This window comes from Microcaecilia unicolor, chromosome 1 (assembly GCF_901765095.1).
Source record: "Microcaecilia unicolor chromosome 1, aMicUni1.1, whole genome shotgun sequence".
Lineage (NCBI taxonomy): Eukaryota > Metazoa > Chordata > Amphibia > Gymnophiona > Siphonopidae > Microcaecilia > Microcaecilia unicolor.
In genome coordinates, this window is record NC_044031.1 from 53,181,424 (window position 1) to 53,758,139 (window position 576,716).

At 43.1% G+C, this 576,716-nt stretch overlaps 1 protein-coding gene and 1 non-coding gene across 2 annotated transcripts; both read right to left on the reverse strand.

Moving 5' to 3' along the window:
* Window positions 1-208,479: 208,479 nt before the first annotated feature.
* Window positions 208,480-476,410, reverse strand: WNT9A (Wnt family member 9A). The gene is given in 5 exon segments (XM_030197284.1): window positions 208,480-210,752; window positions 249,293-249,390; window positions 249,393-249,554; window positions 269,867-270,126; window positions 476,301-476,410. Coding segments are annotated over 5 exon segments (1,080 nt in total). The 5' UTR covers window positions 476,387-476,410; the 3' UTR covers window positions 208,480-210,278.
* TRNAS-AGA lies at window positions 414,185-414,266 on the reverse strand. Its single transcript has one exon. It is a non-coding gene; the product is annotated as a tRNA-Ser (tRNA).
* Window positions 476,411-576,716: the final 100,306 nt, after the last annotated feature.

Here is a 576,716-nt window from a genome sequence, read left to right on the forward strand (position 1 = left end):
TGTTCAGTTTTGGAGGCCGTATCTTGTTAAGGATGTAAAAAGAATTGAAGCGGTGCAAAGAAAAGCTACGAGAATGGTATGGGATTTGCGTTACAAGACGTATGAGGAGAGACTTGCTGAGCTAAACATGTATACTCTGGAGGAAAGGAGAAACAGGGGTGATATGATACAGACGTTCAAATATTTGAAAGGTATTAATCCGCAAACAAACCTTTTCCGGAGATGGAAAGATGGTAGAACGAGAGGACATGAAATGAGATTGAAGGGGGGCAGACTCAAGAAAAATGTCAGGAAGTATTTTTTCACGGAGAGAGTGGTGGATGCTTGGAATGCCCTCCCGCGGGAGGTGGTGGAAATGAACACAGTAACTGAATTCAAACATGTGTGGGATAAGCATAAAGGAATCCTGTGCCGAAGGAATGGATCCTCAGGAGCTTAGTCAAGATCGGGAGGCAGGGCTGGTGGTAGGGAGGCGGGGATAGTGCTGGGAAGACTTATACGGTTTGTGCCAGAGCCGGTGGTGGGAAGCGGGACTGGTGGTTGGGAGGCGAGGATAGAGCTGGGCAGACTTATAAGGTCTGTGCCAGAGCCAGTGGTTGGGAGGCGGGGCTGGTGGTTGGGAGGCGGGGATAGTGCTGGGCAGACTTATACGGTCTGTGCCCTGAAGAGCACAGGTACAAATCAAAGTAGGGTATACACAAATAGTAGCACATATGAGTTGTCTTGTTGGGCAGACTGGATGGACCGTGCAGGTCTTTTTCTGCCGTCATCTACTATGTTACTATGTTACTATGTAGTAGACCAAACCTCAGCCCAAAAGTGAGATAAAGAGGGACATTCAAAAAGTATATGGACAAGTGTGCCAGGTTGAGATGTACAATGCCAGCAGGTATTTTCTAGGCAACACATTTTTGATAATTTAACAGGAGGCCAAACTGTATGGTATGTAAAAAAAACAAAACGAGGATTGAGCCAGAGACCAAGCTGGATATTCTCAGTCCCTTAGCCCAAAACTGATTCCAATCACTTTGGGTTAACATTGACCAAACCCCTTTCCCATACTGCCTGAGTAGATGTCAAGTTAATAAGTGATTTATAGATTTGAAATAAAGTATGGCCAACCATTTGTAGTAATCTAACGAGTTGAATCAAAGATGGAGTATTAATTGAGCTTGACAACTCATATTTGATTCTATAGCTTTGAACGGATGTAGCCACTGGAAATAATAGGAATCAGGAAGATAGAATTGATGTTGAACATCCAAAAAGCTTCTACAGCCCTCAGTTGTTGTTATTTGTTTTAAATCTAATATGTCATGATCTGCCTATAGGCCAGTCTATTGGGATAGGGAGAGACCAATAAATGATTACTTTTGTTGTTTCCCATATAGGAATAGGTTGCCATTTGAAAGACACTATTAGCTGCTTCCTCTGAGCAAAGTTTGTTACAGTCATATTTACAATTTCAACAAATCAGCACATATCTTAGGATTCGATATTGAAGCATGTTGCAATTCCAAATGTTTGATTTCAGCTTCAAGCTATTTTTTCAATGACGTGTATTGTTTTGGTTTTTTTTTTAGATAAGCAACCTAGCTGATAATTGCGCCACGTAGGGTGGTCTTCATAGCATCCCACCTCATAGCAGTCGAGATAGGAATAATGCATTGTCCTCATAAACATTCATATTGCATTAGTTATAAGTTACTTAAAGTCATCCAGGTGGAATATATCAGTGCTATATCAACGAGAATATCAACTGCTGTATAATCACAAATCAAAATCCCATGAGTCTGAGCAGATAATACCTTATTCATTAACACATTGGATATCAAAATATAATTAATGTGTGAGTATGAGGCATGTGAAGAAAAGTGAGTGTAGTCTCTTTGAGTTGGGTTGAATAAATTCCAAGGATAGACCAAATTCCATTCTTTAATTAAGGATTGTAGTACTGTAAAAAAAGAAAAAAAAAAGTGTTGGATTACTAGATGACCTGTTCCTGTCTAAAATTTGATCCTGGCATAGATTAAAATCCCCGCCAACAATAAGAGGCAAGGAAGGATCCATCTGAGTTTGCAGGAACAGGCATATATAGCCAAAACTTGAAAACTCACATTAGATACTGTAATAATAAGTTTAACCCATCTACTCTCTACATCAGATTTAAAATGGGTTATTTGTGCCAAAAAAAATGCTTACAAACTAAAATGGCCACACCACTATGTTTTGCCTTCACGGCAGAGTGAAAAACAGACTGAACCCAATCACTTTTAAGTATTTGAAATTCAGCAGAGTTCAGATAGGTTCCTTTGAATGAGAGCTAAAGATGGTTTCAACTTTGCAAGATAAGTCAAACAATTTTTCTTTCGCTTGATAGAGTTATTCAGCCCATTAATATTCAGAGGCCCTTTTACTAAGGCGCGTAGGCGCCTACGTGCAAACAACGTGCATCGGTTTGGAATTACCGCCTGGCTACCACGTGCTCCGGGCAGTAATTCAATTTTTTATGCATGTCCGATATGCGCGGTGGAAAATATTTGTACCACGTGGCACTAACCAGGCAGTAATCTGCAGTATATGCACACTGACGATTACCACCCGGTTAATGCGTGAGACCTTATCGCTAAGTGAATGAGCGGTGGTAAAGTCTCAGGCCCAAAATGGACGTGCACCAATTTTCATTTTGCCACACGTCCAATTTTGACCCCACCTCAAAAAGGCCTTTTTTGCAGGCACGCTGAAAAATGGACCTACACACGTCCAATACACGTGCCTACAACAATGCAGACTATTTTTCAGTGCACCTAGGAAAAGGACCCCTCAATGATATAATGTGCAAAGCCATATCACAAAATTATACAATTATGATACTGACCTGCAATCCCTATCAATTGAAAAAATACACAGTAGTATAGGACAATAGATAACATTTGGGATCCATAAGAAAGAAAAGAACAAAAAATTGTCACATGAAAAGTCAAGCTCCCTAAATTAAAAAATAACCCAACAAAAGGACAAAATAGAAACCAATCACCACCTCTAATCCAAGATAACATCTGGTGAAGATGAGATGCAAGGACAGAGAGGTGCAAGAATCTCTGGGGCTTAATGAACAAATTGTTCTAACAGACTGACCTGTTTGCCAGAAGAGGCAGTTTACACATAAATAAACGTAATCATAAATAACATTGAGAAAGGAATATAACAGATGCTAAAGATATTAGAATAGCAAACTTCTGACTTAACTTTGATTATACAGCAACATATCTATATAAGCAGAAGCAAACATGGGTGTTCTATTGACAGAACAGTGAACCCATGACCAATAGGAAAACTGAATTCGACCTCCATAATGGAGAAGTATCAGAACCATATTCGTGAGAACTATACCCAGTCATGGATCCATGCTGAGCAGAACTGATTGATGCAGATAGATCTTAAGAACTGAAAGATCATCAAAATTCTTTGTAGTACTGTTAATTGTAATCCTCATTCATTCAGGATAAAATAATCCGTAACTGAACATTAAGCCGTTTCATCTCAAGTATAATTGCCATGAATTGCTTCCTTTTAATGGTGGTAGTTTTACTGAGATCCAGTGAGATAAGCAATTTGTATCCTTGCCAAAGAATTAGGGCTTTAGCTTTAGCAGTTGCAAAAATCTGAAGTACTTGTTGGTATCTCAAAAGTTTCATAATGACTGGTCGAGGAAACTTTGAAGTCGGTTGATGCCTGCCCAACAGTATCCTATGAGTGGGCTTGATTTCTAAAGACCGATCAAAGTGCAAGAGTTTCCACGAAGAGTTTTTCACAGAAGGTAAGCAGGTTCACTGAGTAAATAGTCTCCGGGATACTGATGATCCGTAGATTGTTATGATAATTCTGATTATTTAAATTCTTCCAGATCTGGAATTAAGAGCGATCTGGAATGCTCTAAAGGCTTTCAGAGATTGGCTGTCCAACCAAATCATTTTAATTCAGACAGACAATCAGGTTGCTATGTATTACACAAACTAGCAGGGGGGCACCGGATCTCGTCCCCTGTGTCGGGAAGCCGTCCAGATGTGGCTTTGGGCTCGCTGTCACGGCATGTTTCTCCAAGCCACATATCTGGCAGGCGTAAACAACAGTCTGGCCGACAGATTGAGCAGGATTATGCAACCTCACGAGTGTTCGCTCAACTCGGGTATGGTACGCAAGATCTTCCGGGAGTGGCATGAAAGACTCCAAAGGAAACTGGAGAGTCATGGGATCTGAGGCAGTGTATTATTATGGATTAAGAGCTGGTTAAAGGATAGGAAGCAGAGAGTAGGGTTAAATGGCCATTATTCTCGATGGAGAAGGGTGGTTAGTGGGGTCCCTCAGGGGTCTGTGCTGGGACCGCTGCTTTTTAACATATTTATAAATGACCTCGAGATGGGAGTAACTAGTGAGGTAATTAAATTCGCAGATGACACAAAATTATCCAGGGTCGTCTCGTCGCAGGAGGAGTGTGAAAAATTACAAGAAGACCTCGTGAGACTGGGGGATTGGGCATCCAAATGGCAGATGAAGTTCAACGTTGACAAGTGCAAAGTGATGCATGTGGGAAGGAGGAACCCGAATTACAGCTCTGTTATGCAAGGTTCCGCGTTAGGAGTTACGGACCGAGAAAGGGATCTGGTAGTCATCGTGGATAGGACGTTGAAATCTTCAGCTCAATGTGCTGTGGCGGCTAAGAAGGCAAACAGAATGTTGAGTACTATTAGAAAAGGGATGAAAACCAAGCATGAGGATGTTATAATGCCGTTATATCGCTCCATATACCGCACCTGGAGTATTGTGTTCAGTTCTGGTCGCCTCATCTCAAAAAAGATATAAAGGAATTGGAGAAGGTGCAGAGAAGGGCGACAAAAATGATAAAAGGGATGGGACGACTACCCTATGAGGAGAGGTTAAGACGGCTAAGACTCTTTAGCCTGGAGAGAAGGCAGCTGAGAGGTGATATGAGAGAGGTTTGCAAAATAATGAGTGGGATAGAGCGGACAGATGTGAAGCGTTTGTTTACGCTTTCTAACAATAATAGAACCAGGGGACACAAGATGAAATTAGAATGTGGTAGGTTTAAAACAAATCGGAGAAAGTTTTTCATTACTCAGCACGTAGTTAGACTCTGGAACTCATTGCCAGAGAAGGTAGTGACGGCAGCTGGCCTTGCTGAGTTTAAAGGGGGTCTGGACAGATTTCTGAAGGAAAAGTCCATTGATCGTTATTAAATTTTGGGTTTTTTGCCAGGTTCTTGAGGCCTGGATTGGCCGCTGTCGGAGACAGAGTGCTGGGCTTGATGGACCTTTGGTCTTTTCCCAGCGTGGCAGTGCTTATGTGCTTATCTGCCCGTAATTGTTGGATATGTTTAGTGTGCAGATCTAGTGCAGTGGATTTAGCTTCCAGTTGAGCAGTATGCTGTTCCAAAGGAACACATTGATGTTGAAAATCCTGCATTTGTTGTATCTGTGAATCCTTTTAAGATTGGAGATCGGTAATGGCGGTATGATTTGTCAAAATCATATCCTTGATTGTTCGAAGTTCAGAAAGTACTACCGCCACCAATTGGGCCTGTTCGTTGTCCTTATCTTTCTCTTTCAGGGGGTTATCTTTACTGGAGATGGAGGATCGTGTCTGTGTCGTTTATTTCCTGTAGCCAATGCAAAGGCAGCCTCAAACATAATGTGCTTCCCCTTAGACTTCACAGTGAGATGTAAAAGTGCAATGGCATGCATTAAGAGGTTGAAAAAGTCTGTAATCAGTCTGTTATAATGTATTTTATCAAATGCCCTGCGGAAGCTCCTGCTTCACACATACTGCAATATACTCCCTCCAAAATAAATACACTAGTACAAGCCAACTTAGCAAGGTAATGTTTGAATATAGACTGAAGTTATTTTATCTTCCACATAAAATAATTTTTTTTGTCTAGAACACATCTCAAATTGTACATATTTTTAAGTGTGCTGGCACTAAAACAGAGGTAATACTATCCTTGTAATCCTCTACATCAGTCTCTATATTGATGTTTTAGGTTTGGCTCAAACCTCACTAACATACTTCACCTCAGCGAAAAAACAAGAGTCATATCAGAAGTAACAGAATTGTTTGGCCTCCTTTTATCCCACGCCAAACACCTGCAGCTCTGAACTAGCATCAAAGAAGAATTTTACTTGCTTGGAATGGTTCATCTTCCAGGACAGTTGTTGTTTTTTTAAATTATTATTATTATCCTGTACAATTAAAAGAAAAACCCTCAACCAATGAAGAAAAATTCATCCATTTCATTAAATAGGATGGGTCACTGGACTCCACACAATCACCCACAATAAATTTAAGTGATCCACGACAGGTATGACTTTCTCTCATTCCTGTGTTTCATTTTCTGATTATAGACACAGTGAAAATCATATAATTTCCTGTGGAGTCACTAGAATAAACACATGGAAGTACAAAATACTATATGGTAATATGTTATTACTAGTAAAAAAAGGCCCGTTTCTGGAGCAAGGCTTTCCTGTGCCCCCCCCACCCGTCGTCGATGTTGGTGAATTGATCCGCCTCCGGCGTCAACGTCATAACGTTTGACGCGAGGGCGGTGAATTGCTCCGCCTCCGCCCTCAACGTCATAACGTTTGACGCGAGGGCGGGGCCCAGAGACTGTGATTTTCGAGGCTTCAGAGCTTCGAACATACGAACCTTGGCTTCAGTGACGTCAGCAGCCAATAGAACGTTGAGGGTGAGTTTTATATATATAGATTACCTCCTGCGCAGAAGTATATTACATTTTTAGTCCATGTTTATAGGTTTATATTATTACAACCAAGAAATGCTAAAATATTAGAAAAGCACATCATAAGCTCCCTTTAGAATTTCACCAGATATCCCTTCACTGTTTGGAAAACTGCATTCAAAATATACACAGGAAAAGGTTTTCTTGTAAATGTCTGTAGATGAGCTTAAGAGAAACTAAGAATGGGTAAACTGGTATGGATTTATATGATGCTCATTTCAAAAGGAAATGAAAGGGAAGCTATTCCAAACCACAGTGTCAATGTCCCATTGCAGTCCAGCTTTTTATCAAGCCATCTCTGTTTAACTTGGAAAAATGCAGACGGTGTTGATTCAAACAGAATTACTTTTATTTTTAACCCAAGCCAAGCACTTTATGGTTAACCACTGAAATTTTGCTGCAACAATTCCAAAAGTGGTGCAGTAGCTCCGGGGCTAGGGATGGCACATGATTCAGCTTAAGAAGACACTGGGCTGTAGAGAAAATGAAAGATAAGAAATATAACTTACACATAAAAGGAAAAAACTGTAAACAATTTTTCTTCTCATGAATGAAGTACTTAAAGGGCAATTTTACAACTGACTGACTGGGTATATTGAAAGAATTCGGGAGGAGGGGGGTTTCTGTCACTTCTTTATTACTGAAACTGTACTGTTGTCTTTCATTTGATGCTCTTCAGATGAGTATGTATTGTATTGCTTTCCTTAAACAGAAACATGACCCCCTAGTGCTAGTAACATTAGACTACCATTAGGGACACCATTTTGATAGGTGGCACTGGAATGGCAGGAACAACTAGGGATCAATCCTGCCCTGGGATCGCAAGACCACCAGGGAAAAGAGGTATGGGCATAGGGGTAGGAGGGGGCTGCTCTGGTGGTAGGGGACTTTGATCAGGAGGGTGGGGGGTTGGGTCAGGGGTGGGGAATGTGCTGGAGGGCCATAATCAGGGGATATGATTGGAGGAGTTGAGCTAAATTAGGGGGTAAAGGAATATGATGGGGGGGGGGCTTTGATGGAAGGAAGTGATTGGGATCATGGGAGGGCTGCATCAAGGAGTAGGTGGATATGCTGGGGGCCTTGATTGGGGGGAATGTAATTTGGGGGGGTTCAAGACAAAGGCCTCTTTAGGCTATGGTCCAGGAGCATGAGGCCACAGCTTTGAGGCCTGATGCTCCCAGCACATTAAAACCTAAGTGCATAACTATGGAACGCATTACCAAAAGCAGTAAAAACTACGCTCGACCACCTAAATTTTCGGAAAGCATATCCCACTGACCCAACATAAAAATACCAGGACATTTGCGACACAATGTAACCAAAGACCGTAACGGACATTACCTGACTCTTCTTCCCCCTTTCCCTCCCTAAGTTCCCCCCAATTGTACCTACCATACATGTACCTCATTCTACCACAATATCACTTTGTATTCATTCATACTATGTATTTGTTCAGACCAGAATCGGCTAACGCCGTTAACGGTTATATGTAAGCCACATTGAGCCTGCAAAAAGGTGGGAAAATGTGGGATACAAATGTAACAAATAATAATAATAAAATAAGCCTAGCTTTTGGCTTCAGCTGATTTACCATTATTTTATGACCACAACACAACTTGTGGTGTGTCATCTCAAGTTATGTTATGTTTTTATTTGTTTAATAATAATGAGCTGCTTAACATGTATGTTCATGATTTGCATCTCATTACTATGCAACCCACAATGACCTAAATATTGCTACTTTGGTTTTAGATAAGATACATTTGGGAATTAAATTCACATTAAGGGGCAAATAATGTGATTTAAAGCCTTAGCACAGCTTGATAATTTTCCCTTTAATCCATTATGATGAAGCAATAGAAATAGTAGACAACTTCAGTCTAGATCAATAATCAATGATGAAACAACAAGCAGTACAAAAAAATCCAATGCAGCTTACTTGGCAAAATGGTTATGAAACATTTTCAAATGCAGAAATGTATCTTAGCATTAAAAACATTGAATTGTTCAAGATATGATAGTTTCAATTTGTTATGTTTATTTTTATCTGCATTTGTTAAAATCACCTTTTTTTTATAGCATAATCAAAGTGATGTACAATAACAATTATAAGGTTGGAAAAAAACTACAAATACATTTGAAATGGGAGTAGGCATTTGTAACATACATTCACACCTATTACATAGAAGATAGAGCCTAATTATATAACCAATCACTCTTCTGTGGGAAATCTCTTTCTGTAAACACAGGATATCTTACCACTCCAAAGGCAGACACTGTCAGGGAAAACAAGTGGGGTTTAAACCCCTTTTTAAACTCTGCAAGAGGTCTCTGATCATAAACAGAGAGGTAGATCATTCCATAAAAATGGAGGCTAAAAGTGAAAGGTGCTCTTTCTGGTAGATTCCCAGTGCACCTTGGCAGGATTAGAAAGAACAAGTCTAAGGTCACTGATGGAGCGGATGTAACGTACTGGAGTAATGGGGATTGTAGGCTGGGTAAGATAATCAGGTAAGCCTGTGTGAAGAGCCTTATGAATTAATCATAAAACTTTAAAAATGCATCCTTAATTCAACCAGGAGCCAATGAAGCTTTTTGACAAGGGAAGTAATATGGAGGGGAATAATCGAACGTCGCCGGCGAAATAGGTCACCGGCGATCTATTTTGGCTGCGGCGCAACAGCTGGCCGGAACCGTATTTTCAAAAAAGATGGCCAGCCAACTTTTTTTTTCGATAATACGGTGTGGGCCGGCGAAATGCCTTGGATTTCGCCGGGTTTGAGATCGCCAGTTTTGTTTTTCCGCGATAATGGAAAAAACTGCCAGCGATCTCAAACCTGGTGAAATCCAAGGCATTTGGCCGTGGGAGGAGCCAGCATTTGTAGTGCAATGGTCCCTCTCACATGCCAGGACACCAACCGGGCACCCTAGGGGGCACTTCAAACATCTTTTATAAACAACCAAATTAGCTTCCAGGTGCATAGCACCCTTCCCTTGTGTGCTGAGTCCCCCAAATCCCCCCCAAAACCCACTGCCCACAAGTGTGCACCATTACCCTAGCCCTAAGGGCTGAAGGGGGGCACCTACATGTGGGTACAGTGGGTTTTGGGGGGTTTGGGAGGGCTCAACATTACCCACCACAAGTGGAACAGGTGGGGGGGGGGGGGGGGGATGGGCCTGGCTCTGCCTTTCTGCAGTCCACTGCAACCAACAACAACTGTTCCAGGGACCTGCATACTGCTGTCAGGGTTCTGGGTATGACATTTGAGGCTGGCATACAGGCTGGCAAAAAAGGTTTGTATTTTAATAATTTTAGTGTGGGAGGGGGTTGGCGACCACTTGGGGAGTAATGGGAGATCATCCCCCATTCCCTCCGGTGGTCATCTGGTCAGTTGGGGCACCTTTTTGAAGCTTGGTCGTGAAAATAAAAGGACCAAGTAAACCCGGCGAAATACTGCTTATCGCCGGGTTTTATTTTTCCATTATCCGCGAAAGCCGGCCATCTGGTAGCCATGCCCAAGCCTGCCCATGTCCCGCCTTCGCTTCGCCGCCAACACGCCCCTTTGAACTTTCGCCGGCGAGGCGAAGGGAAAGCGGCAAAGCTATCACAAATGTAGCTTTCGATTATACGCTTTTCGCCGCTTTTGCGAAATCGCTGGCCATATCCCGATTTGTGTCGGGAAATAGCCGTCAATTACTTTCGATTATAACCTGGATGGTCTCTTTGCTTTGCCCTACAGAAGACATGTGCAGCTGTATTCTATAGTGTTTGGAGTCTTTTTGATTTGGAAATTCCTGTATACACAATGTTACATTAGTCAAGTCAAGGACAAATGAAGGCATCAAATAAAGTGTACAGAGCAGAGAACTCAAGGAAATTATGTACGGTGCAGAGTTTTCAAAATGCTAGAAATCCTGATTTCAAAAGAGAAGAAATTTGACCTGAGAAGGTCAATCTCATGTCCAGAAATGAAACCCAGATATTTGAATTGCTTGACAGGTTGAACTTGTACATCAAATAAACAGTGCCGTAAACAGTGCCGTAGCGAGGACGGCTGACACACGGGGAAGTAACCTGTTCCTGGGCAAAGAGAGGAGGGAACCAGCGGAGCCGACACCCCCCCAGCGGCGTGCACCCGGGGCGGACCGCCCCACCGCCTCCCCCCTTCCTACGCCACTGCAAATAAAACAGGAGTAATATCAGGGGGAGTAAGGCGACTAGAAATTCAGCAAGCTGTTGTCGTTCGGGGATTGTGGACTAGCCTGTTCCTGACTTTGCTTGCTTGCAGCCTACCTAAAACCTTGGTCTGTTCCAGACTTCATCTGTCTGCTGTGGGCTCTTGTCACTTCTAGCTTGGTTTGCTATAGCACCCACTATAGTGTCCTGGACTTTTGCCAAGCATCAGTGTCAGCAGCTGTCAGTGAGGACCCGTGCTGCGCTTGCACCGCACAGGTGTAGCCAACCTTACTTTGGTCCAAAGGCTCACTTTCCTCGAATCATGAGACTAGATGGTGGTCTCTCAATCAATGCCACTTTGTTTAAAAAAGATTGCAAAGGGCCAAGATCCGGTGATGTATTAGACTTGTAGTGGATTAAAAATATATTGTCAGCATAAAAGTATGCTGCTACCTATAGTTTGGATTACTGAAGCGAGGGAACTGAGGAAAAGTATAGACCCTTGAGGGACCCCATAGGGTAGCAAATAGAAGGCCAATTGCATACCTGAGAATGTTACTGGAAAAATGAAGCATTACAGAAAGGAAGTTTACCACATATATTGTGCCAGTTAATCCTATGGAAGTTTGTGATTTATAAAATCAAAGGCTGTTAAAATGATGAATTCATAAACCATATCCAGATCTTGTATATATATTTTTAAAAAATAGCCAGTAAAGTGGTTCTATTGACTTGTACCAGTTCAGTTTTTCCAATATTGCTGTTAAATCCAGACTATCAAAGGAAATTGATATTTTTGGTATAATCATGGAGATGTGCTGGTACTGTGATGGACGTTAATTATAAGAGGTCAAGGTATGAAATTATGATTGTGATGATGAATTGTTGTGTGGCCTTGTATGTAGCTGTTTGTTTTAGTTATGTATATGAAAAATAATATACATATATATTATGTATATGAAAAATTGTAATCTGCCTAGAACATTTACAATAATGTAGAATAAAAAAAATAAAATATCCTCTCTAATTGTGCTTCATTATCTCCCCATCTATGAATAGTTAGTGGAGATTGGGTGGTGACGCCGGTAATTGGAAACAAAACGGGAGCTAGTCAGATTTCTATGGTCTACGCCCTGATCGTGACTGAATAGATAGGGATGGGCTGAAGTGTAAATTTTAAGGGGCTTCAATGTTAGCTTCAGAACTTAGTACAAGAAAAGTACTGGGCAGACTTCTACGGTCTGTGCCCTGAGAAAGGCAAGGACAAATCAAACTCGGGTATACATATAAAGTATCACATACCATGTAAAATGAGTTTATCTTGTTGGGCAGAATGGATGGACTATACAAGTCTTTATCTGCCGTCATTTACTATGTTACTATGTAAATAGATCTTGTGTAGGGTAGCAATAATGTCTCAATAGCTTTTAAAATTTTAACAAGATATTTCTTTAAACTGTCTTTTCTAGATACTCCAAGAACCTGAGAGAAATTCACTAACTACAAATGGAGACAACTAACCACATTGTCCTTTTCCTAAATCTTAAAAAGCAACAGATCTTTAACTTTAAACAAAGCTGAATTAACCTTCATTTCACCCTCAATGACTCCAATCTGTTCTTCACCTTTCCAAACATGAAATATCTTTATAGTAAGCAGAAAAAAAAAATTTTTGATCTGATAAAATGGAATCCAAGGTAATGACTGGGTGATTTGGCAGAGGAGGGCGCAGTTGCCTGGCTCTCAATTCTTCTCTTGCTTGCTTCCCCCCACCCCCATCAGATTAATATTAATGTCCACCCACTTTGCAAAGTTGCAGTAGATCCAAATTTCTCTAAACCTCCTTTGATCGAGGTAACCAAGGCCTCTAGCATCACCCCTCTGGAAACTCCTTGTAGCATGACCTCATTGATCTGTGATGAGTGAGTTGCTGCACCATTGCAAGTCTCCAGCCACCAGAATGAAGGAGTATCTGGCGAGTGACATCTCCCAGTCAGTGCACATTCCATCATACTATTTAGTAACAAAACATCACTCTGGTCTACCATCAGTTTGCCATTGCATGAAGCCTTCATTTCTAGACTGGATTAAAGCAGGAGTCAGGGATAAAAATATACCCAACCTTTCCTTTTACTAGGCATCTTTAAAAACAGAAAAGGTAATAAAATGCAGATCAGATAATAAACCTTCCTAAAGGACTCAAGCCTCAATCTTACTCTGTCACCATACACTATATAGGTCCTTATTGAGGAATCTAAACCCAGATGGTCTTTGGATCATTGATGATTACTGGATTTTCATGCATATAATACACACATTATATGTGTTTTTGCAAGTTAGGAGACTCCCCCCCTCCATGTGCACTATCCCCCAAATTCTATAAAAGTTGCTAAAAATTTAATGTGTGCCCAATTTGTGTGGAAATCTTAATTGAATAACGAGCCAATTAATGCCAATAATCGGCTTCTTAACAAGCAAGTATTGGTGCTAATTAGATTTAATTAAAATTTACATGTGTAAATTTAGGTGTGGGTCCAAAAAGGGGGTGTGACCATAGGAGAATCATGGGTACATCGGGAGTGTTCCCACAATTTATGCACGTTGTTATAGAATAACGGGAATCCATGTCTAATTTAGGCATGGGGATTTACACCAAGATTTGTTGGTGTAAATGGGTCATGCCTAAATGAAGTTGTGGTTCCTGGCACTAAGCAGTATTCTATAAACAGCGCCTATATTTAAGCCCCATTTATAGAACTAAGCGCTATGTTTTTCAGTGTCAGTTTTATAGGCACCATTTATAGAATTTAGTCCTATATGTGTGAGCATGCTATATCGATTTTTTTTTTTACATGGCCAGCCTAATCAGGTATCTCTCCCTTTTGCTTCCTATCCTTCCACCCTCCCCGTAATCCTCTGTGAATCCAGCATCTGCCCTTTTCCCTTCCTTTCCTTCCTCCCTCCCTGCAGACCTCTATGAATCAGGTATCTCTCCCTTTCCCTTCTTCTCCTAGTCCTACCCACATAGTCCTCCTTACTTCTTTTCTGAATCCGATCCAGCAGCGATTCACACAGCCTTGAGTGGTATCAGGAGACTTTTCTCTGGTGCAGACACAGGAAGTTGTGTCAGAAGAGGCGGGATTCACTAGAGGAAAGGTCCATGATGCTATTCAAGGCTACCTATGTGAAATACTGTTGGATCAGATTCAGAAACAAACTAAGGAGGGGACTACAGGAAAGGGGGTAGGAGAGGAAAGGAAAGGGAGAGATACTGTACGGAGAGAAGGAAGAAAAGAAAGCAAAAAGAGAGAAGCTGTATTTTACGCATATAAATCAGGAATGTTATATGTGTTGGCGCATTACATGAGACATTTTCACATCAGCATGCAGTTTGTGAGAATTATATGCATGGGCACATTATCGCCCTAATTCTATATATGGTGCTCAATAAATTGCTTGTGTAAAATTAGCGCACTAACACTACGAATATAATGGGTGTCTCTATTGTTAGCGCATGCTAATTTTTAGTGTACTCTAAAAGGTTAGCGTAGCTTTGTATATAGGGCCCTTAGTAATAATTAAACTAGTCCACATCATGGACAGAATGAAGAAAATGTCACAAGAAAAATATAAAACCAATCAAGAAGAGTACATTTTCTCTTCACTAAAGTGCTATATTAATCACAGACCTCCTAAACTCAAACCTTGAAATTACTACTTTGAATGCTCAGACAAAACTTTCTCTAATTAAATAGGGTCCATAAAGACATATAGGGTCTCCTGCAAATTAATTAAATATTTTTAGGAGAATTTAAGAAGTAGGTAGCATTTAAAGCCAGGACCCTGGGCTTCAATGAAAGAAATGCTTTCCTATGAGCCTGAGTTGCTTGAAAACATCAGGAAACACCTGTATCTTAGCACCACAAAAGGAAATAGCCTTCTTTTAAAAATATGTTCTCATCAAACTCTTATCCTTATCTGTACAGAAAGTCACCAAAAGGGTGGCTCTAGTTGACATGGAGGGGCATAATCGAACGGGGCGCCCAAGTTTTCCTGAGGAAGTCCTCGCAGGACGTCACCGCGAAGGGGCAGGGAAACCCATATTATCTAAACAAGATGGACGTCCATCTTTTGTTTCGATAATACGGTCGGGGACGGCCAAATCTCAGCATTTAGGTCACCCTTAGAGATGGTCGTCCATAGAGATGGTCGCCCCCAATTTTCGGCGATAATGGAAACCGAGGACGTCCATCTCAGAAACAACCAAATCCAAGCCATTTGGTCATGGGAGGAGCCAGAATTCGTAGTACACTGGTCCCCTTGGCATGCCTTCCACGAACAAAGGGCTTGGATTTGGTCATTTTTCAGATGGGCGTCCTCGGTTTCCATTATGGCCGAAAACCGGGGACGACAATCTCTAAGGTCGATCATCTCAACATTTAGGTCAACAATCTCTAAAGGGGCATAATCGAATGGGGGTACCCATCTCTAAGGACGGCCCCATAAAGGGGCGTCCCCGGCCCTATTAGTGAAACAAGATGGGCGGCCATCTTTTGTTTTGATAATAATGTCGGGGACCGCCAAATCTCAACATTTGGGTCGACCTTAGAGATGGCCACCCTTAGAGATGGCCGACCTTGATTTTTGCCGATAAAGGAATCTAAGGACGGCCATCTCGAAAATGGCCAAATCCAAGCCATTTGGTCATGGGAGGAGCCAGAATTTGTAGTGCACTGGTCCCCCTTACATGCCAGGACACCAACCAGGCACCCTAGGGGGCACTGCAGTGGACTTCAGCAATTGCTCCCAGGTGCATAGCTCCCTTACCTTGGGTGCTGAGCCTCCCAACCCCCCCCCCCCCCCCCAGGTCCGCCTGCCTGAAGTACACTGCACCCACTACAACTGCTCCAGGGACCTGTATACTGCTGCGATGGACCTGAGTATGGCATCTGAGGCTGGCATAGAGGCTGGCAAAAAAGTATTTTTAACCTGTTTTTTTTATGGTGGGAGGGGGTTAGTGACCACTGGGGGAGTAAGGGGAGGTAATCCCCAATTCCCTCCGGTTGTCATCTGCTCAGTTTGGGCATCTTTTCATGGCTTGGTCATGAAAAAAAATGGACCAAGTAAAGTCGGCCAAGTGCTCGTCAGGAACGACCTTCTTTTTTCCATTATCAGCCGAGGACGCCCATCTCCTAATCACGCCCCAGTCCTGCCTTTGCTACCCTGCCGACACGCCCCCGTGAACTTTGGTCATCCCAGCAACGGAAAGCCATCGAGGGTGTAAAAAAATCGGCTTTCCATTATGCCGATTTGGGCGGCCTTACGAGAAGGGTGCCCATCTCCCGATTTGTCTTGAAAGATGGGTGCCCTTCTCTTTCGAAAATGTTTTCTTATAGAATCTAGAGTAACCCTGCATCCGTGCACAAAAATTTAGGCATGAATATTTTTGTCAGGTCTTTACTTTTTCAGGCTTTACCGATGGATGTTACACACGTTCGCTCTACATTTTGGACAAACTTTGCCTTTGTTTGAATTTGGTCTTAGAATTGTTACCTACACCATAAGACTTCTGAGGCAGGTGCTTTGGGTGCCGAAACACGGCAGTCATGTCAAGTTGTTTGATGTTTTTCAATGAAGACCATATTTTTGAATAAGCATCTCCCTTGGTTTTCTCTGGAAGAGCCAAGTTACCCTACTCTTTGAACTTCCTTTGTCAACGCTCGTAGGGATTGAGTGTTCCTCCACTTTTCAGTGGCATGTAGATGTTAGCACCTAAATGTGTCAGTTACACACATAACTTACAGTATTCTGTAATTCATGTGTGTAAAGAATGACCATGTCTATGACCTACCAATGCCCCTCCCTTGTGAATGCCCCTCTAACATTTACATGCTAAGACATTGTAGCGCATAATTATTGAATAATGCTTAGTTGTGCTATTGCCATTTACACACATAAGTGTCCACTGACCCAAGTAGATAGCAGTATTCTATAAGTACGCAAATAGTTCTTAAATTTAGGTGATCTGTTATAGAATGAAGGGAGTGTCTTTTGTAAAAAAAAAAATGTATATGGAAAGGCAGACAGGTTTGGCTAAACTATGCTACACACTGCACCTGATTAGATAGTGGATTGCGATTTCTGAACTTTGGTTTTATTATTAGAATTCATGTTTAAAAGTAATCACCTTATGGCAATTTCACTACTCATTGGATGAAATGAGGAACTTTTTGTATCCTCCTCTGCCTATCTATGTCCTCCGCTTCATTTTAGATATGACCAAGAGGCCTTCAGTGTTGACAAATCAGCTCTTCATGGAGTGTATTAAAAAGTTGGCAGAAGGTTGTAAGCTTCTTAGGATCTTCCCTCTTTACTCTCCTTTTACCCCTTTAATAGGACAGAAGTTTACAAGGGAGAGGGGAGCATTTATGGGATGCCCTGGACCAGAGGAGGAGTTCTCTTAGATTTGCACAATTCTTTGAGGGTTACACTTTGAGAGAAAGATGAGACTAGCCTAGGAACTGAATAGAGACATACCCCTTTTTCAACTTTCAAATATAACATTTTGCTTTACAGATAGAAAGATCAGCTGGTTTTTGCAGACAGCCACTCCCCTTTGAGCAGGTACTTTTTGAGTGAGTCAGATGAAAAGTCTTCTGGCTCACATATGCCATTCTGCCTCATTATGCCAAGAGCCTATTTCACACTGCTATCTCAACTAATGGCATAAGGACCTAGGTCCACTAGGCAGAGAACAATTTTGGATCCTAGTCTGGTCAAAGGTATTCCAAGACTCCATATCCAGATTCTGATAATTACTAGAGTTATTCTGCACTGCATCAGATGCAGATTGATGTGGGACCTGAACTCTTCTGACGAGTATTGGAGTCTGTGTGGATAGTCTGATAGTTTCTTACATACAGTATGTGGTAGCATTACCCTTGTGTTCAAACATTTTGGAAGTGGGTGCACAACCTTATTTCCCAAATTTTGCAAATAGATATCCCATATGCTAGTATGGGATTTCTGTTGGGAGAGCATCCAGACTGGACAGGTCCTCAAAAATACAGAAAGGTTTGTCAGGAATTATTGCTAGCAGCTAGAAGTGTAATCACAAGATTTTGGGAAGGAGATTATCCCCCCCCCCCCCCCCCCCGAGACAGAAATGCAAATCTGAGTCTGACTGAGCCCTCTTTCTAGACCAGGAATTCTCAACCCAGTTAGTCAGATTTTCCAGACATCCACAATGAATATGCATGAGATAAATGTGCATACAGTGGAGATAATGCATGCAATTTATCTTATCTATATACATTGTGGATATCCAGAAAACCTGACTGACTAGATATGTCCTGAGGACTGGGTTAAGAACCTCTGTTCTAGACTATGTGAATTGGCAACTCATAGAGCTGTGTGCTATTATATTTTAAGCTGGTTGTCTTGTGAACCAATTAAGCTTTATGTGATGGGCAGTCTGTATTATTATTATTATTATAATTTGTAGCATTTGTATCCCACATTTTCCCACCAATTTGCAGGCTCAATGTGGCTTACATTTGCCGTAATGGCGGTTGCCATTTCCGGGTAACAGAATTACATACGGTATTACGATAGAGTGCATACATACATGGTAACATACATGGAGCATAACATATATGGAACAGATCATGGTATTTATATACACCGTGTGCATATATACATGGTAAAGAAGAATAGATTATGGTATTGCATGAGGTTCCTAAGTAATAATTTGGTTTGTAACATACATTAGGTCATTGGCTATAGAGAGTCCCTATTCAGCATAAGGTTTAAAGTGGTTGAATGTGTTGAATAAATAAACACATTTACCTGTATATTTAAGCAGTTGCTCAGATAAAATTCTCACTTGAAAATTACATTCCCACTTTTATGGTTAAAAGTATCTACGCTTCTTCGCAGCATGGGTGCTTTTACCTGAGCCAGAAAGAGGCAGAGCCAGGGCTGGGGGCAGGGTGGAACTGGCACACAGCTTACAGGGATTTCTTTTTTGAAATCTCTGCATGCCACCTATGATGTTAACTTTGCAGCTGGGAGTTTCCCTTTGGACAGTGGCGTTCCTAGGGGCGCTGACACCCGGGGCGGATCGCAGAGGTGCCCCGCACCCCGGGTGCAGCGACCCCCCCCGGAACAGCGCGACCCCCCCCCCCCCCCGGAGAAATAACCCCCCCCCCCAGGTGCAGCGCGACCCCCCGGCAACCCCCCCCCGGGTGCACGCCGCTGGGGGGGGGTGCCGCGCGCCTGTCAGCTCTTCGTTTCCATGTTCCCTCTGCCCCGGAACAGGAAGTAACCTGTTCCGGGGCAGAGGGAGCATGAAAATGAAGAGCCGACAGGTGCGCGGCACCCCCCCCCAGCGGCATGCACCCGGGGCGGACCGCCCCCACCGCCCCCCCCCCCCCCTTGGTACGCCACTGCCTTTGGAAATTTGCTTGCAGGCCCTCCATTACCTACAAGTGCCATTGAGATTCTAAAAATTGCCTCCTTTGTGGTTAGCTAACTGTAATTTGTCTTAATTTCCCCCCACTTTCTATATTTTTGATTTGTTTGTATGACCAGTAAAAGCACTTGTGGAGTTGTTTCTGTCTCAGCATGCTTTAGTATGTGGATCATAGCATCAGCAGCGCCATTTTGGATTTGACAAATATTGCCGAGAAAGAGGGACACTGGTTCCCTTTTGCCACTGAGTGAAGGAGTAGCCTAGCGGTTAGTGCAGCGGACGTTGATCCTGGGGAACTAAGTTCAATTCCCACTGCAGCTCCTTGTGACTCTGTGCAAGTCACCTAATCCTCCATTGCCCCTGGCACAAAATAAGTACCTGTACATATGTAAATTGCTTTGAATGTAGTTGCAAAATACCACAGAAAGACAGTATATCAGGTCCCATTTCCCTTCCAATTGTAAACTGACTTAGTTTTGGAGGTGAATGGGGTCTGAGGGACTGCATGATACCTGTAGTAATTTTGAAACTGGCATGGGGAATACTGGCTCTTTGTCTGACAGCGTCCGTTTTATTTCCAGGAGGACTAGGGCTTCCTTTTACTAAGCTCTGGGTGAATCAGTTGATTGTAACTTGAACTGCCCTGTATGGTAGCATTATCCTGACCATTCTGTATTTACAATCATGGTAATGCTGCTGCTTTGTTCGTCATATTATGCTACTTTTAACATAGTTTACTACAGAAATCCTTTAGGTACTCAGGTCTCTTTTTATAAGGTGGTGGTAGCATTATGCTGTGGAGGTGTTTTGTAGCAACATTGGCAGGAAAGCTTGTGAAGATGGAAGGAAAGCTGGATAGTGCAAACCACAGGCAGGCAGCCATATTGAGTAGCATGGAGAATTGATGTGTACCAATATCTGGGAACAAAATTTGCTGGTTTTTAATACTGGATGTCTGAAGAAGCATGGAGCTAAATATATACCCCTGTGGAAGCTGAAAAAATATATGGTGAAACAGTGGCCCTGAAAAGATATATGGTGAAACAGTGGCCCTATTGGGTTTCAAGCTAAGTCCTTTTTTCATTTTTTTTGAAACTGGAATACATCATCTGATTATAATTTTTTCAATAGAAGTTAATGTCGGCACAGTTACAATTATGACAACACGAGAAGTTAAGACTCAAGAAAAATGTCAGGAAGTATTTTTTCACGGAGAGAGTAGTGGATGCTTGGAATGCCCTCCCGCAGGAGGTGGTGGTGGAAATGAAAACGGTAACGGAACTCAAAAATGCGTGGGATAAGCATAAAGGAATCCTGTGCCGAAGGAATGGATCCTCAGGAGCTTAGTCAAGATCGGGAGGCGGGGCTGGTGGTTGGGAGGCGGGGATAGTGCTGTGCAGACTTATACGGTCTGTGCCCTGAAGAGCACAGGTACAAATCAAAGTAGGGTATACACAAAAAGCAGCAAATATGAGTTATCTTGTTGGGCAGACTGGATGGACCGTGTAGGTCTTTTTCTGCCGTCATCTACTATGTTACTATGTTAATGTTGGTCAAGTCATAATATTGATTGTCTAATAATTTTTTAAGGAATTTTCACAGATATGTATGTGTGCACCCTAAAAATATAAAAAGTCGGGAGATTTTTATGACCTATGAAAGATAACTAGAACCATGCCGGGGGAGGGGGGTGTAACGACTAGGTAGGTGAGCTCAGAGGCAACTAGTTAGCTGCAGAGGAACTTCAGCCTCCCAGGCACAGACAAGTCTCCTCCAGGTTGTAGCAGGCAGGTACCAGAATATAAGGCCCAAAGCAGCCTATCCCAAGGGGGCTTCGGCTGAGCAGGAACCAAAGTGTAAGGCACGGAGCAGGCTATCCCAAGGGAGCTTCAGATGAGCCCAAACCAGAGTGCAAGGCACAGAGCAAACTATATCCCAAGGGGGTTTCGGCTGAACAGTAGCCAGAGCACAAGGCACAAAGCAGCCTATCCCAAGGGGGCTTCGACTGAGCAGGAACCAGAGTGCAAAGGACAGAGCAGCCTATCCCTATGGAGCTTCGGCTAAGCAGGAATCAGAGTGCAAGGCACGGAGCAGCCTATCCCAAAGGGACTTCAGCTGAGCAGGAACCAAAGTGCAAGGCATGGAAGAGCCTATCCCAAAAGGTTTTGGTTGAGCCAGAGCCAGCCTATCTCAAGGGGCTTCAGCTGAGCAAAAACCAGAGTACAGAGCAAGGAGCAGCTCATAGCAGCAACTGAAGGCAACAACTGCCAGAGCAAAGAGCCAGAGATTCGAGGTCTGAAAAAGGACGCCATGGGAATGATGCCACAGGATTGCTCCAAGGCTGAGACTAAGAAAAATGTGCGTCGAGCATGGGCTCATTCCTAAGGAATCCTGCTGGTTCCAGTGGACATGGCCGGCAGTCCCCATGGTCGAGTGTGCCATGGCAGGGCCTCTCTCCCTGTAGCCAGATGCTGAGGGTGCCTTTGGGTCAGGACTCCCAACCAATGGTATGTATGCTGCCACCCATGACAGGGGGATCATGGGGAGTCATTTAAGGGGGGGGAGGGGATCAGAGGGGACCTGCTGTTTTTTTTTTGGGGGGGGGGGTGGAATCAGAAGTGGGATCATAGGGCCTGGGAGGTACTTCAATGTGATTACTCTATCCCAAATGATGTTCAGCTCTACCATAAAACAAACAAAAAAGTGGGCACAAAACCAGGAGTCCCAGAGACTGGATCACAGTAAAGCTAAAACCAAATTTTATTAATTAGTATATTTGACTCGTATATTTGACTCGACACAACTGTTGTGTTTCGGCCAAAGGGCCTACATCAGGAGTCTAAATACTAAGGTAGACAGCTAATGATGATCCAGAATAAGAAATACTGGCGAATAGTGTATAAATGGTCTTTAAAAAGACCTTTGTATTGAATTGTGGAACGGATCACTTGCGTGAAGAGTTCAGCAGTAAATTTGAAGAAACAACTCCTGGTTTTGTGCCCACTTTTTTGTTTGTTTTACAAAGTATCCGTGGGTCTTCTTTGAGTTCTCCACGCTTTGTGGATTCTCTATAGTTCAGCTCTACCATACCTGATGTTAGTAGTCGTGGTCTGTAATTGGAAACAATATCTTTAAAATATTTTTACCAACCAAACACTGAATATAACAGTTTTAAATTTAGCACAAAGTTTAAAATAATTTTAGAATCAAATTTAGCTGAACTCTCACTTTTCAAAAATGGACTAAAAGTATAAACTCACAGAACACAAAAGCATCTAGCAAATAGCCATTAAAAAAAAAGATAGATGTATTTCTGTTTTGAAAATGGCTATATTCTCCACTTGAATTTTGGACATTTTTAGTAAAGAGTCCAAAGTTGGACTTAGATGTCATATCGAAAATGCCCCTCCACATTTCTTAGTGACAAGGCTGCTTTCCCTGTGCTAAGCCTACATTCTAACTCCATTTTATAAAATAGCTCCTTAGCTCTTCTCTGCTCATCTATTTAAAGAATTATTCTGTGTTATGATACTTTTTTACCTTATCCAGAACTCTGCCCTGAATATATTCACTCCAGCTCAAAGCAGAAATAAGTCTGGCTGGCCTCCCTTTTGTCTGTGTAGCTCTCGCAATTTCCTGTGGGAAAAAAAATGTATGTTATTTTATTTTCCTCCCATGGAAAATCATGGGATCTTGCCCATACCACACCATTTCCTTTTACTCTATCCAATTCCATTGGAATGGAAATGGGAAAAAAGTCTTAGAAAAGAGGTAAAAAAAATGTCCTAAATGGGGGTGCTTTCTGAGAAATAGCACTGCAATAGCTGCATCACATTGCAGCAGTTACCTTTTGAAAACGTCTCACAGTTATACAACTTCATTTGTTGAAGACACAAAGGGTTCCTTTTTGTAAGCAACGGTAAGCCCAATGCAGGCCTACCGCTCGCTATTTAGGAAGTACCGCCTGACTAACGCAGCAGCCCGGCGGTACTTCCCGCCCCTACCGCGCTGTCATTTCCGGCGTACACAAATTTGTAGCGCCGGATACTACCCGGCAGTAATCAGGCAGTGCCGCGCGCTGCCTGGTTACCGCCGGGTTAGCACGGGAGCCCTTACCGCCACCTCAATGGGTGGCGGTAAGGGCTTCCCCCCAAATGGCTACGTGGCAAGTGCTTTACTTGCCACCCGTCCATTTCCTGAAGAAAAGCAAGACCAGCTGTTTTACCAGCTGCGGTAAAAGGGGGGGGGGCCTTGGCGCACATGTAAGACACGTGCTGACGCCAACGCAGGCCCCCTTTTGCCGCAGCTTGGTAAAAGGGGGCCAAAGGTACCCTTTTACTAAGCTGCGGTAAAAAGGGCCCTGCACTAACAGCGGTACCTAAGGTAATCACATAAACAGGACCACACAAAAGTAAGTCCTATCTTTATGCTGAATATTGCACTTAACTGGTTATGTTTTATGGAAGCAAAGCAGATCAGTAGTAGATACAAACAAATCTTTATTGAAGAATTTCAAACCAATACAATGCCCGACACAGGCCGTGTTTCTCCCATAGAAGGACTGCATCAGGGGCTATGTGGTGTACAGAAAGTTCTTCACCAAAAAATTAATACCCTTTTGGATAGGACAGCAGATTAAAAAAAAAAAAACTCATCGACAAGATCACATTCGCTACATAGTTGTCAAAACTTTGTGGAGCAGATCTTTCACCATGCCTATCTAACAGCCTTGGTATGGGAAGTGCCAATACGACTGTCTTTGAACAAACAGCACCATTAACTGCTTCACCTTTGCACCTTTGCTCCGCAAACCTGGAAATTCAGTGCCAAAGGCCAGACATGGTCTAGCATTGAATTTCTGTACTTAATGCTTGTGGCAGTCAGACTAAGCGTTCAGCGCTACCGGCTGAATATTCATCCTGAAGACTTTAGTCCCACAAAGCCACACTTAAACCTTGCCCCCTTGAAATCTCATATGGCGTGAGTTTTCTCATGTGAATAGCATCTTTATGAAATTGGCATTTACATGTGTATGTGATAGACATGTGTAAATGCCACTACTTACACATGAATACCTTTCTAAAATGATGGTATATATATATATATATATATATATATATATATATATATATATATATATATATATATATATATATATATATATATATATGTCATTTGTAAAATGACCTTCCAAAAATGGCAAAATGCTTTTTTGTGGGTCTAACAAATATACATATCTAATAAAATCGAGTCCCCACTTAACTCAGTGTTTATCTGTGTACCTCACTGGTGGCACTCACTGACCCAACACTTCATTGACAGTGAGAGTTACACACTCACCTCATCATCAGCACCACAGAATCAAACACCTTTCATTCACTTATAATAATTCCATATCTCTATATAATAATCTTATATTTCCTCTTCATTCATTCAGGGATCCTTTTACCAAGCTGCGGTAAAAAGAGACCTGCAGTAGCGGTGGAGGCTGTTTTTGCCGCGCGTCAGGGCTCTTTTTCCTGCAGCGGGTAGAAAGCCTCTAAAAAGACATCGCCATGCAGTAAGATTGCGGTAAGATGTGGCACTGCCTGATTCCCCCAGTTTAGCACTGTGCTAGAAATTGGCCATGTTGGGCCAGTGGTAGTTCCGGGTTGCTGCGTGGCAACCCTTTAGTAAAAGGGCCCCTTAATAAAACTATAAAGCATTATTTATGTGAAGATGCAACTTTTCTGCTGAGTTGGAGACTGACCATCCAACGTGACTCATGTTTTGCACAGGCAGTTTCAAGGACTGTCCCCTGCAAACAAAGCATCATAAACTGTGAATGTAGTTGCATGCTTCACCTTTATACATATGTGTGCAGTTTAGCCATGATCTTGGCAGGTTTCATGGGCCTATTTTATAAAGACACATAGGTGCTTATGCTATCTTTAAAGAATAGCCCCCAAATTGGCACTTACTTGACCAACCACTTAGGTGACCTGTTATAAAATTATTCTCCAGGTGTCTTGATTTGGAGTGAAATAAGATTGAAGGTGAAAACTTCCAGTTAGTTTTAAATTTAGGAAAACATTTTATTTCTTCTACCTGAGCCATTTTATAAACACTACTGTTCTGGTGAGAACAACTTACTGTAATATAATTCTACAAGCACTGATAAAAATGTTCCTTACTATAATATTTATAGCCCATAAACTGATTAGATATTATTTTTCAAGTATGTATGGGAAGCAGTTTTGAGGTAAAATTTCATTATACTATATTGAACCATTAATATACTTAGTTGAGTGAGCAAGTATAATGAGGAAAAAGCCAGAAAATATTTGTCTTTGCTTTCATTCTTTGTTCCTAGTTATTTCTATTCTGTCAATGGGAAAAATACTCCTACGGGAACTATTTTTATATTGAGGAAGCAGTGGAATGCAAAGAGAACTGTAGGTTCAAGAAAAGCATTAGAAATCCCAAGGTTAATACCTTGTTCCTAAAGCCATATTAGAGCATATTGCTAATCTAATGAGAAAAGACAGAGGGTCTGAGAGCAGGATCTAAAAGACCCCCTTCTGAAAACTTGCAATGCATAAGAACTAAGCAGCTTTTGGTATATTGAAGAATAAGCAATTTAGAGGCTAATCCATTTGACAAATGCAAGATGGTGCACAGATCGCTTCTTCCCACCCTCGTAGGTTTTGTGTGAAATGTTTACCTACTGAATTAAAAGGGAAAGGGAGGAAAAGGTCCTCTTTGTTTCGCTGAAGCCTTCAGAATACCCTTACAAATCTACCCCAAGCCCTCCATGAACGTAGTCCATAGAGTGGGAAGGGTGGGTGAGGTGTGGTATCTATGTCTTGTGAGAACTTGCTTAATTGTTGGGCCCAGTTTGGCCTGTTCAAGTCAGAAGAGTTAATCCTTTGACATTTCACCCATAAGCACACTATTGGCTGCAGTTCAAACTAAACTTAAGCTGGAGGAAGGAAAAGGGTCAATCTCCTAAAGACTGAGGGTGGGAAAGTGTGATCTGCCAGGCTAAGAAGGCCAGATTTGCTGTCAAGGAGACTGAGGGAGGCATTGCTATAGCTTCTGACTGACCATGTTAATTTAATGCTTGCTGCTTAATGCTCAAGGCAGGAAAAGGCTATCAATGGGTTTCTCATCGACACATATACAATACAGCTTCACACAGAATGTGCAAACAATTTTATGACAGGGAAAGATAAGCTTAACAATTTCAAACAAAAAGTATCCACAATTAATTTCATTCTTCTAGTATTTGAAATAGTTGCATCTAATATATGTATATATATATATATATACATTGGTAGCCTCTAGACCAAGCAATAAACTGAAAGCTTGCAAGCTACTAGTGTAATCATTCACACTCACAGGAAAAAGCTAAAACACTCAAAGTTCAAATTTTGAAGAATAGGCCTCCAAAATTGTCAAAAAAATATTGTAGCAGAGAACTGTAAAGCCTGAACTAAGGGCACTTCTGAATATGGGTCAACATCAAGTCAGTTTTACATAAGAACATAAGAATAGCCCAATATCCTGCTTCCAACAACGGCCAATCCAGGTCACAAGTACCTGGCAGAAACCCAAATCGTGGATACATTCCATGCTACCAATTCGGGGATCAAACAGTGGCTTCTGTCATGTCTATCTCAATAATAGACTATGGACTTTTCCTCCAGGAACTTGTCATAAGCTTTTTAAAACCCAGATACACTAACCGCTGTTACCATATCCTCCAGCAGTGAATTCAAGAGCTTAACTATTCTTTGAGCAAAAAAAATATTTCCTCCTATTTGTTTTAAAAATATTTCCATATAATTTAATTGAGTGTCCTCTGGTCTTTGTACTTTTTGAAAGAGTGAAAAATCGATTCACTCGTTCTACACCACTCAGGATTTTGTAGGCCTCAATCATATCCCCCCTCAGCAATTCGTTTTCCAGGGTCCATTATCTAAAGCCCAGCTCTGCTGTACAACTACATTAGTTCTACCCCTTTGAGAAAGACTCTCAAAGCATCTCTGAAACTACAGTGTGCATTAAAGAAAGTGAGAAAACAGATCAACAGAGTCAGACAAATAACCAGGAACAGCAAAGGTGTTTCACTGAAATCAACAACAGGATATTTTAACCTTTCTTGTTTTATTTCTTTTCATTTTCAAAATGGAACAAAAGTAAAACCACATATATATTTGTTCTGTTTTCAAGACACTTAAGAATCAGAAAGCAGCTGCCCCACCGCAGCCACTATACCAGAAAAGGCGATGATGACCTGAGAGGGAAGCAGTGACTTTGGAGCCCAATGTTGCAACAGTTACATTTGTCACATGAAGCAGGAACATACTTGAAGTGTTAAAAATTAACAATACATATTGCATCAATGCAGGCTCTGGAACCCTGACGAAGGTACACTCGCCAAAACACGGTCATGTTGGGGCATTGTGTTTAAAACTTGAACCATGTGACACAATACATCAACAGATAATATAATAAAGCAATTTATAATACATTGGACTCCAGAGTCACAACTTCCCTCTTGGGTTACCACTCCCTTTTATAATGTTTCATGTATTTTCTCTTTGCTGTCTACCACAGCCACTGCAACTGTTTTTGCCCACAACCATCACCAGTCCTTTTGATTCCCATATCCCATCAGTCTCTCATCCTATCCTTAGGTTCAATGAGAAAAAGCAATCCCCAGCCAATCCAGCCTCATCAGTGCTATATTTCAAAATGCTACTTGTTGACCAAACTAAGGGGTCCTTTTACTAAGGTACACTCATAAATTCAGTGTGCGTTAATAATAACAACATTTTTTATCATTCATTTCTCATTTATTATATTTGATATACTGTTTCTCTTGTAGTCAAATCAAAACAGTTTACAATAAAATCAACTATATTCCTATGGGCATATTATCATTTAGCACACTTTAACAATTAGCGTGCGCTAAATCTGTTAACGCACCTTAGTAAAAGGATACTTAAGGTTGGTGCCACTTTCAATAATTATTATTTTATTATTTAGATTTGCTCACACCTTTTTCAGTAGTAGCTCAGGGTGAGTTACATTCAGGTACTGGATATTTCTCTGTTCCAGGAGAACTCACAATCTAAGTTTGTACCTGAGGCAATAGAGGGTTAAATTACTTGCCCAAGATCACAAGGAGCAGCAGTGGGATTTTGAAAAAGCCACCTCTGGATTGCAAGACCAGTGCTCTAACCACTAGGCCACTCTTCCATTGACATACTGTAAAGATAATTTTAGAAGGTTGATGGTGATAGGGGGTTTGCAAGTATAAATGGCCCTACACATAATGGAAGGAATTCAATAAAAAGTGCTGAAAACTTCAGTGCCGAAGAACATGAGCCCTAAGCATCATTCTATAAAGAGAGCGCACCTTTTGTAGAATAGCGTTTAGAGTAGATCCTACACCTCATTTTTGGTGTAAAAGCAGGTGTAAATGCCAACACCCAACTTAAGTATGCTTTGAGCAAATTCTGTAAATCTGCATGCAACTTTTTGCAATGACCCCAACATGCCCTTGGCACACCCCCTTTTCAGATATGCGCGATTGAAGTTACGCACCTCGCTTTATCAAATAGCACATAGCGAGATGCATGTGTAATTTTTAAGACCGCCAATTAATATCAATAATTGGTTGTTAGCATCCAATCATTGAGGTTTCTGAGCTCATTTGTCAATTTCTTTGCACGTGCATTTTTGATGCGCACGAAGTTGGATGCAGAAATTTAGGCATGATATATAGAATCCAGGGGAATTAGTAGTGATTTTAGAAAAGCCTGGACTTACATTGGATACCCATGTCATGTATGTATTTTAAGGGGATGTGCTGAGCATGTTTTGGGAAGGCTTGAAAAGTATGTGTGTATTTCTTATTTTGCAATGACAATACATTACTTGTGACCCGGACTAGCCACTGTTGGAAACAGCAGGCCAGGCTTGATGAACTTCAGTCTGAAAGTTTTTTAAAAGGTGCTAAGTTTTATATGGATATTTCTGGCGTCGGTTGCTGGCAATGTGAATAACATTCAAAGTCCCCCCCCCCCCTTTTTTTTTTTTTGAGGAATAAACAATCTCAATGATTCCACCAAAGGATGAAAGCAAGGAAACATGTAATCTGTTTGTGTTAACATATTAGGTAGATTTGACTGAAAGTACTCTAGTAATGAAGTATGTAGAGACTGAGATTGGGGACTGATTCAGAACAGCTAAGCCTTAGACCAATCAAAAATGAAGGGGTTGTAGGGGTTAGCAATAAGTTTAAATGCTCAGCCTCCCTAAAAAGTTGCATATATACATGAAGGATAATTTGATAGTAAGGTACCAAGGGAGGAAAGATAATAAGGGGGCAACTCATTAAAGTGGCACCTCCTTTTGGGTGCCCTGATGCAATGTGGGGAGCACCAATTCTATAACAAAATTCAGGACACCCTTATTCCATTATAGAATACCTAGTGCCCAAAAGAAAGGCATGGTTGGCGTAAGTGGGCACACCTAAATGCACCACCCATGCACGTATATGATAAAATTCTATAAGATTAGCCCCACCTACATATGTGCCCCTTTGCAGATGCATTCTAAGGCACTTATGCACTACCTCTGAGAATAGCGTGTAGTGCGTTAACTTGCATAACTGCCAATATAGATGCCCCCTTGCACATATAAGGTGAGCATACAGGCTGCACGCCATTTCTAGAAATACCTCAACAGGCGCAACATGTGTACCTACTTTACAAAAGTAACATATGTGCTTACAATTTTATATAATTACTTCCTAAAAGCTTGCACACAATCTTACACCTACTCTGAAGCAGGAAGGGAAGGGAAATGGGATTTGATATACCACCTTTCTGAGGTTTTTGCAACTACATTCAAAGGTGCATAAATGAGTGTGCAGCTATTGGTGCGTAAACTTGATTTTTAAAAAGATATCAGGCATCATTAACGAGGCCAGTATATTGCTCTTTATGTCACCTGAGGAATGATGGATAGATGAGCAAATGAATGCTCAACCTAATTAGTGTGCTATAATCACTGTCCTACATTGCTAACAAGATGACAAAATAATTCCTTTATCCTTTATCCTTTTTCATTTTTTAGGCAAAATCTATCTATCTATCTATCTATCTATCTATCTATCTATCTATCTATCTATCTATCTATCTATCACATTCTAATTCCAGTGCTTTCTGCAGTGAATCTCTGCTCTTTGCTCATAAATGTTCTCTATTTACAGAAGAGCTTTATCATGGGAAAATAAACAATGTTTTATGCAATAAAGCATATTTTTATAATTAAAAGATGCAGTGTGTTTTCTGGTGTAAAACTAAAGGAATGAAAACAATTTTCAAAACAATTCAATCATCTGCAGTTCACAGCAAGTTCACAGTTTGGATAAGCAGTAAGTTTAAACCATGTCCAGTGGCAAGGTTTAGGCAGTTTTGTAAGTTTGGACTGAGACAGAAAATCATACCATAGATCATGACACACTTCTGGTGATATTGTATAATACATTTATACAAAAGAGGCTTTGTTCATGAAATACAGAAGAACGCAACAGGAGGATCACAGAAGAGATTATCAGCTTGAATTCAAAGAAGCCAAGAGGAAAATACAGCTAGCGAAAGCACAGGCGGATGAAAAAAAACAGATAAAGATGTAAAGATAGGTGACAAGTGAGGGGCATAATCGAATGTCGCCAGCGATCTATTTTGGCGGCGCAACAGCTGGCTGGAACCGTATTATCGAAAAAAATGGCCGGCCATCTTTTTTTTCGATAATACGGTTTAGTCCAGCCAAATGCCAGAGTTTGCCAAGTTTGAGATGGCCGGTTTTGTTTTTCAACGATAATGGGAAAAAATGCCAGCGATCTCAAACCTGGCGAAATCCAAAGGCATTTGGTCGTGGGAGGAGCCAGCATTTGTAGTGCACTGGTCCCCCTGACATGCCAGGACAGCAACCGGGCACCCTAGGGGGCACTTCTAAAAATGTTTAAAAAATACAAAAAAACCTCCCAGGTGCATATCTCCCTTCCCTTGGGTGCTGAGCCCCCCAAATCCCCCCAAACCCACTCCCCACAACTCTACAACATTACCATAGCCCTTATGGGTGACGGGGGACACCTACATGTGGGTACAGTGGGTTTTGGGGGGGGGGGGTTGGAGGGCTTAACATTTACCACCACAAGTGTAACAGGTAGGGGGGGAGGATGGACGTGGGTCTGCCTGCCTGAAGTGCAGTGCACCCATTAAAAACTGCTCCAGGGACTTGCATACTGCTGTCAGGGAGCTGGGTATGACATTTGAGGCTGGCATACAGGCTGGTAAAAAAAAGGTTTTGATTTTTATTTGTTTAGTGTGGGAGGGGGTTGGTGGCCACTGGGGGACTTCGGGCAGGTCATCCCCCATTCCCTCTGGTGGTCATCTGGTCAGTTGGGACACCTTTTTGAGGCTTGGTCGTGAAAATAAAAGGACCAAGTAAACCCAGCGAAATACTGCTTAACGCCGCTTTTTTTTTCCATTATCCGCGAAAGCCGGCCATCTGGTAGCCACGCCCATGCCCGACCATGTCCCGCCTTTGCTATGCTGCCGACATGCCCCTTTGAACTTTCACCGGCGAGGCGACGGGAAGGCAGCGATGCTGTCAAAAAAGCCGCTTTTGCCGCTTTTGCGAGATCACTGACCATCTTCCGATTTATGTCAGGAAATGGCCGGCGATCACTTTCGAAAATAAGCCTGAAGACCTTTTTCAGATATATTGGGAAAAGAAGAATCAATAGGAATGGAACTGTAAGACTGAAAGATGCTGAGAATGGCTTTGTGGAGAGTGATGAGGATAAAGCAAATGTGCTGAATACTTCACGGAAGAGAAGGACTACAGTTGTCCGCTGAAGGTATAACTGGGAATGGAGTGGATATTGCACCATTAATGGAAGAAAGCATTTATAAGCAACTTGAAAAGCAGGCAGTGGACAAAGCTATGGGGCCGGGTAGGATAAATCCCAGGATACTGAGGGTGCTCAGAGAAGTCCTGGCGGGAGCTCTTAAGGATTTATTTAATAGATCTTTAGAGACTGGAGAAGTTCCTCTGGACTGGAGACGAGCTGATATGGTCCCTCTTCACAAAAGTGGGGACAGGGAAAAGTGGGAAACAACAGGCCAATAAGCCTGATGTTGGTGATAGGAAAAATAATGGAGTTGCTGCTGAAGGAAAGGATAGTTAACTTTCTAGAAGCCAACTGATTGCAGGATCCGAGGCAACATGGCTTTACCAAAGGAAACTCTTGCCAAACAAATCTGATTGACTGGGTGACCAAAGAACTGGAGCAGTGGAGTGCCTCAGAGGTTGGTTCTAGGTCTGATTCTGTTTAATATATTTGTGAGAGACATTGCTGGTGGGTTAGAAGGAAAAGTTTGCCTTTTTGCAGATGACACGGACATAGCCAATAGAGTGGATACCCTGGAGAGTGTATAAACCATGAAGAATGGATCTCTAAACATGGTAAGAATGGTAAAGGGTCTGGTAGTTAAAATGTAATGCTAAGAAATGCAGACTGATGCACTTGGGGTGCAAAAATCCAAAAGTAATGTACCAGATAGGAGGGGAGAGATTGGTAAGCTTGGCTCAGGAAAGAGACCTTGGGGTGATGGTGTCTAAGAATCTCAAGGTTGGCGAAATAATGCAACAAGGCAGTGGCCATGGCTAGAAGGATGCTAGGCTGCATAGAGAGGGGTATAACCCCTGTACAAGTCTTTGGTGAGGCCTCACTTGGAGTATTATGTTCTGTTTTGGAAGTCATATCTTGCTAAAGATGTAAAAAGGCTGGAAGCAGTTCAAAGTAAAGCAACAAAAATGGTATGCAGTTTGCATAGCAAGACATATGATGACCTGAACATGCATACCCTAGAGCAGTGGTGTGCTGGTAAATTTTTAACAACAGGCTCTCTTCCCGGTCCACCTCGGCGCCCCCCAGTCCACCTCGGCGCCCCTCCCCCCGGTCCACCTCGGCGCCCCCCCCCCGTCCACCACTGTGCCCCTCACCCACCTCTGCCCCCCCCCCCAAAAAAAAAAAATTGCAGAGCTGGCTATACGCGGGGGGGGGGGGGGGGGGGGGCGGCCAACACATTACTCTCTCCAGGAAAAAAAAATTAAATCTAATTTCAATCTAATTCATGTTTAATATGGGATAAAATGCCATAAATAAATAAGTAAATAAATATAAACTTTTAACGTTCAGCACCTGATTCTCAAAGTGGACATATTCCAAACACTATAATGAAAATAAAATTATTTTTTTCTACCTTTGTTGTCTGGTGACTTTGTTTCTCTGATCGTGCTGGTCCAGTATCCGATTCTGCTGCTCTCTATCTGTTCCCTTGACTCCATTTCCAGGGCTTCATTTCCATTTCTTTTCTTTCCTCCTTTCTTCTTCATTTCTGGTCCTCCGCAGACTTGACTGTACAGTGGATCCAGCTTCTGCCTATTTTCTCCATCCATGTGCAGTTTCTCTCCTCACTTCCTTTTCCCCTCATCTAATCTCCTTCCTCTATCTTCCCTCCATGTCCAGCATTTCTTCTCTCTCCCTTCTCTCCCCTCCATCCATGTCCAGAATTTCTCTTGCTCTCCCCTCCATCCATGTCCTGAAACTCTCCTCTCTCCTCTGCCCCTCTCTATCCATCCATACCCAGCAATTCTCTTCTCTCCCCTGCCCCCCTCTACCCACCCATGCCCAGCAAATCTCTCCCCTGCCCCTCTCTCCCCATCCATGCCCAGCAGGTCTCTCCCCTGCCCCCCTCTACCCACCCATGCCCAGCAAGTCTCTCCCCTGCCCCCTCTACCCACCCATGCCCAGCAGGTCTCCCCCCTGCCCCCCTCTACCCACCCATGCCCAGCAAGTCTCTTCCCTGCCCCCTCTACCCACTCATGCTCAGCAAGTCTCTCCCCTGTCCCCCCTCTACCCATCCATGCCCAGCAAGTCTCTCCCCTGCCCCCCTCTACCCATCCATGCAATTCTCTTCCCTGCCCCCTCTACCCATCCATACCCAGCGATTCTCCTCCCTCCCCTGCCCTTCCCTCCCACTCCCAAGCATGTCCAACGATGTCCTTCGCCCCCACCCTCCCCTCCCGCTCCCATCCGTCTTTTTTTTAATTACCTCCGTCGAAGCACACGCTATTTAAAGCCCTGCTGCGTGCTGGCCGTCTCCACCAGGCTTTCCCTGCTTGCTTCGGATGATGTTCGTGCCTTAGTCCCGCCTTCACGAAAAAAGGAAATGACGTCAGAATGAAGGCGGGACTAAGGCACGAACATCATCCGAAGCAATCAGGGGAAGCCTGGAGACGGCCAGCACGCAGCAGGGCTTTAAATAGTGCGTGCTTCAACGGAGGTAATTAAAAAAAGACCGGATGGGAGCGGGAGGGGAGGGTGGGGGCGAAGGACATCGTTGGACATGCTTTGGAGCGGCAGGGGAGGTAAGCATGGCCTGTGATGGCGCCCTCCTGCCATGCTTATCTCCCGCAATGGAGCCGGCTCGCCTCCAACAACAACCAGCTCGCAAGAGCTGTCAAAATTTAACAAGCGGCTCTTGCGAGCTGGACAGAGCCGGCTCCAGCACACCACTGCCCTAGAGGAAAGGAGAACCAGGGGTGATATGATACAGACATTCAAATATAATTCACAAACAAACCTCTTCCAGAAACGGGAAGGTGGTCGAACTAGAGGACATGAATTGAGGTGGAAGGGGGGCTGACTCGGAAATAATATCAGGAAGTATTTTTTCACCAAGAGGGCGGTGGATACTTGGAATGCTCTCCTGTGGCAGGTGGTGGAGACGAAAACCACACCTGAATTCAAAAATGTGTGGTATAACCACACAGAAATCCTGTTTAGAAGGAAGCAATCCAAAGAAGCTTAGCAGAAACTAGGTGGCAACACTGATAAATGGGAAGCAAAGCCAGCGCTATGTGGACTTCTACAGTCTGTACCCTGATTGTGGCCTGGATAGATATGGATGGACTAGAGCTTTTCAAGGGCTTCTATGACATCTTCAGAAGGTATACATATGTTATATCACCTCATACCTTTAAGTAATGAGTTTATCTACTTGGCCAGACTAGACCAGACTAGATGGACTGTACAGGTTTTTATCTGCCGTAATCTACTATGTTACTATGTTATATTTTGAAAATAAGGTTTGATCTTTGTTCCAAATAGGGGTGTGCTATACATATAAGCCAGGGGTTCTCAATCCAGTCCTCAGTATACACCTATCCAGTCAGGTTTTCGGGATGCCCACAATGAATATGTATGAGGTAGATATGCATACAATTGAGGAAGAGCATGCAAATTTATCTCATACATATTCACTGTGGATTTCCTGAAAACCTGACCATCTGGCTTTGTCCCAAGGACTGAATTGAGTATCCCCGACCTAAACAAAGGAGCCAACTTTTCAAAATGATTGGCGGCACTAAATTTAAGACATTAGCCCTCCCTAGACACAGTGAATTGTCAGACATTTTATTATTGCACGTCAGTTTCAGCTTTGTGTGCTTGGTACACAACAGTGCAGATTTAACTTTTGAGCTTAAAAGTTATTGCACCATTATTACCCAAAATGTAACTTAAATCCTGTCTTAAGACGTACAGGAATTAAATAAAAGCTCTGTTCAGTGAATAATTTAAGCCCTGGCTTTGTTCATTTTTGAAAATAAAATCTTGACTTTGCCAGTGTTAAAAGGGAAACAGAACATGGAAAGGACATATGAATCCATCTGCAATAGACCCACTGGCTCAGGTCCATCGTTTCTATGTTCTTAAGATCAGATATCTTTCCTATTACTGCATTCTGAGTATAGCAAAGTACACCAATATATAAAATACAGTAACAGCAACTTACGGAGTACTCTGAGTTGGCAGAGAATTTTTAATCATTTTACATGGAACAAATTGCAGTCATAACTATGTCATATCTTATGGAAATAGTGATCTGAAGTCTGTGTTTTCATCAAATGTACTCCCAATGGTGCTATTAAATCTACATCTAAGGTCCTACATCTCTGGTTCTAATTGTAGAGCCAAATTGATATAACTGACCCTAGTTTTTTTGACTTGGCCCTTTGCCCTTCATCTTGATTTCTATACACTACATTTTTGGTTGATTGCAAGCAGATACTTTTCAGTATGTTGGAACCCTGTTTGTTAATTCCATTTAGAAATATTTAGTAACTTGTAAAATATGGTATGCAATGCAAGTAGAGGAGACTTTCCTGAATGAAAAAAAAAGTTAATAAGAAATAAAACAAAATATGTTAAGCCACTTACTTCTCATTTGCATCCACTGAAATCATATTCTCCTTTATTATTAAGTGCATTTCAATATTTCTAAGTTGATATAATATTGGATCAAATATTAGGTACCATTTGTTGTCCAAGGTTTGGGGGTAAAATATCCCCATTTTGTCATGTCAACTCTAGTGATTGGGTAGAGAGCTGATATAGAGTTCTAGGTGATCCATAGTAACATAGTAGATGATGGCAGATAAAGACCTGTGTGGTCCATCCATTTGCCCAACAAGATAAACTCATTGTATGTGCTGCTTTATATGTATTCCTGACCTTGATTTGTCCCTGACATTTTCAGGGCACAAACTGTAGAAGTCTGCCCAGCACTAGCTTTGCTTCCCAATTACCTGTGTTGCTACCCAATCTCTGCTAAGCTTCTGTGGATCCGTTAGCGTGGGAGCCCTTATCACCACCTCAGTGGGTGGCGGTAAGGGCTCCCCACCGCACTGCCATGCGGAAAGACTTCTCTTACCACATGGCCATGTGTGGCTGGGAGCTTTTTACCCACTGTGGTAAAAAGGGCCCTGGCGCAGGGGAAATGGTTCCCGCTGCTAGTGCAGGGCCCTTTTTTACCACAGCTTAGGAAAAGGACCCCTTATTTGGGCCGCATTCAATAGTTTTGAGATTGACACACAGTACCCACACGCTAAAAAACAGAATTGATTTGTTAGAACTGGGGGGGTGTCTGGAGGTGGAGAATAGGTGTGGTCTAAGCCAATCATTTAGCACAACTACATCGCTGTGCACTAACTGATTAGCACAGGATTAACACATGAGCCCTTAACATCTAGAAAATAGGTGTGACAAAGTGCTCACTTGCTAATGGCCACATACTGATCAGGAAATTAGCACATGGCCATTAATGGGAATAATGGAAAATTGGGTCATTTTTCTGTTAAAAGTGGCTTTAGCACATGACAAAGACCTGTGCTGGGGATAGCTCAGGCCACTTTTTAGTGCAGCTTAATAAAGAGACCCCATAATGTATCTGGATTTTTAGAAAAATCCCTCGTGAGGACTTCTGAGGAAATTGGAATAAAGGTAATATCCTGCCAAGGATGGGGAACTAGTTAAAAGATTAAAAGAGAGAATTGGACTAAATAGTTTTTTCAGTGGAGCTCTCCAGGGATCTGAACTGGATGTGGAGCTTTTTGACATATTTATTAGTGATCTGGAAATGGGAACAACAAATGAAATGGTCAGCTTTGAGGATGACTCAAACTGTGTGAAACTGCAGGAAGACCTCGTGGGCAGATGAAATTTAATGAACTTTCAGGCTGCATACCCCTAGCCAAAATCTTCTTCAGAGAAGAATGTAAGATACATATACGTAGCACTGGAAGTTCTTTGAAAAATATACAAAGATTGGATCTTCATGTGGTTACATTTATTTATTGGAAAAAGAAACCAAACACCCATGCCCAGTCCAAACACCAGGATAAGATGCTCCAAATACAGCTTTATTTGGAGCATCTTATCCTGGTGTTTGGACTGATCTCTTGAAGTTGGTTTCTTTTTCCACTTCTTTTTGTTGGTGTTTTTTTGTGGAAAGTGTGAACCCCATCTTGTTCTTACATTTATTTATTTACTTTTTAGATGCCTCGACCCTGGCACAGCAATGCAAAACACGATCATGTCAGGAGGTTATCTACACCTTTAGAACTCACTGAAGTTGCCTCAGTTAAGTTAAGTGGTATTCATTAAGGGGGTCTTTTACTAAGCAGTGATAAGCCCAATGTGGGCTTCCCGCTTGCTAAACCAGAAGTACCGCCAGGCTACCACTGCAGCCCAGCAGTAGTTTCCACCCCAGCACGTGCCATCTCCGCAAAAATATTTTTATTTTTGTAGAGCCAGTGTTTCCCTGGCGATAATCGGGCAGTGCCGCGTGCTGCCCAGTTACCGCTGGGTTAGCATGGGAGCTCTTATTGCCACCTCACTAGGTGGCGGTAAGTGCTCCCCCCAAAAAATGACCGTGAGGCAAGTGCTTTCTTTAAAAAAGAAAAAAAACAACAGCCCTTTGCCTGCTGCAGTAAAAGAGGGCCCAGCGCATATCAAAAACATGTTTTGATTCCATCGCAGGCACCTTTTTGCCGCAGCTTAGTAAAAGGACCCCTAAATGCTATTTTTGAAATGCAAAGCTACAAGTTAAAAGCTCCTTTCTGAAAATTTGAGATAAAGTTAAAAATGGGCTATGAGAAATCAGGTGATTTCCCAATAATAAAGTAGTTGCACTGAGCTCACCGTCTAAGAAATCGCTTAAAAATAAATATAATAGTGGTCAGTTATAAATGCACACCTAGGTGCATATTTTAGCCATGAACATTTGCACTGGTTCCCGAGATGTTGTAAATGTACATGGCTGCATTTTTGCTATAATTATATCTAGGAGTATACAGCCTGAAGGTTTTGGGGCATATGTGTGGTTTATTGTAATCCACTTTGGTTTAAAGTGGAATATAATTATGAAAATCTAATATAAAAATTCACACCTCCAACGTTCTGAAGCTGACTCCATGGCAGCTGGCAGTGAAGCCGTGTAGTGTTTGTAATCACCCCACCCTCGAGGGAACGCTGTATAGTTGCCAGGGAAACACACACACACACTGATGCAGGACATGGGGGAGGCTATGAAGGAAAAGAGACACTAGATTGGCCAGCAGAGGGGAGAGGGGAGGAGCTACGAAGACAGGAGTGGCGAATTCGGATGCATCATGGCCGGAGGGAGAAGACGAGGGAAAGGAGACACCAGGTTGGCTAGCAGAGGGAAGAGGGGAGGAGCCGCGATGACAGGAGTGGCGAATCCGGACGAGTCGGGGCTGAGCCAGTGTAAAGTCAGCTGTGACGCGGAGCGCCAAAGAAAATAGCAAAACAGTCCAGGCTCCATGTTCCCCAATGACGCTGCCTGGACAGGGGTAGGACGGAGGGAGGGACGGAGGGAGGGGGCCCTGGACCCTTGCTAGCGCCCGTTTTCTTTCTGTTCGAAACGGGCCTCTTTTACTAGTAAATAAATATTGCTTTACATGTCATTTATGGGAATTTTCATTTTGCTTGTTTTTTATTATTATTTCATTTTTGGTAACGAAAGCAATATTGTTAAGAGCGCAAACTCTTTCAGAAACAGTATGTGCTGTTCTGATACCCCCCTAATTCTATACAATCCACCAAAGATAGGCACCAATTAGACTCCTAACTTTAGGCACACAAACAGAAGTTGCATACCCAAATTTATTTATTTTATTTATTTTCTGCACTTGATATACCACAAGTGATCCCTGAGGCAATTATACGGTTTACAATTTCTATTACAGGTATTTTGTACTGTCTCAATAGGCACCTAAACTGTGCTTAGGCTCTATTTTATAAATAAGTGCCTATGCGCTTTAGAGGGGAATTCATCAAGTGGCATTATGGCCTTAATTCTATAACTGGTGCCTAAAAATTGGTGCTGAACACTTGGATTTCCTCAACATCTGCCCTCCCTTTTTATTTTCATTGTCTTTGATTTGCGTGAGGATTTTCCTCTCCGCTTTTTGTTGCTTGGCTGAACACTTTCCGCCAGATTCTATATATCATGCCTAGTGTTCCATGCTGAAATCCAAGCATATTCTATAACAACACACGTAACATAATTGGCTTAACCAGCCAATCAGTGTTTTTTAACAGCACTTAACAAACAATAATGAACGCTAATTGGCAATAATTAGAATTTATGCACATAACTCGCTAAGCGTATTCTGTAACATACAGCACCTAAATTTCCAAAAAGGGGCATGATTATGGGTGGGGAAATGGATGCTTCTTGGGCATTCCAAAATTTATATCACTGTTATAGAATATGCCCCTCTGTGCCTAAATCTACATGCCAGTAATTATGCCACATTTCCCTTGGTGTAAATAGATGCGCGTAGTTCTAAGTACTGGGATATCAACTAAGTGTATTCTATATACCACACCAAATATGCTTAGATAGAAATTTATTCCATGTAGATTTTTCAGGTGCCAAATATACAATCTAGCCCTTTGTGCCATGAGCGCTGAATTATAAAGGGAACACGTCTTATCTTTAGGTGCCAGCAATTATGCCTTGTAAAAACTGATATAAATGCTGGCACTTAATTTGGGCAAAATTCAGCTGGATTCTGTATTTACATGCTTAAAATGTTGGATTGCCCCAATATGACCGAAGCCATGCATTAGGATTTGTGAACGGATCATTATAGAATACAATCTGCGTTTAATCCTAATTAAAGCCAATTAATGTCAATAATTGGTTGTTAGAAGCCAATCTTTGGTGTTGATGGTCTTGCTAAGCAATTAATTTGCACACACAAATCAGCTATGTGCGCTAATTTGTATGTGCAACTTTAGTTGCCGTTTATAGAATCCAGGGGTAAATGCTAAAATTCCATTCTATACCTATGGGCTTTTAGCATGTAGCATGCACTAATTCCCTTAACACATGTTAAGATGTGATAAGGCCCTAACACTGCTTGATGAATTTTCCCCTTAGGATTAGATTCTATATATGGTGCCTGAAAAATATTTCTGCCTAGGTGTATTCTGTAAGCCGTGCCTAGATTTATGTGTAGTTTATAGAAAATGCCTAGATGGCTTATAAAATATACCTAACAGCTATGCCTGTAACTAACTCTGGGATCCTTTTACTAAGCCACGGCAAAAAGTGGCCTGTGGTAGTGTGGGTGTGTGTTTTTGGCTCACGCCGGGACAGATTTTTCTGCATCTGAGAAAAAGGGCTTTTTTTTCAATGGGCCTGGAAAAGGGCCTGTGGTAAAATTGAAACTAGTGCGCACCTATTTACAGCCTGAGCCCTTACCGCCACTCATTGATCTAGCAGTAAGGGCTCATGTGCCTCATGCATGGGGACCAGTTGACATGTGCCAACTGCCAATTAACGCTGGAAATGTCATACGCTAGAAAATAAGAAAAATAATTGTCATGGTGGTATGGGTGCGAACCAGATCTGAAATTACCACCAGGGGGTGTGCTAGCTTGGCAGTAGTCTCATTTTGGCATGCGTTGAATATGCATAGAACCTACCGCACCTTTGTAAAAGGGCCCCTCTAGGCATGCCCATTTATGTCACGTAAAAGTTGGTATAAATAAGTTAGGTGCGGAGCAGGTGTATTCTATAACCATGCGTGTGGATTTTTGGAACGCCCATGGTCCATCCATTCCACATGCCCCCTTTTTGCTAGCACGTATTAGAATTTCCATGAACCACTTTACAGAATGCACCTAGCAGGTTGTGGGTGTAAATTCAAATTAATGCCAAGTAGTATCAAGAATTGCTTGTTAAGTGGTAATTATCAGCTCTGTTTGGCTTGTTAAGTAATTAAATTACGTAAACATCAAGAATATGACTGGATTTGTGTGCACAATTTCAGTCACGCTATATCAAATCTGGGGGTTAATGCCTAATTGCAAAAAGATCATGTGCGTGGGCGGAGAATGGAAGGACCACACAAGGGCACCAAACTTATAAAATACTGTAAGTTGCACTCCTAAGTGCCAACATGTAGGCACTAACATAGTAACATATACATAGAAACATAGTAGATGACAGCAGAAAAAGACCTGCACGGTCCAACCAGTCTGCCCAACAAGACAACTCATATGTGCTACTTTTTGTGTATACCCTACTTTGATTTGTACCTGTGCTCTTCAGAGCACAGAACGTATAAGTCTGTCCAGCACTATCCCCGCCTCCCAACTACTAACATTTACACCTGCTTTTTAAATGGTATGTGTTGGTGCCTAGATGTTAGCGTCAAATGCCAACTTAGGCTCTAACAGAATCTGTGCACCCAGATGTCATTATAGAATACTACCATAGAGCACAGATTTGGGGTACCTAATTTTTAGCATCCTTTATACTGTAGTATTGCCCCTATAGAATGCTTAATTTTTTCGAAGTGGGGCCCTTTTACCAAACAGCGGTAAAAAATGGCCTTAGTGTGGTCTTACATGAGTCATTCCTGCATGCTAAGGAGTGGAGGAGTGCCCTAATGGTTAGTGCAGTGGACTTTGATCATGGGGAACTGGATTCAATTCTCACTGCAGCTCCTTGTGACTCTGGGCAAGTCATTTAACCCTCCATTGCCTCAGGTGCAAATAAGTACCTGTATATACTATGGAAACTGCACTGAATGTAGTTACAAAAAACACCGAAAGGCAGTATATCAAGTCCCAATTCCATTTATACCAATGGGGTAAAATGGCAAAGTTTTCTATTTTTCTTATTAATGACCACGTGCTAATTTTGCCATTAGCGTGTGGCCATTAGCACATGGACCTCTACTGCCACCCAATTGGTAGTTGGTAAGGGCTCATGTGCTTAGCACATGCTAATTGGTTAGTGCACTGCAATATAGCTTTGCTAACCGATTAGCTCAGAACATGTCCACTCTCCACCCCAGACCCATCCCCAGTTTTGCTGCTGTTTGTCTTGGGAAGAATTCACAAAAAATGAGTTTCACAACATTCATGACCCCTGATGCAGTCATCTGCAGAAACACTGCCCATGTTGGGTCCTATGTGATTAAATGTTGTTTGGCACACCCAGTTCAGAAAGCTCTTTGTGCTTGTTGTTCTCTCTCCACATGCTAATTTATGCACAGTGTTATTCAATAAGCCAATTTTGTGTGTAACTTAGGCATCAGTATTTACACCAGGTTTTAGTTTGCGTAAATAGCCATGATTAAATATAGTTGCAGGAAACAGGCACTGAGCGCATTCTATAAACTGCACCTAAATTTAGGAGTATTTTATAAACTGCACCTAACTTTAGGCATAGTTTATAGAATACGCCTAGGCTTTTTTTTCAGCGCCAATTTTTAGGTGACATAAATAGAATCTAACCTTTACTGTATTAACAACCCAAAAGGGGTTTTTTTTTCCTGTGGTTTGGGGAAATAACAGGAAACAAGATGGGAAATATTATTTCAAATAAAAGCCATCCCTAATTTAAGCTGCTTTTGTTCTGGTATTTTATTGTGACACACAGGCTTAAACCAGTTGCCCACATGACATCCTGACCTAGGAGACCTGTTACAAGATTATGTTCCACATGCCAAACCATATAGCTTGTTGATTTTGCAGTTGTAATAGTAAGGAGAAGGAATACAAATAAGACCAAATTCTATAAATAGCGCCAAAAAATTAGTGCTGAAAAAATAACGCATTAAGCGCTATTCTACAAATAGCGCTGAAAGTTAGGTGCCGTTTATAGGATATGATTAGCACCTAACTTTAGATGTGAGGATTTATATGAAGTAAACCCTGGTGTAAATCTTTGCATCTAAGGGGCCCTTTTACAAAGTGGCAGTAGGCCCAACTTGGGTTTACCGTGTGCCAATATGAAGCTACCGCCAGCCCAACACAGGCACCAGTGTTAATTCCAGTCCTAGTGTGTGCCATTTCCCACACTAGAGAAAATAGGGCACTATTTTCTAGTGAGGCAGTTACCTGGCAGTTATCAGGCAGCACCCTGCCTGGTGCATTACTGCCAGGTTAGCGTGGGAGCCCTTACTGCCACCTCAGTGGGTAGCATTAAGTGCTCCCCCATGCATGGCCATGCGATAAGAGCAATCTTATCGCATGGCCATGTCTATTTTCAGCCTTTTTACCCGCTGTAGTAAAAAGGGCCTCAGCACGTGGGAAAACCGGCCCCCGCTGCTACCGCAGGGCCTTTTTTACCGCAGCTTGGTAAAAGGGCCCCTAAATTAGGTACAGATCCTCATTATTCTACAACAGAGTGCAAAAATTCTAAGAATACTCCTGGTCTGCCGATGACCTTCCCATGTCTGCATCCCCCTTTTTCTGAGCTGCATGTAAAATTTATGTACATATCTGCACAACTAAAATTGCACGTATACATTTCAATTAAGGCCAACTAGTGCCGATAATTGACTATTAGTACCCAATTATCGGCATTAATTCACCTGTTAATTCAATTAAATTGGAGTGGAGGAGTGGCCTAGTGGTTGGAGCACCGGTCTTGTAATCCAGAGGTGGCCAGTTCAAATCTCACTGCTGCTCCTTGTGATCTTGGGCAAGTCACTCAACCTTCCATTGCCTCAGGTACAAGCTTAAATTGTGAGCCCTCCTGGGACAGAGAAATATCCAGTGTACCTGAATGTAACTCACCTTGAGCTACTACTGAAAAAGTTGTGAGCAAAATGTAAATAAATAAATGTACAGATTGGGTGCTTGCCCAAATTCACACACACAATTTTAAGCCTTCAGCACCTAACCATTATACCTCTACCCAAGAAATCTAGACTGCCCCAACTTGACATTTCTTTCTTTAGATTGTAAGCTCCTTTTAGCAGGGACCATCCTTTTTGTTTATTTTGTACAGCGCTGCGTAACCCTAGTAGCGCTCTAGAAATGTTAAGTAGTAGTAGTAAGCCCCATTTATAAAATTCCATGATGGCATTGCTCTAGAAAGCTGTAAGGTCTAATAACTTTGGTTAGGGCTACAAACCAGTTCCAAGCTATCTCATGGTATCTGTGATCAGATAGTTCTAGTTTCTCTAAAAAAAAAAAAAAAATACAAGCCTACGACACATGAGAGAGTGTTTTTCGACTGGCCTATTTCCTCCAGTGCATAATACATTATAAACTTTATTGCAGTGTGCACGTGCATTATAATCCTTTTTTTGGATATCCAGAGGTGTTCTTCTGAAGTCATCAACATCTGGAAATGGGAGTAGTACATGCTCAACACATACTCAACCTGTGATGTCAGCTGAAACTAAAAGGCAGCAGTAATAATATCTGTCATAAATAGCCTTATTCTATAGGAATCAATTAATAAATAAAGAGAAGAAAGCATGTTATATGTAGGAACGAATAATGCTATAATTAAAACTAAAGTCAAATTTAAAACAATAAAAGGAGTTATGAACATTGTGCATTTTCGCAGGAGTCAATGTCAGAAAGCCTATTGTATTCACATGAAAGACAGTGTTTTTCAACAAAACAAGTAGAAGGTATTTTTCTAACACACAGTGTTAACATGTGAGAGTAACAGTAAATGATGGCAAATAAGACCAGTATGGTCCATCCAGCTGCCCCAAAAAGAATCCAAGGTGCCTGGTGTGAAGGTGGCGGTCCTCATGCTTTACCTAGATAGGATATTAGATAGTGCTGGGGAGGAATCAGCTGTCTTGGTTCTGTTCTTGGTCCCCTCCTCTTTTCTATCTACACTTCTTCCCTTGGTTCATTAATCTCATCCCATGGCTTTTCCTACCAACTCTATGCTGATGACTCCCAAATCTACCTTTCTACCCCTGATATCTCACCTTGCATCCAAACCAAAGTTTCAGCGTGCTTGTCTGACATTGCTGTCTGGATGTCTCAACGCCACCTGAAATTAAATATGACCAAAACCGAGCTTCTCATTTTCCCCCCCAAACCCACCTCCCCGCTCCCCCCGTTTTCTATTTCTGTTGATGGCTCTCTCATTCTCCCTGTCTCCTCAGCTCGAAACCTTGGGGTCATCTTTGACTCTTCTCTCTCCTTCTCTGCTCATATCCAGCAGATTGCCAAGACCTGTCGTTTCTTTCTTTACAACATCCGTAAAATCCGCCCCTTTCTTTTGGAGCACTCTACCAAAACCCTCATCCACACCCTTGTCACCTCTCGTGTAGACTACTGCAATCTGCTTCTTGCTGGCCTCCCACTTAGTCACCTCTCCCCTCTCCAGTCGGTTCAAAACTCTGCTGCCCGTCTCGTCTTCCGCCAGGGTCGCTTTACTCATACTACCCCTCTCCTCAAGACCCTTCACTGGCTCCCTATCCGTTTTCGCATCCTGTTCAAACTTCTTCTACTAACCTATAAATGTACTCACTCTGCTGCTCTCCAGTATCTCTCCACACTCGTCCTTCCCTACACTCCTTCCCGTGCACTCCGCTCCATGGATAAATCCTTCTTATCTGTTCCCTTCTCCACTACTGCCAACTCCAGACTTCGCGCCTTCTGTCTCGCTGCACCCTAAGCCTGGAATAAACTTCCTGAGCCCCTACGTCTTGCCCCATCCTTGGCCACCTTTAAATCTAGACTGAAAGCCCACCTCTTTAACATTGCTTTTGACTCGTAACCACTTGTAACCACTCGCCTCCACCTACCCTCCTCTCTTCCTTCCCGTTCACATTAATTGATTTGATTTGCTTACTTTATTTATTTTTTTGTCTATTAGATTGTAAGCTCTTTGAGCAGGGACTGTCTTTCTTCTATGTTTGTGCAGCGCTGTGTATGCCTTGTAGCGCTATAGAAATGCTAAATAGTAGTAGTAGTAGTAGTCTTGGTACATGTGCGTACCAATGACATAGGAAAATGTGGGAGAGAGGTTCTGTAAGCCAAATTTAGGCTCTTAGGTAGAAAGCTCAAATCCAGATCCTCTAGGGTAGCATTTTCTGAAATGCTGCCCGTTCCACGTGCAGGGCCCAAGAGACAGGCAGAGCTCCGGATTCTCAATGCGTGGATGAGATCATAGGAGCCAACTTTTCAAAATTATTGGGGGTGCTAAGCTCAGTGGAAATAACCCCTCCCTGGACACATACAAGGAATTTTCTCAATTATTGGGGGTGCTCAAGCACTCACAACACCCACACAGTCGGCTCCTATGGATGAGATGATGGTGCAGGGAGGAGGGTTTTAGATTTGTTAGGAACTGGGCAACATTCTGGGGATGGGGGAGCCTATTCCGAAAGGATGGGCTCCACCTTAACCAGGGTAGGACCAGTCTGCTGGCATCGGCATTTAAAAAGGAGATAGAGCAGCTTTTAAAGTAGAAACAGGGAGGAAGGTTTGGGATAAGGTATCTTTCAAAGATATCACCAAAACAGGGAAGATAGGGTATCCTGATAGTGAGATTGCAAAAGAGACCGTAGTAGATCAGGTGTCCTTAAATAAAAATAAAAATCAGACAAAAGATTGCAAATTAATACTGTCAAGTACTAAGCATGATGTAAATAGGAACAACAAACATAGTTTGAAATGTCTATATGTGAATGCCAAGAGCCTAAGAAATAAGATGGGAGAGTTAGAATATATTACACTAAATAAAAAATTAAATAGGCATCTCTGAGACCTGGTGAAAGGAGGATAACCAGTGGGACACTGTCATAATGGGGTACAAATTATATCGTAGTGATAGGGTGGATCGAATTGGTGGAGGGGTAGCATTGTATATTAACGAGAGCCTTGAATCAAATAGATTGAAAATTCTGGAGAAAACAAAACACTTCTTGGAATCACTGTGGATTGAAATTCCATGTGTAAAGGGGAAAAGGATAGTGATAGGAGTGTACTACCATCCGCCCGGCCAGGATGAACAGTCGGATGCAGAAATGTTAAAGGAAATTAGGGACGCAAACAAATTGGGCAACACAATAATAATGGGTGATTTCAAATACCCCGATATTCACTGGGTAAATGTAACATCGGGGCATGCTAGGGAGGTAAAATTCCTTGATGAAATCAAGGACAGCTTTATGGAGCAGCTGGTAAAGGAACCGACGAGAGAAGGAAAAATTCTAGACCTAGTCCTTAGTGGAACGCATGATCTGGTGCAGGAGGTAATGGTTCTGGGGCCGCTTGATAACAGTGATCATATTATGATCGGATTTGATATTAGCCTTGAAATAAGTATAGGAAATCAAATACGTTAGCGTTTAAACTTTAAAAAAAGGAGACTATGATAAAATGAGAAGAACGGTGAAAAAATAACTTAGAGGAGTGGCTGCGAAGGTCAAAAATTTACATCAGGCATGGATGCTGTTCAAAAACAGTATCCTGGAAGCCCAGGCCAAATATATTCCACGTATTAAAAAAGGAGGACGGAAGACCAAACGACAGCTGGCGTGGTATATTTTTTAGGGTGAATTTATCCCTCCCAATATGGTAGTCCACTCACCAATACCTAGGAAGAAATAATTCACCCAAGGTTGCATCTCTTTAGGAATTTAATTAGATACCTTATTTCTTATCAAGTATTTGTACAATTAGCAGATCAGTGATATCTCACTGTGAGTGCGGAACATTGCTATGCAAAAGTACTGCTATATCTGAGACTCCAAAGAACATATAAGCAACCAAATACTTTTATTTATTATTCTCCAAATATATGTACACTCAATTGCTTATGGGAGTACAGTACCATAGCTACACATAGGTGTTCTCTGGGTCTGAGTCTCTAATGTTTTATTTAGGGTCTTTTTCGCCCTCATCCCAAATTACCAGCTAATGCCAATTTGCAGATATAAAAGACTCAAGGCTACTTATGAGAAAGCAATAGGATTACTGGCCAATGCAGATACAATTGATTAGTTTCTCATGAGAGAGCAGCCCTGCTTGTACTGGCTGTGACTGTCTCTCCATTGAAGTAGGAAGTACAATCACTTATATACGTTCATTAACATAACAGGTCATACCTAGGTAATCTGACAATAATCCCATTTATTGGACATATGCTAATATAACGGTTAACACTGATTGGTTATGGTAATGAGTTGGTTAGTATTTACTGGAAAAGCTAATAATAGACTAGCTCTTCCTGAGGAGTTATCTTGTTCTGTTTTTCACTAAAACAACTGAGACCACCATGTTGCTAAATGATGTTACTCTGTTTTTCCACCTACGCCCGTTCCTCATTCTGTTGCATGAAAGTGTCACAACAGATCATGAGTTCTGTAGTCACACTGAAGTTCAGGTTAGAGTCATGGGCCTGTAAGGTTTTCTTTCATTTTAGATCCTGAACCAAAGTCAGGCCTTGAATCAAAGCTCTTAGCTATGATGATAATATACAGTGGTTAAAAAGTGAGGTGAAGGAAGTGCTCAAAGAAAATTCTTCAGAAAATGAAAGAAGGAACCAACTGAAAATAATAAGAAACAGCATAAGGAATGTCAAGTCAAATGAAAAACGCTGATAAGGAAGGCTAAGACGGACTTCAAAAAAAAAGATTGTGTTGGAGGCAAAAACACATAGTAAAATTTTTTTTAGATATATTAAAAGCAGGAAGCCAGCAAAAGAATCGGTTGGACCGCTAGATGACCGAGGAGTAAAAGGGGCGATCAGGGAAGACAAAGCCTTAGCGGAGAGATTAAATGAATTCTTTGCTTCAGTCTTCACCGAGGAAGATTTGGGAGAGATACTGGTGCCAGAAATGGTATTCGAAGCTGATGAGTCGGAGAAACTTAATGAATTCTCTGCGGGGCAGTTCTACAAATTGAAGAGTAGCAAATCTCCTGGACCAGATGGTATTCATCCCAGAGTACTGATAGAGCTGAAAAATGAGCTTACAGCGCTATTGTTAGTAATATGTAATTTATCCTTAAAATCGAGCTTGGTACCGGAATATTGGAGGGTGGCCAATGTAACGCTGACTTTTTAAAAGGGTTCCAGAGGAGATCCGGGAAATTATAGACCGGTGAGTCTGATGTCAGTGCCGGGCAAAATGGTACAGACTATTATAAAGAACAAAATTACAGAGCATATTCAAAAGCATGGATTAATGAGACATGAAAGTCAACATGGATTTGGTGAAGGGAAATCTTGCCTCACCAATCTACTACATTTCTTTGAAGGGGTGAACAAACATGTGGATAAAAAGGTGAGCCGGTTGATATTGTGTATCTGGATTTTCAGAAGGCGCTTGACAAAGTACCTCATGAAAGACTCCAGAGGAAATTGGAGAGTCATGGGATAGGAGGTAGTGTTCTATTGTGGATTAAAAACTGGTTAAAAGAACACAGAGAGTAGGGTTAAATGGTCAGTATTCTCAATGGAGAAGGGTAGTTAATGGGGTTCCCCAGGGCTCTGTGCTGGGACCGCTGCTTTTTAACATATTTATAAATGACCTAGAGATGGGAGTAACTAGTGTAGTAATTAAATTTGCTGATGACACAAAGTTATTCAAAGTCATTAAATCACGGGAGGATTGTGAAAAATTACAAGAGGACCTTACGAGACTGAGAGACTGGGTGTCTAAATGGCAGATGATGTTTAATGTGAGCAAGTGCAAAGTGATGCATGTGGAAAAGAGGAACCCGAATTATAGCTATGTCATGCAAGATTCCACGTTAGGAGTCACAGAACAAGAAAGGGATCTAGGTGTCGTCGTTGATGATACATTGAAACCTTCTGCTCAGTGTGCTGCGGCTAAGAAAGTAAATAGAATGTTAGGAAAGGAATGGAAAACAAAAATGTGAATGTTATAATGCCTTTGTATCGCTCCATGGTATGACCGCACCTCGAATATTATGTTCAATTCTAGTCGCTGCATCTAAAAAAAGATATAGTGGAATTAGAAAAGGTGCAGAGAAGGGCGATGAAAATGATAAAGGGGATGGGACGACTTCCCTATGAGGAAAGGCTAAAGCGGCTAGGGCTCTTCAGCTTGGAGAAAAGGCGGCTGAGGGGAGATATGATAGAGGTCTATAAAATAATGAGTGGAGTTGAATGGGTAGATGTGAAGCGTCTAGGACTAGGGGGCATGCGATGAAGCTACAATGTAGTAAATTTAAAATGAATCAAAGAAAATGTTTCTTCACTCAACCTATAATTAAACTCTGGAATTCGTTGCCAGAGAATGTGATAAAGGCGGGTAGCTTAGCGGAGTTTTAAAAAGGTTTGGACGGATTCCTAAAGGAAAAGTCCATAGACCATTATTAAATGAACTTGGGGAAAATCCACTATTTCTGGGATAAGCAGTATAAAATGTTTTGTACTTTTGGGGGATATTGCCAGTTATTTGTGACCTGGATTGGCCACTGTTGGAAACAGGATGCTGGGCTTGATGGACCTTTGGTCTTTCCAAGTATGGCAATGCTTATGTACTTACATAAATGTCTCTTCCTGCAGGTTATCCCAAAATATGATCTCTCTTTTTTTTCTTTTGTATGTGTAGGTCATTTATGCTTTACTTTTAATGGAAATACACTATGAGGGGCATTTTCGATATGCCGTCCAAATGGCAAAAAAATAAAACTTAACAGAAAACATAACATGTCTGTAATGGAATTTTCAGGGCTGGGGACGGAGGCTCACCGCGCATGTGCGTGACATCATCAAGTATGAGTAGCAATGACATTACAGGCCGTGCATGCGTGAGAGCCCAGGAAAGCATCTGAGAGCCAGGTGACACTTTAAGAAAGGGGTTTTGGGCTTAGACACAAATAATTTAGGGACCCCTTTACTAAGTTACGGTAGGCACTAACTTGTGCCTACTGCATGGCAGAAAGCACTACCGAGGGATGCACTGAGGCATCCCACAGTAGTATGCCTGCCAGCACATGCTAATCTCATGCTGAAAAATATTTTTCAGTGTGGGAAGCTTGACTATGGGCAGAGAGTAGGCATTCCCTGCCCTAATTGGGCAGCCTGTGCACATTGCCATGTGCTACCCGATTACCAAGGGGTTAGCGCAGGAGCCCTTATTGTCAACAAATATGTATTGGTAAGGGCTCTTGCAGTAATGGCCACATGCTAATTGGGAAATTAGAGTGTGACCATTAAAGAAAAATATGGAAACGCAGCCATTTTGCCGCTGTGCTAATAGTGGCCACGGCTCAAGGAAAACACACACACTGACAACAGTACTGGCCACCTTTTAGTGTGCCTTGGTAAAAGGGTCTCTTAATGATTTAAAGGTGCCAATGGGGTAAAAGCAGCTTCTAGTGACCGTGGTAGAGCTGTGACCAGTACAATTGTGCAATTGTGCAGCAACTGAATGCTGGGAGAGCAGGGGGGCAAGTAAAGGCTCACATTAAGCCCAAAACAGCATGCAAATTTGCATATATCCAGTAGATACAATGGAGACTGGCACGGAGACCAGCTCCATATTAAAAATGTAGAAATATAATTTTTGCAGTTTTAAAATGTTTAAAGTGGCCAGTAGAGGTGGTGAGAGTTTCTTGGGATGTGTTATGAGGTTGCAGCTTTGCAAAAATGTTGTAGAAGTCTGAAAATTACAGGAGATGATTAGAGTCAAAAACAAAAGTGAAATCATTTCAAAGTTTGAGAATGTTTAATTAAATGTGATTTTTGAGACTAGTACACTTTAATTATTCTAGTTTAAACCAAAAACTACACTATTAAATTTCTATTTTAACTTGAAATAGAGTAATAGAATGCATGTGGGCTTATGAGTGTTTGTAAACTATGTTCTGATTGGCTGCACGAGTGAGAAAATGAACTTTCACAGATATAGTTTGAGGAGAGCAACCAACACCACCAAGGAGAGCAGAGGTGCTATTAAGTTTGTGAGAGAATCTGTTGTGTGAGAGAAAATATTAGGTCTTGGAAGTGGGTGTTTGATGACACACAATAAACTTTGTAGTGTTTGATAATTGAATGTAGAATTTGAAAAGGGATTTCCAGTTTAGATTAATTCCGAGGAAGACATTTTTCTTAGAGTAGTAGCTGATATTTAGTATAACTTGATAACTTATTGAGAAGGAGTTTAAAACAGATAAAAGGGAATATTTTACAAGAAATTTGAACTGTTTCAGGTATGTCAGTTAAAAAATAAAAGAGCAATTTTCTGACAGAAAGTCACTTGAGATAAACACTCATTTAGAATCTATCAGCCAGCATGCCACAGCAGGCCCACAAGTGTGCTGTGGGAATTAAGAGTCAAAGTTTTCTTGTCTCTAGTGGTCAGCGACAGCTAACAGCAAGCAGTGAGAAGAGAGCAATGATTCATACAGCCTGCTCCTGCCAATCCCTGCGCTTTCTCTCTCATGTAATTTCCTGCTTCCGAATAGGAGGAAGTGTCAGAGAGAAGGCTCCAGGGTTGGCATGAGCAGGCAGTATGAATTTCTGCTTGCTGCTCAGTAACACCAACCACGAGATATACACTGGTTGGGAGGGTCAAAAGACACAAGGGGAGATGCTTGGTCGCCTGCTGGAGAGGGGACAGGAGGGATAAATGCTGGACAATTTGTGAGGGTGGAGAAGAGATGGTAAATGCTGGACTATTTTTGAGGGTGGGGGAAAGGAAAGGTAAATGCTGAACTATTTGTGTTGGTGGTGGTAAGTGCTCCCCTCTAGAAATGGCCACGTGGCAAGTGCAAACTTCCCACATGGCCATTTATTTTCAGCCTTATAACCCTCTGCGGTACAAGGGGCCTTGGCATGTGGCAAAAATGGCCACCACCACTAGCACAGGGCCCTTTTTACCACAGTTTAGTTGAAAGGCCCCTTACAGGCTTATTTTCAAAAGAGAAGGGCACCCATCTTTTGATACAAATCGGGAGATGGGCATCCTTCTCCCAGGGTCGCCCAAATCGGCATAATCGGTTGGTGACCTGGCATGTGAGGGGGACCAGTGCACTACAAATGCTGGCTCCTCCCACGACCAAAGGGCTTGCATTTGGTCGTTTCTGAGAAGGACGTCCTCGGTTTCCATTATCGCCGAAAACTGGGGACGACCATCGCTAAGGACAACCATTTCTAAGGTCGACCTAAATGTGGAGATTTGGGCATCCCCAACAGTATTATCTTGTTTCGATAATGCACTTCTTCGTCGGGACATCCTGCGAGGATGTCCTCAGGAAACTTAGGTGCCCCGTTCGATTATGCCCCTCTTAGTGTCTTAACTGCAACCGGGGGGGGGGGGGGGGGGGGGGGAGGGGAGTGCATGTGGTGGGGCATGGCATGGCATGGGTAGGTCATACACTTAGGCACCAAACTTATAGAATACTATAACTTGCATATTTAGGCACTAGCATTTATACCTGCCTTTTGCATGGTGTAAGTGTTTTATGATTTATGGTTTATTTATTGTGGAGGAGTGGCCTAGTGGTTAGGGTGGTGGACTCTGGGCAAGTCACTTAACCCTCCATTGCCTGCCGCATTGAGCCTGCCATGAGTGGGAAAGCACGGGGTACAAATGTGACAAAAATAAAATAAATATGCTGTTTTTCCTCAAAGATAACAAAGTAGCATACAATAGAAATAGTAAGTTAAAATACATAAAGGAAAGGAACTATATAGGAAGAGGAAAAATGTTGGCACCTAAATGCACACTTTATAGTATTGTCCCCTTAATGGCTTCCTGATTCAATGGGACAAGGAAAGCCATACAATATTGGACAAAATAGCACCAGAGAAGCTGAAAAATTACCAAAGGAGAACGACACATTCATGGTTCAACCAGGAACTATCACAAATGAAAAAGCACGCAGGAGACTCAAAAGGAAATGAATTTGCAACAAATCCAATGAAAACAGAACACAATGGTGTAACATGATCCAAAATATAAATCGGAAATGAAGAAAACCAAAGTTAAATATTATGAAAACAAAGTAGAGGATCACCAACTAAACTTCAAAAACCTCTTCAGGCTAGTAAATGGTTTGCTGGACACACAAGATGTGACAACGGACAACAGATAACATCCCTTAGAGTAAAAGCAGTTAGCTTAGCGGGGTTTTAAAAGGTTTGAATGGCTTCCAAAAGGAAAAGTCCATAGACCATTGTTAAAATGGACTTGGGGAAAATCCACTGCTTATTTCTAGGATAAGAAGCATAAAATGTATAGTATTTTGGGGGGATCTTGCCAGGTACTTGTGACCTGGATTGCCCACTGTTGGAAACATGATGCTGGGTTTTGATGGATCTTTGGTCTGTCCCAGTATGGCAATACTTATGTACTTATGTAAGAACTACCAAATACTTTGAACAGAAACGAGACCTCCCCACCCTTACGAACAACATAGAAGATTACCAGGACATAACCAACAAAACGGAAGACACCACACCAGAAGACATAATTTGGACAACCTTCACACTTCCCACCAGTGACTTGGTCAAAACTCTTGTCAAAAAATATGCCAAATCAAAATGCCCACTTGATACCTGCCCAAATTTCCTGCTAGGAAACGCCCCCGATACATTTATACACGGCCTAACAAAATGTATTACCTCCATGTTTAACCAGGGCCAATTCCCAAAGGAAAAAGGAGGAACCATACTAACCCCCATCCCACAAAATAACAAAATCACAAAGGATGTCATATCCAACTGCAGACCTGTAGCGTCCATTCCCCTACTCACCAAGGCTATGGAGGGCATAGCCGCTAACCAACTCATGGATTATATGACATGCTTTTCCATATTGCAAAGCTCTCAATCAGGATTCTGCCCAAATCACAGCACCGAAACTGTACTAACATCGCTGGTAGTGTGCCTAAGAAAAGTAATTAGCATAGGTTGCAGGGCCATGATCCTCCAATTCGACATGTCATCAGCTTTCGACCTTATAGAGCATGGGCTGCTACTGAACATGCTAGACAACATAGGAATAAGTGACAATGTCTTTTCATGATTTGTAGGATTCCTGAGCAACAGATGCTACATAATGAAGATGCTATGATCTCTATCGGCGGAATGAATCCCAGAATGCAGAGTGCCCCAAGGTTCCCCCATATCGCCTTCACTATTCAACGTTCTGACCTCCTTCCAGTCTGCTCTTTCACTTGCTAAACAGGAATACTGCATCCAGTTGACAAACTCTCTTGGCTCAAACCCTAGGCATCTCTTTGCCACATTGAACTCTCTCCTCAAAGTGCCTTCACCTCCAACTCCCCCTTCACTTTCTCCCCAGACTCTGGCTGAGTACTTTCACGATAAGGTTCATAAGATTAACCTTGAATTTTCAACCAAGTCACCTCCACCTCTCCTTCCCTCAGTCCATTCTTTCCACCCTCCTTCAACCCCTGCCTTCTTTTCTTCCTTTTCTGAAATCACTGAAGAGAAAACTGCACATCTTCTTTCCTCCTCCAAACTGACTACCTGTTCCTCTGATCCTATTCCCACCCATCTACTTAGCACTATCTCTCCTATTCTTATCCCTCTGAAGGATACTCCTAATTTGAAGTATGCAGAATTAAGTGGTTATTCTTGGCTGCTGCACCATCTCTATGGAACATATTACCATTAACATTGAGGTCTATTTCTGAAACATTAGAATTTAGAAAACAATTAAAAATGTATCTGTTCCAGTTGGTTTATAATAGTGACATTGAAAAATAGCCTGTGAATAAGAATGCTGATGCTATTGTTTCTTTATTATGCTGACGAGAATTGATGTAAACTATTAACTATTAACTAAGAAGTGTTGTTGTTTTTTCGCTCTGTTACATTTACATAGTAACATAGTAGATGACGGCAGAAAAAGACCTGCACGGTCCATCTAGTCTGCCCAAGATAAACTCATATGTGTATACCTTACCTTGATTTGTACCTATCTTTTTCAGGGCACAGACCGTATAAGTCTGTCCAGCAGTATTTCCCGCCTCCCAACCACCAGTTCCGCCTCCCATCACCGGCTCTGGCACAGACCCCGTATAAGTCTGCCCTCCCCTATCCTAGCCTCTCAACCACCAACCCCTCTTCCCCCCGCCACCCAATTTCAGCTAAGCTTCTGTGGATCCATTCCTTCTGCACAGGATTCCTTTATGCCTATCCCACGCATGTTTGAATTCCGTTACCGTTTTCATCTCCACCACCTCCCGCGGGAGGGCATTCCAAGCGTTCACCACCCTCTCTTTGAAGAAATACTTCCTGACATCTTTCCTGAGTCTGCCCCCCTTCAATCTCATTTCATGTCCTCTCATTCTACCGCCTTCCCATCTCCAGAAAAGATTCGTTTGCAGATTAATACCTTTCAAATATTTGAACGTCTGTATCATATCACCCCTGTTCCTCCTTTCCTCCAGAGTATACATGTTCAGGTCAGCAAGTCTCTCGTCATACATCTTGGAACGCAACTCCCATACCATCCTCGTAGCTTTTCTTTGCACCGCTTCCATTTTTAACATCCTTCGCAAGGTACGGCCTCCAAAACTGAACACAATACTCCAGGTGGGGCCTCACCAACGTCTTATACAGGGGCATTAAAACCTCCTTTCTTCTGCTGGTCACACCTCTCTCTATACAGCCTAGCAACCTTCTCGCTACGGCCACCGCCTTGTCGCACTATTTCATCGCCTTCAGGTCCTCAGATACTAAGGGGAGAATTCATCAAGATACGGTACAAGATAAGTACATAAGTACATAAGCACTGCCACACTGGGAAAAGACCAAAGGTCCATCAAGCCCAGCACTCTGTCTCCGACAGCGGCCAATCCAGGCCCCAAGAACCTGGCAAAAGCCCAGAATTTAATAACGATCAATGGACTTTTCCTTCAGGAATCTGTCCAGACCCCCTTTAAACTCATCAAGGCCAGCTGCCATCACTACCTTCTCCGGCAATGAGTTCCAGAGTCTAACCACACGCTGAGTAAAGAAAAACTTTCTCCAATTTGTTTTAAACCTACCACATTCTAATTTCATCTTGTGTCCCCTAGTTCTATTATTGTTAGAAAGTGTAAACAAACGCTTCACATCTGTCCAATCTACCCCACTCATTATTTTGTAGACCTCTATCATATCACCCCTCAGCCGCCTTTTCTCCAGGCTAAAGAGTCCTAGCTGTCTTAACCTCTCCTCATAAGGTAGTTGTCCCATCCCTTTTATCATTTTTGTCGCCCTTCTCTGCACCTTCTCCAATTCCTTTATATCTTTTTTGAGATGAGGTGACCAGAACTGAACACAATACTCCAGGTGCGGTCGCACCATGGAGTGATATAATGGCATTATAACATCCTCATGCTTGTTTTCCATCCCTTTTCTAATAATACTCAACATTCTGTTCGCCTTCTTAGCCGCCGCAGCACATTAAGCGGAAGATTTCAACGTTCTATCCACTCTTATCCGCACATTGATGTCCTGCAGGATTCAGCAACCTGCGGGTTCCCAGTACCAAAGGTTGCTGAATTCTGAGTCAGAAGAATTACACTGCTTGCAAGCCACCTTGCAAGCAGTGTTATTCCCAAAGCCTAATATTCTCAGGCCACCAGTGCAGGGTTTCCCCATGTATATGCCCCCACATTTAATCCCCCCACAAAAACAAGTCCCCCACACCCCAAAGGGATTATTTCATTGGTGATCCAAAGGATTTCAGGGGGTCCAGGGGGGATATTTGGCCAGGAGCAATGTACAGTTGCTCCTAATCAGTCCTGCAATGCAGTCAAAATTACATCCCTAGTGGTGGTCTTGCATGATTACCCCTAGGAGTTATATTCCCATACAAGGAAATATTTCCTTATATGGGAATATGACCCCTAAGAATAGTCATGTGAGAGTACTGCTAGGAGTGCCATTTTGAATGCAGCACAAGACTAGCCAGGAGTGAATGGGCATCACTCCTGGTCAACCCCTCCTCCTCCTCGCAACCCTCCCCATCACCACCATGGACACCTCCTTGACCACTAATGAGATAAGGTAGCTTTTTAGGGTGCGCGGAGTGGGCTTGTTCTTGTGGAAGTGGGTGATCCTTGTGGTGCACATTAAGGTGGTGGTGGTGGGGGGGGGGGAGTTAAGTCAAGGGCAGATACCTAGGGAGACCCTGCATTAGCAGACTGTGAATATTGGGCCTTGTGTCCCAATGCTTGCGGATGGTACAATAACTCCAGCAAAAAGCTGGGGATATTTTACCATGATTTTTGGGCTCTAATGTGAATTGTCACATTAGGGTATTTGTATAGTAATCAGATGCAAAGCATGCATTTATATATTTTGCATCTCATTATTACCTATAGTAAAAATAATAATAATTCTTATGCCTTGTGGGGTTTTTTAAGGCAACCAATAATGTAGATTCCCACCCACAGAAAAGTTCAGGAAGGCAACCTTTCAACATTCATTGTAATATGTCCTAGCAGTCTATTCTAATGGCTATGGAAGCTAATGTTAGCACTGACCTTATTTGGGTACAGGACATCTCTAGCATGAAGTATTTAACTACAAAGTTGCTGCTGGAACTTACAATGGAGGAGGAGGACAGATGTTCAGTCTTCAAAAGAAGAAAAAGAGGCAATTAGACCAGAAAGCTTTAGATGTACAATATCCTCTACAGAAGGGAGACATGAAATAAAAAGCAGGAGCCACTGCCAGAGCAAAAGCAAGAAAGATAGAGGACCTGTCAGTTTAGCCAGTATGGTCATCACTTCAGGAGCAGTACGGATATGCTCAGGCAAAAAAAAAAGTTAGATCACATTCATGAATTTTTGCTTATTTTTGGGTATGTGTTTTGTTAGTTTACATATAGTAGATGACGGCAGAAAAAGACCTGCACGGTCTATCCAGTCTGCCCAACAAGATAACTCATATATGCTACTTTTTGTCTATACCTTACCTTGATTTGTATCTGTCTTTTTCAGGGCACAGACCGTATAAGTCTGCCCAGCACTAGCACCGCCTCCCAACCACCAGCCCCACCTCTGCCATCCAATCTCCGCTAAGCTCCTGAGGACCCCCTTCCTTCCGAACAGGATTCCTTTATGTTTATCCCACGCACGTTTGAATTCCGTTACCATTTTCATCTCCACCACCTCCCGCGGGAGGGCATTCCAAGCATCCATCACTCTCTCCGTGAAAAAATACCTCCTGACATTTTTCTTGAGTCTGCCCCCCTTCAATCTCATTTCAAGTCCTCTAGTTCTACCGCCTTCCCATCTCCGGATACATTTGATACATTTGTTTCTCTGGGCAATTTTTAGTGTACATTAAATTGCAAAATGCACTGATGAATTTAAGGTGCTCTAATTTGATTATTGCACATTAAATCAATGTAGCACATATTACATTTTTTAATGCACACTAACAAACAAATTCACATGCGTAGCCTTTAGTTAAGGATCTAGAAAATCTCCAATAAAATCCTGAGCATGGCTTCAGTCTTGATAGTTTAGGTAAAATCCTTCCCTGGATAATGAGTCTATAACTTGAACTAAATTAGTTACAGATCACCAAGTATTTCAAATAACGTGGTTTATTATAGCAAATTTCAGATTTTTCTTCTTTTAATGTAAAGCTGAAAGTGCATGCACACACTCAAATCCACCGCTGCAAGTCGTTGGGAGCCCTAGGAGATCCTTCAGCCATATATCACCCCTTAATTAACTTTCAGACCCGCCCTCACAAGATTTTGATAATTAAACTCATCAGTCATGATCACCCCACAATAATCCTACAAGAAGAATGCATAATTGGACTTCATAATCTAAATAATAAACTTTGTTTTATATATAGATACATATCAAGGGCATTTTCCAAAAGTCATTTACAAGGGTAAATGGGCTATTTGAAAACTACCCACCCTTTATGCATTGGTGGCTCTTTGAGTTTCTGTGACTACAGGATCTATTGTGTTGCTGCCTACCCAGAATTTGCCACCCTAGCCTTGTCTATTGGTTAAACTGGGCCTGCTCAAATGACTCAAGTGGAGGAGTAGCCTAGTGGTTACTGCAGTGGACTTTGATCCTGGGGAACTGAGTTCAATTCCCACTGCAGCTCCCTGTGACTCTGGGCAAGTCACTTCACCCTCCATTGCCCCTGGTACAAAATAAGTACCTGAATATATGTAAACCGCTTTGAATGTAGTTGTAAAATACCACAGAAAGGCAGTATAACTAGTCCCATTTCCCTTCCCTTTTCTAGGGGGGTGGAAGAGATATGGGGATGGGACTTGATATACCGCCTTTCTGTGTTTTTGTTTTCAACTACATTCAAAGCAGTTTAAAGAAAGGTAACATAAGAAATTATGCCATCGGACTCTAGGAAAATAGAAGACCCAGAATCGAATACCAAATTTTTCAGGATACCCCCATCTCATCCCTATAATGTATTTAACAAGCAAGATCCTGGCACAATCACAATACCCTATCCCTAAAACTCCTTGTCCTGTAATACCTGAGGGGTCCTTTTACTAAGGCCTGCTGAAAAATGGCTTGCAGTAGTATAGGCGTGGGTTTTGGGCACGCGCCAGTCCATTTTCTAGCGCACCTGTAAAAAATGCCTTTTTTTGCTGAAAATGGACGTGCGGCAAAATCAAAATTGCCACGCGTCCATTTTGGGTCTGAGACCTTACCACCAGCCATTGACCTAGTGGTAGAGACTCAAGTGGTAACCTCGCGGTAATGACCTACATGCACCCAATGCCACGTGACACGCATCCGTTACGCAAACCCGAAAATAAAAAATATTTTTCAGATGCGCATATCGGACGCACGCCAAAAATGAAATTACCACAAGAGCCATGCGGTAGTTGGGCGATAACTCCATTTTAGCACGTGTTGGGTGCATGTAGATACTTATGCGGCTTAGTCAAAGGGCCCCTGAGTGTTTTAATGTGTCCCCAGTCCCCTTGCTTCCCCCTGGCTCTGCCTCCTCGGGTTGGGAAAAAAGACATCTGTGTGGGGAGCTTTCCCCCTTTCCTCTATGTCTGCCTTTTTTCCCCAGGTAACAATCACAGCTCAAGTGTCTTGTTTGACCCAGGTATGTCTTCTTATACCTGTGAAACTTCCAAAGTGAATGCCAACTTTTTTTTTTATTTTATTTATTTATCATTTTACTTAATTACATTCACATTTATCACATAAATGTAAGGAAATACAGAAATTAATATAAAAAGGAAAACATTTTCTCTCAACAATATATATTTACATAATTGTCCACAATTGGAAGATCCAAGATCAGGAAAACAATCTTAAAGAAAATAAGAAAAACTTAAAATGGTTCATCTTACACTTCACATTTTCTGAGGGAGGAAGGTTAATCGGTTATTGCAGCCGGTACAGTGGTAACTGAAGGAAGTTGCTGCAGAGGATTCTTCATCTGTTTCCACAAACTCTTATAATTTCTTAGGTTCAAACAAATAAGTAATAAGGAAATAAAACACTTACAAGGGAATCGCACTAGGAAGGTCCCACCTAGGGCAATGATTCCTGGCTTAAAAGCCAAGACCTCACACCTCCCAGTCTGCGATTCCCTTGATGTGTCAGGAAATATATGCATCTTTGAACCCAAAAAACTATCAACCTTGTATCGGAAATACAATTTCAAAACATTGTTCCTATCTAAATCAAAGACGAAAGTCACTAATAATATAACTCTATCTATAACTTCTGAATTTTCCAAAATGTCAGTTAAACTTACATCTCTTTTCGCTGATCAAGAAGATTTTAAAGGAAATATAATTTTAGTCACCAAAAGGTGGCTAGTGAATGCCAACTTTTAGATATCAAGCTTAAGAACATGATAGAAACAAGTAGGTATGATTTTTTTTGTTTAAATCACAGGTTAATGAATGTTGTGGGAATTGGTAATCAGTTAAATAACTGTCATTAACAGGTTACATTAGACTATTTACATAGGAAACTGCAATTTATTTTACTAAAATGACAAAGAATCTATTTATCACACCTCTGAATGGATGTGATGAATGGTTACTGTATATGGTAAATTGTTTATAACATGGTAAATCTTTTTCAGTATTTTAGTATATCAGATCCCAGACTGTATCTGGGAATAGATTACCCTGGTTTTGGTTGAATAATAATTCCAATCTGAATAAGAGAACATATGAAGAAAGGGAGATGAAGGTAGAATGTACGTATTTTACATCCTGTCCAAAGTCATGATATTAAAGAAGGAGATCTTTTGTAAATCCTGTGTTTCTGAACACTGATTTATAAAATACTCACAGATGTTGTTGTGCTGTGCTGTAATTTAAATGCTTGTCTGTCTTAACTTTGAAAGTGATGCTGACATAAAGCCAAATTAAATTTTCTCTTAACAGCCAAGACAATGAAGGACTCAATTAGTTTAAGCTGTAGTCAGGAAAGAGGTGGAATGAAATGAATTAAATTAAAGGCTTTGCAGTATAATTGTTTTTCCATCTTAAAGACTGCAAATAACATACCACAGTCATGTAAGATGTAAGAGGAATTGGTATTGGTTGTCATAAATCACTCAAGACTCACCTATTCAAAAAAGCCTATCCCAACGATCCAACATAAAATCCCAGCACCCAGCAACATATCTTAACCAATGATCGTACTGGACAATGTATAATCTTTACCTCTTTCGACCCCTTGTTACCTGATCACCACATAAATTTGTATCTGTTATCAACCGAATTGGCAACAGCCTCTATGGTACTATCCAGCTTATAATCGAAAGACAAAAATGCCTATATTGCGACCTAAATCGGGAGAGAGGCGTTTATCTCCCAAAAACGAATAATGCGGTATAATCGAAAGCCGAACTTGGACGTTTTCAACTGCACTCCATCGCGGAAGCGTACAAAGTTGACGTGGGCGTGTCGGAGGCGTGGTGAAGGCGGGACTGGGACGTGGTTATCACTCGAACAGAGATGGGCGCCTTTCGCCGATAATGGAAAAAAGTATGCGTTTGTAGCTACAATTTAGGGCACTTTTCCTGGACCCTGTTTTTTCACGAATAAGGCCCCAAAAAGTGCCCTAAATGACCAGATTACCACCAGAGGGAATCGGGGATGACCTCCCCTGACTCCCCCAGTGGTCACTAACCCCCTCCCACCACAAAAAATGATGTTTCACAACTTTTTATTTTCACCCTCAAATGTCATACCCACCTCCCTGGCAGCAGTATGCGGGTCCCTGGAGCAGTTGTTAGGGGGTGCAGTGGACTTCAGGCAGGTGGACCCAGGCCCATCCCCCCCTACCTGTTACAATTGTGCTGCTTAATGCTTAGTCGTCCAACCCCCCCCCCCAAACCCACTGTACCCACATGTAGGTGCCCCCCTTCACCCCTTAGGGCTATAGTAATGGTGTAGACTTCTGGGCAGTGGGTTTTGAGGGCGATTTGGGGGGCTCAACACACAAGGGAAGGGTGCTATGCACCTGGGAGCTCTTTTACCTTGTTTTTTGTTTTTGTAAAAGTGCCCCCTAGGGTGCCCGGTTGGTGTCCTGGCATGTGAGGGGGACCAGTGCACTATGAATCCTGGCCCCTCCCACGAACAAATGCCTTGGATTTATTCGTTTTTGAGCTGGGCGCTTTCATTTTCCATTATCACTGAAAAACAAAAACGCCCAGCTCACAAATTGTCGAATAAAACATGGACGTCTATTTTTTTCGAAAATACGGTTCGGTCCGCCCCTTCACGGACTCGTTCTCAGAGATAAACGCCCATGGAGATAGACGTTTTCGTTCAATTATGCCCCTCCACGTAAGCCACATTGAGCCTGCAAATAGGTGTGAAAATGTGGGGTACAAATGTAACAAATAAATATTGATCAGTCTGATGGAAGCATTGTTGAATTAATTGTGCTTTGCTTTCTTATTTAAGGACCTTCACTGGACCATTAATTATTTTGACACATATTTTACAACATTTAAACAAAAACACTATGATTTTTATATTTAGGGGGTTGTTTTCAAACAGCTTGAACAGCTGCAAAGTCAATGGGTTCATTGCTGATGTGTACTTTGTAGTTAGTTTTCACAGATGAATGACCCAGGTAGTTTATTTTTGAAATTTAAGGACCTTTTTATTAATCCATGGTAAAAATTTGTAGTTACAGCTGTTTACCACTGGATTTTACCATGTGGCAGCTGAAAATTTAACCTTGCAACTATTGGAGGCATCCCCAGCATTGGCTGTTACAAGTGCTAACATGCAGTCCTTTGCATGGAGTTAGCACGCAAGCACTTAGGAGTAAATTCTATAAGTAGCACCTAAAAATCAGCACCAATAATGTGTCACACAGCGTGATTCTATGCGTCATGTATAGAATTGCACTTAGCACTAAGCTGCATCTAACTGTAGGGCGCCTAAGTTAGACGCACTTAGGTGTGATTCTGTATCACCGCACATAAAATCTGGGAATGCCCCCAGGGGTGCCCCTAACCACACACCCAAATTGTTATACGTGATAGGATTTAGGCGCTATCCATTAAAGAATCGGATATGTGCCTAAATCCTAACTATTGTCAATTAGTGCTGATACTAGATTGTTATCTCCCAATTGTCAGAGCTGATTAGCTTGTTGTTCAAATTCTAAAATAAAAAATGTCTTGCCCCGACTTAGACCCGTCCTCAAATTGGTTATCAAGGTGATAAGAACTGTAAAATATGAGTCAGAAAGTATTCCATAAGTTGACGGGACACCAGACCTTCCATCACCTTTACTAACAGTGGTATGAAGGCCTCTGGTCTGTAATTAGAAACTTCACTCATGCTAGACTTGGGGTTCTTAGGAATAGGCATGAAAATGATTTTGCCTTTAACTTTAGGGAGTAAGCCTTGAGACAACATAAAAGAATATAAGGGGGTACTTTTACTAAGCCACGGTAAAACGTGGCCTGCAGTAGTGCAAGCGTGACGTTTGGGTGCACAATGGGTCATTTTTTACCACGTCTAGGAAAATGGGCCTTTTTTAAGGGGCTGGAAAATGGACGTGCACTAAAATTGAAACCAGCTTGTAACCATTTTCTGCCTGAGACCTTACTGCCACCCATAGACCGAGCAATAAGGTCTCACACGCTACCTGCATGGTAAACATGCAGCGTGCACCAACTGTTGTTTACTGTTGGGTAAGCTTGCGCCAAATTCAGAAGTACCACCTGGCTCACGTGCTAACCAGGCGGTAGTGCCGATTTGGCATGTGCTGTACATGTGTAGGCCCTTATGTAGCTTAGTAAAAGGGCTCCTAAATTAATAAGCTTACTTTTTTAAATCCCACGTACACATGTTTAGGAAGGCCAGCGAGGGGCATGCCGAGCAACCGCACATAACATGGCGGCTGCTGCCCGGCAGCTCCTGCGTCAGAGCGACCCTTCCTTTCCGGCTTCCCCATCGGCGATTGAGATGACGCGGCAGGAGACCCCCTTGCCGTTGGTTGGGAAGCCGGAAGGGGCAGGGCTACAGGGGAAAGCATAAAAGCTGCCGATGAGGGCTAGGGAGCCTCTTGTTGGCAGCGAGCGGCGCGGGAGTTTCAATCGCGGTATTAGCCGGCTATCAGATCAGCTGATTTCCCTCCCTTTTTTTTATTTTCTCCGTTTCTCACAAAAGCCAGCCATTTCCCTTTCCTTGTTCGCGATCGCGGTGTAGCAGTGTCGCGCCTTTTTTAAAATTTTGCTTTTTCCACACAGCCGGCCATCTCGCAATCATCACGGGCAGAGAGCGGCACAGGAGTTTCCAACGTGGTTCCCCACATGGTAAAACCTGCTTTTCTTTGTTTCCCTATCGCATTTCTAGCCGGCTATCTAATCAGCTGATTCCTTTTGTTTTCCCTATCGCGTTACTAGCCGGCTATCTAATCAGCTGAGTTCCCGGCCGCCTTTTAATTTGCCGCTTCTCCCATTTCCCTTTCCTGTGCCGCGGTGCCGCGCCCTTGGCATTAATGACCGGCGCAGCAGTATCGGGACGCCCAATACCAAGGTGAGCAGTTATGTACTAACGTTTTCATGCACGCTCCTGTATGCCCTTCTCCATTTAACATTTCCTTCTTTTGCCGCTCACCTCGGTTTTTCCCACATAGCCAGCTACTTCGCGCTGCACGGCAGCTACGTGTTGGCCGTCTTCCGGGGAAGGCAGCCAATTTTGCTCTCTTCTTTTACCACGTGCGGCTAGCCGGCTATCAGATCAGCCTTGCGGGTCACGCTGCCTCACGCTACACGGTAGCCACGTTTTGGCCGTCTTTTGGAGAGGCCGGCCATTTTGTTTTGTTCACTCACCACGTGTTCCGATATCCTCGAGGGTAACGCTACCTTGCTCCTAAATTAATAAGCTTACTTTTTTAAATCCCATGTACACATGTTTTGCAATCCTGAATGTACCAATAATTATTTCCACAGGTACTGCAAGATGCAGCATCATTTTTATTAAAGCTTAGCATGCAGTAAATGTTGCACATCTTATTTTATGCCTATGGGCCACATGAAACTTAGCATACGCTAATGCCCATTAGTGAGCATTATGTTTAGTAAAAGGGCCCCGTATGAAGCAGTGAACCTAAAGAGAGAGAGAGAGAGAGAGAGAGAGAGAACAGGTGGAGTTTCAATTTGGACATCCTCGCAGAATGTCCCGATCCAGGGGCGGGGAAACCCGTATTTTTGAAACAAGATGGATGTCCATCTTTTGTTTCGATAATACGGTCAGGGGCGTTGAAATCCTTAAATTTGGTCGTCCCTAGATTTGGTCGTCCCTAGACTTGGTTGTTTCTGATTTTCGGCGATAATGGAAACCGAGGACGTCCATCTCAGAAACGACCAAATGCAAGCCATTCGGTCGTGGGAGGAGCCAGCATTTGAAATGCACTGGTCCCCTTCACATGCCAGGACACCAACCGAACACCCTAGGGGGCACTGCAGTGGACTTCATAAATTGCTCCCAGGTACATAGCTCCTTTACTGTGTGTGCTGAACCCCCAACCCCCCCCCCCCAAAACCCACTACCCACAACTGTACATCACTACCATAGCCCTTATGGGTGAAGGGGGGCACCTAGATGTGGGTACAGTGGGTTTGTGGTGGGTTTTGGAGGGCTCGCTGTTTCATCCATAAATATAACAGGTAGGGGGGGATGGACCTGGGTCCGCCTGCCTGAAGTAAACTGCACCCACTAAAACTGCTCCAGGGACCTGCATACTGCTGTGATGGACCTGAGTATGTCATCTGAGGCTGGCATAGAGGCTGGCACAAAATATTTTTTAAGATTTTTTTTTCGTGGGAGGGGGTTAGTGACCACTGGAGGAGTAAGGGGAGGTCATCCCCGATTCTCTCTGGTGGTCATCTGGTCCGTTCAGGCACCTTTTTGAGGCTTGGTCGTGAAAAAAAACTGGACCAAGTAAAGTCGACCAAATGCTCATCAGGGACGCCCTTCTTTTTTCCATTATCAGTCAAGGACGTCCTAGTGTTAGGCATGCCCAAGTCCCGCCTTCGCTATGCCTCCAACATGCCCCCTTGAACTTTGGCCATCCCTGCAACAGAAAGCAGTTGGGGACGTCCAAAATCAGCTTTTGTTTATACCGATTTGGATGACCCTGTGAGAAGGATGTCCATCTAACAATTTGTGTCGAAAGAGGCATCCTTCTCTTTCGAAAATAAGCCCGAAAGTCTCTGTTCCATAGTGAACACCATGGAATCCCATGTGTACTTCTAACCAGGCAGAGAAACATAATTTTCAGAGAGTAAACAAGCTGATCTATCCTTAATACACATGCAGTTTGAGAAATAATACAGTTATATTCATAAGAACATAAGACCGATGGTCCATCTAGCCCAATATCCTGTTTCCAACTGTAGTCAATCCAGGTCACAAGTACCTGGCAGAATCCTAAAGAGTGCAAAAATCCATGCTACCATCCCCAAGGATAAGTAGTGGTTTTCTCCATGTCTATCTTAATAACATATTATGACTTTTCCTCCAGGAACCTATTCAAACCTTTTTTTACTCCTGTTACCCCAACCACCTGCAGCAAGTTCCAAGCTTAACTATTAATTGAATGAAAAAAATATTCTCATCAATTTATTCTAAAAGTATTACCATGTAACTTCATGGAGTGTCCCCTAGTCTTTGTGCTTTTTGAACGAGTAAACAATTGATTCGCGTTTACCCGTTCAACTCCACTGAAGATTTTGTAGACCTCTATAATATCCCCCCTCAGCCGTCTCTTCTCCCAGTTGTAAAACCCTAACATCTTAAGCCTTTCTTTGCGTGAGAGGAGTTATAACCTCTTAATCATTTTAGTTGCCCTTCTTTGAACCTTTTCTAATTCCACTATTATATATATTTTTTTAGTGTGATAACCTCTATCAGTAACCCTATCAATCCATGGTGTCTGCAACCTCTATGGTGTCCAGGAATTTTGCAGGGTTTGTTTTTATTATGTGCAATATCATATTGAAAAATATACCATATACCATATCTTTAAGCATGCCTCAGGAAACCATATTCACTCATAATCCATCTGTAATTGGAACAAATGTATGGAACTATAACATTTATCAGCAATAATGCTCTTGCTCAAGCAGCAAGTAATTTTGTAGGGGGAAAATATCATTCATCCCAGAAACCTTTATTTTCTCTCTATAAAAATAATATGACTATCTTGTGGCAGGATTCCTAATTGTACAGGTACTGTTTTCATAGTAGAAACTGGCATTGGGTCATAGGCAAACTTGGTGCAATCCATTACCCCTCATCAACGTTACTCCAAAATAAGTCACATAAGTATAATTTATAATTTTGAAAGTGATACAAAATGCACATTTGAGAAATAGGTGAATCATTTTTCTTTCTCAGTTTTCTAATCCACAATAAAATATTGGGCCAGATGTTACTTTAACATGCTAACATGGTACCATAGTAATCGATAACAGAAAAAAAGACACAATTAGTCCATGGGGACTTAAATGTGGTATTTTATAAGGATCAAGAGGTATGAAAAAGAGCTGGATAGATCACACAGTCTAGCACAGTATGGTAAAAGTGACTTTTATTCAATTGAGCCCTACCCGACCATGTTTTGACTTGTGCCTGCTTCAGGTGCATACACTACGATCACTTATGAAGACTGGTCTCAAGAAATAGGATATTGAAACTCCTTGTCACTGAACCCTTCCACAGTTCCGAGCCCTTAGCAAATAAAGGGGCCCTTTTACAAAGTAGCAGTAAGCTTACCGCACGCCAGACAGGAAATATCGCTGGGCTACCGCAAGAGCCTGGCGGTAGTTTCCACACCCAGCATGCACCATATCTAGCACTACAAAAATATTTTCTATTTTTATAGCACCAGTGTTTACCCAGCGGTAATCGAGCAGTGCTATGTGCTGCCCAGGTACCACCAGGTTAACGCAGGAGCCCTTACCGCCACCTCAATGGGTGGTGGTAAGTGTTTCCCCCCCCCCCCCTGAAATGGCTGTGCGGTAAGTGGTTCACTTAATGCATAGCCATTTCTTTAAAAAAAAAAAGTAGACAGCCTTTTACCCACTGTGGTAAAAGGGGACATCAGTGCGTGTCAAAAATGTACTGATGCTAGTGCAGGCACCTTTTACTGCAGCTTAGTAAAAAGACCCCAATGTGCTTTACATAGTAACATAGAGGGGCACCAAGTTGTCATGGAGGCATCCTCACAGGACAGCCCCATAAAGGGGTGGGGCAACCCGTATTATCAAAACAAGATGGGCGTCCATCTTTCGTTTCGATAATACGGTTGGGGACGCCCAAATCATGAAATTTAGGTCAACCTTAGAGATGGTCGTCCCCGGTTTTCGGCGATAATGGAAACCGAGGACGCCCATCTCAAAAACGACCAAATCCAAGCTATTTGGTCGTGGGAGGAGCCAGCATTCGTAGTGCACTGGTCCCCCTCACATGCCAGGACACCATCCGGGCACCCTAGGGGGCACTACAGTGGACTTCACAAATTGCTCCCAGCTGCATAGCTCCCTTACCTTGGGTGCTGAGCCCTCCAAACTCCCCCCAAAACGCACTCCCCACAACTATACACTACTACCATAGCCCTAAGGGGTGAAGGGGGGCATCTACATGTGGGTACAGTGGGGTTTGGGGGGGTTTGGAGGGCTCAACATTTACCAGCACAAGTGTAACAGGTAGGGGGGATGGGCCTGGGTCCGCCTGCCTGAAGTGCACTGCACCCACTAAAAACTGCTCCAGGGACCTGCATACTGCTGTGAAGGAGCTGGGTATGACATTTGAGGCTGGCATAGAGGCTGGAAAAAATGTTTTAAAATTTATTTTTTTTAGGGTGGGAGGGGGTTGGTGACCACTGGGGGAGTAAGGAGATGTCATCCCTGATTCCCTCCGGTGGTCATTTGGGCAGTTCGGGCACCTTTTCGAGGCTTGGTTGTGAAAAAACATGGACCAAGTAAAGTCGGCCAAATGCTCGTCAAGGATGCCCTTGATTTTTCCATTATCGGCCAAGGACGCCCATCTCTAAATCACGCCCCAGTCCCCCCTTCGGTACGGTACCGACACGCCCCCGTGAATTTTGGTCGTCCCCGCAACGGAAAGCAGTTGAGGACGCCCAAAATTGGCTTTCGATTATGCTGATTTGGGCGACCTTGAGAGAAGGACGCCCATCTCCCGATTTGTGTCGGAAGATGGGCGTCCTTCTCTTTCAAAAATTCACCTGATAGTAACATAGTAGATGACGGCAGAGAAAGACCTGCACAGTCCATCCAGTCTGCCCAACAAGATAAACTCATATGTGCTACTTTTTATGTATATCTGACCTTGATTTGTATCTGCCATTTTTAGGGCACAGACCATAGAAGTCTGCCCAGCACTACCCTCGCCTCCCAACCACTAGCCCCGCCTCCCACCACCGGCTCTGCCACCCAATCTCCGCTAAGCTTCTGCAGATCCATTCCTTCTGAACAGGATTTCTTTATGTTTATCCCACGCACCACCTCCCACTGGAGGGCATTCCAAGTATCCGTCACTCTTTCCGTGACAAAATACTTCCTTACATTTTTCTTGAGTCTGCCCCCCTTCAATCTCATTTCATGTCCTCTATTTCTACCGCCTTCCCATCTCCGGAAAAGGTTTTGCGGATTAATACCTTTCAAATATTTGAACGTTTGTATCATATCACTCGTCTCTCCTTTCCTCCAGGGTATACATGTTCAGGTCAGCAAGGTCTCTCCTGCTTTGCTGTTTTTAGGCAGGAAGACTTTTTTCTGATCTTACTAATTTTAGGAGTCCTTTTAAAAGGCGCGCTGAAAAATGGCTTGCAGTAGTGTAGGCATTTGTTTTGGGTGCGCGCCGATCCATTTTTTAGTGTGTCTGCAAAAAAAGGCCTTTTTAAAATTTTTGCCGAAAATGGATGTTCAGCAAAATGAAAATTGCTGAGCGTCCATTTTGGGTCTGAGACCTTATCACCAGTCATTGACCTAGCTGTAAAGACTCACATGGTAACCAGGCGGTAATGATCAAACACGCCAAAAGTCACTTGGCATGCGTCCATTATGCGCACCTGAAAATACAATTTGTCAGACGCACGTGCCAAAAATGAAATTACTGCAAGAGACACGTGGTAATCGGGCAGTAACTCCATTTTGGCACACGTTGGGCACATGTTGACATTTATCCGGCTTAGTAAAAGGGCCCCTTAATTCTTGAGTAGATCAAAGTTATCTATTTGGAGTATAGATAGGTACAAAATATTTAAGATACTATTTGGATTATGTCCAGACTAACATAAAAATATATGTTCAATCCTGGTCTTCAAAGGTAACCAATGAACTTGAATCAGATATGGAGAAACGTGATCAACCTTTTTGCCTCCCAAAATCAGTTTAGCAGCTGCATTTTATACAGCTTGTACATTTTTCCTTTGTTTATAAGGGATGTCCAACAGAACTATGCTACAGAAATCTAGTCATAAACAGCATGGCTAGAATGATAATCTGGAACTTGTCTAATTTCTAAGGGCTTCTTTGCAAAGCCACGCTGGTGATTCCTATGCTGCAAATGAGAGGAAGCCCATTCAATTCCTCTGGGCTCCCTTTCATTTGCCATGCTGGAATCACTAGCGTGGCTTTATAAATGGAGCCCTAAGTATTTTTCAAGCTGATGTAACATTTTTAGGGTTCCTTTTACAAGGCGGCACTACCGATTAATGGCACACTGAATGCGGAAAAGCCCATTCAGTTCCCATGGGCTTCTTTCCATTCAGCACAGGCTAATCGGGAGCACCGCTTTGTAAAAGGCGCCCTTAATTTACAAATTTTTTAAAAGTATTTTTAACTGTATTTTTAATATGTGTTCCCATAGTCAATCCTGAATCAAGTATCACTTCTAAAAGTTTTATTTCAGTATTGATCTGTACCTGGAGCCAACAAGCCATGAGAGAAAAGAGGACCACTCCAGCCACTGGGATCTGGGGGGTGTGGCTGAGGAGAGGGATTGGACATGAGATCAGGGGGATTGAAAGGGGGGGGGGCTCAGAAAGGGAGAGTTGAGGAACAAAGTGTAGGGAGCAGGGAGATCAGAAAGGGGAAGAATCGGAACAGCTGGCTTCCTCAGTTATGTGCTATAGAACTTAGGCATAACCTTATAGAATAGCGCCAACAATGGCATAGCTATGCGGGGCCACGGGGGCCTGGGCCCCTGTAGATTTGGCCCTGGACCCTCTGCCGATGACCGTCTCGACCCCCTCCCGCCGCCAACCCTCCCCCCCACCGCCATCGCCGTGGGCTACCTTTGTTGACTGGGGACCCCAACCCCCACCAGCCGAGGTCCTCTTCTTCCGGCGCAGGACGTCAGACTCAGAAAAAGAACGAAGCCTTGCGCCGGAAGACGAGGACCTTGGCTGGCGGGGGCTGGGGTCCCCCGCCAGCAAAGGTAGGCGACGGCGGCGGCGGGGGAGGGTTGGCGACAGCAGGGGGGTCGAGAGGGTCATTGGCAGGAGGGGTCAAAGTTGGTGGTGGCGGTGGCGGCAGGGGGGGTTGGCAGCACCTGTGGGGGAGCTAAAATGTGTCCCCTCATCTCGAGCTCCGGACCCCCTCCCACCGAAGTCTGGCTACGCCCCTGAGCGCCAAGTGTGCTTACATGCATAAATGCCAATTTTTGGCACCTCTGCCATACATAATTGGTGTGGAATTACCCTTAATGGGCCAGATTCTATATATGAAACTTAAAAAAAATCCGTGCAGAAAACATTTCCACTTGAGCATATTCTATAAGATTTAAGCACAGTGTATAGAATATGCTTAGTTGATATTCCAGTGCCTAAAACTACGCTCCTCTATTTATACCAGTTAAAATGTGGTATAAATCCATGCGCATAGATTTACACGGACTGGACCATATTCTATAACAATGCACATAAATTTGAGAATGCCCATGAAACACCCATTTCCCTGCCCGTAGCCACTCCCCTTTTGAATTGCGCAGTTTAGAATTTAGGTGCAGTTCATTACAGAATATGCTTAGCAAATTATGCACGTAAATTCAAATTATAGCCAATTAGTGCTCATTATTGCTTGTTAAGTGCTGTTAAAAACGCTGATTGGCTTTTTAAGCCAATTAAGTTAAGCACATTGGTATAGCATATCCTTAGATTTCAGCGCAGAATGCTAGGCACAATATATAAAGTCTGACAGAATGTGCTTGACATGCATTTGCAAGCTTTGCCTCTCATTATTATGTAATCCCTCATTATTATGTAGCCCACCTTCCCTTATACAATACAATAGCATGTTTGCCCTTTAGCTCACTTTGAGGCAAATATTGTGCATCTTAGTAACTTCTCCCATTATAATAAACAGTATTATCAAACAATGCACAGCAATACAAAATGCATCAATTACAATAATCTTGACATTCATACAAGTGTGAAAAACAAAGAACATTCCTTTTCATAGCTCAGCATCAAAGGAGTCGATATTTAAAATGATCTAACCAAGCAGGAGAGACTTCTTGCTGGTTAAGGGGTCCTTTTAGTAAGGTGTGCTAATGAATTTAGTATGCACTAATGATTACCGTGCACTAAATGATAAGATGCACATTATCCCCAAGGTTTTATATATTGCGCCTAGATTTCCGAGTGGAAATCCAAGCGTATTCCAAAAGAGCATACATAACTTAATTGGTAAACAAGCCAATCAGCACTGTTAATTGGATGTTAACAGGCAATTAGGAGCATTAATTGCAATTAATTAGAACTTAAATTCAGAACTTCCTAAGCACATGCTATAATGTGGTGCGCATAAATTGTAATGCACGTTGTCAAAAGGGGGCGTGGTCATGGATGTGGAATGGCTGGGTTGTGTGCATTCTGACAATTTATGTGCAGTGTTATAGAATATAGCTACTCTATGCCTAATTTAGGTTTTGGGATTTATATCAGGTTATACCTGGCGTAATTTCTTATGGCTAAATATAGTCATGTGGATTGCCATTAGCATATTCTATAAATCATATGGAAATTTTGTAGAATACGCTTAAGCAAAAGTGATTTCTGTGTAGATTCTCAAGATGCCATATACAGAATGTCCCCTATATTCCTATGGGCATCTAATCATTTAGCATGCACTAAGTGTGCGCTAAATCTGTTATTGCACCTTAGTAAAAAGACTCCTGAATCACTTGTGGGAGCTGTCCACTGATATTCAGTGACACTTACACCCTAATTCCATATATGGTGCTCAAAACTGCACACGCAAATATGGGCACACACCCAATCTGTGCACGCAATGTAATTGATAAACAAGCCAATTAGTGCTGATAAGTAATTTATTTACTACTTTTATATCCCGCCTTTATCCAAGTCGGGTAATAATAGTCACACACATGGTCCTAGACTAATTTGTAATACCTAAATTAATTGGTATTAATTTAAATTTGCACGCCTATCTTTAGGCGCCAGGATCCATACATAAACTGTACACGTGGATCTGAAAAGGGGACATGACCATGGGCAGATCAAGGGTATTCCTGGAATTTGCATGCTGTTTTATAGAATAAGGGAGATCTGAGTCTAATTGAGACGTGAGAATTTACACCAGGTTTTACTTGGTGCAAATCAATGGGCCCAAAATTGGGCACTGTTCCCTGAGCCAAATGTTGTTCTATAAATGATACCCAAATCTGAACACTATTTATAGAATAGTGCTTAGCGTGAATTTTTATTGGTGCCCAAATTTGGGCACCATTTATAGAATTGACTTCTTAACCCTTTACTGCTACTAAATATCAGCATGAACTGCTAAACTGAAAACTGGCTATTTGGGAGCAGTTCAGGGGCAGTTTAACCACCTAAGTTAACTGGAGAAATGAGACCACATAAAAAACAGTCCTGTCTTTATCTGGTTTTGCATAGCTTCTTAAATGCTGAATATTGCAAATAAATGGATAAGAGATAGTTAGCTGCATACACCCAGATATACAATGCCTGTGCCTGAACATGGCCCAGCATTAAATATCCAGGCAGCCAAAAAAATGCTGACCACTACCAGCTGTATATTTACCCCCAAATCTTTAAATTGCATTTCATCTTCCCTGTAGGCATGACAGAAACTGAAGACTTTCACCTTTCATGAAAGATCAACTGATTAGTCAAAAGAACATAAGAAAAGCCATACTGGGTTTGACCAGTGGTCCATCTAGCTCAGTATCCTGCTTCCAACAGTGACCAATCCAGGTCACAAGTACCTGGCAGAAACCCAAATAGTAGCACGCAAGCCAAACCACCAAGAGGGTGGAGGTACACAAATTCATACGAAAAGTAGAATCTGAGGAAAGGGGGAGTAGGAAGAGTAGGCTCTTGAACAACACTAGTAGGCGACTTAGGTTTCATTCTCTTTGAGCTTAATATTCGTATATTTATATATCACAAGACTCCTGAAGAAGGCGTCTGTAGCGCCGAAATGTTGAGTCGAGTGTATATTTAAATAAAGAGATTGTTCCTAACCTACGTCGCCTACTAGTGTTGTTCAAGAGCCTACACCTCCTACTCTCCCTTTCCTCAGAAACCCAAATAGTAGCAACATTCTATGCTGCCAATCTCAGGGCAAGCAGTGGCTACCCCATGTCCATCTCAATAACAGACTATGGACTTTTCCGCCAAGAACTTATCCAAACATTTTTTAAACCCATATACTCTAACTGCTGTTATATCCTCTGGCAACATGTTCCAGAGCTTAACTATTTGTTGAGTGAAAAAATATTTCCTCTTATTTGTTTTAAAAGTATTTCCATGTAACTTCATTGAGTGTCCCCAAGTCATTGTACTTTTTGAAAGAGTAAAAGAATCGATTCACTTCTACTCATTCTATACCACTCAAGTTTTTGTAGACCTTAATCATATCCCCCACCCCTCAGTCGTCTCTTTTCCAAGCTGAAGAGCCCTAACTTCTTTATCCTTTCCTCATATGAGAGGTTTTCCACTGAAAGGAACCTCTACAAATGCAATCAAAAGGGTGCAATTAAAACATTTTCTGACCAATCCTTAAGGGCAGGACCAGCAGTAATGCCTGATCTTATAATGACCCTTAGTAAAATGTCTTTGAGGTGTACTTTTCTGTACGTACCCTTTCGGAGCCAAATAAACTCAGTTGCTGCTTTCACCAGAGCACTGGAAGCTCACACTTGAGTTCCAAATGTTCAAGGTATGAATACAACACACATGTTTTCATGTTGCCTTGATTTCTTTCATTGCCTGTGTTTGGGAGATAGCTGTGGGAACGTATGCCAAAGAGGGATCAGAAACTAAACAGTGGTGCCAGAAACATTTTTTTTGTAAGCATAAAGTCCTAAAAATCTTACTCTGAGTTGATTTAGGTTACTGATAGTCTAACAGTTGTTTGTATTTGGTAATTCAGTGAAAGGGGAAAAAATGCTGTATCTGTAGCCAATTCCTTAACAATTATAAAAATGTACTTTTTGACGCCAGACATGTTGATTGGCTCAGAATTGCTAGATTACTCATTAAAGTCTAAGCAGGTGGAGAAGTTATGTGTTGGCAGTTACTGCCTTAATTTTTTCATCCTTGCCAAAGACAGTTCAACCCTGACCACCTGACCTAAAGTCACTGAGATCAGGCTTACGCTAGGTCCTCATGGGAAGAGTTACAGCTGAACCAGATCAGGTCCAGTGCCTCTGCTATCACTGCATCCCTGAAGTAGTATCATATAGCACTAGAATTGCATTACTAAGACCGATTGAACAGTGATGTCCATACATTTTTATTTCTCTTTCCACAAAGAGATTTGGCCCTTGCACTACTCTGCAGGCCTATTGCAGGGCAACACTTTCGAAGCAATGTCTAGTAAAAGGAACATGAATAGGTCCATGCCAGATGCTGTAGTAGCAGACAGAACCTCATGCCATGCCACTTAGTCATGCCATGCTTCAGAATTAGACACTGGCATAGCTGACAGACATCTTCCATGGGAAAAATAAATGCTATGTGTGACAGAATATGCAGCCAGTATGACAGATGAGGAAGTATTAGCACCCTTAAATGAATGACGTGGTGTCACTGATACCATTATTGGACATACAGATCGTGAAAAATAAGACACTGAAATGGACAGTCAATGGTGGCTTACAGAGGATGGCAATTAATTAGGGTGAAGTGGTTTTGTTTTCTAAATCTAGCACATCTCAATAAGAGAGCCTCTCAGCACAAACAAGAAAGCAGTTGAGGACGCCCAAATTTAGCTTTCGATTATGCCAATTTGGGCGACCCTGGGAGAAGGACACCCATCTAAATTACATGCTTCAGCAAGGCCTTTTTCCTAAGGAAAATGGCAATATCCTACTCACCCCAATACCAAAAGATACCAAGAAAAAAAACAAACGAAATCACAAATTACCGTCCAGTAGCATCTATCCCGTTGGTGGTCAAACTGATGGAAAGCATGGTAACCAAACAACTTACAGATTACATAAACAAATTCTCAATATTACACAAATCATAGTCAGGCTTTCGCCCCCTCCACAGTGTGGAAACAGTATTTTTTTTCTTACATTTGTACCCTGCACTTTCCCACTCATGGCAGGCTCAATGTGGCTTACATGGGGCAATGGAGGGTTAAGTGACTTGCCCAGAGTCACAAGGAGCTGCCTGTGCCTGAAGTGGGAATTGAACTCAGTTCCTCAGGACCAAAGTCCACCACCCTAACCAATAGGCCACTCCTCCACAGCTCCACAACAGTATTACTAACTCTTCTAGCCAAATTCAAGCAGGAAATAGCAACAGGCAAAGACATCCTTCTCCTCCAACTCGACATGTCTAGTGCATTCGACATGGTAAGCCATAATATATTAATAAGATTACTAGATAAGTTCGGGTTTGGTGGAAACATACTTAACTGGATCAAGGGCTTCCTAACCACAAGAACATATCAAGTAAAATCAAATTCAAACATATCATCACCGTGGAAAGCAGACTGAGGAGTATCGCAAGGATCACCACTATCACCAATCCTATTCAACTTAATGATGACCCCACTTGCCAAGTCCTTATCCAACCATGGCCTTAACCGTTTCATATATGCAGACAATGTCACAATATACATTCCTTACAAAACCAAACTGACAGAAATCACCAACGAAATCAAGCTCGGCCTGAACATCATGGATTCATGGGCAAATGCATTTCAACTAAAACTCAATAAAGAAAAAACTCATTGTCTTATCCTCTCGTCCCAACACAGTGCAGACATCCCCACAAGTATCAACACCCCAGATCACACCCTTCCTATCTCAGACAGCTTGAAAATCCTTGGTGTTACAATGGAAGTGGCATCCACAACAAAGAAAATGTTCCACTCAATGTGGAAACTCAAACGCGTGAAGCAATTCTTCCCAAGGGAAACATTTCGTAACCCGATACAATCAATGGTACTAAGCCACTTAGATTACTGCAATGGAATTTATGCGGGATGTAAAGAACAAATCTTAAAGAAACTTCAGACCGCTCAAAACACGGCAGCTAGGCTTATATTTGGTAAAACGTGATTTGAAAGTGCAAAACCCCTCCGCAAAAAACTACACTGACTCCCAATCAAAGAACGCATCACCTTCAAAATCTGCATCATGGTTCACAAATCATCTACGGAGAAGCCCCAAGTTACATGACAGACTTGATCGACTTACCAATTAGAAATACATCTGAATCAACATGATCTTATCTAAATCTGCACTACCAAGCTGCAAAGGACTTAAATACAAAACAACTTACGCATCTAGTTTTTCCTACATAAGCACACAACTGTGGAACACATTACCAGAAGCCTTGAAAATGATGTATGACCACCTAAGCTTCCGGAATTCACTAAAAACCAACCTGTTTAAAAAGGCATATCCTACCGATCCAACTTAAATGGGTAATTTCTGCAACACAACCAAACTAAAGCACGTTTTGGACATAACACAACTCTTCCATTCTCCGATTCCCTAATGTGGCTGTGCCATATGAACTTGATCTTACCACAACATCACCCTGTATTTGTTCACACCGGAGCCTGCAAAGGCCTCTCCGGTACTATGTAAGCCACATTGATCCTACAAATAGGTGGGAAAATATGGGATACAAATGTAACAAATAAATAAATAAAAATAAATCTCCCGATTTGTGTCGAAAGATGGGTGCCCTTCTCTTTCGAAAATAAGCCTGAAAGCCAGCATGGATTTAGTGAAGATAAATCTTGCCTCACCAATCTACTACATTTATTTGAAGGGGTTTACAAACATGTAACTAAAGGTGAGCCGTTTGATATTGTATACCTGGATTTTCAAATGGCATTTGACAAAGTACCACATGAAAGACTCCAGAGGAAATTGGAAAGTCATGGGATAGGAGGTTTCTACTGTGGATTAAGAACTGGTTAAAAGACAGAAAACAGAGAATAGGGTTAAAATGGTCAGTATTCTCAATGGAGAAGGGTAGATAGTGGGGTTCCCCAGGGATCTGTGCTGGTACAGCTGCTTTAACATATTTATAATTAAGTAACTAGTGAGGTAATTAAGGGGTCTTTTTACTAAGGTGCACTTAAAAATGACCTGCAGTAGTGTAGAAGCGTGGGCGCTCGCAGAATTATTTTTTAGCGCACCTACAAAAATTGCCTTTTTTGTCAAAAATAGACGTGCAGCAAAATGAAAATTGCCTCATGTCCATTTTGGGTCTGACACCTTATTGCAAGCCATTGACCTAGTGGTGGTGACCTAACCGGGCGGTAATGGTCTACATGCATCAAATTCCACTTGATGCATGTAGCTGCCGCACATCAGAAAATAAAAAATATTTTTCAAATGTGTTTAGCAGACACACGCCAAAATTGAAATTACCACAAGGGCCATGTGGTAACCGGGCGATAAATCCAATTTGGCGCGTATAGGCACCTATGAGGCTTAGTAAAAGGGCTCTAAATCTGCTGATTACACAAAGGTATTGCCACAGCTTGGTAAAAGAGGCCCTGAATTCTCTCTGCATCTCTGTGTTGCCCTGCATAAATCACTTAGCTCTCCATTGCCCCAAGTACAATATATATAAATGTGAGCCCATTAGGGACAGTGCAAAGTACCTGTAATAGAAATTGTAAACTGCATAGTGACCTCAGGGATCACTTGCCGTATTTCAAAAAATAAAAATAAAATAGAATATTATCAGCATAGACTCGAATGGTAAGCAGATTCTACATGAAAGCAGAACCTGTCCTAATATAGGGTCCCTTTCACAGAAGTGTGGCAAGCCTACCGCAGACTTACTGTGCGGTAATTTGGTTCCTGAGGGAGTCCGGCTGTCCCAACCACGTGCCATTTCCTGCATGACAAATTTTGTTTTTGCTTGAGCGGTGGGGATATGCCCTGTGGTAATAGGAGGCGGTAAGGTCTCCACCAGGAAATGGTCCCACACCACTACTACTACTATTTAGCATTTCTATAGCGCTACAAGGCATTCGCAGCGCTGCACAAACATAGAAGAAAGACAGTCCCTGCTCAAAGAGCTTACAATCTAATAGACAAAAAAAAAGTAATCAAATCAATTAATGTGTACAGGAAGGAGGAGAAGAGGGTAGGTGGAGGCGAGTGGTTACAAGTGGTTACGAGTCAAAAGCAATGTTAAATAGATGGGCTTTCAGTCTAGATTTAAAGGTGGCCAAGGATGGGGCAAGACATAGGGGCTCAGGAAGTTTATTCCAGGTGTAGGATGCAGTGAGACAGAAGGCGCGAAGTCTGGAGTTGGCAGAAGTGGAGAAGGGAATAGATAAGAAGGATTTATCCATGGAGCGGAGTGCACGGGAAGGGGTGTAGAGAAGGACGAGTGTGGAGAGATACTGGGGAGCAGCAGAGTGAGTACATTTATAGGTTAGTAGAAGAAGTTTGAACAGGATGCGAAAACAGATAGGGAGCCAGTGAAGCGACTTGAGGAGAGGGGTAGTATGAGTAAAGCGACCCTGGCGGAAGACGAGACAGACAGCAGAGTTTTGAACCGATTGGAGAGGAGAGAGGTGACTACGTGGGAGGCCAACAAGAAGCAGATTGCAGTAGTCTAAACGAGAGATGACAAGGGTGTGGATGAGAGTTTTGGTAGAGTGCTCAGAAAGAAAGGGGCGGATTTTACGGATGTTGTAAAGAAAGAAATGACAGGTCTTGGCGGTCTGCTGGATATGAGCAGAGAAGGAGAGCGAAGAGTCAAAGATAACCCCAAGGTTTTGAGCTAAGGAGACAGGGAAAATGAGAGAGCCATCAACAGAAATAGAAAATGGGGGGAGTGGGGAGGTGGGTTTGGGGGGAAAAATGAGAAGCTCGGTTTTGGTCATGTTTAATTTCAGGTGGCATTGAGACATCCAGACAGCAATGTCAGACAAGCACGCTGAAACTTTGGTTTGGATGCAAGGTGAGATATCAGGGATAGAAAGGTAGATTTGAGAGTCATCAGCATAGAGATGGTAGGAAAAGCCATGGGATGAGATTAATGAACCAAGTGAAGAAGTGTAGATAGAAAAGAGGAGGGGCCCAAGAACAGAACCCTGAGGTACGCCGACAGGCAGAGGGATAGAAGTAGAAGAGGATCCACCAGAGTGAACACTGAAGGTGTGGAGGGAGAGGTAGGAAGAGAACCAGGAAAGGACCGAGCCCTGGAATCCAAGTGAGGACAGGGTATCGAGGAGTATGCTGTGATCGACAGAGTCAAAAGCAGCGGAAAGATCAAGAAGAATGAGGATGGAATAGGGACCTCTGGATTTAGCCAGTAATAGGTCATTGGAGACTTTAGTAAGCGTAGTTTTGGTTGAGTGGAGAGGGTGAAAACAAGATTGTAGTGGGTCAAGAATAGCATGTGAGGAGAGAAAATCAAGGCAGCGGTGGTGAACAGCACGCTCAAGTAATTTGGAGAGAAAAGATGGGTCGGTAATTAGAGGGACAAGTAGGGTCGAGTGAAGGCTTCTTAAGGAGAGGTGTGACCACAGCATGTTTAAAGGCAGTAGGGACAGTTGCAGTGGAAAGTGAGAGGTTGAGAATGTGACAGATAAATGGAATAAGAGCAGGTGAGATGGCATTAAGAAGGTGGGTGGGAATGGGATCAGAGGAACAGGTGGTACATTTTGAGGAAGAAAGGAGAAGTGTAGTTTCCTCTATAGTAACTTCAGGAAAGGAGGAACAGGAATGAGGGGAAGGAGAGAGAGGGGAACGGACTAGTGGAGGGAGAGGTGGCGAGGTAGAGAATTCAAGGTTTATCTTTTGAACCTTTGATTAGCGCAGGGTCACTTCTCAGGGAAAATTTTTTTTTTACCAGCGGCAGTAAAAGGTGGCCCTGATGCAAGGCAAACCTGCATGCTAACACCAATGCAGGACCCCTTTTACTGTCACTTGGTAAATGAAGCCCATAATACAGCAAAGAGACAGAATATCTTTGGTAATCATATATTAGGAAGGATCCAACTATCCCATGTTTTTTCCCAAACAGTGTTTTAATTTCAGAGGACTGGAACAGAAATTTTAGACATCAGATACAAACACTTCATGTTAGTGTGGAGTGACTATTATTTTTTTAAACTTTATTTATGCAAATGTATGTGGTTACAGTAATAACAGGTAATCAACAGTTTTGAATTTTATCATTTTGGCATAACACCCATATTACACTTACTTAACCCCCCCCCCCCCTGAAAACTAAAGTAAAATGACCCCCTCCCTCCCTCGGGTTCCTTTCCCATTCCCCCCACCCCCCTCTCCATCCCCTAGAGGGCATCAACCATTCAAAATTCTTCTCCAAGCAGTCTGCGTTAGCGTGTCCCAGAAGGGAGACCAGCACTGCAAGAGACAACCCCCGCACTGGGGCCAGATTCCGAACTTCCCTACGCTCCACTGCACTCAAGGAGATCATAAGGGACCACCACTGCGAAACCGAGGGGCGATCAGGAAGCAGATTGGGAATATGTTTAGCTAGCCTATCTGCCAGCACCCTTGCCAAGATTTTTACGTCAACATTGAGCAGCGAAATTGGGCGATAAGCCCCAGGGGAATCAGAGGCTTTACCAGATTTGGGAATGAGTACTATAAGTGGTTCTTTAGCTCGTGCAGGGAAAGTTCCCCCTGAAATCACCTGCTCATAGAATAGTGTAAGTGGTGCGCCAAATTGCAAAAAAAGTGATCTACAAAACTGTCCACTCTGCAGACTTCACTTACCTAGGAACCAAATGGTGGAACTGCTTATCACCCAAAATAAGAAATATACAGGAATATAATAGATTCCGCAAAATCCTCAAATCATTCCTATTCAAACAAACCCACACAAAGAACGACCATATCTCAAACAATTAATTATTACCTGAATTTGTTATTACTCTATTTGCATTAACTTTCTCTTTGCTTCATGTACAATTTCTCATTCATAATAGATTTTCTAAATGTTAAACATCCATAGCTATCCCAGTATGCTTATGATATCGTATTGTAAAATTGGATTCTTCCAACAAATTACTTTTTTATGCATTTTTCTTTGTTATGTATCCTATACTGTTTATTGTAAGCCACATTGAACTCAAAGTTGTTTGGGATACTGTGGGATATAAATATCACAAATAAATAAATTTATGAAGATAACTTTTAAAGGGGCCCTTTTACCAAACTGTGGCCTTAGCATGTCCTTAGGTGTGTCATTCCCATGCGCTAAGGCCATTTTTCTTGCAAGAGTGAAATGGCTGATTTTGCAGTTTTCCCCATTAATAGCCAAACGCTAATTTCCCCAATAGCATGTGGCCATTAGTGCATGAGCCCCTACTGTTACCCATTATGTAGGCGGTAAGGGCTTATGCACTAATCAGTTAGCGTGTGGCAATGTAGCTGCGCTCATCAATTAATACAGAACACACCGACTCTCTGTCCCCAGTGCTAAAAAAACACATTTTGGGCCCTGTTTACTAAGGAGTGGTAGCATTTTTAGCGCACGCTAAAAATTGGCATGCACTAACGCTAGAGACACCTATGTCTCTAGTCTTAATATGTGTTAATTTTCAGTGTGCGCTAAAAATGCTAGCATGCCTATAGGATGGCTTAGTAAACAGGGCCCTTTAATTTTTTAGCATGTGGGTACATGCAAAAATTACCGCAGGACGCTTGAGCCCATTTTTGCTATGGTAAGCATGCATTAGTGCTTACCACAGCTTAGGAAAAGGACCCCAAAGAAAGGAACATACGTTCTTTGAATACTGGCCTTGTGTATTACTCATTAAAGGTGGATTTAAATCCACATCAAGATATATGAGTAATTTATCTGAGCTTTTCATGCTGCTAAGATATTGGGATAGTTTTATCTATTTGGAGGGCAATTATATGACAAGGTGCACAGGATATGAGAGTAAGCAGGTGCCTATTTCATGCCTAGTCTATCAAGAAAAATAGGCACCTAGGAGCTGATATTCAAAGCGATTTAAGCGGGCAGGAGTCTCTCCTGCCCGCTTAAATATCTTCCGAGCGCCTAACCGGGGATAGTCAGCAACATTTAACTGGACATTGCTACTGAATATCCCCTGAGACCTCATAAAAAAAAAAGCGGGCAGGTCAGGGGCGGCACTGTGGAGGAGACCCAGGTTATGCAAGTGCCGGCACCCGCATAGCTAAGCAGCCTTATTTAGGACAGCTAGAGCTGTCGCAAATAAGGCCGCTTAGCTATGCGAGTGCCAGCTCTGAATATTGGGCCAGCACCTGCATAATTTTTTCTTCGGTATTTAGAAAATAATAAAAGCCTCCAAGCCCCTTTCTGTCCCAATGTCCCCTTTTTTCTTCTTTCTCTACCCCCTGCCCATTAAGAACCTCCACCCGCAAGACCCTCAATCCCCCTGCCTCTCCTCAATGGTGAAGGGGGCTTACCTACATCCCTGATGGTCCAGAGGGGTTATTGGGGGTAGGAGTACAGCTCTCTCACTACTGCCCCTTGTGGCACCTTGGGAAAATGGCTACCACAACCTCTCATAGCAGCTTGCGATACTTCTACTGTGAGCTGCTGCAACAGGTCAGGGCAACCATTTTCCCGAAGTGCTGCAAGGGGCAGGAGCGAAGGAACTGCTCTCCTGCCCCCAACGACCCTGCTGGACCTCCAGGGATGTATGTAAGCCCGGGGGGCTTACCTTCACCATTGGGGGGAGATGGGGTGTGGATCATCTTGCGGGCAGAGCGTCTTAATGTGTGGGGGGAAGGAAAGGAAAGAAAGAGTGGTAATTGGGACAGGAGAGGGCTAGGGGGCTTTTATTTTAAAATAAAAACATTATGCAGCCTGGAGTGGCTCGATATTCAGCCAAGGCCGCATAACTCTTATGCGGTCCCGGCTGAATATCAGCCAGGTCCGCTTAACCTCAGGCAGCCTTCCCACCCCAAATTATCCCCCGATTAAAATAACGCTGTCCGCTGCCAGCTGAATATTGAGAGGCTATTTTTCTTTATAGGACACTAGAAGAAATGCTAGTGTACATGCCCACATATACACTAGGGAGTCCTTTTACTAATCTGTGGTAAATAGTGGCATGCGGTAGTGTGGATGTGTGAGATTGGCGTATGCTGGGCCAGTTTTTTACTGCAGCTGCAAAAAGGTGGGAACAGTAAGTGGCCGTGCAGCACAAAAGTAGCACATGGCTATTTATTGCCTGAGCCCTTACCACTACCCAATGACCTAGCGGTAAGGACTCACATGCTACTCGTGCAGTAATCAGGCAGCGCGCGCCAATGTGGCCGCGCTGCCGATTACCACTGGGAAAGTCCCTGTGGTAGAAAACAGAAAATTATTTTGTATTATGGAAAACAGACAAAAAAGCACCACTAGGCCTTCAAGAAAGAGATAATAGCCATCCTTTTATTGTGAAAAACACCCGACATGGGCCATATTTCGGCACACAAGCGCCTGCCTCAGGGGTCAAGGTGTATCTTCACAATGTATAAGCAGAAATCCTAAGTGAATTGCCAGCTACCACTGGATGTACTTTCAGTCACGCTGAGAGCTGAGGCAGGCGCTTGTGCGCTGAAACACGACCCGTGTCGGGTCTTTTTCACAATAAAAGGACGGCTATTATCTCTTTCTTGAAGGCCCAGTGGTGCTTTTTTGTCTGTGCTGTATATTTGTATGCTGTATTACCCTCTCTTTTGTTACTGCGTATTATGGGAAACAGCATGTGCCAACTTCAAAATTACCGCAGGGCGCTCATGCTAACCCTGCAATAGTGCTGATTTGGTGCACGCTTCCTGCATGTTAACCCTACTGCTGCTTAGTCAATTACCCCTAGAATTCTGCCTATGTGTACACCCACCAGCAAAATATGTGCCAACAAAACATGGTGCATACATTTCCACTGGTTGCTATTTTGTAAGAGATCATTTTTCGCCTAGGTGTCTTTATAAAACACGAGGTAAACCCGATATAAATTGTAGATAAATTGAAACCTCTGTCATTGACGCCTGCTCAAGAGTTTGCTTTTGAGTGCATTTTTAAAAAATAAAATATACATGAAAACCATGACTCCATCTAAATTCCAGTACAGAATGTGTCTACACGCAGGTCACATAAAAGTAGCTGCCTTCCCATCACCTTGCATCTTTTCTGTCTGTAAGCCTGGGGTAATTATATATAAACTCTTTCACGTGTGTCAAAAGATATGAATGAAAAATCCTTAACATGAGCACTTGCAGTACTTACTTCATGGAAAATTGTGGATCAACGTGAAAAAACACATGACACTGAAGTTATATGGTAGAATAACATTTGGATACAGCTTTATTATCAACTAGTAAAAAAGGCCCGTTTCTGACAAAAATGAAATGGGCGCTAGCAAGGTTTTCCTCAGAGTGTGTATGTTTGAGAGAGTGTATGTGAGAGTGACTGTGTGTGGGACAGTAAATGTGCGAGTGTGTGTGTGTGAGAGAGAGAGAGAGAGTGAGTCTGGGTGCGAGTGTGTCTGTGAGAGAGAGAGAGTGTGTGTGTGAGAATGAGAGTGTGTGCAAGTGTGTATGTGAGACACAGTGTGAGAGAGTGTGTTTCACACACAGTGTGTGCGAGAGAGAGAGAGTGTATGTGTGAGACACAGACTCTCTGTGAGACTGAGTATATGAGACCAAGAGAGTGTGTGAGTGACTGTGTGACACATAGAGAGTGAATGTGATACAGTGTGAGACATAGAGTTTGTGAGAGACAGTGTGTGAGAGAGAAAGAAATTGACTGTGAGAGAGAGTGTGTGTGAGAGAGAGTGTGTGTGTGTGATAGAGATACCTCCCCCCCTCTGGTGTCAGGCCCCCCTCCCTCCCTCTCTCTGGTGCCAGCTCCCCCCCCCCCCCCCTCTCTCTGGTGTCTGAGCGTTACTGTGCAGGACGCTGAGCTCTGGCTGTGCTTCAAGGGACTGACCAATCCTATTTAATAGAATGCACCTCCAACATTCTGAAGCCGAGAAACATCGTGTGGTTGGTCACTTCTGCTTGTGACGAACCCTGAAGTATGTGATGTCAATTCAGGAGATGGATACAGAGAGCAGGAATGCCTCAGCCATGCAGTCAGCTTCAGAATGTTGGAGGTGCGTTTTATCATATAGGATTATACTAATGACACAAAACTCAATTTCATAAATTGCCCAACAGTATATAAAATAAAAATGTTTTCATCAGCTAGTAGGTAACGACCTAGCCAAAAATAGTTTCAATATCACCCTGAACTTCCCTCCCATCCTGAGACCCACAGTGTCGCTGAATCCCATTCAGTTCACTCAAGGCGATAATGCATTTGCGCTTCCCAACCATTTCCCTATAAACAAATGCACATACCCAACATGCCCCACAGAAACATTGTAAGGGGGTCTTTTACTAAGCCTCGGTAGCGTTTTTAGCTTACGGTAGAAATCAGTTGGCGGTAAAAGCCGAGACCCATTATATTTCTATGGGCATCTCGGCATTTATCACCAATTTATTTCTACCGCAAGCTAAAAAGACTACTGTTGCTTAATAAAAGACCCACTAAATATCATATTCACCCCACTCAAAGCTGCATCCCCCTAACCCTCCACCATCCACAACAGAAAAAACATACTAAGGTAGGAGGGTAGGAAAAACCACATAAGCCCAGCCTCTTCTTCCTTTCCTCACCACCTACCCACTCAAACAAAACTGCCAAGACCTAGTGCACCTCAGCTCTCTGAACACCCCTTCCCCTTCTTTCTTCACAACTAATAAATTTACTAGCACTCCTTGCATGTACTCAATTCTTATCACACCCCTCTCCTTCTCCGCCTCCTCTCAGCTCCCATTCTGTCTGCCTATAATTAATATAATACAATTTAATAGACTGGCTCCGTCACAGCTCAGCCATGTTATAATGCCTGAAGCTATGGATCTTTTATAAAATATGTGTGCACTTTTAGTGGATCATTTTATAACAAGTTGCCTAAGAAGGGAGGGCAAGTAGGTATCTATTTTTAGCCTATTTTAGAAAGACACCTAGGGCTCCTTTTACCAAATGCCGATAAAAGGGGTCTTGCAGTGGTGTAGGCGCGTGGGCTTGCCGTGTGCCAAGGCCCCCTTTTACCGTAGCTGATAAAAGACTTTTTTTTTAAGAAGGAAAAGGCCATGTAGTAAATTAAACACTTGCCATATTGCCATTTCCTGGGGAATCCCCTACAGCCTCCTAAATAGGAGGCAGTAAGGGCTACAGCTGGATACATCTACACCACTCAGGAAAAAAACAAAAACAATGGTGCATGATGGAAGAAGGAACTACTGCTGGGTTCCCCTGGGAACATGGCAGGAGAGCCAAATTTCCACATGGCAAGACCGCGGTGGTCTTACTGCACGTTTGTAAAAGGACCCCACAGGTACTTATGTGCCTTTATAATGCAAGGGGTAAATCATCAGAAATTGGGGCTATACATATATATAAGGACGAAAGATAGATAGATAGATAGATAGATAGATAGATAGATAGATAGATAGATAGATAGATAGATAGATAGATAGATAGATAGATAGATAGATAGATAGATAGATAGATAGATTAAGGGGGTTCTTTTACTAAAGATTAGCTCGAGTATCTGCAGCAGGGCCCATTTTATTCCTATGGGCCCTGCTGCAGATAACTCAAGCTAATCTTTAGTAAAAGACCTCCTTAGTGTCATGGTAGGGATGATGGAAAGATATTAGCAGGCTTATTTTCGAAAGGGATCGACACAAATCGGGAGATCGCCGGCAATCTCTCAATTCCGGCCAAATCGGTATTATTGAAAGCTGATTTTGGACGGCCCCAATTGCTTTTTCGTTGCGGTGCCGGCCAACCTTCAAGGGGGCGTGTTGGTAGGGTAGCGAAGGCAGGAAGGAGGCGGAGCGGGGCAGGGTTACGAGATGGCCGGCTTCACCTTATTATGAAAAAAAAACGCCGGCTCGAACAAGTATTTCGCCGGGCGGACTTGGTCCATGTATTTTTAGGACCAAGTCCCAAAAAAGAGCCCCAACTGACCAGATGACCACCGGAGGGAAGCGGGGATCACCTCCCCTTACTCCCCAAGTGGTCACCAATCTCCTCCCACACACACAAAAAAAAATTAAAACATTTTTTGGCAGCCTGTATGCCAGCCTCAAATGTCATCCCCAGCTCCCTGATAGCAGTATGCAGGTCCCTGGAGCAGTTTTTAGAGGGTGCACTGCACTTCAGGCAGGTGGACCCAGGCCCATCCCCCCCCCCCCCCCCACCTGTTCCACTTGTGGTGGTTAATGTTGAGCCCTCAAAAAAAACACCAAACCCACTGTACCCACATGTAGGTGCCCCCCTTCACTCCTCAGGGCTATGGTAATGGTGTAGACTTGTGGGCAGTGGGTTTTGGGGGGCTCAGCACACAAGGGAAGGGTGCTATGCACCTGGAAGCTAATTTTGTTTTTTTTTTAAAGATTTTTTAAGTACCCCACAGAGTGCCCGGTTGGTGTCCTGGCACGTCAGGGGGGCCAGTGCACTACAAGTGCTGACTCCTCCCACGGCCAAATGCCTTGCATTTCGCCGGGTTTGAGATGGCCGGGTCCGGTTTCCATTATGGCTGAAAATCGGACCCGGCCATCTCATCTAAACCCGGTGATCGTATTCTAAACCTGGCGAGCGATTTGGCTGTCGCCAAGCGTATTTTGAAAATACGCTTGGCTCCGTCCGCTTACGGCGTCGGCCCCGAAGATGGCCGGCCATCAATTTCGCCGGCGCCGTTTCGATTATTCCCCTCTAGGTGTCCTAGGCAAACCTTCAGCCTTGCATCCACCCCCCAATTCAATTTCAGGCCCTAGGGCCCCCCTCATCATCATGATCACCCCAATATCACCCCTCCCAAAATAATCTGTGTAAATGAGCAGTTTGAAAATTGCTCACCCTCCCTTCCAGTAAAAGTATGTTCTGTTTCTTTTACACTGTGAGACTGTCAGCAACTATTGTTTTGCTTTGAGGGCAGCTTCTCCCTGGCACCTCCAGAAGTTTTTGCCCTAGGCAATAGTCTAAAGGTTGGGTTGGCCCTGCCATCCTTTAAAATAACTACTCACTACTGCAGTTGAATATTGAGCCGAATATGTTGTATCTATGTTAAATACATCTGTGTGGAGAAGTGAGCAAAGTTGAAGATAACTTTAAAACTGTAGACTGAGAGGTCTGGGAGGATTGATTGATTGATTGATTGATTGATTGATTGATTGATTGATTGTTTGATTTTAAAAGCTTAGGCAGTTTCCAAACATACACACATAATAAAAACAAATAAAATATACACACAAATTCATTCACATTTAACAATACTGCTCCACCATCTGCAAATCTAGCTCACAATTTAATTATTCAAGACAATGCTGTAACAAAAAGCTGCTTCTTCAATACTTTCTTTAAACTGCAGCACATTAGGGATGGTGCAAGGAACTTAGTTGTCCTAGGCAAACCTTCAGCCTTGCATCATTCTCCAATTCAATTTGAGGCCTTAGCCCCTCCCCCCCTCCATGATCATGATCATCCCAACGCCACCCCATCCTACAATAATATGTTTGGAAATTGCTCACCCTTCTTACTTTTACCTTTTTTATTTTATTCACAAAAAATAAGAAAGGGAAAAGTACGGAGGAAGGTATAAGGGGAAAGATACAGAACTCTATCTCGGCCATGTTGAGTTTAAGGGGACAGTGGGACAATCAGATGCAATGTCAGGCAAGCCTTCCTCTCATCTCATTCCCTCTAAGAATCTCACGCTGTCTTGAATTTTCCCACTGTTTTTGTGATGGGTCTTTTATGATTTCATCTAAGCATTTAAATCTCATCTAACAGAAGGAAAAGTAGACTCTCCACCAACACCAGGCACCACACAGCTTTCACGTGGAAATTGTTCGTCTCTGCTATCCTGCATCAGAGACTGAACCACTGTTCGAAAAGCGACTTAATCCAATCTGCCCAAGGAAGAGATCAGCCCATCTGCACAAGGATAACATCTCTTTATCCAGCAGAGCTGAAAGCTTCTGGTTCACATGCCAGAAACGTTGCAAGCCAAGTTTGCTGTTTTCGATTGCAGGGTTGCACTCCACACTTAAATAAAGTTAAATATTTGAACTTTTTATTGCTCAAGGTTTGCCTTTCTTTTTCTCTGTTTTGCTCCTAATGCTAACCATATGTTATGCAAATTATATTATCTCCACTGCTGGGACATAACAAACAATTGCCCTCTACTTCCTAATGTCTTAAAGAGCCTCAGTTAGAAATGTTCAAGACACTGGATGAACAGAAAACTCATTTCAGGATTCCTGGTCCTCTCGCTGATTAAGGTCCTGGCTGCGCTTAAAGCAAACAGAAAGCCATAGGGCATGAAAGGAAGAGGTGAGAGAGTCAGAGAGAAATGTAAACCACAGCTGTTCACTGTATCACAACAGGCTCTTGATCTCTGTCAGATAATATTTAGTAACAATAGAAAGCCATGCTTCCAAATATAATGCTAAAAAACCCCCAGGTATGTGTCTGATCATGACAGGTTGCGTAATGACACAGATATTATTAGCATGGACTCGAAAGGTAACCGCTGTTGGATTCTACATGAAAGCAGAACCTGGGCTAACATAATACAGGATAGAGACAGAATGTCTTTGGTAATCAAATGTTAGGAATAGACCAACTATCCCATCATTTTCCCATACAGTGCTGTAATTTCAGAGGACTAGAACAGAAATTTTGGATATCGCACACAAACTCTTCATGTTAGTCTGGAGTACGGAAAATGTCAGAGGCTGGTGGCACCTTCTAGACTATAAGACATAAGCATCACCATGCTGGGACAGACCAAGGGTCCATCGAGCCCAGCACCCTGTCTCCGACAGCGGCCAAAAGAACAAGCATTTTGTCCCGCCCATCCCAGAAATAGTGGATTATTTCTACGTCCATTCAAAAACATTCTATGTCCTTTTCCTCCAGGAAGCCGTCTAACCTTTTTTTTAAACTCCGCTAAGCCAACCGCCCAATTTACTATGCATGAGTTTTCAAGGATGAGAATCTACCTCATCACATGTATGAAATTGAGGTACCTTTTACTAAAGTGCATTAGGCAGTTAACATGTGAATTAGCACATGGTAATAGTTGCCACACAAGCGCAGTAACTGATGTTACATGAAGTTTGACAGTATGCACATGCTAATTCACATGTTAAATATATTTTGTGTTAGGGGTCCTGACGGGTTATACAGAACACTGCCTCTCACCTTTAAGAAAGACCCCTCAGATAGGGTTACCATATTTGCCCTAAGAAAAAAGAGGGAAAAATGTCACACCCCACTCCACCCCCTGACACTTTGACCCCTCCCAAGAGAGTCAGATCCCCTCCCCAATTTTCCAGCCTCCTTCCACCCACATGACTCCATTCACTACTCCTCTCCTCCTCTCCTGTACCTTATTATTATGCTCTGGTGGTCTAGTGGCCTCTTTGGGACAGGAAAGAGCCCCCCTCTTTCCTGCTCTGCATGGCTGTTGACTTGTCTTGATCCTGGAGCTGCTTCAAAATGGCTGCAAAGAGTTCAAGCAGTGACCTTGCAAGACTTGCATATTAATTTGCTGTGTTAAGGACAGTAACTGCAAAGTCTAATTGGGCCCATAAGAAAATAAGAATAGCCATTTTAGGTGAGACCAATGGTCCATCTTGCCCAGTATCCCGCTTCCAACAGTGGTCAATTCAGGTCACAAGTACTTGATAGAATCTCTTTCCCAGCAGCTAAGCGCCATCGTCCTAGGGAGCGCTCGCATGCCACAGCCCTCATTTTATCAGTTACTTGCCCCTCCCCCTTCTTTCTCAATTGTGTCTGTAAGAGTTGGCCTCACTCCAGCCTGAAGACCCTCCAGACCCCATGGATCCCCAGATGACTCCCCTTTCACAGGTAGCCACTGGGGGGGGGGGTGGATTTGTGTGAGGTTAGTTGGGGGTGTAGGCAGGACTGGGGAGACCCTCTACTTGTGGCCTGGGAACATTCATCCTGAGCTACAGGAATAACGCTGCTTGCGAGGAGGTTTGCAAGCAGTGTTATTCTTATCAGGCAGGATTCGGCAATCTATGGTACTGGGATCTCATAGGTTTCTGAATCCCATTGGGCATCAAGGTGCAGTAATGGGCAATATTTTACTGCACCTTGATGAAACCTCCCTTAGTGGTAAAATTACATGTGGGGGTTTTTTGTGTGTGTGTGTGTCCAAGTATCTTTATTAACTTTAAAAAGTACAAAGTACAAAAAAAATGTGTACAACAGAATACTCAAATAAAGAATTCAATGAGACAAAGCAGAACAAAGAAAAACAATTTGTCAGGTGAATTGCTGGATGTGAAAAATAAAGTCATCACCTTTCAAGTACAGTGTCTAGAAAATATCAGAAACATATATCAAAGCTGTTACGTAAGTATTTAAGTATTGAACATATAGGAGTCCAAACTAGACCATACTTTAAGTGCCAATGGAGAGAGATCTTTTTTTATCTGAGACTTCAAATTGATGAAGTTGCAATACAGATTGCCACCAGAAATGAATATTTAAAAGAGAATTATCTTTCCAATTGGATAGTACGGATTTTACAGCAACTGCTAATAAAATGTTGAGCAATTTAGAGTCATTTTTATCCAGAGAGGTGTCCAATGCCAGAGAACCAAAATTAATCATTTTCCAGGAGATTGGTTGTTGAATATGTAGAATTTTGGAAATAATGTTCCATGTCTTTTTCCAAAAGGCATGAGTGAGACTGCATTCAAAAAGTAGATCTTTCAGAGTTCCAGGATATGTCTTACATGACCAACAGAGATTTTGAGGTAGTAGACCTGCAACTGCTAGTTTTTGTGGCATCCAGATGGCTTTGTGATACAAAAAGAAAAGTGACTGGATCATGTTAGCTGAGGTTACCGGTCGTCAAAGAAATTTCCAGAAGTCTTTCCATTGTTCTGATGTTAGTTTGTGTTTCAGATCTAGTTCCCATGAATGCATGAGGCCAGATTTTAAAGATGATTCTTTTGATCTCAAAAATTTTTATATATTAGAGGCCATATGACCAGTACTAAATAGTTTCTCAAGAAAGGAAATTATAGTCGGTTTTAGTGAAGAAAGTGTCTTAATATTTTCATTTCTGGTAACGCAATAGAAACATAGAAACATGATGGTAGATAAAGGCCATATGACCCATCCAGTCTGCCCATCCTCTGTAACCCCCAATTCCACCTGTTCCTAAGCGATCCCACATGCTTATCCCATGCCTTTTTAAATTCTGGAACAGTCCTCGACTCCACCACCTCCACCGGGAGGCCATTCCATGCCTCCACCACCAATGCTGCAATTGCAACCATCGAAAAAACTGATTAAAAGGTAATAGATATTTACTCTGCAATAAAGAAAAGGAATGCAGTGTTCCATTTGATAATAATTGATCTATATAATATATGCCTTTGTTATACCAGGTTAACCAGAATATATATGATGTGTTGATTTTAATAATGGGTTTACCCCAAATTATGGAGTCTAATGAGTTCTCACTAGGGGTTTCCATATATTTATCTAGTTCAATCAAGCATTTATGAGATGAAACAATAACAGAATTATCTTGTAAGTGTTTCGGTATACAGAAAGGAATATGTTGTGGATGTAAGTATTGAGACCATAGTTCTTTTTCAATTTTCAACCATATAGGTTCATAATTGGAATGTGTAGCAATCCAATAACATGCTTGTTGTGTTATGAACGCTTTGTGATATGTCCAGAAATCTGTAAAAGCAACAACAGCATGTTCTTTAGGATTTTTTAATGTTTTCAAAGCAATTTTGGGAACTTTGGAAGGCCACAAAAATTGCGATAGAATTGTATCTATTTGTTGATAGACAGTGTGTGGAAAAAAAACTGGGATCATACTTAAAATAAAGTTGATTTTTGGCATTACTACCATTTTTATAGACTCCAATCTTCCCCTCCAGGAAAGGTGCGATGGGCTCCATGAAAAAAGTAATTCTTTGATTATTGCAAGAATTTTCTTTGAATTAGATGTCATAGTAGATTCAAGATCTGGTAAGAGATCCAATCCAAGGTAACGAAAGCCACTAGATGACCAAACAAAATCAAAATGTGAGCTAATGGTTGGACTGGCATGTACATTAAGGGGTATTAACTCAGTTTTTTGTTTATTGATCTTGTAGCCTGAAAAATAAGAGTAAGTTTCTGCCAGTTTTAAAAACATTTCTATAGATTGTATAGGATTTTGTGAAGAATAGTAGAACATCATCTGCATAGGCCACTGCTTTGATTTCTTCATTTTTAAAAGAGATGCCATGTATAATAGACTTATGACAGATGGAAATAAGTAGGGGTTCCAGAGCTAAATTAAATAGAAGAGGCGACAGCGGACAGCCTTGTCTGGTGCCTCTCTTCAAACTTATTTGCTTTGATAGCACAAGAGGGATTAGTGTATAGTATTTTAATTTTATTGATGAAAGAATCTGATGCTCCAAATTTATGAAAGACAGAGAATAAGAAGTTCCATTCTACTCTATCGAATGCTTTTTCAGCATCAATGGCCATTGCTATAACAGGTTGATCTAGAGATTTAGCAAGCAAGGAAATCTGGTGAAACAAGAGGGCATTGTCGATGATTAATCTCCCTGGCATAAACCCATAATATGTATCTACGTTTGTTTATTTATTACATTTGTACCCCGCGCTTTCCCACACAATGCAGGCTCAATGCGGCTTACATAGTAATTTGCAATACAAAGTTATAGAATAGAAATTTCAAAAACAGTAGTGAAACAATGTAAAGTTGGACTTGGTAGTGTATGATAAGTTGAGCTTGATAATATATGACTAGGAAAAGCGTACATTTAGTGTATACTCTAGTGGATCCTCCTCTACTTCTAACCCACTGTCAGTTGATGTACCTCAGGGATCTGTCCTGGGACCTCTTCTTTTCTCCATCTATACTTCTTCCCTTGGTACTCTGATCTCATCCCATGGTTTTCAGTATCATCTTTACGCTGATGACTCCCAGTTCTACCTCGCCACACCACAAATCTCAGACGAAATCCAGGCCAAAGTATCAGCCTGCCTGTCTGAAACTAAACATGACCAAGACTGAGCTTCTTATCTTTCCCCCTAAACCGATAACTTTGGCAGTTTCCCATGTTTTGAATAAGATCTATGATTTTATGTGATTGTTTTATTATTATTATTTTTTGATACTATGAATGTTTTGTACTGTAACCCGCTTTGATTTTAAAGCAGGATATACATTTTTGAAAATAAATATGCCCCTAAATGGGAACAGAGAGTGCCACTGAATATACAGTTACAGGTAAGTACTGGGGTTGGCACTTATCTTTAAACAGTGACTGCCATGACTGAATATTGACCCCAATGGGGTTAATAATCGGTGGTGCAAAATGTGATTAAAGTTAACTAGATAATGTTTCTGATTTAGGGGAAAAGTTATCAATGTGGACTACCATAATACTTGTAATTTTACTGTTAATCTCAGTTAGTAGTAACTAGGAGGTGTGGAGGGGCATAACTGAATGGGGCGCCCAAGTTTTCCTGAGGTCGTCCTCGCAGGATGGCCCCGTGAAGGGGCGGGGAAACCCGTATTATAGTACAAGATGGGTGGCCTTCTTTCATTTCGATAATACAGTCAGGGACACCCAAATCACAACATTTAGGTCGACCTTACAGACGGTCAACCTAAATGTTGAGATGGTCGACCTTAGAGATGGTCATCCCCGGTTTTCAGCGATAATGGAAGCCGAGGATGCCCATCTCAAAAACAACCAAATCCAAGCCATTTGGTCATGGGAGGAGCCAGCAGTCATAGTGCACTGGTCCCCCTCACATGCCAGGATACCAACCGGGAACACTAGGGGGCACTGCAGTGGACTTCACAAATTGCTCCCAAGTGCATAGCTTCTTTACCTTGTGTGCTGAGCCCCCCAACACCCCCCCAAAACCCACTTCCCACAACTGTACACCACTACCATAGCCCTAAGGGATGAAGGGGGTCACCTACATATGGGTACTGTGGGTTTCGGGTGGGTTTTGAAAGGCTCACATTTGCCAGCACAAGTGTAACAGGTGGGGGGGGGGATCGGTCTGGGTCCGCCTGCCTGAAGTGCACTGTACCCACTAAAACTGCTCCAGGGACCTGCATACTGCTGTCATGGAGCTGGGTATGACATTTGAGGCTGGTATAGAGGCTAGCAAAAACATTTTTAAATTTTTTTTAGGGTAGGAGGGGGTTGGTGACCACTGAGGGAGTAAGGGGAGGTCATCCCCTATTCCCTCCGGTGGTCATCTGGTCAGTTTGGGCATCTTTTTGAGTCTTGGTCGCAAGAAAAAATGGACCAAGTAAAGTCAACCAAATGCTCGTCAGGGACGCCCTTCTTTTTTCCATTATCGGCTAAGGACACCAATCTTAACCATGCCCTAGTCCCACCTTCGCTACGGTGCCGACACGCCCCTGTGAGCTTTGGTCATCCCCTCGGCGGAAAGCAGTTGAGGATGCCCAAAATCGGCTTTCCATTATGCCAATTTGGCCGACCCTGATAGAAGGATGCCCATCTCTCGATTTGTGTCGGAAGATGGGCGCCCTTCTTTTTCAAAAATAAGCCTGATTGTTATCAACATGGGCTGTTGTTAAGATATGCCATTTTGTCACTAATGGGGGAATTCATCAAGCAGTGTTAGGGCCTTAAGTCACTTTATTTGGGCCTTAATGCAGCTTAAAAGACCCTAACGCTGCTTGATCTAAAATACCACAGAGCTATTTAAGGTGCTGTGCGTTAGATAGTAATGAGATGCAAAATATGCAAATGTATATTTTGTATCTAATTTTTATGCAAAAACATTAACTTGACTTGCTGTGATACATAAGTACATAAGTATTGCCATACTGGGATAGACCAAAGGTCCATCAAGCCCAGCATCCTGTTTCCAACAGTGGCCAATCCAGGTCACAAATACCTGGCAAGATCCCCAAAAAAGTACAAAACATTTTATGCTGCTTATCCCAGAAAAAATGGATTTTCCCCAAATCCATTCAATAACGTTCTATGGACTTTTCCTTTAGGAAGTCGTCCAAACCTTTTTAAAAACTCTGCTAAGCTAACCGCCTTTACCACATTTTCTGGCAACAAATTCCAGAGTTTAATTACACGTTGAAGGAAGAAAATTTTCTCTGATTCGTTTTAAATTTACTACTTTGTAGCTTCAACGCATGCCCCCTAGTCCTAGTATTTTTGGAAAGCGCAAGCAGAGGCTTCACATCGACCCGTTCCACTCCACTCATTTTATAGATCTCTATCATATCTCCCCTCAGCCGTCTTTTCTCCAAGCTGAAGAGCCTCAGCCGCTTTAGCCTTTTCTCATAGGGTAGTTGTCCCATCCCCTTTATCATTTTCGCTGCCCTTCTCTGCACCTTTTCTAATTCCACTATATCTCTTTTGAGATTCGGCGACCAGAATTGAACACAACATTCGAGGTGTGGTCGCACCATGGAGCGATACAAAGGCATTATAATTTATTAATTAATTTATTTATTTATTACATTTATACCCCGTGCTTTCCCACTCAAAGTAGGTTCAATGCGGCTTACATAGTAACAGGTATAACAGAGTTTTGATGAAGAAATATAAGTTTAGTAGAATAATAAAAGAAATAGGTAGGTAGAGAAAGGTGAAAGTGATGGGAGCAGGAGAGGTATGAGCAAGGGAAAGTGAGCATTGGAGGAGGGGTAGAGGAGGCGGAGGGTGATGAGACATGGGAGAAGCATAGGAAATTAGGTGGTAGAAGTAGTCTAGGTCAACGTCATTTTCTCCTGAATATGTAATGGGTAGATGAGTTCATAGGATTAACCTGGGTCTTTCAGTAGGCTTGCTTGAACAGATGAGTTTTTAGTGATTTCCAGAAGTCGCTGATTGATCGGATAGCTCTGGGGAGGGCGTTCCAGAGTTGGCTGCCTAAGAAGGAAAAGTTGGATCCATAAAAGGTTTTGTACTTGAGTCCTTTGCAATTGGGGTAATGTAGGTTGAGGTAAGTTCACGAAGTTACAGACACATCTCTGGTGGAAAGGTCAATCAGATTGAGCATATAGCCCAGAGATTCACCGTGGATAATCTTGTGGATTAATGTGTGGACCTTGAAATTGATTCATTCTCTGATAGGGAGCCAGTGAAGTTTTTCATGAAGAGGTGTTGCACTTTCAAATTGTGATTTGCCAAAAATAAGTCTTGCTGCTGTATTTTGGGCAGTCTGAAGTTTATGGAACTAGTGCTCAATTTACAGCCTGAGCACACCTAACTGGAGATACCAAGTCATATATTTACCCCCATAGTCTTTTGACATAGCAACACAAATCCCAGGAGCTGACTGTAAGATATGTTGGCAGTAATTGTGAAAAGGAATAGCTTAATCATATCCTGGGAAAGGTTCCAAAGTTAAATTGGTAATAATAATATGCATGCGAATTAATCAGGGAGTCTTGTGAAAAGAAAAATAAACAAAACAAAAAAAATGCAAGCACATAACAAAATTTCACAAGCTCGATAAATGCTTCAGCAAAGACTACATAACAATGGTGATATCATTAGTAAATGAGAATATGTTTTAATTGTAGTATTCCATAGCTGGTGCGCTATTCATATGCAATGTCTTGAGCTAACCTACAAGATCAGAGATTGTTCTGGACCTTGTCCTAGAAAATGTAGCCAAGTATGATAAATAAAGCAAAAACTGGCAAACATCTGGGGTCTGGCAATCAGGTTCTCATCAGATATGAAATAATCCCAAGGGTATGTTTGAAAAGCAATATCATGAGCACTGGCCTGCAAATAAAACAGACTTTAAAAGAATGCAGACTAGGTTAAAAAGCTTTGGTTGGAATTGATTGTTGTCTTCAAAAGTTTAGGATGGAAAATTGTAAGGCCTTTAACAAACAGCTGGAGAACTAGAATGGCTATACGCGAGGAAACCAAATCTAAATACAGTATCAAAAGAAAGATAAGAGAGGTCAGCATGCCATAGCTAGGCAAAGTTGTAAAAGCGTAATGGGGCCCTTTTACCAAGTCATGGTAAGGGCTTCAATGTGAGGGAACAACAAATTTTGGGGCCCTTTTACCAAGCTGCAGTAAAAGGGGCCATGTGGTAGCGGTAAAAAGGCCCAAAAAAGAAATGGCCGTGTAGTAAGTTCATACTTGCCACATGGCCTTTTCAGGGGGGAGCACTTACCGCCACCCAGTGAGGTAGCAGTAAGGATTCCCACACTAGCCCGGCAGTATCTGGGTAGCGTTTGGTGCTGCCTGATTACCACTGGGTACAGCGGTAGAAATATGGTAACAAATTTCCATAGCGCTGGAAAAGGTGTGCGCTGGGGGGCGGAATTACCACCAGGCTGCTACGGTAGCCTGGAGGTATTTCTGGATTGGCATTCGGCAAGTCTATTGCAGTGCACCAACCAGGGGCATAGCCAGACTTCGGCAGGAGGGGGGCCAGAGCCTGAGGTGAGGGGGCATATTTTAGCCCCCCCCCCCCCGGCGCCGCCGCCCCCCCCCCCACCGTCAACTTTGACGACCCCTGCCGACGACCCCCTCAACCCCTTCCTGTCGCCAACACTCCCCCACCATCGCCGTGGGCTACCTTTGCTGGTGGGGGACCCCAACCCCCACCAGCCTAAGAGGTCCTCTTCTTCCTTTGAAGGCTTCGTTCTGTTTCTGACGTCCAGCAAAGGTAGCCCACGGCGACGGCAGGGGAGGGTTGGCGGCGGGAGGGGGGGTCGAGAGAGTCGTCGGCAGGTGAGTCCAGGGCCAAATCTACGGGGGCCCAGGCCCCCTGGCCCCACGTAGCTAAGCCACTGGCACCAACCCTTTAGTCAAAGGGCCCCTTAAATAGCACAAAGAAGTATCTAATTAGTGGAAGGGATTGAACAGATGAAATGAAAAAGATAAACTGAAGTGAATATTATGAGAAAGTGGTGATAAAAGCAATCAACAATCCAAAACAGTCAAATATTTTATTTCTGATGAAAAGGAAATAGCAAAGTTCAAAAATGGGGCTTCTTCACGGGGAAATGTTTGAAGCCCATGTTCCCATGGAAAATCTAAAATATTACAGAAATTACAGACACAGTCTTTATATATCTTTACTTCTAATGAGTATGAAGTACATAAATGCAGTAGATATTTCATTAAAGTTACTGATAAGTATGAATAAATGAGTTTAAAATGAAAAGCAAATAAATTTCAATGCTGTATAAATGCTGGTAAAAGAAGATCATAAAACTAATTAGACCAGCAAGTTGCTAAATAAATATATTTTCTGTTCAAAGCTGGAGGCTCTACAGGAGGATGAATAGGGTAAAAATGAGCATTAGAGAGTAATTTAATAAAGACTTTTTTTCAAGTGTATGTGCCGGTATCCTCAATGAAACATGGATCCATGATAAATTATTCAACATGTATTAAAATTAGACCAATAAAAACATTACCTTATTTCCAAGTTCTATTTATAAACATTTATTAACGCAGCTGCAATACTACTTTATCCTGAAGCAAAAAAAAGAAAAAATGTATTTACAATTTGTTGTCTCTGGTTTCTGCTTTCCTCATCTTCTCTTCACTCTCTCCCTTTCATCCAGCATCTGCCTTTTCTTTCTCCCTGCCATCCAGTGTCTGCTCTCTCTCTCTCTCTCTCTCCTGTCCCCTCCATCCACCGTCTGCCCTCTCCCTCCCTTCCATCCACCATCTGCCCTTTCTCTCCCTCTGCTCCTTCCAACCACTATCTGCCCTCTCTCTCCCTTCCATCTAGCGTCTGCCCTCTAACTCTGCCCCTTCCATCCACTATCTGCCCCCTGTCTGCCCTCTCTCTCCCCCTTCCAACCACTGTCTGCCCTTTCTTCCCTTCCATCCATTGTCTGCCCTTTCTCTCTGCCCCTTCCATCTACCATTTGCCCTCCCTCTCCCATCCATCCAGGGTCTGCCCTCCCTCTCTCTCTCCCTTCCATCCAGGAACTGTCCTCTCTTTCTTTCTCTCTGCCCCTTCTTTTCAGCCCCAGCCCACTTCTCCCACCTGCCCCCCTTTCAGACACCAGTTCCAGCCCCATTATCCCACCAGTCCCCAGTTTCAGCTTAGTTTCAGCCCCAGCCCTTTTCTCCCACCAGTCCTTGAGCTTCAGCCCCAGCCACTTTCTCCATGTCCCCTTTTAAGCCCCCAGTCCCCACAGTTTTAGCCCCTGCCCCTTTTCAGCCCCCAGTTCCAGGTCCAGCCTCCTTCTCCCATCTGAGCGCTCCCCGACCCAGTCCCCACCTGCCTACTCTCAGCTCCCTTCTCTCTGCCACCCGGCCCCCTGCAATGCATTTTTAAAAACATCTGCATTAGCAGCACAGCGCCAGCGTGCAGCGCCTCGCGTCCACCTGTGATGTGAAAGAAGCAGATCGCCACCTCGGGCTTTCCCTCACTGTGTCCCACCCTTGCGGAAATAGGAAGTTACATCAGAGGAGGGCGGGACACAGTGGGGGAAGGCCCTAGGTGGTGATCTGCTTCTTTCACATCACAGGCAGATGCAAGGCGCTGCACGCTGGCGCTGCGCTGCTGATTCAGATGTTTTTTAAAATACATTGCAAGGGGCTGGGTGGCAGAGAGAAGGGGGCTGTTGAGGGAGCTGAGGGTAGGCAAGTGGAGACTGGGGACTGCGATGCCAGCAGCATAAATTAAAAAAAACAGGACAGGAAAGGAGTAGAGAACCCCCCCCCCCTTTATGCTTACACCCGAGGTGGACCGCCCTCACCGCCCCGCCCTTGGTATGCCACTGCGTTTTGATCTAGACCTGCTTTTAGAATGAATAAGGAACAAAAAGGTGCCCTAAATGACAAGATGACCATTACAGGGATTCAGAGATGGCCCCCCTTTCTCCCCCCAGTGATCACTGACCCTTCCACTGCCGAAAGATGAGAATAAAAATATAAACTTACCAGCCTCCATGACAGCTTCAGACGTTATAGCTAATTCTATTACAGCAGCAAGCAGGTCCCTGGAGTCGTCTAGTGGTCAGTGCAGTGGTCAGTCAGAGAGGAGGACCCAGACCTATATCCCACTCTACCTGTTACACTTGTGGTGGAAAGTGTGGCAACAATTTGAAATAAACTGGCTGGCTTTTCAGTGCAAGCTGACGAGCTGGAGACCCGGGTATCCAAGCTGGAAAGTTCGACTTGGCCTTGTGGTGAGCAGATAGAATGGTTACAAGCACAACTGGATGAACAACCTTTGAAGCTAGATGACCTAGACAACCATTCCTGATGGAATAATATTAGGCTAATTGGGCTTCCTGAATCTATCCCAGACCATACGCCATCACACTGTCTAGAGCAATGGATTACAGGACCAAACGGAGGGAGCAATGCACCCATGGACAGTTATAGCCAAAATTTTGAATTATGTGTACAAGGTGGAGATTCTACAAGTTTACAGCTGCCATGAAGACATACTGAAATATGATGGTTATCAGTTGCTTTTATTTCAAAATATTTCACTCCTGGCATGGTGGTGGCACTTTACTTCCCTTTGTAATATACTCCATGATGTGCACTTCCTTTTTTAGTATCCGCTGGTGCTCAGTTTTCAGCAATGGAGCATGGAAAGTGTCTGAATGTTTTACTGAAGCTAATGACTTTGTGAACACGCTGGATGACACTGACTCTTGAGTTGGAGGCCTGGAGACATTCGTTTTGTAACCAGTATGAAAAAAAAAAAATTTTATTACCTGGGAGCTGCAGGGGAGGCTCCGGCGTGTGTTTGGAGGTCGGGGTGGGTTCGTCACGGGATCGTGCATCTGGGGCGAACTGCATCATTCTGAACCGCTCCTGCTGAAGAGGGAAACCAGGGATAGAGAATAGGGAAAGCCCCGGGCTCCCTGAGGCCTGCAGGAGCCTAGGGAATGCTGTAGATGCGTCCTTGACGTCTACATGTGCGCTGACATCATCAATTATGTCAGCAGCGCATGCGCAGCGCCCTGCCTTAGTCCAATGGCTCCAGAGGTGTCCTGGAGCATTGGGACCACTGAAGCACCAATAATTTATTTTAAAATGTTGAGTAGAGAGGTGTGGTAGCCGTGTTAGTCCACTTTTAAAGGTAATCAATAGAAATAAAACAAAATAAAACATGAAAAAGAAAATAAGATGATACCTTTTTTATTGGATATAACTTAGTACATTTCTTGATTAGCTTTCGAATGTTGAAATGGGGTTAGTTTTGACCCAAGGAAGGGTCCAATTAATAAAATATTAATGGCGGCCAAAATCAGGCGTTATGCGCAATTCGTGCATGTATGAGGCGTGTGCATGTGGTGCATTTTTAACTAATCTACCCCGAGACTGCTAGGAAATGCAGGGGGGGTTGGAGGCATCCTGGGTTGCTATGGTGACACAAAAATGGCGCAAATTTCAGCACAGGTGCAGTGAAGTCAAAGGAGACCTGCACTGACACTTGCAAATTTAAAAGCAATAAAAATACATTTTAAACGTGGTTGCGTGAGTTTTAATGATAGAATTTAGGTACAGGAAGCCTATATTTGCTTGCTACGGGGTTATTTAAGCTTAGAATATATGCAAATTAGTCCGATTTTATGAGGTTCTAACTTGGCCATTTGGGGGTCAGTTTAAATAAAATTTTCCATAGAATAGACATTAGGGCATTGCTCTGATCTGCGTTGTGTATCTAAAATCCAAAAACGAAGGTTTTATATAATGTTTTTAATCCAAAATGCATAATAAAATTTCAGTATGGAAACGTGTCCTCAAAGGGAGCTTCCTTATTGGCTGCACTGCTCTAGTTAGGAACCTAGCTAGTGACAGTTGGGGAGAGAGCAAGGGAAGATTTTGAAGAGAGAGGACCTGTATCCTGATGTGTCTGTATGAGAGGTTGAAAGAAAGGAATAAATGAAAAAGTTTTGAGTGAAATAATAAAAGAGTGACTGAAACTGTCATAACTGAGAGTAATTAAATTTATAAGGAGGTTTGTACCATTTTAAGAGAATTTAATTTTTCTCTTCAGTGAAAGCTTGTATTGGACAGGTTTAATCTGTAATAATTTATAGTTAACGTAAAGAATAGTTAGAATACTATTTAGAAAATATTTTATTTTGAACAGTGTTGGGTAGCATTGAACTTCAGGAGCCATGCAGTGGGTTGAAGTTTTAACTATAGTAATTGATATGATATTGTTTCTGAAAGATCTCCTTTGAGATATAAAGACATTAAACCTATTTAGAAAGAATTAATTGACAACAAACAGAATAATATTTGAAGTCTGAACTGGACAGATAATTGAATTATCTGATTTTAGGTTATCAATAGAAATCAAACAAAATAAAACATGGAAAAGAAAATAAGATGATACCTTTTTTATTGGACATAACTTAATACATTTCTTGATTAGCTTTCAAAGGTTGCCCTTCTTCATCAGATCGGAAATAAGCAAATGTGCCAGCTGACAGTGTATATAAGTGAAAACATTCAAGCATTACTATGACAGTCTGACAGGGTGGGAGGATGGGGGTGGGTAGGAGGTATGCATGGGGACATCAAAGCATATCATTGATATTCTAACAGGATGGGTGTGGATAGGTGAGGGGTGGGGTGATCAACAGAGAAATACAGCTTTATGGTTTATAATGGGCTAGGAACCCCAGATCCTTGTTAAGTCCTTTCTGATTTTAGGGAAATAAAGAAAATATCTCAAACCAAACCTCTAAGGGCTGTGTGAATCAAATGTGGCTGTGTGTGTGAGTGGTATGACCATTTGATGATCTTCAAGAGTTCAGGAAATTCCATGAAGAGGACCTGCTCTCTCCATAGGCAGATTTAGAAATTAAAGGTTTATTAGGAAAAGTCAGGAAATCAGTCTCAGGGAAAATTTAAGTTTATTTTATTTTACTTATATTAGAATATCCAGTCCAGGCTCCTGTAATAGGCAGGCTCACTTCTAGACACACACTGCAGGAAGGTAGATTCTTTCCCTTGAATTTCTTTTGAAGCACAAGTTTAAGGTAAAGATCAAGGCAAAGACATCCAAGACAGATGAAACGTCCAAAAGTCAAGAAAGCTGGAATTTGAGCTAAGCAAAGAAGAAACATTAATTCTACAGGACTGTGGAACTGAGAGAGACATTTTACATTTACAATAGTTACTCATACTTACCTTAAGGAACCTGGGACCTGAAAAGAGAAAAAAGAAATGTAAAATTCATGTAATTACTTATGACAATACAATTGATATGTGATATTATCCTATAAGAGAAAAAAAAGATTTTATTGTTAGGTAAAATTTTAATAATAATACTTTTTCAAAATTCATTAATAGTTTATGTGCAATATTTATCTTAGTAACAACACTGATTTTTATAAGAAAGAGAAATATGTATCATGATTAAAAGAAAACGTTTTATGTTTAGGAAGTATGTTATTACTTTCTTTGATGATTTAATTCTGAATGTTGTTATTGTTTCTCAAATAATGTGTTATGGCTGTATTTCAAAACAAGTGTATTCTTGTTTAAATGAAAAATTAATAAACAAATTGAATCATAAAGAAAGAGAAATATGTTAGTGTTGTAGACCTGGATCCAGGAGGGATTTTAATTATTTATTATATTGATGGGTTTTAATGTTTTTAACTAGTTATAGGAAATTCATAGTGCAATAAAACCGTTAATTGCACTTTAATAAATAGCTTATTTATATTTACTAGTGTCTGTTATTTGAATATATGTAACATCCTCTTCAACAAGGCCTACAATGAGAACCTACAGCCTCACTAAGGTAGGCTCATTTTCAAAGCACTTAGCCTCCCAAAGTTCCATAGAAACCTATGGAACTTAGCCTCCCAAAGTGCTTTGAAAATATGCCTCGCCAACCCACTGAATTATTAACAAAACAACCCCTATATCTACCCTAACCAATTTCTTCCTTCTTCTTTTTCCCTTCTTTAATAGCTACACATTATTAACTGTATCTGATATCCTGAAATGACAATATTAACAAATCTATGTAAGCCACATTGAGCCTGCAAATAGGTGGGGGAATGTGGGATACAAATGCAATAAATAAATAAATAAATAAAATAACATAAATTGATTCTCTTTACAGATATCAAAACATACCTTAATCATTTTCATCCGGTAACAGCTTTTATGGATGAGGTATTTTCTTATGTTCATCCTGTATTCTGTGGGCTAAATACAGTTTTAGGCCTTGGCTACATGCACGACTACAAATAAAAAGGTTGATTGAACAAACTGTGTGAAGCTCATAGAAGCAGGTGACATTTTGGTTATGCCCAGAAGTATCTGGATATTTTATAGCTACTTTGCCATATGCGTCCTACCACCCAGTTGACTCTTGTTATTAGAGAATGGGGGAGGGGGGCTCCTGACATTATATGTGATCCCCCTGGTACCTAGTGTATGGGGGCACTCATGCTGGGTTGTTTCATGGGGGAAGGAGTGAGAGGGTGGGAGGTTGCTGGTTTGGTATGGATAGAGTACTGCATACTGTTTGTCTTTCTCACAGATTGGATAACTCATCACAGGGGGCCCATAAGAGGTTCACCAGGCTGCTTTTGGGATGGTGCTGGATAGGAACCGGGATTTGACGAGTTCCTTCTGCTGAAGTGAGGCTGGGCACCTCAGAGGCTTCTATATAATAGGCTTGTTTGCTTTTCTGTATTGATTGCTTAGAAGTAAAACTCAGTGACAGACAGTAAAGTTAATATCTTGAAATGTATGTGGCTTTACCTCACCTTTGAAATGTACCAAGATCTTAGTCGCTCTGCAGTGCCGTTGAGCTGATATTGTCTGTTTGCAAGAGATCTCCCTGACTCATCAGCTCGTAACCTTGGGGTCATCTTCGACTCCTCTCTCTCCTTCTCTGCTCACATTCAGCAGATTGCCAAAACCTGTCGTTTCTTTCTCTATAACATCAGCAAAATCCATTCCTTCATCTCTGAGCACTCTACCAAAACCTTCATCCACACTCTTATCACCTCTCGCCTAGAATATTGCAACCTGATTCTCACCGGCCTCCCATTAAGCCATCTCTCTCCCAGGGGCGTAGCCAGACTTTGGCGGGAGGGGGGTCCAGAGCTGAGGTGAGGGGGCACATTTTACCCCCCCCCCCCGGTGCCGCCAACCCCCCCGCCCCCGCCATTGCCGACACCCCCCCCGGTGCTACCGACACCCCCTCCGCCGCTGCCAGCACCACCTCCAACAGCTTTGACCTCCCCCCTCTGCCGACAACCCTCTCAACCCCCCCCTCCTGCCGCCAACCCGCCGCCGTCGCCTACCTTTGCTGGCGGGGGACCCCAACCCCCACCAGCCGAAGTCTTCTTCCTTCGTTTGGTTTCTGAGTCTGACGTCCTGCACGGGGTTGGGGTCCCCCGGCAGCAAAGGTAGCGGACGGCGACGGCGGGTTGGCGGTGGGAGGGGGGTTGAGAGGGTCGTCGGCAGGGGGGTCCAGGGCCAAAGTTATGGGGGCCCAGGCCCCCGTGGCCCCATAGTAGCTACGCCCCTGCTCTCTCCTCTTCAATCAGTCCAAAACTCTGCTGCACGACTCATTTTACGCCAAAATCGCTATGCTCACATTAGCCCTCTCCTCAAATCACTTCACTGGCTCCCTATCCGTTTCTGCATTCAATTCAAACTTCTCTTACTGACCTATAAATGTATTCACTCTGCTGCTCCCCAGTACCTCTCCACTCTTGTCTCTCCCTACACCCCCCCTCGGGCACTCCGTTCTGTTGACAAATCACTCTTGTCTGTCCCCTTCTCCTCTACTACTAATTCCAGACTCCGTTCCTTCTATCTCACTGCACCACATGCCTGGAATAGACTTCCCGAGCATGTACGTCTAGCCCCGCCTTTGGCTGTTTTCAAGTCCAAACTAAAAGCCCACCTCTTTGACGCTATTTTTGAGTCCTAACCACTGCTCACTTGCCTGTACCTTTTATCCCCTCCTCTTTAATTCCCCTTACCTCTTAATTGTTCTGTCTGTTACCTGTCTTATTTAGATTGTAAGCTCTTTGAGCAGGGACTGTCTTTATGTGTATGGTGTACAGTGCTGAGTATGCCTTGTAGCACTATAGAAGTGATAAGTAGTAGTAGATCTGACTGTTGCTGGAGGAGCACAGCAAGTTATGATACCAATGGGTTGCAGAGGTGCATTTATCTCCAGCGACATTAACAAGAAACTCAAATTTATTACTTCTTGGCTTCATTTGCATTAGCTCATCCTAAATCTGTATAAATCTAAACTGCTCCTTTTTTCTAATCACCTAAATGTATTCCTTCCCTCTTCTATTCTCCTAGATGATATCCCTGTTCCACAGGTACAGACCACCCATATATTAGGTGTTATATTGGATTCACCACTTAACTTTGAATCCCAGCTATCTCAAGTAATTCAGTGCTGTCTATAAAATCTGTTTAATTAGATCCACTCCACTAATTTATCCTCCAGCTCTTACCATTTTAATATATTCTTTGATTATCAGTCATTTGGATTACTATAATTCCCGATTAATGGGCATAACGGTAAAAGATTGCCAAAGACTACAAATTATTCAAAATATGTCTATAAAACTCATCAATGGACTCAAAAGGTTTGAACATGTCAACCTCATCACTACTACTACTACTACTACTACTACTATTATTAAACATTTCTATAGCGCTACTAGACTTACGCAGTGCTGTACAAATTAACATGAAAAGACAGTCCCTGCTCAACAGAGCTTACAATCTAAATTGGACAGACAAACAGACAGCTAGAGGTGGGGAAATTGCAGTGGTAGGGGTGATAAGTGAGGGTGTTGAGTAAGAGAGTCATGGTTAGGAGTCGAAAGCAGTAGCAAAGAGGTGGCCTTTAAGCCTAGACTTGAAGACAGCCAGAGACTGAGCCTGACGTACTGGCTCAGGGAGTCTATTCCAGGCATAGGGAGCAGCAAGATAGAAGGAACAAAGCCGGGATAGTCCAATGGCTCTTCAGTGGTCCTTCTACATCCCAATGTCATCACAAAAAGCCTGTCCCTTATTCATCATGTTACATACAAATTATTGTTATTGTGTCACAGCTGCAGCCATGCCCCACTCCAGACTCACCTTTCTTTCCAGTGGTCAGGCTCTGCAGCTTCTCTGGACTGCCTTCTTCCTGCATTGATGCCACAGTTGTCTCTTTCCCTATTTCTCAAGCCTCATTACGGAAATTATCCAAGCCTCACTCTGATGTTCCTGCATCCAAGCTTCACTCCAGAGTCTATCCAAGCCTCAGTCTGATGTCCCAGTATCTTAGCCTCTCTCTGGTGTCCCTGCTGTGCTTTGCAGTGCATTCCAAGCCTCATTCCAGGATACAAGATGTTCTGACATAATCAGTATGGTACTTTATGAGGAACCTTGGGAATTTTAAGCTTTGCCTTTGCAACAACCTTATACCTGTGAATCTTGCTCTTAAAGCCTTGTTCCTGAAGCCTTGTTCCTACCTTGTCTTTTTCCTGTGAGTCTTGTTCCTGAAGCCTTGTTCCTGTGAGTCTTGTTGCTGAAGCCTTGTTCCTGAACCCTGGTTCCTGAAGTCTTGTTCCTGAACCTTGTTCCTGCAAGCCAGTCTAGTTCCTGAATGCCTTGATCCTGTAAGCCTTGCTCCAGCAAGCCTTGTTCCTGAAAGCCATGCTCTTGAACTTTGTTCCTGAAAGCTTTGTTCCTGTATCTTGTTCCTGAAAGCCTTGCTCCTGAGAGCCCTGTTCCTGACTCCTGCTACAGCCAGGTATTGTTCCTGGTTCCTGGCTCCTGCTACAGCCAAACTCTATTCCTAGTTCCTGCTAGAGTCAAGCCTTGTTCCTGGTTCTTGCCTAGTCCTGGGCCCAGCCCGGGTGATTTGCCAGCCACTAGCCGATGACCGGCAGTGGCCCAAGGGTTCACATTCCTTGAGTACGTGACATTGGTATTCAAAATTCATACTTCTGATGCATCATTGTATCTAGAATGATATTCTAGAGCCCTGAGATCCGGTCAACTTCTTCAACTTAATGTGCAATCGTGGCATGCCGTTTGTTTGGTACAAGCTCCTTTTCCAGGATGCCTATTCCATTACTTCTTAATCCATATACTCTCAATTCTGAAGCCTGGTATTGTTGCTGCAGAACTGGAAGGCAGTGCAGAATACTTTTTGTTTTTACCCATTCCCTACTTTACTATCATAAAATGGCATTCTCCCCCTTTTACCTAATGTGTATAATGTGGTATTGTTTGGAAATCATTTACCTCTGTTAATTTTAGATTGTACACCACCCAGATGGAATTTCCTATGGGCGGGATAGAAAATTTTAATAAACTTGAAACTTGATATAAACCTCCTACTTATCACTCAAAAATTTTGTAAAGGCCAGCGAAGAAAACAAATAAGCAGGAAAACGTCATCCCGGGTAGGCACAAAAATGAGGCTCTGTATCTAAGTCCACACAGATAAACACGTGATCTGAAATTTCCTCCAGGCCACATGTCACTGCCGCCATAATGTAAAAAAAGAGTACTACACATGAAAATATAGTCAAGGCGCAGCAGAGTTTGATGGGCCCAAAAGGTACGGGTGAAATACCATTCTCTTGGATGGAATAAATGCCAGGGGTCCACAAGATCTAATGCCTTTCAACATTTTTCAAAACCAAGGAACCCCTCTCTGCAGTCCTGGACCAAAAGACAGAATGATCTATCTCTGGATCCATCACTACATTCATGTCCCCAGCCACTAGTAAGGGTTTATCATTATATTTCAAAACATAGTTGGATTAACCGAGAGTAAAACTCAGCATCGTGGGTGACAGGGCCATAGACCACCAAGAGTATCTTCACTTTACCCTGCAAATTAAGATAAGGTCCCAAATAATGACCTACTGAATCTTTTTAAAAGAAGTTCAGAATGGCAAGCCAGGGACTTTCAGATGAGAACTGAAAAATCTAGCAGTAATAACACTGAGGCAAATCCCCTGTCTTGGTTTCTGTGAAGATCATCTAGTAGGGATATGAGGACTATTTCTATTCCATAACTGGGTCTCAATCCAGATTGACATGGATCCAGCCAGGTTCTCTCTTCTAGCCAATCACTGAGTTGAACACAGACTGGCTCATTCTGTTGTGGGAGTTGCAGTTGGCTGTTTACTATACTGAACAACTGCTTGGTTGAACTGGCAGCTTGTGCAATGCAATGAGAGAAATATTGTTTTTGGTTGCTGTTAAGACTTGGTGATACTTTGTCATGTGTTTCTTATAGTTTAGCCTGTCTTCATCCGGGTGAGGTTTACGCCATCTCCTTTCCAGTTTCCATCCTTTGCGTTTAAGGATCCGAAGCTCTGGAGAAAACCAAGTTGAGCATTTATGAGTGAGGCATAAAACATTTTTAGTGCTGCGGTTTCTCTAATGTCTTGGCTAAGTGTGTATTCCAAATGCCAACCTTTTCTGACACTGTAACTGCCTTTTCACCCACATGTGGATAGTCCAATGGCTCTTCAGTGGTCCTTCTACATCCCAATGTCTCCTCTGATTTTATTTGATGTTCATGGGATTGCTAAGCCAGTTCCGGCAGGGTTGTTGAGGAAGAAATCAATATTATTGCACTGGTGGGACTCAAGGCCGTCTACATATGACTCTTGGCGAATACTGATGATCTCGCTGAGTTTTCTTTGTTGAAGAGAGAAAGGTATCAACACATCTGGGAGCGCTTTTGAAACACATTGAAGCCAACAGCAAGATTCACAACTGATGCCCTCAAGTGCTACTACTAATAATAAGACTCATTTCTATAATGCTGCTAGATATATGCAGTGCTGTACACATCATATGCAGGTACTTTCTCTGTCCCTAGAGGGCTTACAATCTAAACTTTGGTACCTGGGGCAATGGAGGGTTAAGTGACTTGCCTGAGGTCACAAGGAGCTGCAGTGGGAATTGAAGCCAGATGCCCAGGATCAAAGTCCACTGCACTAACCACTAGGCTACTCCTCCACACCTATTAGTTTGAAATTAAACCAGCCACATGTAGTGCAGCTAGTAGGAGGGGGGGTTATGGAGGAGGTGATGGGGGTATTTCTGGTAATCATGTTATTGCTGTGCTTGTTATCTTTTATATTTATTTGCAGAATCGTTGACTTTTCTTTTGTAAAATGATTTGGTTATTTGTTATTGTTCTCAATAAACATGATTTAAATATAACTTGAAGTGCCAAGTTATACAATTGCCCCAAAAATCTTTGTCTTATGCAGCAAAAGTGTTTGATTTTATGGGACATCTTTCCTATTCTGTGTTAGTCAGCGACAACGGATTGATATCTATTGCAAGATCCTGGTAAACCTTGCTAAGTCATTAAATTTTGACTACTGTTTATATTAAATAAAAATTACGAGGGCACTGAGACAGTACTGGTAACATTTGACACAGTTATCAACCAATTAAGTTAAAGTGGGACTCATAAAACTGCCATTTACAGATTATGGCTGTAGGTAAACTATAAACCATTCACTTTTGCTGTGCATCAGTTCTTTTGAGTATCTAGAAAATGAAGTACTGAATAATTCATGCATGGAAACATCTGCAAAGACATAACTTGACACAACAGAGCCCAGAGGGTTTCAGAAAGGAAAGCAAATTTGCTTGGCTTCTCCTAGAACTCCAGCGTACCATGTCAACAAAGGATAATAGCACTTTGGAAACCATACACTGAATGGATCTTCAAAAAGTAAGGGGAAAACATAAAGCAAGCTGGAATGAGCATGGTATATGGATCACTATTTAGAGATTTAAAAAAAAGGAGTGAGAGAACCCAGGTACTGAAAATGATTTGAAAACAGGACCAAGCTTATATAGCCAGCCCTAGCTGCACCCTGCCCACCTTGATTTGCATGTCCAAGAAGAGGGAATATAACGTTTTTAAAATAAATGAATAAAGTTGCAGCAGTCTGCATTTTTGGAAATGCTGGATGCCATGAGTGTTTCTAGGCCTGGATATTCAATGCTGGGTTATATACGGATACCAGCATCTGGAAGTTAATAGAGTAACACTGATCAGTGTCGATACCCAGATAGCTAAATGGGCAAGTTTGGACAGTTTTTCACCATTGCCTCAACCCCAGATCGTACTGGCATAACAAGGTTGAGAAACAACTATACTGTGAGGGACATAAATGAGAGAGAAGGACTTGGCTGGTACCTGTTAACCAGGATTCAGTTATACAAAAAAACATCAGGTTTCATGTCCATAGTCAAATCATGGGGTATTTCAATTTTATTCCTAATGGTCCTAACATTAATTACAACTAAAAGAACTTCTGTCTATACCATTCACCCCCTTCATTATAGGAATAAATACAGATTTTAGGCAATAACTATAGGATAGTGTGAGACGTTTACCATAACGACCCCTCTCTACAATTACTGGTAGAAACTGCTCCATATCAATTATAAGATCTTATAACTCACTTCTTACAGTAAAATCCACAAAATGGGGCAAACTAAGGAGCTCCAAGTCGCGCTCCTTCGTTGATGCGAAAAAGTCGACACACTCATCTCTGGTGCACGTGCCTCCAAGGAGGTTAGATTGAGAACAGGAGATGGCATGATGTCAAAAAGCTGAAGCCAATTAGGTTAGACTCCCTTTCCCTCTCTTCTGCGCAGCCATCATGCCCATTCACCCAAAACAAAGCAAGCAAACCTATGAGTTGCTCTATCCACATTGTCGTTCTTTATTGTTGGTAGCATTTTTATTTGATTTCACTTATATTTTCAAACACGGCTTGTGTAGCATATGGATACACACAGAAGAAGTACTGGTTTTATTGGTTAGAGTAGCACTTAGTTCTAAATTGTAATCATGTACCATTTGGAGGGGCTAGTTATAGGGACTCCTTGTATTCATACAGAGATGTTTTTATCTAATAAACGACCAGCAGAATCATGTGCTTAACAATAAGACTTACTATTTAACAGTACAATTAAAAAAAATAATAATTAGGTTGAATCCTAGGAGCATTTAAAATCCTTTTTTCCTGTGCCTACATCAAAAGAAAAAAGATGGCATGTGGGAACTTGCTCCTTTTGTTTTATGGAATGCAGTGATATGTTATAGAAATGCACTTGTTTTTTTTTTTTTACTACTATTTCACAGGGGGGTATTGAATAATGAGGGAACGGTTTCCTTCATGCAGAAGTTCTGACCAGAGTCAGTTTAACTGTGCTAACATTGTCCAGCTCAGCACACTACTAGCCGCAAAGTTCATATAAAGTTAATTATGTTCAATGGAAAATAAATCTGTTGGCTCAGGCTGTTTGTTATGTGAATATTTCATCACTGTTTCATTATTGCTACCAAGTATTGCAAATGAAGAGCATTTGCTTTAAACTTTGTTTTAATTCATTCATATTATTTATATCTACATATTGGAAGCTTTCAAATAAATTAAAAAGCTGTCAAATAAGTAAGAAAAAAAAAATAAATTATTGCGCTCCATCTTTTAAAGCACTGTCTATCCAACTGGAACAGCTTTTGACTTTTTACAGATGGACCACACACAGGCAGTACCATATTTCTAATAATCCTTTGCTATTGTTTTCAATAATATTTGCTATTGTTTTGGATGAGCAAAAATGGTAACAATCTCCGCCTACTGCCAGCAAGTTCCACCTACTGGTTTTAGCCCATATATATGGGCTAGATAGACATACATAAGTACATAAGTATTGCCACACTGGAACAGACCAAAGGTCCATCAAGCCCAGAATCCGGTTTTCAACAGCGGCCAATCCAGCTCACAAATACCTGGCAAGATCCTGAAAAAGTTCAATACATTTTATGCTGTTTATCCCAGAAATAACAGTGGATTTTTCCCCAAGTCAATTTAATAATGGTTTATGGAATATTCCTTTAGGAATCTGTCCAGACCTTTTTAAACCCCGCTAAGCTAACCACCTTTACCACATTCTCTAGCAACAAATTCCAAAGTTTAATTACACGTTGAGTGAAGAAAAATTTCTCTGATTTGTATTAAGTTTACTACTTTATGGCTTCATCGCATGCCCCCTAATCCTAGTATTTTTGGAAAGGGTAAACAAACGATTCACGTCTACCCATTCCACTCCATTCTATTTTATAGACTTCTATCATATCTCCCCTCAGCCATTTTTCCTCCAAGCTGAAGAGACCTATACCGCTTCACGTTGGTCCTGTACTGCTTCCTGTTGCACCTGTAGTGCTTCCCGTTGCAGTTCCAATTTCTTGCGCCGGTAATCTTCCAGGTCCACATTGTGGCCCAGTAATTGCATCACAATGCGCAGTAGCTGCCTTCTCTGGCTGGATAGCCTCGGCTGAGGATGTGCCCCCCCCCCTTCTGCATCTTCTTCCTCTGTGCCACCATCGGCAAAGGCTGCGGGTGGTGGAGGGAGAGCCTCTGCTGCGGGTGGGGGAGGGAGAGCCAGCGCTCCTGCTGCTGCTGGATCCTGTGGTTCCACCCCATGTGACTGGCCCTGCATGCTTTCTTGTGGAGGCACACCTCCAGGCCCACTGGTTTTCTGCTGTGTGTGCTGTGCTGTGTGCTGGGGCTGGTGGCCACTAGTGCTAGCTTCTGCCTCTGACTGGCTGTCATCACCTGCATAGCAAAAGGGGAGGAAGTGTGTTAGTCAAAATAACCCACTTTTATTTTTCAGCATTCATATACATAGCCCCAAACACGAAGACCCAGCAAAGAGATGGTGAGGAATGGGATTGGCAGGCAAGCCACAGATGTCATTGTACATGGTACAGAGCTGGAGACGAGGAGCACAGTGTACTTCAGAGACTGATGTGCAAGACAGCCACACAGGCAGGTGGGTAGACATAGAACTGTGGAAGGAGTGCAGAGGACACAGTGGCTACAGCACAGAGGTGTGGGAAGGAGATATGCACAGTTTGGTGATGGGAAAAGAGGAGGGAGTGGTAAAGGCCCCCAAAGCTGTGAAACAGTGGTAACCTACACACACACATAGCTGGAAACCCTCCCCCCTCCACCTGGCTACTCCTTGTGTCATGGTCTGTAACGAACAGTGATTTGTATTGCATGTGGTGTTCTCACCTCTTCCCCTACTTAGGAGCACCACACAGTCCCCCACTTGTGAGTGTAGTGCAGCACAACAGATACCCCAGCTTCCTAATGGTCAACCTACCTGAGCCCTCAGGCTGTGCTGATGTGTCCAGGAACCCAATGCCGTGGATCCCCTCCTGGGGCAAGAGCCCATGAATGATGCGCTCGATGGGGATCAAGTTACTAGTGTCATCTGCTGGAAGGTTGGCACCAGCCTTTTTCCTCGCATCATGCCTCAGCCGGCACCACTTCCACTTGCAGTCTTCCACATCCCTGCCACAGTGGAAGACCACATTGACCCGGTCCCTTACTACCTCCCATTTTCTCTGCTTTGTTGTAGCAGCCAGCCTCTGGCCTGTGGGAGCAAAGAGATGTGTATGCCTTCTCTGGATTTCCTGCACCAGCAGTTCAGTTTCAGGGTCACTGAAATTACCCTTGTGGGTGGGTGCCTGCTTTGGTGCCATTGTAACAATGAGATGCAAAGATTTGAAAATACTGAGAAGGATGCTTAAATACTATCACAGGGAAGCCGATGTCAGAATGCAATGGGCGTCCCCGAGTTGCAGTACTGCGGCACGTTTGTCTGTAGGTGGTGGTGTTGCTGGGGCTGGTGGGTGCTCCTCCTTCCCCTCCTCCCCCTCCAGAGGAGGCATATCTGCCCATTGGTCGTCCTACTCCACCTACTCCTCCTCCTCCTCCGCCTCTTCCTCCTCCGCCACTGGTGCTGTGGTCACCGCCTCCTCCTCCTCCTCCTCCTTATGCTGTCGCTGCCGCCCTGTATATGTAAAAAGACTGTCTTTGAGATCAGCACATCCAACATGACTTGCATAGTGCAGGAGCTGGCTGGCCTGAGGCGGAGGATGGGGAAAGGTGTGGTGAGCCCTGGGCTATACCCATGGAGTGAGAGGTGCATGAGATGACATGACAGGGAACCCTGGAAGCTGGTCTGACACAGAGTACACAGGATGTGTTGGCAGACCACACTCATTGGTCAGCAGCATATTTGCATTATGAGTTGTGACTATTGTTGGCTGACCAGTTTTTTTTTGGGGGGGGGAGGGAGGGGGGGAAGCACATTACTTTAATATAAGGCAATGACATCTACTAAGAGTAGGAACTCAGGCAGGAATACCATGAAACAGTATCCACCCCAGAATGGGGGATACAGAGGCATGTCATCTCATTCGTCTCAGAGAAGGTTAGTTGGAAGTTGCAGCCACAATCATGGGAGGGTAGTTGCAACCTCAGGCCTTGATCTGGGACAGAGGTGTTATGACTTACTAGTTGCCTATTAGCCACATGGAAACTGATATTGTACACGACATTTGTATTATTAAATAAATACATTTACAAATGAGTACAGGTGCCCTGTTTATAATACTTACGTCGAGCCCTGATGTGCTGACGCACTGTTCTTATTATGTCAGGGCTCTCCTGCTTTATTCTGCGGAACCTGCGCCTCAGGGACTCGAGGTCCCTCCAAATGCCAAATCTTCTGCAAGGTATAAGTTTGTACACCAGGAGTCAGGGGATGGCCCCCCTTGCCTTCAGCAGAGAGTCCTATTTGTGTGCAGTATTGTAGGGATGTGAGAATGGTTTTCCTTTCTAGTACATAGATTCTATTAATGAATGTGCACGTGCACATATCACTGATTACCCTTGAATGCAGACTACAGTTAGTGCTTACATTGCTGAGGGAGCTCTTATATGTGTAGCTACAGGAGCGGGACCTGATAGCCCAGGACGGGGGGGGGGGGGGGGGGGGAGCAAACATTCACCTATCCAACCTGTCTCTTATTTGAGACCAGGCTTGAATAGAGACAGTCATGGGGGGCAGGTGGTGGTGGTGCATAAAAAGAGTGCGCCGGTGCTTCAGGCAAAGGTGCTTCAGGCACTAGGCACAAACTTTCAGCATCGCTGAAATTAGGCTCGCTTCTCAGAGACATGTTTTCTCACTGAATAACCGTTGTAAAACATGCATCGCCTTATATGGAAGTCTGTGCATGATGGACATCTTTACATGCACAGTTCCATATATGGACGACCATCCCATATATGGAAGGGTCAGCACGTGGATGTCCAGGTCAGCACGTGGACATCCTGGCCCATATGATGGGTGCGCACGTAGACAACCATCACGCATGGAGGTCCATGACGTGCATGGACTGTCGTCACGCGTGCAGGGCCTTATATGGATAAGTATGTGTTCATATGTGCGGAGCCTTCCTTATATGGATCATTATCCAGTGTGTGTACCTTAAACACCTTTGTAAAATGACCCCTCAATCTTCCAATATATCTTTATAATACTTTACTCACTTTCAATAATATATGTAAAGCACTTAGCTCTTCAATCTTGTGCAAACGAGGCTCTCTATTTCGCTTATAAATAAGCTTCCTCAGGGGACTAAGCGCAAAACAGATCATGCTGACCTATAAAAATATAGTGTGAAGTATATCAGTGCCTTCAATATGCATAGATTACATTGTAGATGATACACAAACTTAAGGCCCCTTTTACCGTTCACTGTACAGGAAGTAATGCCGGGCTACCACAGCAGCCCGGCGGTACTTCCCACCCCTAGTGTGCCGTCATTTCTGGCACTACAAAAATTTATTTTTGTAGCGGCGGTGTGTATCCGACGGTAATCGGGCAGTGTTGCATGCTGCCCGGTTACCGCTGGGTTAACACAGGAGCCCTTACCGCCACCTCAATGGGTGGCGGTAAGGGATCCCCCCCTCCAAAATGGCTGTGCGGCATGTGCTTTACTTGCCAGCTGGCCACTTCCTCTAGGAAGACGAGACTTCCCTGTTATCAGCTGCGGTAAAAGGGATCCTCGGTTCACGTGTAAAACATGCGCTGACACCAGCGCCAGCCCCCTTTTGCTGCAGCTTGGTTAAAGGGGCCCAAAATTATTTAAAGCCAATGCCAGACTTCAAACATGGTGCTTACTGGCTCCATAACGCTGATAGTAACACTAACCGGAAGCGGAACTTCACTGTTAAATCTCTTTCAACTCACTTCATAAACAAGGAAGCTAATTCAATCAAGAAACATTATCTAAACAACTACTTGTGATTTTACTAGCATTGCCCTCTTAAAAAAATTATAAATGGTAGCCTTCATATGGGCTTGTCATTCATTTAAATGGTTCTATGTGACTGGTTTACACAGGGGCAAGGGTGCCACAGCCATTATACTAAGCGCTGCTACTATTCATTTTAATACACTGAGGATTTATTTCCCTTTGCATGGTTGTGGTGTTAATCACTACAATAGCAGTGTTGTGCATAATGAAGCCACTGTGGTAACTAAAATCAACACAAATGATTGTGAACAATGAATGGATCATTGTTTTTAATGGTCCATGAAAAATTTAATTTTACCATAGTACAATGGCAGTTTTATCATTGGAGCAGTGTAAATAATTCATGTTCTCATTTATCAAACCCTGATCATCTAAAGAAATTAGCATTAAAAGGATGAGTTTCTGGGAAAATGCTTTTGGGACATTTACTAGAATGTGTAATGATGCTGTTGGCATCAATGAGCTTACAGAATTATCGCTTGTGAAATTAACTTCTAAGGCTCTAAAGAGTTTGCTAAACCAAGATTCTGTACTTCAACATTTAATTAGTGATAATGTTCTTGTTTTTCTTGTCTGTCCCATAGGGTAGAACACAAAGTTAGCCTTTCATTCAATCGTACCATCAAAGATACTTTCTTTAAAATAAAATGAAAACTGCGAGAGATCACATTGTCTAATTTACACTATTAAAAAAGAATTCTTTATGTCTTTCAGAGACCATAGTTTAAAATGCTTATGTCGCCTCTTCCTCGATCTAAACATTAAAGGAAATAAAATCCCAGCGGCCACTGAGAACAGTTTCATTGTAGCTGTTAGAGATGATGATAGGGCAAAATGTTCTGTTTGTTTTCACTTCATTTGGGCTTTTTCTCCAGTTTTCAGGGTTTTTCAGTTTATTTCACGCAATCTTTTCAATTAAAAATAAGTAATATATGTTAGAACTTTTTATTATGCACTAATCTACTGTGGGGCATAATTATCAACATTGGCTAGCGTTAAAACATGCTATTTTATCACTAACTCATGCCATTTTATCACAGGTCCCATTTTATGCAATGAGACCTAATTACTGATGACTAGATTTAACAGTAAAATAACATGTCTTAAAGATAGCCTATGTTGATAACTATGGGGCCCTTTTACTAAGGCCCGCCTAAAAGTGGCCCGTGCTGGTGTAGGCACATGTTTTGGATGCATGCAGGTCAATTTTTCAGTGCGCCTGGAAAAAAGGCATCTTTTTTGCGGCCAAAAATGGACATGTGGCAAAATAAAAACCAGCGTGCATCCATTTTCAGCCCTGAGAACTTACCGCCACCCATTGACTTAGCAGTAAGGTCTCATACGCTAACCGGGTGGTAAGCAGCCAGCGTGCGTAAACTGCCGATTACCGCCAGGTAAGTGCCACGCGGCAGCAAATAGAAAATATTTTCTACCACATGTTTTGGGCATCAAAAATGTAATTATCACCTGGGGTATGTGATAGCCGGAAAGTAGTTCCAATTTGGCACACATTGGATGCACGTAGGCGCCTACACACCTTAGTAAAAGGGCCCCTATGCTCCTTAATGCATGCAATTAATAGATTAATGCATAATCAATTTTCCAACAGTCTCAGTGCTTTGAAAACTTTTTTGTTAGAAATACGCTGCAAGCAACCAACTGTTCAAATGTACTATCATTAGGCTAGTGTACAAAACTTCAATCAATATAAACAGTTATAATAGTGTTTTATTACCTGAATCCTGGGGCCTGTTACTTTACAGGACCAGGAACACAAGGTGAAACGCCTCTGTAGTGCAGTACATACAGTCTCAAACAGGCCTCTGGCTAGCACGGCCAAAATACAGTCTGTGACTGGTGGGGTTGCCACACACCAAACATAGCCTGTAAGTTCTTCTTTGTCCTTCTCTGAGTTCCAGGTCTGCAAGTGTCAAATCAGGAGAAAGGATGGCTTACCTCTGCCAGGTCACAACTATCCTATATAATAAAACGCACCTCCAACATTCTGAAGCTGACTGCATGGCTGAGGCATTCCTGCTGTCTGTATCCATCTCCTGAATTGACATCACGTACTTCCGGGTTCGTCACAAGCAGAAGTGACCAACTACATGAGGTTTCTCGGCTTCAGAATGTTGGAGGTGCATTCTATTAAATAGGATTGGTCAGTTCCTTGAAGCACAGCCAGAGCTCAGCGTCATGCACAGTAAGGCTCAGGCACCAGAGAGAGGGGGGGGGGGGGCTGACACCAGAGAGAGGGAGTGAGGGGGGCCTGACACCAGAGAGGGGAGAGGGAGGTATCTCTGTCACACACACACTCTCTCTCACACACACACTCTCTCACAGTCAGTGTCTTTCTCTCTCTCACTCTCACACACTCTATGTCTCACACTGTATCACATTCACTCTCTATGTGTCACACAGTCACTCACACACTCTCTTGGTCTCATACGAGTCTGTGACTCACACACACTCTCTCTCTCGCACACACTGTATCTGTGTGAAACACACTTTCTCTCTCTCACACTGTCTCACATACGCACTTGCACACACTCTAATTCTCACACACACTCTCTCTCTCACAGACACGCTCGCACCCAGACTCACTCTCTCTCTCTCACACACACACACAATTCACTCTCTCTCTCACACACAGTCACTCTCACATACACTCTCAAACATACACACACCGAGGAAAACCTTGCTAGCGCCCGTTTCATTTGTGTCAGAAACTGGCCTTTTTTACTAGTTAAACATAAGTTGTAGCAGCATTTTCTGTGGCTTCAGTTCTTCCTTCCCTGGGCCTTCTTAACCTCATTCTGGCCCTGCCTTTTATACTTCCTGGTTCTGACTTCACCCCTCCTGACTCACTTCCTCCCAGTGCGGGACTAGAGACCTTAAGGTGGCTCAAGCTATCTGAGGGATTCTTCAATGGTGAGGGGCAGTGCTCTGTATACCCTCTCTCAATAGTTTTATAAAAAGTTTTGTTGAATATTTTCAGGACCCTCGGAGATAGTGTATCACACCCAAACCTTGTGGAATGTATAACTCAGGGTACACTGAATTCTTCATCGGTCCAGTTTAAAAAAATAATTATGTACTGCTCATATAAACATCATTTCAGTTTGCTCTAAACATTGCAATCTTATATTAACTCTCTATAACAGCAGAACATCTATCTTGAAAACATTGCAGACCAACTACCGACATGGTCCATGTTTCATTGACCTGCATCAGGGAAGATGGCCCACTTCGGGGCCCTTTTACTAAGCTGCGGTAAAAGGGGCCCTGCACTAGCGGCGGCATCCATTTTTGCCATGTGCTGAGGCCCTTTTTATCATAGTGGGTAAAAAGAACAAAACAAAAATGGCCATGCAGTAAGACTGCACTTACCGCATGGCCACGTGGGGGGAGGGAGCACTTACCACCACTCATTAAGGTAGTGGTAAGGGCTCCTTTCTCTAGCCTGGCCCTGCCCAATTACCGCCAGGTACCTGCTGCTGTAAAAAATAGGGACCTATTTTTCCTAGCACCAGAAATGGTATACACTGGGGGTAGAACTACTACCGGTGCCCGAATTGGGCCGGCGGTAGTTCTGGATTGGCGCCTGGTAAGCCCACAGTGGGCTTACTGCTGCTTAGTAAAACGGCCCCTTAGTGTTCTGAGTTACAGACTTTGTTGGCTGTTGGGGCTATTTGGATAATTGGTCTATGTAGTTGTCCTCTACATATTAGTAATTTTTTACATGTTTCAATAGATTTAATACATCAATTTAGCATGCACTACACTGTTAAAGGCACAGTAAGGAAATGAATGCACATTAATAACTGCACATCCACAATAGCTGGGCACATTTGTACCTGTTTTTAAGCAGATTCAATTCTACCCACTAAAAGTACACATGAAGCTTTCCAAATGAAAGCACTATGCCTGCTTTTCCTTCCTCAAATTTCATGTACTCCAAGTCACAGAGAATAGACAGTTTTCTGTGATTTTTGTGGGTAAATAATTGTTTAAAATCCTTTGAAAATTGCTCTCCATAGTAGCTGAAACCTAACAGACTGATGGGTTCCGTAGGCTGCAACATGGCTAAAATCAGGGCCGCCTAGAGGGGGGGCAGGGGGGACAAAATTCCCTGGGTCTCCAAGTGGGGCCCAGCGCTGGGGTCAGGCCGCCGGCGCTGCAGTTCCCGGCCTCCTCGGCTCCGGGCCACCTGCATTCGAAGCGGCAGTCACAGATCGCGGTGGGACAAAGGGAGGGAAGGCCAGAAGAGAGGCGACTGCCGCCTTGAATGCAGGGGGCCCGGAGCCGTGGAGGCAGGTAGGTGAGACCGCGGACTGCAACAGCGGGAGGAGCGATGGGGGCGGCAGCGGCCGGGGGAGGGAGGAGGCGGGGCGGCTTTGCCCCGGGCCCGGCCTAGTCTCTCAGCAGCCCTGGCTAAAATATTAGCGCTAGATTCTGAACCTCAATGGCTGCCACCTTGTGGCCTGCATCACCTAGCACCGTCACTACCTTATCTCCATTATACACATGCCAACAGTTACCTATCCAGCAGAGGAAGCTCTAGTGTGGAATGTTAAGATTTTGTGCTAGACAAAAAAACAAAACATGACTCCCCTCTTTATTGACTTAGGTGTACTGAGAGAAATTCTTTAAGTGGGATCTTTGTTTATGCACCCAGATACCGCATGGTGATGACCTAACACCATCTGGGCACCCGGATTCCATTATAGAATGTTAGCATAACCCAGCATTGGTGCGTCTTACATTTCTGTGCTCTCAGTTACACCATCCATAGATCTAAATGCAATAAGGGCATGCATTACTTATGGTATTCTGTAAATGATAAGTGTAAATGGCAGCGCTGCTCCTACCCTTCCATGCTCCATCCATACGCATGCCCCCTTGCATTTATGTGCTACGCCACTTACGCACATCCTTACAGAATAGCGCTTAGCTGCCTTGCTGGCACTTTCACAGGTGAACGTATGTATACATGAGCAAGTCCCATTAATTCTGTAAATTAATGCATGTAAGAGGTATGAGAATGCAGTCCAGTTATACAATTTTCCATTGCACATGTAAATGATTAGAATACTTGTTTGCACAAAAACTCAATATAGACACGTCCAGTTTAAATAGTTTACTCTTAAATTTCAATATACAATTTCCTTGTGTCTTGACCATATTATTGTGGACTAAGTAACAATATAATTTCTCATTTGTTCCCTGATGTAAAGGACAAAATATTTTTCCTTTATATTTTCTTGATTTTCCTGCATTTATATTATGTAAATGTTTATTTTGAAATAATAAAGAAAAAAAAATATATATAGACACGTCATAGGTGTAGTTTGGGGGGGCAATGCCCCAAAAATAAGCTGCCACCCCATTTTTCTGCCTGGCATCCCCCCTAGTGGTGCAGCTGCAGCAACATCTCTCTTTCTCTCCTGCCGCAGCCACCACAGCACTGGAGTCTTCCAGTTCTTTTTCTCCTTCCAGCCCCACGGCACCTGGTAGTGCTCCCCCCGAGTCCTCCAAACCCTGAGCCATCAGCAGCCTGAACAAGAAAGCAGTACGCACTGCTTTAGTCCTGCCCTGGGAAGCCTTTCTCTGTCCTTCAACTTCCTGTTCCCATGTAGGCAGGAAGCTGTAGGAGAGAGAAGGGCTTGCGGGCCAGGTGTAAAGCAGCTAGCATACTGCTTTCTCGGGGGATTGGAAGACTGGGGAGGGGGGGCCATACCGGGTGCCACAGGGCTGGAAGGAGAGAAAAAAGTGGTAGACTCCAGTGCTGTGGTGGCTGTGGCAGGAGAGAAAGAGAGATGCTCTTGTTTTTGAGTAGGACATAATGTAAAAATGTCCTTTAAAAAGAAGGGGGTTTTTTGGGGGGGAGGGGCTTATCAGAGCTAAGCAGGATCTCGGAATCACATACTTCAACTTAATGTTGAAGGGAATGAGACTTGATATACTGCCTTTCTGTTGATTTTTTGAAACTATGTCTAAAGTGGTTTATATATTATATACAAGTACTTGGAGTAATGGAAGCTAAAGTGGGAATCAAACCCAGTTTGCCAGGCTCAAAGCCCACTGCAGTAACCACTAGGCTACTCTTCCACTCCAAATGTAAAGGATACCTTTCTTCCAGACATTTTTCAAGTCCTGAGTTTTGGAGAGTTAAATCCCAAATCCCTAGGGCAGATGGGAGTGCACACGCTAAGATTGGAACAAGTTGCAAGGAGCAGGGAGTGCACATCGCCCAAACATAATAATCCCTCTATGAGTATAAGTTGCTGTTTTCCTGCCACATATGGCTAGGGCAAGCTACCGATCACAGTTCAGCTGTGATTGGTCACAGAGCCTGTCTGGCTCCTAAAAGGGCGATCCTGATTGGGAAGCAAGGAGTGAGGCACTTTACTTCCCAATCAGGATCACCCTTTTAGCACCAGATAGGCTCTGTGACTAATCAGTAGCTTGCCTTAGCCATATGTGGCAGGAAGACAGCAGTCCTCCTTTGAAGAATGAGATTTTGTACAAAGCAGCTGGCACAGAGATAGAGCTAGTAAGCCAAGTTAAGCACAATTAAAAAGTCTAAAGTAAATTAAAAGTTAAAGCATAAGGACCCATTGAAGCAGAGGGAGAATAGCGAGTGGAGTGGGGGAGGGAAGGAAGGAGAGATGTTTCAAGAGAAATGAGGGGCATGGGTTAAAAGATAAGGAAGGGAGAGATACAGCAAAGGAGTGATATCTTGTATATAGGGGTCGAGGGGAGATACTGTATAGAGAGGGAGAAATGTTGGACATAGGAGTGAAGGGTGAGATGGTGTATGGGGGAGAGAGGGAGGGAGAATTGGACATGATGTGTGGCGGGAGGAGGGGTAGAGACCTGTATGGCTGAGGGGAGATAGAGACCTGTACGGCTGCTCAGTCACTAAGGGTGCCATGAACCGGAAAGGTTTAGGAACCACTGCCCTAGCCTCACTCTTCTTTTTGTTTATACTGTTATTAAGAAGAAGAGTTTGAGGTTTGCTATGTCAGGGCGGAAGAGAACACGACTGGAACTTTTAAAGAGGACAGGGATGTGAATAAAAATGAATTGAGATAATGACTGCAGTTTCACTTGCTACAGATAGCAGAGCCGGTAGTGGGAGGCGGGGCTGGAGGTTGGGAGGCGGGGATAGTGCTGGGCAGACTTATACGGTCTGTGCCCTGAAGAGCATAGGTACAAATCAAAGTAGGGTATACACAAAAAGTAGCACACATGAGTTGTCTTGTTGGCAGACTGAATGGACCGTGCAGGTCTTTTTCTGCCGTCATTTACTATGTTACTATGTCTTCAGTGGGCCTTGCAGAGTACCATCCTTAATCTAGCAACAGTTTAATTGCTAGAAGAAAGGCTATACTGGGAATTTAGCTGAAGGAAACCAGTTTGCTAATAATCTGTTGAAAGGTCTGAGAATTCCCAAGAAAGCCATTCTCATTTGTTTATGACATGACTGAGATCCCAGATTTAGGCAAGGAAGTACTAAAGGCATTAGTATGTACTGCATACCTCATAAATATGTTGCTCACTGATTTCAGTAATAAATCTGTTTTCATTTTTTTGCTCATAATAGTGTACATGGGTTTACGGAAGACTGCTTTGCCTCACTGTCCACATCTAACACAGATGGAGAGATAAAGGAAGAACAGTCAGGGAGGCTAATCCTTCACATAAAGCCACCTATTGTGCCTATAAAAATACAGTGTCTGTCACAGTTGTACTTCTGGCTGTGTTCCTCGCTGCCTATCAACTTGATCGAAGATCATCTGTAAGGGGATATCCACATGCAGTGTACTGTTGACACTGGGAAGAAAGAATTTGTGGCTGAAGTGCCCCTCAGGTTACAGATGAGTTAGAAAATCCACTGGTTCCTTGGGGTGGTGACAGCTTTGTTTACCAACTCTTAACCGGTCCTGATGTCTAGATTGCAGGGGGTTGCAGGCCATGTGAGGTTGACAGGCAGGATCTTGACAAGAAGCAACAGGGCAAATCACTAAGAATGGATGACTAAGTGGAGGTCAGGGAGAGGGAAAGGCATCTCTTCATTACACTGTAACAGTCCTACCATATATTAGCAAAAGAGATACCTAAAAGGAAATGTATCTTTCTTTGGCTCTATTCATCTTCTCGGTGCCCCTTCCCCCTCCTTTACACCTGCTGGGGCAGCAGTTTCTAAATACAAGCTCTATACTTATTCCAATTATAGATCAAATATAAAATGTCTCTTAGGCACTGACTTTAAGGTAGTTCCATTCTTCAAATATGTCACTCTTTTGGAAATCAAACAATAATTACTGAAAAAAATATAAAACAGGTTTTTTTTTGCCTCCAAACAAATTAGATGTTTTTCTTGAAGTCAGAACCTGCCCAAGGCATTTGAAAGTGAGATGTCATTGGTCATCATCCATGGGGTTCCCTATTAATCCCAACCATCCACACGCTGCAACAAGCTATTGCAATAAATTTACAGCAGGGGGCCAGAGATCCTGTTTCTGGTCATGGCTGGTGTGAGACATGTAGGGGCCCCAAAGCCTAAATTCAGGCATTGCCCCCTTCAAATTGCCATCCAACTCCTTCAGATTATAATTGCCCTGGTTTTCACCCTCTAGTGCCAGCCATGCTGATTTCCACTTACACATGTTACTATTGTGCAATGGCTAGAACACTATCCCCTCTCATCAACATCCTGCGTTGCATTCACAGCCATTCCAATCTCTGACTAATTTGACTTTTAATACATAGAAATATAAGGTGAATGACAATAATGTGTAGTAAGGGAAGATGGTACCCTGAGCAGGTGGTGTGCCCTCCGCCACCCCCTTACTGCTGGTTTTCTGTTCTGGGGGGGGGGGGGTTAGGGGAGCAGGGCCAGAAGCAGCATTGTGTCGGTTAAAGTCAGTGTCACTCGCATTTGGGGAAGTCCACCCCCCACCCCGTCCCCTCACTACACTATTGGTGAACAAACTTTCAGTTGAATTGTACATTATAAATTAAAATGCTGAAGAAGCAGAGAGAGAAATGATCCAAAGTAGTATGAGAACTGGAGAAGCCAACTTCAGATCCTACTGCTGCTCCTTGGAATTACATATTACATTGCATTACATATGACATTTATAACCTGCCGTTACCTCAAGAGTTCATAGCGGTTTACATTGAAAACAATTGAGCATTCTCAGAAGAAATTAACAAAGTGGATATAAGATTAGGCCAATCACCAGTTCTATAATCTAGCCCTATCGATTAGAAAACACAAACTTCTGAAACAGGAAAGTCTTACAATGACTTATCAAATTGCTTATAATCAGTTAAGCACCTCAAAGTTGATGGCAAATAATTCCACCTTCTAGCAGCTTGGTAAGTAAACAGTACAAAAATACTGTTTTGTATCTAATCTTGCTTACATTAGGAATGGTGGAGTAAAAAGCATTTCTGAGTCAACAAGATTCCTAATTGGCAGATTAATCAGAGTTAGCATATAAACATGGAATTGACCATATAAAATTACAAATACCAAAGTTTAAATAATACCTGGGCCTTAACCAGCAACCTATGAAGCTTTGAAAGCAAACAAGTCATCCTATCAAACTTTGGCACCTGATATATTAAAAGGGCTGCATGATTACAATTCAAAATTAGATCATATTCAAGGGGGCGAAGTGAAGATGGCAGCGTGACTCAGAAGGGAGCTCGGCTTTGTTTTTTCTTCTTTTAAACTCAATACTGCATACCAAACATAAAGGAGTGATGTGGGATGTTCTCCCACCGTCCACATCTCCTTGCTGGCTCAACAGCGTATTGATCGTTTTACCACAAAAACTTCTCAGGAAGCTGGAGTGAGGTTTCCCGCTGACCACATGGAAAGAGATGCTGCGGTCTTGGGACCAGAAACATCTTTATCCCCTCCAGAAATGACACCACCGCCTTGTCCTGCAGCGCTCTCCATTCGAGGGCATACCCTTTCTGTACCCGAAGTGGTGGCAGATGTAAGGCCTGGAGTGGGGCCTGAGTTGGAGTTGCAGTCTACAGAAGTAAAATCCATCACAGAGGCTGTAAGGGCCCCAGCAACGGTGTCTCTCAGTCAGATCTTGGAAGTGTTTTGCAAGCTTGAAGGCACGATGGCCAACTCCTATTCTGAAGTTTCATCATTAGTGAGTAGAATGAACACGTTGACTAAATCCGTGACTGATATTAATCAGGATAATATGTCAGTTCACTGAGATCCAAGAGGAAATTACATCTTTGAAAGATGTTTCAGCTTCTACTGTTAAAGATAATATTTTGATACATAAGAAGCTTGAACAATTTGAAAACTTTAACTGAAGACTGAATCTATGTTTTTCTGAATTTCCCAAAGTTAACGGAAATGAGTCCAGCTGAGGTATATCGTAAATATGCTATTGAGATCTTAAAATGTTCTTCTAAAATTATTCCTCCTTTTAATAAAGTACATTATTTGCCAACCTGAAAAACACCATCTGGGGAAGTATTGGCTGGTCCTTCCCAAGCTGAGAAAATCGATGTTATCAAAATTTCAGCTATTTTGGAACATAGTAACATAGTAGATGACGGCAGAAAAAGACCTGCATGGTCCATCCAGTCTGCCCATGACAATCTCATATGTGTATACCTTACCTTGAATTTGTACCTGTCCTTTTCAGGGCACAGACCATATAAGTCTGCCCAGCAGTATTTCCCGCCTCCCAACCACCAGTCCCGCCTCCCATCACCAGCTCTGTTACAGACCGTATAAGTCTGCCCTCCCATATCCTCGCCTCCCAACCACCACCCCCTCTTCCCCCCAACTGCTCCGCCACCCAATTTCAGCTAAGCTTCTGAGGATCCATTCCTTCTGCACAGGATTCCTCTGTGCATATCCCACGCATGTTTGAACTCCGTTACCGTTTTCATCTCCACCACCTCCCGCGGGAGGGCATTCCAAGCGTCCACCACCCTCTCCGTGAAAAAATACTTCCTGACATCTTTCCTGAGTCTGCCCCCCTTCAATCTCATTTCATGTCCTCTCGTTCTACCGCCTTCCCATCTCCGGAAAAGATTCGTTTGCGGATTAATACCTTTCAAATATTTGAACGTCTGTATCATATCACCCCTGTTCCTCCTTTCCTCCAGGGTGTACATGTTCAGGTCAGCAAGCCTCTCTTCATACGTCTTGGAACGTAAATCCCATACCATCTTCGTAGGTTTTCTTTGCACTGCTTCCATTTTTTTAACATCCTTCGCGAGATACGGCCTCCAAAACTGAACACAGTACTCCAGGTGGGGCCTCACCAACGTCTTATACAGGGGCATTAAAACCTCCTTTCTTCTGCTGGTCACTCCTCTCTCTATACAGCCTAGCAATCTTCTAGCTACTACCACCGCCTTGTCGCACTGTTTCGTCGCCTTCAGGTCCTCAGATACTATCACCCCAAGATCCCTCTCCCCGTCCGTGCCTATCAGACTCTCCCCGCCTAACACATACGTCTCCCTTGGATTTCTACTCCCTAAGTGCATCACTTTGCATTTCTTCGCATTGAATTTTAATTGCCAAACGTTAGACCATTCTTCTAGCTTCTTCAGATCTTTTTTCATGTTTTCCACACCTTCCGGGGTGTCCACTCTGTTGGAAATCTTGGTGTCATCCGCAAAAAGGCAAACTTTACCTTCTAACCCTTCGGCAATGTCACTCACAAATATATTGAACAGAATCGGCCCCAGCACCGATCCCTGAGGCACTCCACTACTCACCTTTCCTTCCTCCGAGCGAACTCCATTCACCACCACCCTCTGGCATCTGTCCGTCAACCAGTTCCTAATCCAGTTCACCACTTCGGGTCCTATTTTCAGGCCGTCTAGTTTATTTAAGAGCCTCCTGTGGGGAACCGTGTCGAAAGCCTTGCTGAAATCTAAGTAGATGACATCCATAGCACGTCCTTGATTTAATTCTCCCGTCACCCAGTCAAAGAATTCAATGAGATTCGTTTGGCACGATTTCCCTTTGGTGAAACCATGTTGTCTCGGATCTTGCAACTTATTGGTTTCCAGGAAATTCACTATCCTTTCCTTCAGCATGGCTTCCATTACTTTTCCAATAACCGAAGTGAGGCTTACCGGCCTGTAGTTTCCAGCTTCTTCCCTATCACCACTTTTGTGAAGAGGGACCACCTCCGCCGTTCTCCAATCCCTCGGAACCTCTCCCGTCTCCAAGGATTTATTAAACAAGTCTTTAAGAGGACCCGCCAGAACCTCTCTGAGCTCCCTCAGTATTCTGGGGTGGATCCCGTCCAGCCCCATGGCTTTGTCCACCTTTAGCTTTCCAAGTTGTTGATACACACTCTCTTCCGTGAACGGCGCTCTATCCACCTCATTTTCAGGTGTACTTTTGCCAGTCTCTCTCGGTCCTTCCCCAGGGTTTTCTTCAGTGAAAACAGAACAAAAGTATCTATTTAGCAAATTGGCTTTTTCTTCATCATTTTCTACATAGCGTTTTGTTGTATCTTTTAGTCTCACAATTCCCTTTATAGTCTTTCTCCTTTCACTAATATACCTGAAGAAGTTTTTGTCTCCCCTCCTTACATTTCTAGCCATTTGTTCTTCCGCTTGCGCCTTCGCCAGACGTACCTCTCTCTTGGCTTCTTTCAGTTTCATCCGGTATTCCTCCCCGTGTTCCTCCTCTTGAGATTTTCTATATTTCTGGAACGCTAACTCTTTAATCTTTATTTTCTCAGCCACTTGCTTTGAGAACCATATCGGTTTCCTTTTTCTCCTGCTTTTATTTACTCTCCTTACATAAAGGTCTGTGGCCCTGTTTATTACTTCTTTTAGCCTGGACCACTGTCCTTCCACTTCTCGTATGTCCTCCCAGCCCATCAGCTCCTTCCTCAGGTATTCTCCCATTTTGTTAAAGTCAGCTCGCTTGAAATCGAGGACTTTGAGTTTAGAGTGGCTGCCGTCCACATGAGCCGTTACATCAAAACAAACCGTTTGATGGTCACTGTTTCCAAGGTGCACAGCTACTCGGACATTTGACACACTATCTCCATTCGTGAGCACCAGATCCAACGTGGCTGCCTCCCTCGTGGGTTCGTTCACCATTTGTCTGAGCAGAGCACTTTGGAAAGCATCCACAATCTCTCTACTTCTTTCCGATTTTGCAGACGGAACCCTCCAATCTACATCCGGCAGATTAAAATCTCCCAACAACAGTACCTCTCTTTTCTTCCCCAACTTTTGAATATCAGCGATCAGATCTTTATCTAGTTCTTCCAATTGTGTCGGGGGTCTATAGACAACACCCACGTGGACCAAGGTTCTATCCTCTCTTTTTAAGAAGACTCAATAATAGATATTTCAGATAGAGGTACTCTTCTAGTTTGTTTTGTGTTTGAGCAAGATCTAAACATTGTCATGAGACTTTATTTTAAGAGTGCACAAGCTCTGTTTTCTAGTCGACGTGTTTGGATATATGTGGATGCACATAAGAATACACAAGAGAGAAGAAAAGTGTTTTTGGCTTTAAGACAAGCTACCAAGAACTTAGGGTCTACTTTTCTCCTATCTTATCCCTGTAAATGTTTGGTTTGTTATGCCAGAGTGAAATATGTTTTCTTCTTGCCTGAACAGCTGAAGTCTTTCATAGATCTTAAGATGATCAGCTTTGGGACTATAGGCGCTAAGGGGTAAAAGAGTTCTTTTGTAGCCATGTTAAGCCTTTACTTAATTTCATTTAGGGAATTTTTGTCCTTCTATTTTTCTGCACTATATTCTCTCTGTTTTTTCATTCTTCCCTCTCTTATTTGAGGTCTAATAATAATAATCATATTGTTATAGGGGTTTATCCCTAATTTCCTTTTTTCTTATACTATTTGTGTTACCTTGGCGAGTGTTGTACTTGTGATTATATTTTCAAATTGCATAAAAAATAAATACAAATCAGATCATTTTCTTCTAAGTTTCCACAACAATTTAAACACCGTCGAGGAGACTGCTTGTGCCTGTTGTTCGAAAGTAAGAAAGTAATCAAATATGACACTAGGTTATTTTAAGTCGTGTTTCCAGAGCATATTTAGTACCATAGACTGTAAAATCCTTATCTGGGCAGGGATTGATTATATTGCTAAGAATTAAAGATAGTTTTATCTTTATTGACCTAAGATATCCAGTTCACGTTTGATGTCTGGTATAATCCACATAAGATCTCCCAAAAAGGGAATATGATATCATCCTCATAGATAAAAGGGCAAAAACCCAACCGCAACAGTCTGTTACCTAATGGAGTTAGTAAAACATTAAACAATATTGGTGAAATAAATTGGTGAGCCCTGAGCGATCCCAAAGCCTGGCATCCACAAAAGAGAATGAGGAACCCCTTTTACTAAGCAGCTGAAGGGCTAATGCTTGGGTAGCTTGCGCCAAATTGGCATTATCGCTGGGGTAGCATGGGCACCCGACGATAATTCTGAAGTTGGCACATTCTGATTCCCGCAGTAGAAAATAATTTTCTGTTTTCTACCGTGGGGGGCATTCCTGGCGATAATCAGCAATGTGACCATATTTTTTATGCACTGCAAGATTACTGTGTGAGTAGTGCGTGAGCCCTTGCTGCTAGGTCAGAGGGTGGTGGTAAGGGCTCAGACAGTTAAGCCACGTGCTACATTTAATTTTAGAGCACTGCCATTTACTGCCCCATTGAAAAATACCTCTTTTCCAAGCTGTGGTAAAAAAAATGACCCAGCACGTGCCAAAAACATGCACCCACATTACCGCAGGCCCCTAAGTCACTGAATATCTGCACTTAACTGGCCAAATGCTGTCTCCGCCCTGGAACATCCCCATAAATAGCCAGTTTTCAGTTTGGCACTAACTAGTTTTTTTTCAGCAGCACTAATCAGTTAAGTGCCGCTGAAAATTAGCAGTTAGTCCCAAACAGGTGATTTAACCACGCAGGAGCCATTTCTGGCCAGTTAAGTCACTTTGAATATCAACCCTACAGTAATATAATAGATAACAGTAGATAAAGACCTCAGTGGTCCATCCAGTCTGCTCAACAGTCATACACATCATCAATTCATGATTAAACTAACAATGAATGTGATATAAAATAGGTATACTGATCATTCTATGCCAGTTTGGGGACACAGACCATAGTAGTCTGTCCATACTGTCCATACATTCAACTACTGGAGGTGTCGTCAAAGCCCTCTGCAGTGTCTTGCCATATGTTGGACACAGGCCATAGAAGTCTGCCTGGCACAGTCCTTATGTTTCATCTACTGGAGTTACTGTTGAAGTCCTCTCCAGGACATCCTATTCTGTCTTGCTATATACAGGACACAGACTATAGAAGTCTGCCCTACACTGGCCTTGTTTTCTCACAGCTGGAGTTATCTAAGCACCACTCAATCACTCAATACATCAATAACATGCATGTGGCCATTTACTTTGTGGTTTTTTTATTGGGAAAGTGGAAGTGATTTGATATACCATCTTGCTGTGCTTACAATCAAAATGATTTCAATATTATATACAGGTACTTATTTTGTACCTTGGGCAATGGAGGGTTAAGTGACTTGCCCAGAGTCACAAGGAGCTGCAGTGGGAGTTAAACCCATTTTTTCTGGTCCTCAGGCTGCTGTACTAACCAGCAGGCTACACATTTGTACCCCATGCTTTCCCAGTCATGGCAGGCTCAATGCTGCACATATTGTATACAGGTACTTATTTGTATGTGGGGAAATGGAGGGTTAAGTGACTTGCCCCTAGTCACAAGGAGCTGCCTGTGCCTGAGGGGGAAATTGAACTCAGTTCCTCAGGACCAAAGTTCACCACCCTAACCACTAGGCCACATGCAGGCTCGTTTTCAAAGCACTTAGCCTCCCAAAGTTCCATAGAAACCTATGGAACTTAGCCTCCCAAAGTGCTTTGAAAATATGCCTCATATGGTGTACCTGATTGTAACATACCTTGAGCTACTACTGAAAAAGGTGTGAGCAAAATATAACTAAGTAAATATTTAGGTCTTCCAGGCTCTTCTCATATGACTTTTGGTGCAAACCCCATATCATTTTTGTCACCTTCCTCTGGACCGCTTTAAAGCTTTTTTTGTCCTTAGAAAGATATGGAGGGGCATAATCGAACGCGAACGCCTATGTGTAAAAACGTCCATCTCCGGAGACGGCTCCACGAAGAAGCGGAGCGAACCGTAAAATTGAAACGAGATGGCCGTCCATCTTCGGTTTCGATTATACGGTTCGGCCCGCTGAAATCCCATCATTTGTGTCGACTCTAGAGATAGACGACACAAATGGTGAGATCGCTGGACCTAGAGATGGCCGTCCGCGGTTTTCAGCGATAATTGAAACCGCTGCTGGCCATCTCAAAAACGGACCTAATCCAAGCCATTTGGTCATGGGAGGGGCCAGCATTCATAGTGCACTGGTCCCCCTGAGATGCCTCTATGCCAGCCTCAAATATCATACCTAGCTCCATGACAGCAGTATGCAGGTCCCCGGAGCAATTTTAGTTTAGTTGGTGCTGCGCGGGACCCATGCAGAGAGCAAAAATCGGAAGAAAAACAAACATGCAAGTGCAGTCAGGGACGTCCAAAAAAAAAACCATGTAAGTGCAGTCAGGGACATCCAAATTAAAACAATAGTAATAGTGGGATTTAAACCAGCCACCTTCTGATTACAAGACCTGTGCTCTAACCACTGCACCACTTAGTCAGCTGCCTAGACTGCCTTCCCTTTCCATTAAGTTCCTCAAAGTTTCTGTCAGCCAATCACAGCTTGTTTAGCTGACACCAATGTCAGGTAAATGAGCTGTGATTGGCTGACAGAAACTTGAAGGGACTTAATGGAAAGGGAAGGAACATCTAAACAACTGAATAAGTGGTGCAGTGGTTAGAGCACAAGTCTTATAATCAGAAGGTGGCTGGTTCCAATCCCCCTATTACTATTGTTTTAATTTGGACGTCCCTGACTGCACTTACATGTTTTTTTTGGGGGGGGGGACGTCCCTGACTGCACTTGCATGTTTTTTTTTCTTCCAATTTTTGCTCTCTGTATGGGTCCCGCGCAGCACCAACTAAACTAAAATTGCTCAGGGGACTTGCATACTGCTGTCATGGAGCTAGGTATGGTATTTGAGGCTGACATAGAGGCTGGAAAAAATATTTAAACAGTTTGTTTTTAGGGTGGGAGGGGGTTAGTGACCACTGGGGGAGACAGGGAAGATCATCCCCAATTCCCTCCGGTGGTCATCTGGTCAGTTTGGGCACTTTTTGGAAGCTTGGTAGTGAAAAAAACAGGACCAACTTTGTGTGGACTAAATGCTGTTAACCACGCCCCGGAACGCCCCGTCCCGCCTTCGCTACCGTTCAGCCACGCCCCCGAGAATTTCGCTCGTCCCCGTGACGGAAAGCAGTTGGGGCCGTCCAAATTCAGCTTTTGATTATACCTGTTTTTGAGACGGACGTCCATCTCCCGATTTGTGTCGGAAGATGGCATCTGTCTCTTTTGAAAATAAGCTGGATGGCCTCCAAAATTGAACACCATCAACATGTACAGAGGCATCAATACCTCTTTTTTCTACAGGTTATGCCAACTACTACTACTTATATTTTCTATAGTGGTACTAGATGTACGCAACGCTGTACACTAAACATGTAAGAGACAGTCCCCACTCAACAGAACTTACAATCTAATCAACACAGACAGCAGAACAAATAAAGGATTAAGGAATTACTTATGATACCAGGCAGATGTACAAGAACTGTTTTATATTTATTGTTATTATTGTATATACATTTTATTTTTCTATTTGATAGCAGTAGCAGGTGGAGGGTCACTGTACCCTGGCATGCTTAGCAAGTTCATTGCCAACGTTGCATAGACCCAACCTTGTCTTTACCAATGCATCTATGCTGTATTGTTATCAACTTCTTATTAATACAGATTGTGTGTGCTGATTAACCATACACTGCAGTGTTTCTTGATTATTGAAATCAGCATCTAGAGTGCACTGAACTGGATTCATTGTGTACCTTCTATTTGTAAAACATATATACATTTTTAGAATATGTATGTTTTTGTTATCATATTTATGTGTACTTTTAGTGTACTGAATTATTTTTCTCATGGTTCTGTTAATATATATGTATATTAAGTTAAATCCCAAATACATGCATACTGAATTAAATCCCAAAATACGACTGTGCAAATAGAAATGCCTTTAACTTTTTTTAAGGTACTAAATAGTGATAAAACAAAACAATGATAGCTTTTTTTATTGGTCTGACTTAATACATTTTTTGGCTAGCTTTTGAAGGAAATACCTTTTTTTCAGGTCAGATCACAACACAAATGTCGGAGAGGTTTTCTCCTTCCATCTCTTACCTATTTGTTCCATCTTTGCTTATACCCTACATTGTCAATTGAAATGTTATATTACATATTGTAGTGACATTGTAAGTAGTATACTATCAAATAAACAATCTGCAACAAGTGTGTAGTTATAACAAAGAAACTATCAAACACATCACTCCAATATAGTGTCACACTGGGGATTCAGATCTGAAGGATAAAATATATTAAATTTTTAAAAAATAGCCTCAGTGTAACAGGGAGCCTGTTAGGGTAAACTTGCTTGAAAAGATGTGTCTTCAACATTTTCCTGAAGGGTAAATAGCCGTTAATTGTTCGGATGGATCTTGGTAGATCATTCTAAAGCTGACTACCCAAAAAGGAGAAACTGGATGAATAGTAGGTTTTGTATTTAATTCCTTTGCAGTTGGGAAGGTGTAAACTGAGGTAAGTACGTTAAGACATTGATCTGTTTCTAACTGGAAGGTCGATCAAGTCATTCATATAGCTAGGGGATTCTCCGTATGTGATCTTATGAATCATTGTATGGACCTTGAAATATATTCTCTCTTTGAAAGGGAGCAGTAAAGCTTCTCCCGAACAGGTGATGTGCTTTCAAATCTTGACTTGCCAAAGATAAGTCTGGCTGCTGTGGGCAGTCTGAAGACTTTTCAGGACTTGATTCCTACAACCTAGGAAAACACTGTTGCAATAGTCTGCATGGGTAATAACTGTGGATTGTACCAGGTTCCGGAAGGCGTTCAAGGGAAGATATGACTTCACTCGTTTCAGAATCCACATCATATTGAACATTTTTTTCGTGGTGAGCTTAGCGTGGTTATCGAAGGATAAATGGCTATCTATTGTACAATACTACTGCCAGCTGGCAGGTTTAACTTTGGATATTCAGGGGTCCTTTTACAAAGCTGTGGTAAAAAGTGGCCTGCAATAGTGTGGGCGCATATTTTAGGCACACACTGTGCCATTTTCTACAGCAGCTAGGAAAAAGGCTATCTTTTAAAGGGTAGAAAATGGGCCTGGGCTAATATTTAAAGTAGCACATGCCTATTTACGGCCTGAGCCCTTACCACTACCCATTGACCTAGCAGTAAGGGCTCACGCTCTACCCACATAGTAACCATGCTGCCGGTTACCATCAGGAATGCCCCCTGGTGGTAGAAAATAGAAAATTATTTTCTACCGTGGGATTCGGCACGTGCCAAAATTGGAATTACCGCCAGGTGCACGCACTACACTGGTGGCAGTACCGATTGGGTGCTCACAACCTGCGCGTTAGACCCCCTGCACCTTTGTAAAAGGGTCCCTCAGTTTGGTTGCTGGATGCCCTTACTAAAATGCCGATCTATGTTATTATGTTAAAGGTGAATGAATGAGGACTAAAGCTTTAGAAAATTTACCTTTAGATGCCTTACATCCCTGGGTAGTTTTGCTCTGTGAGTTATGCACCTAGGGGTCCTTTTACAAAGGCATGCTGAAAAATGGCCTGTGATAGTGTAGGTGTGGGTTTTGGGTGCACACAGAATCATTTTTCTGCGCACCTGTAAAAAAGGGCGGTAAAATCAAAATTACCGTGCATCCATTTTGGGTCTGAGACCTTACCGCCAGCCATTGACCTAGCAGTAAAGACTCATGCAGTAACCAGGCAGTAATGACCTACGCGCACCAAATGCCACTTGACGCACGTCCATTACACGCACCTGAAAATAAAAAATATTTTTCAGACGCGCGTATTGGAAGCATGCCAAAAATGAAATTACCAGAAGAGCCACACAGTAGTCAGGCAGTAACTCCATTTTAGCGCACATTGTATGCACGTAGACGCTTATGCGGCTTAGTAAAAGGACCCCTTACTGCTGGATTTTATATATTGCGCCTAGCATTCAGTGCCTAATTCTAAGCATATTCCATAACAATGTGCATAACGTATTTGGCCTAATGAACCATTCAGCATTTTTACAGCACTTAACAAGCAATAATGAGCACTAATTGGCAATAATTAGAATTTATGCGTATAACTCGCTAAGCATATGCTGTAACTCACTGCGCCTAAATTCTAATGCGCACATCCAAAAATGGGCAGGGTTATGTGCATGGAAACGGGCGTGTCATTGGTGCTCCAAATTTTGAGCACATTGTTATAGAATATGGCCCAGGGGCGTATCTGCGTGGGGCCACAGGGGCCTGGGCCCCCGCAGATTTCGCCCTGGCCCCCCTCCCCGCCGTCAACCCTCCCCCGCTGCTTACTTTTGCTGGCGCCGAGGTCCGACCCGCAATCTCCGTTTTTCGTCTTCCTCCGTGGCCATGCTTCCAGGAAGTAACGCTGCAGTGCTGATTCGTTGAATCCAGTTCGGCGTCTGACGTCAGACGTCGAACTGGGGTCAACGAATCAGCACTGCAGCGTTACTTCCTGGAAGCATGGCCACGGAGGAAGACGAAAAACGGAGACTGCGGGTCGGGACCTCGGCGCCAGCAAAAGTAAGCAGCGGGGGAGGGTTGACGGCGGGGAGGGGGTGGAGAGAGGCGGCGGCGGCGGCGGGGGGGGGGGAGGGAGGCAAAAATGTGCCCCCCCTCTCTGGCTCTGGCCCCCCCTACCGCCGGATTCCAGATACGCCCCTGATATGGCCCAGTCCGTATAAATCTATGTGCAGGGATTTATACCATGTTTTTGTTGGTGCAAATGGATGTGCGTAGTTTTAGGTACTGGGATATCAACTAAGCGTATTCTATATACTGCACCTAAATCTTATAGAATACACTTAGGCAAAAGTGATTACTGCGTGGATTTTCCAGGCACCATATGTAGAATCTCACCCTTAGCTAGTAAATAGACCCTGTATCAGTTTAGGTTACTAACTCAAGCTTTAGTGGTCTCACAATTGGACTACTGCAATCTTGCATATCTTGCTTCCTCTAAACATCTGCTGAGGAGGCTACAAACAATTCAAAATACTGCAGCCCATTTAATGTTTGCACTTAAAATGTTTGACAGTTTTTCATAATATTACATTATTTAGCACTGGATTCCTACTGAAGCCAGAGTGCTGTTTAAATGTTTCTGTTTTCTTTATAAAATTTTGTTTGGCCTTGCCCCATCATATCTGTCTGATCATTTTTTATTAGCATTTATAGGCTGAATCCATCATATTAAGTCTTCTAGGGCCCTGTTTACTAAACTGCACTATAGGCGCGCTAACATTTTAGTGCACGCTAATATTAGAGATGCCTGTTATATTCCTTTTGGGTGTCTCTAGCATTAGCGCATGTTAATTTTTAGCACACACTAAAAAGTTTGCACACCTATAGCATGGATTAGTAAATAGGGCCCTTACATTAAAGGTAAGAAAAGACTAAAAATTGACTTGTATTTAGTTGCCAAACATGGATTAGAATTTGAAGAAATAAGTTGGACTTCTTCCAGTTATCTAGATTTCAGAAAACAGATAAAAACTTTGCTGTTTCACAAATTTGTCCTGAATTCATATTAAATTCAGTTAATATGTAGTTTAGATTTATACTTGTTGATTGATTGTAGTTCCCAGATAATGAACGGCTGGCTGTTATTGTAATCTGTTTAGAACTAACTAGGTACAAGCGGGCTATAGATCATGATGTAATTTAATGTAGCATAATAATAACAAGGTTTGCACTACATAATTCCTCAAATTCTATAAAAGGTGCCCAAACAGGTATGCAATTGGGTGTGCAGTTACACAATAGGGCGAGTTACACATAAATAACATAATTAACTAATTGGCACTAAATTGGCACATAATTGATGCTAACAGACACTAATTGCCACTAATTAGCAGTTGTAAATGTAAAGACATGCCTCTATTCTGTAAACAGTGGGCTAGATTCTATATATGGTGCCTGAAAAATCAACGCGGTAAAAAAAACCTACACCTAGGCAAATTCCCTAAAGTACTCCTAAATTTTATAGAATCGGCTTAAGTTTCCATATGGTATACAGAATACGCCGAGCGCCTCTCCAGTGCCTAAATTAGGCCCAGAGCGGGTGCATTCTATAATAATGCACATAGATTTTCAAAATGCCTATGACCCGTCCATTCTGCACCTATCACATAGTAACATAGTAACATAGTAGATGACGGCAGAAAAAGACCTGCACGGTCCATCCAGTCTGCCCAACAAGACAACTCATGTGTGCTACTTTTGTGTATACCCTACTTTGATTTGTACCTGTGCTCTTCAGGGCACAGACCGTATAAGTCTGCCCAGCACTATATCCGCCTCCCAACCACCGGCTCTGGCACAGACCATATAAGTCTGCCCAGCACTATCCCCGCCTCCCAACCTCCAGTCCCGCCTCCCACCACTGGCTCTGGCACAGACCGTATAAGTCTGCCCCGCACTATCCCCGCCTCCCAACCTCCAGCCCCACCTCCCACTACCAGCTCTGCTATCCAATCTCGGTTAAGCTCCTGAGGATCCTTTCCTTCTGAACAGGATTCCTTTATGTTTATCCCACGCATGTTTGAATTCCATTACCGTTTTCATCTCCACCACCTCCCGCAGGAGGGCATTCCAAGCATCCACCACTCTCTCCATGAAGAAATACTTCCTGACATTTTTCTTGAGTCTGCCCTCCTTCAATCTCATTTCATGTCCTCTCGTTCTACCGCCTTCGTATCTCCGGAAAAGGTTCGTTTGCGGATTAATACCTTTCAAATATTTGAATGTCTGTATCATATCACCCTGTTTCTCCTTTCCTCCAGGGTATACATGTTCAGGTCAGCAAGTCTCTCCTCATACGTCTTGTTACGCAAATCCCATACTATTCTCGTAGCTTTTCTTTGCACCACTTCGATTCTTTTTACATCCTTAGCAAGATACGGCCTCCAAAACTGAACACAATACTCCAGATGGGGCCTCACCAACGACTTATACAGGGGCATCAACACTCCCTTTCTTCTGCTGGTCACACCTCTCTCTATACAGCCCAACAACCTTCTAGATACAGCCACCGCCTTCAAATCCTCAGATACTATCACCCCAAGATCCCTCTCCCCGTCTGTACCTATCAGACTCTCGCCACCTAACACATACATCTCCCTTGGATTTCTATTCCCTAAGTGCATCACTTTGCATTTCTTGGCATTGAATTTTAATTGCCAGACCTTAGACCATTGTTCTAGCTTCTTCAGATCCTTTTTCATGTTTTCCTTTCCCTCCGCGGTGTCCACTCTGTTACAGATCTTAGTATCATCCACAAATAGGCAAACTTTACCTTCTAACCCTTCGGCAAGGTCACTCACAAATATATTGAACAGAATCGGCCCCAGCACCGATCCTTGAGGCACTCCACTACTCACCTTTCCCTCCCCCGAGCTAACTCCATTCAACTACGCAACTTGGAATTTACTCACATCATGTTACAGAATACACTTTCCTTCCTGTTTACTAAGCCGTGCTAGCGGCTGCCACATGGCCATTCAAAATGCCACATGGCCATTCAAAATGACTGGGCTGTGTCGGCATTAGCGCAAACTTAGTAAACAGGGGTGGGGTAAATAAGCTGTGCGTGTAAACCTTAATTAATGCCAATTAGTGCTGATCATTGTTTGTTGACATCCAATTGACAGTGCTAATTAGCTAGTTAACCAATTAAATTAGGCGCATTGTTCTTGAATACATTTCAATTTCCATGTGGAAATTAAGAAGTGATTTATAGAATTTGGGGGAGTGTGCCTAACTTCTCTCATGCACAAATGCAAAGGGGGCATTAACATGGGAGGGTTATGGGTGCGTCAGGGTCATTCCTATGCATCTAGTTTCTCCTTCCTGGGTAGTCAACTTTGGAATGCTCTCTTAAGACCCATCTGAGCAATTAACAACCATTTACCTTTCAGGAAAATGTTTAAAGTCCCATTTTTTTCAAGCAAGCTTACCTAATGGACCAATTTAATTCTACCAGCCCACCTATGATACTCCTGCTACGACGTCAACACCAACTTTGACCCCAATGACACATTTGACCTTATCCTCAAATCCCCTTATACTCAACCCCTTATCTTCTCCCCTCCATCCTATTACCATTTCCCTCCCAATCTCCTTCCCTTTTACCTATTCTATCCTTGTCTACCTTCACTATTCCAACGCATATATTCCTGGGCGCTGTTGCCACTGTGTTTTTTCTCAGTTCTTAATATTCTTTTCACATGTCCTTTGTAATGCTTTTTCACTATGTAAGTAGTTATGATCCTCATAGTTTATAATAATCTTTCTACATTTTCTTGTTTTGCTTTATTTTCTACCATGTAAGATACTTTCTTTTACAATGTAAGCCGCACTGAGCCTGCTGTATGTGGGAAAGCGCGGGGTACAAATGTAATAAATAAATAAATTCCAACTATTCTTGCATGCACTTATTAGAATAGTTGCATTTAAGCACCCAACTGCCACATTTAGGTGCCACCATTTATGTCAGTGGTCATGCCTAAAGTCTGGAACGTAACTATGGACCTACACTAAAATTCTATAGCAGATTTGGCATGCAATTCTGCTGTTATAGAATACTAGCTTACTGGATTCTGATAGACTTCAGAGTTAAAATTAAAGTTCTCAAACTGACATATAAGGCACTTTATATGGCACATTACTTACCACAGGGTCCATTTTATATCAAATTCCTGTAGGAAATAACACATTTTTACAGGATTAGCATTCACTAATTGTTAATAAAGCCTCCTTATGTATTTTCATCTTGTAGCCTAAAATCCTCACTGCTAGCTCACACACTGTTGTGAATTTTTTAGGCCCCTGAACAATAAATTGGAGACCAACAGATCTGTACATATGAGAGAGGGTAATTTTGGAAAAGTCCACCTGTGCAGCCAATACATGCATAACTTTTTTTTCAAAGAGAAAGCACTTGCATACTTTCCCTTTGAAAATTATCCCACAAAAAAAAATACCTATTGTTATACCTGCTATAGTAAATACAAAAATGTTCTCACAAATGTATGATACTAACCTAAAAGTAACCCTAAAACATTTTCACACTGTTAATCTAATATCACCATATCAGTGAAAAAATAAGTCAATTTTTTTTTCATTTTTTTCTTTCTACATAGTAACATAGTAGATGACGGCAGAAAAAGACCTGCACGGTCCATCCAGTCTGCCCAAGACAAACTCATATGTGTATACCTTACCTTGAATTTGTACCTGTCCTTTTCAGGGCACAGACCATATAAGTCTGCCCAGCAGTATTTCCCGCCTCCCAACCACCAGTCCCGCCTCCCATCACCGGCTCTGGTACAGACCGTATAAGTCTGCCCTCCCCTATCCTTGCTTCCCAGCCACCACCCCCTCTTCCCCCCACCTGCTCCGCCACCCAATTTCAGCTAAGCTTCTGAGGATCCATTCCTTCTGCACAGGATTCCTCTATGCATAAGGAATGGATCCTCAGAAGCTTAGCTGAAATTGGGTGGCAGAGCAGGTGGGGGGAAGAGGAGGTGGTGGTTGGGAGGTGAGGATAGGGGAGGGCAGACTTATACGGTCTGTACCATAGCCGGTGATGGGAGGCGGGACTGGTGGTTGGGAGGCGGGAAATACTGCTGGGCAGACTTATATTTAATTTAGTGGGAGGAAAAGACTTCAGAGCTATGTCATGTCCCCTACTGAAATTAAATAAGTAGACATGAAATTAAACTTCAACCATCATTAGTCAGAACCCCCCTCCCCCCATACCTTACTACTACTATTACTACTACTATAAATCATTTGTATAGTGCTACCAGTCGTACGCAGCGCTTCACAATTTAACATGAAGAAAGACAGTCCCTGCTCAAAGAGCTTACAATCTGAATCAAGACAGACAGAAAGGACAAATAAGGGATAATCAAGACAGACAGACAGGATAAATGAGGGATAAGGAAGGATAGACAGATAGGTCAAGGGGAAAGGGACAACTGAAGCGAGGAAAGACAAGATAAAGGTTACGAGCAGGTGACAAATTAGGAATTAAAAGCAGCATCAAACAGGTAGGCCTTTAGCCCACATTTATTAAGGGGTCCTTTTACTAAGCTGCGGTAAAAGGGGGCTTTTGCTAGCATCAGCACATGCTTGTGACATACGCTGAGGCCCCCTTTTACAACAGCGGGTAAAAGGCTGTCTTTTTTTGCTGGAAAAGAAATGGCCATGCGTTAAGTGAACCACTTGCCATTGAGGTGGCAGTAAGGGCTCCCACGCTAATCTGTGATGCTGCCCAATTACTGCCAGTAAGCACCGGAGCTACAAAAATAGAAATATTTTTGTAGCTCCGGAAATGGTGCACCCTGGGGGTGTGAAGTACCACTGGGCTTCTGCGGTAGCCTGGCAGCAGTTCTGGATTGGCATGCAGCAAACTTGTTGCGTACGCCAACCCTTTAGTAAAAGGGCCCATAAATACAATTTTGTATAAAACATAAAAAAAATTGTAACTATAGCAGCAAGCAATCATTTCCCTCTTCACTCAATCCCTCCTATGTTCAATTTACTTATCCGCTAACCCCATTATTATTACGTTTACTACAATTTGTATAATCTTCTTAAAGACTTTGTAATTCTTTTTACTGTTACTATGTAAGCCGCATTGAGTCTGCTATGTGTGGGAAAGTGTGGGGTACAAATGTAATAAATAAATAAATAAATTTATAGAAAACAGCGACACTTAGCTGGAATGGCAAGATGCTCAACAGAGCCCTACATTTCACTCAAAAACTCAAAACTAACTGGTGTAAATCACCCCGCCTAAATTAGGTGCGGATCAGGCATATTCTGTAACAGTGCATTCAAATTCTGGGAATGCCCATGCCCTGCCCAAGTCCCTCCCATGGCCATGTCTTCTTTTCAGATCCGCACACTAGAATTTATGTGCTCGTACTTATAGAATACGCCTAACAAGCTGCGCACGTAAATTCTAATTGTTGCCAATTATCATCAATAATTGATTATTAACACCCAATTATTGGCAGTAATTGGTTCATTATTCAATTAAATAGCGCACAGAAATTGAGGGTGCGCCCAAGTTACCACACACAATTTTGAGTGCTATATAAGGTTTCAGGGACTTGAGGGTAACTTTGTACAAGGGGCCCTTATGCCATTACACAAGTAGGCAAGAAGCCAATAAAATGGCTTGTTTGAGAGATAGGGGCTTTCAAGAAAGTGGGGTAGGGGAAAGTTGAACGGTGATAGGTGCGAGGGAGAAAGTGAGGAGGAGCTTTTGTAGTGAGTTGAGTGAGTGGGCAGGTGTGAGAAGTCAGAGCGGGAAGTTCTTTAATCAGCTTCACTAACTGCCCACAGTCAGTGGTTTGAAGAAAAGTTTGGTGAAGGAATACTAAGGGGATTGGGGTAGGATGGGAGTATGTTGCAGCTATCGCAGTAGTTGGAAGTTGTTGGGGAAATATGATATATTGAACACCCTGATTGGTAAGTGAGATGGAGTAAGAGGAGCAAGTGCAACACCACCACACTGTCCCCTAAGAGTTGTTCCTTATTGCATAGGAGACTGTCTAGTGACACCACGGGTGAGACTGTGCTGAAAGCTGGGGACTAGGATGATGCCATCAAGTCTCATTTTAAGACATTTGGGGAAGGGTGACTAAGTGAAGTTGAGCTGATATCATTATTATTATTTTAATAACTGACCTGTTTATGCCACTACTTTGGGACATTTTGGAAATCCCGCCATTTAGCGTTAGGAGACTACCTTGATACAGCGCTAGTCGTGAAACATGGCACCATGTCGAATTAACTGTGTCTCCACAGTATATACTAAAGTAACTGAGTAACTGGGTTACACCGAAAAAGCTAAGTGTTAGCTAAATGTTTAAATTATGGTATAAATTTGATGATATTTCGATAAAAGTATATAAAAATAGAAAACAGGGATCAATGAGAATTACGTCACCACCTCCGAGACATGCCTGGCTCATTTAGCCTTAACAGAGGTGGATGCGCGGATCTGATGACCCTCTAAAAAAGGTCAATTTTACTAGACCATTAAAAAAGTGATCTGTAAAGTTATATTGGAAGCTGAGCATTATGTGATTACTAACTACTTTGGGAGTGTGCATGTTACCTGTGGAAGGTAGAGAGACAATGATGCAAATCCCTTTGTTAAGTCATTTCTCATAAAATTCTGACCACAGTTTGAGTGGAGCATGGGTGGAATGTACACTTACACACGTGGCCTATAAAAGCTGCTAGTTCATGGGCCTACTTAAAAATAATAGGCATGGACAATTACACCTGCTTTAGGACAAGTATAAATAGTACCTGCAATATAGGTGCAATTTCTGCCAACGAAGCTACTATTTTATGAAGTCAAGTAAATGCCAAGCTTGTCGTTATAAAACTGACTTGAGTAAAGTGGTGTGGCAGCTATGTTAGTCCAATCTTAAAGGTAATAAATAGAAGTAAAACAAAACATAGAAAAGAAAATAAGATGATACATTTTTATTGGACTAACAATATATTTTTGGATCTTTCTATTTCAGAAACATCATTTCTCATCTGAAAAAGAAGGGTTACCTTCGAAAGCTAATCAAAAAATGTATTGTTAGTCCAATAAAACAGGAATCATCTTATTTTCTTTTCTCTGTTTTGTTTTATTCCTATTTATTACCTTTAAAATTAACTTAAAATAAGTGGCTGAACAAAGGTTTATACTAGGCGCTCCCTTACAAAATCACCCTCCACATGTCCAGGCACTTTTATAACAAGCCATTTCTGGGCACAAAGCAGCGGCTTATTCAATAATTAGCTTTGAAAATTATCCTCATAATCAAATTTTGCAGCCATTTCTGATTTTCTGTTATCAGTAGAAATCAAACAAAATAAAACATGGAAAAGAAAATAAGATGATACCTTTTTTATTGGACATAACTTAATACATTTCTTGATTAGCTTTTGAAGGTTGCCCTTCTTCGTCAGATCGGAAATAAGCAAATGTGGTAGCAGATAGTATATATAAGTGAAACATTCAAGCATTTCTTTGACAGTCTGACAGGGTGGGAGGGTGGGGGTGGGTAGGAGGTATGCATGGGGACATCAAAGCATTTCATTGATAGTCTAACAGGATGGGTGTGAGTACGTGAGAGGAGGGTGATAAACAGAGAAATACAATTTTATGGTTTATAATGGGCTAGAAAACCCAGATCTTTGTTAAGTCCTGTCTGTTGGGTGTCAAAATATTCAATCATTCTGACTTCAAAGGTCTTACATTCCTGTATTGTTTTAAAGTTACCTTTCAGGATTCTAACTATGAAATCACTGGTGCAGTGTCCTGGTCTTGTAAAATGCTGTCCCACTGTTAGAAATGTTTTTCTTGGGCTCTATATGTCCAAAACTACTTCTGACTTTTTCTTTAAGATGCTTTCTTAATCATGTATTCTTACTGTACATTCCTGAGTTCCAAGTATTTACAATTGCTTTTATGTTTGTGTGTGTGTTTTTGACTGGTCTCCTTGCTCTGATCTTAGGGCTTTCCCTGATTTCACTGTTAGTAAATGAAGGAGTCTGTACTTGACTGTTCCATTACAAGATGGCTCTCCATTCTGACTTTTGACATTATGTGTTGGTGTGGGTATCTGAGTACCACTCCATGTCCTTACTGACTGACCTTTCAGAGATTATGAAGCCAGGCTTATCCTCCTTTCAGGTCAACCAATGTGAAGTGAACTTTGCAAAATGGAAAATTCTCCCTGCTTCTATACATTTTCTTACAAGCAGAATTTGGAAGATGTTGGATCGCAAGGTATCAATGTGATTTCACTTCTTATTCTCTTAATAAACCAACTAAAACAGCAGTACGACATCTGTCTTTCAGTGACGTGAAAAGCTGATTTGACTGCAGTGGTGCTTGCCATCTGTAAGAATTATTCCCAGGAGGAATTGAATGGAGCCATTATTTCTAGTGTGCTGTTTGGCCGTGTAATTCCTACTGAGGTGAAACAGTAGACAGTAATAGGAAAACATAATACTTGTGTGACCAGTCTACCACTGACTGACTGAAGCTGTGTGTACCTTGTTCACGAAATGAGGAGTCAGGCAGATAGCTTAAGGGGTGACAGCTAATATTCAAAATGCTTCCAAGGCATCAAGTGCTGTAATTAAAGAACTCAGTGGAATTGAGAACAGTCTCAGGGAACAAGTTAAAGGTTCATTACTAATGACTGAAAGCAATAGCCAACCAAATATTTGTTAGGCTCAAGGTCTATAATAAATTGTTATTACTAAGAGTGTGGAGAGCTAACATAATCCTTTCCACAAAAAGGTTAAAATTTCAGTATTGAATTTTTCTTCATAAATTCAGTAATTAAAAACAATGGGGCTAAATTGACTTGATAAACGGCAGGGTTAGAATTCAAACAAAGGAAGAGAAGCTGGGCTTGTTTTCAGTATCATGTCCAACTAATTAGTCTAAATGTCTTTCTTGTATAAAGCACACTGGGGGCCATTTTGTAACTAGGCATTTCTCATTAGGCACTACTTTCCATTATAGGTTACTTATGTAACTGGATATCCATGTGTCAACATTTAGGCTCCCACATTTACATCAGCCATAGAGCTGGTACAAGTGTGAGCGCCTAAGTGCAGAAGGGATGCATCTAACTTACAATGTTCTGCCAAGTTTGACATGTAAGTTGGAGCTCCCCCTATGTCCCACCACTGTGTAAAAGCCCTTGCAAATATGGGCTATGTAAGTTGAGCAGGTATTTGCAGAATACACTTACCTGCTTATTTTCGAAGGAGATAGCCGGCCATCTTCCGACAGAAATTGGGAGATGGCCGGTCATCTCATGAACCCAACCAAATCGGTATAATGGAAAGCCAATTTTGGCTGGCTCCAACTGCTTTCCGTCGCAGAGCCAGCCAAAGTTAAAGGGGGTGTTTCATAAGGGTATGGAAGGCGGGACGGGGGCGTGGTTATGAGATGGCCGGCTTCGGCTGATAATGGAAGAAAGAAGGCCGGCTCTGATGAGCATTTTGCTGGCTTCACTTGGTCCATTTAGTTTTAGGACCAAGCCTCCAAAAAGTGCCCCAACTGACCAGAGGACCACCGGAGGGAATCGGGGATGACATCCCCTTACTCCCCCAGTGGTCACCAACCCCCTCCCACCCCCAAAAAATTTTAAAAACATTTTTTTGCCAGCCTCTATGCCAGCCTCAAATGTCATACCCAGCTCCCTGACAGCAGTATGCAGGTCCCTGGAACAGTTTTTAGTGGGTGCAGTGCACTTCAGGCAGGTGGACCCAGGCCCATCCCCCACCTGTTACACTTGTGGTGATAAATGGGAGCCCTCCAAAGCCCCCCCCCCAAACCCACTGTACCCACATGTAGGTGCCCCCTTCACTCCTTAGGGCTAAGATAGTGGTGTAGAGTTGTGGAGAGTGGGTTTTGAGGGGATTTGGGGGGGCTCAGCACCCAAGGTAAGGGAGGTATGCACCTGGGAGCAATTTTTGAAGTCCACTGCTGTGCCCCCTAGGGTGCCTGGTTGGTGTCCTGGCATGTGAGGAGGACCAGTGCCCTACAAATACTGGCTCCTTCCACAAACAAATACTTTGGATTTGGCCGGGTTTGAGATCGCCGGCATTAGTTTCCATTATCGCCGGAAACCAATGCCAGCCATCTCTAAAGCTGGCCCAAATGCTGAGATGTGGCCGACTCCAACCGTATTATCGAAATGAAAGATAGCCAGCTATCTTTTTTCAATAATACGGTTGGAGCGCTGCTTTACGGCGCTGGTGCCATTCGATTATGCCCCTCCACGATGCCATGTGTAGGTGCTGGTATTCTAATGATAAAGAAATAAAGAGGACAAGAGGACACCAAAATCTCAACCAAAATAACCTCTCATATGAATTGCAAAGTACTTAATAAGTCTAGATTCCTGTGAAGTGCAAAACTGAGAGAAGAGAAAACGCCTCTGCACCCACACCTCCACCCAGTATTTAATATTTATAGGGTAAGAAAGAAAAAGCGTGGGTCAACTTTCTTCATCGGCATAAAAAACCCCTTAACTCAATACTCTTCTTGCTAAAAACTTCATGGGAATAACATCAAAGGATCCAAAAATAAGAAGTGAAAAGAAACTTAAACTTCCAAATCCAAATTGCTTGTAAGACTAACGTGTAGAAAAGGTCAGTCACATCGACTGGTCAGAGTTTCGTTATCAAAAGCTGTCTCCAGACATGCATGACAACAGTAGTTAAAGCACAACACATCTTCAATGTATTGGTATCTCTGGTATTCTAAACATTTACAAGTGTAATGAACATGTAAATGTGAGCACCTGGGTTATAGAATTGCTCCAGTTATGTGGGAAATTGGACATTATGGGCAATATTCAGTAAATGGTACCAAAAGTTAGGTGCTGTTATGATCTGAGCTAAGCTTGAATCCTTCAAAGATCACTCTCTGCGGCATAATCAAAAGAGAAGGACGCCCCCGTCCCACCTTCGGTACACTGCCGACATGCCCCCTTGAACTTTGGCCATCCCTGCGACGGAAAGCAGTTGAGACTGGCCAAAATCGGCTTTCGATTATACCGGTTTGGCCGCCCTTAGGAGAAGGGCGCCCATCTCACGATTTGTTTCAGAAGATGGGCGACCTTCTCCTTCGAAAATAAGCAGGATAGTGTTCTCAGCCTGCTACTCTAACCCTTAAGCTATTCCTCTATTCATGTGATATCAAAGAAAATTATTTTATTATGAGATCTTAAATTTTATTTATTTATTTATTTATTTATTATTAGGATTTATTTACTGCCTTTTTGAAGTGTACAGCACGAATAAGTTGAACATAGGCAACACATAGATGCCGAAGCGTGTTAAACAAAATAGCACCCTTAAAGACAAGAATATCAAGAAGACAAATCTTGATACCATGGTTCAATGACAAATTAAAAAACCTCAAACACAACCCAGGAAACTTGAATGAGCATGGAAAAAAAAATAAAAGATGAACATACACTCAACACATGGAAACAAATACATAGAAAATACAAATATGCAATAAGACAGACCAAAAGGTCCTACTATAAAACTAAAATAGGACCGGATTACAATGAGCTGAATAAACTATTTCAACTCGTTAATAAGCTACTAGACACCACTCCAATCACCACAACCAACACAGACATCTCGACAAACTTGCTAATTACTTTAATGAAAAAATAATAAAATTATGCAACACACTTCCTCAGCATAACTCCGACATCGAAAACTTCATCAACGGCCTGGACCTAACCCCTGGCAGATACCCAGCTGACCGATTCTGGTCAACATTTACTCTCTTCACCACTAAAGCAGTTACCTAAGCGACTCATAGGTTCGCCGCAAACTGGATACCTGTCCCAGCTATCTACTTAAATCCGCCCCCGACCGCTTTATAGCAGACCTCACATCCCACCTAAACTTCATGCTATAAAAAGGTCTCTTCCCCAAGGAATATGACAACATCCTACTCACCCCAATACCAAAAGATACCAAGAAAAACACAAACGATCTCACTAACTACTGCCCAGTTGCATCTATCCCACTAGTAGTCAAACTGATGGAGAGCTTGGTGACCAAACAGCTTACTGACTACATGGACAAGTTCTCAATACTACACGAATCACAATCAGGATTCCGCCCCCAACACAGTACTGAAACTGTCCTAGTCACTCTCCTAGCCAAATTCAAGCAGGAAATAGCTACAGGTAAAAGCATACTTCTCCTTCAATTCGACATGTCGAGTGCATTTGATATGGTAAACCACAATATACTACTAATACTCCTTGACCACTTTGGGATTGTTGGAAATATACTTAATTGGATCAAGGATTTTCTAACCACCAGAACATACCAAGTAAAATCAAACTCAAACATATCACATATATCCAGAACTGCCTTACAATTTTTGCTTGTTATATTACTATCATGCTTTATCATTATCATGTCACCCAAGATCTTTTTGCAATACTAAATGTCTATTTTCTTATATATTTCCACTATTCATGATGTATTGTAAGCCACATTGAGCCTGCAAAGAGGTGGGAAAATGTGGGATACAAATGCAATAAATAAATAAATAAATAAAATCACCACCATGGAAAGCAACCTGCAGAGTACCTAAAGGATCACCATTATCACCAATACTCTTCAACATAATGATGATCCCACTGGCAAAGTCCTTATCCAATCAAGGCCTCAATCAGTTCATCTATGCAGACGATGTTCAAAATCTACATTCCCTTCAGACAAGATATAACAGAAATAACCAAGGAAATCAACGTAGGCCTGAACATCATGGGCAAATTCATTCCAACTGAAACTGAACACTGAAAAAACACACTGCCTCATCCTCTCATCTCAACACAACAAGTATAAACCCACAACCATAAACACCCCAGAACACACCCTCCCTATCTCAGACAGCCTAAAAATACTCGGCGTCACAATCGACCACAACCCTACTCTTAAGAGCCAAGTAAACTCCGTAACAAAGAAAATGTTCTACGCAATGTGGAAACTTAAACGCATAAAATCTTTCTTCCCGAGGGAAATATTTTGAAACCTCATACAATCAATGATTCTAAGCCATGCAGATTACTGCAACGGAATCTATGCAGGATGCAAAGAACAACTCACAAAAAAACTCCAGCTAGGCCGATATTTGGTACAACACGATTCGAAAGTGCCAAACCCCTCTGAGAAAAACTGCACTGGCTCCCAATCAAAGAAAGGATCATCTTCAAAATCTGCACCCTGGTCCACAAAATTACAAGGTAGTACCAGGATACATGATAGACCTTATAGACCTACCAACCAGAAACAGAACCAGATCATCACGAACATACCTAAACCTCCATTACCCAAATTGCAAAGGACTCAAATACAAAACAACATATGCATGTAGCTTCTCCTATACAAGCACACAACTATGGAACGCACTCCCAAAAGCTGTGAGATCAATCCATAACCACCTAAACTTCAGGAAATCACTAAAAACCAACCTCTTCAAAAAGGCTTACCCTACTGATCCAACGTAAATCCCCACTCCCGGTTACACAGCAAAACCAAGGATCGTACTGGACAATAAACAACCTTTCCTCCCTTCGACCCTCATGGTGCCTGAAACACACCTACCTTATTCCACCACAATATAACCTTGTATTTGTTCTCTACCGGACTTGGCGAACGCCTTTACGGTACTGTGTAAGTCACATTGAGCCTGCAAATAGGTGGGAAAATGTGGGGTACAAATGTAACAAATAAATAAAAGTATCTTAATGCTTGTTTTACAAAGCCGCACTAGCCATTTCCACACGGCAAATGAGAGGAAGCCCATAGGAATTTAATGAGGTTCTTCTCATTTGCCACACAAGAATCACTACCGTAACTTTGTAAAAGAAGCCCTTAAATTAAATTAAAAAAAAAAAAAAGAATATTGAACTTAGCTGAATTCTTACAATTGTTCCCAAACAAGTGAGCCAAAGAACAACTTTCAGCAAGACCCACCTCAACAGGATACCATTTTGCTAGATAAGTATATTATTTCACTTTTTGAAATTAATATTAACTTTTAAACATATCTTAGCAATTTCTTTGTGTTAGATTTTCTTTTACAGGTTCCAGATACTGAAGACTTTATTCAGGTAAGTAAAATGCTATATCTTTCTGTCTCTCTTTTTCTCTTCCCTTTACTCTTTACTCTTTCCTTTTCTCTTTGTCTGTGATTTCTCTGAAGAAATGTAACAGTCCCCTTATCTAGGGGTCCTTTTACCAAGCTGTGGTAAAAAGGGGCCTGCGCTGGTGTCAGTGCATGTTTTTGATGTGCGCTGAGGTCCCCTTTTACTACAGCAGGTAAAAGGCTGCCTTTTTTTATTTTAAAGAAACAGTTGTTAAGCAAGTGAACCAGTTGTTGTATGGCCATTTCGGGGGGGAGCACTTACCACCACCCATTGAGGTGGTGGCATGGGCTCCTGTGCTAACCCGGCAGTAACCAGGCAGTATGTGCACCAGTGCTACGAAAATAAAAAATATTTTTATAGAGCTGGAAGTGGCGCATGCTGGAGGTGGGAATTACTGCTGGGCTGCTGCGGTAGCCCGGTGGTAGTTACAGATTAGCAAGCGGTAAGCCTGTGTTTGGCTTACCGCCACTAGTGTTTCTTTCTTGTGTAGTTCTTTTTCTTGCTTGGAGGTGGGGTCCATGAACTTTCCAGCTGATTTTTTCTGTTGTCTTCTTTAAAAACCTACTCCCTCACTTTGCAAACTCAAAGAATGCAAAACCCTATTATTTGTTTCTACTTTAGTTGCTTATATAACAGACACACTGTATTATTAATATCTTATAGGCCTTAATCTAAAAACAAATGAAAAGATAATTGGATTCACTAGCTGGATTCAGACCCTAGTCTGCTACTGTTTTCCTATCATAATAGAGGGACTTTTAAATCAGTTTATTTCACTCTTTCACTCACAACACCATTTCCCAGTACTGTCTGTGTTTCCAGTCACACTGACCTCTCACTACAGATTTAAATCACACATGTCTTTCTCTTCTGCCAATTCAGATGTCTGCTTATACAAAGCACAGCTTTTCCTCTGCTCTCAAACTGTGCCTAGGAAGAACAGCTGTAAGTGCATCTGTTGTCAGTTTTCCACAATGTAATAGCAGTATATAGCCTGTACTCAAGACTTTATAGCACCAGGCCTTTACTAGCTGCTTTCATTTACCAAAATGGTAAATATTGACCAAGGTCAAATACTTTAATTAAGCTTCTGTCACCCAGTGACAAAAAGCATGTAATGACACTATGGTAAACCAAACATCCAATCTGACATACATTTATTTTTCTGTAAGAGAACTTAGAAAAAATCTCCAACCTTTCTAATTCCTCCAATTTCCAACATTTCCAATTGCTTTCACTCTCCTTCTACTCAGACACCACTTTCAGGTAAAAGTACCCACAGCAAACATCTGTTCTTGCTTAATTTAATATAATGTAATATACCATCTCCTTCGGCTGAACACCTAGCCAAATACTTAGAGCAAAAGACCATTAAATTAGAAACAATGTATCGAATACCAATAATGACTCAGTTGACTTTATTGAGGAACTAGACTACTGGAATCAAAGTAGACAGAATATTTTGATCACACCTTTTTCAGGTGTAGCTCAGGGTGAGTTACACTGAGTATTTCTCTGTCCCTGCAGGGCTCATTATCTAATTTTGTACCTGTGGCAATAGATCACAGGGAGCAGCAAATCCAAATGTACATTCTTTTCTATTTCCAGTATCCACGATGAATTGTAAGCCACATTGAGCCTGCAAAAAGGTGGGATAATGTGGGATACAAATGTAATAATAATAATTTGAACCAGCTGCCTCTAGATAACACGACTGGTACTCTAACCACTAGGCTACTCCTCCATTCCTCCATTCATGATACCTACCTTATCCCAAGTAAAATTCTTTTTACTTAAATACTCCTTATCACATTGCACATTAGATACTTGCCTGAGTCAACTATTACAAGTAGCACCTGAATGGTTTATTAAACATCTAAAAGTTCATATTTCCTTCATGTTATCTAATGGTTACTTTCCAATCAATCAGAAAGAGTAATATTAAGCACATAAGCACCGCCATACTGGGAAAAGACCAAGAGTCCATCAAGCCCAGCATCCTGTCTCCGACAGTGGCCAATCCAGGCTTCAAGAACCCAGCAACCCCCCCCCCCCCCCAAAAAAAAAAATAATTTTTTAATAATGTTCAATGGACTTTTCCAGCTGCTGCCACTATAATCTCCAGCAATGATTTCCAGAGTCCAACTACACGCTGAGTAAAGAAAAACTTTCTCCTATTTGTTTTAAATCTACCATATTCTAGCTTCATCTTGTGTCCCCTGGTTCTATTATTGTTTGAAAGTTTAAACAAACGCTCCACATCTGTCCACTCTACTCCGCTCATTATCTTGTAGACTTCTATCATATCACCCCTCAGCCATCTTTGCTCCAAGCTGAAGAGCCCTAACCTTCTTAGCCTTTCCTCATAGGGAAGTCATTCCATCCCTTTTATCATTTTTGTCGCCCTTCTTTGCACCTTCTCCAATTCCCTTATATCTTTTTTGAGATGCGGCGACCAGAATTGGACACAATATTCGAGGTGCGTCACACCATGGAGCGATACAATGGCATTATAACATCCTCGTGTTTGTTTTCCATCCCTTTCCTAATAATACTCAACATTCTGTGCGCTTTCCTAGCCGCCGCAGCACACTGAGCAGAAGTTTTCAACATCTTATCAACGATGACTCCCAGATCCCTTTCTAGGTCTGTGACTCCTAACGTGGAATCTTGCATGACATTTGAGCCTGCAAATAGGTGGGAAAATGTGGGATACATGTGAAATAGCTGTATCAACAACGACACCTAGATCCCTTTCTTGGTCTGTGACTCCTAACGTGGAACCTTGCATGATATAGCTATAATTCGGGTTCCGCTTACCCACATGCATGACTTTGCACTTGTCAACATTGAACTTCATCTGCCACTTGGACGCCCAATCCCCCAGTCTCGCGAGATCCTCTTGTAATCTTTCACACTCCTCCTGCGACTTGACGACCCTGAATAACTTTGTGTCATCTGTGAATTTAATTACCTCACTAGTTACTCCCATCTCTAGGTCATTTATAAATATGTTGAAAAGCAGCGGTCCCAGCACAAACCCCTGAGGGACCCCACTATTATCCTAACTCCTAGACTAAGAAACATATGTGGCAACTTACTAGTGGCTTCCATCCCTTTGCTGGTCATGGTGACAAACCAACTTATCTTTCTTCTCACTACTTCACAATTCTCAGTCTGATTCTGACCATCCTATAGCACAGAGACTGTCATCACCACACTCATGGCAATTTAAGGTGAGAAATCAGTTTAGGCAGAAAGATCATGGTGCTTCAGTTTGATATGTCTAGTGCTTTTGACGTGGTTGACCACAATATTTTGTTAGGACTAATGGACAATTTGGGTCTTTCAATGGTTCAAAGGCTTCTTAACATACAGATCCTACCAAGTAAAATTATCAGGCTCCATCTCATCACTTTGGTACCCAAACTGTGGTGTACTACAAAGATCACCTCTCTTGCCCATCTTATTCAATAAATATCATGATGGCCCACTGGGTAGGTAATCGAAGGTATCTGGCATTAATGCTTTCATTTATGCAGATGATGTGACAATATACCTCACCTTTGACAATGACATTTTAAACATACATAATACTATCAAATCTGCCTTAGATTTGATGGAAACATGTGCACATACTTTCAAATTTAAAACTCAACAGAGAAAAAACTAAATTGCTGATTATAACCAATATTTTTCACTCTATCCCAGACATACACTTTACTATCGGTCAAACCACTTACCCACTCGAACTTAACTTAAAGATCCTAGATGTGACCTCTAACCTGCGCCTAAGTACTATAGCACGCAACTTCAAGGGGACACACATGTGGGCAAAGTGTGAGTGGGGTGCAGGCACCCAACTTAAACCACAAGCTAATCAGAAGTAAACTCCCAACACAGACTGAAAAAGAAGAGAAGGGCACACATCCTTGCAATATATCCAGCTGCAAGCTATGCCAAAACATTTCACAGGACCCCACAGTCATTCACAAAGGAAAAATATTCAACATAAAGGCATCTTTCACATGCTCATCTTCCAATGTGGTATATATCATTCAGTGTAAAAAAATTTAATGAAGGATGCTATATTGGAGAAATAGGCCAGATGCTAAAGACAAGATTTAATTTACATAGACATCACATGAAGAATGCTGGTGCCAGCCTGGTTCCCACCCCTGTGGGGCATCACTTTACAAAATCAGTCACTGTACCAGTGACTTCATAGTAAGAATCCTGAAGGGTAACTTTAAAACAATACAGGAACGTAAGACCTTTGAAGCCAGAATGATTGAATATTTTGACACCCAACAGACAGGACTTAACAAAGATCTGGGTTTTCTAGCCCGTTATAAACCATAAAGTTGTATTGCTCTGTTTATCACCCTCCTTTCACCTATTCACCCCCACTCTGTTAGACTATCTCTGAAATGCTTTGATGTTCCCATGCATACCTCCTCCTCCTCCTCCTCCTCCTACTACTATTTAGCATTTCTATAGCGCTACAAGGCGTATGCAGCGCTGCACAAACATAGAAGAAAGACAGTCCCTGCTCAAAGAGCTTACAATCTAATAGACAAAAAATAAATAAAGTAAGCAAATCAAATCAATTAATGTGAACGGGAAGGAAGAGAGGAGGGTAGGTGGAGGCGAGTGGTTACAAGTGGTTACGAGTCAAAAGCAATGTTAAAGAGGTGGGCTTTCAGTCTAGATTTAAAGGTGGCCAAGGATGGGGCAAGATGTAGGGGCTCAGGAAGTTTATTCCAGGCGTAGGGTGCAGCGAGACAGAAGGCGCGAAGTCTGGAGTTGGCAGTAGTGGAGAAGGGAACAGATAAGAAGGATTTATCCATGGAGCGGAGTGCACGGGAAGGGGTGTAGGGAAGGATGAGTGTGGAGAGATACTGGGGAGCAGCAGAGTGAGTACATTTATAGGTTAGTAGAAGAAGTTTGAACAGGATGCGAAAACGGATAGGGAGCCAGTGAAGGGTCTTGAGGAGAGTGGTAGTATGAGTAAAGCGACCCTGCGGGAGATGAGACGGGCAGCAGAGTTTTGAACCGACTGGAGGGGGGAGAGGTGACTAAGTGGGAGGCCAGCAAGAAGCAGATTGCAGTAGTCTAAACGAGAGGTGACAAGGGTGTGGATGAGGGTTTTGGTAGAGTGCTCGGAAAGAAAGGGGCGGATTTTACGGATGTTATATAGAAAGAAATGACAGGTCTTGGCAATCTGCTGGATATGAGCAGAGAAGGAGAGAGAAGAGTCAAAGATGACCCCAAGGTTTCGAGCTGAGGAGACAGGGAGAATGAGAGAGCCATCAACAGCCACCCCCACCCTGTTAGACTGTCAATGAAATGCTTGGATGTTTCACTTATATATACTGTCATCTACCACATTTGCTTATTTCCGATCTGACGAAGAAGGGCAACCTTCGAAAGCTATCTTCGACAAGATATATCGCAAGGATCAACACATTTAACAGTACAGTGTTTGATTTATCCAGAAGTGTTCTATACTATCTTTGCTTCAATACTATCATTTTACCCAAAACTCCTTGTAACCAAATGTATTTTCTCTTCTATTTCCCATATCCTCGATGAACTGTAAGCCACATTGAGCCTGCAAAAAGGTGGGATAATGTCTGATTACCTCAGGAGTAGCGCATAAATAGGTGGCATTAAATGCTTAAGCAGTAAATTAGTACACAGCAGTAATATTAGTGCAGAGCCATTTAACGCCCCATAAAAAAGGCCTTTGTACCTGCTGCAGTAAAAAAAAATGGCCCAATGCCCACTAATTTCATGCACTCAAACTAGTGCAGGCCACTTTTTACCATGGTTAGTAAAAGGGCCACCCAATGATGCATTGCTCTTCGGGTAACTATGAAGGACCTAGACAAGCTCTTGTCCAAGCCATGGTATTTTCAATAATGTGATATGGATGTGAAAATTGGACAGTGAAGCGGCAAGATAACAAAAGACAAAAACAAAAACAAATTAATGCCTTCAAATTATGGTGCTGGAGAAAAATACTGCTAATACTGTGGATTACCCAAAGAGCAATCAATTGGTATTAGAGGTGATTAAATCTAAGCTTGGCTTGGAAGTTCAAATTTTGTTTTTTCTTTGTTTTTTTAAACAAAAAATAAATACAATAGAAAATTTTGTTCAAATTCTCTGCTTCATTGCGATTAAAATTATAATCATTAGCAATACATTATATATATATATATATATATATATATATATATATATATATATATATATAATTATTATTTGTTACATTTGTATCCCACATTTTCCCACCTATTTGTAGGCTCAATGTGGCTTACATAGTACCGGAGAGGCCTTTGCAGACTCCGGTGTAAACAAATACACCTAACGTATACCTAAATATACCTAACAAATAAGTACCAATAAAAGCACATTCCTATGGGATACATACAGACTTCTTCATTTTGCAAAAACATTAACACACTTTAAATATGCAATATCTCAAATGACACTTAAGCTGAGTTTAGTTTTGATATAACCAGTGTTGCCATTTAGATATTGCTGTCATTTTTTATGAGCATATCTCTATGTTTTTAATATATATTTTGATTGTGTCATAATAAATATTTCTAGTAGCTAAATTTAGCCAAGATGGTGTCCGGGATAGAAGTGTGTACAGACTACCTATGACCCAGTGCTGCTTTTGTGGCTTGCCAGCTTCACTACCCTTGTGATGAGGAAGAGGAAAGAGAACACCCGTGCCTACCCCTCAAGTATAGTTCAGGTCCATGGCTGGTTCAGGCAACATGGGATAGTCTGGGCATCTCTTCCTATTTGACGTGGCTGCAACTTCAGGTGGAGGGCATTGCCATTGCAGAGAACTGAATTTCAGTGAGCCCAGGTGCCCCTGAAACCCAGATATGATGTTGCTTTTGAACTGTAACCTGGGCTGATGGAGCAGGAGATAGTGTCCCAGTGTAAAGGAACTCAGAAATATGAGATAAAGGTGGTGACCAGAAACCAATAATCAGTTCTAGGCCCAATAGGAAGTTGCAGAACAGGCTTGATCTGCAAAGCACTGGATCAATCTTGGAAGGAACAGTTAGAAAAGAATAATTACCTGACCCTTAAAGACAGTCCCTCCAACTCCTCCAGTAGGAATAATAGGCAGGTAGGTATTCCTTTCCAGTCTGGTCCCAGGTACTGTCCTACAAGAGATGAAAGTTTGGAGCAGAGCTCATTTGAAGCAGAGCTCAGTCTCCCAGTGGAGAGGCCTCTTTCCTGCACGCTGCCACTGATCCTCTGTCTCCACTTTTTTAAAATGGCTGTCGAGATTTCCACGGTGGCCGCACAAGATTTCCGCGGAGGTCTTGCAAAGCCACCACTGAAAGTCTTGGAAGCCGTTTTTTAAAAGCAGAGATAAGAGGATCAGCGCCATGGCAGCAGGCAAGAAAGAGTGGGGAACTTACTTGCCCCGAAGAAACCACTAGACCAACAGGGTATCTTGAGGTATGTGCCAGGAGGACACCCTGTGCTCGGGGGAGGGAAGGCACTTCCGCAGGGATCCTACAGGACCTGGCTCCATCCCCGCAAGATCCCTACAGACCTGGATGGGATACCTGTGGGATTCCTGTCATACCCACACAAATCCCACTATCCCCGCTCCCGTGCAACTCTCTACTATAAAGAATTGCATAAAGATAGGACTGCATTTTATGTGGGCCCATTTATGCAATTATCTTAGCCAGTTAAGTGCCAACTCCAACCCAGAATGCCTTCGTATTGGCCGGTTTCGGCTAACTAGGCATTTTTAGAAGCACTATTCCCGTAAGTACCACAGAAAATGCTCGGTTAGCCCTGGCTAGGCAGTTTAAACTTCCAGGAGCCTTTCATTTTGAATATCAGACCTGTTGTTTTTCAGATTGTTTTTCTTTTAATTATTGCATTTATAATACTCTTCATTTTTTTGTTACATTTGTACCCCGCACTTTCCCACTCATGGCAGGCTCAATGTGGCTTACATGGGGCAATGGAGGGTTAAGTGACTTGCCCAGAGTCACAAGGAGCTACCTGTGCCTGAAGTGGGAATTGAACTCAGTTCCTCAGGACCAAAGTCCACCACCCTAACCACTAGGCCACTCCTACCTTATCGATTGTACTGGTGGAAGATATAACAGATGTTTATGGAAAAAGTTGCTCAAGCACATCTCAATGGTATATGCTTCCATTCCTGTCACTGAAGAGCCTCTCATTCTTTTTCCTTAAGTCTTCCACAATTAGTTATAATTCTATATATTTCATGGTCAGCCAAATATGTTTTTCACTTCCCTGTATAATGATAGGCTTTTGCTAACTTTTACTTCCAAATGATCTATTACATATTCCAAACAAACCAAAAATGTGTATAGAAAACAAAAGCAAAGCTGATCCCTTGAGGGATAGCGCCCATTTTCCTCCTGAAGATAGAAACCATGAGCTTTTGAAAAGTGTATGTTTTCATGGGCCAAGACTTGCTGGGAAGCAAATGTTTATGTTTATATGTATTTATAAACTTGATACACCTCCTTTCACAACAAATCAAAGCAGTGTACAAAAATCAAAAAGGAAAGCAGGAAAGGCCATATCTTGCTAAAGATGTAAGAAGACTTGAAGCAGTCCAGAGGAAGGCGACAAAAAATGATATAAGGATTGCGCCAAAAGACTCGAATTCATTGCCACAGAATGCACTAAAAGCAGTTAGCTTAGCGGGGTTTAAAAAAAGGTTTGGATAGCTTCCTAAAAAAAAAAAAAAGAAAGTCCGTAAGTCATTATTAAGATCTACTTGGGGAACAGTTGCTGCTCATTTCTAGGATAAGCAGTATAAAATATATTGTACTGTTTGAGAATCTTGCCAGGTACTTGTAACCTGGATTGGCCACTGTTGGAAACAGGATGCTGGGCTTGATGAACCTTTGATCTGTCCCAGTTTGGCGATTCTTATGTTCTTATGACATACAAGAAGAGACTGGAAGACCTGAATATGTACATCCTAGGGGGAGATACAATACAGACGTTTAAATTCTGTAAAGATATTAATAAACAGATATTTTCTAGAGAAGGGAAAATACTAAAACTAGAGGACATGAATTGAGGTTGCAGGGTGATAGACTTTGTAGTAATATTAATCAATAGGAGGATAAGAGAGTATCAAGTTACAAAAACATAAAAAAACTAAAATCCTTTTTTACAAACTGCAAGGTACTTTGGCTGACAAACTTGGGGTGGAGGAGTAGAATAGTGGTTAGCGCACCAGTCTTTACATCCAGAGGTGTCCCTCCAGTTCAAATCCCACTGCTGCTCCTTGTGATCTTGGGCAAGTCACTTAACTCTCCATTGCTTCAAGTACAAACTTAGATTGTGAATCTTCCTGGGACAGAGAAATATCCAATGTACCTGAATATAACTCACCTTGAGCTACTACTGAAAAAGGTCTGAGCAAATCCAAATAACATAAATAAATAAATAAATATTGTATGGTGTGCAGTCTTCATGATTGCAATAACAGGAATTGCAGGTCATTGACTCCCATTGTAATTTTTGTGTGCTAAATATTGCATAAATGTACAAACATAATCACTCATAAACACATAAGCTATGATATGATAAAACAAACTGTCATGAGGGTGAGAACATATATACATAGCACCATAAGAACTTACAAATCATTTAAACCCCATTCCCAGTAGAAGGGCCCCTAAAAATAAATTGAACAGACCCCCCAAAAGCAACAGAGCTGAGCGGAGCACTTCTGATACCAATTAATCCAGTGAAAAAAATTCAGTTTTTGTTCCTCCTCCAAAATCTCAAATAATTCATCCCTATTTAATAAACAACAGTAGACCACTTTAAGTTGGATTAGGGGTCCTTTTACTAAGCCACGTAAGCGCTTATGCATGAACTATGCGCATCAATTCTGAGTTACCGCCTGGCTACCGCATGGCCCGTTGGTAATTTCATTTTTGACACGCATCCCATACACGCATCAAATAACATTTTTATTTTCTGGTACGCAGGTGGTAATCGGCATTTTGACGCGTGTTGACCGTTACCGCCTGGTTAACGCGTGAGACTTTACAGCTAAGTCAATGGCTGGTGGTAAGGTCTCAGACCCGAAATGGGCGCCCGCCAATTTTCCTTCTGCTGCATGCCCATTTTCACCCCCCCCCCCCCCCCCCCCCCCAAAAAAGGCATTTTTTTTTTACAGGTGCACTGAAAAATGATCCTGCGTGCTGCCAAAACCCACGCCTACACTACCCCAGGCCATTTTTCAGTGCACTTTAGTAAAAGGACCCACTAAAAGGCTAAACAGAAGTAGCCCATAATACTGGGGAATGAAGAAAAGACTGAAATTATAAAAACGAAGGTCTTGTATCTGTTATTAATAAAAAGTATCATGGAGGGATTTTATTATTTATTCTGATGTTTCTAGTTTATACTAAACGTTTCCTTGTCGGTTACCAAAGAAAATAAAAATTCAACAGCAGGGATGGAAAGAGAACCTGCACTGAACAAATGGCCATCATTAAAAATGTTATCTCTGAAAATATTCAGCGGCTTTACATAACCTATCAGCATGACTAGCTTCAGTCAAGCGATAAGAATAAACTCCATCCAACTGGTCAGTCTGAAGCAGATAAATACGAATTTCTTTGTGCCCATAAAAACATATTACAAATTCAGAGTTCTGAAAAAAAAAATCTCTCTCTTTCTCTCTCTCTCTTTGTTTAAATACTGTAGGCACTGTTTCTGGGCTTCCATTCAACTAGTTCCTCAAAGTGTTTGCAAAACCAAAAGGCCAATTCTAATTTCCAGTAAATGGATTCCAAAGTTGTCTGAAAGCTTAGACTCACTTCTGAATCTCCAGACGACGAGGTGACCTGTTCAGTATGTTCTGAGAATTTGCCAATCCAAGCCCTTTGGTCATGGGAGGAGCCAGCATTCGCAGTGCACTGGTCCCCCTGACAAGCCAGGACACCAACCGGGCACCCTAGGGGGGCACTGCAGTGGACTTCAGAAATTGCTCCCAGGTGCATAGCTCCCTTACCTTGTTTGCTGAGCCCCCCAACCCCCCCCCCCCATACCCCCAAACCTCATTCCTTAAGTCAGGAAAAACATACTAAAGCAGCAGTGTACTGTCCTGACCTGAAGGAGATGGTTTTGGCCTTTAAAACCTAGTTTAAAAAGGCATTTTAGTCCAATACACCTTATTTTCTGTTTTAATTTTTCTTTATATTTATTAACTGTTAAAATGGACTATCATTACTGCTTTCCTGTCCATTTGTCATTTTGTTTTCCTTCTGTCTTTTCCCTTCTTCTCAGTTCCTCCACTATATCCAACTCCAACACTGATCTGTTCCTTTCAGCTTTCTGCCTTTTTTTTTTTTTTTTTGCTTCTCTACAGTTCAGATTTCATTCATATTATCTGGTCTTCAATCTCCCTCTTTTACTGCATCTACTTACAGCTTTTCATATTTTTCATTCACCTTGGCCCTCTCATTTCCTTGTTCTTATTCCCTAGTCTTTCATTAACACACTCTCTCTCTCTCTCTCTCTCTCTCTCTCTCTCTCTCTCTCTCTCTCTCTCTCTCTCTTGCTTCCACCATCTAGAATCTACTTTTTGACTTTCTCCATTGCCCCACCATACAGCAATGCCCCATCTATCTATCGCCCCTCCCCTCCCCTACACCATTCAGCACTGTCCCATTTCTCTCTTTCTATCCCCATACTGTATTGTCTCTGTCTCTCTTTTTCCCCCACCATCCAGCATATCATCTCTTTCTCCTCCCCTTACCATTCAGCATCTCCACTCTCTATCCTCCCCCAACAATCCAAAATTTCTACTCTCTTTCCTACCCTCACCATCCTGTCTGTGCCGGGAGTCGGAACCTGAATGATTGCATTAATGCAATATCGCATTAATACAATCATCCAGGTCCTGGGCGGCACGCAGGAGCAGAAGAAGGCAGAACTGGAAGCAGGCAGGCTTGCTGGCGCCGCAACCGGGCCTGGGCCCCTCCTTAGAGGCCGGGCCCAGGGAATTTTGCCTCCCTTGCCCCCCCCCCCCCCCCCCCCCCCCCCCACTTAGCAGCCCTGGCCTACATGAGCTTCTACAGCCTGCCTACTCATATTTAGCCCCAGTATTCAATGCCGGTGCCTGGACATGGCCTGCTACTGAATATTAAGGGCTAATTTGACTAGCAACAGTAAGTGTTAAAAAAAAAAAGCTGACCGCTGGCGTCTGAATATCAGGGAAAGTGTGCCTAAATCATATAGGGCAGGATTCAGGAAATGATACTGAAAAGTAGGAATTGGGCAAAAGTTTCACTCAACACTATTCTATAACGGGTGCTCCAGGCTGAGCACACTTTATAGTATAGCGCTTAGCACATATCCCGGAGCTCAACTTTGAGTACAAGGACTTGCACATACTGAAACCTGGTATAAATCCTGTCATGAAACTTGGGCTCACAGCTCTCAAATTCTATAACACTGCATGTAATTCTTTGGAATGCTCTGAACACCCATGCCCCTTTCATTACCACACCCCCTTTGGGACTGCGCTCAAGAGGATTTGGGTGTGGATCTTTACAGAATCATGTGCAGCCAGATCCATGTGGAAGGCCAAGCTAGAGCCAATTAATATCGATAATTGATTGTTAACAGCCAATTATTGATTGCTGATGGCTCATTGACTAATTTATTTCTGCATGAATCTCAGGATCTCGGACAATTTTGAGTGCCCAAATTGTATTTATATAATTTGGAGGTTGGCGTGCAACTGTCAAGGGGTGCATACTTGTCATCAAATAACATACACAACTGCAGTGGTGTACCAAGTGCGGGGCGGTGGGGGCAGTCCGCCTTGGGTGCACGCTGAAAGGGGGTGCGGGGAGCAGCCGTGCAGCTGTCGGCTTTGCCGGTTCCCTGCTCCATCTGACTTTACTTCCTGTTCTGGGGCATGGAACCGGCAGAGCTAACAGCTGTGCGACTGCTCCCTGCACTCCTAGGAGGTAAGAGTGGTGCGCTTGGGAGGGGTGGAGGTGATGCACCCTGGGGGTGTCATGATTCGTGTGGGTGTGATATGATTCGCTGGGGGAATTGATGCGCCAGGAGGGTGCAGCAGCGTTCTGCCCCAGGTAGCAGGCGACCTAGGAACACCACTAAGGCATTGCGAAGAATACTTAGGCGCATCCACTTACACCAGTCACTGACCTGTTATACGTAGGCATACTAATGCAGCTTGATGCTAGTACTCTATAACTGCTTAGATGTATCCTTAAGCCATTATAGAATTGCTACTAAGCGTTTCCCTTTGTTGCGCCTAAAGAGATCCTTTTATCAAGCTGCGGTAAAAAGGGCCCTACGCTAGTGGTGGGAGCCATTTTTGCCGCACACTAAGGCCCTTTTTACCTCAGTGGGTAAAAAGGCCCCAAAAAGACATGGCCATGTGGTAAGATTGCACTTACCACATGGCCATGCGGGGGGAATACTTAACACCACCCACTGAGGTGGTGGTAAGGGCTCCTGTACTAACCTAGTGGTAACCGAGTAGCATTGCTGCGGCACTGCCTAATTACCAGTGGGTTAGCACGATGCTAAAAAATACAGCCCTATTTTCCCTAGCACAGGAAATGGAACTACAGCCAGCACCCGCGCTGGGCCAGCGGTAGCTCCAGATTAACACATGGTAAGCCCGCATTGAGCTTACCGCTGCGTTGTAAAAGGGTCCCAAAATGAGGTGCTAATTTATAGAATTGCCACCATAGTCTCTATGAAATCAAAATTATGAACATTCATGCAATCGTGTGCTGAAGCCTGCTTATACCTTCTCGCGAGATCCCTTTGTTAGGTTTTTAAGAATTTTGGGGGCTAGGTGTTAAAGTAGGTCCCCCACAGCTACTTTGACATCTGGCTCTCAAAATTTGGGCTCAGGGCCCCCTCCTGAACTCCCTTTTACTTTGCTGGCAGGAATGTTGAGCCCCGCCAACGAAATAAATAGATTGCTGCCATTTCCCGTTGCTGCCACTCCCCGCTGCTTGTTTCCAGCACTGAGCATGAGCGAGAAGACCCAGCATGCTGCTCAGAAAAAGAAGAAGCAGCAGGGAGTGGCCGCAGTTCATTTATTTGGCTGGCGAGGCTCGGCATCATTGACAGTAAAGTTATGCCTAGCAAGCCCACATGGGGGGAGGGAGAGAGAGGAACCTGTTGCCCCTCCAGTCCACCCCCCCCCCTCCTAAATTGCAGGGCTGGCTACGCCTGGAGAGAGAGCCCGTTGTTAAAAATTTACCAGCACACCACTGCATTCACGGCTTCAGGTAGGAAGAGAGTCGTTTTTTTTCTCTTAGAATACATTTTTCAATATAGGGACTGTTTTCATTTTTCATACACGCAGGAGTTCATTCAAAAGAGCATGGTAAAAATTAATAGGATTTTGCTAAAATACGGAAATTGGTTCTCTTTCTACAGGAAGGGGGGGAAATTACAGTCTGAAATGGGTTGAAGGGCTTCTTCTGATCATTTGATTTTATAATCACTTTGGAGGAGGGAACTGCTTGAGGTGAACTTCATGACTATTATTCTCATGGGAGATTAAAGCTCAAAACTCTGTGACAGCTCTGAAGAGCCCACATCCACATTTTTGCACCATTTCCCATATTTCACTTCGCTGAGCAATACATTAGAGGTCTGAGTCATAAAAAAATAATCTTCTCTCTTTCCCACGGGATTCTTGCATACTTTTAGCAAGGCACAAGCATCATTTTTTCTCCCTGTCTGTATAAATCACATTACCTACAGTGTGCCCAAACATAAAGCCAGCCTCCTCCATGTCTTCATATTCCAGGACAAGATGCTATTTATTGGGATTTATTAACTGCCTTTATGAAGAGATTTACCCAATGCAGTGTACAGCAGGTACAACAGACAACAAACACAGCACTGAGGAGGTAGGCCTATAAGGAGCTCGTAGATTTGGGCAGCGAGTACACACATAAAGGTCAATATTTCAGTCATTTATGTATGTCAACAAGGCAGGATTAAGGCCTAGGCAAACTAGGTACAAGCTTAGAGTCTAGACGTTTAGAAGGGGTCCTCTCAGATGTGCTGATTCAATGGCTCCCAAAGGAGTTTTTTGCCCCAATATGTCAACTGCTGGTAGAAGGAAGAATGGGGAAAGGGCCACCACTGACCTTAGGGTGACTGTTATCCCCCTGGTTATTGCCCTTTGGTGGGAAACATGAGTCCGTGAGCAACACTTCTTACCTGCAGCTTCCTTTCTGCAGTCAGATCAAAGCCAAGCCCTGTTAGTTGGCGTTCTAACCTGTACTGATATTACAACTGGGGATCTAACATGCTCGTTTGCCTAGGTAACATATAAAGGTTAATCCTGCCCTGTACATGAACACATATGTGCATAAATGCAAGAAACCAACTATGAGCTTTTCTGTAATAAGTGCCTGGAGCAATATTCAGACCGCAGGATGCAGCCTAGCTAATTCTCACGGTTGACGGTGAGACCGGATATTTATTTATTTGTTGCATTTGTATCCCACATTTTCCCACCTCTTTGCAGGCTCAATGTGGCTTACAATACATCATGAATAGTGGAAATAAGAAGAGAGTAGACATTTGGTATTACAGAAGGATTTTGGATTACATGATAATGATAAACAAGAAAGTAATATAACAAGAAAACATTTTGGTTACATGTGGGAGAGTTCACATGTGTGTTGTATGTGTGGTATGTTTCCGGTGACTGACACTGAATATCCAGTTTATTTTTGGCCAGTTTAAATTTAACTGGCCAAGCCAATATTCAGCACTGGCCAGTCAAGTTTAAACTGGCCAAAGATAGGTGGCCCAATTTGGCCACCAAATGTAGCTGGAGTTGCACTGAAAATTGGCAGATAGCCAGCTATATCACACAATATAACTAGTTATCCGTTAAGCACTGACCAGGAATATTGGCTGTCTCCTGCTGAATATTAACTGATAGCCGGTTAAGCATTATTTAACCAGCCAGGAGTCATTCTTGGCCAGTTAAATAGCGCTCAATATTGGTGGACCTATCTTTGACGGTCGGTACTGTACAGGCTGGTATTCACATTGGATGGAGTATGGACAGGGCACATGCGTGTTAATTATAGAATACTGTATAATTTAGGCATCTATCTCCCCAGTCTAGACAAGAACATTTACACCAGCTCTATGGCTGGCAAAAGTGTTTGTGCATAAAGACATACATTCTTATATACCTGGTTTCTCTAGTATTTTATAAAGACAGGTAGACTCCAATCAGGCACCTTCTTGGCACATGAGAATTGCCCACCATGTGCCATAAGCCACTGTCTGTGACACTTTCAGTAGATTGGAGGGATGCCCCTTTAGGGGTTCTAGAAAGTAGGCACCAAAAACCTGAGTGCTAAGCTAATATTCTATAACAACAAATTTGCATGCTAAAAGTCATTATAGAATACTACTGTAAGTCAGCATTGACATTACTGTGGTTCAGCATCACTCTCGTCCTCCCTCCCTCCCTCCCTCTGCTGGTGCTATGTCTCTCTTTTTCTCATCCACTACCCTGTGGTTTGGTCACTTTCTCTTTTCCATCTGCTTCCAGTGGGTACAGCATTTCCCCCTCTCCCTCTCCAAAGTCCAACATCTCTTTCCCTCTCCCTCTTCCCCAGCCCGCTCTCTCTCTCTCTCTCTCTCTACTTCTACTCTCCCCTAGGGTCCAGCATCTGTCCCCCTTTCTTTCCTCTTCCCTCTAGGTCTGGCATATCTCCCTATTACTACCACCACTACTACTACTTATCATTTCTATAGCGCTGTACACTTGAACATGAAGAGACAGTCCCTGCTCGACAGAGCTTACAATCTAATTAGGACAGACAAAGAGGACAAATAAGAGATAAGGAAAATGCTAAGGTGGGGGTGATAAAATAAGGGTACTGAACAAGTGAGTAAGGGTTAGGAGTTAAAAGCATCCTCCTCCTCCTATGTGCGTGTATCTCTTCTTCCTCCTTTCTCATGGATGTGGCATCCCCAGCATGCCTGGCATCTATCCCCATGGGTTTGGTATCAATACCTCTCCCTTATACTGTGGGTCTGGTATCTTTCCCTCTCCCTCCTATCCCACAGGTCTGGCATCTCTCATACTATGCTCTCCCCTTCCCCCTCCTTATTCTATCGTTCCGGCCTCTATCTCTCTTCCCTTCTCCCTCTCCCTCTTCCCCGGTCCGGCATCACTCCCTCTATGTTCTCCCCTTCTCCCTCCGCATTCTATCACTCTGGCCTGCTCTTCCCTATGGCTATGGCACCTCTCCCCTTTTCCCACAGGTCTGGCATCTCTCCCTCTTCCCCAACCCTACTCACCTGTGGAATTGCCATCTCTCCCTTTCACCACCATGGATCTGGTATTTTTCCCTTTCCTCTCCTCCTCCCCAGGAAGTTGCATCAGAAAAGGCAGGACAACATGGCAGAAGGAAGGTCCCAATGCTGAGAGGAAACAGCTTATGTTCATTGCTGCCACTGCCTGCAACTCACCACATTTGGAGGACAACAGGGGTGAGGGAGTGAGAGATTCTGCCAGAACCGTGAGATCCCTGGGAGGGGAGAGGTAGAGGTAGATATGCCAGACTCATAGGAGGAAGAGAAGGGATAAAGAGTTTCTGTACCAGTACCACAGAGGCATGGAACCAGAAACCTGAGACAACAACAACAAAAGGCTTTTCTAATGCCAGTTTGAAGGAGCTTCTGGCAGCGACATTAAAAAAACTGGCCAGGCCAGCTGAAAACCATGCAGTGCTCTAACCTATTTAGCCTTTCAGCATAGGAGAGTCATTCTATCCCCTTTATAATTTTGTTGCCCTTATATGTGCCTTTTTCATGAGAATCACACTGCGTGAAAGTTTACATTAATGAGCTGCTGCAATATAAAATTATGCAAAATAGCTGAATAATGAAAACAAATAAATAAAAGTGAAGTTGGAACATGTAAAAAAGGCTTTACAGGCCCAAATTTGCAGAAAGAAACCTTACAACTCAGGAGCTATAGCTATTTTCTTTCCATTGCTGCCAGGAAAAAAGTTATTTCCGCGCAATGGTGGCCTGCCAAAATTAGAGGGACCTGGTAACTCAGTGGGCCTGATGCCCCCAACCCCCCCCCCCCAGCTACCATGTAGGTCTCAAAGTCTTGAAAATACCTCTTTCCTGAATTTCCACTCCCTATCTGGGTGAAACAAAACTTTTCTCGTGCATGCATTGCCACAGCCCAAAACATGTCTAATTCATGGCTGTGGCAACATGTGAAAATGTCCATGAAAAAATTATCTAGGGGTGTAAATGAGTCAAGAGTTCATTCTGTAAATCAACTTCCTGTGGCCCTACGCCAAGCCCCCTCCCTACCCATCTTCAAATCCTTGCTCAAAGCCCACCTCTTCAATGTTGCCTTCGGCACCTAACCTTAGACTGCCCCAATTTGACTGCCACTACTTGATTGTCTGTACATTTGTCCATTAGATTGTAAGCTCTTTGAGCAGGGACTGTCCTTCTATGTTATATATGGTCAGCGCTGCGTAACCCTAGTAGCGCTCTAGAAATGTCAAATAGTAGTAGTAGTAGTAGTAGTAGTAGTATTTGTATCTCCTAGCTGACTGCCACAGAAATGGGTACTCAAAATGAGGAAAGTCAGCCTGCAGAAATTCCGTTCCCGACATTATGACCCACTTTTATTCAAATAAAATATAAGCGGGTAACTCAACATTCAAGCACAATCACAAGATCATATTGCTCAGAAATATTTACTGAGCAAATACGTTTTCACAGCTTTTCAAAAATGTAAATATGTTCCTATACTCTGAATTTGAATTGGTATATAATTGCACAATTTAGTAGCATAATAATAATTAAAAGAAGTATCCTGATAACATTTAAAATGGATCTTATTAACAGCTGGAAAACCAAAAATTTAAAAATTACTTGATCGAGTTGATGAACGATTAGACAGATAAGTCATCAAAGAGACATGATCCAAGGGACAACAACCATAAAGAATTGTAAATGTCAGACAGGCCACCTTAAAATCTATTCAAGCCCTTACAGGCAGCCAATGTAAATCTTTTAGTATGACTGAATTTCTTACAACAAAAAAATCAGCTTAGCAACTAAATTCTGTAAAACTTGCAGCCTAGATTGAAATGTCAGATGAATGCCCAGGTATAAGGCACTACAATAATCAACCTGGGACAAGATAATTGCTTGAACCAAAACTCTAAACTGTTCAAGTGTGTGTGTGGTGGGGGGGGGGGGGGGGGGGGGGGGAGGGGGGGAGACCTTTTTGCCTTTAGCTGTTGTAACTTTAAAAATATGATTAAATGTTAGATTTTGGGAGGAGAAGTCCCTGATAAAGTGTAATGTAAAACATGAGCCATAATGGTCTCCGGACTGCTGAATATGAGTATGATTTAAAGCATTAATAAAAGTGGTTATTTAGACTAAAGATTTCAAAGGAGGTTTTTCAAGGTCTGAAGATGAAAAAAATGCCTTGGAACTATATTTCCAAGGTACATTTCTGAGGCCTCTTTCCTTCCTTTTTAGAATACTGAGACTCATGAAGGCAGGTCTATAACTGGGACCCTCTATATAATAGGAGCCTATTCTGTGCCCAGGATCCATTGTAAGAACATAAGAATAGCCATACTGGGTCAGACCAATGGTCCATCCAGCCCAGTATCCTGCTTCCAACAGTGGCCAATCCAGGTCACGAGTACCTGGGGGGCTAGGGCTAAATCTGCATGGGCCGATGCCCCCATGGCCCTACCTAGCTACGCCCCTGGTCAGCGCTGAGCCCAGATATTCAGTGCCTGTGACTGCAATTGAATATCCGGTTTCAACTTTTCTGGCCAAGCTGATATTCAGCGCAAAGCCAGTTAAGTTGGAACTGTCTAAAGATATTCTACCTATTGATGCAACGATATTTGGCCGCCAAACTTAGGGCCCTGTTTCCTAAGGTGCGCTAGCATTTTTATCGCGTGCATAAAATTAGCATGCGCTAACTGTGTAGGCGTCCTTAGGAGTATTATGGGCACCTACACAGTTAGCGCACTCTAATTGTTAGTGCGCGCTAATGATTAGCATGTGCTAAAAGCACTAACGCACCTCTAGTGTGGCTTAGTAAATGGGGCCTTTAGACAACCAGACGCTGTATATTGGCTCTGACTGGCTATGTCACATGACATGGCTGGTCATCTGGCTAGCCAATAAGCACTAATATTCAGATGAGATAGCCTGCTATCTCGCGCTGAATGTTAGCGCTTAGCCGGCTAAGTACCATTTAACCAGCCAGGCCGGTTAAATGGTTTTGAATATCAGGGGGCTGGAATTCTTTGCCTTTGCTCTTCCTTCATATCGACTACAGACAGAGATCATTCCTCAGTATAATGAAGTGGGAGAAATTTTGTTGCTCCACTTTTTAAAAATGTAATATTTTTATTTTTATTCTATTTGCTATGTTTTTTGTCTTAATTTCTTTAAAAGTTATATCATGTATTAGGCTCTTACATGATTTGATTGAACTAATCAAACAAATAAATATTATATTGTCTGCACAATAACATTGATAATACTCAATTTGTGCAAGCCAACACGAAGGGTCTTGTTTATTAAGCTGCGGGTGTCTCTAGCATTAGCGCATGCTAATTTTTAATGCACAATAAAAATGTTAGTGCACCTTAGTAAACAAGGCAATACATGAACAGATAAATATTTAATAAGGATGGGCATCCAGAAAATTGTTGTTTTGTTTTGTTTTTATTATGCTTGGAACAACCTTCCTGAACTCTTACGCCAAGCCCCCTCCCTGCCCGTCTTCAAGTCTTTGCTTAAAGCCCACCTCTTCAATGCTGCGTTCGGCACCTAACCCTTACCGTTCAGTGAATCCAGACTGCCCCAATTTGACTACCCCTATCGGACCGACCGTTCACTTGTCTATTAGATTGTAAGCTCTTTGAGCAGGGACTGTCTCTCTTTGTTAAATTGTACAGCACTGCGTAACCCTAGTAGCGCTCTAGAAATGATAAGTAGTAGTATTTTGAAACTAATGCCAATGATAGTGTGCACCATTTGCATAAAGGAACACTTTTTTTTAAAGAGTATGCGCTATCCCCCGAATTCTATAAAAAGCACTAAAAATTGTAGCGCCATTTAATTGAATAACAAATCAATTAGCACCGATAATTGAGATCTTAACAAGCAATTATTGGTGCTAATTGGAATTAATTAAAAGTTACATGCATAAAGTTTTTGTGCAGATCCAAAAAGGGGGTGCGGCCATGGGTGGGTCAAGGGCGGATCGACACATTCCTTTTAAGTGACGTGCATTGTTACAGAATAAAGGGTTCCATGCCTTGGGATTTACACCAGCGTTTCATTGGTGTAAGTGGTCACACCTAAATGTAATCACAATTCCCAGTGCTAAGTGCTATTCTATAAATGGTTCCAAACTTTAAGTGACATTTATAGAATACTGCTAAGTGCTATTTTATTCAGTATCGATTGTTTAGGCCCCATTTATAGAATTTAGTTCTAAAAATATATACGCCCTAATTCTGTAAACTTGGGTGCATGATTTTGCAACTAGCGTGCAAAATTGAACATGCAAGTTATAGAATAGTGCTTAATTTAATTAAATAGGTGTTACTTCGCTGTAACTGTCAGTAGTAAACCTTTATTGGAATTAATTGGCACTAATGTTTGCTAATTTGCAGTTATGTGTGTAACTTCACTTAGAGTCTATTCTATAAACTTAGCTCTTGAGTTCTGTTGTGTAGTTAACTTACGTCAGAGGTGGGCGGGCACAGGAAGAAGGAGAGAGACGTCGGTGGAGGCAGAAGCGATGGACGATCATCTGTTCCAACCCATGCAGCGCCTTCACACACAGGTGAGAGGCGCTGCACCGGCCATTAAGGTGGGGGGGGTCCAGTGGAGGGGGGAGCGGTGGCGACGAACTCAGGGGGGTGGGGCACGGAGGCGGAGCATGGCGGGAGGCGGAGCAGTGTTGTGAGAAAGAAGAAGAGAGACAGGAAGGGAGGGGGGCCCGGCGCTGCAAAAGTTTGATTTGTATTGAGCTTTTATTTCATATGCGGGGAGAAACGGGGAGCATCGGCGACCTCGGACGGGGGGGGGGGGGGGGGGCAAGGCCGTCCATACAGGACGCTCCTGATGAGCGCCTTTGCCCCCCTCCCAATCCTTTTTATGTTTGTTTAATTTTTTATTTTAGGCACAGGGAAGCGGGACACTTTTCTTTTTAAACATGCTAGCAATTTGGTTTTTCATGGTGCAGGGGGCAGTGGGGAGATAACACCTCAGGCCTTAACGACAGGCCTGAGCTCACGTTAAATTTCTGACGGTAAGTGATTCGTTGCTATCGTCGGTATGGTTAGTGCATTCCGAATTGTCAACATTTCAATGGTAGTTTCTCGTTTGCATTCCGGTTTTGTTAGCGGCTAGCTTCGTCGGAAAATGGCCTTTGATGCATGCTACGGTTGAAAATTTCTTTGTTAAGGGTCAGTAAAGGGTCGTTAAAAGGGTCTTTAAGGTTTAGTGCATCTGGCCCATAGTGACATAGTAGATGACAGCAGATAAAGACCTATACAGTCCATCCAGTCTGCCCAACAAGACAAATTCATAGCATAAGGTATGATGTGATACTACACATGCATATTTGATCTTGATTTACATTTGCCATTTTCAGGGTACAGATGTAGAAGTCTGCTAGGCATTGGTCTTGGTGTCCAACTACTGAAGTTCTCATCAAAGCCCCACTTCAGCCTATCCAATCTGTCCAGCCATGATCAGAGCACAGACTGTAGAAGTCTGCCTGGCATTGGCTTTACTTCCCAATTACTGCTGTAGCCATCTATTCACTACCAAGCTTGCTTGGTTCCATGCCTTCTCTACTGGATACCTTTGTATTTATCCAATGCATTTTTGAATTCCATTACCTTTTTCATCTCCACCACCTCCCACAGGAGGGCGTTCCAGGAACCTGCCACCCTCTCCATGAAAAAGCACTTCCTGACATTATTCCTGAGTCCCCCCCCCCTGCAACCTTAATTACTGTCCCCTAGTTCTTCCCTTCTCTGAAAAAGGTTTCTTTATAGATTAATACCTTTCAAATATTTGAATGTCTGTATCATGTCAGCCCTGTCTCTCTTTTCCTCCAGAGTATACATCTTCATGTACTCAAGTCTCTCCTTATATGTCTTGTTACATAAACTCCATACCATTTTTGTCACTTTTCTCTGAACCACTTCAAGTCTTTTTATGTCCGTAGCAAGATATGGGCTCCAAAACTAAACACAATACTCCAAGTGGGGCCTTGCCAACAACTTGTACAGGGGTATCAACACGTCCTTTCTTCTTCTAGTTATGCCCCTCTCTATGCAACCTAGCATTCTTCTGGCAATGGCCACTGCCTTATTGCATTTTTATCATCATAAGATCCTCAGACACCATCACCTCAAGGTCCCTCTCCTGAGCTGTGCTTATCAATCTCTCTCCTTTTATCTGGTACATCTCATTTGGATTTCTGCACCCCAAGTGCATTACTCTGCACTTCTTGGCATTAAATTTTAACTCAAAATAATACAGAAACCTATAAAGTTAAAAAATATAGATAGATAGATAGATAGATAGATAGATAGATAGATAGATAGATAGATAGATAGATAGATATGTGTGTGTGTGTGTGTGTGTGTGTGTGTGTGTGTGTGTGTGTGTGTGTGTGATTAGTACTCAGAACTGAACGTGTATCTTAGAACTGGCAACCAGCTCCATGTATAGCACCTTTGCCCACCATCATAGCACTATAGTCCTCCTTCCTGCCTCCTAGTTCTTACTAATTTCAGCAATAGTACTACTCAAAAATGCTCTCCAAATATTTAACTTATCTGCAGGTGGATGTTGTAGGAGTCCTCAATGCAGCGCTAGTCAATATCTTTCAATCCTCAGGCAGTAAATAAATCTCCTTGATATGCTCCCAGTTTCATGTGGTGAATCATATTGTGCTGTGAAGTGCAAACATTCCTTCCCCATTCTTGGGGTGGGTTAGAATGTTGTACACTAGGCCTCAGGCTTATCTTTTAGTCAATGAGGGGTTTACGGATCCTTTTGATCTCCAGTGGGGAACCAGACAGGGCTTCCCCCTCTCCCCACTCCTGTTTCTGTTGGCCATTGAACCCCTGGTTATTAAGATCAGGACCTCTGCTGTGGTTCAAGGAATGATAACAGGGGACAGAAAAGCATAATCAGCCTTTTTTGTAGATTACATTTTATTATATTTGGCCCAAGTCCAATTGCATTAAACACCTTGGGAAATTATCTGGATTCCAAATGAATTGTGATAAATCTGAACTGCTGGTGTTGGGGGAGGGGGGTCTGGAAGTCTGCATTATGCGTAAAGTGCAACCATTTGCCTGGTTCTTACGTACATTCCTCCTTAGAATGCTGCATCCTTGATTCTTGACCTAAAGCCTTGAAAGTGATTGAGGGCACTTTGCTTTGTGGGATTATGGGACTCTGCTCATAGTGTCAAGACTCTCTACAACTCCAAGGCCTGTCAGTACCTCAATGCAGGTTTACCTATAATGCCTTGCTATTGGTTAAGAAATTGATTTTGGTGTATTAAACATCTGAAGACCCACCTCCACTTCCTCAGTGGCTGGTTAGGATGGAAGAATTGGCCAAATTTGAAATCCTCCTCAGTCCAAGATGGTGCTTGTCATGTGTGGATGTGTGTGACCTCTCTCTTTGCTGTTACCTTCATTATGCCTAAATGCTAAGGGAAACCTTCTGTGCAACCCGCTCAGTGAGTGGTCTTCCCTTCCCTGCATCAACTAGAGATCACAGCATATGCTACCACTTCTGGGGCGAACTAGCTGCTAGAGCAGGGAACAAGCTTTGGGACTGAGGTATCACTCAGTCCTGTTGGTCCTGTTCCTTCCCTGCGACACAGGATGGAAGTCAAACTGGGTCCTTCTGGGTTACCGACAGTTTTCCCATCGGCATCTGGAGGCAGTGGGTTGAAGGCCGAAATCCCTCCTGATGTTGGGCCATCTTGTGCTTTAGGCGAAAAGTCAGTGCTGGAAGGTCTGGAGAGACCAGCAGGGGGTCTGGAGTTGGCACTACCGTTTTTGGTCAAAACAGCAGAAATCACTCTTGAGGTCATCTGGAACTCTCTGGAAGCCCTCTATTCTCTGTCCTCTAAGATCCTACCTGCAGTTGACCAATCTGAGATCCGGTTTCAGAGTTTGGACAGGAGCAACACAGATTTGAAAGGGAAAGTGGAGACTCTTGAAACTCAAGTTCAACAGATGAAATCTACACAATCTTTAATCTTACAAGATAAAATAGTATTATGTTGAAGAGTGGAAATTTTTGAGAACTTCATTAAAGGCTTGAACTTGAGGATTTTGAACTTTCCCCAGGTTTTAACATCTACACCTAAGGAGATGTTCTATAACTTTCTAAAAGATGTTTTTTGGGTATCATGATAATGCTCTACCCCCCCCCCCCCCCCTTGAATAAAATCTATTATGTTTCACTTCCAGTTAAGAAGCATACAAGCTCCTTGGAGAACCCTGACCTGGTTGACCTTTACCCAGATAGTTTGAATTTAACAAACATTTTAGAGACTTCTGCAGGGCAAGTAATTTCTCAAGCTACCCGTCTGGTTTCATCTATATTCTTACAAGACAAGGAAGCCTTATTACATTTTTTCTTAAGATTGAAGGATTGTAATGATAAGGGGAGGGCATATATCTTTCCGGTTGTTTCCTGCTAGACTCAGACACGTAGGATAAAATTTTGTCATATTGATCTAATGTTTTGGCACTTGATGGAACTTTTCAATTATAATATCCATGTAAATGTATGATTTCTTTTAATGATGTGAAATGTCTTTTTTGAACCCTCCCAATTACAGTTTTTCCCAGAAGGGAAAGGGGTTGTGTCCATTTGACCTTATGAGTGATTTATTTCATCATGCTAGGATTTATAGTGATTTTGCATGTAGACTCACACCTATTCCTTTTTATTGATTGATCATTTATTTCTATCTTCTCCTAGAGGTTTTCTTTTTTGTTTTCATGGGCTTCTCGTGTGTGGACTTTAAATTACAGAATTATTATAATGTTTTCTTATTTAATTCCGCAGAGTTTGTATGATATATTTGTTTCTCACAAGATTTTTTTTTTCTTTATAATGTTTACTAGAAATGAATTTTAAAAAGTTGAAATCCTCACTTATAGACACAACATAGATTGGAAACGATATGTAGCACTGTTGGGTCAGTTTTTGACACTACATACCGGGGGGTGGGTCATCATGATACGCTTTTGCTCTTTCCTTCGAGGGTGGAAGGGTAGGGGGAAGTACTTGAGTATATGCATGACTTGAGTGTATGCATGAGAGTCTGCTGGACTGGTTGGATGGGTGAGTACAGGGGATAGGGTGTAGAATAGATCAGTGTGTGGCAGATGGGTTGAGTGGGGGTGGAAGTTTGGGTATGAAAAATTTCAGTGGAGGCAAGTGGAACATGGCCATTTTTATCTTCGCTTTACTTGACTTCACTTTATTGGGAACCTCTAATGTGATTGTTTGTTCATTGTTCCTAAAGAATTATTCTTGTAGATACATTGCTTATTTCTCTGGTTTGTGTTGTCCATTTTTAAGAAAAGAATAGCGTGCAGCTAGATACGGATGGAAATCCTAAGTGATGCCAACTAACTTCATTACTTGGTTGCTATCACCCAACTAATGATACCTAAGGGTTTATCTTGCAATTAATTTGCATGTGTATCTTGGGCATATACGCATATATGGGCACCATATATAGAGTCTGGGGGATAATGTGCATTATTTAAGAAAAGTGTACAATATATGCAAATAGTGCACATTCTTATCAGTAAACAACAGACCATCCCTAATATTTAATAAAATGGTTGATAGGGACCCGGGTATTCATTATAACAAGGCCTACAATGAGAACCTACAGCCTCACTAAGACACCTCACCAACCCACTCAATTATGAACGCCCACCTTCTATAACCACCCTAATCACTCCCTTCCTACTTCTTTTTTCCCTTCCTTAATCGCTACACATTGCTAACTGTATCTGATATCCTGTAATGACAATGTTAACAAAACTATGTAAGCCACATTGAGCCTGCAAATAGGTGGGGGAATGTGGGATACAAATGCAATAAATAAATAAAATAAATAAAAATATAATCTGATTCCTTTCATATTTTGATATCACTATTGTAATTTCAAAACATATTGCTTTTTTAACAGCACACAATGCAAAACTGCAGTCATATGTCCAGATTCAAACTAGTTTGTTGAAAAGTGAGGGCACTTATCAGTGTTGTCAAACATATTGTGCATCGGTAAAAGATCACATTTGAATATATATGAAATCCAGAAATGGTGCATCCAAGGTAAATTCAGATATTACGCAGGTGCATTGGTAATACAATAACTGCAGTCAAAAACACAAGTAGAATTCAGTTGGACTAGCTTACAGTGATTAACCCAAAGGCTTCCATGTCCTTTGTATTATACATCCCAAGGACTAACCTTGCATGGTCCTTATGATTTATTGCATGTGTTGATAATAGTTACTGTTGACTATACTCCATACTATGCCATTTACATAATTTTATTGTTTTTCAAGTCATTTATTGAAGGATAATAATCTAAAGAAATAGCAAGTTACTGACAAAAGTGAAACATTTACAGAGGAGACAGATTTGTCAGCAGGACATTTCGGTGACTTGTCATCATCTCATATTGTTGAAAGTGGTGCCTGGATACTGTATGAGAATCCAGACAGAGGAGGAAGAATTATCCACACCCATCCTGTTAGAATATCAATGATATGCTTTGATGTCCCCATGCATACCTCCGACCCACCCCCATCCTCCCACCCTGTCAGACTGTCATAGTAATGCTTGAATGTTTTCACTTACATACACTGTCAGCTAGCACATTTGCTTATTTCCAATCTGACGAAGAAGGGCAACCTTCGAAAGCTAATCAAGAAATGTATTAAGTTATGTCCAATAAAAAAGGTATCATCTTATTTTCTTTTCCATGTTTTATTTTGTTTGATTTCTATTGATAACCTAGGTCAGACACAAACTGTGCTATTAATTTTGCTTAATAATGAACTGCTTTGCAAGCATTTAAGTGTTTGGCATCTCATTATTACTCGGCCTATGCTGCTCTAAAAAACATGCATCAAGGGCAAATAATGCATGGTATTTCCATTTAAGGTGGTTTATTTGGCAAGTAATTGTGCACCATTCTCTTAACACACACTTAAAATTGTAGCCCTAAATGTGAAATGAATAGGTCATTAATTATATATTTATAGATATATATGGAGGGACATAATCGAACGGGGCTGGCCATCTATATGGGCGGCCATCTCTAAGGCCGGCCCCGCAAAGCGGCATACACGACCGTATTATCGAAACAAGATGGCCGGCCATACGGTCGGGGCCGGCCAAATCTCAAAACTTGGACTGGCGTTAGAGATCGCCGCCATTGGTTTCCCGCCGATAATAGAAACTAATGGCAACCATCTCAAACCCGGCCAAATCCAAGCCATTTGGTCATGGGAGGAGCCAGCATTTATAGTGCAGTGGTCCCCCTCACATGCCAGGACACCAACCGGGCACCCTAGGGGGCACTGCAGAGGACTTCATAAATTGATCCCAGGTGCATAGCTCCCTTACCTTGTGTGCTGAGCCCCCCCCAAAAACCCAAACCCACTCCCCACAACTGTACAACACTACCACAGCCCTTAAAGGTGAAGGGGGCACCTACATGTGGGAACAGTGGGTTTCAGGTGGGTTTTGGAGGGCTCACATTTATCACCACAAGTGTAACAGGTAGGGGGGGGATGGGCCTGGGTCCGCCTGCCTGAAGTGCACTGCAGTACCAACTAAAAACTGCTCCAGGGACCTGCATAGTGCTGTGATGGAGCTGGGTATGACATTTGAGTCTGGCATAGAGGCTGGCACAAAAATGTTTATATATAGTAACATAGTAGCATAGTAGATGACGGCAGAAAAAGACCTGCACGGTCCATCCAGTCTACCCAACAAGATAACTCATATTTGCTGCTTTTTGTGTATACCTTACTTTGATTTGTACCTGTGCTCTTCAGGGCACAGACCGTATAAGTCTGCCCCGCACTATCCCCGCCTCCCAACCACCAGCCCCACCTCCCAACCACCGGCTCTGGCACAGGCACAGACCGTATAAGTCTGCCCAGCACTATCCTCACCTCCCCACCACCAGCCCTGCCTCCCAACCACCAGCTCTGGCACAGACCGTATAAGTCTGCCCAGCCCTATCCCCGCCTCCCAACCACCAGCCCCGCCTCCCGATCTTTACTAAGCTCCTGAGGATCCATTCCTTCGGCACAGGATTCCTTTATGCTTATCCCACGCATGTTTGAATTCCGTTACCGTTTTCATTTCCACCACCTCCCACGGGAGGGCATTCCAAGCATCAACTACTCTCACCGTGAAAAAATACTTCCTGACATTTTTCTTGAGTCTGCCCCCCTTCAATCTCATTTCATGTCCTCTCGTTCTACCACCTTCCCATCTCCGGAAAAGGTTCGTTTGCGGATTAATACCTTTCAAATATTTGAACATCTGTATCATATCACCCCTGTTTCTCCTTTCCTCCAGGGTATACATGTTTAGTTCAGCAAGTCTCTCCTCATACGTCTTGTAACGCAAATCCCATACCATTCTCGTAGCTTTTCTTTGCACTGCTGCAATTCTTTTTACATCCTTAACAAGATACGGCCTCCAAAACTGAACACAATACTCCAGGTGGGGCCTCACCAATGACTTATACAGGGGCATCAACACCCCCTTTCTTCTGCTGGTCACACCTCTCTTTATACAGCCTAACAACCTTCTAGCTACTGCCACCGCCTTGTCACACTGTTTCGTCGCCTTCAAATCCTCAGATACTATCACCCCAAGATCCCTCTCTCCGCCCGTACCTATCAGACTCTCCCTGCCTAACACATACGTCTCCCGTGGATTTCTACTTCCTAAGTGCATCACTTTGCATTTCTTCACATTGAATTTTAATTGCCAAACCTTAGACCATTCTTCTAGCTTCCGTAGGTCCTTTTTCATGTTTTCCACTCCCTCCGGGGTGTCCACTCTGTTACAGATCTTAGTATCATCCGCAAATAGGCAAACTTTACCTTCTAACCCTTCGGCAATGTCACTCACAAATATATTGAACAGAATCGGCCCCAGCACCGATCCTTGAGGCACTCCACTACTTACCTTTCGCTCCTCCGAGCGAATTCCATTCACCACCACCCTCTGGCGTCTGTCCGTCAACCAGTTCCTAATCCAGTTCACCACTTCGGGTCCTATCTTCAGCCCATCCAGTTTATTTAAGAGTCTCCTGTGGGGAACCGTGTCAAAGGCTTTGCTGAAATCTAAGTAGATTACGTCCATAGCTCGTCCCTGATTCAATTCTCCTGTCACCCAATCAAAGAACTCAATGAGGTTCGTTTGGCACGATTTCCCTTTGGTAAATCCATGTTGTCTCGGATGTTTTGGGGTGGGAGGGGGTTGGTGACCACTGGGGGAGTAAGGGGAGGTGATCCCCAATTTCCTCTGGTGGTCATCTGCTCAGTTGGGGCACTTTTTTGAAGCTTGGTCCTAAAAATAAATGGACCAAGTAAAGCCGGCCAAGTGCTCGTCAGAGCCAGCCTTATTTTTTCAATTATCGGCCTGAAGCCAGCCATCTCGTAACAACATCCCGTCCCGCCTTCGGTACACTGCCGACATGCCCCCTTGAACTTTCGCCGGCTCCGTGATGGAAAGCAGTTGAAGCCGGCCAAAATCGGCTTTCGATTATACCGATTTGGCCGGGTTTATGAGATGGCCAGTCATCTCCCGATTTGTGTCGGAAGATGGCTGGCCTTATCATTCGAAAATAAGCAGGATAGTTACATATAAATATAGTTATAGTTATATAAATATATAGATAGATAGATATATAGTTATTAAACATCTAGGTACAAAATTAAGGAAAAACCTTTGTGTGGGGGGGGGAGGGTAGTAGGTAGTATGAATAATTCATATAGATGACATAAAACTATACAGCTGACAGTACCTACAGAAAAATAAGTTGAAAACTCAGTGCCAACTGATTTATTTATTATTTTTATTAATTTATTATATTTTTATCAGATTCATTCAAAATGGTTTGCTGGCATTAAATAAAATAAATAAAAATCAGTACCAGAAAGAAAAAAAAATCGTTACATGAATCATTCCTAAAAACGAGCATCATTGGTCTAACTACTGGGTCTTCATTTAGGGGGTCGGGGCACAAAGGTCTTCAATTTATTTTCTTTTTTATTAAATTATATGTTCTGAAATATCAAATTTATAACAGAATAAAATAAATTAGACTTTCAAAGAAATAGATTATATGATACATAGAATTGCATAATATAGACAATAGGTGAAATAGCCAAGGTTATATTGGGAAGTGTTGGAAAAAATAAAGAAATAGGAATACAATAGAAACCCTGAATAAATGTATTCCATGCTTCTAGAGGAGTAAATTACTTCACTGAGAACTTCTACCTCCCAAGAGAAATAAGAATTTGTACATTCTTCTTGCCATCAAGAAAACTTTCCAATTGTGTGGTATAACATTTTTTTCTATTGCCAGCTACCTAAACATTTATAGGGGAATCTCAAGAAAAAAGAACCCCCAACATTAAGTGCGTAAGACTTTATGCAAAGAAATTGTTTCCTTCTAAACTGCGTGGAATGAGTCATGACAGGAAATATTTGTGTGCTCTATCTGCAAAATAACATTTCTTTATTCTTACAGAAAGTTTTCAAAATAAGAATTTTCTGGTTCTCAAATGACAGTGTAACAAAAACGGTTCTTGCCCTCTAGTAATAAGTATGGACCCATTTTACAAAGTCGCACTAGCATTTTTAGCGCGTGCTAAAAATTAGCATGCACTAAACACTAAGATGTCCATTGTATTCCATGGGCATCTTAGTATTTAGCGCATGTACATTTTTAGTGTGCACTAAAAATGCTAGTTGGACTTTGTAAAAGATCATCTATGTCAGAAGAACTCTCAAGACTAGCTCCCTCCAGGGTGTCAAAACCATCCTCTGCCACACTGTTAACTGAGAACATTGAGAACTATAACAATGTTGAATAACCAAAATTTCATCAGACTGTGATATATTTAACACTACCTTAAAATATTTATTAAGTAGTATATTTTTTTATTTATTTTTGTTACATTTGTACCCCTTGCTTTCCCACTCATGGCAGGCTCAATGCAGCTTACATATTGTATACAGGTACTTATTTCTACCTGGGGCAATGGAGGGTTACATGACTTGCCCAGAGTCACAAGGAGCTGCCTGTGCCTGAAGTGGGAATTGAACTCAGGTCCTCAGGACCAAAGCCCACCACCCTAACCACTAGGCCACTCCTCCACTACGTGCAGGACGTCAGACTCACAGAAACAGAACGAAGCCTTGCGCTGGAAGATGAGGACCTCGGATGGCGGGGGATGGGGGTCCCCCGCCAGCAAAGGTAGCCGACGGCGGCGGTGGGGGAGGGTTGGCAGCGGGAGGGGGGTCGAGAGGGTCATCGGCAGAGGAGGGTCAAAGTTGATGGTGGCGTCAGCAGCGGCGAGGTTAAAAATGGCAGGGGGGTCTGCGGCACTGGAGGGGGAGCTAAAATATGCCCCATCACCTCGGGGTCTGGACCCCCCTGCCACCGAAGTCTGGCTACGCCCCTGCTTGACACACGGCAATTTCAGGGGCAGCCCTTACCACCACCCACTGAGGTGGTGGTAAGGGCTCCTGCGCTAACCTGGTGGCAATAAGGTCCAGGAATTTCCAGTATCACCTGAAATGCTGCACACTGGGGGTGGAACTACTGCCGGCAGCCACTTTAGGCTGGAGGTATTTCCAATTTACTGTGTTGCAACTCCTTAGTTAAAGGACCCCTAAGAGACTATATTTAATTGCAGACACGCCAGTTGCCAGAAGAGTAGCAATTTGAGGTTCCAGTCCTTAGAACCGCTTATCAATTAAAGCAAATATATTTTCTACTTCCTCAAGCTTCAGTGCAATATCCTGGGCAAAAGTACATAGCAAGTTTATTTGAGACCTAATCATAGATTCAGTCCTGATAACTACAGACCAGGTAAAATCTTGAAAATGGATTGAAGATGAAGTTATCTCCTCAAGTTCCCAAGGGAAAATTAGTTTCTCTAATGGAGCTACCAGACTTGCAAATTGGTGGGAAAATGTGGGATACAAATGCTACAAATAAATATAAAACCCTGGGCACCGGATGATGTTCCCCCACTTCCAGCTGACATTCTTTCAAGAAGAAGGTGAGTCAAGGAGGTACTTGGCATGGAGAAGAGGGTAAAGTTATAGAAGCACCATCAGGAGAGATAGATGAACCAACTTTCCCAGACCAAGGACCAGTCAAAATATGTTAATCCATAGTCTCCCGCAGGGGAACATTCATAATCACAGCACCCTTAGACTAAACCTTCCTCTTTTTTCCCATGTCCAAGCCTTTTGGTTCTCCTCGCAGTGATATACAGTCTGTTAACCAGCTAAGTAAGTTAGGGCAGCAAAACAACTGTTCCAACTTTATGCAGCAAGTTAACCAGGCAGTGGTCTGAATATCAACTGGTGCCCGGTTAACTTCTGGGTCTATGAACATACCCGGGCATTCAATGCTGGGAGCCGGGCATGCCCTGACTTTGAAGATCCAGAGTTAGGTTAGCCCATGGTTGGAAGCGACTTGCAAGCTGTTTTACTATGGGCTAAATATTGACCCCCTTAGCTAACATTAAGAGATTAGAGATAGACTGTGCTAACTTTTGGCCTTTCTCATTTAGCCCTTATTTAGTCCTACTAGGTGTTTGGTGTTCTAGTGGTACCTGGATGGCAGCTGAGCCCTTCTGCTGCCAATACTGTACTGAGATCCAAAATGGCTTCCATTACCCCTAGTGGGCAACTGCCACCTGGGTACCTCTGGAGGTGATGGTGAGTTCAGCTGGTCTATCAGCAGCTGTGATAGCTAGCATGCAGCACTGACCCATGTGTTTGCTGTCACAACTGACCACACCTCAGTTCCTCCAATGTTATACCCGTACACTATATTAAGCAGCTAGTACAGATTTTTACCACACTGGCTTTTTTTTAACATGCAGAAGATATTAGTGTGGGTCTGCACTAATGTTCACTGTGTGCAAAAACCCATACTAGCTGTTTAATGCAGCTTAATACACATGGCCCTATATTGCTTGTTTTAGGAATCTACTGCTTCTGATCTCCAATCTGACAACTAAAGATAGCTTTCTATTCCTTCCTTAAGGAAGACTCATGTTTAGGAGATTAGGTCTTGCACTTTCTCTATTTCTGGCCCAGGGAATCGATTACCAGTTCACCTGAGAACTGGGTCTTTTGAAAACAGCTAAGGGCACATCTTTTTAACCAGGCTTTTACATCTGTGGCTGACTGTGTTACTCTGCAGGTTATTGATACATATTATCATGATGCTCTTTAGTCTTGTAGGGGGGGGGGGGGGTAATATTCAGCTGGAGGTGGGATATTCAATGCTGGGTCATGTGAGGGTACCAGCATTGAATATTTGGGCATAATCGGACATGTGCTGGGTAACGGGACTTATGTGAGTCCTGACCAATATTCAGCCAAGACCTGCATAAGACACTTTTGTGGGTTCATGGCAAATATCTGCCAGCACCCACATGACATCTGAGTTGCAGCCACCAGGATCAAGCCAATTTTGCTCCTACCAATCTCCCCAAGACCCCTAGTTCCAATCTCCCCCTTACCTTGAACGAACTGAACCCCTCACTTGAGCAATCTGATCTCCCACCCAGCTGCCAAACTCCCCCAATCCAATATCCCTCCCAATCCATTAGCTCCTCCTGGTTCCAATCTTTCCCTTACCCCTACAGCACCAGTACCCCCTCACCTAAGGGGGGTTATACTGATGTAATCATTCATATATATACTTGTGGTGTTTGGGTTTTCAAAGCTTTACAATTCAGTGAGGGGTAATTGGTGATGTGGGGGTAAGGGGAGATAAGAACCATGGGGATTGGGGGGATTGGCTTGGAAACCTGGTGGCCGCTGCTCGGAAGCTATGTGAGTGCTGGCCAGTATTCACTGCCAGCACACTCATAGCCAAGTGAGCAAAGATAGGATAGCCTTTTGTATGGTCCTGTTGGGTCACTTAGATATGTGGGCACTGACGCTGAATATTGCTGATATGCACATACTTCCTGGCTCCTTGCTAAATCTGTTCCCAGAATGCCTCTCCACTGTCCATCTTCAGGGTATGCAGATAGAGCCAATTTTCAGTGGCACTGGCCCTGTTATGTCTTTAGATTATATTGTCATTTGATTTTTTTTTGTGTTTGTGTATGCACTTTTGTGTCCTGCTGAGTGAATAATGCAGAATATAAATATATAAATATATGAAAGAAAGAATGAATGAATAAATAAATAAATAAGTATGAAAACTTTGTGCATTCTTTTGCTTATCCCTATCCAGCCAAATACCCCTTTTTAAATCTTCCATTTTCTTGCCAAATTTTCTGGCTCACTCTGTTGAACTCAGATTGAGGTCACAATTTGACTGACCCCCCCTCCCCCCATGAACCCTTCACATGTAGCAATGAGTTATACAAAAGCTAGGTAGTTGACATGTAGGCTAATTATATATATATATATATATATATATATATATATATATATATATATATATATATATATATATATATATTGAGCCTGCAAATGTGGGATACAAATGCAATATATATATATATAAATTTATTTTCTGTCGCATGGATGTCACATAATTTAAAATAGATAAGACATCGTTTTTAAGTTATGTGGATTTTCAACAGTGGAAATATCCAACTGCCATCCATATGCATTCTAAATGGATGTTTTATCTCTTTCAAGTTATACCTGTCATTTATTCATTGGCACTTGAACAATTACGTTATTTGGAAAGTGGCTAAAAATATGCCTAGGCATATTCTATAAACTACACCTAAAGTTAGACGTGGTGTATAGAATATGCCTAGCACCCATCCACATGACTAAATTTAGTCGTGAGCATTTACACAAAGCAAACCTTGGTATAAATGCCTATGGCTAAGTTAGCGCAAAGCGAGTGAATTCTGTAATAGCTTGCATAGTTTTTAGAAATGCCCATGACCCACCCATTCTACACCCTTGGCCATGGCCCCTTTTCTAATCTGCATCTTAGAATTAACAGGCATCACTTTACAGTATATGCTTAAGTAGAGGAGTGCGGTAGCCATGTTAGTCCACTCTTAAGGTTATCAATAGAAATCAAACAAAATAAAACATGGAAAAGAAAATAAGATGATACCTTTTTTATTGGACATAACGTAATACATTTCTTGACTAGCTTTCGAAGGTTGCCCTTCTTCGTCAGATCGGAAATAAGCAAATGTGCTAGCTGACAGTGTATATAAGTGAAAACATTCAAGCATTACTATGACAGTCTGACAGGGTGGGAGGATGGGGGTGGGTAGGAGGTATGCATGGGGACATCAAAGCATATCATTGATATGCTCCCATCACCGGCTCTGGTACAGACCGTATAAGTCTGCCCTCCCCTATCCTCGCCTCCCAACCACCACCCCCTCTTCCCCCAAACTGCTCCGTCACCCAATTTCAGCTAAGCTTCTGAGGATCCATTCCCTCTGCACAGGATTCCTGCGTGGGATATGCATAGAGGAATCCTGTGCAGAGGGAATGGATCCTCAGAAGCTTAGCTGAAATTGGGTGACGGAGCAGTTGGGGGGAAGAGGGGGTGGTGGTTGGGAGGCGAGGATAGGGGAGGGCAGACTTATACGGTCTGTACCAGAGTCGGTGATGGGAGGCGGGACTGGTGGTTGGGAGGCGGGAAATACTGCTGGGCAGACTTATATGGTCTGTGCCCTGAAAAGGACAGGTACGAATTCAAGATAAGGTATACACATATGAGTTTGTCATGGGCAGACTGGATGGACCATGCAGGTCTTTATCTGCCGTCATCTACTATGTTACTATGTTACTATTGATATTCTGACAGGATGGGTGTGGATAGGTGAGGGGTGGGGTGATCAACAGAGACATACAGCTTTATGGTTTATAATGGGCTAGGAAACCCAGATCCTTGTTAAGTCCTTTCTGTTGGGTGTTAAAATATTCAATCATTCTGACTTCAAAGGTCTTACGTTCTTGTATGGTTTTAAAGTTACCTTTCAGTATTCTCACTGTGAAATCACTGGTACAGTGTCCTGGTTCTGTGAAGTGCTGTCCCACCGGGGTGGGGGCCCTACTGGCTGTATTGTTCATGTGATGTCTATGTAAATTGAATCTTGTCTTAAGCATCTGGCCTGTTTCTCCAGATGGAGGAGTGGCCTAGTGGTTAGGGTGGTGGACTTTGGTCCTGAGGAAGTGGAACTGAGGAACTGAATTCAATTCCCTGCACAGGCAGCTCCTTTTGACTCTGGGCAAGTCACTTAACCCTCCATTGCCTACAGCATTGAGCCTGCCATGAGTGGGAAAGTGCAGGGTACAAATGTAACAAAAAATATAGCATCCTTCATTACATTTTTTACACTGAATGATATATACCACATTGGAAGATGAGCAAGTGAAAGATCCCTTTATGTTGAATATCTTTCCTTTGTGGATAACTGTGGGGTCCTGTGAAATATTTTGGCATATTTTGCAACTGGATAAATTACAGGGACGTGTGCCCTTCTGTTCTGCTCCCTCTGCTCTGTGCGGAACAGGTTACTTCCTGTTCCGGGGCAGAGGGAGCAGCAGGGAACGAGCGGACTCTGAGCCGACAGTCGCGCGGCACCCCTCCCAGCAGGTATAAAATGCACCTGGGGGGGTCGCGCTGCACCCGGGGGGGGGGGGGTAATTTTGCTGGGGGAGGGGCCGTGCTGCACGCGGGGGGGGGGGGGGGGGGCGCATCGGCGATCCGCCCCAGGTGTCAGCCAGCCTAGGAACGCCACTGAGAATATTTAGATTGTAAGCTTTGTTGAGCAGGGACTGTCTTTTCATGTTCATTTGTACAGCGCTGCGTAAGTCTAGTAGCTCTATAGAAATGTTTAATAGTAGTAGTAGTAGTAGTACAGACACATTAGAGAATCGTAGAGAGGAAAAGTTATTATATGTCTATTACGAGCTTTGGTTTCGTTCTGTTGCAGGGTACAGGTATTTAAGTTGGGTCAGTAGGGTATGCATTTTTGAACAGGTTAGTTTTTAATGATTTACGGAATGGGACCTGTACCATGAATTTCAATGGGAAGACAATCAAGGACTATCAATCCCACTCTGCTTTGAGGGCATAAGTTCAAAACCAGGAATGGCCAGAGTTTCACTCCTGGAAATGGGTAACTTGATAGCTCTTACAGAAGAGGCCCAGGCGAGTTTCATCTTCCCTGTTGGATGGGAACAGCCCACTTCAATGCAATCTGGATGACTTTGTAACTGCCATGATCCTCAGTTTTGGAGTACTCTCACCTCCTCCAAAGATTCCTAAATATGTGGCATTAAGCTACGTTTCTACACTATGTTCATCCAAGACTCCAGCTCCTTGAAACTAGGGTTACCATATGGCTCCAGAAAAAGGAGGACAGATTGAGTCAGTCTGGGTTTTACTTCCATTGCTTTCAATGGAAGCAAAACCCGGACTGGATCAATGTGTTCTCCTTTTTCTGGATCCATATGGTAACCCTACTTGAAACCATTCTTTATGCTCCCCACTTCCAGAACTCCAACTCCTGGTATTCTTGTCCAAGGGCTACAGCTATCTTTGTTCCCGTGCAAAGGGGTTGAGAGTGAAGGGGAGATTCCCCTCCCTTGACACTATACCACTGGAAATCCCTCTTCAGTGTGGGGGGGAGGGGGTTCACACATTGCCTGTCATTAGTGCTGAGGGGAGAGGTCTATGGGAGTCAGGGATGTGCTGGAGGTATATGGGTTGTTATCAGGAGTTCGGGTTATGATCACGGTTTTGACTATTATGTCACTTATTAATTAACAACATTGCCTTGAAATAAAAATGTATAAAAAATTAAAAACCATCTCCAAATGATACAAAAAACAAGGGGAAGGGAGGAAAAGGGGATGGGACTTGATATACTGCCTTTCTGTGGTTACAATCAAAGCAGTTTACATATTACATACATGTACTTGTTTTATACCAGGGGCAATGGAGGATTAAGTGACTTACCCAGAGTCACAAGTAGCTGCAATGGAAATTGAACCAAGGTCTCCTGGTTCTCAAGCCACCGAACAAACCATTAGGCTTCTCCTCTTCTCTTATCACTCTAAATTCTGGGGGCAAAGAAATGTTTTTTTATTGGTGGGGGGGGGGGGGGGGGGGTCCATGTACACCACTATTAAATATGCAGCCTTAAACTTAAACGGATTGTTTGCTTTTTTTAAAAATCTTATTTAATATTACTGACATTATTATGTACTCTACATTAGAATATGACGCTTATTTTCAAAGCGCCCCAAAAAATGTCTCTCAAAAACGTCCAAATAGCAATTTTGGAATGGTAGAACAAACATCCAACACTGCAGTTCATCTAAATAGCAAGGGGATGTGTTGGGGGTGGATAGGAGGTGTGGTGTAGCGAGGCAGAGCCCAAAAATAGGACATCCAACAGCGATAATGGAACAGGAAGAAACATCCAAGTCTTAGAGGATGTCCTAAGTTAGACCTGTTTCAATCATGCTGAGGGTAAAAAACGATGCTCTGATTAAGCAGCTGACCACTGCAAGGATTAAGACATGAGCCCTCTGTATTTCTCCAGTGGTTACTGCAGGGGCGTATCTGCGTGGGGCCACAGGGGCCTGGGCCCCCGCAGATTTCGCCCTGGACCCCCCTACCACAAACCCTCTCCACCTCCCCCTCCCGCCCGCCACCAACCCGTCGCCGATCTTTGCTGGCGGGGGACCCCAAGCCCCAGCCAGCCGAAGTCCTCTCTTCCGTGCAGGATGCAAGTTTCAACGCTTCCTGTTCTTCTGAGTCTGACGTCCTGCACGTACAACGTGCAGAACGTCAGACTCAGAATTTGGAATTCAGTCTGACGTCCTGCGCGTTGTACGTGCAGGACGTCAGACTCAGAAGAACAGGAAGCGTTGAAACTTGCAGCGGCGCAGCCTGCATGGAAGAGAGGACCTCGGCTGGTGGGGGATTGGGGTCCCCCGCCAGCAAAGGTAAGTGACAGCAGCGGGGGAGGGTGTCATTGGTGGCGAGGGGGGGTGTCCGGAAATGGCGGGGGGGGGGGATCGGTGGCCCCGGATGGGGGGGGGCTAAAATGTGCCCCCTCCCTCTGGCTCTGGCCCCCCCTACCGCCCGAGTCCAGATACGCCCCTGGGTTACTGTCCCCCTCCCTCTCCCCTGAAAGTGAAATTGGAAAGTAAAACCAGGCGCTATGACAGCCTCAGGTATTACAGGCATTCTGATCAAAGCAGGAAGGAAAAAGGAGGAGGAGGAGCAGCCTAGTGTTTAGTGCAGCAGTAGACAAACTGAGGGATCTGGGTTCAAATTCCACTTTAACTCAATTTTGTTTTGTGAGCCCTCCAGAAACAGAACTGTACCTAAATATATAAGCCACCTGCAAGCCTGAAGGCTATTAAAGTGGTGTGCATTCAGGTATAGTAGGTATTTTTCTGTTCCTGGAGGGCTCACAATTATAAAATAAGGAGGTCTTCTACTAAAGGTTAACTCAAATTATCTGCAGCAGGTCCCATTTTATTCCAAAGGGCCCTGCTGCACATAACTCAAGCTAAGCTTCAGTAAAAGACCCCCTAAAATCACTAAAGTGGGATTTGATCTAGCAGTGGCGTACCAAGGGGGGGGGCAGTCCTCCCTGGGTGTACGCCGCTGGGGGGTGCTGCGGTGCGTGCCTGTGGGCTCTGACTTCGCTAACTTCGCTCGTTCGCTGCAGCTCCCTCTGCCCCGGAACAGGTTACTGTTCCGGGGCAGAGGGAGCTGCAGCGAATGAGCGAAGTTAGCGAAGTTGGAGTCCACAGGTGCATGCCGATGCACCCCCCCCCCAGCGGCGTGCACCCGGGGGGGGGGGGGTCATTTCGCAGGTGGGGGGGGGGGGAGCGCATCGGCGATCCGCCCCGGGTGCCATCCAGGCTAGGAACGCCACTGTGATCCAGGGTGCCTCAGTTTAAAGTCCACAGCGCTAACTACTAGGCTATTCCTCTGCTCTGCTTGGACATTGGTGTGGCCATTTTTCTCAAAATGATGCCAGACAGATGTCCCTATCCCTGTTTTTTTTTTTGTGGTTCATAAGTTGGACATTTCATTTTAGAAAATGACTATTTATTTTGGACATTATCAGCACAAAACCTTCCATCTCACAGCCATTTTCAAACAGAAAACCTGGACTTTATCCTGTTTGAAATTGGCTGCGAAAACTTTTACTGAAATGAATGTGTGGAAGAAACCGAAAACACATCTAAAAAAAATCGGGAAAAGGGCCAAGCAAAGCAAAAAGGAGCCAAAATATTTTACCCTGGCCAGGCAGCATGAGGTATGCATGAGGTATGCTGTACCTGCTCAGCATACGAATGGAAAACTTAGGTTTCCAGGATTGTCAGTTAGCAAATTTGAAAAGTCTACAGATAAAGGTCCTTAAACTGCCATTCACTGACATTAGAGAGTGCTTCTGAACAAAATAAAGGACAACTGATTTCATATGTAATTTAAAATACAATTTATTGTTTTATTTTTTTCTTACTTTTGTTATACAAAGGTGTTAAATAACTTAAATACATTCTCAACAGTCACTCAGAATCAGAATTATACCTACAAGCTGTACACATGAGGTAGAGAAAAATAATTTAGGCTCCCATAAGACATTGAAATACAAAGAAATACCTATCGTTCATATGTTAGTACTTACAGTCCAGCTCTCCCCTTTATAGGAAAATGCTTTCATAAGCAAATCCTAAAATCGACCTTATTAAATGTTAGGAGTTGCCTCTTTAGGTTTTAAGTTATGTTTCTTTTTGAGACTTGGCCTTTCTATAGAAGGCCTCTCTTAAAATGTTTTACTCTGCCTGGCTATTCATAAATTTGTGATGTAGAGTCTAAGCCTTCGAGAACAAAAGTCCATTCACGGGGATATATATGGCCAGTAAAGGTGCAAGTTGGACCCAAAATTATGAACTCATGCTTCAACCATTTCCTCTTTGGCAGGTAAAGAAAAGAGAGATTTCTGAAAAAAAAAAATGACTGAATATGTTTTCTTCTTTAGACACTAAAGACAAAAATGCAAGCTACACTGAATTTATTTATTTATTTGTTGCATTTGTATCCCACATTTTCCCACCTATTTGCAGGCTCAATGTGACTTCCATAGTACCGTAAGGCATTCGCCAATCCGGTGGAAACAGTTACAATGTGATATTGTGGTCGGATAAGGTACACAAGTTTCAGGTACAATCAGGCTTACCCTCCTTTCATGCCTAAATGGTAATTACTAATATGGATGGTGCCTTAGAAATGAATAAGCTCCAATTTGATTAAAAATGACTGATCTGTGGCATTTACAGTGCTATTGTTTCTGTAGGTCTGCAACTTCTTTGACATCAATGAAGGCAAACACTGGTTGCTGTGGGATTGCCATAAGGTTGATAAGAGCTATTTAACACTGCATTGGGTTGAGTTTTGTGATGAAGCAAAGGTGAACCAAAAATGTGCTTTCTGCGCTGTGTCCTGTGGCAACCAATCACGTCCATTCTACTAATACACTGGAGATGCAAGAACTGCATTGCTGCGTAGGGAACCAAGGGAGCTTTTCCCCCCAAATAGAATATTTTGGCACTAGTTGTGTCAGAATTACCTAGATACTTTTCTTGAAATATTGGTTTACTGGATACTTTCAACGTTCTTGTTTTCTTTATATCGGCTTTTCTAGTAATTTGAAAGATGTTCTCAATATATCACACACAATTTGGGAAAGTGCACGTGTGACACATGTTCATATTGTGACACATGGCATGCAGCACACATACGTCTGTACTTCCTGAACAGCCATACGAGGGTCACAAGCTGTCACACTCACTGCACTTGATTGCTGCACATTAGATAACATCATATTGAATCAGATACTGGTGGCAGTGGCTTAGCCACAAGGGGCCTTGGGGGCCTTGGCCCCCCACTTTTGACTCGGGGCCCTCTCCAGAACTTTTGCACCCCTTTATCTTTGCTAGCGGGGATGCCGAAGCCCTGCTGACCAAATAAATACAGTGCCTCTGCTTCCCTACTTCTCGGCTGCTTCCTTCTTGCAGATGTTGGCAGCATGCCTTCAGCCGCCAATGCTGGGAACATGCACGAGAAGTCCCAGCACCACCGGCATCTGCAGGAATGAAGCAGCTGAGAAGAAGGGGAGCAGATGCACTGTATTTATTTGACTGGCGTGACCTCAGCATCCTGACCAGCAAAGGTATGGTTAGTGCGTGGGAGGGAGGAGGCAGAGAGGAATTTTCCCCCAGTCCACCCCTGGGCACCTCCAAAATTGGAGGGCCAGTAAGCCCTTGACTGGTAGGTGAAAAAAACCCCTATGAATTTCATCTTGGATGCAAAGGAATCCGTACAGACCAACATTGAAAAGGGAGCAATTTTAAAAACGCCTGTAGATGCATACTCTGTAGGTACTTTAACCTAAGGACTTTACATCCATTCTCAAAGCAGAAGCAGGTGCTTCCTTTCCTTTATAAAACTGCATGGAGACCAAGTACCTGCAAAGACTTGCAACAACATCTGGGGAAAATTTTCCCTTGAAAAAAAAAAAACTACCTGTGCACTATTCTATAACACTGGGCACTAAAATCCCATAGCGTGCAACAGAGAATGGGGCCTGATCATGGGAGCGGCATGGCCGGGTCAGGGCATTCACCCTTTGTGTGCAGTGTTATAGAATACTGGGGATGTGTCCAATTTGCATGCTAGGATTTACTCCTGGTTTCAGCAGGCAAAAGTCCTTACACCCAAAGTTGGTCGCAGGAATCGGTGCTCAGCGATATTCTATAAAGGACGCTCAACTGGGATTGTCCTTTACAGAATAGCACTGGGCACTGATTTTTTTTTGTCAGCACTGAGTTTTGAGCGCCATTTACTGAATTTGACCCTTACCCCCACCTAGCGTTTTGTACCGAAATCCAAGCGGATTCTATAACAGCGCTCTTAACTTAATTGGCTTAACAAGCCAATCAGAGTTTTTAATAGAACTTAACAAGCAATATGGAGCATTAATTGACAATAATTAGTATTTACGTGCACAAATCGCTAAGCGTATTCTGTATTGCAGTAAGCGTTTGCCTTGTTTGGTAAATGAAGGGAAAACGCTTGCCACATACCCTGATATTTACCACACATAAGAACATAAGAATAGCCATTCTGGGTCAGACCAATAGTCCATCTAGCCCAGTATCCTGCTTTCAACAGTGGCCAATCCAGGTCACAAGTACCAATGCTACCAATCCTGGGGCAAGCAGTTGCTTCCATCATGCCCATCTCAATAACAGACTGTGGACTTTTCCTCCGGGAACTTGTCCAAACCTTTTTTAAACACAGATACGCTAACCGCCGTTACTACATCCTCTGGCTAATAGTTTTAGAGCTTAACTGTTCTTTGAGGGAAAAAGAACATTACGTCCTATTTGTTTTAAAAGTATTTGCATGTATTTCCATTGAGTGTCCCCCTGGTCTTTGTACTTTTGGAAAAAGTGAAAAATTGATTCATTTTTAACTCTTTTCTGGTGCTAAGGACAATTGTAATGACAGGTCACAGATCACTAACAGCAGATCAGCAATTTCATGTTTGAGTTTTTTCAGTACTTTGGGGTGTATACTATCCGGTCCAGGTATTTTATGACTCTTTAACTTGTCAATTTGGCTCAGTACATCGTCCGCATTCACTGAGATTTCCTTCACTTCCTCCACATCATCACCTTGGAAAAACCACTTCCACTACGAGTAGATCTCTTGCATCTTCTTCCATAAAAACTGAAGCAAAGAATTCATTCAAACTCTCCGCTATGGCCTCGTCCTCTCTGAGTGCCCCTTTTGCTCCTTCGTGATCTAACAGTTCCACGGATTCCCTCACAGACTTTCTGCTTCTGATGTAAGTGCAAAAACATAACACTTCTTAGTAAACATCCCTCTTAGCTATTAATATGGTTTAATATGAGCTGACCATCTTACAATGAGAGAAACAGCTCCCATTTAACTCTACGTAAATCCTATATTTAAACAAAAAACATATCTACAAGATGGGAGAAGACCTTTAAAGGACAATTCTATAAATTGCTGCCTCAGTTTAGGCACCCAAATGCCATTCTAGAATGCTAGCGTAAGGTCAGTGTGCCAAGATTCTCTTATAGAATACCATCATAACGTTAGCACTGGTGCGCCCATGCGTACGGGTGTCCTCATCACAAGACAACGGCAGACGTAAGTTGGCGCACCTAGGTGAGCCAAGTAACATACATAGTTTATAGTAACTGCTTGTATAATTGTGAGTCACACCCAAGCCCTGCCCTTGTTCCACCCACATGTTTGCCCTCTTGTAGATAGGCACTATGGCACTCAGGCACTACTTTATAGAATAGCACATAGTACATAGGTGCCTGTCAATTTAATGGTGCCTTTGATGCACACATGTTTCACCTACCAGTAAGTGCCAACTTTGTAGAACTGCCCCTTTAGTAGGTAGGTGCTTATGTCAAAAACTATTTCTTGAATTCTCAGTCAATGGTATTACAATTGTACAGTACCAGCCTCTTTTTGACTGAGGAGTGGCTATTTTCATAGTCACAGTACCAACAAATCTTACAGAAGGGTCCCCTCTCTGGCACACACACATGGCAATGCCTTGCGCATTTGCTGTGAGACTCACACAACAATGCCTGGAACTCTGAGGCCTAACGTATCTGTTACAAAATACTACTAATGACTGCTTCTAAGCTGTCAACTGCACCTCATACTTTCATGTTATAGTCTCATTCACAGCTATGTTGACACGGGAGAAGGGCAACCTAGTCAGGATATGTTGTGAAGAGGTTGCCACAGGACAAGGCAATCAGCATAACCAGAAATCATCACTCCACTGGAATCAGTTTAAGGTGTCACAGGATATTGTGCAGCACACCACATTAGGTACCAGTTAATTAAGGTCATTTGGTCATTCAGAGTTGTCTGCTGCAATGGCACCTTGCATGCTCACATGCTCATGACCATAATGCACATGCTCAGTGTGAGACAGTACTGTATATATTATTGATACATAGCAGCACCTCACACACCCGCAAATATGCTGTGCTTCACAGTCATCAGAGTAACTAAGCCTTGAGTCATGATAATTCTGCATCATCTGTATATATGATAAATTTTGTTTCTTTCAATTCCTTTCACATTTATATTTGGTTTGGTCGTCATAGTTCACCAGCAATTAAACTAAATTTCAAATCATTTTTTCCCTCTAGCTGGAAATCAAAAAAATATTGACACACAAAACTGTACTTCTAAAACTCAAAAAATGGAATCTCCTTAATCTGTATCTGTTTAAAATGATACCTCCATAGCAGCTCGATACCTTTTCAGATGCTAAAACACTCACTGCCAGTCTAAAAAGAGTCACAGGACATCTGCAATGGCTTCCAGGTAGGGCTGCCAGCAAGGATGAGGGGCGATGACCTAGTGATTAGTGTAATGTTGCTGACAAACAGAAGATCAGCATCTCCCATTGTTCCTCGTTATGACGCTGGCAAATTGCATGTGAGGTACTTCCTTAGATTGCAAGTTCTTGGCTTATTCATTCTACCTGCAGGTAATTTGTTGTACATCAGCCTGGCTTAGGATATTATATGAGGAGTCCTTTTACTAAGGTGCACTAAAAAATGTCCTGCAGTAGGGTAGACGCATGTTTTGGTTGCGTGCAGAATTATTTTTTAGCGCACATACAAAAAAAATGCCTTTTTAAATTTTTGCCAAAAATGGACCTGTGGCAAAATGAAAATTGTTGCACGTCCATTTTGGGTCTGAGACCTTACCGCAAGCCATTAATCTACAGGTAAGGTCTCACATGGTAACTGGGCAGTAATGGTCTATGCGTGTCAAATTCCACTTGACGCACGTAGCTGCCACGCATCAGAAAATAAAAAAAATATTTTTCAGACGCACGTAGTGGATGCACTCCAAAATTGAAATTACTGCAAGGGCCATGCAGTAACCGGGCGGTAACTCCAATTTGGCACGCGTTGGGCGAGCGTAGGCGCCTACGCAGCTTAGTAAAAAGGTCCCCTGAATGTCATAATGAAATAAAAATCTTCATGTCACAAAGGACAAGTGAAACCTCAATTGATATACCCATTTGGACCAATAGAATCTTCCTTATGATACAGAGCTTGTTGTGAAACCTAAGTCAAGGTGGAAAGACAACGGAAGTAGGAATTTCTCTGTTAAAATAGAAGATGGCCTTGATAAAGAGTTTGCTGTTAATATGTGTAGTTAGATCAATACACCTGACTATTTTCTGACTTTATTCTTTAAGAAACTACTTGCAATTCAGATATTCTTACTGCATACGCACTGATCCGTTTTGCACTACTTTACACTGATACCTCATATTCTCCATGATGCCTCACACATGCATACACTTATAGAAACAACCTGCTTTCCTGATCTTCAAAGCCGTCTCCAAGGAAACCAAGCAGGAAATCTCTAGGTCACTACCATTAGCATTATGCACAAATGAAAGTAAACTGGAGTTATGATAAAAAATACCGCTTTGCCGCAGGCATAGATGTCATTTCAAAATGATTGGGAGTACAAATGACTCCTCCCTGGACACAATAAAGGGACGTTCTCAATACTAGGGGCGTTCATGGGTCTCCTAGGGCATCAAGGACCTTCAGTCAACCTTAAGATTGTAAAGGTAGAATGAAAGTTGAGTTAGGATTTGGTTTATGTTTATATAATAAAAGCATGACAAACTGGAAAAAGAGAGCATGGGTGCAACAATTATTATTTTTTTAATAGAAAAAAAAACATTAGAAACAGCAAAGGTGACCTTTAAAAAAAATTAGATTTTTACACTTCTAACTTATTGCTAAAATGTACTCTGATAAAAAATACTCTTTCCCTCATTAACTTTTTACAAAAGGAAGGTTATAAATAATAGCTGCACCCGTCACTTGAAAACTGTGCTGGATTCGGAGAGAGACTTCTATTTTCTGGAGAAAAGAATGGGAGATGGTTAAGAGGAGGGGAATGGGTGTGGGCCACTGGCATTCCAGTTCTGTCTGCTTCCACCTCTCTCCTATCCAAAAACAATGTTCTGCTCAGATTTGCTTTCATTGTAATCGCACTTTCGATAGGTATGTATGCGTGTGTACACATTTGTCATACCATTCCCTTTCCAAAGTAAGGAAGCACAGAGAAATGACCTATGTGCATTATATCACCTGAAGTCTAAGGAGAAGAGGACCCTGGAGATGTGGAAGATCATGTATGAAAAATCACATTATAAAAGTGTATGTAGGGAGTGGGCCCATGTATACATGTATAAATTAGACATTCCTGGGGGAACAGGTGGACAGGGCTTGGGAATTACTTGTACATATATACCTATTGTATGTGCTCCGGGGCGGGCATACATATAGATGTGTGCCTGCAGCCTCTCGTTGCATGTATAAGCAGTGATTTTAGAAGGAATGCATATTTTCCCGTTCTAAAATCACCACTCTCTAAACATATTCTGGCCGCATCCATTTATGCGGCAGGTTCTAAAATTGCTTCTGAAATGTAATTTAGGAGAATTAAAATTAAGGTTGAATATACAGCCTATACACTTTAAACATGTTCCTTACTATGATTTCATCTCAGTTTTTCCTTTTTTTTTTTTACCACAGGAGAATAAACCTTACTATTTACAAAATATATCAGAGAAGTAATATATCCATATCGATATAAATACATTTTTAAATACTTACAGAAAGCATCCAGGCTTCAGTGCGTGAATTATAATACAGAAATGAGGTCTTTCACTCAGCAGTTCAGTCATCCTTTTCTTATTACATATGTGTCACTCTTGCCAGTCTCCCCAAGGATATCATACACCACGGGAAAGCTGTTGTATCTGATTCACACTACCATGCATCCAGTCCCTTACATACTCACACGCAGACACGCATCCTCACCATGTTTCATAAAGGCACAAAGATCTGTGTCCTACTCAAAAAAAATATTCTACATAAGAAATGATTATAAAAGGAGCTTTGTGACACTTATAATTCAACATAATACCACAATGAAACCATTAAAAAGTCTTTCAAAGATGCTTTAGAATAAATAAATGTTACTGTACATATTATTCAGTGTATATCCTTTTATACACTGAATAATACAGGGGCCCTTTTACTAAGCCGTGTAGGCATGCACACGCATCCTATGCACGTCAATTTTGAACTACTGCCCGGCAACTGCATGGCCTGGGTGGTAATTTCATTTTTTACGAGCGTCCACTAAGCGCGCCATAAATTTTCCGGTCGCGTTGTACGCGCATAGACCATTACCACCCGGTTAATGCATGAGACCTTACCGCTAGGTCAATGGGTGGCAGTAAGGTCTCAGGCCCAAAATGGACACGCGCCAATTTTTATTTTGACGCACGTTCATTTTCGGCCAAGAAAAAAGGCCTTTATTGCAGGCGCGCTGAAAAATGGACCTGTGCACGTCTAATACAGGTCATTTTTCGGCGTACCATAGTAAAAGGACCCCCCAGTCTGCTCTTGCTCGGGCCTAACAAACAGGTAACTGGTTACTGAATACTGGGTTTTGATTTTATACATGCGTGTGTGAAATGCAGTGACTCTGTATTTGCTTACAGTCGTAGAAACATATTCTCGAACATGATGGAGGACAAGAAAAACTATGAGGTTTGACAAGTTTCTGAAGAGCATAACAGATGGTCGTATTTCCCTTTGCACGAGATCTGAAAACATCCAGGAACATTTACAAATTAGTGGCTCATGCTTCCAAGAGAAATTCAGCTTTTAACATTTGTCTAGCCATGTTCGTATAGTGCAGTAATGGTAGGCTTGCATCCCGCTTTTCACTTGCGATCCACCAGCATCATCACCAGAGCATTACACCCTTAGTCTTGAGTTTATCAGAAACTTGCTCTGTGGCATATGTTAATGATGTTCAATGCCAGCAGTGTTTTCTTGCCCAAATACATCTTTCAAGTGAAGTCATCCTGTAATCCATTTAAACAGAGTGATGGCCTCATTCAGTTCATGCCTTTACGAGTCAACCAACTTTCTGGTTGCAATTCTTTTAAATGGAAAATGCTGATGATAATGTTGGAATCCAGTAGGATTTTTAAGAATGAGGTTTTAGATTCAGCTTTTTCAATATAGTGGTTTTAAGAGCGTATATACCCCGGTAGGTACGCAGTTAATGCATTTCTATTTAGATTGACAGTAAATGGGGATGACAACCTAGAAGCCAGTGCCAAAGATGAATGCTATGAAACATCTATTTGAAGCTTTAAGTTTGGAAGTGTATCAGAATTAACGTTTTGTGTTAGCAGGCTATTGTACTAAGATATTGGCATCTGAAGTCATCAAGGTCATATCTAAAGATATGATTTGGGGTTAATTTCCACAGGGACATCACTTGCTCAAGGAAAAAAAATAGATATTAAACGGATATATACAACAAAAAAATACACAAATTTTTAGTGGTTTTTAAGACAGTGATAGTGCTAAAATAATGCAAATGAAGCCCAAACCTACTGAATAGGGAAATTGCTTTCATTGTTGTCTTGTTTCCCTTCATTTACATGTTCTGCTGGCAACCACAGGGTGATCTGTATCTCTGTATTTCAGAAGCAACTTTGACTTTCTTTCCCATGCCTGCATTGTGCAGCCATAGCCAACCTTCTTGCATCTCCTTTCCTCTGTTGGAGCCATTGTTCTAGATGGGCAGAGACTTCAGCAGACACTCATGTTCCTGCCTCTTCCCTTCTCCCTTTATTTCGTGTTCAGTTTGTTGGTCTTCTGCTTTGCTTTAGACTCAAAAAGATCCAGGCACATCAAAGCTAACAAACTCTAGATACTATCAATCTAAATATGTAGCTAATTTTTAGCCAAATTGCTCTCTGAGATTGGCAAAGGTCAAGTGAAATATGAAATAGAATGGGCTATGGACGTCACTGATAATATTAATCTATTGCCCACTCAATCTGATAGGCATTTCTTGTTTCCATGTTGTTGGACCTCTTGATTCAGCTTAGTTTACAGAAAGAAGAACACAGCTGGGTCGCCTGTACCCTACAAAGTGCTTACATATTAACATAGCTTTCAACTCCCATAATGTCAATCAAACCCTGTTTGTCTCCATATGCAGTTATGCCACAATGCATAATCTCCTGCCATGTTGGATATATGTGCCCTCTGTAGGCAATGCACGGGTTAATCTTTACAGGTGTACACCTCCTCTCTTTGGGTACACTGTTTGCAGTCCACATAACAGCACCAGCGGACCTGACACTGGCAAGATCTGGTCACCACCCTGCTTTGTGTATTATGACCCCGCCCACAACAAATACTCTCACAGTTCTTGTCTTTGTAACATTTCCTCCCCGACGTGCCAGGTGAATACTTGCTCATTCGACAGAAGCTCGGGGAATCATCAATATAAATGAGATCTGTAGTCCTAGGGATTTGGTCACCATGGCCAGGAATGGTTCTTTTGGGGGGTGAAATGTCTCCTTCTCCTGTAGCTTCATTGGTGGTGCTGCCCACTTTGAGTGAAGTCTCATACTTCTGTTTAAGCTGCTTGCCAATTTCGTGGAAAGGAGAGAGCTGCCTCCAACATGTTCGTACTGTACATGATCCAGATACACCATGGCACTTACAGGTAGTTTCCACTCCTGCCTTGATGACCTGAAAAATAAGAATGCATAAGAAATTAGCCAAGATAGAAGAGGAGACAGGAAGGCAGGGATATTTCATAAACATATAGGACCATGTTTGGTTGATTTTCATACTTTTGCCATAACATATGCACTGTACCTTTCCCTCCAGACATACTCATCGTATATGCACATCTCTTATCTAAAAGATATCTCTATGGGGCCCTTTTACTAAGGTATGCTGAAAAATGGCCTGCGATAGTGTAGACTTATGTTTTGGGTGTGTGCAGAATCATTTTTCAGCGCACCTGTAAAAAAATGCCTTTTAAAATTTTTTGTCAAAAATGGGCATGTGGCAAAATGAAAATTGTCACACGTCCATTTTGGGTCTGAGACCTTACTGCCAGCCATTGACCTAGCGCTAAAGTCTCATGCGGTAATCGGGTGTTAATGACCTACGCGCATCAAATGCCACTTGGCATGCATCCAAAAATAAAAATAATTTTTCGGACGCGTGCTTCTGACATGCGCCAAAAATGAAATTACAAGAACCACGCCACGCCGATCTGAGGAAGAAGGGCAACCTTCGAAAGCTAATCAAGAAATGTATTAAGTTATGTCCAATAAAAAAGGTATCATCTTATTTTCTTTTCCATGTTTTATTTTGTTTGATTTCTATTGATAACCTTAAGAGTGGACTAACACGGCTACCACATTCCTCTATAGTAATTAGTATAAATGGATAACAACATAACATAATGATATCAGGACAGGGTATGATTATCAGTAATTAGCATGTAAATTTCCAAAAGTCTTCACAACAACCACAACAGCATAAAACCACCCCAAAAGCTTTAAACACAGCACTCCCCATAACCAGTACCCTCTTCAGGGAGGACAAGGGGGCTAAAATTATACTAACTTCCACCTGCCAACCATCTGCACCGACACCCTCCTTCCCATTCAGAGAGTGAGATTGAATCATGCCACCCACTGCCACCACAGCCCCAGCCCCACCAACTTATAGGCAGCAGGAAAAGGCAAGGTTTAAAGGGCTTTGCAGCATTTTAGGCTTTTGATATGTTAAACAAGTTGTTTGCTATAATTCATGATAGTTTTCACACTACATAACTCAGAATCTTCCTACTTTTACTCCTGCCTGAATTCTGTGTGACTGCGGAGTGAAGAATTCTCCAGCCCTACAGAATTCAACATTTTTGAACAGAATTTGTGCTCTGAGGGGAGCTGGCTGACTGGCTGGCTCCCCACTGCTCCCCCAAGCCCGTGGTGCTGACTGGCTAGCTGGTTCCCCTGCTTCCTCCCCGGGCCTACCTGAGGACGCCTTAGCAGTCTAGTGACCTCTTCGGGGGCAGGAAAGGCCGCCACTCTTTCCTACCCACTGCTGCTGCTTTCTGGCTGGTCTGCCGCTTCTTCAAAATGGTTGCCAAGACTTCAACGGTAATCTCGAGAGACTGCCTCAGGAAGTCTCGGCATCCATTTGGAAAAAGCGGTAGCACCGGTCCAGAGCAGAAACAGTGGGCAGGAAAGAGCGGGGTTCTTTCCTGCCCTAAGAAGAGGTAATACCGATGTAGCTCCTCCTCCTCTTACCTCACAGGTGAGTTCAAGGGCAGCTGAAAAAAAATACAGATGGCGTGTGGGTGCAGGGAGGGATGGGGTTGTAAAAAAGGTAGAGGGCTGCAGGGAGGGAAGAAGCTGTAAAAAAAGATGGATGCTGTGGGTGGGTAGATGGGAGTGTGGAGAAGGGGCTGTAAAAAGCGTAGATGCTATGTGTGTGCAGAATTTTGATTTTTTTTTTTTTTTATGCAGAATTCCAGCAGGAATATACTTTATAGCATAATGGGATCTGGGAGAGATTAATACTGAAAAAAGAGTAATAATATTTTTCACATTGCTATAATGTTACCCTCATTTTGCCTTGGAAATGTCAGACTAGTTGTTTATGTTGATGTGTATAGGTTTTTAAAAATGTTTTATACTTGAAAGCCGTTTTTTTTTTTCACCATAAAAAATAAGTAATTGATCTTGTGGGAATTGAACATTTACAGGCCCTTTTGCAAAGTCATGAGAGGGCTGGTAGCGTGCGCCAAATTGGCACTACCGCTGGGGTAATGCGTGCACCCAGGGGTAATTCTGAGTTTGGTGTGCACTAGACTCTGTGTGATCTCCACCGTGTTGTGACTTTGTTTTTATTGGATAGTCATCTGGTCTACTGTCATCAAACTGTTCCTGGTTCTTCTCACCTCATCTTTATTATTTACCATTTTAGCCATGACCTATTTCATAGTTTTGGTCTAAAATCCCAGTTGATTTCAAATTTTGGTTTGTCTTCAAACCTAGCCCTGGAGAGCCATGCTTGCCTATCCCTAATTTAGGGAAAATCTCCTAACTATAATATAAATAAGCCTGTACTCAGGTCAATGCTGCAAATAAATTTGATACAATGATAGGCATCAATTAATGGTATAAGACTGGATTATATTTGATTTATTAGCAATATACTACTTAATACAACTAATGCTTTAAAGCATTTTACAATACTCAAATGATAGCAAACAGGAATGAAATATAACATACAATTACAATTAAAGATAGCTCATCTTGCATTGTTGGGATGCAGGTCCCTAAAACTCTCTAGTTCCTTCTTTCTGCCTGTTGTGACAGGGATGCTGAGGAACAATCTATATTGCTCCCTAGTGGCCATCCCTACCCTAGAAAACAATATCTCAAGTTACCTTATTCCCTTCCCAGAGAATGGAGGAAGAACCTTGTTTACCCTTGGGTGTGGGATGGGAGAAGCTCTGTCCTATTGCAGGCTAGGTAAGAAATGAAGTCTGCATTTCCAGGATCAGGGGGTACAGAAAGCTGTAGGGAGTTTCCCTGGGAACACAAGCAATACACACTCCAGCCTGGGCCTCTGACTGCTCCAGGAAGTAAACTGGATCCCTCCAAGCCCTTCGCACAGCTGAACTCTGAACATGAGATGGATTCTCTGGGTGAAATGGATACATCCTGGAAAAGTTATGACAGGTCAGCTCGCAAGCCTGGATCCTTTTTGGTTTGCTTGACGGGGCTTTCACCATAGATCTAAGGTCAAGTGTGCCCTAGAGACTGCATAGCATTTGTATGGACTGATTTAATTGTTTCCAAGTGTAGGTGGCTTGATGTTGGACCCATGTTTTTTCTCTTTTTTGGGGGGAGGGGAGGGTTGTTTTTTCCTTGTGTTCCCTGGAATAAATGCTTACATCTTGAACTAATTCAGTAGAGTTTGCTGGTGGGAGCTATTGAATCTGAGCTGACCTGTTGGAATATTGCCTTGGATCCTGCAGGGTTAATCCAACTGCTGAGCTCCTGGCTGTATTTTGTTAGAAATGTTTTCTGCACGGACGGCGACTGCTCTCCCTTTAGCTCCCTTCCCTCTCTGTGCTATGCTAGGTGTGACACTGTAAAGGATCAACTACAGGCAGGTTAAAGCAACAATTTCCAGGTTGAAAATTCTGCTGAGTCATCCTACATCTGAGGAAACCATCTCTAATAAGAAAGGACACAAAACAGCACAGCTAGTGGTAAGAAGGAGGAATAATAATTTTTTTTTAAAAAGAGTGAAGACTGGGAACTCATATGGGGTCCTGCTTCTTACCACGGCAATCTCCTCATAAGGTGGACCTAGGTCTACTATTATACTTGCAAAATAAACCATACAAAGTCTGTATGACTTCCAACCCATGTCTCGATGCCATTTTTGCCTTTCTCATCAAACTGCCATTCACAACCACCTCCCCCCACTGAGATCTTGAGTAGAAGATGATGATGATGGGACAGCATTAAGATTTGTTTGACATTTGCATAGCAGTATGGGCAAGATCAAAGGTACAAGGATGACGTTAAACAAGATGGAAGAAAGAATAGATCCTTGTAGAACAACACACATAGAGGGGCATTTTCGAAAGAAACATCTAAGTTTGGATTTGGACGTCTTTGTAGAACGTCTAAATTCAGAGGCGGGGAAAAACGTATTTTTGAAAAAAGATGGACGCCCATCTTTCATTTTGAAAATACCATCAAAGACGTCCAAATCCAAAGATGTCCCTAAACTTGGACGTCCTTGGATTTGGATGTCTTTGACTTTCGACGATTTTCAAAACCAAAGACGTCGAAGTCAAAAATGTCCAAATGCAAGCCATTTGGATGTGGGAGGAGCCAGCATTTGTAGTGCACTGGTCCCCCTGACATACCAGGACACCAACCGGGCACCTAGGAGGGCACTGCAGTGAACTTCATAATATGCTCCCAGGTACATAGCTCCCTTGTGTGCTGAACCCCCCAAAAAACCCCAAAATCCACTACCCACAACTGTACACCACTACCATAGCCCTTACGGGTGAAGGGGGCACCTATATGTGGGTACTGAGGGTTTGTGGTGGGTTTTGGAGGGCTCACTGTTTCCTCCACAAATGTAACAGGTAGGGGAGGGTATGGCCTGGGTCTGCATGTCTGAAGTGCACTGCAGTACCCACCAAAACTGCTCCAAGGACTTGCATGCGCTGTCATGAACCTGAGTATGACATCTGAGGCTGGCACGAAATATTTTTAAAGATGTTTTTTGAGGGTGGGAGAGGGTTAGTGACTACTGGGGGAGTAATGGGAGGTCATCCCCGATTCCCTCCGGTGGTCATCTGGAGGCATATTTTCAAAGCACTTAGCCTCCCAAAGTTCCATAGAAACCTATGGAACTTAGCCTCCCAAAGTGCTTTGAAAATATGCCTCCTGGTCATTTTGGGCACCTTTTTGTGCCTTATTCATAAAAAAAAGACATCTGGGTGAAAACGTCCAAGTTTTACTTTAGGACGTCCTTGCTTTTTTTTTTTTATTACGGCTCAAAGACGTCCAAGTCTTAGGAATGCCCAAGTCCTGCCTTCACCACGCCTCCGACACGCCTCCTTGAAATTTGGATGTCCTCGCAACGGCCTGCAGTTGGAGACATCCAAAATCCGGTTTCGATTATACCGATTTGGACGTCCCTGGGTGATGGATGTCCATGTTCCGTTTTATGTCAAAAGATGGACGTCCATCTCTTTTGAAAATGAGCCTGATAGTAGAATAAGTGCCAGAGAGAGAATGGTCACGAGTGATTTTAAATCAGTGCTCCATGAGAAATAGCTCAAACCAGATCAGCACGGTTGTGAAGAGGCCTATAGAATGCAGGCAAAAGAGGACAGAAGAGCACTGATCAAGGGAAGTTCGAAGAGTTGTGAGAACTCTTAATCATTGTCTGCTCGTTGACACTCTGTCCTTGCTTGGATTCTTGGATTTCTGGAATCTTCAACAAAGCCTACCACGACAATCAATAATTAGCTACAACACTCCACTGACTATATCGCCTTGCTATCCTTGGTATCTTTGTAACACCAATTGTATCTGTTGTACCCTGAAATGGTGATGCCATAACAGGTCTTTGTAAGCCACATTGAGCCTGCAAACAGGTGGGAAAATGTGGGATACAAGTGCAATAAATAATAATAATAATAATATTCAATCCTGGTTTTCTCTCATCACTCTTATAATGTGGGGACGTGCATTAATTTGAAAAGTGGAGAATATTAACAATATTTCCCATATCATTTCATGTCACAACTGGAAAAACCTGAAGCAGTTAGCTGGATGTCATATTCACCTTCATCTTAACTTAGCCAGAATGGAACTTTTTATAACCACCCCAAACCCATTTCTCTATTCCATGTTTACCTTAGTGGGTAATGCTATTTTCCTCCCTATTCCATTGGCCCACCATTTCTCTCTCCTTCCGGGTACACATTAAAAATATTGCTAAATGAGTTCTCTCTATAATATCAGAATTCATCTTTTGCTTTTTGAACGTACTATGAAAACAACTAACCACTCTCATTACCCCTTCTTCGATTATGGCAACCACTTCTTCACGGTTATTCTACTAAACCTTGCATCTCCACTAAAATCTAGGTAATAGAATTGCATCATAGTGTCTCCACATGGTTAAAGCATTATTTATTTATTTATTGCATTTGTATCCCACATTTTCCCACCTATTTGCAGGCTCAATGTGGCTTACAATATTCCATTATGGCATTCGCCATTCCGGAGTAAGAAGATACAATTGGTGTAGCATGGAATACATGGATGGCAATACAGAATTAATCTTATAATTTTTCGGAGTAAAAAAATACAGTTAGTGTTCCATGGAGTGCATGGATATCAATGTAGAAATTAAGCAAACAGATATAGCGAGAAAGTGTTCAGAGTATAGTTGAAGTGGTGATGTGTTATAATTAAATTATTGCTCATTATGGTATGCTTGTTTGAATAGCTAGGTTTTCAGAGATTTAAAACCTACAACTACACATGTGAAGAGTTTCCAAGTTTGCATATCTGCAAGCACTAATTCCAGAGAACATGCTGGGCACGATGCAAATAATCAGTGTGCAGCCTTTGTAATTATTGCATGCTGATTTCTGCTGTTAGGTCATGCTAAATATAAAAACTTAATACACTTTAGTGAAAGACCTCCTGAGATTCACCAACAGGCTTGATTTTCTGATAGACAAACTATACAATGTAATCTGCTGTTTGCATCAAATGGATGTAACTATATCTAGGGCTTTTTTTGAGGGGGTACTTGGGGGTACTGAGTACCAGCACCTTTTTCATTGTCTGCTAAAATTGACTCATGGTCCCCAAGTTATAGTAAAAGAGCTCAGGCTCTACACACCAATTCTGCCTTTTCATAGATTCTGTGACTGGTTGCAGGGGGCCTGGCTATTGTGGAGTGGGTCCCTCAGTGATCACCCCACCCCTGAAGGGTGGTCTGGCATTTGAGTACCGTCACCTTTTTTGCTAGAAATCACGTACTGACTATATCTCATGGATATTTCTTAGGAAAATCCTAAAAATCAGTCACGTTCAAAGCGCTGGAAGATCAGCATTTGCCATCCCTCCTGTACACAGAGAACTTGAAACTGGGAATACACAGAGAAGTTATGTATCTTGATAGAAGGAAGCACCAAAAGAAAGTCTGGTGACTCAAAGTTTCTGCTGAAATGAGAAAATTGTTTTTTTCACCTTGTACTGAGTGAACCTCTGCCTTTGGGGTGGAAGAGAAGTCTGGGCTGTGAAAGGATAACCTGTGTGTTGCACCGTGTGTGGGGGGGGGGGGGGGGGGGGGGGGGGCGGGGGGTGATGTACCAGTGGGGTGAAGCACCGAGGGTGATACACTGGGGAGGGGGAGTGTGCAGCACTGATCCGCCCCAGGTGGCAGCCGACCTAGGAACGCCACTGGTGCCCACGTGCGTTTGCTTCTGATCATCGACCCATGACATTCTTGGGCTGAATTAAGCTTGGATATTCAATACTGGACCATGTCTGGGCTCCAGCATTGAATATCCAAGAAAGTGCAGGCCAGTGCTTGATTAACTCTGTGGATAAAGTTAAGACGGCCTTCTTGCTGGCCTAACTTTATCCGCTTACTTAACTAGTTAGCAGACTGAATATTGCTGCTAAGCAGTTAAGTGCATAATTACAATAGTTCACGTTCTCATTTTATTTTGTATCTCTGTGAGTCTACTGCCAGCACTTATGCATTCTCTCTGTCAAGTCGTAAATTATAGCACATAATATTTGTTCATTACTTCATTCACATTCCTTTTTTTCAGTTTCATTATGGTGCCAGAGATCTCTCTTCAGCCAATGTTCGTCCATAAGCAGCTCTGAGCACCATTCCACATTTACCCATTATAGAATGTTTTTTTTTTCTCATTGCCGAACGCGCTCTTTTCACACATAACACCCACATTCTCAATACACCACTCTTTTTCACACACCTATATTGGACCATAATTTGCATTTTTATCATTTCACCTCCATATCTCTTAAGATACAGAAGCACAATTTATTACACATATCACCTTCAGCGTACTCTTGTATATTGTGAATTTTCCTTCCCTCATTCATTCCTATGGGCTTATTTATCCACACATCTTTAACAAATGTGCATTACGCATACTTACTTTTTATGAATAGCTTAATTGGTCACCATGCATCAAAACGTCTTTCTTTTATTATTTGATATGTGATATACAGAACACATTTGATGGTTTTAATATATTGTGCTTATTAATACTTTTATTTTCATTATTTCTTTTTTAATATATTGTTTAAATTGAGTACCATTGTGTATACATTTATAGGACACATTTTATTATTCATATGTCTTCTAATAGATGTATTTGTTTCTTTAAGACCACATTGTTCCATCCTTTTGTGTCTATGTTTATTGACCATTAGATGTTGTTCACGTATTTTATCCTAAAGGTCAGTTTCTTTTTTATTACAATTTTTTTTTCATATTTTGCCTTTACAGCTTTGTCTAGAAGACTATTCTGTATTTTATTTTCATACATTTTATTATATTAATCTTATCACTTGTTGTAGCAGCTTATCATATTTTATTGTTATTTTATTAGACTCCTGATACAGGCTACCAGCCGAATCTTCACGAATAAATTATCTACAATCAACTGAAGTCTCCTCATTTGTCTCTGGTTAGCCTGGTCTATTTCCCACTCCTTCTTTATTGCTGTTGTTTTGTTGTGGGATCACGGTGTTCCTCCGCCTCAGCGGACTCTCACCGGCTCTACCCAAACTCCATCCTGGCACTAAACAGACCATGTTGCAGCGATCAGAGGCAATATTGAGCAGCACTAACTGCTTACAGCCAGCTAATGAACGATCAACTAAGGGGGGTTCAGCCCTTTTCAATATCAGGCCCCATATTTTCATTCTATCTTATTTTCTTTTGTTTTATACTGTTCTAAATTGTTAACAGCATTGTATTATTTTTAAGCAAAGATCAGGCACAGGCAGCTCCTTGTGACTCTGGGCAAGTCACTTAACCCTCCATTGCCCCATGTAAGCCGCATTGAGCCTGCCATGAGTTGGAAAGCGCGGGGTACAAATATAACAAAAAATAAAAAATAAAATGTATAGAAGGTACCTGAATAAACTAAGCAAAGTTTTTTTTGTTCTATTATATGTAAACAAGCCCATTTCAGAGAGTGAACCCTCCACTGTGAGTGAAAAGGTTCCTATTTAAGGGAGCCACTTCCCTGATACTGCTTTATAAGCATGGGATCTGACAATATGTTAATATGCTGCTTGAAGTGCCTCAAAATGTTGCATATTAATATAGACCCCACTGTCTCTATAAAGGTCACCAAAAATTGTGCGTGCAAATTTAGATGTGGCTCTGATTTGTGAGCACTAATTGAATAATGAGGCAATTAATACTAATAATTGACTTTTTAACAATCAATTATTGGCACTAATTAGATTTCATTGGGTGTTATATATGTAAAGTAAGGCATGGGATCCACATCTAAAATTTACATACGGACCAAAAAAGAGGGTGCAGAAAGGGGCTGGTCATAAACGTTTTGGGGCAGAACAGGGGCATGGTTTTGAGTTACATGCATAATTACAGGCTAAGGGTGCTCCATGTGTAAATTTAGGCATGGGCATTTGCACCACATTTTCGTTGGTGCAAATGGTTGCGCCTAAATTTATGCACGACCATAACACTTAAGTGCTATTCTATAAACTGTGCCAAACTAGATATTTCACATGCATAAGAGTTCTATAATATTTTCTGAAAACAAAAATAATAAGAAAAAAAAATCTCCTCCATCCTCTGAAGTAAAATGTCCAGATATTTCCTGATGCTGTGCATAGGGAATCTGCTTGACCCTGGGCCCTCTAGTGCTCTATAATGAGTGACATCATAAAACAGTCATGCATGAGCAACAATTTTACATAATCCATGATATACGAATCAAGGGGAAAAATGTGTAATCAGGTTTCAAATTTGCTGAACAAACTAATGTATGAGTAAAAAAATAATTTTAAAAAAACATCCAGAATTGAAGCCAATCAGATATACTGACTCTACCAAATCTGATCAAATGTGTAACAGGAGAACCACAGCAGGATCAAATAACAGATGCTGGTCCAATGCAGCATCAAAACACGTGCAGCAGTAAAAGACTGCCCCTCCCCCGCCTCCTTCCCCTTCTTGATCATACAGCATGACTCCCAATTACCCAAAGGCTAAGAAAACATTTATTACAATATGTCTATAGAATGAGGAAAAAAAAACCCACACGCACGCAGATGATCTAGAAAGAGTTCAGGACATCTATTAGTGATACAGTTACTTCGCATGTAACCTTTTCCATCTCCCAGCTGACCTGTACTATGTACTATTGGAGAAGGGAGTACATCGGAGCGGGTCCTGGGATCAGCATGCCCTGCTTTTGCTAGGGGATTGCATTACTCTATGCACATGTGTTTTTAGAGATTGGTTTCTTTGGTACTGTGCCAGTTACAAATGCTTAAACACATACCTCCTGCGGAGTATGCTTCTTCTATTCTGCTGTAATCGGTAAATATAATATAGTGATGCCACACAGATAGCCTTCTGATTACAACTGAACAGAAATCCGATAGTCTTCCATCAAGAATTTGGAACATTACAACGCAATGTTTTCATGATGAGAGTAATGAAATAAATGATAGTTAATGCCGTTGCAAAGTAAAACAGACAGCTCTGAGTATGGAAGCCAAAGGCCTTTCTGAAAGATGCAGTAGAAATGCAGAGTTATCAGGTATATTAATGGTATGTAGTTTTTTTTTTTACTGCATAAATATCTCTCATTAAAATTTGGATGTATTAACTATACAGATGGACATTTGTTTGCAACAATATGGTTAATGACAGTGTAAATGAAGGCTTAGGTCACCAGAATTCATCTGGTTCTCATTGAGCTGGAGAGAAAAAGAAGCTAGAAATTAACTTCCAGGTCAAAAAAATCTGTATTTTATTGATTTTCTTTTGAATATTTTATTTTTAGCTTGTTAGTAAACCCTCCAAATAAGAGGGTTGGGCATATTGGCTGGACCATACTAGTTTTTCTCTGCCGTCATCTACTATTTTTGAAGCCTATGGACATCTCAAAATGCCCCAATGGACATCCATGTGCTTGAAACATCCAAAACCTGATTTTGCTAAGGCAAAAAAGGGACATCTAACACTGCAGTACATCCAAATGGCACGGGGGCATGTTGTGGGCGTGTTTTTTGCGGGACAAGGGAAAGGCCTAAAATCAGAAAGCCCAACAGCAATTACTGAACAGGAAGAAATATTGAAGCCTAAAAAAAGGAAGGATGCCCTAAGTTAGGCCTGTTTCAGTCAAGTCCAGGGTACAAAAAGGTACTCTGATTGAACAGATGACCACTGGAAGGATTAAGGCATGACACTTTCTTAGTCCCCCAATTGTTGCTGCCCCCCTCCCTTTCCACTGAAAATAAAACTGAAAGGGTAGACCAGACTCTATGACAGCTTCAGCTATTATGGGCATTCTTAGCAAAGTAGGAAGCAAGTCTGAGGAGTAGCCTAGTGGACTTTTAACTGAGGGGCCAGGATCAACTTCCACTAACTCTTTTTTTTCATGTGAGCTTTCCAGAAATAGAAAAATACCTATTGTACCTAAATATATAAGCCACCTGCAAACCTGAAGACTATTTAAGTGGTGTACATTCAGGTACAATAAGTATTTTCTGTTCCTGGAGGGCTCATAATTACAAAATAAGGGGCCCTTTTACTAAGCCATGTAGGCACCCATGAATGGCCAGCACGCACCAATTCAGAGCTACCGCCCAGCTAGCGCATGGTCCAGGTGATAATTTCATTTTTTTGGTGCTAACCAGGTGACAATTGGCATTGTACGCACGCTGACAATTACCGCCCGATTAACGCGTGAGACCTTACCATTAAATCTATGGGTGGTGTTAAGGTCTCAGGCCCAAAATGGATGCACACCAATTTTCATTTTGCCACATGTCCATTTTTGACCCCCAAAAAAGGCCTTTTTTGCAGGTGCGCTGAAAAATGAACCTGTGCACGTCCAATACGCGTCTACACCAGTGCAGGCCACTTTTCAGCGCACCTGAGTAAAAGGACCCCTAAAAGAGTTGAAATGAGATCTGAACTTGGGTCTCTTGTTTTAAAGTCCACTGCACTAACCACTAGACAACTCCTCTGCTCTGTAGCAATGTCTGTGTGGCCAAACAGACATCTTTGTCCCTGCTTTTTTGATGCCCATATGTTGGACGTTCCAGTTTGTAAAATGGCTATTCATGCTGGACGTCCTCAACACACAGACGTCCATCTCACATATTTTCGAACAGGAAATCTTGACGTATTTCCTATTGGAAAATACATGTGAGACGGATATCCGTTTTGGACGTTATAAGCTGGATGTCTCTATTTTGACTTGGATGTCTTTTCAGAAATGCCCCTTCACATATAAATCCTCAAATCATTCTTATTCAAACAAACCCTCACAAATAACAACCATATCTCCAACAACTAATTATTACCTGAATTGGTTACTACTCTAGTTACCATTAACCTTCTGTTTGCTTCATATACAATTTCTCGTTCATAATAGATTTTCTAACTGTTAAACATCCATAGCTATCCCAGTACATTTATGACACTGTATTGTAAAATTGGATTCTTACAACAAATTACTTTCTTATGCATTATTCCTTGTTATGTATCCTATACTGTTTATTGTAAGCCACATTGAACTCAATGTTTGAGATAATGTGGGATATAAATGTCACAAAAATAAATAAAGTGGGAAGTGGATCAATGACTTCAGGACATAGAGACTGAGATGATATTCACGAAGCAAACTTTATTGTAGACTCAATAAAGTTTGCTTCGTGAATATCATCTCAGTCTCTAAGTCTTGAAGTCATTAGTCCACTTTCCACTTTGTTTTCTTGCATCTTCGCTCGTGGGATTTAGCGTTCATCCACTTCTGTGGAAACTCTACCACAAATAAATAAATAAATAAATAAATATCACGCCTAAAAAATTGGTGCTGAAAAAAAATATGCCTAGGTGTATTCTATAAAGTGCACCTAAATTTAGGCATACTTTATAGAAAATGCCTACATTTCAGCACAGTTTATAGAATACACTGAGCGCTCGTCCGCGTGACTAAATTTAGTCACGGGCAGTTATACCAAGTAAAACTTGGTGTAAATGCCGACACCTAAATTAAGCGCACAGCAGGCGTATTCAATAACACATGCATAGATTTTAGAAATGCCCATGACCCACCCATTCCATACCCATGCTCACGCCACTTTTTCAGCAAATGCTTAGACAGTTGTGGACGTAAATTCTAATTAATGTCAATAATTGCTTGTTAATTGGCAATTATCAGCACTAATTGTCTAGGTTAGCTGTTTGCGCAAATCCAGAATATGACCAGATTTCCGCACGCTATATAGAATCCAGGAGATAGAGGTAGATTCAGTAAAGGGCACCCAACGTTAGGTGCCAGGGTGATGCACACTAAGCATGAATTCTGCAAAGGCCGTTCCGTGCGGAACTTCTTTATAGAATACTAGCTTAATTAATTTTTGCACCTAACTTGAGGCGTACGCATGTACGCCTGCCAAAAGCTTGTGTAAATGCTCTCTCTTAACTACTGTCAGTAATGGAAATGGAAGTATTTTATAACTCTGTGGCTAAATCCTGGGAGTACTTAAGACTCACCCATGCCCGACCCTTGGCCAAGCCCCCTTTGAAGTTGTGTGTGAAATGAATTAGACACACAGGTTATAGAATAGGGTCACAGAGCAGATTTGCACGTAACCAGTAATTAGTGCTAATTAGAACTTGTTAAGGCCAATTATCAATATACCAAAATTACTAATCAGGAGATAACTCTTTTAATTCCAGAGTCACTTTTAATATCAACTATACAAAGACTCCAGTATTTTTTCTTTATCACAAAAACATTTTATTATATTGCAATGCCCGCTAACCTCACTAGCACTGCTACCTACTATTTAGTGCTAGTGCTAAATAGCAGTGCTAGTGAGGTTAGCGGGCATTGCAATATAATAAAATGTTTTTGTGATAAAGAAAAAATACTGGAGTCTTTGTGTAGTCAATTATCAATATAGCCATGGTTTCTTGTCTGGATTCAAGTACTGCTATTACAAGACTCTACAGAGTGATCTGCATTGGCTTAAGAACAGTTTATGATGACCTTGTTGGATACTAATGTATTTTCATCTTTTAAGCTTTTATGCATTTGAGGACTAAAATACGAACATTCAGTGTATATCTTTTTAGGAAATTATGAGCATTATTTGTTGCTAATATAAGCACGTGGTTGTAGTGATGTGATTGAGGATGGATAGATGTGTGATTAGAAAAATGATTTTTTGAGCATTGTTATAAATAAGCTTTGTCCCCTGGTTTAGGTATACCTAGAGTTAATCCTAATTTATGAACCTAGTGCTGAAAATTAGTGTTAAGCGCCTAACTTTTTTCTCCGCCTTAAATTTGCCCTTGTTACCACCCATTTTTGGGGCTTCTACATTTAAGAGTTTACTCCTTCGTTCTATAAACGTGCACACAATTTCACAACTAGCACACAATAATACATGCGCAAGGTTATAGAATAGCGCCAGTTGCAAGCCTAATTTAATTGCACCAATAATGACCCTTAATTGGCACTGATTTGCAGGTACACGCTGTAATAGGACGAGATTCCTTATGCCTCCAGGGAAGACTTATAAGCCAGAACTACCTTACTCAGAATCCATCAGAGAGGGGGGTGGGAATCAGAACCCGGTAGGGATTCCTTTCTCGGGAACGGGGCCCCTCAGTTGCAGTAAGGAAATGTCAGAGATGCCTTTAGCCAGCAGGGGGAGTGGGAGCCCAGAAGACCAATTTCTCTGGGTAAAGAATCAGTATATAATCCCTGCCACCTGTGAGGAAGGGAGGCCTGTCTTCAGGGGTGTGCTGGTAAATTTTTAACAACAGGCTCTTTCTCCATAGCCAGCTCTGCAGTTGGAAGGGCCAGGGGTGGCCGGTGGGGGGTGGGGGAGCAACACTTGCCTCTCTCTCCTCCCTCCCTTCGTGTGGGCATGCTAGGCATACCTTTGCTGGCAGCCAATAAATGGACTGCCACCACTCCCAACGTCTTGCTCTGAGCGGGGAGCAGCAGTAGTCTATTTACTTGGCTGGCAGGGCTCAGCATCCCCACCAGCAAAGTAAAAGATAATTCAGCAGGGGGCCCAAGCCCACATTTTGGGAGCCAGTTGTTAAAGTAACCATGGAGAGCCCTACTTTAACAACCAGCTCCCAAAATTCTTAAAAACTTAACAACCGGCTCTTGCGAGCCTGTGAGAGCCTGCTCCAGCACACCACTGCCTGTCTTCCAAAAAACGTTAGGGAACGGAGGAGGTGGAGAAGGTAGTAGTGAAGGGAGAAGCGACATGGAATGGGAAGAGAGTCTGCCAGCTTCCCAAGTTGCTATACCTGATCAAAAGGAACAAATGGACATTAGCTGTTAAAGGATAAGTGCCATTTACTGTGTTTGAAGAGAGCAGTGTGTGTGGGAGGCCACAGAGTGTCCGTTGCTGTGTAGAGGGATGAGCACTGCTATGGTGTGGTGCCAAGTTGCTGTGGTTCCTTGCTGAGAAAAGAGGTAGAATTGAACTTTGAAAGTGCTAAGAACTTTAAAGAACAGTTTTCAGCTTTTGGTAAAAGAATCTTCAGTTGTTGGGGAGAGCTAAGTTGCAGCTCTACTTTTCTTTTTTGGTGGGTTGTTTTTTTTTTTTTCCTTGAAGATTGGACATTTAAGAGAAGCAGAGGAACTGAATCACATGCTTCTTGATTTGAACTTTATGAACTCAGTTGAAAGGAGGAACAGGCCGGAATAAAGAGGATTTTGTTTTGAATTAACCAAGTGTGTGAGTTGTGCTGTGTCAGCAGTGGTCATTGGAGGCAGGAGCTGAGCCCAGAAGAAAAGAGCTCTCCAGAAACGAGGGGAGACTTTACAACGCAGAGCACAAAATACTATAGCCAGGGTTACCATACGTCCAGATTTACCCGGACATGTCCTCTTTTTGAGGACATGTCCAGGCGTCCGGACAGATTTGGCCAGCCTGCCCGTTTGTCCGATTTCTGGACAAACGGGCTGGTTGGTGGGGGCGGGAGCGGAGGTGGGTGTGGGACTCCCTTCCACTCCCCTTACGCTACTATCCCTGGTGGTCTAGTGGTACCTCTTCGTCTTTGGGGCAGGAAAGAGCCCCCTCTTTCCTGCCCGGAGCGCTGCTGCTAGCTGCCCTGCATACTGTGATGTGAATCCGGCTCTCGGCGTTTCAAAATGGCCACCGAGAGTTGAAGCAGCCTCGCAAGACTTCAACTCTCAGCGGCCATTTTGAAACGCCGAGAGCCGGACTCACACAGGATGCAGCAGGGCAGCTAGCAACAGCGCTCCGGGCAGGAAAGAGGGGGCTCTTTCCTGCCTCAAAGAGCGAAGAGGTACCTCTAGACCACCAGGGATAGTGGCGTAAGGGGAGGGAAGGTGATGGGGGAAGAGGGGGTGACCAGGGGCGGGGCGATAGAGTGAATGGGGTGGGGCGAGGGCGTGGAATTGGGCGGGGCAAGTGTCCTCTTTTTATGAGGACGAAAAATGGTAACCCTAACTATAGCACATAGCTGCAAATGAGGCTTGTCATGGTTGGGTCCAGGGCATGGCTTGCAGTTATGCAGGTATATTTGAGAATGCTATCACTTCTGCACACAACTGCCAGCAGTTTGGCACAAGCATTTACACCAGTCTTTGACATGGCAAAGTGCTCACCAATTTATACTAGTATTCTACAATGGCAAAAATGGGTGGCAGTAAGGGCTGCCCCCCGAGATGGCTACGCAGCAAGTGCTTTACTTGCCGCATGGCCATTTCCTGTAAGAAAGCGAGACTTCCTTTTTACCAGCTGTGATAAAAGGGGGATCTTAGTGCACGTAAAAATCATGTGCTGACGTCAGTGCAGGCCCCCTTTAGCCACAGCTTGGTAAAAGGGGCTCTAAATACATTTTTGTAGCACCAGAAATGACGGCGCACTAGGGGTGGGAAGTAGCGCCGAGCTGCTACGGTAGCCCAGCGGTACTTCCTGTATAGCTTAGTAAAAGTGAGATAGAAGAGGATATGAAATAGATGAAACCCTATGCCTCTACACCTGGTTCTCACTGAGTATCCCACAAGAAAATATGCTATGGCCTATTCTTTGAAAGGTTCTAGTACAGCTGCCTCCAACATGCTGCAGCTCCCACAGTCCATTTTTGCGGACTCATATCCAGCAACCCCCGCTACTACTGTGGGTAGAGAAAAGGCCCTGTGAAGCTCTGCTGGGTCGCATGTGTCTGCGTGGTCACATTGGCGTGCATGCATGTGCACGCATGTACACAAATGTCAGTCAACTAGCCTCTCCCTGTGCGTGTGAGCATGCGCATGGCTGTCAATGTGACCACATAGTCACACGTGACCCGGTGGAGATTTGCGGGGCCTTTTCTCTACCCACAGCAGCGGCAAAGCCTCTCGACGATGCACCTCTGCTTCAGCTCAGCTCCGAATAGCCACATCCATCAGGTGAGCAAACATTGCTATCTGTTTTGGTGTGTGACATATTAAGCATGAGATCTTAAAATGTCATCGTCAGCAAACATAAATATGCCCCTTGGAGCGCCTCCTATCAACTTGACTACAAGTTTTCATGTCGTGGTGGCCTACTTTCAGACAACATAGTACCCACATAATTCAGTTTGAAAACAATGATCTGACTCTCACCCCAGTCTGCTGTGCTATACTAACCTCTAGTTGTCTACTACTGAGCAGTCTGAGGAAACTCAATGTAAATATGAGCTTACAATTATAAGACTCCCCCCCCCCCCCCCCATACATTCTTTTCCTTTTATATTCAGAGAACTAGTAAGGATAAAAATAATTTCTTTCCTTTGGGCTCATGTGAGGATTAATAGTAACATAGAAACAGAGCTCATTTATGGTTTTTGTAAGTGCTAACAAGCCAAAGTGATTTTAAAAAATACGCATCCTTGTAGAATCAAAATGATTATTTAAAATTACATTGATAAGCCTTTTAGTAGCCCCTGGAACTTTCTCATGTCCACTTTGCGGCCCTTTACATAGAAAAGCTTGGAGACCATCTATCAGGTCATTGTTTAAAGGTCAAGCCCAAGGAGCTTTAATATGACAGGAGATGGCATGACGTCAAAAAGTTGAAGCCGTCTTCCCCACACAGCCGCCATATTGGAGTACCTTAAACAAACTATGAGCTGCATCCTTAAATTTTTCCTTCCCGTTCTTCCCTCACCTGCTCTCACAGTTTCAGCCTGATTAGGTCTGCATATTTTTATTTAATCTTAGTTATAGAAACATACCAGCTTGTGCAGCATATGGATGTACACAGTAGAACCATCAGAACGGAATAACCTTTCATCGGTTAGAGTAGTAATTAGTTCTAAATCACAATCAGTGTGTAATTTCAAGGGGCTGGTTATAGGAACACCCTAGCATACTGCAATGTATCCAATCCACTCACTACCTTCAGTTTTATTTTTTACACAGTAGCGGTAAGACCATTTGCACAGTTCTAATTGTGTATGTTTTACTTTAAATTAGTTTACATCACCATAGCTTTGCAACAGAATTTGATTTGGCTAACTTACTGTTTCAGATGGCTGACAAGAAGCCTGACTTCAAGCACTGTAAGTGCTGTAGTAATAAAATGTTGGTCACTGACCCACACAGAAGCTGTTATCGATACCCCCCCAACTCCCCTTACATCCCCCCAATCCCCTCCTAACAGAAAGAATGCAAAACAAAGGAGGTTTACAAAAACAATATAAACCTCACAAATGTAACTCAGATTACGCCACCACTTCCAACCAGCTCAGCTCCAACCCAACCCTGACCTGGGTTATAGGGAAACATCTCTCACTTCATATCCAGGTCTCATATACCTCACTCCGCTCTCTCCTCACACTTCATCCATTAAGTTCAAGCCTGGGAGTGGGTCAGAGGTCCGGACTGGAGATCCGGGGTACAGGGAAAGTAGGTTAGGGCTTCTAGCAGGTTTCCTACTAGTCCAAGGAGCAAGCATCTCTGATCCTGATTCAGAGACAAACCACACTGCACTTCAAGGGTTTCATTTAATGCAAACTGAAATTTACTTCTGCAACGGAAGCCAAACAGTTTCAGTGTAACTCCATATGTATAATAGACTCTAGTTGGTCCATTCGAGACTGTATACCACAATCTCCAACCTCACTTTCCTCCAGCTAGATCCTTTGAGTACACTTCCTTAGTATGTACACATTTAGAAGATCTTCTGTCCTTTACCCATCCTATGGGCTGGTAATAATCCAAGGCTATTATCAACGTCTCTGATTTCCACAGCTTCCCTCAGGCACAGACCATGTAGGCTGTCTTTCTTCCAGTGATGACCTTCTGGAACTGCACCCTGGCAATGAACAGACTTCCCCTGTCCAGATTCCTGCTTCAGGCTGGGTTCCTCTATAAGGGCTATTGTAGTGGTGTACAGTTGGGGGAAGTGGGTTTTGGGTGGGTTTTGTAGGGCTCAGTAGACAAGAAAATGTAGCAATGGTGAGATGTGTACCTAGGAGCATTTATATGAAGTCTACAGCAGTGCCCCCTAGGGTGCCCCACTGCTCTACTGGGATGTCTGGAGGACCAGTCTGCTAAAAATCCCAACCCCTTCTATATCCCAATGGCTTGTTCTTTTACGTTTTTCACTTGTATGTTGTTGTTTTTTTTTAATGACCTGAATAAAATAAATGTATAGATCACAAAACCTTAGTAACATAGTAAATGATGGCAGATAAAGACATGTACGGTCCATCCAGTCTGCCCAACAAGATAAACTCATTTACATGGTATGTGATACTTTATATGTATACCCGAGTTTGATTTGTCCTTGCCTTTCTCAGGGCACATATCGTAGAAGTCTACCCAGCACTGTTCTTGTACTAAATTCTGGAGCTAACGTTGAAGCCCCTTAAAAATTACACTTCAGCCCATCCCTATCTATTCAGTCACAATCAGGACATAGACTATAGAAATCTGCCCAGCTCTCATTTTGTTTCTCAGTTACTGGTGTCACCACCCAATCTCCGCTAAGATTTCGCGGAACCATTCCTTCTAAACAGGATTCCTTTGTATTTATCCCACGCATGTCTGAATTCCATTACCGTTTTCATCTCCACCACCTCCCACGGGAGGGCATTTCACATATCCACCACCCTCTCTGTGAAAAAATACTTCCTGACATTAGTCCTGAGTCTGCCCCCCTTCAACCTCAATTCATGTCCTTTAGTTCTACCGCCTTCCCATCTCCAAAAAAGGTTCATTTGCGGATTAATACCTTTCAAATATTTGAACGTCTGTATCATGTCACCCCTGTTTCTCCTCAGGTCCGAGGAAAGGAGAAACAGGGGTGACATGATACAGACGTTCAAATATTTGAAAGGTATTAATCTGCAAATGAACCTTGTTACAAACAGTATTTTTGAAAAAAAAGACATTTTACGGTTTCGAAAATGGCCATATTTCCTATTTGGATTTTGGACATTTAACATTCAAAGTCTGACTTAGACCTTTTGAAAATGCCCCTCCATGTCTTCTTTGAGATGTGGCAACCAGAATTGCACATAAACCTCAAGCTGGTCTCAGCATGGAGAAATACCAATACATTAGAATATGTTCTATTCCTTTTCTAACAATGCCTAATATTGTTTGTTTTCTTTTACCGCTGCCACACACTGAGCAGATGATTTCAATGTATTGCTCATGATGACCCCTAAATCCTTTTCCTCTGTGGTGACCCCTAATGTGGAATTTAGCATTATGTAGCTATAATTTGGGTCATTCTTTCCAATGTGCATCATTTTGCACTTGTCCACATTACATTTCTTTTGTATATAATGGCAATATTAATATTTTATGTTTGTCTGCAGAACTGAAGAAATTATATTTATTCTTGGGAGCAGGAGTCCCTAAAGAAACCTTGGGTGAATAGAGAGCCATGTTGGTTGAGGAAATTTTGCAACACCAGGATAAGTATATTTTTGTTTTTAGAGGGGTCAGTTTTCCAAAGCAGTTGACCAAGTAGGAGAGACTCCCACTGACTGGGTCCAACCCATATATTTAGCAGCCTATACCCAGATACATGATGCTGAATATCCAAGCAGGCAAATGTGGGGTGGCCTGGGGACAGAGTTGGAGGGTGAAGCCTGAAGTTATTCGGGCACTGCCAATATTCAATGCTCCTGCCTAAATAATTACCCGGCTAAGTAGGGCCAAACAAATAGCAGTCCTACACTTGGACACTTGCATAGATAGCTCTCTGAGTATCTGCATTGGCTTCCAGTGGTCTGCCGTATCAAGTTCAAAATTTTGTTTCTGGATTTTAAGACCATGCATGATGATGCTCCAGAGGCCATTGTGCACTGTCTGCAGGCCTACCAACCTCCGAGAGCTCTGAGATCTCAGGATAGCCATCTTTTGGTGGTCCCTTTGTTGCGTCGGGTCTGTCATCAAGATGGCCGTTTGTGAATGTTTTCTGTGTCTGGGCCCACATTGTGGAATGCCCTCCTTTTGGAATTGTGCCAGATTAACAGTTTGTTGTTGTTTAAGAAATGTTTGAAAACATATTTGTTTTGTGAGACTTTTTGTTGCATTACTGCTGTTTATTCTCATTCTGTTGTCTTGTTTGTGTTAGTTGTAGCTCGCTTAGATGTAATGGATAGGCCGGATAGAAGTGTGATAAATAAATAAATAAATAAATATCAGCCTATCCAGGTAACTTTCAAAGGTCACAAAAGACCTGAATGTTCAGTGCCGGTACTCAGATAGGGGACAGCACTTAATATCTGGGTCTAATTCATTCGATGGTGGCCTGTATTTAAAGAAACATTGACTGGAAAAATGTTAATGCAGTTGAGATACAAGTGGGGTTTTTTGTGGTAAGTTTAATATATTTTGAGGTGAATATTTTGGGAAGTTTGCATAAGGAGGTTGTTCAGGAGCAATGATAAGAAATATTGCCAAGGAACTATCTGGTCAATATTCAGCCCATGGTGGTGAGCTTTGTTTTTTCTTTTTTTTTTTTTATGTTTATCATCACTAGCCACAAGTGGGCACTGAATATCCAGGCCTGACCAGCTTGGAGCCAGCCACTGGTACATAGGGGGGTCTTGGCCAGAATTCATCCAGGCACCTGCAAGAGACACTTGAATCTGAAGTCCCCTTCCTTCCTGCATCCTTTCCTCTCCACAAGAACAAAGGCCCACCCCATTCTGCTCCACACCCAAAGACCATTGTTGCCCCCCAATATGGATACCACCACATCCACACCCTGTAGGCCCCCCACCAGGATACCTCTCATATTCCTGATTAATATTCGGATTAATATTTGAAAGGTATTAATCCGCAAACTAACATTTTCCGGAGATGAGAAGGTGGTAGAACGAGAGGACATGAAATGAGATTGAAGGGGGGCAGACTCAAGAAAAATGTCAGGAAGTATTTTTTCACGGAGAGAGTAGTGGATGCTTGGAATGCCCTCCCGCGGGAGGTGGTGGAAATGAAAACGGTAACGGAATTCAAACATGCGTGGGATAAGCATAAAGGAATCCTGTGCAGGAGGAATGGATCCTCAGGAGCTTAGTCAAGATCGGGAGGCGGGGCTGGTGGTTGGGAGGCGGGGATAGTGCTGGGCAGACTTATACAGTCTGTGTCAGAGCCGGTGGTGGGAGGCGGGGCTGGTGGTGGGAGGCGGGGATAGTGCTGGGCAGACTTATACGGTCTGTGCCAGAGCCGGTGGTTGGGAGGCGGGGCTGGTGGTTGGGAGGCGGGGGATAGTGCTGGGCAGACTTATACGGTCTGTGCCCTGAAGAGCACAGGTACAAATCAAAGTAGGGTATATACAAAAAGTAGCACATATGAGTTATCTTGTTGGGCAGACTGGATGGACTGTGCAGGTCTTTTTCTGCCGTCATCTACTATGTATGTTACTATGTAATTGCTTCTCTTTCACCTGACTTTTACAGACTGCCTGATGTCACATCTCCTACTAGCCTTCCAGCTCCAGATCCTCAGTGGAGATTTTCCCAAAGGAGACCTAAGTAACAAAGAAAAGGAAGGAGAGGGGAATGGGGCTTGCCAGGGTACTGCTCCATGCTATGTGTCGGTTACCATGCACCTGGGACTCTCAATTGTGTGGTAATGTCTACAACCTGCATATATTATTGTTTAACAATGGTTCTTAACAGACAATTAACTTTCAGTTTAGTGTTATTAGAGAATTACTTTCATAGTTTACAGAAGAGAAACCCTTTGATTTTAGGCTACATTTGATACAAAAAGCAGATTTTTTGCAATACTGAAGTACTGTTTCTTATTTAGATAGCACGACTGTTTAGAGGATTAGAGTAGACACCTTTTCTGGTATTCAGACACTTTAATATGCTTAAAAAATTGTTGAAGAAGGAGCAGCAGAATATATGTAATCACGACTCCCAACAATGAACAACAGTATTTTTTTTCTGCCTTGGTAGACAGTTAATGCCAGCAAAATCAGTTGAGGCGCTCTGCAAACATAATCCCAGGGTGTGTAACCAGAGCACTGTACACAGATTCCCCCATTCATACCAACTGGGCACTGAAAAGTCTTCAGTGGGTCTAAGCCAGTTTCTTGAATTGAACAATCCAGGAGAAAATGTTGAGTTAGCTGCACAGCTGAAGAACTCCCATCTGAATTCTTAGGTCTTGCTATCAGTTTACTAAGTCTTAACACCTTATTAACCCCCACTTTACTTTTGGTGATGTCCATTTAAATACAGTTTGTTCCAAAAAATTGATGGTTTTTTTTGCCGTTTGTAAGAACTGTGTATAGGGATAGCGGCTGCTGCTTTGCATAAAGCCACAGAGGGAAAAAAGACATACATAAATCCAACAGTGGAAAGAGAGAATATGATGCAGATTAGCTGAAAACATTAACTATGTCTCGAGTTACTATGGGTATTAGTGAATCCAGGGGATATCATGCATTGTAGATAAATAATGTATCTGTAGTCGTAACATACGATTGACCTTTGCTAACGGCAAAAGAGAAGAGGTGAGGTTTTACAGAAAATACTGTGTATCCAAAAACAAATTTGCAAAGAAGCAGAGTAACTCCAGGGCTATGTTTTCCAAAATTCTCTTGCTATTTACATAAACAAAAGTCTACTTGACTTAGCCTTCAAGTGTTGTATTTGTATGGCTCACTGCTTTAGTTTGATTTTAACTTGTTTTGAATATAGTACAACTGATTTGTGGCAAGCACACTGAAAGTTAAGTGCTCGGTTCACCCAGAATCTTTGTGGCCTGTGCAAGGTAAACAAAGCTCAGCAACTAAATAGCAGCTATATTAAAAGTGCATAAATAGAGAGGGGATATTCATCAAAAATCTTTGGATGATGCAGAGCTCAAAAACAATATTCAGTAACACCCTTCACCCTGTCTACAGACATCCCAACAAATCCATTAAGGATGTGTGGGTGTTAGTGTGTCTTAAAAATATATACGGGTCAATTTTCAAATGGCATATCTACAGACTTCCACCAAGACAGGGAGAGACAATCAGTTTGCCTCTCATGAATGTGGTTTATGTATTTTTTTAATCAGTGTTTTTAATTTTTGGATGCTTTCTCCTTCTTGTCCTTGTCTCTTTCCTATTACCAATGGCATATCCCTTTCTTATTCATTTTTAGTCTGTACACCAATTTGACCTATCTAGGAAAGATGGTATAGAAAGTCTTTTAATAAACTATGACTATAAACTATAGATTGGGCATATTTTCAGCAGTGCTACACATTCAGTGCTGGATTCTAAGAATCGTTCTCAATAATGGGCACCAGATAAGATCATCGCTAAGCCCAATTCTATTTACGGTGCCCCTTTATAGAATCGTGTTTAACGACAATTCCCATGTCCAAACTTTAAGCACCAAATTTACGCTTGTTGAAACCTGGTATTTATTTATTTTATTTATTCAGAACATTTATACCCCGCTTTATACCACTGAGAGCAGCCTCGAAGCGGCTTACAAAGAATTGAACAAACAATTACAATGTCAGAAGAGAGGAAGGCACAGAGGAAGAAGGGAGGGGAAGAAACAGAAAAAATATAGAATAAGATGAATGGCAACAAAAAGAATTTAAAGATGGTCCGCAAATATGATGATAGAAAGGACTGCAGGCGTTATGATGAAGCTCAGGAATCGGCTGAATCTCTGAGTCTGCCTGTGCAAACTCCGACGATGAGAAGGCCCTGACTCTTCGAATGAGGTAGGAGGAGATGAGAGCAGCCGAGTCGAAACAGCAGGCAGTTTTTTGAGTTGCTGCAGTTCTGCTTCACATGAAGGAAGGTTTTCTCATTCTGTCGAGGTCCTTTGCTTTTTTGTATTGTATAAGCAGGCCAATTATGGGTGTGCTGACCCCGTATTCTATATCTGGGAGCCCCGATTGTCAAGACCCTGAAGCAGCAGTGCTAATTTCAGCTGAGCAAAACGCTGGTCTGTGGTGCTGGCAGATGCAGAACAAAAGCCGCAAGATCTATATGAGGATGTTATAATGCCGTTGTATCGCTCCATGGTGCGATCGCACCTTGAGTATTGTGTTCAATTCTGGTCCCCGCATCTCAAGAAAGATATAGTAGAATTGGAAAAGGTGCAGCGAAGGGCGACTAAAATGATAGCGGGGATGGGACGACTTCCCTATGAAGAAAGACTAAGGAGGCTAGGGCTATACAGCTTGGAGAAGAGACGGCTGAGGGGAGACATGATAGAGGTATATAAAATAATGAGTGGAGTGGAACAGGTGGATGTGAAGCGTCTGTTCACGCTTTCCAAAAATACTAGGACTAGGGGGCATGCGATTAAACTACAGTGTAGTAAATTTAAAACAAATCGAAGAAACTTTTTCTTCACCCAACTTGTAATTAAACTCTGGAATTCATTGCCGGAAAATGTGGTGAAGGCGGTTAGCTTAGCAGAGGTTAAAAAGGGGTTGGACAGTTTCCTAAAGGACAAGTCCATAAACCGCTACTAAACGGTGGGATAATGTGGGATACAAATGCAATAAATAAATAAATAAATAAAGGGGAGTAGGGAAGTACCACAGTTAATTTATCTTCCTGTTCCCTAGAGCAATATTTCAACAGCAAATCCCGATTGGAAAATTTAGCTCTTAAGTATGCCTTTTTTACAATCGATTTAGGATATCCTCTTTCCATAAAGCGTTGCAACATAATGATGGCTTGATTTTCAAACAACACTGGATCTGAACAAATTCTTTTAATTCTTAAAAATTGGCTTATAGGTAAACTCATTTTTAGCTGGTATGGGTGGGAACTGGAAAAATGAAGCAGGGCATTCGGTGCAGTAGGTTTTTGAAACAAAGTAGTCTGTATCCTATTCTGTGATCTGAATACCCATACATCTAAAAATTCCAATCCTTGATAGTGCTGATGGAAAGTGAACTTCAAATTATTTTGATAATTATTAAGTTTTTCCATGAATTGCAATAAAGATGGTACCGAACCATTCCAAATAAAGAAGATGTCGTCAAGGTAACGCTTCCAGCAAGATATATTTCTATACTCAGTGGAACTGTAAATGAATTGATCTTCAAATTTAGCTAAATACAATGTGGCAACCGAGGGGGCTAACATAGCCCCCATCGCTATACCTCGTTGTTCAAAAAATTGCTGGGGGCACTTAGATATCTGATACAGCACTGCATATCTAAGTGCAATTTAAAAATTGAACTCAGTGTTCATGCAAAATCAAATTAACATGTGTTAAAAAGTTCTAACCCACCTAAAAAATTTAACACAAATGTATGAATGGAACCAAAACCATGCAAAAAAAATAAAATGAAATAAAATCCAAAAGTGACCCCAAATTGATTTCCTAATACACATCCCTAAAATCCACCTATTCACCCACAGTTATGTGCACCATTTTGGGAGGCAGGATAGAAGATGGATGGGGCTGCTCCTTTGGACTTTCAACTCAACTGCAACCTGGGCTGAGGCCTAATACCATGTCCAATTGTAATCAATATTTATTTATTTGTTGCATTTGTATCCCACATTTTCCCACCTTTTTGCAGGCTCAATGTGGCTTACATATTGCCGTTACGGCGTTAGCCGATTCCGGTCTGAACAAATACATGGTACGAATGAATACAAGGTGATGTTGTGGTAGATAAGGTACATGTAAGGTAGATGTAGTTGGGGGAACTTAGAGAGGGGGGGAAGGAATATAAAATATTTCTTTATTTTATATTCCTGCCCTCATCACAGCAACAGTCCTCAGTCAAAGGTCATTCCAGGGATTTAGTCATTCTGTGCTCTGTTGTATTTGAATAATTACAAATGCCCTCTTCTCTTGCCAGCAGTGGTGCTCAGGCCTGACTCCTTCAGCTCCTGCTCAGTGGCGTACTAAGGGGGGGGGGCGGTAGGGGCGGTCCGCCCCGGGTGCACGCCGCTGGGGGGGTGCTATTTCCTGTAACGGGGCAGAGGGAGCAAGGAACGAGCGTTGCTGACAGACCGCGCCGCCACCCCCCCCCCCCCCAGCAGGTAAACATGCACCGGGGGGGGGGGGTGTTGTTTCGCTGGGGGGAGCTGCCCCTTTCTCGTCCCCTGTCCCGCCCCTTCCACGCCCTCACCTCCCCCCTGTCATCTCTCCTCCCCTTCCCTCCCCTTACTCTGCTATCCCAATCCCTGGTGGTCTAGAGGTACCTCTTCCATGCAGGAAAGAGCCCCCTCTTTCCTGCCCGGAGCTGCTAGCTGCCCTGCATCCTCCTGTCCTGTGGTGAGTCTCGCGAGGCTGCTTCAACTCTCGGCAGCCATTTTGAAACGCTGAAAGCCGGACTCACCACAGGACAGGAGGATGCAGGACAGCTAGCAGATCCGGGCAGGAAAGAGGGGGCTCTTTCCTGTCCCGAAGAGGTACCTCTAGACCACCAGGGATTGGGATAGCAGAGTAAGGGGAGGGGGGATAGTCGCGTTTCGCCGGGGGGGGGGGGGGGGGGGGGTTGCGTTGCATCCGGGGGGCGCTGCACCCGGGGGGGCGCTCGGCGATCCGCCCCGGGTGTCAGCCCCCCTAGGAACGCCACTGCTCCTGCTTGTTCTGATGCTATCTCCTCCTGGGCCTATTTCCCTTCCATTCTCCATATCCTGTCCTCTACTGTCCTCCTCTTTTTCCTTACTAAACTCTTCCCTCCATGACCTGACCTCACTTTTCCTGCTCCACTATCTTCTCTCTTTCTGCCACAAATTTCACTCCACTGCTTTCCCTCATTGTCATGACCTATGCCCTAATGTTTGACTCATCCTCTCCTTTACCTCATCCCTCTGCCTCCTAACCAATGCCTGTTTGTCCAGACACAAACTTCTTGCATGGCCCATTCTTTCCACCTTATCTTTCTTTTCTTGTGAACCAGTGGCATAGCCATGGGGGGGGGGGGGGGGGGTCAGACTTTGGGCTCAGGCCCCACCAACTCTTTAAATTGCAGCATCATCTACTGTTATGGGTAGCAGGAATCACCACGTCCTGCCAGCCAAAAAGGTCTTCCACTGGCGGCCTGGCAGTCAGTAGCACTCTCTATGGGTTGCCATCACTGTTGCATTGGACCCCCACCCTGCACATGCTCAGTTTTCGAGCATGTGCAGGGTGGCAGCAGCCCATTGAAAGAGGTGCCAACTGCCAGGCTGTCAGTAGAGGACCTCTTCGGCTGGAAAGGCTTGGGAATTCCTGCCGTCAGACTTAGGCATTTGGAGGTCAATAGTGAAGGGGTGGGGAATCATTTTGCACCCCTCCTTTGGGTTCAGGCCACTCCCAAACTGAAGGTATGGTTATGTAGCTGTTGTGAATCTTTACACAAGTAGAAACCATTTCAAAGACATTGACTCCCACAGTAAGAAGGGACACAAACAGCATAAAACGTATTGTTTTACTTGATTGACTGGTGGAGGTGTGGCCTAGTGGTTAGGGTGGTGGACTTTGGTCCTGGGGAACTGAGGAACTGAGTTCGATTCCCGGCACAGGCAGCTCCTTGTGACTCTGGGCAAGTCACTTAACCCTCCATTGCCTGCCGCATTGAGCCTGCCATGAGTGGGAAAGTGCGGGGTACAAATGTAACAAAAATAAAAAATTCACAGTATATGTAGCATAAGCAATAACACAATTTAGGTTCCTCTAAATCAGAGGTGTCCAAGCTCGCCAAATTGGGTTTTCAGGATTTCCCCAATGAATATGCATGAGATCTATTTGTATACAATGGAGGTTGTGCGTGCATAGATCTCATGTATATTCATTGGGGAAATCCTGAAAACCCGACTGGACCTGAACTGAGGTTGGACAATCCTGCTCTAAATAGAGGCATGTCATAGTCCAAATATCCCTGCTACAAATACTTCCAAAATAAAGTCTCCCTTACTGACACTGCATGTTTACAAAGGTCTTTCTTAAGACCAATCGACTTTGCGAATCTCAAGGATCATTTAAGACTCCTGAGGCAGGCCTGTGGCCGAAACTCAGTACTGTGTCGAGTCATTGAATAAAGTGGTACCTTGTAGACCTGTATCTCTTTTCCCTGGAGTCATTGGTCCACTCCCCACTTCCCTCACACTGTTATATTTTTGTGGGAGTTAGTGTTCATCCACCCAGGTGGATTACTCTCTCCTTGACTAAATAGAGGCATGTCATAGTCCAAATATCACTGCCACAAATACTTCCAAAATAAGTCTCCCTTACTGACAAATGTTATTATTACCATGCCTGGTATCAGTAACTCAATGCAGACTATATAGATGAATATAACAGTATGGTCTCTTAATTCAGATCCAGCAGTTCAGTTTCAAACTTCTCTGAAAAGAAATAGAATTTGTTACCTTCCTAGATGGTCCCAGTAGCTTCCACACAAACATAATTGCTACGGCAGCGAGAAATGGCTCCTCCTTTATTTTCTGGTGAAGTTCCAGTGGTTTCTAACAAGCTCTGCTCATAATGGCTACTATAATTTTCCTTATCAAATTCCCAACAGCTCACAATCAGTCTTCCAGCATTCGGAATAAAATATAGTATTTTTGTACCATCTATGGCAGCACCATAGATCAAATACTTCCTATCAAGCGCCAACAAGCAAAAGCAATTGTCTCTCATATAAACATCTGAATTTTTTCATACAATTCAAAAACAGTAGCTCACTAAAGGGCTCTTTTACTCAGGGCCGCCGAGAGGGGGGGACAGCGGGGACAAAATTCCCAGGGCCCGGGCCTCCAAGGGGGCCCAGCACCGCAGTCCCACCCGCCACCGGCCCCTTCCACCCGAACCCCCACCAGCAGAAATGCTGTCTTCTGACTCCGGCATGTGCGGCCCACACAGATGCGCTCCTCTCAGCTGATCTTCGCTGTACTCTGCAGGGCTTCTGTGCGTCTGACGTCCTGCACGTGCTGGCGGAGGTTCGGGTGGAAGGGGCCCGGCCCGGTGGTGGAGGCGGGTGGGACTGTGGCACCGGGCCCCTCTCAGGGGGGAGCAGGGACATCCTGGGGGGGTGGCAGTGGGGGAGGGGCCGGGGCGGCCTTGTCCCGGGCCTGGCCCAGTCTCTCGGTGGCCCTGCTTTTACTAAGCTGTGGTTAAAAAGTGGCCTTGTTTGGGCACATGAAATTAGCACGCACTGGGCCATTTTTTACTGCGGCGGGCCAAAAGGCCTTTCTTCAATGAGGCGGGAAATGGCCATGCACTACTATTAAAAGTAGCGCGCAGCTATGTACTGCTTGAGCCCTTTACACCACCTATTTACTCGGCAGTAAAGGCTTGTGCGCTACTCCTACAGTAATCAGACATTGTGCAGCAACGTGGCCGCACTGCCGATTACCGCTGGGAACGCCCCCTGTGGTAGAAAATAGAAAATGATTTTCTACCTTGGGAAGCAGTGCACCCTAACTTCAAAACTACCAGAGCGCTACCCCAGCGATAGTGTCGATTTAGTGCACGCTACTCACGCGTTAACCCTACCGCACCTTAGTAAATGGACCCCTAAGTTCCATCTCATCTCCTTATTTGGTGTTTCAGCTTTTGACTTTACTTCCGTCTTTATCCCTCAGAATATCTCTGTCATCAACCACTTCCTTCTCAGCTCCTAAATTCCACCTATCTTCTATTTGCCTTGGCCACGCAATTAAAGCAACACTGGGTTCAGGCCTCTACCCACCCTATTCTCAGAGTCCTGCCCTTGGTCATCAGGTAAGTCCCTCCGACTTCAGCTGCCTGTGAGAGTGTAGCTATGAACCATTGTTTTCTCTGGGGTTTTCCCTTCCCCTACATTCTCCTGTGCTTTAATCTTCTGTCTATGGAGTTTCCTACATGTGTTTTCCTTCTTTGCCTCTCAAACTACTATGAAAAGTATTACTGTCTGCCACCTTGATCATTTTCTCAGAAACGGAGTTTCATGACATTAACAAGTAAATAAAGTAAATAAATAAGACACCGCATAAGTACATAAGTACATAAGTATTGCCATACTGGGAAAGACCAAAGGTCCATCAAGCCCAGCATCCTGTTTCCAACAGTGGCCAATCCAGGTCACAAATACCTGGCAAGATCCCAAAAAAGTACAAAACATTTTATACTGCTTATCCCAGAAATATGGACTTTCCCTAAGTCCATTTAATAACCTTTTTTAAACTCCGCTAAGCTAATCGCCTTTACCACATTCTCTGGCAACAAATTCCAGAGTTTAATTACACGTTGAGTGAAGAAATATTTTCTCCGATTCGTACATTGTAGTTTCATCGCATGCCCCCTAGTCCTAGTATTTTTGGAAAGCGTAAACAGATGCTTCACATCTATCCATTCAACTCCACTCATTATTATATAGACATCCATCATATTACTACTACTACTACCACTATTAGCATTTCTATAGCGCTACAAGGCATACGCAGCGCTGCACAAACATAGAAGAAAGACAGTCCCTGCTCAAAGAGCCTTTTCTCCAAGCTGAAGATCCCTAGCCGCTTTAGCCTTTCCTCATAGGGAAGTCATCCCTTCCCCTTTATCATTTTCATCGCCCTTCTTTGCACCTTTCTAATTCCACTATATCTTTTTTGAGATGTGGCGACCAAAATTAAGCACAATATTCGAGGTGCGGTCGCACCATGGAGCAATACAAAAGCATTATAACATCCTCATTTTTGTTTTCCATTCCTTTCCTAATAATACCTAACATTCTACTTGCTTTCTTAGCTGCAGCAGCACACTGAGCAGAAGGTTTCAAAGTATCATCAACGACGACACCTAGATCCCTTTCTTGGTCTGTGACTCCTAACATGGAACCTTGTATGACGTAGCTATAATTCGGGTTCCTCTTTCCCACATGCATCACTTTGCACTTGCTCACATTAAACGTCATCTGCCATTTAGACACCCAGACTCCCAGTCTTGTAAGGGCCTCTTGTAATTTTCACAACCCTCCCGTGATTTAACAACTTTGAATAACTTTGTGTCATCAGCAAATTTAATTACCTTACTAGTTGCTCCCATCTCTAGGTCATTTATAAATATGTTAAAAAGCAGCGGTCCCAACACAGAGCCCTGGGGAACCCCACTAACTACCTTTCTCCATTGAGAATACTGACCATTTAACCCTACTCTCTTAATGACAAAGCATGTAGGAGTCCTCCTGTTTAAATGGTTAGTGCTGCTGAATAGCATCAAAGACCACTAAGTGAAAGCCGGTTATTTTGTGGCTGATCCAGAGGTGGAGTCAGCACTTCAATGTGGTTGAAGCCAATATTCAGCAATTAACTAAGTTAAGCAGCCTTATCGGACTGCATAAAAGCCGCTCCTATTTCTATGTGGTGTCGCTTATCAAGTTTATTAACCAAGTTTATTAACACTTGATATACTGTCTGGGGGACAGTCCCATCCTGGCAGTTTACAGTATCAAAAAAAAACACTTTGTTATAGTAGAAAAGAAATGAATATCTCACTTAACCACATAAGAGAATGCCAGCCTCATAAACCCAGATATTTTGAGTTGGTGCCTGGACGTAGCCCAGCATTGACTATTCAGGATTAACGTTGAGGGCAGCTAACAAATGCTCACCGCACCAGCTGAAAATCTACCCCCTCTGTGTTTTTCTTCCCTTTGTAGGTTTCCTTTCTTCTCCTCCCACACCCACAGCTGTTGTAAACCAAAACAAATCTTGGGGACAAGGGCATTGATCATTTATGTATTTATTGGGATTTCTTAACCACCTTTATGTAGAGATTCACCCAAGGTGGTGTACAGCAGGTATAGTGTAAACCCCCTGGTGGCAGAGCAAGGTATTACAATGATGGTACCAAATATGTCACAGTGTTTCCCCAAAACGATTCACACCAACCAGGGAGTTTAACAATAAAAGAAAATATTTTTTATTAGTTGAATTATATTTAAATACTAATGAAATTTTACCAGCTTGCAAATTTAACATATGTATTTCAATTACAGGTTTGCAACACAAATCAGTTTAGTCTCTAGAAACATTGAGAGCATTTTCAGGTAAGTATAAATATTAGTTACATAAATCATTTAGGTACATTCAATTCCGCAAAACACCAGACTCCCCTCTCCTGTCCCTCAGACCCCCAGAGACCCCCAAGGATCCCAACATGTAAGTTTTCCTCTACTCTTTTTTTTTTCTTCTTTTAGTTATCTCTCACTTATTGTTCAGGTTTCCTTTACTATTTTCTCTTATGTGCACTTTTTAAATAGTTTCAGTCACTTAGCTCCTCTCTTTGTTTTCTCTCTCTGGCTCTCTTGAACGGTGGGCACCTTTTCTTTCAGGTGATGATCTCCAGCATCAACTTTCTTCCAGTCTTTCCCTAGTAACATGTTCTCACCAATAGAGCTCTCTCCCAACTGCCAGCCTGAGCTGTTTGTCACTCTCCTAAAAGTTCCATCAGCATGCGGAACGCTCAGCACATACACACAGATTACTCAGTTTCACTGCACTGCTCACTGTCTCTACACCAGATCTAGAAGGAGCCACGTAATCTTTTCAAATTTAACCCATAGGGTTACAATAGTTTAACATAAAACTTACTATTTTGTTAACAGCATAACGATATTAAAATAACCAATACATGAGGTAAACTTGAAAACAGTAAATTGAAATCTAATAATGGAACTACCATGAAACTATCAAAAATACACACATTTAACAGCACTGAAATTCAAATATCAGAGATATAATACAATGTTAGCATAATACTAATGAACACCTAATAAGCATGCATTAGAACATTCAGCTAACATAGATATGATGCTAAAGATTTTCTACAATACGGCTTATCATCTAGCTGAGATATATGATGGGAACAAGATGCATGGTACAGAGTCAGTTGGGATAATTTGATGGATAGCTAAACTCAAGGCATGTTCTTTGTATAGTTAAGCAAGAGATAAGGAACTGATCTAAGTTACAGTGTGTGTGTAGCAAGCTAGTCCAGGAGCAGAATGAGTGTATAGTCAGCAATGGAGGAGTGGCCTAGTGGTTAGAGCACTGGTCTTGCAAATCAAAAGGTGGTCAGTTCAAATCCTGCTGCTGCTCCTTGTGATCTTGGGCAAGTCACTTAACCCTCCATTGCCTCAGGTACAAACTTAGACTGTGAGCCCTCCTGGGACAGAAAAATATTCAGTGTACCTGAATGTAACTCACCTTGAGCTACTACTGAAAAAGGTGTGAGCAAAATCTAAATAAAATAATAAAAAGGCTATGTAAGGCTTGGGAGAAGAGCCAGGCTTTCACCAGCTTCCTGAAGTAGAGGTAGATCATGCTATACTTCTGTTGATAATGTTATAGTTCGATTCCCACTTCAGGCACAGGCAGCTCTAGGCACAGGCAGCTCCTTGTGACTCTGGGCAAGTCACTTAACCCTCCATTGCCCCAGGTACAAATTAGTACAGATAAAGGCTTCAAATTAGTATCAAACCAGTGGCGTTCCTAGGGGGGCTGACACCTGGGGCAGATCGCCGATGCGCCCTGTCCCCCAGGTGCAGCGTACCCCCCCCAGGTGCACGCCACTGGGGGGGGGGTGCCGCGCGCCTGTCCGCTTCATTCGTTTCCATGCTCCCTCTGCCCTGGAACAGAAAGTAACCTGTTCCAGGGCAGAGGGAGCACAGAACGAACGTAGCGGACAGGCGCGTGGCACCCCCCCAGCGGCGTGCACCCGGGGTGGACCGCACCCACCACCCCCCCTTGGTACGCCACTGTATCAAACACACAGAACTGAGAAAACAAAAATGTTCCAGTCATGTTTTAAAGATATACTGTCTCTATCCGTTAAATAAACTATTTAATTTTCATATCTCATGCAGTGGACAAACAGAATTAGCAAGCTTGCAAATGTCTGTAATGTGAGTATAATCTGTCATAACAAGACAGTGATAAGCAATCTAGTGGAAATTTCTCTGTGACATCAGGCCCTTGTAATCCCTACTGCACTGCTCATTGCAAGCCAGAGGAAACAGAACTGGATGCTACAAAGTCCTGTCTTGCTGGGTAACTGCATACCCTTTATTGGTGCCCCTAAGATTTGTAAGACACGCTTGAGCAGACATACCTCAGAAACAAGGTCAGCCCCTCTGGGATTAGGAAAGTTAGCAATGCTCCTGATGGAAAGTCATGTTTCATGATACTTTGCTGAGAAACATGTACAAATTTAATTAAAACATCACTTACTCCAGGCAAGTGGAACTAATTGAGTGCTTTAATATTCTGACTTTTCATTAATGGGTTACAAAAGACTTGCAGTTGGGGGAAAAGGACGGAGGAAGGAAGCTTGGATTTACTGCTTAATCATAACTCTGAGCCTCTCCTTTATGACCAGCCAATGGAATTGACTCGGATGGCGCTCTTTCCCCAAATAAATAACTGAATGGGCAAAAGCTGGTTTGGCAGAGAAAGGGAAATTGATTTTTTTTTAATAAGTGCTCTATTCAAAGCTCATGCAAAAAGAATCTGGAGAGGTTCTCGCTCTAATTATCTCATCCTTACGCTAGACGATTGCACTTTCATTATCCATGGAGGTCATTTTGAGATTACTTAGCAAGACATAATAGGCAATACTAGGTCAGTGATGATTTCATCACTGTGGTGGCAAGTTTGAGAAAATCATTCCAGGGACAACAATTATGAAAGGAATGCCAAACAACTGAGAAATCTCAGAGAGAAAAAAATAAAATAAAATCTCATCAGGATATTCACATCTTAAATCTGGTCTGAAACCACCCCTACATTCAATTTACTTATTTCAATATCAGTGGACTGGCAAATTAGCATTCTATCAGGATGAAGACCAATGATGTACAACTGAAAAATGACTTATGGGGAAAAAAGAACAATAATAGTCACTTATGTATCAGCTGGAAATAGAGATGGAGCAAAATACATAGAACATAAGAGAAGCCATACTGGGTCAGACCAATGGTTCATCTAGCCCAGTATCCTGTTTCCAACAGTGGCCAAGCCAGGTCACAAGTACCTGGCAGAAACCCAATTAGCAGCAACATTCCATGCTACCAATCCTGGCAGGGGCGTATCTGTAATGGGGCCATGGGGCCAGGGCCCCCGTAGATTTGGCCCTGGACCCCCCTACCAACAGCCCTCACAACCCCCCTCCCGCCGCCAACCTTTGCTGGCGGGGGACCCCAACCCCCGCCAGCCGAAGCCGTCGTCCTTCGTTCGTTCGTTTCTCTTCTTTCTGAGTCTGACTCGTCTCTGACGTCCTGCATGTACACAACGTGCAGGACGTGTGCAGGGCGTCAGAGTCAGACTCAGAAAGAAGAAAACAAACGAAAGAAGGACGACGGCTTCGGCTGGCGGGGGTTGGGGTCCCCCGCCAGCACAGGTAAGCGATAGCGGGCGGGGGGTCGAGAGGGTCGTCGGCGGGCAACAGTTGTTGGAGGTAGTTCTGGTTCTGGCGGCGTGGTGGCAATGGCGGTGGGTGACAACGGGGGGGGGGCTAAAATTGTGCCCCCTCACCTCGACTCTGGACCCCCCTTACCGGCAAAGTCCAGAATACGCCCCTGAATCCTGGGACAAGCAGTAGATCCCCATATCTTTCTCAGTAGCAGACTATGGACGTTTCCTCCAAAAACTTGTCCAAAACCTTTTTAAACCTAGATACGCTAACCACTGTCACCACATCCTCCAGTAAAGAGTTCCGGAGCTTAACTATTCGTCGAGTGAAAAAATATTTCCTCCTATTTGTTTAAAAGTATTTCCTACAACTTCCTTATACTTTTGGAACAAGTCTTTGTACTTTTGGAAGATGTAATTCCAGACTCCGTTCCTTTTATCTCGCTGCAACCTCACGCCTGGAATAGATTTCCCGAGACTGTACGTCTAGCCCCGTCTTTGGGCCGTTTTCAAATCCAGGCTAAAAGCCCACCTCTTTAACGCTGCTTTTGACTCCTAACCACTACTCTCTTGCCCTGTACCCTTTTATCCCCACCTCTTTAATTCCCTTACCTCTTAGTTGTTCTGTCTGTTTGCATGTCCTGTTAGATTGTGAGCTCTTTGAGCAGGGACTGTCTTTTCATGTATGGTGTACAGCGCTGCGTATGCCTTGTAGCACTATAGAAGTGATAAGTAGTAGTAAGTAATAAATCGATTTACTTCTTCTCATTCTATACCACTCTGGATTTTGTAGACCTCAATCATACCTCTCCTCATCCATCTCTTTTCCAAGCTGAAGAGCCCTAACTCTTTAGCCTTTCCTGATACGAGAGGAGTTTCATCCCCTTTATTATTTTGCTCCCTCTTCTTTGAACCTTTCTAATTCTGCTATATCTTTTTTAGATATGGTGACCAGAAACTGAACGCAGTACTCAAGGTGTGGCCGCACCATGGAGTGATACAGAGGCATTATAGTATTTTCGTTCTTAGTCACCATTCCTTTCCTAATAATTCCTAGCATCCTGTTTGCTTTTTTGGCCACCTCTGCACACTGAGCAGAAGATTTCAGCATATTATCTACAATGAGATCTAGATCTTTTTCTTGAGTGCTGACCCCCAAGGTGGACCCTAGCATCAAGTAACTATGATTTGGATTATTCTTTCCAATGTGCATCACCTTGCATTTGTCCAATATTAAATTTCATCTGCCATTTGGATGCCCAGTCTTCCAATTAAGTTTACCTTTTTGAAGATTATGTTTCATTACTGGGCCAAGATATGGCTCAACAGTGTACCAATAGAGCCATTACTACCCTTAATTAGTCCTGCTGATAAGTTACATGTTAATGCTGCACAAATTTTGGATAGCATATCTTGATGAAGCATTATGTATATTTAGAGGTTGCTATACTGCCTTCCTCTATCCTGTAGGTCAAAGCATTTTACAAAATCCTATAGAGAAAGAAGCATAAGTTATGCCTTCAACTTTGAAAAAGCAAAAATGATGGTGAACATGATAAGCACCATTTCAATGAAAAAGCAAGACCTTACCTTGATTCCTACATTGGTGTTATGCAGGTCGACTCTTGCTCGAAGGTCCTTGTTGGATTTCTTTCCCAGAAACTCTTTGACAAACTTGTTGCTGTATTGAGATTGTCACCACAGCCGCCCCACTGCCAAGCCTCCCGGTTTTCCAGATCAGGAGCTTCATCGCAGGTACAACGCTCCATACGTCCCGCACTGCATGCCTTTGCCATGGCATGGGTGAGCCCTGCTGAGGAGATGGCATACAGGAAGGCAGTTTCCTTAAAACCTAGAGGGGGAAAAGGAAAGATATCACCTTTAGAAGTACCAGATCCATGGAAATGTGTTGCTTTTCTTGTGTTCACTTGGCACAGAAAGTTGTTCTTTGAAACAAAAACACCATATTCTGTACAAATATGCATTCCTTCCACAGTGTGCTAATGAAGAATTAAATACATTGCAAAAGGAGGAAGTGGCATCACTCTAGAAAACAACAGCCTACAATTGGTGGCAAATCCCTGCTTTTTTAGGTAGTCTCCTCTCATCTTGGCACTGGAAAGTGAATCAGAGATTAGAGTGAACAGTGTGGTTCAAGATTCCACAAAAAAACTGAGCTGAAGACATTTTGGCCCCAGTCTCAAGCAGGGGCATAGCCAGACCTTGATGGGAGGGGAGCCAAAGCCCAAGGTGGGGGGCCACATTTTGGCCTGCCTCCCTGCTGCCGCCCTCCCGCTGCCGCCCCTCCCGTAGCCACTTCTACTCCCCCCCACCATCGCTTTTGCTCCCTGCCGCTTCTCCTCCCTGCCGCTGCTGGAAGGTACCTTAAGGCTGATGGGGGTCCCCAACCCCACCAGCCTAAAGTGTTTGTCCCACACCAGTCTCACATTGCCTGGCCGGCGCCCTGTTCTGTTTTCAATGCATGCTCAGTTTCATTAAAACGAGCATGCACAGCGCTGAAAACAGGACAGGGAGCCAGGCAATGTAAGACCAGCTCAGGTCAAATGAATTCAGTGTCGGACACTGGGAGTGACAGCGAATCAGGAGGGACCTTGCAAACCGCTAACCTGTGTGGATAGGTAAAAAATAACTCAAGACAGAAATTACTACTGTTGGCAGTGAGGTACAGTCATGCCTGAAGACTGGATGATGACCAATGTGACACCAATTTAAAAAAAAAAAAAAAAGAGTTCCATGGGTGATCAAGGAAATTATAGACCAGTAAGCCTGACCTCAGTGCCAGACAAAATAATGGAAGCTATTATAAAGAATAAAATTATAGAACACATATACAAACATGGTTTAATGGGACAGAGTCAGCATGGGTTCAGCCAAGAGAAGTCTTGCCTCACCAATTTGCTGCATTTCTTTGAAGATTTGAATAAACATGTGGATAAAGGTGAGCCAGTTGAAGTAGTATATCTAGATTTTCAAAAAGCTTTTGACAAAGTTCCTCATGACAGATTCCTGAGACAATGAAAAGTCATGGGATAGAAGGCAAGGTTCTGCTGTGGATTAGGAATTAGTTATTGAACAGAAAACAGAGGGAAGGGTTAAATGGTCATTTCTCTCAATGGAGGAGGGTGAACAGTGGAGTGCTGCTGGGATCGGTGCTATTTAACATATTTATAAATGATATGGAAATTGGAATGATGAGTGAGGTGATTAAATTTACAGATGACACAAACTATTCAAGGTTATTAAAACACATGCGGACTGTGAAATATTGAAGGAAGACCTTAGGAAATGGGAAGACTGGGCATCCAAATGGCAGATGAAATTTAATATGGACAAATGCAAGGTGATGCAGATTGGAAAGAATAATCCGAGTCATAGTTACCTGATGCTAGGGTCCACCTTGGGGGTCATCACTCAAGAAAAAGATCTAGATGTCATTCTAGATAATACACTGAAATCTTCTGCTCAGTGTGCAGCGACGGCCAAAAAAGCAAATAGGATGCTAGGAATTATTAGGAAAGTGATTGTGAATAAGAACAAAAATACTAGAATGCTTCTGTATCACTCCATGGTGTAACCTCACCTTGACTATTGCATTCAATTCTGGTTGCTGTAGGTCAAAAAAGACATAGCCGAATTAGAAAAGGTTCAAAGAAGAGCGACTAAAATGGTAAAAGGGATGAAACTACTCTAATATGAAGAAAAGCTAAAGAGGATAGGCACATCAGCTTGGGAAAGAGACAGCTGAGGGGAGATATGATTGACATCTGCAAAATCCTAAATTTGTGTAGAATAGGTAAAAGTGATTCGAATTTTCACTCTTACAAAAAGTGCAGGGAATACTCAATGAGATAACATGGAAATACTTTTAAAACAAATAGGAGGAATATTTTTTCACTTAAAGAATAGTTAAGGTCTGGAACTTGTTTAAAGAGTATTTATTTATTGCATTTGTATCCCACATTTTCCCACCTATTTGCAGGCTCAATGTGGCTTACATAGATCTGTTATGGCATTGCCATTCCAGGGAGTCAGATACAATTGGTGATGTAAAGAGATTGAGAATGGGAAGAAAGTTCTAAGAAAATAGATATTGAAAGATGACTTTCAGTTTGGTGAGGATTGGTGTGGTGTAAAGCTAAGCTAAGGGTCCTGTTTGTAGGCTTTGTTGAAGAGATATGTCTAACAGCGGTTAGTGTATCTGGGTTTAAAAAAGGTTTGGACGAGTTTCCTGAGGAAAAGTCCATAGTCTGCTATTGAGATAGACATGGGGAAGCCATTGCTTGCCCTGGGATTAGTAGCATGGAATGTTGCTACTCTTTGGGTTTCTACCAGGTACTTGTGACCTGAAATGGCCACTATTGGAAGCAGGAAACTGGGCAACATGGACCATTGGTCTAACCCAGTATGGCTGTTCTTCTTATCCCATTGGCCAATAAAAGATGCTGGAGCACCCTCCTATAGGCAAATAACTTTAATTAGTTGGTTGCCTCGCCCTCCCTACTTTTGTCAAACAATATCCTACCTAGGACATCACAAAGGACACAAGCAACTCTGGCTCCAACACTACAGAGTGTTCTTTGGGGGGGCTCAGATAACAGGGTGCTTTTGGATTTAGAAATGAAGATGCTGTTGCTGAAATAGGAGTTCAGATTGAGGAAGTGATGGAGAAAGGGTGAGAGTAACAGAAGAGAGGATGTGGCAACAGAGGAAACACATCAACATATGTTTGAGCATTTCAAAAATAAAACCACATGTGATAGTTTAACAAGCAAATTGTTAACTCAAAAGGTTTGTTTGTTTGTTTTTAATGTTGTCATACACTTCAAAATGCAAAAGATATGGAGACATATTTTCAAAGCACATAGACTTACAAAGTTACTAGTGTTATAAGGAATGGGAATAAAGGACAATACTACATGTCTTTAGACATAACTCTGTGAACAAACATTTCTCTGTATGAGTTTAGGTCCTATGTGAGTGTCGATGCTTCCTCTGCTACTGCAGTGACGAGACTGCGGAGATCAGGGACATGCCACCAGGTAGTCTTTCCTCACCAGACCCTTCAGATATCATTGTCTCTGCGTGGCATAGATATAGTGGAAGCAGTCCAAATAACGTATGTGGATGGGCTGAATGATACTGTTGGTGCTCAAGGTAAAACATTCCCTCGCTGAATTATGATACTGGATAGACTGTATTATGCCGTTGCCATTTGCATGGGTTGGCCACATGATGCAGTCGATGCTTGCCTGGACAGACTACACGATGCCTTTGCTGTTTGCTTAAAATGTGTTCATGGGCTGCCTCTAATCTGTCCAATGAACATGGCAGGTGTTCAGAGACTTCTGCATTAGCAGCTGTCCGGGCATGTACATCTTCTGTCAGAATGCCAATTCTGGTTATTCTGCGGATTATTAAGTGCAGCTGTTTCTGTATAGCTGTAAAGCCCTCATGGATGTTGGCTTTGTACTAGTGTTGCTCCAGCATCACAGGGTGGTCATAGAGAAAGGATACTCACATGGCACTGCCATCAAGTGTCAGGGCTATCAGATTCCTTCTAGTCATGAAAGGGACAGGCACCATAGACATAGGACACACACCATTTAAGACCACTCCTATGCATCCTTCAAACTCTACAGACTGGATGTCGTCTGAGTGTTATGAGTCACATACCCCACGTGAATGTGGCATACGTTGTGGAATGAAACCACCACCTGCCTAGTCCCATTTCTCTCCCTCCTGCAGCACATATCCTATGTACATAGGAGTTCAGAATACTCTCAGGAAATACTTTGGACCTGGAAAGAGAGAAATAAATTGTATAGTTGGAACATACATGCCTTTTGGTGCCATCAGAAAAGTTAAGCTCTTTGAAAGCAAGGCCCTTACCCTTCCATTCTCCTGCCCTGAATTCTATTACTGGTCTATCTTATCCAGTGCATCTTTTCTAGCAAAAAAGGTGCCGGTACTCAAATGCTAGGCCACCCTTCAAGGGTGGGGTGATCACTGAGGGATCCACCCCACAATAGCCAGGCCCCCTGCAACCAGTCACAGAACCTATGACAAGGCAGAATTGGTGTGTAGAGCCTGAGCTCTTTCATTAAAACTTGGGGTCCTTGGGTCAATTTTAGCAGACAATGGAAAAGGTGCCGGTACTCAGTACCCCCAAGTACCTCCACAAAAAAAGCCCTGATCTTATCCATAATACTTCTCAAAGATCCAGACTAAATTTAGTCCTACCCTTTTTAAAAGATCCAGCTCCCACTAGGCTTTCCAACTTTCCCAGAGGTCTTCCACTTGCTAAACTTGTAACTTCCCACAAGCTCAAGGCCTGCAGGATATTCCTATAGAGCAGGGGTTCTCAACCTAGTCCTCAGGACACACCTAGCCAGTCAGGTTTTTGAGATACCCACAATATGCTTGAAAAAATTGTGTAATCCTGGCTCCACCGCATAGTTCCAGGTACCAGCTAGCTTTTCAGGTCAGCACCCAAAAATCAGAATCACAGCAAAAGTTTTAGTTTATCACCGGGAGCAGGCCAGGACCGGACTTACTCTGGTAGGCTGTAGGATTTTAAGCCATACTTTTAATCTTCACTTGTCTTATTAGTCTGGGAGCAAATTAAATTCACTCGTACTCCAAAGAAATACTCCAGTCCAAGGTTTATGAAACAAACTCAAACTTTACTTGAAATGCTGCAACAGGCAGTTTATCCAAACTCTATATATTCTGGAAGCAAACAGTTCTTTCAATATCCAACAATTCAATTTGGTTTCTAGATCAGATAACTTGCTCAAAAAGAAGGTTGTGCCAGTGCGACTGTCCCTGCTGCCTTTAAACATGCTGTGGTCACACCTCTCCTTAAGAAGCCTTCACTTGACCCTACTTGTCCCTCTAATTACCGACCCATCTCCCTCCTTCCTTTTCTCTCCAAATTACTTGAGCGTGCTGTTCACCGCCGCTGCCTTGATTTTCTCTCCTCACATGCTATTCTTGACCCATTACAATCTGGTTTTCGCCCTCTCCACTCAACCGAAACTGCGCTTACTAAAGTCTCCAATGACCTATTACTGGCTAAATCCAGAGGTCAATATTCCATCCTCATTCTTCTTGATCTTTCCGCTGCTTTTGACACTGTCGATCACAGCATACTTCTCGACACCCTGTCCTCACTTGGATTCCAGGGCTCTGTCCTTTCCTGGTTCTCTTCCTACCTCTCCCTCCGCACCTTTAGTGTTCACTCTGGTGGATCCTCTTCTACTTCTATCCCTCTGCCTGTCGGCGTACCTCAGGGTTCTGTTCTTGGTCCCCTCCTCTTTTCTATCTACACTTCTTCCCTTGGTTCATTAATCTCATCCCATGGCTTTTCCTACCACCTCTATGCTGATGACTCCCAAATCTACCTTTCTACCCCTGATATCTCACCTTGCATCCAAACCAAAGTTTCAGCGTGCTTGTCTGACATTGCTGCCTGGATGTCTCAACGCCACCTGAAATTAAATATGACCAAAACCGAGCTTCTCATTTTCCCCCCCAAACCCACCTCCCCGCTCCCCCCGTTTTCTATTTCTGTTGATGGCTCTCTCATTCTCCCTGTCTCCTCAGCTCGAAACCTTGGGGTCATCTTTGACTCTTCTCTCTCCTTCTCTGCTCATATCCAGCAGACCGCCAAGACCATTTCTTTCTTTATAACATCCGTAAAATCCGCCCCTTTCTTTCCGAGCACTCTACCAAAACCCTCATCCACACCCTTGTCACCTCTCGTTTAGACTACTGCAATCTGCTTCTTGCTGGCCTCCCACTTAGTCACCTCTCCCCTCTCCAGTCGGTTCAAAACTCTGCTGCCCGTTTCATCTTCCGCCAGGGTCGCTTTATTCATACTACCCCTCTCCTCAAGTCGCTTGACTGGCTCCCTATCCGTTTCAAACTTCTTCTACTAACCTATAAATGTACTCACTCTGCTGCTCCCCAGTGTCTCTCCACACTCATCCTTCCCTACACCCCTTCCCCGTGCACTCCGTTCCCTGGATAAATCCTTCTTATCTGTTCCCTTCTCCACTACTGCCAACTCCAGACTTCGCGCCTTCTGTCTCGCTGCACCCTACGCCTGGAATAAACTTCCTGAGCCCCTACGTCTTGCCCCATCCTTGGCCACCTTTAAATCTAGACTGAAAGCCCACCTCTTTAACATTACTTTTGACTCGTAACCACTTGTAACCACTCGCCTCCTCTCTTCCTTCCCGTTCACATTAATTGATTTGATTTGCTTACTTTATTTTTTGTCTATTAGATTGTAAGCTCTTTGAGCAGGGACTGTCTTTCTTCTATGTTTGTGCAGCGCTGCGTATGCCTTGTAGCGCTATAGAAATGCTAAATAGTAGTAGTAGTAGTAGTAGTAGTTCAAGACTCTTGATGTAATTTAATAGACCATTTATAAATCCTAAGGTATTTACACATTTACAACTCCACCAGTCCAGTATTTTTTTTTGTTACATTTGTACCCTGCGCTTTCCCACTCATGGCAGGCTCAATGCGGCTTACATGGGGCAATGGAGGGTTAAGTGACTTGCCAACAGTCACAAGGAGCTGCCTGTGCCGGGAATCGAACTCATCCATCCTTTTGGTCAAAATAATCCAAGGCTGTGCTTGCAGCATTTTTGCAACAAGCTGTCTCCACTTAGGACCAGACCTCCTTGTCGATCCTTCTCCCCAAAGGTGCACTTCACTGAGTTGCTGCCTTTGGTACCAAAAAGGTGCTTTCCTGTTCTCTCCCGTAACCTCTTACACCTTTGATAAACAAGCAGCAACCTGTTAGAAAACCACATGAGAATTAATAGTAGACTGTAGCTATGAGTTTCAAATCCATGTCTTCATCATGCACGTAACTTACCAGCTCGTCCCTGCTACTAAAATTGAGCTATGTGGAATCAAAGGCCACCCATGGCATCCAGAGCCAGCTTTTGAGGACGATATTGCTCTAGTGGTGTGAGATGAACTTCAGTGCAGCAAATGGCATGGATCTTTGCAGGTTTTTCAGTAATGGATTATTTGAAATCCTGCTACTAATATTTCATTTGTTTAACATTTTGGTGGCTAATTTTGCAGGATTTTAGTTAGTGCTGGGGAGAAGCTGGCTGTCATGGTATATGTGGGCACCAATGACATAGAAAAATATGGGAGGGAGGTTCTGGAAGCCAAATTTAGGCTCCTAGGTAGAAAGGTGAAATCCAGATCCTCCAGGGTAGCATTTTCAGAAATGCTCCCTGTTCCACACACAGGACCCAAGAAACAAAATGTCTCAATACATGGTTGAGATGATGGTGCAGGGATGAGGGATTTAGATTTGTTTGGAACTGGGCAATATTCTGGGAAAGGAGGAGTCTGTTCTGTAAGGATAAGCTCCACCTTAACTGGGATGGAACCAGGCTGTTGGTGTTAACATTTAAAAAGGAGATAGAACAGTTTTTAAACTAAAATGGGGGGGGGGGGGGAAAGCTGACAGTCGCCCAAGAGCACATGGTTCAGTGTGGAGTATCTTTGAAGGATACTATTGAAACAGGATCTTTAGGGAATCCTGATACAAAGGTTTCAATAATGGTGAAAGAAAGCCAGGAGTGTTCAATGGGAGAACAGAGTAAAGGATGCAAATTATCCTCATTAACTTCAAAGCAACCTGTAGATGCAAGGAAAAAAAGACAATTTGAAGTATCTATATACAAATGCTAGAAGCCTTACAAATAAGATAGGAGAAGAGGGAGATATAATAGAAATTTCAGAGATCTGGTGGAAGGAGGGCAATCATTGGGACACTAGGGCCCCCTTTTACTAAGGCGCTCTCACATTTTTTGCGCGGGCTAAAACTGTGGGTGTGTTAAACGTTAGAGATGCCAATGCATTCCTATGGGCATCTCTAACATTTCATTTGTGTCAGAAACGGGCCTGTTTTACTAGTAAATAATAATCCAGCTATGCACTATTCTTTAACCACACACACATCTTTCACAGTGTGTAATTTGCAGGTGGGTGCTCGCAATGACAGAGTCTGGCCAGAGCATGGGCATGGTACATACTTACATGTGTGGCTCATAAAATACTATCAGTTACATGGAAGTCTCTCATGTCTAAACACACACATGTGTGTGCGTGAGTGTGTGTGTGTGTGTGTGTGTGTGCTTATTAGATGCTTCGTTAGTGTTATACTGACATAGCACCAGTGCGTGTTTTCTAGCAAAAAAGGTGCCGGTACTCAAATGCCAGACCATCCTTCAGGGGTGGGGTGATCACTGAGGGACCCACCCCACAATAGCCAGGCCCCCTGCAACCAGTCACAGAATCTATGAAAAGGCAGAATTGGTGTGTAGAGCCTGAGCTCTTTTGCTATGTCAATTTTAGCAGACAATGAAAAAGGTGCCGGTACTCAGTACCCCCAAGTACCCCCTCAAAAAAAGCCCTGCATAGCACTGTATCTGTTATTTGAAATTCAATGCTGTCAGATATGTATATTTTTGAAACTGTATCATGGTAGTCCTATTATAGGTTTTAATTTGCTGTTCTCAAAAATACCTTATTCAGGGGCCCTTTTACAAAGACTTGCTAGCGTTTTTAGTGCACGCTAAACACTAGAGATTCTTATAGAAATATATGGGTGTCTTTAATGTTTAGCCCATGCTTATTTTTAGCATGTGCTACAAACGCTAGCACGCTTTTGTAAAAGGACCCCTTATTTTGTTTATGTTCAATCATTATTACTACTGTTAAGCTGTTAATAAAATGGCAAGTTTTATTTTAAACTGTGCCTGCTGTACACTGCCTTGAGTGAATCTTCTCATAAAGGCAGTTAATAAATCTCAATTAAAAAAAATTTAAATATCAGTTACTCTAGCATTCTAGAAAGGAAAGGAGATGCCTACTTTTCTTTAGATTCCAGATAGGTGCCTGTTATGGATTTGCCCTCTAATGGACCTAATGCCATTAATTAGTAGGTTCATATGTTAAATTAGCTTAGTACACACTACATTTAAGGCGCACTAAATAATGGAATGTACGCTAACAGATGAACATTCCTATTCACTAGAATGTACCACGTAGTTCATGAAGTGCATGATTTTAGAGCAGTAGGTGTCCCTCGCTTCTTTGGGCTTCTAGGTGAACCAGAACCATCCCCAACCAGGGCATCATGAACCTTCACTTTCATTTGCTCTGGGCTTTCCTTGATTTTTATTGTCTCATGTTCCTATCTATAACCCTGCTATTGCAAAAGCAGTCTCTGCAGGAGATTATAGACGCAGGGCTAGATTTATTAAAGTATGTTACCGCATTAGCATGCACTGAGCCCGTTAATGTACAATATTTGTAAACAGTTCCCTCCCTAAAACGGGACCTGCAGTAAATACTACACATTAATGTGTATTAGTGTATGCCAATATGGTAGCACCTGTTAGTAAATCAAGCCCTTCAGCTCCATTTGGAATCTGTTGAAAGTACAATTTGAATCACTCATGTGTGAAGGCTCCACCAGGGTCTATGAATGCTACACCTGCACAATCCCAAAAATGAAGCTGGGTGGAAATCAAACTGCTGCCATCAGTCCAGCTTCAATGGTGCAGACTTTAACACTGAAGACCAAGAATATTGTGGGACAGGACAGACATTTCCGGACTCATTTATCTTTGTTTCTCTTTAGCACATAAACTTACTAACTTTATGAAGATTTCACAAGCTCTCATATCAGAAGTGATTTCTTTCTGTCCCTTAGTTCTTTAAGGAAAGATAATCAAGCTCCAGTGTGAATGACATTCTTGGCATGCACATTGCTATCCCAGAGGCTCTCAGCCAATTCTACCAAGTCCATTTGAAAATTTGGCTTGGGCCAGAGTTAAATCTGTCTCCATAGTGTACTATTTGATTGCACAAGATATTTTGTAACAAGATAATAAGATCTAAATCAATGCATGCATTCTAATCTCATGTGTCTTGAAAGTCTGCCATCTATAAATATCTAGTTTCAATGGGTTTTACATCAACTACCAGCTTGGATAATGAAAGCACAGTGCTACATTTTAATGGGCCTCTTACTGGAACTCACAACATATTGATCTGTCTTGGTAGGGTTTGTGATCAAGGTAAGAAACTGTAAAAAAGGTATCATCTTATTTTCTTTTCCATGTTTTATTTTGTTTGATTTCTATTGATGATCAAGGTAAGATAATACCAAATGCATGAAATATAAGGCGGGCGGATGGGAACAGGTAAGTCAGGTGAAAATATCAAAAGATATATATTTTATAACATTTGCTTTGCTGGGGCTCTTGTGATTGTTAGGTGAAAGCATTACCCATGAGCAGAGTTCTCCTACATGTATAAAGATCCATAAATATGGTTAAATATAGTCAGGAGTATAAGATGCAGTTCCTAGAGGCTAAATGGGGGATATTCAGTGGCACTTAACTGAAAAGTGACACTGAATATCCTGCCTAACTGGACACAATACTCCAACTAGTTTGTGGGCGGTCCGGGGATGGAGTTAGGGTGTGGCAGAAACGTAGACAGTTAGTGGCAATTTTCAGTCCGCTAACCAGCTAAGAAACTGCATAAAATTAGGACAGAAGAAAAGCTGTTTTAACTTTATGTGGTGAGTTAACTGTCCACCAGTCTGAATATTGGATGGTTCCCAGTTAACCTTCAGGTAGCAGAGTTCAGACTGCCCTCTTCCAATCCTCCCTCTCACCCCCGAATTGTACCAACCTCCCCTTCTGATCCTCCCTCCCATCCCCCAAAACTGCAGTACCCTCCTCTTCTGTTCCCCTCTCTGACCCTCCAAACTGCAACCCCCTCTCTTCTAATTCCCCTTCCCACTTCCAAAACTGCAATATCCTCTTTCCATCCCAATCCCCCCCCCCCGCATCCCTCCATCTCCCCACCCCTATAGGCTCCCCTTGGCCTGCCATCATAGTCCCTGGTGGTCCAATAGGGCAAACAGGCAGTTGTGATGCCTGCTGTCTTCTGCCCAGTGCAGCAGCCTGTTCAAAATGGCTGCCTTGACCTCTAGAAATGTATGTGTACCCCAGCTGAATATTAGCTGGGACCCGCATAAACTGCAGCAGCAAGTACCTAAAGAATTATCCCTAGATGCTCAATGCTGACCAACGTGGGCTATCAACTGGATAAGATCTAATGACCAACATCTTGAAACCTAAGTCAATTTTTCATCATGCAACCTGTGCAACTTTCCATAAATCACTTCATCTATAAACGTGTGAATGTTTTCCTAACAGAATTTCCCCAACTGTGTTTTCCTAACTTTACTGTTATTTCTATTTTTCCTTCCTCTTTTATTGTTTTTGCCTAATTTCTAATTCTCTGTGAAATGTGGATTTATTTGAAAACCATGTTTTACTGTTGAGAAAGGCAGTATAGAAAATTTAAATGAACAAACCTTTTCCCTTCTGTACTCTCATCTTTCAAATTCGACATTCAATCTGGATGTTGTAAAAAGAATCAGCTCTGTAGCACAGTATCTTGTGGAACAGTTAGGATGCACAATTCATCTGAACATTGCTGTGGAGTATAATATATTGTGCTGGTACCATAGCATGCCACCTTGGTGGTCCCCTGAGTACAATATCATTACTGTGCATCAAAGCAATGTAGCCTCTGCTATCATCATGATGACAATGGTTGTTTCTTCCATTCACTAGACTAAAGCATGTTCATTTTAATGGGGTATTGGCATCTGATCACTCCTTGTAGCTGCTCACAGCATTGAAGGGGACACTCCCCTTCAATGCGGTGAGCAGCTACAGGGAGTGATCAGATGCCAATACCCCAGGGGCGTAGCCATGGGCGGGCCCAGGCCCAGCCACTTTTGCTCCAGGCCCGCCCACCCTAACTAGCCCCAACCCAACCAGTGGCGTAGCTCTCCCAAGCGAGGCTCCAATCTTTTCCTGCCTCTTCTGCCTGCTCTCCCCGTCCACGTGGTCTGCTCACTTTTACTGCCCTGAAGCACCGTTCTCCCTCCAGCACAGGTGATTCCCATAGCAAGCCTTCTGCCAGCGTGCGTCGTTGGGGAGTCTTCTCAGGCACGTCCCGCCTACTCTGCAACTTCCTGTTTTCTGCAAAGGTGGGACGTGCGCCTGAGGAGAGGCCCCGACGACGCACGCTGGCAGAAGGCTGACTATGGGAATCGCCGGTGTTGGAGGGAGAACGGTGCTTCAGGGCAGTAAAAGTGACCAGAATTGACTATGTGCAGGGGGCTGTCGGCATCTGGAAGAACATTGCCAAATGCCTTGGGTTTGAAACAGTTCAATGGGGTGGGGGGGGGGGGGGGGGAGGAGGGTAGTGGATGGAGAGGAAATGTGAGGCCCGTGCCCACCCAGTCCACCTCTAGGCCCATCTAAAAATTGAACTCTGGCTATGCTACTGCAATACCCCATTAAAATGAACATGTTTTTTCAAGCATGTTGTGCCCATCTACCTTCTCCACATCCAATTTTAAGGGTTTCTGCAGTGTAAAGAAAGAGATACAACTCTAGGTTTCAAATGCCCCCATTTACTTCCCAGCTTCCTCTTTGGTGACTCACATGTCTACCACAACCCAGTTGGGCATCTGACACCTGGCACCACGTCCAGGAGCTTGCTAGCATAGGAGTCAGTGGATTCTCAGCATCTGCAATATTGAGCAAACCTCTTCATTGTATCCAGGAAGGGATAATTTGTATTGCGTTTGGCACCGCCAATAATTTTGAAATGTTGGCGCCTATGCTTGATAGAAGGTATGTGCCTCTGTATTTTTCTCTTCCCTTTTCATATATCCTATGGTTCTGCTACATTTGGGGGCTCATTTTCAAAACAGAAAAAACGTCCAAAAAGCAGCACAAAGTGGAATTTGTAGCTATTTTTGAAACCCATTATAAGACTTTTTTTCCATGCAGTTCATCCGAAGTGTACCCAACTCATAAGGGGAAATGTTGGAGGTTGGATTTGGGCATTTCTAACACTTGGATGTTTTTCTGACATTATGGAACAAAGCAAACACATCCAGGGCTACAACCTAGATATTTTGGGCTAGACCTTTTCTAATAACAACTAAATCATAAAAACATGCCCTAAATGACCACTGGAAGGATTAAGGCATGACCCCTCCTTACTCCCCCAATGGTCACTGACCCCCCTCCCACCCCACCCCACCCCCACCCCCACCCACAATGATGTGAAAGAAACAGTACATACCAGCTTCTATGACAGCTTCAGATGTTATGGCCAGTTCTATTAGAGCAACAAGCAGGTCCCTGGAGTCGCCTAGTGGCCAGTGCAGTGCACTGTAGCGAAGGGGACCCAGACCCATAACCGACTCTAACTGTTACACTTGTGGTGGAAAGTGTCAGCTCCCCAAAAACCTACTATACCCACATATAAGTGACACAGGCATAAGGGCTACTGTAGTGGGGTACAGTAGATTTTTGGTACCATATAAGAGGGTAATGGTGAGATGTGTACCTGGGGTCTTTTATGTGATGTCCACTGCAGTGCCCTCTAGGGTGCCCCACAGCTCTCCTGGGATGTCCTTGTGGCCAGTCTACTAAGAATGGTGGCTCCTCTTACATCACAATGGCTTGATTTTATGCATTTTTCTCTTAGTCTTTTTTTTAATGATCCTAAAAGATACGACGCACTGAGCACAACAATGGCCATTTTTTAAAACAAAAGTAGACATTTTACAAGGTTCAAAAATGGTTATGTTCACTATTGGATTTTTGGACATTTTCCACACAACATCCAAAGTTGGATTTAGACGTCATATTGAAATCTTTCTTATGCTAACTCTCCTCAGTTTTAATCTATAGTTCAAACCACTACAAACCTCAAGACAACACAACCCATTCTCTACATTATTCTACCTTGTTTCTGTTCTTGAGCTTCAAAGTTTTCTTCTCCTAAAAACACCTCCATTTTCCTTGACATTATTTCCTCCACATCACTGACATCAAACCTCTTCTCCTAACTCTGTATTCTCCTATTCTTCCTCCTCCTCTCAGCTGGTAATATCAGTGCTAATCCTAATCCTCTAAACCAGCACTTACTTTATCTATGCACATCAAACCTTAGCCCTTCCAATCATATTCCTATTTCTCTCCAATCTTCTTCTTCCCCTTTCTCATGCTCCTTGTGGAATGTCAGTTCTGTCTCCAACAAAGTTGCTTGCATTCATGACCTATTTCTCCCTGATAGACATCTTCTTCTTTTAACTAAGTCTTGGATCTCTCTTGAAGACCGTTCCATTTTTTGCCTTCCATCATTGAGGTTGCCTTTTTCCCCCACGCAGCTCACCCAGTTGGCTACGGTAATGGTGTTGAGCTGTTATTCTCCTTTTCCTGTAGGTTTCAACCCTTCTTCCACTCCCACTTCTTCCTTTGAGTCCACTCTATCTGCTTATTCACTAACTACTCTAGCTCTCTGGTTAAGTCATTTATCAACCCTCTTGACAAATCCCTCAGCTTCCCTTGTGATTGATGTTGATTCATGCCTTTCTTACTGAGACTATCTTCTCCTCTTCTCATTCTTGGTGATTTAGATGGTAATTCCATAACAATTAGCCTAAAGATAGGTTCCCAAAGGGTGCCTGATAGATGCATATTCTATAAAGTAAAGTAGACACCTACTTTACCTTCAGAACATTCATATAACCAGGTATATACATGGATATGCACTTAGGAGTATGTGCATGTATGTGCCTAAGTTCAAGCGATACACAGGTAAAATAGAATTCTATAAGTTTTGCCTGTGTATATGTTCCCCTGCCCATGCTCCACCCAGAATGCATCCATATGAGAGTGGAGGAGTAGCTTAGTGATTACAGCACCAGCCTTGACATCCTGAAGTGCCCAGTTCAAATCCACTGCTGCTCCTTGTGAACTTGGGCAAGTCACTTAACTCTCTATGGCTTCAGGTGCAAAATTAGATTGTGAGCCCTCCAGAGAGAGCAAAATACCCAGGGTACCTGAATGTAACTCACCTTGAGCTACTACTGAAAAAGGGGCAAGCAAGCAAATCCAAATAATAAATATGCACCCTCATCTGTAAAAATGGGCTATCACAGATGTGCATATTTACATAATAGCAAGGAAGAATATATCCAGAATTTACACATGTATATATGCATGTTTTCTAGTATTCTAAACTTTTATATGCTTAAATGGCATATAAACTTCAGCATCTCCTTTATAGAATTACCTCTTAATTTCCATGCAGATGACACTTCTGACTCATAGGCCTCAAAAAATCCTTGTCTTATTTCATTTATTTATCTTAAATACTGGGTTTCATCAAATTCTATCCGGTTTAAACATAGACAGTCTTTAGAAAGAGAACCCACAAATATCACTAGATAGGATTCTGAATTAAAATTAAATGCCAATTTATAGCTTTCAGACAGAATATACTGTGGTGAAAAATCATGGGCCTAATATTCAGCTGGCGATGGTAAGCATTTTGCTTACTGTCGATGGAGTTATTCCCAGATATTCAAAGCTGGGCCTTGTCTGGGCTTCGGCTTTTAATATCCGTTTATTTTTTTAGTTAGTTAACACACAGCCACTTAAGTCGATATTCAGCACTTAAGTAGCCATGGGGTAGTGCATAAAAATTGGACAGACTTTTATGAGGTCTCATTTATACACTAAACCTGGCCACTTAAGAGCTGAATATCAGCACTTAAGTGGCCAAGTGCTGATTCTGCCCCCAGAACATCCCCAACTTAGCTAGCTTTAAGTTAGATGTAACCACAAATTTCAGTGACATTTAGTCAGTTAACTGCCACTGAAACTTAGCGGCTATCCACAACCAAGCAATTTAACTGGTCAACGGTTGGCTAAATAGCTTTGAATATCAGTCAGCAAGCTTTCAGCTTTATATGAAAATCTTTGTTATTATTTATTATTTTATTTATTATTTATTGCATTTGTATCCCACATTTTCCCACCTTTTTGCAGGCTCAATGTGGCTTACAATATATCATGAATAATGGAGATATGTAAGAAATAAACATTTAGTATTATAGAAGGATCTTGGGTAACATGATAATGTTAAAGGATGATATTAATATAACAAGCAGATAGTAAAGACAATTCTGAGTGTGTGTGAAGGAATTCATATTTGTTGGTCTTTGTGGTATGTCTTGTTATCAATATTAAATATTAAATGGAAAACCTGGGGCAGCATATTCCAAAGTCAGAGACCTGCGATTGAAGAGGCCTGGTCTTGTGTGCAGGATCTTTTAGTGCAATGCAATGATGGTACCTCCAATAGACCTGCTGTTTGGGAGGGTTAGGAATGTGTAGGTTAATACTCATGCATTGGGTTAGTCAAAAACAATGGCTGATTCACACTAATGGGTAATGGTCTTAAAAATCAATAGCAGAATTTAAAACTTTATACAAGAGTGTATAGGAAGCCAGTGGAAGTTCTTCATAATATAGGTTATATGATCTGTAGTATTTCACCCAGTTGCCAAAGGGACAACAATATTTGATGCCACTTGTAAGGCCTACAAAGAGTTACAAAAAATTTATGGATGTTAATACAAGCTGCTGTAAAACAGTGAAAAGAGCAATAGCTTCAACATATTATATAGTCTTTGAAAAATTCACATTTTGTAGAAGGCACTTTTTATAAGTTGACTAATGTGGGGGACCATTAATAACTGTCATCTATGAAATCACCCAAATACCTCACCTTATCACAAACATAAATTAATTCTTCATCTTCAGCCAGTGCCAGACATTTCTACACCTACCCTATGCAAAATCAGCACTTGGCTTTTTATGAAATTAATTCATAAGGAATTATTACTAAGTAATCCTGCCAAGATTTACATAGAGGGGATAATCAAACGCGAACACCCATCTCCATGGGCGTCTATCTCCGAGAACGGGTACGTGAAGGGGCAGGACAGACCGTATTTTTGAAAAAAAATGGGTGTCCAGCTTTTTTATCGATAATACGGTTTGTGCCAGGCAAATGCCTCAGATTTGTGCGGATTTGAGCTAGGCGGTTTCGTTTTTCAGCGATAATGGAAACCGAAGGTGCCCAGCTCAAAAATGAACAAATCGAAGGCATTTAGTCATGGGAGGGGCCAGGATTCGTAGTGCATTGGTCCCCCTCACTTGCCAGGACACCAACCGGGCACCCTAGGGGGCACTTGTAACAATTAAAAAAAAAAGTAAAATACCTCCCAAGTCCATAGCTCCCTTCCCTTGGGTGCTGATCCCCCCAAATCCTCCCAAAACCCACTCCCCACAACTCTACACCAGTATCGTAGCACTTATGGCTGAAGGGGGGCACTTAGGTGTGGGAATAGTGGGTTTTGGGGGCGGTTTGGAGCACTCCTATTTACCACCACAAGTGTAACAGGTAGCGGGGGGATGGGCCTGGGTCCACCTGCCTGAAGTCCATTGCACCCACTAACAACTGCTCCAGGGACCTGCATACTGCTGTGATACAGCTGGGTATGGCATTTGAGGCTGGCATACAGGCTGGAAAAAAAAGTTGTTAAAGTTGTTTTTTTTTTGGTGGGAGGGGGTTAGTGACCACTGGGGGAGTCAGGGGTGGTCATCCCTGATTCCCTCCGGTGGTCATCTGGTCATTTAGGGCACTTTTTTGGGACTTGTTCGTGAAAAAAAAGGGTCCAAAAAAGTGACCCAAATTCGCGCTAAAAACGCCTTTCTTTTTTCGATTATCGGCCGAGGACGCCCATCTACTACTACTACTACTATTTAGCATTTCTATAGCGCTATAAGGCATACGCAGCGCTGCACAAACATAGAAGAAAGACAGTCCCTGCTCAATCTCTCCTCGGCTGATAAACACGCCCCAGTCCATCCTTCACCACGCCTCTGACACGCCCCATCAACTTTGCCCGTTTCCGTGACAGATTGCAGTTGAAGACGCCCAAAATCGGTTTTCGATTATACCGATTTGGGCGCCCACGGGAGAAAGGCGCCCATCTCCCGATTTGGATCGAAATATGGGTGTCTTTCTCTTTCGAAAATAAGCCTGATTGTCTCCAAAAGCTTTGCATCAGAGGTACAAGAACTGTGGATCATAATACCTGGAAAAGCTCTGAAAAAGAGCCCCCTAGATTTCACCAGATTTTAAAAAAAATGGATGCAGATAAATTTAAATAGCATAGCCGACAAAATGGAGCCATGTTGAAATCTTTGTTTTATTTCAAACGGACCAAAGGTACCAGTACAACTTGAGACCTACATAAGTATTGCCACCTAGATGCCCACATTATCTTATGATTTCTGTGCAACAAGACCTGATTGTTCAATGTTTTAATATAGTATTTAGAAATGCTAGATCTGTGAGAAATAAGATTGAGGTTTGTATGATATGAGTAAAGATGGGGCTGCAGATTTCTGCTGTATAACAGATGAAGATTTAATTCTCCTTAACCAATTATATCCTCTGCAGTATATCAAGTCTGTATTCCCTTCCCTCTTATCTTCACTTGAAATGTTTCTGTCTGTATCTTTATCATTACTTCCCGTTCTGAAGCCAAAGGTGTTTAATTTGGAGTAATGTCCCCAAATGAGTTAATTTTACACACACACACAAAAAAAAATCACACACACACACACACACACATAGAAACTAGCCATGACAGGCATAGGCGGTCGTTGGCCCAACTGTTTGGGGAGGCTAAAGGGGGCGGGGTTAGGGGGTGGGGCCAGGGGTGGAGCTTAAATCCATAATTGTCTGATAACACACAGAAAAAATGAATAAGTAAAAATAAAAGTCACAATACCTTTTATTAAATTTAGATATTAGATATGTATCATCAATGAGTTAGGTTTTGTGCTATGCCTCATGAATATGCATGAGATCGATTTGCATATGATGTAGGTCATATGAATGTGACTCCATCTAATTAAGATGAGTTAAGGGTATTCTGAATCCTGACCAACAGCAACTGCCATAACCCTGAGGTCTTGAATTCCACATATGACTCTCGGTTATGATTAGGACTTTGATCCCCTAAGTAGGTTTTCAATTAAATTTAAAGATCTTTATTTTTGTTAATGTATTCTAAATTCTGTATAATTTCATTTTACGGTTTACAACTTAAGCCTACTTTGCATTACTTTCCAATTGTTAGCACACTGGTTGTCATGAATTTATGTTAATTCCTAGATTTGACCAGTTTCTTATCATGTGAGCTGCTCTGAACTTCAAGGTTTCAGTGGGTTATAAGTTCTGTTTACTATTAGTATTTTTATATTTAATGGGGGAGAGATTGTGGATAATTTTCAACTACTAACTCTGAATCGGTTTCTTGTCTTTCTGTGCTAACTACATAAAAAGCAACAGCAATATGCTTGCAAACAGTTTCAAATCCCACACAGCTGTCAGTGCCCATGAATGTGCAGACCTGTTTCATCCAGCTGCAGAGCACATCTTCTGAGCTGTCAGCGCTAACTCTCCCCCCGCTGCGCTGGCGCTGCCAGCGTTCGCGCTTCAAAATGGCCGCCGAGACTTACAGGTCGGCCACCAAGACTTCAGCAGAAGTCTCGCGAGGCCGCCTCTGGAAGTCTCGGCGGCCATTTTTAAAGCGCGAATGCCGGCAGCGCCAGCGCAGCGGGGGAGAGTAAGCGCTGACAGCTCAGAAGATGTGCTCTGCAGCTGGATGAAACAGGTCTGCACATTCATGGGCACTGACAGCTGTGTGGGATTTGAAACAGCTCCGAAGACGAAGAGTCAGGTCGGTAACGTGACGGACCGGGACCGGATCCTGAGGGAGGGGGAGGAGCCGGCTCGCTGCGGCTGGGGAGGCTTAGCCTCCCCAAGCCTTTGATACTGGGCGCCTATGATGACAGGGATGAACTACAATCCTATGCCAGGATACGTTGGGGTTGTCTTAATCTCTCAGATTTACAATTGGTACTCTGCTTCTGTAATAGATTTTTAGTGCTTGAATACATCGGATACTCCAATGCACTTAATATAAAACTATTTTAAATAATTATTTGCAAACCACTAGAAATGTCTCCTATGCAGTCAGCATAGGATAAATGATAAGTGCACAGTTCTGCTGTGTTCCCCTACATGTTATGTCCATGATCATAAACCGCCCCACCAACTTACCTCTCTTGATCAGGCTGGCTCTGTAACGCCCCTCCAAGGTGCAGTTCCACCGCTCAAAGCGAAATTGATACTGACATTCTTCAGCGCTCATGCTTATGGCCTCCATGAGGGTCTCAGCAACGCCTGGGTCTCGCCTGCACATCCTACGCTGCTTTCGCTCCAGCTTCAGCCGGTCACAAACTTTGTAATGAGCTTTAACTGCAGTTTCCTCCATTTCTGACATCAGAGGGAGGATGGTCAAAGGTTCATTGCCTGTCAGCCTGAAATAAAAGAAACAGATGAAAGAAAAATTAGTGTTTTTTTAATGTGAGGTTGGCATGACATTCCTACACATTACCACTGTGCATTACTTATACAAAACCATTACAAATGGGAAGACATTGTTTTTCAGACATTTTTAGAATGTTAAATTTGCACTGAATGGCATTATATTTTTACAGGTTGACCCTAAGCAGTGAAAACTAAAGGCCTGGCTTTGAGGAAATCACTGTGAAGGAAATTTCCAAAAGCATTTCAGTGCATAGAAAAGGAAATGTGGTTGTGGAAAACTGATCACTGCATATACATGTTAATTACATACGAATAGAGGGGAATAATCGAACGGTGCCGGCGAAATAGATTGCTGGGGATCTATTTTGGTGGCGCCGCAAACAGCTGGCTGAACCGTATTATAGAAAAAGATGGCCGGCCATCTTTTCTTTCAATAATACGGTTTGGCCCGGCCAAATGCCAGAGTTCGCCGGGTTTAGAGATGGCTGGTTTTGTTTTTCAGTGATAATGTTAAAAAAATGCCAGCCATCTCAAACCCTGTGAAATCCAAGGCATTTGGTCGTGGGAGGAGCCAGCATTTGTAGTGCACTGGTCTCCCTGACATGCCAGGACACCAACCGGGCACCCTAGGGGGCACTTCTAAAAATTAAAAAAATATATACAAATACCTCCCAGGTGCATAGCTCCCTTACCTTGGATGATGAGCCCCCCAACCCCCCCCCCCAAACCCACTCCCCACAACTCTACACCACTACCATAGTCCTTATGGGTGAAGGGGGGCACCTACATGTGGGCACAGTGGGTTTTGGGGGGGTTTGGAGGGCTCAACATTTACCACCACAAGTGTAACAGGTAGGGGGGGCCTGGGTCGGCCTGTCTGAAGTCCACTGCAACCAACAAAAACTGTTCCAGGGACCTGCACACTGCTGTCAGGGAGCTGGGTATGACATTTACGCCAGAAGGTAGTGGGTCTAGGCCAGAGAAGGAGAGGCGTCATGAAAACTCGGTGACAAACAGATCTTCTTCCTGCCCGTGCAGCGCCTTCAGACAGAGGTGAGAGGTGCTGTGCGGGCCCGGTAATGCAGAGGGGGGTCCCGGTGGAGGGGGGGGGGTGGCGGGGGCAGGGCATGGGGGCAGAAGATGACAGGAGGCGGAGCTTTGGCAGAGAAGACAGAAAGGAACAGGAAGGGAGGGGGACCGGGGCTGCTAAAATTAAGCTTTTTCGTGCAGGAGGAAGCGGCGGGAAGCGGGGAACAGCAAGGGGGGGGGGCAAGGCCATCCATACAGGACGCTCCTGATGAGCGCCTTGCCCCCTCGCGATCTATTTCGATTTTTGTTTTATTTTCTTCTAGTGCAGGGGGAAGCGGGGAGCCACGTGTTTGTGTTGTGGGTTTTTTGTTTATTTGTTTTGACGTCTGTGGCATGCGCAGAGCAGCCAGAATAACGCTTGGCCGCTCTGCGCATGCTTTAGGGGTCGATTACCGATGGGGATTACCAGGGGCGTATCTGAACTGCGGCGGTAGGGGGGGCCAGGGCCAGAGTGAGGGGGCACATTATAGCCCCCCCCCGCCGCCGCCGCCGCCATTGCCGATCCCCCTCCCCCCAGCCGCTGCCATTGCCAATCTCCCCCCGCCATTGCTGTCGCCTACCTTCGCTGAGCTTCATTCTGTTCCTGAATCTGACGTCCTGCACGTACAACGTGCAGCGACGTCAGACTCAGAAGAAACTTTCGGCGCCAGCTTTAGTGGAAGAAGAAATGAAAGGACCTTGGCTTGGCTGGCGGGGGTTGGGGGTCCCCTGCCAGCTGACGGAATTCTTTTAACGGCAGCCGGCAGCGGCAGGAGGACGTGGACCTCGGCTGGCAGGGGTTGGGGTCCCCCGCCAGCGAAGGTAGGCGACAGCAACGGAGGGGGAGGGTTGGCAGCGGTAGGGGGGTCCAGGGCGAAATCTGCGGGGGCCCAGGCCCCTGAGGCCCCACGCAGATATGCCCCTGGGGATTACGAATGTTTAATACATTGTGCTTTTCAATACCGTACCGAACGTGTGTGACTTGTTTTTTTGGTGCATTCTATGTTTTTTCAAATTCGTTAGAACTTTTACGTATTAGTTTTTTTAACGTTTGATTGATGCATCTGGGCCATTGACAATAGAAGTCTGACCAGCACCAGTTTTCCTTCCCAATTACCGATGTTGCCACCCAATCTCTGCTAAGATTTGGTAGATCCATTCCTTCTAAACAGGATTCCTTTGTGCTTATCCCACGCATGTTTGAATTCCATTACTATTTTCATCTCCACCACCTCCCACGGGAGGCATTCCATGTATCTACCATCCTTTCTGTGAAAAAATACTTCCTGACATTACTAATGTATACACCATGTGAACCAAAGGCTCAAAATGATTTACAATAATAAATCCAATATCAAAAAAGGGGGATCCAAACAACTTATAATTAATATAAATCAAAATGTGGGTTTGAGCCTATTGTGCTGTGAGTTGAATTTCCCACTCCGTCCCAGAAATTTCAAACTGAAACTAGTGCAGTACTACTTAACAAACAGAACCTCAAACTTCCCAGTAGGGAAAGTACCAAAAGCACCAAGAAATCCACTACTCTTCAAGGGGAACAAGGTAATATCATAGGTTCTAGTTAGATATGAAAAAAAGGGAAAAAGAAACACCTGTAAAGACTGCACATAAGGGAGAACACCAGGTGGTTCAAAAAAAACCCAATTCAACTTAGTAAAAAAGGGGACAGGTAGAAAATTCTCCTCACAGTAACAAATTCTAAGGATACACCCTAATAAAATGCAGAAAAAAATTGCTAAGACATGTGTTAAACTGAAGAAGTCAAGATACACCTGAGAAAGCTCTTGAACTATCAGTTACAGCAGCTCCCCTGATGACGAAGAAAGAAAAAAGCAAAAAAGACTTCACTCAGAGTCCCACTGCACACCAATAAGCACAGCCGTAATGTTGAAAGTTATTTTAAACCCCAGGGACAAACAACAAAACAACCAAAACTTAGCTGTGGGTGTCTTCAAGATGTATAATATTCCATGCTTGTCCCATCCATGCAGATAACTTTGACAAACAGCTTAACTCAAAGCTGTGTTTCACTGGATGCATGCTTCTTATTGTGTGTCGCCAAATCGGTGGTAAATCAGTCACCACCACAAGGGAGAAACTTCAGCAGAACCGGAAAGCTTTTCATACTCAAGTCTATTTCATAAAGTCCTTTGTACATGTGTCCTTCAACAAAAGTGCCTAGTTTCGCTCATAATAATACTGCTTCAGGAAGGAAAAAGTTAATGTACCAAGACTGCTACATGACACATCATGCCCAAAATGGCGTGAGAAAGAGATAATAGTGTTTTACAAGGCCTGCATCAGGAGTCTGAAGATCTGCCTTAGTCACGGATGGCACTATTCAAAGAGTGGCTTTTCAGTCTCTCTTGCTTCATGGCTTTCCTGACACAATTGAGAGGTTTAGTTTGGTTTCTAGTAAATACTGGACATTGAGAGCATATATATTTATTTTCCTCTGCAGATCTTCAGACTCCTGATGCAGGCCTTGTAGTCCGAAACACTATTCATGTCTAGTCTATTTGAAGATTAAATAAAGGAATTGTGGCACTCTTGGAGTGAGACTGTTGGTTTGGTCATCTCCATTCTTTTGTTTGTTCTGTGTGATACCCCTGGAGGATAGTTCTTTTGTTGTTTAAATGTAGGCACCGTGAAAAATTCATGCCAAGTACTATTGTAAAAGGGCATTCCAGGCTAAGCATCCCTTATAGAATAGCAATTTTGGGCATGAGGATTTATGACTGAAACCTGGTGTAAATCCTGGCACACAATTGTTATGCAACCCCAATATTCTACAACTCTGCACCTTCAGTTTTGGAAATGCCCCTGCCCCACCCTTGTCCTCCCATGGTCACACTCCCTTTTGGGCTATACATGTAAGTCCAAATTAGTGCCAATTAACCTGAATTAATGTCAGTAATTGGTTGCTATCACTCAATTGACTGTTTAGTTTACATGCACATCTTGCTCGGCGCCCAACTTTGGATGACCTATATAAAATCTGGGGGACTGTGGACATGTTAGAACTTTCTAACACACTCAAATCGATTGTGTGTGCATTAATTCATGTGTATGTTATCAAGTCTGGTGCACTAACATTTCTAAGGCCCTTAAATGAACTGAATGCATGCTAACAAATGCACCTCCCAACAGCTTTCAGAAGCCAATCAATAGAAGTCAGTAGGGAGGTGCATTTGTTGTCATTTTGTGCCGTGTTTTCCATGAAATAAGTGGGACAATTCCTGAAATTTTATTCCCTGTTATAAATTGTATGCACTCTTCCTTTCACAATGTTGCTCCTAAAACCAAAAACAGTTTTTTAAAAACTGAAACAAAACAAAAGTGACATGGGAAATATAGCATAGCAACATAGCAGATGACAGCATGGTCCATCCAGCCTGCATCAAATTACATGCTATGAGTATCATATGTATACTTGATGTTGATCCGTCCTTGTCATTTTCAGGGTGCAAATCGTAGAAGTCTGGCACTAGATTTACTCCCCCAACCACTGGAGTCACCACCAAAGCCCACTCCAGTTCATCCAGTTACAGTATAATCAGGGCACAGACCGTAGAAGTCTGTCTAGCACCAGCCTTATTTCCCATTACTGGAGCTACTCTCTAAGCACCACTAAGTTTGTTTGGTTCCATTCTCTTTCTATATAGGATTATTTTGTGTTTATCATGTGCATTTTCAAATTCTGTTATAGCATTTTTCATCTCTACCACATCCCATGGGAGGGCATTCCAGGCATCTACCACCCTCTCTATGAAAATGTACTTCCTGATGTTGCTCTTCGGTCACCCCCCCCCCCCCCCCCCACACTCAATTAATGTCCCCTAGTTCTACCACTTTCCCGTCTCTGGAAAAGATTTGTTTGTTTGAACCTTTTTGGGCTGCATGCCTCCTATAAGAGGGAGGAGGTACACAGATATTTTGTCTGTACTGACCTTATGCTGCTTTGCTAGCATTAGACTACTTCCTTCTCCCCATGTGGAACATGCCTGAGGCACTTCGTGTCAGGAGGGAGAGGACTCAGAGGCAGAATCTTTACCTCTGCAGCTGTGCATGTGTTCCAGGACAGCATAATTTTTAGTTGAGTATCACTACTGAACCCACCGCCGCAGGGAAAATTAGGCTCAGTTCCATTTATGATGAGTGAACAAAGAAGAAGGGGGAAGAGAAAAGCTGGGAGGGGGTAGAGAGAGAGAGAGAGAGAGAGAGAGAAAGGAAGAAGATCAGGGTCTACACTATAGAGGGGGAAACTAGTCTAGGGAATGAGTTGGGAGAGGAGACATATGCTGTTTCTAAACTGAGCCCATTCAAACAAGTGAGTGACCGTTCTGCTTTCACTTCAGTGATGTGAAGGATTTTGGCAGTCCAAAAAAATAAAAGAGATAAGGAACTGACTTGCAATTTTATTTATTTTAATTTGAATAACTTTAATAATGTTATTTTTATTTTCTTTGACAGCGTTACCCAATTTGAATTTAAACATTCAAAAAAAAATGTGACTGTGGGAAGAACAAACGTAACACAAGGACTAAAATAATAAAAACTATTGAGAAAATTATGAGCAAAGTCACAGACTTTCTCTTTCCCCTTTAAAGATACACGTAAAATGGGCATGCCCTTCCTGTGAAATGAAAGGAGACATTTTCATGAAATTTGTGTTTGTTTCAAGTCTTTTTTTAAACTAAAGAAAAAGAAGTGTTTGTTTAAAAATAATTAAGCCAGTCTAAGTGCATCTATATTTCTTCTGGAGCCCCTGAAGACTGCTAAGGAAAGTGTCTGGAGTAAAACTAGACAAAGTCCAAGAGTGGGGGACCTGATATTTCTTTTACTTTGGCTTGTCTTTTATTTAAATTAAGCAATAAAAGAAACTGAAACCTTATCTATGCACCCCATTAACACAAAAATGCTACGAAAACCACTGTCAATTCAACATTTGCATTGAGTAGAGCGCTGCCTATTTCTGAGATGCCATAAACATACGACTTGTCTACAAAATAAATAATTCTATTGAAAGATTGCAGGCTTTGTGATCCTCTCACAAAAGTCAAAAACTACAATTGACAGAAAATCAACGCTACATGCTCTCTAATCCGTCGATTAAATGTAAAACCAGTCTGATGGCCTACTAGTGACATCATCTCCAAAGTCTTCTATCACACATGACTGCTTTGTTTCAGCTGAAGAGAAACTAAGAAAATGGATTTGGAAGAAAATCTTCTGGGTCTCAGTCAGGACCCCCCCACACTTGCCTGGGATTAACATCTGGAAAGCCCGAAGACACTTTCAACACTGGTGAACTCGAGCTCACATTCTTCTGCCGAGCATTGAGCTTCAGGAGAATGTACTGATGGCTGCCAGAACTGACAGCTGCACTTTCTGATTCATGGCTGCGATGAACAGGACCAAAATGAGTGGGGTGAAGCCATTTTCTCCATATTATTAGAATTGACAAGAATTTCTCCATTATAATGAGTATAGAGGGAGCAATAATCAAACATGCAAAGTAATGTGATTATTTCGTAACCGAACATTACTCATAGTATTGCATTTTGTTTTCTATGGGTAATTTATTGTATTGCAAGCGATGCATATGTATTGTTAACCCAGGAACACCTCCAGAATGTACAGATAAGTCATTTCCCCCAATGTTCAGTGCTTTTTAACCAGCCAGAGACGGCCGATGACCAGTTAAATAGCTTTTTGATGCATAACCACTAATATTCAGTGTGAGCTAACCAGTTATCACTGCTGAATATTGCTGGTTAGAGCTGAAAAGATAACTGGTTATATCGTACGATAACCGGTAATATTCAATGTTAACCGGCTAAGTTTAGCAGCCAAATCGGGCCACTTAAATAGCAGTCCTATCTTTGACCGCTATAAATTTAACTGGCCAGTGCTCAATATGTTGTCCCTTGTTACTTTGTCTTTTTGCAATTCAATCTTTGGTGCAAGAGACTACCTGTGTCTTTATGTTCCTACATGTAAGAAAGTATATAAATCTATATATTCAGCTATTTTTTATACCAAGATACTAAAGGCCCTGTTTACTAAGGTGTGTTAGTGTTTTTAATGCACCTACAATTAGCGCACGTGTTAACCATGTAGGCGCCTATAGGGATATTGAAGGTGCCTACATGGTTAACATGCGTATGTGTTTAACGTGCGTTAAAGACGCTAGCATGCCTATAACATGGCTTAGTAAACAGGGCCCTTAATGGTGTAATTCCTTGCCAAAAATATAAGATCCCAACATGATTATTTCATTTTTCGTAAGTTTTTGAAATCTTTCCTTTTCAAAAATTTTCTGTCAGTTCAACCTGGTGCCTAATCTCCCCCTTCCATTCTCCCCATTATGCTTTATTATATATTTACAATTCTTTCCTTATTGATATGTGTGAATTTATGTATTTCGTTTCATGTTTTGTAATGACGTCTTTTTAGCTTGTTAGCCACATTGAACTCAAAATTGTACGCGAAAATGTGGGGTATAAATGTCATAAATAAATATTGACATAGCTGGTTAAGATTGAGCCAGCTAAAAAAAAAACCTTCGATATTCAATGCCGGTCAACGGAAACGGCCTGGCACTGAATATCTGGGGTCAGCGCTGATCGTGGCACTTAGGCAGGCTGCCTCCCGCAGGCTGAATATCTGCCTCTTTGCTTTTACCAACAGACAGGTGAGGCAAGATTCAAAGCCCTGATTTGCTCATGGAAAATGTACCTACACTTAGGTGCACCCAGTTACACCATGTCAATATCAAGTGTAAATGTGTGCAACCTAAATGTAGCTTTTCAGCGCGTTACCTACAGAATTCTGTCAGTGATACGTGTAAATGGTGGCCATTCCCATGCCCTGCCTTGCTCCTTCCCCTGTGAACACCCCCCCCCCCCCCTTGTATTTACACGCTGAGGCAGTTGTGTGCATAAGTTATAGAATACCGCTAAGCAGTATTTTTTCTAGCAAAAAAGGTACCGGTACTCAAATACCAGGCCATCCATCAGGGGTTACATGATCCCGGAGGGATCTGCTCCACAGTAGCCAGGTTCCCAGGAACCAACCATAAAATCTAGGAAAAGGCAGCATTGGCTGTGCAGAGCATTGGCTTTTTCATTAACACTTAGGGACCAAAGGTCAGTTTTAGCAGGCAATGGAAAAGGTTCTGGTACTCAGTACTACCAAGTACTGCCTGAAAGAAAGCCCTGCTCTTGAATGACTTTAACAGTCCCCAGTATAAATGATAGCACAGAAAGAGGGCTGGCCTTAGCTCAGAGCTAACAACCAATAGAAACAAGCTCACAAGGAGTCAATCACAGGTCACTGCAACTATAGACAGGAGTGCTGTCTATACAAATAATATTCCTATTAAATATACACAATAATGCCCTCTGCCCCGTGAATATGGGGGCAGCATAAGCACTATAGAAATGATTAGTAGTATTTCTCTCTTTCTATTTTGCGGAGCCTCAAAACCTGATTCCTTTGGCTATGGGCAGCCAATGCAGTTTGACAAGATATGATGAAACGCTAGCGTATCTATTCAGTTTGAAAATTAGTCCAGAGGTGCAATTTTTTCTGATATTGACACTTAGTACCGCTAAATAAGACAATTCAATAATCCAGATGTGATAGGATCAGCATTTGGCCCAACAGCAAAGGATTTTTGATCAAAAAAATGACCTGACTAGACACAGCTGTCTCATTTTATGTATTTATTAAAATAAATAAAGAGAGAGACCATCTATAAACTAGGTGGTTTCCAAATATGAACATACATAATTAAAATAGCATCAAAATAACAAAGAAATTAGAAACTTAACAAATGAACTACAAAAAAAATACTGATCTCTGCATTACATCACATGACTACTATAGCTGCTTCAAAAATGTGCTGTCACAAACATAGGAGCCGACTTTGTAGGTTCTTGAGCACCCCCAATACTGAGAAAATTCGTTTATGTGTCCAGGGAGGGGTTATTTCCATTGGGCTTAGCAACCACAATAATTTTGAAACGTTGGCTCCTATGGTCACAAATAAACAAGGCATAATGCTGACTGCCACTAGCTGAATATTTACCTCAGCAATCAATGCATAGGTGCGGGACTATTTTGCATGGGTGCACACAAGTATCAAAAGGATTCTATTACTGCTGCTGTTTATCCTTTCTATAGTGCTATGGATAATGTTTATGCTTTCTCTGAACTAAATCAACTTGTTACAGGACTGAGAATGTTGCGAACAGTGCCTTCTGGGATGCCTGGATGCTTCTTTTCCATGATGACAGTAGAGGGGTAATTCTATAATTTGGAACATCCTTTTTGGCACTCCAATGCAGAGCAGGGAGCACTAATTCTATGCCCCTTGGTGTGCCAAAAAAAGAGGTGTGCCTGCTTACGCCATGTCAATGGCAGTCATAAGTGGGCACACCTAGATGTACCAATCTATGCATACCACTTATAGTATTCTATAAGCGCACATTGATGGTTTACATGTCCATGTCCTGCCATATTCCTCCAAAATGCATGCCCCTAGTCAAATTGCACATTATGGACTAGATTCTATATACCACGCCTAAAAAACCATCGCCGAAAAAAATACACCTAGGCCTATTCTATAAAGTATGCCTAAATTTAGGTGTACTTTATACAATACGCCTAAATTTCCGCTTGGTTTACAGAATACACCGAGAGCCTGTCCGAGTGACTAAATTTAGTCACGGGCAGTTATGCCAAGTTAAACTCGGTGTACATGCCGACGCCTAAATTAGGTGCGGACCAGGTATATTCTATAACAATGCGCATAGATTTTAGAAGCGCCCACAATCCTCCCATTACATACCAATGGCCATGCCCCCTTTTCAACTAGGTGACTTAGAATTTACGCACATCATGTTACAGAATATGCTAGGACAGTTATGCACGTAAATTCTAATTACTGCAAATTAGTTTCAATAATCACTTGTTAATTGGCAATTATCAGTGTTGACTGGCTTGTTAACTAATTAAGTTGTACGTGCAAATCCGGAATATAGTAACATAGTAAATGATGGCAGATAAAGATCTGTACGGTCCATCCAGTTTTCCCAACAAGATAAACTCATTTTACATGGTATGTGATACTTTATATGTATACCAGAGTTTGATTTGTCCTTGCCATTCTCAGGGCACAGACCATAGAAGTCTGCCCAGTACTGTTCTTGTACTAAGTTCTGAAGCCCCTTAAAATTTACACTCCAGTCCATCCCTACCTATTCTCAGGGTGTAGACCGTAGAAGTCTGCCCAGCTCCTGTTTTGTTTCCCAATTAACGGTGTCGCCACCCAATCTCCGCTAAGATTCCGTAGAACATTCCTTCTAAACAGGATTCCTTTGTGTTTATCCCACGTATGTTTGAATTCCATTACCATTTTTATCTCCACCACCTCCCGCGGGAGGGCATTCCACATATCCACCACCCTCTCCGTGAAAAAATACTTCCTGACATTAGTCCCAAGTCTGCCCCCTCTTCAACCTTAATTCATATCCTCTAGCTCTACCACCTTCCCGTCTCCGGAAAAGGTTCATTTGCGGATTAATACCTTTCAAATATTTGAACGTCTGTATCATGTCACCCATGTTTCTCCTTTCCTCTAAGTTATACATGTTCAGGTCAGCAAGTCTCTTCTCGTACAATTTCCAATGTAAATCCCATATCATTTTTGTAGCTTTTCTTTGCACCACTTCCAGTCTTTTTACATCTTTAGCAAGATACGGCCTCCAAAACTGAACATAATACTCCAAATGGGGCCTCACCAATGACTTGTAGATGGGTATCAATACCTCCTTTCTTCTGCTGGTTACGCTCCTCTCTACGTATCCTAGCATCCTTCTGGCCCTGGCCATCACCTTGTCACATTGTTTCTTCACCTTTAGATCCTCAGACACCAACACCCCAAGGTCTCTCTCCTGAGTCGAGCTTACTAATCTCTCCCCTCCTATTTGGTATCTCTCTTTTGGGTTTCTGCACCCCAAGTACATCACTCTACACTTCTTGGCATTAAATTTTAACTTGGTGTTTTTTTTTTGTTACATTTGTACCCCGCGCTTTCCCACTCATGGCAGGCTCAATGCGGCTTACATGGGGCAATGTTAGCACTTTCCTGTCTCTGGGGTAGCTTATTGTTCTGGTTTCTCTTTTACTTATGTATTAAAGCTAAAAGAAACCGTTTACTTCCTATTTTCTTTCTTTCTTTTTTTATTATGCTCTTATAGTGAACTTCTATCCACTCTGTGTTCTGATCTTGTTATTAATATATTAATAATACGATAGTGCTCAGTTTTACCATATTACTCCGGCTAGGATGCTCTTAGCAATATGTTGTAATCAACATCACAGCACTATAGCCCTCCCTGCCTCCTTATACTTTCACGATTTTGTATATTTCCTTTTTCAATGTTGGATCTGATTATCAAAATCACTGTTCTTTTGTAACAACTTATTAAATCGTGCACTTATCTTAGGGCTGGTCTTCCTTCGTGCTGGTGGAATTGGAAATGCGGTTGTGCCTCTGGAGTAACTGTTAAATGTGCAATCGTGCTTGTGATAGCGTGAATAAAATCTTTCATTCAATCCTCCTCCGTTCTCTTAATTCTTGCCCTGTTCTCAACACAAGCTGTGTTTTGCAAGTTGGTCGCGTCATCAGGAGAACCGATGGTATCTGGTTTGGAGCCTTGCTCCTACTTATGCGGTTGTCTAGAATATAAATATATACTTTTGTTATTTAATCCCATGTTCTTTGTAGAGCTTCTATTCCCATATCAATATATCTCATCACATTCATATCCTTTCTATTTTTCTTGTCATTACATTCTAAATTACGTGATGTCCTACATTCACAGCGTACCTGGGATGGAACATCGCCCCCTCTCAAGACTAACGGTAAAAAACGCCAGTGCATGCGCTTTTCTTTTATAGACGGCTATTATGACGTTCTCCCTTTCGACTACTCGTGTAGACACTCAAACTCTCGGTTCAGGCCCATTGAAAAATTAGTTTTTGCTCTTTGTTGGAGCCACTGTCGCTCCCATTGCTATGCCATGTTTGTGAATGTAGTATTGATCTTCAAAATGGAAAAAAGTTTTGTTTTATCACTATTCTAGCAATGTGATTTAACAAATTAATCTTTTCCACTGACAAATCCATCTGGTTCAACTGTGCTGCAATGAGATTTATGGCGCTTTGATGGGGAATTTTGGTATATAGGGAAACCACATCCATGGATATCAGCTTTACGGATTCATCCTGAATATCCGTAGTTTGTAATAATTGAATCAACTGTGCTGAGTCTCTCACAAATGAACCAATGTTGTAGATGAGGGGTTATAAGTAAAAATCTAAATATTGAGATAGTGGCTCATTCAGTAAGTTTTTAGTTGATACTATTGGGCGTCCTAGTGGATTTTGTGAAGTCTTGTGAATCTTTGGTACAAAATAGATATGTGGTGTTAATGGATATTTTTTGAACAAATACTGAAATTCTTTTATCGATAAAATTCCTTTTTTTGATTCCAGTTTTTAGCATTTGATAGACTTCTTCCTGATAATTGTCCATTGGATCACTTTCCAGCTCTTGATAGTAATCTCGCTCTTTTAGTTGTCGATGAGCTTCCTCCCTGTATTTTTCTTTGTCTTGGATCACTACTCCACCTCCTTTGTCCGCCTGAGAATAATTATACTAGCAGATTACATCTAGTGAACGTCCTTCATCCAGTTCTTTGGTCACCCAGTCAAAGAAGTCAATAAGATGATTCGTTTGTCAGGATTTTCCTTTTGGTAAGGCCATGTTGCCTCGGGTCCTGTAACCCGTCGGCTTCTAGAAAGTTAACTATCCTTTCTTTTTGCAGCGACTCCCTACCACCGACATGAGACATACCGATCTTTAGTTTCCCTCTTCTTCCCTGTCTCCGTTTTTGTGAAGAGGGACCACATCCGCTCGTCTCCAATCTCGCGGAACCTCTCCTGTCTCTAAAGATCTATTAAATAAATCTTTAAGAAGTCCCGCCAGGACCTCCCTGAGTTCCCTCAGTATCCTGGGATGTATCCCATCCGGCCCCATAGCCTTGTCCACCTTCAGATTCTCCAGCTGTTTATAAATTCTTTCTTCCGTAAATGGTGCAGTATCCACTCCATTTCCAGACGTTCCCTTGGCAGCCGACCGCGGTCCTTCTCCAGGATTTTCCTCCATGAACACCGAAGAGAAATAATTGTTTAGCATGTTCACTTTATCTTCATCACTCTCCACATAGCATTCTCATTGTCTTTCTGTCTCGCAATTCCATTCCTATCTCTTTTCCTTTCTCCAATATATCTGAAAAAGGTCTTGTCATCACCTCTCTTTACATCTTTTGCCATTTTTTCTTCAGCTTGCGCTTTTGCTAGCTGTATTTCCCTCTTCGCTTCTTTGAGTTTAATCCGATAATCTTTTCCATGATCCTCTCGTTGCATTCTTTTGTATTTCTTGAACAAAGCCTCTTTTGCTCTTATTTTTTCAACTTGTTTGGAGAACCATATAGACTTCCTGCTTCTTTTTGTTTACTTTCCTCACAAAAAGATCAGTTGCCATATTTATAGCAGCCTTTAGCTTGGACCACTGTTTTTCCACTTCTCCTACACCTTCCCATGCCAACAGCTCCTTCTTCAGGTATTCCCCCATTTTTATCAAATCAGTACGTCTGAAATCCAGTACTTTGAGTTTTGTGTGTCCGCACTCAAACCATACAGTGTGATGATCACTATTACATAGGTGGGCACCCATCCGGATATCGGAAACACTACCTCCATTTGTGAGCACCAGATCCAGCATCGACCCTTCCCTAGTGGGTTCCGTCTCCATTTGTCTGAGCAAGGCACTTTGTCAGGCATCCACAATCTCCCTACTTCTTTCTGATTCCGCAGACGGGACGTTCCAATCCACATCAGACAAATTGAAATCTCCCAACAGTAGCACTTCCCCTTTCATACCAATCTTTTGAATATCTTCTATCAGATCCTTGTCCAACTTCTCAGTTTGCGCAGGAGGTCTGTAGATAACCCTTGTGTGGATACAGGTTCCGTCTTCTCTTTCCAGGATGATCCATAAAGCTTCTTCCTTTCCCCAGGTTCCCCGCATTTCAGTCACTCTCATATTGTCTCTCACATACAGAGCTACTACGCCACCTCTTCGGCCCTCTCCATCTTTCCTAATAAGATTATAGCCCGGTACAGTCACATCCCATTCATGGGAATCGTTGAACCACGTCTCTGTAATAGCAACAATATCCAAGTTTTCTACAAACATCAGGGCTTGCAAGTCTTGAACCTTTTTACTTAAACTGCGAGCATTTGTGCACATAGCTTTCCATGTGCTTAGTGAGTTTAGGTAGTTTTTTATTTTTACATGACCTTTCCCTCTGCCATTATGTTTATTCTGGGGGTGACTTTCTGAAATCCCTTGTTTCCTTTTGTCACCCCCACTCTCTTGTTTAAATGTCTAGAAACATACTGTCTGAATTTCTCCCCAAGGATCCTTTTTCCCATCACAAAAAGATGTAGTCCATCATTACAGTACAGCCTGTTATTTTTCCACGTATTACCCCATTCTCCTATGTATCTAAAACCTTCTTCTTTACACCAAGACTCAAGCCACTTATTGAATTCCTTTGTTTTGCGTAGTCTTTCCTCTCCCCTCCCCTATGTAGGAATTATTTCAGAAAAAGCCACAGTCCGAACCAAAGATTTTAGTCCCTCCCCAAGCTTCTGGAATGCTCTCTGTGCAGTAAACTTGCTATTGTCGGCCAGGTCAGACTGGATTTGTACTTTCAACAAGTCACACTATATAGAATCTGGGGGTATGCCACTTACATGTGAGCTTACAGAGTAGCTCTTTCGGCAGGTGTGTGTATGTGGCTTTTATTCTGCAGTTTCATATGTCAGATAGGTATAACTTATACACAAATGTCCTTTATGTATCATGTTATTTGCCTTATTGGCCTGTACTATTCTCTCTGAAAACAAAAACCTGATTCTTTTAGCACATATGTGACCATCTCTGGGCAAAGGTAAGTAAAGTAGTCTAATGGTTAATGCAGCAGGCTTTGATCCTGGTGACCTGTGTTCAATTCCTACTGCAGCTCCTTGTGATCTTGGGCAACTCACTTACCCCTCCATTGGCCCAGGTACAAAAACTTAGATTGTGAGCCCACTAGGGACCGAGGAAGTATCTGCATATAATCTGTACAGCTATTAGCACTATAGAAATAAGTAGTGGATCCAAATGTTAAGAATGGACAATTTTTTATGCATGAGTTTATAAGCAGTCTGCAAAAGTTACATGTTTGAACTTCTGTAATTTTTTAATTTTTGTTATATAAAAGAATGAGGTTTTGACTGTTGTATTACAAACTGTTTGCTCTACTGGAATTCATTAAAACTTCATTTTTTTTTTCTAGTGACTTTAGTCACCTTTTCCCACAGAAGGTCACATAAGACTTTTGGGACTCCTCCCCTCCCCTCCCCCAAATCAAAGCAAGGTATTAGTTATATAGTGAGGGATTACCCTTATCCTATATGTTTCAGAAACAAAGAGCTGATGCCTTCGTGGATTACGGATTCATGCATGCTGGCTACAGTTGTCGAAAGTCACACAATGAAGACCATGGAGTACAGCAGCTTTACAAGCAAACAGAAAGATTGTTTATTCTTATCTTTAAAAAAGAGCAAAATGTTTAAATAAGACGCAAACTGTGTCTCTTTCATAAAATATCTGCCACCTCTCTGTAAACTGAACTGGCATAAATAGAGAAACAGTGCACATCCATAGAGTTAAGATAAACTTTCCTACTGATATTCATATGATATTTATTTTGGTACAACGATAGCAGTAGAATGCTGACAGATGAAAACTGCAGTACGGTTGACGGATTGGGAACTTTTGTGACGCTGTACTGAGGTAAATGTACTTGAACATCACCACAATTCAAAATTAAAATGCATTAAAACATTGGGGGAATGCAGTGCTTTTCATCATTAGAAAATACTTGATGAAAGAAGCGTCGGTACTGAAGCTCTTTTATGGCCTGTAAAAGTTTTTCCTTTATTTATACTTCAGAATGATATTAAATACGTGAAAAGAATTCTCTCTAAATTTACTGGCAGAAATAAGGGACCTCTTTGGAAACTGATGGCTTCTAATGCAGAAAGAGGATTGGCATTCCCTGATTTCAAATTGTATAATATTTCTTTCTTATTAGATATATTGGAGATTGGTTACTGAAGTTTAGACAGCTTTGGAATTTGAGTTGGATCTAGCCTGCTCGTTAACTCTAAAGTTTATTTTACATATGTCTCATGAGGACTTGCCAACTCGCATACTTAATAGCTTGACTTTTCTCTCAGCCAGAGAGACCTGGAAATGGTTAAGATTTCTTACTGGGCTTTCTCCTCCTACATTGCCGTACTTATATCTAACTAGAAATTCCAACTTTGCTCAAACTTCCCTGTGTTCACTGTTCTGTCTCCATATTAAAATATTTAGAAGCAAAAGGACACTTTGTGAAAGGTCTAGGTGCTTAACTTTAATTAGGTACCTAGAGCCCAATGCACAAAGGTCCCAGGAAAGAACCACCCACTATTTGCACCCCAGTAACAATTACTGAGGTGGAAATAGCGGGAGATTCTTAAAAGTAATTACATGCAAATGAGCTGCATGGACTATGCATCTTGGGTAGGGAAAATGCCAGGCCATGTATATAGCAGCCAATTACTAAGCATGATTGCTATGTGCGTGCCCAGAACAGCATTTTTTTTGTTACATTTGTACCCCGCGCTTTCCCACTCATGGCAGGCTCAATGCGGCTTACATATTGTATACAGGTACTTATTTGTACCTGGGGCAATGGAGGGTTAAGTGACTTGTTAAGTGACAAGCTGTGTGTTTATGAAAGCCGTGTGTAGCTATTCTTATGCTCTCCATTGCAGAAGGGGAAGGAATGCCCATGTCCTTAAAGGTCCATGTTGGGAGTTAAACCTGCTACCTGGAATTTGCATTCACCCTGTATTCCCTGCAAACATTACACAGGATAAGTACAAAGCCTGCATGGTACATGTAGGGAGTGTGCCCAGCATTTTCCCTGCATGTACTGCACAAGGCATGTAGATCCCCTATAACTCCATATTCTGTAGTGGTGTCCCCCAAACTCATGTCCAAAGCCAATCCCAACCCCCACCAACTGTTCTGATCTCTACCCAATCCCCATTATGTCCAATACCTCTCCTGACGCCCCCATTATGTACAAAATCCCCCCCCCCAACTCTCTCCCTTAAGTTTGATCCCCCTACTGACCTCCCCTTAAGTCTGATCCTTCTCCCTACTCCCATGCCTTCTTATCCCCCCTATGCAAAACCCCACCCTGGAACAAAGAGCCGTGGCACCCTCGAGCCCACCTTCACCCACTCCCCAAACCAGCCACCCAAACCACTGGGACCTACCCACATGGTAAATGTCTCATTTCAGTTTTCCTAAGCAGTAAAGATCCCTCTCAGCTGCTGCCTAGGAAGACACCAGAATCCAAGGTGAGGGATAGGAAATCTGAAAGGGGGTTAATGAACTGAGTACAGAAAACATACTGAACTACAAGTAAATTAAAAACAGTCAGTGGAGATTTCCCTCTTATGCCTCAGAGTGGAGTGGCCTAGTGGTTAGGGTAGTGGACTTTGGTCCTGGGAAACTGAGGAACTGAGTTCAATTCCCACTTCAGGCAGCTCCTTGTGACTCTGGGCAAGTCACTTAACCCTCCATTGCCACATGTAAGCTGCATTGAGCCTGCCATGAGTGGGAAAGTGTGGGGTACAAATGTAATTAAAAAAAAAATGGCAGCAACACAGGACAGTATACCATTTGAGAGGATGACAACTGTAGTCATTACATTACATTAAGAATTTCTGTTCCACAATAACCTGTTCATTTCTATGTGGATAACAATAGTTAAAAGAGGACCAGATCAGTCAACTGGGAATTTATAAAACCTATAAACAATACTCCAAATATAATCACCACATATTTTGTAAATAAAACTTATAAACAATACTCCAAATATAATCACCACATATTTTGTAAATAAAACTGTCTTCAGTTGTTTACGGAAAGGCCACAAATGATTTAGAGAATGGACAGAAGAAGGAGGAGAATTCTGTACTGCTGCGGCTTGATATGGAATTGAAGTCAAAAGTAGTTTAAGATATTTAACCAATTTCAATGTGGGAAATAGCAGAGATATCTGCCCCATCAAAAAAAATTGTCTTTTCGATAGAGAAAAATCTCATCCGATAAAAAGGAATATTTCCTTGTAGAGTCTAATGAACCAGTGTACACAGCTTAAAATGACATCTTTGATGCCTTCAAGGTAGTCGCAGAGTGAATAAGGATAATACAATTCACATATATCAGTAAAAGATGTGTAATTAATAGAAAGAGAGAAGGCCTCCACCTAGACTATAGTGACTGCTTCTAGACCACATCTACAAGAAGTCATTAGTGAGGTGGAGGCAGTTCAAAGAGGGTCACCCACAACACAACCAGTTGCTACCTCGGGTTACCGACCCTAGCCTGCTATTTATGGAGGGCATACAACATTCATATCTACTCTAGCATCAAGAAATTCTTTTAACTGTTTAGGGTCCACAAATTGAAACTGTTTGCCCTCCAGCAATAAATTACATTTTTTTTTGTTAACCTTTTGTTATTCATATTTCCTGATTCTTGGAACCAAATGTTTCTTAATTTGTGGACAAATAGGCCTTTAGATTTATTCTTACATGTATTTCCTGTTTGTAATGCCGATTGCATATTCACAGTTTGTGGTGAAATAATGAAATATACTAATAAATAAATAAATTAAAAAAAAAAAAAAAAGAGGGTCACCAAAATATTCATCGCTTGTGTGAAAAGATTAATATGGAGAAACGTAAGGAGTTAAAGAAGTATTCCTATAAGGAAGGAGGGAATACGAGATGATACAAACATTTAAATATATTGCAGGTTTGAAGCGCCGGAACGTAGTATTTTTTTAATTTCTAAAGAATGAGAATATCAATGAGAGGTGGGTCATCAAATATGATTAGATAGAAGAAATATAAAAAAAGAACTTGAGAAAATGCCTTTTTTCACTAAGAGACTGTAGCTAAACTGGAGTAGACACAATGGAGACAGGTTCAAGAATCAAAATTCAAGGTTACTTGGAAAAGATACAAAGGAAATTTAGTGAAAAGGTAAGGAAGGGAAGAAATCACAGATCAAGTATGGAGCATAGCAAAGACTCATAGCAGATGAAAGCATATAAAGACCACATGGTGCTCCATAATATAAAATAAGATGATATTTTTCAGTGCATAAAATCTGGCAAAAGTATCTACTAGATAAACACATGAAATGTTGAACAGCATATATGGGCAGCCCTCATCATGCTCAAGGTATACAGCGCAATACACACAATCAGTCAGCTTCACCCCCTCATGCCCTTAACTCCATGATTACTTCCACTTAAAACAGCAATGGAATTGCTGGTCGAGTGTGTGTTGTGAGCACTGAACATAAGTATTGCTATACTGGGACAGAACAAAGGTCCATCAAGTCCAGTATCCTGTTTCCAACAATGGTCAATCCAGGTCTCAAGTACCTGGCAAGATCCCAGAACAGTAAAACAGATTTTATACTGCTTATCATAGGAATAAGCAGTGGATTTTCCCAAGTCCATCTTAGTAATGGCTTATGGACTTTTCTTTTGGGAAAATTTCCAAACATTTTTAAAACCCTGCTAAGTTAACTGCGCTTATCACATTCTCTGGCAATGAGTTCCAGAGTCTAATTATACATTGCCTGAAGAAATATTTTCTCCAGTTTGTTTTAAATTTACTACTTAGTAGCTTTATTTTGTGCCCCTAGTCCTAGCACTTTTGGAAAGAGTAAACAAGTGGTCCATGTCTATCTGTTCCATTCGACTTAGTATTTTTTAGACCTCTATCATATCTCCCTTCAACCGCCTCATCTCCAAGCTGAAGAGTCCAACTGCTTAAGCCTTTCCTCATAGGGAAGTCATCCCATCCCCTTTATCATTTTCATCGCACTTTTCCATACCTTTTCTAATTCAGCTATATCTTTCTTGAGATGCAGTGACCAGAATTGCACACAGTATTCTCATGTTTGTTTTCCATTCCTCTCCTAATAATTCCTAGCATTCTATTTGCTTTCTTAGTCACCACTGCACACTGAGCATAGGGTTTCAACATATCATCAACGATGACACCTAGATCCTATTCCTGGATGGTGACTCCTAATGTGGAACCTTGCATCAAGTAGCTATGTTTTGAGTTCCTCTTTTCAACATGTATCACTATGCACTTCCTCACATTAAATGTCATCTGCCATTTGGATGCCCAGTCTCCTAGTCTCGTAAGGTCCTCTTGCAATCTTTCACAATCCTCTTGCGATTTAACAACTTTGAATAGCTTTGTGTCTTCAGCAAATTTAATTGTCTCACTAGTTATTCCCATCTCTAGATCATTTATAAATATGTTAAAAAGCAGCTGTCCCAGCACAGATCCCTGGGGAACTCCACTATCTACCCTTCTCCATTGAGAATACTGACCATTTAAATCCTACGATGTTGTCTATCTTTTAACCAGCTCTTAATCTAAAATAGGACATTACCTCCTATACCATGATTTTCTAATTTCCTCAAGTCTTTCATGAGGTACTTTGACAAATGCCTTTTAAAACTCCAGATACACCATATCAAGCGGCTCAGCTTTATCTACATGTTTATTCACTCCTTCAAAAAAATGTAGCAGATTGGTGAGGCAAGATTTCCCTTCACTAAGTCCATGTTGGCTTTGTCTCATTAACACATGCTTATGTATATGCTCTGTAATTTTGTTTTTATAATAGTCTCTACCATTTTGCCCAACACTGATGTCAGGCTCACCGGTCTATAATTTCCCAGATCACCTCTGGATCCCTTTTTAAAAATCAACATTACATGGGCCTCCCTCCAATCTTCCGGTACCATGTATGATTTTAAAGATAAATTACATATTACTGACAATAGCTCTGCACATTCATTATTCCAATTCTACCAGTACTCTGGGATGTAAACCATCTGGTCCAGGTGATTTGCTACTCTTGGGGCCCTATTTACTAAGCTGCACTAAGGGTGAGCTAGCATTTTTAGCGCACACTAAACACAAAAGACACCCATAGGAATATATGGGTGTCTCTAGCATTTAGCGCATGTTAATTTTAGCATGTGTTAAAAACAGTAGCACGCCTTAGTAAACAGGGCCCTTATGTTTGTCAAATTGCCCCATTATATCTTCTAGGTTTACAGAGATTTGTTTCAGTTTCTCTGTCTTATCAGCATTGAATACCATTTCTGGCACTGGTTTCTCTCCATGTATGCACCTCCAGCTCTCAATCATTGGGTTTTCAAAAACCTCCCATTCTTCATTTACTATTATTTCAAAATTCTTTCATTTCTTATGTATAAATGTTTTTTTTATTTTTACTTAACTTCAGTTCAACGTCAAACTGGTCACCCCCAACGCTGGCCACGGTTTTGGAGGAGTGTTTTGAAAATTATCTTGAACAATGTATCACAATTTCCTCATATTAAGGCACTGTTTTAGAAATACAACATCGATTTGGCTTTAAGTGCTCCTATTAAAAGGCTTTTCAGCTTGGGTGGACAAATTATGACTCCAAGAAAAGCAGGCTGACAGGCAAATATTTTGAACTGCAATTGCTCCTTCACTGTTAAAGAAAACTGTTTAGTTAAAGCATTAGCAAGTGAAGATGTGCCTTATGACTGAACATACTGACTACAGTTGAATTCAATAAGACGAATGACCTGATTTTGAAGTGTACAAAGTGTGAAGTTTCTTTCAACATAATTGCTAAAATTATTTTTTTCACATCAAAACAACTGCTTATATCCAGCCATTATAAAATAACTAAAAGTAATGTAACATTACTTTTATCAAACAAAGAGTAACTGTAATATATTATTTTACCTCATCTAATTTAACATTTATTTATTTATGATTTATTTGTGACACTTATATCCCACATTATCCCAAACAACGTTGAGTTCAATGTGGCTTACAATAAACAGTATAGGATACATAACAAAGAATAATGCATAAGAAAGTAATTTGTGGTAAGAATCCAATTTTACAATACAATATCATAAACATACTGGGATAACTATGGATGTTTAACATTTAGAAAATCTATTGTCAATGAGAAATTGTACATGAAGCAAAGAGAAAGTTAGTGGTAAATAGAGTAATAACCAATTCAGGTAATAATTAATTGTTTGAGATATGGTTGTTCTTTCTGAGGGTTTGTTTGAATAGGAACGATTTTGCAGAATCTAGTATATTCCTGTATATTTCTTATTTTGGGTGGTAAGGAGTTCCACCATTTGGTTCCTAGGTAAGTGAAGCCTGCAGAGTGGACAGTTTTGTAGATCACTTTTTTGCAATTTTGGAGGTGTAGTCTGAGACAGTTTCTTGCTTCATATTTAGTGTTTCTTTGAGATAAGTTTATTAATGGTACCATATAGTCCGGAGCTGTGCCATTTACTATTTGAAAGATAAAGGTACATAATTTGAAGGTGATTCTCACTTTGATGGGAAGCCAGTATAATCTGATTAATAAAGGGAGGCACTTTCAAAACGAGAGATTTTACATTTTATATTTTACAATTCAGAAAAAATCCTAAAAACACATCTTTTCAAGAAGCCCATCTCCCCAGGATCTGCCTAATCCTACACCACCAAACATCACAAAATGTTCAGAAATGGAAAACGATAACACCAACCTTTCTCTCGCAATATGCTAATATATCATACTAACCCAACCTAAGCGATTATTGTACATAAGTAATGCCATACTGGGAAAAGACCAAGGGTCCATCGAGCCCAGCATCTTGTCCACGACAGCGGCCAATCCAGGCCAAGGGCACCTGGCAGGCTTCCCAAACGTACAAACATTCTATACATGTTATTCCTGGGATTTTGGATTTTGTATTTCAGTATTAAGTGCTAGACTTCTATAAATCTAAATTTTGTAACTGCCTTTTCAGCAATAGGTAAGCCACATTGAACCTACCATACGATGGGAAAATGTGGGATACAAATGCAATAAATAAGTAAATAAACACATGGACCTGGCTGTTGTGTTTTGAGCTATTTGGAGTTTTTTTCAACAGGTACTCCTTACAGCCTGCATATATTTATATACTTAATGATTACATTTGTATCCCACATTTTCCCGCATAGCAGTAGGCTCAATGTGGCTTACAGGTTTATATATGGCATTACAATAATCGAATTGGGATAATGTTAATGATTGTACCAATAGTCTGAATGTTTCTGATGAGAAATAGGGTCTGATCCTTTTTAGTTTCCAAAGAGACCTGAAAGATGTTGTGATTACTGAGGAAACTTGAGAATTGAATGTTAAATGTTTGTCTATAATTATACCTAGAATTTTCATTGTCAATGGGGAATGAAGTGCTGTCAATTGTGAAACTGTTGTAGTTGTTTTGGTTAAATAGGTTGGTAATGACCATGAATTTAGTTTTTTCTTTATTTAGCTTTAGTTTGGATTCTGTGGCCCAGTTTCCATCAAATTTAAGCCAAGTTTTGCCTTTTGTAAGATGTCTTTAATGTTCTTTTTGAAGGTTATGTATATGATAACATTGTCAGCATATATGAATATTTTGAATCCTGCTGTTCTAGTCTGTTGCCTAGTGGTGACATCATTACATTAAACAGAATGGGCAATAATGGAGAGCCCTGAGGGACGCCACAGTCCGGTGACCAAGGAGAGGATAAGGCTCCTTTCATTTTCACTTTGTAAGACCTTGATTTCAGGAATCCTTGAAACCATTTGTGGACTGTGCCACATATACCAAAGTTGCCTAGTATGTTTAGTAGGATATTATGATCTACTACATTGAATGTACTAAACATATCGAACTACATTATTAAGACCTTAGACCCTATGCTAATTTATTTTCTGAGATTTGATACTAGGGTAGTAAGGACAGTCTTGATGCCATTACATGGTCTGAAACATGATTGTGATTTGTGTAGTAGGGAGAAACATAATCACTTATTCCACTTTACCCAGGTATGGCTCATGGCAGATTTAAAAAAAAAAAAAAAAAGATAAAAGAAGAAAAATTTGGGCCATACTCCTAAGTCATAAAAATGCAATCATGTATAACAACTAAAAAGATTTACATTAATTTAGCTAATTGAAATAATAGAGATCAAACAAGTAAACTTTCATACACTTCCTAAATATATGATAACTATTGATCTCTCCTAGCTTACATGGTAATTTCTTCCCCAAATCAGGACCACTGCCTATAATAGATCTCTTTCTAGTAATAGATTTCTGGCATACTGATTTTGATGGAATTGTCAATCTAATTTTTTGTGCTGACTGTAGCGCTCTTGTAGCAGAATACAGAGAAATTGTATTACAAAGATAAGACAGGGCTAAGCCATACAAAATGATGAATAAAAAAAAAAACAGTAGTAATTTGTAATGTATTCTGGCCAGTGGCGTTCCTAGGGGGGGGCGGTGGGTGCGGTCTGCCCCGGGTGCACGCTGCCGGGGGAGTGCCGCGCGCGCCTGTCCTCCGTTGTTCCATGCTTCTTCTCTGCCCCGGAACAGGTTACTTCCTGTTCCGGGGCAGAGAAGAAGCATGGAACAATGGAGGACAGGCGCATGCGGCACCCCCCCCCCCCGGCGGTGTGCACTCGGCGGGGGTTCCTTCACGGGGGTGTCCTTTCGCCAAGGGGGCGCTGCACCCAGGGGGCGGGGCGCATCGGCAATCCGCCCCGGGTGCCAGCCCCCCTAGGAACGCCACTGATTCTGGCCTTTATCGGGGGCCAGTGTAGTTTAATTAAAAATGAGGAAGCATGGTCAGTAAATTTCCCCCCTCCACATAATCAGTTTGGCTGCCGCCTTCTACACTATCTGCAGCTTTTGTATTTGTGAGACTGGAAACCCTAACAGAACAATATTGCAATGACTCAAGATCACTGCCAGCAGCACTATTTATAACTGAGAAGGATCTAAAAATGGTTTGATATAATATTTTAAGACTGACAAAAGTTTTCTTAACTGTTTCACTTACATGTTTATCCATACTCAGAGAAGGGTCTAGCGTCACTCTAAGAACTGTAGATAATTTGATTTTAAGCTGCATTTCCACAGCTTTACTCTCTACCCGCAAGATGTTAGTTATAAGGTACCTCACCCAACACTATGCAAAATCATGGGGAAGGTATCTGCACTGTGGGCAGGTACATCCTTGTCAACCTTTATGGGCAGACTTGATGGGTCATGGTGGTCTTTCTCTGCCAGTATTATTTATTTATTTATTTTAGTGCATTTATATCCCACATTTTCCCACAAGCGCAGGCACAATGTGGCTTACAATAGTGCATGAAATAATACAATAAGAAAGATAAAACAACGTAACTGTGTAAAGTCAAGAGCAAAGGGTGTTCCAGAAGTAAACGTCCTGAATATAGAGAAAGGACTAGCAAATGTGACCCTTTCACACACAGAAATAGGATAGTAAGGGGGGAGAGAGCATAACAGAAATGCACAGAGAAAAGTAGAAAGAGAGACAGCATTATTATTTCTGGAGAAGGGTATGGGGACCCAAGATTTCCATAATATATCACTGGAATTCATTTGCAAATGGAAGTCCTTTTAATCTTTATTCCAGATACGTTCATAGATTGCAGCTACCGGAAGTCAGCGGTAACTGGAATAAGTGAATAAACCTGCAATAAAAATTTTGAATGGTCAAACTCACAAGATCCATTGCCTCACCTTCCAGGAGTAATTTTGTAACTCTCTTCCGGCTGCCAATTATACCACCAAACATGATTGTCATTAGGTGCATTGACCCACATTATTATAATTACATTAAAGCAAAGGACAGCATTCTAGATGCATGATTAAGACTTGTAAATGTGAAATATGTTAACTGTAGGGCAATGACTGACCTGAACCTTTTTATCCATTTAATACAAACCCTGAGGCACAAAAGTCTAGTTGTAAATGCTATTATTAGCACACATTTACAATGCACTATTAAAAGGTTAAAGCTTTGAGGCTGAAAAACAGGGCAAGACACAGGAACACTGAAATGTCCTTCTAAATATAACCCTGACAAAAAGTCTAAACTAAAAGCAGAAGTCAGAATGAGAAATAGACAAAGCAATACATAGGAAACACTTCTGCGCCTTTTTTAAGGTTCTTGAAAGTATTCTATGCATATACATTTCTCTGAAATGTTTTTGCATATAACTTGGTAGGTGTAATTGTATACGGGTGATTTTGGTGTGATCATTTTCAATATGAAAGCAGATTCCATCAGTAATAGTCTAGACATAACCAGGAAAATATAGCAAGTAATAACGTTTGATCACACCTATCGATATTCAAAACATATTTTCTAAACAGGTATGTCTTAATTTGACTTCTAAAATGACTATAACTTGCAGATGAAAGTGAAAGAGTCTGAACTTTTTTTTATCCAATCTAGCTATCTGAAACAACAAAAAGATTATCCAGTAATTTAAGATCTTTTCATATTCCTTAATGATGGAAAGGTAAATAAAGTCACAATTCTAGTCATCCTAGACTGCTTTTGAAATACAAAATTATCTAAAAGATACGATGGTGCCAATCCATAAAGCATCTTCAGTATAAAATAAAAAAAAAGAATCCTGGCATATACAGGAAGCCAGTGACTTTTTCAAAATAGACTGATAAACCATCATTCTTCTTTAAGGAAGAGGAGTGTGGTAGCCGTGGTGGTAGCTAGCACATTTGCTTATTTCCGATCTGACGAAGAAGGGCAACCTTCGAAAGCTAATCAAGAAATGTATTAAGTTATGTCCAATAAAAAAGGTATCATCTTATTTTCTTTTCCATGTTTTATTTTGTTTGATTTCTATTGATTCTTTAAGGAATAAATCAAACATAATACTGCATTTTGGATAGACTGAAGCCTTTTTAACTGCTTAGAGGAACCCAAGTAAATGACACTGCAATAATCCAGGAAGCTCAAAATCAGTGCTTGTACTATTAATCAAAAATGTTGCTGTTCAAAATATTTAGGTATGCAACAGCAATTAAGCATAATAAAGAAGGATTTTTCAGTTAACATATTAACCTGTGACTCTAAGGAGAATCTAGTTTCTAAATGAATATCTAAAAACCCTTATAGAAGATTAAAATGGATAATTTATTTGATTAATCAACACACTTTTTTCTTCTTCACCAAGAGAATTACTAATCAACAAAAAATTGTTTTTTCTACATTCAAATTAAGTGTATGCAATTTCATCCACAGATCCAAAGTATTAATTATATTATGGATTACAATAGACTGTGATAAAACTAAAGTCGCAATCGGATTCAGCACAGTTATGTCCTCTGCATAGCTGTAAAGATGAACACCGACTTTCTCCAATGCATAACCCAGTTAGCAGACTGAATATTGCTGCTGACAATTTTTAAGTATCGGCTCTGCCCAAGCTCCACCCACAGACTACAGCTGCTAAGCACTTATAACAACCCTTAGTCCTGCAGCTGGGCCAAATGGCAATAGCTTATCCCCTGGATTCTATATAGCGTGACTTAAATTGTGCATGCAAATCCAGTCATATTCTACATTGGTGCGAATAACTTAGGGTCCCTTTTACTAAGCCATGGGAGGCTCTACGTGCATGCAGCGCATGCCCAAATGGGACTACCGCCAGGCCAGTGCGCCCTCCTGGTGGTAATTTCAGATTTGGCGCACACCCATAATGCGTGGATGAATGATTTATTTATTTCCTCCTACATGCGCCAGTTCCGGAGGTAATCGGCACTTGTAATGCACCAACCAGTCACCGCGCGTGTAGCGCGTGAGCCTTTACTGCTAGACCAATGGGTGGCCTTAAGGGCTCAGGCCGGTTTTGGGTGTGCGCTGGTTTCATTTTTTACCACAGGCCCTTTTCCCGTCTCATTAAAAAAGCCATTTTTTTGTAGATGTGGTAAAACTGGCCCAGTGCGCACCCAATACACACACCTACACTACCGCAGGCCACTTTTTACCGCAGCTTAGTAAAAGGACCCCTTAATTAGTTAACGAACCAATCAGCACTGATAATTTCCACTTAGCAAGCAATTATTGGCATTAATTAGAACTTACAAGCAGAACTGTCTAAGCATATTCTATAATGTGATGCGCTTAAATTCTAAGTCTCATAGTTGAAAAGGGGGTGTGGCCATGGGTATGGAATGGGCAGGTCATGGGCATATCTGGAATCTATGCACGTGGTTACAGGATACAACGGGTCTGTGTGTAATTTAGGCGTGGAAATTTACACCAAGTTTTACTTGGCGCAACTGCCTGCGACTTTAGTTTAATCATGCAGATGGGTGTGCATCATATTTTATGAACTGTGAGGAAATTTAGGCTTATTCTATAAAGCACACTTAGGCATGTTTCGTTTCTGTGCTGATTTTTTAGGTGTGACATATGGGCAGCGTTTGCCACTATGAAACAGGGATTTCCTGAAGTTGAAGTGAATGAGTATAAGCATCTTTGAAGTCTAGTGAAAATAGCTAGTCTCCAGGTTGCAGGTAGGGAATAATTAAGGATATCTCTGAAGTCTAGACTAGATCATAACCTCCCTGTTTTCCTTTGAATTAGAAATTATCAGGAGAAAAAAAATACTCTAGTTCTGCTCTAGAAGCAGGAGGATCTGTATTTCCTGCTATGAGGGATCCAGATTGGAAGGCTGAATCAGACACGGAGGGGCATTTTTGAAAGAACATCTAAGTGCTAAAAAGCGTCAAGCACAGAACTTTAAAAAAAAAAAAAAGGTCCATCTCACAGCCATTTTTGAACAGGAAAAATGTGGTTTCCTGTTCGAAAATATGTGAGAAGAATGCCTTTATTTATTTTTATTACATTTGTACCCTGTGCTTTCCCACTCATGCAGGCTCAATGTGGCGGGCAACGGAGGATTAAGTGACTTGCCCAGAGTCACAAGGAGCTGCCTGTGCCGGGAACCAAACTCAGTTCCTCAGGGTCAAAGTCCAATACCCTAACCACTAGGCCACTCCTCTACTTATGCTGGAGATGTCCATCCTGAACATCCAATTTACAAACTGAAACCTTTTTAATTATAAATTTGGGGGGGGGGGGGTGCGGAGGAGGGGGAAAAACAAGGCACAAGGATGTCTGGCAGCATTCTTTTGAAAATGGCCACACAGATATCCTTGCAGAGCAGAGGAGTAGCTTACTGGTTCATATAATGGACTGTCAACAAAAGGACATGGGCTCACATCCCCCCTGTAGCTCTTTTTTTTGTGGTAAATGCGATCCCTCCAGAAACAGAAAAATATCTAATGTACCTGAATGCACACCAGTTCAATAGCCTTCAGGCTTGCAGATGTCCTGTATCTTTTAGGTACTGGAGGTAATTTTCTGTTCCTGGAGGGATCCCCAGAAAAAAAAATTATAGAGTCACACTGGGACTTGAACCTATGCCCCTTGGTTTATAGTTTACACTACTTACCACTAGGCCAGGGGTAGGCAACGCTGGTCCTCGAGAGCCACAGGCAGGTCAGGTTTTCAGGATATCCACAATGAATATGCAGGAGATAGATTTGCATACCATGGAGGCAGTGTATGCAAATCAAGTTCATGCATATTCATTGTGGATATCCTGAAAACCTGACCTGCCTGCGGCTCTCGAGGATCAGAGTTGCCTACCCCTGCACTAGGCTATACCTCTGATCTGCCTGCTAGTTTGTTCAGAATAGCTGTCAGTTGACACTGAGGCTGGTTTTCCTTTCTGGTTTCACTTTTAGAAGAGAAGGAGGAAGACAGCAAACACTGAGGGATTAAGGAGGGATCATGCCTTAATCCCTCCAGTTGTCAGCTGCTCAATCAGAGCCCCTTTTTGTAAGTTCGACATGACTGAAACAGGTCTAGATTAAAAAAAAAACGCCCTTCTTTATAAACATGGACGCTTATTCCCATTTGAAAATCACTGTTGGACATCCTACTATATGCTCCCTTGATATTTGGATGAACTATCATGTGAAACGTCGAAGTTCTGATTTCTCAAAATCAGGATTTAGATATTTTTAGCAGATGGGTGTGTAAGGTATTTTGAGGCATCCTTTGAAAATGAGCACCACAGGGTTTTGGTGAAGAGAAGAAAATCTGTTTTAATTATGTTGTGTATCTAGATGTCTATGATGAGAAGTGTCCATTTCTGATAGAAGCGTTCAACCGATGCTCCACAATAAGGCAAAATATCATGGATTGGGGGGGTGCAATAATGTCCAGGTTTTCCAGACAAAAAGAGAAAGTGTGCATGCCATTTGCTGATTTGGACTTTCTTTACTTCTTTCTGGGCATCTGTTAAGCAACAGCTGTTTCTACCATGAGAACTGCTGATCAGGATTTGTTTTGCGTTTTTTGGAAGAGATGGCATTACTTTTTATAGGGAGTATATTGATAATATCCCCTTGGTAGTCAGTTGTTCCATTATGGCTCCTGTTGGCAGCTATAGTGTGGGAATTGGATCCTTTATGGTTGTGTTTCCCAAGTCCAGTCCTGGAGTACCCCTCGCCAATCAGGTTTTCAGGATATCCACAATGAATATGCATGAACTTGATTTGCTTACGCTGCCCCCATTATAAACAAATCTCTTCATGCATATTCATTGTGAATATCCTGAAAACCTGGGGTACTTCAGGACTGGACTTGGGAAACACTGCTTTATGGTATCTATAGTTCCTTTAAGTTTTTCCACAAATGAAATGTCACTGGTTCAGGGAGCATCATTGATTTCTTATGAACATCTTCATGGAGTCTATAAGTACACAACCATGCTTTTCTCCATGAGGGAACAGCAGTGACCAAAGCTCTGGAAGGTATGTCAAAGGGTTCATATCTGGAAGAAGTGAGATGCTTGCCACATTATTCACTTTCAGATAGTTTTGACTACATTTTAACTTTGGAGTTACCTGCCAAGGTATTAGTAGCTGTATTTTCTGAAGGCAGGTGTCTATGTACTTCAACACATATACTGAATGACATGCTATTTTAGAGATGAGCATATTGGTGGGGAATGCTTTCTTTCCTATTTGGTCTAGCATCCTTGTGTCTTTGCCCAGAGGCGTATTAGAAAAATCTTTTGATCTTTTGACCTCATAGCTAACTCCACAGTGACTGACTGATGTGTAAGCTGAGGCTTATTGGAACCAGGAGCCGGCTGTTCCTTGTATTTCATAGATAGAAACAGACAATGCCTTCCACGTGATGAAAATGTACTTAACTGCAATGATGTCAAACCACTTATAACGAAGGAAAAAAATGGCCTCACAGAGCTCCTGGATTAATACAATCTACTGGAGCTAGAATGGATCGTACAAGATCCTCTGTTCATTATTGGCCAAAACAAAACCTTCAAAATTACTATGAAGTCACTAGTTGCTACTGTAGCTTTAATTGCTGTATGACTTTCAAATAATACATGCTATATCAACAGTAACAGTGGTTAGATATGAACACAACATTCTTGAGACTGAAAGACCACTTAATTTCAGGTGCACTTGCTACCGACACTTGTAGCTTCTGCTGCTAGAGCTAGTTTCTTCTCCCCTCGCCCCAAGCCGACGATGGCCAGCGTTTCGTACTGCTGGTGGCAGAATCATCTTTGAAACTGGCTCTAGTTAGGCTGTTCAGTATCTCTCCGTTCATAACCAGTCCTCTCATACTGGGAGAACAAAAATTGGATTTTACCGATCTTTGTTTTCAGATCTAATATTAAAATGTGATAAGGGACTGCAGCCACGTCCGTAAGGGCTTCAAGGTACTTGAGAAAGCCAAATGTGTCTGATTCTGGTTCAGTTTCCTGATGAATTGTGAAAAGTATTTATTTTGCAAACTTTAGGCCCTGTTTACAAAAGGCACGCTAGCATTTTTAGTACGTGCTAACCGTGTAGATGCCCATAATATTCCTATGGGCGTCTGCACAGTTAGCGCACACTAATATTTAGCGTACGCTAAAAATGCTAGCACGCCTTTGTAAACAGGGTCCTTTGGCAGTTATATCCTTTCAGAGGTGGAGTGGAGGAGTACCCTAATAGTGAGAACTTGAGGAAATGGGTCTGATTCCCACCGCAGCCTGCTGTGGCTTTGACCAACTCACTTAGCCCTCCATTGCCCCAGGCACAAAATCTTAGGGGTCCTTTTACTAAACAGCAAGTACAGCTATCACCTGTGTAGCATGTGGCGAATTGGCCCTATTGCTGGGCTTGCTCAGGAGCCTGGTAGTAGTTCCAGGCCTGCCACATGCCATTTCCAGCACTAGAAAATAGGTTTATTTCTAGCGCAGGTGGGTGAGGAGTAAGCGTGCCCGGCAGGAATCAGCCAATGCCATTTTTCTAAGTAGTGTACAGCAGGGGCGTATCTGCGTGGGGCCACAGGGGCCTGGGCCCCCGCAGATTTCGCCCTGCCTCCCCTCCCCGCCATCAACCCTCCCCCGCTGCTTACTTTTGCTGGTGGGGGGCCCCAACCCCCGCCAGCCGAGGTCCGACCTGCAGTCTCCATATTTCGTCTTCCTCCGTGGCCATGCTGCAAGGAAGTAACGCTGCAGTGCTGATTCGTTGAATCCAGTTCGGAGTCTGACATCGCAGCACGTTGGGGCCCCCTGCCAGCAAATGTAAGCAGCGGGGGAGGGTTGACGGCGGTGAGGGGGTGGAGAGAGGCGGGGGGGGGGGAGGGAGGCAAAAATGTGCCCCCCCTCTCTGGCTCTGGCTCTGGCCCCCCCTACCGCCGGATTCCAGATACGCCCCTGGTGTACAGTCATTTACTTCCTGTAAAACAACCTTTTGCCTGCTGTGGTAAAAGGTGGCCTCAGCACACAGCAAAGCCACATGCCGATGACAATGCGGCCCACCTTTTTCTGTCACTTGATAAGCGGGCCTCTTAGATTGTAAGCCCACTAGGAACAAAGAAAATTCCTGCACAAAATAAAATGTACACTGCTGTGGTTGTACCACAGAAAAGGTGGTATTTCAAAGTCACAACCTTTATTCCTATCACCATAGATTGGTGAAGGGTCAGATGGGAAACCTGTGGTTACTTTCACTTGCAAGTGACTCAGAGATTTGTGATGAAAATGTGAATCCTCTTGCATCATAGTAACATAGTAAATGACAGCAGAAAGACCTGTACGGTCCATCCAATCTGCCCAACAAGATAAACTCATTTATATGGCATGTGATACTTTATATGTATATCCGAGTTTGATTTGCCCTTGCCTTTCTCAGGGCATAGACCGTAGAAGTCTACCCAGCACTGTTCTTGTACAAGATATGGCGCTAACGTCGAAGCCCCTTAAAATTTACACTCCAGCCAAAAAAAGAAGAAGTTTGAAGTAGTATAAGGTATGGTTTCAGCATGGTTCTGATGTATAAGGGAGTGTTTGTGTGGCACTTTACCTTGGACTTAGCAAATATGTGGCATATTATATTATTTTCATTGTTATTTGTTTTGTACTTAGATGCCTATGCAATGTTGTGCTTATTCATGCTCAATAAAGACTTCTATAAATTAAAAAAAAATTTACACTCCAGCCCATCCCTATCTATTGTCACAAGCAGGGCATAGACCGTAGAAATCTGCCCAGCTCCCATTTTGTTTCCCAATTACCGGCGTCGCCACCCAATCTCCGCAAAGATTCCGCGGAACCATTCCTTCTAAACAGGATTCCTTTGTGTTAATCCCACGCAAGTTTGAATTCAATTACCATTTTCATCTCCACCACCTCCCGCGGGAGGGCATTCCACATATCCACCACCCTCTCCGTGGAAAAATACTTTGTGACATTAGTCCTGAGTCTGCCCCCCCCTTCAACCTCAATTCATGTCCTCTAGTTCTACCCAGGGCCACCTAGAGACTGGGCCGGGCCCGGGGCAAACCCACTCAGGGCCCCGCCCTCAAGGTCGCTGCGGCCCCCCCCCCGTCACCGCTGCCGCCGCTGCTCTCCACCCGCCCCCTCCATTCACCACCGGGCCGGGCCCCCTGCATTGAAATCACAGCACCTCTCACCTCCGTGTGAAAGCGCTGCAGGCAGCAGCAGATCACCTCCCTTCGGGCCTCCTTCCCTCCCTGTGTCCCACCCTCGCGGAAGTTACATCAGATGAGGGCGGGACACAGGGAGGGAAGGAGGCCCTAAGGGAAGCGATCTACTGCTGCCTGCAGCGCTTTCACATGGAGGTGAGAGGCGCTGTGATTTCAATGCAGGGGGCCTGGCCCAGTGGCAGACGGTTGATAACGGAGGACGGGTGGGACTGTGGCGCCGGGTCCTCCTTGGAGGCCCGGGGAATTTTGTCACCCCTGCCCCCCCTCTCGGTGGCCCTGGCTCTACCACCTTCCCATCTCCGAAAAAGGTTCATTTGAGGATTAATACCTTTCAAATATTTGAACGTTTGTATCATGTCACCCCTGTTTCTCCTTTCCTCTAAGGTATCAGAGCAGAAAGAACTTCTAGTGAATATCCAGAAAAGAAAGCAGATGAATCAGAGACCATTCACTGTTCACAATGCAATACACATCCACATCTGATCCATCATCCCTTTATCCAGTCAATCATACATTCATCCACGGAACTATGTACACTATATGTCTAGGTGCCTAATAATGCCCTTTTTTCCCATTGTCTCCTTCTAATGTTTCTATGTTGTTGTCCCATTGTTATACTACCAATGATATTCGAATGTCTCGCACAACTCTGTTCAATGTAATCCATAACCTAGTCGTAACAAATGTATTTCTATTATTCAAGTCTTATTGTAAGCCACACTGAGCCCGCAAATAGGTGGGAAAATGTGGGATACAAATGCAATAAATAATAATAAATAATAATAATAATTTTCTGAGTAAACATGACCGATAGGTGAGAAAGAAAAAAGAAATCCAAATAAAGAAATATTTCTTGATGAGTAGGAATTTCCTAATCCTTGGTGTAAGAGGAACCTGTAATAAAACATTTTAGGATTTTTTTTGCCTTCTGTGTTGGTTTGTCGAACAGTATGGCAGCTGAGTTAAACTCAATAATGACTAATAAAGAAAAGACCCAAAATAGTAAGAAAGGGAATTTCTTTTAGAAAGATAATAAACATGAGGAATAAAATGATAAAAGCTGCAGGTGATAAGAGAACTACAAAGAACATCCATTAGGCAGAGAGAGAAGAAAAAAACATGATGTCCTTTCATAGGGGTACAACGCCTGAAAGGAACACACGGGCTAAGAAGCTTTGAGTTCCGAGAGGCCTGCTCCATTTCAACAGTGTCAGATGATGTCACCCACTTGTGGGACTAATTCTTTCTACTTGCTGAAAAAAGTTACTGTATGAAGTGGTATTTTCTAGGGCTTTTTTTCCTAATTAAAACCTATTTGATTATCATTATTATTATTATTTTGAATTGGGAGTGTCTTATCAGGGTTTACTAGCTGAACCCTAAAATCAGAAGTTCAAGCTATATTTTTCATTTTTTCTCCTTGTACTATGAGGATTTTTGGCTTTTGCCAAGAGATACTGTAATACTATTTCAAATTTATTTGTACTTGTAATTTTAAAATTCTAATTTCAATTAAAAAAAAATTGGGGAGGTAATTTTATATATCTTTCTGTAAGTAAAATGCTGATTTAAACCACATAAAAGGCCTCATAAAGGTACCCTTTCAAGGCTGATTTAACATTGAACCAGGTGAGGCTGTAGCACACGGCACCAGTGATTAAGGACACCAAAATACCCAGCCTCTGAGCTCATCTGGTCTACAGATTAAGTCATTTCTCCCCTGCTCCCCCAGTCCAGCCTCTACCCTTCACTCCCTTCCCCAAACCCTCTCCTCTCTCCTGCCTCCTCTGATGCAATTTCCTGTTGGCAGGATGCAGCAGAGGGAAGACTTGGGCTGGCTGAAGACAGCCTGTCATGATGCTGCTGCTGGCGACTGATGTAAACTATACAGGACCATGGGGGATAAAGAGAGGTGAGAGAGTAGTGATGAACCTGCAGAGAGGGGGAAAGAAAAACTGGACTGAGGAAGAGAGGAGATGCTGGCCCAAGGGAGGGAGAGATGCTGAACCCACGGGGAGGGAGAAGACTGTGCAGGAAGCGATGCAATGCAATGTGATGTGATGGGGGGTGCCATCAAAGCAAGTTGGCTCAGGGTGTCACTATCCTTTGAGTCAGCCCTGGGTCCTTTTACTAAGGCACGCTAATGATTACCTCACACTAAATGATAAGATGCCAACAGGAATATAATGGGTATCTTATCATTTAGTGTGCCCTAAATCTGTTAGCGCGCCATAGTAAATGGGACCCAAAATGATGTTGTGCCTAATAGTATGTGTGGTGTAGAATTGGTGTACTCAGGGGAGGAGTTTGAGTGGAGAATGGGCAGAGTGCTGTGTTTTATTTAAAAAAAAAATATATATATATATATATATACACACACACACATATATATATATATATATATATATATATATATATATATACATATACATATTTTTTTAATAAAACACAGCACTCTGCCCATTCTCCACTCAAACTCCTCCCCTGAGTACACCAATTCTACACCACTCACATATATACACACACACACACATATATATATATTATTATTATTATTATTAACATTTGTATAGCGCTACCAGACGCACACAGCGCTGAACACCTGACACAGAGAGACAGTCCCTGCTCGATAGAGCTCACAATCTAAAAATACAGACAGACAAGACAATTAAGGGCGGGGAAAGTACTGGGTGAGAAGGAACAAGGATAGGGGAACTGAGTAGTGGTTAGGAGCCAAAAGCAGTGGTGAAAAGGTGGGTTTTCAGCATAGATTTGAAAACAGGCAAAGATGGAGATATATACATACACACACACACACACACACACACAATGATTAATGAACAATAATGTGGATATGTAGATGTAATGATTAAATAAAGATTTGTAAAGTAATAATGGTTGTTTTAGAATTTGCTATATATACACAAAATTATTCAGGGTCGTCAAGTCGCAGGAGGAATGTGAACGATTACAGGAGGACCTTGCGAGACTGGGAGAATGGGCGTGCAAGTGGCAGATGAAGTTCAATGTTGACAAGTGCAAAGTGATGCATGTGGGTAAGAGGAACCCGAATTATAGCTACGTCTTGCAAGGTTCCACGTTAGGAGTTACGGATCAAGAAAGGGATCTGGGTGTCGTCGTCGATGATACGCTGAAACCTTCTGCTCAGTGTGCTGCTGCGGCTAGGAAAGCGAATAGAATGTTGGGTGTTATTAGGAAGGGTATGGAGTCCAGGTGTGCGGATGTTATAATGCCGTTGTATCGCTCCATGGTGCGACCGCACCTGGAGTATTGTGTTCAGTACTGGTCTCCGTATCTCAAAAAAGATATAGTAGAATTGGAAAAGGTACAGCGAAGGGCGACGAAAATGATAGTGGGGATGGGACGACTTTCCTATGAAGAAAGGCTGAGAAGGCTAGGGCTTTTCAGCTTGGAGAAGAGACGGCTGAGGGGAGATATGATAGAAGTGTATAAAATAATGAGTGGAATGGATCGGGTGGATGTGAAGCGACTGTTCACGCTATCCAAAAATACTAGGACTAGAGGGCATGAGTTGAAGCTACAGTGTGGTAAATTTAAAACGAATCGGAGAAAATTTTCTTCACCCAACGTGTAATTAGACTCTGGAATTCGTTGCCGGAGAACGTGGTACGGGCGGTTAGCTTGACGGAGTTTAAAAAGGGGTTAGATAGATTCCTAAAGGACAAGTCCATAGACCGCTATTAAATGGACTTGGAAAAATTCCGCATTTTTAGGTATAACTTGTCTGGAATGTTTTTACGTTTAGGGAGCGTGCCAGGTGCCCTTGACCTGGATTGGCCACTGTCGGTGACAGGATGCTGGGCTAGATGGACCTTTGGTCTTTCCCAGTATGGCACTACTTATGTACTTATGTACTTATACACACACACACACACATATTTTATAAAACGCAGCACTCTACCCATGTATAGTTTCTGTGATAACATTTAGGCCTACCTCCAAGCAAGCATAAATGTCTGTATCTTCAGGTAAACACAATTTCTTAAGGATTTGAACTAGTATAGAATCTTTACAAAATAAGCAAAAGAAAAAAAAAAACCACCTTCCTCTTCAATTAGCTTATAAAAATGACCCCCCCATAAGTCAAATGCAGGAAAATTGGAAATTCTTGAGTTAGTCAGCACTGAACTGGAGGAATCCATTCACTAGAAGATGATTAAAGAAAACATTTATATTGGACCAGGGAATAAATGCTGGATACGGTATGATTAGGTTTTAGTAAGGTATTTGACATCTTTTCCACCCAGGAGGGTCATAACTTGAGTAGCAGGTTCTTAAGATCATAAATAAAATAGGTTATAAACTGGATGAGTGACAGATGGAGGACAGTGGAAATTTTAGTTCATTCCAAGGATATGGAACTTCTCAGTGGGGTACTTCAAGAATCAGTCTTGGGATCAGTTCTATTCAATGCTTTCATCAATGAAATCACGGCAGGATTAGTTGGAGTTTTTTTTTCCATTATTTTAGGGGATGGGGAGTATCAACCTGGTCTACCATTATTTTACTGTTAACTCCAGTTACTAATATCTGTCTTATTGCATAAATTTGGACCTGTGATAAAATGTGACCATACCTGGTAAAAGGTGACGTAAGTTATCCAGAAACAAAAAAATGAAGTTTTAATGAATTCTGTTAGAGCAAACATTTTGTAATACAATGGTCCAAACCCCATCCGTTTATGTGAAAAAAATATAAAAAAGTTACAGAAGTTCAAACATGTTACTTTGTTAAACTGCTTACGCGCCCAAGACGTGCAAAATCGGTCATTCTCAACATTTCGGATTTGCTACTTTAGGGGTCCTTTTACTAAGGTGCAGTGAAAAATGGGTTGTGGTAGTGTAGACACGGGTTTTGGGCACACGCTGATCCATTTTTCAGCATGCCTGTAAAAAAGGCCTTTTCTTTATTTTTGCCAAAAATGGACGTGCGGCAAAATCAAAATTGCCGCGCATCCATTTTGGGTCTGCGACCTTACCACTAGCCATTGACCTAACTGTAAAGTTTTATGTGGTAACCGGGTGGTAATGACCTACGTGCTTCAAATGCCACTTGGTGCACGTCTGATAAGTGCGTCAGAAAATAAAAATTATTTTTTGGCTGTGCATATCGGACATGCGCCAAAAATGAAATTAATGCAAGAGCCACGCAGTAGTCTGGTGGTAACTCCATTTTGGCGCACGCTGGGCGCGTGTAGATGCTTACGTGGCTTAGTAAAAGGGCCCCTTAGTCACCTTTTCCTTGAGAAGTTCACAAAAAGCATGAGCTAGTGGTAAAATAACATGTCTAAATGGTAGCCCATGTTGATAACAATGTCCTTCAGCTGGATAAATTTAGGGGGAAAGTTATCAACATGGACTACCATTAAGACATGTTATTTTACTGTTAACTCCAGTTATTAGTAAGTACCGTAGATCTCACTGGATAAAATGGGACCTTTTTGCTAAAACAGCATGAGTTAGTGATAAAATAACCTGTCTTAAAGATAGTCTGCATTGATAATTATGGGGTCCTTTTACTAAACTGTGGTAAAAAAAGTGGCCTGCGGTAGTGTAGGTACATGTTTTGGGCATGCACCTGGCCAGATTTTACCGCGTCTGCAAAAAAAGGGCTTTTTTTTAAAAAATGGGAAATGAAAAGGGCATGTGGTAAAACTGAACCCAGCATGCGCCTAAAAGCAGCCTGAGCCCTTAACGACACCCATTGATCTAGCGGTAAGGACTCACACACTACATGCGTGGTGACCGGTTGGTACACGCCAGCTGCCAATTACTGCCAGAAATGCCGTGCAAGGGAGGAAATAAATAAATAAACATCCATGCGTTACAGGCACGCGGCAAATTTGAAATTACCAACAGGGGGCGTGGTAGCCTGGCGGTAGTCACATTTTGGTGCATGCTGCACATGCATAGAGCCTAACATGGCTTTGTAAAATGGCCCCTATGCCCCTTAGGCCCAGATGCATTAAAGACGTCGGTAATTCCTGTTCCCTACCGATTCCATAGCGAATCGGTAGGGAACGGGAATGCATCAATGATAGGGAATGCAAATGAGCTACTCGTTGTAGCTCACTTGCATTCTCTATTCCTTCGGTACCTGAGTCGGAGAATCGGGACGTCACTTTAGATTAGGCTCCTCTTCCTGGTCTCTTCAGCCAATCAAAGTGGGCTTAGCTGGCTGTTGTCAGCGAAACGCGCTCTGATTGGCTGAAGAGACCAGGAAGAGGAGCCTAATCTAAAGGGACGTCCCGATTCTCCAGCAACCAGGAAAATATAAAAGTTTTGCTGTGGAGGGGCGGCGAAGACAAAATAGAAGGGGGGAAAAAACACCAGCGCCGGCAGAGCTAAAAAAAATGCGAAAAAAAGACGTCTCTCAGAAGCGCAGGGAGAGTATGTCCTTAAAGGACGCCCCTCACAAGCGCTCCCTGCTTTTTTTTTTTTTCTTTTTTACCTTTTTTGGGGGCCCTTTTCCTTTCCGATTCCCTCACAGGAGCCCTAACGAGAGGTCATACATCTCGTTAGGGTTCCTACGGTAAAGGAATCGGAAAAACGGTAGTGCATCTGATTATAATGGGCTGCAACGGTACTGCAGCTCATTATAATAGCTTTTCAATCATTTGCATTCCGTTTTCGTTGCCTGCTACCGTGGCAGGGAAAATGCCCTTAGTGCATGCCCGGGGTGAACTACTTGCGTTTTAAACTGGCTGGAACCAGTTTAAAACGCAAGTTGTGGGCTCGTTAGGTTTTGTGCCATCTGGGCCTTAGTAAGATCTAAAAGAGAACAGACACTCAGGATGGTGTCGAGGAATGGAAGGATGGTCTAAGGGAGTTCAAGAGCTAGTTATGAGTTTGGCAGTAAAGAGTAAAAACAAGTACAGAATCACACTTGATATACAGCAATGCATGCTGTGGAGGGAGGGTGATACTGGTATGCACCAAACATGGACACCAGTAACAAGATAGTGCAAGTGCTAAACCTAGTTCCAAAAAAGGAAAAAAACAAAGACCAACCAAGATCCACGGCATTGTAGCAGGAATGATAGGGAGGAGACTACATGGAATCTATAGTCCTTATCTTCCTTCAAACTTAGATCATGAACCCTTCAAAGACTGGGAAATACCTTTTCTATCTGAATGTAAGTCACCTTGAGCTACAACTGAAAAAAAGTACATAAATAAATATACCTTTCCAAATAAATATTTTGCGTTTCTAGGTGAGAGATGTTAGGATAGCGATAGATAGCGACAGAGCAGCACTGAGAGTCAGATGGATGCTAAGGTGTATAGGAAGAGGCATAAGAGCAGAAAAAGAAATATAGGTGGGGTAAGTACACCTTACACAGCTCTCACCTTCATCCCCTAATATAGGGTTCCTTTTACAAAGGCATGCTAGCATTTTTAGCATGCGCTAAAAATAAGCACGTGCTAAACGTTAGAGATGCCCATATATTTCTATAGGCATTTCTAGCGTTTAGCGCATGTTAATCTTTAGCAGGCACTAAAAATGCTAACGCACCTTTGTAAAAGGACCCCATAGTAAGAAGTAATAAATTATGATATGAAAACATCTTCCATGTTAAATATTACTGTGACCATTTGACTTCCAGAACTGAACCAGAATGCATTTTGTTGGCTGGCTGAAGAATGGGGGACAATGGCACATCTGGCTTATGTTAAGTAATTTTCCTGGAAAATCATGTTTCAGTTGTTGGAGACTTTCCTGTCTTAACCTGGCACTCAGTCATCACCACTAATTAAATCAAAAAATTTAAAAGAGCAATGTTAAAGATACAAATCATTCATTATAAAGACAATGGAAACACAAGTACGTCTATAATATACAAACAAGTAAAACATAAATGTCCTCCTATAGTGAATATAACTAACATATGTTTTTGGCATTCTGTATTTTTCAGGGATCATTATCCAGCTTCTTTACGAAGGAGATCGCCGGCCATATTCAGACACAAATCGGGAGATGGCCAGCGATTTCCTGAACCCGGCCAAACGGCATAATCGAAAGCCGATTTTGGTCGGCGCCAACTGCTTTCCGTCGCGGATCCGGCCAAACTTCAAGGGAGCATGTCGGTAGGGTAGCGAAGGCGGGACGGGGCGGGATGGGGGCATGGTCACAAGATGGCCGGCTTCGCCCGATAATGGAAAAAAGAAAGCCGGCCCTGACAAGCATTTCGCCGGCTTCACTTGGTCCCTTTTTTTTCAGGACCAAGCTTCAAAAAGGTGCCCTAACTGACCAACCAACTCATTTTCAAAAGTGATCGCCGGCGATCTTCCGACACAAATCGGGAGATCGCCGGTGATCTCCTGATTCCGGCCAAATCAGTATTATCGAAAGCCAATTTTGGCCGGCCCCAACTGCTTTTTCGGCGTGGCGCCGGCCAACTTTCAAGGGGGTGTGTTGGTAGGGTAGTGAAGGCAGGACAGGGGGCGGGGTGGGGTCATGGGTACGAGATGGCCGGCTTCGCCTTATAATGGAAAAAAAGTGGCCGGCTCGAATGAGCATTTTGCTGGCTGGACTTGGTCCATTTATTTTTAGGACCAAGTCTCAAAAAAGTGCCCCAATTGACCAGATGACCTCTGGAGGGAATCGGGGATGACCTCCCCTTCCTCTCCCAGTGGTCACCAACCCCCTCCCACCCAAAAAAAAAATATATTTTTTTTTTGCCAGCCTCAAATGTCATACTCAGCTCCCTGACAGCAGTATGCAGGTCACTGGAGCAGTATTTACTGGGTGCAGTGCACTTCAGGCAGGTGGACCCAGGCCCATCCCGCCCCACCTGTTACACTTGTAGTGGTAAATGTTAAGCCCTCCAAACCCCCCCAAAACCCACTGTACCCACATGTAGGTGCCCCCCTTCACCCATACGGGCTATGGTAATGGTGTAGAGTTGTGGGGAGTGGGTTTTGGGAGGGATTTGGGGGGCTCAGCACCCAAGGTAAGGGAGGTATGCACGTGAATGCAATTTTTGAAGTCCACTGCAGTGCCCCCTAGGGTGCCCGGTTGGTGTCCTGGCATGTCAGGGGGACCACTGCACTACAAATGCTGACCCCTCCCTCGACCAAATGCCTTGGATTTGGTCGGGTTTGAGATGGCCGGCATCGGTTTCCATTATCGGCGAAAACCGATGCCAGCCATCTCAAACCCGGACATCTCTGACATTTGGCCGGCCCCAACCGTATTATCGAAACAAAAAATGGCCGGCCATCTCGGGACTGCTCTTTGCGGCGTCGGCCATTAGCCCTCTCCTCAAGTCACTTCACTGGTTCCCTATCCGTTTCTGCATACAGTTCAAACTCCTTTTGTTGACTTATAAGTGAATTCACGCTGCAGCTCCTCAGTACCTCTCCACTCTCATCTCTCCCTACATTCCTCCCAGGGAACGCCATTCACTGGGTAAATCTCTCTTGTCTACACCCTTCTCCTCCACCGCTAACTCCAGACTCCGTTCCTTTTATCTTGCTGCACCATATGCCCGGAATAGACTTCCTGAGCTAGTACATCAAGCTCCATCTCTGGCCGTCTTCAAATCTAGGCTAAAAGACCACCTTTTTGATGCTGCTTTTCACTCCCAACCCTTATTCACTTGTTCAGTACCCTTATTTTATCATCCCCACCTTAGTAATTCCCTTATCTCTTATTTGTCCTGTTTGTTGGTCCTAATTAGACTGTAAGCTGTCGATTAGGGACTGTCTCTTCATGTTCTAGTGTACAGTGCTGCATACGCCTAGTAGCGCTATAGAAATTATAAGTAGTAGTAAATTATTTTTCATTATCACTAATATTATTGGTTTGCTGCAGAAATTTCCTTCATACAGTTTTTAAGTTGATATTTTCCATTGGATTATTTTTACTTGATTATTTTGAATACAGATGATCACGTCATCAAGATATGTTCACATTAAAGTCTATCCCCCTGATACTGAAAACCATTTAAGCAGCCAGGTATGGCTATCCCCCACTGAATATCCCTGTTTTTTTGGTCAGAAGATAACCATCTATATCGCACAATGTAGCCGGCTATATCAGAATATTCACTGCATAGCCGGCTATTATCAATGGCCACATTGGGTCACTTAAATAGCTGAAATATCTTTGGCTGGCTTAAACCTAACTGGATATCTGCACATACCAAATTAGCCGGTTAAGTTTAAGCTGGCCAAAAATAAACCGAATATTTAATGCCAGACATCGGAAACAGTCTGGCATTGAATATCTGGGATGCCTGCCCACTGTGGGAGTTAACCACACTTCCTCCTGCGGTCTGAATATCAGCCCCTATACGTTTATACTTCTTTTTTTTAGCATACTCTTAGTACATTGCCATTTTTTCCTGAGGCTTCTTTCCTTCCACTTCCAATATTACTTAGATTATTGTTTTGTTTTGTTTTTATTCGTACCCCGCACTTTTTCCCACTCATGGCAGGCTCAATGCAGCAGGCAATGGAGGGTTAAGTGACTTGCTCAAAGTCACAAGGAGCTGCCTGGGCCGGGAATCGAACGCAGTTCCTCAGTTCCCCAGGACCAAAGTCCACCACCCTAACCATTAGGCCACTCTACAATTTGAGAATTTGCATTTTTCAGTAACATGGGTACCTATATGTTGGGTGTGCCAATATCGCGTTATGCTTCTGTTCTATAATGGGCAACCGGTTATAGAATTACCCTCATAGGGCTAGATTCTATATATGGTGACAAAAAAAACATCAGTGCTGAAAAAAGTGCTATTCTATAAGCCATGCTTAAAGTTAGGAGCAGTTTATAGAATATCGCTTACGCACGGGAATCGCACCTACATTAGGCATGTACATAAGTACGTACATAAGTATTGCCATACTGGGAAAGACCAAAGGTCCATCGAGCCCAGCATCCTGTTTCCAACATCCTATATCCATGTTATTCTATAAGAACGCACATTAATTTTAGGAATGCCCTTGTTCCACCCCATAACCCTCCCATTTCCATGCTCCCTTTTTCAGAACATCCTGCACCTAAATTTACATGCATAAAGTTCAATTAAATGTAATTAGTGACAATAATTTCTTGTTAAAAAGCCAATGATTGGAACTACTTAGCTTATTTAATTAAATTCTGTGTGCAAATTGGGTGCATGCTCTAATTTTCGCATGCAACGTTCGGCGACTTTTACAGAATTAAAGGTATAGTGACTCCACTGTGAAAAAAAACTGTTATTTGACATGTTTTAGATCACAAAGTCCATCATGGCCCCCATTTACTAATCCTGTTAGCTGTTTAATTTAGGAATTATCAAATTCTAATAGTGTGGGCCTGCGCTAACCATTGGTGCTGTGCTAATTCTCACATTCAGCAGTTAGGATTCGATTCTATATATGGCACCTAATAAAGTTGGCACTGAAAAATTTCCACCTAGGCATATTCTATAAACTGTGCAGTTTATAGAATACACCTAGCGGGTGCATCCATTTACGCCAAGTAAAACTTGGTGTAAATACCGGCACCTAAGTGAGGCATGGAAAAGGTGTATTCTAAAACCCTGCACATCATTTTTTTGAATGCCCACAGCCAGCCCATTCCACGCCCATGGTCACACCCCTTTTTGGCAGCACACATTAGAATTTATGTGCACCATTTTACAGAATATTTATTTTCGTTACATTTGTACCCTGCACTTTCCCACTCATGGCAGGCTCAATGTGGCTTACATGGGGAAATGGAGGGTTAAGTGACTTGCCCAGAGTCACAAGGAGCTGCCTGTGCCTGAAGTGGGAATTGAACTCAGTTCCTCAGGACCAAAGTCCACCACCCTAACCACTAGGCCGCTCCTCCACTCAGCTTAGTGAGTTGTGCTCGTAAATTCTAATTAATGCCAATTAGTGTCAATAATTGCATATTGATTGGCAATTATCAGCACTAATTGGCTTGTTAAGGTAATTAAACTGTATGTTCAAATCCAGAATACAATCAGATTAGTGTGCGCAATTTTGGTCACACTATATGGAATTTGGGGGTTAATATGTGGTGGGGACTGTGCCTTATAGTTAATGTGCTGGCCATTACTACATGTTAACTGCTAGTTCAAGAGATGCAGCTAACTGCACTACATATTATCTTCTACAAAGCTGACGGTCAGTAGTGAACATTTCAGTGTGTTACTTGCACATCAGCCCTCCTTTAAAAATTGGGAATGCCCACAACAATTAACACAGAGATTTTACAGTTACTACTGGTTAATTCTGGCAATCAACATATGGTACCTGCAGATCCTTAGTACATCTTCGGTCACAATTATGTATGAAAGTTTGTTTAAATTCAGAATTAATGAGCTGCCACAATGCTAAACTATGCAAAGCAGTTTAGTAATGCCGATTCTTAAGGAAACCCCAAGGTTGTAGCAGTGGCGTAGCCACAGGTGGGCCTGGGTGGGCCAGGGCCCACCCACTTAGGGCTCAGGCCCGCCCAACAGTAGCACACGTTTAGCAGTAGCTGGTGGAGATCCCAAGCTCTGCCAGCTGAAGACTTCCCCCTGATGGTAACGGAGACGCTACTCTCCACGGTACTGGCACCTGTGCATGCTCACTTTTCAGCGCATGCCTGCTGCAGACTGCCAAGGTGGAAAGAAGCATTTTCCTGCCAGCTGAGATATTTTTAGTGGTGTTTTTTTTTTGGGGTGGGGGGAGAACACTTGGTGCCCATCCACTTCTTGCCTATGCCCACCCAAAATCTGTTGCCTGGCTACGCCCCTGGGTTGTAGTGATATATTGCTCTTATAGCTGTTTTTTTGTTTTGGTTTCTCTGTACTTGTTGGTTTGTTCAATAAAGATAGTAAAAAAAAAAAAGAAGAAAAAAAACACCACTTTGTGAGCCTTTTTTCAGAAAAATGTTTTGAAGTGTGCTAAGGAAGCAAATCTGGACTAACAAATGCAAATCTCTACCAAAGATTGCCCCCATAATGGGTAAACAAGATGGATGAGAGAACATAAGAAAAAAATAGCACAGTGGGTCAGACCAATGGTCCATCTAGCCCAGTATCCTGCTTCCAACAGTGGCCAATCCAGGTAACAAGTACCTGGCAGAAACCCAAATAGTAGCAACATTTCATGCTACCAATCCCGAAAGAAGGCTAAATATGGTTTATGGCTATGATTATTTATTTATGGCCTGCCTGTACTAAGATGGGAAACCAAACATACAGAATCAAATTTATATATTTCAGTAATCCACTGCAGAGTCTGCAGGTGGTTTTGTGAACCTAGTAGGTGATTTTCAATGAAAATCACAAGCATAACACTTTTTGAATGCATGTTTACACAGCTATCCACTGACCAAAAAATACCAACATACTTTTGGGCTTTTTTCTTTTTAATTTAATTTAATTTCTGCTTACTGAGAAAAGGAAGAAAAAGTGTCCACGTAAGTTGGAAAAGTCAGTTCTGTGCACTTAGTTCACTTCTTGTAAAAAAAAACACATCCTTGGGAATTCTCCTTTTTAATGCAGTTGAAAGTATGCATATTGTGAACCCTGTTTGCACTTTTTAGCCATTCTGAGGGGACAGTTTTCAGACCAGCTGTATTACAGAACTAGACTGCAATGTATCCAGGAAAATGGCTAATGTGTCCTTAGAGTGTGAAGAAGAACAAAGCAAAGCAGAAAAGTTACATTAGACCAATTTTTTTTAATTATTTTGCCCACATTAGACATAAGAATCTAAGGGGTCCTTTTACTAAGGCGCGCTTAAAAATGGCCTGCAGTAGTGTAGGCGCAGGTTTTGGGCTCAAGCAGAATCATTTTTCAGCGTAGCTATAAAAAAGGTCCTTTTAAATTAAAACTTTTGCAACATGAAAATTGCCGCACGTCCATTTTGAGTGTGAGATCTTACCGCAAGCCTCTGACCTAGTGGTAAAGTCTCACGCGGTAACCAGGCGGCAATGACCTACACACGCCAAATGCCACTTGGTGCGCGTCCGATACGTACGGCAGAAAAAAAATATTATTTTTTGGCCGTGTGTATCGGACACGTGCCAAAAAATGAAATTACCACAAGAGCCATAGCTGCTTATGCGGCTTAGTAAAAGGGCCCCTAAAAGTTGGATATTGTTTCTAGGTCCTTGTGTGCCCTATTTTTCCATCTTGAGATAGTTCACATTGGAGTTTGTGATTCCATAGAAAAGAAAATGTGTGTTATTCATAGTGGAATAGTATTAATTTACAGTGTCTGGGCTGAGAGACTGGTTTTTATGTCATGTCCTCATTGTTTTATGTATGTTTGCTCAGGAACTAACAGTACATGAAATACTAATGCATCTTTTAACATCAGGAGTCACCATTAGTTTTCCTTCTGTCAAGAGAATAGGTGTGGATCCAGGGATACAGATAGGGGTTCTCTAAGTAGATTATAACCCACAATACCCATTGTCTGATTAAAAATCTGCCTAACAGTCTACACCAGTTTTCTCCACATAACAACTTACATGGGAAAAGCTATGCCCGTATAAGCAACAGTCTTCTCTGCCAACCTCCACAAACGCCTAAGAATGCCTACTGGGGCAAACACGGGGGGCAATTCTATAAGTGGGCAGAGCCGCCGAGAGGGGAGCAGGGGGAGAAATTTCCCGGGCACGGCCTCCAAGGGAGAGGGGGCCAGCGCTGGAGTCTCTCTCTCCTGCTCCTGTCGGGTCCTGGGTGATTGTGTTAACTTGACAACCCGGTCCCGGCAAACAGGTGCAGCAGAGAGACAGATCTTGGTGCCGTGTCCCCCTTGACGGCTGGAGAGGAGCAGATGCACTGACGCATGAGGAGGTGGGGGCGGTGATGGCAGCAGCTGCATCCCAAGTGGGGGTAGCGGTTGTGTCCCAAGTGGGGGGGGGGGGCAACTGCGGGTTAAGGGCGATGGCTGCAGCGGCCCTAACCTGGGCTCAGCTCTGTCTCTCGACAGCGCTATAAGTGGAGACCTCCATTTAGACACCCCAAAGCTACAAGTTGAGAGCTCATTCTATAATGGCATCTGGGTCCCTGATTCTGTTATAGAATACTAGTATAATCCTGTGTCAGCGTGTCTTAACTTTAGGTGCCCGCAGTCACACCGTCCATAGACCTGGTGTAAGTGCTGGTATATGCAGCACAAACATGCAAAATTTATGCTATTCTATAAATTATGCTTGCAAGTGGCAGCCCTATCCATGCCCCTCCCACGGGCCGTCCATATAAACGCCCCCCTTGCATTTGCATGATCTGCCACTTTTGTGTGTCATTACAGAATAACACCTAATTGTCTCACAGCAAAACTGCTAGTATTCTGTACATTTACATGCTTAAATAGCATGCAGGGGTGCAACCACACACCCAATTTTGGGCTGGCCTGGGCCTAAAGTGGGTAGGCATGACAACCCCACCCCCCACTGATCCCCCTAGGCAATTATGGGGACACTTAACCCCACTCACTCAACCCCTCCCCTTTAGGTGTTTGATGGCAGAGAGCAATAACACATTCCTCTTCCTCGCACCAATTCCAAGCCTTCCCTCTGATACAACTTCCTGGTCCCATGAACGGAATTTGCGTCAGAGGGAAGGCTCAGGAGGAGTGACCAGGGGAAATGTGTTGCTGCTCACTGATGGTGAAGAGGATTTAAAGGTACCTGGGGAGCGGGGGGAGTGGAGCTAAGTGCTCCCCCCCCCCCCCCCGATATCCTGGAGGGAGAGATGCTGGGAGTCTTCAGCTGGCGACTTGGCGATCTCCACTAACCACATCACTGCTCTGCCACTGCTGGGTGGGCCTGAGTCTAAAGTGGATCAGCCTATGCCCACCTGGGTCCACATGAATTGCTCCACTCCCCAGCTCTCATTTGGAGGCCATTGTATTTTTCAGCCTGACAGGATGGAAGGAGAAGAACTGTGTTCCCACAGGGTCATTGTTTAAACCTTTAGGAGTTGGAGGAAAAGAAGGAAGAGACAGGACCATGCAGGGGCATTTTTCCAATGTTAAAGAGTAGAGGGAAGGAGGGAGGGAAAGGGGCCACTACCAAGTGAAAAGCCATATTTTCAATAGCGAGAGGGTGGGTTTGAGCGGTGCTGTGCTTGGACAGTTTTCCTTTTTCAGTTTTAAGGGAGGGAGGAAAATATCCCCCTACTGTCCAGGGATGTTTTGTTTTAGAAGGGGTGTGCATTTGGTAGTGTATATTTTACTAAGCCGCATAAGCGTCTACGCGTGCCCAATGTGTGCCAAAATTGTTACCACCCAACTACCATATGGCTTTTGCGGTAATTTCATTTTTTGCATGCTTCCGATATGCGCGTCTGAAAAATATTTTTTATTTTCGGCCGCATAGGTCATTGCCGCCTGGATTCTTTACCGCAAGGTCAATGGCTGGCAGTAAGGTCTCAGACCCAAAACGCACACGCAGCAATTTTGCTTTTGCCGCACATCCATTTTCGGCAAAAAAGGCCTTTTTTACAGGCGTGCTAAAAAATGGATTGGTGCACGCCCAAAACGTGCACCTACACTACCGCAAGCCATTTTTCAGCTCGCTTTTGTAAAAGGACCCCTCAGTTTGTTAGTCTGCCTTTAATTAATTAGTGTGCACTAAATCAATTTAACATGTATTAATGTGCAAATTGACTCCTTGTCAACTAGCATGCATTAAAACATTTTAACACCGTTTTAAGAAATTGTCTTAAAACAAAGCTGTGAAACAAATGGACAACATATGCCCAAAAATCAGAAATAAAAGCCAAACCAACTGAAAACATTTGCCTTGCCCACGACTCTCATAGAAAAAGGGAGCAAACCACCATAGGACATTTTTTCCTATTTTAAAGAATGGGGAAAGTAGGAAGGAAGAGAGACCGGTGCAGTTAATGCATAACAGATACAGTAAATAGAGCGACAGAAAGATATATCTATAGATATAGAGTTAAGAGGAAGGAGAGAGGAGAACAAAGGTGGAGAGAGCTTTTATCACATTTGGAAATTGATAGGAAGTTGGCCAGTCAGATTTAGAATGAAAAATGTTGCTTCCTTATAAGCCTATAGAAAGGGTCTAGTTTCTAACCCCTGATATTAGGGATGTGCATTCAATTTATTATCCTAACTTTAAAAGTTTAGTACATAAAAAATAGATTCTGGGACTCCTTTATACTAAAGTGCATTAAGCAGATAGAGGGTAAATCTATTAGGCAGTGTTTAGATTTAGGAGCTAGGAAAGTGCTTACATGAAAACTATGTTATAAAGAAAGTAGGTGCCCTGTTCTCCATAGGATACTGATATAAGTGACCAAAAGCACGCCATAGAGATGGTGTAAATGCCTGTGCCTAGATTGCACAAGACTATGTACAGATGATAAGACTTTATAATCTACACACTGAGGTATGTGCCCCACCCAGGTATTGACATTGTAAGTAGTATACTATGCCATACTGTGTATTGCTATTTTAATATTTTTACTGCTGTATTTGTCTATTACTTATGTTTGATTTATTCTTATTGTACACCGCCTTGAGTGAATTCCTTCAAAAAGGCGGTAAATAAATACTAATAAATAAATAAATGTGCACAGCTTGCTAAGCGTATTCTGCAACATGCAGCGCTTCAATTCTAAGTCACATATTTGAAAAGTGGGAGTGGCCATGGGTGGGCCATGGGTATTTCTAAAATCTATGCACATTGTTATAGAATATACCCACTCTGAACCTAATTTAGGCATCAGGATTTACACCAAGTAAAACATGGCCGCAACTAAATTTGGTCATGTGCAAAGACACTCGGTGTATTCGACATACTTCGTGGAAATTTAAGCCTATTCTATAAAATATAGGCGTATTACATAGAATATGCCTAGGCGTATTTTTTTCCACGCAGAATTTTCAGGTACCATTTATAGAATCCAGGCCTTAATGAGCAAATTAACATACACTAACAATACGGTGGTTTTCACAGAATACACTAATTCGTACTTGTAGGGATAGATTCTATATACGGCACCTAAAAAAATCAGTACTGAAAAAAACTGCGCTTAGCACTATTCCCTTGTCTAAAGTTAGGCATGGTTTATAGAATATACATAGAGGCCATCCCATGACTACATTTTTAGGGGCAGGCATTTACGCCAACTAAAACCTGGTGTAAAAGCCCATGCCTTATTTAGGTGGGGGTCGATCATATTCTGTAAAAGTGTGCGTAAATTTTTGGAATGCCCACAACCCAGCCCATGCCCCACCCATGGCCATACCCCCTTTTGAGATCCGTGCGGTCCAATATATACATGTATCACTTTATAGAATACGATTAGTGAGTTATGCGCATAAATCCTAATTAGTCCCAATTAGTACTGATAATTGCTTGTTAACCAATTAAGTTCTGCACATAAATCAGCTATGCGTGCTGATTTGCACGTGAAACATTAGTCGCCTATTTATAAAATCTGGTGGATAGAAGGTAAATTTATAAAATACATGCTAAAATTAATGCACTTATTATGCACATAATCATTTAAATAATGGTATATACATATGTAAGTGCGTAAGCACCATTCTGTAAACACGTACATATCTTACATACTGTGTACATTATAGATCCCAGGAGGGCACAGGTCCACTCACTTTGAACTGGGGTCCACCCAGCAGAAGCCCCCTCCCCAGCTGAATACTTCTGTCATCTCTCCCTCCCCTCCCCCACAGGCATTCAGGCACCTGAGAGTTGCACCCCAACCCCCCACTGGTAGTGGGCAGGGACTCTTACCTGCTAGCTACACCAGCCCCAAGCCTTCCCTCTGACACATCTTCCTATTTCCGCAGAACCAGGTGAGAGGGAAGGCTCAGGGCACCATTGTGCATGCATTAACAAAAGTATTTAAATAAATGCACGAAATGAACTGTAAAAATGTCCAAAAACTGGAAAAAGAGACAAATGAACTGAAAATGAAACAAAAATCTTTGCCCTATGTACCTCCCTACCTGATATCTCCTGAAAAGAAATGGGGGGTCTTTTACTAAAAGTTAGCTCGAGTTATCTGCAGCAGGTCTCATTTTATTCCTATGGTCCCTGCTGCAGCTAACTTGAGCTAATCTTTAGTAAAAGACCGCCAATCTAATAATGCTGTTTTCTCAATTTGCTTGCATTACTCCTCTCAAATCTGTCATTTTAACTTTACAGCAATAATTTATTCATGAATGTTTGACTCCCCTGGAAGTCTCAATTTTGCACAGGCTTATGGCCAAAAGATACATGTTGCTGTATTGAGTAAGAAGTGCCAGAGGCTCAGTTTGGAAATCAACAGCAACTCCCCAGTTTTTCTTTAAGCACACGTGTAAATCAGAGCCGAAGCGAACTGCTCTCCTATGAAGAATTCCTCAGCTACACTGCAATGACAGGTCTGCTGAAAAATTGCATTCCAAGAGCTTCTTTCTTGGCATTTCTATTTTTTTTTTATATTATTATTGTTCTTCAAAATAATCACATTTCTTTTGCACATTTGCACAAAAGCCCTACCAGTTATGAAAATAGTTTTGTATTTATTCAGGTTTGCTGGTTCACTGGGGCGTTCCACAAATCCTTGAGAGATAGTCTATGCAAATTATTCTTCCACAGCCACTGGAGCCCTGGCTTCAAATCTGAATTGGTCTAAATTATGGATTAAATTTGGACTGAAAGCCACCCCCTACTGCTCGGGTTTCTAGCCTAATCAGAACCTGTGGCATGCTCACTGCCGCTCATAAAGAGTCTGAGGTTCAGAAGCCAGGGCCTTTCATTTGCAGCTAGACCAGAAATGTTTTTGCTGTTGCTGTTCAGATGTTTAATTCTGTTCCCTCTAGCTAACCCGGACATAGTTATACCCAGGGCTTTTTTTGAGGGGGTACTTGGGGGCACCTTTTCTATTGTCTGCTAAAATTGGCCCATGGACCCCAAGTTTTAATGAAAGAGCTCAGGCTCTACACACCAACTCTGCCTTGTCATAGATTCTGTGACTGGTTGCAGGGGGCCTGGCTATTGTGGGGTGGGTCCCTCAGTGATCACCCCACCCCTAAAGGGTTGCCTGGCATGTGGGGTGGGTCCCTCAGTGATCACCCACCCCTGAAGGGTGGCCTGGCATTTGAGTACTGGCACCTTTTTCGTTAGAAAAAATGCACTGGTTATGGCAACCTTTCAGCCAGTGGTGAAAAGACCCCTTGTCTTCTCTAGAACCTAACACACAATTCCCACCCACCTTCTTAATGCCATCTCTCCTACTCTTATTCCTTTTATCTGTCACATTCTCAACCTCTCACTTTCCACTGCGACTGTCCCTGCTGCCTTTAAACATGCTGTGGTCACACCTCTCCTTAAGAAGCCTTCACTTGACCCTACTTGTCCCTCTAATTACCGACCCATCTCCCTCCTTCCTTTTCTCTCCAAATTACTTGAGCGTGCTGTTCACCGCCGCTGCCTTGATTTTCTCTCCTCACATGCTATTCTTGACCCATTACAATCTGGTTTTCGCCCTCTCCACTCAACCGAAACTGCGCTTACTAAAGTCTCCAATGACCTATTACTGGCTAAATCCAGAGGTCAATATTCCATCCTCATTCTTCTTGATCTTTCCGCTGCTTTTGACACTGTCGATCACAGCATACTTCTCGATACCCTGTCCTCACTTGGATTCCAGGGCTCTGTCCTTTCCTGGTTCTCTTCCTACCTCTCCCTCCGCACCTTTAGTGTTCACTCTGGTGGATCCTCTTCTACTTCTATCCCTCTGCCTGTCGGCGTACCCCAGGGTTCTGTTCTTGGTCCCCTCCTCTTTTCTATCTACACTTCTTCCCTTGGTTCATTAATCTCATCCCATGGCTTTTCCTACCACCTCTATGCTGATGACTCCCAAATCTACCTTTCTACCCCTGATATCTCACCTTGCATCCAAACCAAAGTTTCAGCGTGCTTGTCTGACATTGCTGCCTGGATGTCTCAACGCCACCTGAAATTAAATATGACCAAAACCGAGCTTCTCATTTTCCCCCCCAAACCCACCTCCCCGCTCCCCCCGTTTTCTATTTCTGTTGATGGCTCTCTCATTCTCCCTGTCTCCTCAGCTCGAAACCTTGGGGTCATCTTTGACTCTTCTCTCTCCTTCTCTGCTCATATCCAGCAGTCCGCCAAGACCTGTCGTTTCTTTCTTTACAACATCCGTAAAATCCGCCCCTTTCTTTCCGAGCACTCTACCAAAACCCTCATCCACACCCTTGTCACCTCTCGTTTAGACTACTGCAATCTGCTTCTTGCTGGCCTCCCACTTAGTCACCTCTCCCCTCTCCAGTCGGTTCAAAACTCTGCTGCCCGTCTCATCTTCCGCCAGGGTCGCTTTACTCATACTACCCCTCTCCTCAAGACCCTTCACTGGCTCCCTATCCGTTTTCGCATCCTGTTCAAACTTCTTCTACTAACCTATAAATGTACTCACTCTGCTGCTCCCCAGTATCTCTCCACACTCGTCCTTCCCTACACCCCTTCCCGTGCACTCCGCTCCATGGATAAATCCTTCTTATCTGTTCCCTTCTCCAGTACTGCCAACTCCAGACTTCGCGCCTTCTGTCTCGCTGCACCCTACGCCTGGAATAAACTTCCTGAGCCCCTACGTCTTGCCCCATCCTTGGCCACCTTTAAATCTAGACTGAAAACCCACCTCTTTAACATTGCTTTTGACTCGTAACCACTTGTAACCACTCGCCTCCACCTACCCTCCTCTCTTCCTTCCCGTTCACATTAATTGATTTGATTTGCTTACTTTATTTATTTTTTGTCTATTAGATTGTAAGCTCTTTGAGCAGGGACTGTCTTTCTTCTATGTTTGTACAGCGCTGCGTATGCCTTGTAGCGCTATAGAAATGCTAAATAGTAGTAGTAGTAGTAGTAATTGCCCCTAAGCAAGCCAGTAGATGTCACTGCTGAGCAATGGCTGGGTGATATTTCCCTGGGACTATGGCCGTCTTGCATAACTGATCTACAGTAAGAAGCAGAGGGGCCCTTTTACTAAGTCGCATAGGCGCTTATGTGCACCCAACATGCGCCAATTCAGAACTACTGCCCGACTACCATGTGGCCCGGGTGGTAATTTCATTTTTTATGTGCGTCTACTATGCGAACCAGAAAATATATTTTATTTTACGGTGTGTGGCGCTAACCGGGTAGTAATCGCCATTGTACGCACGTAAATGAATACCACACGGTTAATGCATGAGACCTTACTGCTAAGTCAATGGGTGGCGGAAAGATCTTAGACCCAAAATGGACGCGTGCCAATTTTAATTTTTCCGCACGCCCATTTTCGGCCAAAAAAAAGGGCTTTTTTGCAGGCGAGCTGAAATATGGACCTGTGCGTGTCCAATACCTGTGTCTACAATAGCAAAGGGCATTTTTCAGTGCACCTCAGTAAAAGGACCCAGAGACCTGGCATTAAATCCACAAACTAGTACTAAGCTATTAGGTCAGACTGGTTTAAACTTTCAAATTAGTTTTGTTTGGTTTTAAACTCTGATCATTCTTAGCTGGACAAGCATCAGCTAGAAAAACTGATTTAAATAAGTTTAGGACTACAATCAGAAGAACATGGCTGATCAATGAAAGGTATTTACAAATCTACCGGTACTCAAGAAGCCAGTCCAGCACCCAATAAAATTAAAGCATTTTCAGAGATATTTATGAGGAACAAATTAATCAAACCCTGTACAATGACAGATCTACATGGAACCATTTTCTGGATAAAAAAAATCTGTTCTGAGGATTACATGATCAGCATGATTTATGCAGACCTTCCAACATGCTGATTTAACAATGAAGAGAATTTGGCCATATTCCAGGCAAAAATGAGAACCAACTGCAATGAATTAATTCTGCCATTAATGAAGGAGATACTAGACAGTCTTCAGAGGCAGAAGAAATACAAGCCTTAAAGGATAACTTTTAAAAAGAATGCCTACATGTAAAATATGTGAGTAATTTTTACCAACAGATTGTACATCAGTTTTCCAAAGGAAACATTTCCTTTCGAAAATGAATGTATACAAAGTGTGCAAGATTCCACGTTAGGAGTCGCCGACCAGGAAAGGGATCTAGGCGTCATTGTTGATGATACGTTGAAACCCTCTGCTCAGTGTGCGGCGGTGGCCGCTACGAAAGCAAATAGAATGTTAGGTATTATTAGGAAAAGAATGGAAAACAAAAATGAGGACATTGTATTTCTCCATTGTGCAAGCACACCTCGAATATTGTGTCCAATTCTGGTCACCACATCTCAAAAAAGATATAGTGGAATTAGAAAAGGTACAGAGAAAGGTGATGAAAATGATAAAGGGGATGGGATGACTTCCCTATGAGGAAAGGCTGAATCATCTAGGGCTCTTCAGCTTGGAGAAAAGACGGCTGACGGGAGATATGATTGAGGTCTATAAAATAAGGAGTAGAGTTGAATGGGTAGACGTGAATTGCTTGTTTACTTGTTCCAAAAATACTAGGACTAGGGGACACGCAATGAAGCTACAAGGTACCCTGTTTCCCCGAAAGTAAGACATCCCCCGAAAATAAGACCTAGTAGAGGTTTTCCTGAATTGGTAGATATAAGGCCTCCCCCAAAAGTAAGACCTAGCAAATTTTTGTTTGAAAGCAGGGCCGCCGAGAGCCGGACAAGGCCGCCTCCGGGCCGCCCTCCCCCACCCGAGGTTGCTGGGGCCCCCCCCTCCACCCACCCTCCGTCGCTCCTGGAACTAACCTTAAACTCCTCCTTTCACCTTCGCAGCAAGCAGCAGCAGGGCAGACCTCTCCTTCCTTCCATGTCCTGCCCTCGCAGACGTTACGTCAGGCGAGGGCGGGACACGGAAGGAAGGAGTGGCCTGCCCTGCTGCTGCTTGCTGCGAATGTGAAAGGAGGCATTTAAGGTTAGTTCCGGGAGCGACAGAGGGAGGGGGGGCAGGCCAACCCTGATCCAACCCCGATGTTTCCACGAAAAATAAGACAGCCCCTGAAAATAAGACCTAGCGCATTTTGGGGAGCAAAAATTAATATAAGACAGTGTCTTATTTTGGGGAAACACGGTAGTAAATTTAAAACAAATCAGAGAAAATATTCTTCACTCAACGTGTAATTAAGCTCTGGAATTCATTGCCAGAGAATTTAGTAAAAGCAGTTAGCTTAGCGGGGTTTAAAAAAGGTTTGGATGGCTTCCTAAAGGAAAAGTCCATAAACCATTAAAATGGTCACTGACTGGCTCTGCCCCAGAACAGGAAATTATGTCAGAGGATGGTGGGACCAGCAGCTGTGAGTACTGTTTTTGCCACCACTGCTGAAACAGCAGCAGCAGCGATGGTGGCCACAACAGGGGAGTATTGGATGGGAGCTGGGAGGGTGGCAGGCATCCGGGCGGAGTCTCTGGGCCCCCTAGAGCATCTGGGCCATCGGGCACTGCCCGGTTGGCCAAATGGTCAGTCCGCCGCTGTCCAGAGTGCTGCCATGGTAAGCACTCTAGAATGTGCAGGGAAAAAAAAAATCAGGCCCAAAATAAGGCATGAGTCAAATCAAGGTGCATTCAGCCAGCATCCTGCTTTGACAGTTGCCAGTCCAGATTACAAGTATCTGACAGATCCAAAAAAGTAGATCAATTTGTTATAACTCATATCCAGAAACAAGCAATAGCTTTTTCAGGTTTAGATAATAACTTTTAAGGATTTTACCTTTCAGGACTTGTCTACACCTCTTTCAACCCCACATCCACAGCTTAATTGTGTGAAAACAACTTTCTACAATTTGTCTTCCATCTGCTGTTTCTTAGTTTCATGTAGTATCCTCTGGTTTTAGTGTTGTTTGAAAGGTGAAAACAACCATTCCCTATTTAACTGTTCCACAGCACTCATAATCTTATAAACTTCTATAATATCCCTTCCCAGTAGTCTTTACTGCTGGCTGAAGAGCCTTAAACTGGTTAGCCTTTTATTCAGAAAGAAGATGTTCTAGTCCCTTCATCATTTCCTGCCTTTCCCTAAAACATTTCTAGTTCCACTAAAACGTTTTCAAAAGCCCCGTTTTATTTCAAAAAAATCTATTGCATATGCATAAATGGTTCAGAAAATTGTTCTCATAATAAATTTTCCTGCACAGCAATGAGGTATCTTAGGTGCTAACATTTATGCATCCTGTGATATCGCAAGCGATGGTTGAGGGCCTGAACAATTACACAGCCGGACAAAGGTGTAAAACTGAAACAAGTGCTTTAACAAAACCTGAGGCCTGTTACGTCACAGGGCTGGGGACACAAGGAGAAAATTTCTTTGGTTTAGTGAACACAGTCTTAACCAGGGCCTGTGACTGACAGGGCTCAAACACAGTCTGAGACTGTTGGCTACCATGACCTACACACAGCCTTTAATTTCTCACTCTGTCTCTCTCTCTCTCTCTCAGTTCCAGGTCTGGCTCCAGCTAGGGTTACCATATTTTGTCCCCCAAAAAGGAGGACAAATGCTGCGCCCCCTTTCACACCCCGCCCCATCCCGTCACATTTTCCCCTCCCCCCTGTCACACACCCCGTCACTCCCCCTCCCCATCACCCTCCTCCCCTTACCTTACTACTGTCCTGGTGATCTAGTGACCTCTTTGGGGCAGGAAAGAGCCCCCTCTTTCCTGGCCGGAGCGCTGCCCTGCATGCATCCTTCCTGTTCATGATCTCGGCGCTGATTCAAAATGGCCGCCGAGAGTTGAAGTCTCACGAGGTCACGTCAACTCTCGGCGGCCATTTTGAATCGGCGCCGAGATCACGAACAGGAAGGATGCATGCAGGGCAGCGCTCCGGCCAGGAAAGAGGGGGCTCTTTCCTGCTCCAAAGGTGGAAGAGGTCACTAGACCACCAAGGCAGAAGTAAGTAAGGGTAGGGGAGGCTAGTAATCTGCCCGCCCACCAGCCTGCCCGTTTGTCCACAAATCCAGACAAACGGGCATATTGGCAAAACCCACCTGGTTGCCTGGACATGTCCTCAAAAAGAGGACATGTCCGGGTAAATCCAGACATATGGTAACCCTAGCTCCAGCCAGACCTCAGAGCAAGGCTTACAAGTCTCAAATCAAAAATTGGCTTACCTCAGCCAAGTCACTGTAGCTAGACATAGGTTGTAGATGCATATGCTGGAGCTTTGGTTCTTCCTTTCCTGGGCCTCCTTAACTCCAATCTGGTCCTACCTTTTATACTTCCTGGTTCCTGCACCTTCAGCTCTAGCCCTCCCCATCTCACTTCCTCCCTGGGAGGGACTAATGGTTTTATAGTGGCTCAGGCTATCTGAGGGCCTATCCTTAAGGGTCAGAGACAGTGCTCTGTATACCTCTTCACACACCCATTATGCACATAGGGGTGAATTCTATAAATGGCGCCTAAAAAATCAGTGCCAAAAAACATGCTTAAGTAGTATTCTATAAGCTGTGCCTAAAGTTCAGCGCAGTTTATAGAATAACTAGTAAAAAAGGCCCGTTTCTGACACAAATGAAACGGGCGCTAGCAAGGTTTTCCTCGGAGTGTGTATGTTTGGGAGAGTGTATGTGAGAGTGACTGTGTGAGAGTCAGAGTGAAAGTGTGAGTGTGTGGGAGAGAGAGTGAGTCTGGGTGTGAGTGTGTTTGTGAGAGAGTGTGTGTGTGAGAATGAGAGTGTGTGCAAGTGTGTATGTGAGACACAGTGTGAGAGAGAGTGTGTGTGTGTGTGTGCGACACAGATTCTCTGTGAGAGTGAGTGTATGAGACCAAGCGAATGTGTGAGTGACTGTGTGGCACATAGAGAGTGAATGTGATACAGTGTGAGACAGAGTGTGTGTGTGAGAGTCAGAAAGACATTGTATATGAGAGAGAGAGTGTGAGCCTTGCCCTCCCAATCCATGCCCATCTGTCCCCTGCCCCCTCCATTCATCCTTTTCCAGCAATTCCCCTCTCTCCCTGAGCCCTGCCCTCCCAATCCATGCCCATCCATGCTCCTCTGTCACCTGCCCCCTCCATTCATCCCTATCCAGCAATTCCCCTCTCTCCCTGAGCCCTGCCCTGCAATCCATATCCATCCATGCCCATCTGTCCTCTCCATTCATCCCTATCCAGCAATTCCCCTCTCTCCCTGAGCCCTGCCCTCCCAATCCATGCCCATCCATGCTCCTCTGTCCCCTGCCCCCTCCATTCATCCCTTTCCAGCAATTCCCCTCTCTCCCTGAGCCCTGCCCTCCCAATCCATGCCCATCCATGCTCCTCTGTCCCCTGCCCCCTCCATTCATCCCTTTCCAGCAATTCCCCTCTCTCCCTGAGCCCTGCCCTCCCAATCCATGCCCATCCATGCTCCTCTGTCCCCTGCCCCCTCCATTCATCCCTTTCCAGCAATTCCCCTCTCTCCCTGAGCCCTGCCATCCCAATCCATGCCCATCCATGCTCCTCTGTCCCCTGCCCCCTCCATTCATCCTTTTCCAGCAATTCCCCTCTCTCCCTTCCATGACCCCCCCTCGCATCCATGCTCCTCTCTCTCCCATGTCCCAGCCTGGCCCGCCCTCTTCTCCACCCCCCCTTCGCATCCATGCTGTCATTTCTCCCCTGCCCTCCGGCTCCCATTGTTCAACTTTACTGCCCACCCTCTTCTCTACCCCCAATATCCCTTTTTTTTTTCTTTTTAAATTTACCTCGGTGGCGGTTCTGGCAGCGCAGCGTCAGGGAAGGAGGTGGCGCTCCCGACGTCTAGCCTTCCCTTCGCTGTGTTCCGCCTTCTTCTGACGTCATCCTTGACATCAGAAGAAGGCGGAACACAGCGAAGGGAAGGCTAGAGACGTCGTGAGCGCTGCCTCCTTCCCTGACGCTGCGCTTTGTTTGTTTTTTTTTTCCGCCCTCGACGTCATGACGTTTGACGCGAGGGCGGGTCAGAGACGGCTGGCAGCCTGGCTGGCTTCACACCATGAATCCACGAACCCTACAGGGAGTGTTTGAGTGGCTTCAGAACGTTGTCTTCAGGAAGTTCACGGTGCGTTTTATTATATTAGATGCTTAAGTGGAGAGGTTGCATGTAAATTTAGACACTGCCATTTGCACCAACAAAAATGTAGTGCAAAACCTGTGCCTAAATTTATTTGCAGAGCACCATTATTCTATAATTATGTGTGTAATTCACAACCATGCCCTGATCCATCCAGAAACATCCATGACCCTCCCATTTCTGCCTATGTGAAAACAAAAGAACAAAACTCTTGCAGTCAAACAGACAAACACAAGCACAGTGAAGGTGACTAAAAAACAGTAGCCAGACGATGTTGAGAAATTCAAATATTTATTAACAACCAAGACTTGACACATGCTGTGTTTCAGCCTGATAAGCCTGCATCAGGAGTCTGAAGATAATCAAAAAGCACATACCATAAAAAATAAACTGTCCAAGAGGCAAACTTAAATTACAAATTAATGCCTATCACGCTTATTTTTGGAAGAGAAGGACACCCATCTTTCAACACAAATCGGGAGATGGGCGTCCTTCTCGCAAGGTTGTCCAAATCAGAATAATCGAAAGCTGATTTTTTGACACCCTCGACTGCTTTCCGTCACAGGGATGACCAAAGTTCATGGGGGCGTGTCAGCAGGGTAGCGAAGGCGGGACTGGGGCGTGATTAGGAGATGGTCGTCCTCAGCTGATAATAGAAAAAAGAAGGGCGTCCCTGATGAGCACTTTGCCGACTTTACTTGGTCCTTTTTTTCACGACCATGCCTCAAAAAGGTGCTCCAACAGACCAGATGACCACCGGAGGGAATCAGGGATGGCCTCCCCTTACTCCCCCAGTGGTCACTAGTCCCCTCCCACCATAAAAAAGAAGTTTAAAAATACTTTTTTGCCAGCCTCAAATGCCATACTCAGGTCCATCGTAGCAGTATACAGGTCCCTGGAGCAGTTGTAGTGGGTGCAGTGTACTTCAGGCAGGCAGACCTGGGGGGGGGGGGGGGGGCTCAGCACCCAAGGTAAGAGAGCTATGCACCTGGGAGCAATTTCTGAAGACCACTGCAGTGCCCCCTAGGGTGCCCGGTTGGTGTCCTGGCATGTCAGGGGGACCAGTGCACTACAATTGCTGCATCCTCCCACGATGAAAGGGCTTGGATTTGGACATTTTTGAGATAGACGTCTTTGGTTTCCATTATTGACGAAAACCAAGGATGACCATCTCTAAGGTCAACCTAAATGTCAAGATTTGGGCGTCTCCGACCGTATTATCGAAACGAAAGATGGACATCCATCTTGTTTCGATAATACGCATTGCCCCACCCCTTTTCGGCACCGTCCTTAGAGTTGGGCGTCCTTAGAGATGGTCATCCCCGCTCGAAAACGCCCCTCCACGTTTACTAAGTGGCGCATTGGCGTTTTTAACACGCGTAAATGGTTTATGCACGTTAAACGCTAATGTGCCCATAGAAATGTATAGGCACATTAGTGATTAATGCGTCTTAAATTTACAGGCACGTTAAAAATGCTAACGCACCATAATAAACATACCCCTAATTGTACTCGGATAATAAAAAAGAATAAAACATACCAAAAATGTTCTGACTGTAATGATTTCTCATTTGTGCATCGGTTAAATATATCAGCATAATAATGCTGTCTGAACATAGACATAATTGATACAGTCAATATGATGGTATTAATACAGTAAATGTGTCAGCATATATTGTAAATTGCCCAACAGAGCACACAGGGACTGTACTTCTATGTTAAATTGTACAGCGCTGCGTAACCCTAGTAGCTCTTTAGACATGTTCAATAGTAGTAGTAGTACAGTTGAAAGTGTTTACAGCTAAAAAGGGTGATATACACTTAGATTAAAATGAAAAGAAATAAATCAATACCTCCCAGGAATGTTTTCAAAAAAAAATCCATCTGACACCTAAAGTGTCATTAGAGGAAACACTGTGCAAAGGAATAAATAAGGACATGTTAAAAATATATGCCTAGTGCTGTAAGTAAAAATCACATTAACTTTGTATTCTACGAGTCAGTCTTAAGTGAAATATAATCTTGTTAAGTGAAGTGTAGTTATCTTGTGTGTAGTTATTAGATACTATTAGGATAAAGGACCAGCTTCTATATATGGCTCCTGAAAAATCTGCATGGAAAAAAATTACGCTTAGGCCTATTCTCTAAAGTATGCCTAACTTTTATAGAATAGGCTTAACTTTCCACGTGGTATATAGAATATGCTGAGTAGCTCGACACATGACCAAATTTGGTTGCATCCATTTAGGCCAGGTTTTACTTGGTATAAATCCTGAAGACTAACTTAGGCACAGCGGGTCAGATTCTATATATGGTGCCAAAAACAATCCACATGGAACACATTCGTATACTATGATTGGCACCTAAAGTTAGGCACTGATTACAGCATACACTTAGTGATAGATCAGCGCCTAAAACTACTTGCATTCATTTACACCAATGAAAACCTGGTGTAAATCTCAGCACATAGATTTAGGTGCACAGGGCCTCATTCTATAACAACGTGCCTAAATTTTGAAACTCCCATTCCCACGCCTGTTTCTACGCTTAGAACCATGCCCCTCTTTACCTTTGTGTGTTAGAAATTAGGTGCACTGCATTACAGAATACACAGAAAGATGTGAACTGAAATTCTAATTAGTTCCAATTAGTGCTCATTATTGCTTGTTAAATGCTGATATCAGTGCTGATTAGCTTGTTAATTTTGTTAAGTAACGTGCATTATTATAGAATCCATGCCAATTTTGGTGCAGATCTCTAGGCGCGCTATATAGAATATGGGAAAAGCGGGTGTATTCTATAATAATGCACATATATTTTAGAAATGCCCATGGTCACACCCCAACTATGCGACTTAGAATTTTAGCGCACCATGTTGCAGAATACGCTTAGCGATTTCTGTGTGTAAATCTTAATTAATGCCAATTAGTGCTGATAATTGATTGTTAACATCCAATTGACAGCGCTGATTAGCTAACCAATTAAGTTACTCGAACTGTGTAGGATATACTTCAATTTCCATGCAGAAATTAAGGCATCATATATAGATTCCCAGGGTTTGTACCTTATGGGATTCAGCAGAATACAAATTCCAGATTAGATTAGATTAGATCTCTCACTTAACTTTGGGCATGAACTCTTACATCTGCTTAAACTTGGAGTAAATGCTGGCATGCAATTAATGACAGTTAGGCACATAAATGACCCTATTTTATAATATGACACCAAATTTCCGGGAACACGCCTGACCTATCAATGCCCTCCCATGACCAAATCTCCTCTTGAGTTGCACACTATAAAATTTAGGTACCCAGTTTATAGAACTGGGCACAGGGCAAATCCATGCATGCAGTTACAGTTAATTTATGTGTAGCCTGCTAAAGCCAACAAAGTAGTTCATAGTGGACTACAAATCAAGATACTAGATCGAAGATCTAGGAAATGACGTAATAATCCAAGATTTAAAAGAATAAGGAGCCCTTGTACTAAGCTGCGGTAAAAAGTGGCCTGCTTTAGTTTGGACGTGTGAAATTGTTGCTCGCTGGGACATTTTTTACTGCTGTGGGTAAAAAGGCCTTTTTTAATGGGGCAGTAAATGACCATGCGCTAATATTAAAAGTAGTGAATGGCTATTTACTGCCTGAGCCCTTACTGCCACCCATGCACTACTCATGCAATAATCAGGCAGCGTGCTGCCAATTACTGCCAGGAACACCCCCCACAGTAGAAAATAGAAAGCAGGAAACAACGTGTGCCAACTTTGGAACTACCGCCGGGTGCCCACGCTACCCCGGTGGTAGGGTCGATTTGGCACGCACTACCAGCGCAGCTTAGTAAAAGGGCTTTGTCTAAACAAATTTATAAACTAACAATTGTCTTTGACCCCCATAGGAAAATATCAATGCTAGGCCAGCATTCTAAATCATGTAGCATAATATCCCAAAAATGAGGCACTGAAACTCATTACTTCGTTATTACATATTTGGAAAATAACATTGTTTTTAGCCCCTGTATAAAAGTGTCAATACTAGAACAGCACCTTAATTCATAAGCGAGAGAAGACCAAAAACTATCTGCTTAGTATGAAACCAAGAAAGTAAACATTTTCTTTGAAGTTATCCGTCTAGAACGGGGAAAAGATTCCTAATACTATAAAATTGACCAACATTGGTCTGCAAACAAGAGAAATCATATATGGGAATGGGACTTATATACCGCCTTTCTATGTTTTTTCCAACTACATTCAAAGCGGTTTACATATTATATACAGGTACTTATTTGTACCTGGGACAATGGAGGGGAGTAGACCATATACAATTTTGAAAGTCAAATATCCCAATTTAAACGGTATTCTTGCCTCTATTGGAAGTCAGTGTAACTTGATGAAATAGGGAGTAATTCCATCTGACTTCTTTAAAGAGAAGATTAACCAAACAGCCACATTCTGGATCATCTGAATCCTCTTTAGCAGATGCTTCGAAAGACCCAGATAAACAATATTACAATAATCCAATTTATTTAGGATTAAAGACTGAACCACAAGCCAAAATTGGTCCTAATGCAAAGTTTCCTCAATTTCAGAAAGTACTTTTCACGAGAGAATTAATTTGATGTTCCATTGACAGCTTCTCATCCAAAATAATATCTAGAAGTTTCACTGAATGGTCCATCGTATAAATTTCACCGTTGATGTTAAGATTTAAGTCCATATTATGATTCAACTTAGAACCCACTAACAAAAATGTTGTTTTATCTCTGTTTATCTTAAATCTTAAATCGCACTGAGTGCTCACTGCAGGCTCCATTTCACAAGCAATAGCAAAACAGCCTCTTCACAAAGATACTTCTTACTAAATGAGGTGAAGATAGAGATTTCTGAGGTGAAGACAGAGATTTCTGAGGTGAAGATAGAGATTTCAAAGAGCAAGTGAACACATGTAGCACTTCAGTGCTGCCATCTGTTGATGAATTATGGAGATGGAAGTATTACTTTTAATTTAACCCTCATAAAGGGCCCATTTTACCAAGCTGCAGTAAAAGGGGGCCTGCGATAGCATCAACACATGTTTTTGATGCGTGTTGAGGCCCACTTTTACCACATCAGGTGAAAGGCTGCTTTTTTTTTTTAAGGAGATGGTCCTGTGTTGATCTGGGGGGAGTCCATATCGCCACCTCTTTAGGTGATGGTAGGGGCTCCTGCACTAACCTCACAGTAACTGGACAGTGATTACCACTGGGTAAGCCCCAGTGCTACAAAAATACAAAATATTTTGTAGCGCTGGAAATGGCACACGCTGGGGGTGGGAACTACCTCCAGACTTCTGCGGTAGCCAACAGTAGTTCCAGATTGGTGTACGACAAACCCTTTGTAAAAGGGGCCCTATATGATATGTGCTCAAAATCAATTTAACACACTTATCTATGGGTTAGGGTGTGACCATGTCAGCTGAACGTAGGCCCCATTGTATTATCTGATTTCATTTCATTTATGCAGTTCTTATCCTTTCCATGCTAAGCAAGGTAGAGCAAGCATAGATATCAAAATAACCCATATCAAACAAAACATTATAGTTCATGAAAATACAACATGCCTTTCCTATAACTGTCCCCCATCTACAAAAGCCATTATATCTGTGTGGGGGGGGGGGGGGGGGGGGGGGGAGGGGAGCGACAACATATCAAATTTCAAATTACAGCATCAGATTTCCCTAACTATAGAATCTCCATGATTCATATATAATTCCACTCTTCATGTCTACGAAATCATAAACTAATGGTCCACTATTTTTCACAAAGTGCACATTACTAAAACCTAAAACTTACCTTTAAGTCCTGCTTCTCACCCTTATCCCTCAGTACTAGTAATCTCTCAGAAATCTCTCCAAGTACCAAAGCCTGCAGGCCACATTCCTGACCTCCTTTGGACCTAACATTGATTCCCGTTATGAAACTGAGAGAAAATCTTTTGTTGAGTTTCTTACCACATTAGTATGCACTGCACTTTGAGACAGTTATATGTCAGATAGATTAAAGAAAACAATAATATATCCTATAATCAAGAGATTGTCAGCCATTGCTTGGATTATGAAGAATTACTGTCCTATTTTTTTGTTACATTTGTATTCCATGCTTTCCCACTCATGGCAGGCTCAATGCAGCAGGCAATGGAGGGTTAAGTGACTTGCCCAAAGTCACAAGGAGCTGCCTGTGCCGGGAATTGAACTCAGTTCCCCAGGACCAAAGTCCACCACCCTAACCACTAGGCCACTCCTCCAACACAATTGCCATTGTTTAGTAAGTTCATTGAGAATGTGGTTTGATCCCACTTGGAGAATTTTATTGAGGGTACAGCCATCTTGGATATATATCAATATGGTTTTCATAAAGCACTGCTTTTAATGCTTTTGGATACAGTTGTGAGTGGACATGAGTAACAGGATTCTGCTTATTTGCTGTTCTTTGTTGAACTAGCTGCATCCTTTGATATAGTTCATCTCTCTGTAATAAACATAGAGGGTCTTTTACTATGCCGTGGTAGCATTTTTAGATCATGGTAGAAATCAGCTGTGGATAAATGCTAAAACGCCCATAAGAATATAATGGGTGTCTCGGTGTTTACCCCCAGCTGATTTATACTAGTAGCAAAAAACACTATCGTTTTTTGGTACAAGACTCCCATAGTTTTTACTATACTAACCTGCTTTGCATCTTATTTCATTAATAGGCTATAGCAAATCAGAGATGCCAATGATGTAGCTGACTTTTCTTTTTTTGGAGACAGGTGTACCATAAGGGTAATATTTATTTGGCCCCTTTATGTATGAAGCTGAAAGACTTAGATATTAACTTCAAAGTATATACTGAGAATATTTTATTGTTCTGTCCACTTACCATTCCCAAAAGGGAGGCAAAGATATACCGATGAAAATCACACATAGCACCAGCTGGCAGGACCCAGGAAAGTATACCAACAGGCTTGTTTTCGAAAGAGAAAGGCGCCCATTTTTCGACACAAATCACAAGATGGGCGTCCTTCTCACAGGTTCGCCCAAATCAGCATAATCAAAAGCCAATTTTGGGCGTCCTCAACTGCTTTCTGTCGCGGGGACAACCAAAGTTCCCGGGGGCGTGTCGGAGGCGTAGCTAAGGCGGGACTGGGGCGTGCCTAACACATGGGCGTCTTCGACCGATAATAGAAAAAAGAAGGGCGTCCCTGATGAACACTTGGACAACTTTACCTGGTCCTTTTTTTCTTACGACCAAGCCTCAAAAATGTGCCTTAAATGACCAGATGACCACCGGAGGGAATTGGGGATGACCGCCCTTTACTCCACCAGTGGTCACTAACCCCCTCCCACCCTCAAAAAACATTTTTTAAAATATTTTTTCCAGCCTCTATGCCAGCCTCAAACATCATACGCAGCTCCATGACAGCAGTATGCAGGTCCCTGGAGAAGTTTTATTGGGTGCTACAGTGCACTTGAGGCAGGCGGACCCAGGCCTATCTCCTCCTACCTGTTACACTTGTGGTGTTAAATGTGAGCCCTTCAAAACCCATCACAAACCCACTGTACCCACATGTAGGTACCCCCCTTCACCTATAAGGGCTATGGTAGTGGTGTACAGTTGTGGGTAGTGGGTTTTGGGGGGGGGGTAGGGGTCTCAGCACTGAAGGTAAGGGAGCTATGCACCTGGGAGCAATTTATGAAGTCCACTGCAGTGCCCCCTAGGGTGCCCGGTTGGTGTCCTGGCATGTCAGGGGGACCAGTGGACTACGAATGCTGGCTCCTCCCATCACCAAATGGCTTGGATTTGGTCGTTTGTGAGATGGGTGTCCTCGGTTTCCATTATCGACGAAAACCGGGGACGACCATCTCTAAGGTTGACCTAAATTTCATGATTTGGGCGTCCCCAACCGTATTATCAAAACGAAAGATGGACGCCCATTTAGTTTCGATAATACGGGTTTCCCTGCCCCTTTGCCGGGACATCCTGCGAGGACATCCTCAGGAAAACTTGGCCGCCCCTTTTGATTATGCCCCTCCACATCACCAAGAAGGCAAGGAAGCACCAGTATGGCAGCAAAAGGATTTATTGAACCATCATCAGTACCTGACACAGCCACATTTCAGCCAATGGCTGCATCAGGGGTGAGGTGTTTTTTCGGCTTCGAGCTAGAGTTGCTAGCATATTTAAAATGGAGCATTTACTGACATACTGCTATGTGGGATTTGTCTATCATTTCTAACTCATCCCTAGTGCAGGCATGCACTGAAATCTGGCTGCCTTGATATAAGCTTTTGTTCAAATGGCTGTTTATCAAATACAGGAATAAATAAATAGTGTCACTTGAAAACTGCACAAATGGGTACACAAAGGGGCATGCTCTGTCACATACCTATGCAGCATGCTTTCTAGTGGCATGTCGCAGCAATTTCAACATTTTTACAATGTCAGGCAAACGCTCATCAATTATATCACTGAGGGGTTGGTTGCTCACCATTGCCAAGGGCATGTCAAATGTATAGCACCACAACAAAGTTAAGAAAAAAAAATGGAAGAATATAGGGTCTTAGGGCAAGGCTTACAAAGTCATGGCTACTGAGGAAAACACAGCTAGCAGCACTGTAGCAATATTGGCATTTTTGCAGTATTAGGTAGTTTCTAAATGATGATGTCATTAAGAGGTCAAGGCTCATTATTGTTCACTATATATTTTAGGTATTGTATGCCACATTGGCTATATTGCCATTTGGAAAGTTGGGGCAGAAATCAAACCAAAAATTAGGGCTAGAAAGTGAGATACTAAGATCTGCATGTTCTGTCTGGAAAATGTCAACGTTTGTGGCAAATCAGACTGCAGGGGAAAGTTGATGAGGTCATGTCATTTTTACTTTAGCTGGAAAAGTGTTAACTGGTTACAAGAGAGGGTTCAGTCACATAATCTAAGAACAAATTTATAACTCCCCCCTCCCTAAGTTCCCCCCAATTGTACCTACCATACATGTACCTTATCTACCACAATATTACCTTGTATTCATTTATTCCATGCATTTGTTCAGACCAGAATCGGCTAACACTGCTAACGGTAATATGTAAACCACCTTGAGCCTGCAAAAAGGTGGGAAAATGTGGAATACAAATGCAAAAAATACATAAATAAAATAAAAATTATGGGTTGCTCACGGGTCTCAAACCAGAAAGGAACTCTATTGCTTTCAAGAGGATAAAATTTGGTGTCTGTTTTTAAAACTGGTCTGCACCTTTGGATCAACAGTAATCTCACACTATTTTCAGCTACACACAGCAAACTTGCTGATCAAGAGTTGTCAAATATATACCAATTTTTTTTTCCTGATCTCTGAGAATGAATCTACCCTTTATCAAAGTTTAATATTTAGGTTTATTTATTCTCTTGGATTCTAATATCTAAGAACAATACACTTAGCAGAATTTCAGTACGTCCAAAAGGGCTTTTCCGCATGAACCAGACTGCTCTTTAATTATTTTTTTTTCATGTATGGCCTTCCTAAAGTATACTTGAAACAAACCATGTGTTCATGTCAGTCTCCTCTCTCTGCCTCCCGTGCCAAGGAACACATATGACTGCAATGAATCACCCATTTGTCTCTCTGACACCTCACACAATCTTTTGTTAAATCTCACCTCCAAATTTAACTTCTTCTTGATGGGCGTCATGTGTTGTATGCTCATTTCTAAGACTTTACATTCGGGACAAATACTATAGTTATCAACAGCTCAACAGTGTCCCATTCCTAAACTCCTAGTTTACAGAACAGCTCTTTCCGATACACAAGCTAACGAACGAAACTTTGGGGTAGATATTCAGGGGGTCATTTATTAAAGCTTAGTTCGCGTTATCTGCAGTAGGGCCCATTTTATTCCTATGGGCCTTTCTGCAGATAACTCGAACTAAGCTTTAGTAAAAGATCCCCCCTCAGTGTGGTTTAACCAAGCAGGAGAAGCTAAACAATGCAAACTATGTTGTCAGGGTGAGAGAAGATACTCAGCAACATTTACAAGATAGTACCACTCGGGCCAATATTCAAAGGGGGTCTTTTACAAAGGCGTTTTTAGTGCGCGCTAATGATTAATGTGCGCTAAACACTAGAGACGTCCATGCAGATATAAGGGCGTCTCTAGCGTTTAGTGCATGCTTATTTTTAGTGCTTGCTAAAAATGATAGCATGCATTTATAAAAGGACCCCAAAATGATTTAAGCAGGCAGGAGAGTCTCCTGCCCACTTTAATCACCTGTCGCTGCCGAAGATCAGCACAAACTTACCTAAATCTCCACTACCCAAGTACTAAAGGACTCAAATACAAATCAACTTATGCATCCAGCTTTTCTTACTTAAGCGCACAACTATGGAACGCTCTGCCAAAGATAATAAAAACAACGAACGACCACCTAAGTTTCTGGAAGGAACTAAAAACAAACCTGTTTAAAAAGGCATACCCCACCGACCCAACATAAAAACCTAAGTTCCTGCGACACTGCAAAACCAAAGACTGTAATGGACATACCTTAACCCTCATCCCCCCTTCCTAACTTCCCCAATGTATCTACCAAACACGAACCTTCTTTTACCACAATAACACCTGTATTTGTTCATACCGCAGCTGGCGAACGCCGTTGCGGTGCCATGTAAGCCACATTGAGCCTGCAAATAGGTGGGAAAATGTGGGATACAAATGAAACAAATAAATAAATAAATAAGTGGGGATATTCAGTGGCATTTAACCAGAGAGTGCCGCTGAATATCCCCACAGACCGCCCAATCAAAAACTGAGCAGGTCAGGGGAGGCACTAGGGAGAAGCCCAGGGTTATGTGGATGCCGGCAATTTAAAGTGGTGGCACCTGCATAGCTAAGCAGCCTAATTTAGGAGAGCTCAAAAGTTGTCCTAAATTAGGCCAATTAACTATGTGGGTGCCAGACCGATATTCAGTGCCGGCACCCACATAACTTTCTTATGCAGCCCTGGCTGAATATCGGCCGGGCCTGCATAGGCTTTGGCACCCAGCCTGCCCACATTTAGCTCCCAATATTCAGTACTGGTGCTCGGACATGGCCCTGGCACTGAATATTGGGGGCTACTTTAGCTAGCAAAGGGAAACGTTTTAAAAAATGCTGTCAGTGGCTGAATATCGTGGAAGCAAATACCTGCTCTGACAGTGGTAACACTTTCTGGTTAGTGACGAGGTGGTGGTGCAGGGGTGGAATTGAGGCAGACGTGGAAGTTATATGGACACTATAGATAACTAACCAAGCAATTAAGATCACGTAAAATGCTTTCTGAACTGTGCCCAGTTAGTCTGGGTACAGCATTGAATATTGGCTAGGGTTGTGCAGCCAGAAAATGTTTGTCCCATGTTGTTTCTTGTCTCATTTCAGAGGCACACTCACTTTTCACAGCACACCAAAAATCATTAAATGTTGTAGTTTTTTCTACTTGTTTTCATTTGCCAATGACATGGGAAATGCTGTTGACATTTCTCTTTGAATACAGCACAGTTGGAGAGAGAGTGGAGCAGAATCCATCTGGAGGCTAGAAGCATTGTTCCTTCTAAGCTGAGCGGGAGTCCTCCAACTACAGTCCTGCCAGTGGGTGGTGCTATTTCACTATTACATTTTCAATAGTGAGTGGCAGGCAAGTTCTACAAGACTCCAGGGAAACTGAAGACACAATATTGAAGCACCACCAACTACTGGTAGCAATGGTGTTGGAGGATAACCGCTCAGCTTAGAGGGAACAATGGCTAGAAGTGCATGAAACAGACTGGCACATGGGTGCCTTGATGGCAGTTACCACTATATGGGCACATTCAAACTTTTTCGGCTCTAAGGAGCAGGTTTGAACTAGCGCCTTCAAATAACCCTACTTGACATTTCCCTTATGGCAACTCTAAACAGCTGAATAATCCTATTTCCCCCGATATTCAAAAGCATTTAACTAGCCAGGATCGGCACCTGGCCAATTAAATGCCCCACAACCAGCTATCTGGAAATATTCAGCGGGGGAATAGCCGGCTATCCCCTGCTGAATATTGCCGAATAGTGGTTAGCGGATAACTGGTTATATCGGGCAATATAATTGGCTATCCACCGATTTTCAGCCTGAGTTTAGTGGTCAAATATGGCCACTTGAAAATGTGGGATATCTTTGGCTGGTTTCAAGATAACCGGCTATGTCTTAATATCCACTTAGCCAGTTATATTGAAACCAGCTAAAAATAAACCGGATATTCAATGCCGGTCACCAGAAATGACATGGCATTGAACATCTGGCATCACCGCGGACCACAGGAGATAGCCGGGCTAACTCCTGTGGTCTGGATATCGGCCCAATGGGTATTGTAAGGAGCAGGATGCAAAAGCCCGCAGAACTATGCACGTAGGGCTGGTGCAGTGGTATTTGTTGTCTGCCATGTGGCTCTCCTCTTCCATTAGCTTTAAGGCCCCCAGGAAGCACCCCTGAAAGTTTGATAATTGAACTGAAAATATCATGATCACATCAACACCACCTCATCCAGGAACAATCCCGAAAAAATGTATAATTGAACACCAGACTCCTAAATATTAAATTTTATTTCATATATGTTTCTATACATAATCCCCCTGCATGCTCAACTTGACGTAAAGGTGAGTCCGCAAGATACAGAATAGTGCCAGTGGAACCCATAACTTAATTTTAAAATTAGCTGCTAATTGGCATTAACAATCAATAATTGGAAATCATTGGTGCCATTCAGCACTAATTTACAGTTACACATGTAACTGCCTGTAGTTGGTATTCTACAAATTGAGCGCACAAAATCCATAGTGTGAAACTGGAAGGGGAGTGTGATCTGGGAGGGGCATAGATGGGTCAAAGGTGTACCTAGCAGGGGCATAGCTACGTGGGGCCACGGGGGCATGGGCCCCCGTAGATTTGGCCCTGGCCCCCCTGCCGACGACCCTCTCGACCCCACTCCCACTGCCAACCCGCTACCCGCCGTCGGGTACCTTTGCTGGTGGGGGACCCAACCCCCGCCAGCCGAGGTCCTCTTCTCCGGCGCGGTCGCGTTGCTGATCTGCAAGTCTTCGTTCTGTTTCGGTGAGTCTGATGTCCTGCACGTACAACATGCAGGATGTCAGACTCACAGAAACAGAACAAAGCCTTGCAGATCAGCCAGCAACACGGCCGCGCTAGAGAAGAGGACTTCGGCTGGTGGGGGTTGGGGTCCCTCACCAGCATAGGTACCCGACAGTGACGACGGTGGCAGTGAGGGAGGGTTGGTAGCGGCGGGAAGGGGGGGCGAAAGGGTTGGCGCCGGGGGGGGGGGGGCAAAGTTGGTGGTGGTGGCAGCAGCGGGGGGTCAAAAATGGCAGGGGGGGTCAGCAGCACCGGAGGGAGGCTAAAATGTGCCCCCTCACCTCGGGCTCTGGACCTCCCTCCCGCTGAAGTCTGGCTACGCCCCTGGTACCTAGCACTTATGTGTGCAGGTCACAGAATACTAGTAGTTATGCACTTAACTGATAGCAGTTAGACACAAGTATTTACACCAGCCATTGCGCTAGTGCAGTGCTTGCACTTACGTTAGGCACATACCTGCAGATTTATGCTTGTATTCTTGTGCGACAATTACACACATAATTTTTGATATAGAATTTGCTCTTAGCAAGCATCATCCAGGTGCCCAGCAATAGGCAACCTGTAGAGAATTACCTCAAATGAGAGCAATTTGGAAAATCACACTTCAAATTAAAATAACTTTGCTCCTAGAAGTATTAATTCACCTAGATAGGGAAATAATAATTTAAATAAACAGAAGCCTCAACTGCCCCGAGGAGATTCCTAGACTTTTTAACAAACCTTGATAGGGCAGTTTCTAAACGCCATGTACATGAGTAAATGGACTGTTTGAAAATTTCCTGCACGTAAAAATACAGACTAATGTTTTTTTTTTTGGGGGGGTGGGGTGGGGGGAAGGTTCGAGTTTTTTGTAACTATCTGTACCAATGCTTTGCTTTGACTGTAACTGCCCTTTGACAGGTTCCTTGAAGCTGCTGCCCTAGGCGACCAGTTAGCCTAGCCTCATGGTTAAGCTGGCCCTGGATTTACCTTTCCAGCTTCAGAATGGGCAGCTTACTAATGCTCATTCTTTTGTGTCAAGCATGTTGCTTTATTAAGGGCATGATCATGGATAAATCCACCACTTCTTGTGCATGGGCTGTTTCACCTCTATGACAGAAATCTACTACAGGATCAGATCACATACCGGAAAAAGAAACCAATATTTCTCTAACTGCAACGTGTCTCTATAATGAGGTCAGATGAATTTTGATTTTTGTATAGAAAATTCTCGAAATACGTGCATAGTTTAGAAGTGCTATTTACCTTTAAGAAGCATATAAACTGGCATTTAGATATTTATGCTGCAATTTTACAAAACCGAGACCTTTGTTGATTTTGGTAGGTTGGTTCCTAGGATCCCTGCTTTGGTTGTAGAGGTGGATCTGCGTGAATGTCAATTTACGGTACCCTATAGGTCCTTCATCTCTCAAACACAGCTCTTCAATATGGGCGGTATTGACACCCCCTTTGCTATAAATGTAACCAACAACCTAATTCTTTTTTTCACGCCTTTTGGGCATGTCTCAAAATTCATCCTTTTGGTCCACAGGTATTTGGTCCACGTATTTGGAGAGACTATTGGGATCCACAGTCCCACAATTGGTGATGAGTCTATAGTTGGACAAGTATGAGGTGTTCTTGTTGCATCGTGGGGGTAATCATCTGCTCCTTCGTTCAACCCTCCTTCGTTCTGGCACTGGCATAATTTTTCCCACCATATTATGTTGTTAGAGAAGCAGAGGGTGGGCTTGATTCCTACATGTTATCAACATCCAAGTCCAAGCGGTCATCACAAAACCCTTTAAAGTATTGTGGAAACTAAAAGGAATCTGGCATCTCTTCTCTAATGATATGTTTAGAATCTTAGTACAAACATTAGTATTATCACACTTTGATTATTGCAATGCCATTTATGCTGGCTGTATGGAATCTTCCTTGAAAAAACTGCAGACAGCTCAAAATACAGCAGCCAGATTAGTCTACAAGGCTACGAGATTTGAAAGTGCAGCCCCTTTGCTTATAAAGTTACACTGGCTCCCAATCAAAGCCAGAATAACATTCAAACTATGTACATTTGTTTTCAAAACTCTATATGGCTTAACCCCTGATTATATGCAACCTTTAATTTATCTCTCCCTTCACAATGCTCTCCCTGGTTCAAGAGATTATCTAACCCTGCGCTATCAGTCTACATGTCAGGATTCTCTTAACTCTGTACCAAATGGTGGAATTCCCTCCCAAAATTCATCAGATGGGAACCTAATTATTTAATAGTCCAGAAATACCTCTCTGTTTAAGCAATTTCTCATGGATGATCATAATTAGTTTAACCCCCCCTAACTGTACAATTATTCAATTTCTCAGTTCCATTCTAATTGTTATTATACATGGATGACTATAAATTGTTACCTTTTGCGCTTAGCATTCATTTCCATTAATTTTGTTATTACTACTTAATGTAAACTATCCTGCATCACTTTTTGTACTGTTAATCACAATGTTAGATAGAAATGAAATAAATAAATAAGCATGCAAAAAAAAGTTTTTATCTGTGTGGGATCCCTATATACTCTCCCTTCTTCCCAATGCCCACAGTTTAATATTAAATATATTGTAATTTTGTATAGATATATAATATATATTTTTGAGGGGAAGGGAAGACCTATTTTTATCATGATTAAGTCAAAAAAGGTGCTTTAAATGACCTGATGACCACTGGACGGATCAAGGCATGCCCCTCCACATAATCTATGTAACTTGGGTTTCACGGCCCACTAACTCAATTCAGAAACATTTCCTTCAGTCCGACCCTACCACAAGCTAAATTTTATCAGACAAGTCAGGGGGACCACTCACAGTTGCAGTTCTCCAGTAGTTGAGTTTGGGAGTGGGTCAACAGTCCAAAATAGAGATCTGGAGTATTTAGAACTTGTGACAGACTCTATGTTATCACTTTATTCAGTCAAGAGGGCAAGCGTCCTCTTTTTTTATTTTTTTTAACAATCAGGATTTTTTTTAGGTACAAGAAAGAAATAACAAAAACCAAACACATCAACAACCAACAGCCACATAAGAATACATTGGTTATTTTAAATGCTTTCAAATTCTCGCTTAAAGCTCTTTCATGGGAAATCTATCTAGAAATGGAGTAAGATAGAATCCCTGATTTCTGGGTTGGAATTTTGAAATTGAACCAATTTGCTCAGTACAGACAGCAGTAACTATAATCAAACTGAGGGCCCTGTTTACTAATCCATGATATAGACACGCTAGCGTTTTTAGCATACGCTAAAATTTAGCACGTGCTAACGCTAGAGACACCCATAGGAATATATGAATGTCTCTAGCGTTAGAACAATCTCAAATGACTACTGCAAAATTTATTACAAAAAAGTTTTTACAAAAAAAAATTTTTTTTTAACAAAATAATCTTCATTTACATAAAACACCACTCACATACACACGCATTTCTCACATACCACAAAATACAATTAAATATACAAACTCTGAACACTCAAGTGGAGGAATGGCCTAGTGGTTAGGGTGGTGGACTTTGGTCTTGAGGAACTGAGTTCAATTCCCGGCACAGGCACCTCCTTGTGACTCTGGGCAAGTCACTTAACCCTCCATTGCCTACTGCATAGAACCTGCCATGAGTGGGAAAGCACGGAGTACAAATGTAATAAAATGAAAAAAATCACTTGTCTGTGTTACAATCAGTTCACCTTTACATTCCTTCAATAAATCTTCTTTATATTAATCCCACAATCAATCCAATCATATGATTAATCGTATCTTTATGGATCATTCAATATACTCCAGGTGAAAAAAGTATTGACCAGTCCAAAAGATGAAAAACTTATCCATTCCAGATAATCAAATTGTTGACCAGTCCAGAAGGTGAAAAGCTTAACCAGCAACACACATGGAAACTTAACTGCTCCACTCCACTTCTTATATCAATCTCTCTTCAAGAGCGTAACCTCCATCCAGTCTCAACACTGGCCGTGTTTCAATATCATTCTTCAGGAGACCTGTAACAGCTTCACATCATTGTCTAGTACACCAAGACAGTTTTCCGTACTGCCTGCATCGACTCTCACAAACAGAATCACAAATCTGTTTGTGAGAGTCGATTCATATTCATATTCTTTACTGTATTTTACATCACTAGGGCTCGTAATGAAGGCAAGTTTGCCGAATCACGGTAATGTCGAGTCCTTTGATTGTACATCTATTGCAAGTTGGAAAATAAATTGGACTTCTATCATTCAGGTTAGGCTTCCTCATTTTTCGTTTCCTCACTCCTTTTAGTTGTTGTTAGTATTTCAGAACATGTCTGTGTATGTGCCTGCACATAGAATTGTATGTCTGCTATTTTACAAATCTACGCGTCTATGCTTTCTCAAGCTGACACAGAGAACTGTATCAATTGCCAGTATCACTTTATGGGAATACGAAAATCACTCAGAGATTGATGGGGTGACCACCACTAATCCCTCTAGTAGGGCATGCACAAAACAAGAACCTTTACATAACCTAGACAGCCCAAGAAACATCTGTAAATCCTGACACTGATCTTGGAGGGCAGTCTTGCATCCCCCTTCTGAAATGGAGAATGCACATGTATATTTTAACTCATCCTAGCCCTGTCAAAAGCACACCCTCTTGCCGTATTCACATATTTGCAATTGAAGAGCACTTTTCGAAAACTCACTCAGTCCATCAGCAGCAGTTTCAAGAAAAATAAGTAGCAACTTTTTGAGTGAGTGAGCTTTGCATACAGTATTCAGCATACCAAGCTGGGTCCATCTAGCTCAGTATCCTGTTTCCAACCATGGCCAATCCAGGTCACAAGTACCTGGCAGAAACCCAATTAGTAGCAACATTCCATGCTACCAATCCCAGTGTAAGCAGTTGCTTCCCCCATATCCATCTCAATAACAGGCTATGGACTTTTCCTCCAGGAATTATGTCCAAACCTTTTTTTTAAAACCCAGATACGCTAACCTCTGTTACTACATCCTCCAGCAATGAGTTCCAGAGCTTAACTATTCTTTGAGTTTAAAAATATGTCCTCCTGTTTGTTTTAAAAGTATTTCCATGTAATTTCATTGAGTGTCCCTTGGTCTTTATGCTTTTTGAAACAGTGAAAAATCAATTCACTTTTACCTATTCTACACCACTCAGGATATTGTAGAACTCAATCACATTCCCCCCTCAGCCGTCTCTTTTCCAAGCTGAAGAGCCCTAACCTCTTTAGCCATTCGTCAAATGAGAGGAGTTCCATCCCCTTTATCATGTTGGTCACTCTACTTTGAACCTTTTCTAATTCCATTACATCTTTTTTGAGATATGGCTGGTGAGTTTTGGCACATGAATAAGCTACATTAAATGAATCTTGCTGGACTGAGTGAGTTCTGGAAACATGCTCTTCAGTTTGGAAATGTATATCCTGGCTTTCTAAAATCAGTATTTAAATGTGTGTGTGTAATATACATGACCAAATGCTGGTTTATATACGTCCAAATCACAAATAAGGTTTCTAAAATAACTGCCATAAAATAATAGATCTACAGTAACTTTAATAACCATATTATACATCCACCTCTGGCAGGCTGATATTAAACCCTTTCCTACCTGATTTTAAACACATGTTTACAGCTCACAAATTCTTTGACTCTCAAATGCCCTCTGGAATAAACAGGCTTTAACTCACTTGTTTCAGGTTTTAATACTATTCAGAGATCACCCTGGCTTTGAGTTACTTTAACCACAGTCCAGTACATCAGCTGCTTGACCACTTCCATAAAGAACACGGCTACCACACTCCTCTAATAAAGAACCTTAAAACCATTCAGACCTCTACCGTGATCACCAGTTGCATAAAATGGTTATTGTAAAATTGAGCTGGGGTGTACATGAATACAAGTGCTGAAAAGCTCGTTCATAGACATTCTACAGAGTGTAGTTTGGCTAGAGATGGAGCAGAAATGTGACCTATATGTCAGACCTTATAGACCTGCCTTCTAGGAACACAAAAAGATCAGCACAAACATTCCTCAATCTCCACTACCCCAGCTGTAAAGGACTAAAATATAAATCCACATACGCAACCATCTTCTGCTACATATGCACGCAACTATGGAACGTGTTACCGAAGGCCATAAAAACAACGCAAGACCTAACAATCTTCCGAAGGCTACTGAAAACTGACCTGTTCAAGAAGGCATACCATAACGAGCCATCCTAAATACTAAATAATTAGACTTTACATGAACTCTTGTCACTTGCCTGTTTAACCTCATTGCTACTAATGAACACGCACTACCACTTTAATCCTTATGTTGAAAATGATCTCTCTATAGTCGATGACCTAACTTATGTTACAATTCAATCTATCACTCAGGAACCTCTATTCAATACCATAATGCACTCTTCTTTACCATGTATGTATGCACCTTAATGCAATACCAGTTGTAATTCTGTACCCGGAAATGGTGATCGCCATTACCGCATAATGTAAGCCACATTGAGCCTGCAAATTGGTGGGAAAATGTGGGATACAAATGCTACAAATAAATGTTATGCACATACCCCCCCCGGATTCTATATAGCGCACCTACCTAGAGTTATGTGTGGTTCTGCTCGTAAATCTAGGCATATTCTATAACTACACATAGATTAATTGTTTTAACAAGCTCTTAACAAGCAATAACAAGCACTAATTGCCAAAAATTAGAATTCACATGTGTACATTGCTAAGCGTATTCTGTAATGCACTGCCCCTAAATTCTAATGCACGCAGGCAAAAAGGGGAATGCTTAGGGATGTGGAAATGGGCGTTTCCACATCCCTAAGCATCCCTAAGCACGTGGGATCGCTTAGGAACAGGAAGAATTAGGGGTTACAGAGGATGGGTAGACTGGATGGGTCATATGGCCTTTGCCCGCCGTCATGTTTCTATGTTTCATGGGCGTTCCAAAATCTGCATGCATTGTTATAAAATATGGACCAGTGCACCAGCTTTTCATTGGTATAAATGGATGAGCATAGATTTAGTCGTATGAACTACTCCTAGGCATATTCTAAATACCACATGTAGATTTATGCACAGTATTTAGAATATGCCTAGGCATAATTGCCTAACGCACATTAATTTTAGGCATTATATATAGAATCAGGCCCACAGTTCATACAATATGCATGTGGAGGGTACAAGGAGGAGTAGCCTGAGTGGTTAGTACAGTGGAACTTTGATCCTGGGGAACTGAGTTCAATTCCCATTGCAGCTCCTTGTGACTCTGGGCAAGTCACTTAACCCTCCATTGCCCCTGGTACAAAATAAGTACCTGAATATATGTAAATCGCTTTGAATGTAGTTGCAAAAACCTCAGAAAGGCAGTATATCAAGTCCCATTTCCCTTCCCCTTCTAGAATGTGTCATTTAGAGTCTATTCTTTATAGAATACTAGTGTAACAGGTCAAATACACAAATATATTTTGGGCACAAGCACTTAAGCAGCCATAAAGCTGGGGTAAATGCTCACACATGCATTGCAAATGATGACGGGAAATGCCCACATGCATGCATAAATGACTAGATCACAGTCATTTACACATGTTCTTACCACCTCAGTCTATGCAGGCTTCTTATAGAATTAGCTCTCATAAGGGAACTTAGGAAAAACTGTAGCACCCTGATCCTGCCTTCTCTGGAGCAGTGTCAAGTATGTTCTCATAGGCTCCTGCCTGGTTAAACCCCACTGAGTTGGCCGACCACTGATATTTAGCTGCACTTAATTGGGCAGTGCCGCTCAATATCTTTGTGAACCAGCCATTCCCTATGGGGGAGGAGCCTTCACTTAGATGGTTAACAGTGATATCTAACCTGCTAAGTAAGTGCATAAAGTTAGGCCTGCAAAGAAGTTGTCCTAAATTTATGTACTAAAGGGTCTTTTTACTAAGGTGCACTAAAAATGGCCTGCGCTAGTGTAAGGGCGTGTTTTGGATGTGTGCAGATCCATTTTTCAGCGGACCTGTAAAAAAAATGCCTTTTTAAAATTTTGGCCAAAAATAGACATGCGGCAAAATGAAAATTGGCGCATCCATTTTGGGTCTGAGACCTTACTGACAGCCATTGACTTAGTGGTAAGGTCTCAAGCGTTAACCGGGTGGTAATGAACTATGCACATTGAATGCCTTTTACCGCCCGGTTAGCGCTGCACACCAGAAAATAAAAATTATTTTCCGTCGCGCATAGTGGAAGCGCGTAAAAAATGAAATTACCACCCGGGCCACATGGTAGCCGGGTGGTAATTCCAAATTCATGCGCATTGGGCATGTGCAGGCACATACGCAGCTTAGTAAAAGTGCCCCTGGGTTAACCGGATGCAGGTCTGAATATCAGCTGGTGTCCAATTAACTTCCAAGTCAGCGCACATACCCAGACATGGAATTCCGTGAGCCATGCATGCCCTGGCATAAAATATCCAGGATTAGATCAGCCCATGGATGTGAGCAGCTTGCAATACACTTGGGATTCTGTCAGGCACTTGTGACCTGAATTGGCCACTGTTGGAAGCAGGATACTGGGCTGGATGGACCATGGGTCTGACCCAGTATGGCTAGTCTTATGTTCTATCACTGTAAGCTAAATAGTACCCCCATAGTGCTCTGGGTGCTTTTAGACAAATCTGGAAGTAAGCTAATAGGCTGACCCCAAACCAACTTTTTATTATTTGCTGAAAAAGGTACATAATGGCAAAAACATAGCTCTATTAACTACTTCTTTCTATGTTGTCTGCAGGTTATCAATAGAAATCAAACAAAATAAAACATGGAAAAGAAAATAAGATGATACCTTTTTTATTGGACATAACTTAATACATTTCTTGATTAGCTTTCGAAGGTTGCCCTTCTTCCTCAGATCGGAAATAAGCAAATGTGCTAGCTTATTTCCGATCTGAGGAAGAAGGGCAACCTTCGAAAGCTAATCAAGAAATGTATTAAGTTATGTCCAATAAAAAAGGTATCATCTTATTTTCTTTTCCATGTTTTATTTTGTTTGATTTCTATTGATAACCTTAAGAGTGGACTAACACGGCTACCACACTCCTCTACTTATGTTGTCTGCAGAAATTCTATCAAGTTACTAGAAGTCTGAAGAGCTATGAAGTTCTCATCTTTCACTAGCAATACTCATGGACATTATTGATTTAAGTCACTGCAAAATTAACATCTTGTACGACAAATATGATCAATATTCTTTCCTACCTTCTTTTCTCAGCTTTCATTCACAGTGCACCACCATTCTGTGCCCCTATCCCAGTGGTCTTCATTTGCAGATCAAGATCACTAGGTTTTCAGGATATCCCTACTAAATGTGCATATATTGATCTCTGGGCTGATTTAAAATTAGACTTAGCCAATTTCCCATTAACACACTAAGGGTTAATAAGCTAATAATAATAACTAATAATAATTAATAATTAATAAATAATTAATAATTACTACTAATAATAATAATTAATAAAAATAATAAGGTTAAAAAGTTAATAAGGTTAATAAGGGTTAAGAAGCTTAGCTGGCGGTGGGAGGCAGGGTGGGTGGTTAGGAGGTGGGGATAGTGCTGGGCAGACTTATACGGTCTGTGCCCTGAAAAAGACAGGTACAAATCAAGGTAAGGTATACACAAAAAATGACACGTGAGTTTACCTTGTTGGGCAGACTGGGTGGACCATGCAGGTCTTTTTCTGCCGTCATCTACTATGTTATGTTTTTTACAAAGCCACGCTAGTGATTCCTGCATGGCAAATGAGAAGAAGCCCATTCAATTCCTATGGGCTTACTCTCATTTGCCAAGCAGGAATTACTAGCGTGGATTTGTAAAAGAAGCCCTAAACCTGTTGACTAATAATGTTCAGTTCTCAAACCTACAAATAAAACATAAAACCTAATAAAATGTTATTTCTTGTGAAAAATTGTGATAAAGGTGCTCAATACGTCCCCACAATCTCCCTCTGGGATATTATGGTTTCTTGATGAGAATTATTGCACCATGAGTCCATACTGTCCATACTCATACTGTCCATACTCATACTGTCATCTTAAATACTCTATTCATAAAAGAGCAGAATTTGATCTTTCTCACAGTTGCAATCTCATAAAATATTCTTTTAATTCCAGAGTTATGATTTCCTACACCCACGTGCTAAATCCTTAAAGTAATGTGAGGTCGCGCTATGGAGTGATACAAAGCCACAATAATACTCTCTCTTGTTATCTGATATTCCTTTCCTAATAATTCTTACACATCCATTCTTTTTGTTTTCTTGGCTACCACTGCATACTGAGCTATTTTAATCTATTGGCCATGATGACACCTAGATCTTTTTCCTGGGTGGTAATAATATTCTCTATTTTGTTTTTCATTCTTTTCCTGGATTCCTGACATTCTGGGGCCCTTTTACTAAGCCGCGTAGGCACCTCCATGTGTCCAATGCGCGCCAATATGGAGTTACCACCCGACTACCACGTGGCCCTTGCGGTAATTTCATTTTTGATGCGCGTCTGCTACGTACATCCGAAAAATAATTTTTATTTTCTGACATGCATCAGCTACACGCAGCAAATGATATTCTACGCGTGTAGGTCATTACCACCCGGTTAACGCGTGAGACCATACCATTAAGTCAATGGCTGGTGGTAAGGTCTCAGACCCAAAATGGATGTGCACCAATTTTTATTTGGCTGCACGTCCATTTTCTGCAAAAATAAAAAAGTCATTTTTTAAAGACGCATTGAAAAATGGATCTGCACATGCCCAAAACCTTCGCCTACTCTACCGCAGGCCATTTTTCAATGCACCTTAGTAAAAGGACCCCTCTGTTTGCTTTTTTTTTTTTTTGGGGGGGGGGGGGGTCCTGATGTATACTGGGCTCAGGATTTCAATGTGTTGTCTACAGTGGCACCTAGATCCTTTTCCTGGGTGGTACCCTTTAATGTGAAACCTAGCATTGTTTATTTAATTTGATACATTTTCTTTCAGTAAAAAAAACAGCAAAGTGGTTTATATATCAATTAAAACAAAACAAATACAGAGAAATGCAAAAAATACAAATTATACAATTACAAAAATATAAAAAGACCCTTTTTCAATCAAATGTGAAAACCTGAACTGATACATCTAGGTCAGGACATGTACAATTCTGGTAATGTTTTATAAAAGGATCTGTCAACATAGAAACTTTTCTAAATTACATGGAGGAAGGCATGTGTATGCTGTGACTGTGTGATGAGTGTATCCGTTTTACAACTGTCAACGTGGAAAACGTCAATAGAAGAAACTTGGCAACCTACATACGTAAGTGCCAACACCTATATGCATATGTCTGCCATTTTAGAATCTTATATATGTAAATGCTCCTACTTAAGTACAGAGGCTGCTATCTTTCTGTATTTTCAATACTGAGAAGAAAAAATCTATAGGGGATTAAGGAGGAGACCTCCCTGAAACTCTCTTGTAAAAGACAAGAACTTTTAGAATACCGATGTGCCTAGGAGAAGTTGTAAATCCCAACATTGCTAAATTAAGGAATTTGTGTGCATCTCTTTTCTGAAATGGGGAATAGACATGCAGATTTTTGTTCTGCCAAATCCCCTCCTTACTGCCATTTGCACACAGTGCAGCTTTACATATGCAAACAACAGCTTTCTAAAATTTTATTTCTACACGTATCATGAATAGAGTTTCTAAAATAATCAACTAAATATGAGGGGGGGGGGGGGAGAGATGAATAAAAACATCACAGGACAATCAGAACACTTATACAAATATCAGCTTGTCATAAAGGAATGGAAGGCCAAGCGGCACAGACTGAAAACTTATAAGCAGCACTACATTACACTTAGTTGAAAGCCTGCACAAAAAAAAGCAAAAAAAAAAAAAAAAAAACCCTTTAAACAAGACACAGTTCTCAAAGATAGAGCCAAGTACATGGAAGAATCTTGCCTAATGATTCCTAATTACATTTTGGATGGATGACTATAACACGTAATCAAAAAAGAAACAGTGGCATGAAGACCACAATGCAAAGTTGCACCAACATTGGCACGGACATCTCAAGGCACAAGGGGCCCTTTTGCAAAGGCACGCTGAAAAAATGGCCTACGGTAGTGCAGACGCGTGTTTTGGGCACGCGCAGAATCATTTTTCAGTGCACCTGTAAAAAATACCTTCTTTTAATTTTTTTTCCTGAAAATGGACATGTGACAAAATGAAAATTGCCGCGCGTCCATTTTGGGTCTGAGACCTTACCGCCAGCCATTGACCTAGCAGTAAATTCTCAAGCGGTAACCGGGCAATAATGACCTACGTGCATCAAATGCCACTTGGTGTGCGCCCAATATGTGCATCTGATGTGATTATCGGAAGCGCGCCAGAAATGAAATTACCGCAAGAACCGTGCGGTAGCCGGGCGGTAACTCCATTTTGGTGCGCATTGGGCGCACGTAGACGCTTACACGACTTAGTAAAAGGGCCCCTGAAGAGAAGTAGAGCACCACCTGCACTGGCCACACTTTCTGGGTGTGAGACAGAGTAACACTAAGAGGGTAGATCAGGATCAAAGGTTTGTTGGAAAATGAACCCTTTTGAAGAGTACATGAAGAGAATGTACCAACAGGTTTGCCTGGGAAAATTTAATAGCAAAAGCCTACATTGGGTTGATCTGCCAGAAAGATCACATGAAATGATTTGCCCCTTCTTTGAAAGGAAGCACATGAACAAATACCTACCAAACTAGTTGCCAGGACTCCAAAGGAATTGATAATCATCTAAACAGACTTCCTTTTCCATTATATTATGTTGACCATAAGGTAAAATGGTTTCATGCTTCAGCAAACCCTCCACGACACAGAACTATCAGAAATGCAACTAGTACTGATGCTATCTTGGATCCTACATTTATTTACACACATAGAAAGGCAGTATGATTATTGCTCCCACCTTCCCTCTGATCCCATATGTTCATATAAAAGTGGAAGGAATAAGGTCACAGGAGTGAAAATGCATATGGAGGTTACTGTACATTATACATACATACTTTGTATCTCTTCCTATGAACATGAATACTTTTGTTCACTGCATCCTATGAATTGGCTATATTAAAAGGGAAAATGCAGTTATACAAAGTCAATTCCCTTAATAAGAAAATGTATGCCATGGGGGAAATAGGAGGACATTTTTTTTCACTCAATGGATAGTTAAGCTCTGGAACTCATTGCCAGAGGATGTTAGCATATCTGGGTTTTAAATAAAGGTTTGGACAAGTTCCTGGAGGAAAGATTCATAGCGTATCTGGGTTTTAAATAAAGGTTTGGACAAGTTCCTGGAGGAAAATTTCATAGTCTGCCTTTGAGATAGCCATTGGGGAAGCCACTGCTTGCCCTGGGATTGGTAGCATGGGATGGTGCTACTATTTGGGTTTCTGCCATGTACTTGTGATTTGAATTGGCTACTAATGGAAAAAGGATACTGGGATAGATAGCCATTAGTCTGACCCAGTATGGCTATTCTTATGTCTGTGTGTTCTTAATACGAAACCTAGCATCATGTAGCTATAATTTAGGATATTCTTCCCAATATGCATGACTTTCCACTTGTCCACATTAAGGGGCTCTTGTACTAAGGTGTACTAGCGTTTTATAGCTTATGCCTAAAATCAGCTGGCGCTAAACATTGAGACACCCGTAGGAATATAATGGGCATCTCAGAGTTTAGCACCAGCTGATTTTTAGCACAAGCTAAAAACACCAGCGCACCTTAGTAAAATACCCCCTAAATTTCATCTGCCATTGAATGCCTAGTCACTTAACCCTCCATTGCCTCAGGTACAAAATAAGTACCTACCCTGTTTCCCCGAAAGTAAGACATCCCTCAAAAATAAGACCTAGTAGAGGTTTTCCTGAATTGGTAGATATAAGGCCTCCCCCGAAAGTAAGACCTAGCAAATTTTTGTTTGAAAGCAGGGCCGCCGAGAGCCGGACAAAGCCGCCCCCCACCTGAGGTCGCCGGGCCCCCCCTCCGTCGCTCCCGGAACTAACTTAAACGCCTCCTTTCACCTTTGCAGCAAGCAGCAGCAGGGCAGACCTCTCCTTCCTTCCATGCCCCGCCCTCATGGACGTTACATCAGGCGAGGGTGGGACACGGAAGGAAGGAGTGACCTGCCCTGCTGCTGCTTGCTGCAAAGGTGAAAGGAGGCGTTTAAGGTTAGTTCTGGGAGCGACGGAGGGCGGGCAGGCCAACCCCGATCCAACCCTGATGTTTCCCCGAAAAATAAGACAGCCCCTGAAAATAAGACCTAGCGCATTTTGGGGGCAAAAATTAATATAAGATAGTGTCTTATTTTCGGGGAAACACGGTATATGTAGTATGTAAACTGCTTTGATTGTAACCACAGAAAGGCAGTATATCAAGTGGAGGAGTAGCCTAATGGTTAGTGCAGTCGACTTTTAATCCTGGCAACATGGGTTCAATTCCCAGTACAGCTCCTTGTGACCTTGGGCAAATCATTCAACCCTCCATTGCCCCAGGTTCCAAAACTTAGATTGTGAGCCTTCTAGGGACAGAGAAAGTACCTGCAGATAATGTATATAGCACTACATACATCTAGTAGCACTATAGAAATGAGTAGTAGTAGTAGTAGTAAGTCCCATCCCCTTTCCCCTTAAGTGCTCACCCACAAGGTCCTCCTGCAATTTCTCCAAGTCCACATGCAATTTAACAGCTATGAATAATTAGCAGGAATGACATGCAATAACTTTAAAAAAGATTAAGGTCTTTCACTACCATTCTGTAGACGAGGAATAGCAGCGACACTTTGCAAAAACAAGTTCTAACATACAACAATATATCATTTGTCTTTTGTGGTCATGAACTGTTTGATGAATGTAGTGCCAATGTCAAATATAACATTTGCATTCACAGTAGTTGCAAGAAAATCTCTGATCATTGCTTCCTTTTTCTTCGACTTCACCTAGCAAGTCAGAAGGAAAACATGCTGGGAATTTTCATTTTATAGTGTAATATGTATTATGGTAGTGAGGGAACAGTATGTAGACTTCTTTATATTACGAAAAGAGGTTACCAAAATGCCTTTGCATTACCTGTATAACTCATTCTAGACTTTGAATACTGTATATTCGGTTACTGCAAAATTACATTAGAACTTACTAACTACTACTACTACTATTTAGCATTTCTATAGCGCTGCCAGGGTTACGCAGTGCTGTACAAGTTTAAACACGGGGAGGGACAGTCCCTGCTCAAGAGAGCTTACAATCTAACGGTAACAGACTACGTAGTCAGTGTAGGTAACAGGAATGGGGAAGGTGGTTAGGCGCCAAAAGCAAGGGAGAAGAGATGGGCCTTGAGTAAGGACTTGAAGATGGGCAGGGAGGGCGCATGGCGTATGGGCTCAGGAAGTCTGTTCCAGGCATAAGGTGCTGCGAGGCAGAAGGGGCGGAGTCTGGAGTTAGCGGTGGTGGAGAAGGATACAGATAGGAGTGATTTGTCCTGAGAGCGGAGGTTACGGGTGGGAACATACGGGGAAAGGAGGGTAGAGAGGTAATGGGGGGGCAGCAGATTGAGTGCACTTGAAGGTCAATAGGAGAAGCTTGAACTGTATACGGTAGTGGATTGGGAGCCAGTGAAGCGACTTGAGGAGAGGGGTGATATGAGAGTATCGGTTCACGCGGTAGATAAGACGTGCGGCGGAATTTTGGACAGATTGAAGGGGGGATAGGTGGCTAAGCGGGAGGCCAGCGAGGAGAAGGTTGCAATAGTCAAGACGAGAGGTAACGAGCAAGTGGATGAGGGTTTGGGTGGTCTGTTCAGAGAGGAATGGGCGAATTTTGCTAATATTATAGAGGAAGAAGCGACAGGTCTTAGCTGTCTGCTGGATATGGGCAGAGAAGGAGAGGGAGGAATCGAAGATGACTCCGAGATTGCGTGCTGAAGAGACGGGGAGGATGAGGGTGTTGTCAACAGAGACGGAAAGTGGGGGATACGTCTTTCACTATATGTTCTGTCATCTCCTGGAGGGCTTCCTTAATAGGAAGGATAGTTTTTTTAAAGCTCTTCAGACTTAATTTGTATATTTTCATCTCTCATAGACTAAACAATCTTTTAAGCACACTGTCCACAGAAACCAAGAGATAGGAATAAAAGATTAAATTCTACTCACTGTGGAAAACCTGCCCAGTGTGAAATATTACAAAAAAAAAATGTACATTTTGACTTTGCAGAGAAGACCTGTCCAAAAACCTCTGGAGTCCGTCCAGCAAAGATTTTCTTTCATTTTGTTTTGATGGGAAAATTTCTTGTTGAATGGGTCCCATAGAGGATTGTTATTAGTGGCATTCAACTCATGGGCAGTATGCAATAAAGTAGCACACCAGGGAAGCTCACTGTCAGAAAAGACTAAGGCGTGAAGCCAACTTCAGTCCTCCTCCCTCAGCACTGACAGACAACAAGTTAATTCACGGCAAGACTAAGACACAAAAACGCTAAACAATGCTGTTTATTTTCCTTTACAGTAGATTATCCTAATAATATGTCATATTTGGTGAGCATTACCGTAAACACAACAGTTTTCTAAAGACCACAAGTCTGTCCTGCTGGTTTCAATATCGGTCTAAATGAAAACTCCTCCTCCAAGGAACTTTTATTTTCTTTTAGTCTCCAGGGCAATGCCAATAAAATGCATTAGCTAAAAGTGGAATTATAAAAGGATAGCCATGAAAGGGTGCCCACAACTTGATGTGAATCAATTTGGATCATGCCTGGTCAGCAGATTCTGCCCCGTGTCTTTCTCTGTAAAAGTTAATGAACGAAGCAGTGTGGCTGCAGTGATACTCAACTTGGATGCACAGAATTAAAGGTCAACAATTATATTTATTTATTTTTACATTTTTTTTTATTGCATTACCAACATTTGTTGCTTAAGATCATGTGTAGCCTATTTACACCAACATCATTTTAAGCAATATTCAATAAATAGCAAATGAATGCAGGTATCATTATTAGAAACCAAAATAGTCCATGCCTCGTCAATAATTAGTGTTAGATAGAATACCAGTTTCAATAAGAAGACAGTCTTAATATTTCATTAATGCCAAAATTATGGAGAACTGTCTTTCCTGAAAGAGCTGAAGTGCTTATGATCGCTTCTAAAAGCTATACTCCTTTCATCAGGTCAAAGTGTGATGAGCAGGTTAACACGAAGCAGGACAAGGGCCAAAATATACAAGCAAATCACAAGGTTCATTACCAGGGTGGTATCAAATTTTTAAAAAGAGTGGTGAGGAAGGGTGGAAGTACAGCAATGGAAAGACCAACACAAAGATCACAGAATTACATCTAATAACGCATAAAGAAAGTCATGTCCCTATTAACATTTGTTTTGAAGGGTCTGAGCATTTTAATTTTACCTCCCTGAAAGTTCTTGAGGAGTGCTGTTGCCCTTTTATAGTATGAAGAGATCCGAGTGATCTTCCCACATGAAGGAGTTACCTTGGTGTTCTTTGTGACGTGTTATCTTGTGGCTGTGAAAGTTATTTCTGTCCTCAAGTTCCAACTTGGAAGAGATATGTGGCATTTGTATGTATAAATATAAGAACTACATGTGTACATTGTGCTATGCATTTGAGCAATTTTGAAAAGCTGCAGCTTACACAAATCTACCCAAGACATGCAGAGTTTCAAATGGGGTGTGTTCTGGGTGTTATTTGGGCTTGGAAAGTATGCATTTATTTCCTAATTTGCAATGGTAATACATGTTTACTATAAAAAAATTGTCCTTCTGCATTTAATATCTGGTTCGAGTCATGCTTAACTGTTAACTAACTGATTATTTAGGCATGTGGTTTTGAAGAATGATTGAGGGGCAACTGTCCTTATTTCTAGTGTTTAAAAAAAACTCCTTAAAATCCCAAAATAAAGTTCTGTAGCTTGGGTCCAAAAAGAGCTCACAAAAAAAACCAAATGTACAGTAAATTCTAGTGTGAAAATATGGTAAATTAATACTAATACTGAAAAACACTAAATTAAATTATTTATTTATTTATATATGTATATTTCCAGTTTAATTAACTTTCTTTCAAAATGGCGCCATTTTGAAAGAACGTTCATTGAACTGGAAATATATACATGGTGATGACAAGCAGCACAACTTCCTGAAGCCAAAAACATGTGAAACGGTGGCCCCGTTGAACGCAAAGTTAAGTGCTGTTGTTTCATTGCTTTGGCGCTTTTGATCACCTTATTTTTGTGTATATATGTATCTCTCTATATAAAAGGCAACCCCAACGTTCTGAAGCCTCCATGGAAGTTGAGGCGCCCGAGATATCTGGTGTGCACTGGAGTGTCTGCACCGCCCTCGCATCAAAACGTCATGACGTCGAGGGCGGAGCTATGACACTCGACGAGGGCCGAAACGGAAACGCCACAGCGAACAAGGCAAGTAGCTCGGAGGGACGGAGGGAGGGGGCCCCTTGCTAGCGCCCATTTCATTGCGCTCAGAAACGGGCATTTTTTCCTAGTATATATATAAAAAAGATTTTTCAAAGCACAGTAAACAATAACACAAAAAAACTATATACAACAAGGAGATGATAGAAATGAGACAATGGCTTAAGTTGATACCTGTCACAACTAGGATTTTTATCCGATTGGTTTCTGAGAGATTTTTCTCCTTTAAATAAGCTTGGCGTTAACTAGTGTTTTCAGTATTAGTACTGATTTTCCATAAATAGCTCCCCTTGGATGTCTAGTTTTGTGAAACTGCCAGAAAATGTTCATTTTGTATCATTTCCCTTGTCATTTAGGGGATTATTTGGTTTCTTTGGGGTGCCCCTTCCCCTTTTCTCATGACAGAAAATGACACAAAACAAAATTTTTCTGGGCCCCCTTCCAGCATCTCACCCCCACCACACCAAGGGCAGACTACCCCCACACTTTTCCCATGGCCCTCTCCCCCACTCCCTGTAGGTCCCTGGACCTACCTAAATCCCTGGTGGTCTAGCAGGGGTCCACTGGGGCAGGAACAATGCTCATTCACTCCTGCCTATTGCCACAGGCACATCCAATATGGCAGCCATGACCTTTTACCCTAGTCTCACAAGACTGCCATATTGGATGGGCCACAGCCATGGGCAGGAGGAAATGGCATCACTTCTGCCCCCACAGACCCTCTGTAGACTGCCAGAGATTCAGGTAGGCCTAGGGGGCCTGTGGGAAAGGGTAATATGTGTGGGAGGAGAGGCCGTGGGGCTGTGGGGATATCTGGCATGGGGACCTTGGATTGTGGAGGGGGGGGGGGGCTGTCATTGCCAAACCTGTCATAGATAAATACAACTTTCTCCATTTTCTTTAGCTAGAAACAGGAAATGACATTGACATTTCCTTTGGCATGGTTAACAACTGCCCGTGTCTAGTATGTGATAATTTACATGTGAAGAGCCACATGTGATGTAGCTCTTTTTTTTATGTGTATTTTTGTAAAATAGCCATTCCAGTTGTACATGCTGCTAAACATGAGTGCTTTTTATACATCTCTATAGGTACTATACAAAAAGGCTATATGTAGAAATGAAGGAAAAGGCAGAGATCGGATGAGACCTTGTTAGAAACAATCTACATTTTGAAAGCCAGGTAGAAGGAAGGTGATGGCATTTCTCCCCTTTCACAGCAACTATGCGGGGGTCCCTGTCAGGAACTTTTGAAGTCTTAATTTTTCAACGGCAGTGGCAAGAAATAATATTTGAGATAAGTGAACTCTTTAATGTTGGTGCATGGTGATATTGACTGTTTTATTAGACTAAATTTCCACCTTTTATTTCTACATATCTTTACCGCTTTGGTCCTTGCAATATATTAATGTTATTGTTGCCTCTTAAAAGTTTGGCATTCTGACTTTGGTGGTAAGTAGTTTTTTTTTCTGACTGATGACTATATGAGCATGGAGTAAATGCAACTGATGCGTAAATTAAGCATTACAGAATGCGCTTAGCTAGTTGTGTGCGTAAATTCTAATTATTACCAATTAGTGCTCATTATTGCTTGTTAAGAGCTGTTATCAATGCTAATTAGCTTGTTAAGTCAATTATGTTATACGTATTGTTATAGAATACGCTTGGATTTATGTACATAACTCTAGATGCGATATATATAGAATCCAGATTAGGGCTTAGCGTGCCTCAATAAAGGGCTCCTTGGTGAAAGTACTTTCTCACACTTGTTGTGAACCTCCCTTCACCCACCTTCAATGTTTTTCATTCTTTAGAGAAAGCTACTTTACAGAAGCCTGATTTTTTTTTTTTTATTCTAGAGGAGCAAATTTTACTCTCCCTCAGTCTCTCTTCATATGGCTTATAGTGCACAATGTTTTCAAATTGCTTCTACTTTATTAATCTGCTGTTACAGATGTGGTCTCCAGAACAGAACAGAACAGACGTGAATCATCTGTTTACTCTTCCCAAAAATACTAGGACTAGGGGGCATGCGATGAAACTACAAAGTAGTCAATTTAATACAAATCTGAGAAAACCTTTCTTCACTCAACGTGTAACTAAACTCTGGAATTCGTTGCCAAAGAATGTGGTAAAGGCGGTTAGCTTAGCAGGTTTTAAAGAATGTTTGGACAGCATCCTAAAGGAAAAGTCCATAGACCATTATTAAATTGACTTGGGGAAAATCCACTGCTTATTTCTGGGATAAGAAGCATAAAATGTATTGAACTTTTTTGGGATCTTGCCAGGTATTGGCTACTGTTAGAAATAGGACGCTGGACTTGATGGACCTTTAGTCTGTCCCAGTGTGGCAATACTTATGTACTTAAGTAATAGAGACCAGCACAGAGAAAATATTACTTCCCTTATTAAACAAGTACAAATATACTCTTGTAAAATAAACAAAAAAATGCATTCTTTCTTTTTCACCCTTAGCAGTATGAAATCCATCAGGGAGGCTATTTCCTGAAATGAATTTAGACTGTGAAATTGAAAAAAGTAAGTACAAAATTATAAATATTATGCTTGTGATCCTGAATGTATGAAATAATGCCCAAAATGGCACACTTCAAATTTTCCTGGCAAATAATGACGGTTCTCAATTAGAAATTACATTCTAGTGTCTATGGCACTGACCAAATAAGTAACAAGATATCTGGAATGTAAAAAGATTCTTGCCATAATAGTACTCTGTGATATAGAATTATTAATACTGCTGTGTCCCGAGTTCATTTCAGTTTGGCAACTGGAACACCACAATTAAGAGGGCAGACTGGATGGACCATGCAGGTCTTTTTCTGCCGTCATTTACTATGTTACTATTAGACTGGATAGTGAGGGGCCCTTTTACTAAGGAGGGCTGAAAAATGTCCTGCGCTGGTGTAGACATGTGTATTTGACACGCACAGATCCATTTTTCAGCGCATATGCAAAAAAAGGCCCTTTTTGCCAAAAACAGTCGTGCAGCAAAATAAAAATCAGCGCGCGTCCATTTTGGGCCTGAGACCTTAATGCCACCCATTGACTTAGTGGTAAAGTCTCACGCATTAACCGGGTTGTAATCGTCAAGGGTAGAAAATAGAAATTATTTTCTGCTGTGCATATTGGATGTGTGTAGAAATTAGAATTACCACCAGGGGCACGCGGTAGCCAGGTGGTAGTTCTAATTTCACGCATGTTGTACGTGCATAGGTGCCTAAGAGGGGCATAATCGAAAAAGGCACAAAAGTTTTCATGAGGACGTCCTCGCAGGATGTCCAGGCGAAGGGGTGGGGAAACCCGTATTATCGAAACAAGATGGGCGTCCACCTTTCGTTTCGATAATACGGTCAGGGACGACCAAATTGCGAAATTTAGGTCGATCTTAGAGATGGTCGTCCTTAGAGATCGTCGTCCCCAATTTTCACCGATAATGGAAACCGAGGACGTCCATCTCAGAAACCAAATCCAAGCCATTTGGTTGTGGGAGGAGCCAGAATTCGTAGTGCACTGGTCCCCATGACATGCCAGGACACCCAACCGGGCACCCTAGGGGGCACTGCAGTGGACTTCATAAATTGCTCCCAGGTGCATAGCTCCCTAACCTTGGGTGCTGAGACCCCCAACCCCCCCCAAAAAAACTCCACTACCCACTACCCACAACTGTACAACACTACCATAGCTGTAAGGGTGAAGGGGTGCACCTACAACATGTGGGTACAGTGGGTTTGTGGTGGGTTTTGAAGGGCTCACATTTACCACCACAAGTGTAACAGGTAGGGGGGGATGGGTCTGGGTCTGCCTGCCTGAAGTGCACTGCACCCACTAAAACTGCTCCAGGGACCTGCATACTGCTGTCAGGGAGCTGGGTATGACATTTGAGGCTGGCAAAAAATATTTAAATAGTTTTTTAGGGTGGGAGGGGGTTAGTGACCACTGGGGGAGTAAGGGGAGGTCATCCCCGATTCCCTCCGGTGGTCATGTGGTCAGTTTGGGCACTTTTTTGAGGCTTGGTTGTAAGAGAAAATGGACCAAGTAAAGTCGCCCAAGTGCTTGTCAGGGACACCCTTCTTTTTTCCATTATCGGTTGAGGACGCCCATGTGTTAGGCACACCCCAGTCCCGCCTTCGCTGTGCTTCCAACACGACCCCGTGAACTTTGGTCATCCCTGCGACGGAAAGCAGTTAAGGACGCCCAAAATCGGTCGATTATGCCGATTTGGGCAACCCTGGGAGAAGGACGCCCATCTCCCGATTTGTGTCGAAAGATGGGCGCCCTTCTCTTTCGAAAATAAGCCTGAATGCGTATTAGTAAAAGGGCCCCTGAGTGAGCAATTCAATCTTGGGATAAAATCAAATACTCAGAGGTAGATATTGAAAAGGATTTAGCGAAGTAAAAAGCTAAACCCCTCTGGCTGGCACCTGAGCACATATTCAGTGGCATTTAACTGATTAATGCTGCTGAAAATGTGCTCTGATAGATGCTCAGTTAGTGCCAGGGCTGTCCAACGATGGAGTCAGAGTGAAGTCAGGATTTACCAAACAATACTGGTCTTCAGTCCCCTAACCTGGTAAGTGCCCAGATAAAAGGGTTCTTTTACTAAGCTAAGGTAAGCACTAATGGTTGCTTATTGCAGCAAACAAGGGATGACCACAAGGCGCACTCAAGCATCCCGTGGTAATGTTTGTATGTGTGCACCTTTAAATTCACTGACCGCCATGGACTCAGAATTGGTGGCTGAATATCCCACATTTTTCAACTTCTCTTTCCTACATTCTACTTTCCTCAGCCACCACATCTAGACTCCAAATATCTAAGATTTTTAACCAGATATAACTTTGGGGTGTGGGACTAATCCCCACTCTTGATACTACCCTCTCCCCCCCCCCCCCCCCCACTACCCCATGTATTTATTTATTAGGATTTATTTACCGCCTTTTTGAAGGAATTCACTCAAGGCGGTGTACAGCAAGAATACCTCAAACATAAGCAATAGACAATTACAGCAGTTTACTCTTTCCAAAAATACTAGGACTAGGGGGCATGCAATGAAGCTACAAAGTAGTCAATTTAATACAAATCTGAGAAAACCTTTCTTCACTCAACATGTAATTAAACTCTGGAATTTGTTGTCAAAGAATGTGGTAAAGGTGGTTAGCTTAGCGGGGTTTAAAGAATGTTTGGACAGCTTCCTAAAGGAAAAGTCCATAGACCATTATTAAATTGACTTGGGGAAAATCCACTGCTTAGTTCTGGGATAAGAAGCATAAAATGTATTGAAATTTTTGGGGATCTTGCCAGGTAATGGCTACTGTTAGAAATAGGACGCTGGACTTGATGGACCTTTAGTCTGTCCCAGTGTGGCAATACTTATGTACTTAAGTAACAGAGACCAGCACAGAGAAAATACTGCTTCCCAAGATGGAACATATACTGTAGATACGATAGCATACGATGTAAGTAAAAAATGGAACATATAGATAGATAAGATAGGAGTAAGAAAATAAGGGACTAGTTTAAAGAAAGTTACTTGAACATTATCTTAGCTAGGGTAGGAGTGGATAAACATGTCCTGCTACGGTATGGGCAGCCAGTGTCAGTTCTCCTCCACCGCACAGCTCACCTCCACCCATGCATAATAAATAGACTTAGACAAAGATTTTGGTACAAACACATAGGCCGCAGCTTGTTTATTAACATAAGAATTGAACCATAAGCAGTCATAACCATATTTAAACCTGAGGTACAAAACAATCCTAACATCATAAATCTTCTTAACCCCCCCCCCCCCCACCCATTTCCACCGCTCCAGCATTTCAGATACAGAGGTACCTGTAGCACGGACCTCTATGCGTATCTGCACAGGGTCACCTGACTCACCAACCTGCCGGCTCACAGAGCCTCCCGTAAGCTCATCTCCCAATGAGATGCCACCCATAGCTCAGGTACCCACTTACTGCTACATCCCCAGCCACTGTCCTAACAACCCCCAAAAGCACCCAAACACAGTTCCATGGCACTTCTGGGTGGGTGGGTGGGTGGGTGGTTAAGCCACCTCCAAGGAGCAGAAAGAAGCTTCTGCATCTCGGAGGCTCCACTTTTTAAAAATGCCTTGCCCTTCCCATCCTCCTTTTTTCCTACTCTCCAATCAGGACACGGAGCCTCAGCAAGAAATACCACTTATCCTTAAACCCACCAATTCCCCTGAGGCTTCAGTCCCTTCCCCCACCTTTCCTGACCAGTTTCGCTATACCCATCCTTGCTCCAGCGGTGCCATGAAGGCTACTGGAGTGGGGAGCCCAGCCCCCAGTTACCCTCGCTCCTGCAAGACTGGGCTCTTGGGCTTGCATATATTTAATATCTAAGGTTATACATTCTTAAAAATCTCTTCACTGCATCTGTCAGACTGAACAGAATTGAGACGAGAGCACCTCAGACAGCTGAGAAAAATATCTCTACTAAAATAAATAAAGAGAACGCTGTCAAACAGAGCATACTTTCTTTTGTTGAAACTTCTTGGAATGCAAATAACACACCCTACTCAGAAAAGTGTCATATCCCGGAGAAGACTGAACACACGCGACACCCTGCCAGTAGCTGTCATATCTGAGCTCTTATGCTTTATGCCAGAGTACAATAAATGTATTTGCTTTTCCATCCATCATTCATTAATTTTAAAGTCAGATACCCCGTTCATGCCTGTAGCCATTATCTTACTCCTTACTCAGTGAACAAGAGAAATCAGCCAGATGTTGGAGCAAAAGAAACTCACCAAGTAAGACATTCCATCCATCAAGGCCCAGTAGCTGTACAGCTTACACCTCCAAAAGTAACAGACTTACATTTTTGAATGAATAGGTCATATTTGATGGCCTCCCGTTCACATACTCTCTCTCTCTCTCTCTCTCTCTCTCTCTCTCTCTCTCTCTCTCTCTCTCTCTCTGACTTACATTTTCCATCTCAGGCATACTTTTTTGAATGAATAGGTATATTTGATGGCCTCTCTCTCTCTCTGACTTACATTTTTGAATGAATTGGTCATGTTCTCTCCAGTGCTGTAGCGAGGGCTAATGGCACCCGGGGCGGGTTGCAGCTGCGCACCCCCCCCCCCCTGGGTGCAGCACGGCGCGATCCCCCCCCCTCTGCGGCGCACCCCCCCTCTGGACCGCAAACCCCCCCTGGACCACATTCTTACCTGCGGGAGGGCCAATCCGCCCCGAGTGCACGTCACTCGGAGCTGCGTCGACCCCGCTGGTTCCCTGCTCTCTCTGCCCCGGAACAGGAAGTAACCTGTTCCGGGGCAGAGGGAGCAGGGAACCAGCAGGGCCGGCACCCCCCGATCGCGTGCACCCGGGGCGGACCGCCCCTCCCGCCCCCCCCCCCCTTCCTACGCCACTGGTTATCTCTCAGACTTACTTTTTTGAATGAATTGGTCATAATTGATGGCCTCCCGTTCACATACACTCACTCTCTCTCTCTCTCTCTCTCTCTCTCTCTCTCTCTCTCTCTCTCTCTCTCTCTCTCTGACTTACATTGTTGAATGAATAGGTCATATTTGATGACCACTCTTAGGGCTTCTTTTACAAAGCCGCGTGGCCAAAACAATAGATAAAAACCATATAGGTTTAAACTTATAGATCATTGTGTAAAACAAATTTGCTTTTTTTAACCAGACATAACTTTGGGATGTGGGACTAATCCCCACTCCTGACACCCCCACCCCACCCCATCCTATTTATTTATTTATTTATTAGGATTTATCACCTTTTTGAAGGAATTCACTCAAGGTGGTGTACAGCAAGAATAATTCAAACATAAGCAACAGACAATTTCAGCAGTAAAAATATTCAAACAACAATGCAAAGTAAGGCGTAGCATGCTACAATACAATACCAACACAATAAAACATTTTAATAGACAGTATACGGTGTAAGCCACATTGAGCCTACAAATAGGTGGGAAAATGTGGGATACAAATGTAACAAATAATAATAAGCAAAGATGGAACACATTGAAAAAGACAGAGTAACAGGAGTAAGAGGACTAGTTAATGAGAGTTTACAGAATGCCATCGCTCACATGCGCCAGAGGCACCAATAAGCAACATTTTGCATGTAAGTGCTCGGTGTTATTCTATCATGAATGTACCAAAGTCTCTTACCACATAACTGCAAGGGGGCCATCCACATGGGAAGGCCATCAGCATGTTGCCAAGCAACCTACACAGCTTATACAATGCTAATAGCGCCCCACTGTGGCGCCTACATATTGGCACCAAGTTAGACAATTGCCGCCTAGTGTCTGTTTCTAAATGATGTACACATAGGGCCAGATTCTATACATGGTGCCTAAAATATTTCTGTGTGTTAAACATTTCCGCCTAGGTACATTCTATAAGTGGCACATAAGTTTAGGCGTGGAATAGAGAATATGTCTACATGAAATTCGCAGAACCTAAAACCATGCATCCATTTGCACCAATGAAAATGTGGTGTAAATCCCCATGCGTAGATCTGCGCACACCAGGCCATATTCTAAAACAGTGCTGTGAAGAAACAGCGTGTTTTAAGTCTTTAAAATGTAATACATATTTTCCTGTTTTAATTACGTCCTGAAGTGTATTTCTCCTATTTGGCCAGCAGGTGGTGTTTCTTTACTGTAAAGCATTTATAAGGAGCTGAGAGAGTCTTTTAGTAAGGCGTGCTCATGTTTTTGGCACGCGCTAAAATTGTGGGCGCGCTAAACGTTAGAGATGCCAATGCACTCCTATGGACGTCTCTAACGTTTAGTACATCCACAATTTTAGCACGAGCTAAAACTGTGAGTGCACCTTAGTACAAGATGCCGTGAATGTTCTTGGGTGATGCCCAACAGCGAAACTTTGCGAAACAGGAGCTCGCTGTTGGGCACCACCCATTAGTCTGAAACACAAAAGATAAGTGAAAAATAATTGTTGAAAACGAAAAATAAAGTAAAATAACAGAGTTTGGAGAGGTTTTTTGAAGACTCATGAGGATGCTTGCCAGGTAGTTTACATTAAAAAAAAACCTCATTTTCAAAGTAAACACTGAGCAGCACGATACCTGCTACAAAATACGTTGTCAGGTTAATCGAGCATCTGAAGTCTTTTTTCATCCCTTTAAATATATGCAGTGGCGTTCTTAGCCTGGATGACACCCGGGGCGGATCGCCGATGTGCCCCCCCCCCCCGGGTGCAGCGCCCCCCCCCTGCGAAATGACACCTCCCCCCCTGGTGAAATGACACCCCCCCCGGGTGCACTCCGCTGGGGGGGGTGCCGCAGCGCGCGCCTGTCGGCTCCAAGTTCGCTAACTTTGCTCGTTTGCTGCAGCTCCCTCTGCCCCGGAACAGGAAGTAACCTGTTCCGGGGCAGAGGGAGCTGCAGCGAACGAGCGAATTTAGCAAACTCGGAGCTGACAGGCGCGCGCCACGGTACCCCCCAGCAGCGTGAACCTGGGGCGGACCGCCCCCACCACCCCCCCTTGGTACGCCACTGAATATATGTTGGAGTTAGAATCTAGACAAACAGTGATAGGCTAATAAATGATAAGCAATCCCTTTTGTAGTGCTTATCCAGTTCAGTCATTGGCAAAAAAAAAAAAAACCCTCTCCTATGTTTATGCATGTGTGACCAAACTGAAATGTCAAACACCTGCTGGGCCTCCAGGCCCAGCCATTGGAAGCACAATATTCAGGTATCCTTTCTCCTGTTTTCAGGGCTCTCTTGGGGTGTAACTTCTCACTGGAGTTTGTTTTGGCACATCAGTAAAGCACATGCATGCCAGGGAATGTAAAAGCTACCACTAATTCATCGTGGTTTTCCTTTTCCTAGTGAGAATACGAAAACTCTGCCACACCCAGCACCTAATGTGTTGAAATAAAGTGGTCTTATATAACAGAAAAAAATAATTAAATAAAAGATCAGCTGCAAACTTACTACTGATACAGCACTGCTTGGTTTTGGCACAAATCTCCTTGTTTGGGACTTACATGGATACCCCAGCTGTGTAATAATCATAGTCCCCCGCCCCCCCCCCCCCCCCCCCCCCCCGAAATTCATAACCATTTAACAAGCCAGAAATGGCATGTGGTCAGTTAAATGGCACTTAACCGGCTATCCGGCGATATTCAGTATGCGATAGCCAGTTATCCCTCACTGAATATTCCGGTTAGCGCCTAGGAAATAACTGGCTATCCCAGAATATTCAATTCATATATTGTAAGTGACCACATTGAGCCACTTAAATAGCTGGTATATCTTTAGCCGGTTTAAAGGCAACCCAGCTATCTTTGAATATTGACTTAGCTGGTTAACTTTAAACCAGCTAAAAATAAACCAGGTACCCAACGCCGGTCACTGGAATCGGCCCAGCATTGAATATCTGGGCTGACTGCTGACCATGGGAGTTATCCGGGCTCCCTCCCGTGGTCTGAATATTGGCCCCAGTGAGCTCAATATTCAGCAATTCAGGGAATGGGTGAGTTACCTGGATAAAGTTATTGAGAACTCTTTATATAGTTAGTCAATGTGACGTATCCATATAAAGGTGTCCAGATAACTTTATCTGGATATCTTTGGAACAGTTTTTATTCCAATGTTCTTCGTGGTGGCCCCCACTGACTCTTTCCCTAGTACACAATTTTCCCCACCTCTTTCTCAGGCTTGCTGAGGTACAGCTCCATAAGGATTATTTTGTTTAATACCTGTACCACTTACTATCTAAACTGCCTGAAAAAGTCCACAAGTTAAAAAAAGGAAGAACATAACACACCAAAGTAAACTAACTGTTCACTTTAATCGGAGAACGATGTCTCAGATATCACGTGGAAGCTGCCCATGTTATTCATATGGGTTTAATCATAATCCATAGTGGTGACTTGATATCAGTCATTGACCAAAAAACTCCTCCCTACTTGGGTCATCTTTACACCTTTTTGGGAGAGCCAATCCTCAGCCTTCCTTTTCCAGTGATAGCTCTTGAGTTTTTACAGAGAGGATTTACACAGGCTTTTCCTTCCCTGGCAATAAATCAGGGAAAAATAAAGAGAGGCTCGCTGTGGATTTGGAAAGACACGTATAATCCGCTGAAAATGTAGACCTTTGTGCGATAGCATCAAAAGCCGCAGGAAAAAAAATCGACTCACTTTTGCACCTTTTTGGGAGAGTCAATCCTCAGCCTTTTTTAAAAGTTTGTTTCAGAAATCAATGTGTGGGAAATTTGAGGTAATTCAGAGGCTTTAAGTGCATAAGGTAGATTTAGGTGTGAATTCTATATAAGGTGTTAAAAAATTGGCGCTGAAAAAGCTCTAGTCTATAAACTGTGCTTAAAGTTAGGCACAGTTTATAGAACAGCGCTTATGCCCAGAACTGTGGCAAATTTTAAGCACAGCCATTTGAACCAATATTACTGATTGCAGCATTTTTCAGATAAGTGTCACTGTAATCACTTGAATTATTGCCATTTATAAAGTACATGAAAAGAAAATTACTAAGACAAGTTGCCTTTGAAGTTGAAAAGATAAAATGAAAAAAGATCAAAAATTAAAAAAATTAAAATAAAAAGAGTAGGGAGGAGGTTTTTGATCAATGACTGGTATCAAATCACTACCATGGATTATGCTTAACCCAAATGAATAACATGGACAGCTTCCAGGTGATAACTGAGACTTTTCCCTCCAATTAAAGTGAACAGTTAGTCTAGTTTGGTGTGTTAATACCTGTGCAAAAAAGAAAAAAAAACAACAAAACAAAACACAAAGAGTGGAAAGAACACCAAGGTTCCACGAAGTAGATAACGTCAAACAACAAGGAGTGGGAACTGGATCAGGCTCTTCAAAAACAGACTCAGGATTCCAAAGTGAAATTATAGGTATTCATTTAAGAAGATTCAACATGGCACCATGTTTCGGCATATAGGTGCCTACCTCAGGAGTCGTTATGTGTATACTTGACAGTCACATATATCTTTGGTGAATGTGTTTGGTAAAGCTATTGAAATTTTTCTTTATCCAATGGTTGTCCTGCAAAAAGTCTTTATTTACACCAGTATGGACCTGACATGGAACCATGTTTCGGCGGGGCAAATTCGCTTGCCTCAGGGACACTCTGGTAATAAGCTTTGAGTAAGACATAATAATTTGAAACAGGAATGAAAAGAAACAGTAGGTAGACATCTGCCCCCAGACACAAATTCTATGTATGGTGCGCTGATTAGCGTGTATTAAATTGTGCGCATGGCCAACCTGCATGTGTTACTCAATTAGTTAACAAGCCTATTAGGGTTGATGATTGGCAAATAACAGCTATCAACATTAATTCACAATAATTGAAACTTAAGTGCACATCTTTTTAGGCGTGTTCTTTAAAGAGGCACACGTAAATTCCAGCACGCATAGCCAAAAAGGAGACACGGCAATGGGAGTAGTGTGGACGTGTCGGGGCCGTCAATCAAATCTATGGATGTGATTATAGAATTCTGGGGAGTGTTCCTAGATTTAGACTCATCTTTTTAGACCTGCTTTTTACTGGTGTACATGGCTGTGCCTAAATCTAGGCACATCCACCCGGCCTATGTGCTATTCTATAAACCACGTCTGAATATAGACATGGCTTATAGAACACAGCTACGTACGTAAATTGGACACACCTAGATTTGTCGCCATATATAGAATCCAGTCCTTGATGTGTGAAGTAGATCTGAGTACAGTTCTGATTAAGCTCTGTGCAGTGTTTAAAGTTATTATCTGTTTGCAATTAAGGGGTAATGAATGTGTAATCCCATATTACAATGAGGATTACTAGAGTTATCTGAGAGAATGCTCAAGAGTTTCTGAGGGGAGGGGTCTGGAGTTGTGGGAAATCATCTGAGCTTGTGGGTGGTAGAGGATTCAGCCCAAGGGTGTGGGTTTCTGGGATAAGTTGCAGAGTGAAATGTTTCTAGTTAATGATTGACAGTAGAAGTGGAGTTTGAAGGTAATAAAAGTTCTTGCTTGTTTGTACAAATGGTCTTTGGTTGCCTTCACCCCCACCAGGACCTTAGGAGAGGGGGTATCCTGAAAAGGCCAGTTAACCTAAGGATGAATTAAGGGGGCGTTAAGCCAAAGGCTCTGGGTGAGCAAGAGGAGCCCAGCTCACGAGCAGGAACAGGGAAAATCCTGTTCAAGGCCAAAGGGAAAGGGAAATGGGACTTGATATACCGCCTTTCTGAGGTTTTTTTGCAACTACATTCAAAGCAGTTTACATATATTCAGGCACTTATTTTGTACCAGGGGCAATGGAGGGTTAAATGACTTGCCCAGAGTCACAAGGAGCTGCAGTGGGAATTGAACTCAGTTCCCCAGGATCAAAGTCCACTGCACTAACCACTAGGCTACTCCTCTGCTCCAGTGAGGGGCAACTCTGGAAGCGGGGACAGACAGGGAGGTCTGATTCTGGAGAAATTTGCTGGTGACAACCAATGCTATCAGCACAGCCTTAGATTATACATCCCAAAGGGATGGGGGATAGTAAACATAGTAGATGACGGCAGAAAAAGACCTGCACGGTCCATCCAGTCTGCCCAAGAAGATAAATTCATATGTGGTACTTTTTTTATTTGTACTGTCCTCTTCAGGGCACAGACCGTATAAGTCTGGCCAGCCCTCTCCTCGCCTCCCAACCACCAACCCCGCCTCCCACCAGCAGCTCTGGCACAGACTGTATAAGTCTGCCCAGCACTATCCTCGCCTCACAACTACCAGTCCCGCCTCCCACCACCAGCTCTGGCACAGACTGTATAAGTCTGCCCAGCACTATCCCTGCCTCCCACCACCGGCTCTGGCACAGACCGTATAAGTCTGCCCAGCACTATCCCCGCCATCCAACCACCAGCCCCGGCACAGACCGTATAAGTCTGCCCAGCACTAGTCCCGCCTCCCAACCACCAACCCCGGCACAGACCGTATAAGTCTGCCCAGCACTAACCCCGCCTCCCAACCACCAGCTCTGCCACCCATTCTAGACTAAGCTCCTGAGGATCCCTTCCTTCTGCACAGGATTCCTTTATGTTTATCCCACGCATGTTTGAATTCCGTTACCGTTTTCATCTCCACCACCTCCCGCAGGAGGGCATTCCAAGCATCCACCACCCTCTCCGTGAAAAAATACTTCCTGACATTCTTCTTGATGGACTGGAGGAGTTGTATATTTGTACATAATTTGAGATTGCTATAAGAAATCATTTACATTTAGTGGATAAGACTGTACCAAATAGTCTTGGATGGACAGAAAACATCTTAAACCAAATGTTACCAGTACCTAAGGATTGCTAGAGTTTAGATTAACTGCCCATTGCAGAATTCAAAGTTTTGCATAAAAAGTTAACTCTTTGGAGTGGCAAGTATATCTTGAGCATGAGAGCAAGTGAAGAGCTTACTCCCAGACTGTGAAAGGATACGCGGACTAAAATCCAAGTTAACAACCTACGGCCTTCTAAATCTTTATCTGGCTCCGACCCGTGCCCGAGCTTGAGTCAGGAGGACTGAATAAGGTGTGGCGAGTGAGTGGTATGAACAGGAAAAGGAAAAGGATGTTAAAAGTTTTGTGGCCCCAGTTGGTCATGGAGAACTGAGCTGGTCGTGGAGACCTGGATTACAAACGCATGGTGAGGCTTTTGCCAGAGAAGTTGGAGAGTCTTTCTACAGTGAGCCAGGGTTGTAGCCAGAACTTGAGGTGGGAGGAGGCCAGAGTCCAAAGTAGGGGGGGCAGATTTTGGTCCGCCACCCTACCTCCTCCCCCTACCACCACCCTACCACTCACCCCCCCCTGCCGCTGCTGTACATATCTTGGCTGGCGGGGGTCCCCAACCCCCACCAGATGAAGCCTTTGTCCAGCACTGGTCTCTGGTGCCGCTGAATTGCCTGCCCTGCTCTCTCTTCCCCTCACGACCAGCACATTCGTTTTAATGTCCTGCAGTGATTCCCAAACTTTTCACAGCTCAAAAATAACTCACACTCAACCCTACCTATATAAGAACATAAGAATAGCCATACTGGGTCAGACCAATGGTCCATCTAGCCCAATATCCTGTTTCCAACAGTGGCCAATTTAGGTCACAAGTACCTGGCAGAAATCCAATTAGTAGCAACATTCAATGCTACCAATCCAAGAGCAAGCAGTAGCTTCCCTCATGTCTATCTCAATAGCAGACTATGGACTTTTCCTCCAGTAACTTGTCCAAACCTTTTTTAAAACCAGATACACTAACTGCTGTTCCCACACTCTCTGGCAACAAGTTCCAGAGCTTAACTATTCTTTGGGCAAAAAATAAATTCCTCCTATTTGTTTCAAAAGTATTTCCATATAATTTCATTGAGTGTCCCCTGGTCTTTGTACTTTTTGAAAGAGTGAAAAATCGATTCACTTCTATCTGTTCTACACCACTGAGGATTTTATAGACCTCAATCATACCCCTCCTCAGCTGTCCCTTTTCCAAGCTGAAGAGCCCTAACCTCTTTAGCCTTTCCTCATAAGGGAGGAGTTCCATCCCTTTTATCATTTTGGTCACTCTTCTTTGAACCTTTTCTAATTCCACTGTATCTTTTTTGAGATATGGTGACCAGAATTGAACACAAAGTGAGGTCACACCATGGAGCGATGCAGAGGCATTTTAATATTATTGGTCTTATTTTGCATCCCTTTCCTAATAATTCCTAGCATCCAGTTTTCTCTTTTCGCCACTGCGGCACACTGGGCGGAAAATTTCACACCATATTGTCTACAATGACACCTAGATCTTTTCTTGAGTGCTGACTTCCCATGCCTCGTCTCTTGATACTTCTGCTATCCCCACCTCCCAATGATCCAGAACAGGCTGCTATAGCACCTCGTTGGTCTGTGTAGGAGAGTCCAACCTTTGTTGCGTTGGTTTCTTCTGCTGAGGTTGTAACCCCATTTGGGGATGTGACCACAGTTTGGGAAGCACTGGTATACTGTTTTCTGTACACTAAGGGTGATATATACATAATACATTTTTTAAATACTCACACCATACTGGCTTCCAGAAAAGTAGGGTCAAGACACTGTAAGAAATCAAGCATTCTTAACACAGTCAGAGAGGGTCCTTAGCAGAAGTGGGAAAAACTCCAAGCAAATATGGATGGTGGCGGCTCAGTAAACAAGCAAACGTAGATGAACTGGTGGGCCAGCTGGTTCTTATTTGCTGATACCCTCCAGGTTTTTAGGTAACTGCTTTTACAGTTTTCTGCGTACACTCCTCTTAAGCTGTACACATTGGTCATAATTGCTTCCTCTAGCTGAAAATAATCACATCTCAAGTTATCCAACAATAAATCTCTGGCTTTTGATGCCAGGGAACTATACATTCAGTCCAACAAGAGTCCTTAAACAAATGACTTGGCTGGTCTCAATATATTCCCTCATCAAGAATATTTTATTTCTCATAACTAACCACACGTATAATATAGCACACTTTTCCAAGGAGACTTAAAATTGCTGGCTCAGAGGGTGAATAAGTGATTCTTTCCAAGGTACGATGGCCTCTCCAGTTTCAGGGCTGAGGTCATGTAACTGGTGAAACACAAAATGGAGAGTTCGCAGTAAAGCTGCAGACACAGTGCTGTCCCACGCAATTAGGAAACTAGACTTTCCTTCCAGTGAGCAGCAGCTAAAAAGTAATCATCAGCAGAAATACCCTCCAGTAGCACACTGCTGTTCACAAAACGAAGTGTCCGGCTCAGTTTCCCTTGCTTTCCACCTAATAGAAAGCTGGGTCATGAACAGATCAATAAGTCAGAGCTCCAACACTACTAAAATTAACACTCTTCTTGAGCTGATCCAAAATAAACGAGGTCTCTGTTATTTGTTGATTTTTTTTCTCCCCCATTTACTCTCATCTTTCTTTCTCATAGTCAGCTGATTGCCCACCTCACTGCTCCATCACCAGCTGAAAGGAGGGTAACAGATGGAACAGGAGGAGAAATTATGCTTGGCTGAGAGCTGGCTCCAGCCTCCCGCTTCATAGTTTACACACACTAAGACGTTTCATATCCCCTTTACTACAGAAAAACATTTGCACAGCTCTCCGGAGCTCCCTACAGCATTTTGGATTGAGTTCACATGACTTGTACCAAGAAGGGATCGTAGTACTGATTCGTAGGAATGGGTGTTAGTTTTACAATCTTCAGCCGCCATGAGATGCTGTGTTTCTAGTTAAGAAAATGTGCTTACACAGAAATGTACACAACGCACAGAAAACATGGTTCACAAAATACGCTTGGAGGAAACGTGAAATGGAAAACTCTATTGTAAAGTCACTGCAGTTTCAAATCTACACTAATTATTGCTGGAGCTCTGCTGCTTGTAATTTTAGGTAATGATGAGTGAAGCAGAAAATTATCTATCAGTTGCCTCCAGGGGCAGCAGATCCATAAAACCACCCTATGGTCACACCAGTCTTCTCTGAAACATGACACAAAATAGCAGGCGATGCAAACAATGGTGTGAAAAAGAATCAAGAGTGTATTACTGCAAGAGGAAAAAAAAGTATCTCTAAGTTCTGAAAGTAAGAAACGTGTTATAACATTTCCTAAAACCTCTCAAAAAAGGTCCCCTAATCTTTGTTTACTGAAGAAATTAACCTGCATAGGATTGCAAATAATTTTTTTTGTGCATCTGTACAAGAAACTACTGGTTTTCCTTTCTAAACTTATCAATTAGTTTGACCCTCTTAATAGCCAACTAGGGACATGGGTTCACTGCAGGAACTGCAAACAAGTTACATGGAAATACTTTTAAAACAAATAAGAAGCTATATACTTTCACTCAACGAATAGTTAAGCTCTGGAACTCTTTGCCGGAGGATGTGGTAACAGCGGTTAGCGTTATCTGGGTTTAAAAAAGGTTTGGGCAAATTCTTGGAGGAAAAGTCCATAGTCTGCTATTGACACAAACATGGGAAGCAACTGCTTGCCCTGGGATTTGTAGTATGGAGTGTTGCCACGATTTGGGTTTCTGCCAGTTACTTGTGACCTGGCTTGGCCACTGTTTGGAAAACAGGATACTGGGCTACATGGACCATTGGTCTGGCCCAATATGACTACTCTCATGTTCTTATGTTTTCAGAATAGCCACAATAACATATTCATCAATTGTATCCTCATACATATGCCCAAATAAGAAGGCTAATTTATCATTTTATATTTCTTGGTAAACCCAAAAACAGATCTTGCTGCTTTCATAGACAGAATATGTGGAACAGGATCCCATAGAGAAGGGAAAAGCCATGTGAGGTTTCAGTCATAAGGGCTTAAGGGACAGATGATCAAAACTTCGGCGCTATACAAAACAGCGCCAGAAAATACTGCCCCTCCACCACCAAAAAAATAACTCCCCAATGCTCAGTGCTAATGATATACAAATGTTATACATGCTGTTAGCGCACAGCATTGGGAAGTAAGTGTGGGGGGGGGGGAGGGGGACATGCCCAGCACATGCTCACAAGACCTGTACATCCTTCTTGTACTGCTGCAGCTACTAAAGGGCTCCTTCCCATGGGGTTTGGTGATTGCTGTGCTTTTGGATAGAGGTAAAAACTCCTCGGCATTAGACCTGATCAGAAGAGAAGGTCAGTCTCGTGCTGCACTCTTTAGCTGCAGGCATGTTTTTTCTACCTACTTCCGCTTTGCCTTTGTTATTTATTTGATTTAAACAAATAAAAAATTAATTTAAAGTTTGCTTTGTTTGGCTGTTTTACACATCCTATCGTAACCAGAATCAAAAGCTTTAGTTTTCACGCTGAAGCTCAGACCGAAGAAGGTCTGTCTAGTGTAGGAGAGGAAGAGAGACTAGAGAGATGGTACCCCTGACACCTTAACACCAGCTCTGAACTGGTGTAGGGGTTACAGAGGTAGGAGCAGCCTTTGGAGACACACAGTTCTCTGAACATTAGGGATGAATAGGAAAGTACCTCATCAGCATGTTTTTGAATACATTAGCATGCTGATTGCACTGTGAGCCAGGAGCTCGTTGTTTCATGCGCTCAACGGCTCTCATCATTCTGCAAACGCAGGCGCTAGTCTGGCGCTAATGGCCTTTAGTGCCCCTATTTGCTTTTGAGCATCTGTGCCTAAGTTTGCCCATCACTCTGGAAGCCACTAATTAACTCAAAAGAACTGGCAAGCTGTGAAAGGGATCATAGGCACAGATGAAGGAGATGTATGATGTGTGACTATATAGTATCTCCCTAATGCTATAAACTTCAGTGCACACAGTTTTGTGACTAATGCACAGAATTACACATGCAACTTCTAGAACAGAGTCTAACCTAATTGTTTAGGTGGGTGCTAATTGGTTTTCATTGCCAGTAATGACCCTTAAGAGGCATTAACTGTCACTAATTGGCATCTATTGGCACTGAGGGCCAGATGCACTAAACGTAACGAGCCATTAACGAGCAAGTAGTAAACCGTGGCACGCACTAAATGCTTCACTGAGCCATTTTCCGATCAAGGTAGCAGCTAACGAAAACGGAATGCAGATGAGCAAATTAGTACCCCAATGTGTATAAATCGTATTGTAATATAAGATGCACTACCGTTTTCCGATTGCCTAACCGTGGAAAATCTAACGGGAGGTCTGTACCTCACGTTGGGGCTGTGCAGCCTCTAAAAACTTCTATAAATGTAACAAAACAAAAAAAATCGGGAAAAAAACGTCCAAGTGCTCGTCAGGGCAGTCCTTCTAAAGCGCCTAACATGGACGTCCTCAATTGAAACACCGGTGTCAGCTAAACGCGTTGTGATTGGCGGAGAGAAACCTGGAGGGGGGTATAATCGAAAGGCACGTCCAAATAGTTTTTTTATTTGGACGTCCTCGCAGAAGAACACCCATCACAAACAAATGTAGAGAAAAACGTCCAAGTGCTCGTCAGGGCCGTCCTTCTAAAGCGCCTAACATGGACGTCCTCAACTGAAACACCGGTGTCAGCTAAACGCGTTGTGATTGGCGGAGAGAGACCTGGAAGGGGGGCATAATCGAAAGGGACGTCCAAATAGTTTTTTTATTTGGACGTCCTCGCAGAAGAACACCCATCACAAACAAATGTAGAGAAAAACGTCCAATTGCTCGTCAGGGCCGTTCTTTTTTTAATGTTTCAGTGAAGGACATCCATGTTAGGCATCCTCGCACGTCCCGATGCCGGAGGTGGTATTTTGGTGCCACTCTCACCCCCCCCCCCCCCCATCGCCCCCAGAGCTGCATGTTCCCGGGGAGGAGGGTCTGCACGGTCAGCCACAATCCACCCCCTTCTTCCAAGAATGGGGTGACAGGGATCACTGGCTGTACCGGCGGCTGCAGCTTACGCTCCAGCCCGCGGCTCTAACAAGTGCTTTTGGACGTCCTCTTTGGACGTCTTTGGCATGCACAGAGCAGCCAGCATAATGCTTGGCTGCTCTGTGCAAGCTTGACCGGCCGACTGTTTTCCGAAGAAATAGAGAATGTAAGTGAGCTGCAACGAGCAGCTCATTTGCATTCCGTTTCCTTGATGCATTGCCGTTCCCTACCGATTTGCTATGGAATCGGTAAGGGAACGGCTCTTCCGAGGACTTTAGTGCATCTAGCCCTCAAGTGATATCCTATAAACATAGCACCTAAGTTCAATAGCAAAAGGGGGTGTTAACATTCCATTCCTGGCATTTATAACCCGTTGCGCCAAATTGGAATCAAAGCGGGTTACACTGATTTCAAATACCTTAGATCGGCACAGAATCATCATATCAGTGTTCCTACCTATAAAGAACTACACCACAAACAAACCAGACACAGTATTTTCTCAGTTCAAGCTCCAAAACTTTGGCGCTCTCTGCTAATCCAATTAAGGCAATGTGGCTCCTTAGCTACTTTTAAAACTGATTTAAAAACTTTCCTTTTTAAGAATACCTTTTTCATCTTTATTCTACCTTTATTAGATCTGCTTTGGGATTCTGAGGGTTCCGCTGTGATTTTGACCACAAATGCATATACCTTTTTTATTTTAACCCTCTCTCTCCTTTTCTATCTATATTGTAGTTCTACCCCCTTTCCCAATGTCTCTTGTCTTGTCATAATTAATTATTGATTAATTTCTGTATAATTAGATTGTAAACCGCCTCAATAGTTTCTCCCACAGGCAGGATAGAAAATTTGAAATAAACTTGAAACAAAAATGTTTTCAATGCTTTTCAGAATTCCAGATATGTGTCTCTATTGCATATTTGAACAGGAATAGAATTCCATAATTTAACAGCAAGGTAACTAAAAGATCTGTCATGAAAGCATTTGTAGCGAATCTTATTAACAGTCGGGAGTCCTAAGTTTAGTAAATAATTAGATCGAAGAGATGAGCAAATTATTGCATAAGTTATCAAAGATACATGATCCAAAGCGACTACAATCCTAAAATGGCACTTTAAAATCAATTAGGGCCTTAATAGACAACCAATGCAAATCTTTTAACAACGGAGTAGCATGATCAAACTTTTTACAAAAAAAAAAAAAATCAATCTAGCAGCACACTTCTGTTAAAATTGCAACTTTACTAGAAGAGTCTGATGAATACCAGCACATAGGCCACTCAGGTATTCATCAGACGGGGGCATGGGTGGGTCATGGCTGTATCAGGCAGTAACTTGTTAATTTGATAGAATATGACAGTTATGAGGCACATTTGCACCTGCCTTCGACAAGACATAAATGCTCAACGCCTAAATACCGACTTACGTTCAATTTTTTTATGTCTAACTTTTGGCACCATTTCTTGACTCTATCCCTCAAGAAGAGTCAACTCAACCTCAAGAAGAAAACTACCTCAAACCAGAATTAGGACAATTCTATAACTGAGCGTCCTCTGGAGGCACTCCAATTCTGCCTGGGGAGTGCTTTTCTATAATGACATCTATAATGACGTCTGGACACCCAGATTGTGCTACATAAGACTAGAGTAAACCTGCATTGGCTTGCCTAGTAGGCACACCAATTTACTCCAGATCTTAAGGTTGTCAAACAGGTAGAAAAGGTGATAGCAAAAGCTAGAAGGATGCTTGGGTGCATAGGGAGAGGCATAGCCAGTAGGAAATAGGAGGTGATGATGCCCCTGTATAAGACTTTGGTGAGACCTCATTTAGAATATTTTGTACAACTCTGGAGACCACACCTTCAAAAAGAGATAAACAGGATGGAGTTGGTCCAAAGGATGGCTACTAAACCAGTCAGTGGTCTTCATCATAAAGCATATGGGGACTTAAAGATCTCAATATGTATACTTTGGATAAAAAGAAGAGATAGGAGATATGATAGAGACATTTAAATACCTATGTGGCAAAAAATGCACAGGAGACAAGTCTCTTTCAGTTGAAACAAAGCTCTGGAATGAGGGGGCACAGGATGATGGTGAAAGGGAACAGACTTAGAAGTAACCTGAGGAAACATTTCTTCATGAAAAGGGTGGTGAATTCGTGGAACGGCCTCCGAGTGGAGGTAGTGGAGACGAAAACAGTATCCGAATTCAAGAGAGCTTGGGACAAGTACATAGGATCTCTAAGGGAGTGAAAGGGAGAGCTGATTTCATGGATGAGCAGACTGGATAGGCCAAAAATGTTTCATAAGCCTAAGTATGGCATGGAATGTGCATAACTTACAGTATTCTGCAAGTTATGTGTGTAAGTGGTAGCCCTGCCTATGCCCCCTCTTCCCTTGTTCTACTTATGGGTCACGAAATGCATGTGTTTGATAGTACTTGATGATTTGGTGACGTACCCATGCACTGCCCCTGCACGTACCCCTACCACTTGTGCACTAAAGGGCCCTTTTACTAAGGAAAGCTAGAAAGTGGCCAGTGCTGCGCTTAGCGCATGGGTTTGCCGGCCACTTTCTAGTACGGCTGAAAAATGCTGGCGATGTAATGTGTCTCAATAATGGCCGTGCGCTAATTTCACAATTGGCACAAGGCCACTCCCGCCTGAGCCCTTATTGCCACATATTTAGATGGTGGTAAGGGCTCACAACCTATGGCAATTGTTGTGCGTTTCCCGATTACCCCAGGACATGCTTCTCCCCGCCCCTCACGTTAGAAAATAATTTCTATTTTCGAGCATGGGGATTGGCACGCACTGATCACAACATTACCGCGGGACACCTCAGCACACCCTACGGTGGTGCTGTTTTGCCACACACAACCCATGCGGTAGCCCTACCGCTCTTTAGTAAAAGGGCCCTTAAGCAATTTAGGTGCACCGTTTATAGAAAAACACATAGCATTTAATGCGTGTAACTGCCAATTATTAATGTAATGTAATATGGTTCTTTATCCCACCAACTCCCACAAAACAGTGGTCCAAAGCGTAACAGAAAAAAAAACAACAACAATGAAGCAGACAGTTAAACTAAGAATTTCTTAAATAAGTCTTCAGATTCTTAGGACACAGATAATAGGATGAAGATGCCCGTAGATCCAAAGGTAGGGAAAGCCAGAAGTGTACTGACGGATAGCAAAAAGAATCTTCTAGAAGTTTCTTATACTTAACAGAAGGAAATGAGGGAAAGATTGCACGATATCGGTCTCTAGTCCTTAAACAACTGCAGTCAGAGGGAAGAGATAGCAGTCCATAAAGATATTCCCGAGAGAACACATCAAACATCTTAAATACTAGACAGGCCAATTTTTAAAAATGAGGGGCCTGTATAGGAAGCCAGTGAAGAGAGGTCAGCGCAGTAGTAGCATTACCAAATTTTTTCATATGGAATATTAACTTAGCGGCGGTGTTCTGGAGGATCTGGAGCATGGTGCGCAGCCTAACAGTGAGAGACAGGTAAAGACTGCCAATCACGCATCTAAGTGCCTACAAAATTGCCTGTTTCATGTTTTACAAACCTGGAGGCCTTCATACATTCCAGTACATCTGTGTGCATCCATCCGATTTTCTAAAGTCAATGTTTGGAAGTCAGTTATTTCCGCTCTCTCTATTTCCTGAAGATTTCTTTATGCCAAAAAAGTAAAGAAAAGAGGCACTAATGTTCCCTAGAACTGTGCAGACCATTAATACAAAAATAATCTGCAAGTGAGAGAAGGAGTTTGGAGGATGTGGTCGCCGTGGCTTCAAGGGCCAGGCACACACATTCCAGTCTGGCTCAGGGCCCGGCTCCTGATGGAGCCTGGAACCACTGAAGCGCGAGATCTTCCGGTACTTTCTAAATAATGGGGGTTCAAACGGGGAAGCAGCGAGCACTGAAACTAATGAAAAGCAAATCAAGGAAGAAAATGCATATCTGTGTATAGGCAGGTAGATAAATATATGCACACATATGAAAGAGGGAGAGAGAGAGAGAGTTAGGTGCGTGTGCACATACTACTACTACTACTACTACTATTTAACATTTCTAAAGCGCTACCAGGGTTACGCAGCGCTGTACAATTCAAACATAGAAGGACAGTCCCTGCTCAAGGAGCTTACAATCTAAAAGACAGGTGTACAATCTATAGACAAGTGTCCAGTCAAAGACAAGTGTAGATTCCGAATAATAGGGCATACTATATTTCACGGACGGTTAGGTGCCGAAAGCAGCATTGAAGAGGTGAGCTTTAAGCAGAGATTTGAAGATGGGTAGGGAGGGGGCTTGGCGTAGGGGTTGAGGAAGATTGTTCCAGGCATAGGGTGAGGCAAGGCAGAATGAGCGGAGCCTGGAGTTGGCAGTGGTGGAGAAGGGAACTGAAAGGAGGGATTTGTCGTGGGAGCGGAGGTTACGGGCGGGAACATAGGGGGAGATGAGGGTAGAGAGGTAGTGAGGAGCCGCAGACCGGGTGCATTTGTAGGTAAGGAGGAGAAGCTTGAATTGTATGTGGTATCTGATCGGAAGCCAGTGAAGTGACTTGAGGAGAGGGGTGATGTGAGTGTATCGGTTCTGGCGGAATATGAGACGTGCGGCAGCGTTCTGGATGGATTGAAGGGGGGATAGATGGCTAAGTGGGAGGCCGGTGAGGAGCAAGTTGCAGTAGTCAAGGCGAGAGGTAATGAGAGCTTGGACGAGAGTTCGTGTGGTGTGCTCAGATAGGAAAGGGCGAATTTTGCTGATGTTGAAGAGGAAGAAGCGACAGGTCTTGGCAGTCTGTTGGATATGGGCAGAGAAGGAGAGGGAGGAGTCGAACACTCACCATTTCTTCAAATAAGCTTGAAATGCATTATCGTTTGGCAGGAAGCAGTATAGTGATGTAGAAATGAATGTTAGCTCTGGATTATCCACCTTAAATACATTTGAAAATTAAAACCAAAATGTACTCTTAGGAAAACAACGGCTGTACCTCCATTGTGGAGCACAGCTAGAGAATCTCCTTGATAAGCAGTTGGCAGCAATTTACTGCTGCCATATAGGAAGCATAAGGGAAAAAATTAATAACAAAAAGCTTATCTGGGAGTCCTGGGCAACTGAAGATGCAAACCATAAAGGTAATCAAAGTCAATGCGGGGCTGCAACTGTGTATAGTTACAAAGAATGTCTAACTACCTATTTTCTAAATAATTTATTAGGCTGATCCTAGATAGCCAACTGCTCTAACTTTCTGGCTAGGAACCAGGGAAGCCAGAGGTCAATTCCCACTGACACACCTGATGATCTTATGCAAGTCACTTAACCCTCCATTACGTAAGTATAAATTTAGATAATAATCCTTTTGTATAGCTACATGGTGTGACCAAACCTCGAATACAGCGTGCAATTCTGGTCCTCACATCCCCAAAAAAGATGCAGCGGAATTAGAAAAAGGTTCAGAGAAGGGTGGCAAAAATGATAAGGGGGATGGGATGACCTCCCTATCAGGAAAGGCTATAGCTGCTAGGGCTCTTCAGGTTTGAGAAGAGACAGCTGAGGGAGACATGATAGAGGTCTATAAAATACTGAGTGGACTGGAACTGGTAGATGTGAATCGCTTTTTTACTCTTTCCAAAAATACTGGGACTAGGGGGCATGTAATGAAGCTACTAAATAGCAAATTTAAAACAAATCAGAGAAAATATTTCTTCACTCGATGTGTAATTAAACTGTGGAATTCATTGCCAGAGAATGTAGTAAAAGCAGTTAGCTAGCAGGATTTTTAAAAGGGTTGGATAATTTCCTAAAATAAAAATCTATTAGTCATTATTAAGATGGACTTGGGAAAATTCACTGCTTATTTCTAGGATAAGAAGCATAAAATCTGTTTCACTGTTCTGGGCATGATGGAACTTTGGTGTCTCCCGGTATGGCCACGTTTATGTTTTTATGTTCTCTGGGGATAAGAAAATACCTGAAAAAACTCACCAGGAGCTAAGAACATAAAAATTGCACTGCTGTGTCAGACCGTCTACTCCTGCCGGAATTCTGTGGGATTATGGAGCGCAGAATTCCCCAGCCATGCAGAATTCAACATCTTTGCACAGAATATGTGTTCTGAGGTTTGCTGGCTGGCTGACCCCCTACAAGCCCACGGTGCTTGCTGGCTGGATAACCTGCCGCCTCCCCGGGCCTACCTGAACACGCCCTGGTAGTTTAATGGTTGCCGAGACTTCAAACGGTAATGTTGTGACACTATCATAGGAATTCTCGGCAGTCATTTGGAAAAAGTGGTGGCACCGGCCAGAGAAGTAGCAGCAGGCAGGAAAGAGTGAGGTTCTTTCCTGCCCCAAAGAGGTACTCCCGATGCAGCTCCTCCTCCTACCTCAAAGCTGAGTGCAGGGGCAGCTGAAAAAAATATGGATGGCGTGTGGGTACAGGGAGGGAGGGGGCTGTAAAAAAAGGTGGGGGTGGAAGGAGGGAGCTGTAAAAATAAAGGTGGGGTGGTGTGAGGGAGGGAGCTGTAAATAAAGGTGGATGCTGTGGAGGGACAGAGGGTGAGGGGGCTGTAAAAAAGGTGGATGCTATGTGTGAGTATAGGGAGGGAGGGAGGGGCTGTGAATTAAAAGGTGGATGCTGTGGAGGGAGGGAGGGGAATGTAAAAAAAAGGTTGATACTGTGAGTGGGTGGGTGGGTGGAGAGAGGGAGGGAGGGAGGGAGGGGAGACGGCTTTAAAAAAGGTGGATGCTAGGTGTGGGTGCAGGGAGGAGGGGTCTGTTAAAGAGGTGGATGCTATTTGTGGGTACAAGGAGGAGGAGGGAAGGGGCTGTAAAAAAAAAGGTGGATGCTATGAGTGGGCACAGGGAGGGAGGGGCGATGTCAAAAGTGGGTGCTATTGGTGCACGGAGGGGGCTGGGAAAAATATGGATGGTATTCCCTATCAGACGGATTCTATACTTGTTTTTAGTTTGTACACCTGTCTTTTAGATTGTAAGCTCCTTGAGCAGGGACTGTCCTTCCATGTTAAATTGTACAGCGCTGCGTAACCCTAGTAGCGCTTTAGAAGTGTCAAGTAGTAGTAGTAGTAGTAGTATCTGTGCACAGGGAAGGGGGTTGTAATATTGGTTAAATTATGACAAATACACTTGCAGAATTTGCAGAATTTTCAGACTTTGCTAATTTTGTGCACACAATTTTGATTTTTTTTTGCACACAATTTTGATTTTTTTTGCCGCAGAATTCCAGCAGGAGTAGTCAGACCAAAGGTCCATCTAGCCCGGTATCCTGCTTCTAACAGTGGCTAGTCCAGGAAGCGCTGTGTACGACTGGTAGCGCTGTAGAAATGATTTGTAGTAGTAAGTACCTAACAGAGTCCCAAAAATTAGAAAGATTTCACGATACCTAACCTCAGGGATAAGCAGTGGCTTTCTCCAGGTCTATCTTAATAATGGTTTATGACTATTTCCTTTGCATAGTGTAGTGGATCCTCCCCTTTTATTGAAGGTTACTGGAGGACGTTGTTACTGTACTATTACTTGTGTTATATTTTCTGGACTTTCTGTAATAAAGTGCAATGGTTATGACATTATTTGCAAAATTTAGAAACATGAAATAAAAAAGGTTTATAGACCTTGACCCCAGGAATTTGTCCAAATCTTTTTTAAATACAGTTACCGTAATTGCTTTTACCACATCCTCCGCTAATGAGTTCCAGAATTACTACTGAAAGACGTAAGCTAAATGCAAAACCTCCAAAGTACCCAGAAAACTGGGATTATTTAACACTCATAGGCACATAATCAGAAGGAGAAATGAAGTTCAGAATTTCCTGAAAGTCGTCAACAGAGCAGCAGCAGCAGCATCTCGAGATGAGATCACTACATCTTCCAATGTAGCCTTTCGGATTCTCAGAGTTCACGTCCAAATCTGAGCTCAGAGTGAGTTACGTACAGGTCCAGTAGGTATTTCCCTGCTGAAGAGGTCTTAAAATCTTAGGGCCCGATATTCAGTCGGTGGCGATCCGGACATATGGTAACCCTACCCTGAAATGGCCGTGCCGCCAAAAACACGTGCTGACGCTAGTACAGGCCCCCTTTTACCGCAGCTTGGTAAAAGGACCCTTTGTGCAGATCATCCGAGATCCTAACTTTGAAGCCATGTATTGAATTTTTTCCCATACGGTTTACACAGTCATGTGGCTGTACACAGGGTTATTATCGTTTTTACATTTTCTCAATAAAGCATCTTGTTTATCCTCCTTGGACTTACCTCACTGGTTTGTTTTGTACATAGGGTTACCATATGTCCTCTTTTAAGAGGACATGACCTCTTTTTGGACATCTTCAGATATGTCCTACAGGATTTTTCATTTTTAGGGAAATGTCCTCTTTTTCTTTTATGTACCTATGACCAACACACCTACCCACATACCATCTCTAGCTTACTAGTCAGTCTGGACACACGAGGGTGCTAAAGAGAGAAAAAGGCATTGCTGATCTTCTCACTGCTCCCCTTCTGGTTGAATCTGTCAAAGGAATTTTGTTCGTGCAGCACGATTTTAAGCATATGCCATTCAAAGACTTTCAAGCTTATCTCAGAAGCTAGCCAAACGGATATGTGCTCTTATGATAAGTATGCTCAGGCTCAGACTCAGTCGAAGTGAAATCCAGAAATTCTTGAAAAGTAGAATGTCTACTGCAAGTCACTGTTTTTTTTTTTTTTTGTTACATTTGTACCCCATGCTTTCCCACTCATGGCAGGCTCAATGCAGCTTACATGGGGCAATGGAGGGTTAAGTGACTTGCCCAGAGTCACAAGGAGCTGCCTGTGCCTGAAGTGGGAATCAAACTCAGTTCCCCTGGACCAGAGTCTACCACCCTAACCACTAGGCCACTCCTCCACACTATTTGATGTGTGTTCATTAACTACAATTAAATATTTCTTTAGCAAAGGTAGCAACCATTTTTTCTGTCCTCTTTCTTTGTCTCTGCAAATATGGTAACTCTAGCTGTACAATTTCTTAAATTTCTTTTTTCTGCTCATAAGACAGGTTTTACCTTGTGAAAACGCTCTGTAAAGTTATGCCCACGATGACTTTAAAACATGCACATGCTAAAGGGCACTTGTGAAATACAGACAAGAGCCCTGCAGCTGTACCCTCTGCCATGTGCCTTTTGCTTCCTTCTTCTACTTGTGGAAGGCGATGGAAGCAGCCGATAGTTTCCCATAGCCCCAGGATTTGTATCAGTGCCAGCTGCCATGACCACCCAGACTGTAAACCTCATTTTCAACGGTGCTGAACTAAGTGTAGCTGTTTCAGTATGTGCATGTGGAGGGGCAGAGGAAAGGGGAGATGGGGGGGGGGGGGGGGGGAGAGAGAGAGAGAGCAGGGAACTGTTTGCTCAGTGCAGCAGTTCAGCCCCATTTAAGCAACACCATGGTGGTGATGCTGGGGTGGGGGCAGGGATGTGGAAATGTTCATACCCCTTCACCCTGATGAGAGAAATCTGCAGACCCCTGTATTAAAGCAGTGGTGGGCCCATGCCCTTGTCACTCAGACAGCTGGAATTCCTTCCAATCCTGCCTTTGGCTTCACTGCCTGTTTTTTTTTCTGTAATGTTACACATTTGGTGGGTGGAAGCAGCATGCTAGCAGACTAAAGCTGCCCCAGGTGGCTCGTTATTCTCAGATCCCTTAACCCTGCTGTAAAGTATGGGTTAGGATGTATTCAAGAACTAGAAACCTGGGGTCAGAAGGGTTCACTAACACTTTGCAGATAAACTTAGGGCCCCAAAGTTTTAACTTTGGCCTTTAACACAGAAGGCAAATTGCAAAGGGAATGCACACAACAGTAGGGGTGTGAATTCACTTGAAACGACATAGGAAATGCCAATGACATATCTTATGTCATTTCATTTTTCCCCTATTTTTTGCTATATACAACTATTATTCTTTTTTCCTGGCTTTTCTGCCGTCACCTATGTTATTATTTGTAATGGTAAACCACCTTGATGGTTTGTCTGAAAGGCAATATATAAAATAAAACCCAAACCTGACAGTTGAACCTTGATGTCATAGGAAAATGAAAACAAGTAGAAAAACCCCACAAAAGGTCATGTTTTTCATACGCCGTCAATAGTGTGCACTGTTCTGAAAAAGTGCACACTATTTCCCAACAACACTAGTATGCATGAACCATCGTGAGTGTGTGCACACTATCAAGAAAGAGTGTGCATTCCTCTGAAAGAGTACACCTTCTTTCCCGATAGCACTCCTATGCGTGAACCATCGTGCATATGTGCACTAGTGAGAAAGAATGTGTATTCTTATGAAAGAGCTCACCTTCTTTCCTGATAGCACTCGTATGCATGAAACATCGAGCGTGTGTACACTATTGAGAGTGTGCATTCTTCTGAAAGAGTGCACATTCTTTCCCGATAGCACTCATATGTGTGAACCGTTGTGCATTTGTGCATTCTACTGAAAGAGTGAATATTCTTTCCTGATAGCACTCGTATGCATGAACCTTCGTACATTCTTCTAAAAGAGGGCACCTTCTTTCCCAATAGCACTTGCATGCGTGAACCATTGTGCTTGTGTGCGCTATTGGGAAAGAGTGTGCATTCTGCTAAAAGAGTGCACCTTCTTTCCTGATAGCACTTGCATGCGTGAACCATTGTGCTTGTGTGCGCTATTGGGAAAGAGTGTGCATTCTGCTAAAAGAGTGCACCTTCTTTCCTGATAGTACTCATATGCATGAACCATCGTGCATGTGTGCATGATCGGGAAAGAATGTGCATTCTTCTGAAAGAGTGCACACTCATTCCTGATAGTAGTCATATACTATCAATTAATTTTTAAGTTTTTGTTCTACAATCATAATCAACAATTATATATAATCTCATAAAGTATGTACAGATGGTTCTTCTGAGTTTGTATTGCTATCAGACTATTGATTTGTTTTGATTACAACTGTTTTTTGCTGCCCTATTGAAACTGCTGCCCTAGTTGAACACCTAGTCTTGCTTAATGGTTGGGTTGCCCTGGTTTTTGCTCCAAAGCTTGCTTCTTAACACTGATTGCTTTCTAAGAAAAAGAGTCCACCAAAGCTGAGAACGAACTAGAGCTGTGCCGGATCAAAGGGTTGTGATTCCCTGAGTCAACTTTTACTTCAGTACCACATTGTTTTGTTTGTTTGTTTGTTCCATCTTGGAAGCCCAGGCCAGTTATATTTCATGTATTAAAAAAGGAGGAAGGAAGGCCAAATGACAGCTGGCATGGTTGAAAAGTGCAGTGAAGGAAGCTATTAGAGTTAAAATAAAATCCATCAGAAAATGGAAGACGAATACAACTGAAAATAATAAGAAGCAGCATAAGGAATGGCAAGTCAAATGCAAAGGGACTTTGAAAAAAAGATTGCATTGGAGGCAAAAACACATAGGGGCCCTTTTACTAAGCCACGTAGGTGCCTTCGCACACCCAACACGCATCAATTCGGAGTTAATGGCCAGCTACCATGCGGCCCTTGTGGTAATTTCATTTCTTATGCCCGTCCGCTACATGCACCAGAAAATATATTTTATTTTCCGGCGCGCGGCAAAATTCAGGCAGTAACTCCGACATGACGTACATAGGCGATTACCACACGGTTAACATGAGAGACCTTACCGCTAAGTCAATGGCTAGTGGTAAGGTCTCATACCCAAAATGGTCACATGCCAATTTTTAATTTGCCGCACGTCCATTTTCGGTGCGCTGAAAAATGGATCTGCGCACATCCATAACACGCTTACACTACCACAGTCCATTTTTCAGCGCACCTTAGTAAAAGGACCCCATAGTAAAAACTTCTTTAGATATATTAAAACAAGAAGCCAGCAAAAGAATCAGTTGGACCGCTAGATGACTGAGAGGTAAAAAGGGCACTCAGGGAAGACAAAGTCATAGCAGAGAGATTAAATGAATTCTTTGCTTCGGTTTACACCGAGGAAGAGATGGGAGAGACACCAGCGCCCGAAATGGTATTCAAAGCTGATGAGTCAAAGAAACTGAATGAAATTTCTATAAACATGGAAGATGTAATGGCGCAATTTGTCAAATTGAAGAGTAGCAAATATCCTGGACCAGATGGTATTCATCCTAGAGTACTGATAGAATTGAAAAATGAATTTTCAGAACTATTGTTAATAATATGTAATTCATCTTTAAAATCGAGCATAGCACCGGAAGATTGGATGGTGGACAATGTAAAACCGATTTTTAAAAAAGGTTCCAGAGGTGATCCGGGAAATTATAGACTGGTGAGCCTGACGTCAGTACCGGGCAAAATGGTACAGACTATTTTAAACAACAAAATTACAGAATATATTCAAAAGCATGGATTAATGAGACAAAGTCAACATGGATTTAGTGAAGGGAAATCTTGTCTCACCAATCTACTGCACTCTATAAGAGCACGATTATCAAAGCAAAAATCACTTACTATTCAAAACTTATAGGCAAAAAAAAACAGTTAATCCACAAAAACTTTACACACTTGTAAATAAGCTATTGAATACTCAACCTGTAACTACTACAAATGAACCCACTCCAACAGCTGATCGATTGCGTCATATTTCGAGCAGAAAATAACTAAACTCAGACAAAAACTAAATAACTCCCTAACATCAATAGATCATTTTCTTAATTTACATGATCCTTCACCACTATGCCCTCAAGCAGACAGAATCTGGTTGGCCTTTCCCCCACTTACAATTGATCAAGTCAAATGCACTCTTCACAAATACGCTAAATCACAATGCTTACATGATAACTGCCCTAGTTACCTTCTCAAATCAGCCCCTAATTTACTCATAAGCTATTTGCACTCAAACATAACTTTAGTACTATCTCAGGGCCTATTCCCCCCTCAAAATGGCAACATTATTTTGACTCCCATACCGAAGAATACCCAAACCAGCCTAAGTGTAGTCTCTAACTACACACCAGTGGCTTCAATCCCATTATTGGTAAGGTAATGGAGGGGTTAATTATGCACCAACTAATGGACTATCTCCAACTCCACTCCATTTTACATAGCTCACAATCTGGTTTTAGACTCTCCTAGCTAAATTTAGATGAAAACTTAGCTTTGGTAATAAAATATTAATACTTCAATTTGATCATAATATCTTTCTAAACATCCTTGACCATTACGAAATTGTGGAGCTGTGTTACAATTGTTATCAGGCTTCCAAAGGTCTAGAGCATGCCAAGTGAAACAATCAGGTTCAATTTCATCAGCATGGTCCCCTGTTAGTGGAGTACCTCAGGGCTCTCCATTGTCCCCCATCCTATTTAACATCGTGTTGATTCCATTAGGCAATTTACTGGATAAAAGTGGTCTCCCAACATTCATTTATGCAATGTTACCATCAATATTCCATTCACTAAAGAAATATCTCTCTAATGGAATCCTGGACATCCAATCTCAACCCCCTTTCTGTACGATTTGCATTGGCTGCCAAAAAAAAAGATAAAATATAATTTATGCTATGTACCTTCATTCACAAAATTTTGTATGGTTCGGCCCCAATATACATGAACAACCTAATTGAATTAACCTCACGTAATGCCTCTAAATCATCTAGAGAATATCTTATTCTACATTTCTCGAATTGTAAGAAAGTAACCTACAAAACAATCAATACTGCTAACTTCTCATATCAAGGCACTAAGATTTGTAACTCCTTACCTAAAACCTTCAAATGCACCAATGATAATTTGTTATTCCGAAGTCTACTGAAAACTCACTTCTTCAGTCTAACCTTTGAGGAAATAAGCACTCTTCTCAACCTCATGGCATTAATTTTTACCTCATCCCACCTCCCAGTATTCTTGTCTATCCCAGATAACCCTAGTCCTTTACCTTTTCCCATCCATATTTCAATTATCTAGCTTAAATAACTGTGGTGTCCTTTTATAAAGCTTGTGCAAAAGAGGGCCTGCACTGGTGTCGGCGTGTGTTTTTGAAGCTCACTGAGGCCCCCTTTTACCGCAGCGGGTTAAAGACAGGTTTCCCTTTTCTTAATGAAATGGTTGTATTGCAAGTGAACCACTTGCTGCGTGTCCATTTGGGGGGGGGGGGAGCACTTACCGCCACGTATTGAGGTGGCGGTAAGGGCTCCCGCGCTAACCTGGTGGTAACTAGGCAACGCACGGCACTGCCTGATTTCCGCTGGGTGCACACCAGTGCTACAAAAATTGAAATATTTCTGCAGCACCGGAAAGGGTACGTGCTGGGGAAGGGAACTAACATTGGGATGCTGCGGTAGCCCGTTGGTACGTCTCTTTTAGCGAGCAGGAAAAAAAAAATTGGGGGATAGCCGGTTATATCGCGCGATATAACCGGCTATCTTTAAGCCGCTATCTGGTGATATTCAGCGTCAGACAGCCTATCCAGTGCTGAATATCACCAGATAGCTGCTTAAGCGCCATTTTAGCAGCCTTTTTGTTTTAAATATCGGGCGGTATGTACTTATGTAACCCCCTCCCCCCTGACCGCATCAGCTCTTCTACACCTAGCTTCCCCCCACCATATCAGCTCCTATCAAGCCAGTTTTATCCCAGTCCCACACCCACATTATTTCCCATCCTTTTCCACCCTCCATAGACCCCCACCCTCATCAGCTCCCTTCCAGAAAGACCCTCCCCCAAGGCATCAACCCCTTCCAGCCAACTCCCCACCATTTACCCATACACACTCCGCAGTATCCCTGGTGTGCACACACCCCTCCTGCAACATCCCCCGTTTACCCTCTTTCTTTTCTCACTCCACTCTACCTCTGCTGCGCTTTTCATTAGGAAAAAGAAGAGGAGAGCAGTCGCATACGAGGCTTTGCCCTCCTTCTTTACCAAGCTGGTCCTGACTGCACAGTTTGAACTGTGTGGGACACTATAGAGCCCCATGGTTCAAACTGTGCAGTCAGTCAGCATGGCAAAGGAGGAGGATGTGGTTCAGCCAGGGGCAGACTGACAATGTTCTCGACCTCGTCCTCTCCTCTACCTGCTCACCCTCCAATTTCTGTGCCTCAGCTCTTCCTCTCTCTGATCATCACCTGATCACCTTCACACTTCATCACCCTCTCCCTCAGCCCCGCCCAACACTAACCACTACTTTCAGGAATCTCCAGGCTGTCGACCCTCCCACCTTCTCCTCTAGTATCGCTAATTTCCTCCCTTCCATCATGTCCTCCGAGTCTGTTGACAAGGCTGTCTCTGTTTACAATGCCACTCTCTCCTCTGCTCTGGACACCCTTGCACCATCCATCTCCCGTCCCACAAAGCGTACTAATCCCCAGCCCTGGCTGACCCCTTGCATCCGATACCTTCGCTCCTGCACCCGATCTGCTGAACGCCTCTGGAGGAAATCTCGCACCCATACCAACTTCATTCATTACAAATTCATGCTATCCTCCTTCCAGTCCTCCCTATTCCTTGCCAAACAGGACTATTACACCCAATTGACTAATTCTCTCAGCTCCAACCCTCGTCGTCTCTTCGCCACCCTTAACTCCCTCCTCAAAGTGCCCTCCGCTCCCACCCCCCACCCCCCACTCTCCCCTCAATCACTGGCTGACTACTTCTGCGACAAGGTGCAGAAGATCAACCTCGAATTCACCACCAAGCCACCTCCTCCTACTCACTCTTTAACCCACTCCCTCAACCAACCAACCCAGGCCCCCTTCTCCTCTTTTCTTGATATCACCGAAGAGGAAACCGCCCACCTTCTTTCCTCCTCGAAATGCACCACCTGTTCCTCTGATCCCATCCCCACCAACTTACTAAACGCCATCTCTCCTACTGTCACCCCCCCCCCCCATCTGTCATATCCTCAAACTCTCTCTCTCCACTGCAACTGTCCCCGACACCTTCAAGCAAGCTGTAGTCACACCACTCCTTAAAAAAACATCACTAGACCCTACCTGTCCTTCCAACTACCACCCCATCTCCCTCCTACCCTTCCTCTCCAAGATACTTGAACACGCCGTTCACAGCCGCTGCCTTGATTTTCTCTCCTCTCGTGCCATTCTCGAGCCGCTTCAATCCGGTTTTCGCCCTCTGCACTCAACAGAAACGGCACTCACTAAAGTCTGTAATGACCTGTTCCTTGCTAAATCCAAAGGTCACTATTCCATCCTCATCCTCCTTGACCTATCCGCCGCTTTTGACACTGTCAATCATAATTTACTTCTTGCCACACTGTCCTCTTTTGGGTTCCTGGGCTCTGTTCTCTCCTGGTTCTCTTCCTATCTCTTCCACCGTACCTTCAGAGTACATTCGCATGGATCTTCCTCCACCCCCATCCCTCTCTCTGTTGGAGTTCCTCAGGGATCGGTCCTTGGACCCCTTCTTTTTTCAATCTACACCTCTTCCCTGGGCTCGTTGATCTCATCTCATGGTTTCCAATATCATCTTTATGCTGACGACACCCAGCTTTATCTCTCCACACCAGACATCACTGCGGAAACCCAGGCCAAAGTATCGGCCTGCTTATCCGACATTGCCGCCTGGATGTCCAACCGCCACCTGAAACTGAACATGGCCAAAACCGAGCTTATTGACTTTCCACCCAAACCCACTTCTCCTCTCCCTCCACTCTCTATTTCAGTCAATAACACCCTCATCCTCCCCGTCTCATCTGCCCGCAACCTCGGAGTCATCTTCGACTCCTCCCTCTCCTTTTCTGCGCAGACCTGTCGCTTGTTTCTCTATAACATCAGCAAAATTCACCCTTTCCTCTCTGAGCACACCACCCGAACTCTCATCCACTCTCTCATTACCTCTCGCCTTGACTACTGCAACCTACTCCTCAATGGCCTCCCACTTAACCATCTATCCCCCCTTCGATCCATTTAGAACTCTGCTGCCTGTCTTATCTTCCGCCTGGACCGATATGCTCATATCATCCCCCTCCTCAAGTCACTTCACTGGCTTCCGATCAGATACCGCATACAGTTCAAGCTTCTCTTACTAACCTACAAATGCACTCAATCTGCAGCCCCTAATTATCTCTCTACCCTCATCTCCCCTTACGCCCCTACCCGAAACCTCCGCTCACAGGACAAATCCCTCCTCTCAGTACTCTTTTCCACCACTGCCAACTCCAGGCTCTGCCCTTTCTGCCCCGCCTCACCCTATGCTTGGAATAAACGTCCTGAGCCCATACGCCAAGCCCCCTCCCTGCCCATCTTCAAATCCTTACTCAAAGCCCACCTCTTCAATGTCACTTTCGGCACCTAACCATTATACCCCTATTCAAGAAATCTAGACTTCTCCAAATTGATTGACTGTACATTTTGTCCTTTAGATTGTAAGCTCCTTTGAGCAGGGACTGTCCTTCTTTGTGAAATTGTACAGCGCTGCGTAACCCTAGTAGCGCTTTAAAAATGTTAAGTAGTAGTAGTAGTAATGTGCCCTCCCGGATCCTACCTTGAATGACCCTGATGGTCTAGTGGCCTCTTCAGGGACAGGAAAGATCCCCACTCTTTGCTGCCTACTGACACTGCTCTGTCCAGCGCCACCGTGTTTTCAAAATGGTTGCCAAGACTTCCTGCAGTAACCTCGCAGGTTTCAGCAGTCAGGGAAGTCTCAGGGGTCATTTTGAAAATGCAGCAGAGTAGGAAGGAGTGGGGATCTTTCCTGCCCCTGAAGAGGCCTTTAAAGTGGGACTGGGAGGAGGCTGTAGTTTGCAGGGGGGGGGGGGGGAGAGAGCCTCTGGGCCCTCAGGCACTGCCCGGTTGCCCATATAGTCAGTCCGCCTCTGGGCTCTGCATGCAATCACTCTCCTTTTTCCTACTGAAAAGCGCAGGAAAGGCAGACAGGAGAGAGAAAAGAAGGGTAAACTTGGGATGTTATGGAAGGGAGGTATGAACGCTAGAGACCCGTGTGGGGGAGGGGAAAAGAGAGCTGAGCATGTTTGTTTACACAGAAGTGAAGTATAGTTATAGCACTGCAAAGGTGAGCTGGTGAGGCGGGTTCTTGGCATTATTTGGAACCTTGGGACAGTGTCACACCTGGCGCATGCCATAAGCCAGCCCAGAAGTAGCGTTATAATTCCAGGCATTGTTGGAATTCAAGCTGTGAAACCCCCAGCAAACACACTTTGATGCCACTATACTCTCCTGACTGAAGAAGGAGAAAAGGTGAGTAGTAGTGTCATGTTACAAAGCTTCCAAGGCCTCTCGATCAAGCCACAGCATTTCAGTTTTAGAATAACCAGATGTTGTTACAGATGTCGCAGCATGAATCCATAACGTGAGCGGCTTTTCCATGACTTACAGAACACAACACCATAACTTAGCTGTGGTCTTCAGAGCAATCTCTGAAACTTCCTGAAAAAGGGCCTTACAATAACATGAAAGTTTGGCCATTGATCAAAATAAATAAATCACGAGCTGCATGCAAGTAGTGGAGTCCTTCATCTGTTAAAAGAAAAGCACTAGCAAAACTAAAAACCTACATATCACTAGTTGAAAAAACCCCACTACAAAGAGAATGACTGACATCTCAACCAAACAATGGCAGCTGTATCCTTCCCACAGCAACAATTTAAATATTTTTACCTACAGCGTACTCGTTAAACACATTACAAATTTCCATGACAAAATTCGGATCACCTGTTGTGCAGCTATTAACCACCAGAAGATTGCAAAATACTTTGGCAGCACAGCACTCTGAACCAGGCGACCAAATTGTATGAACAGTGATTAGGATGTTCCCTGAACACAGAGGAAGGAACTTCAAAGAGAAAGGTTCACGCTTTCACGCTTTCCAGAACTGCAAAACACATAGGGCATGATTTTATAACTGGATACCTATGTGCAGGGCCGCCGAGAGACAGGCCCGGGGCAGGGTTACCGCAGATGCCGCCAACCCCCTACTCGAGACGCAGCTGTCCCCCCCCCCCCATGCCCCTATCTTCCGTCGTCAGTGCATCTGCTCCTCCCTGGCCTCCAAGAGGTGACTGGCACTGGGGGTCTGTCTCTCTCCTTGAGTATTGTGTACAGTTCTGGTCGCCGTATCTCAAAAAAGATATAGCGGAATTAGAAAAGGTTCAAGGAAGAGCAACCAAAAATGATAAACGGGATGGAACTCCTCTCGTATGAGGAAAAGCTAAAGAGGTTAGGGCTCTTCAGCTTGGAAAAGAGACGGATGAGGGGAGATATGATTGAGGTCTACAAAATCCTGAGTGGTGTAGAACGAGTAGAGGTAAATCAATTTTTTACTCGTTCCAAAAATACAAAGACTAGGGGACACTCAAGGAAGTAAATCCTTTTAAAACAAATAGGAGGAAATATTTTTTCTCTAAATGAATAGTTATTCTCTGGAACTCTTTGCCGGAGGATGAGGTAACAGCAACCAGCGTATCTGGGTTTAAAAAAGGTCTGGACAAATTCCTGGAGAAAAGGTCCATAGTCTGCTATTGAGACAGACATGGGAAGCAACTGCTTGCCCTGGGATTTGTAGTATGGAGTGTTGCCATGATTTGGGTTTCTGCCAGGTACTTGTGACCTGGCTTGGCCACTGTTTGGAAAACAGGATACTGGGCTAGATGGACCACTGGCCTGACCTAGTATGGCTACTCTTATGTTCTTATGTACTCACGCATTGTTCTTGCAACTAAAATTTAGGCACACCCATTTAGGCACCTAAAACCGTGCTTAAATGCATGTGCCTAAGTTAGGCGCACATCAGGTGCATGCTATAATAATGCACATAGTTTTTTGAAACGTCCACAACTCGCCCATTCCACGTCCTTTGCCATGGCCCCTTTTCAACTGCAGCATTAGAATTTACACACACCATGTTACAGAATATGCCTAGAAAGTTGAGCACATAAATTCTAATTCATGCCAATTAGTGCTGCTAATTGATTGTTAAGTACCAATTGTCATAAGAACATAAGAGTAGCCATACTGGGTCAGAGCAATGGTCCATCCTGCCCAGTATCCTGTTTTCCAAACAGTGGCCAAGCCAGGTCACAAGTACCTGACAGAAACCCAAATCGTGGCAACACTCCATACTACAAATCCCAGGGCAAGCAGTTGCTTCCCATGTCTGTCTCAATAGCAGACTATGGACTTTTCCTCCAGGAATTTGTCCAAACCTTTTTTAAACCCAGATACGTTAACTGCTGTTACCACATCCTCCAGCAAAGAGTTCCAGAGCTTAACTATTCGCTGAGTGAAAAAATATTTCCTCCTATTTATTTTTAAAGTATTTCCATGTAATTTCCTCGAGTGTGCCCTAGTCTCTGTACTTTTGGAACAAGTAAAAATCGATTTACTTCTACTCGTTGTACACCACTCAGGATTTTGTAGACCTCAACCATATCACCCCTCATCCGTCTCTTTTCCAAGCTGAAGAGCCCTAACCTTTTTAGCCTTTCCACATACAAGAGGAGTTCCATCCCCTTTATCATTTTAGTTGCTCTTCTTTGAACCATTTCTAATTCCGCTATATTTTTTTGAAATACGGTGACCAGAACTGAACGCAATACTCAAGGTGCGGACGCACCATGGAGCGATACAAAGGCATTATAGTATTTTTGGTATTATTCACCATCCCTTTCCTAATAATTCCTAGCATCCTGTTTGCTTTTTTTGGCTGCTGCCGCACACTGAACAAAAGATTTTAGAGTATTATCTACAACAACACCTAGATCTTTTTCTTGAGCGCTGACCCCCAAGGTGGACCCAAGCATCAGGTAACTATGATTTGGATTATTCTTTCCAATGTGCATCACCTTGCATTAGTCCACATTAAACTTCATCTGTCATTTGGATGCTCAGTCTTCCAATTTCCTAAAATCTTCCTGCAATATTTCACAGTCCGCACATGTTTTAACAACCTTGAATATTTTTGTATCATCTGCAAATCCGATCAGCTCACTCGTCATTCTGATTTCCATATAATTTATAAATATGTTAAATTAGTGTGCACAACTTAAAGTGCCATTTAATTTGAGGGAATGTGTACAGCAAAAACAGTGGCATCTAAAATCAATACCGTCACAAAGACTGTTAAATGAATAAATGAAAAAGCTGCCCAAAAATACAATAAAAAGCCATTAGAGCCAACCTTGCTAATTGAAGATCCAATAGATTCAATAGCCATTAAAATCAATTCCACATGCAGCCTACCCGAACAGGAATTCCATTAGCCCCCATACCTTATAGTAAACATTGTGAAAACAAGCAAGTTTGTAGTTGCCATCTAGAAATCACATAAATATTTTCCTGCCTTATCGTAATTGGAAGAAAATTCCCAAAAATGCAGCACTATAATTTCAAAGTTTCTCAAAGGACACAGAAGTGTAATGTGGGTGTTCCAATCAATGGAGTAGCTCATCTAGACAGAAACAGTGTCCTTGAAGTTAATGGGTAGGCTAGGGCATGGCCGTGAATAATTTTAAATATAGTTTGGGCCTGCAGGGCGATAGAACCAGGTTGTTGCACTCTTCAGAAACATCTGACAATGATGTAATATACAAGTTTAAATACCTTGATTTAAAAATATAAATTTTTCTTACAGGAAGAGGCCAGTCATTAAAAAATACTTCAAGAGTTGAATACATTGTGTGCTGTTCCTGGTGAGTTTCTGTATTGGCTTGCAAAGCTCTCAGAAGTCTAGGAAGGAATTACATGTGGCACATTTCCTTACTTCTGTTTACACACTAGAGAGCAGTGGCGTTGCAAGGGGGGCTGCCACCCGGGACGGGGCGGTTCGCCATTGCACCCCCCCCCCAGGTGCAGCACGATGGCACCCCCCTCCCCGACCAGCTCCCGCACCCTACCTTTAAAAAGAATATTGGGAGGCCCTGCACGTAAAAGAAATGTGGACCGTCGGGCCTTCTCTCACTCTGTCCTGCCCTTGCGGAAATAGGAAGTTGCGTCAGCGGAGGGCGGGACAGATAGAGCGAGGGAAGACCCGACGGTCCACATTTCTTTTACGTGCAGGGCCTCCCGATATTCTTTTTAAAGGTAGGGTGCGGGAGCCGGTCGGGGGAGGTGTCGATTCGCCGAGGGGGGGAGCTGGCAGGGAGCACCCCCCCCCCCCCCGAGCTGACACCCGGGGCGGACCGCCCCCCCCCCCTTGCTATGCCACTGCTAGAGAGACTTCTTATGTGTCTGGTTTGTAAGGAGTTACCTCTTTAGCAAAGATAGATGAGCCTAAAGATCTGCGTGTTAAAGTCTTTTTAAAATAATATTGTAGGAGTTGGTATGGATGAGCAGATTAGATAGGAAATGAAGCAAAGACCATACAGCCTACATTTCTACTTTTTGGGGACAATATCATACCAGCTTTTCACTGTGTAACTTGTCCCAGCATACAGAGAGCAATGATGTGGTGACTCCACAGTAGGGATGTGCATTCACTAGTGCAGATTCAGTAGTGCATGTCAGACGTGAATCATTTGTTTACTCTTTCCAAAAATACTAGGACTAGGGGGCATGCGATGAAACTACAAAGTAGTAAATTTAAAACAAGCTGGAGAAAATGTTTCTTCACTCAACATGTAATTAAACTCTGGAATTCGTTGCCAGAGAATGTGGTAAAGGCGGTTAGCTTAGCGGGGTTTTAAAAAAAGGTCTGGCCGGCTTCCTAAAGGAAAAGTCCATAGACCATTATTAAATTGACTTGGGGAAAATCCACTGCTTATTTCTGGGATAAGCAGTGTAAAATGTACTGAACTTTTTCGGGATCTTGCCAGGTATTTGTGACCTGGATTGGCCACTGTTGGAAACAGGATGATGGGCTTGATGGACCTTTGGTCTGTCCCAGTGTGGCAATACTTATGTACTTATATGTACTTATGAGCAACTTAATGTAAGCTGGCCTACACATTAACATACATACTAGTGATTTTTGCACTTTAAAAAGGTTCTAAGGAGCATTAAAAAAAAAAAACAATTTAATTGAACCAAACACCAAACAAAAATCAGGAAAAGGTCCCAAAAATCCAGAAATGAACTGACAAAACTTTGTGCATATCTTTACTTCACAGAGACATGTATCAAGCTCTGGCTTACTAGTATTTTGCACTACACAGCAGTAATCTATACTAGACCAAGCAGGGAATATAGGAAGTTAAGAAGCACCTACTTTACATACCATTATCCACTGTTATCAGCTGAATGCATCCAGGAGACGGATAACCCTGGTAATGTATTCTAGATGGACACAACAGAACAAATAATGAACTGGGTAGCAGTACCAGCTCTCCCTACATCGCTACAGCAGTGCAATCAGAGTTACTCGAAAAACACCGGTGTGTGTGTGTTCTAGTTATATTAAGATTCTCTATGGTTCAGTCTGCTTTGCCTATTTATTGCCCAACTTTATTAAACCACCAGTTTTAAACAGAACCATAGATAAATTATTTATCCTGGCCTGTTCCTTCTGGATTTTTATTTTAGTTACATTTGTACCCCGCGCTTTCCCACTCATGGCAGGCTCAATGCTGCTTACATATTGTATACAGGTACTTATTTGTACCTGGGGCAATGGAGGGTTACGTGACTTGCCCAGAGTCACAAGGAGCTGCCTGTGCCTGAAGTGGGAATCGAACATGAACAGGCATATGACACAAATCCATTCCCAAATGAGGCCTGGAAACATCAATCTTCATTCGACCCTGGTAGGAATCCTAGGTTTCAATTTTTCATGCTCTGGGTTTTCTGCCACCATAAATGGTGTTTACTTTGCTCATTTTGTAGCGCTGAGATGCCTCGGTGACCAAAGCACAGAATGTACCACAAAATAAAAGTATCCCTCCGATGCTCTCTGGACGCAATGCTCTCAGACAGCACCGGTCAAGCCATTTAAGGAGGGAATATGGTGGGAAGTGGGAAAGGCTTACATGGAGGGGCATAATCTAACAGAAACGCCTATCTCCATGGGCGTTTATCTCTGAGAACGGGTCCGTGAAGGGGCGGACCCAAGCGTATTTTCGAAAAAATTAGACGTCCATGTTTTATTCGCCAAGTTGTGAGCTGGGCGTTTTTGCTTTTCAGCGATAATGGACAATGAAATCGCCCAGCTCAAAAACGAATAAATCCAAGGCATTTGTTCGTGGGAGGGGCCAGGAGTCGTAGTGCACTGGTCCCCCTAACATGCCAGGACACCAACCAGGCACCCTAGGGGGCACTTTTACAAAAACAGAACAAAAGGTAAAAGAGCTCCCAGGTGCATAGCACCCTTCCCTTGTGTGTAGAGCCCCCCAAATCCCCCTCAAAACCCACTGCCCACAAGTCTACACCATTACTATAGCCCTAAGGAGTGAAGGGGGGCACCTACATGTGGGTACAGTGGGTTCGGGGGGGGGTTGGACGACTAAGCATTAAGCAGCACAATTGTAACAGGTAGGGGGGGATGGGCCTGGGTCCACCTGCCTGAAGTCCACTGCACCCCCTAACAACTGCTCCAGGGACCTGCATACTGCTGCCAGGGAGGTGGGTATGACATTTGAGGGTCAAAATAAAAAGTTGTGAAACATCATTTTTTGAGGTGGGAGGGGGTTAATGACCACTGGGGGAGTCAGGGGAGGTCATCCCCGATTCCCTCCAGTGGTCATCTGGTCATTTAGGGCACTTTTTGGGGCCTTATTCGTGAAAAAACAGGGTCCAGGAAAAGTGCCCTAAATTCTAGCTAAAAACGCATACTTTTGTCCCATTATCTGTGAAATGCGCCCATCTCTGTTCGGCAGATAACCACGCCCCAGTTCCGCCTTCGCCACACCTCTGACACGCCCCCATCAACTTTGTCCGCATCCGCGACGGAGTGCAGTTGAAAACGTCCAAAATCGGCTTTCGATTATACCGCTTTATTCGTTTTTGTGAGATAAACGCCCATCTCCCGATTTAGGTCGGAACTTGGGCGTTTTTCTCGTTCGATTATAAGCTGGATAGTGGTTTATAGCAACTGTCTGCAAATCAGGGATCAAATTCCACTTCTTCCAGTCATAGGCGGACGGTGGCCCAACTGTTTGGGGAGGCTAGGGGGCGGGTCAGGGGCGGTGCCAGGGGTGGGGCTTACATCCATAATTATCTGACAACACAGAAAAAAGTAAAATAGTAACAAGTAATATATTTTATTAAATTTAGAAGATATTAGATATGTATCATATGTCAAAGAATAAAGTGGTTGCTCAAACTGTCTGAGAGCTTGATGGCTGAACAGTATAGTTGGAAGGAAAGTGCATTTCTACAGACTAGGCAGCTAGAACTGTTTGGATGACACAAAAGCACCAGTGCTAAGGTCCAATTTTCAGAGTGCAGAGATACCAAGGGTGTCCCATCCCAAATGTGAAAAGTACTGCCCCAATTAGTGAGATTCAAGGTTACCAAAGTGAAAGTTGAGCTACTACTGAGAATGCTGTGAGCTAAATCAAGTCCAAATTCTAATATTAGGCATATTGAAAAGTAATACAAAACCGTAAAGTCACTCAGGACCCATAAAGCAAATTGACTGTAACATAAGATAGTCATACTGAGTCACACCAACAGATTTAAATTTCAGAAACTGACACATTCCACTCACTAAATTAAAAACATGAATAAATATTTGAAACAAAAATGTATAAATAAGGTGATACCTTTTTATTGAACTAATTTAATACATTTTTGACCAGCTTTTTGGAGTTTACTAACCTGATGAAGGAGGTTTAGACCTCTGAAAGCAAGTCAAAAAATATATTTAGTCCAATAAAACGTTGTCATCTTATTTTACATTTTTTGTTTTATTTTTATTTATTAACCTGTAAAGTAGACTAACATGGCTACTTCATTCTACATTAAAAATATTTTTACCTTTGCTATCTGGCATCTAATTTTTCTTATTGTGCAAGTCGCAGTCTCTGATTACTGCCTGTCTTCTTTTAACTCTTTCCATCTCTACTATCCATTTATCATTTTCCTCTCTTCGCATGTCTTCTTCACATCTACTACATCCATCTCCGACACTGAAATTTTCTTTTCTACTTTCTTCCATTTTTCTGCCTCTTTGACCACTCAGCCTTATCCATGCTTCATTTTCCCTGTTTTCAATCTTTTTCCCTCACCCAGGGTGTGTGTGTGTCTCTCTCTCAACTCCCCCTCAGCCATATCAGATCTGTTTTTCCTCTTTCTTTCTCTCTCCCACCCCACCATCCAGGATCTTGTGTGTGTCTCTCTCTCCCTGCCTGCCATAATCTCTTCTCTGTTTCTCTCCCTCCAACTAACTTTCTTTCCCCTCCCTGCCATGCAGCATCTCTTCTCTCTCTTCCCCTGCCCCAGGCATCCAGGATCTCCTCTCTCTCTCCCACCTCACCCTACCTCACATACCATATGGATCTCTTCTCTATCTCTCCCCATACAACAATGCACCTCTGTCTCTCCCCCCACCTTCCAGCTTTGCTCCTCTGTTTCTTCTCTCCCCCTAATATCCAGCTTTGCCCATCTGCCTCTTCTCCCCCAAAACATCTAGCTTTGCTTCTCTGTCTGCCCCCCCCCCCAATATCCATCATTGTGTCTCTGCCTCTTCCCTCCCCCATCATCCTCTCTCTTTCCTCCCATTTCCTGCCTCCAGCATTTTCTCTCTCTTTTTAATTCCCCCTAGCCACAAAAAGAAAAAGAAACTGGAACTTCCCTTCCATGCCTTGCTGCCAAACCTGCTGCCTCTCCGATTCAGTGGCCATCGGTAAACAAACACTGTGCACGAAGCCACAGATCGCTGCACGGCGACGCTAACAGCTCTTCTGGTCCCACCCTCTATGATGCAACATCCTGTTCGGGCAGGAACCGGCAGAGCTGTCAGCGACGTGCAGAGCTCTAGTGCCCCGCACACAGTCTGTTTATTGACGGCCATTGAATCGGGGAGCAGAGAGTTAGGCAGAAAGGCAGCATGGGGAGGGGAAGCTCAAGTTTATATTGTATGCTGCCGCCAGAGATTGGGAAGCAGTGCTTCAAAAGAGAAGAAGAAGGTTGCATTTGGGCTGCGGAGGCTTAGCCTCCCCAAGCCTCTTATACGGGGGCGCCTATGCTCCCAGTAACATTCTGTAGAAAGTCACTTTTTCTTTCATTAGCTCAGACACCTATGTAGATTTAGAACATAAGAGTAGCCATACTGGGTCAGACCAATAAGTACATAAGTAGTGCCATACTGGGAAAGACCAAAGGTCCATCTAGCCCAGCATCCTGTCACCGACAGTGGCCAATCCAGGTCAAAGGCACCTGGCACGCTCCCCAAACGTAAAAACATTCCAGACAAGTTATACCTAAAAATGCGGAATTTTTCCAAGTCCATTTAATAGCGGTCTATGGACTTGTGCTTTAGGAATCTAACTAACCCCTTTTTAAACTCCGTCAAGCTAACCGCCCGTACCACGTTCTCCGGCAACGAATTCCAGAGTCTAATTACACGTTGGGTGAAGAAAAATTTTCTCCGATTCGTTTTAAATTTACCACACTGTAGCTTCAACTCATGCCCTCTAGTCCTAGTATTTTTGGATAGCGTGAACAGTCGCTTCACATCCACCCGATCCATTCCACTCATTATTTTATACACTTCTATCATATCTCCCCTCAGCCGTCTCTTCTCCAAGCTGAAAAGCCCTAGCCTTCTCAGCCTCTCTTCATAGGAAAGTCGTCCCATCCCCACTATCATTTTCGTCGCCCTTCGCTGTACCTTTTCCAATTCTACTATATCTTTTTTGAGATACGGAGACCAGTACTGAACACAATACTCCAGGTGCGGTCGCACCATGGAGCGATACAACGGCATTATAACATCCGCACACCTGGACTCCATACCCTTCCTAATAACACCCAACATTCTATTCGCTTTCCTAGCCGCAGCAGCACACTGAGCAGAAGGTTTCAGCGTATCATCGACGACGACACCCAGATCCCTTTCTTGATCCGTAACTCCTAACGCGGAACCTTGCAAGACGTAGCTATAATTCGGGTTCCTCTTACCCACATGCATCACTTTGCACTTGTCAACATTGAACTTCATCTGCCACTTGCACGCCCATTCTCCCAGTCTCGCAAGGTCCTCCTGTAATCGTTCACATTCCTCCTGCGACTTGACGACCCTGAATAATTTTGTGTCATCGGCGAATTTAATTACCTCACTAGTTATTCCCATCTCTAGGTCATTTATAAATACATTAAAAAGCAACGGACCCAGCACAGACCCCTGCGGGACCCCACTAACTACCCTCCTCCACTGAGAATACTGGCCACGCAATCCTACTCTCTGCTTCCTATCTTTCAACTAGTTCTTAATCCATAATAATACCCTACCTCCGATTCCATGACTCTGCAATTTCTTCAGGAGTCTTTCGTGCGGCACTTTGTCAAACGCCTTCTGAAAATCCAGATATACAATATCAACCGGCTCCCCATTGTCCACATGTTTGCTTACCCCCTCAAAAAAATGCATTAGATTGGTGAGGCAAGACTTCCCTTCACTAAATCCGTGCTGACTTTGTCTCATCAGTCCATGTTTTTGTATATGCTCTGCAATTTTATTCTTAATAATAGCCTCCACCATCTTGCCCGGCACCGACGTCAGACTCACCGGTCTATAATTTCCCGGATCTCCTCTGGAACCCTTCTTAAAAATCGGAGTAACATTGGCTACCCTCCAGTCTTCCGGTACTACACTCGATTTTAGGGACAGATTGCATATTTCTAACAGTAGCTCCGCAAGTTCATTTTTTAGTTCTATTAATACTCTGGGATGAATACCATCAGGTCCCGGTGATTTACTACTCTTCAGCTTGCTGAACTGACCCATTACATCCTCCAAGGTTACAGAGAATTTGTTTAGTTTCTCCGACTCCCCCGCTTCAAATATTCTTTCCGGCACCGGTGTCCCCCCCAAATTCTCCTCGGTGAAGACCGAAGCAAAGAATTCATTTAATGTCTCCGCTACGGCTTTGTCCTCCTTGATCGCCCCTTTAACACCATTTTCGTCCAGCGGCCCAACCGACTCTTTGGCCGGTTTCCTGCTTTTAATGTATCTAAAAAAATTTTTACTATGTATTTTTGCTTCCAACGCTAATTTCTTCTCAAAGTCCTTTTTTGCCCTCCTTATCTCCGCTTTGCATTTGGCTTGGCATTCCTTATGATCTATCCTGTTACTTTCAGTTGGTTCTCTTCTCCACTTTCTGAAGGATTGTTTTTTGGCTCTAATGATTTCCTTTATCTTACTGTTTAGCCACGCCGGCTGACGTTTAGTCTTTTTTCCCTTTTTTCTAATACGTGGAATATATTTGTCCTGAACCTCCAGGATGGTGTTTTTAAACAGCATCCACGCCTGATGCAAGTTTTTTACTCTGCGAGCTGCTCCTTTCAGTCTTTTTTTCACCATTTTTCTCATTTTGTCGTAATCACCTTTTCTATAGTTAAACGCTAGCGTACTTGATTTCCTAGTTTCACTTCCTTCAATGCCAATATCAAAACCGATCATATTATGATCACTGTTATCAAGCGGCCCACGTATTCTGTTTTCCTAACAGTGGCCAAGCCAGGTCATAAGTACCTGGCAGAAACCCAAATACAAACTTTGCAGCTCCATAGTCAGCAGGACTTGAACCTGCACGGGGAGACCTCAATGGATTTCTAGTCCATTGCCTTAACCACTCAGCCATGACGACCACTTCTTTAAGGAAGGGTGTTATTGACCCCCCCCCCCCCCCCCCAAACAAATCTCTCTAAATAGATAGATAGATGTAAACTACATAAAACCAAAACTGAAATGGTGTCCTAGAAATGAAATATTATGAAACTTTATCCTGCTGCAGTTTTGCATTTGAATACAGAAGCTGCTTGGGATATACAGTGGGGGAAATAAGTATTTGATCCCTTGCTGATTTTGTAAGTTTGCCCACTGACAAAGACATGAGCAGCCCATAATTGAAGGGTAGGTTATTGGTAACAGTGAGAGATAGCACATCACAAATTAAATCCGGAAAATCACATTGTGGAAAGTATATGAATTTATTTGCATTCTGCAGAGGGAAATAAGTATTTGATCCCCCACCAACCAGTAAGAGATCTGGCCCCTACAGACCAGGTAGATGCTCCAAATCAACTCGTTACCTGCATGACAGACAGCTGTCGGCAATGGTCACCTGTATGAAAGACACCTGTCCACAGACTCAGTGAATCAGTCAGACTCTAACCTCTACAAAATGGCCAAGAGCAAGGAGCTGTCTAAGGATGTCAGGGACAAGATCATACACCTGCACAAGGCTGGAATGGGCTACAAAACCATCAGTAAGACGCTGGGCGAGAAGGAGACAACTGTTGGTGCCATAGTAAGAAAATGGAAGAAGTACAAAATGACTGTCAATCGACAAAGATCTGGGGCTCCACGCAAAATCTCACCTCGTGGGGTATCCTTGATCATGAGGAAGGTTAGAAATCAGCTTACAACTACAAGGGGGAAACTTGTCAATGATCTCAAGGCAGCTGGGACCACTGTCACCACGAAAACCATTGGTAACACATTACGACATAACGGATTGCAATCCTGCAGTGCCCGCAAGGTCCCCCTGCTCCGGAAGGCACATGTGACGGCCCGTCTGAAGTTTGCCAGTGAACACCTGGATGATGCCGAGAGTGATTGGGAGAAGGTGCTGTGGTCAGATGAGACAAAAATTGAGCTCTTTGGCATGAACTCAACTCGCCGTGTTTGGAGGAAGAGAAATGCTGCCTATGACCCAAAGAACACCGTCCCCACTGTCAAGCATGGAGGCGGAAATGTTATGTTTTGGGGGGGTTTCTCTGCTAAGGGCACAGGACTACTTCACCGCATCAATGGGAGAATGGATGGGGCCATGTACCGTACAATTCTGAGTGACAACCTCCTTCCCTCCGCCAGGGCCTTAAAAATGGGTCGTGGCTGGGTCTTCCAGCACGACAATGACCCAAAACATACAGCCAAGGCAACAAAGGAGTGGCTCAGGAAGAAGCACATTAGGGTCATGGAGTGGCCTAGCCAGTCACCAGACCTTAATCCCATTGAAAACTTATGGAGGGAGCTGAAGCTGCGAGTTGCCAAGCGACAGCCCAGAACTCTTAATGATTTAGAGATGATCTGCAAAGAGGAGTGGACCAAAATTCCTCCTGACATGTGTGCAAACCTCATCATCAACTACAGAAGATGTCTGACCGCTGTGCTTGCCAACAAGGGTTTTGCCACCAAGTATTAGGTCTTGTTTGCCAGAGGGATCAAATACTTATTTCCCTCTGCAGAATGCAAATAAATTCATATACTTTCCACAATGTGATTTTCCGGATTTAATTTGTGATGTGCTATCTCTCACTGTTACCAATAACCTACCCTTCAATTATGGGCTGCTCATGTCTTTGTCAGTGGGCAAACTTACAAAATCAGCAAGGGATCAAATACTTATTTCCCCCACTGTATATTACTCAGTCCAAGTGCAGGTATGGATATTTACCTAAATAAACATTAGAAAGCTATAGGTGACGGTGTTCCCATTGTTTTCTAGCAGCAGCTGCAGATACAAATTTAAATAAAGCATTAGGGGAACAATTCTACAAACTGGGCACTAGCATTTATGTATGCATTAAGCATGCAAATGTTTAGTATACTATCATATACATGCACAGGTGTGCACTTATGCAAATATATGAAAGTATACTAAATATTCACATATATGTCGACATATTGTCTAAGGGCTGTTCTGCAAATGCTAGCTTAACTTACACTCCACTTATTTGGAAGTGGGATGTACATAGGGGTGAAGAATAGGTGGGACCCGAATTATTCACATAACGTTTAGAATTCTGTAGGTAACCTGTGTACCTGTTCCATGCCTTGTGTACATAATCAGATTTAAATGTTAGCTGCATTAATACCTAGTTACACTAATATTCCACAAAGGAAAGTAGGCTCCTATGATCCCTTATAGAATTATTCATATCCCTTAAAGAATACTGTAGGGTACCTGTACACCTGCTCCATGCCTTGTGTACATCATCAGATCTTCATTTTGGAACTCCCTCCCCCCTTTACCTCCGTGCAGAACTTTAATTTAAAAACTTTACAGCAGGGCCTAAGGCCTGGTTTTTTTACCCAAACATTTGGTCCTACTGTGGTGTAGCCACTGAACCAGTGGCGTAGCCAAGGGTGGGCTTGGGTGGGCCCAGGCCCACCCACTTTGGGTTCAGGCCCACCCAGTAGCAGCATACCTATGATATGGCTGGCAGGGATCCCCATGCCCCACCAGCCGAAAACTCCCAACAAGTGTCCCTCCTGCATACCTTGTAAGAAGCAGATCTTCGCCTGCAGTGAGCAGTGACATACATACTGCTCACACCAGCCCCACAGCCTTCCCTCTGATGTATTTCTGCCTAGGCGGAAACAGGAAGTTGCATCAGAGGGAAGGGTGTGGGGCCAACATTAGCAGTGTGTATTAGTTGCTGCTCACTGCTGGTGAAAATCTGCTGTTTAAAAGGTATACGGGAGAGGGGAGGATGTTTGAGAGACCATATGGCATGCAGGCGAGAGAAGGAGAGACCAAATCACCTGTGGGATGGGGCGAAGTTCTTCTGCCCACCCATCTTGGGCCCAGGCCCACCCAAAATTGGTTGTCTGGCTACGCCCCTGCACTGAACTGTCCGCCACTGTCTTGTTCGATATAACCTATTGTTCCTCCAGTCCCTCCCCCTTCTTCCCAGCCTATGTACCTTTCCTCTCTTTCTACTCTACCATATCTCTGCTCTTTAAGCAAGGTGTGAATTCTTTTCCTACCAATATATTGTAGGTTTTTTTTTCCTTTTCTATTCATTTTTTTTTTCAGTTTTGTACATCGTTGCGACCTGCAAGTTAGTCTTAGTGGTATAGCAAATTTTAACAAACTATAACCTTCTTCTCTGATTTCACTAAAAAATTTGATTTTTTACACATGAAAAAGTTCTTGCATGAATAGAATAGGCACAAAAACACAAATGTTAGCAAAACACACACACATAAAAAACACATGAAAATTGGAAAAACTTTGTTTAGAAGAAAGACTAACCACACATTTTTTGGCCATTCACACCCTTACCCAAAGGATATCATTTTTTCCTAGAATATATGCCTTTTTGAATGTGTTTGATTTGCTCCCATTATTATAGCATAACTAGGAAGCCCTCACCTCAGGTCCTGGCACCACTGCACTTCAGCTAACAAACCCCAGATTTAGGAAACTACACAAGTGACAAGATCAATTAGTTTTATTGTAAAAATATCGCCTGGTCTCTTTTAGCTGAAGTTTTTGTACAGTTTGTACGTTCCCTCTACAAAACTTCAACTGAAACTTATTAAGAAATGTGGTACAGTGTAAACAAACAATTCCAGGAGCTGCAGTTGCTGTCCTCCCCCCCCCAGACAGGGCCGGTCCTAGAGTCTTTGGCGCCCCCCTGCAGACTATCAGTTGGTGCCCCCCCCCCCCACCAGCTTCTCCTTTCTCTCTTCTCCCACCCTGCCCCTGTCCAGCAATTCTCCTTTGCCCCCATCCCCCTCCCATTTATGGCCACCTGCCCACTCTCTTCTCCCCCCAACATCCCACTTTTTCTTCTTGCCACCCTGCTTGGTTTAAGTCTTTTTTAATTTACCTCCGTCCCAGCGGCTGCGTCATTTCAAAGCCCTGCCCGTCTCTAGCCTTCCCTCCCTTTGTTAGTTCGTTCCCTCAGAGTCCTGCCCTCGAGGAAATGACATCAGAAGGCGGGACTCTGCAGGAACGAACTCACGAAGGGAGGAAAGGCTAGAGATGGGCAGGGCTTTGAAATGACGCAGCCGCTGGGATGGAGGTAAATACAAGATTTAAACCCCCCAAGGGCGGCGCGGTATGGCAGTGCAGCGCTGCAGCGGCACCCTTGAAGGCAGGCGCCCCCCTGCGGTGCTTACCTCGCTTACTGGGTTTGACCGGCCCTGCCCCCAGAAACGCAAAAACCATCAGTGCTGTCCCTCCGGTTGCCAGAGTAGTTGGAAAGACATTGAGAAGCTTTGCAAACTGTCTCACCGCACAACTGCTTCAGAGTACAAGAGAATAAGTTGTGCATTTGATATGCAATAACGCACATTTGATTCATTGTTTTCCCTTAAACCTTTTAGGGGCCCTTTTACTAAGCCGCGTTAAAAGTGGCCAGTGCTGTTGTTAGTGCGCGGGTTTCCTGGGCGCTGTGGCCACTTTTAGCGTGGCGGTAAAATGGACACATCTGGATATTGTTTTATAATGGCCACATACTAATTTCTCAATTAGAGTGTGACCATTACCACGGGATCCCTTACCGCCACCTCTTTTAGAGGCGTTAAGGGCTTCCACGCTAGCCCCGCGCTAATTGGGAAGAGCAAAGCAACGTGCCTGCATTACACTATTAGCACAGGGTACACCTACTCTCTGCCCACTCACATGCATCCCATGCTAATAAAACAAAACACAAACCTACTTTTAGGGCAGGATTAGCGTGTGCTGATTGCCACACTACCGCGGGACGCCTCAGCTTGTCCCACATTAGTGCCAACCATGGATTAGTAAGAAGACCCCTTAATGTGTGTTAAATTGATTTGGCATGTTAACCAACCTATGGATTAATGTATGTTAAATCGATTGGCACATATCAGAACGTTGTAATGAGTCTTGAAAAATTGTTAAAATGAATTTGTGGCATGAACTGAAAATAATGACCACCAAACAAAAAGCCACATGAACCAAATATTTTTGTTCCGTGCGGGGAAAACCACCTCTTTCAAGATCCCATGCCTCTCTGCCTGCATTTAGTCTGCCTGGATTTTGTTTGGGTTTAAGATGAAAAAAATACAGCTGTGTGCGATTCTGCTCTGAACCTTTTCACACTCCAGTTGGGAGTTTGGCCTGTTTTTCCATCTTAACCCCTGATTCTCTTGATCACAGCCTTGTTGGTATTAATATTTTTTTTTTCATCTATGGAATTCCCAAAAGTCCTTTCATCCTGTATGTTTGTCTCATCTAATATGAAAGCTTTAGGGCTGGAACTGTTTCTTCTGTGCAAATGCGCAATGCTGCTGCATACATTTAGGGATGAATTCTACATATGGCACCAAAACAATTGGCAACAATAAAAGTGCTGTTCTATGTTTCAATAATTTTTATTGGAGAAATCAAGTAACAATATTTCGATCTGGAACATTATTATCAGCTGTTTCTAACATAACATGCTATCTGATCTGTATCTTTATCAACATCTGGACTAACCGCTAACATCAAAAAGCTCTATTCCATCATCTCAGTCTGTAGATCTAGCATCTTTCTTCTCCCCAAATTTTTATATTTTTTCCCCTTCCCTGCTTCTCTCCTCCCTTCCTACCCTCCCTCCCTCTCCACTCCCACTCTCCCTCCCTCCTCCCTCCCATTCTCCCCTAAAGTGCTGTTCTATAAACCGCCCTCCCTCCCCTTCTCCCACACCCAGTTCGGCATCTCTTCTTCCCCTCCCGGTCCGCCGGCAGCTCTCTTCTCCTCTCCCCTCCCGGTTTATACCTTGTTATTTGCAGTAAGTCTTTGACTTGCAGCGGCAGCGTATTGAAACACTGCCTCAGCCTGCACCAGGCCTTTCCTTTTGACCCATCCTGCCTCCTTCTGACACAACGTCTTGTTTTCAGAAGGGGCCACTTGGTGAGAAGGAAAAGTCCGGTGCAGGTCGAGGCAGTGTTTTAATACACTGCTGCTGTAGGGCTAAGACTAACTGCAAATAACAAGGTAAACTGGGGAGGGGAGAGCCAACAGTCCAGGAGAGATGACAGGCGTCCGAGGGAGGAAGAGAGGGATTGAGGGAGAACCCAGGAGGGTGAAAAGGAGGGAGGAAGAGAGAGAGGAATTGAGAGAGAACGCAGGCAAGAGGGGGAAATTGAGGGAGACTGTGGGAAGGCGAGGAGAGGGGAGACACATTTGGGAGAGCAAGAATAGGTAAAGGCACAGGGAAGCACATAGAGAGAGAGAGAGAGAGAGAGAGAGAGAGAGAGAATGGGTGAAGGCATGGGGCATGGGGGAACATGGAGAGAGAGAGAGAATGGGTGAAGGTACAGGGGGGGGGGGCACATGGAGAGAGAGAATGAATGAAGGTATAGGGGGACACATGGAGGGAGAGAGAGAAAGAAAGGGTGAAGGCATAGGGGGGCATACGAGAGAGACAGAGAATGGGTGAGGGCTTCCTCCAAAGCTAAAGTGCCTGTTCAATGGCTGATGGCGTAGATGAAGTCCTGCTAGCCGAAGAAGTTTGATGCCTGAGTCACCCCCTTCCTCCTCGTACTGCCTCAGGAGCGAGGAAGTCAGCGGGGTGCCTCCAGCCACCAAAGCTTACACTCCCCAAGCATGCTCAGCTCGTGCATTAACCGAGCATACTCAGGGAGTGCTGGCATAAGCGGCTGGAAGCACCCCACTGACTTCCTCGCTCCAGAAGCAGCACAAAGAAAAAAGGAGACACTTTGGCAGCGGATTTCTTCAACTGGCTTCGCCATCCTCACCAGCAAAGGTATGATATCTAATGTGGGGGGGGGGGGGGGAGGGAGAGGAAATGTATCCCCTCCAGTACATCCCTGTACCCACACAGTCCATCCCTGTGCCCATCCCCAATCTATCCTTATGGCCCCCCATGAACAGTTGGCTACGCCCCTACTTAAATTGAACAGCTAAAATTGAAATTGAAATGCAGCCCTAATTCAATCTAATTAGTGTGAATAATTGGTTAAGCCAATTATTGGTGCTAATTAGCTCATTGTTCAATTAAATTGTGTGTGCAAATTGGGTACATGTCCAAATTTGTGTGCATAATTTTTAGTACTTTTATGGAATTTGGGAGTTATTGATACTATAGAATGACAATATAGTAGCCATAGTGGTAAAAGTGGTCAGGGAATCGGGGTGAAGTCTTGCAGTCCTTTGAAGCATAGGCTCTCTCATTTCACCAGGCATCCAGACTGTCAGAATACAAAAATATAACCCAAAGCCAAGTTGCATATAACCATCCTAAACCCACACATTTTCACAGTATGTCCCTGGGCACTATTGTAAATCCACATATGCACATTTCTGTTTTTGTTATTTCTGCAGTTTACTACAGTTTCTAGCAAAAAGTAGCTCCAGGGTTCATAAATCATCTGCAATATTTTACCTCTGGAAAATGCCTGACTTCCATTCCTTCCCCTTCAGCAGCTCCCTGTTAGTGTTTTGAGACAGCTGCACTGGCAGCCTCTGGCAGTTACATCACTGCAGACTTACCAATGACCAAGCCTGACCGAGCTGGATGAACCAACCAATGTCTTATGACTGAACTGCAAGGTTACATAAACACCTTATTTCCGAGGTGTTAATCAACTGTCAGACCTCCATCTCCCAAACAAAACTTTTCTTTATTATAAATGCTACTCAGCTTAAAATAAAATAATCTTATATCAAAAGCCATTCAACATTTCTATTTCTATTTTCAAACCTACACATACACGTGCATTAAAACTACACAAATTGCACTTATCTTATCAATGGATATGCAGCGCTGTTTAAGAGGTGGAGGTATGACAAATGATTAAAGATTGTAAAGGATCTCGAGCTTGAAACAGCTGTGGGCTGTAATAGGCTCCTAGATCATCTGCTCCTTATTTCATTTTACTTTTAGGATTTGTGTCCCAATTATTTGATAGTCTCTGTTTTTGGACACACTACTTCTACCTAGAATTGTCTCCTTTGTTGTACTGATATATTATCGTTTAGGGATTTCTTCTTCCTCTGTACTTGCTATTGATTGTAACTGGGACTAACGTTTACCAATATACAGCGCCTCAGTCTCGCATGATTCTGTAGGGAAAGTAGAAAACTCCAGCCTTCGCTATATAATTCCTGCCAAAGGGACTGATAGACTGATGATCAAAAGCAAACACTGGTGCTAGAGCTATTAGCGCCATACTAGCACCTGCATTTGCTACCAACCCATGATCAAAGTCCCCAAGCGCGTGAAACAATCTTGCGGGCTCTGACTGCAACTAACATGCAAATGCATGCTAAACATATTCCTCTCCAATGATCAGCAGGCGGCACGCCAAACACTTGCACACTGTCCACAGCAAACCCTATGCCAGTTCGGAGCTGGTGTTAGGGTTTGCAGACCATTGGGGAGACCTTTATATGGTGTGAAGCCCCACCCAGCACATCCCAGGATGCACTGGGCAGGGCTGGGCACCGCCATTTTCAAGACGGTGCTGAAAGAGTACACTCCCTCCTCCAACAAAGGTACGGGGAGTGCGGGGAAGAGGACCGCTAGGCCACCAGGTTGAGGGGGATTGGTTTGCAGCCCACTGAGCCACCAGGGATTTTTTTTTGGGGTGCGAGGGGGTCCGCTGGATCTCCAGGCGTCCGTGAACTTCTGTCGGGAGGATCGGAGGGACTGCCTGACCTCTAGCCCCATGTCGCTGGATTGGGGTGGGCATACCACCGAGAGGGGGGGCAGGGGGGACAAAATTCCATGGGCCCGGGCCTCCAAGGGGTCCCGGCGCTGCAGTCCCACCCGCCCTCCGTCGTCGACCGCCTGCCACCAGGCCGGGCCACCTGCATTGAAATCAAAGCGCCTCTCACCTCCGCGTGAAAGCGCTGCAGGCATCAGGGCAGCAGATCGTCTCCCTTCGGGCCTCCTTCCCTCCCTGTGTCTCACCCTCGTCTGACGTAACTTCCGCTAGGGCGGGACACAGGGAGGGAAGGAGGACCGAAGGAAAGCAATCTGCTGCCCTGCTGCCTGCAGCGCTATCACATGGAGGTGAGAGGCACTGTGATTTCAATACAGGGGGCCCAGCCCGGTGGCGGGGGGAGAGGGGAGCGGCGGCGGCGGCAACCTCAGGGGGGTGGAGGGGGAGCAGCGGCAGGGGCGGGACCCCGGGCCCGGCCTTGCTCCAGGCCCGGCCCAGTCTCTCGGCGGCCCTGGGGATGGGGGTTCGGTGAGGGCACTAGGTCACCAGGGCTTTCCTGTTTCAGGGGGTTTGGTGGTCCCACAGATCTCCAGCCCGTTTGACAGGTCTGGGCTTTTGACAGCCCGAACCTGTCAAAAAAGTGTGGGGAAACCACTTCCTCAGGGGAAAACTGATAGAAGCAGAATCAGTTCCAGGCCTCAAAATGGCTACAGTAGCAGCGAAAGCTTGATCCAAGTCAGGAAGGATATTGGAGCATTATTTGGACGCTGTGTCTATCTGTACAGAGCTTTTAACCTTGGGCCAGTTTTTCAGTCAGCATGGTAACCATATTAATTTAGGCCTAGTCCATATTCCATGCTTCTAGTTGTAGAGATAGTGGTGCTGGATAAAAGATAATAAGGATACTATGCCAGCACTATCCATTTAGTTTAGGTCTGCCATTTGGTAGGCCTAATCAAAATGTATTTGATTTGATTTATTACATTTTCCAGATAGCAGCTGAATATCGCCGGCATCCATATACATTTTTTGGTCCACCGTTACCCCACCCCGAACCCATCTACTTCTTAAACAGATAGCATAATTTCATTCAGTTATATTTTGAGCCCAATACAATCCATCTGAAAATAATGGATAGCAAAGTTATATGTTTACCAGCAGATGGTGCAGATAAGATAAGGAGGGATCTAGTGAAGCTTAATCAATGGCCTACAATGTGGCAGCTAAGATTTAAAACTAAAGAAAAATGCAGGCTCAGTAATTTGAGCTGTAAAAATCTGAGGGAGCAGAATAAGGGGGTGAAGTACTTCTATTCATGAAAGAAGAGTGAGTCTTGGGGGTGATCATATATCCCTTCTCCTCATTCTTTTCTTTGTTTCCTCTCTCCTATCAAATATTGTACATCGCTTTGGGGCCCTTTTACTAAGCCACATAAGCGTCTAGGCGCGTCCAATGTGCCTCAAAATGGAGTTATCGCCTGGCTACCACATGGTTCTCGTGGTAATTTCATTTTTGGTGTGCGTCTGATATGCGCCTCCGAAAAATAATTTTTATTTTTGGACTCGCGTAACGGCGTGCGCCAAGTGGCATTTGACGTGCGTAGGTCATTACTGCCCGGTTACTGCGTGAGACTTTACCACTGGGCCAATGGCTGGCGGTAAGGTCTCAGACCCAAAATGGCAAAAATAAAAGACTTTGCAGGACTTTTGAATTTGAAGCTCCCAGGGTCGGACGGTGAGGACCCTTGAAAAAGCAGCAACGAAACGGGTCAGTCGGGACTTCACTCTTTGAAAATATTCACTGAGCAGCGGAGCACACAGGGCCGTGCCAACGCGGTAAGCGAGGTAAGCATGGCAGGAGGGCGCCATCCTCTGGGGGGCGCCCCGCCGCACCATGCTTACCTCGCCCTCTTCTCCCCAGATCCTTTTTTTTGTTGTTTAAATTTACCTCTCCGGCGCGCGGCAGCATAGGCAGCGTTAGTGAGAAGGAGGCGGCGCTCCCCCGGCCGCCCTGACGTGTCTTCCCTTCGCTCGGTTCCGCCTTCTTCTGACGTCATTTCTGACGTCAGAAGAAGGCGGGACACAGCGAAGGCAAGACACGTCGGGGCGGCCGGGGGAGCGCCGCCTCCTTCTCACTAACGCTGCCTACGCTGCCGCGCGCCGGAGAGGTAAATTTAAACAACAAAAAAAGGATCTGGGGAGAAGAGCGCGGGTAGTGTAGCGCTCGTTTTCGGGGGGGGCGCCGGAGAGGCCAACTGCAGGGGGGCGCCGGAGACCCTAGGCACGGCCCTGGGAGCACAGATTGAATGCTGGCAAATCAAGATAAGTAGTTTTTGATTTTGATTATTGCACCACGTTATCAAAAGAGTTAATGAGAGGTTTTTTCCCTAAGATTACTTTTTAACTGTGGGCTAACAGTATTTTTCCGGTTAAAGGTGACTGAGTAGAGCCACAGTAGTACGAGGTCTTTTCCTCTCATTTTCAATACATGAGCATACAGTACATGCAGTGGTTGTAAGTGTGCAAACGAGATTCACACTGCGTTTTGTTTTACAACGAAGGTATTGTGAATCGGACCTAATTCTGAAAAATAAAAGAAAGACATTTTTTTGCAGGTGCGCTGAAAAATGATTCTGCGCGTGCCCAAAACATGCATCTACACTACCGCAGGCCATTTTTCAGCGCACCTTAGTAAAAGGACCCCTTTGTTATCTCTTGAGGAAAAGCGATTAACTACATTTTTTATAAATCAAATCAAGTATCTGAAGATCTTATGGTGGCCAAAAAAGGTAGAAAAGATGGTGAAAAGTAAAAAGAAGCTTAGGTGCATAGGGAGAGAAGTGGCCCGTAAGAAAAAGTTGATGCTAGTGCCTCTGTATAAGTCTCTGGTGAGTCCTCATTTAAAGTACTGCGTACAATTCCGGAGACCACACCTTCAAAAAGATATAAATAGGATAGATTTGGTCCAGAGAGCGGCCATTAAAATGGCTAGTAGTATGCATCATAAAATGTATTGGGACAGACTTAAAAATCTCAATATGTATACTTTGGAGAAAGGAGGAGGGGGAGAGATAAGATAGAGGGGGCATATGATGGAGGGGAAAGGAGATATACTCAGGAGTATTCTAAGGAAATATTTTATACAAGACTCTCATATATGAAAGCCTGACCCCTAGCAGTAATACTGTGATATTATCGCTAAAGGTCTTGGCAGCCATTTTTGAGACTCATTGGCCGTGAGGATGGAGCAAGTTGGCATCGCTCCTGCCACACTAGACACAGGGACTGGGTTGAGGGGGGGGGGGTGAAGGGGCTTGCGGCCCAAGTGCCATATTTTTAACCTACATTTTTTATTGACAAACAACTGAGCAAACCAAATATGCCATTCTTGAGGGCCTTGGGCCCCTGGGAAGTAAGTTTGGTGTGGACTACCAAGTGTTGGGTTCATGACCACACTTGGAAGCCTCTGGAGATGTCTTTGCTGGTGGAGGGTGTGTCATGTGATATTGGAAGTATCAGGTGTCATGTTGAGGGAGGTCAGTGTGATGTGAGGTCTTGGGTGTCATGTCAGGGGTCTCAGTTCTGATGTGAGGAAGTTTGGTGAAGCTGGCATCAGGGTGGGGATGAGATAGGGTGCCGATGCTAGGATCAGGAAGCAGTAATTTTAGAAAGCTTCTCCCACATCTATTTTTCCTGGGAGGGATGTACAATTTTTTCCCCACATCTAACTTTCTAAATTCACTGCATTCTCTGGACATGGAGGCGCTTGAGCATGCAGCCCTGTTCCGATTTTATAAGAAGCTTTACCTCTGGCAGAGTCTCTTGTAAAACAGTATGGGAATTCAACATGTCCTGACTTGTGGACGTTTGAATTCCCCTCTACGTGTCCTTTCTTAAATCTGCCTCCACATTACAGACGTACATACTGTTCCGTATGAATTCCACAGTATTTGATGGAATTCTCTGGTAACTCTAGCTGCATAGCTGTCTCACAGGAATTCTCACATTATTGTCTCTGCTAAAATTTTGAAGGTTTGCAGAGCTCCTATGAACTTAAAATCTGCACTTTCACAGAATATGGCTTACTTAGAATAGTCATGTGAAAAGCAAAGTTGTGTCGTGTTTTACCAGAAAGGATCAGATAAAACCCTGACGCTGTAGACAGGCCTGTTGTCACCAGAATTATGTGACCGCTTCATGGCTCAGTCTTCTGGTTTCGATAATCCCCAGTGTGGTTTTTCCAGGGTTGCTTGCCACGGTGTTCTGGAATTGTCCTTTAATTCTTGGAGACTCCGGGACAGTTCTGAAGAGCTGGCAACCCCGTGCACTTTCCACAGCCAGGCAGATCCCCCGGTACTCAGATTGCAGGGGAAGTCCAGGGTATGCATACAGTACATGCTTAAAAAGTATTTCCATTGCAGCTAATGGCAAATCTGAGTGCACGCTCAGAAGAGCTGCTGAGAATCACAGAATACTTTGGCCTCTGGCATGCTCAGTTCATGCTTGCCAGAGAAGTTTAAAGTTATAAATCTGTTTCACCAAAGATGGATTCTAAAATCTGCTAATCACTGTGGGGAGTTGTTATACAAAGCAAAACAAAAAGGAAACATTAAAAATAAAAAGACCCTGTATAAAGGTACTATAAAGAAAGTACAACATTGCCCACCTGCGTCTCCAGCTCAACATCAATGACTACTAGCAGAATCAGTGCTCTATAACAATAGTTCCCGAACCTCTGACCAGGGATCCTCTTCAGACTGGGTTTTCAGGATATCCACAACACATAGGTTTGAGATCTGTGGCCTCTTTTATATACAAATAGATCTTATAATATTTATTTTTTTTGTTACATTTGTACCCCGCGCTTTCCCACTCATGGCAGGCTCAATGCGGCAGGCAATGGAGGGTTAAGTGACTTGGCCAGAGTCACAAGGAGCTGCCTGTGCCTGAAGTGGGAATCAAACTCAGTTCCTCAGTTCCCCAGGACCAAAGTCCACCACCCTAACCACTAGGCCACTCCTCCACTGTATATCCTGAAAACCAGACTGTCTAGAGGTTTTGGAAGACAAACTACTGCTCAACAGAACTAGGGAATCTAGCAATTCTGTGTGTTTGATCATGTTCTCTCTTTCTTTAAGCAATACAGAAAGCGGGAGAGAGTTTCATAATGTGAGCTGGACTGAGCCTACACTATTTGATTGACATGAAGTCAGATGATGGACACCATATTGGAATGATACAATTTTTTTTGTTCAAAAATGTCTATGAACTGAGCAATACTATTTTTTGACTACCATTCAGTTACACATTATTGGAGACACAAATCTTAGATGCCTGCGTTTGAATTGGCAGAATAATATACAGTACCCTACTGCAAAAAAGAGATGATATAAACTATGGGCCCATTAGAAGGGCAGTTTCTTGGTTCCTTTTGCTGGTTTGTACAGTAATACTACGCTGTGGCTGGTAGGAAGAGTGAGTTGGTGTGAAGCACCGATTATTGGAAGGTCAGGATTTCTTCGTTGCCAGTCCTGGCTCTGTTGCCGACAGCACTGCCAACCTAAACTGATGCCATCATGAGATTTTGGATGCAGTTATTATTTTTCTGTGCCAGAAGGGATGGGAATTGGAAAACTTGGAGCGAGCTCACATGGCATGATGATGTGAAATTAGGCTAGTATTATTATCGTGTGCAAACAGTGCTAGTAGCACCATACCTTGCTGAATTTAATGTACCTCCCCCTTAACCCAAATATAAATAGATAGTTATATTATTTATCCCCCCCCCCCCCCCCCACACTCAAACTTTAGCATACCATCAAGTAATAACTGCTATGAAGCTGCAAACCATGGAGGTGGTAATACTGTTTCACATACACTATGGTAGCATCTACAGTCCTATGTATATAGTACATAGGACTGGAAAGCATGTCCTTTCTAGCAATTGTTGCTTGCAACACCTGAGCGTTATGATGTAAAAAGAATATCTGGTCTCAGAGCAATGCAGAGGCTGTAGTAAAAACATCACATGAGCCAACCAAGAACTTACTGAAGCGGCTACAAAACTGAAAACATTCATGCAATTGACAATATAAAAAAAAAAAAAAACCCAGAACAATATATCATTCTGTACTCTTGTATCCTATTCTGTACAACATCACTAAACATATATAGGACCAATATTTTAAAAAGCAGTGTAATTTATACATATAAGCACAGAAATTTGCCCACGTGCAGGGTAGTGGCGTAGCTACGTGGGGCCTGGGTAGGCCTGGGCTCCCGTAGATTTGGCCCTGGCCCCCCTGCCGACGACCCACTTGAACCCCCTCCCACCAACAACCCTCCCCCGCCATCGCCGCCTGCCCCGCCGCCGCATCAGGTACCTTGTTTGCTGGCGGGAGTCCCCAAACCCCGCCAGCTGAAGAATAGACTCCGGCGCAGAAGAAGACTCTTCGGCTGGCGGGGACCCCCGCCAGAAAACAAGGTACCTGATGTGGCGGCAGGGTGGACGGCGACGGCAGGGGAGGGTTGGTGGCGGAGGATTCAAGAGGGTTGTCGGCGGGGGTTTAAAGTGGCATCGGAGGAGGCAGCAGCGGGGAAGCGGCTAAACAGTGGCCCCCACCTCGGGCTCTGGCCTCTCCCTCCCGGTGAGGTCTAGCTATGCCCCTGGTGCAGGGTAATTCTGTAATAGGGCATCTAGGTTAATTGGGCAAGAAGGCACCTATTTTCATTTAGCGGCCCTTTTACTAAGGCGCGTAGGCGCCTACAGGCGCCCAATGTGTGCCAAATTGGAACTACCGTCCAGCTACTGTGTGCCCCGGGCGGGAATGCCATTTGTGACGCACACCCAAAACACACGGTAGAAAATATTTTCTGTTTTCTACCGCGTGGCGCTTACCCAGCAGTAATCAGCAGTTTACGCGTGCTGACCTCTCACCACCTGGTTAGCGTGTGAGACATTACCGCTAAGTCAACGGGTAGCGGTAAGGTCTCAGGCCAAAAACGGACGCGTGCTGGTATTAATTTTGCCATTTTGGGCCACAAAAAAAAATGCCTTTTTTTCCAGGTGCGCTGAAAAACTGACCTGCATGCATCCAAAACACACATCTACACCAGCGCAGGCCATTTTTAGGCATGCCTTAGTAAAAGGACCCCTTAGTTTGCAAAGGTACCTGAGGCTTGCTTACTAAGCTTCGTTAAGTGTAGGTTTTACCATGCAGTAGACACGAGCACGAATCTGTGCTAATATCTACTGCAAGTTAAACCAGTCAGCACAGTAAAAATCCCATGCCAGCTGCTTAATATGGGCAGGGGCAAGTCATGGGCATATAAGCCCTGATTGTGACACTTCTATAAGTATTAATATTCAGTGTTTATTGGGAAATGTGCAAAAAAACTAAGGGCCCTGTTTACTAAGGTGCGCTAGCATTTTTAGTGTGTTCTAAAAATTAGTGCACACTAACTGTGTACATGTCCATAGGAATATTATACACAGTTAGCATACACTCATGCTTAGCACACACTAAAAATGCTAGCATGCCTCTACTATGGCTTGGTAAACAGGTCCCTAAGTTCATAATGGAAGAGGTAAATATACCGTATTTTTTGGACTATAAGACGCACCTAGGTTTTAGAAGAGGGAAATAGGAAAAAAAATGTGGACTATAAGACGCACTTTTTCCCTCCTCTAAAACCTAGGTGCTCCGGTGCGTCTTGTCCGAATCCCTCCCTCCAAGTTCGGGATCGCCCTCCCTAGGGTTACCTCCCCTCCCCCCAGCCCTGTCACCACCTCTCCCCTTACTCACGCGATCTTCCCTGGTGGTCTAGTGACGTTGGGGCAGGAAAGAGTCCCCTCTTTCCTGCCCAGCGCGCTGCTCTGCATCCTCCTGTATGCTGCCTGTGATGACGGTCTCGGCGAGATTCAAAATGGCCGCCGAGACTTCAATTCTCGGTGGCCATTTTGAATCTCACTGAGACCGTCATCACAGGCAGCATACAGGAGGATGCAGAGCAGCGCGCTGGGCAGGAAAGAGGGGGCTCTTTCCTGCCCCAACATCACTAGACCACCAGGGAAGATCGCGTAAGGGGAGAGGTGGTGACAGGGCCGGGGGGAGGGGAGGTAACCCTAGGGAGGGCGATCCCGAACTCGGAGGGAAGGCGGGCGGCCTGCTAAATCTCTACCTTCGGACTATAAGACGCACCCCCCATTTTCCTCCCAAATGTTTGGGGAAAAAGTGCGTCTTATAGTCCGAAAAATACGGTAGGTCTTTCAATATTCGAAAATACACTAAAAAAGACTGTGAACGTAATAGACGTATTGAGATAAATATCTCTGCCAATCGGAAATACACTATGCAAAATGTGCAATGGTGATAGTGGTCCCCGCATCGAGAAAACATCCGGCGCAACGGCGGTATGTTCCCTCCATATGCTAAACGTGCATATATAGATCTCTGTCCGTGAAGGGTCGTTCCTCATTCTGGACAGCAATGTCAATGCTCGGGGATCCACGTTTCTCTCTGTGCAGGAGTCTGAGCTCCTGGTTCTCCTGTGCCTCATGCACAGGAGAGAGATATTGAAATGCCACCACCATCTGGCACCCCAAAATGTCTCCATGAGGGCATGGAGATCCAACAGGAGCAGCTGGGAAAGGCGAGTGTGAAGCAGTGCCCCCCCAGGATTACCTCACCACTCATGTGCAAACCCCATACACAGGGTCAGGTACAGTGAGTTCTTTATTTTTTCTCTTTTGTTGTAATAAATTGTATTGATTTTTCATAAGAAAGACTAACAAAACATTAATAAAGTCAGAATGTCCAGAATATTCAATGACAAGTAATTATGGTGCCTCTCCATTAACCATTCAGGGCTGAAATGAGGAGCTGCACAGATCTGGTCCCCAGCCCCAGCATTCTGTCCCATGCCTACATATTGGTGGGCACATTAGCAGCAGCTCAGAAAAGAACATGCAGCCATCCAAAGGCATACCTGCTTTACCCCACTGCCCATCCCCACCACCCAGCAACAGTGCATATGCTCCACAGAAAAGCCACCATTTCATCCTCAGTCCCCATAGCCATCTCAGCTCACAAACACCTGTGCCAGTGTACTGTATACCCACCTCCTCAGCCTCCCAATCTGGCTGTTGCCATCTGTCACAGGTTATGTGAGCCAAGAACCCCTTTCACCCGAACCATGTCTCCAACAACTTGTGCTTTGCCGATGATTTGGCATACCTGGGACCTTGAAGCGCTCAGGCACTTGTACGGTGGGAAGACCCAAACTACCCAAGCTGCAAAGGACTCAAATACAAATCAACACGCATCCAGTTTTTCCTACATAAGCACACAACTGTGGAACGCATTACCAAAAGCCTTGAAAACTACGAACGACCATCTAAACTTCCGGAAAACACTAAAAACTAACCTGTTTAAAAAGGCATACCCTACTGATCCATCATAAATGCCTGATCTCTGCAACACAACAAAACTAAAGAACGTAATGGACATAACACAACTCTTCCGTTGTACGATTCTCTAGTGTGGCTGTGCTACATGAACTTTATCTTACCACAACATCACTTTGTGTTTGTTCACACCGGAGTCTGCAAACGCCTCTCCGGCAGGGGCGTAGCCAGCCTTCCGTGGGGGAGGGGTCCAGAGCCCGGGGGGAGGGGGCACATTTTAGCCCTCCCCCCCGGCGCCGCCCCCCCACCGCCAACATTGCCGCCCCCCCTCCCGCCGCGAACCCGCCACCGCTGCAGCCTACCTTTACTTTTGCTGGCGGGGGATCCCACTCCCCGCCAGCCGACGTCTTCTTCTCAGTCGCTTCCTTTCCTGCTCTTTAATTTGTTTGCTGACGTCCTGCACGTTGTACGTGCAGGACGTCAGCAAACCAATTGAAGAGCAGGAAGGACTGAGAAGACGTCGGCTGGCGGGGAGTGGGATCCCCTGCCAGCAAAAGTAAAGGTAGGCGGGGGCGGGTTCGCCGGGAGGGGGGTCCTGGGGTGAATCTGCGGGGGCCCCGGCCCCCCTCAGGCCCCACGTAGCTACGCCACTGCTCTCCGGTACTATGTAAGCCACATTGAGCCTACAAGTAGGTGAGAAAATGTGGGATATAAATGTAACAAATAAATAAATAAGACCCAGGCCTCATCAAGTGCATAAGAGAATGCCTCAGGGTCCTACGTAAGTACCACTGAAATTGCACCCCTATAACAGCTCTATCCTGGATCAAGGTCCAAGTATACAGTGTGCCCAAAACCCACATATCCACTAGAATATGTTGCAGCCAACCCCAAACCTATGAAATGACAAGGAAAGGAAGGTGGAGGGGGAAGGGATGTTGGAGAGCACTCTCCTGTGACCAATAGAAAAGTGGCCAGCATGTCACCACACCCACCTAGCACATTACACCAGGGTAAATAAAACAGTAACCAAAATGATCCACAGTGGGAATCAAATCCTCATCCCTGCATTGAGGGTCCACAGCCCTAACCCCTATGCCACAGGAGTACCTGACAAAGGGGTGTTCAAGGAGGACAGTACACTTATCACAGAAGGCTGAGAGAGTACAAGTTGCCACCCAAATGGATGGGCTCTCATGGCCCAGAGCCCACACTGATTGTATATATCATTGTGAGGTCCCAAGTTAGGTATGCTACCCTGTGAAACATCCCTCAAGGTCAAAATTGACGATCCTTGAAACCTCTTCATGTTAGCTGGACACAAACTTCTCCTTAGGAAAATGACCACCAATGCATACTTCTTCCCCCCTTCCCTCAAGAGCATGCCCATTGAATCATGGAGTGATGTGTAGCCATTGGCAGCAGTGAGGGCCCTAAGGCAGCTAGAATTATTTCATCACAGATAGATGCCCCCAAACCTAGGTTTCCCCACCATACAGCATGTAGACTGCCTTTGTATGGGGGCCCCAGAGAAGGTGGCCAGAAGGATGGATGGATCAAACATGGTCTCCTGGCATTTCCCAGCCAGCCGTACACCATATAGGCATGGGGATGCACACACACATCCACATCCCTGAAAAGAGCTGTAACAATGGCCCTATCCATGCAACAGCACAGTGGCATACTACTTCCCAGCCACTGCCTGCTCCATCAGGGCCAAGACCCATCTTGCATGCCCGTTCTTAGTGGACAAACAGCTATCATATCATTGGCTCTGGGATTCCCTGCTATATCATCTCATTGGTGCCACAGATCATAGATGTCCCCCAGGTAACAACCAACAGCCCCCAGCTATCCCTGTCCCTGCCTACCGATAGCCAGCTGAACCACTACACAAACCATGTAGGATGTGTTGACCTAAACTTCAAATCTTTTAATCATGCAGGCCACTCTCCAGCTGGCACCCAGCCTGCCTTAGACAGCTTGCTCAGGATCAGCTTGCTGTGAGAGGGCCTGGGAGGAAGTGGTGTTGGACCCTGGGCAGTGGGAGATGCCCCTGCCCCCACCACAACAGACCCAACACTGTTACCTCTCATACTATGTCCTGCATTCCACCAAGGACTAGATCTAAAATAGCTGCCCTTCTTGTCTGTTCTTGGACCAGTTGCTCCAAGAAGCAGTTATTACATCTAGGAATTTTACCTTCCTAGTGCTCCCTGATGTAACATTTATCCAGTGAATATTGGGATAATTGAAATCATTCCCAGGGAATCCATCACCCCCAGCTTCTCAGGCAGGTAGCCAGAAATGGGTTTCTTCACAGTAGCTGAATCTGCACAGGTCCTCACAGTTACATAGTTTCAACATTAAAACAATAAATACATCAATTGTATAAAACAGTGCATTTCAAAGTCCACTGCTGCCCCTTGTGTTCCTGCTGACCAGTGCCTGTGCTCTTGCAAAAAGCAAGGAGTCCTTTGTTAGCAGAAGCCTAAGGCAGACCAGGTCTCAAGTCATCTCCCTACCAGAAGGGAAAGAGTAGGTTCTAAGGTCTCTGCTTACCTGGAAACACTGGCAAATGAGGACTCCAGCTGGCTCATAGCTTCCAGAGTTTAGCTGTCTGATGCTGGGGAGACAGAATGAAGAAAAAATGAGTTAGTTTTCCAGCTTTTGAAGATTCCAGGCTGATGATAAGCCACCTCCCCCTTAGCAATATTAAAGCAATGTTGAGGGTCAAAAATGATGTCTAAATTGCTTGATTTAGACATCAATGTCCCTAAAACATTATCAAAAAAATTCTGTCTAGCCCCAAAACATCTAAGGGCTCACAGCTGAAAAGTCTAAAGTGCCCTACAAACACATGCATTTCTGTATTTTCAAACCTCCACATCCCACACTTGCAATGGCACCCAAAGAAAACTCCACCTACTAGGAAGGGCAACTTCAGCAATGCTGAGGTTGAGTTCCTAGTGAAGGAGATAGTGGCATGCCATAGTAATATTTTTGCTCCAAAAGGGCAAAAGCTCTGTGCTTCTACCAAGCAAAAAAGAATGTGTGACAATATGTCACAAGCTAAATGCGGTCTACCACACTATTCAAGAGGTGGAGGACTGAAAAAGGAATTGGAGGCAGATGAAGAAGCTTGTGAAGCACAAGGCTGGAGACACTCTGCCAGATATAGACCTTGGTTAACCTCGCCTCTGTGGAGCTCATGGTGCACAGGCTCCTTCCCAAGGAGAGCATCCATGGCTTAGAAACCCAGGACACCTCCACACAGGCTGGGGAGTCAGGTGAGGTGTGGGGAATTAAGATGTGCTTGGTGCTCTCTCTATTTAACTCTCTCAGCATCAAACTTGGACAGTGTTGTGGGGCTGATAGGAAACCTAACTGTACTGGAGGTTATCAGATAGGTAGGGGAAGGGGGTAGGATGGCACACCAGATTACAGGCCAAAAGGCTGGTTATCAGGGCCCATATCCTAACAATAATTTAGCATAGAGTAGTGGTTAGTGTCTAGGTCGGGGAGAACTCAGATCACCGGTTCAGGCCCACTATGTCATGTTTTGGTGCCTTCTCCCCAATCCCACCCCATATCTGCCTGGGGCCATTACAAAACAGTGGCTATTCCTGTTTAAGGCATGTGGCCCTCTCAATGTGCCCTCCAGACCTCTTCCATTATCCTTTCACCTTTACCCACCTTGCTGTGTGGCTGTGCACCATACCCCTTGCACTGTGGGGTTTTGGAGGCATACATCATGTGGTGGCATGCATATATAGTATTACATCATACCTTATGCTATGTGTTTATCTTGTTGGGTAGACTGAATGTGCCATACAAGTCTTTATCTGCCATCATCTACTATATTACTATATTATGTTACTATGACAATGTCAGTCCTCATCACCTGTGGTATATGAGCACACATGGAGGAATATGTTCAGGACAGGTTAGCTAGTGCAACAGACACATTTCTTCTACTTTCCCAATACAGGTGAGGACTCAGGCTCCGAGGGAGAGGTCGTAACCTGCAGCCAGAAGCCAGCAACCAGTGCAGGTGCCTCAGCAGGAGGACAGCAAGTCAGGGACAGCAGAGGGGTCTCAGGAGGGCACCATGGGAGATGAACAGAATGTCAAGGACACCAGCCAGGACCCGTCTGCAGGGGAGGAAGAGTAGGAACAGTTACTGGTGAAACCTATACCCCCTCCCCCTGCCCAGATGTGCCAGATGTCCCTGTAGAGGCTGAGGAGCCAGATGAGGAGCACCAGTTGGCCCATAGGTAACCCTCCCGCCACAAGCGCAAGGTTATGTGGCTGGCCACCATAATCCTGGGTCAAAATTTGCAGCTGGCTGACTACCGGTGCCAGAAGCTACAGCTGCTGCTTGAGGATATGCTTCAGCAGCAGAGGTTCCGAGCCCAAGATGACTGCCTGCAAGTACTACATACCATGCAACAGGAGAGCTGGAACGCTGGGCATAATATCTGGCAGCACCTTCTGGGGATCTAGGGAGATCTCCATGATTACACTGAGGCCCTGTCCAGCATGCTGCCCACCCAGTAGGCACCTGACCCTCCCATTGGACCTGGTGGGGGCCACCATTCCACCAGCACTCCACACCAGCCGTAAGTGTCCACATCACCCAGCCTAACTTCACAGCAACCGCCTTAGCTGTGGACAACCAACCAGCATCCAAGTGGGTATAGATGTGACTCACAGGATCCCAGGCCAGAAGGGTAACCTTGGGGACAGGCCCCTCTGGGGCAGCACACACTGCCTGAGTGCTGGGCCCAGCAACAACTCAGTCACAGCATCAACCAGGTGGTCAGATTTCCAAGGAGCAGCATGTACTGATGATTCTTAGGGCAGTGGCATCCTCACAGGGAGAATTCTAGAATAGGTTTTGCTCCTGCAAGGCCTAAACCATCCCTACAGCTAGAGGGATGTGGACCCCAGAGGGGTGGGGATGTGTGTGTGCGCAGGCGCGCGCGCGCTGGGAGGTGTGCAGGGAGGGGGTGGGGGCAGTGGAGAGGGAGGGGAGGGGATGGGGTTGTGGTGGTGGTAGATATAAAAGATATGGTGAGCACAAATAAATACTGCACTTAACTGTACTAAAGACATCTCTGTATGAGTTTTTGCCTGGCACAGACCCCCAGCTGGTAGGGTCCTTAGTCAGTTCTGTGGGTAGAGGTGGAGGCTCATCATCCTCTTGGTCTGGCTGCTGCTGCTTCCTCTGTGTGTCCTCTGGCAGTGGCTGTCTTCTTTGCTGTGCCATTTGTGCATCATGCAGCAGTCCATGAAGATCTTGGCAACCTTTTCTGGGCCGTTGGGGAGCTCCCCTCCAGAATGATCGAGACATCTAAATCTGTTTTTGAGATGGCCAAACATCCATTCAATGATGGTATGAGTTTTCTTATGACTCCTCTGCCTCATTTTGGGGGTGGACAATTGGAGTTATGAACCAGATTCTCAGGGAGTAGCCTCTGTCACTTGTGGGTGGACAGAAATCACTGACATGGATGTATATTGGCTGGCACGGAGACCTTGTAGAGTTTGGGTCATGTGTGTGGGTTGTGGGGGCATCCCGAGGGAGGGAGTGTGGTAACGTCAGTAGGGGGGAGTGGGTATGGGGGTTAAGAGTCCCTGTACTGCTTACCTAGGAGCCAGCTGCTGGTGGTATCCCCTCAGTCAAACTTACTTTAGATTCCTGAGTGCTGGAGTATATAGGCATCAGGGGTGGACCCTGGGTACCAAGCACACACATCTACTGTCTCCACCTGGGCAGCACACATGACCTGCATGTTCATGGAATGATATGATTTTCTATTCCTATAGCTGTCTTCCTGGGCTCGGGGGTGGGTCTGAGTGTGACTTGTGTGTTGTTAATGAGGCCTATGAGTGAGGGGAAGTGGTTTATGGCGTAGAACTGAGCCATGTTGTTCTGGCTAGCCTGGGCGGTAGTGGGGAAGGTAAAATACTGAAAGATGTGGGTAAAGAAGGCATCAAGAAACTGGGCAAGACAGTTGGAGATGGCAGACTGGGAGAGGCCTGCATTGACTGTTAGCACTGACTGAAAAGTGCCAGTGGCAAGAAATGCCAGGGAGGCTGTGACCTTAAGGTGGACTGGCACTGTGTGTCCTGGCCTGGAGGAGGGGGTTGCAGCTGGTCACAGACGTGCTATATGACAGCCATATCAAAGCGACGTTCCTGGTCAGTGAGGTCCAGGAAGCAGGTCCTAGGCCTAAATACTCTCAGATAAGGGGTACCTCCTCTAGGGCCTCCCCTCCAAACTCTCATCCACATCCAGCAAAGTGTCAACCACAATAGCATTCTGCACATCCATGACTGATGTGCAGGTGTCCCACCACCACAGATGCAACCCACTAACCCCATTAACACCACTGTGCACACATCCACTTACTGCACCTAGTGAGACCCAGCACCAGCACACAGCAGCCACTCTCTTAGCACCAGCAAACAGTCCGCACACACAGCAGCAGCACAAAGCACTCACAATCCCAGCAATAACACGCAGCCCTCACACAAACAGCAGCAGTGCACAGCACAGTGACAAACTGGGCCTGGAGAAACAGATAAACAATGAGAGACAGAAGACAAACAGGTAGGGAGGAAGACTGGGAAGTGGGATTTGGGAACAGTGAGGATTTGGTGGGAGAAGGGGGCCAGATACCGAACAAGGGATGGGTGTGGCTGGGGGGCTAGCAGGTGTGGGCTAGCACTTGAGGAAGTGAGACACAGAGGAGGCAAAGGCAGGAAATGTGAGGGTCAAATGGTTCAGACTGAGGAAAACAAACAAAAGTAACCAACCACTCATCAACTCTCCATTATTTGTCACAAATGACCATTTCTACCACTCTATTTTACAACTAAGCAAATTCATAGACGAGTGCAAATTCAGATTTGACCTTGACCTGGACGCTTTTAAAGCAGGTCTAAGTTATGATGCTTTTCTTTCTGGTTCCAGGAAGTCATTTTGTTGTCCGTTATCACAAAAAATGTCCATCTCACATAATGGCGCCCATCTCACGTTCTTTCTGAAAAGGTTTTGTTTTTGGCGAATATCGGTATATATTTGATTATACGGTTTAAATGTTTTCATGTAAGAAACATGTCCATCTGCTACTTAGGCCATTTTTGGGATGTTTTTTTTTTTCTTTTGATTGTGAGCCCCCAGAGCAGTGGACTGGTTTAATTTTTTCTGAATATAAGTGGGAACAATTGATTTGAGAACTTTTTTGCTGTGGGGATTCTAATTAGATCACAGGATGATTGCCGGGGGGGGGGGGGGGGGGGGGGGGGGGTCTATATCCAATCAGGATGGACTTTTAAGGAGGTTCTCTATTGGTTAAGTGTTTAAAACGCTATGGCGTATTAGGATACTCAGAGGAGAATGAGTAAGCTGAAATATGCACAAGTAAGTTTCAAGTTAATATAAGAGACTCTGAATGTTTTAAAATTGTTTTATTGACTGGAGTTTTTGTACACAGTTGGTCTGAATTGATGACCTTTGAAACAGTGGGGTTTATACTGTGAAACATTGATCAATGTAGGGTAGACAGACCTTGATAAAGGGGAATGCAGCTACAGAAGAATGAACCTTTGAGCAGAAAATTGCAGCTAAGTCTCTCTTTTTTTTTTTAATTTTTGAAACTACTTTGTAAGTGGTTTGTTGAAGGTTAAAGTGACAGATGAAGTTTGAGGGGATACAAATCCTATTTTGTTTTTTTGCATGTCATGGAATACTGAATAACGTTTAAGCTAGGATTGCTACCCTGTTTCCCCGAAAGTAAGACATCCCCCGAAAATAAGACCTAGTAGAGGTTTTCCTGAATTGGTAGATATAAGGCCTCCCCCAAAAGTAAGACCTAGCAAATTTTTGTTTGAAAGCAGGGCCGCTGCAAGCCGGACAAGGCCGCCCCCCCTCCACCCACCCGGAACTAACCTTAAACGCCTCCTTTCACCTTCGCAGCAAGCAGCAGCAGGGCAGACCTCTCCTTCCTTCCGTGCCCCGCTTTCACGGACATTATGTCAGGCGAGGGCAGGACACGGAAGGAAGGAGTGGCCTGCCCTGCTGCTGCAAAGGTGAAAGGAGGCGTTTAAGGTTAGTTCCGCGAGCGACAGCGGGCGGGCCAACCCCGAAAAATAAGACAGCCCCTGAAATTAAGACCTAGCACATTTTGGGGGGCAAAAATTAATATAAGACAGTGTCTTATTTTCGGGGAAACACGGTATCATACGTTCTGAGGCTCTTTCCTCCTGTGGGAATTTTCCTGATATTGCTTTGCATCTGATCACATTTTTGTTTTCCCACTGATTATTCTGTTTCAATGTAGTGAAGGTATATTTGCAAGAGTTTTTGTTCTTCATATGGCAGAATATCTATGCATTTCTTAATATACAGCTGTGCTCACAATGAGGCTGTTCTACTAGTGTGGTCAAATTTGGGCTTAGCGCATTTTAATGAGGAACTTTCCCCGCACTCTAAACCCAGATTTAACATGGCACTCGCTAGGACTTTTCCTTTTATTTCTTTTTGCAGGTAGTGCATTAATGTTCCCATTAGCATGCAAGACCTGCAAAAAAATTAACACTGGAGCACTTTCCGCCTCCTATTTAGGATGTGCTGTGTGCTGTTGCATTAACTCTGCCTTACGGAATCAGCTGCCAGATGGATTGAAATGTGAGACAAATTTGGTCGCTTTTAAGCATCATTTAAAGGTGCACTTGATGTGTCTGGCTTTTTATGCCATTGATAGTAAAATATAAGGCTGTGCTTTGGATATCCTGGTTGCCTGGTTATGAACTATGGTGTGTTATAACTTGTATTTTTTTTCTTTAATGTTGATGTTTTTTGTATTTTTTTATGTGTGTATATTGTAACTCACCCTGGATAAGAGCAGTTTATAAATAATAAATCTAAATCAATATTATGTGGTTAGTTTACGCTGGTCATAACACACTAGCTGGATAATGCAGGAATGCGCGCACACTCCGCATATGACACGCACATGCCCCCGCACTCTCCTCATATGACACTTAGCACGTGACAAAAGGGATATTACTGCAAAAAGCAAATCCAGGTGAAAATGTCCAAGTGCTCATCAGGGACATCTTTCTTTTTTAGAATATGGGTGAAGGACGTCCTTTGCTATGCCTCTGCAGTAGTTGAGGATGTTCAAAATGTGAATGTTTCTGTGAGAAGGATGTCCACGCCTTTGCTATGCCTCTGACATCCCCTTTATTTATTTGGATTTTGGATCACAAGTAGCAGCAGTGGGATTTGAACGGACCACCTCTGCATTGCAAGACCAGTACTCTAACCACTAGGCCACTCCACGCCTTTGAAATTTGGCCGTCCCTGTGGGGTGGGGCAGTTCAGGACGTCCAAAATGTTTGAAAGAAGGATTTCCATGCCTTCGCTATGCCTCTGCAGACACACACATACCTCCCCACTCCCCCCAGGGACCTGCATACTGCTACGATGGACCCGAGTATGACATTTCAGGCTGGCAAAAAAAGTTTTTAAAGTTTTTTTTTTCAGGGTGGGAGGGGTTAGTGACCACTGAGGGAGTCAGGGGAGGTCATCCCCGATTCCCTCCGGTGGTCATCTGGTCAGTTCAGGCACCTTTTTTTTTTTTAATTTATTTTAAGTTAAATTAAACAAGTTATTACACTTGACAAGTAATACAGATAAGCAAAATGTATGAGGAACATAATTTTCCCTAAGGAGAAAAAAAAAAGAAAACGGAAAAATATTACTCTTCTTTAGACCACTACTGGTGGGGGGGGGGGGGGGTAGTCTAAAAATAGGAAGACTACAACAAAGAAGAGAATAATAAAGTAGTAATATGCTTAGCATGCAAACCTATCTTAAATTACTACTACTACTACTACTACTAAACATTTCTAGAGCGCTGCTAGGGTTATGCAGCGCTGTACAAATTAAACAAAGAAGGACGGTCCCTGCTCAAATGAGCTTACAATCTAAAGAACGAAATGTCAAGTTGGGGCAGTCTAGATTTCCTGGGTAGAGGTGTAGTGGTTAGGTGCCGAAGGCGACATTGAAGAGGTGGGCTTTAAGCAGTGATTTGAAGATGGGCAGGGAGGGGGCCTGGCGTATGGGCTTGGGGAGTTTGTTCCACGCGTGGGGTGAGGTGAGGCAGAAAGGGCGGAGTATCATCATCTGGATTAACAGTTAACCAATTTTCTTCATACTTATAAATGCTTTCAACTGTTCAGGTTGATAGAAAATATATATTTAGACCCAAGGCGCTGCGTACGCCTTGTAGCGCTATAGAAATGCTAAATAGTAGTAGTAGTAGTAATATACATAATAATCCATTTGCAAGGATAAGTCAGGTAAAAGGAGGCCCTTAGTGATGTTACATGTGTTCTCATTGGCAAACAACAATTTCCTCCTTTCCTGGGTCTGCTTAGTAATATCAGGATAGATCCAAACTTTTTTCCCCCTGAACAGAGTTTGCATTTTTTTTAAAAGTACATACGCATCAAAGTCTTGTTGGAAAATAAAAGAAACAATTAATGTCATTCTTTCAGAGTTCAAATTTAAAAGCTGTCTCTAATAATTCTGAGATATTCAAATTTTCCTCTTGATTTTCGTTTGGAATAGCTTGAAGAGAAGTTTCCAACATTTTTTTTTAGTTCATGGACCTTTTTGAGGCTTGGTCATAAGAAAAAATGGACCAAGTAAAGTCGCCCAAGTGCTCGTCAGGGACGCCCTTCTTTTTTCCATTATCACTCGAGGACGCCCATCTGTTAGGCACACCCCAGTCCCGCCTTCGCTACTTCTCTGACACGTTCCCAGGAACTTTGGTCGTCCCCGCGATGGGAAGCAGTTGGGGACGCCCAAAATCGGCTTTCAATTATGCTGATTTAGGCGACCCTGAGAGAAGGACGCCCATCTCCCGATTTGTATTGAAAGATGGGCGCCCTTCTCTTTTCAAAATTAGCCTGAAAGTAAAAATTAGCAGAACCAAAAAAAAAAAAAAAGAACTCCTTTCACACAAATCAACAGTCACACAGTTCAAACAATAAAATCTGTCAAATCCTGTCAAAGACACCCGGAGGCCTCCACTAGGGTCCCGAGAGGAAAATGCCAAATGCAAGCCCACAAAGTGGTTTTTCAGTAGTGTTTTGAAACGAGGGAATTGATAATTTGGCACCCTGACAAAAGAACCCCAACAAAAAAGCCCTGACAAAACAGCCTTGTAACAAAATAACCCTTGACATTTCACACCCTAACAAAATAGCCCTTGACAAAAGGGCCCCTCCCACAAAACAACCCTTGACAAAATAGCCTCTACACAAAACAGCCCCCTAAGAAAAAAATAACACATCACAAAAAAATATAATAAACTACAACTGAAATCGTCACTGATAAAGATTCCTACCAGCACTCAATTGCATAAAGCATATATAAATAAACAAAATTCTATAGCTACAAACTGGTATTCATGATCTGTTCTGCTATTTAAAGAAACAATTTTTCCATCAACATGCTAATTAATAAAAAAACCACACAATATTGTCATCATTTTCATAGTCTTACCAACCTTATCCTGATTGGCAAGGTAAGATTATTAGGGGGAAAAAAATGCAGTGCTATATTCTGGGCAGCCCTTCTCGGGCCCTTTTGTGGGGGGTCTAACTTGTCAAGGGTTATATTGTGGCCAGGCCGTTTTGACAGTGGCTGTTATGTCAGGGACTATTATGTCAGGAGCTTTTTTTGTTTGGAGCTGTTTTGTCGGGGTTATTTTGCCGGGGCCATTTTGTCGGGGTTATTTTGACCGGGTACCCGATAATTCAAGTCTCAAGGCAGGAGGAAGATCGTTCCACAGTTTTGTCATGCTGATTCCAGTTTATGCTTGCATTCTACAGTGAAACATGTGTGCCCAGATGCCATTATAGAATAGGCACTCGTTACACTGTATTGGGGCACCTAAAAGGAGACGCTTATAGAATTCCCACCTATGTCCACAACCAGCAGATGCACTGTAGGAAGATTTAGTGGTATCTAGCCGCTACAGGGAGACATTTGATCTTTGAGCTTCTTGAAGGCAGGGCTGTGTAAGTAGTTTGACTATGCAGGGTACAAGGGAGACAGCAGAGATGCAAAAGTCACTTCAGGTCCACTGGCCTCCCCTACGGTGGCCGCAGTTTGGTGAGTGAGGCAGGGGCACCAGGGGGCGTGTCGCACAGCGCGTGTCTCCAGCTCTGGACACTCCTGCTTGAAGGAAGAAGATAGACTACGGGAGGTTTGTTAGCTATGCAAAGACGACGACTGGAAGGAATAATAATTGACAGTGATTATATGAAGTATGAAATCCTTTCCTAGCCTTGCTGATCTGATCACTTGTGGTAGGCTTTTTTCTCTCTCCTTTTCACTTTCACCTCTCATCTAGCTGTTCTCTTTCCTCTCTGATTTCTTCTCCTTATTTCATACCAGGGGCGTATCTGAACTGCGGCGGTAGGGGGGGGCCAGGGCCAGAGTGAGGGGGCACATTATAGCCCCCCCCGCCACCATTGCCGATCCCCCTCCCCCCAGCCGCTGCCATTGCCAATCTCCCCCCGCCGTTGCTGTCGCCTACCTTCGCTGAGCTTCATTCTGTTTCTGAGTCTGACGTCCTGCACGTACAACGTGCAGCGACGTCAGACTCAGAAGAAACTTTCGGCGCCAGCTTTAGTGGAAGAAGAAATTAAAGGACCTCGGCTTGGCTGGCGGGGGTTGGGGGTCCCCCGCCAGCTGATGGAATTCTTTTAACGGCAGCCGGCAGCGGCAGGAGGACGCGGACCTCGGTTGGCGGGGGTTGGGGTCCCCCACCAGCGAAGGTAGGCGACAGCAACCGAGGGGGAGGGTTGGCAGCAGTAGGGGGGTCCAGGGCGAAATCTGCGGGGGCCCAGGCCCCTGAGGCCCCACGCAGATACGCCCCTGTTTCATACAGCAAATTAATATTGACGTAGGACAAGCCATTACACTTCATCAGAACATAAACTCTTACTTGTCGTGTCTTAGAGCTGCTGGCATAAAAACCATTATTTCTGAAATTTTCAGTTAAAATGGTGTGGCTGTTTGTTTCACTTCATTGAAAAAAAAATTAAAGAAAGTAATAAGTAGTCATAGCCGTAGAGGTCAATCTGTTGGACTTCTAGTTAGAGAGACATTTGCAACTACTGTTAAGTTGAACACTTGAGTTCAAGAATTAGATAAACAGAGGGAAGCAAGAAATAAGAATGTCTGTTTAACAATTTTAATAACAGAGTGATGGATAGAGATTTCCGCAGTCTGTGATGGATCATCCTGCTGCCCCAAAGAGTATGACTCATTCCAGTTGGCAAAGAGTGTATCACTGTCTAGACAGCTGGGCTTTTTAAGTTTGGGGGGTTAACACTTGTCTACTGGTGGTCCACGATGAGGTTGTTACATTCGAGAAAGCATGCAGAGCAGGTTGAAGAGATGAGAAACAGTGGAAAGGCAGCCCTTGGCTTATTAACAATGCACTTCCCTTCATGATATATTCCAGAGCAGCAGAAAACAGCAAGGACCATAAAATCTGATTTAGCCATCTTGTCACAGAACTTCAAAAAGGAATTCCTGCTACCCTTTTGTAAACCTAACTACTTATTAATTAAGCAATAAATCATGATAGGATATGTGTGGGATTACTGCACAGCACAGTGGAATTGTAAAGCACAAGGCTGATGGCAAAGCTTTTCCAATTGGTTTGCATCACAGACTTTTTCTTCTAAAATGGCCAGCAGTACGGCGTCTTGCTGAGATTATGAAACGGTTAAGAAATGCGCAACATTGTAAATGTGAACATTACTCAGGTGAGGCTAATTCTGTTTCTGTAGTGTGTTGTAAACGTCCAATACTGTCGTTATCTCCAAATATTACTATTTGAAATGGTAATCTGTTATCTATAATAGTAAAACAGGTTTAATGAGAGTGGGCCGAGATCAGGAAGGGCCAGAGTTTTAGGAGTGAAAAGCAATCTCAAACACATGGACCAGAAAGGGAGAGAAATAGCCAGCAGGGAAAAAAAAAAAAAGAGATGATCTTGCCTCTGTATAAACCTTTGGTGAGACCTCATTTAAAGTACATTGTACAATTCTGGAGACTACACCTTCCAGTGGCGTAGCCACAGGTGGGCCTGAGTGGGCCTGGGCCCACCCACTTAGGGCTCAGGCCCACTCAACAGTAGCAGACACTTAGCAGTAGCTGGTGGGGATCCCAAGCTCTGCCAGCTGAAGACGTCCCCCTGATGGTAACAAAAACGTTACTCTCCACAATACTGGCACCTGTGCATGCTCAGTTTTCAGCGTATGCGTGCTGCAGACTGCCAAGGTGGAAAGAAGCGTTTTTCCGCCAGCTGTTTTGGTGGTGGTGGGGGGGGGGGGGGGAGAACACTTGGTGCCCACCCAGTTCTTGCCTAGGCCCACCCAAAAGCTGCTGTCTGGCTACGCCCCTGACACCTTCAGAAAGATATAAATAGGATGGTGGCTGCTAAAATGATCAGTGGTCTTCATCATAAAGGGCCAGATTCCGTAAACGTTGCTCAAATTTAGGCACCATTATGATCCGTGCTAAGCTAGTGTTGTGTAAAGGGTGCTCTGTTTGGGAAGCAAAGCCAGTGCTGGGCAGACTTCTATGGTCTGTGCCCTGAAAATGGCAAAGACAATTCAAAATCAAGTATACATATATAGTATCGCATCCAGCGGTGTGCAGGAGCCAGCTCGCACGAGCCGGTTGTTATTTTTTTCATACGCTGATGGACCGAGTGCCTTACTCTCCCTCCCCTGCCCGATGCATTCCAGAATCTCTCTCTCTCTCCTCCTTCACCGTTATTTGTCCCTTCTTGTCCCCCCACCTCACATCTGCTCCAACCCCTTAAACTTGTCCTAGTCCTGCAGCTCCTTGCCAGGACGCGATGAGCAGTAACTAAAAACAGCTGGTACAGAGTCCTGTGCTACAGCGCTTGCAGCAGGGCTCTGCCAGGACTTCCTCTGATGCACTTCCTGCTGCCAAAGGGGTGGTTCCGGTGAACCCGGCTCAAAGCACTACTACATGAGGCTCTGTGCCCGCCATTTCTAGTTCTTACAGAAGCTGCACTGGGAAGGAGCCACGGGACTAGGAATAGGGAGAAATAGGGCAGTTTTGAGGGGAGGAGGTGGGGGGGGGGGGGAAGAAGGGACAATGTTGGATGGGGAAGGAGGAGGGAGCGAGAGATAGAGAGAGATGGATGGGGCAAAAAGGGACAATATTGGATGGGGAAGGAGGAGGGGGAGAGAGAGAGAGAGGGAGGGAGGAGATGCAGGAATACATGGGGAAGGGGAGGGAGAAGAAAAATGGCACACCTTCTTGGGAAGGGAAAGGGAACATGTTGGACCCTGGGGGGGGGGGGGGGTGGAGAATAGGGAAACCAGGGCCTGCAAGACATGGGATCAGAGCGCTCAAGTGTAGGAGCACCTAAAACATGCAGCACAGGATTGCCCCTTCACAGCTGCTACCATGTTCCACCTCACCCCCACCCCGGTATCTGGGACACAAGCAGCTAATATCTCCTTCCCTCCCCCATGCCACCCTCTACCCAAATGGGATATTGGTTGGAAGGAGAGATTGGGAAAGACACTGGAGAGGAGGTTGGTGGAAGGAGAGATTGGGGTAAACACTGGAGAGGAGGCGGGTAAAAGGAGAAATCAGGAAGATGGTAGAGAGATGGAAGAAGATATCAATGGAAGATACTGGAGAGGAGGCTGTGTGAAAAGAAACATCAGGAGAAGACACTGGAGAGGATACCGGGTGGGAGGGGAGATCATGGGGAGACACTGGACATGGTGGAAAAGTAGATGCGAGTAGGGTTACCATTCGTCCGGATTTCCCCGGACATGTCCTCTTTTTGAGGGCATGTCCGGGGCGTCCGGCGGATTTTGCCTGCACCCACGTTTGTCCGGATTTCTGGACAAACGTCGGTGCGGGTGCGGGCAGGCGCGTGCGTGTGGGCAAGCGATCGGCGCCGTGGTAACCCTACTCCCGTCCCGGCGTCCCCTCCCCTTCCTTACCATGTTCCCTGGTGGTCTAGTGACGTCTTCGAGGCAGGAAAGAGCCCCCTCTTTCCTGCCTGGAGCGCTGCCTCCCCTGTCTATCATCCTCCTCGGTCTGGCTGGGGATTCAAAATGGCCGCCGAGAGTTGAACTCTCGCGAGGCCACTTCAACTCTCGGCGGCCATTTTGAATCTCCAGCCAGACCGAGGAGGATGCAGCAGGCAAGGACAGGCAGCGCTCCGGGCAGGAAAGAGGGGGCTCTTTCCTGCCCCAAAGAGAAGACCCTACTAGACCACCAGGGCTAGATAGTAAGTGAGGGGGGGAACCATGTGACGGGGGGCGGGGAATAGAGGGGCGGAACGAGGACCCGAAGGGGGCGTGACATGTGTCCTCTTTTTCAGAGGACACAAAATGGTAACCCTAGATGCGAGGACGTACTGAACATGGAGGTAGGTGACAGGGAAGATCAGGGAGAGATAACTGGACATGAGGGAAGGGAAAACAGGAGAGATGCCTGATATGAATGGAGAAGGGAAGAAAGGACAGATGTTTGACAAGGGTGGGGGAGAGATGGAGAGCTAGATAGAAACAGTAAAAAGAGGGAGCTTCAAGACTGGAGGATGAGAAGAAGACATGAAATTTGAGAGGGAGAAAATAAATTGGAGAAGACTGAGTATGAAAAATCAATGAGGAAATGAAAAAGATAGGAATACAGAAAAGAAATGGCAAATGGACATGAGGCCCTGGACAGCACACTAAGAAGACAGAAGAAAGAAGAAGCAGAAACTAGGACCAATATGATTAGTAAAACAAAATAAAACACCAGACCAAAAAAAGGGTAGAAAAAATACTTGTATATTCCATTTATTGATTGGAATGTGTCAGTTTTGGTAATTGACATCTGCTATCTTTAAATTTTGCACATTATATTTTGCAAATGCATCTCTTTCTATTTCTCTGGTGCTGTGCTGCATGCAGAATCTACTACTACTACTAATCATTTCTATAGTGCTACTACATGTATGCATCACTGTACATGTCATATGCAGGTACTTTCTCTGTCTCCAGAGGGCTCACAATCTAAGTTTTTGTACCTGGGGCAATAGAGAATCTGGCTTTTTGAAGCTTTATGTTCATTTTCTCTACATATTTTTACTTCTAGTTTGTGGTCACATTCTGTATTTGGAGAGGGTCTATTGTGTTCTGCATATGTGACCGGGGTCAGTTATTCTGATATAGTATTCTAGCTTGTTCAGTTTTCTCAAAAGGGCTCACTGTGATATTTATGATTAGTACCAATAGAATGTAAAATACTAATATAGTTACATACTTATCTAAGGGTGGGTTTGTTTTTTGGGTTTATTTTGGAGAGAGAGCCTATTGTTAAACATTTACCAGCATACCACTGATCACGGCATACCTTATGCTATGATTTTATCTTGTCGGGTAGACTGGATGCACCTAACAGGTCTTTACTGGCCATCACCTACTATGTTACTATGTATTTCACATCTAATTTTGGGAGTGAGCACTTATGCCTGCCAAATCTGGTATAAATGTTTGTGCCCATCTGATGACTGTTAGGCAAGCAAATGTAAGTATTCTATAATATGGCAACTAATCTCCGGGAATGTCCCTGACCCACCCATGCCACTCCAATGATCATTGCCCCTTTCGAGATGCAAGCCTGTTATAGAATAGAGTATAGGGCTGATCTGCATGTAAGTCCTAATTACCGCTAATTAGTGCTTGTTAACACCAATTATTGATTATTAGCACTTAATTCTGGAATTCACGCCCAACGTTGGACAACCTATACAGAATGCGGGAGGAAGAGTTTGGGAACAGACTTGAAGATCTCAATATGTATACTTTGGAAGAGAGGGGAGATAGGATAGAGACGTTTAAGTACCTTATGGCATAAATGCACGAGAGGTGAGTCTCTTTCAATTGAAAGGAAGTTCTGGAAAGAGGGGGCATAGGATGAAAGTGAAAGGGGACAGACTCAGAAGTAAACTGAGAAAGATCCAAGAAAGCAGGTAGGCAGGGGACTCAAAATCCAGCAGGGGATAGAAAAAGAAGCAAATCACCCAAAGTTGTTCATAAAAAGATGAATGTATTTACCACAAAAGTTTTAAAACAGCTATGAGCCTGACATGGCTGCATTTTGGCCTCTAAAAAGGGCTGCATCAGGAAGTAGAGTAAGAATAAATCAAACATAAGCAATAGGAAATTACAGCAGTAAAAATATTCAAATTAGAATACATTTGTATAGCATATTATAGTATAGTATACTACTTACAATGTCAACACAATATGTAATAGAACATTTTAATTGACAGTGAAGGGTATAAGCAAAGATGGAACATATAGATAGGTAAGAAAGTAAGGTGACTAATTTAAAGAAAGTTGCACATCTAAATGTTCAGTGAGAGATAGCCGGTTATCTCTGCTGAACAGGGGCGGCCCTACCATTACATTGATTTACAAGCACTCTTTTGGAGCGGCATCCACCCCCAGGCCTACAGCACTCTGGCATCACCCCCGCCCTTCCTTTTCCGAATTTACCTTCTTTTCCTGCTTTCCAAAAGTCAGGGTGGCAGCAGTTCCCATATGCTGCGCTGCCGCCAACCCCTTCTCTCTTACGACCCGCCTCTCTGACGTACTTCCTCTTTCCTTGGAAGCGGGGCAGGCTGCAGTAGAGAGAAGGGGCAGGGCCAGCGGCAGGGCATCGTATGGGAACCGAGGCTGCCACGACTTTTGGAAACCCAGAAAAAAAGGTAAATTTGGGGAAAGGTGGAAGTAAGGGAGGAGATGTCAAATTTTTTTTTTTTTTTTTGGGGGGGGAGTGGACCCGGAGCAGCAGACTATCCCCTCACCTCAGGTGGCAGACTGTCTTGGGCCACCCCTGCCACTGAATATCATGGCTAGCTCATGGTGGCTAACTGGCTATACCGCACAATATAGCCGGCTATCCATGAATATTCAAGTGCTGGCCAGTTAAGTTTAGCAGCCAAATCAGACCGCCTAAATAGCAGTCCTATCTGTGACCACTATAAACTGGCCAGTGCTGAATATTCACTTAGTTGGTTACGTTTGAGCCGGCCAAAAAAACCTGGATATTCAATGCCGATCACCCGAAACCACCCAGCATTGAATATCCGGGGTCAGCGCCGATCGTGGCACTTAAGTGGGCTGCTTCCTGTCACTTCTCATTTAGACTACTGCAATCTGCTTCTTGCTGGCCTCCCACTTAGTCACCTCTCCCCTCTCCAGTCGGTTCAAAACTCTGCTGCCTGTCTCGTCTTCCGCCAGGGTCGCTTTACTCATACTACCCCTCTCCTGAAGACCCTTCACTGGCTCCCTATCCGTTTTCGCATCCTGTTCAAACTTCTTCTACTAACCTATAAATGTACTCACTCTGCTGCTCCCCAGTATCTCTCCACACTCGTCCTTCCCTACAACCCTTCCCGTGCACTCCGCTCCATGGATAAATCCTTCTTATCTGTTCCCTTCTCCACTACTGCCAACTCCAGACTTCGCGCCTTCTGTCTCGCTGCACCCTACGCCTGGAATAAACTTCCTGAGCCCCTACGTCTTGCCCCATCCTTGGCCACCTTTAAATCTAGACTGAAAGCCCACCTCTTTAACATTGCTTTTGACTCGTAACCACTCGCCTCCACCTACCCTCCTCTCTTCCTTCCTGTACACATTAATTGATTTGATTACTTTATTTTTTGTCTATTAGATTGCAAGCTCTTTGAGCAGGGACTGTATTTCTTCTATGTTTGTGCAGCGCCGCGTACGCCTTGTAGCGCTACAGAAATGCTAAATAGTAGTAGTAGTAGTAGTAGGTCTGGATATCGGGTCCAGTAGGTTTTTAGGTGTATCTGGGTCCCATTATGTGAAGTCTACTGCACTGACCACAAGGCTGCCCTTCTGCTCTGCGGGGATGTCTATGTGGTCAGTTTACTAGGAATAGTGCCACACAGCCATTCCTATGGCTTCTTGTACATTTTTCTCTAGGTCATTTTTTTTAATGGTATTTAAAGCAATATGCACTGAGCATAAAAAAACAACTGGAAATTAGCAATTTTTGGAAAAAAAAAAAGTTGTTTGAAAATGGCTATGTTCATGATGAGAATTTTAGACGTTTTCACCAAAACGTCTACATTTGGACTTGGACGCCATATCGAAAATGCTCCTTCATAGTAATATCGTAAATGTTGGCAGATAAAGACTTGCACGGTCCATCCAGTAGGCCCAACAAGGTGACCAGAGTTGTATCTGGCACTTTGCGCAGTTCCACTTCGTCATGATTAAACACTGGGATCACTTAATCTCTGTCTTACCCTGCCAATTTTGGGGCGCAAACCATAGAAGTCTACCTGGCATCGGTCCTACTTCCCAACTACTACATAAATGTGCATATTCTACAAATCAGTGTATCCAATCGGCCCTTAAATTTAGGTCGTCTTTATTGAAATGCCCTTTTTAAGTGCAGCTAGAAAAGAGAATGCCACCAAATGTGATTGGCTAGCTAGTTTTAAAGTATTATTCTAGCCTGTGATTTCATGTACCTAATCTTTCTGCTCGCAATTAGAAGTCTTGGCACTCATATAACCCCAAAAGCCAATTCAATTATCTTCCGCTGAATGGGCCCAAAGGCAGTCCTTGATAAGCCCATGATAAAGCACATCTCCTTTAATGATTAAGCCCACTTATAGGTCTCCAGTGTATGGGATGTGTAGCTGAACTTCGCTTAGCTTGTTAGCAGCGTTCATAAGGTGGTTAATCATTGATCCTTCCCGTGGCCACCACACTTTCATAGATTTCATGTTCTTATTTGCTCATGTCATGGGTAGTCAACTACATGAAGGAAGTCTATGAAGGCAAATATTTTCCTGCCTATACCTAAGCCATCCATTTTCTAGTACCCTTATCTCTATGGAGCACACTGCAAAGGGGATTTCTTCTTTTATAAGATTTGGAAAGAAAAACTAGAAAGAACCACTTTCTATCAAGCTGCAGTGTATCTAAGTAGTTACATTATATTTAGCTCCTGCCTGAGATAGTTCCACGTAAATAACCTTCAGGGACAGCAGATATTTCCCCAGGGAGCTTATACTCTTAAATTTATATCTGAGACAAAGGAGGGTATAAGGTCGGAAGGAGAATAGGAGGGATTTGAACCCTGATTTCTCTGCTTCTTACTCTTCCAGTTCTTACAGAGTTAACAGTACTTCTCTGAAATATTGAAAGAGCACCTTTTCAGAAACCAGAAAAAAAAATTAAATTTGGGAGATTATTCACAAATCGAATCTAGTTGTCTGGGTTGTTTCTGCCTTCATTTACCTTGCCTATAATGTGCATATGGTATCTTAGCTGGGAATATACCCAGGGAGCTCTAACCCCCAGCATTTAAATTGATTTACTGCAGCACTGCTGTAATGACCATCTCTGAGCCAAGAGAGAGGCTCCCTATACATGCTTGTAATTGAAAACAATGAAAAAAGTGTTATCAGTTTAATATTTCTTTATTCCTCTGTGGAGAAAAAGTGAATGCACAGGATGTTTCCTTTTAAATTGTATTTCAAGTACTGATAAAAACAGCTTGTTAAAATGTCTGATCTTCTACCTTGGACAATGGTATATTGTCCCTAAAACTAGAATGGAGGAAACTTTAAAGGGAAGTTTGGCTAGAAGCCTCTAAGGACTACATTTAGGGCCAAATTCTATATATGGTGCCTGAAAAATAGGCGCCAAAAAACCACGTGCTTAGTGCTATTCTATAAACTATGCCTCAAGTTAGGTGAACCCAGGGCCGCCGAGAGGGGGGGACAGGGGGGACAAAATTCCCCGGGCCTCCGGGGAGGGGGAGGCTGGCGCCGCAGTCCGGCCCGCCCGCCCTCCGTCGCTCCCTGGCATTGAATTTAAGCACCACTCCTTCCTTCCGTGTCCCGCCCTCGCCTGACATAACTTCCACGAGGGCGGGACACAGAAGGAAGGAGTGGTCTGCCGCTGCTTGCTGCGCTTTCGAAGGTGAGGCGCTTAAGGTCAGTGCAGAGGGCCCAGGGGGCAGCCTTGTCCCGGGCCTGGCCCAGTCTCTCGGCGGCCCTGAGTGCACTTTATGTGCATGTGTCATTCTTGCGCCTAACCATTTAGGCCACCTAAAGCCAGGCCTAAATACCTGTACCTAACTTAGGCACACATCGGGAATATTCCATAACAGTGTGCATAGTTTTTGGAATGCCCAAAACCCATCCATTCCACGTCCATGGCCATGTGCCCTTTTCGACTATGCACATTAGAATTTACGCGCACCCTGTTATAGAATACGCCTATAAGGTTGTGCGCTTAAAGTCTAAATAAAGTCAATTAGTGCTGCTAATCGGTTGCTAAGCACCAATTATCGGTGCTGATTGGCTTGTTAATCAATTAAGTTGTGCGTGCAATTTGGCTGCCAGATATAGAATTTGGGGCTTCGTAAACTGCGCCCAAATTCCAGCACTGAAAAAGGTTGAGCATTGAGCACTATTCTATAAATGGAATAGAGTTGCATGTAGCGCCGGGATCCGCACCCACATTTGGGCACCAGGATTTACACCAACTGAAACCTGGTGTCAATCCTTGCACTTAAATTAGGTGCAAATTTCCCGAATTGTACAATAACGTGCACATCTTTAGTGAATGCCCCTGACCCACCCATGCCCCTCCCATAGCCGCGCCTCCTTTTCAGTTGCACGTTAAGAGATTTGCGCATGCGTCTTTATAGAATAGCACCTTTCAATGAAGAAAGCACAGCACTAACAACAAGGGCAACTGGTTTGTCTCCTGAAGAAGCTGGATGTGAAACGGAGGCTCTCTGTAGAGCAAACCACGATATAAGAGCCACATTCAAGCTAAGTGCCCATTTAAATTAAAACAGAAAATTGTTACTGAAATAAAGAAGATAATTTAACAAACAAAACTATAAAAATTATTTGATATTCAGAGGTTTTTCTGACTAATGAGGAAGCTCACCCAGTATTCATATTGAATTAGTGAAAGCCGAGCACCTAAAGTCTTTTCTTCCGATTATTCATTAAGTACATAAGTAATGCCACACTGGGAAAAGACCAAGAATCCATCGAGCCCAGCATTCTGTCCACGACAGCGGCCAATCCTGGCCAAGGGCACCTGGCAAGCTTCCCAAAGGTACAAACATTCTATACATGTTATTCCTGGAATTGGGGATTTTTCCCAAGTCCATTTAGTAGTGGTTTATGGACTTGTCCTTTAGGAAACCGTCTAACCCCCTTTTAAACTCTGCTAAGCTAACCGCCTTCACCACGTTCTCCGGCAACAAATTGCAGAGTTTAATTACATGATATAAATGAACTAGAGGAAGTACTTGTTATTTAAGCTATTAGAATAGCACCTAGAAATATGTGCGCGTAAATTCAGATTGTTGCCAATCAACAACAGTAATTGATTATTCACACCCAATTGTTGGTGCTAAATGTCTCGCTACCCAATTAAACTACGTATGCAAATTGGGTGCACGCAATGCATAGAATCCAGGGGTAAGTTGAGATCAAGGCTCAGATACAGTACTGATAAGATTCTTCTTCAACACACTGTTATGAAGCAGTTTCTATGTGAATTACTGTCCTGTGCTGGTAACCACCTTTCCTTGGAATGAACACTATTTATCACTACCCTGGGTCGCCTATATGTCACCCGGATTCTGAGACAGCCAGCTATCTTTGCAACTGTCTTTTCCTTTCTCAGCCTACTTATGAGGCTAGAACAGTATCAAAGGCCTTACTGAAATCCAAATACACCACACCCAGTTGTTCTTTTAGGAAGAAACAAAAATGCAGATGGCCTGAAAGAGAGTCAGGGCTAGAGACCTGCACGGGAACGGGGTTTGCGGGAACCCCACAGAACTGACGGAAGTAGTTCTGTGGGGTTCCTGCAGCGTCGGAAGCAGTTCCTGTGGGGTTCCCGCGGGGACGGAAGCAGTTCTGCGGGGTTCCCGCGGGGATGGAAGCAGTTCCTGTGGGGTTCCCGTGGGGATGGAAGCAGTTCCTGTGGGGTTCCCGTGGAAGTGTAAGCTACACCTGCACCAGCCTCTCATCTACCGAGTACCAAGTTCTTTGAGTGCTGTCTCCTCCTTCTCTTCCTCTTTGCTTTAACAGCACAAACGTGGAAAATTTTCCATTAAGGAGGTGGTAGAGACACAAATGATGATGGAATTCAAAAAGGCGTGGAATGAACACAGAGGATCTCTAATTAGAAAATGGAAGTTATAAAAACCCTCTAACCTTAAATGGCTGCAATTGTGTGGGTGTGTGAAGTAATGCTTAGATGGCGACTCTGGCTGTGATTAACTAGGGCCAATACCGGGAGACTTGTATGGTCTGTATCTAATATATGGAAGTCTGTTTTAGGATGGGCTGTTAAGGGCTTAGACAGCAACTTCAGTGGCTGTAACATAAGGACAGATCTGGACAGATTTTTACGATCTGTGTCCCACAAATGAGAAGACGCACAGACTGGAGTGGGCTTCAACGACAACTCCAGCAGTTGGAACATAAGGATAGGGCCAGATAGACTTCTATGGTCTATGTTCCAGAAACACAAAAGAAAGACCATAATCAAGTATATAATATCACACTCGTTGATTTAATCATGAATTGATAATGAGTGTGACTATTGGGCAGACTGGATGGACCATTCAGGTCTTTATTTGAGTCACTTACTATGTTACAATTAATCTATTTGCTCCCGGGCTGATGAGCAGACCTCAGCTCTGACACAAGCATGAGCATCAGATGTCACCTGACCTATTGGCGCGTGCATGTGGTGACCTCTCAGCACACAGTGCCAGTAAATCAGAGACAAATCTTACATGTGCACACCAGAGTGTTCCAACTTCCGTTCCTTCCTTGCCTACAGTGCTGTGGCTCAAATCCAGAGAGAGACTGAGGGAGCTGACTGGAATTTTCTTTTATGTACCATTAAATTCTTACAGACATGGGCGGGGACGGGTGGGGATGGGTTAAGTTGTTGCGGCGACGGGTGGGGACGGGTAAGATTCCAGCTGGGACGGGCGGGGATGGGTAAGATTTGTGTCCCCGTGCAACTCTCTAGTCAGGGCCCCTTTTACTAACGTTCAGTGCATGCTAAATGCCACACATCCTATTTTATACCTGTGGGTCACATGACACTTAGCACATGCTAACATCTGTTAATGTGTGCTAATCTTTAGTAAAAGGGTCCCTTAGTTCCCCCAGTGTGAATCAAAGCATTTTTTAAGCTCTTTCAGCTAAATCTGCATCTCAACTGATTTCAGAGCATGGGACAGTCCCACAAGGATCTTTAGTTGTGAAAAGAGAAGACAAAACTGAAGTCCTCCAGAGGTAAGATGGGTCTTGTAGTCTTAGGTTTGATTTGCTCAGAACAGCTCACTGTTTTCCAATGAAATTAAGGAAGATCAGTCATCAAGCTTGACCTTCAAGATCCAGGAGGACTGTAAAATCTTAGGACCTGTAAAAGACGTTCCTGATGTTGAAGGTTACCACGTGACCTTCCGTTCCAGCAAATGTCAGATTGTGCATGGTGATCACCTGGTCAAACCTATGGAAAACTGAATTTTCTGATCAAGGTTGCTAGACCAAGAAGAATGGTAGAATAATAAAATGTGGCAAACCTAAGCCAGAAATTATTGAAGGAAAAAAAGAGCTGAGAGGCTCCAAACCCAAACCTTATTTCACCAAATGATTTATGACTTATAGTTTAGTATACTTGATATACCTGCTCTTCATGAGAGCCCAACACAGTGGTTTCTCATAATAATAATACTAAAAACAGTATCTGTGAAAGGAAAGGTAGAAGAACACAGGACAGAAATGGTAGAAGTATGAGGGGTAGAGATATAGGGATGTCAGACAAACCTGGATCACCAAACTACTACTACTACTACTACTTAACATTTCTAGAGCGCTACTAGGGTTACGCAGCGCTGTACAAATTAATAACTAAGGACGGTCCCTGCTCAGAAGAGCTTACAATCTAAAGGACGAAATGTCAAGTTGGGTAGTCTAGATTTCCTGAGTAGAGGTGTTGTGATTAGGTGCCGAAAGCGACATTGAAGAGGTGGGTATTGAGCAATGATTTGAAGATGGGTAGGGAAGGGGCCTGGCGTATGGGCTCAGGGAGTTTGTTCCAAGCATGGGGGTGAGGCGAGGCAGAAAGGGCGGAGCCTAGAGTTGGCGGTGGTGGAGAAGGGTACTGAAAGGAGGGATTTGTCTTCAGAGCGGAGGTTATGGGTAGGGACGTAAGGGGAGATGGTCTAGTCACCAATGTAGGCCTTCTGAAAGAAGTACGACTTCAAAGCTACTTTGAACTTAAGAAACGATAGTTCTGTGCACAGGGCCAGGGGCAAGGATTCCAAAGACGAGGAATAACACAAAAGAAAGTGCAAGGACGATTTAAGTCCAAGTAGGCCATCAAGCAAGGAACGCAAAACCTCTGCAGGGCTGCAGAGTGTGTAATGTGAACTTAGATGCCAAGTAAAAGGGGGGTACCAGTGTGCAAAGCTCTGTACACCGATATAAGAAGTCTAAACTGGATTCTAAACTAGATGGGCAGCCAATGGCAGCGTTTCAGAAGGGGAGTGACATCTCAGATAGGATAATGTGGTCAGTGATGTGTGTGGCATTTTGTGCTGCCAGTTCTGTTAAGCACATTAGCAATTATATCTTAGAATACTAGGCCAAAAATTGCAGATCACAGAACACTATATAATTTTCACCCTCTAAACCACCCACATTGTTCCCAATTTCCCCTGTGCTTGAGGATCAGAACAGAGCAGCAAAAGGATGAAGGCTTCAGTAGCATAGAGAGGAGATGATTCAGGGGCCCTTTTACTAAGGTGTGCCGAAATATGGGCTGCACTAGTGTAGGCGCATGTCTTGAGCACGTGCAGATCCATTTTTTAGCATGCCTATAAAAAATGGCTTTTTTAAACATTTTTTTTGCCGAAAATGGATGTGCAGCAAAATAAAAAATGGGCACGCATCCATTTTGGGTCTGAGGTCTTAGCGGTAAGGTCTCACGCGTTAACCGTGCGGTAATCATCTCTGTCCGTAGAATGATGATTACCGCATGGTTTCTGCCGCGTGCCAGAAAATAATTTTTATTTTCTGGCGCATTTAGCAGACGCGTGTTGAAATTATCAGAAGTGCCTTGCAGTAGCCGGGCGGTAACTCCAAATTGACGTGTATTGGGCATGCATAGGCACCTAGGCGGCTTAGTAAAAGGGACCCCTCAATATGCTAAAATAATGCTGGAGCCATGAAAGCTGGGATGAACTTAGTGGGCTACTGCTACTCCATCTATCGTTACAGAAGACCCAGACCGGGGAGGTGTAGGGAATATGAAACAATGGCTCGAGCTGGGAGGGTAGAGTCTTTAGCATTAGGTGCTCTGCGAAGGGTCTTGAAAGTTGAAAAATCGCTTGTGCAAAAGAGGAAGGAAGAAGTTACATCAGAGTCGGTCTAAGAAGTCAATAAGACAGATAAAGGGCCAATGGTCAACATGAAGTTCCTTTTTCTCTCCTCTATATAATTCATGTCTGATGCTGTCCTGTATGCTATTATCCATTATTCTCCAGTCCTTTCCCTTCCTCCCCAGCCTATGTACCTTTCCCCTCTTTCTTTTTTTTGTTACATTTGTACCCCGTGCTTTCCCACTCATGGCAGGCTCAATGCGGCTTACAATTATATACAGGTACTTATTTGTACCTGGGGCAATGGAGGGTTAAGTGACTTGCCCAGAGTCACAAGGAGCTGCCTGTGCCTGAAGTGGGAATCGACCTCAGTTCCTCAGGACCAAAGTCCACCACCCTAACCACTAGGCTCCTCCACTGTTGCTACTATTTGAGATTCTACATGGAATGTTCCTATTCCACTAGCCTCTAGATCTAGGACCTCTAGATCTATTAAAACTCGACTGAATGAACATAAATCAAAAATCTCTACTCAAAATCTACAGGCTCCATTGGTTGATCATTGGCTTCAGAAAAAACATACCTGGGATGATATTAGATGGAGGATTATTGAATGTTTGGACTATCGGGAGGAGGGTGGGTCGATTAAAAAATTGCTAAATTACAGAGAACAATTTAATATTTTCTTGTTTCAAACTGTTCTCCCTAGAGGATTAAATATTGAAATTGAATGGACATCGCTAACTTAAAATCTATCCCCCCTGTCCACCGGTAGTGGGATCAGATCTTCCGACGGCCGGTGGAACGCCTTGGGGGGCGGGGCTCATAATTCGGAGACGTCATTACATATTTCTTATTTAATTAGTTTGAAAAAAAACGGGCGCCATCTTGGACATTAACTTTTGCCGAGCTGACGCTACAATAAGCACGGGGTGAGTTTTTTAGCCTTTTTTGTTTAAATTTGAGATTTGCGGCATATTTTCTAAATAGAAATATATTATTGAGATTTGAGAAATGGTCTAAATAACTTTTCACTTGTATTTTAGGGGAATGTCCTTGAGACAGCCCATTATGGGCGAAACGTGCACGTCGGACGTTTGATCCCCTGGGTCCGACAAAATCAATAACTAAAAGATAAGTGTTTGCTATGAAATAAATCTATATTTAGATAAATTGAAAGAAAAAATAATAAAATAAGAACCAATGAAGAACTAGATGTTCTTTTGAATCGTTCCTATTTTTAAAGGACGATTTATATCACTGAGGTTCAAGAATAGAGATATGCTTTAAATACTTGGATGAAATATCTTTGCTATAAACGCTTTATATATAAATTGTTCATTATCTTTAGTATCAAGACGATATAGAGACATTGAAACCAGATTATTATTAGAATATTTTGACCTATTCCACTAGCAACATTCCATGTAGAAGTCGGCCCTTGCAGATCACCAATGTGGCCGCGCAGGCTTCTACATGGAATGTTGCTAGTGGAATAGCAACATTCCATGTAGAATCTCCAATAGTAGCAACATTCCATGTTAGAATCTCCAATAGTATCCATTTTATTTTTGTTACATTTGTACCCTGCGCTTTCCCACTCATGGCAGGCTCAATGCGGCTTACATGGGGCAATGGAGGGTTAAGTGACTTGCCCAGAGTCACAAGGAGCTGCCTGTGCCTGAAGTGGGAATCAAACTCAGTTCCTCAGGACCAAAGTCCACCACCCTAACCACTAGGCCACTCCTCCACTATACTCCTTCTCTACTATATCTCTACTCTTTGAGCCTGGTATGTGTGTGTGTGTGAATTCCTTTCCTATCAATATATTGTAGTTATTTTCCTTTTCTATGCTTTTCCTTTTTTTTTTTAAATTTTGTACACCACTTGGATCTGTGAGTTAGTCTTAGCAGCATAGCACATTTTAATAAACTATAAACTATGTCCATAGTGTTTATTGTTTTCTGTTTATAATGTTTTATACTTCATGAAGGATGCAACCCCTTTGGAGTACCAAACCAGCATATGCGAATTTCTAGGAAAAAATAATACTTATGCCTGCTGAGGAGTAATTGAAAAGGCAGAGCTGCCTCTCAGCCCTCACAAGAATAATTTACTGCATTGGATTATTTGCAAGTTATGACACAATGTCTGAGGACTGGAGGGTGGCCAATGTAATGCCAGTTTTTAAACAGAGTTCCGGGTGTAATCCAGGAAACTCTAAACCAGTGAGTTTGATGTTGACGCCAAGCAAAATGGCTGAAACTATACTAAAAGACAAAATTACTGACCATATAGATAAACACAGCTTAATGAGTCAGCATGGGGGCAGCAAAGGCAGGTCTTGCCTTACCAATGTATTAGATTTTTTTGAAGGGGCTTGTGATACTGTGAGTGAGGGTTGAGGGTAGGCCTCCAAATAACACAACCGGCCAAGGTTGTGGAATTAAGGTAGATTCTTTATAAACAAACCTGAAACTTGTTACTTCATAGGGTCAGGAACAAAAAGGTAAAGGCTCTTTAGTTCTGAGGAAAAAAATCTTGACATAGGCTCGTGACTGACAAGGCCCAAACACAGGGGCTGCCAAGAGACAGAGCCGGGCCCAGGACAGGGCTGCCACGGCCACTGCCACCCCCTACTCAAGCCGTTGCTTCTCCTGTTCCCCCCTCCACTTGAGCAGCCGCCCCACCCCCACCCCCTTTCCTTCCTGTGTGTGCTCCTCTCTTGGTTTGTCACTCTCGTACTCCTGTGTGCTGGGACCCAGGTTATCGTGTTAATGCAATCACCCAGGTCCAGGAAAAGGAGAGAGACAGACCCCGGTGCCGGGCCACCCTTGGAGGCTGGGCCCAGGGAATCCTGCCTCTCCTGCCTCCCCTCTCAGAGGCCCTGCATGGCCCATCACTGCCATGCCCCAAACAGAGTCTGTAAAGTTTCTCTCTCACTCTCTCTGGGCCAGGGCCGCAAAGGAGGGGGGGGGATAGGGGGAAAGATTCCCCAGGCCCAGCCTCCAAATGGAGCCCAGTCCCAGAAGGTTCTGCCTCCTTGGTCTCTCTCCACCTGGGTGATTCTCTTTAATGTGATAACCTGGGTCTAGGCACACAGGAGCAAACACAGGAATGTAAGGGGCAGGGGTCAGTGGTGGTCCAAGTGTGGGGCTATGTGCTGCAGCCCAAGTGTGTGTGTGGGGGGGGGGGGTAACAGCCCTGCCCCAGGCCCGGCTCTGTCCCTTGGCAGCCCTGCTCTGGGTCAGTCAGGCCTCAGAACTGGGTTCACAAGTTTCCAAATTAAAAGTTCAGCAAGGTCATGGTAGCTAGATGTATGTAGTGAAGACGCATGCTGGATCACTTCTTCCATCCCTGGACCTTCTGAACTCCATTATGGCCCTGCCTTTTATAGTTCCTGGTTCCTGTCCTTTCTGCTCCACCCCTCATATCTCACTTCCTCTCTAGGCGGGACTAGGGGTTTTAAGGTGGTTTGAACTACCTGAGGGACTATTCTTAAGAGTGAGGAGCAGTGTTCTATATTCCCCCTCACAGGGCTAAACAACTAGGTATCAGTGAGCCAGTTGATATAGTGCATTTGGATTTTCAGAAGGCATCTGACAAAGTTCCTCATGAGATACACCTTAAGAAATTAGAGAATAATGGAATAGGAGGCCATGATCTTTTGTGGACTGCAAACCGGCTAAAGGATAGGAAAGAGTGAGTACGACCAAATGCAGTGACGTACCAGGGGTGGGGCGGTGGGTGCGGTTCGCCCCAGGTGCAGGCAGTAAGGGGGTGCATTGAGCAGTCGTGGAGCTGCAGCCTACACCAGCGACTGTCGGCTCTGCTGATCCCCTGCCCCAGAACAGGAAGTTGACGTCAAAGGGGGCAGGGGATCAGCAAAGCCGACAGCCATGTGCATGCAGATATTGCTCTACAAATGTTTGATGCACTCCCTTACTGCTTGGAGGAAGGGGGTTGATGTGCCTGGAGGAGAGGGTTCTCCACCCCAGGTGGCAAACACGCTACTACAACACAAAGTAAATGCAATTATCCAGATGGAAAATGGTCAGGAACAGAGTGCCCCAAGGATCTCTACTTGGACTTGTGCTGTTTAACATATTCATGAATGATTTGGAAATAGAAGTGACAAGTCAGGTGATCAAATTTGCAGATGACACAAAATTAATCTAAATTCTTAAAACACCAGAGAATTGCAAAGGTTTGCAGAAGGATGTTATGAGAGTAGAAGCCTGGGCATCTAAACTGCAGATGAAATTTAATATGGACAAGGAAAAATAATTAGAACTACACAAACCAAATGCTGGATTCTGAGTTAGGAGTCACCGTTCAAGAAAAAAAATATGTATTGTTGTGTCAATATCTTGAATTTTTTAACCCAGTGCCCCATGGTTGCTAAAAAAAAAAACAGATATAATGTTAGAAATTATTAAGGAAGGGATGAAGAACAAAACTGAAAATATCATTATGACTCTGCGTAGGAACCTGGTGTGACTGAATGAATATTTTGTGCAGTTCTAGTCAGTGCATCTCAAAAAGAATATAGTGTAACTAGAAAAGGTTCAGAGAATGGCAATAAAAATGATAAAGATGACAGAACACCTCCCTTATGAAGAGAGGCTACAGAGGTTAGGGCTCTTAAGTTTGGTTATTTATCTTGTCATACTACACAGAAACAGATTGAACATAAAAAATATGAGGCCACTCCATAAAACTGACGACCAGCAGGTTGAAAATAATTCATAGTTTATTTTTACACTGGGCCTAATTAACCTATGGAATCTGTGCTGGAGGATGCGGTCAAGGCAACTAGCATACCGGGATTCAAAGAGGTTTGGACAAGTTCCTGGAGGAAAAGTCACATTCTTAGCAAGTTAGACTTGGGAGATCCACTGCTGGAAATAAGCTAGAAGATGGAAAAAGAAGCCAGCAGATCAATATAACATCAGAAAGGTTTTATTGAAGATACCGCATGTAAACAAATAGCCCGACACAGGCCATGTTTCGCCCACCAAGGGCTGCGTCAGGGGCTAATTTGAAACCTTCTGAAAGGAGCAACTCTAAAAACAGAAAACTTGTGGTGTATAATAGATTGGAAAAAAACCAGCGCATACAGCAGATGCCTAAAATGATGTGACTCTTAACACAACGCAAGCAGATGCACTGCTGTATGCGCTGGTTTTTTCCAGGCTCCGCTCATTCTGCCTCGCCTCACCCTATGCTTGGAACAACCTTCCTGAACCCTTACGCCAAGCCCCCTCCCTGCCCGTCTTCAAGTCTTTGCTTAAAGCCCACCTCTTCAATGCTGCGTTCGGCACCTAACCCTTACCGTTCAGTGAATCCAGACTGCCCCAATTTGACTGCCCCTATCGGACCGACCGTTCACTTGTCTATTAGATTGTAAGCTCTTTGAGCAGGGACTGTCTCTCTTTGTTAAATTGTACAGCGCTGCGTAACCCTAGTAGCGCTCTAGAAATGTTAAGTAGTAGTAGTTGTAGTAGATGTTATATTGATCTGCTGGCTTCTTTTTCCATATTGGATTTTGCAATAAGCTAGAAGAAACAGATATACTTCTTGGGATCTGATGGGTACTTGTGAGCCAAACTGGCCACTGTTGAGATGTTGCTGGCTTTGATGGACCTTGGCCAGACTGAACATACTGTTTCTTATATCCTCATGCCCTGTTCAATTAACATCAATTATTGATGTTAATTGGCACTCATTAAAATTTGTATGTGCATCTAGCTGCATGCTATTCTGTAGGGCATGGTGCCTAACTCAAAAGGCATAGCCAGGGGCGTATCTGGGACATTCCAAAAGTTGCCCATGTAGCTATAGAATACTAACCTGGGCGCCAGAATTTACAACAGGTTTCAGCAAGCGTAACTCCGGTGCCCTAAAATTAGGCTAGATTCTATATATGGTGTCTAAAAAAAATCTGCGCAGAAAACATTGCCAACTAAGCATATTCTATAAGCAGCACCTAGATTTAGGCACGGTATATAGAACAGGGGCATAGCTACGTGGGGCCACGGGGGCATGGGTATCCGTAGATTTGGCCGTGGCCCCCCCACCAACCCCTTTGACCCCACCAGCCGCATTGCTGATCTGCAAGGGCAGGTTTCTGTTTCTGTAAGTCTGATGTCCTGCACGATCAGCAACGCGACCGCGCCAGTAAAGAGGACTTCGGTTGGCGGAGGTTGGGGACCCCCGCCAGCAAAGGTACCCGATGGCGGCGACGGGAGAGGGTTGGCAGCGGCGGGAAGAGGGGGGTCGAAAGGGTTGGCGCTGGGGGGGGGTCAAAGGTGGTGCTGGCGGCGGGCAGGTCAAAAATGGGGGGGGGGTTAAAAATGGCGGGGGTGGTCGGAGGCACCGGTGGGGGGGGGGGCTAAATATGCCCCCTCCCGTCGAAGTCTGGCTACGCCCCTGATATAGAATACACTTAGCTGATATCCCAGGGCCTAAAACAATGTAGATTTACGTGCACTGGATCATAATTCTATAACTATGCGTGTAGATTTCAGAACACTCATTTCCCCATCCCTTTTTTGTCTGTGCACATTAGAAGTTAGGCGCACTGCGTTACAGAATACGCTTAGTGAGTTGTGTGCATAAATTATTATCATTGCCAATTAGTGCTGTTATCAATGCTAATTAGCATGTTAAGCCAATTAAGTGACTAGCGTTGTTACTAATCATTTCTATAGAGCTACTAGATGTAGTCATTGCTGTTCACATTATATGCAGGCACTTTTTCTGTCCTTAGAAGGCTCAGAAGCTAAGTCTTCGTACGTGGGGCAATAGAAGGTTAAGTGACTTCCCCAAGGTCACAAGGAGCTACAGTGGGAATTGAACGCAGGTTGCCAGGATCAAAACCTGCTGCACTAACCATTAAGCTACTCCTCCACTCCATGGTTATAGAATATGACTAGATTTCGGCACAGATCTCTAGGCGGGCTATATAGAATCCGGGGTTATGTGCCCTCGATGGAATAGCACTTAGCGCTGATTTTTTTTTTCATTACCCATTTTTGAGCGCCATTCACTGAATCTGGTCCTTATGCTTTCCAAACAGGCAAATTGTACAAAGTCATTAAGGACCTGATTGCTATGGTTTATTCTCTAAAGACACCTAATGAGGGGAAAGCCTTAGAAAAACTAACCCTAAGCTTAATTCTGTTTTCAAATATACTGTGTTCAGAAAAAAATTAAAAAGGAAAAAAAAAAACTCCCAAACCAGACCACTCGTTTGTCAATCAGCCCAATTGGTTTAAACAAGAAAATAAAAACGCAGCTAAAGACTGTCTGCTGAGTTTCCACATATTGTTAATCAAACTTTTTTCCTTTGCTTGGAAGAAGCTAAGCCCCCCTGTGCTCTCTGGGGACCTTTTCCACTGCTTTCTTATCCCCTAGCTCTGGAACTGACCCACTAGCAGTGCCCTAATGATGTGCTGACACAGCCTTGTTAACACGCGTCATGCAAAATGTCTTTGCACACAGAGCTCGTTTCACTTGCAGGGGCTGCGACCAACTAGGCCACATTGTAGGGGAAATATGTATTTTCTGTTTTGCTGAAACCGGGAGGTAGTTATCCCCTCAGCTGTCCCCACGGGTTCCTCTCCCTGCAGAAGGAAGAAATTACACTGGTGCTGTTGAATGATGGGCAGCCCTGCTGAACGGCTCCGTATATTCAAGGTACTGTGTGTTGATCCTGTCCTGGTTTTTACTCCCTTGCCTTTGTTATATTTATTTTTATTTATTAGGATTCAGTTACCGCCTTTTTGAAGGAATTCACTCAAGGCGGTGTACAGTAAGAACAGATCAAACATGAGCAGGAGGCAATTACAGCAGTAAAAATATTCAAGTAACAATACAAAGTATGGCATAGAATGCTACATTACTATACACAATACGTAATACAACATTTTCATAGACAGCCTAGACTATAGGCAAAGATGGAACATATAGATAGATAAGATTGAGTAACAAGAGTAAGAAAATAAGGGGATTAATTTAAAGAAAGCTGCAAATGAAGTTATAGAATACTATAGGGGAAACATATCTATACAGCTGCTATATACCTATACTTCAATAGGTTGCCATTATGTCTGACACGTTGAATCTTGGGTTCTATCAAATATATGGTGTTCCTTTCTATGCTATTATTTTAATTTATGATTTACGTAAACCGCCTAGACCTGGTTAAGATAAGCAATATTAGCAAATGGAATAAATAAACATAAACATTTTCCTTCTAATCCCCCTTAGACCCTTTTTCCCAATTGTCTATACCTCCCCCCATTCTGTGGTCTCTTTCTTCTTCTTACCGTTTCTCACTATTCTATATATTTTATTTTAGATTTATTTAATTTGCTTATTATTCTTTTCTCCCCTTATTGATTTTACACTGGAAACTGCATAGAAGTGCAATAAGTACATTTTGCAACATGTCAAGTGACTAAATAAATAAAAACAAATATTTATACAAGTTTTTATATACCGCCTTACATGTTAATGAAAACAATTCAAAGTGATAAATCACCATTCAAAACCATTCTATCCACATTTTAGATAGACAAATAAGGAAATGCTTGTTTTTCTATCGAGACCAGGGGTGGGCAACCTCTGTCCTTGAGGACCACAACCCATTTGGGTTTTCATGAATATGCATGAGGTTGATTTACATGTACTGCTTAAGAATAAACATAAGCGTTGCCATAATGGGACAGATCGAAGGTCCATCAAGCCCAGTATCCCGTTTCCAACGGTGGCCAATCCAGGTCACAAGTACCTGGTAAGATCCCAACGAGTAAAATAGATTTTATGCTGCTTATCCTAGAAATAAGCAGTGGATTTACCCAACTCCATCTCAATAATGGCATATAGACTTTTCTTTTAGGAAATTAGCCAAATGTTTTTAAACCCTGCTAAACTAACTACTTTTACCACGTTCCCTGGCAACGAATTCCTGACTGGGTTGTGGCCCTCAAGGACAGCGGTTGCTCATCCCTTATCTAGACAGATATATCAGGGATGGCAGAAAAAGCGAAATGGCTCATTCCCGCTGTCACAGTCCTTCTTGCATGTGCTGTTAAGAACAATTCCTAGATGCCAACCACCACAGAGCTTGACTATGTCAGATCTCTCCTGATCCAGGATAAATTTTGCCATCTTCCTGTTTTAGACTCTGGTGGCTTGCTCAGAAAAGGATTTTTAAAAATCCCGTATTTCATTCACATACAGCATGTCACAATCAGCATACCCTTATGTCTAAACCAGCAAGCTTTGCTAGCTCTGTCTGGCAGGCTATGTAAACATCTACATTGCTGCTCATATGTCTAGATATTACAAGACTTGCAATCTGCTGGACAGACCTGGCTTCATACCTTCCTATGTTTCCACTAGGACTGCTAACATTTCCAGTTACTTAGTGGAGGGGGGGTGGGAAGGAGGAAGGTCTTTTACTAAAGATTAGTGGAAGTTAATTGCCACAGGATCCATTTTACTCCTAGGAGCTCTGTTGCAGATAACTTGCACTAATCTTTACTAAAAGATTCCCTTAATTTGCCATTCATTTTGAAAGCCTCAGTGTTCGTCACCGAAGCTTTTGAACAGGACATATTAATGTGCGTCCTAGAATTTTCTGTGCTTATTAGGGATGTGCATTTGTTTGAAATGTGACATTTCCCACGTCATGTCTTGTTGTTTTTAGCCCAAAATGACAGGAAAACAAAAACACAATTATGTTTTTTTCCCCCTAGTGCATACCCTTCAGAAAGCGTGCGCACACGTTGCAAAGAGTGCACGCATTGTTTTCAAAATGAAAACATTAAAAACTAAACTAAGTGAAAATTCCCAGATACAGCACAAGAAACTAATCAAAGCGAACATTTTTTGGCAGCTTATTCCATACCACCTGCTCCGAGAGACAACTGCCACCAATCCATCTCCCTTTCTTTGAAAAAATATGTTCTAATTCAACTCCCCTGCATCCTTGTTCCAGCAGTTCTTTCCACTGGAAAAGAAAAAAAAAAAGGTGTCCTTTCTTGTAGTATTTAGGGGTAAATCCTTTAAATGGTGCTGAAAGATCAGCATCGAAAAAATAGCATTTAGTGCTGTCACGGTGCTCAAAGTTTGGCACCGTTCATCGAATAACGCTTAATGCCAGAATCTGCATCTCCTGTTAGGTGCAATTATTAAAATCAATTAAACCCTGGTGTAAATCCTCATGCCTAAATTAAGCATGGACCCCCCCCCCCCTTATTCTATAACAATGTGCATAGATTGCAGGAACACTGCGGATCCGCCCATAACCCTCCCTTGGCTTTGCCCTCTTTTTTGATCCACTCGTGAAATTTACGCATGAATCCGACTACATACATTTACAGGCATATATTTTAATTAGTGACAATTAGCACTGATAATTGATTGGGCCCAATTATTAGTACTAATTAGCTCACTATTCAATTAAATTTGCATGCACAATTTAAAGTGCCGTTTATAGAATCAGGGGGTTAATATCTTTCAGACATTTAAGTACACCTTTGTGGTGTCCCTTCAGAAGGTATGAGCTCCAGAAGTGGACACAGTGCTCCAGGCAATGTTTAACCTATAACGTATTCTATGGCACAGCCACTTCCTTTTCTAGTAGTTTCTCTCATTCTGCATCCCAGTATCTCCCTGGCTCTGGCCACCTCTTCGTCTAATTCTTTTACTACCTTGAAATACAGAATATATTTATCCCAGTATCCTCTCAACACCTCTCTTACTGCCACCAAATCTGTCCCACTAGCTCAGATTCCTGCACATCAAGAGCCTCACTGATGTCCTTGGAACCGTGAAGGAAGAGGAAATGCCAGGAAAGTAGCTATTCACTTGTTCTGGCGAGACGTCTTCATGATCTCAGAAAAGCCACATTTATTGCACCACACTTTGGTAAAGTGCCTGAAATCCAGAGCAAGCTGCCAATGCACAGAGCAATGCTGACGGTTTTCAGTAGAATCCATTGCCCCACTAGGGACAGAGACAGTGCCTGCATATAATACATGTAAACTGATCCAGGGCCGCTAAGAGACTGAGCCGGGACTAAGACAGGGCCGCCGCCAGCCCCCCTTCCCCCAGGACTGCCACGTAGCCAGACTATAAAAAATTGGGGGGGGGGGCACATTTTGCCCCACCTTCCTGCCCCCTGCCGCAACTCCACATACCTTGGCTGGCAGGGGTCCCTAAGCTTCGCCAGCAGAAGCCGTCCTCCAGCGCTGTTCTCCGCCACATTGTCTGCCCTGTGGCTGCTTATCCCCTCAAAGTTGCGTGAGGGGAAAAGCAGCCACAGGGCAGGCAATGCGGTGGAGAACAGCGCGGGAGGAAGGCTTGCTTGGGGACCCACCCACACCAGCCAAACCAGAGACCCCAGAGTCCTGTGTCTGCTCCTCCCCAGCCTCTAAGGGGGGGGCAACACCAGAGATTTCTCTCTCCTGCTCCTGTCGGTATGCGATCACCCGGGTCCCGTCAGCAGCAGGCACCGGGCCCCCCTTGGAGGCCGGGTCCAGGGGAATCTTTCTGTCCAATCCGTTTCCTTTCCACCTAGGCCATTTGGTGCTTTGCTACCTGAAAAAGCACCTGGCCAGAAGCATCTCCTGCAAACAGAAAAATGCAGGACAGGATCATGTGCCCAGAAGCCCCGTAAGATGCCATACTAAGCCTGGCACAACTTAGCAAATGCAGAGAAATGGCACAAGGGAGAGTACTGTAACAAAATGAAATTTATATTCAGATCACGCCTTTCTGCTGGCAAAATTAATGCTCAATGTGTGTTATAATAGCTGATTTAAAAAAAAAATAATCTCAAAGATATGATTACAACTGCTGGAGAGACTTTTTAATCTGTTCATAGCAACAGAGTGAAAACATGGGGTTGTAAATCGTATTCTTCAGCTTCACCAGGGCATAGGAAACTGCCAGAAAAGAGCTCACTAGTGCACTCCAAGCTGTTCAAAAGCCCAAAAGGATTCTCACCCAAACGTCCCATCTTATACCAGCCCAGAAACTCAGAAGCTCAAATTTGAGGGCAAGGCTCCTGTAGCCAGAGCAAACTAGGTGCTACGTGGACAGGGTTCCCCGAGGAATCATAGTGCCAAGTCAATTCAAAGCCCATCTAAACAGCTACAGATCTGATTGTTTTTATCGATTCCAGCTGTAACTTCTTTGCACTGCTTTTACGTTCACTCTCTCCTGTGCACCCATGCAAACTTCCCCCTCTAGCGCAAGGAGCTGGGGTTAGGCGTTACAGTCTTCAGGGTGGTAAGGCCCCCTTCTATTTTACTGAAGTGACGACTGTATTACTGGGGGGGAAAGAAGGACCGTTTAAGGGCTCAATGTTTACTGTTTTGTCCTTCAGTTAGGAATGTCACAATCAAATTGTGTCATCTTCACTTTCTTGCTAAGCTCTACCTTTTTGGAATTCGCTGCCCTTGGAGCTGAGGCATAGCTCAGACTTTCTTACGTTCAGAAGGTTGGTTAAGAAATTTGTAGTGGGATCTTTTAGTTGTCATTTTATTTTGTATATGTTATGGTATATTGTATTATATTCCGAACATTGTGTTGTTTCTTACTTTGTAACCCGCAGTGAACCTTATTGGTATTAGCGGGCTATAAGTCCTGTATAAAATTAAAAAAAAAATCAATGAAATAATTTTCTTATCCCTTGAGTTGGGAAACAGGTTGCAAACTGCCCTTGTCGTTGAAATACTGCGGAGGTTTTGTTTGTCTGTTATTTTCTTTTTGCTTCTTTGTTTTTGCATTTGTAAAAACAAAATAAAAAAAAAAACCCTCTCATTACTGCAGTGTAGCTGGAATCATCTGCAAGCATTACATTATTTATTTCTTAGGAATTATTTACAGCCTTTTTGAAGGAATTCAATCAAGGCGGTGTACAGTAAGACTAGATCAAACATGAGCAATAAGCAATCACAGCAGTAAAAGTATACAAATAATGGCATAGCATACTACTTACAATGTCAACACAATACATAATAGAACATTTTAATTGCTAGTGAAGGGTAAAGCAAAGATGGAACATATAGACAGGTGATTAATTTAAATGAAAGTTGCACATGAAACAAAAGTAGCAAATGAAACAAGGTAGCAATATTTAAACTAGCAACGCACTGGAAAGTTGGGCTGGCACAAACTGAAATACATCTACAGGGGAAACTGGACCACATCGGCAGATTTTCACAGGGTCCAAGCTCTCACTTTAGCTTCTGATTGGAGTGACAAGTTTCCGAAAAGAAAATGTGAGCAAATCCATTCGCTCTGAGCCACCGTGACATGTTGCCACCATGGGCAACACAGGACGATCCATACAAGCGTTTTGACTTAGAAGGCCTGAAGGAAAGAGAATGCATTTTTTTCTAAAACTCACACTAACTCCTAGTTTCCTAATCTGAGTGATTAGAAGGTTCATTTCAATGTATCTGTGTATCCTTTTACAAGAATTCATTTACAAAGAATGCTTCCCTTTTAACATGAAATGTACTGTCGTGAGATATGTTTAATAAGTGATTTATTGTCAGAAAGTTAATAGAATTCCATGCAGTATTTAAAACCAAAAATCAACTACAACACGGCTTTTCACAGGGACCCTGCACACAAGAGTATTTTTTTTTAATGGCATTACCCCCAAAATAATTACTGGTCTTGATAATCAGATATACACATGCACCATAGGCAGCAACAACCATGCTTCCCTTTTAACATGAAATGTACTGTCGTGAGATATGTTTAATAAGTGATTTATTGTCAGAAAGTTAATAGAATTCCATGCAGTATTTAAAACCAAAAATCAACTACAACACGGCTTTTCACAGGGACCCTGCACACAAGAGTATTTTTTTTTAATGGCATTACCCCCAAAATAATTACTGGTCTTGATAATCAGATATACACATGCACCATAGGCAGCAACAACCATGCAAGTCCGCTAGGTTCAGAAGCACAAGTCAACAAGACAGCCAAGATGAAACAACATTCAAGAAATAAAAAGGAGTAGATATGTATATATTAAAAAAAAAAAAACAAACATGAACGCTGTCAGATTGCATCTCCAGTGCCTCTCCTTTTTTTTTTACAATAGAAAAATTCATTTCCTGAGAAGACAACAAATAATAATACATCCCACAACTTGTAAAACAAAATAAGAAGAAAAAAAAAGGAAAAGATATAAAAAGAAAAGGTTTTCCGTTAAAAAAAAAGTTGCACTTTTGTATAAGAATGGGATACACCTGCAGGACTCCTCCAGGCTGACTCCCTTCCAAGGGCAGAAGGTCCTCATTAATGGGTTAATGGATCCCCCTGCTGGTGATGTCGGGAAATTGCAGAAAGAATTTAAATCAGGGGGCAGAAAAAAAAAATAGGTAACAGGTGACTGGGAAGAGAAATATTTTCAGTGGCTCCGGCTCCAAAGCAAAACTAAATCTGCATAGCGTGAGAAAAAGCAAAAGGCAGGATCCAGGATAGTCACTCTTATCTTCCCAGACATCGAAAGAAAAAGAAACAAAAAAAAAAATCTTTCCAGGGAGAAGGAGCAGGACCAACCGCGCTGAAAACCACAGAACTGCAGTTGCAGGGACTTGGGGGGGGGGGGGGGGGGGGGGAGTCAGCATTGTAGAAGCCCTAAAAAAGTTCTGGACGGCAGGCAGACGCAAGGAAAATGTGATACATAAAAAGAGCAAGGTCTTAATCTTTAAACAAAATACTTTTCAACATTCCTTAAATATATAGAATATACCAAAAGCAGTAAAGTACCCAAATGTCAGTCGCTTGACATATACATTGAAGAAACGGAGACAAAAAAAAAAAAAACATTTTGTGTATTATCAGTCAGCTTGGGTAGCAATATAATATAAAGAAAGGTGTTGCATTAAAAAGTGTTTTTATTTCCTTTTTAAACCATGAAGCACCGTGTGAAAGTGGCACATCAATGCCCAGTTTTCCAGTATCGTTAAGCTCCGCCTTACAGAAATTTACGCGCACGCAAAACCGTACCTAGGCGACTATGCAATGAATTTCCACGCCTTCCAACTTCCAGGCAAAACCGATCTCCGTCACTAAAACCCCTAGCAGGTTTTCAATTCCTCCGAAACATTTTTTTTTTTTTTACACATAAGACTAACAGAAATACAAGCATGACTGTTACAACTTCTAAATCACGCAACCTACTCGAGATCATTTCTTCTGGCTGCAGACAGGAGCCTCACACAAGCCAGAGAAAATGACAGCTTAGAAAGAGAAGCACAGCCCACCACTGACATTATAGGAAAAGACTAGAAGTAGGACACAAAAAAAAACAATAAACAAAACAACAAAAAACAAATGTTTACACCAGTATAAAATCACCCGGCTGCAGAACTCGGTGATTTTAGGGAGGTGAGGAGAATAATAACCCTCTCTTCTGCCCCTCCCCAATATCAAAGCCATTAAAAAAAAACAATTGGTGTGGTGGTGAGGGGTTGGGGGGAGAAAGGGAAAGGGGAAGAAAGGAACCACCACCTTGCACACGCTAAATAAACAAATATTGACTCCAGGCAACAACCTGCCACCTCAGGATTAATTGCAACCTGGCCGGTCTGTGAAATTAAAAAAAAAAAAAACAGGGCTGTACATCCTGGGCAGAGAGAAACTGGACACTAGTACAACAACGACTGCAAAGTAGCAAGAGTTCAACCAGAAGTGCCACTACCAAGACACAAGCGAGGGTGAAACAGCTTGGAAAGCTGAGGGTTGCCAGCATCGGGGTTCAGAGGCCAGTGTTCCCATTGCCCTGCCCTCCTCAGCTCCTGGTTAGAAAGCTGAACACCATCTCCAAATCCGAAATAGTAACAAAAATGCAAATGATATTAAACGGAGAAGCAGCACGGTAAACTATTCTGTAACTCTAAACATCAAAAAAAGCTTTGCAAAGTTTTTTTTCCGGGGGGGGGGGGGTTGATAATTGTTTTCTGCTCCTCAATAATTCATATTTTTTACTGCTCCTTTCTGGGACAGCCTCAGAGCCGGCTTGCACGGGTCAGCATCTGCCACAGCCCTCCAGATGCATGAAAAAGGTACAGAAAAGAGAGGCATCACACATGAAAATATTGCATGACAACAAACAGAACACGGGAGAATCAAAATATCTGCAAGGCTGCACCAGAGCCTGAACCACTCAAAAAAAGTTTTTGCTACTTTCAATTGCTTGCTTGTTTCTGTAGAACCTACCCAAAGTAAGCAGCCGTTGGCCCAACAGAGGTGAAGGCTATAAATGTAACTGATAGCCATCCCAGAAGTAAGTGTCCATCCAGCATTTTGCTGCAGCGCTAGGGCTGATCATTTCGTTGCTCTGAGTTTCTGATGAGGGCTCCTGAGCTCTCAGCTCCTCTTCTCATAGAGCTGTGCCGAGAGGGGGCGGAGCCGCCGGGCAGCAGACTCCGCCCACACAGACAGACAACCTGCCCGGGCCGTGGTGGGGGGAGGCAACCGAGCCCGGGAGCAGTCTGCAGCCACAACCTCGGCACCGAGAAAAAGGGAAGGGGCTGACAGAAACAACAATCGGCAGGTTTGCCTTCTACTAATAAAATAGTGACTCTGGTTCTGGAGCAGGAGCAGGAGCAGGGAGGATCCGGGACTGCTGCAGCCCCCTGCACCATGTCTCAGCCCCCCCCCCCCCCTTGCCCCGTGTGATCACCGGAGCAGGCTTCAGTCCTCACTAAAGCGGAGGCAGAGTTTGTGGGCGCTGGCAAACGGCAACACTGGAGCAGCTGAGTTTTAACCCTTTATTGCGAACTCCATTCAAACCAATGCTCAGACCGACTTTCTTAACAGTACAAGGACTGATTTTAAGTAGCTGTTGCACTGCGGGTACACTGATAGCCAGGATTCTGATGAATGGAAAATATAGTCTTCCTGCCTCCCTGGCTGCTGAATTATCTCTCTTGATCTTGAATGTAATGGAATCTGGAGCCTCAAAAAGTTCAAAAGTGGCTGCTTTGTGCCCTGATTTTGATTGCAAAGGTATCAGTGGCGTTCCTAGGGTGGCTGACACCCGGGGCAGATCGCCGATGCGCCCCCCCCCCCCCCCCCGGGTGCAGCGTGACCCCCTATCCCCCGGCAAAAGGCCACCTCCCCCGGCGAAAGGCCACACGTCCCCCCCCCCCCGGCGAAAGACCACCCCCCGGGTACATTTTTATCTGCTGGGGGGGGGGGGGGGCGCGCGCCTGTCTGCTTCGCTCGTTCCATGCTCCCTCTGCCCCGGTTCCGGGGCAGAGGGAGCATGGACCGAGCGGAGCAGACAGGCGCGCGGCACCCCCCCAGCGGCATGCACCCAGGGTGGACCGACCCCACCGTCCTCCGTCCCCCCGGTACGCCACTGAAAGGTATACAAATCAGGAAAAGATACTGCTTTGGTGCTGAGCCTTATGCAGTCTCAATGTATACACACGTGTGGCTTTATTTTTTATTTTTAATGAGAATCCAATGTTTTTCTTAGGAGTGAGAATGCCGAGAGAAATCAGTGGTAAAGGTTTTGCAGTGAACCATCTTGGCAAATGTCAAAAAATGAATGTGAGCTAACTGCAAAACCTCTGCATTAACTGTGCTGGGGAGATCCCACCCAGCACTTTTTATTTTTTTTGGGTGAGGGCTGTCATGCAGTTAACCAAGAGAAAATATAGCCGGCCCATGTTAACTGTATGGTAGATAATGCATGGTGCAGTTAGCTAAACCTCTCAAAGGGCAGACTCTGTGACACCTTCCAGGTTAACAGTTAACACACAGTAACTACCTCCACCTTAACTGGAAGGCACAGTTCACATCCATTCTGCACCCCAAAATGGATATTTTCACATTTATTTATTTATTTATTGCATTTATATCCCACATTATCCCAGGGGCATAGCCAGACAACAGATTTTGGGTGGGCCTAGGCAAGAAAATATCTGAGCTGGCGGGAAAACGCTTCTTTCCACCTTGGCAGTCTGCAGTAGGCATGCGTTGAAAACTGAGCATGCACAGGTGCCAGTATCGTGGAGAGCAGCGTTTTAATTACTTTCAGGGGGATGGCTTCAGCTGGCGGAGCTTGGCATCCCCACCAGCTACCGCAAAACATGTGCTACTGTTGGGTGGGCCTGAGCCCTAAGTGGGTGGGCCCTGGCCCACCCAGGCCCACCTGTGGCTACGCCACTGCATTATCCCACCTATTTGCAGGCTCAATGTGGCTTACAGAGACCTGTTATGGCATCGCCATTTCAGGATATCAAATACAATTGGTAGTACAAAAAGATATTGGATGGGAAAAGAGAAATAAGCAGATAGTTATAGAGAGATGGTTTTCGTGGTCAGGTGGGTTGGCGAAGTGGTAAAGTTCAGCTATGGGCTTTCTTTGTAGGCCTTGTTGAAGAGATGCGTCTTCAGAGATTTACGGAAGTTAATTCAATGTTTAATGAGGGAATTACTGTTAATATTGTGCAATAATTGTTAGCATTCACCTGCACTGTTAGCCCAAGGTATTTCCCACAGTAAACAGCTAACAAACGCCAAATTATTTTGTTTTCTAGGAGTATATTGCACAACAAGGGAAAAGAAAAAAATTAATTAACTTAAAGTGATAGAGGCAGGAATCACTTTCCAAACTTTTTTCACAGAAGTTTTGATTTCATCTGCACAATAAAGAAAAGGGTAAAAGACAGGAGACCATGCTGAGAATAATCACTTGTATTTGCTTTTCAATTCATATCCAACAAAAAAAATGAATTAAAGATAAAAGAGTCAAATATAGGAAACGATAATGGCCAACTATAAAAATCAATATATATAAAAGGCGAGTGTCGTACTCACTCGCAAATGCGCAGTAGAGACCTTCTCTGGCCCGCCCCCGCGTCAATACGTGATGACGGGGGGCGGAACAGAGAGTGCCTGCAGCACTTCCACACGGAGATGAGAGGCGCTGTCAGGTCAGTGCAGGGGGCCCGGCACAGAGGGGGGAGGAAGCGGCAGCGAGGAGGGTAGCTGGAAATCTCGCCCGTTTTAACGGGCTTAACGGCTAGTACAATAGTATAAATTAAGAAACAACTCAATATAGTCCACCATTGGAGGAGGGACAAGATCCAAAGACCAGAGGGACGAAGAAAACGATAAAGATAAAGAAAATATAGCAAGTTGAATGCCAACAAATCTCACTGTCCAAAATTAGGGAGGTAAATCTTCTCTATCAGTAGTTAGTCGTACTACTGATATTGATGAAAAGAGTTTTATGATTATTAAGACACCACATTATTTTTCTGGTTAGGTAATAAATTATCTCTAGAGACATAAATGAACACCCTTACTCAAAAATCATTTTTTTCTGATGTGTAATTTACATTGCATTCGGAAATATTTTGATCAAGATAATTTCTGACTCACAGTCCAAGCTTTAATCTTAAATCTTAATCTTAAATGACTATTGTAATATCATCTATTTGGCAGCTCTGAAACAAGTACTAAATAAACTTCTTACCATACAGAAAAATCAGCCTGAGAACTTGTCTCAAAGCCCCCCCCCCCCCCCCTTAAACGAGGCCGGGCCCGTTTGAGAAGGCTCAAGAAGAGAAAGCGGGCAGGGGGGAGGTACAACTCGAGTGAGGGAAGGGGGAGAGCGTGGTTGGTGGATTCAGAGGACGCTAGCAGGCCCTGGTAACACAACGGCGCTGCCCATTGGAGGAGAGGCAGCTCGGGGCGGGGCTAAAGGGGAAAATTAAATACAGGAGCTCCTCCGAGGCTCAGGGTGTTCCCTGACCCGCGGAGCAGGGGCATAGCCAGACAACAAATTTTGGGTGGGCCTAAGCAAGAAGTGGGTGGGCACCAAGTGTTCTCCCCCCTCCCAACCACCACCAAAAAAAATATTTCAGCTGGCGGGAAAATTCTTCTTTCCACCTTGGCAGTATGCAGCAGGCATGTGCTGAAAACTGAGCGTGTGCAGGTGCCAGTATCGTGGAGAGTAGCGTTTTTGTTACCATCAGGGGGAAGTCTTCAGCTGGCCGAGCTTGAGATCCTCATCAGCTACCGCAATATGTGTGCTACTGTTGGGTGGGCCTGAGCACTAAATGGGTGGGCCCATTTGTGCATTGGGTGACCACGCGGAAGGCGGGGCTAGATACTTTGGTGCACTATCTTGATGATTTCCTGTTCGTAGGGGCCCGCAGTGGGGCAGATTGTGGGCGGTTGCTGGACGTTTTTATGAAGATTGCCGAGGAATTCGGTATTCTGCTGGCCTCGGATAAAACTGAGGGTCCAGCGGTAGCCTTGACTTTCCTGGGTATAGAGATCGACACTGAGCAGATGGTGATCCGGTTGCCGCAAGAGAAGGTTGGGCAGTTGGTTGAGCAAATTATGGCCGTAATACAGGCCAAGAAGGCCACGTTGGGTGCTGGGGAGCCTTAATTTTGTGTGTCGGGTCATCCCAATGGGACGGCGACATTGGGGGTGCTGCAGCCGCATCACCATGTACGATTGTCCACGGGGGGGTGCAGTGATCTACGTATGTGGCTGGAATTTTTGTCAGCATTCAATGGCACGTTAGCAATTCAGAGTGAGGAGGTGTCTAATGCGGATCTCGAGTTGTGGACAGATGCGGCAGGGGGATTGGTTTTGGGGTGTACTGCGCGGGGGCCTGGTGCGCAGCCACATGGCCAGACAGTTGGGTGGCTACGAGGATAACGAAGAACATCACCTTCTTAGAGCTGTTTTCATTTTTGGTGGCTTGCGAGTTGTGGCCGGAGCGGTTACTGAACAAAAGTATTTTGGTGTGGTGTGATAATCAAGGGCTGGTGGAGGTAGTGAACAGGCAGTCGGCACGCTGTCTGGTGGTGAACTCCTTGATGAGGGAATTGGTGCTGCATTGTTTGAGGTTGAACGTGCACCTGCGAGCCAGGTACGTCCCGGGGCGGGTGAATCGCGTGGCTGACACACTGTCTCGTTTTCAGTTTCAGACTTTTCGGGCCCTGGCACCGGAGGTGAATGCCGAGGGGCAGCAGATGCCGGAGCAGCTTTGGCAACTAGGAGACCAGAAGTATGGAAGATGAAGGCCTCAGTGGCGCCTACGACTTGGTCAGCGTATGTATGCGGGTATGACAGAGTGGCTAGCTTTCTAAGGAAGGAGGGCTGGGCGGAGGTGCGGGCATCCGACGAGCATTTGGCTGCATACATCGCAATGGCCAAGGCACAGGGCAGTTCACGCAGTGCGATCCAGCGGAATTTAGCGGGTTTTACGTTTTTCTGTAAGGCGTTTGGATGGGGTATGCCCAGCACCCGTTTCCTAGTCAGCAGCACCTTGGAAGGGTGGGGTAGGACAGCTCCACAGGTGGTGGATGAGTGACGACCGATTACGCACAGCTTGTTAGTGCGATTGCTGCAGGCAGCGGGGAGGGTGACCGTGTCCGATTTCGAAGCAAAGCTCTTTCGAGCGGCTTTTGCACTGGCATTCTACGGGGCGTTTCAGGTAGGGGAATTGGTGGAGAGGCGTAGGGCAGTGTCAGTGTCTTCAGGGTTGCTACACGAGCATGTGCGCATACAGAGCGGAGTGCTGCGCATCAAATTGTTACGGTATAAGACTGATCAGAGAGGGGTAGGGAGTACGATAGTGTTGAGGGGGGTCCCGGGTATGGACTCCTGTCCTGTGACCTTGCTCGAAGCCTATTTGGAGGTTCGCCTTGGGGGCCCGTCCTCTTTATTAGTGCATGCGGATGGCTCGGTTTTAATGAGATATCAATTTGCGGCTATACTTCGCCGCTGTCTTGCGGGCATGGGGGAAGGCCCGAGTCAATTTGGCACGCATTTCTTCCACATTGGGGCGGCTACGAGTGCCAGTCAGGCTGGGCTGGGGGTGGAGGCCATTCGAAGCATTGGCAGATGGACTTCAGGGGCCTACCGAGGGTATATCAGGCCTTTGTGAGCGGACGGGGGGGGGGAGGGGGGGTTATAGACTGCGCATGCCTTGGGCTGTCTGTTCTGGCTTGCCTTGCTTCCAGTTGTCTGTCTTGGGGTGTCTTGTGAGGGAAGCATACGAGTGTCTTGCGAGGGAAGCATGCGAGGGTACTCAATTGCTCAATGTTGTGGTTGCCCATCCCCTTTTAGATGTTGGAGGTGCGGCATACTCTGTATGGATTGTGGGACATTCCTTCATCCACTGGGCTGGCGTCAGGGCTGCACAGAGACCTGGAGGGATTCACCTCGGACTGGCTCCACGGGGGATCCGAATATCTTGGTGGGGAGAGCGGGGCATGCGGTGGAGTCAACTCTTGCCCCTGCTTTACCGGTTGCACGGCAGACCCCGGCACCCTCAGATGCTGCTCATACACTTGGGGGGGCTTCACCGTAGATAAATTTGTGAATCAGGGTGCAGATTTTGAAAGCAATGTGTTCTTTGATTGGGAGCCAGTGTAGGGTTTCGCGTAGGGGTTTTGCGCTTTTCCAAATATAAGTCTAGCTGCCGTGTTTTGAGCGGTCTGAAGTTTCGTTAAGGTTTGTTCTTTGCATCCCGCATAAATACCATTATGCGCATCAAAGGTGCCACCAACAGTTCGACACATTTGTGCACTAGGCAGGGCTGATGAGGAGGGTATGGGCAAAATTCCAAGGCCCGGCCTCCAGTGAGGCCCCTACACTGGGGTTTGTCTCTCTCCTGCTCCTGCGGGGACCCAGGTGATTGCGTTAACGTGATAACCCGTTCCCGGCACACAGCAGCAGGAGAGAGACAGACCCTGGCGCCGGGCCCCCCTTGGAGGCTGGGAAGGAGCAGACACATTGATGATGGAAGGTAGGAGTGGTGGCGGCCTGAGTGAACGAGCGAAGGGCAGTGGCAGCAGCTATGTCCCATGTGGGGGGGGGGGGGGCGCTTTAGCGTCCCTGCTCCAGGCTCAAGTCTGGCACTAGGCATTATTCTATGAGGTAGCACATAACTGCCATAGCGCCTACCTGAAAGGGGACCCACATGTGGGTGGAGCATAGGTGGGGCCTGGGCATGTCTCCCAGTTAGGTGAGAGGTTTACAGAATACTATAAATTATGTGCATCAGATGGTATAAGATGGGCACGCCAATGCCAACCTTATGTAATAGAATCATGCCAATTGGTGCTAAGCGCATAGCATTGTGGCATCTAGACACAGGAGCCAATTTATAGAATTGCTCTTCATGCATGTACTTGAGGCAGTCAAGAATTAACCTTCAAGTTCTATAAATGGCACTCAAAATTATGCGGACAATTTAAGTACATAAGTACATAAGTAATGCCATACTGGGAAAAGACCAAGGGTCCATCGAGCCCAGCATCCTGTCCACGACAGCGGCCAAGCCAGGCCAAGGGCACCTGGCAAGCTTCCCAAACGTACAAACATTCTATACATGTTATTCCTGGAATTTTGGATTTTTCCAAGTCCGTTTAGTAGCGGTTTATGGACTTGTCCTTTAGGAAACCGTCCAACCCCTTTTTAAACTCTGCTAAGCTAACCGCCTTCACCACTTTCTCCGGCAACGAATTCCAGAGTTTAATTACACGTTGGGTGAAGAAAAATTTTCTCCGATTTGTTTTAAATTTACTACACTGTAGTTTCATCGCATGCCCCCTAGTCCTAGTATTTTTGGAAAGCGTGAACAGACGCTTCACATCCACCTGTTCCACTCCACTCATTATTTTATATACCTCTATCGTGTCTCCCCTCAGCCATCTCTTCTCCAAGCTGTATAGCCCTAGCCTCCTTAGTCTTTCTTCATAGGGAAGTCGTCCCATCCCCGCTATCATTTTAGTCGCCCTTCGCTGCACCTTTTCCAATTCTACTATATCTTTCTTGAGATGCGGCGACCAGAATTGAACACAATACTCAAGGTGCGGTCGCACCATGGAGCGATACAACGGCATTATAACATCCTCACACCTGTTTTCCATACCTTTCCTGATAATACCCAACATTCTATTCGCTTTCTTAGCCGCAGCAGCACACTGAGCAGAAGGTTTCAGTGTGTTATCGACGACGACACCCAGATCCCTTTCTTGGTCCGTAACTCCTAACGTGGAACCTTGCATGATGTAGCTATAATTCGGGTTCTTTTTTCCCACATGCATCACCTTGCACTTGCTCACATTAAACATCATCTGCCATTTAGCCGCCCAGTCTCCCAGTCTCGTAAGGTCCTCTTGTAATTTTTCACAATCCTGTCGCGATTTAATGACTTTGAATAACTTTGTGTCATCAGCAAATTTAATTACCTCGCTAGTTACTCCCATCTCTAAATCATTTATAAATATATTAAAAAGCAGCGGTCCTAGCACGGACCCCTGAGGAACCCCACTAACTACCCTTCTCCATTGTGAATACTGCCCATTTAACCCCACTCTCTGTTTCCTATCCTTCAACCAGTTTTTAATCCACAATAGGACATTTCCTCCTATCCCATGACCCTCCAATTTCCTCTGTAGCCTTTCATGAGGTACCTTGTCAAACGCCTTTTGAAAATCCAGATACACAATATCAACCGACTCCCCTTTGTCCACATGTTTGTTCACTCCTTCAAAGAATTGAAGTAAATTGGTCAGGCAAGATTTCCCCACACAAAAGCCATGCTGACTTGGTCTCAGTAATCCATGTCCTCGGATGTGCTCTGTAATTTTGTTTTTGATAATAGCCTCTACCATTTTCCCCGGCACCGACGTCAGACTCACCGGTCTATAATTTCCCGGATCTCCCCTGGAGCCTTTTTTAAAAATGAGCGTTACATTGGCCACCCTCCAATCTTCCGGTACCACGCTCGATTTTAAGGATAAATTGCATATCACTAGCAGTAGCTCCGCAAGCTCGTTTTTCAGTTCTATCAGTACTCTAGGATGAATACCATCCGGTCCAGGAAATTTGCTACTCTTCAGTTTGCCGAACTGCCCATTTACGTCCTCCAGGTTTACCGTGAAGTCAGTAAGTTTCTCCGACTCGTCCGCTTGAAATACCATTTCCGACACCGGTATCCCACCCAAATCTTCCTCGGTGAAGACCGAAGCAAAGAATTCATTCAGTCTCTCCGCTACGTCTTTGTCTTCCTTGATCGCCCCTTTTACCCCTCGGTCATCCAGCGGCCCAACCGATTCTTTTGCCGGCTTCCTGCTTTTAATATACCGAAAAAAATTTTACTATGTTTTTTTGCCTCTAATGCTATCTTTTTTTCATACTCCCTCTTGGCCTTCTTAATCTGCACCTTGCATTTGCTTTGACACTCCTTATGCTGTTTCTTGTTATTTTCAGATGGTTCCTTCTTCCATTTTCTGAAGGCGTTTCTTTTAGCCCTAATAGCTTCCTTCACCTCACTTTTCAACCAGGCCGGGTGTCTTTTGGACTTCCGTCTTTCTTTTCTAATTCGCGGAATATGTATGGCCTGGGCCTCCAGGATGGTATTTTTGAACAGCGTCCACGCCTGTTGTACAGTTTTTACTCTCTCAGTTGCCCCCCTAAGTTTTTTTTTTACCGTTCTTCTCATTTTATCATAGTCTCCTTTTTTAAAGTTAAACGCTAACGTATTTGACTTTCTGTGTACAGTTACTTCAAGGTCGATGTCAAAACTGATCATATTATGGTCACTGTTATCAAGCGGCCCCAGTACCATAACGTCCCTCACCAGATCATGCGCTCCACTAAGGACCAAGTCTAGAATTTTTCCTTCTCTCGTCGGCTCCTGCACCAGTTGCTCCATAAAGTTGTCCTTGATTTCATCAAGGAATTGTATCTCTGTAGCGTGTCCCGATGTTACATTTACCCGGTCTATATTTGGATAATTGAAGTCACCCATTATTATCACATTGCCCATTTTGTTCGCGTCTCTGATTTCTTTTATCATTTCTGTGTCTACCTGCTCATCCTGGCGAGGCGGACGGTAGTACACTCCTATCACCATTTTTTTCCCTTTTATACATGGAATTTCAACCCACAGTGATTCAAAGGTGTGATTTGTGTCCTGCTGAATTTGTAATCTATCTGAGTCAAGGCTCTCTTTAATATACAATGCTACCCCTCCACCAGTCCGGTCTACCCTATCATTACGATATACTTTATACCCCGGTATGACAGTGTCCCACTGGTTATCCTCCTTCCACCAGGTCTCAGTAATGCCTATTATATCCAATTTTTCATTTAGTGCAATATATTCCAACTCTCCCATCTTATTTCTTAGACTCCTAGCATTTGCATATAGACATTTCAGAGTATGTTTGTTGTTCTTATTTGCATGATGCTTAGTACCTGACACTATTGATTTGACATCTTTTGTCTAATCTTTAGTTGTATTTAAGGGCACCTGGCCTACCATGGTCTGTTGTGCAACCTCACTATCCAGAAACCCTATCTTCCCTGTTTGTGAGGTATCTTTGCAAGATACCTTTTCCCGAACCATGCGCTTTTGAGCGACTGTCGGCCTTCCCCCCATTTCTAGTTTAAAAGCTGCTCTATCTCCTTTTTAAATGCCGACGCCAGCAGCCTGGTCCCACCCTGGTTAAGGTGGAGGCCATCCTTTCGGAATAGGCTCCCCCTTCCCCAGAATGTTGCCCAGTTCCTAACAAATCTAAAACCCTCCTCCCTGCACCATCGTCTCATCCATGCATTGAGACTCTGGAGCTCTGCCTGTCTCTTTTGCCCTGCACGTGGAACAGGTAGTATTTCAGAAAATGCTACCCTAGAGGATCTGGATTTGAGCTTTCTACCTAAGAGCCTAAATTTGGCTTCCAGAACCTCTCTCCCACATTTTCCTATGTCATTGGTACCCACATGTACCAAGACAGCTGACTCCTCCCCAGCACTATCTAAAATCCTATCTAGGTGACGCGTGAGGTCCGCCACCTTCGCACCAGGCAGGCAAGTCACCAGGTGATCCTCACGTCCACCAGCCACCCAGCTATCTATATGCCTAATGATCGAATCACCAACTACAACAGCTGTCCTAACCTTTCCCTCCCGGGCAGCACTTGGAGACATATCCTCAGTGCGAGAGGATAGTATATCCCCTGGTGGGCAGGTCCTGGCTAAAGGAGTACTTCCTACTTCACCAGGGTGATGCTCTCCTTCTAGGAGACCTCCCTCCTCCAAGGTAGCACAAGGGCTACTAGACTGGAGGTGGGACCTCTCTACAACATCCCTGTAGGTCTCCTCTATGTACCTCTCTGTCTCCCTCAGCTCCACCAAGTCTGCTACTCTAGCCTCAAGAGAATGGACATGTTCTCTAAGAGCTAGGAGCTCTTTGCATCGGGCGCAAACATATGACATCTCACCAACTGGGAGATAATCATACATGTGACACTCAATGCAAAAGACTGGATAGCACCCCTCTCGCTGCTGGACTGCTGACTCCATCTTAGTGTTTTTGAGTTTTCCAATATTTTAAAACTTGCTACAGTTAATTGAGTATAGGCAATTAACACCAGTAATTGGATGCTAACACTCAATAATTGGCACTAATTGGCAACAATTTGCATTTACACGTACATCTTGGCGCTATTCTATAAAGATGCACACTTACATTTTTTAGCATGTGACTGAAAAGGGGTGTGGCCACGGGAGGGGCATGGGTGGGTCGGGGCATTGAAGTAAGATGTGCCCAGTATTCTAGAATATGGGAGATCTGCACCTGATTTAGGTGCAAGAATTTACAACAGGTTTCAGTTAGCATAAATCCATTTTGGGCGCCGATCCCGGTGCTAAGCATTATTCTATAAATGGCACTCAACTTAGAATGCTGTTTATAGGATAGTGCTCAGCACGTCATTTGGGCGTCATTTACTGAATCCAGCCCTAAGTAACTTGCCCCAGATCACACAAGGGAGGGTTTCATAGGATGCATAAGCACTATCGTTTTAAGAAATTAGCATTTCTTAACTGATATTTGGAGGAGTGGCCTAGTTGTTAGGGCACTGGTCTTGCAATCCAGAGGTGGCCGGTTGAAATCCCACTGCTGCTCCTTGTGATCTTGGGCAAGTCACTTAACCCTCCATTGTCTCAGGTACAAACTTAGATTGTGAGCCCTCCTCGGACAGAGAAATGTCCAGTGTACCCGAATGTAACTCACCTTGACCTACTACTGAAAAAGGTGTGAGCAAAATCTAAATAAATATTTGAGATTCTACATGGAATGTTGGTACTATTTGAGATTCTACATGGAATGAATGTTGCTATTCCACTAGCAACATCCATGTAGAAGCCTGCCTGCTCTTGCAGATCAGCAATGTGGCTGCGCAGGCTTCTGTTTCTGTGAGTCTGACGTACGTGCAGGATGTCAGACTCACAGAAACAGAAGCCTGCGCGGCAAGGGCAGGCCTCTACATGGAATGTTGCCAGTGGAGGAGTAGCCTAGTGGTTAGAGCACCGGTCTTGCAATCCAGAGGTGGCCGGTTGAAATCCCACTGCTGCTCCTTGTGATCTTGGGCAAGTCACTTAACCCTCCATTGCCTCAGGTACAAACTTAGATTGTGAGCCCTCCTGGGATAGAGAAATATCCAGTGTACCTTGAGCTACTACTGAAAAAGGTGTGAGCAAAATCTAAATAAATAAATCCACTGCTCCCACCAGAAAAGTTGTCAATGATTTTCCTTATTTGCAGCCAGGCTTTTGCAGTCCTGAACTAAACCTCTTAGATGCACTTCCCTGCTGCCCCTCAAGGGTAAATTCTACTGCAAGAGTTAAAACCCCCCAAAATAAAAGTTTCTTAATTGTGCAGCCATTACGTGGCACAATTGTATACATTTGAATTCTACACTCTCTTAATCTGCAATTTGCTTTATTAACATTTCTGACATTTCTTGTGTGTCTGGATAATTTTGTATAGAAGACAAAGGATATCGAGATCGGTGCTGGGGAGGAAGATGACGGTCAGCAAATAGGGGGGGGGGGGTGAGAGGAACTCATAGAGAAAAGAAATGGAGAAGGGGCCCAATAGATAGGAGATGAGAAAGGATAGGGAAGGGAAAATTAAGGGGGGGTCTTTTACTAAAGATTAGCATGAGCTATGTGAAGCAGGGACCATTTTATTCCTATGGGCCCTGCTGCAGATAACTCGATCTAAGCTTTAGTAAAAGACCCCCTTAAGATAGCAGAGAAGGCAGATGAGAGGAAAAGAAGTGTGTGAGGGAGAGAAAAAAGAAGTGGAGATCGAGGATCAGGAGGAGGATGGATGCACTTAAATATCCCTTCTCTGGATGTGCCTGTTTCTTATTCATACATGTACCCCATACCCCACTCAGTGTAGCCTGTCATATACAAACACACATACACATAACAGTGTTTGTGAACTCCTGAGTCCCTCCAATCACTTATATTTACTTATATTGTATTCACTTATATATATGCACCCTCAGATCCTCTCCCTTACTCCACACATTCCCCTTTCCTCACACTCCCTCCACACCCCTTGCTTGTGTTTACCTGGAACTTCTATCTCCACACTTACCTCCTTCTGTCTGGTCTTTCTCAGAAGACAAATGCAGAGTGGAAGAAAATCCAATCCAAGAAACCAGTCAGAACTCACGGAATGAGAACTCCAAATAGACTTTATTAGGACCCTACACGGTCCTTGTTTCGGCTATAAAGCCTTCATCAGGGGTCGATATGCTGATGTTCTATTGAGCATATGATACTACTGGAGCACTGAAAATAACACAAAGTCAAAATCAGAGATAGAGATAGTAGTATCTGGCGATCACTGCAAACTAATACAACTTTAAAGAAGACAGCAGCAATGCAGAGCTTTGGACTACCTGAAATGCCTCTGCAGCACTGGGCCTTGGTGTCATGCTCAGAACCATAGGGGACCCCAAAGTGCCACATGCTGCAAAGCAGGATGCTCCAGTCTGGGATGCTGCTGTGCTCTTCACAAAGAGAGAAAAAACACACACACACAGGGTGGAGGTGCAGTGATCCCTACGCAAAACAAGCGGAGAAGAGAAGGAGTAGGGGGCTTTGGCTCTTACAATAAAGGAGACGTATAGGTAGTTGATTTCAAGAGAAGGTATAGAAGTAGTTTCTTTTTAATACAGATTGGCTATGAACGTAACCCTCAGCCAGGTCATAGTAGCTAGATATATATAGTGAAGGTGTATGCTTGGAGATCACTTCTTCTGTACCTTCTCTTGAAACCAGCCTTACAATCAGCAGTACATTATAAGACTCCTGAGGCAGGCGCTTAGGTGCCGAAACACAGCCGCCGTGTCAAGTCGTTTTTGATGTTTTGCAATAAATACTCTTAACCACCTATACGTCTCCTTTGTTGTTTGAGAAGAGCCAATCCCCCCTACTCCTTCTGTGCTCTTCACAAAGCCCATCTCCATGTGTGAGTTTGTGTTTATGTGTGTGTGTATGGGGGGGGGGGGGGGGGGAGTATCCACAGGCCGTTAACATTGCTTACACTTGGACACTTGACAAATTGTCCATCTTCCATACCTGTGCTCAAGGCAAGTTATAGTTCATGTACAGCAGGTATTTCACTTGAGGCAATGGAAGGTGAAGGAGGAGCAGGATAGAAACCTTGGCTTCCCTGTTCTAACCACAAGGGTAGAAGGAATTCCGCAGAAATGGTTGGCGTTTACAGCCTTCAAGTTTCTTTACTATTTGATAGACCACCCATCAAAGGTATCTGAGTGGTTTACGCATATAATGATATGTAGATAATCAAAGAATATGAAACAGAATTCCATTTGGATAGGAAAGGAGAGAGAAGAAATAGTATGACAGAGCTGCAGCGCTCCCCCCATCCCCTCCCCCTCCCCAACTGTATGGGAAAGATTTCAATTCAGTTTTAAATGTAGGTAAAGGTTCCTATAATCTTAGGGATAAGAGTCTACTACACTAAAAATCATTTTCTCAATATACTCAAATTTTATCTGTCTAAAGGTTGGCACACTGAGGAGGTTCTGACGGCTGGTTTGAAGGGTTCACTGAGGGGGAATAAAAGTGCAGCAACACAGAAAAAGGGGAAACTTAGCATGCAGGATTTTATGGACCAGAAGCAGAATTCCCACAGCCATGGAATCACAGAAAACCCAGTGAATTGCTTACAACTCTTCTGGGTTCTCTATGAAAAGCTGCATTTCACGCCCGTATCATCAAACAGTAAAAACCAGGACCAAAACAGCTTGCCAGAAAAACTTAGAGCCACCTTGAAATCTTGCCTGTCAGTTGCTCGGTTTCCCATCTTTCGGCAAAGGTCGGATTTGGAAGATCCGTTTGGTTTGTATCTTCTTGGAGTCCAAAGAGCTCTGTGATACATGAAAAAAACAATTTGTGTAATGGATGCTGATAATGATGCTTTTGGACAAGTAGGACCAAAGCAGAGACCACTGGACATCAGAAATTGAGTCATTGAGGTCCTTTTCCTGTACTTGTTGAGTACTCCCACAAGAAAATCTAGTACCCTGGTACAGTCAATGGTAATAAGTCACCTGGACTACTGCAATGCACTGTACACCGGTTGCAAAGAACAGACAATCAAAAAACTGCCCAGAATACGGCTGCCAGACTCATTTTTGGAAAACCTAAATATGAAAGTGCAAAACCCCTAAGAGAGAAACTTCATTGGCTCCCACTTAAGGAACGTATTTCGTTCAAGGTATGCATGATTGTTCACAAAATCATTCATGCAGACGCCCCAATATACATGTTAAACCTGGTGGACCTACCTCCCAGAAACGCCACAAGATCATCCCGCAAATTTCTCAACCTGCACCATCCCAACTGCAAAGGACTTAAATACAAGCTGATGCATGCCTCCACCTTCTCTTACATGGGCACGCAGTTATGGAATGCATTGCCTACAGACTTGAAAGCAATCAACGAAATAAATATCTTTCGAAAATCTCTGAAGACATTTTTCTTCAACAAGGCCTGCAATGAGAACCTATAACCTCACCGAACCACCTCACCAATCCACTCAATTATGAACTCACACCTTATATAACTACCCAATCACTCCCTTCCTTCCTTTTTATTCCTTTACTTAATCGCCACACATCACTAATTGTACTTGACATACTGAAACGTCAATGTTAACAAAACTTTGTAAGCCACATTGAGCCTGCAAATAGGTGGGAAAATGTGGGATACAAATGCAATAAATAAATAAAATAAATAGATTGTTTTATACAACATTGATTCACGGCGATTAAAAGGGCCATCAACAAATTTGTCAATAACAGATGTTTTGCAAATGTTTTAAAGCATCCGTCATAGTAACATAGTAGATGACGGCAGAAAAAAGACCTGCACGGTCCATCCAGTCTGCCCAACAATACAACAAAATGACTCAAAAACTTTACATTGCAATTCTGCCAAATAGGCCAGTTTATAGTTTTACCATTGAGTAAAAGCTTCTTATTTTTCCACAATAAAACATCATTCAATAAATTTGGAGGTTTGGGAAATAGAGTATCTAGATGAAACAATGCTATTGTAGTGTGGCTGTTTTTATTAGAAGGAAAACAGCAAAGGTGATGATCGGAATTGGCTAGCCCGTTCAAAGGAACAGGATGTGATAATGACTGTTCTATAGCCATGTTGGGGTAGCAATAGATTGATCTGCGGAGAAACAATAGCCTTTAGAGTGAATAAAAGGATTATGATATAATCCAAAATCAGGAAAGTTAAGTACGCCTGCTTGTTTTGGTGATTTCAGCGTAAAGATAGATACATGGAGGAAGCTTTACTGATTTGAAAAATGTGATAGGAAGCTTGCTTGGTTCCCCATCTTCCAATCCCTGGAGCTGTGGTACCTGGTATACATCTCCCTCAGCGCAGTATGGAGTGATTTTGTTTATGGTTCCTTAGAAAGGCCCACACAGGGTTCCGTTGAACTGGAGCAATAATAGAATTTTGGGGTCGATATTTAAAGTGATTTAAAGGGCCAGAAACAGCTCCTGGCTAGTTAAATCGCCTGGTCAGGGCTAACCACTAGTTTTCAGCAGCACTAAACCAAAACAAATCAAAGACGCAAACAAAATGGGCAATGTGATAATAATGGGTGACTTCAATAATCCAAATATAGACTGGGTAAATGTAACATCGGGACATGCTAGAGAGGTACACATCTGTTCACGCGTTCCAAAAATACTAGGACTAGGGGGCATGCGATGAAACTACAGTGTAGTAAATTTAAAACAAATCGGAGAAAAAGTTTCTTCACCCAACGCGTAATTAAACTCTGGAATTCATTGCCGGAGAACGTGGTGAAGGCGGTTAGCTTAGCAGAGTTTAAAAAGGGGTTAGATGGTTTCCTAAAGGACAAGTCCATAAACCACTACTAAATGGACTTGGGAAAAATCCACAATTCCAGGAATAACATGTATAGAATGTTTGTACGTTTGGGAAGCTTGCCAGGTGCCCTTGGCCTGGATTGGCCGCTGTCGTGGACAAGATGCTGGGCTCGATGGACCTTTGGTCTTTTCCCAGTATGGCATTACTTATGTACTTATGTAATTAGTGCCGCTGAAAATAACCAGTTAGTCCTGAACTGAAAACCGGCTATTTTGGGGGCATTCTGGGACTACAGTCAGCACTTGACCGGCTAAGTGCTGACTGTACACTCATTTGTTTTATTTATTTATTTATTTATTTACCGCCTTTTTGAAGGAATTCACTCAAGGCGGTGTACAGTAAGAATAGATCAGACATGAGCAGGAGGCAATTACAGCAGTAAAAATATTCAACTACAGTATGTATGCATATGTTAAGATGTTCCACTGTATGATGCAGTTTCAAACTGGTATGTACTCCGCCTTGAATTTAATGATTGAGCAGATTATAAATTAAATTAACCGGCAAGGTTAACTGCATAAATAGGACTGCATAAAAGTCAGTCCTATCTTTATGCAGTAACCAATAGCTGGTTAAGTGCTAAAAATATTAGGTGTCATTGTTGATAGAAACACTGGAGCATCAAACAAACTCTACAATCAGACAAATGTTCTTCTCTCTTTGGAAACGAAAACGTGTCAAACCATACTTCCCTAGAGAAGTATTTCGCAAGTTGGTTCAATCACTAGTCATAAGCCACCTTGATTACTGCAATGGTATATATGCTGGGTGCAAGGATTTGCTTCTAAAAAAAACTACAAACTGCCCAGAATGCAGCTACTAGGCTTATTTATGGTAAATCGAGATTCAAAAGTTCCAGACCACTGGCTTCCTGTCAAGGACTGCATTGCTTTTAAAATTTGCACTCTGGTGAATAAAATCATCTACGGTGAAGCCCCAGCATATATGGACACCCTAATCAACCTGCCACCTTGGAACTCTTACAGATCAGCTCGTTCGTACTTAAATCTCCATTACCCAATACTTTGTGGCCTCAAGTATAAGACCACCTACGTATCCACCTTCTATATTAGCGCTCATTTGTGGAATGGTCTACCTAAATTGGTCAAACTTACCCCTGATCACCTGACCTTCAAAAAGCGCCTCAAGACCTTTTTATTTGGAAACGCTTAAACGCTCCAAACCCGCCTGGCATCTCTTACTTCCGAACTGTAACTGTCATAGCGGCATTTTGATCACCACTACTTTTTCTCCTTTTCCCTCCTTTGAAATTGATTGTTTGCTGAATTGTTGTATGCTTTTGTAACTGTTGTAAGCCACATTGAGCCTGCCCGTGGGTGGGAAAATTGTGGGATATAAATGTTATAAATAAATAAATATCACACTTACCTGGCTATGCATTAGCAGGCTTTGGATACCCGGAAGTTCAAGGCGGGTGCGGCCCGGCATTGAATTTTTGGGTTTAACAATGGTGACAGCAAAATGCTGATCACCACTGGCTGAATATTGGGATCTTTTTCTCTCCTGGCAACTCTGGTAAAATGCAGGATAAAGCTCAGGGGGAGGACAGGTAAAAGGATTCTGTGAAGAAATTATTTGCCTGTTTTCTTGTAAGTTATTATTCACAAAAAGGTAAAATTCTCCTCATTCCCTGATGTGTTAATTAATTGAAAATCCCATTTCTGCCACTGACACTCCTTGTGACGTTGCACAAGTTGCTTTATCTCCATTCCTTAGCTACCCACTTGAAGGGCAATTCTATAACTGGTGTCTACATTTACACGTCTCTTGAACACATCAATATGCAGAATTCCTGCATGCAGAGCAACTAAGAGGCAAAATTATCAATGTGAGCTAGCATTAAGATGGGTTATTTCAATGTTATTCCTAGTTATTGGTAAAATGGGGCTTGTACTAAAATATCACATTAGTAGTAAAATAATAACAAGTCTTAATGGTAGCCTACATTGATAGCTTGCCTCCTTAGTGTGAAGAATTTCAGTCTCTGATATTGTGATGTCATAATTCTTCATTCTACCAATGCTTAAGAGCCAACCTCATCAGTGATGTCACAATAGCTTCATCGTCCTATATTTGGCTCACTTTTATTACATACAGCAATGATTTCAATGTCTTGAGACATTTCTTTTTTCTTTAGCTAAGGGGGGGGGGGGAGGGGAGTTATCAAATGTGTGCTTCTGTTAAGATGTGTTATTTTACTTGTAACTCCAGTTATTAGTAATTAGGTCTCAGTCCATAGAATGGGACCTGTGCTAAAATATCACAAGTTAATAGTAAAATAACAAGTCTTAATGGTAGCCCATATTGGCAACTTACCTCCTTAGTGTGAAGAATTCCAGTCTCTGGTAACCAGAGCTGATATTGTGATGTCATAATCCTTCATTCCACCAGTGCCTAAGAACCAACCTCATCAGTGATGTCACAATAGCTTCATTGTCCTATACTTGGCTCACGTTTATTACATACAGCAGTGGTTTTGATTTCTAGAGACATTTCTTTTCTCTTTAATTAAGGGGGAAGTTATCAGTGTGTGCTGCCATTAAAATGTGTTATTTTTCTGTTATCCCCAGTTATTAGTAGCTAGGAGGCTCATTTTCAAAGCACAAATTATATATGTTACTATATACCTTTCTAAGTCTATGTACTTTGAAAATGAGCATCTTAATCTCACTACATACAATGGGACCTATGCTAAAATAGCACGAGTGTCTGGTAAAATTGCACCTCTTAATGGTAGCCCATGTGATGCATGTGATGCATGTGGGTAAGAGGAACCCGAATTATAGCTACGTCTTGCAAGGTTCCGCGTTAGGAGTTACGGATCAAGAAAGGGATCTGGGTGTCGTCGTCGATGATACGCTGAAACCTTCTGCTCAGTGTGCTGCTGCGGCTAGGAAAGCGAATAGAATGTTGGGTGTTATTAGGAAGGGTATGGAGTCCAGGTGTGCGGATGTTATAATGCCGTTGTATCGCTCCATGGTGCGACCGCACCTGGAGTATTGTGTTCAGTACTGGTCTCCGTATCTCAAAAAAGATATAGTAGAATTGGAAAAGGTACAGCGAAGGGCGACGAAAATGATAGTGGGGATGGGACGACTTTCCTATGAAGAGAGGCTGAGAAGGCTAGGGCTTTTCAGCTTGGAGAAGAGACGGCTGAGGGGAGATATGATAGAAGTGTATAAAATAATGAGTGGAATGGATCGGGTGGATGTGAAGCGACTGTTCACGCTATCCAAAAATACTAGGACTAGAGGGCATGAGTTGAAGCTACAGTGTGGTAAATTTAAAACGAATCGGAGAAAAGTTTTCTTCACCCAACGTGTAATTAGACTCTGGAATTCGTTGCCGGAGAACGTGGTACGGGCGGTTAGCTTGACGGAGTTTAAAAAGGGGTTAGATAGATTCCTAAAGGACAAGTCCATAGACCGCTATTAAATGGACTTGGAAAAATTCCGCATTTTTAGGTATAACTTGTCTGGAATGTTACGTTTGGGGAGCGTGCCAGGTGCCCTTGACCTGGATTGGCCACTGTCGGTGACAGGATGCTGGGCTAGATGGACCTTTGGTCTTTCCCAGTATGGCACTACTTATGTACTTATGTACTTATGTTGAAAACTATACCATGTAGATATCTAAGTGTCTTTTTTAAGTGACCTGCTATAAAGTTATCTTCTACATGCATATTTGAAAATGTTTTCTGTTAGTGTTGGTTTGTGAAGTTGAAATTTTGAAATACACAGTAGCTGAAAAAATCTTATTCTTAAAGCATGGATGATATCTTTGCATAGGTCATATATGTGCCTGTTTAAAATTAGGCCAGTATTCTATGAAAGGCTTAGCGAACACTGAGGGGGGGTGTTATTTTACTGTTAACCCTAGTTATTAGTAACTAGGTTTAATTGTACAAAATAGCACGAGTTAGTGATAAAATAACACATCTTAACAGTAACCCACATTGATAACTTTTCCCCTTAGTGTGAAGACTTTTAGTTTCTGGTAACCAGAGCTGATATTGTGATGTCATAATGCCTCTTTCCACCAATGCAGAAGAGTCAGCCTCATCTGTGATGTCACAATTGTTTGTTTGTCCTATACTTATCTCACTTTTATGATATAATTTATAGTGATTTCAATTTCTAGAGACATTTCTTTTTCTTTAATTAAAGAGGGAAGTTATCAAATCTTCAGGCACAGGCAGCTCCTTGTGACTCTGGGCAAGTCACTTAACCCTCTATTGCCCCATGTAAGCCGCATTGAGCCTGCCATGAGTGGGAAAGCGCGGGGTACAAATGTAATAAAAAAAATGTGGGCTGCCATTAAAATTTGTTATTGTACTGTTCACCCCAGTTATTAGTAACTAGGTCTCATTACATAAAATGTGACCTGTGCTAAACTAGCTGGAGTTAGTGGTAAAATAACACATCTTAACGGTAGTCCATATGGATAACTATGTCCCTAAGTGTTATCTGTAAGGGAATGTGAAAATGGTATAATCTATGAATGCAAAAGGGTGTTCACATGGATGCGGTGTGGGAGGGCACCATCAGGGCTGCAACGCGTATGCATAATTTACAGAATATGGAAAGTTATGCCTACCCTTGCCACATTTAGGCACCCACAGTTATGCCAGGTCTATAGTTGGTGTAACTGCTGACACATAAATGTAAGGCACACTGATACTGGATTACACTAGTGTTCTATAATGGAATCTGGGCACCCAGATGCCTTTAGAGAATAGGGTCTCACTGCATGGCATCAGAGCACCTAAAAGGAGACACCCACTTACAAAAATGTCCCCTAAGATTGCAAGCTCTTTGGAGCAGTTATATATTGTACTTGAACGCTTATCACCACCATATAGCACTGCATATATCCAATCACATAATAAAAATGATAAATATGAAATGATGGACTTTGACATTTCCTAATTTTGTAGAGATATGATTCCTGAGTTTTCTGAAATCTTTTAAAATATCACCAAGTAATGAGGTTGGTCTGATGGTGGAATGAATACCTCTTATCTTGGCCCACTGGGTCCCAGATGGAGTCCCTATCTAGTGAGTCCCAGCAGGTTTGTCTCCTCCCCCATTCCCAGGCAAGAGGAGGAAGGTCCCGACTCTTTCTTTCCATTGGAACGCAGAGAACAGATTTTCCTTTACACACTGGGCTTCTCTGTTCAGTCACTCTTCACAGAGTCCTTCTTTCTAACAAGGAATTTGTAAGTTAGCTTGACTCAGTATCACATCAGGCAGATTTTTATCCTGGTTTGATTTAAAAAAAAAAATTACTAAGAAACTGAAGATTGTCAGTATCAGCAGAAATCCAGTAGACTCCCACAACTCTGGATTTTGTGCAGGACTGAACTTTATTTTTCCAGACGATCCAGCATCTCGGTTTCCGTAGGCATGTGTCAAGTTAGGTTTGCTGATGTATTTCTACAATTTGGCCATCTGTTTTGCCGGCTTATCGCCAGACTTGAAGAAGGAGTGAAATTGATATCCTGATTTCTCCTGCCCTTGCTTAAACCGGAGTATTGCTCTCTGCCTCAGATGGGCTAGGATCCAAGTTCAGTGTCTGAGTCATCAGCTGTGACCAGTCCCTTCTCAGCCTGTTGACAGTGATTGAAAAGGTGAACCAGGGGTGGCACTTAACTCTTTGTTGTTTGACCTCACTTGGGCCTGATGGGGTGACCACCAGTGCTGGAGCAGGAGGATTAAACCTTTTACAAAAAAGGTTTGGACGGCTTCCTAAAGGAAAAGTCCATAGACCATTATTAAAAGGACTTGGGGAAAATCCACTATTTCTGGGATAAGCAGTATAAAATGTTTTGTACTTTTCGGAGGATCTTGCCAGGTATTTTTGACCTATTGGCCACTGTTGGAAACAGGATGCTGGGCTTGATTGACCTTTCGTCTGTCCCAGTATGGCAACACGTATGTACTTATGTACAAAGACAAAAATTAAATCTGTCTCAAGTAAAATGCTGTAGTTGTGTCTGTCTAAGGCAGACCCTATCTCATGTGCCCCCTAGAAGGATTCTGTCCTGGTTATTACTGTTATAAGAAAGAAAGAAAGAAAGAAATGAAAAGTCTTCTGAAGCATCCACTGTCTCTGGAATGTGATAACCAGTCTTTAAAGAAATTTAGAAATGAATTATACTGCAATTGGAAGGTCTGATTTTGTTGTTTTTCTTCAGGAAATCTTGAGAAGGGTATTGGATCTTCACTGAAAGGTGACTTACATTGTGAAAAAGTTAAATAAATAAAAGAAGAAAGTGTAAAACTAAATAAAAAAATAAATAAAATTTATTTAAAAAAATAAAAAATAAAAAATAAAAAAAAAAGAAAGAAAATAAAAGTGCAAAAGGTAGTTTTCCCATGGAAAAGTTGTATTTTCTCTGAGAACAGGATACACCTGCAAGACTCCTCTGGCTTTTCTCTTTGCAGTGTTACAGGGTCTCATTAATGAGTTAATGGAACCCCCTGCTGGCCAAGTTGAGACATTGACAAAAAATGTTTACATTTGGGGGAGGGGAGAGGGGGAAAGCAATAGGTAACAGATGATGGGATAAGTTAAAGGGAAAACTTCAAAAGGCTTTAACTCTGCAGCAAGCCAAAACCACACCCAGGGTCAGATGTATTAAACATTGTTCCCAGAGGTGCATAACGTGGAAAAATGATTTAGTATAACTAGGGGAAAGCAAAGGAGAAGTCCAAAATGTGATTGCACAAAATAAAACCACAGTACGAGTGAAAAAAAGGCAAAAGAGGAAAAGCTCTGCTCCAAAAGTTATAGAGTGGAGGAGTGGCCTAGTGGTTAGGGTGGTGGACTTTGGTCCTGAGGAACTGAGTGCAATTCCCACTTCAGGCACAGGTAGCTCCTTGTGACTCCAGGCAAGTCACTTAACCCTCCATTGCCCCAGGTACAAATAAGTACCTGTATATACTAAGTAAACCCCACAGAAAGGCAGCATATCAAGTCCCAGTTCCCTTTCCCTATTTGAGATTCTACATGGAATGTTGCTACTATTTGAGATTCTACATGGAATGTCAATGTTGCTATTCCGCTAGCAAAATTCCATGTAGACGCCTGCCCTTGCAGCTTCGCAGGCTTCTGTTTCTGTGAGTCTGCCGTCCTGCACGTACGTGCAGGATGGCAGACTCACAGAAACAGAAGCCTGCACGGCTGCAAGGGCAGGTGTCTACATGGAATGTTGCTAGTAGAGGAGTAGCCTAGTGGTTAGGGTGGTGGACTTTGGTCCTGAGGAACTGAGTTGGATTCCCACTTCAGGCACAGGCAACTCCTTGTGACTCTGGGCAAGTCACTTAACCCTCCATTGCCCCAGGTACAAATAAGTACCTGTATACAATATGTAAGCCACATTGAGCCTGCATGAGTGGGAAAGCACAGGGTATAAATGTATCAAAAAAAAAAACTACACACCTGATCGTCCAAGGAAATTGTTGTAGGAGGACATGTCAGACACTTTGAGGAGAGAAGTTATCAACTTGGGCTACCATTAAGATGTGTTACTTCACTATTAACTCATGCTATTTTAGCACAGGTCCCATTTTATGTAATAAGACCTAGTTACTGATAACCCAGGATAACAGTAAAATAACCCATCTTAAAGGTAGCCCACATTGACAATAAAGGCTGTTTATTGTACCATTCACTAAGGGTAGAAGTTATCAATGTGGGCTACTGCTAAGACGGGTTATTTTATTGTCAACCTGGGTTATTAGTGACTGCATCTCATTACATAAAATGGGACCTGTTCTAAAATAGCAGGATTTAATGGTGAAATAACCAGTCTTAACAGCAGCCCGGGGTGATATTTTCCCCTCTAGACTGTGTGTGGAGATAGGTGCAATAGGAACACTCCTATGATGAAATTTATATCCAGTGTTTCCGGTCTTCAATATATCTATACAAGCTTGTTTGTAATGTGAGAACACCCTTCTAAGCGGACAGGCTTGATGCTAATTCAATGTGTACATAAAATCACAAAAACATCCACTGAAAACAAGAAACAACCACAGGAGAAATGGAAAGAAAAGCCTCAAGGAGCTCAAGAATTGCAAACGATCTAACGAGCTGAAAGGATTCCATGATCATTTATTCCTTCATCATCGGCATAAAAACCTTCCATGAAAAAATAGCCAAATGCCAAAATATATCAAAAGCAGGGGGCGAGTAGATTTTCAGTACAGCACAGCACAACACAGTAGCAGCTAGGCAGAGAGCTCAGCCCTAATTGTCAATTGTGGACATACTATGTTTTGGAGCTTCTAAAGATAAGTGTACTTTGATTCATTTTTGTAAAGACCTTTGACCTGCTTATTTTTTGAAAATAACTAAGAAAGATTGTGATATACCTGCTTTTGATATGTTGTGGCATTTGGATATTTTTTCATGGAAGGTTTTTATGCCGATGATGAAGGAATAAGTGATCATTGGATCCTTGCAGCTCGTTAGATCGTTTGAGATTCTTGAGCTCTTTGAGGCTCTTCCTTCCATTTCTCCTGTGGTTGTTTCTTGTTTTCAGTGGATGTTTTGTGATTTTATGTATGCATTTTTGTTGATGACAATGCTACCTCAGACATTGAAGAGGTCATGCATAGAAGGTGAATTCCCTCGTTCTTCCCTTCCCTTCTCCCCACTGCTTCTCTATCTCACCTGCAAATTGTTGATCATATCCCCCCTCTTCTTGTGGTGTCTCCTCTTTCTGCTCCCTGGCAAGCCTTATAGTTCAATTGCATGGGATCCAGTGGAAATGCAACATAGCTGTGCACTGTAAACTGTGAGTCTGATTTCAGAGGCAGAAGGAGGGATTTGGGAAGAGGCAATGGATACCAAGAAACAGAACGAAGCCTTGCGCCGGAAGAAGAGGACCTCGGCTGGCGGGGTTGGGTAGGCGATGGCAGGAGGGGGGGTCGAGAGGGTCATCGGCAGGGGGGTCCAGGGCCAAAACTAAGGGGGCCCAGGCCCCCGTGGCCCCACGTAGCTACGCCACTGGTATGCTGTAATGGAATCTTTGCACTCAGATGCTGTTATAGAATTGATATTCAGCATGTGTCATTGGAGTAGAAGCCAACCAAAACTGAAATTGTCCCTTAAACTGTCTGAAAGCTTTCAGCCAAAACCAAAACTGCAGCTGAAACTCATCACCTGGTTCAGCCAAAGCAGAAACTGAAAATTCATGGTTGGCTGTGTGAATGTAAACCAGTGAAGGCTGCTGGGAATTGTCGGAGCTTGTAGTCTGCATCCTTCTGCTAAGCCCACAGGAGCCGATATTCAGACTGTGAGAGGCAGCCCGGCTGACTCCTGCATTCGGAAGTGAGACCGGATATTCAATGCTGGGCCATTTTTGGTGACTGGCATTGAGTATCTGGTTTATTTTTGGTGACCAATATTGAATATCTGGTTCAATATGGCAGATGAAATTTAATGTGGACATATGCAAGGTGATGCACATTGGAAAGAATAATCTGAATCATATTTACCTGATGCTAGGGTCCACCTTGAGGGTCAGCACTCAAGAAAAAGGTCTGGGTGTCATTGTAGAAAATACCCTGAAATCTTCTGCTCAGTGTGCAGCAGCAGCCAAAAAAGCAAACAGGATGCTAGGAATTATTAGGAAAGGGATTGTGAATAAGTCTGAAAATACTATAATGCCTTTGTATAGCTCCATGGTGCGTTCGCACCTTGAGTATTGTGTTCAGTTCTGGTCGCCGTGTCTCAAAAAAGATATAGTGGAATTAGAAAAGGTTCAAAGAAGAGTGACCAAAATCATAAAGGGGATGGAACTCCTCTCGTATGACGAAAGGCCAAAGATGTTAGGGCTCTTCAGCTTGGAAAAGAGACAGATGAGGGGAGATATGATTGAGGTCTACAAAATCCTGAGTGGTGTAGAACAAGTAGAAGTAAATTTTGTATTCATTCCAAAAGTACAAAGACTAGGGGATACTCGAGGAAGTTACATAAAAATACTTTAAAAACAAATAGGAGGAAATATTTTTTTCAGGAACTCTTTGCCGGAGGATGTGGTAACAGTGGTTAGTGTAGCTGGATTTAAAAAAGGTTTGGACAAATTCCTGGAGGAAAAGTCCATAGTCTGCTATTGAGACAGACATGGGAAGCAACTACTTGCCCTGAGATTTGTAGTATGGAGTTCGCCACAATTTGGGTTTCTGCCAGGTACTTGTGACCTGTCTTGGCCACTGTTTGGAAAACATGATACTGGGCTAGATGGATCTTTGGTCTGACCCAGTATGGACACTCTTATGTTCAGTTTAATGTCAACCAGCTAACCCAATATTCAGCACTGTCCAGTTAATTTTGTAGTGGCCACAGATAGGCCTGCTATTTCGGTGGAGTGATTTGGCAGTGAAACTTATCTGGTGATGGGATGAAAATTAACGGATAGCCAGTTATAAAGTACGATATAACCAGTTAGCTGCTAAGCGCTGCCCTCAAATATTTAGCGAGAGATAACAAGCTATCTCCCGCTGAGGCTAACTTTGCACCACACTTGGAGTGACAGCTGATGTGATAACTCCACAGAGGAGCTAATTGTCCCAAATTGACAGACCAGATATCTACTTAAATTTTGTATCAAAAACATTTATCTGGAGCACTGTACAATTGTGCAAGATCATAACTGCAGTACTAAACAAAAAAAAATACAAAGAGTAGCCCCTCCCCCCCCAGGACTACCTTACAATCCCTGGTGGTCTCATGATATAGTAAGGGCAGAAGCAATGCCCCAGTTGTGGCAGCCATTTTGACAGCAGAGCCAGAATGGGCAGGAATGACGGCACAGTTCCTACCCCAACTACACCCCTAGACCACCATGGATTGTAAAATAGATCCAGGGGGTTGACACTCGGGGGGAGGGGTCTGGGAGGAGAGGAAACTCATGGTCAGAGGAAGAGAGGGAGACAAATGGGGCAAAACACAAAAAGTTTCGGCTTCCGTTTTGGGCTGAAATTGAAAACATGGCAGAAAATTAAAATAACCTTTCGGCTGAAACTGAAACCAGACAGAAAATGGATTTTAGGCAGCATTTGACTTAGTTGATCACAACTTACTCTTGTCTAGGCTACGTTCCATTGATATTTCTGGTACTGTCTTCTCTTGGCTCACCTCTTTCCTTACCAACCACTCTTTTCATGTCTCCATGTCTCACCTATCTTCTAAATCCTATCCTTTAGTCTGTGGTGTCCTCCAGGGCTCTATCTTGGCCCCCCTTCTTTTTAATATCTTCCTCATCCCCCTTGCACTTTTAATTCTGTTCTCAATTCAGCTCTGGCCTCAATTGAATTGTGACTATCCGATAACCACCTTGTTCTCAATCCTACTAAAACTATTGCTTGTTGGATAATCGGCTCCTTTTTCTCACGTTGTCTTTCCCCAACACTTTCTAATAGTCCTGTCTCGCTGGTGTCCCATTTCAAATATTTAGGTATTATGTTACATCAAGAACTCTCTTTTACACCCCAAATCACTCCTCTTACTCAGGCCAGTTTTCTTACTCTACAACAATTTAAGTCCATCAGAAACTATCTAGATATCTCCTCACAAAAAACACTGCTTTATGCACTCTTGATCTCCCATCTCGACTATTGTAATGCCATCTACACAGGGCTACCACAATATGCTCTTCGTCATTTCCAAACAATCCAGAATACTGCTACTTGGATCCTTCTACACGCCTCCAGGTTTGATCATAACACACCCCTCTTCATTCAATTACACTGGTTACCAATCTCCTTTCGCATCCAATACAAAATCCTAATCTTAGCTCTTAAGATTTTCTATACAGGCTTCCCATCCTTCCTTTCTTCATCTCTCTTTCATACACCCATCCTAGAGCCCTCTGCTCGGTCTATGACAATCGTCTCAGAATCCCTACTTTAAAAGAGGCCCACAACTCCACATTCTTCCGTGCCTTCTTTGTCAGGCCCCTTCTCTGTGGAACTCTCTACCTGCTTCAATCCATTTAGAATGCTCCTATCTCAAATTTAAGACTGTCTTGAAGAACTTTTTGTTTGAAAAAGACTTCTTTAATCATCCTAGCCTTCTTTATTCATTCTAGCCCAGAGGAGACCGGCCAAATCCACTAGCATTCTGCACTGACCTCCCCTCCAGTGGCGTAGGAAGGGGGGTGGGTGGGAGGGGTGGTCCGTCCCGGGTGCAAGCCGCTGGGGGGGGGGGGGGGTGTCGGCTCCACTGGTTCCCTACTCCCTCTGCCCTGGAACAGGTTAATTCCTGTTCCGGGGCAGAGAAAGCAGGGAACCAGCGGAACCGATGCAGCTCCCAGCAGGTAAGAATGCACTCCGGGGTGGGGGGGGTGGGGGTGGGGGTTGATGCATTGAGGGGGGTGTTGTGCTGCACCCCGGGGGTATAGATGCGCTGAGGGGGGTGTCGTGCTGTACCCGGGGGGGGGGGGGGGGGGGTGCAGCGGTGAACCTCCCTGGGTGGCAGCCACCCTTGCTATGCCACTGCTCCCCTCTCCCCTTTCTTTTTCTATTTTTATAATTATTGGCATTCCTTTCTTATTTTTTAGATTGTTTTTAACATTTTTGTACATCGCTTTCTTATCCTTGTGATGAAAGATGATTAATTCAGTACCAATAAATCAAATCAAATCAGCTACAGAATTGTCTCCATAGTGTATACTCTTCACAAAATGTACATTTTTTTTCAAAAGAGTATACACTACCAATAGACATTTTGGTGGTTTCCTGTCATTTTGGTTAAAAAATGACACAAAATAATAGTGGACTTGAGTGAGAATTTATAATTTTGTTTCTATATTTTTTATTGCCTTGAAATTGTGATGTAAAATGTATCGCTTTTCAAACAAGTTAAGCTTGAATATGATTGTAAAAATCTGTTATAAATAAATAAATAAAAAATGACACAAAACAACATGGGAGATGTTGACATTTCTAATGCCATTTCAAATGAATGCACATCCCTACTGCTCATCATACATTTAAAAGTTCAATATGATTGAGACTTGTTTCTTATAGATTCTAATGCAGTTCTTCATAATTCCAAATAAATGGGCCCTTTTACCAAACAGTGGTAAAAAGTGGCCTCAGCGCTATCTTACATGGGTCATTCTCGTGCTAAAGCCATTTTTACCAATGGAGCAAAATGTCCAATGTTCAGAAATTTTCAATAATGGCCATGTTCATATTAACGCGTGGCCATCACTTCATAAGCCCCTACCACCACCTCTCTTATGAGGAAATGCTAAAGAGTTCAGGGCTCTTCAGCTTGGAAAAGGGGGGATATGATTGAGGTCTACAAAATTCTGAGTGGTATAGAATGAGTTGAAGTGATTTGATTTTGTACTCTTTCAAAAAGAACAAAGACCAGGGGACACTCAATGAAGTTACATGAAAATACTTTTAAAACAATAGGAGGACATATTTTTTCACTCCGTGAATAGTTAAGCTCTGGAACTCTTTGCTGGAGGATGTAGTAACAGAGGTTAGCATATCTGAGTTTAAAAAAGGTTTGGACAAATTCATGGAGGAAAAGTCTATAGTCTGCTATTGAGATAGACATGGGGAAGCCACTGCTTGCTCTGGGATTGGTTGCATGGAATGTTGCTACTATTTGGGCTTCTGCCATGTACCTGTGACCTGGAGAGGCCACTGCTGGAAACAGGATACTGGGCTAGATAGACCATTGGTCTGACCCATTATGGCTAGTCTTATATTCTTATGTTCTTATTTTGTAGGCAGTAGGCACTCATGTGCTAAACTGCTTTAATTTGCATTAATGATTGGCTAGCGCATGAAAATGTAGCCGGTGGTTAACCAATTAGAGAAAAACTCGCCCACTCTCTGCCCCAGACAAGCCCTCTGCACCAAAAAATAAGACATATATTTTAGCGCGTACATAGTGTGTACTCATTGCAAAATTACCACAGGACGCCTCAGCATGCCCTGCGGTACAATATATTTTGCTCCGGTAAGCACGCAAGGGCCCTTAGTATGTGGGATCAAAAAATGTTTCTCTGCTGTACTGGAGACAATGTGGCCAGGTGGCAGATTTTCTGCATATGTGGTGGTCATGCCCCTGTGCCTGTTCACTGTGGTGTTCAGTTCAAGCTAATATTTTTGTTATTACAAGTGTAGAAATCTCTTTGGATATCTCTACATGTCTGTTTGGAGCGATAAAATTACTTCCACAGTGAACCAAGGGGCTGTGTTTGATCTGACATTTACTTCTGGCTGCTCATATTACATGGGCTAGGCACTGGAAGAGAGACATTCCCCCAAGTCTGCTGGAATGCATATATAAGTCTTGGAATATTTTCATACTGGATACATTGTAAGACAAGTCTCCTGTTTTGTTTTGGGGTTTTTTTTGGGGGGGGGGAGGGGGGTTTGGACTCTATTTTTCATTATTGTACATGCTTAGGTGCCCTTTTTCTAAACTGCATTAACATGTACATAATGTGGGAAAAATGGCCTAACGCAGGACACAGTAATACATTTTGTATTAATTTTGCCATTTGTACATGCTAACCTTACAGTACTTTAACTACATAAGTACATAAGTATTGCCATAGGTTCCATCAAGCCCAGCATCCTGCTTCCAGCAGTGGTCAATCCAGGTGACAAGTACCTGGCAAGATCCCAAAACAGTACAATACATTTTATGCTGCTTATAAGCAGTGGATTTTCTCCAAGTCCATTTTAATAATGCCTTATGGACTTTTCTTTTAGGAAGCTATCCAAAACATTTTTAAACCCTACTAAGCTGGAGCTGAATGGGTAGATGTGAAGCGTCTGTTCACGCTTTTCAAAAATACTAGGACTAGGGGGCATGTGATGAAGCTACAATGTAGTAAATTTAAAACAAATCGGAGAAAAGTTTTCTTCACTCAACATGTAATTAAACTCTGGAATCCGTTGCCAGAGAATGTGGTAAAGGCGGTTAGCTTAGCGGAGTTTTAAAAAGGTTTGGACGGCTTCCTAAAGGAAAAGTCCATAGACCATTGTTAAATGGACTTGGGGAAAATCCACTATTTCTGGCATAAGCAGTATAAAATGTTTTGTACATTTTTGGGATCTTGCCGGGTATTTGTGACATGGATTGGCCACTGTTGGAAACAGGATGCTGGGCTCGATGGACCTTTGGTCTTTCCCACTATGGCAATACTTATGTACTTATGTAAGCTAAGTGCTTTTACTACATTCTCTGGCAACGAATTCCAGAGTTTAATTGCACGTTGAGTGAAGAAATATTTTCTCCAATTCGTTTTAAATTTACTACTTTGTAGCTTCATCGCATGCCCCCTAGTCCTAGTATTTTTGGAAAGTGTAAACAAGCGATTCACATCTACCCGTTCCACTCCAATCATTATTTTATAAACCTCTATCATATCTCCCCTCAGCTGTCTTTTTTCCAAACTGAAGAGTCCTAGCCGCTTTAGCCTTTCCTCATAGGAAATTTGTCCCATTCCTTTATCATTTTCATTGCCTTTCTCTGTACCTTTTCTAATTCTACTATATCATTTTTGAGATGTGGTGACTAGAATTGCCCACAATATTCGAGCTGCAGTCGCACCATGGAGTGATACAAAGGTATTGCTAACATCAGTGCACAGCAAGAAAAATATATAAATGAAAAAGGCCTTATGTACAGCCATGCTAGAAATGGTCTTAGCGTATCAGAAAGACCCATGTTAGGATGCCCTAAGCCTGCTTTCTAGCACAGCTTAGTAAACGGACCCATTAAGAGAGGTATAATCTTTGATGGATTGAGAGGGATGCATAAAACTGGGGAAATGAATCTTTTTTTTTTAATATATTGTCTTTCTTTTTATGATTGACTGCACATCTTTATTTTTCTTTATTTCTATTTTATGTTGCTTATAGATGGATAGACTCCATCTTAACTTGGAAGGAACCTGGCTGCTAGCACTAACATTTAAAAGGAGATAGAGCAGATTTTAAACTAAAATGGGGAGGGGTGGAGGGGGAGCTGACAGTCACCCAGAGGCACATGGTTCGGTGTGGAATATCCTTGAAGGATACTATTGAAACAGGACTTTTAGGGAATCCCAATGGAGAGGTTTCAACAATGGTGAAAGAAAACCAAGCGTGTTTACGGGAAGAGCAGGGTAAAGGATGCACATCACCCCCATCACTTCTAAGCAGCTTGTAGATACAAGCTAAAAACACAATTTGAAGTGGCTGTATAGAAATGCAAGAAGCCAAAAATTAAGATGAGAGAGTTAGAGTATATAGCACCAAATGATAAAGTGATATAATAGGCATCTCAGACATCTAGGGAAGGAGGACAATCAATAAGACACTGTTTTATCAGGGCACAAATTATATCGCAATGATAGAGTGGATCAAATTGGAGAAGAGGTTGTGCTATATGTTAAACAGGGAATTGAGTCATACAAAATAAATATTCTACATGAAATACATAGCGGTGTGGAATCCTTATGGAAATAAATTCCATGTGTGGAGGGAAGGAGTACACTGGTAGGACTGTACTACCATCCACCAGGACAGAATGAACAGACAAATTAACACATGTGTACAGAAATTAGGAAAGCTGGCAAATTGGACAACAGTATAATAAAGAGTGATTTCAATTACCCCAATATTTGACATTCTTAGATGTAATAAATGAATGCTTCTTGGAGTAACTGGTCCAGGAACTGTCAAGAGGGGGAGCTATTTTAGATCTAGTCCTAGTGGAATGCATAGCATAGTACAAGAGGTTGGGTCTGCTGAGAAACAGTGATCATAACATGATCAAATTTGAGCTAATATCTGGTGTGAATTCACTAAGGAAATCTACTGTAGCAACATTTAATTTTGAAAAGGGTGACTATGATAAAATGAGGAAAATGGTTAAACAGAAGCTAAAAGGATCAGCTGCAAAGGTTAGGACTTTAAATCAGACATAGACATTGTTTAAACATACCATCTTGGAAGCCCAGACTAGATGCATTCCAAATATTTACAAAGGTAAAAAGAAGAGGAAAAGGTGATAAGATAGAGGCTACTAGAGCCAAAGAACATCTTTCAAAGAATGGAAAAAGGACATGAATGAAGAAAATGGCACTTTGAATACTGTATGCGATTCTGGGCATCTCAAAAAAGATGTAGCAGAATTATAAAAGGTACAGAGAAGGGCTACCATAATGCTAAAGGGGATGGGACAACCTTTGAGGAAAGACTAAAGAGGCAAGGCTCTTCTTTCTGAAGAAGAGACAGTTGAGGGGAGCAGGGCCGGTCTTAGCAAGTGCGGGGCCCTATGCAGACCAATTTGGTGGGGCCCCATCCTAGCCCCGCCCCACTGTAGCCCCGCCCCCACCCTAGCTCCGCCCCATTGATACGATTATTCCATTTTTAGAACATTTTATAATGAAATTTCAAATAACGACAAATGAAGCTAAACTTGTACAAAAAAACTGATTGAAATAATAAGCACAATGCTATCATGAAACCTCCCCTCCCCAGAAATTATTCAGTTCAAGTCCACTACAATTAGTAGTTCCAATTCTCATAACAAAGGAGAATAAAGGAAAAATATTAAGAAAAGATTCAGTACTTTCAAATTCCCCTATTACTCTGTAACCCATATATGCAATAAAAGAAAAATGAAATGAAAAGATATACAATAAAATTAAGTGATGTGTAAAATATAATGTACAATATAAAAACATATAGACCACCAAGGTATTAAAATTGTTTTAAAATATATACCACAACTCTCTGACTCAAGAAGACTCCGTCTCTGTCTGTCATCCATAATTGTCTGACAACACACAGAAAAAAAATAAGTAAAAATAAAATAGACACAATTAATACCTTATACACCAATATACCAGCCATACGGAAAATGCAGACCGTCAACAATATGAAGCTAGCAAGGGATCATAATACCACAATTCTCATGTAGAGCCACAAATCACCCTTTTAGAGGTAGTGTGTCATGATTTAGGCTCTACACCCTTTCTGATGTTTGGTGCCACCTTAGTAAGGCCAACACACTATCTCTCCACTGCAAAACACTGTACACAAACTTGTGCAAAAACACACTCATAACCTTAACAAACCGTAAACAGCACTAATTCCAAGGACAGGACGAGCTACAACCTTATGCGTGGCGTGGAAAGGCAACTGTGATTACACCGGGCTCTAAAACACCAGTGCACAACCTAGTGAAAAAAAAACTAACAAAAAGGGCTGCAAACTATACGCTAGCAGAATACTGTACCTTCCTTGATCACACCTGAAAAACACATGAAGGCAAAATACTGAACTGGAAAGTTACTTCAAGAAGTCAGACTCAGCATGCAGCAATACTACAAAAATTGAAACTTACTTGAAAAATATCACAGATGCACATTTCCAAAAACTATTCAAATTACAGCCCACCAGATAGAACAAATGTGGGGACTAAACTTCCATCCAATATCCTATTAGCGTCCCAAACATATATATTCACTGCAGGATTTACAAATTTTTATAGTCATCCACGATTTACTCCAAATTATTTTCGGGGTTCATCAGATCTAACTGCCTCTCACATCCATCTGAACAGTTATGTTCTTTGCATCACAAGCGCAATGGTGTGGTGCAAATCCTCATTGAATCCCCTTCTTATCATTCATATCACACTGTTTAATTTCCAAGTCGTATAATTTATGTAATCCAGCAAAACTGTTTTTAATAATAAAATATGCCTAACATATCTCAGTGCATAAACTTATCTTTAAATGACAGCAGCTTGTAAACGCAAGGGAACCCCCACCATTTCCAAAAACTGACATATTCCAATTAATAAATCCTGAATAAAATAGGTTTTTCTACCTTTGTTGTCTGGTAACTTCGTTTTTCTGATCATGCTGGCTCAGTATCCGATTGTGCTGCTATCTGTCCTCTTAACTCCGTTTCCAGGGCTTCCTTTACATTTATTTCTTTACTTTCCGCCTTTCTTCTTCATTTCTTGCCCTACATCCGTAAGTAAAAGCTGGGTCCTCTGCAGACTTGACTGTCCAGTGGATCCAGCTTCTGCCTATTTTCTATATCCATGTGCACTTTTTCTCCTCTCTTCCTTTTCCCTCACCTCATCGCCTTCCTCACTCTTCCCTCGCCTCCATCCATGTCCAGCATTTCTTCTCTCTCCTCCATGCACCCATGTCCAGCAACCCTCCTATCCCCCCTGCCATCCATCTATGTCCAGCAACCCCCCTGTCCCCTCTGCCATCCACCTATGTCCAGAAACCCCCCTCCCCTGCCATCCACCCATGTCCAGCGACCCTCCTGTCCTCCCTGCCCACCCCTGCCATCCACCTATGTCCAGAAATCCCCCTCCCCTGCCCTCCACCCATGTCCAGTGACCCCCCTGTCCTTCCCTGCCATCCACCCATGTCCAGAAACCCTCCTCCCCTCCATCCACCCATGTCCAGCGACCCTGCTGTCCCCCCTGCCATCCATCTATGTCCAGCAACCCCCCCGTCCCCTCTGCCATCCACCTATGTCCAGAAACTCCCCTCCCCTGCCATCCACCCATGTCCAGCGACCCTCCTGCCCTCCTCTGCCCTCCCCTGCCAACTGCCATCCACCTATGTCCAAACCCCCCTCCCCTGCCATCCACCCATGTCCAGTGACCCTCCTGTCCTCCCTGCCCGCCCCTGCCATCCACCTATGTCCAGAAACCCCCTCCCCTCCATGCACCCGTGTCCAGCGACCCTCCTGTCCCCCCTGCCATCCACCTATGTCCAACCCCCCCTCCCCTGCCATCTACCCATGTCCAGTAACCCCCCGTCCCCATCCCCCATGCCCTCCACCCTTGTCCAGCACGAGACTTGTTTCCCTGCTCCCCCTCCAGGCACCTGAGCCCCCCTCCCGTCCGAGCCCCCCCTCCCCGCCAAACGACCCTCTTCTACCACCCGACCCGGCCGGCACCTCACCTGACCCAACATTTCAAAAAAAATCTTCAAGCGGCGATGCCTGTGTCTGACTAAAAGAAGAAAAAACGCTTCGCGGTTCGTCCATTGGCCGGCCTTCCCTCATGTCCCGCCCTCTGATGTAACTTCCGCAAGGGTGGGACATGAGGGAAGGCCGGCCAATGGACGAACCGCGAAGCGGTTTTTCTTCTTCTAGTCAGACGCAGGCATCGCCGCTTGAAGATTTTTTTTTAAATGTTGGGTCAGGTGAGGTGCCGGCCGGGTCGGGTGACAGAAGAGGGTCGTTTCGCGGGTCGGGGAGGGGGGGCTCGGACGGGAGGGGGGCTCAGGTGCCTGGAGGGAGGGGAAGCAGGGGAACGCAGAGAGTCCCGTCGTTTGACATGGGTGGAGGGCGGGCGAGCGAGCAGCGGCAGTCCGGCGGCGAGGCAGAGCTGAGGCGCGCCGCGCGGGGCCCCCTTAGGCGCGGGGCCCTATGCGGCTGCCTCGGTCGCCTCTGCCTAAGACCGGCCCTGGAGGGGAGATATGATAGAGATCTATAAAATACTGAGTGGAGTGGAGCGGGTAGACGTGAATATATACCGGGCTATAATCTGTTCAGGAAAGACAGGGTAGGAAGCAAAGGAAGGGGAGTGGCATTTTATGTTAAAGAACATATTAAAGTCATAGAATTGCAGGACCTACACGGTAAGGAAGAGGCACTGTGGGTAAATCTGGAAAGAGGGAATGGCAAATGTATTTACATTGGTGTGATAAACAGAACTCATTACCAGACAAAGAAATGGACAGAGATTTAATTGAAGACATTCAAAATATAGCTGTGAAAGGGGCAGTACTACTAATAGGTGATTTTAATAAGCCAGATGTTGATTGGGGTATCCATAGGGCAGGATCTTTTAGACGCATGGCGATCCTGAAATCTCTACAGGGGGAATGGAACAGTTGGGAATGGAACTCACACAGGGTGGGGCCATACTGGACTTAGTGCTTACCAATGGAGAGAGTGTTTCTGATGGTATAGTAGGTGATTATCTGGCATCCAGTGATTATCAGATGGTGTGGTTTAATATTAATATAGGTGTGGAGAGGGTTCATTCAAAAGTGAAAGTTCAGGACTTCAAAAAAACAAACAAATCGTTGTTCAGATGGTGGATTACCACAAGGAATTGTTGTCTGCATGGGAACATCTGGAAGAAGTTGGAAAGCAGTGGGCAAAACTGAATGATCTATTGTAAGGGCAACAAACCTTTTCTGAAGGAAAGTAAATAAAACTAAGAGAAAAAGAAGGCCACTTTGGTTCTCAAAAGTAGTAGCTAAAAAGATAAGTAAAATGAGTTTAGCCTTTATCTTCTATAAGAGATCACAGAAAAGGGAAGACAGATGACAATATCTGGAAACACTAAAAGAAGCTGGTACAGTAGCCAAGATGCAAATGGAAGAAAAAAATAGTCAATATGGTAAAAAGTAGGGGACATGATATATATTTTTAGATATGTTAGTGATAGGAAGAAATGCAAAGGTGGCATTGTGAGACTCAAAGGTGAAGGGGAGGAATATGTAGAAGCTGATAAAGGTAAGACAGAATTGCTTAACAATTATTTCTGTTCTGTGTTCATAGCTGAAGGGCCAGGAGCAGGATCACAAATGACAAACATAAATAAGAATGGAGGGGTGGTACTCCCTGAATGATTTTCAGAGGGCAGTGTTCTTGAGGAGCTGGCTAAACTACAGGTGGACAAAGGGGGGGGGGGGGCAGATGGCATACAGTGGGGGAAATAAGTATTTGATCCCTTGCTGATTTTGTAAGTTTGCCCACTGACAAAGACATGAGCAGCCCATAATTGAAGGGTAGGTTATTGGTAACAGTGAGAGATAGCACATCACAAATTAAATCCGGAAAATCACATTGTGGAAAGTATATGAATTTATTTGCATTCTGCAGAGGGAAATAAGTATTTAATCCCTCTGGCAAACAAGACCTAATACTTGGTGGCAAAACCCTTGTTGGCAAGCACAGCGGTCAGACGTCTTCTGTAGTTGATGATGAGGTTTGCACACATGTCAGGAGGAATTTTGGTCCACTCCTCTTTGCAGATCATCTCTAAATCATTAAGAGTTCTGGGCTGTCGCTTGGCAACTCGCAGCTTCAGCTCCCTCCATAAGTTTTCAATGGGATTAAGGTCTGGTGACTGGCTAGGCCACTCCATGACCCTAATGTGCTTCTTCCTGAGCCACTCCTTTGTTGCCTTGGCTGTATGTTTTGGGTCATTGTTGTGCTGGAAGACCCAGCCACGACCCATTTTTAAGGCCCTGGCGGAGGGAAGGAGGTTGTCACTCAGAATTGTACGGTACATGGCCCCATCCATTCTCCCATTGATGCGGTGAAGTAGTCCTGTGCCCTTAGCAGAGAAACACCCCCAAAACATAACATTTCCACCTCCATGCTTGACAGTGGGGACGGTGTTCTTTGGGTCATAGGCAGCATTTCTCTTCCTCCAAACACGGCGAGTTGAGTTCATGCCAAAGAGCTCAATTTTTGTCTCATCTGACCACAGCACCTTCTCCCAATCACTCTTGGCATCATCCAGGTGTTCACTGGCAAACTTCAGACGGGCCGTCACATGTGCCTTCCGGAGCAGGGGGACCTTGCGGGCACTGCAGGATTGCAATCCGTTATGTCGTAATGTGTTACCAATGGTTTTTGTGGTGACAGTGGTCCCAGCTGCCTTGAGATCATTGACAAGTTCCCCCCTTGTAGTTGTAGGCTGATTTCTAACCTTCCTCATGATCAAGGATACCCCACGAGGTGAGATTTTGCGTGGAGCCCCAGATCTTTGTCGATTGACAGTCATTTTGTACTTCTTCCATTTTCTTACTATGGCACCAACAGTTGTCTCCTTCTCGCCCAGCGTCTTACTGATGGTTTTGTAGCCCATTCCAGCCTTGTGCAGGTGTATGATCTTGTCCCTGACATCCTTAGACAGCTCCTTGCTCTTGGCCATTTTGTAGAGGTTAGAGTCTGACTGATTCACTGAGTCTGTGGACAGGTGTCTTTCATACAGGTGACCATTGCCGACAGCTGTCTGTCATGCAGGTAACGAGTTGATTTGGAGCATCTACCTGGTCTGTAGGGGCCAGATCTCTTACTGGTTGGTGGGGGATCAAATACTTATTTCCCTCTGCAGAATGCAAATAAATTCATATACTTTCCACAATGTGATTTTCCGGATTTAATTTGTGATGTGCTATCTCTCACTGTTACCAATAACCTACCCTTCAATTATGGGCTGCTCATGTCTTTGTCAGTGGGCAAACTTACAAAATCAGCAAGGGATCAAATACTTATTTCCCCCACTGTACATCCGAGGGTACTCCACTACCTGACCTTTTTGATGCTTCTCTAGACTTCTCTAGAGTGGTTCCAGAGGACTGGAGAAGAGCAGATGTAGTCCCTCTCTATAAAAGCGGAAGTAAGCAAGAGGTTGGGAACTCCAGGCCGGTAAGTCAGACTTCTGTGATAAGTAAATTAATGGAAATGCTTTTAAAACAGAGAATAGTAGTTTTTGGAATCCAATGGATTACAAGACCTGAGGCAACATGGTTTCATTAGAGGTAGGTCTTGTCAGACAAATCTGATTAATTTTTTTGACTGGGTGACCAGAGAGTGGGATAAAGGGAGAGTGCTAGACGTGGTGTATTTAGATTTTAGCAAAGCCTTTGACTTGGTTCTGTATAGATGACTAATAAATCAACTGAGTGTCCTCGGTATGGGCCCTAAAGTGACTGATTGGATTAGGAACTGGTTGAGTGGAAGACGACAGAGGGTAGTGGTAAATGGAGCTCATTTTGAGTGGTGCGTTGCAAGGTTCGGTTCTTGGGCCGGTTCTTTTTAACATTTTTCTAAGCGATATTTCTGAAGGGCAATCTGGTAAGGTTTACCTCTTTGTGGATGATACCAAAATCTGCAATATGATAGACACTCCTGATAGTGTGGATAATATGAGGAAGGGTCTGGAATTTGGCAGCTAAGATATAATGCTAAAAAATGCTGGATCATGTATTTGGGCTTCAAAAACCTGAGTGAATGGTATATTTTAGGGGTGAAGAACTTTTATACATGTAAGAGGAGAAGGACTTGGGAGTGATCATATGTAATAATCTTAAGGTGGCCAAACAGGTAAAAAAGACAACAGCAAAAGTTAGAAGTATGCTTAGGTACATAGAGAAAGGAATGGCCAATAGGGAAAAGGAGGTGATGTTGCCCCTGTATAAGACTCTATTGAGCCCTCATTTCGAATATTGTATGCAATTCTGGAGACCATACCTTCGAAAAGATATAATCAGGATAGAGTCAGTCCAGAGAGGAGCAAGTAAAATGATCAGTGGTCTTCGTCATAAAGCATATGGAAGACAGACTTAAAAATCTCAATATGTATACTACTATACAGGAGAGGGGAGATAAGAAAAAGACATTTAAATACACAGGGGGGGTGGGGGGCGAGAATCAATTGAAAGGAATCTCTGGAACAAGGAGGTATAGAATGAAGGTAAAAGGGGATAGGCTGAGAAACCTGAGAAAATATTTCTTCATGGAAAGGGTAGTGAATTAATGGAATGGCCTCCTGGTGGAAGTGGTGGTGACAAAAACAGTATCTGAATTCAAGAACTTGGGACAAGTACACAACCAGATCTCTAAGAGAGGATAGGAGAGTAGATGGCATAGATGGGCAGACTAGATAGGTCATATGATCTTTATCTGCCTTCATTTTGCTGTTTCTATAGCAATATAGAATACCCAATCTGAACACTACCAGCAGTTGATTGCAAGATGAGCAAAAAAGCTTTAGAGGTTCCAAGAAGCTCCAGGTCTACGCAGCCATCTTGAACTTTGCTCAACAGCGCCTTCATTATTCTGACATTTTCAGCATTCACACTTGAAGGCACTGCTCTGCTGGAAATTCATATAATTTTAAGTGAAAACTTATCTGTTTAGTTATTTATGTGTCTATCACTGGGCTGAATATGAGTCAAGATTTTCTGTCATGTAAAAGCAATGTCATGCAGACAAGTAACAAAGAAAATAAATGATAACAGCTTGAGAATATCAGTGATAAGCTCTGCCCCACAAAATCATAATTATCTTAAGACTGATCAGAAGTTAACCCCTTGCTGAGCTTTTCTACTTACAAAATAATCCTGAAAGTACCAAAGTCAGTTGCATGTTTACATGCACAATTGAACAGTTTTTTCTGGCTCCTGGTGGTCAAATTAAGCAAAATCCCAAACTGAATTTAATTGCCATGTGAAATAACTCCCACTCCTTCTCCATTCCAGGCACAAAACAATTTTCAAATGCCATTTACCCCAGCAAATTAGCTACCTGAAAATAGCCCTCACTTTCTTTATTTAAAAATATGCATGAAGATCCACAGTATACATACTTTTACCCATGGTGGGCTTGGAAGCAGGATGAGGTCAGAAAGGCACTAATGCACATGGGTTTCCAATTTAAAACTACATACAGTATCTGAAAGGGACAACATGTACACAGAGCAAGCAGGAGGAAATCTCTTGGCAATTTTTACTCAAGAACTTTTTAGAGCATGGGTGGGTAATCACAGTCCTCAAGGGCCACAATCCAGTTGTTTTTTCAAGATTTCCTTAATGAATATGCATAAGATCTATTTGCGTACAATGGAAGCCATACATGCGAATCAATTTCATGCATATTCATTGTGGAAATCTTGAAAACCTGATTAGTTTGTAACTCTCAAGAGCTGTGATGGCCCACCTTTGTTTCAGAAGGAGACTTTCCATCTACTTTCCTTTTAAGAACTGGTGCAAAGTTCATAGGATAAAGACCCGGTGAACTTTGCAACTTGAAAAGCACCTCATAAAAAACTCAGCAGTTAATATTTGCTGCTCGTCACGCTTTTAGAACAGAACTCCTACAATACAAATTTTCACCAGTGCATCATTTTTGGACTATGTGAGTAAGTCGGAGGCTCACCGACAAAAATAAATGCCAGCTCGGAAGCTGAAGTTTACCTACCACTGACATTGAAGGAAGGATGGGAATCACGCATGAGTCAGCAAAATAGTACAAATGCTTAAGGGCATGTACAATGACTTGGATTGCAAGGCCTAGTGCTTCAGGGCAAGCTAAAAAACCTAATGGAACCTGTATCAAAGCTATACTTATTGAAGAAGAAAATGCATTTCTTATGGTAAATTAATATGTCTAACTCCAAGTAATACCTTGCAACTTCCAGCCCGTGACTAATTGCGACCTGGAAATTCTGTGAAAAATAGAAGGAGGGAGAGAGCGGCTGGGGAGAAGTAGAACAATCACTGGAAGCCATTAGCGTGCCCTTCCCAAGACCATTACAATTAGGGACAAAACACAGCATTGAAAACAGAAGCTGCCAGCACATTGTAACTCAGGACCAGATTAACATGTTCTCAAGATTGGTCCATCAATCACCCCAGCCCCTGTCTTAGTGTACGTACTGTGTCCTCTACAGTTTGAAGGATATCAGCTACTATCCAAAACTGACCAGTGTTGGTGCTCATGTAGGTCAGAGGGCCTGCTCCGAGACGATGCCAAGTTTAACCAAAAGAGAAGAAAATACCGATCCACAGAGCTATCCCAGAAGCATCCATGCTGTGCGTCCACCAGAATGGACAATAACATTGGCTTGTTCTTTATTTTTCTTCCCACCTTCTTCATCAGTTCCCTAAGTAGACTCAGGGCTGTTTTGTTAATACCACTAATCATTTCTATAGCACTACTAGATGTATACACTAGTGCTATATACACATTATCCTCCGGATTCTATATAATGCGCAGTGAGTTGTGCATGTGAAATTGGGCGCATATCTAATTTATGCGCACAACTCAATTGATTAACAAGCCAATCAGAGATGATAATTGGCCGATAACAACCAATTACCAGCACTAACTGGCAATAATTGGAATTTACATGTGCATCATTTTAGGCATATTCTAAAAGAGATGTGCGTAAATCCTAACGTGTAGCTGACATGGCAGAATGGCCATGGGAGGAATGTGGGCATGTTGGGGCATTCCAAAAATTTGCATGTGTGGTTATAGAATTTGGGGGAACGTGCCTACATTTAGGCGTGGGTATTTACACCAGGTTTTCAAGGCGTAAATGGCTGCGTCTAGATGTAGGTGCGTTCCCTGGCTCTATTCTATAAACTGTGCCTAACTTTAGGCGTGCTTTATAGAATAACACTAGGCTCCATTTACAGAATCTGGCCCTATATGCAGGTACTTTCTCTGTCCCTAGTGGGCTCACAATCTAAGTTTTGTACCGGGGGTAATGGAGGATTAAGTGATTTGACCAAGGTCACAAGGAGCTGCACGCGCACACAGACAGATAGACAGACACACCCTTTCCTCTGGGTACAATCTCTCTCTCTCCTCCCCCCCCCCCCTCCAATCCCTTCAAGAGTCCACGCACAATATGTAGTTGCCTTGTAAATGCTCTACAAAAGGAAGAATAAGGCTCAATAATCCAATTTACATCTATTGCCAGCATGTTTCTTTGATCCACAAAAAGGCACTTACGCCGAAACACAGCCAGTGTTGAATCCATTGCCATTTATTTGTCAAGATCTTTGAGGTTTCAACTATTTGTCTCTTGTTCTAGAATAAAGAATTCTCAGTGCTGGATTACCCGATTCATCCGTTTGGTCATTCCCACTGTGCTTGTTTTCCTATGGGTTCTTTCTTGGTTCTTCTTCCTTTTTGGCGCTCTGTACATGTGAACATTTACACCTGCTTCCTAGTAGGTATGAATATCTTTGGCTTCATTTTAGCTGCGATTTCAGCAGATGTGCTGAGCAATTTTAAAAAGACACATAGGTGCCTGTGTCTTTACAAAATAAGCTAAAAATAGTCACCTTCTTGCCATCTCAATCTCTGTTATATAAAATTACCCTTCATTTATCCAGTAGTCCCTCTGACTATTTTTGTTAATCAGCCTCCCCTTACTAGTGTGGCACTACTTTAGGAATTGTGTTCAATGGTTGTTGTTTTTTCCTCTTGTTTTAGTAAACTACTTGCTCATTTTTTGTGCTGATGATACTATTAGACTTCAGGATAAGGATATTTTCAGGCTTATTTTCGAAAGAGAAGGACGCCCATCTTTCGACACAAATCGGAAGAAGGGCGTCCTTCTCACAGGGTCACCCAAATCGGCATAATCGAAAGCCGATTATGGGCGTCCTCAACTGCTTTCCGTCGCGGGGATGACCAAAGTTCACAGGATTGTGTTGGAAGCGTAGCGAAGGCAGGACTTGGGCGTGCCTAACACATGGCCATCCTAGACCCATAATGGAAAAAAAAGGGCGCCCCTGACGAGCACTTGGAAAACTTTATCTGGTCCTGTTTTTCTTACGACCAAGGTACAAAAAGGTGCCCGAGCTAACCAGATGACCACCGGAGAGAATCAGGGATGACCTCCCCTTACTCCCCCAGTGGTCACTAACCCCCCTCTTACCCTCAAAAAATATCTTTCAAAAATACATAGCTCCCTTACCTTGTGTGCTGAGCCCCCCAAAACCCACTCCCCACAACTGTACACCACTACCATAGCCCTTAGGGATGAAGGGGGGCACCTAGATGTGGGTACAGTAGGTTTGTGGTGGGTTTTGGAGGGCTCACATTTACCACCACAAGTATAACAGGTAGGGGGGATAGGGCTGGGTCCGCCTGCCTGAAGTGCACTGCAGTACCCACTAAAACTGCTCCAGGGACCTGCATACTGCTGTCATGGAGCTGGGTATGATATTTGAGGCTGGCATAGAAGCTGGAAAAAATATATATATATATTTAAGGGTGGGAGGGGGTTAGTGACCACTGGGGGAGTAAGGGGAGGTTATCCCCGATTCCCTCCGGTGGTCATCTGGTCATTTAGGACACTTTTTTGTGGCTCGGTCATAAAAAAGAGGACCAAGTAAAGTCGACCAAGTGTTCGTCAGGGACGTCATTCTTTTTTCCATTATCGGCCAAGGACACCCATGTGTTAAGCAATTCCCAGTTTTGCCTTTGCTATGCTTCTGACACGCCCCCGTGAACTTTGGTCGTCCCCGTGACGGAAAGCAGTTGAGGATGCCCAAAATCGGCTTTCGATTATGCTGATTTGGGCGATCCTGGGAGAAGGACGTCCATCTCCCAATGTGTGTTAAAAGATGGGCGCCCTTCTTTTTCGAAAATAGGCCTGATAGGCATCTGTTTTCTGTTGCCTAAATATAAACTTTTTTTTTTTAGCATGGACACTTTAAACTTAGATGCAGGAAACAGGTGCCAAATGTGTGCTTTTGCTTGGGTCTGCTATTTCTGACAGCCAGAACTTAAGGGCCTGCACGGGTTCCCTTCTGCTTCCAACAGCAATCAAAACCAGCTGATTCTGCAGAAAGATTCATGACAGAAGCATGAGAAGTCCTCTCTTTCAACAGCCTAATGCCTGCTCCGACCTGGTGTTATTTTTCGCAGTGGTAAGGCAGTTTTGTTTCGGGCGCTCTTTTCTGAGCATTGGGGAGGAATGCAAAATGACCTCATTAACATGTGCTTGACTACATTAGTATGTTGCGTTGTTTGTCTGCGTGCTCGTTTGTTCCCACGCTCCGGGCCTTTAACATTCTGCACAGGTAAATGTGGGCGCCTGTAGGCGCTATTAGCCTCTAGCACCTGCGTTGAGCGCCAGGACTTGAGGGTGGTATATCTTCAGTGAAGAAGCCAAGGACTTTTTCAATTAGCACCTTTTCAAAAATCTCTACTTATATGTGCACCAGAAATTTCTAGAATCAGCTTCTTTGGCTGCCTTAGGCACATGCTCCCTTTGTAAGGGATTACATATACATTGAATTCAGCTGCTACTTCTACTACTACTATTACGGTACTTATCATTTCTATAGCTCAACAGGAAGCTGATTCTCATGCTCAATTTATGGGGGTGCCTTTAATCTGAAAATCAGGTTGAATGTGTGTTTAACCTTACATGTGTAGTTTTGCAGTTGGGTGCATTATGCAAAATGTGTCCCTAAATGTGGATTATTGGGTTACTATAAAGGTGCAGATATAAAGATGGAATTGGTGTTGTGTCTGTGGCAGAGAAGCGCCCTCTTGTGGTCAGAATCTATAATCAGCTGCAAAATCCTGAATGTTCCTTCCAAGTGCTTCCCTATTGGTTTTGCTCCATTTCATGCCATTCAAAAACATGATCCTAACTCAGAAGAACAGCAAAGATGACAAAATCACATACAACAATGTGAAATGGAGTAGAAAAGCTTTAATGTGAGAAGCTTTTCTTGCTTTTAACAAGGTGTATTATATTTTCTCCAAAAAAACACCTGATGGAATAGAATCTCGGTCTTTTAATGTTTCGGCAGTTTTGGAAGCTTCTTGGTTAGAAGACTCGGAGAGACGTGCTTTTGTAGCATTACTGCTAGGTGCCTCATTTCTTTTGGCTTACCCGTGTAAATGTATTATTAAATATTTGGGTGTCAAGTATGATCCTTCATAGACATGAAAAAGATCATGAAAAGTTCTAAGAATTGAGATTTTTGAAGAAATGGGGGATTGTTTCATGTTATGCTATGCTATTTTCATTTTTTTTTCTCTCCTCTTTTGTATCTCCTTGCTTTCTCTACTACCCCCTTGAGTTTGTGGTCTAAGGAAAATGCTATGGAGCAAAACAGCGAAGATAAGTAAAAAAAAAACAACAATGGACAACGCTTCAGATAAGAGAAACTGTTTATTGAGGATGATGGAGAATCGACACAGCTCTGTTTCGGCCAGCTCGACCTGCATTTGGAGTCTCTTGCATCAAATAAGATTATCAACTGAAGATGTTTTCCGTCATCTGTGTATTTAAACAAACAAATTGGTGCGCCTGGAGGGGCATAATTGAAGAAAAACGTCTATCTCCATGGGCGTTTATCTCCGAGAACGGGTCCGTGAAGGGGCGGACCGAACCGTATTTAAAAAAAAAAATAGACGTCCATGTTTTATTCGACAATTTGTGAGCTGGGCGTTTTTGTTTTTCAGTGATAATGGAAAATGAAAGCGCCCAGCTCAAAAACGAATAAATCCAAGGCATTTGTTCGTGGGAGGGGCCAGGAGTCGTAGTGCACTGGTCCCCCTCACATGCCAGGACACCAACCGGGCACCCTAGGGGGCACTTTTACAAAAACAAAAAAAAAGGTAAAACAGCTCCCAGGTGCATAGCACCCTTCCCTTGGGTGTTGAGCCCCCCAAATCCCTCTCAAAACCCACCGCCCACAAGTCTACACCATTACTATAGCCCTAAGGGGTGAAGGGAGGCACCTACATGTGGGTACAGTGGGTTTGGGGGCGGTTCGGAGGGCTCCCATTTACCAGCACAATTGTAACAGGTAGGGGGGGGATGGGCCTGGGTCCACCTGCCTGAAGTCCACTGCACCCCCTAACAACTGCTCCAGGGACCTGCATACTGCTGCCAGAGGTATGACATTTGAGGGTGAAAATAAAAAGTTGTGAAACGGCATATTTTGTGGTGGGAGGGGGTTTGTGACCACTGGGGGAGTCAGGGGAGGTCATCCCCGATTCCCTCCAGTGGTCATCTGGTCATTTAGGGCACTTTTTGGGGCCTTATTTGTGGAAAAACAGGGTCCAAGAAAAGTGCCCTAAATTCTCGCTAAAAACACATATTTTTCTTCCATTATCGGCGAAAGGCGCCCATCTCTGATCGCCCGATAACCACGCCCCAGTTCCACCTTCACCATGCCTTCGACACGCCCCCATCAACTTTGTCCGCATCCGCGACAGAGTGCAGTTGAAAACGTCCAAATTCGGCTTTCGATTATACCGCTTTATTTGTTTTTGTGAGATAAACGTCTATCTCCCGATTTGGGTCGCAATATAGGCGTTTTTCTTTTTCATTTATAAGCTGGCAGGTGCGCTGAAACAAAAGCTGTTGCAGATAAACAGAATTTCAAGCCAGTTAGTACTGATATTCAGCACTAGGTTTAGCAGTTAAAAAGTACCGCGAAAATAGCAGTCCTATCTTTAACTGCTAGGAACTTAACTGGTTTGCGCTGAATAGATGTCAATTTTCAAAAACCGCTCAGTGATGAAACATCTAATTCCTCTATAAGCAAATAGATGCACAGATCCATTCCTCTGGAGATCCAAGATGGCCGCACTCTACTGAGATGCTGCGAGTCTCGATCCTAATGATGCCAAAATGCCGAGGGAGATTGATGGCCAGGGCCTCGCCGCTAACCCCCTCCTTACCTGGTCCTCTTGACCGCTTTCTCAGACCGCAGGGAGTTAGTCAAAATAGCGGAATGCTGCCAGCAGGGAGTACCGGCGATTTGGGAGAATCGGTCTCCCCTGGCCTTGATACTACTCTGAGCCCCGCTATGCGAACTCCACCTCTCCAGCCGGTAGGCGCAAGCTCCTTCCTCGCTGACTCGATGTGGTCTCCCTGTTTAGGTGTCATGGACCCGGAAGAACATCGAGATGAGGTCTTGCTTCCACTAGAGAAGGGAGAGACGCCGCCGCGAATAGAAGGGAGAGGAGCCGAAGGACAGAGTGAGCGTGTGAAAACTTCTGAAAGGTTTGAAATACCGAAGGAATTATTAGTTAAACCGAAAGAGGTTACACTGGACACTTTATGGGACTTAGTTTCTACCCTGGGTCAAACGTTCCTGAAACAAGCTAATAAAACTGCACCTAAAATAAAACTATTAGAGAATGACTTACAAAAAACAGAGGAAAAGATTAAAGCTATAGACGAAAAAACTGAAAAAATGGATCAAAGGATTATGAAATTGGAAACGATTCAACCTTTAATGACTAATGACTTGACAAATCTTAGAAAAAAAATGGAAATGTTTGACAATTATACAAAAAGTTATAATTTAAGATTTGTTAATTTTCCCAGGATAAAGACTGTTCCCCCTCTTGATATGTTAAAATGTTATTTGCGGGACATTTTGAATATACCAGAGCAGAATTTACCACCATTTACCTTGGCATATTACATCCCAGGAAAAGAATTGAATCAAATGCCTGAATGTCCATTGGATATATCTCTTTTGCTTGAAACTTCTGACTCTGAATTAGCAACGGCCGCGACTTTGGTTGCGACCGTTGCACTACTGCCTGACAAGGATTGGATCTTCCGCCTATTTTTCCGTAATAAAGACAAACCCTTTTTGGGTTACAAAATATTATTATTTCCTGATGTCTCTAAGGAGACACGTAGACGGAGGAAACAATTCTTGCTCCTTAAGCCCGAAATATTGCACTTGGGGGGGTACCTTCTTTTTAAGATATCCCTGCAAGTGCATAGTGAAACTTGAAGAGAAGAAACATGTATTTACAGAACCAGCACATGCATCAGCTCTTATAGCCTCGGTGAAAAAGGATAAGCGTTAAGGAAAAGATTAACTCCTCCTAGTAGAGATTGTGTTATCCTTATTCATTTCCTATTATTTTTTGCTCCCCTTGAATTCCTAAATTTTGAATCTCCAATTTATGGACTTGAGTATCAATATTTACCTGTTTGATTGTTAATTTCTGTTGATATATTTTTATTTTTATGATGCTTTTCCAATCAAGATGTTTCTTGTATATTTGATTAAATTGAATAAATAAATTAATTAATTAAAAAAAGCAAATAGATGCACATTTCCTACTGAATGGTATATATAAACTGCATTCAACTCTAAAGTATGATCAGGAACAAATGCAATTGCTTGGTAATAAGACTTCTCTCCAATCTGCAGTCTCTCCCACACACTAATACCATAAAATTCTCTGTGAGGTCATACACGGATATTATAACATTTTCATTGTTGTAAATCTGGACAGGGACAACACCTGTAGCTGTTATGAGCCGGTATGGAACTGCTACTTGTTGATTAGATATGCTGATGAAAGAAACCAGCCACTTCCTTATTGTCTTTACTAATGAATTGTTCTTTTGTTTTGTTTTGTTTTTAATTCATATTCTGATACTGAGTTCTTTAGAAATGCAAGGCTGGCAGAAAAAGGTATCAGTGGCGCAGTATCTACTCGGTTCAAATCCTATTTGTTAGACATCTTTTTTGAGATGCGATGACCAGAATTGTACACGGTATTTAAGGTGCAGTTGCACCATGGAGCGAGACAAAGGCATTATAATGTCCTCATTTTTGTTTTCCATTCCTTTCCTAATAATACCTAACATTACATTTGCTTTCTTTGCCGCTGCTGCACACTGAGTAAAGGGTTACAACGTATCATCAACAATGACGCCAAGATACCCTTTCTTGGTCGGTGACTCCTAACGTGGAACTTTGCATTACATAGCTATAATTCAGGTTCCTCTTTCCCACATGCATCACTTTGCACTGCCTCACATTAAACGTCATCTGCCATTTGGATGCCCAGTCTCCCAGTCTTGTACCCTTGCAATTTTTCACAATCCTCTTACGATTTAACAACTTTGATTAACTTTGTGTCGTCAGGAAATTTAATTGCCTCAAAGGTTATTCCCATATCTAGATCATTTATAAGTATGTTAAAAAGCAGCGGTCGCAGCAGCGACCCCTGTGGAACCCCACTATCAACCCTTCTCCATGGAGAATACTGACCATTTAATTCTACCTTGCCTTTGCAAAAGATTGCCCCAGGTGTTGCTGGAAATTTTGGATTATTTTGGTATAGGGAGTCAGGTATTGGATTGGATAAGATGATTCCTTAGTTATAGATCTTACAGTGTGAGGATGAATGGGATTTTGTCAGATCAGTGGATGGTGCATACTGGGGTGCCACAAGGGATCTCCCTCTCCTCTCTGTATATAATGCTTTGATGGTCCCTTTAGGTTTCTTTATGGAAAGAGAGGGCCGGGGATAAGCAGCTTTTCTTATGCAGATGGTATTACATTATCCTTTTCTTTTTTTGTAAGGATAAGGATGATATTAATATTTTGATCTCTCGTGGTCTAACCTTAGTTGAGAGATGGAGGCCATGTTTACGTCTTAAATTAAACTGTGACAAAACCAAATTTTTAATTGTTTCAGCACCTATTATTGATATATCTGATATATGGTTGAGTTTTAACAGTGTTCTCCTGAAAAAGGTCCAATCTCTCATTTTATCACTAATTAACTATTTCAAGGTGTTATATGTAGACTGCACTGTTTTAGTAAGAAAGAGACAGTGCAAAATGTAGCAGTAAAATTGATCTTTTCTAAGTCTAAATATGACTACTACTAATTTTTATAGTGCTACTAGACATACACAGCACTGTACACATTATATGCAGGTACTTTACCCCTAGAGGGCTCACAAGCTAAATTTTTGTACTTTTGGCCAATGGAGGGTTAAGTGACTTGCCCAAAGTCACAAGGAGCTGCAGTAGGATTTGAACTGAGATTGCCAGGATCAAAGTCCACTACATTAACCATTAGGCCACTCAGAGTTATCCCCACTGCATGTCACATTGCATTGGCTCCCAGTGGAAGCAAGAGGGATTTTTAAACTTTGTACAAAGATTTATCTAATCTAATCAAATCTAATCTAATCTAGCACACAATTTATATACTGTACCTATCCCAACAGGAGCTACAAATGAAAAACACAGCAAAATTAAAAAGCAGCAAGAATATATCATAGTAATAAACATGAAACCATCCTTAAAATGTATCAGATAGAAACGTTTTAAGCTTTCTGCATAATCACATATAGTCGAACTCTATCCAAATTGGAGCAGGTAAACTACTCCACACAGAGGTGGCCTGAAAAGAGAACAGAGAACCAAGCTGACTCTTAAACCGAATATCCTTAAAAACTGGATATTTCAATTGTAAACTCTTACAAACTCAAACAGAATTGAATAATCAACTAGAAAGAAGTTGATTTTGTATGGAAATTTGCCTGAATATTTAAATCAATGGATATTATTACCTACAATTATGAATAGGAGACCAGCTGGCAATTTTTTGGATCTGCCATTCCCTTCCCCCAAAGGTATTAAATTCAGGGCATTATTACTACTACTACTACTACTTATCATTTCTAAAGCGCTACTAGACGTATGCAGCGCTGTACACTTGAACTTGAAGAGACAGTCCCGGCTCGACAGAGCTTACAATCTAATTAGGACAGACAGACAGGACAAACAAGAGATAAGGGAATATTAAAGTGAGGATGATAAAATAAGGGTTCTGATCAAGTGAATAAGGGTTAGGAGTTAAAAGCAGCATCAAAAAGGTATGCTTTTAGCTTAGATTTGAAGACAGCCAGAGATGGAGCTTGACGTACCGGCTCAGGAAGTCTATTCCAGGCGTATGGTGCAGCAAGATAAAAGGAACGGAGTCTGGAGTTAGCGGTGGAGGAGAAGGGTGCAGATTAGAGAGATTTACCCAGTGAACGGAGTTCCCGGGAAGGAATGTAGGGAGAGATGAGAGTGGAGAGGTACTGAGGAGCTGCAGTGTGAATGCGCTTATAGGTCAATAAGAGGAGTTTGAACTGTATGCGGAAATGGATAGGAAGCCAGTGAAGTGACTTGAGGAAAGGGCTAATATGAGCATAACAACACTGGCGGAATATTAGTCGTGCAGCAGAATTTTGAACAGATTGAAGAGAGAGATGGCTAAGTGGGAGACCTGTGAGAAGCAAGTTGCAATAGTCTAAACGAGAGGTGATAAGAGTGTGGACGAGGGTTCTGGTAGTGTGCTCAGAAAGGAAAGGGCGGATTTTGCTGATATTATAGAGAAAGAAATGACAGGTTTTAGCAGTCTACTGAATATGTGCAGAGAAGGAGAGGGAGGAGTCAAAGATGACCCCAAGGTTACGAGCTGATGCGACAGGAAGGATGAGAGTGTTATGCACAGAAATAGAGAATGGAGGAGGAGGAGAGGTTGGTTGAGGGGGAAAGATAAGAAGCATTACATGAATTGACTTTACCATATTTATCGGCAAAATGTTGGAATGATTTACCAATTCAGATAAGGACCACTACTCATTATGGGGTGTTCCGCAAACTTTAGGGAATTTATAACAATCAATGAGTGTTGGCACTTTATTTATTAGGTAATATTTAAGTTCTCTTCTTTTTGTCTCACTTTTACTATGTATTTCTGATGGATGTACTTCATTTATTGATACAGGCTGCATCTAATTCTTTATGGAAATATCGGTGACTAATAAGAAATAAAGTAAAGTAAAGGTCAAACCATGGAGTTACACAGAGACATGATAATATTCTTGGTCTTATTTTCCATCCCTTTCCATTCAAAAAGGCGGTAAATAAATTCTAATAATAAATAAAATAATAATTCCCAGCATTCTGTTCACTTTTTGGCTACTGCCACACACTGGGCAGAAGATTTCAGCACATTGTCTACAATGACACCTAGATCTTTTTCTTGTGTGCTGACTCCCAAGGTAGACCCTAGCATCAGGTAACTATGGTTTGGATTATTCTTCCCAATGTGCATCCCTTTGCATTTGTTGAAATGATAGCTTGCCAAATAGAATCCAACATGACAACCTGGGGTTTCTCCAACCTCTGCACTCCTCATGCTTCCAGCCCTCTGACAGTAAGCCTTAAATCCCCTGCATCCAAATGGAAATAGTGATCACACCGGAACAAACTGATAGGGCTGTGCCTGGCCTTGTTATGGGGCGTCTCCCCTGGATTTCACACTGGCTTCTCTCCCTGATGCCAACTCACTGCCTTTGGCAACTCTGGATGATGTGGTCATAGCATCTTCCACTGCCAAAGCTGCAGCAGCTCCCAGTAACAGGGAGCTTTGTGCCAAAGGTGGAGCCTGCAGTGGAGACTCAGCTATAGATCCTCAAGGTATGGCAGGCTTCCCTTCACCATCTCACCATCAAGAAGAGTCTCAGCTGCTCCAGTCCCTCCAGATGGGAGTGCAAACTGAAAATCAGATAAGTGAATAGGAGAAGAGGTAACTGGGGTAATCACCCATATTTTCTCTTTCATCTTGCCCATTCTTACTACTACTACTACTTATCATTTCTAAAGCGCTACTAGACGTACACAGCGCTGTACACTTGAACATGAAGAGACAGTCCCTGCTCGACAGAGCTTACAATCTAATTAGGACAAACAGGACAAATAAGGGATAAGGACAAACAGCAGCAAGATTCCGGAATCCCAAAGAGTAGCAAGATTCCGGAATCCCAAAGACTACTACTACTACTACTACTTATAATTTCTATAGCGCTACTAGACGTACGCAGTGCTGTACACTTGAACATGAAGAGACAGTCCCTGCTCGACAGAGCTTACAATCTAATTAGGACAGACAAACAGGACAAACAAGAGATAAGGGAATATTAAAGTGAGGATGATAAAATAAAATATGGCAATAAAATTCTTGGCAATAAGTAGAAGAAAAATAATGACATTTAAGGAGCTAGCTGTAGACAGTCCAGTCACATATCTGTCACTGATGCCATATTGGATCTCTCTCCTCCCCCCTTACATAAAATAACACAGATTCAAAAATATAAGGTCAATATTCAGATAAATAGAGAATGTATAATTTGAGAGACACCAGAGGAAATAAAAAAGCCACATGGATTGGGAACTGATTAAAAGAAAACAGAGTAGGGTTAAAAGAACAATTCTTTCAATGGAGGAGAGTGAACTGTGGAGTGCCACCTGGATCTATACTGGTACTGGTGCTGTTTAACATATTTATAAATGATCTGGAAATGAGAACGATGCATGAGGTGATCAGATTTGCAGATCACACAAATTATTCCAAGTTGTTAAACTGCATGTGACAAATTGCAGGAGAATCTTGTGAAACTGGAACCCTGGTCATTCAAATGACAGATGAAATTTAATATTAACAAATGCAATGCACATGGGAAGAATTATCCAAATTTTAGTTACACAATACTAGGTTCCATATTAGCAGAGAGCATCCAGGAAAAATATCTAGAGGTCAACATGGAACAATACATTGAAATCTTCTGCTCAGTGTGCAGTGGCATCCAAAAAAGAAAAAAAAAAAAAAGCAAGCAGAAATTATTAAGAAAGGAACAGAGAATAAAACAAATATCATAATGCCTCTGTATTGCTTCATGGTGAGACCGCACTTTGAATATTGTGCGCAATTCTAGGCACTGCATTTCAAAAAAAAGATACTGCGGAATTGAAAAGGTAAAGAGAAGGGTGAATGAAATGATTAAGGGATTAGAACAGCTCTTATATGAGGTAAAAGGTTTTTCTGCTTTTGATATACTTAAACACTAAGGAAAATTATGGCGTACCCTGCTGGGCACTTTTACTCAGTGGATTTACTCAGCCATTACTTAGTTTGAGTGATTCTGCTGTGCTACAGCTGGGAGATGCTACTTTCAGCCTAGAGGGTGATGCCTTACCTAGCCTGATTCAGCACCTGCAATGAAAGCAGTCATCTCCCTAGGATGTCATCACAGTTGGGTGGTATATGGCAGCGAGGCAGTGGCATATACCATGCTGCAAATCTATCTTATGATTAGCACTGAACCTGACCCCTATAAAGTACATCATAGAGTCTCATCTCCCTGACTGGGAATCTGAGCCCTCCCTGTGCAACGCTTGCCTTCCATAGACCCATTCCCCTGAGCTGAGGCATTTTGGCAGCTCTCTGATTAGTGTATGTGTGCACAGGCCTATTTTGTAAGGATGAACATGATTTGCCATTACCTGTGCGAGCATGTGTCCAACCAAGTGCTCATAATTATAGAATTGTTTTGTAAAATTACCCACCTCTGCTCTGAGCTCCCAGTTAAATGAGTGGTAATATGCAGGGCCTGCCCTGTCGCTAGGCAGATTAGGTACCTGGCTAGGCAGCAGAATTTGAGGGGTGGCTGTGTGTCTCTGGCATGTATGAGATCCTTCCCTGTCTTCTCTTCTTACTACTGGGCCTGCCTCTGCTGCTCCCTACCTCCTCCCAGGCCAGTTGAAGATCAAAGAAACATGTAAACCCAGACTTGCACTGAAACATGGTTTTGACTTGCATCCTTCTGAGGCAGGGGCTGAGATGAAGTGAGAAATATAGAATGCCCAATCTATCCACCCTATCAGATTAACTGTTCACTCGCCCTCTAGATTGTTCTCTTGTCTTTTAGATTGTAAGCTCTTTGAGCAGGGACTGTCTTTCTATGTTTAAATTGTACAGTGCTGCGTAACCCTAGTAGCGCTTTAGAAATGTTAGTTAGTAGTAGTAGTAAGTGGCACTTCAGCATGGGTCTATGTTTACAGGGCCCATGCAACACTGATGCTTCTTTAATCTTCAGACCAGCCCAGGAGGAGATAGGGTGTAGCAGCAGCAGGCCCAGCATCAAGACGGAAGGGGGATGCTAGATGCGGACTAAGGTTAGGGAAAGAGAGTTGAAAAGCTGGCCAACTGGGGAGGGATTAGAGGTAGAGATGCTGGACACTGGAGGAGGTATGGAGGGGAAAGTGAGGTGCTAGATATCTGCTGGGGGGAGTAGAGAGGGGAAGGGGAGATGTTTGACTACATTGGGGGGAGGGGACGGCATGCCTGAAGGTTTGTCTAGGGTGTTTGATACCCTTGGGCCAGCCTTGCCCATATGCAATGTCCATTAGTAATAATATAGACACCCGGATAGAGAGATACTGCCATGCTTCTGCACATTATATGCGACCCTGTTCACTTATAACCAGGTGTTACTGTGGATCTCTGATTGGCACTGTTGAACCTCTGTGGCCTCTCTCGCATTTGCTCCCATTCCCTTGGGTCCACAGTGATCCTATATAGGGCTCTGGCTGGCCCCCTGGGTCTTTCCCCCCCATACAGCCCCCATAGCACAGAAAGTCTGCACACGTGTGTCCCAATGGCTGCAATCTACATTGCAGATGCTGCTCTCAGATTTGGCAAAGTAACTAATAGCTGTGTTTGAAACATGATTGTGTTGGCTTTTCTGTGGAATTTTATGTCCTGTACCCTATTATCAATGAACAGTGATTGTCAGATAAATCCTATTGATAAAGATTTTTTTGAAGATTTGTTGCACATAGGGTTAATAAAGACTTTTAAACATGCATTTATAGAAAAATTGGGACTTATGATTACAAGAAGACTAAAGCAGTAAATCATTGTACTGTTTTTGGCATTATGTGCTACATTTATTGGGCATGACTCATTGCCCCTGAAATGATGGTCCCACTACATTAAAAGAGTGGAAAAAATTAGGGCTGCAAGTTAATTGTACTTAATTCTGCAATTACTGCATTATTAATCGAGATTAAAAAATGAATCATGTTGCAGCATCTCCTGTCTCCTCCAAAAATCTCTTCCGCTCACTTCCACTCCTAACCTCTGTCCTTGGCGTCATCTGGCATCTTTCCCCCTACCACGATTCAACATTCCCCCCACCACCACCACCGCCACTAGTCACCTTAAAGGTGGACTTCTGTTGACTTCCAGCAGTGTTGCACGTATGCTGCCTTTGGCCTGATCTGAAGCTTTCCCTCAAAGCTCTTCCAGCTCATGCAGAAACAGGAAATGATGTCAGAGGAAGCGGTATGAGCCAGAGTACATAAGTACATAAGTACATAAGTAGTGCCATACTGGGAAAGACCAAAGGTCCATCTAGCCCAGCATCCTGTCACCGACAGTGGCCAATCCAGGTCAAGGGCACCCGGCACGCTCCCCAAACGTAAAAACATTCCAGACAAGTTATACCTAAAAATGCGGAATTTTTCCAAGTCCATTTAATAGCGGTCTATGGACTTGTCCTTTAGGAATCTATCTAACCCCTTTTTAAACTCCGTCAAGCTAACCGCCCGTACCACGTTCTCCGGCAACGAATTCCAGAGTCTAATGACACGTTGGGTGAAGAAAAATTTTCTCCGATTCGTTTTAAATTTACCACACTGTAGCTTCAACTCATGCCCTCTAGTCCTAGTATTTTTGGATAGCGTGAACAGTCGCTTCACATCCACCCGATCCATTCCACTCATTATTTTATACACTTCTATCATATCTCCCCTCAGCCGTCTCTTCTCCAAGCTGAAAAGCCCTAGCCTTCTCAGCCTCTCTTCGTAGGAAAGTCAGAGGGAAAGCTTCTGATCAGGCTACAGGTATCATATGTGCAATGCTGCTGCTTCCAGGGAACAACAAAAGACCACCTTTACAGTAGACTGGCGGAGGGGGGGGGGAGGAATTGAGAAGGGGGGCATCTGCTGAACTCTGAGTGGGGGGAGAGGAAGAAGAGTGAGCTACAGATCCATGAGCAGAACAGGAGGAGTCACTGGTGCAGCTAAGGTGGTGAGCGCCAGTAGCCACAAAATTGAAAGTGTTTATACCCAAGTTGAACTTTGCTAGAAGCCTTTATGCCCTTGAATAAACTTTAACCACTCAACTTCAGGTAATCAACAACCAGTACAGATTACTACTTTGCCAAATCAATATAACACATAGTCTATGAGCAAGGTAAAATCTACAGTTGGCTATATAATATACAATGATTGCAGCCATAAAACAAATATGCCCTAATTTAGTAATCTGTTTTCATTCTGCAATCCTGTAAAATTGTTTATATTTAAAAGACAGCCACTTGATACAAACACTCTATGAACAGAGAAGGAAGAGAAAATGATGGTAAATGAAAATACTAAGGGCAGTTTATGTAAATGTAAGAGGGATCATTTCACGCAACTGAGCACTGGGAAACTTCTCAGTTCAAGGATTCTCTCTGACCATTATTTAGTTTAATCATTATGATCTGGAATCCCTCAAATTCAAGTTTGATTGCCCTCAATGGATAGATCTTTTTTTTTTTTATTAAAGTTTTTGTCATACAGATAATACAAAGGAAACACAAAAGCAAACAGGAACCCCCCAAAAATAATTAAAAAAAAAAGATCAGCATAACAGACTCCGAGTGCCATGGCAATACCTGGAGACAAATAGCAGGAATACACCAGGTCAATGAGTGCTATGTGGCTTCTGACCAAAGAGGTCTAAACGAGCCCAGGTCCTCAGAACAGACTTAATGCTTCGACGCCTATGGACATGGATCTCTTAAAAAGGGAGGTCGAAGATCTTCATAACAGGCTGCGAAGAAACTCTATTAGGCTGCTTGGCTTGCCGAAACTGCTGGACATTAATGCGGAACAAAGGTTGGAAATTGAACAGGCCAACCGAACGCCATCTTTTAAACGGCCGCATCAACAATCGCCACGGCCTATAGTGATTAAATTCCTTCGGTACCCGACAGCGTTACTTATCCTGCAGAGAGCTAAATTTAAGGCTCCACTTGCCCATGAGGGTGCGAAACGTTTTATTTTTCCGGACCTGAATAAAGCCACGGTTCAATGAAGAAAGGCTCAATGGATAGATCTGATAGTCAAGTTATGTGAGTATACAGATGATGAAAGCAGCCAGTTTTGGAACAACATATTTCGCTATCGCTGTAGCATAAGTCATGTGGAGGGGCATTTTCTAAAGGTCGTCCAGGTCAGAATAGAGATGTCCAGCTCATGACATCAAAAAAGAACATGCATCTCGCATGTATTTTCCAACAGGAAATATGTCAAGCTTTCTTGTTCGAAAATACATGAGATGGACGTCCAGCATCAACAGCCATTTCACAAACTGGAACGTCCAACATATGATTAACAAAAAAGCAGAGACAAGGACATCTGTCTGGCAGCATTCTTAGAAGAATGGCTACACAGACGTCCCTGCAGAGCAGAGAGGCAGCCTTAGTGGTTAGTACAGTGAACCAGGGGCATAGCCAGACAACAGAATTTGGGTGGGCCTAGGCAAGAAGTGGGTGGGCACCAAGTGTTCTCCCCCACCACCAAAAAAAAAATCTCTCAGTTGGTGGGATAACACTTCTTTCCACCTTGGCAGTGGCGCTAAAAACTGAGAATGTGCAGGTGCCATTATCCTGGAGAGTAGTGTTTTCGTTACCATCAGCTGGCAGAGATTGGGATCCCCACCAGCTACCACTAAACATGTATTACTGTTGTGTGGGCCTGAGCCCTAAGTGGGTGGGCCCCGGCCTACCCAAGCCCACCTGTGGCTATGCCACTGCAGTGAACCTTAAACCAAGAGACCCAGGATTAAATCCCACATTAACTCTTTTATTTTGCAATGTTGAGCCCTCCAGGAGCAGAAAAATACATACTGTACCTGAATGTACATTATTTCAATAGACTTCAGATTTGCAGGTAGCTTATATATTTAGGTATAGTCTCCCTGACATTCAAAACTATTTAACTGGTCAGGAATGAAACCTGGCCGGTTAAATAGGGTTTAAGTGCCTAACCCTATTGATTATGATTACTTCTACGGTCTTTGCCCTGAGAATGGCAAGGACGAATCAAACTCAGGTATACATATAAAGTATCACATGTAAAATGAGTTTATCTTGTTGAGCAGACTGGATGGACCGTACAGGTCTTTATCTGCCGTCATTTACTATGTTACTATGTTATGTTCTTAGATAATATTTTTGGCATTGTAACTCTCCCTGTTGTTGGGGTCTCTTTATTTGTAATCCATTTAGACTCTTTATTCTAAAGACTTAGTGGAATATAAGACTGAGAATGTAATGTAACCACGGATATTCAGCGAGAGCTAACTATTTATCTCCTGCCGAATATCCTGGCTAGTGACTAGCAGGCTATATCGCGTAACAAAGTCAGTTATACCTTCTAACTAACTCCTCTTTTACTTCCAACTTTATTACCGACTGTATCTAATACTATGTAATGATCATACCAAATTAACACCCTGTAAGCCACATTGAGCCTGCAAAAAGGTGGGATAATGTGGGGTACAAATGCAATAAATAAATAAATAAATATTTACTGCCTAACCAGCTATGTTGAACGGTCAAAATAGGCCACAAATAGCAGGCCTATCTTTGACCACTACAAAGTTAACCACTTAGTACAAAGCAGCCAAAATAAACCCTGGATATTCAATGCTGGTCGCTGGATACAACTCAGCATTGAATATCAGGGTTTAACATTGGCGGCAGACAGCAAACATGCTGCCAGCTGCTGGCTGAATATTGGGCCCAGTATGACCTTTTCTGCTCCTGGAAGGATCACAATAAAAAAAAATATATGAGATAAAGTAGATTTTTATTTTATTTGGACTTTGCTCACACTTTTTTCAGTAGTAACTGAAAGTGAGATACATTCAGGTACACTAGCAGGCTTAATTTCAAACGAGGAGGACGCCCATCTTTCGACACAAATTGCAAGATGGGAGTCCTTCTCACAGGGTCGCCCAAATCAGCATAATCAAAAGCCAATTTTGGTCGTCCCCAACTGCTTTCCGTCGCGGGGGCGACCAAAGGTCAAGGGGGCGTGTCGGAGGCGTAGCGAAGGCGGGACTTGGGTGTCTTCGACCCATAATCGAAAAAAGAAGGGCGTCCCTGACGAGCAGTTGGACGACTTTACTTGGTTCTTTTTTTGTTACGACCAAGCCATGAAAAGGTGCCCAAACTGATCAGATGACCGCCGGAGGGAATCGGGAATGAACTCCCCATACTCCCCCAGTGGTCACTAACCCCTTCCCACCCTCAAAACAATTCTTTAAAAATATTTTTTGCCAGCCTCTATGTCAGTCTTAAATGTCATACTCAGGTCCATAACAGCAGTATGCAGGTCCCTGGAGCAGTTTTAGTGGGTGCAGTGCACTTCAGACAGGCAGACCTAGGCCCATACCCCCTACCTGTTACACTTGTGGTGGTAAATGTAAGTCCTCCAAAACCCACCAGAAACCCAATGTACCCACATCTAGGTGCCCCCCTTCACCCATAAGGGCTATGGTAGTGGTGTACAATGGTGGGTAGTGGGTTTTAGGGGGGCTCAGTACACAGCTATGCACCTGGGAGCAATTTGTGAAGTCCACTGCAGTGCCCCCTAGGGTGCCCGTTTGGTGTCCTGGCATGTCAGGGGGACCAGTGCACTATGAATGCTGGCTCCTCCCACGACCAAAGGGCTTGGATTTGGTCGTTTCTGAGATGGGCATCCTCAGTTTCCATTATCACCAAAAATCAGAAACGACCAAGTCGAAAGACGACCATCTCTAAGGTTGACCTAAATTTCCAGATTTGGGTATCCCCGACCGTATTATCGAAACAAAAGATGGACATCTATCTTGTTTTGATAATACGGGTTTCCCCGCCCCTTCACGGGGACGTCCTGCGAGGACGTCCTCAGAAAAACTTAGGCGTCCTTTTCGATTATGCCCCTCCACGTATTTTCCTGTCCCTCACCCCCAATCTCATACATCTCCTTTGGATGTCTAAGCCTTAGGTTCATCACTCTGCATTTCTTCACAATTAAATTTAATTATCAGACTTTAGACCATTCTATGCTTTGTAGATCTTCTTATGTTTTCCACGTCCTCTGTAGTGCCCACTGTTCATGTCATCTGCAAAAAGACAAACCTTTCCTTCTACCCTTTGGCAATGTCACTCATAAATATATTAAAATTGGTCCCAGGACCGATCCGTGAGGCACTCCACTACTCACCTTCCTTTCCTCTGAGTGAATTCCATTTACCACCACCCTTGGTGTAAATCCTCAAGCCCAAAATTGGGCACAAATCCCAGCGCAAAGTGCTGTTTTATAAATGGTGCCCAACTCTGAGTGTCATTTATAGTATAGCACTTAGGGGTCCTTTTACTAAGGTGCTCTGAAAAATGGCTTGCGGGTTTTGGATGTGTGCTGAATCATTTTTCAGCCCACCTGTAAAAAACTACCTTTTTAAAATTGGGTCTGCGACCTTACCACCAGCCATTGACCTAGTGGTAAAGTTTCACATGGTAACTGGCCAGTAATGACCTACACACACCAAATGCCACTTGGCGTGTGTTTGATACACGGGGCCAAAAATAAAAATTATTTTTCAGCTACACATACCGCACACGCAGCAAAAATGAAATTAACCGCAAAAGCGATGCGGTAGCCATGCAGAAACTCCATTTTTGCATGCGATGGGCACATGTGCAGAGGCATAATCGAAAGGGACGCCCAAGGTTTGCTGAGGACGTCCTCGCAAAACGTCCCAGTGAAGGGGCGGGGAAGCTCGTATTATCAAAACAAGATGAACATCCATCTTTCATTTCGATAAAACGGTTGGGGATGCCCAAATCTTGACATTTAGGTCGTCCTTAGAGATGGTCGTCCCTAGACTTGGTTGTTTCTGATTTTCGGCAATAATGGAAACCAAGGACACCCATCTCAAAAACGACCAAATCCAACTCATTTGGTCATGGGAGGAGCCAGCATTCATAGTGCACTGCTCCCCCTGACATGCCAGGACACCAACCGGGCACCCTAGGGGGCACTGCAGTGGACTTCATAAATTGCTCCCAGGTACATAGCTCCATTACTTTGTGTGCTGAGCCCCCCAACCCCCCCCCCCCCCAACACCAACTACCCACAACTGTACACCACTACCATAGCCCTTAAGGGTGAAGGGGGGCACCTAGATGTGGGTACAGTGGGTTTGTGGTGGGTTTTGGAGGGCTCACATTTACCACCACAAGTGTAACAGGTAGGGGGGTATGGGCCTGGGTCTGCCTGCCTAAAGTGCACTGCACCCACTAAAACTGTTCCAGGGACCTGCATACTGCTGTGATGGACCTGAGTAGGACATTTGAGGCTGGCATAGAGGCTGGCACAAAATATTTTTAAAGATGTTTTTTGAGGGTGGGAGGGGGTTGGTGACCACTTGGGGAGTAAGGGGAAGTGATCCCCGATTTTCTCCGGTGGTCATCTGGTCAGTTCAGGCACCTTTTTGTGGCTTGGTCGTAAGAAAAACAGGACCAGGTAAAGTCGTCCAAATGCTCATCAGGGATGCCCTTTTTTTTCCATTATGGGTCGAGGACGGCCATGTGTTAGGCACGTCAAAGTCCCGCCTTCGCTACACCTCCAACACGCCCCTGTGAACTTTGGTCATCCCCATGACGGAAAGCAGTTGGGGATGCCCAAAATCGGCTTTCGATTAGGCCGATTTGGGCGACCCTGTGAGAAGGACTCCCATCTTGTGATTTGTGTCGAAAGATGGGCGTCCTTCTCTTTCAAAAATGAGCCTGATAGATGCTTACGTGACTTAATAAAAGGGCCCCTTAGTGCTAATTTTGGTTGGCACCCAAATTTAGATGCCATTTATAGAATTGAGTCCTTTGTGTGGCCAACTTAGGTGGGGGAATCAAACTGTTTTGGCTCTAACTGGCTATAGCCAAACGTACTCTTTGAATATCTAACTCAGTTGGGTAAGAAGTATTTGAACCTTAATGTCCTCATTCCCAATCTTTTATTGTAAGAACCATTAGACGACTTGCTTAAAAAGTGCATAAAAGTTAAATAAATCCCCCCCTCCCAATTTCAGATTGCTGGCATGGCTTTTGCTCAGTGGTGGGGTGGAAGATATGTATTTTCTACCTACAGCACAACCGAGGTCAGCAGGATGGGGAACTCTCAACCCAAACACAGAGTTCCTTGATTGAGCAAAATCACTGCTTCTAACCTTCTGAATTAGGACAGGGCTCTGCCTGCCAAGCAAGGGAAATAGGAGGAATCTCCAGGGTCTAAACCATACAGCTCCATATTTGTACTTAATAAAGAGAACTTTGTGATCACCTTTAGAAAAAGAGAGAGAGAGAGAGAGAGAGGAAAACACCTTATTTCAGACATAAATAAAATATCCCCTGGGTAAGAACTTTTTCCATTAAAAGATGCTAACCATATTATTACACCTGATTGGATGTCATTTTCCTCTGTCGTATGCCTCATATCCAGTCAGACCTCCTGCGTGTAGAAATAGTTGCTTTCTTTCCTTAGTGTTTCATGGAAAGATAGTTTGTTGGTACAGGTGAGTGACAGTGACATGTCAAAAGCATATTTTGGTCATGGAGTATAGACAGACTTTTATAATCCTGCAGATGGAGAGGTGAGTTAAAGAACCGGCAAGAAGCCTGAGGCCAGTGAAACCCCCATGCTTTGCGGTTTATGTAGAAACTCAGAGGGACTATTCTGAGTCAACAAAAATGACAAAATTATGTTTACTCATGCCAACATTTCAGGCTAAGTGAAAAATGGATTTATTTATTTATTTAAGTTTTTGCCTGCCACGGGATTTATAGAGAAGCATGGGCTGATCTTAAAAGGAGTAGGCAGTCTGCCTAAAGCTCTAATTAAGTGCTCAATGCTGCAGCACTATAGGTGTGAGGATCCACAAACATCTCTTTGAACTGATTTATGCTGAAACATTTCAGATATGTATTGTTTGTTTGTTTTTTCACTGTTTATCTTTGTTGTTAAGTATCAAGATGGTTCTGCGTGATCTGCTTCTGAAGATTCATATGCCCAGTCCCTTAAAAAATTCAGATTCCTTAGGCCAGCTAGAGATAGAAACGTATAGAATCAGTGATCGCAGACCCTGGGGTAGCAACGTAGGCAGTCTCAGTTATTTCACAGTGGGTAACATATGCTGGCATATTCAGGGGAGATATACTGTGTTCTGGGAATTGCTTCAAAATAAGTTCAAATGTATGTACCAAAATGGACATATTTTCAAAAGGAAACCATGCATTGGATTTCGCTGTTAAAATGGGCTGAAGGTCCATGGGCATAGGGCTAGATTATAACCCCCCCCCCCCCTGTTTACTAAGGTGCGCAACAATGCCGACACAGCCCATTCAAAGAGAATGGGTTGGGTCGGCATTAGCGCACACCATCCAATAGCGCAGCTTAATAAACAGAGAGGGGGGTCTATATGACACACACAAAAAAAGCCATGCTTAAAGCTAGGCACAGTTTATAGAATAGCGCTATGCCCAGGAATTGCACCTACCGCCATTTGCACCAACTGAAACATGGCGCAAATATACGTACCTATATTAGACGCATACCCCCCTTATTCTATAACAATGTGCGTTAATTAAAGGAATGCTCCCGTTACCCCCATAACCCTCCCGTTTCCATACCCCCTATTTCAGATCATGTGCAAATTTTAGGTGGGGATCCTGCTCCTAAATTTACAAGTGTAAATGCCAATTAAATCTAATTAGAGCCAATAATTGCTTGTTAAAAGCCAATTATTGGTGCTAATTAGTTTATTATTGAATTACACAATTTTTAGCAACTTTTGTAGAATTAGGGGGATGATGTCTTCATGTGCCTGCAAGCCCCACAGCCAGTCTGAAAACTGCTCTAAAATATCCTGGGCCTGATTTTTAGAAAATACTGAGCTCCAAACTTATGCTAAACTTGCACCCTATTTTCAGCCAAAAATTAGGAAAATAAAGTTTCAGCTGAAAATACATCTTAATTTAGGAGCTTGCAAGTTATGGGGTAGATATATTTATTTATTTTTGTATTCAGAACATTTATACCCCGCTTTATACCACTGAAAGCAGCCTCAAAGCGGCTTACAAAGAAGCAATTACAATGTCAGTAGAGAAAAAGGCACAGAGGAAGAAGGGAGGGGAAGAAACAGAAAAAATAGAGATAAAGATGGTCCGCAAATATGTTGACTGCAAGGAGATGCTCTTGGCTGTTTAAATCACTTAGTCGAGGCCAAGCAGGGATATTTAGTGGTGCTTAACTGGACAATGCAGCTGAATGTTCCTGTAAACCAGCCATCCACTAGTTTGGGAAGAGTGAGTACCTAGCTGGTTAGCAGTGATATTCAATCCACTAACCAGCTAGGTAACCACATGCAGTTAGGAGAGACAAAAGGCATGTGTGAGTATACAATTATACAGTCCCAGGAGAACTCACTTGCCATGCCTTCCTTCATTGCAGAGTTCTCCTGGGACCAGGGCTGCCGAAGAGGGGGGAGGGCAGGAGGGGTAAAATTCCCTGGGTCCGGCCTCCAGGGGGGGGGGGGGGCAGCACCAGGTCCCAGGGTCTGTCTCTCTCCTGCTCCTATCGGGAACTGGTCTCAGCACACTGGAGCAGGTGAGAGAGAGAACATGGTGCCGGGCCCCCCTTGCAGGCTGTGGAGGAGCAGAAGCACTGACGTAGGGGGGCAGGGCCCCCCCCACATCAGTGCATCTGCTCCTCCCCGGCCTCCAAGGGGGGGCTTCGTCCTGGGATCTGGTGGCAACCTGAGAGTAAGTGAGGGGCAGCAGTGGTGGCTGTGCTTCGAGTTGGACCTGGCGGCTGCATCCCAAGTGTGGGTGGAGGGCCCGGCAGCTGCGTCCTGAGTGGGGGGGGGGCTGGCAATTGCATCTCGAATGGGGGGGGGGCAGGTGGCGGCAGCCCTGCCTCTAGCCCGGCTCTGTCTCTCGGCGGCCCTGCCTGGGACCATAGAACTGTACAGAACCTAGGAAGGGGAGGAAGCAGAAAGCTTTCCTTTCCCCAACCAGCACGCCTCCGAGGAACAGAACAGATGCAACACATACTGTTGATCAGGACATTAGCTTTTGGTGAAATAAACAACTAAGAAGATGCTTCCAGAGGAAGGATTCTTCAAAATAGAGCTCTCTTTTCAACTTTTCCATCATTTTCAATGAGATGAGTTTGTTAAGACATTTTATTAGTCCTGGCAAACTCTTTATACACTTGGGTATGCATATTTTTTATTTTTGTTACATTTGTACCCCGCACTTTCCCACTCATGGCAGGCTCAATGCAGCTTACCTGGGGCAATGGAGGGTTAAGTGACTTGCCCAGAGTCACAAGGAGCTGCCTATGCCTGAAGTGGGAATCGAACTCAGCTCCTCAGGACCAAAGTCCACCACCCTAACCACTAGGCCACTCCTCCTACTATTTGAGATTCTACATGGAATGTTGCTATTCCACTAGCAACATTCCATGTAGAAGTTGGCCCTTGCAGATCACCAATGTGGCCGCGCAGGCTTCTGCTTCTGTGAATCTGTCGTCCTGCACGTACGCAGGTGCTAGTCACCGAAACACGGCCCGTGTCAGGTCTTTTTGTGAAGGCTCATTCATTAAAGAACTGTGTTCATTTTTAAAGGCCCGTGGTGCTGTTTTTTTGTTTTGGGGGGGGGGGGGGGGGGGGCTAGTGGAATAGCAACATTCCATGTAGAATCTCCAATAGTATCTATTTTATTACATTTGTACCCCGCGCTTTCCCACTCATGGCAGGCTCAATGCGGCTTACATGGGGCAATGGAGGGTTAAGTGACTTGCCCAGAGTCACAAGGAGCTGCCTATGCCTGAAGTGGGAATCGAACTCAGTTCCTCAGTTCCCCAGAACCAAAGTCCACCACCCTAACCACTAGGCCACTCCTCCACTCCAGGACTGATTTCAGGACTGGCATGGTGAACTTAAATCAAAGAATTTGAGTTTATGATTTTTTTTTTTTTTACTAGGATTGATACTAGCTTGCACATTGCTGGCACATTATCCCATTTAACAAATGGTGTCAGAGAAGTGATGATGTGTAATGAGTACTATTGACACTCCTCAACAGTTGCAGCATTCATTAAAATAACTCTTTAGTGTTTACAGCCTTTTGCCACAGGCTCTGGCAGGGGCGAAGGCAGCCAAAGACCATGTGCTCACTAATCCTATCACTTTTATAACCTGCCAACTCCACCCCAACTATGACATCCCTTGTCACTTTTTTTTCTGCTAAACCTCCCTCTGGACTGGGCTCTTCACCCTCCCGCTCATGCTGTTCTCCCTCCCAGCCCCCCCCCCCCCCCCCCAGTGCGAGTTCTACAAACCAGGTCTAGTAATCCCCTGGGGAAATTCTAAAACTCCAATTGACCAAGGGATTACACTAGGATAGCTGCCCACCAGCTTTACATAGCTCAGCACATTCACCTCTGACATCGTTGTCTCTATCGCCTCACTTCGCTTCACTATCGCCTCACTTCGCTTCAGACTTCTGAATGCACATTCCCTTAGGTATAAGACAGCCAGTGGCATTCCTAGGGGGGGGGGCGGTAGGTGCGGTCCGCCCGGGTGCACGCCGCTGGGGGGGGGTGCTGCGCGCGCCTGTCCATACGTTGTTCCATGCTTCTTCTCTGCCCTGGAACAGGTTACTTCCGGGGCAGAGAAGAAGCATGGAACAACGGAGGACAGGCGCGCGCGGCACCTCCCCAGCGGCGTGCACCCGGTGGGGGGGGGGGTTCCTTCGTGGGGTGTCCTTTCGCCGGGGGGGGGGGGGTCCGTGCTGCATTGGGGGGCGGGGTGCATCGGCGATCCGCCCTGGGTGCCAGCCCCCCCCCAGGAACGCCACTGAAGACAGCTTGTTACTAATCTCATTGTTACTCATGTCCTTGACGTCCTTTGCGTTACTGAAACCTGGCTCTGCCTTGCTGATACTGCGGCCTTATTTGAATCCTGTCCACCCAGCTTTCTTGCTCTTCACTTCTCCTTTCCTGCTTGTTGCAGTAGTGGTGTTGTTAGTTTCTTTTCTTCATCTCTTATTGTTAGCTCCTGACCCTTTAAACCTCTTTTGATATCTGAGGGTCTTTTCCTGTCTTTTGATTCCATCTCGCCTTTTAGTCCTTAACAATGCTCCTTCTTCAATTTTAGGTAAGGAAGCCCCTGTCTCTGTTTCCCTTCCCCCATGTCCAGGATTGTTTGTAATCGCTGGATAACTTGTCTAGGTGCACACAAATAGATAAGATTACAATAGCCCAATTTGAACAAAAGCAATGCCTGTACCAATAATCTGAACTGCTCAAATTCAAAATAATTTCTTATGTGTCTTAAATTCCCCCAAAGAAAGAATGAGCTCTTAGTCAGAACATTGAGTTGAGAGTCAAAGGCTAAATTATATTCAACATAAACCTCCAGTATTTTTATAACAGAAGAAAGTGAATACCTAGTTTGATCCACTAAAGGGTCAGGATTATTATCAAAATGTAAAATGTGGTCTTATCAGTGTCTAACTTGAGTCGATAGTTTAACATCCAGGACCTAATCAGAGTTAAACATCTTTGAACAATTGATGATACTGAATTTATAGATGAGTAAATCAGAATTAACACTGTAATATCATCGACATAACTGTAAGTGTTGTAACCATCTCTTGTAAGTTCCAAACCCAAAGAATGTAAGAAGATATTAAACAGTGTAGGTGACAAAGGAGATCCCTGCCGGACTCCACAAGGATTTCTCCAACTATCTGATAACTTTCCGTTATGTTTTACTTTATATGACCTAGCAAACAAAAATCCTCTAAACCACTTCAGTACATTACCATCAATACTTATAAGGTTAAGGTCAGAAAGCAAAAGATCATAATTCACCAGATCAAAAGCTGATGATAGATTGAACTATAGAATTAAACCCTTACCATTTTGACCATTGTGCTCTCCAAATATTCCTTCACTGTCTTCACAATTACTTATTCCGATGGACAATGAAGTGGCAATGTTTCATATGAACCAGCAAGGGGACTCAGGCTTTCTGCACTTTTGTTGAAAAGCAGCAAGAATCTGGGACTTTGCTGTAGCCGGTAGCATCCAGATACAGGCTGCTTATCCAATCTACAGAATCAGTTAGCGGACAAACTAAACAGGGTACTTCATCCGCACAAAAGGTTTCTGGATGGGAGTGTGGATTGCCTTAGATCAATCTTTTGGACAGCAAAGAGGATTCAAAGCTTCTTGTCTATTTGATCAGTCTCCCCTTCCCTACAATGTCTAGTTTCAGATGCCCTACACCATGGACTTGATCATTCCTCTATGATTATCTTTGAATTCCTCTCATATGGAAAGTTCTCCTCATAGTGCCTTATTGATCTTGATAGAACTGGTTCCCTATTCTTGACAACCTGCCAACTCTACCTCCTTGCAAGCTGCTGCAATTTCCAAAACAGGGCAGGAAGATTGTTATTCTGAAAACTATAAGTGTGCTTTCTTGGTAGTCTCATGACAGTTCTGACCTTATCCTGTTTAGTTGTGTATTATTCTGCATACTTGTTTGAAACGTACTCAGTAAAAATGATTTAACTATAAATAAATACTAAGTTAACTAAAAGATCCTTTCACTGAGCTGCGGTAATCAGTATCTGGATATTCAGAAGGCGTTTGACAAAGTACCTCATGAAAGACTCCAGAGGAAATTGGAGAGTCATGGGATAGGAGGTAGTGTTCTATTGTGGATTAAAAACTGGTTAAAAGATAGAAAACATAGAGTAGGGTTAAATGGTCAGTATTCTCAATGGAGAAGGGTAGTTAGTGGGGTTCCCCAGGGCTCTGTGCTGGGACCGCTGCTTTTTAACATATTTCTAAATGACCCAGAGATGGGAGTAACTAGTGAGGTAATTAAATTTGCTGATGACACAAAGTTATTCAAAGTTATTAAATCGTGGGAGGATTGTAAAAAATTACAAGCGGACCTTACGAGACTGGGAGACTGGGAGACTGGGCGTCTAAATGGCAGATGACGTTTAATGTGAGCAAATGCAAAGTGATGCATGTGGGAAAGAGGAACCCGAATTATAGCTATGTCATGCAAGGTTCCACGTTAGGAGTCACGGACCAAGAAAGGGATTTAGGTGTCGTCGTTGATGATACGTTGAAACATTCTGCTCAGTGTGCTGCTGTGGCTAAGAAACCAAATAGAATGTTAGGCATTATTAGGAAAGGAATGGAAAACAAAAATGAGGATGTTATGATGCCTTTGTATCGCTCCATGGTGCGACCGCACCTCGAATATTGTGTTCAATTCTGGTCGCCGTGTCTCAAAAAAGGTATAGTGGAATTAGAAAAGGTGCAGAGAAGGGTGACGAAAATGATAAAGGGGATGGGACGACTTCTCTATGAGGAAAGGCTAAAGCAGTTAGGGCTCTTCAGCTTGGAGAAAAGGCGGCGCAGGGGAGCTATGATAGAGGTCTATAAAATAATGAGTGGAGTTGAATGGGTAGATGTGAAGCATCTGTTCACGCTTTCCAAAAATACTAGGACTAGGGGGCATGCGATAAAGCTACAATGTAGTAAATTTAAAACGAATCAGAGAACATTTTTCTTCACTCAACGTGTAATTAAACTCTTGAATTCCTTGCCGGAGAATGTGGTAAAGGCGGTTAGCTTAGCGGAGTTTAAAAAAGGTTTGGACGGCTTCCTAAAGGAAAAGTCCATAGACTGTTATTAAATGGACTTGGGGAAAATCCACTATTTCTGGGATAAACAGTATAAAATGTTTTGTACATTTTTGGGATCTTGCCGGGTATCTGTGACCTGGATTGGCCACTGTAGGAAACAGGATGCTGGGCTCGATGGATCTTTGGTCTTTCCCAGTATGGCAATACTTATGTACTTATAGTGCATGCTTACCAAATGTTAAAAAGGCGCTACCACGAGAAACGTTCAGGTATCATATGATTATTTTGGAATTAGCGTGCGCTTCCCATGCTCTAACAATAGATTTTTAGCATGGGGGCCTGTTTGGAGGTGGAAAGGAGGCACGCCCTGTGCTGATTGGTTAGCACGTGGGCATTGGTACACATACACACTGACCGATTTGTGCAGGTTTAGTGTGGAAGCCCCTACCACCTACAAAATAGGTGCCGGTAAGGGATCCCATGCTAATGATCAAGTAGAAAAAAGGAAATTGAAGCCATTTTACTGCCACGCTAAAAGGGACCTCAGTGAGCAGGAAACCCATGTAGTCCAGCCCACTTTTTAGCGCAGCTTAGTAAAAGGGCCCCTATATAAATAAATCTTATGTAATATGCTTGACTTTAAAAAGGTATGCTAGGAATAAATTGAAAGCTGTGGTCTGAAGCACAGCCTAAGATCTGACACATTATTTTCTTGTCTGTTTATTCAAATAAGATTTGCAAATTAGTTTGCACTGGGTCTGCTGCCTTCTCTCTTGTAGCACCTATCTTGTAGGATTCACTCCCTATTGATATCATCAACTATGAAGAGAGGGAGCTAGATAAGATTAGAAAACATTTCTATTCAAGAAATTAAGTTGTGTTTATGTCTTTATTGTTATTGCTTTTATTTTGTGTTTTATACTGTAGGTAAACACTAATGGGTGCTTACCGCAGGTTAAAATCCACTACCGCAGGCTGTGCTCAGTCATCCTGTGGTAGTTTTTGGATCTGTGCATGCTTTCCCACATACTAATTCTTTTTATTATTATTTTTAGCGCTGGGGCGTGTTTTGGAGCAGAGAATGACGTGCTCAGCTACATCACTGCACACTAACCGATTAGCGTGCGATTAGCATGGCAGCTCTTAACATCTAGAAAATAGGTGTAAGGGCTCCTTCACTAATGGCCACATGCTAATTGGGAAATTAGCGAGTGCCCATTTATTGAGGAAAAGGAAACCCCCATGTGCTAGTCGTAGCGCAGGCCATTTTATGATGCAGCTTAGTAAAAGGACCCTTATGTGTTTTATTTTGTACTGCTCCTTGGAAAAGTGAGATATAAATAAATAAAGCATAAAGGACCCTGCTTACTAAGCTGCGTTATAGGTGCGTTAGCATTTTTAACAGGCATTAACCATGTACGCGTGTTAACTGTGTACATGCCTACAATATCCTTATAGGTGCCTACATGGTTAGCACGTGTGTTAATAGAAAGCGCATTAAAAATGCTAAAGTGCCTTAGTAAACAGGGCCCAAAACATATGATTTATTAAGGATAAATTTAATTGGGGTTTTTTTACCAGACATTAAGGCTTTTACTTAAATGTTTTTGAAGCGTATTCTATAACAATGTGCGTAACTTAATGGGTTAACTAGCTAATCAGTGCTGTCAACTGGATAGCAAGCAATTATCAGCCCTAATCGGTGTTATGATTTACGCGCACAACTCTGTAAATTCCAAGTCACATAGTTGAAAAGGGGGTATGGACGTGGAATGGGCATTTCTAAAACCCATGTGCGCGTTATTATACAGTGCACCCACTCTGTGCCTAATATAGGCATCAGGATTTATGCCAAGTAAAGATGGTCTAAATTTTCGTGACCAAATCTGCTTGCATGGAGAGGCACTTGGTGTATTCTATATACCATGCAAAAATTTAAGCCTATTCTATAAACTTTAGACATACTTTTTTTTTTCTGCGCAGATTTTTCAGGAGCCGGATGTAGAATGTAGATCTTTATGCTTCGATTAAATGGATGATCCTGTTTGTTATTTTATCTTATACTGTGGCATTGAATGATTCTATTCATTTGTACTTTGTCCATCACCTTGGGTTGTTAGGATAGGTGGTAAATTAAAAGGAAATAAATAAATACATAAATAAATAAATAAACTTCAGCCCTTAATGACCAAGTAATGAGTCACACTGGAAATATCTTTTTGCTGCTGCTGCTTTAGCCACAGAAGTGCTGTAATGTTTACACTGCGCGGAGCAGGAGGAGATGTAGAAGAAAACAGAAAAAGGATGCATGCAGGCTCCTTCATGGAAGTTACTGAGGAAGTCATAAGAAGAGAAGCTTCACAGAGACGGATACAGAAAGGTCATGACTCTGGTTTACTGACCCAAGTGCTGCTTAGAAGATGTAAAATATAAACTAGGGGGGAAAGTTCAGCACATCAGATCTAGCGTCTACATCATTTTTTTTTTCGTTGAAGAATAAAGAAACTGTTCATAAAGGTGCAAACAAGACCTTAGGACTTGTACAGAAATGACTGACCTGGGTAAGATGCCAAAATAAGTGAATTCAGTCTTCACCTGGGCAAATGCTCTGGCTCTGCATGCAAGTATTGAAACTAACAGGGCTACTAGGGGAAGAAAGCATTTTCAAATCAGAGAAAGTCATAGCATGTGAATATTAACTTAACAAGAGACTATCAGCTCTCTTCCATTTGAGACAGCTTTCTATCCACAGCAAAGAGATATGGGATCAGATTGTTGTTGCAAGTACATAAGTTCACAAGAATATAAGTATTGCCATACTGGGACAGACCGAAGATTCATCAAGCCCAGCATCCTGTTTCCAACAGTGGCCAATCCAGGTCACAAGTACCTGGCAAGATCCCAAATGAGTGCAATACATTTTATGCTGCTTATCCTAGAAATAGATCACTCCTTCAGTAAACAACCAAATGAAGAAATTTCGATTAAGCTTTAAAAGAAATTAAATCAACAAATTTTGATTAAGATTTAAAATACTGGGAAGATGGCGACCTGACGCTGTGGTGAGATTGTCCAGGTACGCTGTTGCTCTGTTTCCTTGAATATGCCGCATACCAAAAGAAAAGGGACGACAAGAAGCCAATTGCCGCTGGCTAGAACGTCTTCCCCGACACAGCAAACCCTGGACACGTTCCTACAGAATTTACCGTTTGAATCCGGAGCGGTGAGTCCCTTGCAGAGCCCTGGGGAAGGAGCGTCGGGGCTTTCTGGGCTGGAGGTTTTCCTCACACCGCCGGAGCTGAATCCTCCTCCCTGCCCCGCCAACGCTAGGGATGATGGGAGTGTGCCTGGTGCGGAAGGCGCTACAGGCGCACTGCTCGTCGGCGAGTCGTCTCTGGAGGAGGCTGGGAAAGACTTGGAGTCCGGGAGAACTCAGGGGGAGGTAACCCTAATGGCTGTTTGGAAAGCGGTACAAGAATTGACTGTGGCTGTAAGGAAATCAACGAACGAAGTTCCCAAATTGTGAGTAAAATTGAGAAAGTGGATGCCTCTATTGAACAAGTGAAAATGGATTTCGCAAGCCAAGCGCAACAATTTAAAACAGAAATAAAGACGTTAAGGCTTCAGTTGGAGCCTTAATTGAAGACAAACTTAAAATCCATCGAAAGATTGAGCAAATGGAAAACCACAACAGACGCTTGAATTTAAGACTATTACATTTCCCAAGATCTCCCTTAGTTAATGCAACCGACCTATTTAAAATGTACTTGCAAGAAATACAGATTCCCGTTTCTAATATTCCTCCTTGTAATAAGGTCTATTATATTCCTCAGAAAAGGAATCTGGACACTATAGGTCAAAAGGAATTAGAACCTCAAAATTTGACTGATTTCTTGGAAAATTCTACTTGTGAGATTAGAGAGCGTGGAACTTTGATTGCCCAATTTGTTTTTGAGCAAGATTTAAATCATGTGTTAAAGTTATACTTTAAAAACATTTCTAAATTGTTTCATGGTCAAAAAGTATGGATTTACCCAGATGTTGCTAGGCCTACTCAAGAAAGAAGGAAGAAGTTTTTGAGTTTGCAAAATGAGATAAGGAAGTATGGGAGCCACATTTATGTTGGCATACCCCTGTAAATGTAGAATTACATATTTGGGAAATAAGTACGTTTTCCTAGAACCATCTCAGCTACAGGCTTTCTTGGAACAGAAAAAACTAAGCAGACCTTTAGGAGAAGTAACAACTTTCAGCTAAGAAAAACTATAGGTAAGCAGGTTAAGTCGAAATATTGTAAAAGATGTTGATAATTCTCCTTATATACCTATCGCCTCCCTCAATTATTATTGTGGTCTAAGAAAGAGAGAATAATTTAATTTCAGATCTATGATCACGTCTGTTAATATTGTATCAATTTCCTTTAAAATATGTGAATGTATTTCTGAACAAGTAATGTTTGACTTGTTATATAAAATTCAATAAATAAATTTAAACATAAAATACTGGAAGGAGGGGGTCAGTCTATAATTATAAGTGTCACACAATTAGGGTTCACCTATATTGGTGCTAAGAATTACCCTAGTGACTGTATGAGACTTTTCCTGATCACACTTGTCTTGATTAACTCTCTAGTTCATCTCTACTATTTTTTGGTATTGGTATCCTAGAAATAAGCAGTGGATTTTCCCCAAGTCCATTTCAATAATGGCTTGTGGACTTTTCTTTTAGGAAGCTATCCAAACCTTCTTTAGCTATCCAAACTTTTTTTTAAACCCCACTAAGCTAACTGCTTTTACTACATTCTCTGGCAATGAATTCCAGAACACTCTTCCTCAACCCCTACGTCAAGCCCCCTCCCTACCCATCTTCAAATCTCTGCTTAAAACTCACCTCTTCAATGCTGCTTTCGGCACCTAACCTTTCGAGAAATATAGTATGCCCTATCAGATTGACTCTACACTTGTCTTTTAGAATGTACACTTGTCTCTAGATTGTACACCTGTCTTTTAGATTGTAAGCTCCTTGAGCAGGGACTGTCCTTCCATGTTAAATTGTACAGCGCTGTGCAACCCTAGTAGCGCTTTAGAAATGTTAAGTAGTAGTAGTAGTAGTAGTAGTAGTTTAATTACATGTTGAGTGAAGAGATATTTTCTCTGATTCGTTTTAAATTTACTACTTTGTAGCTTCATTTTTATTTTACTTCAGTTTGGTCTCACAAGAACCATTTTTAGCTAAGAACGGATTCTCTCTGTGGTTGCCCACCCCTGGGATAGAGTATCCTGAGTGCAATAATTTAACCCTAGTAGCATCGTAACCTAATAGAGTCCACCTCAGTTTTTGCTTGTTACTTCAATAGGAAGACCAGCTGACATCTTGCTAGTCTTCTCCATATATTTGAGTTCGTCAGGGAAGGTGGATCATCAAACCAAAAGCTGACTTAGAGGGAAATGAAGGCAACTTTCCATGTATCTCCTTTGTACCCAAATCACTAGTTTCTCCACTTTCCAGTAAGAGGAGACGTGGAGGGGCGTTTTCGATATGACGTCTAAGTCCGTCTTTGGACGTTTTGCATAAAACGTCCAAAATCTGAATAGCAAAGAAGGTCATTTTCAAAAGAAAAACCTCTATCTTTTGTTTTCGAAAATAGAAGGTTTTATGATTTGGACGTTTTATTTTTTGGTCCATTTTTGAAAAAAAAATGTCCAAGTGCAAAACGCAGATAATCAAATCATTGAGATGTAGGAGGAACCAGCATTTTTAGTAGACTGGTCCCACAGACATCCCAGGAAAGCAATAGGGCACCCTAGGGGGCACTACAGTGTACTTCATAAAATGCTCCCAAGGACACATCTGACCATTGCTCCCTTACCTTTTCTGCTGAGCCCCCCCCAAACCCACCCAAAACCCACTACCCCAACTGTACACCAGTGCCGTAGCGAGGGCGGCTGACACCCGGGGCAGGTCGCCGCTGCGCACCCCCCTCCCAGGTGCAGCACGGCGCACCCCCCCTCGGCGAGCACCCTCCCCCCTCTGGAGCGCACCCCCCCGGAGCACATTCGTACTTGCATAGGGAAGCGGCGAGGGGCGATCCGCCCCGAGTGCACGTCGCTGGGAGCTCCGTCGGCTCCGCTGGTTCCCTGCTCTCTCTGCCCCGGAACAGGAAGCAACCTGCTCCGGGGCATAGGGAGCAGGGAACCAGCGAAGCCGACACCCCCCCCCAGCGGCGTGCACCCAGGACGGACCGTCCCACCGCCCCCCCTTCCTACGCCACTGCTGTACACCACTACCAAAGCCCTTACGGGTGAAGGGGGCACCTATATGTGGGTACAGTGGGTTTCTAGTGAGGTTTGGAGGGCTCACAGTTTCCTCCACAAGTGTAACAGGTAGGGGGAGTTAGAAGCCTGGGTCCACCTGTCTGCAGTGCACTGCATCCACCACTAAACTACTCTAGGGACCTGCATGCTGTTCTGATGGACCTGAGTATAGCATCTGAGGCTGGCATAGAGGCTAGTAAGTAATGTTTTTCATCACATTTTGGGGGGGGTGGGAGGAGGTTAGTGACCACTGGGGGAATAAGAGGAGGTCATCCCTGATTCCCTCCAGTGGTCATCTGGTTATTTAGGGCACCTTTTTGTGCCTTATTTGTTATAAAAACAGGTCTAGCTCAAAACGTCTTAGTTTTAGTCCTGCACGTTTTTGTTTTCTTCCGTTATGGCTGAAAAACGTCTAAGTCTCAGGAACGCCCAAATCCTGCCCTGAACATGCCCCTGATACGTCCCCCTTGAGATCTGGATGCACTTCTGATGGACTTCAAAGAAAAACGTCTAAAAATAGGTTTTGAAAATGCTGATTTGGACGTTTTGCTTTATGCTAACTTTATAGTGGAGGGTTTTGGGGTATCCACCATGAATATTCATGAGAGAGATTTGCATACAGTGGAAGGCAGTGTAGCCAAATCTCTCATGAATATTCATTGTGGTTATCCTGAAAACCTGACTGGCTGGGCTGCTTCCAGGACCAGGAATGGGAACCACTGACAGTGTTCCATAAGTTGTATGTATCGCTTTTAATTCTGGGTTTTTTCACAGTTAAAATTGAATTTGACAGTCCAGTTGCTTGATGAGAGAGTTGATAATTTAATTCTGAGGTTAATACCTTATATATAAGAGTTTAGTTTCCAAAAACGTGGTTAAAAGTTCCTGTTCAGAACTTTCCTTCTCCCTGGTTTAATGATCAGCTCCGGGAGTGGTTAGGAGAGCTGAGAGAATGTAGTGAAAAGACCAGTCTTCTGTTAATAAAAATATTTGGAAAAAAGGAAGTACAAGCTTATAGACTTGGGATCTTTGAGGCTAAAAGGGCCTATTTTTCTCAACTATTGGCTAAGATGCCAAGTAGATCTAGGAATATGTTTCCATTGACTAAATAGCCTATAGTGGCATCCAGGAGCAATACATAGGATTTTACTCCTGATTTAGATAATGAGGTTTTTCTCCTCTTTTTTTTTAGTTGAAAGATTGAGATAATTTGCATATCACAGAATGCTGACAATATAGTGTTTGGAGTTGATTATAGACCATTTAACACCATGAGTGTGACTCTGGTTTGATGAATCTACTTTACATTTACTCATTCATGAATTTCTAATTTCACAATTAGATTATGGTAATTTGGTTTACACAGGGATTACTCAATCCGCTATAAAGTGGCTGCAAACATTGCAGAGCACTGCTATTATAGGGCCTCTTTTACAAAGCCATGCTACCGATTTCTGGTGTGGCAAATGAAAGGATATACATTCAATTCCCGTGGGCTTCCTCTCATTGCTGTGCAGGAATCAGTAGAGCAGCTTTGGGGAGGGGGAGGGGAAGAGGCCTGAGAATGGATGTGTGCATCCCCCTTGGTCAAGGGCTCCCCATTCTCTGTATGTTCTCTGCATTCAAATCTTACCTCTATTTTCAGCAGGTTCACAGGTATCCACAGCTGGTAGTTTTTCTCCCGCTTTGCACCTCATGTGTCTCCCCACTAGGTTCCATCCTTCTTTATGTGGTGAACCCCAGTCCCCTTTTATGAAGTGCCCACCTATTCTCAGGGTTGTTGGGGGTGGAGAGGGGGGGGGAAGCATATATGCACTGAATGTCTTTTCCCCATTATTGAACACAGTCCTACAATCCTCCATAGTTATGGAACAACATTTCTAAATTCTATCCTGCAAATTAATTTCAAAGTGGCCACAGGTGCTTGCCTACCACGGCCTTGAGCCCTTAAGTCATGGTGAGGGAGAGGGGTTCTGGTTACAGTTCCTATTCTAAATTACCTGCAGGTGGCTACAGCCCGGTGCCTATATAATTCCCCTAGCCTGTGCCCTTCTGTTCCTGATGTATTATATTGCAATTGTGATGAAGTAAACATCCATCTAATGCTTTTATCGTTGTTTTCCCTTTTTTCTCCTCAGCACTATATACCATTACCAAGGGCGTATCTGGAATCCGGCAGTAGGGGGGGCCAGAGCCAGAGAGGGGGGGCACATTTTTGCCTCCCTCCCCCCCCCCCCGCCGCCGCCGCCGCCTCTCTCCACCCCCTCCCCGCCGTCAACCCTCCCCCGCTGCTTACTTTTGCCAGCCGAGGTCCGACCCGCAATCTCCATAGTTCGTCTTCCTCCGTGGCCATGTGCTTCAAGGAAGTAACGCTGCAGTGCTGATTGGTTGAATCCAGTTCGGCGTCTGACGTCGCAGCGACGTCAGACGCCGAACTGGATTCAACCAATCAGCACTGCAGGCTGCAGCGTTACTTCCTTGAAGCACATGGCCACGGAGGAAGACAAAATATGGAGATTGCGGGTCGGACCTCGGCTGGCAAAAGTAAGCAGCGGGGGAGGGTTGACGGCGGGGAGGGGGGCCAGGGCGAAATCTGCGGGGGCCCAGGCCCCTGTGGCCCCACGCAGATACGCCCCTGACCATTACTGATACAGTCAATGTGAAAAAATGACCCAGGTGTTTGTAGCTCCTTCCTGGCCCTCATCAATGTGGTTTGGTTGTGGGTAAGGGTGTCTGGTGATCAGAGAGCAAACATCGGCTATGCGCTACCCATGGTTACCTGCAAGTTTCTACTTGGCAGATCACTAGTGCTAGACAACATACCTATTATTTACACAACTGAGTGCTGTGGGGCTCTATGGTAAAGGGGGGGAGGGAGAGGCTGGATGAGCATTTCTATTCCTCAACAGAAATGCCCACCCAGCCTCCCCCCCCCCTTACCCTACAGCTATGCAGTTTGGAAGGAACAGATGGCCTTCTGTATGGCCACACTTACCACACATATGTACATATTTCCGCAAATTAGAAAAGAAAGACGGAAGTCCAAAAGACACCCGGCCTGGTTGAAAAGTGAGGTGAAGGAAGCTATTAGGGCTAAAAGAAACGCCTTCAGAAAATGGAAGAAGGAACCGTCTGAAAATAACAAGAAACAGCATAAGGAGTGTCAAAGCAAATGCAAGGCGCAGATTAAGAAGGCCAAGAGAGAGTATGAAAAAAAGATAGCATTAGAGGCAAAAAAACATAGTAAAAATTTTTTTCGGTATATTAAAAGCAGGAAGCCGGCAAAAGAATCGGTTGGGCCGCTGGATGACCGAGGGGTAAAAGGGGCGATCAAGGAAGACAAGACGTAGCGGAGAGACTGAATGAATTCTTTGCTTCGGTCTTCACCGAGGAAGATTTGGGTGGGATACCGGTGTCGGAAATGGTATTTCAAGCGGACGAGTCGGAGAAACTTACTGACTTCACGGTAAACCTGGAGGACGTAATGGGGCAGTTCGGCAAACTGAAGAGTAGCAAATCTCCTGGACCGGATGGTATTCATCCTAGAGTACTGATAGAACTGAAAAACGAGCTTGCGGAGCTACTGCTAGTGATATGCAACTTATCCTTAAAATCGAGCGTGGTACCGGAAGATTGGAGGGTGGCCAATGTAACGCCCATTTTTAAAAAAGGCTCCAGGGGAGATCCGGGAAATTATAGACCGGTGAGTCTGACGTCGGTGCCTGGGAAAATGGTAGAGGCTATTATTAAAAACAAAATTACAGAGCACATCCGAGGACATGGATTACTGAGACCAAGTCAGCATGGCTTTTGTGTGGGGAAATCTTGCCTGACCAATTTACTTCAATTCTTTGAAGGAGTGAACAAACATGTGGACAAAGGGGAGTCGGTTGATATTGTGTATCTGGATTTTCAAAAGGCGTTTGACAAGGTACCTCATGAAAGGCTACAGAGGAAATTGGAGGGTCATGGGATAGGAGGAAATGTCCTATTGTGGATTAAAAACTGGTTGAAGGATAGGAAACAGAGAGTGGGGTTAAATGGGCAGTATTCACAATGGAGAAGGGTAGTTAGTGGGGTTCCTCAGGGGTCCGTGCTAGGACCGCTGCTTTTTAATATATTTATAAATGATTTAGAGATGGGAGTAACTAGCGAGGTAATTAAATTTGCTAATGACACAAAGTTATTCAAAGTCGTTAAATCACGACAGGATTGTGAAAAATTACAAGAGGACCTTACGAGACTGGGAGACTGGGCGGCTAAATGGCAGATGATGTTTAATGTGAGCAAGTGCAAGGTGAAGCATGTGGGAAAAAAGAACCCGAATTATAGCTACGTCATGCAAGGTTCCACGTTAGGAGTTACGGACCAAGAAAGGGATCTGGGTGTCGTCGTCGATAACACACTGAAACCTTCTGCTCAGTGTGCTGCTGCGGCTAAGAAAGCGAATAGAATGCTGGGTATTATTAGGAAAGGTATGGAAAACAGGTGTGAGGATGTTATAATGCCGTTGTATCGCTCTATGGTGCGACCGCACCTTGAGTATTGTGTTCAATTCTGGTCGCCGCATCTCAAGAAAGATATAGTAGAATTGGAAAAGGTGCAGCGAAGGGCGACTAAAATGATAGCGGGGATGGGACGACTTCCCTATGAAGAAAGACTAAGGAGGCTAGGGCTATACAGCTTGGAGAAGAGACGGCTGAGGGGAGACATGATAGAGGTATATAAAATAATGAGTGGAGTGGAACAGGTGGATGTGAAGCTTCTGTTCACGCTTTCCAAAAATACTAGGACTAGGGGGCATGGGATGAAACTACAGTGTAGTAAATTTAAAACAAATCGGAGAAAATCTTTCTTCACCCAACGTGTAATTAAACTCTGGAATTCGTTGCCGGAGAAAGTGGTGAAGGCGGTTAGCTTAGCAGAGTTTAAAAAGGGGTTGGACGGTTTCCTAAAGGACAAGTCCATAAACCGCTACTAAACGGACTTGGAAAAATCCAAAATTCCAGGAATAACATGTATAGAATGTTTGTACGTTTGGGAAGCTTGCCAGGTGCCCTTGGCCTGGATTGGCCGCTGTCGTGGACAGGATGCTGGGCTCGATGGACCCTTGGTCTTTTCCCAGTATGGCATTACTTATGTACTTATGTACTTATGTACCTGTCATACAACCCAGATTGCTGGCTCCTCTCACATCAACCCCAGCAATTGATAATACCACATATGTAGTGCACAAAGTACACTCACAGACCCTGGTCAGTGCCAAAAGTGTAAAATTGTATTTAAACTATATACAAAAACAAACTATTTACAATCCCCCCCCCCCCCCCAAAAAAAAAATCATTCTCCCCTCTCCTGTCCCTCCAATTGCCGTTGCAGCAGTTCTATCACCAGCAGCTATGAGTCTGCTGGCGGTCCTCGACAGAGTGTCGTAATGCTGCCACCTCCTGCAGCAACTGGTTGACTACAGCAACCAGTTGCTGCAGGAGTTGCAGTACTGCGGCACTGTTGTCTAGAGCTGGTGGTGTTGGTGGAGCTGGTGGTGTTGGTGGGGCTGCTGTGTGCTCCTCCTCCTCCCCCTCCAGAGGAGGCATATCTGCCCATTGGTCTGCCTCTGCCTCCTCCACCTTCTCCTCCTCCGCCTCCTCCTCCTGCCGCCCTGTATATGTAAAAGGATTGTCTTAGAGATCAGCACATTCAACATGGCTTGCATAGTGCAGGAGCTGGCTGGCCTGAGGCGGGGAATGGGGAAAGGTGTGGTGAGCCCTGGGCTATACCCATGGGGTGTGAGATGCATGACATGACATGACAGGGAACTCTTGAAGCTGGTCTAACAATGAGTACACAGGATATGTTGGCAGACCACACTCATTGGTCAGCAGCATGTTTGCATTATGATTTGTGACTATGATTGGCTGACCATTTTTTGTGGTGGTGGGGGGGGGGAGCACATAACTTTAATATGAGGCAATGACATCCACTAAGAGTAGGACCTCAGGCAGGAATACCATGAAACAGTATCCACCCCAGAAAGGGGGATACAGAAGTGAGGCATGTCATCTCATTCATCTCAGAGGAAGTTAGTTGGAAGTTGCAGCCACACTCAGGGCCGTGCCAACACAGAAAGCGTGGTAAGCACCGCAGGGGGGCGCCTGCCTTCAAGGGCGCCACACCGTCACGTTGTATTTTTAAAAAAAACCTTACTTCTCCGCTCCATCCCCGATTCCCCGGCGCTTTAAATTTACCTCGCTCCGCCTCCGACATCTGCGCAGCGTCAGTGAAAGCGCTGCCTGTCTGACGTCTCTCCACCAGCCTTCCCTTCACTCGTTCGTTCCCTCTGTGTCCCGCCCTCAAGGAAATGACGTCAGAAGAAGGCGGGACACAGAGGGAACGAACGAGCGAAGGGAAGGCTGGTGGAGAGACGTCAGACAGGCAGCGCTTTCACTGATGCTGCGCAGACGTCAGAGCCGGAGGAGGAGAGAGGTAAATTTAAAGCGTGGGGGGCGCGCGCCAACTGATGGTCTGCAGGGGAGCGCCAGAGACCCTAGGCACGGCCCTGGCCACACTCATGGGAGGGTAGCTGCAACCTCAGGCCTTGATCTGGGACAGAGGTGTTATGACTTATTATTTGCCTATTAGCCACATGGAAACTGAACATGAAATTTGCAGGTGCCCTGTTTATAATACTTACGTTGAGCCCTGAGGTGCCGTCGCACACTCCTGATGAGCCAAGGGTTGTCCCTCCGTATCCGACGGTACCTCCTTTGCAGGGACTCAAGGTCCCTGTGTATGCCAAAACGTCTGCAAGATACGATTTTGTTCACCAGTGGTCAGGGGATGGTCCTTCTTGCCTTCATAACACACATTCCTTTGGCAGCCAAATTGTAGGGATGTGGGAATGGTTTTCCTTTCTAGTACATTGATTCTATTAATGAATGTGTGTGTGCACATACTGATTATCCTTGAATGCAGACTACAGTTAGTGCTTACATTGCTGAGGGAGCTCTTATATGTGTAGCTACAGGAAGGGGACCTGATCTGTCTCCTATATGAGTCCAGGCTCTAGGTTTTCAGTGATACTGAAATTTGGCTCACGGCACAAAAACCTATTTCTCAGTCAGTAACAGATGGAAAACGTGCATCTCCTTATATGGACGTCCATGCAGCATGTCCACGTGCTGATGTCAGCACGTGCACATGTTGCATGGACATCCATCCCGTGCATGACCGTCTTCACACACTTGGGGCCTCATAGTGTGAACCTCTTCATATACACAATAAAATATCCTATTACTGAAAATTCATAGTGAAGGACGTCCATCTAACAGGACCACCGGGCCTTTAAGATGCATGTCCTTCGACAGTGTTTCAAGAAACACGTCCTTGTTACTGTACATCACAGAAGTCCAAAGTATAGTAATAAGGATGTCTTTCTTGTAGAACATTGTTGAGGGAGTTCACATGAGAGGGACCTGATAGCCCAGGACCAGTATGGGGGGGGGGGGGAGGGGTGGAACCAACAGTTACCTTTCCAATCTGTCTCTTATTTCAGTCCAGGCTTCAATAGAGACAGTCCTGAGGGGCAGGTGGTGGTGGTGCATAAAGAGGGAGCCACGGTGCCTGAGGCACAGCTGGATGAGCATCAGGTTTTCAACAAGGCTGAAATTTGGCTCTCTGTGCAGAGACATATTTCTCAGTAAATAACAGTTGGAAAATGTGCAGTGCCTTATATAGACGACCATGCGTGATGGACGTCCTTACATGCACAGGTCCATATATGGATGACCATCTCATATATGGACGGGTCTGCAGGTGGACGACCATGACGCATGGATGTCCATGACGTGCATGGACTGTCGTCACACGTGCGGGGCCTTATTTGGATGAGTACATGTTCACACGTGCGGAGCCTTCATTATATGGTTCATTATCAAGTGTGCGAACCTCTTCATATATACACAATAAAATATGTATGTTCCTTATATTTCCCATAGCTCCATGTTTCGCAAGTACAATGCATGTAGTTGCGGACATCCAGGTACATAGTAACATATAGTAACATAGTAGATGACGGCAGAAAAGACCTGCATGGTCCATCCAGTCTGCCCAACAAGATAAACTCATATGTGCTACTTTTTGTGTATACCTTACCTTGATTTGTACCTGTCCTTTTCAGGGCACAGACCGTATAAGTCTGCCCAGCACTATCCCCGCCTCCCAACCACCAGCCCCGCCTCCCACCACTGGCTCTGGCACTGATCGTATAAGTCTGCCCAGCACTGTCCCTGCCTCCCGCCACCGGCTGTGCCATCCAATCTCGGCTAACCTCCTTAGGATCTATTCCTTCTGAACAGGATTCCTTTATGTTTATCCCATGCGTGCTTGAATTCTGTTACCGTTTTCATTTCCACCACCCCCCCCCCCCCCCCCCCCCCCCCCCCCCGTGGGAGGGCATTCCAAGCATCCACTACTCTCTCGGTGAAAAAATACTTCCTGACATTTTTCTTGAGCCTGCCCCCCTTCAATCTCATTTCATGTCCTCTCATTCTACCTCCTTCGCATCTCCGGAAAAGGTTCGTTTGCGGATTAATACTTTTCAAATATTTGAACGTCTGTATCATATCACCCCTGTTTCTCCTTTCTTCCAGAGTATACATGTTCAGGTCATCAAGTCTCTCCTCATACGTCTTGTAACGCAAATCCCTTACCATTCTCGTAGCTTTTCTTTGCACCGCTTCAATTCTTTTTACATCCTTCGCAAGGTATGGCCTCCAAAACTGAACACAATACTCCAGGTGGGGCCTTACCAACGACTTATACAGGGGCATCAACACCCCCTTTCTTCTGCTTGTCACACCTCTCTCTATACAGCCTAACAACCTTCTAGCTACGGCCACCGCCTTGTCACACTGTTTCGTCGCCTTCAGATCCTCAGATACTATCACCCCAAGATCCCTCTCCTCATCCGTTCCTATCAGACTCTCCCCACCTACACATACGTATCCCGAGGATTTCTATTCCCTAAGTGCATCACTTTGCATTTCTTCGCGTTGAATTTTAATTGCCAAACCTTAGACCATTTTGCTAGCTTCCTCAGATTCTTTTTCATGTTTTCCACTCCCTCCCGGGTGTCCACTCTATTACAGATCTTAGTATCATCCGCAAATAGGCAAACTTTACCTTCTAACCCTTCGGCAATGTCACTCACAAATATATTGAATCGGTCCCAGCACCGATCCTTGAGGCACACCACTACTCACCTTTCCCTCCTCCGAGCGAATTCCATTCACCACCACCCTCTGGCTTCTGTCCGTCAACTAGTTCCTAATCCAGTTCACCACTTCGGGTCCTATCTTCAGCCCATCCAGTTTATTTAAGAGCCTCCTGTGGGGAACTGTGTCAAAAGCTTTGCTGAAATCTTCTCCAGGATTTTCTTCTGTGAAAACAGAACAAAAGTATCTAGTTAGAAGAAAAAGCAAATTTGCTAAATACATACTTTTGTTCTGTTTTCACAGAAGAAAATCCTGGAGAAGGACCGCGATGGAGTGCAAAAAGTACTAGGTCCTTCGGTGGACCTAGTAAGATGGACGTCCTTCGGCAGTTCTGTGACAAACATGTCCTTGTTACTGTATTTATCACTATGAATTTTCCTTATATTTCCCGTATCTGGAAGTCCGCAACTACATGTACTGTACTTGTGGAACAACCAGGTACATCAGAGAAGTCCAAAGTATAGTAATAAGGACGTCTTTCTCGTAGAACCGGCGAAGGATATTGAGTGAATGTTTTAGGGACATCCTTTCACGGTTCTGGAAGATGAGCGTCCCTTTTACTATACTTTGGGTGTCCCTGATTTGGGCGTTTTGCACTGCGATAATGAAATGTCTAGGGACGTCCATACTATTTTTTTGAATTTTACCTACCTCATTTTGGCCGACTTCGTGAGGGCATCCTCATTCATACTTGGATGACCTTTCGAATATGCCCCTCTATATTTCCTTTTTGGATTTGGGATGTTTAGAGCAAAACGTCCAAAGTCTGACTTGGATGTTATATTGAAAATGTCCCTCATAGTAACCTATGGAACTTTGTAAGTCTAAGTGCTTTGAAAATTAACCCCGATAGTCTACTTAAGTCTGTAGAGGGGGAACCTACACATAAAATCTTAAAACTGTTTTCTTTAATCAATACTTGTTAATTTAGTTTAATGACTGCTTATGGTCTACTTATTTTATGATTTCTTGTTTGTATTTCCAATTTATTATGTATTTTTGTTTTCTGTAAACCACTTTGGACCCTTTGTAGGAATATAGTGGTCTAGAAGTGTTAGATTAGATTAAATTAGAAGGATGCGAGATGGCACCATAGTAGCAAGTCGCTCCCGTGGTAGCTCTATTTTTGTCTTCCTTAGCCTTATTGGAGTGTCAGTTTGCTCGCTTTTGAGATGGGTAAGAGGAAGGGAAAGGTTTGGGAACTTCCCTTGACTCCCATTGCCCACCCAGCCCTGAAGCAGGCAACGCTGGATAGATTTAGGGTGCCGGCGAGACCCACCTCTTCTTCTGCTGATGATGTTGACGTTTTCGCGTTAGTGAGCAGCAGTGATGGGGATTCTTTAAGCCCCCTTGAGTGAGCGCCCCCCCCCCCCCCCCCCCCGCAGCCTTGAGGTAGGGCTGCTTCTGGCAGTTCTACACTTGGCACCCAAGAGGCTGAAGTTCAGGTATTGCAGGGAGGGCACTTGCCTCCAACTATGGATGGTTCAATTCCTGACTCAGAGTTATTTCAGGCTGCTATTTGAATTTTACCTTCAACACTTGAGGTAAAGAACCTGCCAACCTCTATATGTTCATCACGGGTGCTTACTACGTCGGCCGTTGTGACTTTGGAGTCACTGTTGGACTTTACTTTTGACATGTACTCTTCTTTGCACTCTATAACTTTGAAAAAAATCTGAAGATGTTAAGGTATTGTCGGAAGCAGCCCTGCTTCAGGCACAGGTTTCCACTCAGCAGTCCTCTAAATTGGATTTAATAGAAACTAAAATACAGTCCTTGGAAGTGTTGGGTTCAGCCTCAGTTAAGGACAAGAACTATTCGCACTGGCATTTGGAGTATTTGGAAAATCAGATTCGGAGGTATAACTTGAGACTGATCAATTTTCCTAGGTCTCCTTTGATTGCTCCTGTGGATATAGTTAAAAAATATTTGATGGAAGTCCTTGGGATGCTGCAGTGGCGTTCCTAGGGGGGGCCGGTGGGGGCGGTCCGCCCCTGGTGCACACTGCTGGGGGGTGTGCCGCGTGCGCCTGTCCATCGTCCGTTCCATGCTCCCTCTGCCCCGGAACAGGATGTTCTGGGGCAGAGGGAGCATGGAACAAACAACGGACAGGCGCGCGCGGCACCCCCCCCAGCGTCGTGCACCCGGGCGGGGGGTTCTTTCACGGGGGAGTGTCCTTTTGCTGGGGGGGGGTCATGCTACATCCGGGGGGTGCTGCACCCGGGGGGCGGGGTGCATTGGCGATCCGCCCCGGGTGTCAGCCTCCCTAGGAACGCCACTGGGATGCTGAATAACTCATTGCCCCCTATTACAATGGCCCAGTATACATTGGGCTCAGGGAGACTTGTCAGTGAGACCCCTCGGGGTCCAGAAGGGGGTAATATGAATTTGACATCCTTTCTTAAGTCTTCCTTGGAGGTAATTACTCGGAGAACTACATTGGTGATCTCTTTTGCCTTGGAGCCTGATCAGAATGCAGTTTTTTAACTTTTGTTTCAACATTTGGATACATTGTTTTTCAGTTCAAAAGTATGAGTTTTTCCTGTTCTTTCAAGAGAGACACAGATTAGATGTAAGGCTTTCTTGGCTTTATAGACTAGAGTGCAAGATTTGGGAGCTAATTTTATACTTAAATTTCCCTGTTTATATTTTATGATTTTTCACGGTAATCAATTTCAACATTTTTTTTAACCCTAAGCAGCTTGAAGAATTTTTGGTTGCTAAAGAAGAGATAAATGTTATTGTATAGTCTTGTTTGTCTCTAAATGTTGGGGTATAATATTATAAACTTTAATACATATAACATAGATTAGATTCAATTAGATAACTATACAAATAACAAAAATAAGAAAACCCCCTAAATATTAGCATAACCTACAATATAACTAACAATTGTAGGGGATTTCAGTATACAAATTCCAACCCCATTAGCAGCTTAGTAAAGAAATTATCAGTAATAAAATGCAGACAGCAGTCCAAGAGCAAGATGGGGGCTATCCAGTCTTCTGCACTGAGTGTCAACTGTTTGATTATCTCCCAGTTGGTGAAAGGTCATATGTGTGTATTCAGTGCAAAGAGCTCCTAGTACTCACACAGTTGTCCCAGGTTATCTCTCTTCCTTGACTATTCCCAATACCCCATCATGGGCTCTCCGGTCTGTGGATGCCAAATGCCTGACTCTTCCTGGATCTTGTCAAGCCCAACTAGAGTCCACCCGACATTTTGTCTTCTACGTCACTGCCCCTGCACTATGGAATTCTCTCCCTGCACATTTCCATTCCGAACGCTCTTTGCCTAGGTTCAAATCTCTTTTTATTTATTTATTTATTTATTTAATTCTTTATTTATAATTTCAAAATATACATTTACTACAAAATAAATGCAGGAAAAATCAGAAAAAAAAACCTAAAAGGAAAAAAAATCTATATCCTTTATACATTCCAGGATTACATGTAAATATATAATGTTACTTAGTCCACATTCGATGATCAAGACATAAGGAAAAATTTTTTAAGAGTACATTCTCTATAAAACATTTAAATTTGTGAGGGGAGAGTCCTTTGCCTGCCAGCGGTTTCAGCTCCCTCCTGATGCTCCCAAAACCAATTCACCACCACTTTCTTTGGCAATAATAAACTGTCTCAGTTTTTCTGGGTCAAAAAACACATAGGAAACCGTATTCAAGGAAATAAGACATCTGCAAGCAAATTTCAATTTAAAAGTACCCCCTAGAGCGAGAACCCAGGGCCTAAGCCCCAAAAATTCTCTTCTTCTCTTTTGAGTAGATTTACTTAAGTCTGGAAAAATCTGTATTTTCGATCCGAGAAACTGAGCCGAGATAGATCTGAAATATAGTCTAAAGATATGGTTCCTATCAGATTCGAAAGCAAATGAGGCAAGGAAGGTTGTGCGCTCTGTAACTGTTTCCAAAGATGTTTCCAAAAATTGGGTTAAATTTAAACCCGGAGTTTCCACCTGTGGTGTTTTGACTCCGGTAATGTAATAAATTAGGAATTCCAAGTATTTGAGAGAAATATTTTTTTAACATGTCCAAAGGAGATATCAATGGAGCCTTAGGAAAATTTAAAAACCTCAGATTGTTACAACTGAGTTGGTTATCAAAAAATTCCATTTTCCTTTGAACCATCTCTTTTTCCAATACGACTTTAGTAAGAATAGTCTGCATCTTATTTATTTCAAGTGTATTTAACTCACATTTGCCTTCTTGTTCCGTAACTTTCGTTTCCAATGCTTGATGTTGAACTTTCAAATCTTTAACCTCAGTTTTTAGGGAATTTGTAGCTTGAAGTAGAGACGAATTTAAAGTTTGGATCGCATCCCAGAGGTTTTCTAATGTAACAACTGCCGGTCTTAACATCACACCGGGGCCTGTAGACAGAGTTCCCCGGATAGGGGAGGGCGAGGATTCAGTACCTGCCGCCCTACTTCCCGATGTTAGTCCTTCTGGGGTCGAATGCCCTATGGGGCCGCTGCTAACCTCCAGGGGTTCCATCGGAGGCTCTCGCGTAGGTTCCGCCTCTCTGTTCTGTCTCGGCGGGGCAGTCTGTAGTGGCGGGCTCAGTGACGCGCCTTCCACGCTAAGGTCCCCCCGATGTTCTGGGGACCCAACCAAGGCAGGACTCGAGACTCCAAGTGCCTGAAGACCAAACGACTCCAAAGTTGGCTGACGCAGCGTTACATTTCCACCGGGACTTGCAGCGGCTTTAGTCCCGATCTTCCCCTTTCTTTTCACCATAATTCCAGGTGAAAGAAAGTTAAACGCTGGTAAGTCGAAATTTGGCGTTCCGGAGCTCACAGGCAGCACTCCCTCACACGGACACCATCTTGATCCTTCAAATCTCTTTTTAAAACTCACTTTTATGCCTTAGCAATTCAGAATGGATCTTGATGTGACTCAGCTGGTGGGTTATATATAGACTTTTTTTTTAGGCTATATCTACATCGACTTTTATGATTGCTTATCTTATCTTTCCTATTATGCTATGGAGTTCCTTTCCTATTTTACTATATTTATGTTTTTAGATTGTAAACCGCATAAGGCCAAATGTTATAAATGGCACCTTAAAAATCAGCACTGAAAAACCACATCGTTAGTGTGATTCTATAAACGACTCCTAAAGTTACGTGTAATTTATAGAATATGCTCACGTGCTGTTCTTGTGATTAAAATTTAGGCGCACACATTTAGATCAACTAAAACCAAGCCTAAATACCTGTTCCTAACTTAGGCGCAGATCGGGTGTATGCTGTAGTAGTGCACATCGTTTTTTGAAACACCCACAACCCGCCCATTCCACACCCATGACCGTGCCTCCTTTTTGACTGTGTACATTAGAATTTAAGCAGTGCATTATAGAATATGCCAAAAAAGTTGTGCATGTAAATTCTAATTAAAGCCAATTAGTGATACTGATTGGTTGTTAGGCACCAATATCAGCATTAATTAACACGCACAACTTAAGGCACCATATATAGAATTTGCCGCGGGCAGTATAACAAGTTTTTAATAAATAAACATAAACTTAGGAAGAAGCTTGGCATTTACTTGCATATATGCACACATACCTGCATAAATATAATTTTTCTAAACATTTGCGTGCATAATGGGCACTTAAATGTTAGCCCCTATGTTATAGAATTGCTTCCTATCTGTGTTATAGAGATATTTGAGATACACCTTTTTGCTATTCTGTTATCCAGATAGTTATCTGTGTAGTGGTGCTGAGAATCGTCACTACTTGGATAACTCTGATCTCTGCCCCTGTACTGACCCAGCACAGTGCTTCTGAATATCTGTCATGGCAAGATTTATCTAAGCAGCAGGTGCTGCTACTCAGATAAGTCCTTTGAAATATTGGGCCCTTAGATTCTTTCAGTGTTGGTTGTACACTCTGCTGATAGGCTTCTCAACACATCCAGTATCCTCAGTAAGGAGGTATTTCCTCATATTTCCTCTGTACATCTCTCCATTTCAGCTTTATTCCATAACCTCTTGTTCTTCTGCAAAATTCATTGGCTTTTAGCTTAGTCCAGTGGTTCCCAAAGCTGGTCCTGGAGGCACCCCAGCCAGTCAGGTTTTCAGTATATCAACAATGAATATTTATGAGAAAGATTTGCATGCAGTGGAGGCAATGCATGCAAATTGATCTCAGGAATGTTCATTGTGGGTTTTCTGAAAACCCAACTGGCTGGGGTGCCTCCAGGACCAGGTTTGGGAACCATTGGCTTAGTCAATTTGTCCAAAAATAAATATTGATGTCCCACTTGTCCATAGGACCATCCAAAACTTGTCACCTCACAGATTCTATTCCTTTATTAATATTTAGTTTCAGGCTGTTTGAGTCATCCAACAATTAATTGATTTCATAATGAACCTCAACTTTTCAAATGTAACTTGAACATCATTATCAAAAGGTATTAAAAATTGTATATTATTTGCATACAGTCTGGACTTGTATACCAAAGCAATTTAACATGCTGTCATTATGAACAATATCTCACTGGAGAGCCTGGAGTGACAAGTGATTAGAGTTGTTATTAATTTTTATTTTATGGATTCTGTTCACACCTTTTTCAGTAGTAGCTCAAGGTGATTTACATTCAAGTACACTGGGTATTTCTCTGTCCCTGAAAGGCTCACAATCTAATTTTGTACCTGAAGCAATGGAGGGTTAAGTGAGTTGCCCAAAATCATAGCAGTGGAATTTGAACCAGCCACCTCTGGATGTCAAGACCAGTGCTCTAATCACTTGTCTACTCCTTCACTGCTATTAGGTCTGGATTTGGAATAGCTGTAAACTATAAGAGGTCCTCTGATCTGTTTATCAAACGTATAATGTCCTCCTCCTCTCATTCTTTTAGTTTTTTTTTTTTTGTTACATTTGTACCCTGTGCTTTCCCACTCATGACAGGCTCAATGCGGCAGGCAATGGAGGGTTAAGTGACTTGCCCAGAGTCACAAGGAGCTGCCTGTGCCAGGAATTGAACTCAGTTCCTCAGGACCAAAGTCCACCACCCTAACCACTAGGCCACTCCTCCACACCATTTTCATTTTTAATATAGAGGGTTTCTAAGAATATGTATCTTCTTTTTTGACACATTTATACTTATTCCCCTTTTTTATGTTAGTATGCTTTTAGAGAGCATCTTTTTTGAGTAGTAGATGACTTGGCTGACGTCAGGAATAACTCATTTCCTTATCATCCTGATAGATTAGTCCAGACCACTAGGCCGTATTCTCCCACTATGAGATGGAAGCAGAGACACTGAACTTTCCCAGTGAGACTACCAGGATAAGGGCTGATGCAGCCTGGAACCCTTCAGAATTCCTCTACCTCTAGATAGGAGATAGTGTAGGTTGGTCTGATACAGCAGGCCTGCATCTTCTGAAGTTGAGTCCCTTGGCCAATGTAATTCCTGGGGTTCAGGCCATCTGGGGAAAATAAGGCTGCAATGTGTCTTGCTGCTCAGCAACCTTGGCTGACTGATCTCACAATGTCTCACCAGGAAGCAAAACTAGTCTCCAGGATTGAGAGCTGGTAGCATTTGCTAAATTATATCTGTTATAGAAAAATTGTATTAGTTGCTTTAAGCTTTTGATTTGTTTTGCTGCAAGGCAATGGAATTGGATCATTGGAATGTTGTGTCACCAACAGTAAAGGAAAGGTAGTGTGCAGAGTTTGGCTTATTAACAACTTAGATGTACTCTTTCTGTCAGCAGTAGCTCAAGTCAAGTGAAACCATGGGCTGTCCATCTGTGTAGAAATCTCCAGTTGTATTCTTACTGTTTCTTACACACAACTTCCAAGAGACTCAACAACAGGCAGCTCCAGTGCTCCACAGAACAGGAGCTTTTTCAGACATGCCTATTGCTGCTGCAAAGAGCAGTACCTATGTGGAGAACTAGCACCATCTAATGGTAGAAACGTTTGATATGTATTTTTTATTTTTATTTTTTAATTTTTGTTACATTTGTACCCTGTGCTTTCCCACTCATGGCAGGCTCAATGCAGCTTACATATTGTATACAGGTACTTATTTGTACCTGGGGCAATGGAGGGTTAAGTGACTTGCCCAGAGTCACAAGGTGCTGCCTGTGCCTGAAGTGGGAATCAAACTCAGTTCCTCAGGACCAAAGTCCACCACCCTAACCACTAGGCCACTAGGCAAACCAATTTGGATCAATTTGAGATTAACTTTCAAAAGCATTTCTGCATTTAAATGAGGGTGAAATTCCTGAGGCTGCTCATTTCCTCATTATTTTTGTGACAAAATTCACCTCAGAGGTGAGCTTGAATGGAGATATAGAACCGTTATGCCTACTGTTCCTAGGATGTCTAGTCCTAAAGGTGGGTTGGACTCTTAACTCAATTCTATCTTACTATCAACCTCAGGTGATAAAACTGTTTCAAAACCACCATTATATTTTAATGCAGATTTTTAACATCAATTACAATTATTTTATTTTATTTTATTTTATTCTACTTCTGATGTCATAAGCTGCCTGTATTCAAAAAGGAGTGGTTAAAATTTATACTACAAGACAGGTCATTAAAGAGTGCTACACTGAAAGTAAATACGTTAAAACAAAAGTAAAGTTAGTTTTGAAGTAAACTTTACTTCCAGTTTAACTTGAGCATTAATTTCAGCTCACATCATTGATATTAGCTGAACCATTGCCATTTCTCAAGAGTGTAGCATTGTGGAGAAGAAAATGGCCGATGCTTCTCCAGGACTAGGTAAAAATGATTGGTCTGTCAGGGGCAGATGAATGCTGGAGGTTAGGGTTCAAAGGCTAAGAATGTAAGAACATAACAGTACCCATACTGGGTCAGATCAATGGTCTATCTAACCCAGTATCCTGTTTTCCAAACAGTGACCAAGCCAAGGTCACAAGTACCTGGCAGAAACCCAAATTGCGGCAATATTCCATGCTACAAATCCCAGGGCAAGCAGTTGCATCCCCCATGTCTGTCTCAATAGTAGACTATGGACTTTTTTTCCCAAGATCTTGTCCAAACCTTCTTAAACCCAGATATGCTAACCGCAGTTACCACATCCTCCGGCAAAGAGTTCCAGAGCTTAACTATTTGTTGAGTGAAAAAATATTTCTTCCTATTTGTTTTAAAAGTATTTCCATGTAACATCATCGAATGTCCCCTAGTCATGTACTTTTGGAACAAATAAAAAAATTGATTTACTTCTACTTGTTCTGCATCACTCAGGATTTTGTAGACCTCAATCATGTCTCCCCTCATCCTTCTCTTTCCAAGCTGAAGATCCCTACCTTCTTTAGCTTTTCCTCATATGAGAAGAGCTCCATCCCCTTTATCATTGATGCCCAGTCTTCCAATTTCCTTAGGTCTTCCTGCAATATTTCACAGTCCGCACATGTTTTAACAACCTTGAATAGTTTTGTATCAACTGCAAGTATCATCTGCAAATTTGATCAACTCACTCGTCTTTCTGATTTCCATATCATTTATAAATATGCTAAATAGTACTGGTCTCAGTACAGATCCCTGCGGCACTCCACTCTCCTCCATTGAGAGAAATGACCATTTAACCCTACCCTATCCTCTGTTTTCAGACCAATAACAAATTCCTAATCCACACCAGAACCTTGCCTCCTATCCCATGACTCTTTAGTTTTCTCAGGAGTCTCTCATGAGGAACTTTATCTAAAGCTTTCTGAAAATCTAGATACACTACATCAACCAGCTCACCTTTGTCCATTTGTTTATTCATGCCTTCAAAGAAATGAACCAAATTGGTGATGCAATACTTCCCTTGGCTGAACCCATGCTGACTCTGTCCCATTAAACCATGTTTGTCTACGTGTTTTGTAATTTTATTCTTTATAATAATTTCCACTATTTTGCTCAGCACTGACATCAGGCTTACCGGTCTGTAATTTCCAGGATCACCCCAGAACCCTATTTAAAAATTGGCTTCATATTGGCCACCCTCCAGTCTTCAGGTATTATGGACAATTTTAATGACACATTACTAACAGCAGATCAGCAATTTCATGTTTGACTTCCTTGAGTACCCTTGGATGTATGCCATCCAGTCCAGGTGATTTACTACTCTTTAATTTGTCAATTTGGCTCAGTACATCTTCCAGGTTCACCGAGATTTCTTTCAGTTCCTCTGCATCATCACCATAAGCCACTATTAAGATGGACTTGGGAAAATCCACTGCTTATTTCTAGAATGAGTAGCATGAAATCTATTTTATTTTGGATCTTGCCAGGTAATTAGACCTGCATTGGCCACTGTTGGAAACATATACTGAGTTTAATGGACCTTCAGTCTGTCCCAATATGGCAATGATTATGTTCTTATAGTCTTATAAACTTGGGAATCTCATGGATCATAAACTTAGGAGTCTCATCTCCAGCAGTGTCCAACTTGGGGATCCATGAAGGATGAATTTTTAACTTTTTACTGACTGTAACTAAAGTCAGTGGGAACTTGAACATTTACTTAATCTGGACACTGAGAAGGGGGAAAAAGGAGGTGGAAGGGAGATGCTGGACACAGGGGAGGAAGAAAAGGAGATAGATGGGAGATGCAGAACAAGGGAAGCATAGATAGCCAGAGGAGAGATGCTGCACATGGAGGAATATGGAAATGGAGGGTGATACTGGAAAAGGGAAAGGAGGAATAGGAATAGGAAGATAGAGAAGGGATATTGGACTTGGGAGATATAAGGAAGAGGGAAAGACACTGGAGATGGGGAGAAAAGAGAGAGAGAGAGAGAGAGTATAGGCTGGACATAAAAAGGGATAAGGAGAGACAGTGGAAAGGCTGGTTATAGGGTGATAGGGAAAGAGACAGAGAGGTGAAAGATGCTGGACATGGGACAGAGGATGAGAGAGGAAGTGGATGGTAATTCTAAAAATGAGGGGAGGGGGGGCTATGCTGGTCATGGGGGAATAGGGTGGAGAGAGAGGGGGATACTGGACACAAACTGGCCAATATTCAGCACTATTTAACTGGCCAGGAATAGATCCTGGCTGGTTAAATAGAACTAAACTGGCAATTCAAGAATATTCAGTTGGAGATAGTGAGTACATAGCACCAGATTCTATAGAAGCCAAGGTAAGTAGCACACATTAAACTGGGCATGTGGCCAATTTATATGCTCTATGCAATTGAGTAATGAGCTAATCAGTGATGATAAGTGGCTGATTACAACCAATTATCATCACTAACTGGCAATAATTGGAATTTATGTGTGTTTCTTTTTAGGCATATTCTAAAAAGAGGCACACGTAAATTCCAACGTGCGTAGCTAAAAAGAGGGCACAGCCATGGGAGGAGTGTGGGCATGTTAGAGGCATCACTCAAATTTACGCACATTATAGAATTTGGAGGAATGCGCCTACATTTAGGCATGGCTATTCACATCAGGTTTTCAGTGACGTAAATGGCCGCACCTAAATGTAAGCGTGTTCCCAGGTCCTATACGCTATTCTATACACTGTGTCTAACTTTAGGTGTGTTATATAGAATAGAGCTAGATGTGTTAATCAGATGCATCTAGATTGTAGATGTCATTTACAGAATCTGGCCCGTAGCCTCTAACCGGTTATATGGTATGATATAAATGCCTATCTACAAATATTCAGTGCTTCGCCAGCCAAATTAAAGGACCAAATTGGCCTGACGAAATA